At 42.9% G+C, this 576,716-nt stretch overlaps 1 protein-coding gene across 5 annotated transcripts; it reads right to left on the bottom strand.

The window, feature by feature from the left end:
• Nucleotides 1-127,083: 127,083 nt before the first annotated feature.
• sema3d (sema domain, immunoglobulin domain (Ig), short basic domain, secreted, (semaphorin) 3D) lies at nt 127,084-495,542 on the bottom strand. 5 transcript variants are annotated; one of them, XM_068059611.1, is made up of 19 exons: nt 495,483-495,527; nt 494,987-495,142; nt 404,932-405,126; nt 314,455-314,615; nt 280,277-280,339; nt 270,094-270,213; nt 269,801-269,894; nt 246,346-246,474; nt 244,853-244,995; nt 215,625-215,739; nt 214,412-214,481; nt 211,499-211,643; nt 191,340-191,562; nt 180,806-180,894; nt 177,497-177,538; nt 177,211-177,368; nt 171,967-172,031; nt 166,547-166,683; nt 127,084-127,935 (listed from the first exon to the last, which is right to left on the bottom strand). In XM_068059611.1, the coding sequence occupies exons 3-19, from the start codon at nt 405,089-405,091 to the stop codon at nt 127,543-127,545; spliced, it is 2,307 nt and encodes a 768-aa protein (XP_067915712.1). In that variant the 5' UTR covers nt 405,092-405,126; nt 494,987-495,142; nt 495,483-495,527; the 3' UTR covers nt 127,084-127,542. The 5 variants fall into 5 exon arrangements, with proteins under 5 accessions (XP_067915712.1, XP_067915714.1, XP_067915711.1 ...); XM_068059613.1 differs by lacking the exons at nt 494,987-495,142; nt 495,483-495,527 and adding exons at nt 410,462-410,510; nt 410,660-410,747; XM_068059610.1 differs by having other exon boundaries at nt 494,987-495,542.
• Nucleotides 495,543-576,716: the final 81,174 nt, after the last annotated feature.

The following is a 576,716-nucleotide window of genomic DNA, read 5'->3' as shown; positions in this document are numbered from 1 at the left end:
GCACATTATGTTAATGGCAGCAAAAGCGTCCAGTTGTTTGACTTCATCAACACAATATGTCAGGTTCACAATGTGAAACACCTGCTCATCTTCTGGCTGAGAATCACTCCTCTCTGAGTCTTGTGTCAGGGCTGTTTTGCTGTGGACTTCATGTATCAGTTTGCATTTACGCAGATCTCTAGCACCCCCTCCCCCCCCCACCACCTTGCTGCTTTTGCCTTGTTGCTGTGCCTGTTGTCTGTTTGTTTGTGTCCTACTGTGCTTTCTGGCTGCATCTTTGGAGCCATATTTCTTGAGTAGTTGGGCCCACTGTCCTTTTGCACCGCATGCCTTGCACAGGTCTTGAAATGCAGGACAACTTCATGGTGAATGGAATAAACCACACTTACCACATGGCTTGCTTACTCTTCTCGACCTGGTTATCATGCCAATACTGTTGGCTGCATCTAGTGCTTGCAGATGCTGTTGTCCGGCTACAATGGCTTCATATTTCCTGCCGTCTTCTAAGCAGAGCATCAATGCGGTAACCTTTCTTTTTCCCCAAGAGGTCTTTCTGAAATTCCTCAATAGGTGTGGAGACAATCACCATTAGTGGCTCCGACAGCTCAGTTTCTGAATAAATGCATTCATTGCCCTTACTACGGCATCTGCTGACAAATTGATCTATTGATTCCTGTGGCTGTTACCTGTAGGACATCAATTCCAGGTGGTGAATTATAAAATTCACTCTTAACCAGAGCTGACCTTCTAGCACTTTCCATATCTTTGTGGGATCTTTCTGGTCCTCTTCAGATAATCCAGAGGTATTGATTCTGTGTAACCCCTCATTTCCAATTGCTGTCAGTATTTTTACAGCCTGTTTCTCTGGTTATACAATCACTAGGTCTGTGAAACGTAACTACATTTTTTGTTTAAAAGGTTTGAACTCGAATAGGATATCACTGGCCTTCCAGTTCATGCTGGGAAATTAGTTATCTATCTTTCTGCTGTTCTTTTGCTTAAAACTTGCTTTAAAACATGTTCTATATCTCTGCGCTGTTTCCCCTTGAAGAAACATTTTGTTATTTAGACTGGCTGCTTGGAAGGAGAGTAGCAGGTATCTGATAGTGTTCTGTGTTTATCTTTCTTGCAGCACTTAAGCTTGTCTGTTTACACAGCTGTTAAATAGGCAGGTCAATTGCTTTTTTGCTGGAGTTTGTTTATGTTATTCATGCTTTTTTAACTTTGACTGCGTGAATGGAGATTTTGCAGTGTTTGGAGTTTTCCCATGCTTTTTGCTATCGGACGCCTCCTATAATGGTGCTGACCTCGATCAGCCTGCGAGAGGATTCAGGTCTTCCCTGTTTTTTTTTACGGAGTCCAATCACAGGAATTTATTTGCAGCCTGTTGTTCTATGCTCTGTCTTCTACAGCTGGAGGGAAGTTCTTTTCTCTTTCCACTGTTTGGGCCAGTATTTCTTTTGAACTTTCTCTCTCGTGGCTTTAGAGTCGCTTTTACAGATCCTTTACCCGTGATCTTCAACTTAGACTTTGTCGTTTCACCACAGCTGCCACCATGTAATGAGTTCTTTATGTTGTCTTGTGTAACATAAATGAGATGCATGGAGTCCAGTTATGCTGACGATCTCTAACAGGTTTATTACCAGCTAAACAAGTATATACAGTACAGAGCAAACTATTTACAGAATCTTCCTCTAGGTGTTACAGTTGGAGTGACTAAGGCTTTTAGTCACATGACTACATCCTGGTACTTAGCTCATTAGCATACTGAGTTCTTAAAGGGACATCACCCTTAAGATAATCATACAACAAAGGTTTTTTTTTAACAAGCACTAAGACAATAAATGGTTCAAATGTAGATTTTCCTAAAAACTTAAAAATATGCATTGGCTTGTCTCGATAATTGCTAAACATCTAATTGATAAACATTTTTGGAAAGTGTCTTTTCGAGACGTTCTCAGCAGTGATGCTCTGATAGGCCACCCTCCTGGCTATGAACTCAGGAAGCTAAAGTTAAAGATGGAAACAAGCAGTCAGTGAGGACAGCAAAGACTACAAGGTCACCCAGATTTTTAAAAGACAAGGCTGTGAAGGCAAGCTTTCATCAGGCTGAGGGGGTAGATACAGGATAGTTGTTATTTTGTTTAAATCAAACAACATGAACCACTGATGTGGGGTGGCATATACTTTTCATTAAGTTGTGTTGCATTCCAACAGTGAATTCACTTCAAAAATACTTAATTGGCTGTAAAGTACTTTGGGAAGTCCTGATGTCATGAAAAATGTACATAAATACGATGTTATACAGCTTGAGTTAAAGCTGCTCTGTACATTTAAATTACTGTGAAATAAGACAGCTTACCAATTTTCATCTGGTCTCATCTTAGTGGGACAGGCAAATTTGAGCTCTGGTAAAAGACACAAATATATAGTTCAAATGACAATCATTTTCACAATGTGGAGAAATGTGAAGTGATTCATTTTGGTAGGAAGAACATGGAGAGACAATATAAAATAAAGGGTACAATTCTAAAGTGGGTGCAGGAGCAGAGGGACCTGGATGTATATGTGCATAAGTCATTGAAGGTGGCAGGACAGGTTAAGAGAGCAGTTAATAAAACATACAGTATCTTGGACTTTATTAATAGGGGCATTGAGTACAAGAGCAAGGAAGTTATGTTGAACTTGTATAAGAGACTAGTTTGGTCTCAGCTGGAGTATTGCGTCCAATTCTGGGCACCACACTTGAGGAAGGATGTGAAGGCATTGGACAGAGTACAGAAAAGATTCACGAGAATGGTTCCAGGGATGAAGAACTTCTGTTATGTAGATAGATTGGAGAAGTTAGAACTGTTTTCCTTAGAGAAGAGAAGGTTGAGAGGAGATTTGATAGAAGTATTCAAAATCATGAAGGGTCTGGACAGAATAGATAGGGAGAAACTGATCCCACTCGTGAAAGGATCAAGAATGAGAGGACACAGATTTCAAGTAATTGGCAAAAGAAGCAGACGCAACATGAGGAAAAACATTTTCATGCAGTGAGTGGTTAAGGTCTGGAATGCTGTGCCTGAGAGTGTGGTGGAGGCAGGTTCAATTGAAGCATTCAAAAGAAAATTAGACTGTTATATGAAAAGGAAGAACATGCAGGGTTACAGGGAGAAGGCGGGAGAATGGCACTAGGTGGATTGCTCATTCGGCGGGCCAGTGCAAAAACGATGGGCCGAACGGCCACCTTCTGCAGGAAAATAGTGGGGCACCATGTTGGGACAGCTCCCTGTCACATTCCCACCTCCAGGGTCCTTTCCCATGAACGCGCTGGGAATCAGGTTGACTGTCCACTCCAAGGAGGTGAGCAGCCAATTAGTCCAATTAAGGACCGACTTTGGTACCACTTTGAACTGGTAGTGGTATTTTCCTGCTGGTGGAGTGGTGCCCTGTAGTGTGCAGATGCTGCCAGCTCAATTGATGTGGCCTCTTGGTGGCAGGCCAGGGCACCATTGGAGCTAAAGGCTACATGCCCCAATGACTGGGCCATGGGGGAAAGGCTGCAGTCTCATCTGTAAATAGGCCTGCAGAGGGGTTTCTCCTCCAACCCGCTAGCCCTACCAGCTTCGGGAGTCTTCAGTGCAGTCCTTCTGTGTTGGCCAGCAAGGGTGCCTCCCAGTCCCTGACCTGCCTCAACAGTACCCACCTCTCCCAATGGTGCTGCCAGCACTGAGGGCCAGCAGTATCAGGAGCCTGCCTGCTTTCCTTAATAGGATGGTGGAGGTGGCCAATCAGGAGGTCGCCTCCTGGAAGATTACATCACCAGTCTCACCGCTGGCAAGACTGGATTCTGGTCCCCCATTTGATGCCGATGTCAGGGTTCCAAAGCCCGCAGAAAAATGCAGCCCATTGTCTTGAAATACAGTGAAAATCTGAAATGTGCATTGAGCACAAAACACTATTCATACATTCTGACCACGTTAACTCATTAATACATTCTTCAGGGCCTGACTGGCCCTGGAGCACATCTACAAAGATTTTCATTACTACTGACATTTCCCAGTGCCTTATCGACACTGGATGCTGAGTAGGCTTCATTTATTCTAATTCCTTTCAGAAGAGCAAAATGAACAAAATAATGTCAGAAATGCATAACAAGCTGGATAGCATCTGAAAGAGTAAGATAAGTAAACAGATTTACATGGGTTCCTTCTTGAGTATGTGACATTTTGTCCCATCTGAAGCAATCTGCATTACCTGTCACAATGAACAGGACTGCCCTCTTGAATAATAGGAGGTCCTCAAATTTTAGCCTTGTTCATTGTCCAGTTATACTCTCACTGTTGGTCAGTAAGGTACAATCTATTTAGTTTAGTTTAGAGATACAGCACTGAAACAGGCCCTTCGGCCCACCGAATTTGTGCCGACCATCAACCACCCATTTATACTAATCCTACACTAATCCCATATTCGTCAGATACAGGAGAAATGCCGTGAACAACAGATGCCCCTCTACATTGCTTTCATTGATCTCACCAAAGCCTTTGACCTCGTCAGCAGACGTGGTCTCTTCAGACTACTAGAAAAGATCGGATGTCCACCAAAGCTACTAAGTATCATCACCTCATTCCATGACAATATGAAAGGCACAATTCAACATGGTGGCTCCTCATCAGAGCCCTTTCCTATCCTGAGTGGTGTGAAACAGGGCTGTGTTCTCGCACCCACACTTTTTGGGATTTTCTTCTCCCTGCTGCTTTCACATGCGTTCAAATCCTCTGAAGAAGGAATTTTCCTCCACACAAGATCAGGGGGCAGGTTGTTCAACCTTGCCCGTCTAAGAGCGAAGTCCAAAGTACGGAAAGTCCTCATCAGAGAACTCCTCTTTGCTGACGATGCTGCTTTAACATCTCACACTGAAGAATGCCTGCAGAGTCTCATCGACAGGTTTGCGTCTGCCTGCAATGAATTTGGCCTAACCATCAGCCTCAAGAAAACGAACATCATGGGGCAGGATGTCAGAAATGCTCCATCCATCAATATTGGCGACCACGCTCTGGAAGTGGTTCAAGAGTTCACCTACCTAGGCTCAACTATCACCAGTAACCTGTCTCTAGATGCAGAAATCAACAAGCGCATGGGTAAGGCTTCCACTGCTATGTTCAGACTGGCCAAGAGAGTGTGGGAAAATGGCGCACTGACACGGAACACAAAAGTCCGAGTGTATCAGGCCTGTGTCCTCAGTACCTTGCTCTACGGCAGCGAGGCCTGGACAACGTATGCCAGCCAAGAGCGACGTCTCAATTCATTCCATCTTCGCTGCCTTCGGAGAATACTTGGCATCAGGTGGCAGGACTATATCTCCAACACAGAAGTCCTTGAAGCGGCCAACATCCCCAGCTTATACACACTACTGAGTCAGCGGCGCTTGAGATGGCTTGGCCATGTGAGCCGCATGGAAGATGGCAGGATCCCCAAAGACACATTGTACAGCGAGCTCGCCACTGGTATCAGACCCACCGGCCGTCCATGTCTCCGTTATAAAGACGTCTGCAAACGCGACATGAAATCGTGTGACATTGATCACAAGTCGTGGGAGTCAGTTGCCAGCATTCGCCAGAGCTGGCGGGCAGCCATAAAGACAGGGCTAAATTGTGGCGAGTCGAAGAGACTTAGTAGTTGCAGGAAAAAAGACAGAGGCGCAAGGGGAGAGCCAACTGTGCAACAGCCCCAACAAACAAATTTCTCTGCAGCACCTGTGGAAGAGCCTGTCACTCCAGAATTGGCCTTTATAGCCACTCCAGGCGCTGCTTCACAAACCACTGACCACCTCCAGGCGCGTATCCATTGTCTCTCGAGATAAGGAGGCCCAAAAGAAAAAAAGAAACACTAATCCCATATTCCTACCACATCCCCACCTGTCCCTATATTTCCCTACCACCTACTTATACTAGGGGCAATTTATAATGGTCAATTTACCTATCAACCTGCAAGTCTTTTGGCATGTGGGAGGAAACCGGAGCACCTGGAGGAAACCCACGCAGACACAGGGAGAACTTGCAAACTCCACACAGGCAGTACCCAGAATTGAACCCGGGTCGCTGGAGCTGTGAGGCTGCGGTGCTAACCACTGCGCCACTGTGCCTTCTTTATAAATAGAAGTAGTTATATTTAATTAGTGCCTTTAACATATCAAAACATCCCAAGGCACTTCACAGGAGTGTTATCAAACTAAATTTGACACTGAGCCACAGAAGGATATATTAGGACCAATGGTCAAAAGCTTGGTCAAAGAGGTGGATTTTAAGGCGTGCCTTGAGAATAGGGGGGCAGTGAGGTTTAGGGAGAGAATTCCAGAGTTTAGGGCCTTGACAACTGAAGGCATGGCCACCAATGGTGGAGCTACTAAAATCAGAGGGTTGTGAGACTGGAGGAGATTACAGAGATAGGGATATGAAAATTTTAAAATTGAGTCTTTGGCTCCTGGTTAAGCAACGGAGGTCAGCGAGCACAGGGGTGATGGGTAAAAAGAACTTGGTGCGAGGTAAAACATGGGCAGCAGATTTTTGGATGACCTCAAGTTTACAGAGGGTAGAATGTGGGCAGCCAGCCAGGAGAGTGTTGGACTAGTCAAGTCTAGAAGTAACAAAGGCGTGAATGAGGTGAGCTGAGGCAGGGGCAGAGCCTGGCGATAGTGGGAATAGACAGTCTTAGTGATGGCGTGGATATGTGGTCAGAAGTTCATCTCAGAGTCAAATATGACACCGAGATTGTGAATGGTTTGATTCAGCCTCAAGGCAGTTACCAGGGAGAAGGATGGAGTCGGTAGCTAGGGAACGGAGTTTGTGGCGGAGACCAAAGTCAATGGCTTTGGTCTTCCAAATAATATATATTATTAGGGAATGTCTACTTTTGAAAGTGTTGATAAAACCATTTTATGAGTATATAGTTTGTTGCAATTTTTCACTGAGCAGTTCCTAGACTAAACATTGAGCAGCTCAGTCATCTTTCAATGCAAACCTAACATCAATGCTTAATGAAATCTCTCTATAACACTAATAAACACATGGGAAAACATGGTTACAAAATGTTAATGCCACTTAGATTCAGTTGAGATTTATTGATAAAATAAGAAAAATGTCAAAAATTATAACAGCTTAACCAAACACCGAAGAGATTGTTACAACATGTTCTGTGTTTGTATTAAATCTTTTAGATTATCATACACAATGACAACATTGGCATTCCTTCAGAAAGAAAAAGTGGATTGCTGCCATTGGAACAGAACACAAAAGGATGCTGCACTAGTATTAATAATGGAAAGGGTTGCAATATACTCTGTACTATTGGAAACAAATTTAACATTCAGTGGTGGATTTTCTTGCTGTGGTGTAGTTCCTGACTTGCCATATGTCCCAAAACATTTCAGTTCCCTTCCAAATGAAGTATTCATATCATTTAGTATTTACATGGAGGGGACAGACTGATGCAGGTGGTAAGAACACCATTCTTCCATGTCTGGGACCAACGTTTGAGTGCAATCCAGACACTTGAAATGGAAGTCTCCTCTCTGCTAACTGTAAAAGATTGTAATGAACTCAGTTTGCACACCGTCAATCTCCGTATGAGACTATAGTACAACTATTCATGTGGTTAAGTACTAATGGACGTGAGTTGGTTGTCCTTTTAAGAAGGTGGTTTGAGGAATGTCCTACTAGAACAGCAGGGGGACATCTGTCCAAGATCAGGATTGTGCTATATTGTTGGATGATGTAGAGAAAGATTAAGATAATTAATTATAATTAAATATGACTACAAACATAATGGGAGAGTATTACAGATCTGTGCAGTGTCCATCATTAGTTGTGAAGTGGCAATCAGAAGCCAACACAACACTGTATATTTCTGAATTCACTCTGAACGTATGTCAGTTTATATATAGTTTACCACTTATAGAATAATAAAATTCTATTTCCTACATTTAGAACAGCTTTGATTGCGTGTCCTTTTACAGTTTTAGTCACCTTTGTTTTTTGTAACTGAATATCTTGATAACGTGTCCTTGGAATGCAATTAATATTCTTACTACCCTTTTCTAGTCCAATTTTAGTTTCTGAAACGAATTGGATTTTGATTGACAAGGCACAACAGTAACCCTCATGAGGGTAATACGCCTTTCTTGATAAAATACAATCAATAAAAAATCAAGTTCATGGTTCTGACTGCAGGTGAGCTTCTTTATAATTAATTCTTCATAGAGCCTCAGCTTTCCCAGATATTAGTAATACAGATCTGTTTACTGTCAGTACTTAATTTACAGAAACAAAATATAGAAGTGAATTGACGGCCTTTAGTGGCAATTTTAATTTGCTTTCTAAGCGGAATTATTTCAATCATTGAAATGCTGTCAGATTCAGGGAAGTTCCAAAGTAGCTGGGTCAGCAACATTTAAGAGTATTACAGATCTGCTGCACACTGCTGAAACAGACACGCACATTATGAAAACAAAAGACATTTGGTTATCAGGGGCTGGCATTGTTGCTGTAATATTAACATTATGGTACTAAAGTAAATCTTTAGCCTTCAGACTGCTTTCAACTCGAGGGAAATACCCGTCCTTTTGGGCCAATTAGTTTTCAGTTTTGTTCTGTTTTCGAAAGATGCTCTGTGATGTTGAAAATAAGATTACTTACACGGAATCGTGTTAAGAGCAAACCTTACTTCCTAAGCAACCTAGAAAGGGGATCAAGAAAAGTAGGAATGTAACTTAATGCACTGGTGCTCTCACTCTGTCTCTCTCAATGTCTCTCCTCCCCCGATCCATTTTCCACAAAAGAACAGGCAAGTTATCAATGTGAACAGATTTGCTGTGGGGAGGTATAGGCCTCTGGGTGAAAAGCAGAAAGGGCAATTGACGTGGTACCATAGGTATCTCTCTCACTCTGAGATCTCTCACTCTGTGTAATCTGCTGCAATATCTCTATGTGCAATTATTAATCTGCAGCATAGTTAAAGAACACAACATTGTGCAGTGGAAGATACATGACAGAATCTAATTTGGGGTTTTGGATGCTTTCACTCCATCTTTATGTTACAGTAATAAAATGAGACACAAGACATCTGGTTACTTAACGATTTTACGAATTAACTATTTTACTTTCTAACAGTAATAAAACACAATGCTTTAGAAAGTAGTGTAAATATTCCCTTTGCTGACATTCTCAAACATTTGGTAGTCTTGTAAATGCCAATTGATAAAAGCCCATCCTGACATTTTCACACAATGAACCATTGGGACAAGATAACCTTCTCTTTGTGTCAGGTTTGGCCAAATTGTTTTGTTATAATCTACGAATTCATTTGTTTGGAAAATTAATTACTTCATGTATAAATTTACTTTAAAGAATCTTAAATTCAGTTATTACATTAAGGGCTTCCTGATGCTCACGAGTCCTGCTACAAGAATCTATCCCAGTTCAAGAGAAGCTATTTTTATGTTTTTATTCATGATCTAAGTTTCAAAGTATTCAAAATTAATATTAGCATCAGTTTATATCAGTCAGGAGCCTAATCATTGGCTCCCAGTAAAACAGTGTGAAATATCTATAGCACAGTGAATTGTCACTTCACCAACTGACAGGTCTTTTCTCCACTGAAGCATTGTGTCTTGTTCATGTCAGACAATGGGGGAGATTTTCAACCCTGCAACTGGGCATGAAACTAGTGCCACAGATTGGTCACCTGACTTCCATTAACTTCAATGGAAATGAGGGAGTTTCTATAATGGGCTTTCCATGACGAGTGCTTTACACTGGGGCAGTAAGTTAACAAATTACCCCAATATGCAGAAATGGTCAATATTCATACAGTTTACAGTGCATAGATTTCTTTGATTTACTCTTTCCATATATTGTTGTGGAAGTGGGCTGGGACGTCTTTCAGTTCCAGAATAGTGACTGTCTGAAGGATTGAGCACCACAGAATCTTGAAATGAACAAGAGCTGTAAATTGTACAATGATGGCAGTCAGAGAAAGAAAAAGACTTGCATTTATATAACGCCTTTCACAACCTCAGGGCATCCCAAAGTGCTTAACAGCCAATTAAGTACTTCTGAAGTGTAGTCACTGTTTTTATATAGGAAACACAGCAGCCTATGTGTGCACAACAAGATCCCACAAACAGCAATGACATTTTTTTTTTATTCATTCATGGGATGTGGGCCTCGCTGGCCAGGCCAGCATTTATTGCCCATCCCTTAGTTTCGGTGACTGCAGCTTGGATAGCAACGGAGGTGCGTGAATGGGCTTACAGCTGTGAAGTCAATTTCAGCTTTCGGTGACTGCAGCTTGGATAGCAACGGAGGTGCGTGAACGGGCTTACAGCTGTGAAGTCAATTTCAGCGTAAGTTTAAAAGTGAATTCCCTTTTGTTTTCGGAGGACCAGGGGACTGCTGGGTAAGGAAAAAGGTATATATTTGTGTGGTTTAAAATCTCTTTCTTTTAGTTTCGGTGACTGCAGCTTGGATAGCAACGGAGGTGCGTGAACGGGCTTACAGCTGTGAAGTCAATTTCAGCGTAAGTTTAAAAGTGAATTCCCTTTTGTTTTCGGAGGACCAGGGGACTGCTGGGTAAGGAAAAAGGTATATATTTGTGTGGTGGCTGTACCCGAGACACTACACGTGTAGTGCAGAGACATAGATAGGCTGCAGAGCTGGGCTGAGAGATGGCAAATGGAGTTTAATGCGGAAAAGTGTGAGGTGATTCACTTTGGAAGGAGTAACAGGAATGCAGAGTACTGGGCTAATGGGAAGATTCTTGGTAGTGTAGATGAACAGAGAGATCTTGGTGTCCAGGTGCATAAATCCCTGAAGGTTGCTAACCAGGTTAATAGGGCTGTTAAGAAGGCATATGGTGTGTTAGCTTTTATTAGTAGGGGGGTCGAGTTTCGGAGCCACGAGGTCATGCTGCAGCTGTACAAAACTCTGGTGAGACCGCACCTGGAGTATTGCGTGCAGTTCTGGTCACCGCATTATAGGAAGGATGTGGAAGCTATGGAAAGGGTGCAGAGGAGATTTACTAGGATGTTGCCTGGATTGGAGGGAAGGTCTTACAAGGAAAGGCTGAGGGACTTGAGGTTGTTTTCGTTGGAGAGAAGGAGGAGGAGAGGTGACTTAACAGAGACATATAAGATAATCAGAGGGTTAGATAGGGTGGATAGTGAGCGTCTTTTTCCTCGGATGGTGATGGCAAACACGAGGGGACATAGCTTCAAGTTGAGGGGTGATAGATATAGGACAGATGTGAGAGGTAGTTTCTTTACTCAGAGAGTAGTAAGGGCGTGGAACGCCCTGCCTGCAGCAGTAGTAGATTCGCCAACTTTAAGGGCATTTAAGTGGACATTGGATAGACACATGGATGAAAATGGAATAGTGTAGGTCAGATGGTTTCACAGGTCGGCGCAATATCGAGGGCCGAAGGGCCTGTACTGCGCTGTAATGTTCTAATTCTAATTCTAATTCTAATTCTAATTGCCCTTGAGAAGGTGGTGGTGAGCTTCCTTCTTGAACCGCTGCAGTCCACGTGGGGTAGGTACACTCACAGTGCCTTTAGGAAGGGAGTTCCAGGATTTTGACCCAGCGGCAGTGAAGGAACGGCGATATAGTTCCAAGTCAGGATGATGTGTGACTTGGAGGGGAACTTGCAGGTGGTGGTGTTCCCATATATGTGCTGCCCTTGTCCTTCTAGTTGGAAGAGGTCACGGGTTGGGAAGGTGCTGTCTAAGTCGCCATGGTGAGTTGCTGCAGTGCATCTTGTAGATAGTACACACTGCTGCCAATGTGTGTCGGTGGTGTAGGGAGTGAATGTTTGTAGATGGGGTGCCAATCAAGCGGGCTGCTTTGTCATGGATGGTGTCGAGCTTCTTGACTGTTGTTGGAGCTGCACCCATCCAGCCAAGTGGAGAGTATTCCATCACACTCCTGACTTGTGCCTTGTAGATGGTGGACAGGCTTTGGGGAGTCGGGAGGTCAGTTACTCGCCTCAGGATTCCTAGCCTCTGACCTGCTATTGGAAACACGGTAGTTACATGGCTACTCCAGTTCAGTTTCTGGTCAATAGTAGCCCCGAGAATGTTGATAGTGGGGGATTCAGCAATGGTAATGCCGTTGAATGTCAAGGGGAGATGGTTAGATTCTCTCTTGTTGGAGATGGTCATTACCTGGCACTTGTGTGGTGCGAGTGTTACTTGCCACTTATCAGCCCAAGCCTGGATATTGTCCATGTCTTGCTGCATTTCTACACAGACTGCTTTAGTATCTGAGGAGTCTCGAATGGTGCTGAACATTGTGCAATCATCAGCGAACATCCCCACTTTTGACCTAATGATTGAAGGACGGTCATTGATGAAGCAGCTGAAGATGGTTGGGCCTAGGACACCACCCTGAGGAACTCCTGCAGTGATGTCCTGGAGTTCAGATGATTGACTTCCAACAACCACAACCATCTTCCTTTGTGCTAGGTATGACTGCAGCCAGTGGAGGGTTTTCCCCCTGATTCCCATTGACTCCAGTTTTGCTAGGGCTCCTTGATGCAATACACGGTCAAATGCTGCCTTGATGTCAAGGGGAGTCACTCTCACCTCACCTCTTGAGTTCAGCTCTTTTGTTCATGTTTGAACCAAGGCTGTAATGAGGTCAGGAGCTGAGTGGCCCTGGCGGAACCCAAACTGAGCATCACTGAGCAGGTTATTGCTAAGCAAGTGTCGCTTGATGGCACTGTTGATGACACCTTCCATCACTTTACTGATGATTGAGAGTAGACTGATGGGGCGGTAATTGGCCGGGTTGGACTTGTCCTGCTTTTTAAGTACAGGACAAACCTGGGCAATTTTCCACATTGCAGGATAGATGCCAGTGTTGTAGCTGTACTGGAACAGCTTGGCTAGGGGCGTGGCAAGTTCTGGAACACAGGTCTTCAGTACTATTGCCGGAATATTATCAGGGCCCATAGCTTTTGCAGTATCCAGTGTCTTCAGTCGTTTCTTGATATCATGCGGAGTGAATCGAATTGGCTGAAGTCTGGCATCTGCGATGCTGGGGACTTCAGGAGGAGGCCGAGATGGATCATCAGCTCAGCACTTCTGGCTGAAGATTGTTGCAAATGCTTCACCCTTATCTATCGCACTGATGTGCTGGGATCCCCCATCATTGAGGATGGGGATATTTGTGGAGCCACCTCCTCCAGTTAGTTGTTTAATTGTCCACCACCATTCACGGCTGGATGTGGCAGGACTGCAGAGCTTAGATCTGATCCGTTGGTTATGGGATCGCTTAACTCTGTCTATTCCATGCTGCTTACTCAGTTTGGCATGCAAGTAGTCCTGGGTTATAGCTTCACCAGGTTGACACCTCATTTTGAGGTATGCCTGGTGCTGCTCCTGGCATGCCCTCCTGCACTCTTCATTGAACCAGGGTTGATCTCCTGGCTTGATGGTAATGGTAGAGTGGGGGATATGCCGGGCCATGAGGTTACAGATTGTGGTTGAATACAATTCTGCTGCTGCTGATGGCCCACAGCGCCTCACGGATGCCCAGTTTTGCATTGCTAGATCTGTTCAAAATCTATCCCATTTAGCACGGTGATAGTGCCACACCACACGATGGAGGGTATCCTCAATGTGAAGGATGGACTTTGTCTCCACAAGGACTGTGCGGTGGTCACTCCCACCAATACTGTCATGGACAGATGCATCTGTGGCAGGCAGATTGATGAGGATAAGGTCAAGTATGTTCTTCCTTCGTGTTGGTTCTCCCACCACCTGCCGCAGACCCAGTCTGGCAGCTGTGTCCTTCAGGACTCGGCCAGCTCGGTCAGTAGTGGTGCTACCGAGCCACTCTTGGTGATGGACATTGAAGTCCCCCACCCAGAGTACATTTTGAGCCCTTGCCACCCTCGAGCTTGAGGAACAGCATCTCATTTACCCATAAGGCACATTACAGCCTGCTGGACTGAACATTGAGTTCAATAATTTCAGAGCATGACGGGCCCCTATTTTACTTTTATTTTTAGTTATTTTTTTCTTTTTCCTTTGCTTTGTGTTTATTTTATTTCATCTTAGTTTGTTCAGTTTGCTTACCCACTGTTCTATTTCATGTTTGTACTTGCTGCTGTTCAATTTTCAGTCCATTAACACCCTATCTGTACTAATGCTTTGTCTTTCAACACACCATTAACATAATGTTTGCCTTTGCTCCATGACCTTCTGGTCAGCTATTCTGTGACCTTGTCCTATCTACATATTCTCCTTTGTTATCTCTTGCCCCACCCTCGCTTTCCTTGCTTATAACCTTTTACATTTCTAATATTTGCCAGTTCTGAAGTAGGGTCACTGACCTGAAACATTAACTCTGCTTCTCTCTCCACAGATGCTGCCAGACCTGCTGAGTATTTCCAGCATTTCTTGTTTTTATTTCAGATTTCCAGCATCCACAGTATTTTGCTTTTATTTATCAGTTTTATTGAAGTTGGTTGGGGGATAAATGTTGACCAGGACACTGGGGAGAACTTGCCTGCTCTTCAATAGAGTATTGAAAAAGAAAACCAACACAATGAATGATTGGCAGTTATAAAGAGAGAGGACAGATGGGGGAAAAAATGAGAAAAAGAGATAATTAACTTGCAAAAGGTACATGCTTTTGCAATGAGTTGGGCATTTATTTTTTTAGTTCAACTATTTGTTATCAGACAAGCTGGAGGAAAACTATTCTATGTATGATGTCTGCTCAGTTCAATGTGAAGTTTAAGATCAAAGCTGTCCCTTCAAATATTTAGCGACAAGTTATTTCCAAGTGCTTTTCAAAATCCATTTGTAGATACTTCAATCTTCTTGACAGAAAGAAGCCAGGCATCGACTAATTGCCAAAATTACCATGAGTGTACAGAAATTAATCTTTTGCCACCATCGTACTCTAAAAGTGAGAGTTCCCTCATAATATTCATCATCAGCATTTTAACAGCATGAATTTTGCTAAATCTGAAAAATTACTGGAAATTTCCTTAGGGGTCTCCTGTTCAATGTTTCCTCATCAAAGTTAAGGTGGTGGAGTGGGAATAGCCTGCTGTGTGGAAATTTCCAGTGAATAATTCTAACATTGTAAACAAAAGTTACCCACCTGATACTTCAACAAAGCAGACATATGGTATTCTAAACTTAAAAAAAGGAAAACTGCATGCAAAATAGCACACATATTATCCAGTAAAATATTTGGACCTAGGTTAATATGCTACCCAAATTCCCACAATTCCATAAAGCAACATGCCAACAATACACTCTACTTCAACATGACACACATCTTGGCCAACAGCATGTTTGGAAAAAGAGACTCTGATCTCTTGTCCATCCCACACTCCCTTTGTCACAGTATTGGTGGCTGTGCCCTTAGTCGACTTGGCTGTAAGTTTTAGAATGCCTTCGCTAAACTTCACCACCACATTAAGGACACTATATAAATGACAGTTTCTGTGTTGAAAAGAGGGCATTCTTTTCAATACGTTTTGCAGATCAGACGGTGGAAAAGTTTACCGTGTTTCATTGTTTGTTTAAAAGCATAACTAGGTCCACGTGTAGAGGAAATGAGAGAAGATCCCTCTTCTAAAGTACTACACAGGATGAAGAGAGGGGTACCTTGTTCTGAATTTTCACACATCTCAGGCACTTGGATACAGAGCAAAAGTCTGTTTGTTATTTCAATGCATCTTACAGCACAAATGCTTACCTCAGAGCTGGTGAGCATATCCTATTCTAATGTGCCACAAAGGTCAGTATATACCATGGGGTTGGAGGTCATATCTGAGTTTAGTGTGGCACAGAATTCAAACATCTGCACAAGGACTTGGAAATCACCTTCTAGATACTCCTGAACATATCCTTCAACAAATCAGAGAGAAGATCACTGCATGTGCTTCAAAACACTTGGTGCTATCGCAATAGTCAACAGAAGGCAATACATAGTTTATCTTTTGAAATTACAATAATGCATTTAATCTGAAAATTGAGTTTATTTTCTTTTTCTCCATTATTAATTCAACTCTAGTTCCTGTTCACATCTATAACTTATGAGATTTTATTGAAATTTTATGGCTAGAATTATCAACTATGGTAGACAGAGAGAGGCTGAGGCATTGGTTACTGCAGGATTGTATAATAATATTGCTACACATGTATGCTGCTCTTTATAATGTGAATGAAATGTTTATTGTACTTTTAATTTTCTTTGCCTCTGAAGCAGAAACATTAAATAAGATCTTATTTTCTCTTTGCATTATATGCTGCAAAGGCACTGTTATATTTTAAATGCAAGTGGTTTAAATTTGTTATTTATTTATCCATGTGCTATTTATTTATTCATGCTACAGTTCAAGCAGAAAATATGTGTCCTTTATCAAATGTTTAGAAAAGCACACAATTGTTTCATGTAGTGCACATGTGGAAGTGTGTGTGTGGGTTTTCAATTATCTCTGCTTTTGAGTTTACACATTTAGGAAAATCCACAAAGTAGATTTTGACTTTGTGTGATACAGTAAAACGGTTGATACTGAATCTGTAGCTTAGTTTACATTTCCCCCGAATTTTGTTTCCATCAAAATTAAAATCGGGGCAGATGGAAGGCAGGCTGTGGATTCACCATCACTCATTTTATGCTATTTAACAAAGTTAAAAATCTACCCCGACAAGTTGAAAAATTTGATTTCCAAGGACATTTGAAATGTCTCATGGTAGTATACGGCTAGTGAATGGGGTTAACTTTTTTGGATTTGGTCCTTGCCGTTCAGGCTACAGAGCTGATTATTTGAAATTAATTTCTGGCTGTTAGATGTGGCTGACTGGCTGGTATAGGACAGCACCTTCACTGAGAGATGGAAGAGAGATTTCTAGGTAGCTCCAAATATTCAAAGAGCCTGAGCAATACAAATATAAGAAATAGGAGCAGGAGTAGGCCATGCAGCCCATCGAGCCTGCTCCGTCATTCAATACGATCATGGCTGATCTTGGGTTTCAACTCCACTTTCCTGCCTGCTCACCATACCCTTGATTCCCTGAGAATATCTGTCTATCTCAGCCTTAAACATGTTCAATGATGGACAACTCTTGGAGTGAAGAAATTTCTCCTCAACTCAGTCCTAAATGATTATCCCCTTATCCTGAGATTGTGACCCTGTGTTTTGCAGTCAGATAGGAGAAAGCACATGGGAGAGCAGCTAGAAGCTGCAAACATGCATCTGCTTTTGTGCTGCACTGAAAACATCTCTATGTGATGGTGTTCATTATAATATCATCTTTGAAAATTGTAACCAAAGGTTAAGCAATTCTATATAACTAACTGCAAGAAAATCACTTGTGCTGTATGAATATCTAATTTAAAAATAGAAACTTTCACACAAGCAGTTTTTTAAATTATAAATGTATTGTTTCCTTAAGATAAATATAAAGGTTCTGAAAACAGTTTCCACACATGCAAATTATTCAATTGCAAAAAGCTTTAGGCTTTTATTCTGTAAATGCCAGGAAATTCTGCTGTGCAAGTTTTAGCCTCCAGTTGCTTAGTGCATTTGGACAAAATGCTTTGCTATTTTAGTCGAGGCATTAATCTATTTAAAATAAACAAGTAAAGCATCTTTTAAAATAACGGAAAAGCACTTTTACATAACCACATTAAACAGTCATACCTCTTTTGAACAGAGTTTGGAGTATTTTAATATCTTGTTTATAAATCATTAAATTCCTCCCACCACTGGACAATTCAATTGATAGAGGTCCATTTTTGAGCCTGAAATCTGAAATGGTCTTTGTACCAGAAGCCAGTGGCTGCTTCAAGACTGGGCCTCATCTGAATTTTCCTGGCGAGCTGCGGGTGTTGGTTAATGAGGTAGAAACTGGTTTATTGTATGTTTAGGAAGTTTTATCCTTTCTTGCACAATTTCTCATTCACTGGGTGTATAGAAATATAAGAGATTAAACTAAATCTTGAAAATCTCTAGACATTTTACATGTTGTAATTAATGCTCCTTTTAAGCAGCATGACCATGCAGTGATATGAAATATACTCTGCAGTAAGTTGAAGAGGCCTTGCACAATCGCAGGAAAAGGGTTTCTATTGGCCAATACCAATATCATTTGAATATTCTTCGATGCGACCAAACATTGGCCGTTTACAGAACCATCTCAATGCTCATTGACTCACTGAGGACTCTAGAGCATTGAAAAGGGCAAGGCAAAGCTGGGAATGGAGGTCATTAAGGATGACAGGACTGGGAGAGGAGACTGAGGATGCAAACGGAGCATTGAAAAGGATGAGGCCGAGAGTTCCATTTTGTTGGTGTGTTTGCCTAAATATTTACCATATCCAAACAAAACACGAGAGCCAAGGCACCAACAGTGCCAAGTTCCTTCAATCTACCAATGCAAACTGATGAATCAATAACTGATTGCAATCTGCATGCTATTGTTACGACCAGGTGAGGAAGGGGTCTCAGGCTCCCCTCTCACCCCTTTCCTGGTTTGGCCGTAACAGGGTTTATCTTTTGAAACACAGAAATTTTAGCTCACTACCTCAGTGAGCCCTTGCTCATTACAATCGCAAATGAACCAGTCAGACGGGTTTTCTTACGTTTAAACAAGAAAGAAGTAAGTTTATTAACCTTATCACTCTAACCCGGCTAAAATTACGAAAATATACAACGCAACCACGCTGACATGCATACGAGAAAAACACACACACAAGTACATACAGAGGGGAAGAAAGAATAAAGGGGCGGGGTTGAAGTAAAGTTTGTAACAAATGGAATACAGGTACTGTCCTTTGTTCTTGATGTCATGTCCTTGATTGAAGTTAAGGTCTGGGAGTCCTCACTGGGGCCACGTGCACAATTCCCGACTTGTTTCCCTGGTACCAGAAGGCCAAAGAGGGGCATTGTCTGCAGTCTTGAAGTCTAAGCTGCCACCATGGGTTCCCTGGGACTTTGTTGGAGAGAGAGAGACAGAGAGGGTGAGAGATCTTCTCCTGGGTGTTCAAATTACAGTCTCCTCCTTTCTGTGAGGCCCAATTCAAAAAGCCCCAGTTTTAACAGCAGATAGGTCATGTGACCATCTCTTTGAAACAGGATCTTCTTGGAGGGTTGTTGGATTTCAAAGCTTTCCGGATACACTCAGTGGGGGATGGAGTTCCAGCTCTTATACAGTCAAAGGATGTTGATCATCACTCTTGTCCAGACCAATCTTGTTAATTGAATCAAGGAGCACCCCCATTGTCTCTCCATTCATGTCTCTCAGAATGCAAATGTGCAACCATGTTTTCAACTGATCAGTTGTGCTTTTTTTAAAAAAACAAGTTATTTGCAATGGCCAGTAAAAAAAGTACTGCCCCATATAACAAAATTAATGTTTCCATATGGCAGGTGTGATTTCTGTCACACGATACACAGATTATAAAGTTATTGCTGCAGAGAAAATGAAAGCAGGTGCAAATAGTACATTTGCCATAATGGAAACTAACACCCTGAAAGAAGAGCAGTTTACAGACTTGAAATAAAAACAGAAAGTGCTGGAAATACTCATCAGGTCAGGCAGCATCTGTGGAGAGAGAAGCAGAGTTGACGTTTCAGGTCAATGACCTTTCATCAGAACTGCTTCTCTCGCCACAGATGCTGCCTGACCTGCTAAGTATTTCCAACACTTTCTGTTTTTATTTCAGATTTCCAGTATCTGCAGTATTTTGCTTTTAGTTTACAGACTTGGCTGGGTTCGATGATATATGTGACACCTTTCAAGCCTGCAGTTTAATGAATCAGATCAAAGCCAAGTCTCACAACAGACTGAATGTTACCGAAGTGGATTGTCTTATGAGGATAAAATCCCACCTGATAGCAAAATGAAGGTTCCAACATCGATAGAATTTTCCTTCACTAGAAAGCAGAAGAAGACAGAAATTTCCAGCCTAATGTAAGTCATGTTCAATAAATATCCGCCTTATTTACTTGCACTGTTGTATATCTGCTTTCAGTTGCTGCAGCTGTAAACTGCCCATGGACAAAACAGTTGGGCTCAGAGGAGTTTGTGACCTGCCCAATACAGCATACAGCTTAGAGGGAACATTGGTTGCAACTCAATTGTACTTTTTTGGCAAGTGTAATATACCATCGAACTGCAGAATGTTTTAAAAGGAAGTCTAAGCTGAACTTGTTTACAACAGTACTGTGTTCATTTTCACTTTATTTAAATTTGCTCTGGACTAATCGTTTCATGTTATGCCCACTACCCAAAATATGTTGTAAATCAGACAGGCAACATTGTCTGGGCAGATTACAGTGTTAGCATAATTCTTATAAACAAAGTGAGACTAATAATTAACAACTGACATCATAAGCTGTAACATTTTGCTGCATCTTAAGTTAGGTGCTCCTGTTGTATCAAATGGGGGTCAAAAAGGCGATTTTAGTGAGTGTTTTAATGTTATTGTCATCTTCACTTCACTGTACTTCCCATAACTAACTGCCCTTAATCCAACTATTCTTCTGATTTATATTATGGTAATTTTTAGGACAGCAATAATCTTTGTAAAAAAAAATGAACCCCAACTCCCATCGTCACCCATGAAAAGAAAGTTTGAAAAATCACCATCTTCTTCTTGCTCTAGTTCTCAGGTTGCCATCTTATTTCTTCTGAAAGTACTCTTCTGGAAAAGCAGCATATTATTTAAATGGAGAGAGATTGCAGGACTCTGAGATGCAGATGGATCTGGGTGTCTTAGTACATGAAACACAAAAAGTCAGTATGCCGGTACAACAAGCGATTAAGAAGGCAAATGCAATGTTGTTGTTTATTGCAACGGGAATGGACTATAAACATAGAGATGTTTTGCTACAGTTGTACAGGGCATTGGTGAGACCACATCTAGAGTATTGTGGACAGTTTTGGTTTCCTTATTTAAGAAAGGATATAATTGCATTGGAAGCAGTTCAGAGAAGGTTAACTTGACTGATTCCTGGGATGAGAAGGTCATCTTATGATGAAAGGTTGGACAGGTTGGGTCTGTATTCGTTGGAGTTTAGAAGGATGAGAGGTGATCTTATTAAAACATATCAGATCCTGAGGGGACTTGACAGGGTGGATGTTGAAAGGATGTTTTCCCTTGTGGAAGAGACTAGAACGAGGGAGCACAGTTTAAAAATAAGGGGTCTCCCATTTAGGACAGAGATGAGAAGACATTTTTTCTCTCAGAGGGTTGTGAGTTTGGAACTCTCTTCCCCAGAGAGTGGTGCTGGCAGGAACATTGAATGTTTTTAAGGTAGAGGCAGATAGATTCCTGACAAACAAGGGAGTCAAAGGGTATCGGGGGTAGGCAGGAAAGTGAAGTTGAGTCCACAAACAGATCAGCCATGATCTTATAGAATGGCGGAGCAGGCTCGAGGGGCTGAATGGCCTACTCCTGCTCCTAGTACGTACGTTCATATGTACCTATGTAATCCAGACAGTGCAGTATAATTGGCCTTTTTTTTGTAAAATTACTGTTGATTTCTATGTATAAGTGCAACAATAATGACTTTAAAGCATAGAGTAGTGACCTAGGCCCAACCATCTTCAGCTGCTTCACCAATGACCTTCCATCCATGATAGCGTCAGAAGTGGGGATCATTGATGATTGTACGATGTTGAGTACCAAGCGCAATGATTCAGATATTGAAGCAGTCCGTGTCTATATACAGCAAGACAACATTCAAGCTTGGGCTGATAAGTGGTAAGTAACATTCGCACCACACAAGTGCCAGGCATTGATGATCACCAACAAGAGAGAATCTAACCATCTCCTCTTGACATTCAACAACATTACCGTCATTGAATCCCCCACTATCAACATCCTGGGGGTTACCATTGACCAGAAACTGAACTGGAGCAGCCACATAAATGCCACAACAGCAGGTCAGAGTAATTCACCTCCTGACACCCCAATGCCTGCCCACCATCTACCATGCACAAGTCAGGAGTGTGATGGAATACTCTCCACTTGTCTGGATGAGTGCAGCTCCAACAACACTCAAGCAGCTCGACACCATCCAGGACAATGCTGCCCATCCACAAACATTCGCTCCTTCCACCACCGACCCACAGTGGCAGCAGTGTGTACCATCTACAAAATGCACTGCAGCAACTCACCATACCTCCTTTGAAAGCACTTTCCAAACCCGCGACCTCTCGCACCTAGAAGGACTAGGGCAGCAGACGCATGAGAACACCACCATCTGCAAGATCCCCTTGAAGCCACACACCATCCTGACTTGGAAATACATCGCATTCCTTCGCTGTCACTGGATCAAAATCCTGGAACTCCCTCCCTAAAAACACTGTATGCGTATCAACACTAGATGGACTATAGCGGTTCAAGAAGGTGGCTCATCACCACCTTCTCAAGGACAATTATGGATGGGCAGCAAATGCTGGCCTTGCCAGTGATGTCCACATCCCATGAAACAAATTTTTTAAAAGAATAGAAAATAGAGCGTAAATTCATTCATCCTCTGGTCAAATGATGTCCAAAATCCATCATTAAAAATAATAAAGTCGCCATAACATGTAGATCAAAATTAAAGATACACATTGGAAGTCATCTATCTCAAGTGTCAGCCATGGCTCAGTGGGTAGTATTCTTGCCTTGAATCAGAAGGTTGTGAGTTCAAGTCACACCCTAGAGACAGGGGCTGGAATTTTACGTTGGGTTGGAGGCACCACCCACCGGCCAAAATGTCGGGTGCAATCCCGCCCCCACCAGATTTTATCTGGCTCCCAGGCTATTAACTGGCCTCTGGCAGGATTTCCATCCAACTGAGGCAGGTGGTCCCACCTCTAAGAGCTGCTGGTCAATCAACAGGCCGGTATCTCTTAGTCCCAGGAGCACCACCGGACTGCATCCAAGGAGAGGAGCAGCAATGGAGGAGGTTCTGGAATTGAGGTAAGCGTGTGGGGCCACACCAGGTCAATTGGCCAGGCTCCAGCAGGGCAATGAAGGGGGGTGGGGTCAGTTGGTGGGGGGCGGGGGGGGGGGTGGAATGTGCTGCAGTGGGGGGGCGGTTTGTGCCATGGGGCCCTCCGTGGGGCACAGGGTGCCCGATCAGGAGTGCACCCCCATCCCACGAGGTGGCTGCCAGGTTTTACTGGGCGGCCTCCTGGGTGCCCTGAGCCGCCCATCGCACTACTGGTAATATACCAGCGGCAGCGGGAGGAGGCCCATAAGTGGCAGCTAATTGGCTACTTATGGGCCATAATTGGCCAGGTGGGTCGTTTCTCACCGCTGCAACCGCTCGTAAAATTGCAGCAGAGGCGGGAAGGCAATGGGAAGGGCACTCCCCACCTCCCACTCAATTTTACGCCCCCCCACTCCCTCCCCCCAATCCCATCTCCAGCCCGTTCCTGCAGGGGGCAGAAAATTCCGGCCATGAGTACAAAAATTCATGGCTCATACTCCAGTGCAGTAGTTAAGGAGTGCTGCACTATTGGAGGTGCCGTTTTTCAGAATGAACGTTAAACTAAGGCCCTGATTACTCTTTCAAGTGAACGGAAAAAATCCTGTGGCAATATTTTGAAGAAAAGCAGCACAAATTGGCTGCTGTGTTTGCACCATTGCAACAGTGACTACAATTCAAAACTGCTTCATTGTTTGTAAAATGCTTTGGAACGTCATGAGGTCATGAAAAGTGCTATATAAATGCAAGTCTCTTTTCTTAGCATACACTGTGAATCCAAAGATGGTTCACAGACATGGTCAGCTTAGCAAATTTGCTCCCACAGATCCACAAAAGAATGTGCAAAACCTGCTTGATTTTTTTGAAGCGGTAACAGAGAGGGCTGATAAGGGTAATGCAGTTGATGTGGTGTACATGGACTTCCAAAAGGCATTTGATAAAGTGCCAAATAACAGGCTTATCAGCAAAGTTAGAGCCCATGGAATAAAAGGGACAGTGACAGCATGGATACAAAACTGGCTGAGTGACAGGAAACAGAATAGTGGTGAACACTTGTTTTTCAGACTGGAGGATGGTGGAGTTCTCCAAGGGTTGGTATTATTATCGACTTGGGTGTACAAGGTGCAATTTCAAATTTGCAGATGACACCAAATTTGGAAATATTGTGAACTGTGAGGAGGATAGTGATAAACTTCAAGAGGATGTAGACAGGCTGGTGGAATAAGCAAAAAAGTGGTGGATGAAATTTAATTCAGAAAAGAGTGAAGTGATTAATTTTGGTCAGAAGAATGAGAAAAGGCCATAAAATTATGGGGTACAATTCTAAAGGGGGTCCATGAGCAGAGGGACCTGGGGATATATGTACACAAATCATTGAAGGCTACAGAGCAGGTTGAGAAAACAGTCAATAAAGCATGTGGGATCCTGAGCTGTATAAATAGGGGCACAGATTACAAAAACAGGAAAGTTATGATAAATCTGTAGAAAACACTGCTTCAGCCTCAACTTGAGTATTGTTTTCAGTTCTGGGCACTACACTTTAGGAAGGATGTTAAGCCAGTAGAGAGGATGCAGAAAAGATCATGAAAATGCTTCCATCGATGAGGAACTTCAGTTATATGGATAGGTTGGACAATCTGGGGCTGTTCTCCTTGGAGAAGAGAAGATTAAGAGGAGATTTGATAGAGGTGTTCAAAATCATGAGGCGTCTGGACAGAGTAGATAGAGAGAAACTGTTCCCCATTGGACGAAGAATCCAGAACCAGAGGACATCGATTTAAGGTGATTGGCAAAAGAAGCAACAGTGCCATGAGAAAAACCTTTTTACGCAGTGAGTGTTTAGGATCTGGAATGCACTGTCTGAGAGTGTGGTGGAGGCAGATTCAGTGTGTGTTTAGGATCTGGAATGCACTGTCTGACAGTGTGGTGGAGGCAGGTTCAGTGAGTGTTTAGGATCTGGAATGCACTGCCTGAGAGTGTGGTGGAGGCAGGTTCAGTGAGTGTTTAGGATCCGGAATGCACTGTCTGAGAATGTGGTGGAGGCAGGTTCAGTGAGTGTTTAGGATCTGGAATGCACTGTCTGAGAGTGTGGTGGAGGCAGGTTCAGTGTGTGTTTAGGATCTGGAATGCACTGCCTGAGAGTGTGGTGGAGGCAGGTTCAGTGTGTGTTTAGGATCTGGAATGCACTGCCTGAGAGTGTGGTGGAGGCAGGTTCAGTGAGTGTTTAGGATCTGGAATGCACTATCTGAGAGTGTGGTGGAGGCAGGTTCAGTGAGTGTTTAGGATCCGGAATGCACTGTCTGAGAATGTGGTGGAGGCAGGTTCAGTGAGTGTTTAGGATCTGGAATGCACTGCCTGAGAGTGTGGTGGAGGCAGGTTCAGTGAGTGTTTAGGATCCGGAATGCACTGTCTGAGAATGTGGTGGAGGCAGGTTCAGTGAGTGTTTAGGATCTGGAATGCACTGTCTGAGAGTGTGGTGGAGGCAGGTTCAGTGTGTGTTTAGGATCTGGAATGCACTGCCTGAGAGTGTGGTGGAGGCAGGTTCAGTGTGTGTTTAGGATCTGGAATGCACTGCCTGAGAGTGTGGTGGAGGCAGGTTCAGTGAGTGTTTAGGATCTGGAATGCACTGTCTGAGAGTGTGGTGGAGGCAGGTTCAGTGAGTGTTTAGGATCTGGAATGCACTGCCTGAGAGTGTGGTGGAGGCAGGTTCAGTGAGTGTTTAGGATCTGGAATGCACTGTCTGAGAGTGTGGTGGAGGCAGGTTCAGTGAGTGTTTAGGATCTGGAATGCACTGTCTGAGAGTGTGGTGGAGGCAGGTTCAGTGAGTGTTTAGGATCTGGAATGCACTGCCTGAGAGTGTGGTGGAGGCAGGTTCAGTGAGTGTTTAGGATCTGGAATGCACTGCCTGAGAGTGTGGTGGAGGCAGCTTCATTCAAGATCTTCAAAAGAGAACTAGATAATTATCTGAAGAGAAAACATTTGCCGGGCTACGAGGAAAAGGCTGGGGAGTGGGACTAGGTGGGTTGCTCTTGCAGAGAGCTGGCACAAACATGACAGGCTGAATGGTCTCCTTCTGTGCTGTAACCATTGAAAAAAAATTCAAAAACTACATTTTTTTTGCTGATATCTATTTAGAGAGATATGATCACATAGAAATAATGAATGATTGCCTGTACCAAACTGATGAAAAATGTGAACTGAAAGCTTCAAACAATGGTCTCATTTATTAATTGATCCATTTTATCCTCAGATCCCTTGTACAACATAGGTCAGTCTCTATTGTTACTTCAAGGGTTACTCATTTCCACTCCCATCTCAGATTACACTGGAATCATATCCCCTCATTACATTCCTCCACAAAAAGTGTATTTGAATAATGAAATAAAATGTAATTTGTATTCTCCCAAAGGATATTGAATACCTTGGAAAATTAGGGAAAAACTTAAGAGGAAGTCACTGTTCATGACATACATAATTGCATGAGAAAGGGAAATAAGCAGCTGTATGCATGAAATATTCACTTGCAGTTAAACCTCACAGGGACATACATTTAAACATTGTTAATCACACACACCAGACTTGGTTAACATTTGGGTGAGATGCTAAAGCTCTGTTTGTCTGCTTAGATGAATGTAAAAGAACCAAGGACACTATCTGAAGAACAGCAATTCTCCCAATGTCCTGAACAACATTCCTCCTACAGTGAATACCAGCAAATACAGATTACCTGGTCAATTATTTATTTTCTCTTTGTGGGATCTTTCTTTGCACAATTTGGTTGCTGTGTTTGCTTGCAGAATAGTGACTGCATTTCCAAATTAATGCATTGGTTGTAATATGCCTTGGGATTTTCAGAGGACGTGATTATGCATTACTTAAATGTAATTTCTTTCTTTATCTGGGGGTCTCAGAAATATTTGAATCCCCAACATAATCATCAATATTAGCAATAGGTAGGTAAAATTCAAATTGCTTATCACACACAGAGATTGATGCATCGATACATAATTCCATATTTTCACAGTTCACTGTCCTCTTTCATGCTCTAACTTGAAAATAATCTTAGAAAACCACAGGGATTCTACACAAAAAACCTTCTCTCAGGTTACTTCTAACCAGAGGTATTAAAACATAAAGCACAAGAACATAAACACCTGGTGAAGACCCACAAATGTCCAACCAATAAGATTATGTGGCAATTTAGAGGGATCTTATTTTCTATTTCACATAATTTTATTATTCAGTTTGAGTGAATGTACAGTGATAAAGATATCTTTTTGGAAAAAACGTATTTGCCTAAATTGTGCAAAAACTTAACTCCCATTGTCACTATGTAACTTTTCTACCGTGTTAGGGTTAGTGTTCTAGAGATATTTACCTAATCTCGTCAATGGTAAAAGCCTATAGTTTGACAGGATGTTTGTCAGAATGGCATTATCTTATATTTGTGACTGTGCTGTTGTTTAGTTTACTGCATATTTAACTAAATCTCACAGCTTTGTGTCAGCCAGAAGAAAAACAAGTTTAACAAATGATGTTCAGTAAATGTTTCAACAGAATTATTTTAATTATTCAGTTAAATAATGAAAGCAAATTTCAAACATAATTTCACACTAGCCACAGCTTAAAGGTGTAGTAAGAGTTTATCAGTAACCCCAGTGTGTGAATGAAGGGATTAAAGGGTGCATGCTCTCTCTTTTCACCCTTTGTGAATCGCCCTTTGTGGGTGGCACAGTGGCGCAGTGGTTAGCACCGCAGTCTCACAGCTCCAGCGACCCAGGTTCAATTCTGGGTACTGCCTGTGTGGAGTTTGCAAGTTCTCCCTATGTCTGCATGGGTTTCCACCGGGTGCTTTGGTTTCCTCCCACAGCCAAAGACTTGCAGGTGATAGGTAAATTGGCCGTTGTAAATTGCCCCTCGTGTCGGTAGGTGGTAGGGAATATGGGATTACTGTAGGGTTAGTATAAATGGGTGGTTGTTGGTCGGCACAGAGTCAGTGGGCTGAAGCTCCTGTTTCAGTGCTGTATCTCTAAATAAAAAATAAATGAATAGACAGTTATCCTGAGGCTTTTTCATAATCAGAAGTATAACAGTGTTCAATATGTAGCTGACCTTTTTGCTAAGGTACAAGTTGTCCTGCACACAAATTCAATCACCCTTTGGTGTGAAAAATGGCATTGATCAAAGAAGGTGCATCATACAGAGATGGCCACCTCCTACATGGTTTGATCAACCATTTGCTTGATTGGGTTTTAATACTTTGACCTATGGTTGTCATTGGTCAACAGGAGGCCCAAAAAATAAAGAAATTCCCATTCACTGCCTTCTGGGAAAACCCAAAATGGGTTTAAGAGAAAACAATGTAATGTTTTCTTTAAAGGTAGTTTTTCAATGCAACTTCAACCCATCTCCCCCACATAAAATGACTATATCCAGCCTCGACCTTCCAAATAACCTCAGTCTCTTTGCCATTGACCAATATGTCAACAAGTTCATTCACTGTAGACACCAAATAAGGAAGAAGCAATCTGCAATTATACGAGAGACAACATATAATCAGATGCCACAATAACAGCCCATGGATGATAAGACCTAGTCACACTGAAGACAGACTAATTAGGCAGACTAATTACTTACAAAAGCTACAACAGATAGAATTATTTTTCAATATAAAAATGTTGGCACTAAAGGAAAAGCTAACAATTACTGGTATTTAGTGAATAATTAATTGCACTTAATATTTAATTGACCAGTGACCTGAAAAGTTATTCACCCCGTCGCCACCTTTGTATAGCTTTGTACCTATTTTTTCAATTCATGTAAACTAATTTTATGATATTTGCAGATGCACATGTGATCCCAGAAGCCTATGATTTTGAAATAATAATATTGAGTTCTAGCTGATAAACATTAAACACAAGGAGGTATTTTTCCAACAGGACTGTGTCAAGTGTCTGTTTGCTTGTAACTCTTGCCATAATTTCAAGCCTTTTCTGACTAATGTAATCTGAGAGAACTCTTCATGTGTGCCAAAAAAATCCAGTGGCTAAATTGAATATTTCGGGCCGGAATTTTACGGTGGATGGACGGGAGCCAGCCTCCAACGTAAAAGGCAGTGGCAAACCCGCTTCCGCTTCGCCTGGGCATCCGTTCCGTATTTTACGGGTCCCCAGGCTTTAAATGTTCCAAGGCGGGACTTCCACCGCTTGAAGGAGGAAGTCCCGCCTCACTGAGCTGCCGGGCAGCAGCTCTTAGTCCCAGCAGCGCCACTGGGAGCGGTGGCCACTGCTGGGACTGCAGCCCAGCAGAAGATATAAGAAGACATGGAACCGGGAGGAAAGGTTAGTTTTGGTTGCCTCACCAGGGGGAATCGGTGGGGCCCCAGTGAGGCAAACGTGGTCGGTTGGGGGGAAGGGAGGCATGTTGGATGCTGGGAGTGGTTGGGGTAGCAGGGGTGACCCTCCATCAGGTACCCTGTGCCCGATGATCAGGCCCCCCCACCCCCAGGATGATCAGCAGCCACCTAGCTTTCCCAGGCGGCTTTTCCCAGCTCCAGGACATCTACTTGCCTTGCGTAAAATCCGAGTGGAGGCGGGCGAAGGCCCTTAAATGGTCGTTAAGTGGCCACTTAAGGACCTTGAGTGGCCTGGGGCGGGCAGGCCATTTTCCGCCTGCCCCCACTGCCCTACGTAAAAGGTGGTGGAAGCGGGAGCAGGTCGGGAAGCCTCCCGGAGCCTCCCACTCCATTTTACGCTACCCTACCGCCACCATCCCGCTCGTTGGGGTGGCGTAAAATTCCGGCCTAAGGCTTTGGTAATGAATCTATAAATGACCCAGATGTATTTTTTTAATACTAGACACGGAAGTAGATATTCTATGACCCAGTTGTTAATTTCTGCCTTGAGTAACAGCTGCAGGATTTGCTCAATGGAATATTCCACTTCCTCTTTCCTGCAGTTTGTTCCATATTGGAAAGCAAATTCCCAAGTTGGAATGTGTGAACTGAGCATAGCAAATTTAGGAATTAGATTGCTTTCATCAGTAGTCATCATGTGTAAAAACTAGAGTTAATCTTCTCGGGTTTGGGAGCAGCATTCCCAACTTAAGGAAATTCTAAGGTTTAATAATAAGTGCTATTTATGCGATTGTTATTTTAGGTTTGCAGTCATTTCATTCCACATTTAGGCAAAATCTACATCCAGATTCATTTAACTATTTAAAAGTAAACAGATAAGTAACAAATTCAGTAAAATGAACCATGAAAATGTACTGGCTAGTATGATTTATACAATAAAAACACCACCAAAGGTCAGTCCAACAAAGATCCAGCTCACATAGTAACAGGTTGACTTCAATTGTATCTGAAACAACGAAAAATGAGAATCGTATTATTTGATGTTTCTTTTTTTCAGTATGCTGGAACACCTGGGCAGGACCGGGACTGATGTCCTAGGGGGAGTATTGCTGGAGAGGTTGGGGAGGGTTTAAACTAAAATGGCAGGGGGATGGGAACCTTTGCAAGGAGTCAGAGGAGGCGGGTTGAAAGACAAGAACAAAAGACAGCAAGGGGAATAAGAAAAGTGATAAGCAGAGAAATCAAGGGCCAGCATCAAACAGGTCCACAGTGAAAAATAGTGGGAAGGGGACAAGTAATGTTAAAAAGACAAGCCTTAAAGCTTTGTGCCTTAACACGTGGAATATGCACAATAAAGTGGATGAATTAATTGTGCAAATTATGATACGGGTATGATATAGTCGGGATTACAGAGACATGGCTGCAAGGTGACCAGGGATGGGAAATGAACATCCAGGGGTATTCAGTATTTAGGAAGGACAGACAAAAAGCAAAAGGCAGTGGAATTGCATTGCTGGTTAAAGAGGAAATTAACACAATAGTGGGGAAGGATATTAGCTCTGACGATGTGGAATCTGTATGGGTAGAGTTGGCTTTGATAGATTGGGAAATGTTACTTAAAGGGATGACGGTGGATAGGCAATGGCAAACATTCAAAGAGCGCATGGATGAACTGAAACAATTGTTTATTCCTGTTTGGCGCAAAAGTAAAATGGGAAAGGTAGCCAAACCATGGCTTACAAGGAAAATTAGAGATAGCATTAGATCCAAGGAAGAGGCATATAAATTTGCCAGAAAAAACAACAGGCCTGAGGATTGGGAGCAGTTTAGAATTCAGCAAAGGAGGACCAAGGGATTGATTAAGAAGGAGAAAATAGAGTTCGAGAGCAAGCTTGAGGGGAACATAAAAACTGACTGTAAAAGTTTCTATAGGTATGTGAAGAGAAAAAGATTGGTGAAGACAAATGTAGGTCCCTTACAGTCAGAAACAGGGGAATTTATTATGGGGAGCAAAATGCATACTTTGGTTCTGTCTTCACAAAGGATAACACAAACATCATACCAGAAATGTTGGGGAACACAGGGTTTAGTGAGAGAGAGGAACTGAAGGAAATCAGTATTAGTAGAGAAATGGTGTTGGGGAAATTGATGGGATTGAAGGCCGATAAATCCCCAGGGCCTGATAATCTACATCCCAGAGTACTTAAGGAAATGGCCCTAGAAATAGTGGATGCATTGGTGGTCATCTTCCAAGATTCTATAGACTCTGGAACAGTTCCTACAGATTGGAGGGTAGCTAATGTAACCCCACTATTTAAAAAGAGAGGGAGAGAGAAAACAGGGAATTATAGACCAGTCAGCCTGACGTTAGTAGTGGGGAAAATTCTAGAGTGCATTATAAAAGATTTTATAGCAGAGCACTTGGAGAACAGTGGGAGAATCAAACAGAGTCAGCATGGATTTAGGGAAGGGAAATCATGCTTGACAAATCTACTGGAATTCTTCAAGGATGTAACCAGTAGAGGTGATGAGGGGGAACCAGTGGATGTGGTTTATTTGGACTTTCAAAATGCTTTTGACAAAGTCCCACATAAGAGATTAGCATGTAAAATTAAAGCGCATGGGATTGGGGGTAGTGTATTGTGATGGATAGAAAATTGGTTGGTGGACAGGAAACAAAGAGTAGGAATAAACGGGTCTTTTTCCAAATGGCAGGCAGTGACTAGTGGGGTACTGCAGGGATCGGTGCTAGGACCCCAGCTATTCACAATATATATTAATGATTTAGATGAGGGAACTAAATGTAATATCTCCAAATTTGCAGGTGACACAAAACTGGGTGGGAGGGTGAGTTGTGAGGAGGATGCAGAGAGGCTTCAAGGTGATTTGGACAAGTTGAGTGAGTGGACAAATGCAAGGCAGATGCATTATAATGTGGATAAATGTGAGGTTATCCACTTTGGTAACAAAAACAGAAAGGCAGATTATCTGAACAGCTATAAACTGAGAGAGGGGAATATGCAACGAGAACTGGGTGTTCTCGTACACCAGTCGCTGAAGGTAAGCATGCAGGTCCAACAGACGGTAAAAAAGGCAAATGGTATGTTGGCCTTCATAGCGAGAGGATTCGAGTACAGGAGCAGGGATGTCTTGCTGCAATTATACAGGGCCTTGGTGAGGCCACACCTGGAATATTGTGGCAGTTTTGGTCTCCTTATCTGAGGAAGGATTTTCTTGCTATAGAGGGAGTGCAGCGGAGGTTTACCAGACAGATTCCTAGGATGGCGGGACTGACGTATGAGGAGAGATTGAGTCGGTTAGGATTATATTTGCTGGAGTTCAGAAGAGTGAGGGGTGAATCTCATAGAAACCTATAAAATTCTAACAGGACTTGACAGGGTAGATGCAGGAAGGATGTTCCCGATGGTGGGGGAGTCCAGAACCAGGGGTAAAACTTTCAGGACTGAGATGAGGAGAAATTTCTCCAACCACAGAGTGGTGAATCTGTGGAATTTGCTACCACAGAAAGCAGTTGAGGCCAAAACATTTTATGTTTACAAGAAGGAGTTAGATATAGCTCTTGGGGCAAAAGGGATCAAAGGAAATGGGGAGAAAGCGGGAACAGGTTCCTGAGTTGGATGATCAGCCATGATCATATGAATGGCAAAGCAGGCTCAAAGGGCTGAATGGCCTACTCCTGCTCCTATTTTCTACGTTTCTATGTTTCTATTCTTATTCTCTTAATACAGTAGAGAATGAATGACTACATTATTTTTAAGGAAACCTGACATTTTTTATGGATCATGTAATCAATTTACATTAAATTAATGAAGGAATGATTGCAATGGAAGGGGACAAAGGAAATATCTTACAGCAATCTTCCTTCGATTCACCTCAATTAGGATGATTGCAATTTCATTCTTTGAAAATCAATCATGTTAACTCGATATGGCTGACTTTTATATTTTGACCAGCTGCTGCAAAGCCTTGCCAAACACAACTTGCTAATGTTTGCAGGTTTTTCTTCATCTGTTTAAATTACAGTAATCAGTCTGTTGTGTAAGTTGCAGATGGAAGGGTATCTTTGATATATTGAGAATAAAGTGACATCTGGGATTCTCATCCGCCATTTTGTGTTACCGCATATTTTGTGCTCAGCCAAAGTTGAATTTAACTTTCATGAAGTGAGCACACTGGTTACCTTGAATAGGCCAGAGGGCAAATGTCTAAAAGCACAAACATTGAGTTTGAAAAATAAATTCCCTCAAAGGATTGTGGACATGAGGAATAAATTTCTAGAGAAGATTAAGGAAGATTAGGATTAAGGAAAAATAAACATCTTGACAACGGAAATGAAATACCATGATACCTGTTGAGGATTTTGAAGATTGAAGAATATCACTTTTTCGGGGAAAGCAGGAGAAAGAAGCCAATGTTGCTGAAAATATGGGAGCAAATACTCCAGATATTTTTATGCCCTAATAACAAAAAACACAACACAACATACAGATGTCCCTAAAGAGAGTGCTCCAACAGAAACAAAAGGGAAGATGGCAGTCGCATTATTTTACTTTACAGATCACATCTAAAATAGAGTCAGAGAGCCATTACAGTACAGAAGGAGGCCATTCAGCCCATTGCGTCCCTGCTGGCTCTCTGTCGAACAATCTGATCAGTCCCATTCCCTTGCTCTATACCTGTCGCCATGTAAGTTTGTTTCCCTCAAGTGCCCATCCAATTTCCTATTGAAATCATTCATCGTCTCGGCTTCCACCACCCTCGAGTTCCAGGTTATTACCACTTGCTGCATAAAAAAATTCTTCCTCACCTCCCCACCCCACCCAACACCCCCCAGCCCCCCACCGACACTCGTGCCCAAAACCTTAAATCTGTGTCCCCTAGTCCTTGTACCATCATCTAACGAGAACAAATTCTCTTTATCTACCTTAGCTAAACCTGTCATAATATTGTACACCTCTATCAAATCTCCCCTCAATCTCCTTTGCTCCAAGGAGAACAACCCCGGCTTTTCCAAACTAACCTTGTAGCTAAATTCCCTCATCCCTGGAACCATTCTGGTAAATCTCCTCTGCACCCTCTCAAGGACCCTCACATACTTCCTAAAGTGTGGTGACCAGAACTGGATGCAATACTCTAGCTGTAACCTAACTACTGGGCGGCACAGTGGCGCAGTGGTTAGCACCGCAGCCTCACAGCTCCAGGGACCCGGGTTCGATTCCGGGTACTGCCTGTGTGGAGTTTGCAAGTTCTCCCTGTGTTTGCGTGGGTTTCCTCCGGGTGCTCCGGTTTCCTCCCACAAGCCAAAAGACTTGCAGGTTGATAGGTAAATTGGCCATTATAAATTGTCACTAGTATAGGTAGGTGGTAGGGAAATATAGGGACAGGTGGGGATGTTTGGTAGGAATATGGGATTAGTGTAGGATTAGTATAAATGGGTGGTTGATGTTCGGCACAGACTCGGTGGGCCGAAGGGCCTGTTTCAGTGCTGTATCTCTAATCTAATCTAATCTAAAGGTTTATATGGGTACGGCATATCTTCCCTGATTTTGTGCTGAATACCTCTATGTATGAAGCCCAAGATCCCATATTCTTTGCTAACTACCCTCCCTCAATATGTCCTGCCACCTTCAAGGATCTGTGCACATGAACCCTCGGCTTTCTCTGTCCCTGCACACTCATTAGAACTGTGCCATTACTTGAATATTGCCTCTCCTTATCCCTTCTGCCAAAATACACCACCTCACACCTCTCTGTATTCTCGCCTATGGGGGAAGCAGTGATGTAGTGGTAATGCCACTGAACTAGTAATTCAGAGGTCCAGACTAATGCCCTGGGGATGCAAGTTCAAATCCCACCACGGCAGCTGGTTGAATTATTTATTTAGAGATACAGCACTGAAACAGGCCCACCGTGTCTGTGCCAACCATCAACCACCCATTTTATGCTAATCCTACATTAATCCTATATTCCCTACCACATCCCCACAATTCTCCTACCTACACCACCTACCTACACTAGAGGCAATTTACAAGGGCCAATTTACCTATCAACCTGCAAGTCTTTGGCTGTGGGAGGAAACTGGAGCACCCGGCAGAAACCCACACGGTCACAGGGAAAACTTGCAAACTCCACACAGGCAGTACCCAGAACTGAACCCGGGTCGCTGGAGCTGTGAGGCTGTGGTGCTAACCACTGTGCCACCCTAATTTAAATTCAATTAATTAATTTTTTAAAAAATGTCAGTAATGGTGCCGTGAAAACTATCATTGATTGTCATAAAAACCTTAATTTCTTTTGGAAAGAAATCTGACTTTCTTACCTGGTCTGGCCTACATGTGACTCGAAACCCACAGCAATGTGGTTGACTCTTAACTACCTCTGAAATGGCTGAGCAAGCCATTCAGTTGTCAAGGTCAATTAGGGATGGGCAACAAATGCTGGCCTTGCCAGCAATGCTCACATCCCATGAAAGAATAATAATAATAAAAACATTGCATCAACACTTTTCTGTCCATTCTGCTAGTCTATCTATGTCCTGCTGCAGTCTATTTGTATCATCAGCACTGTTTTCCACAACTCCAATTTTTTTTTTACTATTCATTCCTGGGATGTGAGCCTTGCTGGCAAGGTGGTGATGTGCCCCCTTCTTAAACCGCTTTAGTTCATTTTCTTCTGGTGCGGGTGCATCCACAGGCTGTTAGGAAGGGAGTTCCAGGATTTTGACCCAGTGACAGCAAAAGAGCAGCAATCTAATTCCCAGTAAGGATGGTGTGTGGCTTGGAGGGGAACTTGCAGGTGGTGGTGTTCCCATGCACCTGCTACCCTTGTCCTTCTAGATGGTAGAGGTTGCGGGTTTGGAAGGTGCCGTTGAAGGAGGCTTGACAAATTGCTGCAGTGCATCTTGTCGATGGTACACACTGCTGTCACTGTGCATTGGTGGTGGAGGGAGTGAATGTTTGTGGATGGGGTGCCAATCAAGTGGGCTGCTTTGCCCTGGATAGTGTTGAGCTTCTTGAGTGTTGTTGGAGCTGCACTCATCCAGGCAAATGGAGAGTATTCCATCACACTCCTGACTTGTGCCTTGTGGTGGACAGGCTTTTGGGAGTCAGGAGGTGAGTTACTTGCCACAGAATTCCCAGTCTCTGACCTACTCTTGTAGCCGCGATATTTATGTGGTTGGTTCAGTTCAGTTTCTGGTCAATGGTAACCCCCAGGATGTTGATGGTGGGGAATTCATCGATGATTATGTGGTCAGATGTTCACACCAATCCTGATCAGACTGAATTCTTTTTCCAATAATTGTTGAATTTCAAACCTGAAGACAGATTTAAAAGCAAAATACTGCGGATGCTGGAAATCTGAAATAAAAACAAGAAATGCTGGAACCAGTCAGCAGGTCTGGCAGCATCTGTGAAAAGAGAAGCAGAGTTAACGTTTCGGGTCAGTGACCCTTCATTGGAACTGACAAATATTCGAAAAGTCACAGGCTATAAGCAAGTGAGGTGGGGGTGGGGCAAGAGATAACCAAGAGGTTATCTCCTTTATGGGAGTTACAAAATTACTAACTTCATGATTATTAGTTCAATACACTGACTTTAAATAGACTGTAAATGTTTTTTTTCACATGTACTAACGGAGAGATTTGCGAGACAGGAGTGCATATCCAGAATTCAGAGAGTGCCAAAGTGCGTCAGTGGTCACAGTAATGAAGACAGTCGAAGCCTGGGGCATGTGTTAGTTGTACATAGGGGGAGAGGGAGAAGAAGCAACTTGGAAGTAGGATGAGGAGGTACTAATGGGAAGCAAGTGTCTGGACTGTGTTGTGAGGACGGAGTCTGCAGAGATGGTGCTGATTAAGCCAGAAGCTCTGCTGCTAGAGGATGATGTGAAGGAAGCAAGGTAGAGGTGAGCGTGTGTTTGGAATGAGAATGAGAGATGCTGGGTGGTGTAGGAAGAACTGGATGGGAGGGAATTGTTCAGGCACATATGATAATCAAAGGAATTACAATATGTAGCTATATAACAGTTCACTTTAATATGTGAACCCCTAGCTCACACCTATGCACATTGCACTGAAACAGGTGGGAATCTCAACCTACCTAAACATTCATATTCAATGGCCATCTCACTGGTATACTACTGCTATATATTAAAGTTAAATAAAGTGTGTGAAGGAGCGCAGGGTTTGACTACTGCTCTGAAATGAAGTGATTCAGTCAGAGAGGAAAACAACAGTCATGACAGCAAATACACTTGTTCTCGGACTCAGAAGAAGGGGCAGCTGAGGTGGGGGAGTTTAAAAAGGAAAGAAGATGATTACTTTAAAATATATATTAAAGACTGAGGTAGGAGAGACTGCTCGTCAGAAATAATAAGTTCATCAGTGACTTTCCTAAGCTGTAATCATTTTAACCTCCCTCATAGCACAGATACAATGGGCCAAATGGCCTCCTCCTATTCTGCAAAATTCATATTACATTCTATTTATAATTCTCATTTATTCTCATTACAACAAATCTCATTGTTTTCAGCTACTTTTTTCTCACCCTTCCTGAGCGTTCTGCCTGTTCTGTTCAACAGGTGATGTGAGACATCAATGTATTATAAATATCAAAGTTTTTTTACAATGTGAATCTTCCTGAGGTAGTGCGTGTGAGAAAAATAAAATTAATTTCAAAAGTAAATTACAGCAGAATCTAGCAGCAGACTAATTGTAAACTGTTCTAGCAATCAGAACAAAACGATGTATAAATATTCCATAAATAAAGAAGAAAACAAAGACTTGCATTTATATAGCACCTCACACAATTTCAGGATGCCCCAAAGTGCTTTACAGTCAATTTGGTACTTTTTGGATAGCAATCACTGTTGTAATGTAGGAAATACAGCAAGGCCCCTCAAATAACAATGTGATAATGATCAGTTAATCACCTTTAGTATTGTTGAGTGAGGGATAAATATTGGCCAGGACACCAAGGAGAACTCCTCTGCTTTTCTTCGAATAGTGCCATGGGATCTTTTACATCCACCTGAGAGGGCAGGTGGGACCTTGATTTAATGTCTCATATCTAAAAGACAGTACCTCCGATTCCCTCAGTATTGCACTCGGGTTTCAGCCTAAAGTTTGTTCTCGAGTTGTCTGAGAGTGGGGCTTGAATCCACAACCTTCTGATTCAGGAGGCAAACCTGTCACCCACTGAACCACAGCAACAACATAACAGGATTTGATAGTTTTGTACGTTATCGTTGGTATTTGGGGGATTAGAACTTCTATTAATGCGAGAAACTTCATTTGCGCAAAATATGCTCTGAAACAAATGTTGATGAATGCAATGAAATTTTCAGAACCAGTTTCTTCATTATCAGTTTTCAACATCAGAAACAGAAAGCCAAAGCTGGTTGTAGAAATGACTTCTGGTACAAATGATAGAGCTGTCTTGTCAGAAAGTCAACACAGACGGTGTCTGTAAAGCCGGAACCATCCTCTGCAATTAAAGCTATAAATTAGAACTGGAGAGCAGAAGGAGACAGACATAATGGAGGATGCCAAACAAGAGGAGTACAGCTAAATATTAAGATGTTCAGCTTTGGAAGGAAATGGGCATAACTGAAGAAGACAAGTGGGAGGGGCAATGCTGAAATTAAGATATGCAGCTTTGACAGGACCCTTTTGCTAAATGTAGGCAAAGCATTAATGCCAAGGATATTCAGTGATGAACCAAAATGGTGCACGTCTGTAACACTATTTACATTTAAAATTATAGGCCTAATGTCTCAGGAATTCATCATATATTTAAAATGTGCTCACTGAGGGAGAATGCTGTCCCATCTTAGAACATGGAACATAGAACAGTACAGCATAGTACAGGCCCTTCGGCCCACGATGTTTTGCCGACCCTTTAACCTACTCTAAGATCAAACTACCTACATACCCTTCATTCTACTATCATCCATGTACCTATCTAAGAGTCGCTTAAATGTCCCTAATGTATCTGCTTCTACTACCACCGCTGGCAGTGCATTCCACACACCCACCACTCTCTGTGTAAAGAAACTACCTCTGACATCTCCCCTAAACCTTCCTCCAATCACCTTAAAATTATGCCCCCTGGTGATAGCCCTTTCCACCCTGAGAAAAAGTCTCTGGCTATCCACTATATCTATGCCTCTCATCATCTTGTACACCTCTATCAAGTCACCTCTCATCCTTCTTCGCTCCAATAAGAAAAGCCCTAGCTCCCTCAACCTTTCTTCATAAGACATGCCCTCCAGTCCAGGCAGCATCCTGGTAAATCTCCTCTGCACCCTCTCTAAAGCTTCCACATCCTTCTTATAATGAGGCGACCAGAACTGAACACAATATTCCAAGTGTGATCTAACCAGGGCTTTATAGAGCTGCAGCATAACCTCGCAGCTCTTAAACTCAATCCCCTTGTTAATGAAAGCCAACACCCCATACGCCTTCTTAACAACCCTATCAACTTGGGTGGCAACTTTGAGGGAACTATGGACGTGGACCCCAAGATCCCTCTGTTACTCCTGTCTTTAAGCCTGTATTCTGCATTCAAATTCGACCTTCCAAAATGAATCACTTCACACTTTTCCAGGTTGAACTCCATCTGCCACTTCTCAGCCCAGCTCTGCATCCTGTCAATGTCCCGTTGCAACCTACAACAGCCCTCCACACTATCCACAACTCCAACAACCTTCGTGTCATCGGCAAACTTGCTAACCCAGCCTTCCACTTCCTCATCCAAGTCATTTATAAAAATCGCAAAGAGCAGAGGTCCCAGAACAGATCCCTGCAGAACACCGCAGCCTCACAGCTCCAGTGACCCGGGTTCAATTCTGGGTACTGCCTGTGTGGATCTTGCAAGTTCTCCCTGTGTCTGCGTGGGTTTCCTCCGGGTGCTCCAGTTTCCTCCCACATGCCAAAGACTTGCTGGTTGACAGGTAAATTGGCCATTATAAATTGCTCCTAGTATAGGTAGGTGGTAAGGAAATATAGGGACAGGTGGGGATGTGGTAGGAATATGGGATTAGTGTAGGATTAGTATAAATGGGTGGTTGATGGTCGGCACAGACTCGGTGGGCCGAAGGGCCTGTTTCAGTGCTGTATCTCTAAGCAACTGGTCATCGAGCTCCAGGCTGAATACTTTCCATCTACTACCACCCTCTGTCTTCTATAGGCCAGCCAATTCTGTATCCAGACAGCCAAATTTCCCTGTATCCCATGCCTCCTTACTTTCTGAATGAGCCTACTATGGGGAACCTTATCAAACGCCTTGCTAAAATCCACATACACCACATCCACTGCTCTTCCTTCATCAATGTGTTTTGTCACATCCTCAAAGAATTCAATAAGGCTTGTGAGGCATGACCTGCCCCTCACAAAGCCATGCTGACTATCTCTAATCAAACTATGCTTTTCCAAATAATCATAAATCCTGTCTCTCAGAATCCGCTCCAATAATTTGCCCACCACTGATGTAAGACTGACTGGTCTGTAATTCCCAGGGAAAGGAGGCAAGGTAGAGTTGTCAGTAAAGGAGGAAATCAATACAATAGTGAGGAAGGATATTGGCTCAGAAAATCATGATGTGGTATCTGTATGGGTGGAGCTAAGAAACACCAAGGGGCAGAAGATGTTGGTGGGGGTTGTCTATAGGCCCCCAAACAGTGGTGGTGAGGTAAGGGATGGCTTTAAACAGGAAATTAGACATACATACAATAAGGGTACAACTGTAATCATGGGTGACTTTAATCTATATATAGATTGGTCAAACCAAATTGGCAATAATACTGTGGAGGAGGATTTCCTGGAGTGTGTACGTGATGGTTTTTTAGACCATAACGTTGGGGAACCAACTGGAGAACAGGCTATCCCAGGCTGGGTATTGTACAATGAGAAAGGATTAATTACCAATCTTGTTGTGCGGGGGCACTTGGGGAGGAGCGACCATAACATGATAGAATTCTTCATTAAGATGGAGTGTGAACTAGTTGAATCTGAAACTAGGGTCCTGAATCTAAATAAAGGAAACTACAGAGGTATAAGGCATGAGTTGGCTATGGTAGATTGGGGAACTTTAGACAGAGGATAGGCAATGGATAATATTTAAAGAATGTGTGCATGAATTACAACAATTATTCATTCCTGTCTGGCGCAAAAACAAAACCAGAAAGGTGTCTCAACCGTGGCTTAGAAAAGAAATTAGGGATAGTATTAGATCCAAAGAGGAAGCATATAAAATTGCCAGAAAAAGCAGCAAGCCTGAGGATTGGGAGCAGTTTAGAATTCAGCAAAGGGGATAAAGAGGTTGATTAAGGGGGGGAAATAGATTTGAGAGTAAACTTGCGGGGAACATAAAAATTGACTGTAAAAGCTTCTATAAATATGTGAAGAGAAAAAGATTAGTGAAGACAAATGTAGGTCCCTTACAGTCAGAAACAGGGGAAATTATAATGGGGAACAAAGAAATGGCAGAACAATTAAACACATACTTTGGTTCTGTCTTCACAAAGGAGGACACAAATAACCTTCCAGAAATTTTCGGGAACCAAGGGTCTAATGAGAGGGAGGAACTGAAAGAAGTCATTATTAGTAAAGAAAATAGTGCTGGGGAAATTAACGGGGTTAAAGGCTGACAAACCCCCAGGGACTGATAATCTACATCCCAGAGTACTAAAGGAATTGGTCCTGGAAATAGTGGATGCATTGGTGGTTATCTTTCAAAATTTGATAGACCCTCGAGCAGCTCCTACAGATTGGAGGGTGGTGGAGGGGGTTATTGAGAGGAGTTATGGGGAGGTAGTCACACCGATGGCTGGGGAGTCCAGAACCAGGGGTCACAGTCTCAGGATATGGGGTATGCCATTTAGAACCGAGATGAGGAGAAATTTCTTCACTCAGAGGGTGGTGAACCTGTGGAATTCTCTACTGCAGTAGGCAGTGGAGGCTAAGTTATTAAATATTCAAAAAGGAGATAGATATATTTCTTAATGCCAAAGGGATCAAGGAATATGGGGAGAAAGCGGGAACAGGGTACTGAAGTAGACGATAGGCCATGATCTTTTCTAAATGGTGGAGCAGGCCCAAAGGGCCAATTGGCCTACTCCTGCTCTTATTTTCTATGTTTCTAGTTTTAACTTTTATCAGAACAGAAAATGCTGTAAATACTCAGCTGGTCTTGTAGCATCTGTGCAGAAAGAAATATAGTGTTAATGTTTCAGGTCAATGACCTTTCATCAGAACTGGGAAAAGTTAGAGATGTAATAGATTTTGAGCAAGTGAAAGGGGGGAGGGTGGGAAAAAGAACAAAATGGAAGGTCTGTGATAGGGTGGAGGGCAGGAGAGATTAAATGGCACAGAGTCGGTAGTGCAAGGCCAAAGGGAGTGTTAATGGGACAGGTAAAGAAACAAAATTTGTGTCTAGAGGAGGTGGGAATGGCAGAAACATGAACAGGTGCTGTTTGAAAGCAAAGCAAAAGAGAAACAAGAGAGAAAAACCAAAACCAGCAAAGAGAAAGTAAAGTATGGGGAAGTCTTAGGGTGGAAGTAAAAGTCAAACTGCCATGTTCTGTTAAGATTTTAAGTTTAAAATATAAATATTTCAAGTTGTAGTGTTAAGTTAGTAGTGTTTTGCTTTGTTTAACTCTTGTACAGTAATTTTTTTTGTTTAAAATGTGGAATCTTGTGGCATAATTCTTTCAGTAATAACTCTTAGAAAGAGTAAGTTGAATTTCCAGTTAACTGTCAAAAAGGGATTGTAACAATTGTCACAAGAGTTTTTTTTGTAAAAACTAAGAGGTCCATGTGCCTTTAAGACTGAGAAAAAGGACTTTCTGTGAACACTGAATGCTGACTTGGTGTTTGAAGTGTGCATGCTGTAAAACTTGTACCCAAACAACAGGAAGATTTATGACTGTCTTGTGACTTGGTTGTTGAAAGCTTTTAGTTTCAGTTTGGCAGTGTGAAACAGACCAGGGTGCTGGGAGCAGCTAGCAGTGAACTGTAGCTGTCATTTGCTGATAGACCAGAGAAAAGACATACCATCTTTTAAAAATAAGCCTTGCATCTTTTAGAAAGAAATGCTACATTTAAAAAGTGTGGTTTTAACCTGACTGAAGAGAGAGAAAAGATCCAGGAAAAGAAGAGTTGCTACACTTTGTGGAGGAGGAACACTGCTTTGGAGAAAGGAAGCCTTGTGTTTCGGGTGTGGCAGATTGCTGTTGCCTCCAGTCTTAAGAATACCTGGGGATAAATAAAGTGTTTAATTTGGCTATTTTCTGGTAAGTGAGAAACTTTACTAATATGCTGTGACCTATGGAGCAGTGGGACTGAATTAACAGTGCATTACTCACGCCTTGGTTGTAGCACAATACATATTTGAAAAGGAAGATTATACACAGGTGCCTGGGCAAAGAGTTGGAGATTCGCCATTATCTCTTCACATTTATATTCTATACTTCTGGCCAAAAAAAACAGTAATCCATTAATGTTTCTTCTGCAACCTTAACCACTCAGGATTGTTTCTCATGTTTTCAGCACCTGAGCATCTAAACTCCTCTGCTATTCCACATCATCCAGCATTCCTTGTTCAAATTTTAACAAAATATACTGTCTCCCACTTACTGATACTGAATGCCAACTGTCACTGTTTCCCCTCTTCCATTAACTTAACAACATCCCCTTTCTGTTTCCTTTGGTGCTCATAATTATTTACTCTTTATTATTATTTAATATTATTTAATATCATGTGCACATTTGGTCACCACTCTCTCTTGCCCTCTATCCAAATCCTTGATGGACAAAGTGAACAGAAGCAGTTCCTGAACAGAACCCCACGGGACACCACTACACACTTCCAACTGCATTGAGAAACAACCGTTAACTCTTAGTCCCTCATGAGAATTCCTTACTTTACCACAGTGACTACTCTTCAGAAATACTCCATTGACTATAAAGCGCTTTGGGATATCATGAGCTCATGACAGACACTATATAAATTAACGTTTGTTTTTACTCACTGACTTTTAAATTACATTTCATGAAAATGTGTTTTACTGCCAAATACACAACACAAATCAATTTGAATGCTTTATCCTGTTTATTGTAAATAATCTATTTGAGGGAATAGTTACTTTATCCACTGTATATAATATAATCAAACCCTGTTTTATGGTTTTGTTGCATCATACATAGAGGAAACTTTTCCCTGTTGTGATGAAACGTTGCAGGGTTATTCAGAAATAACTGGGAGCATTGTCATAATGAAGATGGTGCCACTTTAAAATTTACAAGGACTGTTGTAAGCATTTGAACTGAGGCCATTAATAGGCTCAGAGCTGGCATTATGCCAACACTGAGCTCCTAATTATTTGCTTTATGAAATACTGACATTTCAGCTAAATTTCTATTCTTGTGCCGATGGTTGGAACTTCTCTTGACATTGATTGGACTGGAGAAAAATCTGCTGTTCCAGGTCAATACTGCATGTTTCCAAAGGCCATGTGAATAGGAGAGGATTTTAGCTCAGGGTAAACAGTCCCCTTTCTATATTTTATTTGTATAGTTGCCTCTATGTCAGGAGGTGCCACAGAATCAAACAAGAGCATACATCACACCTGTGGTTTATCACAACTGCAAATTTGTGCACCTAAAAATCAGAGGCAAACTGCATGTAAAGATGGCAGTACATGTGTAAATTGTGTGTGTGCGTTTTTTTTATTCATTTGTGGGATGTGGGCATCGCTGGCAAAGCCAGCATTTATTGCCCATCCCTCATCGCCCCAGAGAAGGTGGTGGTGAGCTGCCTTCTTGAACTGCTGCAGTCCTTGAGGTGTAGGCACACCAACAGTGCTATTCAGAAAGGAATTGCAGGATTTTGACCCAGCAACATTGAAGGAAAGGCAATGTAGTTCCAGGTCAGGATAGTGTGTGGTTTGGAAGGGAACTTGCAGGTGGTGGTGCTCCCATGCATCTGCTGCCCTTGTCCTTTTAGGTGGTAGAGGTCATGTGTTTGGAAGGTGCTGTCGAAGGAGTCTTGGTGAGTTGCTGCAGTGCATCTTGTATATAGTACACACTGCCGCCGCTGTGCATTGGCGATGGAGGGACACACAAACACATCCCATTGCAACTTTACTAAATAAACCTGGGCCATCCTTTGATTTGTAACCACCCTAGGTTTGTTTGCCAGCTTCTCAAACCAGGTGTTTTCATTTGTCTTGCCTTAAAAAAAAATTCAATTCCCAAATTTAAAGTTACCTCTAGAAAATTAGTACAAACCTTGAATTAGATGTTTTAAACGATATCCAATTATCTTTTGAAAGTTGATATTGATCTACTTCCACAATATTTTCAGGCAGATATCCTTGACATCTCAAATCACTGAAGCAGGGAAAAGGAGTCTGCCGACATTGCAATGCCCCCTCAATACTGCAGACGAGTGACAATTTATATTCATCGTACTCAAACCTTGGAGTCAGAGCTCGAATCTGCAACGTCCTGACTCAGGTGAGAATGCAATTGGTATATGTTGGCTTGATTCGGTCATTTTAACTGAAGGATCAGAACTTCAATATTCCAAATATTGCTTCAGCAATGATACATCCAATACAAAGAAAATACTGCAGGTGATGGAAATCGGAAATGAAAGCATAAAATGCTGGAATTGCTCAGCATTTCACCTGCTAGGTGTTTCCAGCATTTTCTGATGATGTATCCAATGATATGAAAGAATATTTTGATTTATGGTCAAATTATCCTCAAGCTCCAATTTACGATTTGGTCAGTCGAACTGAATTAATATTCACCCCCAAAATGTTTCAATTTGCACAGTTGCTTTTGTCCTCCTGTTCATTATAAATGCATGCATCTTTTCAAATGAGCAGTTCCTCACAACTAACCATCTGTGTTTCCTCAGCAATTTGATGGAAGTCAGTTGGTGTGACTCATAGCTTGGAATGATTTGATTTGTTTTTTTAAGCTTGTTAAGACAAGATTCTCATGTCAGTTGAAAAATAGCAGGACATTGTCGCATTTGGATGGAAATGAACTTCAACTGTGAACTTTTTCAAGTATAAACAAGAACAATTGAACTTTTTTGACACATCACTTTCAAAATAAGGTTCTGAAAGGTGTGAAAAGTTTTGAAGCAAGATGCAAATGAACTGGATATGGGCTGGTTAAGAAACAGAAACAGTTGTCTTTGTGTGTGGTGTTTTTGGTTGTGTCTGCCATTATTGAATCTGTTCCATCAAAAGAATTTTGAACCAAGACCTCCTTGCCAATGTTTGAAGTGCTTTATTGTTTGGCAGATGCTGAGTTCTATACATCAGTTTGTCTGTTTGGTTTTCATCACCTTGTAGTGTTATGATTTCTTTAGCTGCAGGAGCAAGCGTGCTTGAGTTACTGAGCAGGCTTGAGATGTGTCTCTGTTGGGTGTCATTACATCCTGATGCTTTGTATATTTCCCTTTGTGCTGAAGTTGCGTTATTTGTGCCTGGATCACATTATTCCCACTTCACTTTTGCAAGAGATATTTAAGCACTGAGTGATTTGTAGGCTTCCAGTGGCTTGTACAGCTGTGTTTGTTATCACTGCCTTGAAAACATTTGCTATTTTATTTGAAGCCTTTGGTTGTTTTTTTTATATAGACCAGTTTATCCAGCATTTGGCTTGTGTTCATTGATCATTAAGTGTTGAAGTGTGGACCAATTTTGTATCCATGTTTGTCATTAGTCTTTTGAACACTTTTTTTTAATGCAGACTCAATCTATCTAGATGCTATTACTGATTTTCTCCATTTCTCCCAGATTCTAGCTCTGAAAAGTCATCATGTACTGTTCCATGCTGTGCTTGTGTTACATACTTTGAGTTGTTTAGTTCGTCATTCCAAATCTGTATTGGAAAAAAATCATGAATGCAGAGTGCCAATAAACCACTTAATTTGATACTGGAAATAATTTCAAAAAGGATATTGCAAATTGTAATAGTGTAATGATAAGTTCCTTGTTTCAGCTTCTTGTCATTTTCTGTTTTTTCCTTTCCCTCTTCTGAAGGTGTTAACTCCATGGAGCGGGGTTATAGATCAATAGACAAGGATAACTATTCATGTACGAGCTTTGATAATGATGCCTTCACCATGGAAAGTATCATATCAAAGTTGATCCTATCCTCAACAGAGGTCCATATATATTCACGGGCATCAGGACCAAGAGTCTCATTTCTCCCCCTGAGACACGATGGTGAATTGTGACATCCCTAGTGCCACTCTGGTTAAAATGTGTTAATTCAGCACAAATTGTACATCGAGCTATTAACAACACTAGGGTTTTGGTGAGCCTCGGTTAATGTTGTGCTCTTATAGTGTTGCTGGTTCTAGTTGCTTTTGCCTGCTGTTATGACAAATGGACAATGATTCCACTTGAAAATGTCAGATTATGATTTGTAGAGTTCAAGTGATTTAAAGTCATGGTCTGTCCTTATTTATGAGAGGATGAATTGTATAATATTTTTCAATCTCACTTTGTGTCCTTAACTCTAATGACCTTTTCATGTTTTCTTTGTAACATTTCTGTCGGGAAATTGCTCAGCATATTGCTGTTGTGTTTGTGGGATGGGGGCTGGGTGGGTGGGAGGTCAGTGTCAGTTTTCAGACAGCAGGAACTTTCCAGCAGTATTTTACTATTCGTTTGAAACCTTCTTGGAATCTGATATCACTGTTTTATTGATAAATGACTTGGATATTGGCAAACAGAGTAAAATTTCAAAATTTGTCAATTGATACCAAACTGTGGCAGACAGTGAGAATGATACCAATTGACATCAACAGGCCATAGTTAGGCTAGCAGAATGGGCAGATGCATTTTAATATTGAGAAGTGTGAGGTGATGCATTTTGACAGAAGGGACTGGGAGAGGCAATATAGACTTAATGACAAGGAGTCAGGAGGGCTAAAGGAGACTTAAAGGAGTCAGGAGGGCTAAAAGGGGTCATGAGAAGTCATTGGCAAACAGGATTAAGGAGAATCCCAAGGCTTTTTATACATATATAAAGAGCAAGAGGGTAACCAGGGGAAGGGTTGGGCCCCTCAAGGACAAAGGAGGGAATCTATGTGTGGAGCCAGAGGAAATGGGCGAGGTACTAAATGAGTACTTTGCATCAGTATTCACCAAAGAGAAGGACTTGGTGGATGATGAGCCTAGGGAAGGGAGTGTAGATAGCCTCAGTCATCTCATTATCAAAAAGGAGGAGGTGTTGGGCGTCTTGCAAAGCATTAAGGTAGATAAGTCCCCAGGGCCTGATGGGATCTACCCCAAAATACTAAGGGAGACATGGGAAGAAATTGCTGGGGCCTTGACAGAAATCTTTGTATCCTTATTGGCTACAGGTGAGGTCCCAGAGGACTGGAGAATAGCCAATGGTGTTCCTTTGTTTAAGAAGGGTAGGAAGGATAATCCAGGAAATTATAGGCCGGTGAGCCTTACGTCAGTGGTAGGGAAATTATTAGAGAGGATTCTTTGGGACAGGATTTACTCCCATTTGGAAACAAATGAACTTATTAGCGAGAGGTAGCATGGTTTTGTGAAGGGGAAGTCGTGTCTCACTAACTTGACTGAGTTTTTTGAGGAAGTGACGAAGATGATTGATGAAGGAAGGGCAGTGGATGTTGTCTATATGGACTTCAGTAAAGCCTTTGACAAGGTCCCGCATGGCAGACTGGTACAAAAGGTGAAGTCACACGGGATCAGAGGTGAGCTGGCAAGATGGATACAGAACTGGCTCGGTCATAGAAGACAGAGGGTAGCAGTGGAAGGGTGCTTTTCTGAATGGAGGGATGTGACTAGTGGTGTTCCGCAGGTATCAGTGCTGGGACCTTTGTGTTTGTATTATATACAAATGATTTGGAGGAAAATGTAGCTGGTCTGATTAGTAAGTTTGCGGATGACACAAAGGTTGGTGGAGTTACGGATGGTGATGAGGATTGTCAGAGGATACAGCAGGATATAGATCGGTTGGAGACTTGGACGGAAAAATGGCAGATGGAGTTTAATCTGGACAAATGTGAGGTAATGCATTTTGGAAGGTCTAATGCAGGTGGGAAGTATACAGTAAATGGCAGAACCCTTAGGAGTATTGACAGGCAGAGAGATCTGGGCGTATAAGTCCGCAGGTCACTGAAAGTGGCAACGCAGGTGGATAAGGTAGTCAAGAAGGCATACGGCATGCTTGCCTTCATCAGTCAGGGCATAGAGTATAAAAATTGGCAAGTCATGCTGCAGCTGTACAGAACCTTAGTTAGGCTACACTTAGAATATTGCGTGCAATTCTGGTCACCACACTACCAGAAGGACGTGGAGGCTTTGGAGAGGGTACAGAGGAGGTATACCAGGATGTTGCCTGGTCTGGAGGGCATTAGCTATGAGGAGAGGTTGGATAAACTCGGATTGTTTTCACTGGAACGACGGAGGTGGAGGGGCGACATGATAGAGGTTTACAAAGTTATGAGTGGCATGGACAGAGTGGATAGTCAGAAGCTTTTTCCCAGGGTGGAAGAGTCAGTTACTAGGGGACATAGGTTTAAGGTGAGAGGGGCAAAGTTTAGAGGGGATGTGCGAGGCAAGTTCTTTACACAGAGGGTGGTGAGTGCCTGGAACTTGCTGCCAGGGGAGGTGGTGGAAGCAGGTACGATAGCGACGTTTAAGAGGCATCCTGAAAAAATACATGAATAGGATGGGAATAGAGGGATATGGGCCCCGGAAGTGCAGAAGGTTTTATTTTAGACAGGCATCAAGATCAGCGCAGGCTTGGAGGGCCGAATGGCCTGTTCCTGTGCTGTACTCTTATTTGTTCTTTGACACAGTTCTAAAGAGTGTACAGGGACAGAGGGACCTGGGGATCATGTGCACAGATCATTGAAAGTGGCAGGACATATTGAGAGGATAGTTAGCAAAGCATATGGGATCTTGGGCTTCATAAATGGAAGTATTCAGTCTGAAGGCAGGGAAGTTGTGCTGAACCTTTATAAATCTTTGGTTAGACCACAACTGGAGTATTGCATCCAGTTCTTGTCATCACACTTTAGGAAGGATGTGAGGGTCCTTGAAAGGGTGCAGAGGAGATTTGCCAGAATGGTTGGAGGGATGAGGGAATTTAGCTACAAGGGTAGGTTAGAGAAGCTGGGGTTGTTCTCCTTGGAGCAAAGGAGATTGAGGGGGAGATTTGATAGAGGTGTGCAAGATTATGACAGATTTAGATAAGGTAGATAAAGAAAAGCTGTTCCCATTAGCTGATGCTACAAAGACTAGAGGACACAGATTTAAGGTTTTGGTCAAAAGATGCGGGGGGGGTGGGGAATGTGAGGAATAATTTTTTTACACAGCGAGTGGTAATGACCTGGAGCTTGCTGCCCACGAGGGTGGTGGAAGTGGAGACGATCAATGATTTCAAACGGAAATTGGATGGACACTTGAGGGAAATAAACTTACAGGGCTACGGGGATAAAATGGGGGAATAGAACAGACTGGATTGCTCTTCAGAGAGCTGGCATGGACTCTTAGCTGAATGGCCTCCTTCTGTGCCATTATGAGTCTAATATGTTATTGATGGTACTTAGTTGCTCAGATTTCACTATGGACTTGATTCCATCCTGGGCTACAAGGGAGATATTCAGTTATGGAGACCATGTAGAGAAGAGTCAGGAGGCTTATCTCCAGCAGCAGAAGAGCGAGTCATGAGGAACCATTGGAGAAAAGGCAAGTCAGCATGTGAAAGAGGGATCTAAGAAGTGTTATGGAAGTGATTCTGGTTTTTTTTGTTAAAATATTTTGAAGACTTCATCGTCAAACTGAATAAATGTTGGACCAGTTTTTTTTTCAAGAGACACATCAAGGGGACACTGTTGTCACATGACTCAAGTTAAAAATAGAACAGAAACCCTGGTAACAGGGGAAGGTGTGGGCAGAGCAATCAGTCGTGCGCCCCTTGATTGGACAAGCCCGGGGCAGCAGCGTGCACCTGAGAGAACAAAAAACTCACAGGCTTTAGATTGCACCTTCTGGAATGAGTGGCTGATAGTTAGTCTGCTGCTGAAGAAGTGAAGGAAGGAGAGAAAACCACAACCCATCTCATTTCCAACATCTCTAAAAGACCCTGAGAAGTCCACTGTGTCAATTCATCTTATCTCCTGTCTTTGAAGAAAGCCTGCTAAATTAATTCTCAATGCCGTCTGTAAGGAACTGTTCTAAAAGATCCCAGTGACCTGTCTAAGTGTACTCTGAAGTTAGACTGTATGCCAGTTATCTCATCTGCTGTTTTTTTTTTCAAAATGAGCAAGTAATCAGCCCAATTGTTTTTTTTTTTGCCTGTAGCAGAGCTCTGAATTTTTTTTTTAAATCCCTTTTATTTTTGCGGTTAACCAGTGTATGTGTGTGCGCGCGTGTATGAGAGTGCAGGGCTGAGGTATAAATGGAACTTAAAACATTTAAATAGTGTGTTTATGCTTTACTTCATTACTAGTTAGGACTTGTGCTATAATAAACTGATAATTTTGTTGTTCATTAAAGAAAGCTGTTTAGTGTGTTCTATTCTGGGAAAAATAGAGTATATGATTGACTGTACTAATAAGTGGGAAAATTTAAAAAATTATGTTGTGACCTGTGAGAAGTTGGACTACAATAAAGAGTGCACTCCTCCCACCTCAGTCGTAACATAAGTGACTGCATAGAAGTATTTATACTGGTAAACAACATAGAAAATAAATCTGGAATACAACTTCAACTGTGACATTAGGAAAGTGCAGGTTAAAGCTAGTGAAAGGCAAATTTGTGACTGATTTCAGGAGGTATTTCTGTACAGGTAAAGTGATCAAGACATTTAAACTCACTTAACAGAGCAGTTTAATGTTTATGAGTTCCTCATACAAAGCCTTGTCCATTGGAAACACATATTGAGGTGCAGAGTCATAATGGCACAGAAGGAGGCCATTCGACCCATCGAGTCTATGCCAGAATAGTGCACAGCCCACAGTTCTCCATCTGATTAAATGGCCAACAAGTCCTGCATGTGTGCTTCACCCTTTTGTGTTCCAGAGGGTAGTTCTCCATGTTGGGAATGAGCAGATTAAAAATTCAACCTTTCTTCCTTCTGGATGAACAGACTTGCCAAGCTTCCTTTAACTTTTCCTTGTGGTCTTATAATATTTTCTAAGCAATTTTTTATTGCAGTCCATGTGCATCTGCCAAGGCTCAGTGGGTAGCATTCTTGCCTCTGTGCCAGAAGGTTTTGGGTTCAAGACCCACTCCAGGCACTTAAGCACATAATTCAGCCGGCCCCTTTTGTTATAGGAGCCAATGGCAACCACATTCAATGGGGGAATTTTCAGCTGCCTGAAAGCAGGCAACGAGCATCCATTTGCCCACCTGCATCAATTATCAGGCAGGTCTATAAATGGATGCACAAAATTCCTGTCCAAAATTGGTGGGAAACACATTCCTAAATTGTTTGGAGGCATTGAGAGACCGAGCTGATGGTCCATAAAGGCATTGCTGGAGGTATCTCTGAAAAGTTACCATTTTTCTCTTATTAAAGATTTTCGTCAGCTTAGGAAGAAAAATGCTCTTCCAGAAGCCACAAAAATCTTCCAGCCTACCTCTGACACATTCTCATTCTCCTCTCCATCTCTGGCAACACGTTCCTCAAAATCGACAGGTCTTACCTACAGACTGGTTGTGTACTACAGCCAGATGATTTTCTGTTACAGGAAATGGATGAGCTGCAGTGAAGCACCAATGTTACAGGTTCAAACCTGAAAACTGTCCCGACTGCCTCATTGGGCAGGTGCTGTGGGCACACTGCTGGTTGTGTGCCTGCCTGAAGCCAAAGTATTAAATCTCCTCTATGTTTAGCTAAGTCCCTGCTGGCTGCCCCTGAATGACAATCATTCCAACATTGCAGAATTTGACGGTCCTGATGATGTTGGATGACCCCCGCCACAGCCCCGCAATTACCCTCACCACTGCCCCTGCCAGTTCCCCACAATGATCCCCGCCACTGCCCCCGCAATGACCCTCGCCACTGCCCCCGCCAGGACACCACAATGACCCCCGCCACTGCCCCGCAATTACCCTCACCACTGCCCCCGCCAGGTCCCCACAATGATCCCCGCCACTGCCCCCGCAATGACCCTCGCCACTGCCCCCGCCAGGTCCCCACAATGATCCCCGCCACTGCCCCCGCAATGACCCTCGCCACTGCCCCCGCCAGGTCCACACAATGATCCCCGCCACTGCCCCCGCAATGACCCTCGCCACTGCCCCCGCCAGGACACCACAATGACCCCCGCCACTGCCCCCACAATGACCCCCGCCACTGCCCCCGCCAGGACCCCAGCCACTGCCCCCGCCACCACCCCACAACGATCCCCGCCACTGACCCCCCGAACCCACAATGACCCCCACCACTGGCACCCCTACCCCACAATGACCCCCGCCACGAAACGCCCCCACCCCACACTGACCCCTGCCACTGCCCCCCAACCCACCCCACAATGACCCCTGCCATTGACCCCCATGCCACAATGACCCCCACCACGAACCCTCCCCACCCCACAATGATTCCCCCACTGCCCCCGCAACCCACTCCACAATGATCCCCACCACTGACCCCCCACCCCACAATGACCCCCGTCAATATCCCCACCACACAATGACCCCCTCCACTGACCCCCCCTGACCCCACAATGACCCCCACCACGAACCCTTCCCACCCCACAATGATTCCCCCACTGCCCCCCCAACCCACTCCACAATGACCCCCGCCACTAACCGCCCCGACCCCACAATGACCCTCGCCACTGCCCCCTCCAGGACTCCACAATGACCCCCGCCACTGCCCCCGCCACCACCACACAATGACCCCCGCCACTGCCTCCCAACCCACCCCACAATGACCCATGCTATTGACCCCCCACGCCACAATGACCCCCACCACGATCCCTCCCCACCCCACAATGATTCCCCCACTGCCCCCCCAACCCACTCCACAATGATCCCCATCACTGCCCCCGGCAGGACCCCACAATGACCCCTGCCACCGCCCCCGCCACCACCCCACAATGATACCCATCACTGCCCCCCCACCCCACAATGACGCCCGTCAATATCCCCACCACACAATGACCCCCTCCACTGACCCCTCTGACCCCCACCACTGCCTCCACCCCCACCCCACAATGTCTCAAACTGAACTGATATATGAGAACATACAATTCTGAGATGGCTGGTGTTACAACCAATGTGGCCTAAACAACATTCCATATAGTTTGTACTGCTCTGAGAGTTAGCCCCCCCTTGTGAACTGAAAATAATTTCATAGCAAAAACAAACCAAAGTACCTTCCAAACCAAATAGGTAAAATCTCAAAATATTAATCTCAAAATATTAATATGGATCTTCAGTTTTTTGATGCATTTAAAATTAATTCGGTAAAGAGATGAATTGCAATATTAATAGTACCTGATATTTACAGATAGAGAATGAATGTTACTGCAACTTCAGATTAATTTTTAAAGGATAACTACTACGTGTAATTGAATAATGATATGATGCAATCTCCATGAACATAGGAACAGGAGTAGGCCATTCAGCCCATCAAGCCTGCCCCGCCATTCAATACAATCATGGCTGATCATCCACTTCAAGGCCTTTTTCCCACACTATCCCCATATCCCCTTATGTCATTGGCATTTAGAAATCTGTCAATCTCTGCTTTAAACATACTCAAAAACTGAGCTTCCACAGCCCTCTGGGGTAGAAAATTCCAAAGATTCACAACCTTCTGAGTAATTTCTTCTCATCTCTGTCCTAAGTGGCTTCCCCCTTAGTTTGAAATTGTGTTCCCTGGTTCTAGACTCCCCAACCAGGTGAAACATCTTAGCTGCATCTACCCTATCTATCTCTTTAAGTATTTTGTAGGTTTCAATTAGATCACCTCCCATTCTTCAAAACTCTAGAGAATTCAGGTCCAGTTTCCCCAATCTCTCTTCATATGACAGTCCCGCCATCCCGGGAACAAGTCTGGTGAACCTTCGTTGCACTCCCTCTATCTCTTTCTTTGGCCTCCTTGTCTCGAGAGACAATGGGTAAGCACCTGGAGGTGGTCAGTGGTTTGTGGAGCAGCGCCTGGAGTGGCTATAAAGGCCAATACTAGAGTGACAGACTCTTCCACAGGTGCTGCAGATAAAATTGGTTGTCGGGGCTGTTACACAGTTGGCTCTCCCCTTGCGCTTCTGTCTTTTTTCCTGCCAGTAGCTAAGTCTCTTCGACTCGCCACACTTTAGCCCCCCCTTTATGGCTGCCCGCCAGCTCTGGCGAACGCTGGCAACTGACTCCCACGACTTGTGGTCAATGTCACAGGACTTCATGTCGCGTTTGCAGACGTCTTTAAAGTGGAGACATTGACGGCCGGTGGGTCTGATACCAGTGATGAGCTCGCTGTACAATATGTCCTTGGGGATCCTGCCATCTTCCATGCAGCTCACATGGCCAAGCCATCTCAAGCGCCGCTGTCTCAGTACAGTGTATACGCTGGGGATGTTGGCCGCCTCGAGGACTTCTGCGTTGGAGATACTGTCCTGCCACCTGATGCCAAGGATTCCCTGGAGGAAGTGAAGGTGGAATGAGTTGAGACGTCGCTCTTGGCTGACATACGTTGTCCAGGCCTCGCTGCCATAGAGAAGGTACTGAGGACACAGGCTTGAAACACTCAGACTTTTGTGCTCCATGTTAGTGTGCCATTTTCCCACACCCTCTTGGCCAGTCTGGACATAGCAGCAGACGCCTTTCCCACGCACTTGTTGATTTCTGCATCGAGAGACAGGTTACTGGTGATAGTTGAGCCTAGGTAGGTGAACTCCCTCTTTCTTTCTTTTGGGCCTCCTTATCTCGAGAGACAATGGATACGCGCCTGGAGGTGGTCAGTGGTTTGTGAAGCAGCGCCTGGAGTGGCTATAAAGGCCAATTCTGGAGTGACAGGCTCTTCCACAGGTGCTGCAGAGAAATTTGTTTGTTGGGGCTGTTGCACAGTTGGCTCTCCCCTTGCGCCTCTGTCTTTTTTCCTGCCAACTACTAAGTCTCTTCGACTCGCCACAATTTAGCCCTGTCTTTATGGCTGCCCGCCAGCTCTGGCGAATGCTGGCAACTGACTCCCACGACTTGTGATCAATGTCACACGATTTCATGTCGCGTTTGCAGACGTCTTTATAACGGAGACATGGACGGCCGGTGGGTCTGATACCAGTGGCGAGCTCGCTGTACAATGTGTCTTTGGGGATCCTGCCATCTTCCATGCGGCTCACATGGCCAAGCCATCTCAAGCGCCGCTGACTCAGTAGTGTGTATAAGCTGGGGATGTTGGCCGCTTCAAGGACTTCTGTGTTGGAGATATAGTCCTGCCACCTGATGCCAAGTATTCTCCGAAGGCAGCGAAGATGGAATGAATTGAGACGTCGCTCTTGGCTGGCATACGTTGTCCAGGCCTCGCTGCCGTAGAGCAAGGTACTGAGGACACAGGCCTGATACACTCGGACTTTTGTGTTCCGTGTCAGTGCGCCATTTTCCCACACTCTCTTGGCCAGTCTGGACATAGCAGTGGAAGCCTTACCCATGCGCTTGTTGATTTCTGCATCTAGAGACAGGTTACTGGTGATAGTTGAGCCTAGGTAGGTGAACTCTTGAACCACTTCCAGAGCGTGGTCGCCAATATTGATGGATGGAGCATTTCTGACATCCTGCCCCATGATGTTCGTTTTCTTGAGGCTGATGGTTAGGCCAAATTCATTGCAGGCAGACGCAAACCTGTCAATGAGACTCTGCAGGCATTCTTCAGTGTGAGATGTTAAAGCAGCATCGTCAGCAAAGAGGAGTTCTCTGATGAGGACTTTCCGTACTTTGGACTTCGCTCTTAGACGGGCAAGGTTGAACAACCTGCCCCCTGATCTTGTGTGGAGGAAAATTCCTTCTTCAGAGGATTTGAACGCATGTGAAAGCAGCAGGGAGAAGAAAATCCCAAAAAGTGTGGGTGCGAGAACACAGCCCTGTTTCACACCACTCAGGATAGGAAAGGGCTCTGATGAGGAGCCACCATGTTGAATTGTGCCTTTCATATTGTCATGGAATGAGGTGATGATACTTAGTAGCTTTGGTGGACATCCGATCTTTTCTAGTAGTCTGAAGAGACCACGTCTGCTGACGAGGTCAAAGGCTTTGGTGAGATCAATGAAAGCAATGTAGAGGGGCATCTGTTGTTCACGGCATTTCTCCTGTATCTGACGAAGGGAGAACAGCATGTCAATAGTCGATCTCTCTGCACGAAAGCCACACTGTGCCTCAGGGTAGACGCGCTCGGCCAGCTTCTGGAGCCTGTTCAGAGCGACTCGAGCAAAGACTTTCCCCACGATGCTGAGCAGGGAGATTCCACGGTAGTTGTTGCAGTCACCGCGGTCACCTTTGTTTTTATAGAGGGTGATGATATTGGCATCGCGCATGTCCTGGGGTACTGCTCCCTCGTCCCAGCACAGGCATAGCAGTTCATGTAGTGCTGAGAGTATAGCAGGCTTGGCACTCTTGATTATTTCAGGGGTAATGCTGTCCTTCCCAGGGGCTTTTCCGCTGGCTAGGGAATCAATGGCATCACTGAGTTCCGATTTGGTTGGCTGTATGTCCAGTAGGTGAACTCCCTCTATGGCAATAATATCCTTCCTAAGGAAAGGGGACCAAAACTGCCACACAGTACTCCAAGTGCAGTCTAACTAAGGTTCTATACAATTGAAGCAAGACTTCACTATTCCTGTACTCAAATCTTCTTGCAATAGAGGCTAATATACCATTAGCCTTCCCAATTGCTTGCTGCCCCTGCATGTTAGCTTTTATTGACTTAGTGATGAGGACACTCAGGTCTCTTTGTACATCTACACTTTCTAATCTCTTACCATTTAAGAAATACTCTACACATCTATTCCTCCTACCAAAGTGGATAACCTGACATTTTTCCACATTATATTCCATCTGCCACATTCTTGCCCACTCACTAAGTCTGTCCAAATCCCCTTGAAGCCACTTTGCATCTTCCTCACAACACACATTCCCATCTAGATTTGTGTCATCTGCGAACTTGGAAATATTACATTTGGTCCCCACATCTAAATCATTGATATATATTGTGAACAGCTGGGGCCCAACTACTGATCCTTTCAGTACTCCACTAGTCACAGCCTGCCAACGTGAGAATGACCTGTTTATTCCTAGTCTCTGCTTTCTGCCTGTTAACCAATCATTAATCCATGCCAGTATATTACCTCCTATCCCATGTGCTTTAATTTCGCTAACCAACCTCCTGTGGGGGACTTTATCAAAAGCCTTCTGAAAATCCAAGTATACTATGCCCACCAACACCCCTTTATCAGTTCTGTTAGTAACATCTTCAAAAAACTCCAACAGGTTTGTCAAACATGATTTCCCATTCATAAATCCATGTTGACTCTGCCCAATCAGATCATTATTATCCAAGTGTCCATTTATCACATCCTTGAGAATAGATTCTAGCATTTTCCCTACGACTGATGTAAGGCTAACAGGTCTGTAGTTCCCTGTTTTCTCTCTCCCTCCCTTCTTAAATAGTGGGGTGACATTTGCTACCTTCCAATCTACAGAAACCGTTCCAGAATCTATAGAATTTTGGAAGATGATCACCAATGCATCTATTATCTCCACAGCTACCTCTTTCAACATTCTGGGACGTAGAATATCAGGCCCCAGAGACTTATCAACCTTCAGCTCCATTCATTTCTCCAATGCAACCTTTTTACTAATACTAATTTCCTTCAATTCCTCATTTCCCTCGTCCCTTGGATCTCTAATTCTGGGAGATTTCTGGAAGATGAAATAAGAAAAATATTTGTGGCACTGGGATTCGAACACAAAAATCTGTTGGAACAAGAAGAAACAATTATGCCCAACAGTGTGAACCTTTTTATTGGTCTCATCGCAATTTACTTGCCTTCTCTCAAAATTTCTGAATCTCTCTTCTTGCCAGCCATGCATCCAATTGCTTCTTAAACCCCTCATACGGTTTCAATGTGGTTTTCTAGTAAAATGTTCATCAAGATGATTAACTTTTGGGAGAAAAGTTTTCCACCTGATTTCCCTCCTTCCTCTTAAGCTCCTTATTTTTAATCTCTGCTCTTCATTTCAGTGAATAACTTGCTTGAAACAAATACCGCAAAGTTAAGTAAAGGCTCGATATGTCAAAAGAGTTTAAATGAAGGCATTTTGTGCTATTCTGTGCAAAAGTTAGTAAATTGTTACCAACTATGATGTATTTGAAAATAGAATATTTTAAAGGTTACAGAGCTATGTTAGCAACCAAAAAGCTTCAGTACAAAACTAAGACATGTTTCGATAAACTAAACCCTTTAAGACTCTGCTTTTAGTATTTTAAATCACGAGTAGAATGTGGTATTAGAGAGAAATAAATGGAATTTTGTGGAGCCTGGGAACTATCTGATGCTGAACAAAGTGCAAAGTGTTAAATTGTGTATTTCAATTCAGCTCCAGAGGATCTCAAACAATCATATAGCAATGAAAATGAAACAGTTTAAAAGTATTATGTGTCTGTATCTTCTCCATTCTCTTTACACCATGTACAACACTTGAAGCTCCTCAAATCAAGAAAGGGATTTGCAGTCATGGATAATGCACGCCAGGAGGCTTTTTGTGTTGGCTTTAAGGTCACTGCCATTCAGAACGTATAAAAGATTCAATCTGGAAGGATTAAAGTTTCCTATATCAATGTAATGCTGCAGTGAAATAAAGTCACCAGCGATAGCCATTTTGATACGTCACTAGTTTTAAATCCTTACCAATTCTTCAAATTATTTATTTCTCATTTAGACTTTCAGGGGTTGCACAAATTACAGAATGAAATGCATCAAGTGCATTTATTTGTTTTGAATTTTAAAAAAAGTTTGCCATTATCAAAGCATGAAAAAGGTTGTGAACAAGTGAGAAAGGTTATGACATTTGTTGAGAAATTACTAACTGAGTATGCATCCATATTTAATGCTTTTGTGAGGATCCATATCCCATCCAAAATAGTGGAATAACCTTTTATAAAATTGGAAATAGTGCTTTGCACCTATTTAAGGGTTATTAATTGGCCTACCATGGAATTTTTGTTTATTATCATCAGACTGAGTTTGAGTGCGAATTCAAGAATTCCAGGCAAGGACAAAATGAGATGGCTTCAGTCTAGCCATTGTCAAGGAAAAATGTATCAGCTCAACTGAGCTAATGTCAGACAGCACAGCCAGATGCAGAATGAAAGAGAGCCTGGAATTTCCGTTCAATTGCATTGTGTTTTTTGGTGCAATTTGCCTGATACCAATGTAACCGGCTCAAAAGATTGCAAAACTTTAAGCACAAATTGATTTCAGCACAACTCGAATTTCTGCAATCTTTTGTGCTAGTTTTAAAAACATTGCATTAGAAGCAGGTCCTGCCCACAAAACTGGTCAGGCCCCGCAGAGTGAATTAATGAGCATTAAGAGTTTCCGCTAATTGTGCTCATTTGCAGGCTTTCGAGGAAGCACCAAAAATTAAGCTGCAACTTTTGGGCACAGGGCCACTAATTGGAACGTTTTGAAAGTGTTTGAATTTTTAAAAATTTACTAAGGAACTGATTACTGCACCTGAATCAAATGAGAAAATAGTTTAGTATATTTTTTTTAAATATTTAAAATTAGGTAACTCACAGGTTATGGATTAACACTGTGATTTTAAAATGCTTATTTTTTTTGTGACAAACCCATTTTCAGCTGTATTAATCAAATGCTATCAAGTTACCACTCAGTTATGCCATGGAATATTTTTTTAAATGACTTTGTAAAAAATAATTATTTTAAGGCATTGCCTGATGGCGCTGGTTCATGAACGATTTATGTTTGGTGATATGGAAATTAATTTGTGCAGAAAGTCGGAGTGTGGCAAACACTTCAAAATGGGTGCAAAAGTGGGTGCAATTTGTGCCAAAATTGCTGATTGTGCACAAAATGGAAACTGCACCTTCCCATGTATATTTTCAATAGTCTATGCATACTTTCTATATATCTTGGCCCTTGCCACCAAATAAGTCAGACAACATCCTATTCAACCAAATTAGCATTGAAATATATGGGGGAAAAATATGTTTGCGTCGTGTCACTTCAAGCAGTGCAACGCAGACTTGCGCCGATTCCCTGGGGCAGACAGCACCATGAGCTCCTAACTATGTGATGTTCTTCATTGGTGTCATTGAAGAAACCTGCATGGCCTGCAGCAATATTGCCCTGGTAATCAACATACTCTGTCTGCTGCCATTTGAAGTGGTCCTATGTGAGCAAAACCTTCTCCTATATTTTAGTTAATTGCTTTAAGTCATTCACTAATGCAATAATACACCTCCACACTTGGATTTGGTTGGTAATTTATTCTACCTAAGCGGCTTTTTCCCTGCTTGAAGGTTGATCATTGCAGTAATGATAGGAGTGGCTAATTATTATTGCTACCCCAATGAAGAATCTCATGTTTTCATTAGCAGTTCATCATTAGTGATTAAAATGGCTGCTCACATTTTTCAAGAGGAATTCTGGCTCCTTTGAAACATATAAAATGTGGCTTTTGATCAGATCAGTCTTGAAGTAATGCTCTGCTAATTTACCAGTAATTGTACTAGCTGCATGAACACTCTTTGAATATTTATGCCTCGACTAGTTGATCTCCTGTGTTGTGTATACAGGCAGTCGCGACCCACTGTAGCGTCCAGATGAAGTTGGGCTGGAGGGCTTAGAATAATTGCAGCAGGATGTGCAGATATAATTCAACCTCAATTTCAAAGCCACTTGTTTTATTATTTTTGTTTAGTTCTGCTTAAAGAGCAAAACCTAGGGTTATTTCAGAACTCGAGATGCAGAGTTGATTGGAGCACAGGCTCCACAGTGCAGGCTAAGGGATGGAAAACTAAAGGTGCAATAATGCCACCACTAGCTAGAAGGTGTAATTGCAGTGTGACGTGTTTACATAGGCAGTTTCTATTATAAATTTATTCGTGGGAATTTAGAACCAGAAACAAATATCCCTAATTTTTATTAATATTTCTTCCAATGTATAAGTTTTTCCATGCCACACTCCCAGGAGAGTAGACAGTTAGCAGGATGTGCACAACACTATTTTGCAACTAGCTGCTAAAAGGTGCCCAAGAGTCGACTAATGTGACTCATCCATTGACTTTCCTTGTATTTCTCTCGGGAAGTGCTGAACCTTTCACTCTGTCTTAGTTATGATACTATAGTTAAAATTGGGAGCTCAGGACGTGTGGGACATCACTCCCAAACTTAAAGCAATATATAGGAAAATAGACATTGGAATTATGGTGTTTGAGGAAAGATAAGTGGCTTTCTACTGCAGAATATGTTCTTCATAAACAAAGCCAGAATTTGGAGACAATATTGCATATATTATTCTTGCCACCATAATCAAAGAACAAAGAACAAAGAAAATTACAGCACAGGAACTGGCCCTTCGGCCCTCCAAGCCTGCGCCGATCCAGATCCTCTACCTAAACATGTCGCCTATTTTCTAAGGGTCTGTATCTCTTTGCTTCCTGCCCATTCATGTATCTGTCTAGATACATCTTAAAAGACGCTATCGTGTTCGCATCTACCACCTCCGCTGGCAACGCGTTCCAGGCACCCACCACCCTCTGCGTAAAGAACTTTCCACGCATACCCCCCTTAAACTTTTCCCCTCTCACTAATCATATCTGTTTCTTGCAATAGTTAATCCCAGGAGCTCAGTGAATGGTTTATGCTCCGTTTTTGCAGCGAACTGTTTTTCCACTGATGATGTATCATTGGCAAAATCCATGGAATGGGTTGGATTTTACTGGGCTCCCGATGTCAGGCTCTGAGGCTGGGGGAGCCTGAAGATCAGGGTCAAGTAATCGTCATGAGTGTAGGGGATGGTGGGAAGAGGTGAACTTTAAAACTTTCGACAGTATTGGGGGGGAAGGTCATATTTCAAAGGTAAGTGTTTTGAGGTTATTGTTATTGGGGGTGGAAAAGGGACAATAGAATTTTTATTGTAAAAGTGGGGGGGTATAATTTTAAACATTTAAATTCACCAGAGGGCTGGCTGCCCTTTGAAAATGGCACCAGCGCCTACGCACAGGCAGCTTCACCATTGCCAATGTTGGAGTGCCTTCCCCCTCCACGAGATTTGGTGGGAGTGGGGGGGGGGATTGTGGCGGCTCGGCAACATGCAGGCTGCCATTTGTTTGCCTGGCGGGCTCTTAAAATCCAGCCCAATGTCTTTAGTCATTCCCGATCTACCATATTACTGCAAAATATGCATGGTATTTGAACAGAATGACTGACTGCTACTGTTCACATCATTACTTGCAATTGCACAGACTGCAGCAGTTCAAGAAGGCAGCTCCCACCACCTTCTCAAGGGCAACTAGGAATGGACAGTAAATGCCAACCTTGCCAGCGTTACCCACATCCTGAGAATGAATTACATTTTTTTAAGTTACTGTTTCACACTGAAATATTTAGTAGCATGCTTGTCCCACACACAAATTATCTCTGAACATCGCAAGGATCTTTTATACAATGAAAGGTCACCCTGTTAGATGCAATGAAAACACTCTTAGAAGCAATAGTCGATCAAGAAATCCCACACCAGTTTCAATTAGTGAAGGTGCACCCCCTACTGTTGACTTACTGGTGCGATCACCAACCTTGTTTTGTGTGGCTATGTCAAGATTCTCTGCTAAAACTGACCAAGCTAATTAATGCTGTTCGTCGGAGGAACAACAGCTGGAGTTTCTGAAATCACAGAAAGCAAGTTAGGAATAGTTAGGAAATTGAGCTGTTAATCTAATAAGAGATCCCTCTTTTGTAATTGACTTTAACTGAGCATCAGATCCACATCAGTTCACTGAGCTCAAACTGGTTTCATATGTTCAGCACAAAACCAATTTAGGAAATTCAATATTGCACCTAAAACTAAAATCTGTTTATACCACCACACATGATTTCAATCTGTTTTGATTTTCAGATATTTAAGTAGAAATATTTAATTGGTTTTGTTACAATCACTAGTTGCTTCCTTGTTAATCTGATTTCTATTAGTCATGATGTCATTGACTTCACATCATGCATCAGAGACATCATCCACTTTCACTACTTAAAAATGGAGCACAGTCATACAACCAGAGTTTCTGCAGTGCTCACAATGAGTGGAACTAAGAAAATGTCATTGTTATATTTGCCACAATAGAACCACTCGTATGATGAAAATGTACTGGATGTTTAGTGGTAATTTCAAGACAGTGAGCTCACCTCAGATTATAAATTTCTTTGAGTTTTGCTGTTGTGGTTGATGATAAAAAAATTTAGGGATGTATTCCAGGAATGAGCATGAGTTGGAGGTAGGGCTATAACTTTTAATTCTCCATCTTGTGCTTCTCTATAATTTCATTAAATTTGCTCTGCAATATTACCTCAAACTTTTGATGAGATTCACCTTGAGGTTGATGTGCGATTATGCTGGTTTCACTCTTTCCAAGTGGCTCAACAGTCAATTAACAAGACACAGTAGCATCAGAGACATTAGATTAGCTGAGCTTGGAAAACAGAATGTTAATGTTATGGCTGAAGTGACTATAAATCTACTGAATCAGCTTTTGGATATCCTCTAGAACTTCATTACTCAGAAAGCATGTTTAACTTTTAAGCACAGCTGCTACGTTTCCTTGCAGTGGTAAATTTTGAGGAGGATGCAAGGTTGATTGAGATTTTTATTGCTCACCTGGCAGTCCCTGACATTGATCTTCCAATCAGACTGATGTTACCTCCAAATTCTCCCCCTCACCTTCAGTCTCTGGCCTTATTCCATCTAGTCACTGAAATTACTGACCTGACTCAGCCCAACTTTGACAGATTGTGTGAAGAGTATATTTCGTAGCGTAATAGGTATTGCATGTCTGAGCTGCAGCCATATTGTTTCTTTAGCTTGTGGGAACCACTTCATTCAGAAGTACAAGGAGCTGAAACATACAACTTACTGCACCAAGTGTGACGATCCTCTCTACATTAGGAATAACTATGTCAAGGTCTCTGGCATGGAAGCAATGTCAATGGCTGTCAATCAGGGGCCAAAGCCATCCTGCTGAACCTCTAAAGCACCACCTGAATCAGTTCTGCTTGTGTCGTTGGACATTGGCAGGGTAATTAAAAAAGGTGTTTGTGAATGTCCTGTGCAACCTTCTCTCCAGCTCTATCCTCAGACTACTCTGGAAAGGAAGTTCTGCAGTACTTAGATGTCATGGGTATAAATATTGTACCCAACAGAATAAGACACCAATCAGTATTGGTTATACCTACAAACTCCTAAATTGGAATTAACAAACAGTGGCTAATAAATAAACAGCAAAATATAAGGGTAAAGTACCATTTTCACAGGATATAAAATTGGGAATCGCACTAAATTCTTCAAAAGTCACATTTACTTGATTCCTGGTCTTTTTAACACCCATGTACATGAACATTGCAGGAGAAAAGATAACTGTGGATGGTGAGCTCAGAGGCCATTACAAACTTTTGAAAATATGTAAGTGCATGTACGATTTGAAAATGAGACAATTTAAATGTCAACCCAATGTTATTAATTACAAGACAAAATACAAAGTGTGGAGTGCCTTGTGTCATTGATCAAGTTATATGGACATGTCGTAGCACATGTCTTCATACTGCATTAATTCAGACTTGTGCAGGTAATAATTACATTGTGTAGTGAAAGGCAGCAGCAAATGTTTCCTCCATTGAAACACATGTTTTGACTTGTGCCAGAGGCACATTCATGTTTGGTAATTAAAAGCTGTAGCAAAATGACCCTGAGGGAAGGGAATTCATAATGTTTTTCAGTAACTGGCAGGTATAAAATATCAATGGTTTAAAAAATGAGTACTTGAATACAAGTGTATTTCTAAACAACTGAATATTGCATTCTTTCCAAATTAATCCCAATTTATAGCACCTGAGGCCTGAAAATGCTACAAACACCTTCAAAATTTAATTTAAATCATCTATTTTTATAACCATTTGCTTTGAGTGAAACTACCCAAAGCAGAAATTGTGTTACAGCTCCAGCTACACACTCAACTCTGATATTTTTGAGCTTAATAATATGTTCTTTAAGTACAATTAGCCATAAAAACACTGGTTGGTTGATTTTTGAATGGTTGCTAACCTTGACTTTAGGCTACTAGATTTGGATTTGTTCTCATTGAAGGAAGAACTAATACTGAAGCATCATACAGAATCTTTAAAAATGCTGCAAGACATTGATAAGTTCCATTTAGTTTATTTAACTGCAGACTCCAAGTACAGCACTAGAGAGTATAATTACAAAATAGACACATTTCATATAAGAATCAAAGAGATTAACAACCATTTATTTTAGAAAAATACTTGAATTTCCATAGCACCTTATCAAGTCTCCCAGAAATGTACATGTACATGAATTACTTTGCGATACAGTGACTATATTGTCATGTAGGCAAATGTAGCCACCATTTTCTGCTGAGTAAGATCCCAAAAGCACTAATTAGATGAATAACTAATTAATCTGGTTTTCATTATAAATATTTTTTAAAATGGCTTTGAATTCCACAGTTAAACTTTTATCAGTTCTGCCAGAAATTATACCTCAGCCTCCATTTGTGGAAGTTGGAACAGCTTAGATGAAAATATTAAATGAGGTTGATTTCAGAACGTTTGTAGAGGAGTTCAAGTAGTTGTAAAAAAAAGACACACTCTAGCTTAAATTTTTTGAGATAACTGTACTATATCCTAAGAAAGAAAAGTTTTCTTAATCCGAGTCGACTTTTGTTTTCAGAGCATTTTAGAATTACACCTGCTTCAATCCTATGAAGCATTGGACTGCAACTCAACTAAATCCTGACTTCTGACCTTTCCAGTCTGTTGTCAAAATGATTATTTCTGGGGCTGTTCCTTTTAGTTTGATATTATGTAGCAATTGACTTATCCTCAGATCCCTTAACCATGTTATCTATCTTTGCATTTATGCCTGTCATGTTGCAGAACCTCAAATTTACCACGAGTGCTTTAGCCAACAGAGAGGCTATGCTAAACATTGTCCCATGTGATTGACACAGCCTTTTGAATGTTCTGATGCTCAGTGTTATAGTTTTCTTTTGCCTGACATGCAAACAAATAGGATATTGCCCCACTGAGTAAATCTAAAATCTGTAAGTTGGCCACTGTACCCATACCCATTCCACTGAAGTTCACACATCAGCTTCATTTCATTTTGACTATGTCAGGTATGATGGGAAACAAAAGATAGTGTGACATTTCTCATAATCTCCACAGACAAAAGAAAGGTCTCCTCCTGAAGAATCCCTCATCAGCGTTTTGCTGTTGCACTGTAATCTAATGCTTGTTTTGTATATCTTTATTCCTTGCAGTAGCTAGGCTGTTAGTCCATGGAATGGAATTCTTTTCTGTTTAAAATTTAAACTTGTGCATTTTTTCACACAGGCCCTTTTTGTTTTACTTTACAAAGGGATTGAAATATGTTATGCATTCTGGTACTCCTATGCCAAATGCTGTTTAGATAACACTTTCAGCACTTCACCTCTCCGTGCCTGCATTAATTATTTCCAGAGAAAAAGGCAGATTACAGAATATACTGAGACTTTGAGACACAGGCAAGGTTTGTGTGTGGTTCATTTTACTGGATTTCAAAATAATATCAATGCCTCTCTAACTGAAGACATCCAACATGCATGCACACACCACCAGATGCCATCTCGGTGAAGACATTAAAGTGGGCATTAGGAGCATGTGCTGCAAGTATGCAAAGTGGGCAGACCATGATGCCAGTCAATGTGTAATGCTATTTTGACCTCACTGCCCTCTCTCAAATTTTGTCCCAGTGACAGTGAAAGAACGGTGATATAGTTCTAAGTCAGGATGGTGTGTGACTTGGGGGGGGAACTTGCAGGTGGTGGTGTTCCCATGCAACTGCTGCCCTTTTTCTTCTCGGTGATAGAGGTCATGGGTTTGGAAGGTGCTGTCAAAGGAGCCTTGATGCGTTGCTGCAGTGCATCGGTGGTGAAGGGAGTGACTGCTGAAGGTGGGGGTGCCAATCAAGCGTGCTGCTTTGTTCTGGATGGTGTCAAGCTTCTTGAGTGTTGTTGGAGCTGTACCCATCCAGGCAAGTGGAGAGTATTCCATCACACTCCTGACTTGTGCCTTATAAATGGTGGACAGGCTTTGGGGAGTCAGGAGGTGAGTTACTTGCTGCAGGATTCCTAGCCTCTGACCCGCTCTTGTAGCCACGGTATTTATATGGCTACTCCAGTTCAGTTTCTGGTCAATGGTAACCCCACGATGTTGATAGTGGGGGATTCAGTGATCACAATGCCATTGAATGTCAAGGGGAGATAGTTAGATTCTCTCCTGTTGGAGATGGTCATTGCCTCGCACTTGTGTGGCGCGAATGTTACTTGCCACTTATCAGCCCAAGCCTGGATATTGTCCAGGTCTTGCTGCATTTCTAGAGGGACTGTCTATGCCAAGACTCCACTGACGCATTGGAAAACCTTGAGGCACGCTCGCTGGCTTATTGCACCATTTCCACTTCTCCTTTTGCTCATAAACTCTTCCACAGTGATTTCCAATATCTGCTGCAGCCAGAATGCATCTCTCCTTTTTTTGCATTTATTTCATTTCATCTTAGTTTGTTCAGTTTGCTTACCCACTGTTTTTTTCAGGTTTGCACTTGCTGCTGTTCAATATTCAGTGTATTTACACCTAATCTGTACTAATGCTTTGTCTTTCAACACACCATTAACATATTGTTTGCCTTTGCTCCGTGACCTTTTGGTCAGCTATGTGGCCTGGTCCAATCTACACCTTCTCCTTTGTTATCTCTTGCCCCACCCCCACCTCACTTGTTTATAATCTGTGACTTTTCTTATATTTGTCAGTTCCGAAGAAGGGTCACTGACCCGAAACGTTAACTCTGCTTCTCTTTTCACAGATGCTGCCAGACCTGCTGAGTGATTCCAGCATTTCTTGTTTTTATCTCCTTTAAGAGGTGCAGTCAAGCTTTCAGTGCATAGCCTCACATGAACTTGGGCCTCTGATGAGGTGTGCAGCCACTCAGTCGTGGGTTTTGTACTGGGCTGAATGCCATTATTATGATTAGCAGGTAGCACAAAGTTTGCATGGGTGCAGGTTAATCACACATCACAATCTCTGCATTTGTTTTCGGGGGCAATTGAATTTTGGCCCCCTATTTCTTGAAAGCTGCTCTATCATGTCCATATAGGTATGTGGGTTAAATTTTGTTACCCTTTATGAGAAGAAGGTCTTCACAGCTACTCACAATATCTAGCAACTCAGCTTGCAGTATTCAGGAATTCACCTTTGGGGGAACATACAAATGTCTGTATCAAGGAACTCTGCAGTAGAGCTTTAGCTGTTGTTAAGAGTCAAGATTGAAATACAGCCTTTAATAGATTAAGTTTTACAATTAAGATTTGGGATCAGCAACCATTCCAAAATTCTGCTGAATTAATCCCCATAACATTGTCACTGCTGCAGTTTATCAGAGAATTTCAGAGCACAGAGGGCCTTTGCGACTGTGCCCAATCTCTGAAAGAGCTAACCCATTCCTCCATCCTTCCTCCATAATACTTTTCACAGTACATCAGAGATTAATCCCCATTTACACATTGGCACACACCTGAAATGTTGTGAGAAAGAACAAGAGAAATTTAAAAGGATGCCAGATAACGTAGCAGTAAATCATCAAAGCTGCTGCTTCCCAATATCAGGCTCTGCTGCTTCCATGTTTTGGAATGATTTCACTTATGTTCTTGTGATGGGAGGGGAGGTATATTTGGTCAAAACTTCAAACAGCTTGTTTATCCTAGTACTCAATTATTTTTGGATATTATTGCAGTAAAACATATGTTTCTGCTAAAAACAATCAAATGTGTCATGTGGATCTAAAAAATGTGTCCTGCAGACCTCCACCTGCCAAGAATGAAGCATATTAATTTTGTCATGTGAACATTGATTTTAAATTGTTGCTGGAGTGAAGAAATGGCTTGTTTAAAGAGATCACCAGATATTTGGGTTGGAAGGATATTTGCATACTAAGAGACAGTGCTTGGAGAGAAAAAAGAATTGTTCACTGATTCAATTAACAGAGATTGGGCTGGGAAATGGTGATCCACAACTTGTCAGAGCAAGAGACAGCACAAACAACACCCCCCCCCCCCCCCCCCAACACCATTGAGAGCTTTGATATCCACAAATGCAGGAGTGGTTAAACCAGCTGGTCACATGCCTAACCGGCTGATCCAGACTTTTGAATGAGACACAGGACAGTTTGAATGGAGACTAGAGTTTGCAACCGAAGCTAGAACAAGACAGCCTCTCTCCTGATGGTTTCTCTCTCACTTTCTCCTGAGCCACCGGACCCACAGAAGACACGTAAATCTCAAGAGAGAAAAGACTCAGATATCGAAAGAAATTGAAGTGTGAACTGGGCCCCAACCAACAGCAGGACTGACTGGCAACAAAAGACTCCACATTGAACTCAAAGGACTGCAATTATAATCCCGATATTGCCTCAAACTTTTCCCTTTATTCTTTTCCAATTTTCTGTCTCTATCTGCGTGTGTTTATCGCGTATGCATGCTAGCGTGGTGGGGTTGCATATTTTTAGTCGTTAACCAGATTCGCGTTTAAGATGAATAAACGTCCACCTTTCTTGTTAAATTTAAGGAAACCTGTCTGATTTCTTTACCTTACAACAAGGATTCACTGAGGGGGAGCTAAAAACTGAGTGTTTCTTAAATTAAACCCTGTTATGGTTAATCCAGGCAAAGGCTAAGAGGGAACCCCTAGACCCCTTCTCACCTGGTCATAACAGAAATTTGTCTTATTATTGGGGGGGAAAAAAGGCCATTTATAGATTTTAGTTCCTTAAACTGAGCTCCCAGTAGTCTGGGGCTTTCCACTACTATGCTTACAAGTTATTCCTTCCAGTCCACTCTGGCTGGAAAGCATAGAACTGGAAAACTCCAGGCAATTACTATAATTCCAATTCCTTTACAGTTTCCTCAGGATACTGATTCTCTGTTATTCGGAAGGTACACACTGTCTCAGAGGAGCAACAAACAGCAATACATGATGGTAGACTTTGCAGATTTGTGCTTTGGGAACATTACGAACAGGAGGAGGCCATTCAGCCCCTCAAACTGATTTTGCCTATCAATGAAGTTATGGCGAGCACTCCATTGGCCCTTTTGATTATTTTCTGAACCTGTTCGTGACATTTTAGTAATCTTGTACCTGGACCTCCAAATCTCTTTGAACCTTCACAGTTTCTAGCTTTTCCCCATTTAGAAAGTGTTTTTGCATCATTTTCACCTTCAGCCCTAGAACCTTCTGAGATCTCTGCGCTCCTCTAATTCTGACCTCTTGAGCACCCCAATTTTAATTACTCCACCATTGGTGCCTGGAGGGTTGCACTGTCTTTCTCTAGTTCCACTTCTCCACTGGTCACAACATATATTTAAATGTTTACCCAGTTACCGATACAGCCAATTATACACTTTATTTTAGTTCAGAATATAATCCACCAAGGCTTCTTTAATAAACAACAAAATTATTAATTTATTATAAAATAAGACTTATTCAATAAAGACGCAAAGCTCATTAATACACACATTGAAATATGAAAGTTCCATTCTAAATTAACCCAACACACATGCACACACACACTGGTTAATGAAAAAATAAAGATGTTTTCTCTGCAGAGATCTCTTTACAAAAAAAGACAAAACAAATACTTTGACCAAAAACTTGTTAATTCTTGAAGGAAAATGATAAGATATGGTATGTTTCCAGGTGGTCCTTTATTCTGGCATCCAAATACGTGTAGACGGCTGTCACTGGGATCTTTTGGAGCAGTTCTTTTAAGGTGATATTGAGGATTAGTGTGGCAGGCTTTCCAGGAGAAATGCAGCATCAGGGGTTTCAGCTATCACACTGGATTCTCAGGGTTTCTCAAAGAAGTGGTAAAAGGATGAGCTGGGTGCTTCTCTCTTAGCAGGCTTACCCCCAACTGAACCAAAACAATATCCAAAAATGAAATCAACTCTTGACCACCATAAATCTAGACATGTCACTTCTCTGTAAACAACTCCCATTGTCATCAAGGCTCCTGCTGTTTACTTAGCTTAAGACATGTGACTTCCAGTAAGGGTTTGTTATTACACAAAGTCCCAAGTCCTTCCAGTGACCTTTTTAAAAGAAAACACATTCCAGCACCTATTGAATCTTTTCAATCTTTCATACGAATCAATTTCCACAATTTTAAACACTCAAAAAATATTTTAAAATGGAAGAACTTTCATAACACGACGTCTTCAGCTCCCTGGGCCCCAAGCTCTGGAATTCCATCATTAAATCTCTCCTCCTCTCTACCTCTTTTTCCTCCTTTTAAGCTGTTCCTTAAAACCTACCTCTTTGACCAAGCTTTTGGCTGTTTGCCCAAACATCGCCTGATGTGGCTCAGTGTCAAATTTTGCTTATAACACTTCTGTGAAACACCTTTGGACATTTTATTATCTTTAAAGGTGCTATATAATTCAAATCGTTGTTGTTGCTGCTGTTTTTTAAAAATGGTACAATTAGGTTATGTTGGTGGATTTGTTGGTCATTTTAAATTACACATGAATTATAAAAAAACACCGCCTTGATAAGTTGTTGTTAGAGTGCAACATGCACATTTTGGAAAGGAGACTTTTTGTCCCAGGAGGAAGCATTCCAACATAAATTGATGACATATTGGATAATGATGCTCGAATCACATTCCATGTGTTTGCTCAACCTGATCCTTATCCTTTTGCCATGAATTTGGGTCATTCCCATTATGATGACAAAATGTGAGAGGTTAACCTAACTGTGCAATACTTTCCTTCCATCAATCGAAGAACACTCGGAACTGTGAAATTAGTAAATTGATAACATAATGAATAGAATAAAAGAACTATCTATGCCAATAATGTTATTTGGGATAAAAACAAGAAATGCTGGAACCACTCAGCAGGTCTGGCAGCATCTGTGGAAAGAGAAGCAGAGTTAACGTTTCGGGTCAGTGACCCTTCATCAGAAGTATTTTGCTTTTATTTTATTTGGGATACTCATTAATGCCCATGACATCCCAGAATAAAAGAGTGGCTTAAAAATGTTTCAACTTATCAAACCTTGATCTCCTATTATGCTATTTTATATTCTTGTGTTATTGTATTATTGTGTTATTTATTGTATTATTGTATTAGTATTGTGTTTACCTTCAGGTCAGTAAATAGGACACAATATATTGTACATTAAAGCATTTGAAATGGTCAACAATCAACATTTATGTTCACTCATGCCATATCACATGTAACATATGGGCTTAGAATGGGAAAAGTATTCTTGTCATCACAAGGATAATTACATCCTGATGTTTTTTTTTTAAGTTCTCACCACTTTATGAAGCAAATCATTTTATACATGAATGCAGATTTAGAAACTTGCTAGTTGTGAGACAATGAAGAAAACTCCTTTGATCTGATATATTTTATATTGTGGTTGCTATGAGATTCCAATTTGTTTCTTAATTATTCCATGCAGCAAATGGCAGAGTATCAGGCTAGCTTGTTGCCTTAAATTTCTTTTTGAAGATATCGAAAGGAAAGAATGATGTGGGCTGACTGTTGTTGGAACCAAAAAAGCTGTTCTTATTTTTTTTCTGTTACATTGGATGGTGCAGTGAAAGAGTAGAGCTGCAGCAATAAAGATAGATGTCTCACTGCTGACCCTGCAGACTGTGGGAGCACAGAGGACTTTAAAAAAGTGGTAACAAATTTCACAAAGCTAAGTGCAAGCTGCAACAAGTGATGGCTAAATCACCAGTTGAAATTGCCTCTTGTGTTTACAATTGTTTAAAAAAAAATGCAACAAGATCAGATTTACTTGTAAATTTCATTTTATGAACCTCTTCAATCAAGGATTTGTTGCCATTGTCACAAACATCCTGATGTTTCATATTTCAAATGCTCTTACAGAAACATTGCTGTCTTGTGTTAAAATCTTCCTGTTACTATTACTAATTACATGAGTCCATAATTATAAATGGAGATTTCAATGTCAAAAACCGCACTAAACATTGATTAAGGAAAGCTCATGTGTCAGTATTGAATGAAGAAATGGACAGAGTTATTTAGGAAAGGGAAGATTAGACTGAACTTGTGGAAACGTTACGGTTTGGAAAGAGACATGTAATGCTGAATGCAGTTAGAAAGCGGAATGAATACAACACTGGCATCTACCCGACAATGCGGAAAATTGCTCAGGTATATCCTGTCCATAAAAAGCAGAACAAATCCAATCCTGCCAATTACTGCCCCATCCGTCTACTCTCAATCATCAGCAAAGTGATGGAAGGTGTCAATGACAGTGTTATCAAGCAGAACTCACTCAGCAATAACCTGCTCACTGACGTTCAGTTTGGGTTCCGCAAGGGCCACTCAACTCCTGACCTCATTACAGCCTTGGTCCAAACGTGGACAAAAGAGCTGAATTCCAGAGGTGAGGTGAGAGTGACTGCCCTTGACATCAAGGCAGCATTTGACCGAGTGTGGCATCAAGGTGCCCTAGCAAAATCGAAGTCTCTAGGAATTAGAAGGAAAACTGGTTGGAATCATACCTAGCACAAAGGAAGATGGTTGTGGTTGTTGGAGGCCAATCCTCTCATTCCCAGGACATCACTTCAGGAATTCCTCAGAGTAGTATCCTAGGCCCAACCATCTTCAGCTGCTTCATCAATAAGCTTCCCTCCATCATAAGGTCAGAAGTGGGGATGTTCACTGATGATTACAGTGTTCAGCACCATTCATGACTCCTCAGATACTGAAGCAGTCCATGCCCACCTGCAGCAAGACCTGGACAACATTCAGGCTTGGGCTGATAAGTGGCAAGTAACATTCATGCCACACACGTGCCAGGCAATGACTATCGCCAACAAGAGGGTGAATCTAATCATCTCACCTTGATGTTTAGCAGCATTACCATTGATGAATTCCCCCACCATCAACATCCTGGGGGTTACCATTGACCAGAAACTGGACTGGACCAGCTACATCAATACTGTGGCTGCAAAAACAGGTCAAAGGGTATGAATTCTGCGCTAATTAACTCAACTGCTGACTCCCCAAAGCCTGTTCGCCACCTTCAAGGCACTAATATGGAGTGTGATGGAATATTCTCCACTTGCCTGGATGAGTGCAGCTTCAACAACACAAGAAGCTTGATACAATCCAGGACATAACAGCCTGCTTGATCAGCATTCCATCTACCACCTTAAGCATTCACTCCCTCCACCATTGGTGCACGGTGGCAGCAGTGTGTACCATTGACACAATGCATTGCAGCAACTCGCCAAGCCTTATTCAACAGCGCCTTTTAAATGCATGACCTCTACCACCTAGAAGGACAAGGGTAGCAGATGCATGGAAACTCCATGACCACACACCACCCTGACTTGGAACTATATCATAGTTCCTTCACCGTCATTGGGTCAAAATCATGGAACTCCCTCCCTAATAGCACTGTGTGTGTACCTGCACCACATGGACTAAAGCTGTTCAAAAAGGCAGCTCACCACCACCTTCTCGAGGGCAATTAGGGATGGGCAATAAGTGCTGGCCTTGTCAGTGAATCTCACATCCCATGATTGAATAACAAAAACCTCAGCATGAGTCATTACTTTCTAAGCCAGCACCATGAATTACTATTTTTTCTTCAGAAATGCAAGTTTATTTCACGTGCACAAATGAATAGATTTCAAGTTTACACCATAGATCTTACAGATTGAGATGTTTGCTGCGTTAGCTATCTGTGGATCTCAGAAGAGTCCAGCGGCTTGAGATCTTGGCACAGTTACCAATTCAGGAAAAGGCGCTAATCCAGCTGCACAAAGTCTAGGGCAAATGCAGCCTCTTAACCATCCAGGCATCTCATGTGTTCTATTTTTGTTTAGAAAGAATTGCTTGTAATTTTCTTAAACTATTTGAAGAGCACCATATGCTTTATTCCTACAATTAGATATTTTGCAGCAGACTCTCAATCCTGATGAGCACCAGGATCTAAACAAAATAAAGTCTACCTCCTAACCACAAAATCTATAGGACCAATTTTAACCCTGCTACCTAGGAGGTGTCTTTGCCATAGAATGCAAGTGCAGAGAGCAACTTAATTCATAATTCGGAGTCAAAGAATCTCCAGATCCTTTCAAATTTTTTTCACAAGTCAGCCAGTCTCTCTCAAAAATATCCTATACTTTACAACTATAAAATTTAGCTCCGAAAATTATATGCTTGAGGTTTATGGATGATTTCATTACAATAGCACCTACACTGAAAAAAAAAGATTTGCCGCAAAGTTCTTGTTTTGAACTTGTTATACAATTTTTGTAATCCATGATTGAATTGTTTAAAAATATTAAGTATAGGATTTCATCCTGAGTGCACTAGGTGCAGTAATCTGCATCAAGCTGATTGTTAACTGAGTTTTTATCACATACTCAAACTGAAAGGTAATAATCTCATTGACAGGAGTTCTTTACAATGTTATATGACTATATGAAAATGTCAACCAATTTAATGACATTATACTCTGTTCAATTCCACCACTTTTTTTTAGCATGAACAAAAGCAGAACATGGATTGAAGTTCTTTAATGTGCAACAAAACATGAGGACCTCGAGTTCTCTAAAATGCCTTCCAATCCGGTTGGCACTGCAGCGTGTTGAAGGTATAATCCATCCCAATTTCAGAATTGTCAGTTGGTACATTTACTGGTTACCGACTTCTTAATTTGGACAAAGTTGTCTGTTAGTTGTACGGTACTCTTGGGCAGATTCTTGTAGATGTTCTGGCAGCAATGGCACAATTTACTACATTATAGCTGCTATATAAATGCAAGTTGTTGGTGGCATTGCTGTTCGTTAATGATGTCAATTATTAGCATGAACAACACAGAACACTGACTAGAGTAGGGAATATTTGGGTGATCATTTTATTTCATTGTAAGAAAAAAATCTTGGAAAAAATACTTTTGATGAAATTATTTTTAAAAACTCCACAAGGGGTTGCTGCAGAAAAAAAGCTAAAAGCTGTAAAGGACCTTGTAGATTCACACTTCTTTCCAAATTTTGTCTTTCCCCATCCTTTGACAAGCTGCACTGTGATATAAAGAAATATGCTGAAAATAGTGAAAATTCCTGAAGAAGAATTTAATTGGTGCTGCTCTGAATAATTTCACAGAGGACTCTTTAGTTCACTGGCCTCTAATGGATTAAAGTCTCAATCCAAAACTGAAAGAATACTGGTCATCATGTCATCCAGTTTTATTGGCCTTTCTCAACATTCAAAACTTAAACAGATTGTGTGCATTTGCCAGCTTGTACTTTCATTGATTTAGTCTGACAGAAATATCATTGCACTACAAGATATGGACAGTAATTGTGATAATTCGCTGGTTTGAGTCGCATTTTCTGCATGAGAAAATTTTAAATTGATTGGTGTGTTAATATAAAAAATGCAATCTAAAGCTCATCTCCTTTCAGTTTAAACTAAATAGCTGCCTGATGCCCATTTCTCCAACACTGCATTCTCAATGGTGAAGGAGATATGGATGGGCTGTGACAACTACTGTGTGCAAGACTGATTCCCTGCTCCTCATACTTAGAACAAATGATATATCATGGTGCAACATCCTGTGAGTTCTTACATTTACCACTCAGAGTACAATTTGTTATCTATGTATCTCAATTCTTTATAAAAGGTTCCCGAGGCAGTGAAAGTAATGGTGATAATAAATCATTTGCCATATTCATATTCATTAAAAAATAAACATGTTTATTCCTTCTCCCAGTCCTTTTACAATTTGCTTTTATAATAGTCATCTTAAATAAGAATTGTAAATTAAAAATCTGAACAAGTTAACAGGATGAATAATTACTGGCAATTTATAGTGTGATGCCATTTGCAATAAGCTACACTATTAGACTGATTAGAGTTCTCTTAAACACACAGAATGTGCTCAGCCTTGCAAACAATCTTTAATTACACCAACCAAGTACCCACTTGAATATGAATCATCATTAATGAATGGCCTGTTATCCTCCAGATACAGATCTTGGACTGACAGCAATATTGGTAATTGGCAGTTCCAAGTTATACTGCGGGTTTTTGCAGTGTTTTCTGCTCAGAAATAATGGGCTGAGATATTAAATCAGAGGCAGGGAGAGAGCAGGGGTTTGTGGGGGACTGAGGGGAGTGGGGGGGTTGCTGTTTTACGCTTGGGGAAAAAATGGGTTTCCCAAAGGTCCTACTGAATTTAACAGCAGGACCTTAATAGCATTTTTTAATCTCCGTTTCCTGGCCTCAGCCAAATTGAGAGGTTGTCAGGCCAGTAGTCCTTTGACACAAGTAGCAACTGATGAGGAGAGGGATCAGAAAGGCCGACGGGTGGAGATGAAGAAATCAGAGTCCAGAGGAAAGATCGGGCTCTGGGTTCAGGGGGAGATCGGAGGCCTCATGGAGATCAGAAATATTAGGGTACTGACGGGAGGGAAAATCTGAAGGGCAGGTGGGAGTGTTCGATCGCAACGGGTGGGTGAAGCAGGTTAACTGGATCCACAGGTACCTCCTGGAGCCAGCAGTCCTCGCCTCCCTTTAGCTGGCAGGTTTCCTGAAGCCCGGAAAATTCGGCCAGCCAGTGTTAAATTTACAATGGCAGTTGAACATGAGGTAGGCAGCCTCATAATATTTAAATTTCCAACCCACCTCCTAGGACTGGGTTGGTTGGCCAACTCTTGTCTCAACTCTGTTAAAGCCATGGGAGGTTAGAGTCTGGATTCAGATTTTTAACAGTTTAAAATCCCATTCAGTTTGACAGTTAAAATTCCCCCAAAGTGGGTTCTGTGTATTAGTGCTCGAATTACATGCAGCACTGTACCCACTATCTTCAAAATGCTTGTTTCAATTTTAATATCGGGGGGAAAAAGTCAAAAGTGACCATTTGAAAAATATTAAAAATTAAGTTTTATCAGCTCCGAGGTACGCTGGGAAATTTCTAAACTTGTCTTTAATCCACAATGCTGCATTCCATGTAAAACCCCCAAGGTATGAGATTGCCTGTATGTGACCTTACACCTTCTGCCATATTGAGATCCACAGTCAGATTACTGACTTGTGTATTTCTACCAATATTGTATTCACATATTTTTGAAAACTACTCAGCTTGATGAAAAAGCAATTATTGAACAGGTCGAAAAGTCATGGAAATAAAAGATCTGCTGTTGTATTGGAAAGTAAAAAGAGGCCATGAAAAAACATTGGCAAATAAAATCAAGGAAAACCCAAAGACTTTTTTTTAGACGTACATAAACAGCAAGACAATAACTAAAGAAAGAGTAGGGCCTATTAGGGACCATAAGGGTAACCTGTGTGTGGAGGCAGAGGACATTTGTATGGTTCTTAAGGAATGCTTTGCGTCTGTTTTCACAAAAGAGGGGGACAATATAGATATTACAATCAGGGAGGAGGAGTATGAAATATTCAATGCAATTAACATAGTAAGGAAGTATTAGGGGTTTAACATCTTTGAAAATGGATAAATCCCCAAGCCTGGACAAAATGTATCCTAGGCTATTAAGGGAATCAAGAGAAGAAGTGGCGGAGGCTCTGACCATCATTTGCCAATCCCCTGGCGACAGGCATGGTGCTTGACGACTGGAGGACAGCTAACCATGTACCATTGTTTAAAAAGAAAGAAAAGGATAGACCAAGTAATTACAAGGCAGCCAGCCTAACCTTGGTAGTGGGAAAATTATTGGAAAAAGTTCGAAGACACAGGATAAATCTTCATTTAGAAAGACATGGGTTAATCAACGACAATTAGCACAAATTTGTTATGGGAAGGTTGTATCTGGCCAACATGATTGCTACCTCCCCAAAAAATTCAAATAAGGTATTGCATTTGAGGTAGTCTTTATGGATTTTAGCAAGGCTTTTGATAAGGTCCCACATGGCAGACTGGTCACAAAAGTAAAAGCCCATGGGATGCAAGGCAAAGTGGCAAGTTGGATTCAAAATTGGCTCGGAGGCAGGAAGCAAAGGCTAATGGTCGATGGGTGTTTTTTGACTGGAAGGCAGTTTCCAATGAGGTTCCGCAGGCCTGAGTCCCTTGCTGTTTGTGATATATATGAATGATTTGGACTTGAAAGTAGGGGGCATGATTAAGAAGTTTGCAGATGATACAAAAATTGGCCATGTGCTTGATAATGAAGAAAGGGAGACCTAACTGAAGTTAAGTTAAGTTATGAGGGGTCTTGATAGAGTGGATAGGAAGGCCCTATTCACCTGGGTGGAGGAGTCCATAACCAGGGGCATAGATTTCGGGTAAGAGGCGAGAGGTTTAGAGGGGATTTGAGGAGAAATCTTTTCATGCAGAGTGTGGTGGGAATCTGAAACTCACTGCCTAAAAGGGTGGTAGATGCAGAAACCCTCATAACATTTAAAAAATACTTGGATATGCAATTTAAGTGCCGTAACCTCCAAGGCTATGGATCAAGAGCTGGAATGTGGGATTACGCCGGATGGCTTCTTCTCGGCCAGCACGGACACGATGGGCTGAATGGCCTCCTTCCCTGCTGTAAATTTCTATGATTCTGTGCAATATTTATTCATAGCAATGGCCTAGCTGGGATGGAAACTTAAATTTACTTTTTACTAACTGCACTACTTGGGGAAAAGCTTAACATTTATCATTTTAGAAAGTACTGTGTATTAATTGTTACGTGATGTGGATCACGGTTTAATACAAGAGAAAGGTGAGAGCTACGTGGATAGCACGTTTATGGATGTGGTCACCGTACAGCTTAAGAGTATGCAGGGAGAGAGGGAATGGGTGACCACCAGACAGTCAAAAAGAATCAGACAGGTAGTGCAGGAGACCCCTGAGTGCATCTCACTCTCCAACAGGTATTCAATTCTGAATACTAAGGAAAGTGATGCTTCACCTGGGGAGTGCAGCCACAGCCAAGTCCATTGCACCACGGGTGGCTCAGCTGCACAGGTGGGTACAGGGAAGGCTGGAAGAGCCATAGTGATAGGTGATTCAATAGTCAGGGGAACAGACAGGCATTTCTGTGGCTGCAGACATGAATCCAGGATGGTGTGTTGCCTCCCTGGTGCCAGGGTCAAGGATGTCACTGAGCAACTGCAGAGCATCCTGAAGGGGGAGGGTGAACAGCCGGCAGTTGGTCCACATTGGAACCAACAACATAGGTAGAAAGAGGGATGTGGTCTTGCAGTCAGGATTTAGGGAGCTAGGTAAGAAATTAGCAAGCAGGACCTCAAAAGTAGTAATCTCCGGATTACTCCCAGTGCCACACGCAAGCGAGTATAGGAATAGAAGGATAAGACAGATGAATGTGTGGCTGAAAAGATGGTGCAGGAGGGAGGGCTTCAGATTTCTGGGACACTGGGACCGGCTCTGGAGAAGATGGGATCTGTACAGGCCGGATGGGTAGTACTTGAACAGAGCTGGGACTGGGTTCCTTGCGAGAAATTTTGCTAGTGCTGTTGGGGAGGGTTTAAACTAGTTTGGCAGAGGGATGGGGACCTGAGGGTAGACTCAGGTGGGACAAAATGAGAAATGAAAATGGAAGGCAGAAAATTAATGGATGAGTCTGGAAGACAGAGGAAATGAGGGTTAGAAAAAAAAAACTATGGCAACGCTCAAGGTTATCTATTTCAATGCAAGGAGTATAGCAAATAAAGTAGATGAGCTGAGGGCACAGATAGACACGTGGCGGTATGATATCATAGCTATTACAGAAACATGGCTTAAGGAGGGACAGGAATGGCAGCTCAACGTTCCTGGTTACATGCAATAGGGAGGGAGATAAGAAAGGAGGGGGAGTGACAATTTTGGTCAAGGAAACTATTATAGCTGTGAGGAGGGATGATATTTGATGAACCTTCCAACATAAGGCCATATGGATTGAGCTAAAGAACAAAGAAAGGGACAATCACACTGCTGGGAGTGTACTGTAGACCCCCAAACTGTCAGAGGGAGATAGAAGAGCAGATATGTAGGCAAATCTCTGAGAAGTGCAAGAACAATCGGGCAGTAATAGTAGGGGATTTTAATTACCTCAATATTAACTGGGATAGTTTTAGTGTGAAAGGAATTGAGGGAGCAGCATTCTTGAGGTGCATTCAGGAGAACTTTTTTGCCCAATATGTAGCAAGTCCAACAAGAGAGGACACAGTTTTAGACTTAGTTTTAGGAAATGAAGATGGGCAGGTGGAAGGAGTGGCAGTGGGAGAGCATTTTGGTGGCAGTGATCATAATTCAGTCAGTTTTAACATAATTACGGAAAAGGACAGAGATAGAGCAGGAGTTAGAGTTCTCAATTGGGGCAAGGCCAATTTTACTAAACTAAGGAGTGATTTAGCGAAAGTGAACTGGAAACAGCTACTTGAAGGTAAATCAGTGTCAGAACAGTGGGAGGCATTCAAAGGGGAGATTCAAGGGGTTCAGAGTAAACATGTTCCCACAAAGAAAAAGGGTGAGACGGCCAAATCTAAAGCCCCATGGATATCAAGGAGGTTACAGGGTAAGATAAGGCAGAAAAGGAAAGCTTATGTCTGACACTGAGAACTCAATACCACAGAAAGCCAAGAGGAGTATAGAAAGTGGAAGGGTGAAATCAAAAAGGAAATTAGGAAAGCAAAGAGAGGTCATGAAAGAATATTGGCAAGCAAAATCAAGGTGAACCCAAAGATGTTTTATCAATACTTTAAGAGCAAGAAAATAACTATGGAGAGAGTAGGGCCCATAAAAGACCAAAAAGGTAACCTATGTGTAGGAGCGGAAGACATTGGTATGGTCTTAATGAATACGTGTGTCTGTCTTCACAAAAGAGGGGGATGATGCAGATATTGTAGTTAAGGAGGAAGAGTGTGAAGCATTGGATGTGATAAAATTAGGGAGAGAGGAATTACTAATGGGATTAACATCCTTGAAAGTTGATAAATCACCAGGGCCACATGAAATGTATACTAGGCTGTTAAAAGAAGCAAGAGAGGAAATAGGACAGGGTTTGACCATCATTTTCCAGTCCTCACTGGATACAGGTGTGGTGCCAGAGGATTGGAGAATTGCTAACTTTTTACCTCTGTTTAAAAAGGGAGCGAAGGATCAACCGAATAATTACAGGCCAGTCAGTCTAACCTCAGTAGTGGGCAAATTATTGGAATCTATTCTGAGAGACCGGATAAACTGTCACTTAGATTAGAAAGACACAGGTTAATCAAGGATAGTCAGCATGGATTTGTTAAGGGAAGATCTTGTTTGACCAACTTGATCGAATTCTTTGAAGAAGTAACAAGGAAGATAGTTGAGGGTAATGCAGTTGATGTGGTCTACATGGATTTTAGCAAGGCTTTTGACAAGGTCCCACATGGCAGACTGGTTAAAAAAATAAAATCCCATGGGATCCAGGGGAATGCAACAAGGTGGATAAAAAATAGGCTCAATGGCAGGAAACAAAGAGTAATTGATGACGGGTGTTTTAGCGACTGGAGGGCTGTTTCCAGTGGTGTTCTGCAGGGCTCAGTACTGGGTCCTCTGCTTTTTGTGGTGTATATTAATGATTTGGATGTAAATGTAGGGGGCATGATCAAGAAGTTTGCAAACGACACAAAGATTGACCATGTGGTAGATAGTGAGGAGGATAGCTGTAGGCTGCAGGAAGATATTGATGGTTTGGTCAGTTGGGCAGAAAAGTGGCAAATGGAATTCAACTTGGAGAAATGTGAGATGATGCATTTGGGGAGGTCAAACAAGGCAAACAAATACACGATTAATGGGAAAAGGGGGACCTTGGAGTGAATGTCCACAGATCCCTGAAGGTAGCAGGACAGGTCGATAAGTGGTTAAGAAGGCATATGGAATCCTTTCCTTTATTAGCCAAGGTATAGAATACAAGAGCAGGGAGGTTATGCTGGAACTGTATAACTTATTGGTTAGGCCACAACTTGAGTACTGTCTGCAGTTCTGGTCACCTCATTACAGAAAGGATGTAATTGCACTAGAGAGGGTACAGAGGAGATTTACAAGGATATTGCCAGAACTGGAAAAATGCAACTGTGAAGAAAGATTGGATAGGCTGGGGTTGTTCTCTTTGGAACAGAGAAGGCTGAGGGGAGATCTGATTGAAATGTACAAAATTTTGAGGGGCTTGGATAGAGTGGAGGTGAAGGGTCTATTCACCTTAGCAGAGAGGTCAGTGATGAACAGGTATAGATTTAAAGTGATTGGTAGAAAAATTAGGGGGGAAAATGAGGAAAAACTTTTTCACCCAGAGGGTGGTGGGGATCTGGAACTCACTGCCTGAAAGGGTAGTTGAGACAGAAACCCTCAACTCATTTAAAAGGAGTCTGGATGTGCATGTCAAGTGCCGTAAGCTGCAGGGCTACGGACCAAATGCTGGAAGGTGGGAATTGGTGGATCGTTTTTTTGGCCAGCACAGACATGATGGGCCAAGTGGCCTCTTTCTGTGCCTGAAACTTTCTATGATTCTATGAAAGGCTCTTTTAGGACAGTGGCATTCAAATTTTTTCTGTAATTTCCCTGCAAATATTGATTATACCAGAGACCTCTCGCAAACACTGACTCCATCCTAGGGATTGCCTACCACTATTGACTGAATCCCAGTGACCTCCTGCAAATAATGAAACAATTACAGAGGTGTACTGTAAATACTGAAACAATTCAAGATCCCCTGCTAATATAGACATGATCTCAGGCACCCTTTGTAATTAGTCACTGTTCCAGGAACTTTCTGAGCACCATCCTGATACCCTCTGTTAATAGTGATACAATCCCATGTGCAACCTCCGAATATTGGCACAATCACAGGATCCTCCTACAAAAATTACACAGTTACTGAGACCTTGAGAACTCTCTAAGATTCACAGGCTAATGTTAAAGCTCTGCCTCAGAAAATGGATTTTACTAACTGGGGTTCATCTGCTGTATAAAAATCAAAAACAAATTATTTCTTTAATAATAAATAGGTACATTAGAAATTAAACATATATAATACTGCTAATAACTTATTAAATTGTGGCAAATCAACTTTTAAGTGTTAAATTACAATTAATTTCAGCTCATTTGAAGTTTGAATCGTAAGAGCTTCTCAAATTAAACTTAAATGTTCACATTGTGCTTTGCCTAAAGCTGTTTAAATTCTGTATCCAAACCATTCCCCTGTGAACATTACACTAATCCCTTTGGAGAGGATTTTCTGCTTATTACCCACTTAAACTATTCAGCTGTGCCTTAATCAGCACATTGAAGCTACAACTCACTTAAGTCACATGTATCATGGTGTGACACTCGTAATTTTTAAATTATGTTGAGCTGAAGAATTCAATACAATCAAATCCAGATTGTGTTTTGGTCCAAGGTTTAATTCTGTTCCAAGCATTCATTTGTAATATGTCACATCAATGTCTATTCACTTCAATTATTTGGAGTTCTGATCCAGATATATCTAACAACCCAAGTATGTTATTTTTCCAATTGCAGTGCACTCTTTTTTTTCCATGAATTTCATGGTTGCTAGGAGAGCTGCTCTCTGCTTAGTTGACAAGATTTTAAAAAAAATCTTACTAACTTTTCCTCACTTTAATCCCTCTTCTCCCGAATCCCAGAGGCTGGCAGTCATTCTATAGGCACCAGAGGCCCACACTAACTCAGTTAAGTGGTAATTTTTCATGTGTGATTTGGACAGCATTGAATACATTTTTATTAGAAACATTGTAATGGTGTAAACTCATTGGAGATTGGTGAGACTGATTGTAAAGTGTTTGGCAGGTACATGGCAGGGAATTCAACAATGTTTTATTGCTGCCTCAGTTCTCCAAGTAATTGTTTTTGGAACCTTCATTTGACAAGCTCCCATCACTGCTTGTTTGAATTGCAAGGAACAAGGAAGATATCAGTAAAAGCTAATTATTTAACTTGAGCTGGGCTCTGAAAAGAGAAGACCCTGGAATTGTATTTTACATATTTGGCCAGCTTGCATGTGGTTCTTGTGTAAATGTATTTGTCAGGAAGTTACCTAAATGGGGATATGTAGTATACCAGCAGTGATGAGGATTAAAGCATTTGAGCTATTTTATCCAGCAAATCTCAACCCATAGAGATCCTTTTTAGTCATCTATTAATAAATTTATTTGGAATAAACACCTGCAAGAAATAGGAAATGGAGACATTTAGTACGCGTGCGTTAAGTATTTATAAATTAATTTAATTAATCAAGCATTCTACCCTCATAATATGTTACAATCAGGATGATCCAAACTGTCCGAGAGACTGGAATTTTTGCTTTGGTGGACGGGAGGCGTCCGCTGACTGAAAAGTCGATGGTGAACCCGCCTCCACCTGGCCTGGGGATCCAGTTTGCATTTTGCTGTCCCCAAGCCTTCAATTGGTCTGAGGCGGGACTTCCACCTCATTGAGGCAGGAGGTCCCACCTAATGGAGCTGCCGGCCAATCAGAGGGTCGGCAGCTCTCTGTCCCAGTAGTGCCACCGGGAGCGGTGGCCACTGCTGGGACTGCAACACAGCCATCGCAAAGAAGATGTCAGGGGGCCCCGAACTAAGGTATGTTTTTGGTGCCTCGCTGGGATGATCGGTCAGGCCTTGGCAAGGCAAGGGTGGTTGATTGGGGGGGACAGGGTGCGTGTTGGGTGCTGGGGGTGGTTGAGGCAGCGGGGTCAGCCCTCTGTTGGACACAGGGATGCTGATTATGAGGCCCCCACCACCACTCCCTCCCGCCCCCCAGCACGTCAGAGTGCCGCCTGCTTTTGCCAGGCGGCTTCTCTCGGGCCTGGGACGCCCAACCGACCACGGGTAAAATCCCCATGGCAGGGGGTGGAGGCCCTTACGTGGCTGTTAAGTGGCAATCTAAGGGCCTTCATTAGCCTGGGGCAGGCGAGCCGTTTCTCGCCACCGCTGCCCTGTGTAAAGTGGCAACGGAGGTGGGAGTGGGTCAGGAAGGGCCCCCCGAGACTCTCGTTCCATTTTACGCACTTCCTGCCACCTTACCGCTCTTTGGTGGGGGGCGTAAAATTCCAGCCATAGTCTTGGTAGTTAATACTACTCATATTCATTTGCCACAAGATGTTACATTCCCAGCTCCGTATACTGGACAGCAGATTTTCATGTTACAGAGTTAGGATTTCATTTTTTCACAATGAAGAGCCAACTTCAAAGAAAAAACATTCAGACTGAGAATGTTACAAATACAAAAAAAAATGAAAAACATACAGTAAACCAGTTAATTATCACATGTATTTTATATTTCGCTACTAGGGTGTTTAAGTAATAAGAAATCTATATACATAAATCATCCTCAGCAAAATACATTACTAGAAATTTCTGCAATCTTGATTAACTTGAATCTTGAGTCAATAATTTGCCAGAAAGGCAGACCTTTAGTACGCTCACATCTTGTGCAGGAGACATGGAGGAAAGAAAGAAAGACTTGTATTTGTATAGCGCCTTTCAAGATCTCAGCCAAGCCAAATGGTTTTCAGCCAATGAAGTACTTTTGAAGAGCAATCATTGTAATGTAGGATGTCTTCCATTTTGTGATTGCAGTAAAATATCTGACTAAGTGTCAGGCAAACCCCCCGACCTGCCAAGAATGAGGAAAATTAATTTCGCCACATGAACATTGATTTTAAACTGCTGATGGTGAAGAAAGAACTGCTTTAAAAAACAATTGAAGACTTTGGCTGGAGAGAGGCATTAGTGTTAACCGTAATAGAATTTAAGTTTAAGGTTTAATAAATTTCACTTTTCTTCTTTAAACCTAAAGAAAACCTGGTGTGCTCATTTTTTGCTTTATAATTGGAAAGTTGTGAACAAGGATTCACAAAGGGGGGGGCTCAAAACACAGTGTTTAAAGTGAAACCCTGTTACAATAAGACCAGGTGAAGACAGTAAAAGACCCCTAGACACCTTTCTCACCTGGTCGTAATGACAGTATAACAGGATTTTTTGTTTTATTCACTGGCGGAGTTTCATTTGTAGTTGAACATGTTGATTGAGCTCCGGTGGCATTGCCCAAAGAAAACAAGAAACATTCGTGGTTCTTTCTTTTTATGTAACTATTTGTCTGCCTTTCTCTTGCTTTCAGTATGAACTTGGTTTGGTGGCAACACTCTGGCCTTTGAGACAGCAGGTTGTGGGTTCAAATCACCCCAGGATTGGAGCACATAATCTTAGTTGATATTTCAGTGCAGTACTGAGGGAGTGCTGCATTGTCAGGGGTGTTATCTATTGGATGAGATATTCAGCAGAATTTTGCAGTAGAAATAATGATAAGGCTAAGAGCATCATCATTTATGGACAGCAACTTCAGGTGAGTGCACATATGAGATAAACTGCTGAACTACAAGAAAGCCCCCAGCGAGTTAACATCCTTAGCACTTAAAGCCACCAGAAGCACTGCGCAAAGAACAGCCAGGCGCTGTGCAAACGACTACTGGCAACACCTAGGCAGCTGTATTCAGCTGGCCTCCAACACCGGAAACATCAGAGGAATCTATGATGGCATTAAGAGCGCTTTTGGGGCCACCAAAGAGGATCGCCCACCCTCAAGTCTAAATCAGGGGAAATGATCACTGAGCCAAGCAAGCAAATGGACCGCTGGGTGGAGCACTACCTAGAAATGCACTCCAGGGAAAATGATGTCACTGATACTGCCCTCAATGCAGCCCAGTCTCTGCCCGTCATGGACGAGCTGGATGAACAGCCAACGAAATCGGAACTCAGTAATGCCATCAATTCTCTAGCCAGCGGAAAAGCCCCTGGAAAGGACAGCATTACCCCTGAAATAATTAAGAGTGCCAAGCCTGCTATACTGTCAGCACTCCATGAACTGCTTTGCCTGTGCTGGGACGAGGGAGCAGTATCACAGGACATGCGTGATGCCAATATCATCACCCTCTATAAGAACAAGGGTGACCGCGGTGACTGCAACAACTACCGTGGAATCTCCCTGCTCAGCATAGTGGGGAAAGTCTTCACTCGAGTCGTTTTAAACAGACTACAGTGGCTGGATGAGCGTGTCTACCCTGAGGCACAATGTGTCCTTCGAGCAGAGAGATCCACCATTGACATGCTGTTCTCCCTTCGCCAGCTACAGGAGAAATGCTGTGAACAACAGATGCCCCTCTTTGTTGCTTTCATTGATCTCACCAAGTCTTTGACCTCGTCAGCAGACGTGGTCTCTTCAGATTACCAGCAAAGATCGGATGTCCATCAAAGCTACTAAGTATCATCACCTCATTCCATGACAATATGAAAGGCACAATTCAGAAAAGCAGTGCATCATCAGACCCCTTTCCCATCCTGAGTGGTGTGAAACAGGGCTTTGTTCTCGCACCTACACTATTTGGGATCTTCTCACTGCTGCTCTCTCACGCGTTTAAGTCTTCAGAAGAAGGAATTTTCCTCCACACAAGATCAGATGGCCCTTGCCCATCTTAGAGTGAAGACCAAAGTACGGAAAGTCCTCATCAGGGAACTCCTCTTTGCTGACGATGCTGCATTAACATCTCACACTGAAGAGTGCCTGCAGAGAGTCATCGACAGGAATGCGGCTGCCTGCAATGAATTTGGCCTAGCCATCAGCCTCAAGAAAACAAACATCATGGGACAGGACGTCAGAAATGCTCCATCCATCAATATTGGCGACCACACTCTGGAAGTGGTTCAAGAGTTCACCTACCCTAGGCTCAACTATCACCAGCAACCTGTCTCTAGATGCAGAAATCAACAAGCGCATGGGAAAGGTGTCCGCTGCTATGTCCAGACTGGCCAAGAGGGTGTGGGAAAATGGTGCACTGACACGGAACACAAAAGTCCGAGTGTTTCAAGCCTGTCCTCAGTACCTTGCTCTACGGCAGCGAGGTCTGGACAACGTATGTCAGCCAAGAGCGACATCTCACCGCATTCCATCTTCGCTGTCTCCAGAGAATCCTTGGCATCAGGTGCAGGACTGTATCTCCAACACAAAAGTCCTCAAGGCGGCCAACATCCCCAGCATGTATGCTGGTTCATTAATATCCAACAAGCCACTCAGTTGTGTAGGGATGGGCAATAAATATTGGCCTTTCCAGCGATGCCGACATCCCATGAATGGATAAAAAAAAAATTCTGTCTGAGATGAAATCTTCCTCCAAAAGCTTGCTAAAAATGGGTCTCACTGTCTGACTTCGCATTCAAATTCATTGAACGACATGAAGTAGTTGTAGTTAGCTCATAGATTTTTGTTATCCAAAGGTGTTAAAGGATAAGAGGACAAGATGGGCATATATAGTTAGGTCATAGATCAGCTATGAATGGACAAAACAGACTCGAGGGGCTAAATGGCCTCCTCTTGCTCCTATGTTCCAATGATACAAACTAAACTTGCCCAAAAAAAGTCTGTTCCAGTGTAGGTACCCTTATTACAGCCCAATGTTTAGCCGCAATTAAGATCACCTCTCTGGCACTGAAAATTAACTTTTACAAATGTGAAGTCTCATTCCTTCAGATTTTAATTTTTACTGGAGATTTTTAAAAGTAAAGTGCAATGTATTTTATTTTTTTAATTTTAGAGATACAGCACTGAAACAGGCCTTTTGGCCCACCGAGTCTGTGCCGACCATCAACCACCCATTTATACTAATCCTACATTAATCCCATTACCCTCTCACATCCCCACCTTCCCTCAATTCCCCTACCACCTACCTATACTCGGGGCAATTTATAATGGCCAATTTACCTATCAACCTGCAAGTCTTTGGCTGTGGGAGGAAACCGGAGCACCCGGCAAAAACCCACACAGACCCAGGGAGAACTTGCAAACTCCGCACAGGCAGTATCCAGAATCGAACCCAGGTCCCTGGAGCTGTGAGGCTGAGGTGCTAACCACTGTGCCACTGTGCCGTGGTGACCCCACCTTTAAGTACTCTTACCCTTAGGAGACCAGGCCACTGATCTAACTGATGACATCATCACATATGTGCGTATATACATATATATATACATATATATATATATAAATGCAGGAGGCATAATCTTATAAGGGAACGCTGAGTACACGGCCTGCAGACAAAGCTCACACAGCAGCATGGACAAGATGTGGACCTGAGTATTATGTAGAGCTTATAAAATGTAAATAGTTAAGGTAATAAAGAGTGTTATTGCCCGAAAGGTGGACTGATACACCGCACCAAACAACATGAAAAAAGGAAAGAAGGTACCAGCCCTTCGCTTTGCAAGCTGGAACATCAGAACTATGTGTCCTGGCCTGTCGGAAGACCTTACACAAATCAACGATTCTCGGAAGACCGCCATCATTAACAACGAGCTCAGTAGACTCAATGTGGACATTGCAGCACTTCAGGAGACTCGCCTCCCCGAGAGTGGCTCTCTAGCAGAGCAAGACTACACCTTCTTCTGACAGGGCAGGGATCCTGAAGAACCAAGACAGCATGGAGTGGGCTTCGCCATCAGAAACTCCTTGCTCAGCATGATAGAGCCTCCCTCAAATGGCTCGGAACGCATACTGTCCATCCGACTGCTCACCACCTCTGGTCCAGTACACCTACTCAGCATCTATGCTCCAACACTCTGTTCCGCACCTGAAGCTAAAGACCAGTTCTATGAACAACTCCATAACATCATTAGCAGCATCCCCAACACCGAACACCTATTCCTGCTGGGGGACTTTAATGCCAGGGTTGGGGCCGACCATGACTCATGGCCCTCCTGCCTTGGGCGCTATGGCGTTGGAAGGATGAATGAGAACGGGCAGAGACTGCTTGAGTTGTGTACCTATCATAACCTCTGCATCACCAACTCGTTCTTTCACACTAAACCCTGTCACCAGGTTTCATGGAGGCACCCAAGATCACGTCGTTGGCACCAGCTAGACCTCATTGTCACAAGGCGAGCCGCCTTAAACAGTGTTCAAATCACACGCAGCTTCCACAGTGCGGACTGCGACACCGACCACTCCCTGGTGTGCAGCAAGGTTAGACTCAGACCAAAGAAGTTGCATCATTCCAAGCAGAAGGGCCACCCGCGCATCAACACGAGCAGAATTTCTCACCCACAGCTGTTACAAAAATTTCTAAATTCACTTGTAACAGCCCTTCAAAACACTCCCACAGGGGATGCTGAGACCAAGTGGGCCCACATCAGAGACGCCATCTATGAGTCAGCTTTGACCACCTACGGCAAAAGTGCGAAGAGAAATGCAGACTGGTTTCAATCTCATAATGAAGAGCTGGAACCTGTCATAGCCGCTAAGCGCATTGCACTTTTGAACTACAAGAAAGCCCCCAGCGATTTAACATCCGCAGCACTTAAAGCAGCCAGAAGTACTGCACAAAGAACAGCTAGGCGTTGCGCAAACGACTACTGGCAACACCTATACAGTCATATTCAGCTGGCCTCAGACACCGGAAACATCAGAGGAATGTATGATGGCATGAAGAGAGCTCTTGGGCCAACCATCAAGAAGATCACCCCCCTCAAATCTAAATCGGGGGACATAATCACTGACCAACGCAAACAGATGGACCGCTGGGTTGAGCACTACCTAGAACTGTACTCCAGGGAGAATGCTGTCACTGAGACTGCCCTCAATGCAGCCCAGCCTCTACCAGTCATGGATGAGCTGGACATACAGCCAACCAAATCGGAACTCAGTGATGCCATTGATTCCCTAGCCAGCGGAAAAGCCCCTGGGAAGGACAGCATTACCCCTGAAATAATCAAGAGTGCCAAGCCTGCTATACTCTCAGCACTACATGAACTGCTATGCCTGTGCTGGGACGAGGGAGCAGTACCCCAGGACATGCGCGATGCCAACATCATCACCCTCTATAAAAACAAAGGTGACCGCGGTGACTGCAACAACTACCGTGGAATCTCCCTGCTCAGCATAGTGGGGAAAGTCTTTGCTCGAGTCGCTCTGAACAGGCTCCAGAAGCTGGCCGAGCGCGTCTACCCTGAGGCACAGTGTGGCTTTCGTGCAGAGAGATCGACTATTGACATGCTGTTCTCCCTTCGTCAGATACAGGAGAAATGCCGTGAACAGCAGATGCCCCTCTACATTGCTTTCATTGATCTCACCAAAGCCTTTGACCTCGTCAGCAGACGTGGTCTCTTCAGACTACTAGAAAAGATCGGATGTCCACCAAAGCTACTAAGTATCATCACCTCATTCCATGACAATATGAAAGGCACAATTCAACATGGTGGCTCCTCATCAGAGCCCTTTCCTATCCTGAGTGGTGTGAAACAGGGCTGTGTTCTCGCACCCACACTTTTTGGGATTTTCTTCTCCCTGCTGCTTTCACATGCGTTCAAATCCTCTGAAGAAGGAATTTTCCTCCACACAAGATCAGGGGGCAGGTTGTTCAACCTTGCCCGTCTAAGAGCGAAGTCCAAAGTACGGAAAGTCCTCATCAGAGAACTCCTCTTTGCTGACGATGCTGCTTTAACATCTCACACTGAAGAATGCCTGCAGAGTCTCATCGACAGGTTTGCGTCTGCCTGCAATGAATTTGGCCTAACCATCAGCCTCAAGAAAACGAACATCATGGGGCAGGATGTCAGAAATGCTCCATCCATCAATATTGGCGACCACGCTCTGGAAGTGGTTCAAGAGTTCACCTACCTAGGCTCAACTATCACCAGTAACCTGTCTCTAGATGCAGAAATCAACAAGCGCATGGGTAAGGCTTCCACTGCTATGTTCAGACTGGCCAAGAGAGTGTGGGAAAATGGCGCACTGACACGGAACACAAAAGTCCGAGTGTATCAGGCCTGTGTCCTCAGTACCTTGCTCTACGGCAGCGAGGCCTGGACAACGTATGCCAGCCAAGAGCGACGTCTCAATTCATTCCATCTTCGCTGCCTTCGGAGAATACTTGGCATCAGGTGGCAGGACTATATCTCCAACACAGAAGTCCTTGAAGCGGCCAACATCCCCAGCTTATACACACTACTGAGTCAGCGGCGCTTGAGATGGCTTGGCCATGTGAGCCGCATGGAAGATGGCAGGATCCCCAAAGACACATTGTACAGCGAGCTCGCCACTGGTATCAGACCCACCGGCCGTCCATGTCTCCGTTATAAAGACGTCTGCAAACGCGACATGAAATCGTGTGACATTGATCACAAGTCGTGGGAGTCAGTTGCCAGCATTCGCCAGAGCTGGCGGGCAGCCATAAAGACAGGGCTAAATTGTGGCGAGTCGAAGAGACTTAGTAGTTGGCAGGAAAAAAGACAGAGGCGCAAGGGGAGAGCCAACTGTGCAACAGCCCCAACAAACAAATTTCTCTGCAGCACCTGTGGAAGAGCCTGTTACTCCAGAATTGGCCTTTATAGCCACTCCAGGCGCTGCTTCACAAACCACTGACCACCTCCAGGCGCGTATCCATTGTCTCTCGAGATAAGGAGGCCCAAAAGGGAAAAGAGAAAATGTAAATAGTTAAGGTAATAAAGAGTGTTGTGTTGAACCTAAAAATCAAGCCTGCATCTCTCCTATAGAAGATTCACTGACCTACTTAACACCTCCACATATAAAAAAACAGCACAACACTACATTTTCTAGCGATGAGGAGGAGAAAAAAAAGGGCAAAAAAAGACAAGGCACAGAAGGTTCCAAGGACAGAGAACACAGCGGAAAATTTGAGAGAAAACCAGGACTGCATCAGAAAGAGAACGTGGACTGAAACAGAGAAAGAACCCGGGCTGAAATAGAAAAAAAATATATTTTGTGGCTACACAGAAATAAGGAAAATAAACGTAATGCAGCCATAAATTAATTGTTAAAAGGGATGCAAACCTGAACACACTATCCATTTTATGAAAACAAGTAAAAAGGTTTTATGGGAAGACAAACCACACAGACAATCCAGGAACATAACAGAAGACTTGCATTGACAATTCCGGATTAAGGCAAAAGTAATCACCATGTGAGTGCAACAATTGCCAGTCTTTCCGGCCTTTACTGAGACAGACAGCAGCTCAGGGCCACACTGAAGCAAATGGCTAGCAAGATTCAAATGCCTAATGATGGCACTTGATATCAATATACCCTGAAGAAAGACAGCATTGCCCTACACCATGCTGGAGCAAAAGTCGACAATATCTTTGATACACTCACTAACACCAGAGCTGACTGTGATGATGACACAGTGAAGAATGCTCTAATAAGATATTTTCAACAGAGGGCAAAACATCACTATGAAATTTATGCCTTCCGGCAAGAAAAAAAGATGTGTGCAAGATCCTTGACCACTGTGTGATGAAACTCAGAAGTCTGAGCCAGAATTGCAACTTCACAGATGAGGACAAAGAAATCATCTCCCAGATCATTGTGACCTGCCAATCACCAAGACTAAGAAAACAAGCTGTTAGAGAGGGAGAATCATTAAACTTGCAAAGGTTACTTGATATTGGCAGAACGCTGGAAGCCAGAGAAAGACAAGCTGAAGTCTTAGAAGGAAAAGAGGCAAATAACATAAGACGGGAATGCCCTGAGGCCAGTTCAGGATCATTGACAGAATCTGTGAATGCCAAAAGAGGAAGGTTTCACCACAGAAACATACCAAACACTAAGACACAGAGGAAACCCAGAGAAAGGTCTGGGGCACATCAAGGAAGACCAAGACTGAGACCACAATCAGCTCACTTTCGAAAATGCAATCATTGTGGTGGTACATATCCTCACTACAAAACTTGTCCTGCAAGAGGAAAGAAGCGTAAAGCCTGTGGAAAAATGGGACATTTTGAAAGAGTATGTCAATCGAAGCCTGCACAAGACATTAATAGAGTTAAATGCCAGAAGGAAGATTACATATTCCGAGCACTAGATAAGATTTCTGTTGCTCGCAGACACAAGTATCAATGCCTGCCCATGTGTGATGTGCTCACAGGCATTTTGACAATCTCTGCAGTAATTGACTCAGGAGCAACAGTCAACATCATGGATGCCCCGACATTCCATGAATACAGAGAAAACAGAAACTGCAATTGAACAAGCCGATATATAAAATCTTCCATGGATCAGATGCCCCTCTACCAGTCCGAGGGATCATTCAGGTTACTCTCAAATCCTCCCATGTTTCCACATGTCAGACTGAGTTCCATGTTATAGACAAGGGAAATCTAAGTTTCAAAACTGCCAGAAAATTGAAACTGATCACAATAAACATCGTCAGAAGACAGAACTCCCTGATGAAAGAAGACATCCTGAAGATCTATCCACAATTCATGCCGAATTCAACTCTACACGCACTCAATGGAAGGCTTGAGGGATAGAGACAAGAGTCAAAAACAGAGGATAAAAATGTGTGCAGACAAATAGATGCACGCAAAAGATAGCAAGATAAAAGGAGATAACGTCTTGGTTCAGCAAGAGAAAACATCGAAAATTAACTCACCATTTGACCCAAAAGTTCAGAGAAAAGGAAACAGAATCATAGCAAAGAGAGGAAACTACATTGTGAAGAGAAATTTAACCTTCCTCAAAAGCACTACCAGAAGATGGTGACAAAGACGACTTTGATGACTTCACACCTGTGACAACTCAAGATGCAGCCCACCTAAATCAGGCACAGCCGAGATCAATAATACAAGATCCACAGAGAAGATCATCGATTACCTGTCTGATTTAATGACTATGTCATGTATCAATGATGAAGGAAGCTCTCTGTTGTTGAGGGTGATGTGCTTGAAACCTCTCCCCTCCAAGTTTACAAACTTCAGTCCAACTAAGTTTTGTTCAATGTCACTTGCAATGGTTCAAGAAGGCAGCTCAGCAGCACCTTCTCATGGGCAATTAGGAATGGGCAATAAATGCGTGCCTAGCCAGTGATGCCCACATCCTATGAACAAATAAAAAAAGAACTTTTCATGATGAAGTAGCTATAGAGCAATTGTTAATCTTTACATTACCCCCTTTTAAATTTTCTTTAATGTAGTGTAGTGGTGACCTCACCTTTAAGTAACCTTACTCTTAAGGGACAAGGCCACCGATTTAACTGATGACTTCACCACACATCTATATGCAGGAGACACCATCTTGTAAGGGAACACTGAGCACATGGTCTGCAGACAGAGCACACACAGCAGCATGGACAGGACCTGGACCTGAGTATTGTGTAGAGCTTATACAATGTAAATAGTTCAGGTAATAAAGAGTGTTGTGTTGAACCTGATTTTCAAGCCTGTGTCTATCCTTAAGAAGACTCACTGATCTGCTTAACAGTGCCATATAAAAAAACACAGCACAAGTCGACATAAAGTAATTTATTTTCCACTTTTTTGTTGTCTTTTATCTTTCTCTCTCTTAATCCAGTCTTTTTTCCATCCCTTTATTTCACTTTCTGTAACTGATTTGACATTGAATTCAATATTCTAACTGACACTTTCTGTTTAAGACACTGCACTGCTTATTAACGATTTTTCAATCTGGTTAAGGAGTCACACAGATGCTTTGCAGAAAGTGCTGTGCTTTTTGTCACTCTAATTTACACTAAGTTCCAGTATAAAACCCGACGGGACGTTTATAATCAAGTGTTTGTGCTGTTCGTTCAGTGGCGAGATCACAATCCCGTCAATTAAACCAATGCTCTTTCTGCCAGCTCTGGTGGATGTAAAAGATCCCATGACACTATTTGAAGAGGATGGGCGTTCTCCTGGTTTTCCAGCTACCATTTATCCCTCAGTTCATGCTACCAAAACAGATTAACTGGTCATTTATCTCATGACTGTTAGTGGGACCTTTTTCTCGGTACAAATTAACTGCTGTATTTCTCTGAAGGGGTAGTATTTGTCATTGGTATTTAAGAGTCGTCTCAAAATGACTCCAGCCTCATGCCAGCAAGAAGGAGGCATAGATGCTCTGCTGTTTCGGTTGAAGTGAAAGATCAACACCCTTATTTTACAGCTCAGCATCACTGAATAGCCGACAAACTCTGGGTCAGGGAAGAGAAAGAAAATCAGTTACTTCAGCTGACATAACTACTTGTATCAGCAGTCTTCCCTTTCTCTCCTTTCCCAAATTCACTGATTCCTGGAGTCCAAAAACAAACATAGTTTCAACCCCTAAACCTGCATTGCTCCCTGTGCAGGTATGGCTACACCAAGGAACCTGATTGTGGCAAAGTGTTCCTCCCATAAGCAAATAACAAATTGGACAATGGTTTCATAAATATAATGATGTTGGATTGTCACATTGATAAATATTGTGTCCAGAGGTTTCTTGATTCATTGTTTAAGAATACTTTCATTGTATTGACAATGCTAATCAAATGAAGTGGACTTCCTGATGATAACAGTGCATACTGTGATAACATGATCGATAACATGATCAATACAATGTCCCCTCAAAGTATTCAAAAAACCTATTAGTTTGTGATCAGAAGAAATATGTTAATTGGTTAGTTATCCTGTTTATTGGTTCCATGCCATTTCCAGAGGAATGTTCAATAACATGCAGTACCTTGGAGCATTCAGCAAAGAAAGAACAGCTGTTAAGAGTTGAAACAGTGACTATGATCAGTTTCAACCATATATGGAACAAAAAACCATACCTCAAGGATGCTATTTTATGGATTAAATAACGAAAGTCATGGTAGTAAAAATACTCAACAATACATTGTCTTTGAGTCTTCAGCTAGTTAGAGCAGACCTAAACCCTAGTGACAAAGTCATCCTCTCATGCTATTGCCTATACTAATCTCTATTTAATAATAGAAATTTACAGTCAGTTTCTTGATCCTCTACTGTGATCTGTTTGTGCTGAATTATTGCGAGCCCTTTGGTTTCCAAGGCATCTTTTAGGTACTTGCTATCACCAAGAGCACATAGTCCCTGTCCAAAGCTCGAGTCAGTAATATTTTCATTTGAGCAGTTAAATACAGAAGCAAGGAGCTCGATTTTGCACCATGAAAGTAGAGAGAGAATTTTGGATGATTAAGGTGCAGTGATATCATCACCCTCTATAAAAACAAAGGTGATCGCGGTGACTGCAACAACTACCGTGGAATCTCCCTGCTCAGCATAGTGGGGAAAGTCTTTGCTCGAGTCGCTTTAAACAGGCTCCAGAAGCTGGCCGAGCGCGTCTACCCTGAGGCACAGTGTGGCTTTCGAGCAGAGAGATCGACCATTGACATGCTGTTCTCCCTTCGTCAGATATAGGAGAAATGCCGCAAACAACAGATGCCCCTCTACATTGCTTTCATTGATCTCACCAAAGCCTTTGACCTCGTCAACAGATGTGGTCTCTTCAGACTACTAGAAAAGATTGGATGTCCACCAAAGCTACTAAGTATCATCACCTCATTCCATGACAATATGAAAGGCACAATTCAACATAGCGGCACCTCATGAGACCCCTTTCCTATCCTGAGTGGCGTGAAACAGGGCTGTGTTCTCGCAACCACACTTTTTGGGATTTTTTTCTCCCTGCTGCTCTCACATGCGTTCAAATCTTCAGAAGAAGGAATTTTCCACCACAGAAGATCAGGGGGCAGGTTGTTCAACCTTGCCCGTCTAAGAGTGAAGTCCAAAGTACGGAAAGTCCTCATCAGGGAACTCCTCTTTGCTGACAATGCTGCTTTAACATCTCACACCGAAGAGTGTCTGCAGAGTCTCATCGACAGGTTTGCGGCTGCCTGCAACGAATTTGGCCTAACCATCAGCCTCAAGAAAATGAACATCATGGGACAGGACGTCAGAAATGCTCCATCCATCAATATCGGCGACCACACTCTGGAAGTGGTTCAAGAGTTCACCTACCTAGGCTCAACTATCACCAGTAACCTGTCCCTAGATGCAGAAATCAACAAGCGCATGGGAAAGGCTTCCACTGCTATGTCCAGACTGGCCAAGAGAGTGTGGGAAAATGGCGCACTGACACGGAAAACAAAAGTCCGAGTGTATCAGGCCTGTGTCCTCAGTACCTTGCTCTATGGCAGCGAAGCCTGGATAACGTATATCAGCCAAGAGCGACGCCTCAATTCATTCCATCTTCGCTGCCTCCGGAGAATACTTGGCATCAGGTGGCAGGACCGTATCTCCAACACAGAAGTCCTCGAGACGGCCAACATCCCCAGCTTATACACACTACAGCGGCGCTTGAGATGGCTTGGCCATGTGAGCCACATGGACGATGGCAGGATCCCCAAAGACACATTGTACAGCGAGCTCGCCACTGGTATCAGACCCACCGGCCGTCCATGTCTCCGCTTTAAAGACGTCTGCAAACGCGACATGAAGTCCTGTGACATTGATCACAAGTCGTGGGAGGCAGTTGCCAGCGATCGCCAGAGCTGGCGGGCAGCCATAAAGACAGGGCTAAAGTGTGGCAAGTCGAAGAGACTTAGCAGTTGGCAGGAAAAAAGACAGAAGCGCAAGGGGAGAGCCAACTGTGTAACAGCCCCGACAAACAAATTTTTCTGCAGCACCTGTGGAAGAGCCTGTCACTCTAGAATTGGCCTTTATAGCCACTCCAGGCGCTGATCCACACACCACTGACCACCTCCAGGTGCTTACCCATTGTCTCTCGAGACAAGGAGGCCCAAAGAAGGAAGAAGAGAAGATAGCCACTTGCTGGCCAACATACAATACCCCATTTTTGTAAGTGAAATAATTTCAACAACAAGAACTTGTATTTACACAGAGCCTTTAACACATTACAGTGCCCCAAAGTGCTTCACAGCAGGGTTATTTATAAAACAAAATTTGACGTTGAGTCACAAAAGAAGACAATAGGACAACAGTTGTGGTGGAGGGCGGGGGGTGGAGGGTCACTGACCTGGGGCGTTAACTCTGCTTCTCTCTCCACAAGTACTGCCGGACCTGCTGAGTATTTCCAGCATTCCTTGTTTTTATTTCAGACTTGGTCAAAGAAGTAGGTTTTAAAGAGCATCTTAAAGGAGAAGAGAGAAGGAGAGGTTTAGGGAAGGGATTCCAGACCTTAGGGTCCAGGCAGCTGAAGGCAGGGAAGAATGGAAATGGGCAAATGCAGTCCCACCCAGCTGGATGAGTGTGGAGCAGTTGAAGGAGGATGATGTGGTCAACCATGTCAAAGGGTGTAGACAGCTTAAGAAGGACGGGGAGGGATAGCTTACCATTGTTACATTCTCATAGGGTATCATTTGTGACTTTGACTTTTGGTACTGTGGCAGGGGTGGAAACCTGATTGGTGAGATTCAAACATGGAGTTCCAGGAAAGATGGGCACAGATTTGGGAGATGACAGCATATTCAAGGACTTTGGAGAGGAAAAGGAGCTTGGATATGGAATGGTCGTTTCCAAAGAGGGAGGGGTCAGGAGTTTTTTGGAGGGGGGTTGATAACGGCAGATTTGAAGGCGTGGGGAAACAGTACTTGAGGAGGGAAAACTGTTAATATCAGTGGTAAGCAGAACCTTTGAATCAAATGGAAATCCTGATCACAAAGACTGACTGTTCAATTCAATAAACAGAAAGTAGCCTATTAACCTTTGTCAATGGGTCATTATTAGTGCTATTGGTAAGTTGGGAAAATGATGAAAACCACTGTTTAGACACATTTAATAAAAGAAACAAGGCAGCTATTTTCTCCAGAGGTGATGTACCCACACCAGCTGGGTATCAGAGTTGCCATTAGGTTGGCAGAAAACTCATGGGCTCATTATCAGTAATCAGTCATTGAACACAAACCCATTCCAGTGTGGTACATCAGGGACTTAACATTCCTCTGGGTGTTTTATTAAAATCTGGTGTGGTTGGCAGTAATTGCCACCTGGTCCAATTTTCCACTTTCACCCCTGAATGGTGCTAAGGTCAATTCAAAACAAACACTGTTCAGAATAATGAGGTTTTAAATGACTTGCCTTTCAAGGACAGGGTGGATCCTTATGTTCAGTGGGACAGAACTTCAGTCAAGTGATTTCCTCACAACAGGAAGTTTTGTTGTTTCTTGGTGGGTGGGGAAGCCACACCTAGTCCAAATGGAATCCCCTGGAGGGCTAGATGAATGCAATCAACTCTACACCAGGACACATGGCTTCAGATATAAAGTGCTGGAATCCCAGCTGTGGTGGATTTAAATACCTGGTTCTAACTGGGCAGCGAGTAATAACCTGAACACAGACCCCTGACTGATTCTTGCTGAAAGCAAAGCCTTACATCCTATTGACCCACAATCTTTGGTAAAATTGAATAAAGAAAGCTTTAATCAACCAAAAACAAAAGGTTAAACCATCTCAATGACTTAAAATGGACTCTGAAATGGAAAATAGGCAGTAATAATATAACATAAAGCAGCAAGAGGGGGGGGGACAGATTTAAAGTTGGTATCACTTCAGTTAAAGAAATGGAGGCATATACTATATTTTGATGAGCATACATAAACATTAGAAAGATTTTTTAAAGTATTGAAAGGGGAGATGTTCTGATTAACTTTTCTTTTTTGCATGTCAAAACATTCATATTCTGTAATGTCTGACAGTATTAGTTATTTCATACAAAGTATATGAATCTCAGTAATTTCAGATAACAACAGAAACAGCTTTTAATTATAAAGCACCTTTAACAAGATTAAACATTCCAAAGGTCCTTCACAGGAGCGTTATCAAACAAAATTGACACTGAGACACAAGGCAATATTTGGGCAGATGATTAAAAAAAGCTTGGTCAAAGAAATAGGTTTGAATGGGCATTCGAGAGGCAGAGAGGTACAGGGAGAGAATTCCATATTGCAGGGCTTTGGCAGCTGAAAGCACGGCCACCAATGGTGCTGCCATTAAAATCGGGGATGCTCAAGGGGCCAGAATTAGAAGAGAACAGAGATTTTGAAAGGTTGTTGGGCTGGAGGAGATTACAGAGATAGGGAGGGGCGAGGCCATGAAGGGATGTGAAAAGAAGGTTGAGAATTTTTAAATTGAGGTGTTGCGTAACTGGGAGCCAATATAGGTTAGCAAGCATGGGGTGATGGGGGAATGAGACTTGGTACGAATTAAGACATGGGCAGCAGGGTTTTGGATGACCTCAAGTTTATGCAGGGTAGAACATGGGAGACTGAATAGGAGTGCGTTGGAATAATGAAAGCTTAACTAATTTAGTTTGAAATAATTTATTAATTCCATATTTTATATCTATGAAGATGAACTACCTATTTCCAAGATTACTGTGATTTATAGCCAGCAATGTATCCAAGATAAAAATATACCAGAAGTTAATGGTAAGGAAGCCTCCAATAGGGGAAGATTCTACAGGGAGGAAAGCCTACTGGAAGCAGTCATTACCTGAAATTCCAAGAACATTTTTTAAATTATGTGAACGGAAAGGAATATATTAACTATAAAGATTATGGGGTGTCTTCTTAAACCCTGGTTACTTCATGATAATGGGGGGTAGAGAATGCAGAAAAAAAATCATAGCACAAATGATCCATTGGTTACTGTTCAGTCTGGTTTCAATCAACTGTACTGAAGCTTAATCATGTTGTATTAAAAAGTGCATTTGGGGAAAGCTGAGCAAGCAGGTTGCTATTCTCAGCAATCTACTGAATTAACTCAATCCATTACCATCCAAAATCCAACACATAATAAAATGATTCTTACTTGTCAAATTGCCCTAATACTTCTAATGAGTGAAATAGCAGACTGTTGGCACAACCTCAGGTGCTATTGCAGCTGGTGATATACACCATTTACCATCTCAATGGAAAGTTGACCCTTATGGAAATTGTAATTTCCATTGAAGCAGCACTCTCAAAAAGAAATCATGAGCTTTAAAATACTCAAGTCGTAGAGAAGATAATTATTTGTCTGCCATTTTTAATGAACACACATTTCCTAAATCTTGTAATTCAAGCTTTATTTAACAATCCGTTTTTATCTATTTGTTGAAATCTATTTTCTTTTCAGTCATACATTCAGTTTGTGACTCTGTGGTTATAAGCTTCCTGGTGCCAATACTTTAGCATCCCATTGGTGTTAATGGTCCTAGTACTCACAGTATGTGTGCAAATTCTGGTATGTCTTGTACCAAAAACAATGACTGAGTAATGCACCTTTTTTGCAGTAATATTTCTGGTTAGTTTGTAGATGTATAGAAAACATGCAATAGTTTAAGCGTTCTATGACTGTTATTTTAAGTGACTTACTATTTGGCAGCACATCACATCTCTATTATAATCCCCTAGTTTCATACACATCTACGAAAACTTTTGCAATGAAGCGCATGGTTTTAAATCAACAGGCTCACATTTTTTAATGCTGAAGGAATTGATGGAAAATAATATTTTGGTGCATTTTAGATGTTGATGCCCTTAATTATTGATGATCTATTTCTTCAGCACTCTGGTTGTAAATATGACTGCCTGTCATTAACTTGCCATGCAAAACGTGCACAGATGGTGAGTCCACGCAGCTTTACTGCTCCAAATCTCATTTTACATCCAATAGTAAATCCTTCCAAACACTAGCAAACATCAAAATCTGTCCCCTGAGTCTTTGATTATATCATAAGCTATAATGCTTATCAGAAAGAATATGTCATAGTAACCAAGGAGTCCTTGTGTATGTAAAAGGTTAGTAACTGTTCTATTATGAGTTTAAAAAAACAGCACTTATTTAAGCTTTCTTTGTACTGAGCCAATCTCAGTTATAGCATCAGTGGGAAGCCGAGCAATAACATGACTGCACAGGATTATTCCACTTATAGTTAAAACACTGCATGAAATTTAGGAATTGTCTTAATCACTGATCCTATTAAATCCTTCCAAATCAAAGAGTTCCAGATATGCAGATAAATCATTAGACCTTATGTAATGCATTCAGATGTCAAGGGTACTCTGTTCAACAACATCACTTAAGATGTCATTGTAAATTTATAATTGGGTCTTACTATCATTTGAAAAGTAGCAGCTGTTGAAAGAGCCATTCCAATTACAATTTTATTTTTTTCTTCTTTCAAAGACCTCTTTTCCTTTACCACCATACCTCTCGAACAAGACCTGGACTCCTGACTACCAGAGATATTGGACCAGAGTGTAATGCTGCATATCCGGTTTCTACTTTCAACCTTATGGTGTACTGTTTCACTTCTGTGTTGCACTCTAGTTTACTGAGAGCTGGTAAATCTCACCTAAATGAGGAAAGCAGATCTGAATGATATCAGCCCTGGCATTCATCCCAATGACCATTTTAGGATGCATCTACAATGGGCAGTGAAGTGAGAGTGAATCGCTCTGGAGTTCATTGCAGTTTTGGACAGTGCGTTGCATTGGCTTTTCCAAACCTGTCATTCATTTCCTCTTTCTGAAACTGTTTTTCAAATCCTGTGATATTAACAGACTGCCTGCAATAGGAAAAAATTCCAAATTACTACAGACCATACTGAAGCTGCAGTTGTTGAGATTCCAGTTTCCAGTTCTCAGTAACATTGGGACATTGTTGGTACATTTTAGTTCCAACATCCCAACTATATATAATATTTCTAACTGTTTATTCTGGAAGATGGTTATCTCTGATGCACTATTTGGTTTCATCCTTAGCTCCTGCCACACAATTTAAGTGTTTCTCCTGATGGTGGGTTTTGGAATTAATCAGGTTTAATTGAAGCCAAATCTACAAGTCCCAGGGTTTCCATGGTTGGTTTGGGAGCTGAATCTGAAATTTCAGAAAATTCCCAAAAGTATAGCTCTGATCAGGTGAAACTAAAGACACCGACACTTAGATGTATATAAAACTAGAATGATCAGAGGAAGAAAGAACTGGAATTAATCGTGTTTTATCACATTACATCTTCAGAATATCCCAAATTACGTTATAACCAATGGATTATTTTTTGATATGCTGCTATGCAGGTAAATGGCAGCCAATATTCTTAGGACACTAAGAGAGCTTTTTGTTTTCTACCATTTTGAGTGTAACCAATTGCAAAATCTAAGCATTTCTGTCAGTATGATACCTATTGTCAACTTTAATTTAAACAATGCAAGTCAACCACAATCTGCAAATATACAGAATTCTTTATAGCCAGCCCAGATGTACATGACATGATGTACAAACTTCCACAAATATATATAGGCTGAAATTAGTCAATGCCAGCAATGTGAAATAGGCTTGTAGCAAATTGGCAGTTGATATTTGCAGTGCCGGATGATTTCATCCTTCCATCTATTCACATTTCTCTGGGGACATGGGTTCGAATCCCATCACAGCAGAAGGTGGAATTTGAATTAAATTAATAAATCTGGAATTAAAAGCGAGTCTAATGATGGCCATGAAACCACTGTTGATTGTTGTAAAAACCCATCTGGTTCACTAATGTCCTTTAGGGAAGGAAATCTGCTGTCCTTACCTGGTCTGGCCAACATGTGACTCCAGATCCACAGCAATGTGGTTAACTCTTATATGCCCTCTGAAATGGCCTATCAAGCCACTCAGTTGTACCTAACCATTACGAAGTGAATAAAAAGGAATGAAACCGGACGGACCACCCGGCATCGACCGAGGCACTGGAAACGACAACGGCAAACCCAGCCCTGTCGACCCTGCAAAGTCCTCCTTACTAACATCTGGGGGCTTATGCCAAAGTTGGGAGAGCTGTCCCACAGACTAGTCAAGCAACAGCCTGACATAGTCATACTCACAGAATCATACCTTACAGACAATGTCCCAGACACTGCCATCACCATCCCCGGGTATGTCCTGTCCCACTGGCAGGACAGACCCACCAGAGGTGGTGGCACAGTGGTAAGTAGGGAGAGAGTTGCCTTGGGAGTCCTTAACATTGACTCCGGACCCCATGAAGTTTCATGGCATCAGGTCAAACATGGGCAAGGTAACCTCCTACTGATTATCACCTACCGCCCTCCCTCAGCTGATGACTCAGTACTCCTCCATGTTGTTGAACACCAATTGGAGGAAGCACTGAGGGTGGCAAGGGCACAAAATGTACTCTGGGTGGGGGACTTCAATATCCATCACCAAGAGTGGCTCGGTAGCACCACTATTGACCGAGCTGGCCGAGTCCTAAAGGACATATCTGCGAGACTGGGTCTGCGGCAGGTGGTGGGGGAACCAACACGAGGGAAAAACATACTTGACCTCGTCCTCACCAATCTGCCTGCCACAGATGCTTCTGTCCATGACTGTATTGGTCGGAGTGACCACCGCATAGTCCTTGTGGAGACAAAGTCCCGCCTTCACATTGAGGATACCATCCATCGTGTTGTGTGGCACTATCACCGTGCTAAATGGGATAGATTTCGAACAGATCTAGCAATGCAAAACTGGGCATCCATGAGGTGCTGTGGGCCATCAGCAGCAGCAGAATTGTACTCAACCACAATCTGCAACCTCATGGCCCGGCATATCCCCCACTCTATCATTACCATCAAGCCAGGAGACCAACCCTGGTTCAATGAAGAGTGCAGGAGGGCATTCCAGGAGCAGCACCAGGCATACCTCAAAATGAAATGTCAACACAGGTCTTTCTGCTTGCCAAACTGCGTAAGCAGCATGCGATAGGCAGAGCTAAGCGATCCCAGAACCAGTGGATCAGATCTAAGCTCTGCAGTCCTGTCACATCCAGCCGTGAATGGTGGTGGACAATTAAACAACTAATTGGAGGAGGTGGCTCCACAAATATCCCCATCCTCAAAGATGGGGGAGCCCAGCACATCAGTGCAAAAGCTAAGGCTGAAGCATTTGCAACAATCTTCAGCCAGAACTGCCAAGTTGACGATCCATCTCGGCCTCCTCCTGAAGTCCCCAGCATCACAGATGCCAGACTTCAGCCAAAACGATTCACTCCGCGTGATATCAAGAAACGACTGAAGGCACTGGATACTGCAAAAGCTATGGGCCCTGATAATATTCCGGCAATAGTACTGAAGACCTGTGCTCCAGAACTTGCCGCGCCCCTAGCCAAGCTGTTCCAGTACAGCGACAACACTGGCATCTACCCTGCAATGTGGAAAATTGCCCAGGTGTTTCCTGTACACAAAAAGCAGGACAAGTCCAACCCGGCCAATTACCGCCCCATCAGCCTACTCTCAACCATCAGTAAAGTGATGGAAGGTGTCATCAACAGTGCTATCAAGCAGCACTTGCTTAGCAATAACTTGCTCAGTGACGCTCAGTTTGGGTTCCGCCAGGGCCACTCAGCTCCTGACCTCATTACAGCCTTGGTTCAAACATGGACAAGAGGTGAGGTGAGAGTGACTGCCCTTGTCATCAAGGCAGCATTTGACCGAGTATGGCATCAAGGAGCCCGAGCAAAACTGAGGTCAATGGGAATCAGGGGGAAAATCCTCCGCTGGCTGGAGTCATACCTAGCGCAAAGGAAGATGGTTGTGGTTGTTGGAGGTCAATCATCTGAGCTCCAGGACATCACTGCAGGAGTTCCTCAGGGTAGTGTCCTAGGCCCAACCATCTTCAGCTGCTTCATCAATGACCTTCCTTCAATCATAAGGTCAGAAGTGGGGATGTTCGCGGATGATTGCACAATGTTCAGCACCATTCGTGACTCCTCAGATACTGAAGCAGTCCATGTAGAAATGCAGCAAGACCTGGACAATATCCAGGCTTGAGCTGATAAGTGGCAAGTAACACTCGCGCCACACAAGTGCCAGGCAATGACCATCTCCAACAAGAGAGAATCTAACCATCTCCCCTTGACATTCAATGGCATTACCATCGCTGAATCCCCCTCCATCAACATCCTCGGGGCTACCATTGACCAGAAACTGAACTGGAGTACCCATATAAATACTGTGGTTACAAAAGCAGGTCAGAGGCTAGGAATCCTGAGGCAAGTAACTCACCTCCTGACTCCCCAAAGCCTGTCCACCATCTACAAGACACAAGTCAGGAGTGTGATGGAATACTCTCCACTTGCCTGGATGGGAGCAGCTCCAACAACACTCAAGAAGCTCGACAACATCCAGGACAAAGCAGCCCGCTTGATTGGCACCCCATCGACAAACATTCACTCCCTCAACCACCGACGCACTGTGGCAGCAGTATGTACCACCTACAAGATGCACTGCAGCAATGCACCAAGGCTCCTTAAACAGCACCTTCCAAACCCGTGACCTCTACCAACTAGAAGGACAAGGGCAGCAAATACATGGGAACACCACCACCTGCAAGTTCCTCTCCAAGTCACACACCATCCTGACTTGGAACTATATCGCCGTTCCTTCAGTCGCTGGGTCAAAATCCTGGAACTCCCTTCCTAACAGCACTGTGGGTGTACCTACCCCACATGGACTGCAGCGGTTCAAGAAGGCAGCTCACCACCACCTTCTCAAGGGCAATTAGAGATGGGCAATAAATGCTGGCCTGGCCAGCCACGCCTACATCCCTGAATGAATAAAAAAAAAATCCATATAATAATTATACAAACCACATCCTCTCCAAATATGGACATTTTTCAGCATTTGTTCCTCAGAATTATTTACTGGCTCCCTTGAGCAGATTCAATAATTTTGTACAAGTTCTTCTTGAATTACAATATTCGGTTATCAAATTGACCCAGATTACAGAAATTGGATTTAACTATTTTGAGTATTGACATCCATCTGCTGCCTCCAAAAGGTGTCATTTTTGAAAAAAAAATTATGGGGATAAACTTTTTATAAAACCTTCTATAAAATTCTAACAGGACTTGACAGGGTAGATGCAGGAAGGATGTTCCCGATGGTGGGGGAGTCCAGAACCAGGGATCATAGTCTAAGGATACGGGGTAAATCTTTCAGGACTGAGATGAGGAGAAATTTCTTCACCCAGAGAGTGGTGAGTCTGTGGAACTCACTACCATAAAAAGCAGTTGAGACCAAAACATTGTATGTTTTCAAGAAGGAGTTAGATATAGCTCTTAGGTCTAAAGGGATCAAAGGGTATGGGGCGAATGCAGGAACAGGTTACTGAGTTGGATGATCAGCCATGATCATAATGAATGGCGGAGCAGGCTCGAAGGGCTGAATGGCCTACTCCTGCTCCTATTTTCTCTGTTTCTATGCTTCTATAAGGCAAGTGTAGATACACAGAAGAAAATTACTTACTTAATTCATTTATACGTGTATATATACGATTGGTTGGCATCCTTCCATCTATGAAAGATGGACATGCAGCAAACAATCCATTTCGATGGGGTGTCTTCTCTTGGTGCACCTTTGCTGATGGCTGTGAAGACCAATCCAGAAAAGAGAAGACTGAGAGTTGACATAATAGAGGTCTTTAAAATTATGAAGGGGTTTGATGCAGTAAAGATGGAGATGTTTCTATTTGTAGGGAATCTAAAAATAGGGGTCATAAATATACGATTATCACTAATAAATCCAATAAGGATTCATTTTTTGAATCCAGAGAGTGGTGAGAATGTGGAACTCACTACTACATGGAGCAGTTGAGGCAAATAGCATCGATGCATTTTATGGGAAAATCAGATAAATACAAGGATTAACGGAATAGAAGGATACACTGATCGAGTTAAACAAAATAGACTGGGAGGAGGCTCATTTGGAGCATAAACACCAGTATATACCAGTTGGGCTGAATGGCCTGTTTTTATGCTGTAAATATTGTGTAATGAATAATAGATTTTCAGGTTTGCAAATCAATGTTCTAATCAGTAATAAAAAGTTCTTTTATTGATTATCAGGAATGAGCTGTAATCATTTGGAATAAATCAGATCTTGTTGTTTTGTTCTGATTTTTGCCATATTCAGTTCTCATACTGTTTATAGGAAGTTTGCTTTGTTGATAGGACTCTCACCTGAGTCACAAAGTCATCGATTTAAGACCCATGACATATGCTTTAGTACACAATCTACGCGAATATTTTAGTACAGTTCTGAGGGAGTCCTCCACAGACTGAAGCACCAACTTTCAGATGAGTTGTTAAACTGAGACCTTGGGCAAGATTTTCATGGACCAATGGAGGTGGGCGGGTGTGACGGTTAGCACCACCGACCTTAGTACTGGTTTAGTGTTGTCGTTCTGACTGTCAGCAATTTTGTTCAGGAGGGTGGTAGGCAGGACCTAGCAATCCATTTGATTCAGATTATTGGCCAACAGAGCTTGTTAACAAGCTTGTTGTCAGCTTATCAAGGGCCAGTTTGTAACTTTTCCACCTTCAGAAGCAGCTACACCAGCATCAATGTAGGGACAGCCTCCATCAAGGGCCCTGCGGCATAGGTGGTCCCTCAAACAGAGGGGCCAAGGAGGCCAATGATAATGATGGCATCCCATCCTCATCCTCTTTGTGACTGCCTCAGCCCTTGGCTGGCACTCCAGATGGCTGGAGGGGAGCACCAGCTGGGGCACAACTGGTATCCACTCCATACCTCTTTGCACCATAAATGCCACTGAACGGTCAATGCTACAGAGCATTGCATGCATTCTTTGCACGTCAGTGCACTGTTCCTGCATCCATTCAGAGTGATGCCATGTATGGCTCTTCATGAGGTTGGCTACTCTTCAATGGAGGAATTTATGCTTTCAAAGTCCTGAGTCATGGTGGTGCACATGAGCTGAATGGACTCCTCCATTCTGTGCCCATAACTCCACACTGCCTCAGGGCACTCCAACATGTGGGTACACATCTCACGCTGTTGGTTAAGGTGGAGCCACCTTGCTTGTGACTTCCGAGGCCCTGCATCTGTGCCCAGCTGAGCTTGACTGTGTCTGTCCTCCATCCTCTGAGGGAGACTGTCCACAGCTTCCTCTGCCTTTCTCACCTGCTCCTGCTTACTAGAGCTGTGCTCTTAACTCAGTGCCACCATTTCGAACTGTGCGTGGAGAGCCACCGATGTTATTGTATTTGTTTTGGTGGATGGTGCACTCGAATGATGTGACATTGCTGGATCTGCTGGTTCGGTTTCTTCAGAGGCCCCCAGTGATGCAGCTGCAGTGGCATCCTCCCTCTCCAAGACTGACCCTGTGGGAGACACAAGGAGATCATGAGAACTCACCTCTTACAGCAGAAAGCTCTGCAAAACTGAGAATTCTCAATGCAGCTGAGGTTTTGGCATGCTGTCGGACAGGGAGGAGTGCACTCCATTACCTTCATTTACAGAATTGAATACCTCTTCATCCTCTGCTCCAGGTATTCCCATCTCTCCATCACCCATTTGGTCATGCAGGACCACCTTGGCGATGTTCAGTGCTGTCTCCTCCGTACCTGTGAGGATGTTGAGCTGGGGCACACCTCCACCCATGCACCTGGCATTGTTCGTCCTTTTCACCTGCAAGGAAAAATGAGAGAGAGAGATAAGGCAATGCTGGCCTCTTGCACCAAGGTTATTTAAATATGAAGCTGCAGGTATCAGTGCTGCCAGCTCCTCAACAGCGCTAGAGCTCCGGGCCTTGCTAATGGTGAGTGATCACCTGGGGCACCCAACTCTCCCATGCAGGTGGATGTAAAAAGACAGAGAGCCATAACACTAATTATTTCCAGAAATTGTTTGTTTGGATATTTGAATCCTTTTACGATCCAAATTTTAGTTTCGAGAAGTCTTACATTTCAGATGATAAAATGTCCCGTCTGAAACTTGAAAATTAAATATTTTTAAAAAACAAGACTGTTAATAGCCAAGCATTATTGTGAAAAAATAGAACCTCACATTCATCATAACTTAGCAAACTGAAATTGCGTCTGGAATTTTATGTCACCCCAACGAGCTAGATGGTGGGGGGGGGGGGGTGAAAAATGGCATGCCCACCCTAGGTCAATCAAAACCCTTAAGTGGCCACTTAATGGCCTTTATCCGCTTCCATGCGGATTTTACGCATGGCAAGCGGGCATCCTGGAGCCGGGAAAAGCTGCCTGGAAAAGCCAGGTGGCTGAAGATCATCCTGGGTGGGGGCCCTGCTCATCGGGCACAGGGTGCTTGATGGAGGGCTGCCCCACAACCTCAACCACCTCCAGCACCCAACAAGCCCCCCCAACCGACCACCCTTGCCTGGCCGGAACCCGATTACCCCTGGCGAGACAACCAAAACTTACCTTTCCTTTCGGCTCACGGGCATCTTTTCTTCCTGCTGGCCTGCAGTCCCAGCAGTGGCCACCTCCCCTAGTGCAGCTGATGGGACTAAGAGCTGCCGGCCCGCTGATTAGCCAGCAGCTCAATGAGACGGGACTTCCTCCCTCAAGTGGGTGGAAGTCCCACCTCGGAACAGTTAAAGCCTGGGGACCCATAAAATACGGAATGGATCCCCATGTGAGGCAGAAGCGGGTTCACCACCAACCTTTCAGTCGATGGCCAGCTCCCGTTCACCCAACATAAAATCCCGCCTATTGATTATTTATAAGTTTTATTATAAAATTGTTGATCATAAATATAATTGTTGATGCAAAAATACAATATAGATGGAATCATGTAATGTGAAATGATTATTTCAAATAAATTGATCTTTGTGCAGACAGTAATCAGTATTAGTGTCATTGCTGGTCGTTCCATGGTTTCTGACCTGTACAAAGAGTAAATTTTGCAAAAAGTTTTAATTTCCTTCTCCATCTTTCATTTGGAGGAAAGTGCCAACTGGGATTGAGAAATGGAGAGTTACTTTGGCCATTTTAATTTTTTAGGTAGTGGTGCAGTTATTAGTGGAAAGATAATTAAGTGCATGTAAGCAGATGGAAGGATGAAATCAGGCGATGACATTGAAGCTGGAATACTCACTCTTTCAGCACTCTCTCACATTAGATACAACTTAATTTGCAATTTAAATTTGAGAAACTCCAACTTTGTGTTATAAACTCTAGTGTTGGAGGCTCTTCATAAATAGTATTTTTTTAAGGCGAGTATTGACTCTTTGGACATAGATTATATCATCTCAATGGCTGATAAATATTTACAAAGTTATCTTTTATAAATACCACGAGGAATAGAAAAATTAAACAAGTGATATGAGTTTTCCACTGGCAGCAGTAAACGTACTGCTACTCACTGACTGAATAACCTAAATCCAGCAGCTGTATTTTAACACCAATAATGCAGAGCCATCCAATTCTCTAAAAAATTTTCTTTTAACTATTGAAAATGCTGAACAAAAATACTTTGTCAGGTTTCTTGTGTTTTTTTAACCTCTCTCTGGAATAAATAGTAGCTCAGGTTTGAATGAGGTGTGGCAACTTGTGGCATGCCCTGTAATTGAGACTTTTTCATGCACGCTTAAGTTTTTAAAATATTATCCATAGCGATGGCAACAGGGCTACTGGGAACTTGGTGAACAATAGGATGAAAACTATATTACCTTAACCAATGAGATTTAAGGATTAAGAAATAAACAAAGGAAGGACTGAGAAGGAGAGTGAATTGGAGAGGATGAATTCAATGTTAAATCAGGTAGAGAAAAAGAAATAGTGAGAGAAAGAAAGATTGGATTAAGAGAGGAAAAAAAGACAGGAAGAAAAATAGCAAAAATTTAAAATTTGGCATCTTTTAAATCTCCAACAGCAATTCATAACCTGAAGGAGTGAGACTTCACCCATTTAATTGTTCACTTTTTGGCCCAGAAGGGTTAATTGGCAGTCATTAACAATTACTGTATTGTTAAAAGAGTACATACTCTATTAATTACAGGACTTAATTAATGTGCAAATACAGCAATTTCATAAAAATCACTTGGAGGTTAAGCATGCAATATCATTTTCATGAAGTTAATGGTGAAGCAAATCAGTCAACGACGTGATAATTTGAAAATCATGGGGTATATTTTCCTCACTACAAGTTACTGGCTAATTTGCACACTAATAACTGCTTGTATCATTCACTATGTTTTCAGCAAAATCTGTCCTTTAAATTCCATTTTAGCATCTTACCACATCGAAACTTCCCAACGTGCCATAAACAGTGAAATACTTTTGAAGTGCTGTGAGGTTGCAGTCGATAAATAAATAGCTTCTCTTCCTGCTCCTGCACTGTTATCTATCTAATCATAGCCAGTGAATCACTTGCAATGGCTTCTCTTCCTGCTCCCACACCGTTACCTCTGGTGTCCCCAAGGATCTATCCTTGGCTCCCTCCTATTTCTCATCTACATGCTTTCCCTCGCGACATAATCCGAAAACACAGCTTTAGTTTTCACGTGTATGCTGACGACACTCAACTCCACCTCACCACCACCTCTCTTGACTCCTTCACAGTTGCTAAATTATCAGATTGTTTATCTGACATCCAGAAATTTTCTCCAATTAAATATTGGAAGACTGAAGATATTGTTTTCCAAACTCCAAACTCCGTTCCCCAGCTACCGACTCAATTCCTCTTCCTGGCAAGAGTCTGAGGTTAAGCCAGTCTGCTCGTAACCTTGGTGTCACATTTGACCCTGAGATGTGCTTGTATCCTCATTTTCACGACACCACTACGACTGCCTATTTCCAACTCTGTAACATCACCAACTTCGCCCCATCTAAGCTCATTTGCTGCTGAATTGCTCATTCTTGCCTTTGTTACCTCTTGACTTAACTAATTCAATGCACTCCTGGCTAGTCTTTCACATTCTACTCTCCATAAACTTGAGGTCATCCCGAGCTCTGATGCCCATTTCTTAACTTGCACTAAGTCTCAATCCCCTATCATCCCTGTGCTCACTGACCTACACTGGCTCCCGGTCAAGCAACATCTTGATTTAAAAATTCTCAGCCTTGTTTTCAAATCCCTCCATGGCCTCACCCCTCCCTATCTCTGTAATCCCCTCCAGCTCCACAACTCTCCAAGATATCTGCGCTCCTCTAATTCTGGCCTTTTGTGCATCCCTGATTTTAATCGCTCCACTGTTGGTGGCTGCATGTTCAGTTGCCGAGGCCCAAGCTGTGGAATACTCTCACTGCACCTCTCTGCCTCCCCACACACTCTCCTCCTTTCAGACACTCCTTAAAACCTACCTCTTTAACCAAGCTTTTGGTCATCTGATCCAATATCTCCTTTTGTGACTCAGTGTCATACTTTGTTTTTATAATGCTCCTCTGAAGCGCCTTGAGATATTTTATTACGTTAAAGGTACGATATAAATATAACGCTTTAGCTGAAGAACAACATTCTTTCAGTACTGAAAGAGGATGTCAGTCTCGGTTATGAGTTCAAACTCAGGTATGGAATTCAAACCTACAACTTTCTATTTCAGGTTAAAACATTACCAACTGAGCCAGGGTGATCTGTCAGCAAGTTTTTGAGGAAGAAAATAGATCAGTCTACAATTTGGCATTTACGATTCAAAACTTCACTCTTTCTCTTTGTCTAGTAATTTAACTAGAAGCAGTGATAATGACTGCACATGGCTTCAGAGTTTTATTTTCGTTATACTTTCTTGGCTAGTTAACTTCACACAGCTAGAATTCTGTGCTGTGTGATTTTCCTATGCACTCTCAAATGTTTTCATTGCTTGTTGGGATATTGTTTCGCGCACACTCGCCTCTCTTGTGTACATCATCCATCATTCATGCATGAGCCTTAAAAGCAATCGGATAGACTTTCCACCCACTACACCTGGTCGCTGTTGATACAAAATGGCTAATGCAGTAAAATGTTGATTCGTGGTTCTGCCTGGGGAGCAACACTGTAACAAATGAAACATAGCCAGGAATACAGTAATATGAGAAAGAAAAAACATTTCCATTAATTCTTCAAAAATCCAGCATTTCTCTAAGGTTCTACTTCTAGATGCAATATTACTTCAGAATGCATTAATGCGAAGTAACCATTAAAATAGATAAAATGGGGAAAAAGTCAAATGTGGCATTACCATATAAAGGTAATTGCTTTTCTGAAATATTCACATTACTGCTAATTTCAACGTTCTGCTCCAGTTGGTCCTCCTAGTGTGTTGCCATTTAGATTGGCCTAAGCTGATGGATCATTACTCATATTGATGTCATGGTCATATTTTATCTTGATGAGAATTTAATAGCCCTGGGTTTCCCACGGTGTGAACTGCCTAATGATCAGATAGGAGTAGAATTTATTTTTTGAAAACAAAGGAAAAATTGTCATTATTTTTGAAAGACATATTAAATCGGGAGGGAGTGTAAGTGGGAGGAGTGCAATTTGGTTTCAGATGGCTTTGTATAATACAAAACCATAATTGAGTGAAGGGAAACTGGCCAATCATGACACATCAATATTACTGCTTTCACTGTTCAAATAGTTGAGTTACTATTTGATTAGTATGACAGGAAGAAGGGATAGCCTGAGTAATTACAGGCCAGTCAACCTAACCAGGGTGGTGGGCAAATTAATATTAGGGTAGGTTGTGTCTGACTAACTTAATTGAATATTCTGAGTAGGTAACAAGGAGGGTAGTGTATTTGATGGTGTAGTCTATATGGATTTTGGCAAATTGGACTCAAAAATGGCTCAGTGACAGGAAGCAAAGCTTAATGGGTGTTTTTGTGACCTGGAAGATTATTTCCAGTGGGGTTCGGCAGGGCTTAGTTTTGGGTCCATTGCTGTCTGTGGTGTATATCACCTGGTATTACTGGGCAGCCTCCTCAGGTGCTGAAGTTCCCTGTACCAGCGGCAGTGGGAGGAGGCCCTTAAGTGGCAAGTAATTGGCCACTTAAGGGCCTTAATTGGCTTGGGGCGGGCAGACCATTTGTCACCTCCCCTGCCACTCAGGGGAGGGAAGGTGATGGGAAGGCACCTCCCTGCCTCCCACTCATTTTATGCACCACCACCCACCCCCCCGCCGCTGCCTCAAACCCTCTCCTGCTGGGGGCATAAAATTCCAACCATTACCTTCTTTCTGTCCCTGACCATCTCAGTGTTCGCTTGGCCCAATGCAAAAATAAATGCAACCACAAAATACGCATGCCAAACCTAATTTATAAATGAAATCATGTCATATTGCATACAGAAGTCAATGAATCATCCTTGGGTATTTTCTTAGGGCCTGTCTTCCGTGTGCTTTGGCCTGTCCTAGTGATCCTATCCAGTGTTACCCCATTGGTTACAGCATGGTTGATGACTTTCAGTGGAGGAGACTGCAGATGGGATTGGAAGATGAACTCATGCAGCTCTGAGCCTAGCAGTTCCAGCTTCAGACTGCACCATCTCAGCATAAGCAGCAACAGTCTGGGCAATGTCCAAAAACTTTGGAGCCCGGTCTCTCCCACGTTGTGCCATTCTCCACTAGTTTTCTGGTCAGATTCTCTTCAACCATGACTCTCTGCACCTGCTCCAGCTGTAATGCACCTCCCCTTTAAGAGATGCAGGCTAGCTTTAAGTGGTACTAGCCATTCAAGATATTGGCCCCTTGCAGATGCATCCAGCCAATCAACAGTGTAATTCATGCTGGCTGGATGCAGAGATCATGGATATGAGCAGGCAGCTGAAGTTGGAATGGTGCCTGCATTGTAATCAATGAGAACGAGTTAAATGAACATCGGGATCTCTGCACCCATATTCGGGGGGTGGAGGCAAATGGTCTGCCCGCCCCAAGCCAATTAAGGCCCTTAAGTGGCCAATTACTTGCCACTTAAGGGCCTCCTCCCACTGCCGCTGGTACAGGGAACTTCAGCACCTGAGGAGGCTGCCCAGTAATACCAGGCTAGCCAATTCAGCCCCTCTAATGTCTAATGGACGACCTATTTGATCAGTCTCAAAAGATGACATTCATAGAAACATAGAAAATAGGAGCAGGAGTAGGCCATTCGGCCCTTCGAGCCTGCTCCGTCATTCATTATGATCATGGCTGATCATCCAACTCAGTAACCTGTTCCCGCTTTTGCCCGATACCCTTTGATCCCTTTTGCCCCAAGAGCTATATCTAACTCCTTCTTGAAAACATACAATGTTTTGGCCTCAATTGCTTTCTGTGGTAGCGAATTCCACAGGCTCACCACTCTCTGGGTGAAGAAATTTCTCCTCATCTCAGTCCTGAAAGGTTTACCCCGTATCCTTAGACTATGACCCCTGGTTCCGGACTCCCCCACCATCAGGAACATCCTTCTACCCTGCATCTACCCTGTCAACTCCTGTTAGAATTTTATAGGTTTCTATGAGATCCCCCCTCACTCTTCTGAACTCCAGCGAATATAATCCTAACCGACTCAATCTCACCTCATACGTCAGTCCCACCATCCCAAGAATCAGTCTGGTAAACCTTCGCTGTACTCCCTCTATAGCAAAAACATCCATCTTCAGATAAGGAGACCAAAACTGCACACAATATTCCAGGTGTGACCTCACCAAGGCCTTGTTTAATTGCAGCAAGACATCCCTGCTCCTGTACTCGAATCCTCTCACTATGAAGGCCAACATACCATTTACCATTTTTACCACCTGTTGCACCTGCATGCTTACCTTCAGTGACTGGTGTACGAGAACACCCAGGTCTTGTTGCATATTCCCCTCTCTCAGTTTATAGCCATTCAGATAATAATCTCCCTTCCTGTATTTGCTACCAAAGTGAATAACCTCACATTTATCCAAATTATACTGCATCTGCAATGCTTTAGCCCACTCACTCAACTTGTCCAAATCACCCTGAAGTCTCTCTGCATCCTCCTCACAACTCGCCCTCCCACCCAGTTTTGTATCATCTGCAAATTTGGAGATTTTAAATTTAGTTCCCTCATATAAATCATTAATATATATTGTGAATAGCTGGGGTCTTAGCACCATTTCTCTACTAATACTGATTTCCTTCAGTTCCTCTCTCACACTAAGCCCGGTGTTCCCCAACATTTCTGGTATGATATTTGTGTCCTTCTTTGTGAAGACAGACCAAAGTATGCATTTAGTTGGTCAGCCATTTCTTTATTCCCCAAAATAAATTCCCCTGTTTCTGACTGTAAGGGACCTACATTTGTCTTCACCAATCTTTTTCTCTTCACATACCTATAGAAACTTTTACAGTCAGTTTTTATGTTCCCCACAAGCTTGTTCTCGTACTCTCGTAATCCCTTGGTCCTCCTTTGCTGAATTCCAAACTGCTCCCAATCCTCAGGTCTGTTGTTTTTTCTGGCAAATTTATATGCCTCTTTCTTGGATCTAATGCTATCTCTAATTTCCCTTGTAATCCATGGTTTGGCTACCTTTCCCATTTAACTTTTGTGCCAGACAGGGTTAAGCAATTGTTGCATTTTATCCATGTGCTCTTTAAATGTTTGCCATTGCCTATCCACTGTCATCCTTTGAAGTAACGTTTTGCAATCTGTCATGGCCAATCCGTGCCTCATACCTTCATAGTTTCCTTTACTAAGATTCAGGACCCTTGTCTCAGAATCAACTACGTCACTCTCCGTCTTGATGAAGAATTCTATCATATTATGGTTGCTCGTCTCCAAGGGGTCTCGCACCACTAGATTGTCAAATTATTCCTCTCTCATTACACAATACCCAGTCTAGGATGGCCTGTTCTCGCGATGGTTCCTCAATGTATTGGTCCAGAAAACCATCCTGTATACATTCCAAGAATTCCTCCTCTACAGTATTGTGACTAATTTGATTTGCCCAATCTATATGCAGATTCAGGTCACCCATAATTACAGATATTCCTTTATTGCATGCATTTCTAATTTCCTGTTTAATGCCATTCCCAACATCACCACTACAGTTTGAGGTGGCAAATCCCAATTCCTCTGACAATAGGATACATTTCATCTGTCAATCATAAAAAACTCGATAAACAAGTGATTCAGTTGTATAGTTCAAATCTGTAATGTTACAAACTTCAACAACAAACACTGCAGCTTCTGGAAATTTGAAACACAGAAAATGATGCAAACACTCAGCAGGTGAAGCAGCATCTGTGTAGAGAACAGAGATAAAATATTAAGATACATAAATCCTCAGGAGCTGATTGTTTTCAACCTAAGGGATTAAAAGATTATAGGAGAGGAAATTGCAGATGTGTGAGTCATAATTTTTCAAAGTTCTCAGGAATTATGCCGATGGATTGGAAAATTGCAAATGTCACCATTAGTTAAGAGGAGAGTGAACCCTGTTAATTACAGACTTGTCATTTTAGCATCAGTTGGTGGGAGGTTGCTGAAATCTATGGAGTGACTAAGCACTTTGACAAGTGTGAGCTGATCAGAGAGAGTCAGCATGCAGTTGCGAAGGGTAGGTTATGCATGACCAACCTCGCTGAATTTTTGTGTAAGAAACTGGCATGGTGAATAGGGGCGTGTGTATGATAGATTTGTCTATATGGACTTTCAGGAGATATTTGATATGTTTCCGCACAAGAAAAAAAATGAGAGGGCACAGAACTGGTGGTAGCCCTTGTGACATAGTTGTTAATTGCTTGGGAGGTAGGAGACAGAGAGTAGGGATAAAGGGAGTGTTCTCTGATTGGTGGGATGCGACAAGTGATGTTCCTCAGGGTTCAGTAGTGAGGCCTTAGCTTTTCACCATCTATATTAATCACTTAGATGAAGAAATAGAGAGTTGTATATCCAACTTTACAGATGATATGATGTTAGGAGGCACAATAAGTTGTGTAGATGGGAGAAGGAAGTTACAAAGAGACAAGCTAGACTAAGTTAGTGGACTACAGCAACAACAACTTGCATTTATATAGCACCTATATCATAATAAAAATGCCCAAGATGCTTCTCTGGAGCATTCTCAAACAAAATTTGACACCAAGCACAGAGAAATTAGGACAGGTGACTGCAAGTTTGATCAAAGAAATAGATTTTAAATAGACAAAGCAATTGCAGATGAAGTTCAATGTGGGAAAGTGTAATGTAATCCATTTTGGATATGAGAGACAAATCAGAATAATTTTTTAATGCGGAGAGACTAGGAGCTATGGAAGAGTAAAGGGATTTAGGTACCCGCGTACACAAATCATTAAAAGCCTGTAACAAGTGTGCAAACCAATTAACACAGAAAGTGCTGGAAATACTCAGCAGGTCCGACAGCATCTGTGGAGAGAGAAGCAGAGTTAACGTTTCAGGTTGATGATCTTTCAAAGTGTCACTGACCTGAAACGTTAACTCTGTTTCTCTCTCCACAGATGCTGCCAGACCTGCTGAGTATTTCCAGCATTTTCTGTTTAAATTTCAAATTTCCAGAATCCTCAGTATTTTGCTTTTGCACAAACCAACCAAACTTGTTACTGGAATGTTAGCCTTTATCTCTAGGCATTTGGAATACGAAAGTAAGGAAGCGTTGTTTGAGTTATACATAACCTTGGTCAGACCCCATCTGCATTCAATTTGAGAAGCAGACCTCAAGAGGGATACATTAGCCATGGAAGTTGTATATTATAGATTCACCAGTGATACTGAGGATGAAAGGGTTAAATTATGAGGCCAGTTTACATAAATTTGCCATATATTCCCTTGGGTTTAAAAGGTTGAGGGGTGATCCAATCAAGGGTCTGCATTTTAAAAGCCCGACGCCGAAATAGGAGGCGGGCGGAAAAATTTGTGGCCTGTGCACACGGGGCCCACATCGCGGAGCTGCCGCGATTCCAAACGCGGTGGCTCATTAGAATGGCCGGGGCAGTCGCCCCCGATGACGTGGAGGGGACGGGCGAGCCATCCCTGGCAATGGCGTCCGTCACCAATGCGCAGGCGCTGGTGCCATTTTTAAAGGGCCAGTTATTGTGCAGTTTAAAAAGAGTGAATGCAAAAATCTTTCCATACCTTGCCTCCCCCATTAAACATCATTCCTGCCCTTACCCTACCACCGGAATAACTAACGTAATTAAATGACCTTTCGCGCACCCCCCACCCCCCCCCAATGTTCAGAACCCTTGTCCTTTAGCTCTTCCCATCACCCCACCAACCAATCCGAAGTGTTTCTGACCCCACTCTCCACCTCCTGCAAGGAGAAAATCACCTCCTCCCCGCTCCCCACAGGTGTCGCGCCTCATTTCGCCAAACAGGAATTTGAAGGCGCGGCATTGCCAGCCGACGGAATGAAGATCCCAACCTGTTGGCAGAATTGCTGCTGCCTGCATATCAATTAAAGCTAAGCCCCATTAGCATATTATAATGCGGGTCCTGTCACCGATCGGCGGGGCGGCCACCACGAGGCCTCGCCGCTGCCACCAAGATCGGAACGGGGCCTGCTGGCGTCGGGGTCAGTGGCAGGCCTCATCCGTTGCTTTCTTCATTCCCCACCCCATCGTTCCTGCTGTCAGAGACTCTTTAAAATCCAGCCCAAGGTGTTTAAAATGCTGAAGGGATTTGATAGGGTAGATAGAGAGAGAGAATTTCCTCTGCTGGGGGAATCTAGAACAAGGGGCATAATATTAAAATTAGAGCTAGGCCAGTTAGAAGTGAAATCAGGAGGCACTTCATCATACAAAGGGCAGTGGAAACACTCTCACCCAAAAGGTTGTGGATTTTCAATCAATGGAAATTTTCCACCTTGAGACTAATAGATTTTTGTTGACTTTGGGATCAGTTGATCTGGATCAATGGCAGGTAACTGGAGTTGAGGCACAGGTCAGCCAGCATCTAACTGAAAGGAGGAACAGGCTCGAGGGGCCGAATAGCCTACTCCTGCTCCTAGTTCATATGTTTGTAACAGGCTTGAGGGACAAAGTGGCTTAATTCCTAAATCAGCGGAATTTGGAATTGTGATTCCAGCCTGTTGCACTTGAAACCAGCTGCACATCAAAAGACAGTTTCTGTATTTCAGACAGTGGATTTCACGTAAACGTTTATTAATCATCTGTGTCATCTTGGGTTACACAACATTTAATATTCTACTAAATACTTTGTTAAATGTGAAATACATAGTCATTAAAATCTTATTCTATCTTCATGTAAATGATTTACAGGTCTGAATGTAGAACAATAACATTTTATACTGCCATTTCTCATTACTAGCCTTTGACAAGGCTTTAGTTGTTTTTAATGAGGGCCTTTTCTCTCTCTTTCCCTTTCTAATTTGAGTAAACTCATTTTCACATAGGAGCAAAGTTTAGAGCAGCAGTAAAAACAACAATTTCATTGTTCAAAGACTTGGTCACTTGTTTTCTCACATTTATTTTTTCATCCAAACTAACACATTCAGGAAAGTATCACCTATAAAGTGTTAAGGAACAGTTAAAGTGCTGAAAAGTTATTTCTGGAAAATATTTTCACTAAATGTAACATTCAAAAAAAAAATCAAAATGTAAGCTTTTTAAATAACAAGATGTCTGCTTTATTAAAATACCAAAATATACATTTAACATTCCCTGTTATATCAATACAATGACATGTCATATTTAACATCTTTCCACGAAAGGAAAATAATCCTTTTCCTTTAAAGAATCTCTCTCAAAATGGGAACTATGCATTGATATTTTTCTCATTCCTCTCACTTTTTCCAGTTTTCTTCCTTTGATCACCTGCCACCATATATCTGGTTGTTTTAAGAAGGATGAGATAGTCTGACCACCTTCATGGTCATTTCTATCGTAAAGGGATTTGCCAAGGACAGTGGTCACCACAGGGCAATTCACATGCAATACAGATGGTGTCAAGAAGGTCCTGTCACCTTATTCAGGTGACTGTTTGTGTCATTGAGTCATTCACTTTGTTTTCCCATTAAGTCTCGGCAAATGTTAACTATACACTTGCCTTAATTAAGCATATTGGGCTAATTTATGCTTTATCGGAGCAGTACGAGAGATACTGCCTCCCTTTAAATGCATTGTTCAGCGAATGGATATTATTTAAAATTAAACCATAAAATTTCAAAACTGAAAGCATATTTGAGCAGAATGGACAAACACAAACTCCAGGTTAAACCTAAGAGGAGTAAGAATTTGAACCTTATTGCTCATATCTGTGAGTGTCCCTCCTTGATGAACTAGCTGGACTGAAGCAAGATGGAGGATGTCCATTCCTGCCTCCCAGACGATGCAACGTTCCAGCATCATTCTGTGCCTGGTCAAGAACTGATAATATTCACCCAATGTTGGGTGACACTAGACTGATAATCACAAATGCAACCAGTATGCTGGTGAGGGAAATGCTGTAAAGCTTCCCCAACTAAAGAGTTAAAGACTAGCTTACTATCAACCAACCACTACTAAACCCCATTATTCTGGAAATGACTTTACAATAAAACCTCACCCCAATAATAAACAAAAAACAGTCCATAAGATGGTACAACTAAATTAATACAAAAGAAATTATAAACTAAAGATTATGTAAAGGAATATAATTACTTTTTACAGTGACATATGTTCCAAAATTCTTTCACTTAAGCTTCAACAATATGAATCCTGTGCTAAAATATTCTGTTATCAGGTGTAACAGGGAATTTTTTGTATAAAATGTACTTTAAACAGATTTGTTATGCCCATTAGATTCTCTAGCATTGGAAATTGGTAGAGAAGCAGAATGGAATGGAAAAGTGAACAAAGATTCAGGATTGCAAAGAATGATTAGGATGTGAAATTAGACAAAGTAACTTACAAGCTGGCTTTGCTATTTATTTTCCTTTTTGTCAGTTATGTATTTTCCCATGTTTTTCTCTTTTGGTCACCTCAACCTGCCCAAGACAGCAGGCAAACAATCAAGCAAACCCGCTCCCTAACTGTTACTAGGAGGTACCTAACAGCAGTAAAGGGTTTGATTCTTCCCTTTGTATTTCCCTCCTTCCTTTCCCTGACACCATGTACCCTCAGATATCCCACCCATCATTTCCACATGATGACCTATAATTGGCAATTCACCATGCGGGGAATCACAAACACAAGTCTGCAAGCTGCAATTGATGGCTCAGCTCCAACATGCAGCATCACTGAGCTCCACACTACTCTGTTTTTCTAGTCCTTATCAGCAACAAGTTAGAAAGAAAAGGCATTTTTCTTGCCAGCTAATATAATGGAAACACCATCAAATTTTGTTCATGCCAGAAAGACAGTAATTGTTTCTTATGATACATATTTAGAAAATGGGAGTGTAAAAGTCATCTCTTCAAAAAGTGTAAGTTTTTTTCCCTCATAACATTTTACATCAATTCTCATGCGTAAATACCATTTATGATTTACAGTGACAAAAATTACATTTGTGATGTTTCATTATACAGTATTGAAGCTGATAAAGACATAATTAGTCCAGTAATATCAGCATTTTCAATTGAAATTCCAGAATTCTGGAAAAGAGCTAAAATAGGTTTCTGTCAATTTTATGCAATAAGTCAATAATGACAAGTATTGGAAAGATACTTAAAGTTTATGGCAAAAATCCATCCCAATATTTTAGTCAATGACTGAAAACAAAATGTTCAGTCCTAATGATTACAGCAATTTATAAAGATCTCATCTGTGATGTGTATATATATATATATATATATATATATATCTATATATACACATCACAGATGAGATCTTTATAAATTGCTGTAATCATTAGGACTGAACATTTTGTTTTCAGTCATTGACTAAAATATTGGGATGGATTTTTGCCATAAACTTTATATATATATATATCATGGATGCACCAGAGCAGAGGGATGCTGATAAAATTGACAAACTACTTGCTACTGCATTTTCTTCACAAAGCAAGAGTTTGGTTGAGTTTAATATTGATGGGGTGAGATGAGGCAAGGTAGAAGGAAGCTTTTGTGGAGCATTAACACTGGCAGAGTCCTATTGAGCCAAATGGCCTGTTTCTGCTCTCTAAATACTTTGTAATGTATATTAAAGAAGACTGAAATTGCAGACCTAGAGGTCTCTGTCTTGGTTTTGATGTCTTTGAGTACATCACATGGAAACTCAAGTCCTTTTTTATTGTAAGTATCTTGTTTATGCTCTAAAAGAGTACAACTGTGTTTAATGAAGTCTTTGTCATCTTCTTAGAATTTAAAGCTGCAGTGTTCGGTTTTCAATCCTAAGCATCAGCCTATGCGTGGTGTCTGCGATTTCGATTCTTCTTCATCTCCTGCATGTGCTTCCACTTTCCAGCTCCTTTGTTCTTCTGCCGCCGTTTCTCCCGATGCCACAGCTGTTCGCAGTAGTCATCCACTGTGAAGCTGGCACTGCTCAGCAGCTGCACGTAGTCCTTGTATCTCAGCCGAGACTCCGAGGCAAAATCCCTGCTCTTCCCCTCCTCGTCCTCAGCCTTCTGTGCACTCTCCATCTGCTCATTCTCTATCACTTTCAAATTCAGTCTCATGATTGTGTGAGTAAATGTTTGTTCCTGAGCTTTGCAGGAGTAAAGACCCATGTCTCTCTTTTGCACGCTACGAATCAGAAGGCCATATTCTGTTTTGATGATCCTTTCATCAGTTTTTACCTGAGGTAAAAATAAATAGAATACATATCATACAATCAGAATCATACAGCACAAAAAGCGGCCATCCGGCCCATTATGTCTGTGTTTGTTCTATAGCTTATAAATTAGTAAACCAATCTAAAACTAATGTTCAACAATTTTAATATTTAAATAAATGATTCTTTTAGTGAGCTATTTAATGTTGATCCTAAATGTCGACTTGCACCTGGGAAGCACTAGCTGGCGAAAGAGGGAAATGGCAACACATCCTGTAGGCTGGTTTGCGTTACCACAATGACCAGTTGCTACCACAGCTTGGCAACAGGCACCAATGTCAGAAACAACAACTCACAGCCTCACTTGGCTGCTTTACATGCAGCATTTGTGGCAGAACCTGTCTCTCAAGAATTGGCCTTCACAGCCATCAACAAAGATGCATCAAGAGAAGACACCCCACCTAAATAGATTGTTTGCTGTGTGTCCATCATCTTTCATAGATGGAAGGATGCTAACGAATGACTAAACAACAAATAGAAATAAATACATGGTGCTCCATTCATTTTGGAAAAATACAATCATTTGTGGTTTATTAAAGAAGTTAATGCAAAATAAAATGATCATACACAAGGACAGCCAGACAGGAAGCAAGTTTAATGTCCCATTCCCGAGAGGATGGAGTAGAATTTCTGTGGGAGTTTTCCTGATTGCTATAACTTTGGCAGAACATTGACAGGAACACCAACCAAAAAATGTAAACCATTTCTGCTGATGTCACAGTGGGGGATTCTAGTTCCAGGCAGACCTTGGTGAGAGTATAGTGACTCTTTTCTCTCCTTCCTAGGATGTTGATGCATCCCATTAGTTGAAACAACAACAGCCATTTCCACAGCAACTTTACACAAAAAAAAAGTCCCAGGCTTCTTCAGGAATTGTCGGATGAAAAACCGAAATTGCAATATGTCAACACTCATCTCTTAATCAGGCAGCTGTATATTCAAGCCCCAGCTTTCGATTTCACTTGAACCTTTAGTTGGAACACCTTAGGATTTGAATAATGGCATCACCTGGCTTATTCTACTAGAATTATCTGGGTGCAAACCAATCATAAAGACAGAGATATTTCAACAATATTTTAAAGATTTTAAATTGAATTCTACTTTCTGACAAGTACAATGTTAATGAAAGGTTAAAAAAACGCATGAGCTATTTAATAACCATCATAAAGGGTTTGATCGATCAAGGTTGGGAGCTGCAGGAGTCCTTAATGAGCTCATGCGGCTCCGGAACCTCAGGCTGCAGACCCCTGATTAAGGCAGACGATCCCAGTGTAGTACTGTGGGAGTGCTGTACTGTTGGAGGGTCAGTACTGAGGGAGCGCTGCACTGTCAGAGGGTCAGTACTGTGGGAGTGCTGCACTGTTGGAGGGTCAGTACTGTGGGTGTGCTGCACTGTCGGAGGGTCTGTACTGAGGGAGTGCTGTACTGTTGGAGGGTCAGTACTGAGGGAGCGCTGCACTGTCAGAGGGTCAGTACTGTGGGAGTGCTGCACTGTTGGAGGGTCAGTACTGAGGGAGCGCTGCACTGTCAGAGGGTCAGTACTGTGGGAGTGCTGCACTGTTGGAGGGTCAGTACTGTGGGTGTGCTGCACTGTCGGAGGGTCTGTACTGAGGGAGTGCTGCACTGTCGGAGGGTCTGTACTGAGGGAGTGCTGCACTGTTGGACGGTCAGTACTAAGGGAGCGCTGCACTGTCGGAGGGTCAGTACTGAGGGAGTGCTGCACTGTCGGACGGTCAGTACTGAGGGAGTGCTGCACTGTCGGAGGGTCAGTACTGTGGGAGTGCTGCACTGTCGGAGGGTCTGTACTGAGGGATGCTGCACTGTTGGACGGTCAGTACTAAGGGAGCGCTGCACTGTCGGAGGGTCAGTACTGAGGGAGTGCTGCACTGTCGGACGGTCAGTACTGAGGGAGTGCTGCACTGTTGGACGGTCAGTACTAAGGGAGCGCTGCACTGTCAGAGGGTCAATGCTGATATCAGGAATTTGTGGCCATAGCTTTCAGCAAAGTCTGATCTTCTTGGAGCAACCTGCAGTAGTTTGTTTTGCCAACCCCCCCCCCCCATCCTCCCAGACCAGTCTCAGGGACAACTGGCTTTGAGTTTACGGGAAGTGGGGGCAATGGGGCAGAGAGTACCAATGTGAACTCACAGGGGAGAAAAAGACTAGCTCTGTGAATTGGGGAGAGAGGGGATTACTAAACATTTTTAAAACAATTAGCATTCAATCAAAGCATCAAGTTTAACCTGAAACTGTTCTGCAGGGAAGGAGGGAAAATCTTAGCAATTTCTGCCAAAATCTTTTACAACTCTCCTGTGTCCAAAGTTGCAGAATAAAACCTGCATTTGATTAATTAAGAGAATAAGTAATTATAATGAGTAAAACACAAATGCGTTTCATAACCTACAAAACCCAGATTTCTCATTCACACAAGGTAACTGACATGCTGAATAATTCCTTTCTGAGACTGAAGCTGGCCACTGAGAACATTAACTCACATGAAAGGTCAAGCATGAAGGCACCCAAACCATACGATAACACATTGAATTTGTACAAGGCAAAAGATACAGAGTGATGGCACCAGGTTAGGTCAATGCCTACTGCTCCTTCCTAATGGTCTGTTTGGAGAGTTGCTTCATTACAAATTAATCAGCATGTCATTGCCCCCTTCCCATGGCTAAAACGATTCAGCTGTCTGGTGTGAACACAGTGGCATCAAAGCATACTTCACTCCCACAATCAGCATGTGAAGGACTTAATGGGCAGAACATTTAACAGAAGCTGACAGTGTGGGATCCATCATTGTAAGCACTTCCATGGGCTTGTGTTCAAAGAGGCAATGTCTAAAACAGTGACCACAGTACTCTTTGCAAATTCCAGCCCAACCTAGGATGAGCTCCTTTTGACTTTAGAACTGTGTTTATCACTTAAAGTGCTCATTCAAGATGCAATTAGCCAAAAGGTCAAAACATATAAAGCTGTGTTAGATACAGATATCTAACAATATAACACTGTGAATCATATGTCACTGTATTGTGTATTTACACACAAGTGATGTCTCTGACCGGCCTATAATGTAAGGCATGCCTGTACCTATGCAAAATAGAAAGGCTTAGGGTCATAGTCATTTTTCATTGCGGCACAGAAGGAGGCCATTTGGCCCATTGAGTCCATGCTGGTTCTCTGGAGAGCAATCCAGTTAGTCCCATTCTCCCGCTCTATCCTGTAGCCATGTAAGTTTATTTCCCTCAAGTTCCCATCTAATTTCCTTTTGAAATCATTTCAGAAACACTCATGAATTCCATAGCCAGGCAAGCTGCAAGCAGAAAAGGAGCAAACCACCAGCATTTAAATAGCTCCTTTCATGTCCTCTGGATATTTCAAATCACTTTACACCCAATAAAGTACTTTTGAAGTGTAGTCACTGTTGTAATGTAGGAAACGCAGCAGCTAATTTGCACACAGCAAGCTCCCACAAACAGCAATGTGATAATGAGCAGATAATCAGTTTTAGTGATGTTGGTTAAGGGATAAATATTGCGCAGGATACCCAAGAGAATTCCCCCGCTCTTCTTTGAAATAGTGCCATGGGATTAGTTTAACACCTCATCTGATAAACAGCACTTGTGACAGTGCAGCATGCCCTCTGTACTGCGCTGGACTGTCAACCTGGATTATGAGCTCAAGTCTCTGAAGTGGGATTTGAACCCACAGCCTCTTACTCAGTAACAATAATTAATACCATTTATGAAGAACATATGAATACATTTTCTCCCCAAATTATTATGAAACACATCTTAATTATCACCTATACAGAGACACTGTGATCCCGATATTTACTGAGCTGCATGTTTGGAGCTTTAACTGCGGGATTGCAGGACATATTTAATGTTTTTTTTCTCCAAATTTCCCACCCGATGGTCAGCCTGATTGACAGGAAGATTGTCTGTCAGGTGGGAAGATCTATGGCACAAGGTCACAGACAGAGCAGGTAGTTGGGTTTTAGGGGTGGGGGAGAGATTGTGGAGTGGGGGGTGGGGCCAAGAATGCGGGGGGAGTAGGGTCAATGATCACGCAGACGTCGGGAGAAACCGTGAAGGTGGAATTCAGAGAGATTATGCGAGGAGTTTACAGCTTTGTTTGGGCTTGGTGGAAACACCCCTGTCCTCCTGACGCACAAGCAGGGCTGTGAAGGCTCTTACTTGATGGATTCAGCCCTTCTCACCTCTTTTTACCTGTCAGATTTCCTGAGGCCTGGAAAATGCAGCTGACAATGGTTAAAATTAGAAATCATGTTAAAATGGAGGCAGCAGCCTTAGTGCCAATCACGCACTTAACTGGACAGTGGTAGGCCTTCCATAGGATTTAGGACTCTGCCACCCAAAGTCCCGTCCTAGGACAGCTGCCGCTGCAGAGACAGTGGAACCAGGCTTAAGGTAGGTCAGGGCGGGAGGCATCTCGCCGGGCAGGAGACAGAGGGAGGCAGCAAGGGCAGGGAGTGGCCATCAGCAAGCACCGCATTCCTGATGCCGGGACCCTTGTCCAGGCATTAAGTGCCTTTGCATGAGGGGACGCCTCTCCCCCCCAGAGCTGGGAAGCAGCCCACACAGTTTTTTGTGTCGTGCTTCTCGTGCGGTGACAGGGCAGGGTTGCCCATCTCATGGCTAATTATGGCTGCAGCGGGAAGAGGCCCTTAAATTGGGGATTAATTACCCAGTTCAGAGCGTCAATTGGCGGTGAGGTGGGAAAGTCATTCACAGCCCTTCCCACCCCGGACTAAATTTCAGCAGAGGTGGGAAAATGGCGGGGTTCTACCCCCCACCCTAACCACCATCCCACCCAATTTTATGCTCTCCCCACCTCCCAACCCGCCGTGGGCAAAGAGCATAAAATTGCACCTAAGATATGACACTGAGCCATAAGGAGATAGTAGGGCAGGTCATCAAAAGCTTGATCAAAGAGGTAGCTAAGGAGCAGCTTAAAGGAGGGCAGACAGGTGGCGAGGAAATTCCAGAACTTAAGGCATAGGCAGTTGAAAATGCTAATGATGGAATGAAAGAAACCAGAAATGGACAATCGGCCAGATCTCCACACCATGCTCTAAGGGTTCTTTTAAGGGCTCTAACTGCGTGAGGCCAGGTATATTATTCCTTGCGGCTCACAGTCCCACAACCAGTCAGAGGCAAGTTCAATCCTGTCTAGACTCAAAGCAAAAAAACACAGATCACTAAAAATGCATTCCCCACTTTAGCAATTGGTGTTCAAACTTCCAGTAGTCTTCAAGCTTCAAACTGATCCCGGCAACAAACCATTGTCTCCGTGTAAGTAAATTCAAGTTGGCTGCACGGGTCTGGGCAGGTGATTTGGATGAAAAGGCCAAATTATATTCTCAAATTTGAATTTTTTTTTAGGGTGGAAAGCCAGTGTATTAGCTTTCACCATGGGCTGAATTTTCAGCCCCACCCTGAGGTCAGGAACAGAGGTTGGTGGGATGGGGTGCCCAAAAATATCACACCGGCCTGTTTGTCAGTTTCAAACTTTGTTCCCAATATGGGACAGGCAGGCAATTAGGTTTGTTAAGAGCTTTGTTAAAGGTAAGTTAAGGAGGCCAACTGGGATTTTCCACTTGGTAAGCTTACTGCAACGAGACAGATCACTGCCTGTAGACGAGCACCCAGTGGCAGGCCAGGTTCCAGCACTCCTGGCAGGCCTCAGGCCTCAGGCCCTCCCTGCTTGCCTGGGTGGGATACAGCAATAGGCAGCCCTGAAGAGGCAGTGCTCTGGCCTGACTGCCCTTTCTGTTTTTTATTTTAAAGTGGCTGAGAGGGCATTTTTATGTTGAGGCTCCTCCCACTTATTTAGCTTGTACTGCAGCCGGATCCTTCTCTGAAGCTGCGAGGCCTCTGATTGCCCTTCCAGCTTTGAAAACCTGCCTGCTACCCTTAATTGGACAGGAAACCGGTCTCCTTGCCAATTAAGGGCTCACCATGTGAAAACCTTAGCATTATCAGTTTCCTACCAGAGGGGGGGGGGGTTCAGAACCCAAAAACAGTCCTGACTCCTATTTTCTGCCTCCATGGGGAAAATTCAGCTCCATATACCCCAATGTTAGGCCCCAAAACTGGAGCAGAATTTCAAAACCACACAGTGACTGCCAGCTGTCAAATCCTAGATACGGAGTTTTTAAGATAAACTGGTCTATTGCCCCATACTGAAACCAAACAGAGCTAAAAGCAGCACACACTATCACAGGGCTTAGCAGGGATTCATTCATTCAATTCATTCTTCTATTTTCTGATTTATCCTTTCTTTTTTCTATCCTTATCCTCTCTTTCAGTTTGTCTTTCTTTTTCTCTCCTTCTTAACTGTATTTCTCCTTTTCTGCTTACAGCTTTCCTGGCTGTGGAATTCATGAGTGTTTCTCACTGCACAATGTGAGTCACTATTTGTAGCAGTTACAACAACAATGACTTGTATTTATATAGCACCTTTAATGTGGTAAAACATCCAAAAGTGCTTCTCGGGAGTGTTATCAAACAAAATTTAACACTAAACTATTGGGACAGGTGATAGAGGTTGGTTTAAAGGAACCTCCTAAAGGAGGAAAGAGAGGAAGAGAAATGGAGAGTTTTAGGGAGGAATTCCACAGCTTAGGGTCTTGGCAGCTGAAGGCACAGTTGCCAATGGTGGAGCAATTACAATTGGAGATGTTCAAGATGCTAGAAATGGAGGAGTGCAGATATCTCAGAGGGTTGTGGTATTGGAAGAGGTTACAGAGATAGAGAGGGGTGAGGGCTATGGAGAGATTTGAAACAAGGATAAGAATTTTAAAATTGAGGAGGCATTTAACTGGGGGCCAATGTAGGTCAGCAAGCAGGGGGCAATGGATGAATAGGATTTGGTGTTAGGACACAGCAGCATTGGTGTACCAACTATTTTAAACAAATTTTAAGAATTAAACTGTCTGGGGATAATCACCCAATGAGAACAGATTCAAGCAGGTGTTGACATTGGGTCAACTAAAGCAGGAGTTATTCTAACCTCAGCTCGGACACTGAAACAATCTGCTAAATGCATAGTATAAGCAAATGCCATTTCCTTCCCGATTGAGTAATTAAACACAGACTGGAAAGTGGTACAAAATGTCATCCTGTCAAAGCATCATTCAATAAAACTGACTTCAATTTGTCTCTGAATAACTTAACAACAGAACCAGTCTCCAAAGCAACACTTGAGGGTTGCAAAGAGAAAGATACGTTTGAGAAAATAACACAAAGAAGAAAGTAGATGTTTGCTTTGTGTGTTATTGTTGCAAAGAGTTCCTGAGATGGAAGTGAGGGTAAACAAGCCAAATTGTAGGGGGGTGGGGGGGGGGGTGGCGAGAGGTTGAGGATTCTTTCCTGTGAATATTTAAAGCTTTAAAAATGTCTTTGTCCCAGGGCAATTCAAAATATTAAGCCTGTAATTAAAGAGTCCTGCTGTGTTCAGGATGCCACTTTAACACTGTAAATAGCTCAATACCAAGCATATGTGTACAAGAGCCATCCTGGTTAGTTTTATGCTATGTAGGGAACCATAGTCCCACTGGGTTACCAGATGACCTGCTGACAAGCTTTATTTCACAAGAGATCCTGCTTATTCCCAAGACGCTGTTAGATGGGAAACAGTGTGCAAACTTTAGACCTAAAGGTAAAGGGCAAACAATATCCTGCTAAGCCAATTGCTCCCAGTGATGTTTTCTGTTTTTCTTTTCTTCCATTCCTTCCTTTTTGGAATCAGTAACTGGTCCCAATGGCCACATTACATTTAGACACAATCATTTGCAAAGATCCCTCTTTATTGTCACAACATTCGCAATTGGGAAGCAAATATTTAGACCTTTAGTAGGCTTCAATAAGGCTATGTCTCTAAACTAGGAAAGGTAACACAGTTATAACAAAACTGTAAATTACCCCTTTGACATTTAAAAAAAATATTTCTCCAATATTGTGAGTATTGTCAGTTCTGGATATTGGATTATGTTTTTTGCTCTTTGTATCCAGTTTATATATCAGGCCCAATCAGCTCTGGTCATGCAGAGTTCCTCTACTTCTTTGTCCCTAAGTGCCTAGTTTATAGATGAGTCATCCTTATGGCCTCTGAGTGAAAGTAGCAATTTGGGTCTTTTAGTTGTCAACTGTGGCTTAGTGAGTAGCACTCTTGCCTCTAAAGCAGAAGGTTCTGGGTTCTAGTCCCCCTCCAGGGGTTGCACACAAAAATCAAGTATGACACTCCAGTGTAGTACTGAGGGAGTACTGTACTGTTAGAGGTACTGTCTTTCAGATGAGGTGTTAAACTGAGGCCCATCGGCCTGCTTGGGTGGATATCACAGACCGTATGGCACTATTTTGAAGAAGAGGAGGGAGTTAGCCCTCATGTTCTGGCCAATATTTATCCCTCAATCAATATCACAAAACAGATTATGTGGTCATTACCACTTTGCTGTTTGTGGGAGCTTACTGTACATATATTAGCTGCTGCATTTCCTACATTACAACAGTGGTGACACTTCAAAAATACTTCATTCTGCAAAGCACTTTGAGACGTCTTGTGGTCGTGAAAAGTGTTATATAAGTTGTCATGACCAGGTGAGAAAGGGGTCTAGGGTTCCCTCTCAGCCTTCACCTGGTCTTACCGTAACAGGGTTTAATTTTAAACACACAGTGTGTTTAGCTCCCCCTTGGTGAATCCTTGTTCACTGCTTTCCAATTATAAGGCAAAGAAACTAGCCAAACAGGTTTTCTTAGGTTTAAAGAAAAAAGGTTGAACTTTATTAAACTTAAACTCCAATTCGGTTAAAGCTTAGGGATACACGATGTGCCCACGCTTGCATGCATACACGATACACACATGCAGATAACGACAGAAAAGAGCAGAAGAAATAAAGTGGAAAAGTTTGCGGTAATACCTGAAGATGGTTTTTGTTACTGTTCTTCGAGCTCGCTGTAAAGTCTTTGATTGTAGGTAGGTTTTGCTTTTCTTTGGGGCCCAGTATTATTCTTAAATCTTGTTCGATGTAAGAGACTTTTCTCTCTTGAAGTTCATGTGTCCTCAGTGGATTCAGAGGCTTGTTAGAAAGAGATGGGAGCAGACAGGAGAGATCTTCTCACTCCAGGAGCAAACATTCTTTTCTTGAGTTCAAAAACTGTGGCTAGTTCAAAAAACCCTGGACCAGCCTGTTAGTCATGTGACTAGCTGCTTTAACCAGTCATGGCTTTTGTGGATTATATCACCTTAACAGTCTTTGGAATGCTTTTCCTTACACCTTCAGTGTCTGATGATCAAAATCCATTGTGGGTTGAATGTGTCAGGGAATGGTCCTTTTGTCTCCACAAGCACTGTCTGCTACTATGCAAATATTTTCAGCTAAGTCTGGCAGCCCTTGTAACAGGCCTTCTCTTCTTCCCAGCAAGTTAAAATCAATGTTCATGTGACATAATTAATATGTCTCATTCTTGGCAGGTGGGGGCCTGCATGACAAAGTGCAAGTTTTTCTTTCTTGTTGGCAAAATTACAGTTTTACACTGTAGATGAGATGTCATTGTGGAATCAGTTCAGACTGTCCAAACTAGCTTTACTCAAGATAGCTACTAGAGCAAATACACTTGTCATCCCATTTCACTAACATGAATCAAACTCCTAACTATGAGGTGAATGGATTGCGTTCTAACCCTTTGCAAGCCTAGTTCTCCTTGCATTCTATTGAGTTGATGATCACAGTGTAGCCGTGTCATGACATTCGAAATTTAACCATATTATATTTCTACACTTTGTATAATGTGGTGGACAAATGTTTTACTGATCACAGTGAAGAATGTTAAGTGCTGGAGAATGAAACATTTTAGACACCCGGGCTGGAATTTTACGGTGGGCGGACAGGAGCCGACCTCCGACGTAAAAGTTGGTGGCGAACCCGCTTCTGCCTCACCTGGGGATCTGTTCCGTATTTTACGGATCCCTAGGCTGTAATTGTTCCGAGGCGGGACTTCCTCCCTCAAGCGAGTGGAAGTCCCGTCTCATTGACCTGCCAGCCAATCAGCGGGCCGGCAGCTCTTAGTCCCAGCAGCGCCACGAGGAGCGGTAGCCACTGCTGGGACTGCAGCCCAGCTGAAGGTAGAAGCAGATGTGGAGCCGGGAGCAAAGTTAAGTTTTGGTTGCCTTGCCGGGGGTAATTGGTTGGGCCCTAGCAAGGCAAGGGTGGTGGGTTGGGGGGAAGGAGGGGTGTGTTGGGTGCTGCGGGTGGTTAAGGTAGTGGGGGCGGCCCTCCATAGGGCACCCTGTGACCCATGAGCAGGGCAGCCCCCAACCCGGGACGATTGGCAGCAGCCTGGTTTTCCCAAGCGGCTTTTCCAGGCTTCGGAACACCAACTTGCCACATGAAAAATCCGCGTGGAGGCGGGTGATTGGCCTGGGGCGGGCGGGCCATTTTACGTGCTCCCCCCTCCCCCCGCCATACGTAAAGGGCAGCAGAGGTGGGAGTGGGTCAGAAAAGCCTTCTGGAGCCTCCAGCTCCATTTTACGCCACCCTTTCCTGCCACCATCCCGCTCGTTGGGGTGGCATAAAATTCCGGCCCCGCTGTTACATTGGACATTTCTAGGTGAGATATATAGTGCTCTATTCTTGTTGAACAATATGTATTAAGCCTAATATTAAAGGGACATCCCTTACTGCAAGAATGTCTGAATTCTATTTCCCGTTAAATAAATCATCAAAAAATGAGGCAGGGAAGGAGAGGAGGTTCCGCAAATTGTGTGCACTGATCTCTCCCATCTCGTGCTCAGATTCACATCCCTACCAAGCCAAGCTCAATACTGGGAGCACAGCCCCACAAAATGTGCCCCCCTGTCTCTTAGGATAATATGAAGCAAGCCCTGCACTTTTAATGTAACATACAGTGATGGGTGGGTAGGGCTGACATTGTATTGAAACCACTTTTCCCTTCTTTATCTTTCTCTCATGTTAATTATGATACTTTCTGTAATAGGTTCAACCTGTAGCTATAAAGGTCAGAATGAAATACAAGCCAAAAATTGCCAAATTAGAATCTGTTACAAATAAACAATGTAATGAGTGCTGGATATTTAAACATAAATCATATCCTCAGGGGTCTCAGTACGGAGAGTCAGAAGGCTGTTGTGATTGCATTAAACATGTATTAGCATTTCAACTGAAATCATTGAACCTACGTTTTTGAAACTTTCGTTACATCAAGCTTATACTTCAAAAAGCAGTGCTGTGTGAAGAACTGTGCCTTGAGAAGCGGAATCGAGATGCTCCGCGAAAATGTTTCAAGGAACAGCTGAAGAAACAACTTTCCTTGGCTGACATTGAACAATGGACGTACGAGCAGGAAGCTGCTGACAGGAACAACTGGCGCTCAAAAATCAGGAATGTTGCGTGCGGGTTTGAGTCATTAAGACATGAAGCTGTAGGAGAGAAACGCCGAAAACGCAAGGAAGTTGCTTCTACCTGGGCTCCAGCAGGTGAAGAATTCCTGTGCCCCAAATGTTCAAGAGCCTACAGATCTTGAATTAGACTCTCTAGACACCAGCGAATGTGCCAGCATCCATACAGCCGAATCTTCCCTTGACATTCATCTGCGAAGAACTAGCCATCATCATCACACTTCAGAGAAAAACTCAGGAGCTGCAATGTGTTTTTATTCATATACTTTTCATACCATATGGATGGAAAGACAGATCAAAATTCAAAATTATAGACCATCAGTGGGCACCAAATCACACCATAAGAAATAAGATCATGTAACTGTATATTATTCACTCACAAAACAGCTTAAATAAGATCTCTCGTACTGTGGTCAGTTGAAAAAGGACAATGTCATCAGTGTGTGATGATCCCTCTTACCTGTTGTTATTTCCCTCTTGCCATGTTCAGGATAGTGACAGACATAAATAAAAGCAGAAAATGCTGAAAATACTCAGCAGGTCAGGCAGCATTTGTGAAGAGAAAAACAGAGTTAACATTTCAGTCAATAACTTTTTCATCTGATGATAGGTTATCGAGCTGAAAATTAACTCTGTTTCTCTGTCCACAAAATGCTGCCTGACTTGACATGCTGAGTATTTCCAGCATTTTCTGTATTTATTTCAGATTTCCAGCATCTGCAGTATTTTGTTTTTGTATTCGTGACAGACAAAGTCTGGCCTCTCCTTTCAGCAGCTTTCTTTCCTAAGCAACTATGAAATGCTCATTTAGAAGATTATATAGGAAGGTGGTACACTCACAATACTTTACAAGCTGCACCAGTCACAATTAAATAAAAACACATCTGCTTGAAATTCACAAACATCAGGGCATTTGCCATTCAAATGAGAAAGAATGCTTCATTCATTGAGTGTAAACTATGTCAGAACCTAACAGAGTGCTGATTAGATTCACAGCTCCACCAAGCTACCTTGATCCTAAACTTTGGAATTCCCTCCCCAAACCTCTCCACTTCTCTCTCTTCCCATAAGATGCTCCTTAAAAGCTGCCCCTTTGATCAAACTTTTGGTCAGCTGTCCTGATAACTCCTTCTATGTTTCTGTGTTTTGATCACGCTCGTGTGAAGTGCCTTGGAACGTTTTGCTACCTTGTCATTTCATATATATGCACGTCATTGATTAATTTGACGAGTTTCACTGAACCAGGATCTTTCCTCAGTTACAAGTCCCTCCATGGCCTTGCTCCACACCCTACATATCTGCTTGCATGCTCCATTCTCTCAGAGTTTAGCCTATTGTTCCTCCTCTCTCTCTGTGCTGCCATCAGTTGTGCAGCTTTCAGCATCGTGCTCCTGCACTTTGGAATACTCTCCGTAAACCTCACCATCTTACACCCTTCTATTTCCACCTTCCAAAGCATCTTCAAAACCTTTCTCTTCAACCACTGCTTTCCTAACTTTTCGCCTAACAGCTGCTGTGTTCATTTTCTTGCAAAGTATCGTTGAACATTTTGATGTGCTGAGGGAACTAAGTATAACTTATTGTTGTGATTCATTATTGTAGATGCTGATTGATCTGCTGTGCATTTCCAGCATTTTCAGTTTGTTTGTCTTTTTCTTTCTTTTGGCCATAACTTCATGGGAAAAATGCTGAGTTCCCATAATCTCTCAAAAATTACCTGTAATGGTTTGTCAATAATATGGATGCTTTATGGACTTTAGGATCTAATTAGTTCTTTTTCTGAACACAGCCCTTATAGAAAACAGATTTTAAGATGCTTAACCCTTTCAAGGTTTTGGTATTTAACATTTATTATATCATAAATATCAAACTGTTCTCCTTTTGTCTTTTCCTCATCTGTTAATTTATTGAAAGCCCCGCATCTGAATTTTGGTTTAGAATGCCACATTGCGCTAGATCACATTATAATGCTTTACTATTTAGCTTGTTAAAGCGGTAGACTATGGACTGCCTGGGGTCTTTATGACTTTAATATACGCTGTACTTGAGGCCAAAAATGTTAGCCACTTCAGAAAATGTTTGGCTGTTACCATTTCTAAACTGTGTGCAATGAGTGAATCAATCAATTTTCATTGGATCAGACCTCTCCCAACTGCAACTCTCCAATATTAATGCCATTTAAAATGAGCATGCTGTTGGCATGTGCCATTATATACATAATATCCACCAGTATCAACAATTTTGTTCCTGTATTAATGTAGATTGGTGAAGTGTTACTGGAGAATACTAAGCCTTATTGAAGAGTGTTGGAGGGTCAATGGAACACAGAAATACTGATGGAAACTGTTGATACAGCAGTGGATACTAATGCATTGAAGGAGATTCTGAAATATCACCAGAGAATGCTAAATTATTACTGTAGCAATATGAGAAAATCCAGAAATATTATTGGGAAATGGCAATGTGTTAATGGGTTGTTACGACCAGGTGAGGAAGGTGTCTAGTGGTCCCTCTCAGCCTTCACCTGGTCTTACCGTAACAGGGTTTAATTTTAAACACATCGAGTTTTTAGCTCCCCCTTGGTGAATCTTTGTTTACTGCTTTCCAATTATAAGACAAAGAAACCAGCACAAACAGGTTTTCTTAGCTTTAAAGAAGAAAGGTTTAAATTTATTAAATTTAAACTCTAATTCGGTTAATGCCCACGGATACACAACACACCCACGCTAGCATGCATACGTGATAAATACACATACAGATAGAGACAGAACAGAGCAGAAGAAAGTGGATAAGTTTGAGGCAATCTCTGAAGAGAGTTTTTGTTACAGATCTTCGAGCTCACTGTAGAGTTCTTGATTATAGGTAGAGCTTGCTTTTCATTGGGGCCCAGTATTCTTCTTAAACCATGTTCTCTATAGCAGACTCTTCTCTCTTGGGGTTCATGTGTCTTCAGTGGATTTGGAGTTCTGTGAGAAAGAGATGGGAGCAGACAGACAGGAGAGGCTGTGGTGAGCCAGCCAGGAGAGGTCTTTTCAATCCAGGAGCAAATACTCTGAGTTCAAACGTTTGTACAATTCAGAAAAACCCAGGTTGCCAAGCAGGTTAGGCATGTGACTTAAAAACAAGAAATGTTGGAAATACTCAGCAGGTCTGGCAGCATCTGTGGAGAGAGAAGCAGAGTTAACGTTTCAGGTCAGTGATGAAGGGTCACTGACCAGAAACGTTAACTCTTCTTCTCTCTCCACAGATGCTGCCAGACCTGCTGAGTATTTCCAGCATTTCTTGTTTTTATTTCCCATTTCCAGCATCTGCAGTATTTTGCTTTTATTTTAGTCATGTGACTAGCTGGGCTGACCACATCTTGGCTCTGTGGATTGTATCATCTTAGCAGGGCCTGGAATGTGCTTCCTTGCCTTCAATGACTGGTGCTCAAAGTCCATTGTGGGTTAAATGCATTAGAGAAGTAACCTCTCTTGTCCCTATTGGTATGTAAATGTCTTCCAGCTAAATGTCTGGCAGCCCTTGTAACAGGCTTTCTCTTCTTCCCAGCAACAATTTGAACTTTAACGTCCATGTGGTGAAATTAATATGCCTCATACTTGGCAGGTGGTGGTCCAGCATAACAGGGTGTTATTAAATAAATAATGAAAACTATATTGTAGGATGTTTAAAACTCTCTATTCTTTCACAAAATTCGAGAGATTATTTTATAGAATGATTAGGTACCTTGGCTAGAATTTTACGCCACCCCAGCGAGCCAGATGGTGGCGTGGGGGTAGCGTAAAATTGAGCGGGAGGCTCCGGGAGGCCTTTCCTCCCACTCCCGCCAACTTTACGGAGGTTGGTGGGGGGGGCGAGAAACTGTCTGCCCACCCCAGGTCAATCAAGGCCCTTAAGTGGCCACTTAACCGACATTGAAGGGCCTTCACCCACCTCCACGGGTATTTTACCAGTGGCAAGTGGGCATGCTGGGGATGTGAAAAGCCTTTCTGTGCCCTGTGGGGAGGGGTGGGGGGGGGGTGGGGTGGCCTGACAATTGAGCACGGGGTGTCCGAGTGAGGTCCACCCCCGTTTCCCCAACTACCCCCAGGACCTGAGACGCCCCCCACCATCTCCCCAAATGACTACCCTTGCCTCGCTGGGCCATGACCGATCTGCCCGGCGAGGCAAACCAAACTTACCTCGGTCCAGGCTCCATGTCCTCGGCTGGGCTGTAGTCCCAGCAGTAGCCACTGCTCCTGGTGGCGCTGCTGGGACTAAGAGCTGCCGGTCCGATGATTGGCCGACAGCTCAATGAGGTGGGACTTCCTCCCTCACGTAGGTGGAAGTCCTGCGGCTGAACAATTAAATCCCGGAAACCCGGAAAATACGGGTCGGATTCCCGGGCTGGGCAGATGCAGGTTCACCACCGACTTTGACATCGGTGGCGAACTCCCATCCGCCGAAGGTAAAATTCCGGCCTTTGCCTTAATGATAAAGGCTAAAGTCTAAAAACTGCAAGGACCTGTCCTTTTTGCTTGCTGGACAATTGTACCCAGTTGATCGAACTGATCAGTTAGAGGAAGTGGTGAAAGGTCAATTTTCTAAAAACAAATGGAGTTTGGGCAAGTTCTGTTTTCTAAACCCTTTTATTTAATTGTGAGTGACATTCCTCTATGTTACTGCAACGTCTGCTGGATCTAAATTCCACTTGTAAATTGTCAATTGTTGCATTTAAACTCAACAGTCAGTAACTGCTCTGACCTTTGCTATAGCATTGAAGTTCAAAATGAACTAATAAGCAAGAGGACAGCTCCCTGGCTATTAATCATGGGCAGACTTACTAGTCTGCCCCAGTCATGCTTACAGCTTGTTTAAGGGCAAAAGATGTTTATCATGCCAAGAAAGGTTTTTAAACTTGATAGTACAAAAACCTAAGAACCATTATATAGATGTACCTTCGAACATACTTTTCTGTCTGTAAACATTCGAAGAACAAGTAAAAATGTAGCCCAAACATAATAATTAGCCTGCAGTCCTGTGCCTCTCAAAGTCTTTTGTAGGACTGTATTTAGTTTGCGTGACACACTATCCAAAACAGCTTTGGGTAAATTTTCTTTTAATTTAAACGTTGACTGTCCGCAGCTTTCTGGAGCAACCAGGTAACTTTGATGTCATAGCACCTGTCTTTGTGTTCGCATTCTTTCCAACAACTTTCAGGTGTTTCTGTGTGAGGAGATTGGCCTGTTTCCGTCAGCAGCTAAAGATGGATGAGAGGTTGGGGTGAAGTTCACCAATTTCTTTAGGCATTTTTTATTGTTCCTTTTTTCCACCTCTTATCCCAACCGCCTGTCAAATTTGCCACAAAATTTGGTATGAGTTGCAATTTTATCTTAATTATTGTTTGTGAACACACAGTTGGTACAAGAAAATGCCAAAGCTATCAAGAGGCTTAGGGTGGGTTTATAAGTTTTAGCCGTTCAGTAGCCTCAGGGTCAGCAGTCTGAAAAGTACTTCTGGTAGCCCAGCAGAAAATCCACAGTCATTCAGTAAATGGGGGAGACGGTGGTGAGGTAAAGACACTGAACTAGTAATCCAGAGGCACAGGCTAATACAGGCACTGGTTCAAACCCCATCACAGCAGCTGGTGGAATTAAAATTCAAGTAATTAATAAAAGTCTGGAATTGTAAGCTAGTCTCAGTAATGGTGCCATATCTGCATGCGACTCCAGACCCACAGCAATGTGGCTTACTCTTAATTGCCCTCTGAAATGGCTGAGCAAGCTATTCAGTTGTCAAGGACAATTAGGGATGGGCAACAAATGCTGGTCTTGCCAGCGACACTCACATCCCATGAAAGAATAGAAAAAAACTGTACCAAAACTACACAAAGGGCTGTTCCTGAGTGGCCAGGTGCAAACCTTCTCAGCCCACATACTGAGCTTGCAGCAGTGATGTCCTGGCAGACAGTGTCTCATCAGGCTGAGAAATGAGGAAGGAGTTTTGTTTTCTTTGTTCTTTGTATGTGGGCGTTGCTGGCTAGGCTAGCATTTATTGCCCATCCCTAATTGTCCTTGAGAAGGTGGTGATGAGCTGTCCTCTTGAACCGTTGCAGACCTTGGGATGTAAGTACACCCACAGTGCTGTTCGGGAGTTCCAGGATTTTGGCCCAGCAACAGTTTCCCGTGCCCAAGTCAATGCCAGGTGATCCGTCTGGTTTCATTCCTTTTCTTACACTTTGTAGCGGCTTAATACAACTGAGTGGCTTGTGGGCCATTTCAGAGGACAGTTAAGAGTCAACCACATTGCTGAGGGTCTGGAGTTACATGTAGGCCAGACCAAGTAAGGACAGCAGATTTCCATCCCTAAAGGGCATTAGTGAACCAGATGGGTTTTTACACCAATCGACAATGGTTTCATGGTCACCATTAGACTAGGTTTTAATTCCATATTTATTAATTGAATTCAAATTTTACCATCTGCTACAGTGGGATTCGCACCCAAGTCCCCAGAGCATTAGCCTAAGCATCTGGATTACTAGTCAAGTGACATTACCACTACGCCACTGCCTCCCCTCCTTTCTTACGAAGAGAGGAGCTCATCCCAATTCTGTTCACAGTAATGATGCAGGCGGGGTCTGCTCCAGAGATGGTCAGTTGTATACTCCACATTGATCATCTGCTAATGAGTTGTTGATGATGAGTCTCCGATATAATCTCTAATAAAAAAAATGGCAGTTGGGACATTGCCTACATTTTCTCCAGGGATTCTTTGTTGCAATATTATAATGTTAGGAGCCCATATATTTAAAAAGATTGGTATCCATTCAGTATTATTTGGTGTCATAGTCTCTGCTATTATTCATTCACGGGATGTGGGCATCGCTGGCTAGGCCAGCATTTATTGCCCATCCCTAATTGCCCTCGAGACTGCTTTCTTGAAACATGCAGTCCATATGGGGTAGGCGTACCCACAGTACTGTTAGGAAGGGAGTTCCAGGATTTTGACCTAGCGACAGTGAAGGAAAGACGATATAGTTCCAAGTCAGGATGGTGTGTGACTTGGAGGGGAACTTGCAGGTGGTGGTGTTCCCATGTATCTGCTGTCCTTCTAGTTGGTAGAGGTCGTGGGTTTGGAAGGTGCTGTCTAAGGAGCCTTGGTGCATTGCTGCAGTGCTTCTTGTAGATGGTACACACTGCTGCCACTGTGCGTCGGTGGTGAAGGGAGTGACTGCTGAAGGTGGTGGATGGGGTGCCAATCAAGTTGGCTGCTTTATCCTGGATGGTGTCATGCAACTTGAGTGTTATTGGAGCTTCACATCCAGGCAAGTGGAGAGTATTCCATCACATTCCTAACTTGTGCCTTGTAGATGGTGGACAGGCTTTGGGGAGTCAGGAGGTGAGTTACTCACTGCAGGATTCCTAGCCTCTGACCTGCTCTTGTAGCCACAGTATTTATATGACTACTCCAGTTCCGTTTCTGGTCAATGGTAACCCTAAGGATGTTGATAGTGAGTGATTTAGTGATGGTAATGCCATTGAATGTCAAGGGGAGATGGTTAGATTCTCACTTGTTGGAGATGGTCATTGCCTGGCACTTGTGGGGGGCAAATGTTACTTGCTACTTACCATCCCAAGCCTGCCTATTGTCCAGGTCTTGCTGCATTTCTACACGGACTGCTTCAGTGTCTGAGGAGTTGCGAATGGTGAACATTGTGCAATCATCAGCGAACATTCCTACTTCTGACCTTATGATTGAAGGAAGGTCATTGATGAAGCAGCTGAAGATGATTGGGCCCAGGACGCTATCCCAAGGAACTCCTGCCGTGATGTCCTAGAACTGAGATGATTGACCTCCAACAACCACAGCCATCTTCCTTTGCGCTAGGCATGACTCCAACCAGTGGAGAGTTTTCCCCCTAATTCCCAGTGGGGGGAGCAACACACTGTCAATTCAGTCCCGTCACTCCACAGGTTGCAGCATATTATTAAGCTTTCACACCCAATCCGAAAACAGCCAAATTAAATACTCTCGTAACCCCCGGAATAAAACAGGCCAAACCAGGTATCTTTAGACAACAACAAATTAACTATTTATTAAAAAAACAAAATCTTAAACATTAAGATAAAGGTATGTCTGAAGACCTTATAACTGATTTTAACCTAGCTCCCCCATTCACACACATACACTCAAAAAAAAAGTTAACTGGTTTTAAAAGTGGAGTAGTTAAAATTAGCTGTCTCTTAAGAATAAATAAAATAAGTAAGTTTTTGTAGGTTATGTTCCTGATGGATAAGGTCTTCTAATATGAAAAATAATCAAAGGTTAGTCGAAATCTTCACGCAGATTTGATGAAAATAGTCCTTCAGTAGATAGGCATTGAACTCTTTGGCTGCAGCAAGCGTTAAACAATTCTTTGAACGATGAGCCCAGCAATACAAACAGTTTCTTAGAAAAGAAGACTTTTCATCTTTACTCAGGGAATTAACTGGGCATGCAGCTCCTTGTAGAATTTTCTGCTGAGAGAGAATAAAACAGCTCCTTTTTCTTCAGTATGCCTCGCTGGAAAGTCTCTCAGAACTAACTGGCTGAAGCCAGTTTCTGCCAATTTTACACACAGCCAATGGAAAACAACACCATGTGACCTCTCTCTCTCCTGCTGTTGCCCAGGGTAACAAAAATGCAGCTGTTGCACACTGTGTCTCAGGAATTCCAGAACCTTCTCTCCCTTAAGAGGGAATGTTTTTAACAGAGCCTTAAAGGCACACACGCTGTTTTTAATCTGAGGAGAAAAATAATTACAGGTCCATGACACCATTGACTCCAGTTTTGCTAGGGCTCCTTGATGCCATACTCAGTCAAATGCTGCTTTGATGTCAAGGGCAGTCACTCTCACCTCACCTCTTGAGTTCTGCTCTTTTGTTCATGTGTGAACCAAGGCTGTAATGAGATCAAGAGCTGAGTGGCCCTGGCGGAACCCAAACGGAGTGTCACTGAGCAGGTTATTGCTAAGCTCGTGCCGCTTGATAGCACTGTTGATGACACCTTCCAACACCTTACTGATGATCTAGAGTAGACGGATGGGGCGGTAATTGGCCAGGTTGGACTTGTCCTGCTTTTTGTGTACAGGACATACTTGGGCAATTTTCCACATTGCCGAGTAGATGCCAGTGTTGTAGCTGTACTGGAACAGCTTGGCTAGGGGCACGGCAAGTTGTGGAGCACAGGTCTTCAGTACTAATGCTGTAATGTTGTCAGGGCCCATAGCCTTTGCAGTATCCAGTGCCTTCAGTCATTTCTTAATATCATGCGGCGTAAATTGAATTGGCTGAAGTCTGGCATCTGTGATGCTGGGGACTTCAGGAGGAGGCCGAGATGGATCATTCACTCAGGACTTCTGGCTGAAGATTGTTGCAAATGCTTCAGCCTTATCTTTTGCACCAATGTGCTGGGCTCCCCCATCGTTGAGGAATGGGATATTTGTGGATCCACCTTCTCCTATAAGTTGTTTAATTGTCCACCACCATTCACGATTGGATGTGGCAGGACTGCAGAGCTTGGATCTGATCCGTTGGTTGTGGGATCGCTTAGCTCTGTCTATCATCTATTGTCTGCATTGTTTATTTAATTGTACATTAACTAGTTTTATTAACTCCTTATGAGAACCTACACTAACTCTTGGCATTTATTTATAAATAAATAAAATAAGCCTAAATTCCATTAGGCCTATCAGATGACGAATGGGACAGAATTTCTCTAGGTAACCTGGGAATTCTTCTAGACATGTTCCCCTAACATGGGGGTGATCTTCACCTGCCTAAATTCACTGGATTGCTGAACTTTCACTCTTTTTATGAGTGTGTTCATCAACATGGAGGATGACTGTCAGGCGTGGACATTTAGATACTTGGGGCTACACTTAGAGAAAATAAATCTAAATCCAAGTTTGATTTTGAATCATCCTTTCAACAATCTTCTCCCAAGTGACTATAACAGCTCCTGACACAAGGAATCCACAGCACAAGGTGGTAACGTGTTGACTGTTTCACTGTGTTGAGTGTCGTTACAGACCAGACAGGTACAGAGTAGACATGGAAAACAAAAGAAAGTGCTGCGGCTGCATTAACACATGTTTTTGTAAAGGGTTACAGCACCTGAATTCAAATCAATGTGAACTAAAGTAAGAATTTCTCCAAATTATCAGAGGAAGTGAAAGGAATTCTCTGATTGAGAATAATGAGGGAATTGACATGGTCGATAAGGAATGATTCTTCCATCTGGTAGAGGAATACAAAATGGAAAGGGAGGGAGATGTCATTTTACATTTTGAGCTAACCTTATTAAAATCAAATACAGACAATGTTTCTCATACAAAGGCTTGTGACAGCATGAGTAGGCTGCAGATGCAGAATAAATTCTGATTTTCTAAAGGCAGCTATATACTTATTGGGGTGTAAGGGTATGGTGGAAAAAGGAGAAGCGACTGTCAGTTGGGATTCCAATGAGCTGTGATGGCTAACAATGATAAAAGAGGCAAACAATGATAAAAGAGGCAAACAATGATAAAAGAGAAAGAGGACTAAAGAGTTACTCCTGTTCCTTTGTATCTGAATCAGTCCAACTCGAATTGTTTGAGGCTTTTTTTTGTTTGATGAATCTCCCTTCTTTTGATAAGTGCTGAACTGGAAATTGTGTCCTATTTACACCCAGTGGCATCACCAGACATTCTTGGGTCACAGGGAATATGTATGAAATTGTAATTTAGAGCTCCCTGATGTTACCCTCACAATATACCTTAGCAGCAAACTCACTTAAATTTCCTTTACTTTATATCTACATGGCCTTTTACAAGAAACAGGTTAGTACCAGTTAACATTAACGTTGAGAGCAACGTTACACTGTAGAAACTGTATTGTACATCATCTTACAAATATTCCATGAAAATGCAAACTATTTTAGAGTGTCTCTTTCACAAACATGCCCAATTACATCATGAGAGTCATGTAACTGTCACTTTAAGTATCATTCAACATATACTGAACAACTCATTAGCAAATTACTGAATGAAAATATAAATTGTACCAACCACTGTAATTGGTGAATAATTTTAGAGATCTGTCATTTCACTTTTCTGTCTTTGGGTCATTGTAACTGTAGCTGCTTTCAGATTGGGGCAAGCATTGTCAACATGATGCTGTTAATGGACCTGACACAGGCTGTAACCAATTCCACCCCCCCACCCCCCCAATCACCCCGCCCCTGAGATGTTCAGATGATTTTCTGTACTAGACCTGATTGCCTTAGGTTCCAAAGGGTAAAGGTCACCATACCCCTATGTACTACATAACACTGGAATCCCCTAGGATGCTCTATTCATTCATGAGAACATATTCAAATCTTTGAATGGCCTTTTAGCTCCAGGAGAGACATTGCAGCATTATTTTTGTAAGATACCCGATTTAAAGCTTTCAAATTGGCCTTTATAAAGATTTCCTAAATCTGGAGTTTAAAATTCAGCAACTTATCTTCTTTCGCTTTAGAGTGATGGGAGTAGGTAATGATTCTGTGGCAGTGACTGAGGGCAGCTACAAATGTTATTTTTAAGAAAATAAATGATTGTGCTTATTCCTGCCACTTAAACCTTTGCTCTGCATCTCCCACAATCTCAGCCTATGTTGTGAACTTACCATTGCTGGCTTTTACATTACTATTGATAACGGGGCATGGGCCCCAAATCCCATCATCATCAGTCTTTGCTTTAAAATTACATTCCAACATTTTTCAGTGTTTAACGATCAGAAATAAATGGCTTAAAAGAATAGCCTGTTCTTGAACAGCAAGGAGTTTGCAATTGTGCTCTCTGTCTCTTATAGGATTTATTAATGACCCTCCCTTATTATTTTCAAAATGCCTTTCTTCTTTCAGCCCCTCTGTGCTGTGCTGTTGTCAGTGTGATAAGAAGAGGGTTACATCCTACTCTTATCATCCATGGGGAAGTTCACAAGCAGCTCACCATTTTCCTCTCTCTTCTGATGGGCAGGCTGAAATGAGTTACTCACTGAATGAGACACTGTGGCCATAAATCTACATCTCTAGAAAAGAGAAGACTGAGGGGATGACCTGTAGAGTTCTTTAGGATTATGAAAGAGTTTGATCGGGAAGACATAGAATGATGTTTCCATCTGCAGGTGACACCAGATCTAGGGGCCATCAATATAAGATAGTCACAAATAAATCCAGTAGGGAATTCAGGAGAAACTTCTTTACACAGAGTGGTGAGAATATGGAACTCACTACCACATGGAGTGGTTTAGGTGAATAACATTGGATGTATTTAAGGGGAAGCTAGATGAACTCTTGAGGGAGAAAGGAATAGAAGAATATGCCGATAGGGTGAGATGAAGAGGGGTGGGAGGAAGTTCGTGTGGAGGATAAATACAGCCTGACCTGTTGGGCTGATTGACCTGTTTCTGTCCTATAGATACGTAGGGTCCATGGCTACAGGATCCATAGTTGATGATCACCATCTTGTACCTCGTCTAAGTGGCCATTCACAATGAGAAAGACCAGACACTGTGCCATCACTATATACACACATATGTAGTGTTGTGCTGTGTTCTTTAGTCTTCTGAAATAATAACCACAGGCTTTATATTCAGATTCAACACAAACACTATTTATTGTCTTACTTATCTACATTGCATATCTCAGATTTTCCTCGCTGATGTGCTTGTGCTGTTTGTAGCTCATGTGTTGAGTCTGCCTCTCAAAATGGTGTCCCCTCCTAATATATATCTGATGATGTCATCAGTTGCATCAGTGGCTCAGTCTCTTAACAATATGGTTTCTTAAACGTGAAATCATCACTACACTATATTACAACATACATCCTTAAAGATGGTAAGTCAATATGATAAGTTGGTTAAAAAGCATATGGGTTACTTGGGGTTTATAAATAGAAGAATAGAATATAAAAGCAAAGAGATCATGCTGAAACTTTATAAATCACTGGTTAGGCCTCAGCTGGAGTCGTGGACAATTCTGGACACTTCGGGAAAGATGTAAAGGCCTTAGAATGGCTTTAGAGGAGGTTTACGAAGATGTTAAGAGGGACTTCAGTTATGAGGAGAGATTGGAAAATTTCTGACCGTTCTCCTTGGAACAGAGGAGGTTAAGAGGTGATGGAATAGAGGTTTTCAAGAAGATGAGTTTTTAACAGAGTAGATAGAGAAAAACTGTTCCCTCAGGCGAGTGGGTCAATAACCAGGGACCATAGATTTAAAATCATTGGAAAAACATCCAGAAAGGAGATGAGGAGGAATATTTTCACTCAGTATAGTCAGGTTCTGGAACGCTCGACCTGAAAAGGTGGTGGAAGCTGATTCCATAAATAACTTTAAAAAGGAAATTGGGCAGGTACTTCGGGATGAGGTGGTTACGGATAAAAAGCAGGGATGTGGGACTAAGCACGACTACTCTCGCAAAAATCCATTGCAGGCACGATGGGCCGAATGGCCTCCTCCAGTGATGTAAGTTTCTATGATTCTATGTAATAATCCGATGGCATCAAAAACTGTTTTAATTCTACAGACTGCAATGCCAGCAGTCACAGAGCCATCAGCCAACCTGCATCTATCCAAAACCCTAGCCTGTCCATTCTATTGGCTAATACTGACAGAACTGCCACTTCTATTTTTAACTTCCTACATTTTTATCACTATGGATAAAGTTTACAGAAAATTGAGAAAGGACCTGAACAAAATACAAAACATTCCCACTCTGCACAATGTTAGGTCCAGAATTCTCAAAGATCCGGAATTATTTGCCCAATTGAAATGGATTTGATCTTTAGTGTCAAGATGGTGAAAATACAGCAGCAGTAACTGTTCTAGCTCGAGATATCTTTTGTGTATTTTGCTGGCATGATGTGTTGTTTATTTATTATTTAACACTTAAATATTAAATAAATCTTCCCAATTAAATATTAGGAAGATCAAAGCCATTGTCTTCAGTCTCCATCACAAAGTCCGTTCCCGAGCCACCGACTCCATCCCTCTCCAAGGTAACTGTCTGAGGTTGAACCACTCTGTTCACAACCTTGGTATCACATTTAACCCCATGATGAGCTTCTGACCACATATTTGCTCCATCACTAATACGGCATAATTTCGACCTCCGTAGCATCAGCAGACTTCACCCCTACCTCACCTCATCTTCTGAAATCCTCATTCATGCCTTTTTTATCTCTAGAATTGACTATTCCAATGGTCTCCTGGCTGGTCTCCCATATAATATCTTTTGTAAACTTGAGGTCATCCAAAACTCTGCTGCCCATGTCCTGCCCACACATCTTCCCTGTGCTCACTGGCTGACATTGGCTCCGGTCAGACAAAGTATCGCTTTTAAAATTCTCATCCTTCCTTTTAAATCCCTCCATGGCCTCGCCCCTCCCGATGTCTTTAATCTTCTCCAGCTGCATGACCTCCGCGATATCTGGCTTCTCTAATTCTGACCACTTCAGCGTCCTTGATTTTAATTGCTCAACCACTGACGGCCACACCTCCAGCTGACGAGGCCCTCGGCTCTGGAATGCCCTCCCGAAACCTCTTTGCCTCTCCACCTTGTTTTCCTCCTTTAAGATGCTCCTTAAAACTTAACTCTTTGACCAAGCTTTTAGTCATCTGCCTTAATAACTCCTTATATGGCTCACTGTCAAACTTTGCTTTATAATGCTCCTGTGAAGCACCTTGGGGTGTTTTATTATGTTAAAAGTGCTACACAAATACAAGATTGTTTTTTTATTTGTTTGGGGGATGTGGGTGTCGCTGGCGAGGCCAGTATTTATTGCCCAGCCCTAACTGCCCTTGAGAAGGTGGTGGTGAGTTGCCTTCTTGAACTGCTGCAGTCCTTGGGGTGTAGTTACACCCACAGTGCTAATAGGAAGGGAGTTCCAGGATTTTGACCCAGCGACAGTGAAGGAAAGGTGATATAGTTCCAAGTCAGGATGGTGTGTGACTTGGAGGGGAATTTGCAGGTGGTGGTGTTCCCATGCAACTGCTGCCCTTGTCCTTCTAGGTAGTAGAGGTTGCAGGCTTGGAAGGTGTTGTCGAAGGAGCCTTGGTGCGTTGCTGCAGTGCATCTTGTAGATGGTACACACTGCTGCCACTGTGCGTCGGAGTGAAGGAAGTGAATGTTGAAGGTGGTGGACGGGGTGTCAAACAAACGGGCTGCTTTGCCCGTGGATCGTGTCGAGCTTTTTGAGTGTTGTTGGAGCTGCACCCATCCAAGCAAGTGGAGAGTATTCCATAACACTCCTGACTCATGCCTTGTAGATGGTGGACAGGCACTGGGGAGGCATGAGGTGAGTTACTCGCCACAGAATTCCCAGCCTCTGACCTGCTCTTGTGACCACAGCATTTACATGGCTGGTCCAGTTTCTGGTCAATGGTGACCCTAAGGATGTTGATAGTGGGGGATTCAGTGATTGTAATGCCATTGAACGTCAAGGGGAGATGGTTAGATTCTCTCTTGTTTGAGATGGTCATTGCCTGGCACTTGCATGGTGCGAATGTTACTTGCCACTTATTAGCCCAAGCTATTATTGTCCAGGTCTTGCTGCATATGGACATGGGCTGCACCAGTATCTGAGGAGTCACAAATGGTGCTGAACATTGTTCAATCATCTGCGAACATCCCCACTTCTGACCTTATGATGGAGCGAAGGTCATTGATGAAGCAGGTGAAGATGGTTGGGCCTTGGACACTACCCTGAGGAACTCCTGCAGTGATGTCCTGCCACTGAGATGATTGACCTCCAACAAACACAACCGTCTTCCTTTGTGCGAGGTATGACTCCAACCAACGGAGAGTTTTCCACCGATTCCCATTGAGTCCCATTTTGCTAGGGATCCTTGATGCCATACTTGGTCAACTGCTGCCTTGATGTCAAGGGCAGTCACTCTCACCTCACCTCTTGAGTTCAGCTATTTTGTCCATGTTTGAACCAAAGCTGTCAGGAGGTCAAGAGCTGAGTGGCCCTGGCAGAACCCAAACTGAGCATCACTGAGCAGGTTATTGCTGAGCAAGTGCCACTTGATCGCAACGTTGATGACCCCTTCCATCATTTTGCTGATGATCAGGAGTAGACTGATAGAACGGCGATTGGCCAGGTTGGACTTGTCCTGCTTTTTGTGTACAGGACATACCTGGGCAATTTTACACATTGCCAGGTAGATGCCAGTGTTGTAGCTATACTGGAACAGCTTGGCTAGGGGCGTGACTAGTTCAGGAGCACAGGTCTTCAGTACTATTGCCAGAATGTTATCAGGGCCCCATAGCCTTTGCAGTAACCAGTGCCTTCAGCCATTTCTTGATATCATGTGGAGTGAATTGGATAGACTGAAGACTGGCATCTGTGATGCTGGAGATCTCAGGAGGAGGCCAAGATGGATCATCCACTCGGCACTTCTGACTGAAGATTGTTGCAAATGCTTCAGCATATACTTTTGCACTGATGTGCTGGGCTACCCCATCGTTGAGGATGGGGATAATTGTGGAGCCACCTCCTCCTGTTAGTTGTTTAATTGTCCACCACCATTCATGTCTGGATGTGGCAGGACAGCGGAGCTTAGATCTGATCCGTTGGTTGTTGTTGTTGTTATTATGAAGTGTTGCTGACATCTGGTGGCTAAGCATTAACACTGCATCAGAGAGTAATTTACAGCACAGAAGGAGGCCATGCTTGTTCCTTATCCTGAGTTCTCAACCTCTTTGCTTCTGCACCCCATCTCCCCCACCGCCCCGTATGATAAAAAATTCCATGGAGCCCCTGTAACACAACATATGTATAGTTTTCTATATAAAACTTATTAGACGATTAGACATGTATTTTTGTTTTACTTACCTAATGTGAAAGTTATTGCTGGTGCTGGACCAAGATCGAGGCTCAGGTGAGGGGCCTCATGAGGTGCTGCAGCTGCGAGCCTTCATACCCTGCCTGAACAGTGAAGCTAACTTACTGGCCATTGGCTGACTTGAATTGTTATGGCACACAATGATGGGTTTGAATATTCTTCAGAGACAGAAAGGCACAAGCAGATTGTTCATGCCCTGCATTCTACACGTATTTTTGGCAGATCCCTTGAAACTCCTGCAGTTGAGAACCCCTGAGAACTGACAGTTCTAACTATTTAAAACCATCCATTGACCCCCTGAACATAGGGTTAGACCAGGGGTCTGCAACCTGCAGCTTTGGAGCTGCAAGCATCTCTCAAACATCTCATTTGCGGCTCCCGACCTTTTCCAGTTGGGTCACATTAATGTGATGCTGCATCAAACGGTTTCAAATTTTTTATGAATGAAAAAAATTATCGTTCTTCTGAATAAAACTGTTCGAATGCTATAGCTACACCATGATTATAGATAATGCATTTGGTTTGATGAACAGATTTTATGCTTGTGATCATTATTGTTCCTAATATAGCTGAGACGACTATTATTCTGAATGTGCTATTCAAAGCAATTTTGTATCATGAGAATCAATGGCTGGAAAAATTATCAAATTCAACACATCTTAACTTAGAAGTTTGTTTTAAAGATTACTTTATTGACAAAATCTTGGTTTCAAAAAAGTCAAAAAAGTGACAGAGTTAGGTCATTTTAATTTTGATTTCTTTCTATTGATGCATAAATTCAATACATGTATTTTATTTATTATATATGCAAATTATGCATTCTACCAGAGACACTTGGCAATTTACCAAGAATTTGGTTAAGAAATGCTGAAATTTTGTCTTGCATCTCCCAATAATTTTTATTTTGGCTTTTTCTTTTAAAAAAGGCTTTTCGGGTAAAAATGGTTGCAGACTCCTGGGTTACATCGATTAGCATTTCTAGCCAGCTATGTCTTTTCACTGTTTTATTCAACTTGAATTAGTTATAAAAGCTGAATATCAAAGTTTGATTATAACTTCTAGTGGGCAAAGAAATCAAGTGATGGTATGATGTTGAATGTCGAATAGTGTTATGGAAAACTTATGCAAAATGAAATAATTATCACTTCATCTCATTATATTATCTAGTTCATGTGAAGGAATTTAATAGTTTATGAACAAATTAAGGAAATGGTCCAATCAGTGCCTTAAATGACTTCAATGCAGACACATGCAATTCAGAACACTTTGCATAATAGTAGCTATCTGCCCTATTTAATACACAGATGTATAATACAGGATTTGCCACTCAATGTTTTACCATTTATACAGATTGCCTTTGATGCACAGGGAACTCATTCCATACTGTTTCTCAATTCAAAAAGAAAACTCTAAAATACCACAAAATAATTCAGGAAATGACAGCATAGGAAATCATTTTTTTAACAACTTACTGTAACTGGGAATAACATTTGGCTTCAGAAGAAATCAAACGCGATATAGATGCCATTCTGTAGTTTTCGCTCAATTGCCTTTTTTTAGTGCAATTGACCTGATATTGATATAACCGGTGCAAAATAAATTGCAGAATTTTAGCCACAAATTGAGTTCAGCCCAACTTGAATTTCCACAATCCTTTGCACTTGTGTTAAAAAAACATCGGGCTATATTTTCCCAGCCTTTTCACAAAGGGCTGGGCAGTGGGAGGGGTCGGAATATCACGATGAAAGGTCTTGGGACGGAAGCCTGACGTGTTTATGTGACAACGGGATATTCCGAAGGGTGGCCAGCATGGTGGAAGGACCTCGCACTCAGACATGGTGGGAAGGTAATTAATCTTGTTAAACAGGCAATAAACTGTAATTTTACCAGGCATTCCAGATTTTACAATGAGTGCACATGAACCACAGGGTCTCCAGAGCCTCGCTAGGTATAGCAAGGCAGTGAACCAGCGATAGGTCAGTGATGGCTGCAGACAGCAGCCATGTGAATGTTGGCGAGGCTTGGCAGGAAGGGTGGAACAGCGCAGATTTTGGCAATATCACCAGAGTGCCATCTCAAAATTGGCACTTCTGTGGATGAAGCAAGGGGGGTAAGAGACCCTGGAAATTGAGTGCAGCTATCTGCCATGGTCCTCATTCACTCAGGCTCTGAGAACTCCAGTGAGGAGGAGCATCAGAGAGGGAGAGAGCTGCAGCCACAGGCAGTGAGGCGGCAGCAACCTGAACATCACCAAGAGCTTCAGCCTGAGGGGGGATGCAGGAGGGCTGCACAGAGGGGCATGCAACCAGCCTTATGAGCACAGAAGAGGTTAACCTCCAGAGAGGGACTACCATCCGAGGCTCAGTTTCCTTCAAATGTTGGAGCAGCAGTGTCGCCAAAGAGGCCGCCTTTCCAGGGAGGTGGTCACCGAGCTGTGCACCATGATGGAGGACAAGCTGAGTACTATGGAATGGACACCCAATGCTGGTGACACTGAAGGTCACCGTGGTGCTAAATTTCTACACCTCAGGATCATTCCAGGGATCTACTCGAGATACGTGTGGGATCTCCCAGTCTGCAGCTCATCACTGTATCAAGATGGTCACCAATACCATCTTCAAGAGGGAACAGTCAATATATGCACTCTCGTACCAATCCAGACAGTCAGGTTGAGAGGGCTATAAGATTCAAGGCCATCGCTGGATTCCCCCAGGTTTGGATGTCATCGACTGCACACATGTGGCCATCAAGGCTCCCACTGACCAAGCCTTCATCAACAGGAAGGGCTTCCACTCGCTCAATGTACAACTGGTCTGCAGCCACCACAAGCGGTTCCTGCAGGTGTGCGCGCGGTTCCAGGAAGCAGCCATGATGCCTACATACTAAGGCAGTCCCAGGGGCAGGAGCTTTTCCAGCCCCATCTGTGCATCTTCGAGGATGGATACTGGGTGACCAGGCCTACCCACTGAAGACATGGCGTCTGGCGTCTGTGAGGAGCCCAAGCAGAGGAGAGATACAACACCCACCACGGGACAACTCAATTGACCATTGAGCAGGCCAGAGGACTTCTGAAGATGTGGTTCAGATGGCTAGATCAATCCGGTGGCACCTTTCACTATTCCCCCTGCAAGGGCCTTGCGTATCATCATGTTGTGCTATGCTCTGCACAACCTGACGCTACAGCGTGGGGAGAGAATTGGAACAATGAGGACGTTGTAGAGCATGATACCTCCTCCGACAATGATGTCCCTTTGCCAGGAACTGGGTTGGCATTCCCTTTCTACCAGCCTCACTCTCACACGTAGCCACATGTAATTCCCTAAGGAAAGCAATGTGTGCTAAACTCACCTTGGTGGATCGCATGAGGTCATTAACCTGTGTGCAGAGCTTCAGCCTGGTTTGAGAGACAACTCCACTGCTACTGACCTCCTCTGTGATCTCTGTCCAGACTAGCTTGGACTGACGGGCCACTCTCCTCTCCCCATTCCGGGGAAAGAGGACCTCCCTCCTTCCCCGACTAGCATAGAGGAGAAACTGCAGGGAGGCATCGCTGAACCATGGAGCCACCCGGGATCTTCCTTCGGCCATTCTTTCACAAGCCTTCACCCTCAGGTCTTCACAAGGTACAGTCTTAGTCGGAGGAATGATTTGAGAGAGTGCTAGCAGCCTTTTAAATATGACTCCAGCACTTTCAGTGGTGTGATCTCCGTTCTCCAGCACTCCCCCCGCCTGAACGGCCACAGCTCCCACTTCTGGTCCCAGTGGTGGGACCTGGGCCTTGCCGCAAAATTCAGCCCATCATGCTAGAAACAGGCCCTGGCCACAAAACTGGCCCAGCATGGACTCTTGGGCTGAATGGCCTCATTCTGTATTGTGATGACTCTATGTTCGCACCCCCAGGGTGAATTTCCAATAATTGCACTCATTTGTGGCTCTTTGAGGAGGTTCCAAAAATTAAACTTTGCAAGCAAAGACACTAATTTGGATGTTGTTGAAGAATTTACTAAGGAACTGACTACTGTAGTCCCATCTAACTAGAAAATTGTGCATTTTTTTTTTCAAGTCTTTTCCAATAATTTAAAATCAGGTTACTCACGGATGGTGGATTGATAATGTGATTGAAAATGTTTATTTTTTGTGACAAACCCATATTCAGCCGTATTAATCAAACGTTACCAAGTTACCAATGTTAATCATATCAAGGAATATGCTGCCTGATTGCACGTTTGGTGATATGCAAATGAGTTTGAATGGAAACTCAGGAGAAAAAACGCATTATAAAACAGCCACAACTTTGGGCACAATTTGTGTTGGAATCATCAAGTGAGCTCAAAGCAGAAACTCTGCCCTATTATGTGTAACAATTCTCTGATCCAAACATGTACAGCTCTCTACACTGTACAATTTCCATGTGATTCAGTTACAGTAAACCTATGGAGGTGGGGCTTTCCATCTGATCTATAATAATCAGCTCAATGTGATTATGTAAATTAGAAAGTTTCAAAGAGTTTTATTTGGTGCGTATAGTTTAAGACTCAATTGGTCGTTTGGTTGTGTTTGTTTCTTCAGCATAATTCATCCCAAATTGTTGTAACCAGCTCAAAACAGTGCGGACTTTTAAGCACAAATTATGTTCAGCGCCAACTGGAAACTCTACGTCAATATATCGAGTACTGAGCTGCCTCTGTGCTTCTAATCAAAACTAAAACTGCAAGATATTGAAAGTAATTGATATTCAGGTTTCCCTTCACCAACTGATGCAGGCTGCATAGTGTGGGAAGCATGAGGGAAACACCAACATCATCGAACATAAACCAAAGTGCTCTCGTTTTAGAGAGCGGCAACTGATCAGGAACTAAACCTTAAAAACACAAAAGAAACAAATAAACTTCAATGATAACATTGTTGCTCCTGTCCAGTATACACTCCAATCCCTGTGGTGCCCATTGCTCGTGGAAGGCCACAAACGTGCCAGCAGACACTGCATGTTCCTTCTCTAGGGTCACACAGTCATGGACAACAATAGCTTGTATTTATATAGCGCCTTTAACGTAATAAAATATCCCAAGGGTGCTTCACAGCAGCATGATCAAGCAAGATTTGACACCAAGGCACATAAGGAGATATTAGGGCAGATAACCAAAGCTTGGTCAAAGAGGTAGGTTTTAAGGAGCATCCTTTAGGAGAGAGAGGTAGAGAGGAAGAGAGGTTAGGGAGGGAATTCCAGAGCTCAGATTCCAGGCAGCTGAAGGTGTGGCCACTAATGGTGGAGTGATTAAAATCAGGGATGCTCAAGAGGCTGGAATTAGATGAGCGCAGATATCTCGGAGTGTTGTAGGGCTGGAGGAGATGACAGAGATAGGGAGGGGGCAAGGATGAGAACTTTAAAACCAAAACATTGCTTGACCGGGAACCAATGTAGGTCAGCGAGCACAGGGGTGATGGGGGTACAGGATCTGTTGTGAGTTAGGACAGGGGCAGCAGAGTTTTGAATAGCTTCAAATTTACAATGGCTAGAAATGTGGGAGACCAGCCAGGAGTGCATTGGAATAGTCAAGTCTATAGGCCTAGCCAGCGACACCCACATCCCCTGAACAAATTAAAAAACAAAGGCAAGAATGAGCGTTTGAGCAGCAGATTAGTTGGGGCAGGCCGGAGACGGGTGATGTTATGGAAGTGGAAATAGGCAGTCTTAGTAAAGGTGCGGATATATGGTTAAAAAGTCATCTTTGGGTCAAATAGGCCACCGAGTTTTCAAACAGTCTGGTTCCATCTCCCAAGACAGCAGAAGAGAGGCAGCAACCAGAGCAACCACCCCCTCAGACCGTGTCCAATCGAGACGTGTAGATGGCTACCTTGGCCAGTCCAGGAGGAGACCCACAAGCCAGTATGAGATTGGTAATACACCACACGAGACATGTTACCACAGCAGCAAAGCAAGCTCATTCACATGTATCACTGGCTGTTCTGACAATTTGTAACAGGGTATTCACAAGATGACTGGTAATCGGATTTCAAATGAAACAATCACAAATGTTCCTGCAGAAAATGGTTCTTGTGATTGTTCATAAACAGGCAGTAACTCAGGATCAGCCTGAGGAGATGAGAAGCAACGGTACGGCCAGGCTAAAAATAAATGAGTGGGTAAATTGGGCCTGAGAAATACTAAAGTTTCCCTCTGGCTTCCATGTCTAGAGTTGGGTACAGACTAGAATGGCTGGACATGGATACAGTTTTCTACAAGGAAGGAAGGAGAGTAGATTCAGAAAGAATATCCAGCTCTGGTGGTTGGGATTAAATGGACACTGTCTTCCAAAAAACTCAGGGATTCACATTTACCAGGATACTCATTACAAATCACTGAGAAAAGAATCACATTCCCCACTCTGACAGAGCCAATACATTGTATTATTGAAATGTAAAACCAGAAAAATAAGGGTTATGCACAAAGATACCAAAATATTTGTCCAATTACCATGAACTATTCTCCCTTTCCCACCTCCAGATTTTGGTTTGAGACTATTTAATAGTAAAATTTAACTTTATGACTACTTAAAGATCCAATATTTGAACTGCAAATCAAAACCTTTTTATTTATAAGAAACGCATGCTGCAAAGCTGAGGTAACAGACCAGTTTAATTGTAATGATAACCTGATGTCCAGACATCTGATAAAAGTAAACTATTATTTTTCATTGGTAGTGTCTGTTGCAAGCTTTCATTTTTATCGGATAGTCTGTACTATATTAAGCCATTTTGGAATGATGCAGTAAGTTCCTTGCTGGGATCAGGCCCAGGTAGCTGAAAGCATGGCTGCCAGTGATGCAGCAATTAAAATTGAGTTAGAAAGTGCAAATATCTCGGAGGGTTGTGGGGCTGGAGGAAATGACAGAGCTAGGGAGGGGCGAGGCCATGGAGAGATTTGAAAACAAGGATGGGAATTTTAAAATTTAAGGCATTGCCAGAATGGGAGTTAATTTAGTTAGTGAGCACAGGGATGACGGGTGAATGGGACTTGGGATATGGACAGCAAAGTTTTGGACAAGCTTACGTTTTACGGAAGTTGGAAGGTGAGACACCAGTCAGGACAACATCTCTATACTCTCCTGAACTGATGTCCACACTGCCACTTTACTAAACTGTGAACCAAGCTTTAATCAAACCTCACTTGATTTTCCTGCTCTCTAAATTAGGAACACTGAGGATAACTGCAATCCCTCAGCATTGAACTGACGGTACCCAGCTAACTCAGGACAGGCGGGAGATTAAGCTAAGGATTTTCCAAGTCTGTATGACTCTGTTACAAAGCAGCTAGTGCATTTTATCCAGTCAGCCATTCGGGGAGCCCTGTTCTCTACCTTTGTACATTCGTCCGACAGCCAATGGTAAATTTTCCCCATCTACTTATCCACTGTTGGATATGATGAATGTTCCCATATGTTTCATACTAGGGAATCTTAAGATCATTAAAGCAGTGGGCACAATCTGAGGCAATCTATTCCAGCATAAAACATGATGGAATTTTCAAAACTGCATTAAAAACTCTTTGATCCACAAATATAGACTCAGAGTGAACTGAATTATCTATAAGGTAATAGTTAGGAGATCTGATGACTAACACAGGCATTATGCACAATATTTTCCAGTGAGGTATCTCTATAAATTTCTTTTTAAAGTTCATGGACTTTAGTTTGTTTCAGATCATTCCACTTAACAGTATGTTATCTTCATGCAAAGTTTTTCCTTTATTTTTGAAGCGCCAACAAGAACTGCAGCCCTTTAGCACAATGATATCATGATCATGTGACCCAATAGTTAATTCAACAATGCGTAAGGTGCCTGTCTCGGGTGTTTGTGTACTGAGTGTCCCTTTAAGTGGAAGCAGTTTAAAACAAATAAAAACAGCAAATGCTGGAAATACTCAGCAGGTCTGGCAGCAGCTGTGGAGAGAGAAACAGAGTTAAGGTTTCAGGTTGATGGCCTTTCATTGGCATATATGACGGTTTCCTTCTCCTTTCTTTCTTACTTAGAATCTGCCTTTGTTCTGTACTGCCTCCAATCAACAGCTGGAACCCAGTCTTAGACCTCTGCCATTGCCTCACTTGGCCAGTTGTGAGCATGTGCCTAGCCCTGGCCTGAGTGATTTTCCCTCTGATTCACAACTCTGTGCCATTTTCCTCATTCATTCCTAAATGCACATTGAATTTACAGACCAAAACAGGTCATTCAGCCCAACTGCTTCATGCCCATGTTTATGCTCCACACGAGCCTCCTCCCACTCTACTTCATCTCACCCTATCTGTATCACCTTCTATTCTTTTCTCCCTTATATACTTATCAACCTTTCCCTTGAATGCATCAATGCCTCAATCCATGTGGTAGTGAGTTCCACATTCTCACCAATCTCTAGGTGAATTTCAGTCCCTATTCTGAACAATTAGTTAAATGGTTTCTGGGCACCAGCAGTAAACAGAGTTTAGTTAAGATGAATAGATTTCACAGCTGACTCCCAGTCTCAGACTGAACCAGTACAAATCAATCAGAATTGGTCTGATTCCATGAAGAGATTTCAGGTGGAGAGAGCCCTTAGTTGAGGCATATAAATCTGAAAGATCATAAATCAGGAGCAGGAGAAATTTGTCCTACAGGTAACACTGGCTGTCTCAGTCCTTGAGAAAAGCTCAATGTTTACACATCAAAGCAGCTTTTAAATGGACAAGAAGAAAGCACATTGAACATGTGCATAAACACTTAAAGCAGATTGTTCTGAGCAGCTTTTACTTTGAAGTGCCAGATTGAAATACTTGTGTACATAAACCAATAAAATTAATTGTCCGTGAGATTGCTAATGTAAATGGCATATAAAGCACATGCAAATGTACCAATCACAATATTACCTTTGTCCTTCTAACTCTGTTGAATCTAAACAATTTCATTGAATTAGAGTTGGTGTAAAATGCCGCAGTTCTAGTAAATTGATTTAGGAGAGTATTGTGGTGCTGGCAGGTAAGAATAGGGGCGACATTGCCCTGAAAATAGTTGCAAACGGACTTGTTTCCTCAATTGCCATGGACACGGGTCCTATCACTGGGTAGTTGGATTGCCCCAGTCAAGCACTAGGCCCTTTTAAGATGGAGATTGGGATCCGGTGATGTATATTGGACCTCATCTGGCATTTGAGGACTGTAATGGGCAGTATGTGCACTGTTCACACTCTGCCCCGCATTAGCTAGCAGTCCAGGTAAAAAGAACCCCAAAGGTAAGTCTTACTGTATCTTTGTAAGGTTGGTTGAATTAGTAGCACTCCTCTGGGATCTACAAAGCCAGCCTGAGCTGCTGTTTGTCCAGGTCCCTTGCTCCTCATGAGATTGGATCTCCCTCATGGACCTAACTTCTTCTAGTCTGGAACCAAGGTGCTGCCCAGGGGAGTTGCATTTCACTGGTCAAATGTTAACAAGGCCTGATCCTGAAGATGACCGGGCCTCCCGCCAGGAGCATCAAATGTCCGGCCGTCACGCTCTGTCAGCTGGCCGCCCAAACTCCATGCTGGGGAAAACCTACCCGTGTCTACAGTGTTGTTGGCAGCTTCGCATTGCTGCTGTGGAAAATATATTAACCTGTAGTTACCTGTTATCTAATACAAGGTAAGAATAGAGAGACCGGCAAGCAGATATATCTCACTTGCATCGCGGCGAGCTAGTATATGAAAGGCTAGTTTCCTAAAACAAACACAGTAAAATTTCATCTTGCCTGGTACTGCAACATCAAGGTTGACATTCAACTTCAACAGTGGCGCAAAGCATGTCGTAGCGAATTGGCCACCTATTGTACTACACCCAAATCAATGTTCCTTTGGAAATGAGAGGCAGGCAGGGCAATCTACTACTGCCCATTCTGTACCAACATTAAACTTCACCCCCATCAAGTTTAAGATCATTCACTTAAATGGCAGCATCAGAAACCCCACGACTGACACACATTTCATTAAAACGCCTCAATAGATTGGCTCATTGCTTTTCACCCAGAATGTTATTCATAAGACTTGACCTGGGGACATTTGTGGCCTATTATCCCTTTGCTCATCTCCCTCAGCACACTTCTTACTCCATGTCCCTTCAGGCCTCCATTGACAGTTTTCTCACAGAGTGGCCTCTTTAGGAATGTTGTGCAGACAAAAGGCAAAGTTTCACTTAGCATTGTATGAGTACAGAAAATAAACTACCCAGGACTAGGACTGTTTACCTCCTCACGATGCTCATCCCGGGATCGCTGAATAAACCATTGGATGGATGCTTGCTGGGATTTGGGGATACATTCCAGGAAAGTCGAGTTAAACTCAATGCCGAAAATCAGCTTCTCTTCAGCTTCATCACTCATACCTGTCAACAGCAAGCCCCAACATCAGTGTGAGTTTTACAAAGTAGAACTAGAGCACGTTGAAACAAATACCAACCTTTAATGCATGTGAAAGTTGAACAGTTAGCACGGGGCATTTTTTAAATTATTTGTTCATGAGGTGTGGGCATCACTGGCAAGGCCAGCATATATTGCTCATCCCTAACTGCCCCTTGAGATGATGGTGGTGAGCCGTCTTCTTGAACTGCTGAAGTCTGTTTGCTGTAGGTACACCCATAGTGCTGTTAGAGAGGGAGTTCTAGGATTTTGACCCAGTATCTTAACTCAGTTGGTAAATTCATTGTCTGCTGTGCAACTGAGCCTAGATTCCAGGAAGGTACGCAGTTCACCCCCCACCATTTATGCTGAATTCGATGATTTCAGCCATGGATATAAGTATGTCCTTGGCACCTTTGAGTGTAGGAAAAATGGGAATGCCAAGAAGAAGGATTGTTTTGCGGAGATGTTACAAATGACAAATAGATGAATAGGATGGGAATGGAGGGACACAGTCCCCGGAAGTGCAGAAGTTTTTAGTTTAGACAGGCATCAAGATCGGCGCAGGCTTGGAGGGCCGAATGGCCTGTTCCTGTGCTGTACTGTTCTTTGATAAAATTTTCCCTGCATTAACTGATACCAGGAGGGACAAACCAGGAAGAAATCAGCACTAAATTATATAATGTTTTATGAAAATAAATGAAGAATTATGATTGGCTCCTGCTTACTGTAGAAGCAACTTATGTATAATCTGTCTTTATATATTAAACTGCACTGGTCTGTTAGTTTCACTCAGTGCATAGGCTGATGAACCAAGTAGAGAAACATAGGGAGTAAGACACCAAGACATTGTAACGAGAGCTTTCCTCTCTGTTGAGCCTGTGTTATATTTGACTGGAAAGTACTTCATGTTGACCTGGAGTGGTGATTTTCTAACTATATTAGTGAACTGGACCTCACTCAGTAGCAGTGCTTTAACAAAATTTTGGGACATGTGGACAAGAGTCCCTGCCAAAATGCAGTCAGAAAACTGGTCACTGGCATCAAAAGTTGAAATGTCCATTTCCTCATCTCCCTCACCTTGTTCAACACAAAAAAGTGCACTTGACACACAAAAAAGTATACATATTCAGTCTTTCACAGATTCTTGCCCTAATTACTTGCTGTAAAAGTTGCTCATTTGAGTGGAGCACAGTGAAGACTGAAACAGTGAAAAAGACAGCAATGTTATGGTAAATCCTTATAAGATGTGTGAAATAATATAGTGTTACTAGTTTGTTTTTAAAATTAACTTCAATAAATGTAAAAAAAGTAAGGACAGATTTTGCCTCTCTCTCTACTCCAGCTCTGGACAATCGTATTGATTCTTTAAATGTGGGAATTTTGAAGAGAGACTCAATATTGAACGAAAAGATCAAAGTGTTCTTACGTTTTGTTGGATATTTCACTACTGGAGTAGAACCAATTCTGACAATGATGTCAATGTTGGCTGCCTTTATAGTACATTGGTCAGACCACACTTACAATACTATGCACACCACACCACAAAAAAGGATTTACATTATAGAAAGTAGAGGAAACAGCAACAAGACAGATCCCAAGTGTAATGAGGATTAGCCATGAGGGAAGATTAGAGAATTTTACTACTTGTGTAGATTTCCCACACTCTCTGTAATCTCCGTAGTAGCTGTTTCCTAGCTTTTGACTGGATTCAAAAGTGGCTTAAAAACAGAAAACAGATGGCTCTCATAACTGGAAAAGTGTTCTCTCATGGGGCAATGATGAGGGAGCTCCCTGTGGGTCTGTTGTGTTCCCCCACACACTGTGGTCTTCCAGTTTTTATATTAAACTCCAGCAGAAACACAGAGCTGTCACTGAATATCTGAATCTGGTAGTGTCCACTTTCTTCTTTGGCCTCCTTGTCTCGAGAGACAATGGGTAAGCGCCTGGAGGTGGTCAGTGTCCACTTTACTCCAATGGTAATTTGCGTTGCTGACGGAGAAACTAGGTCAGAAATATCTGAATAGAAAGAGTAAGTAATTGAATGTATCTTCTCATTTTCCAGGAATCCTATCACTATCTTTTTCCCACATGGGGTGGCTTACTTCCAGGCATCTCCCAACATCACTGTACAGTCAATTACAGGCATCTTCCAGGCATCTCCCAACATCACTGTACAGTCAACTAACTACAGGATACCTGCAAAGTTTAGAGCTCAGATTTCTCACGGCCTTCATAAGGAAATGGATGCCATTAGCATAATTGGTTTCAATCTCATAATGAAGAGCTGGAACCTGTCATAGCCGCTAAGCGCATTGCACTGTTGAACTACAAGAAAGCCCCCAGCGATCTAACATCCGCAGCACTTAAAGCAACCAGAAGCACTGCACAAAGAACAGCTAGGCGTTGCACAAACGACTACTGGCAACACCTATGCAGTCATATTCAGCTGGCCTCAGACACCGGAAACATCAGAGGAATGTATGATGGCATGAAGAAAGCTCCTGGGCCAACCATCAAGAAGATCGCCCCCCTCAAATCTAAATCGGGGGACATAATCACTGACCAACGCAAACAGATGGACCGCTGGGTTGAGCACTACCTAGAACTGTACTCCAGGGAGAATGCTGTCACTGAGACTGCCCTCAATGCAGCCCAGCCTCTACCAGTCATGGATGAGCTGGACATACAGCCAACCAAATCGGAACTCAGTGATGCCATTGATTCCCTAGCCAGCGGAAAAGCCCCTGGGAAGGACAGCATTACGCCTGAAATAATCAAGAGTGCCAAGCCTGCTATACTCTCAGCACTACATGAACTGCTATGCCTGTGCTGGGACGAGGGAGCAGTACCCCAGGACATGCGCGATGCCAACATCATCACCCTCTATAAAAACAAAGGTGACCGCGGTGACTGCAACAACTACCGTGGAATCTCCCTGCTCAGCATAGTGGGGAAAGTCTTTGCTCGAGTCGCTCTGAACAGGCTCCAGAAGCTGGCCGAGCGCGTCTACCCTGAGGCACAGTGTGGCTTTCATGCAGAGAGATCGACCATTGACATGCTGTTCTCCCTTCGTCAGATACAGGAGAAATGCCGTGAACAACAGATGCCCCTCTACATTGCTTTCATTGATCTCACCAAAGCCTTTGACCTCGTCAGCAGACGTGGTCTCTTCAGACTACCAGAAAAGATCGGATGTCCACCAAAGCTACTAAGTATCATCACCTCATTCCATGACAATATGAAAGGCACAATTCAACATGGTGGCTCCTCATCAGAGCCCTTTCCTATCCTGAGTGGTGTGAAACAGGGCTGTGTTCTCGCACCCACACTTTTTGGGATTTTCTTCTCCCTGCTGCTTTCACATGCGTTCAAATCCTCTGAAGAAGGAATTTTCCTCCACACAAGATCAGGGGACAGGTTGTTCAACCTTGCCCGTCTAAGAGCGAAGTCCAAAGTACGGAAAGTCCTCATCAGAGGACTCCTCTTTGCTGACGATGCTGCTTTAACATCTCACACTGAAGAGTGCCTGCAGAGTCTCATCGACAGGTTTGCGTCTGCCTGCAATGAATTTGGCCTAACCATCAGCCTCAAGAAAACGAACATCATGGGGCAGGACGTCAGAAATGCTCCATCCTTCAATATTGGCGACCACGCTCTGGAAGTGGTTCAAGAGTTCACCTACCTAGGCTCAACTATCACCAGTAACCTGTCTCTAGATGCAGAAATCAACAAGCGCATGGGTAAGGCTTCCACTGCTATGTCCAGACTGGCCAAGAGAGTGTGGGAAAATGGCGCACTGACACGGAACACAAAAGTCCGAGTGTATCAGGCCTGTGTCCTCAGTACCTTGCTCTACGGCAGCGAGGCCTGGACAACGTATGCCAGCCAAGAGCGACGTCTCAATTCATTCCATCTTCGCTGCCTTCGGAGAATACTTGGCATCAGGTGGCAGGACTATATCTCCAACACAGAAGTCCTTGAAGCGGCCAACACCCCCAGCTTATACACACTACTGAGTCAGCGGCGCTTGAGATGGCTTAGCCATGTGAGCCGCATGGAAGATGGCAGGATCCCCAAAGACACATTGTACAGCGAGCTCGCCACTGGTATCAGACCCACCGGCCGTCCATGTCTCCGCTATAAAGACGTCTGCAAACGCGACATGAAATCGTGTGACATTGATCACAAGTCATGGGAGTCAGTTGCCAGCATTCGCCAGAGCTGGCGGGCAGCCATAAAGACAGGGCTAAATTGTGGCGAGTCGAAGAGACTTGGTAGTTGGCAGGAAAAAAGACAGAGGCGCAAGGGGAGAGCCAACTGTGCAACAGCCCCGACAAACAAATTTCTCTGCAGCACCTGTGGAAGAGCCTGTCACTCCAGAATTGGCCTTTATAGCCACTCCAGGCGCTGCTTCACAAACCACTGACCACCTCCAGGCACGTATCCATTGTCTCTCGAGATAAGAAGGCCCAAAAGAAAGAAAGAAGCATAATTGGAGATTAGAAACTCATCATTGATGATGTTCCTGTGAAGTGCCTTTGTACATGTTACTACGTGTAAAGGTGCTGTATGGTTTGAACATTGTCGAACTGTAGGCATGAACTCATGCACATCAACTGTGGGGAGCACTGGTTGGAGATCAGAGGACTTTGCTCCACTCCAGCCTCCTCTGAACCCGTGTCACTGTCATGATCACCATCTGAAGGAATCCCACTTCCTAAAGTCTGTGGGTTTCAAAATGTATCTCATGTTTCCCTCATGTCTAATTCTCTTTGAAAATGACAAGCTTTCTTAAATTCCCTCACAAGTCAAACACTTCTGCACTCTCGGGGCTGCAGACTTGGTTACATCTAGAAATCCCAAAGTTTTGACGTTTTCAGTGCTTCCCCTGCACTAAATAAATGACAAGTACATGCAAGGTTTCCTGAGTTTATATAAGACATACATATGCAGCTAAACAAGTAATTTGACCAAAACATAAGCCAGACTTTCACTGACTCTTAACTCCTAATACTTGGGCTTCCTGCACGTTACAATGTTTCTTATGTTGTGGGACTAAGGGACACAAAAACTCAATGATAAACTATAGTCCTAGAATTCATTTAATATTCCTCAGAATAATTTAACAATCCGCATTCACTAGTGAACACTGTTTAACACAAAAATCTTTCTTACTGCAGTTTGAAATAGACAATATAATTTACTGCTTTCCTTTTAAGCACTCTTACAAAGTAACTTCTACAGCACAGAGGTGTAGAAACACTTACTTTCTTCCAGATCCCAGCACTGACTTATTGGGTCACCGTGCTTCACATCTTGACGTCTAGTCCGCCTGTGCAAACATCATAAATGCCAATGAAATATTCATTGCAAAAAAACTTGTTTTGATCAGTTAACAGAGGGGGAAAAAAAATCACCAAAGCAAAATGTTTCAAACTATGAAAATGTTTTTGCAGTTTGCAGTTGTTAACTCTCTCCCTGTTATAATAAAGACTGTTATTTTGTTACATTTCCTTGACCAGGCGTGACTCCATCAGCACAGTGTGTTAAATTGCAGAGCCTCATTAACTCATTCCTCAGTGATTAATAGCTATTTGTCTACTGCCTAGTGCTTTAGCATGTACATGATTATAATGAGTGGAGCAGATAAATTCCACATTGATTTCAGAATAAAATTTTACCATAAAATCTGGTGTATAAATAGTTTGTTACAGCAATCATATATCACTTAACGGGACTCGATTTGTCTGCTCGCTTATTCATTTCAACCTTGGTAATGTTTTGCACAATAGGCCATGCTCTTTTACCTAAGTTTCTGAAGAAAAAAATACATATCTAAGTCTGCTATATTTAAAGTGCCATTGACAATGCTAATGTGAAATGGGGGTTTTGAATGGGTACAATGTAAAAGGGACAGGTTAATTGGCCAGTCAGTTCTCAATCTGATTCCTGAGCACAATGAAACATTGCAAACTGGTGCAAGACTAACTCCAACCTGGAGTGAAGTCATATTTTACGGAATTATATTGCACAGGAAGGGGCCACTCAATCCGTAATGTTAGTGCTGGTTCTCTGAAAGAATTATTCACTTTCTCCCCATTTCCTTGCTCTTTTAGATTTCTCTTTTTCAAATATTTTACCACTTTCTGTTTGAGGGTTTCTGCTTCTACCATAGCTTTTGTTGGGGCATTTAATGTCCTAAAAATCCACTGCTAAACAACACGCACTGCTTCTCTGGACCCTGAAGTAGTTTGTATCATTTTCATTTTAAGAAAAGGCACACTCTAGTATCACACCATACCATCAAATTTTAGCTTCTGGGATGTGGAATTCCTTTATCACTGAGTCCGCTGTGACTTACAACTGCTTCTGCACATTGCAATATTCAATACCTAAAACTAGTAATTATAACATCCTTAGTGGAGATCGGAAATACATCTAATCAGGACCATTACTCAATACCGACACCCTTAGCCAAGTCTGGCCTCTGTAATGGTGCCATTAGCTCAGGTTTATATCTGGAACATATCCTTAGTTGAGACCAGTATCTATAGTGGTTCCCTTAGCCACAGCTAGTAGCTGCAACTGATATTTCTAACAGCACAAATTCTCATCCTAGTTTTCAAATCCCTCCATGATCTCGCCCCTCCCTGTCTCTGTAATTTCAACCAACCCAACAACCCAGGAAGGAACTGAAGAATGGACTTAGGAGAGCTAGAAGGGGACATGAAAAAGTCTTGGTGGGTAGGATTAAGGAAAATCCCAAGGCGTTCTACACTTATGTGAGGAACAAGAGGATGGCCAGAGTGAGGGTAGGGCCGATTAGGGATAGTGGAGGGAACTTGTGCCTGGAGTCAGAGGAGGTAGGGGAGGTCCTTAATGAATACTTTGCTTCAGTATTCACTAGTGAGAGGGACCTTGTCGTTTGTGAGGACAGCATGAAACAGGCTGATATGCTCGAACAGGTTGATGTTAAGAAGGAGGATGTGCTGGAAATTTTGAAAGACATGAGGATAGATAAGTCCCCGGGGCCAGACGGGATATACCCAAGGTTATTACGGGAAGCGAGGGAAGAGATTGCCGCGCCTTTGGCGATGATCTTTGCGTCCTCACTGTCCACTGGAGTAGTACCAGATGATTGGAGGATGGCAAATGTTATTCCTTGTTCAAGAAAGGGAATAGGGATAACCCTGGGAATTAAAGACCAGTCAATCTTATGTCGATGGTGGGCAAATTATTGGAGAGGATTCTGAGAGACAGGATTTATGATCATTTGGAAAAGCATAGTTTGATTAGAGATAGTCAGCATGGCTTTGTGAGGGGCAGGTCATGCCTCACAAGCCTTATTGAATTCTTTGAGGATGTGACAAAACACATTGATGAAGGAAGAGCAGTGGATGTGGTGTATATGGATTTTAGCAAGGCGTTTGATAAGGTCCCCCATGGTAGACTCATTCAGAAAGTAAGGAGGCATGGGATACAGGGAAATTTGGCTGTCTGGATACAGAATTGGCTGGCCCATAGAAGACAGAGGGTGGTAGTAGATGGAAAGTATTCAGCCTGGAGCTCGGTGACCAGTGGTATTCCGCAGGGATCTGTTCTGGGACCTCTGCTCTTTGCGATTTTTATAAAATGACTTGGATGAGGAAGTGGAAGGCTGGGTTAGTAAGTTTGCCGATGACACAAAGGTTGCTGGAGTTGTGGATAGTGTGGACGGCTGTTGTAGGTTGCAACGGGACATTGACAGGATGCAGAGCTGGGCTGAGAAGTGGCAGATGGAGTTCAACCTGGAAAAGTGTGAAGTGATTCATTTTGGAAGGTCGAATTTGAATGCAGAATACAGGCTTAAAGACAGGATTCTTGGCAGGGTGGAGGAACAGAGGGATTTTGGGGTCCACGTCCATAGATCCCTCAAAGTTGCCACCCAAGTTGATAGGGTTGTTAAGAAGGCGTATGGGGTGTTGGCTTTCATTAACAGGAGGATTGAGTTTAAGAGCCGCGAGGTTATGCTGCAGCTCTATAAAGCCCTGGTTAGACCACACTTGGAATATTGTGTTCAGTTCTGGTCGCCTCATTATAGGAAGGATGTGGAAGCTTTAGAGAGGGTGCAGAGGAGATTTACCAGGATGCTGCCTGGACTGGAGGGCATGTCTTATGAAGAAAGGTTGAGGGAGCTCGGGCTTTTCTCATTGGGGTGAAGAAGGATGAGGTGACTTGATAGAGGGGTACAAGATGATAAGAGGCATAGACAGAGTGGATAGCCAGAGACTTTTTCCCAGGGGGAAAAGGGCTATCACCAGGGGGCATAATTTTAAGGTGATTGGAGGAAGGTTTCGGGGAGATGTCAGAGGTAGGTTCTTTACACAGAGTGGTGGGTGTGTGGAATACACTGCCAGCGGTGGTAGTAGAAGCAGATACATTAGGGACATTTAAGCAACTCTTAGATAGGTACATGGATGATAGTAGAATGAAGGGTATGTAGTTAGTTTGATCTTAGAGTAGGTTAAAGGGTCGGCACAACATCGTGGGCCGAAGGGCCTGTACTGTGCTGTACTGTTCTATGTTCTATGTGCTAACCCACCGAGATCTCTGCGGCCTCCAATTCTGGCCTTTTGCACATCCTTGGTTTCCTTCACTCCACTATTAGCAGCTGTGTCTTTAGCTGCCTAACCAGGAAGCTCTGAAATTCCCTTGCTAAACCTCTATGCTGCTGAATCTCTTGTTCTGTAAGACACTCCTCAAAACCTTTGACCGAGCTTTTGGTCTCCTGTCCTAATATCTCCTATGTGGCTCAGTGTCAAATTTTGCTTGATAATGTTCCTGTGAAGTGCTTTGGGACGTTTTGCTTCTTCAAAGACTCTATATAAATGCAAGTAGTTGTTGTTATGCCCTGATCAGCTTTGAGCAACTGTCCTAGTGGCCACATTTGAAATCAGGAGCACACCATCTGGTGAAGTGTGTCTTTATACCTGCTTTTCCTTATTCCATGGTGCAGTGCATTGGAATGTTCCTAAGCCAGGTGCTGAAAGAAGACACTTGTCATGAGCCACAGTCCTTGAGAACTCGATCAATAACACTGAATTAAACTCACACTGACATTTCCTACCCTTCACTTTGAAACAATTCTTTTGTGGAGAAAACTATCGAATGTCATTTTCAGTATGGACTTGGTATTGGCCACCTGATTGGCCTTTGCACCAACTTCAATGGAACATAAAAAAAATGATCAAATTGTACAACAGGCGGCCAGTCCCACCATTGCTAGTTTTCCACTCAAGTCCAAACTGAAAATTACTTCCATTATCTTTATTTTGATTCAATTTTTAATTATTTTTTCTGATCTCTAACATTTTCTGTAGGAGATGATAAGTGGGGTCTCCAATGAAGTCTCTCTGTGAGTTAATGTGTCAGGACAAATGTTCCCATCATCAAGTCCAAGCTCCAAGCCTCTGTCTCAGACTGTGTGATACTGGGGAAGTCACTGTGTGGGAACTGCAGGCAGGAACTCAACTTTTTCACATCAATATGTGGGAGTAGATTAACTGCTATACCATGGCATCAAATTCTTTTTTACTGCAGGTAATTTTAAATCAATACCTGAAGATGACACTTCCTCCAAACAAATTAAATCATGCACTCCGAGATGAGGCTTCATGTCGAACACATTCAGAGTTGATTCCCCACATTGTCAGAGGATAAAGTTAAGCTGTGTGTGGATGGGTCAGACAGCTGTCTGCAGAATGTGTTCTGGTATGGCTTTAAATGCTAGTGTTGCTTACAGGGGCATACCTGAAACGGCTGCCCGTCACCCAGACAGAATATGATGCACAGATCCCTGGGACTTCTGCAAGCAGCCAGCAATGTAACCACTAAGTAGGAGCCTTCCCCGTATTGCTGTGAAAGAGTATCTTCAATATCCCACCGCTGCCAACATGTCAGGCGATTCACATGGAAAACCAGCTGGAATTCTGCCCAATTGCTATCTAGCAACCTCTGTTTTGGAAAGTATGTTTGCTTGAACAGGTTAGGCCTCATTTGTGTTAGCTCATTTGCTAATCCTCAATATCTGGGCCCATTCCAAAAGAAGTGCACCTTGGCATGGCACTGAATGACTGTTGATGCAGAAAAAATAAAAGACTGTGAATTTAGAAAAGGGGAGAAAAATATGGAAACATATCATTTGACAATATAGAAATTATAATGCTAGGAGTATGAGGATCTGGAGTTAGAAACCACAAGGGCAGGGGTTGAGTGACTAGCATACTAGAAATGATCTCCTGTTAAATCACTTCAAGAAAACTTGGAGAGAGATGAGAGTCAATTTTCATGCTATGGAAATAACATATTGTGGAATTTTTCTTTAAAGGAAGCGAGTTATCTTTGGCTGTCTCACAAGTAATGCAGCTTAAAGGGAAAATGTAAACGCAATCAATAAATCCAAGCAATATGAAAGGAGAGGCTTCTGGTGCATCATAACTGTAACCAGCTGAATACAGCTGGCCACAACCCACCTTTTTGATGCTGGTATATAACGAGAACATGAGGTTCCATCCCAAGCACAGTAGGGGTCTCTGGCTAAACAGCATTCTGCACAAGCTTTACCATAGATATCACAGCGATGCAGCCAGAGCTGGACCAGCCCATCTCTGGAGCCGATGTACAGCTGCTGCTGTAATTAAAACGTTAAAAGAAAAAATCAACTTGATGTCGCTTGTGGTTGATATAATCTTATTTCTGGAAAAGAAATACACAATATCAATGGAAATGAATTCATATAAATACTTGAACACAATTTACCTGTTTTGAAGATATTTCCATATTTAATATTGGAGAATGACCCTGGAGAAATAAGAAGGAAAATATTAAACATAGTACATTTTAAATCCAACCTGTTTCTGGTAACAATGTGTAAAGGATCAAAGCACTTAACCAGTTACTGATCTGAATGATTAAATAAATGGGGCAGCCCCAGAGAGATGCATATAATAAAGTTAGAGTGTCAATAGTAACCGTGACTCCACCCTATCCTGGATCAGCATATATAGTAGCGTTATTGGGTAGATGTTGTGAAGCTAATATCCCGGAATGGAGCCTCACTGGGTGGGAGCACAGGCCCGAAAACTAGTCACAGAGGTCAGCAACTGGACAGTCACCAGTGATAAAGGGAAATGGTGTGAGATTCTTCACTGGCTGCCTTGCAACCCCAAACTTACCCTTGTAGTTGGTTGCAGTCCAAGTTTTTCTTTAAATATTGAATAAAGTCATTTAGATTAGAGCAATATGTGCAATTATTAGCAAGGTTTTGAAACCTTATATTGCAAAAATAACATTTTCAAAACTCAATTCCTTTTTACTTTTTCTGGTAAATTAAGAGCAGCCATGCCCTTTGACCTGTAATTTAAATTTCATTATTAAAAAGTTTTGGATCTTTCATCAACAGAGGCTGACTCCAGCACAAGTAACATACCAGCTCGGGAAAGATAATGGAAAATTAATGACAAGTCTTTCCAAAGTACATCCGTCTTCCAGTGTTATTATCGGATCACTGTAGGAATCATCGGGTGGATATATACTGCAGCTACTGGTTTCAGCATCTTATTTATATGGCTCCCAGCCAGAACAGAATTCTGCTCACTTAGATGTACAGTGCCCCATTCTTTCATTACATTTTCAATATTTTGGAGTATTTAGAAAGGAGTATCCACATTCTAAATACATTTTAAAAAGCTTTGAAAAAGTGTAAAATGTTTCCAAGCTGTCCAAAGAATCTCTTTTTAGATGAGGTTTGACAATGAACTTATGCTATGTACAATGTCAAATGGCTTTGTCATAGGTTTTAAGAGTACTCCCCGACAGAGTCTGGTCAGAAGTTAATACCAGAGTTATGCTGTCACTTTAGCATTGAAGTATAAAGGTCCCCATAAAATCAGAAGAATTATCTAATCTATCATCAAATCAGGGGACGTGATCACTGACCAACGCAAGCAAATGGACCGCTGGGTGGAGCACGACCTAGAACTGTACTCCAGGGAAAATGTTGTCACTGATACCGCCCTCAATACAGCCCAGTCTCTGTCAGTCATGGATGAGCTGGACGAACAGCCAACAAAATCGGAACTCAGTGATGCCATTGATTCTCTAGCCAGCGGAAAAGCCCCTGGGAAGGACGGCATTATCTCTGAAATAATCAAGAGTGCCAAGCCTGCTATACTCTCAGCATTCCATGAACTGCTTTGCCTGTGCTGGGATGAGGGAGCTGTACCAGAGGACATACGTGATGCCAATATCATTACCCTCTATAAGAACAAGGGTGACCGTGGTGACTGCAACAGCTAACGTGAAATCTCCCTGCATCGCATAGTGGGGAAAGTCTTCGCTCGAGTTGCTTTAAACAGGCTCCAGAAGCTGGCCGAGCGCGTCTACCCTGAGGCACAGTGTAGCATTCGAGCAGAGAGATCTACCATTGACATGCTGTTCTCCCTTTGCCAGCTACAGGAGAAATGCTGTGAACAACAGATGCCCCTCTACGTTGCTTTCATAGATCTCACCAAAGCCTTTGACCTCGTCAGCAGACGTGGTCTCTTCAGACTACTAGAAAAGATCGGATGTCCACCAAAGCTACTAAGTATCATCACCTCATTCCATGACAATATGAAAGGTACAATTCAGCAAAGCGGCACCTCCTCAGACTCCTTTCCTATCCTGAGTGGCGTGAAACAGGGCTGTGTTCTCGCACCTACACTGTTTGGGATTTTCTTCTCACTGCTGCTCTCATATGCTTTCAAGTTTTAAGAAGGAATTTTCCTTCACACAAGATCAGAGGGCAGGTTATTCAACCTTGCCCATCTAAGAGCGAAGACCAAAGTATGGAAAGTCCTCATCAGGGAACTCCTCTTTGCTGACGATGCTGCATTAACATCTCACACTGAAGAGTGTCTGCAGAGACTCATCGACAGGATTGCGGCTGCCTGCAACGAATTTGGCCTAACCATCAGCCTCAAGAAAACGAACATCATGGGACAGGACGTCAGAAGTGCTCCATCCACCAAGATTGGCGACCATGCTCTGGAAGTGGTTCAGGAGTTCACCTACCAAGGCTCAACTATCACCAGTAACCTGTTCTTCGACAAAGTAATCAACAAGCGCATGGGAAAAGCATCTGCTGCTATGTCCAGACTGGCCAAGAGAGTGTTGGAAAATGGCACACTGACACGGAACACAAAAGTCCGAGTGTATCAAACCTGTGTCCTCAGTACCTTGCTCTATGGCTGTGGGGCCTGGACAACGTATGTCAGCCAAGAGCAGCGTATCAACTCATTCCATCTTCGCTGCCTCCAGAGAATCCTTGGCATCAGGTGGCAGGACCATATCTCCAAAGCAGAAGTCCTCAGGGCAGCCAACATCCCCAGCATATACACCCTACAGAGCCAGCAGCACTTGAGATGGCTTGGCCATGTGAGCCGCATGGAAGATGGCAGGATCCCCAAGGACACATTGTACAGCGAGCTCGTTACTGGTATCAGGCCCACCGGCCGTCCATGTCTCCGCTTTAAAGATGTCTGCAAATGCGACATGAAGTCCTGTGACATTGACCACAAGTCATAGGAGTCAGTTGCCGGTGATCGCCAGAGTTGGCGGACAGCCATAAAGGCGGGGCTAAAGATTGGCGAGTCGAAGAGACTTAGCAGTTGGCAGGAAAAAAGACAGAAGGACAAGGAGAGAGCCAACTGTGTAACAGCCCCGACAACCAATTTTATCTGCAGCGCCTGTGTAAGAGTCTGTCACACTAGAATTGGCCTTTATAGCCACTCCAAGCACTGCTCCACAAACCACTGACCACCTCGAGGCGCTTACCCATTGTCTCTCGAGACAAGGAGGCCAAAGAAGATATTTAGTCCAAGATGTCCTCACTTAGGCTGACAAAACTAATATAAATTGAAGTAAAAGCATGAAAATTTCATAATAAAAGATGGTACAGACATGATTGGCTGACTAGCCTCCTTCTGCACTGTATGACAGTTATATTTTCATCTACAAGTGCGGAAGGTACAATTATAATTGAGCTTGCATGTTTAAATTTATTGATATACAGAATGGTTAACTTACCTTAAACACTTGGAGTTCCTCCAGCACAACCTCTTCAGTGATCCAGTTTTCTTTTGTGACGCTCACCACCTTTAAAACTGTTCCAATATCTGAGGAAAATTTGTTAAAAATCAAGATTGAAAGAATCTATCCTTAGAAAATGAAGCATCAACAATAAATCAGCAGTTCTGGTTAATAACTGGGCCCAGCTCTAATACTGTGGTTAATAACTGGGCCCAGCTCTAATACTGTGGTTAATAACTCGGGCCCAACTCTAATACTGTGATTAATAACTCGGGCCCAGCTCTAATACAGTGGTTAATAACTCGGGCCCAACTCTAATACTGTGGTTAATAACTCGGGCCCAGCTCTAATACTGTGGTTAATAACTCGGGCCCAGCTCTAATACTGTGGTTAATAACTCGGGCCCAACTCTAATACTGTGGTTAATAACTCGGGCCCAGCTCTAATACTGTGGTTAATAACTCGGGCCCAGCTCTAATACTGTGGTTAATAACTCGGGCCCAGCTCTAATACTGTGGTTAATAACTCGGGCCCAACTCTAATACTGTGATTAATAACTCGGGCCCAACTCTAATACTGTGGTTAATAACTCGGGCCCAGCTCTAATACTGTGGTTAATAACTCGGGCCCAGCTCTAATACTGTGGTTAATAACTGGGCCCAGCTCTAATACTGTGGTTAATAACTCGGGCCCAGCTCTAATACTGTGGTTAATAACTCGGGCCCAGCTCTAATACTGTGGTTAATAACTCGGGCCCAGCTCTAATACTGTGGTTAATAACTCGGGCCCAGCTCTAATACTGTGGTTAATAACTCGGGCCCAGCTCTAATACTGTGGTTAATAACTCGGGCCCAGCTCTAATACTGTGGTTAATAACTCGGGCCCAGCTCTAATACTGTGGTTAATAACTCGGGCCCAGCTCTAATACTGTGGTTAATAACTCGGGCCCAGCTCTAATACTGTGGTTAATAACTGGGCCCAGCTCTAATACTGTGGTTAATAACTCGGGCCCAGCTCTAATACTGTGGTTAATAACTCGGGCCCAGCTCTAATACTGTGGTTAATAACTCGGGCCCAGCTCTAATACTGTGGTTAATAACTCGGGCCCAGCTCTAATACTGTGGTTAATAACTCGGGCCCAGCTCTAATACTGTGGTTAATAACTGGGCCCAGCTCTAATACTGTGGTTAATAACTCGGGCCCAGCTCTAATACTGTGGTTAATAACTCGGGCCCAGCTCTAATACTGTGGTTAATAACTCGGGCCCAGCTCTAATACTGTGGTTAATAACTGGGCCCAGCTCTAATACTGTGGTTAATAACTCGGGCCCAGCTCTAATACTGTGGTTAATAACTCGGGCCCAGCTCTAATACTGTGGTTAATAACTGGGCCCAGCTCTAATACTGTGGTTAATAACTCGGGCCCAGCTCTAATACTGTGGTTAATAACTCGGGCCCAGCTCTAATACTGTGGTTAATAACTGGGCCCAGCTCTAATACTGTGGTTAATAACTGGGCCCAGCTCTAATACTGTGGTTAATAACTCGGGCCCAGCTCTAATACTGTGGTTAATAACTGGGCCCAGCTCTAATACTGTGGTTAATAACTCGGGCCCAGCTCTAATACTGTGGTTAATAACTGGGCCCAGCTCTAATACTGTGGTTAATAACTCGGGCCCAGCTCTAATACTGTGGTTAATAACTGGGCCCAGCTCTAATACTGTGGTTAATAACTCGGGCCCAGCTCTAATACTGTGGTTAATAACTGGGCCCAGCTCTAATACTGTGGTTAATAACTCGGGCCCAGCTCTAATACTGTGGTTAATAACTCGGGCCCAGCTCTAATACTGTGGTTAATAACTGGGCCCAGCTCTAATACTGTGGTTAATAACTGGGCCCAGCTCTAATACTGTGGTTAATAACTCGGGCCCAGCTCTAATACTGTGGTTAATAACTGGGCCCAGCTCTAATACTGTGGTTAATAACTCGGGCCCAGCTCTAATACTGTGGTTAATAACTGGGCCCAGCTCTAATACTGTGGTTAATAACTGGGCCCAGCTCTAATACTGTGGTTAATAACTGGGCCCAGCTCTAATACTGTGGTTAATAACTCGGGCCCAGCTCTAATACTGTGGTTAATAACTGGGCCCAGCTCTAATACTGTGGTTAATAACTCGGGCCCAGCTCTAATACTGTGATTAATAACTCGGGCCCAACTCTAATACTGTGGTTAATAACTGGGCCCAGCTCTAATACTGTGGTTAATAACTGGGCCCAGCTCTAATACTGTGGTTAATAACTCGGGCCCAGCTCTAATACTGTGGTTAATAACTGGGCCCAGCTCTAATACTGTGGTTAATAACTGGGCCCAGCTCTAATACTGTGGTTAATAACTCGGGCCCAGCTCTAATACTGTGATTAATAACTCGGGCCCAACTCTAATACTGTGGTTAATAACTCGGGCCCAGCTCTAATACTGTGGTTAATAACTCGGGCCCAGCTCTAATACTGTGGTTAATAACTCGGGCCCAGCTCTAATACTGTGGTTAATAACTCGGGCCCAGCTCTAATACTGTGGTTAATAACTCGGGCCCAGCTCTAATACTGTGGTTAATAACTCGGGCCCAGCTCGAATACTGTGCCATCCGACCCATTGCTATTCTAGGAAAACCATCAGCACAAGGACTGTGGCTGTTCAAGGAGATGGTCCACTGCCCACTTCTCAGGGTAACTATGGATGGGCAATCAATGCAGTCTATTGTTGTTCACATCTCAAGAACAGAACAGGTGATTACTCTCAAATCTGGTGCATACGTTGCAAGTTTAAGAGGCTTTTAGATAGCAAATTTGGCAGTTATTTATACATCAATGTTATTAAGAGGACAACATAAAAACAAGATCGTACCTGTAACTATTATTTCAACTATAATTTGTTTAAATCCTTTTCATTTTAGTCAGCTAATGCCAAGCTGCAGTTGAGAAGTGAGAGGGTCTGCCTCAGCTCTAACCTACCCTGCCCGAGAGGGTCTGTTCCAGCTCTCGGCCTACCGGGCCCCAAGCTAGCTCTGAGGGATAGCAAGACTGGCACTGGGTGACCAGTTATCTGATTATTTTCTCCCTTAATGCATGACAGCACCTGCCCTCGGCTAACTCCATTCACCTAATGATCTGATGAAAAGCACATCCTTGTGATTAGGGGGAATTACGAGCACCGATCCAGATTTTACTTACATAAACAGTTGCTGCAATCCATAAAGTCATTTATTGTGCACACACTTTCAGATATTTAGATTATGTACTGAAGCATATTTATTTTCAGATCCTATCACTCTGGCACAATGCTTTGGACAAGTTCTCCCCCCGGCACCAAACTAATTCCGGACGCAAACAAGGAAGCAATTAAAACAGAGAGAAACAGTCTAATATCCGGCTAAGGCCCTCAGATATAGTGAACCCCTGTTCAAATAAATAACTATAAAATATCTCACTTGTTTACACAAAACTGAACAGAATGAGATGTTTGTTTTAGTGGAAAACCAATCTACTAAGAATGAAAATGGGAACACAATACCGAAAGAAACAGAACCAGCGTATGGCCCTGTCTCCAGGAATAAAGCACCCAATCTCAGTCTCTGTGTTGACCAATGCTCTCAATCTCACTTTTTAAAAATGTTTATTCTCAGTCAGCTGTTTGAGGTTTGGGTGTCCCACCTTTGGGGGACTATACTGACATTGGAGAAATTCCAGCAATGATTCAGCAGACTGATACCTGGGACCGAGTTCCTGGGAGAGGGAGTGAAGCTGGGTTATATGTCTTCCATGTGAAGGCATTAATTGATCTGATTGAGGTGTTTAAAGCAATGGAGGGAATTAGTAAGGTAGGTAAGAATGTAGGAGAACCCAGTACAAGAATTCCAACTAAGCTGATTAAAAGTTTAAACTGTCTTCAGACAAACGGAGGTAATATTTATTCTGTTATCATGCACAAAAACATTAGGATATTAAAGAAACTAAAGAGTAGGAAGCCTCGGGAAATGTAAGAATATGGGAGAGATGGAAAACATGAATATCTAATGTCAGTTGTGAGATTAAAACAGGTTTCAAAAAGTGAATATGGAGAAAGTCTCTCCGATGTGCTCACATTTCCCCAGGCCTTATACCTAGCTCCTCATACACCCTTTGCTTTGCTAATGACTTGATGGACTGGATATCCGTATCTTGTCCACTGGTGCAACCTTCCGGGAGGCAACTCCTAATTGGTCGACTCCGTGTTCGGTTATCCTATTAAGGATGGTGGGCGGGCTCCTGAGGGTGCAGGGCAATCAGAGGGCCTGCAGCAATGTTAGGCTGGCAGCCCTACTGAGACAAAGGCAGGCGAGTGCAAGAGTGCATCAACATGAAGGCTGTTTCGCCAATGTGTTTTGCTGAATGATGATTTTCTTTTGTCCATTGCCTGGAGATCTGAGGTTTTGTTTTGGAAGAAATTTGAAAAGAGCATTTTAAAAAGGATGACTGTTGGCAGCTTAAGATGATCACCTAGTCTGCAGCACTGTATCCTACACTGCAATGCTTGTGAGCAGGGAGATGAAATGTCTGTGCATTTCCCAGCAAGAACCCAGTCCCAGGAAGTTTAAAGGAACTACCTGTTCTTTCAGCAAGCAGAGAAAAACTGCTAACTGCTATGTTTGAATCACTGAGTGACTGTCATGTGACATGCTCCTCCCCATCTGTGGTTTTAAGCTGGTGTTTTTCTCCTCAGTAGAAAGGAGAAGCAACTGCACTCTGACATGTGCAGACCCTAAGTGAGGGTCCCTCTCTCTCTCTCTCCTCATTCCATTTTGAAAGTTTTCAAATCTACCTGTTGACTGACTACCTTTGCATACTCCGGCTACAATCAGAAACACCTTTGAAAGAAATCATCCACATCGCTATCTCCAAGAGACTCACTGAACCAGTCATCTACCTCTTCAACTAAAAGCCTCAGGATCACTGAATTCAGCTAGAAGCCAGCCGAATCACTAAACTTCACAGACTGTATACCCTTTCTTATGGACTCTAACTCAACCAATCTACCTTTCCCCATTCTGTTAACTATTTGGGTGTGTGTAAACCTCGTGTGTGTGAGAGAGAGAGAGACAGTGAAAGTTGGTGTGTTGTTTATTATTTTATTAGTACGGTTTAGGTACAATAAAGTTAACCTCTTTCTTTGTTAACTCAAAAAAACCTGTCTGATTGGTTTTTGTTATGATCGTAGCATATAAGTGATCAAATACCGACTGAATTGGCCAGTACATCCACTTTAAGAAAGAATGAAACCTGTTGTGGTCAAACAAGGAGAGGGAAAAGAGGGAGGTCCTTTGACTCCTCCTCACTTCACCATAACAGAAATTTGGGAATAACTCGCGAAGTCAATAGATGTTTGATAACTTACTTGCTATGATCATAACACCGCATCAAATTAATCAAATAAAGAGGCCCATAGCCGGTCGAAACCCCTCCACAGGAATAGTGATGGCAGGAGCTGCAGCCGTTCATTACTGCAGTTCCCTCATTTGGGCATGGAGCCTCTGGGTCTGATGGTCCCCTGGCTGCCTTGCTTGAGCTGGCGGCCTCCGGGGGTGCGGGGTTAGGGGGACGCGCGAGGGCTGCAGTGATGCTGGCAAAATACCGGCACTAGTGCCAAATAACCCCTAACGGGGCCCGTAATTGCTCTAATTGGCTGCCCCGGGAAAGTCCCTCGCTGTCAGGAATGCTTCGAAGAGCCCTCCTGATGTGGCTTCCCCTATTTTCCTGGCTTCCCACTTTCGCCTCCAATCCTGTGTCCACAGGGAGGGGAAAATCCAGCTTCACTTTTCTGAGATGTTCGATTAAATCATTTCACTCAAGACTCTTCACTGGGTTTGCTGTGATTTTTATATTGAGATGTCCCTCGACCCCTTTACTGAATATTATTCAGTCTACTTCAACGCCAGGAGCATCCGGAATAAGGTGGGTGAGCTTGCAGCATGGGTTGGTACCTGGGATCTCGATGTTGTGGCCATTTCGGAGACATGGGTAGAGCAGGGGCAGGAATGGATGTTGCAGGTTCCGGGATTTAGATGTTTCAGTAAGAACAGAGAAGGTGGTAAAAGAGGGGGGGATGTGGCATTGTTAATCAAGGAGAGTATTACAGCGACAGAAAGGACGTTTGAGGACTCGTCTACTGAGGTAGTATGGGCCGAGGTTAGAAACAGGAGAGGTGAGGTCACCCTGTTGGGAGTCTTTTATAGACCTCCAAATAGTTCCAGAGATGTAGAGGAAAGGATAGCGAAGATGATTCTCGACAGGAGCGAGAGTAACAGGGTAATTGTTATGGGGGACTTTAACTTTCCAAATATCAACTGGAAATACTATAGTTCGAGTACTTTAGATGGGTCAGTTTTTGTCCAGTGTGTGCAGGAGAGTTTTCTGACACAGTATGTAGACAGGCCAACCAGGGGCGATGCCACATTGGATTTGGTACTGGGTAATGAACCCGGCCAGGTGTTAGATTTAGATGTAGGTGAGCACTTTGGTGATAGTGATCACAATTCGGTTAGGTTTACCTTAGCGATGGGCAGGGACAGGTATATACCGCAGGGCAAGAATTATAGCTGGGGGAAAGGAAATTATGATGCGATTAGGCAAGATTTAGGATGCGTAGGATGGGGAAGGAAACTGCAGGGGATGGGAACAATCGAAATGTGGAGCTTATTCAAAGAGCAGCTACTGCGTAAGTATGTACCTGTGAGGCAGGGAGGAAGTTGTCGAGCGAGGGAGCCGTGGTTTACTAAAGAAGTTGAAGCGCTTGTCAAGAGGAAGAAGAAGGCTTATGTTAGGATGAGACGTGAAGGCTCAGTTAGGGCGCTTGAGAGTTACAAGCTAGCCAGGAAGGATCTAAAGGGAGAGCTAAGAAGAGCAAGGAGAGGACACGAGAAGTCATTGGCGGATAGGATCAGGGAAAACCCTAAGGCTTTCTATAGGTATATCAGGAATAAAAGAATGACTAGAGTTAGATTAGGGCCAATCAAGGATAGTAGTGGGAAGTTGTGTGTGGAATCAGAGGAGATAGGGGAAGTGTTAAATGAATATTTTGCGTCAGTATTTACAGTAGAGAAAGAAAATGTTGTCGAGGAGAATACTAAGATTCAGGCTACTAGGCTAGATGGGATTGAGGTTCACAAGGAGGAGGTGTTATCAAGTTTGGAAAGTGTGAAAATAGATAAGTCCCCTGGGCCAGATGGGATTTATCCTAGGATTCTCTGGGAAGCTAGGGAGGAGATTGCAGAGCCTTTGTCCTTGATCTTTATGTCGTCATTGTCGACAGGAATAGTGCCGGAAGACTGGAGGATAGCAAATGTTGTCCCCTTGTTCAAGAAGGGGAGTAGAGACAGCCCTGGTAATTATAGACCTGTGAGCCTTACTTCGGTTGTGGGTAAAATGTTGGAAAAGGTTATAAGAGACAGGATGTATAATCATCTTGAAAAGAATAAGTTCATTAGCGATAGTCAGCACGGTTTTGTGACGGGTAGGTCGTACCTCACAAACCTTCTTGAGTTTTTCGAGAAGGTGACCAAACAGGTGGATGAGGGTAAAGCAGTGGATGTGGTGTATATGGATTTCAGTAAGGCGTTTGATAAGGTTCCCCACGGTAGGCTATTGCAGAAAATATGGAAGTATGGGGTTGAAGGCGATTTAGAGCTTTGGATCAGAAATTGGCTAGCTGAAAGAAGACAGAGGGTGGTGGTTGATGGCAAATGTTCATCCTGGAGTTTAGTTACTAGTGGTGTACCGCAAGGATCTGTTTTGGGGCCACTGCTGTTTGTCATTTTTATAAATGACCTGGAAGAGGGTGTAGAAGGGTGGGTTAGTAAATTTGTGGATGACACTAAGGTCGGTGGAGTTGTGGATAGTGCCGAAGGATGTTGTAGGGTACAAAGGGACATAGATAGGCTGCAGAGCTGGGCTGAGAGATGGCAAATGGAGTTTAATGCGGAAAAGTGCGAGGTGATTCACTTTGGAAGGAGTAACAGGAATGCAGAGTACTGGGCTAATGGGAAGATTCTTGGTAGTGTAGATGAACAGAGAGATCTTGGTGTCCAGGTACATAAATCCCTGAAAGTTGCTACCCAGGTTAATAGGGCTGTTAAGAAGGCATATGGTGTGTTAGCTTTTATTAGTAGGGGGATCGAGTTTAGGAGCCACGAGGTCATGCTGCAGCTGTACAAAACTCTGGTGAGGCCGCACCTGGAGTATTGCGTGCAGTTCTGGTCACCGCATTATAGGAAGGATGTGGAAGCTTTGGAAAGGGTGCAGAGGAGATTTACTAGGATGTTGCCTGGTATGGAGGGAAGGTCTTACGAGGAAAGGCTGAGGGACTTGAGGTTGTTTTCGTTGGAGAGAAGGAGGAGGAGAGGTGACTTAATAGAGACATACAAGATAATCAGAGGGTTAGATAGGGTGGATAGTGAGAGTCTTTTTCCTCGGATGGTGATGGTAAACACGAGGGGACATAGCTTTAAGTTGAGGGGTGATAGATATAGGACAGATGTTAGAGGTAGTTTCTTTACTCAGATAGTAGTAGGGGCGTGGAACGCCCTGCCTGCAACAGTAGTAGACTCGCCAACTTTAAGGGCATTTAAGTGGTCATTGGATAGACATATGGATGAAAATGGAATAGTGTAGGTCAGATGGTTTCACAGGTCGGCGCAACATCGAGGGCCGAAGGGCCTGTACTGCGCTGTAATGTTCTAATTCTAATTCTATTGTTCACGTCAGCCTCTCATTGTTCTGTTCTGATGAAAGTTCTGTACCTGAATCCTCAGCCCGTCTGTTCTCTCCACAGATACTATCTGAACTGCTGTGTGTTTTGAGCTTTTCTTGCTTAATGCCTATTGTTGTCAGCTTGCCTCAGTTGGTGATACTCCTGCCTCTTCTGGAAGTTTGTAAGGTCATGGCCATGGCATGATAATCTGGGCTGATATTTCGGTGTGCTACTGAGGGAGTGCTGTGTTGTCAGAGATGTCATTCAGGTGAGATGTGAAACTGAGACCCTGTCTACCTTTTCATTTGGGTTTAAAAGATGCCGCAGAATTATTTCAAGAATAACAGGAAGATCTTCTGGTGACCACCACCAAAATTGTACAAATTACTCAAATGCAAAATCTTTCTTTCACCGAGTTGGCCAAACTCTCAGAGTGAAACTCCTCGATTTATTTTAAATGGATTCTACTATATCTTTCACCAGTATTCGAAACACTGTATAAACCCATGCATGTCTATTTTAATAACTAAATGATGTTTGTTTTTGAAAAGTTTCTTCCTGGAAATTGATTTGATTCTTAGAATGACCCAAACTGCATTCCTTGTCCAATTGACACGATTTGATTCAGCTCGGACCATATCGAGGGACCAATCAAACCACGTTTTCTATACAATGCTTGTGTATTCCTCCTCAGTGTTCAAGAAGCTCAACACCATCCAGGACAAAGTAGTCCACTCGATTGGCACCCCATCTACCACCTTCAACATTCACTCCCTCCACCACCGATGCACAGTGGTAGCAGTCTGTACCATCTACAAGATGCACTGCAGCAATGCACAAAGGCTCCTTCGACAGCACCTTCCAAACCCGCAAAGTCTACCACCTAGAAGGAAGGACAAGGGCAGGAGGCGCTTGGGAACACCACCACCTGCAAGTTCCCCTCCAAGCCACACACCATCCTGACTTGGAAATATATCACCGTTCCTTCACTGTTGCTGGGTCAAAATCCTGGAAATCCCTACCGAACAGCACTGTGGGTGTACCTACACCCCAAGGACTACAGCAGTTCAAGAAGGCAGCTCACCACCACCTTCTCAAGGGCATTTAGGGATGGGCAATAAATGCTGGCCTGGCCAGCGAACGAATGAATTTTAAAAAAACACTGAGAGACTGATATTGTCAGGCCCAGAGTGACACTTAAAGAGTTGACAAACATTCCTTTATTAGCTTTGCTACGATATTAAAGCAAAGGACAATGTGTCAGATGTCCAAATAGCACTGAGATGAGAATAGGAAGAAGAGAGTCAGAGAGAAAATCAAAGAGGTAGGGATGAACAGAGAAAAGAGGTAAATGAAAGATGAGAGATGAGATGAAGGAAGGAAAAGAAGTGATAGATTGAGAAACAGCACCATCTGCAGGACAAAAGGAGTAAGTGAGCACACATTAAAAATTCTCTCATTTTCTTTAACGTTCAATTGGTGTGGTCAATGCGTACAACCCAAATTTGTTTTCCACATCCATGGGGTCATTGGAGGGGAGGGGGCAGGGTTAGGAGGTGTGTAAGTGGCAGGATATGATTAGACAGCCAAAATACCACATCACGGTACAAAATGGTTTAACAAAGAACAACAATGCAAGAGTTCGAGAAATCTAATATACCAATGTTTATTTGGACAGTATTGAATTTAGGGGAAGATTCATTCAAATGAGATAAAGATATTTTCACTCAGTCAGTTGAGGTTTCAGTTACCTGTCCCGAGAAACATGACATCATATTGTCCATCCTCTGCTATCACACGATCCACGACAATCTGCGTCAGTCGGTAATTGACATTGATCCTGGTGAACACGGGCTGTACAGTCATTGGGTGCACAGACTTGTACATTACTGGGTGATACCGTATAAAACTGATCACTTCATCTGGGAAATCCTTGGTAGACTTTATCAAGGGATCATAAGTTTTACTGGGACACTGCGGAGGAGAAAAAGCTCTTTTTAAAACTCTGAAATAACATAAAACGACATTTTTCAACAAATGTTTTAAACAAAGCAAAAATCAAAAAGAAATACGGGTTGTAGACCAGAACAGTCAGTATGAACAGGTTATTTGTAATTGGATAATTGTGCAATTTTCTAGCCTCCCTCAGGCCTTTGTTCCATCAGGTGAGATCCATCAGCCACTGTAACTGTGTTCTCTGCAACTTTCTGCAAGCCCCTTTACTTTCATTACATAGAAATTACAGCACTGAAACAGGTCAGGTGTCCCAGCTGATCAGTGCCAGTGTTTATAATCTACACGAGCCTCCTCCCATCCTACTTCATTTATCTAACCCGATCTGCATCTCCTTTTATTCCTTTCTCCCTCATGTAGCTATCTAGCTCTTCATGGAAGACAGCTGTGCTGTTCATCCCAACTACTTTCTGGTAGCAAGTTCCACATTCTTACCAAACTCTGAATAAAGGCTTCTCCTAAAATGGATATATTAGTGACCATCATATTCATGACCGACTCCCCCTGCAACAAACTCTTCCAAATCTCTCTCTTTGACGATGTTTCAATGTCCTCCCCGAATTATTGCTTCACATGCACCACTCACCCTGTAAAACACCCGAGGATGTTTTTTTACATGGAACAAAGAAACCTGAGACTTTAGATATGAAAAAAAATTACACAAATGCAAACTTATACTTTGATAAAGTCATTCATAAAGTTTACGCTTTGATAAAGAGGGGACCAAATGCAAAATAAATCTCACCCAAATGCCCAGATCATAGACTATATTCCCAGCTGGTAGTTGCTTACTGCCCACAGCACTGTACCAAAAACTCACATTTGCAGAATTCAACAGAAATTACCTTCCAAAAATCAAACACTGTCATTCCCTCATATGTCCAAAAAGATTATGTTTTCACAAAGCCTCTCAACATCTGCGCTGTAGAACGCAATATTATTCAGCAAAGATACCCCTTTTCCCCCAAAGTGCTCGGGCTGGATTTTACCTCAGGCGGACGGGAATCCGCCGCCAACGTAAAAGTCGGTGGCGAACCCGCTTCCGCCTAACCCGGTATCCGTCCCGCATTTTATAGGTCCCCGGGCTTTAATTGTCCCGAGGCGGGACATCCACTCGCTTGAAGGAGGAATTCCCGCCTCAGTGAGCTGCCGGCCAATCAGTGGGCTGGCAGCTCTTAGTCCCAGCAGCGCCACCGGGAGCAGTGGCCACTGCTAGGACTGCAGCCCAGCTGACCAGATGGATCCATGAGTGAAGGTAAGTTGGGCTTGCCTCAGGGAGATCGGTCCTTCCCTGGTGAGGCAAGAGTGGTTGCTTGGGGGGAGGTGGGGGGCATCTTGGGTCCCGGGGGTGGGTACAGAAGCAGGGGTGGCCCTCAATTGGGCACCATGTGCCCGACTGCTGTGGCCCCCCCCGGGGCACGGAGAAGTCAGCAGCTATTAGCCTTTCACGTCCCCAGCACACCTGCTTGCCATGGGTAAAATACCCGTGGAGGTGGGCGAGGGCCCTTAAGTGGCCATTGAGTAGTCACTTAAGGGCCTTGATTGGCCTTGGGCAGGCAGGCCGTTTCTCCTCCCCCCCCCCCCCCCCCCCCCAACGTAAAGTTCACCGGAGGCGGGAGCGGAGTGGGTAAGCCTCCTGGAGCCTCCGCTCAATTTTACACCACCCCCACGCCACCAACCAGTCCGCTGGGGCGGCATAAAATTCAGCGCCTTATGTTTGTTTCACACCATTTGGAATTTACCTCCTCCCCACCACCCCCAGGCATCTTTATCAAGCATTTGTTTAAATTACTTTTTTTGACTTACGTGAGGAAGTCTCCCTTTTAAGGAATAGATAATTAATTTCAATAAATCTGGCGCTTCCAGAAAGAAATTAAAAAGATTTGTTTCTCTCTCTTTCTTTCTCTGTATTCACAAATTGTACATTAAATGTTCAATATAACTCGCAGAATGCTTCCCACAATAGCACCCAAATACTATAATATCCATCAGCCAGGATTTCTTAAAAACCATTACCATCAAGCCAGGGGATCAACCCTGGTTGAATGAGGAGTGCAGGAGAGCATGCCAGGAGCAGCACCAGGCATACCCAAAAATGAGGTGCCAACCTGGTGAAGCTACAATACAGGACTACACGCGTGCTAAACAGTGGAAGCAGCATGCGATAGACAGAGCTAAGCAATCCCACAACCAATGGATAAGATCAAAGCTCTGTAATCTGACACGTCCATTCATGAATGCTGGTGAACAATTAAACAACCGGAGGAGGAGGCCCCACAAACATTCCCATCTTCAATGCTGGCATAGCTCAGGATGTTAATGTAAAAGACAAGGCTGAAGTGTTGGCAACTATCTTCAGCCAGAAGTGCTGAGTGCATGATTCATTTCAGCCTCCTCCTGAAGTCCCCAGCATCACAGATTCCAATCTTCAATAAATTCAATTCACTCCACATGATATCAAGAAACGGCTGAAGGCACTGGATTCAGCAAAGGCTATGAGTCCCAATAACATCAAGGCTGTAGCACTGAGGATTTCAGATCTAGTCAAGCTGTTCCAGTACAGCTACAATGCAGGCATCTACAGCACAATGTGGACAGCAGACCAAATCCAATCCTGAAAATTACTGCCCGATCAGCCAACTCTCACCATTAGCAATATGACGGATGGTATTGTCAACAATGCTCAGTTTGGGTTCCTACGGGGCCATTCAGCTCCAGACCTCATTGCAGCCTTGTCCAAACATGGACAAAAGGGCTGAATGCCAGAGGTGAGGTGAGAGTGACTGCCCTTGACATCTAACCAGTATTTGACTAAGTGTGGCACCAAGGAGCCCCAGCAAAACTGAAGTCGAAGGGAATCGGGGGAAAGCTCTCCACTGGCTGGAGTCATACTGCTCAAAGGACGATGACTTTAGTTATTGGAGGCCAATCATCTCAGCCCCAGGACATCACTGTAGGAGTTCCTCAGGGTAGTGTCCTAGGCCCAACCATCTTCAGCTGCTTCTTCAATGACCTTCCCTCCAACATAATCTCAGAAGTGGGGATGTTCACTGATGATTGCAGAATGTTCACTCCCATTCACAACTCCTCAGATAATGAAGCACTCAGTGCTCGCATGCAGTAACACCTGGACAACATTTGTGCTTGGGCTGATAAGTGTCAAGAAACATTTGTGCCACACAGGTGCCAAGCAATGATTATCCCCAACGAGAGTTTAATCATCTCCCATTGACATTCAACAGCATTAACATTGCTGAATCACCCATCAACATCCTGGGGGTCACCATTGCCCAGAAACCTAACTGGACCAGCCACATCAATGTTGGGGCTACAGGAGCAGGCTGGATCTTCTACAGTGAGTAACACACTTCTTGACTCCCCAAAGTCCTTCCATGATGCATTTTGGCAGAAGGGATAAGGAGAAGAAATATATAATTAATTGCACATTTCTAAAGAGTGTGCAAGGACAGAGAGACCTAGGGGTACATGTGCATATATCTTTGAAGGTGACAGGACATATTGAGAGAGTAGTTAGCAAAGCATATGGGATCGTGGGCTTCATAAATACAGGCATTGAGTACAAAAGCAGGGAAGTTATGTTGAACCTTTATAAAGCTGTAGTTAGGTCCCAATTAGAGTATTGCATCCAATTCTGGTCACCACACTTTAGGAAGGATGTGAGGATCCTTGAGAGGGGGAATCCTCTCCATTTGTATGGATGAGTGCAGCTCCAACAACACTCAAGAAACTTGACATAATTCAGGACAAAGCAGCCTGTTTGTTTGGCACCCTGTCAACCACCTTGAACATTCACTCCCTTCACCACCGCGCACAGTGGCAGCAGTGTGTACCATCTGCAAGATGCACTGCAGCAACGCACCAAGGCTCCTTAGACAGCACCTTCCAAACCCGTGACCTCTACCAACTAGAAGGACAAGGGCAGCAAATGCATGGGAACGCCACAACCTGCAAGTTCCCCTCCAAGCCACACACCATCCTGACTTGGAACTATATCGCCGTTCCGTCACTGTCGCTGGGTCAAAATCCTGGAACTCCCTTCCTAACAGCACTGTGGGTGTACCTACCCCACATGGACTGCAACGGTTCAAGAAGGAAGCTCACCACCACCTTCTCAAGGGCAATTAGGGATGGGCAATAAATGCTGGCCTGGACAGCAACGCCCACATCCTAAGAATGAATTTTAAAAAATCAAACCAATTCTCTCCTCATAGTCAATAGTTTCTTCTTGCTTTGCAAATTCTGTTGTTACTTGTAGTATTGTGCATTGTTCTTAAGTCGGAATTAAATGATAACTGCAGGCTGTACATTCAGATTCAACACAAACACTATTTATTGCCTTACATAACTACATTGCATGATTTCAGGTCCAGGTAACTTCCTCACTGATGTGTGTTTCTGTGTGTGTGCACTCTGCGAGCCATGTGTTGAGTGTGCCTCTCAAAATGGTGTTTCCTCCTTATATATGTACGATGATGCCATCAGTTGCATCAGTGGCCTCAGCCAGAGTTCTAATTAATCAATTAATTAGACAATTAATTGCCACTTAAGGGCCTCTTCCCGCCCTCGCTGGTATTTTATGGCTGGGCACGTCAGCACCTGAGGAGGCCACCCAGTAAAACCAGACCGCCTGGCAGGGGGTGCCTCCTGATTGGATATCCAGTTCCCCAAGGAGAGCCCCATGCAGCACAAGTGTCCTCGCTGGAGCCCCTCCCTCCCCCCTCACTGGGGCCCAGCTGCTTATCCCCCCCATGAGGCCCAAAACCCCACTCGCAGTTGGGTGCAGTCCCAGCAGTGGCCACTGCTTCTGGTGGCGCTGCTGGGGCTGAAGAGCTGCCGACCCGCTTATTGGTCAGCAGCTCCTGGAGGCAGGACTTCCTGCCTCAGAGGGGCAGAGCCCTAACGAAGGCAAATTAAGGTGGGCAAGACTTCTGCCACAACGTAAAATTCTGGCTGTGATCTCTTAAAGATGAAGTTTCTTAAAGGTGAAATCACCACTACACTACAATACAGTACTGAACTTTTGCATTCTGTAATATGATGCACACCCACCACTGTTAAACTGTGTGCATGACAATTAGTGTATGAAACATCTTGCTCTAGCACCAGAGATCTAGATTACTGTCAGCAGCCTTGCTGAAATCTCTTTTAAACATTCTCCATTAATTTTTGTTGCTGTTGCTGCTTCAAATGAATCAAATGTTTGTGTGCAATTAAGTCAAGCTATCGAACACTTTCTTCACCTACATGATTTGTTCAACAGTAGGAATTGAGACTATTTTTCTGCTAGCCCTTTCATCTCTGAGCTCCTTGCTTTACAGGTTGAATTTCCAGTTCTCGCCTTCAATCATCGTTTCTTCACAACAAGGAAGCTGAAATTGGTAGACAGACGATCAATCCCAGTTCCCACCATTCGGTGGCGTTTTGTGGCTCCAGCAGAGACTGAGAGATGGTGGACAAACACTTTATGCTCCTAATTGACAGACAGTAAGCTTTTGCAGGATGGGACTAGTCCAGGCAGTTCATATTCTCAACAAAAGTGCTCTGATGTTGCATGTCCAGTGCAGACACTAAATGGTCAACCAGAACCAATAAAACGGATCTAATTGAGGCAACAACTGTCATTACCCAATAAGGCTGAGAGTCTCATAGTTTGATCCTCATCTCCCCAGATGATAACGTATTACATGGACAATCCAATCTACTGCAGGCTCTGTGTGCAAGTCTGATACAAATGCATTTTTAGCAAAGCCCTTACCAAAACAAGAAAAATAAACTTTACAAAGCTAAAGGGGAGAAAAGTAAGGGAAGCCACTGAGAACAATCCAGGAGCCTCCAAACAAATGTGAGGAGGGTGGTCAAAAAAAAAAGAAGAGAAGTAGATATGAGTACAGCTGTAGAGGCCAAATACAACCGTAAGAAATACTTCCAGTATTACAACAGCAGAGGTTATCAAAGAAGAACTGAGATCCCTTAAGGATACAAATTAAGTTAACTTTAGTTCTGAGCTAAAATAATTTAAGTACTGAATGATTACTTCCTACAGGTATTCACGGGAGACGATGCCACTCAGCCAGGGAATATTCTATTACTAAACTTATTGACTTTGTCATCACTTACATGGATGGTCTAGGCAGGATCAAAATCGAGAAATCTCTAAGGATGCATGTTATATACCGAACAATGCGAAATGAGACTAAGGATAAAATCTACTGATGGCATCATCTCAATGGAATCAATGCTCACAGAGGAGTTCCCACTGGATTGAAAAAAAAACATGGCACCCACTTTCAAAAAAATGACAACTGTTACAGTCAGGTGAGACATGATAGGGATGGCTTCCCCTTTTCACCTCTCAACTGACTGAAGACAGCATCTTTTAAAAAAGTGTTTTAGCTCCTGAGTGCTTTACTTGTCAGGAACAGACAAATGACAGGTTTTCTTATAAGTTTTGAAAGAAAGATAAACGTTTATTGTTCAACATCCGAATATACGCAACTACACCCACTTTCACACTCATACAGATACACACACACTCAAGAAGAGATTGTGATTATAAAAGTTAGGTCTTATGATTTCAAGAATTCTTTGTTACACTTGTTTTTCCCCAGAATGAAGATTTGAAATGATGCAGGCCTGTAATTTTTTTTTGTTCACTGAAGAAAAGCTGTGGAGGTTTAGGAGGATGGATTTGCTGTTGTTTTATGTTTGCAGTAGCAGATTTCTCTTGTTATACTTCAGTCAAGGTTCAGTGGCGAAGCCCTGGTACAGTTCCTCAGGTGGAGAGTTCAGGGCCAACTCGAGTCTCTGCCAACATGTGGCTTAAAGCTGGTGGTCTTAGGCAGGGTCTTTTCTCTTCGTGGGCATAATTCTTTTGTCCCTGTATACTCAGAATATGTCTTATTAAAACCCCTCATCAGAACCCGAGTTCTGTCATGTGACCAGAGCATCTCTTTCCATTGTCCTCATAAATAGTTTCTGATGGTTAGGCCATTGTCAGACAATGGAGACTGGGTATCACTCAGCCACATACCATCTCAAAAAATAGAGCTTTTCACACCCATTTTCTGGATTTCAAGTTTGGAGTCTAAGAGTCTGCAACAGTATTGTGAACACAATTTTTTTTAATGAGTTGGAGAAATGCAGCCATTACCACAGGAAGGGTTGTTAGCATTTTAATGACTTTACCAAGACTTGTCCAGACATGAAAATTAGCTCGGGGGTTCTTGCAGTTCCATGTATATTGGCAGGAAAGAAAAGGTCACCTGACCTCTCAATTCCATTTTGTTTTACAGGGAAGTGTCCATTTCCGGTTTATTCTTTATAAAGTTCATATTTATAGTTCATAAGTTTGTATTACATGAGTGACACAACAAATCAATTCTAAGAAACGACATCTCCATTAGCCTTACAGACTGGCAATATGATCATTAGGACCAAACTTGAGGGTTGCCTGTCATGAAAAACTCAGTAAATAGTAACAAGCAGTGTTTCAGAAAGAGGAGATTCATCCTGACCAACCTCCTTGACATTTTTAAGGATGTGACATTTTAAGTCACATGGGCGGCACAGTGGCACAGTGGTTAGCACTGCAGCCTCACTGCTCCAGTGACCCGGGTTCAATTCTGGGTACTGCCTGTGCGGAGGTTGCAAGTTCTCCCTGTATCTGCGTGGGTTTCCTCCGGGTGCTCCGGTTTCCTCCCACAGCCAAAGACTTGCAGGTTGATAGGTAAATTGGCCATTATAAATTGCCCCTAGTGTAGGTAGGTGGTAGGGGAATTGTGGGGATGTGGTAGGAATATGAGGTTAATGTAGGATTAGTATAAATGGGTGGTTGTTGGTCGGCACAGACTCGGTGGGCCGAAGGGCCTGTTTCAGTGCTGGATCTCTAAATACAAAAATAAAAAGTGAACGTTAAAAAGTCTCATGATGTAACATCAGTAGACTTTCAGGAAGCCTTTGATAAAAATCTGCATGAAACATTGCCACTCAAGTGAATGCAGTGGGTAAAACATGGAGATGGCAAAGGAATTATCTGAAAGAGAGGAATCCGTGGGTAATTCCTACGAGAGGGATTCTGGGCTCAGGATTGGAGTTTTCCAGGAACCAGCTCTGGGCCCCTATGGTTTCTACTTTCATAAGAAACATTAGACATGCAATAGTCAAACTTACAGATAGTATTGCATTTAGGCAGCAAGGGCAGAGTTACAACAGGACCTAGATAACATTTGGCTGAGAGCAGATGAAATCCAAAATGTGTCAACATATTTGACATGTACTGAACAAAATGGGACAGTACTAAGTTACACTTGATCCAATTCTTGGGTTACACATTACAACTCACCTTGATGTTAACATTAGAGCAGAATAACAAACATGCAGCATCCACACTTGCAGTCAAACTCTTGCTCAAATTTCTTACTTACCTGACAGTTTGAGACAATGCCATAAGCCAGCAGTGGGGAAAATCACTTCTGCTTTTACCTACAGAAGGGTAATGTTGCTGCACCATCAGAAAATTAGAAAAAACAGGCGTTAAGCTGGTAAAGGCAGCACAAATTGAGAAAATTCAGCAGGACTCTGCACCCTGATACCACTCCAACACCATAAAATGTTCATGGAAGAATTCATAGCTGATTTTGTTATCTTTCATAACTTTCCTTTCTCATGACGTTGCTGGTTGGTATCAAGATATAGGACGAAGTTGACCTTGATTCTTGCCCACTTCCCCTTTGAGCCTTTAAGTGTGCCCATCACTGACCACTTGTTGTTGACATGTGTAAAACACAGTTGCTGTGGTCACTGAGTCAACAAAATGAACGGCTTTGTTATGGTCATCTACAGCGATTATAAATAAATCGTAGAACAACGAACATTCTCTGGTAATAGAAGGGCTGTAATGGATTGATGGCTTCACACTAACACCACACAGTGCCCAGGCTCTCAGGTGAACCATGTGCTGTTGCTCAAAGCTATCTATGATGGTGTTCACTCACACACAGTAGCTCCATCCTGTCCCACCCACAGTCGTGGAAACTCGTATGAGACTAATGACATCTTTACAAGGCAGAATGTTTATTGATTATAATTTAGCAGGTGATGTAAAATATCTGTTGAGCATAAGTTCTAAAGCAGAGTAAAAGCACTGAGTATCTTAAGGTTCCAAACATTCTCGCTGGGGATAAACAGCAAATGGAAGTGAATGTGTAATAATCCAAACTGAGCCATTTCAAGTTTACTTGTGATTTCGCAAATTTGACCTAATTCAGATTCAGCCACATCAGTCCCTGGAATGCAAAATGTCTGATACTGAAGGCCATGTAATAGACAGTGGGCTGATTATTGTCCCTCTCATGTCCTGTAAATGACAAAGCAGATAAATTTCCAGAGGTTTCTATTGGCAAATTTCTTTTCTTTTCTGCATCTAACACCCATTTCTACAAAGGATTTTGCCAAACCTCAGAAGCTTCCGACAGAGGTAAGCAAAAACTTCATGAACAAATCATAATGTGAAGGAAGTGAGATAACGTACAGATCCATACTATGTTGTGCAGACAAGAATAATTTATTGCATAACTCAGGATAACTAATGTATGTGGGTGAAGAGTCTAAGGTTGGACTTCATCAATTCACAAGTTATGAAAGGCGCAACGAGCAACTTTCATGTGCAATTTTAATTATGTTTTTACTTTTTGCTGATCTTGTTTCATTTTCACTTTGTTATGGGTGATTGTGTGATTAAAGGGGATTCACAGAGAACTATAAGTGCTCCAGTTTTTGAAAATAACCCACAGCTTGGCATAATGAATGTCTCTCTGGGAATCTCTCATTATTTGGGCGAAGAAACAGAGAGAGCGTGGAGGCATGAGAGGCAGCTGATCATTTAGTACAGAAGGATTGTGTACATCCCTGTTATCCCTCCACCCACTAACAGCAGCAGAGGTGAACTCACCTGGCTTTGTCCAAGGCTTTGAGTCATTGGTGAGGCAGTGGCTGAGTTGTATTTCCTGCCGCATTCTGACCGGCAGCACAGATATAACACTGCCAACGTCACTTTAGCTTTTATTTGTCACATGCTCCCCCGCTGCCCTACAGAGTGCCAGACAGGCCAACCTTCCATAGAGAGCAGAATCTCTACTTCATCAGCCACAGGGGATCAGTAGCTGAGTTGCTCCATCAACAGCCTCCAAATTGCAAATGGTGCTTCCATACTGGGTTTCCATTTTTGCATGTTATTCCTTCCCCATGCACCTATCCCCCACCTCACTGCCAGCTTCCCTTCAGCCTTGCTAAAGACTGCAATCAGATTAAAATACCTCTTCAATTTTCCTAAAGGCAATAATGAATTCTGCTTTCCTATGCAGCCACTTCCCTTTAACTGATAGCAACACTGCAAGTTTTCTGTCTCTACCATTAATGTAGCTCCCCACAACAAGATGATTTTGGGAAAAATTGGTTGTTCACCGAAGGTCCTCAGTCTCATCTGCTTCTTCCATGACAACATTCACTGCACTGTACAGTCTGATGGCTCCACTTCCGACAGTTTCGGAGTGAAGAATGGAGTGAAACAGGGTTGTGCCCCAGCCCCCACTCTGTTTGGCATCTTCTCCATGCTCCTGATCTTTACCTTCCCCTCAGATATGGAAGGATTCTACTTGCACACTAGATCAGACAGCAAGCTCTACAATCTATCAAGGCTGAAATCAAAGACAAAATCACATTGTGTACTGATCAGGAAAACTCCTCTATGCTGATAATGCTGCGCTAGTCACTCACACAGAAACTCAGCTACAAAGACTCATGGATTGTCTCTCCCATGCCTTTAATTTGTTCTCCTTGACTATTAGGATCAAGAAAATTGTGGTCATTGGACAAAGTGTTGCATCTCTGCCCCGATCACACTAAATAACACTCAACTGGAAGTGGTTAACAAATTCTGCTACCTATGGTGACAGACAATTTGTCCCTTGATGCAGAGCTTGATACACACATAGGGACAGCAGCTACCACCTTTGGCTGACTCGCGAAACGTGCATGGGATAACACCAAGCTGACCCTTAGGGCCAAGCTGATGATTTATAAGGCCTGTGTTCTTGGCACCTTGCTGTATGGCTGAAAAACATAGGTGACTTACAGCTACCAGGAAAGAGATAATAATTTCCATCTTCGCTGTCTGCAGTGGATTATGGGTATATTCTTGCAGGACAAAAATCACAAATGTGGCAGTTCTTTCAAAGGCAGAGCTCTCAAATGTGCTGGCACGAATCAAACAGAGGCAGCTTTGGTGGATCGGACATGTATGTGATACGATCGCATACCCAAGGACCTTCTGTATGGTGAGGTAGCCGGGGCCAGACGACCAGTGGTGCGCCCAAAGCTCTGCTTTAAGGATTCTTGCAGATGTGACATGAAGGCTCTAAATGCCAGCTTTCACACCTGGGAGTCACTAGCTGGCAGAAGAGGGAAATGGTGACGCATCCTGTGGACTGGCGTGCACTGCCACGATGACCAGTTGCTGCAGCAGCTTGGCAACAGGCGCCAACATAAGAAGCAACAGCTCTCAACGTCACTCGGCAGCTTCACGTGCAGCACTTGTGGCAAAACCTGCCTCTCAAGGATTGGCCTTCACAGCCATCAGCAAAGGTGCACCAAGAGAAGACACCCCACCTAAATGGATTGTTTGCTGCGTGTCCATCATCTTTCGTAGATGGAAGGTCACCAACCAACCCCAACAAGCCCAGGCTGCACTTGGGGGCTGTGCCTATTTATGCAAACAAGCTAATCCAAGAGATATCTGTGCTATTGGCATGTAAGTTTTCTGGCTAGATTTGGACCAGTTCTTAATCATTCAGAAATAAAAATTTACCCCAGTCTTTTGTATCTATTTTATTTGATCAACCTTTCTGATAGAAGCTGTACTGGTTTCCTTGCTGTGGAATTTTCCCTGAGACCACTCAGGGTGGATTTGTGATACGATTCTTTCTGGGCTGTCTCCAACATCAGGACTTAAGCCAGCAATGACAGAATTGTCAATCCTTCCTTCTGTCTAAGCTTTTTGGTGCCAGAATCAAAATATGGACCCGATGCCATCAGTGAACAGCAGTTTCCAGTCCGAGGTAAACAGCGAGCCCATGTCTCAGGGAATGTCTACAGTTCGAACTGGACTCGTCATTTTGTCTGCGGGTGAGCCTGCAACAGGATTCTTACCATCAGAGGCAACTCTGTAAGGTAAACAAGGTATACTAGTACTTCTTTATTAGTACAGGAGCTGCAAGTTTTTCATGTTGCACCAAAGAGTATGAGGAGTTATCAAATTCCTAATTTGAAATGGAATACAGACTGCTCACAATTTTTTCAGCATAAAGAGTTTGCGTCTTCCAGAATATCAGAGAAACACCCGGTAACAGATCCATTTTTCCATTTCCATTTCTGCAGTGCTAGATTTCTCCTCACTAAATGTGCTTCATGACTTATTTTCTAAATACAATGACCCCTTCTGTCTTTTTCCTCTCTCCAGTCAAACTTGAAAAGCCTTGCTTATGGCATCATCGGGTATTTCCAGCACTTAGTGCCAGGGAAAGATGACTCTGTTTGTTATACATCATGAAGAGGCAGAACCAAGAATCCAAAAAAGGACTGAAAGCTAACACAGCATTTAGTTTCACTTAATCCTCAGTGGATCCCTTACACTTTACTGACATTTTTCCCTCGAACCTGTCAATCCAGAAGTGTTGAGTGAAACAACCATGAATAATTAGTGCTTGGTGTGGTCCATTACCTCCTGTTAAGGTTAAAGCAGCAACTACAGACTCATTCATAAGGCAGTTAGATACAGAAATGAGGAAAATCTATCGGTTTCAATGGAAGGGCTAGCTGGAAGGCTCCCTCATCTGTGTTGCGTTTTAGCTGCAGAGCAGTAGTTACAGTGCAGGTTCTAGCCAGTCATTACCCCATTTAAATAAAATCAAAATACCCCATTTAATGCTGCCCGATCTGTGTGTGACCGGGACTCCAGTTTTCCTACCCAGGGCATACTTCTGTGCCTTGTCACAGCCCCTCTCCTAGCAAATAATGTGTAAATGTTTAGAGAGCACACAGGGAAACTTTATAAAATTGGAAATGCAGATCAGTTAGGTTCAAGTGCCCAAGGGGTCAAACGAAGTTAGGTCAGAAACCGTTTCACACCAATGTTAAATTTGGAGTGAAAGCATTTCTTTTGTGATCATTATTAAGATAACAGCAAAATGATAAACTGAACAGATCTGTGGTTTTTGCAGAACAATAAAACATTAAATTATGGAAGTGATATGCACTTGCATACGCACTAACCACAGGCAATGACACAGTGCAAGAGCATGGGTCTATGTTACCTTCAAACATCAAACCCTTTGAACCCACACCAGAATGCGGCTGTCAGTTCTGACCTGATATGGTAGATATAAGACTGCTCAAGGGAAGGAAATTTGGCACCGTCATATATCAAGCGAAAGAAAGAAGCTGGAGCAGTGCCAGCCTGTGATAAGGTCCATATGATGTGGTCATGGCCTGTCACACTCTGACTGGAGTTAAATCACATACACTGTGTGCTCATTGTCTGTATGTACATTCTGTTTCCTTAAATGTTACCTACTGGCATGTAACAAATGTAATTCAATGGTCACAACTTATGTTTTACTCTGAAACTAAAGTCAGGGCAACAGCAAAGTCAAAGAATCTTGACAGCTGCAACTTCTAACATTTCAGCACATTTTATCTGTATCGGGTTGTTATTGATTTCAGTGACAAACATGTACATCCACTGATTCACACATACAGACGTAAACCAACGCATGTAGATGCTCAGATACATACACATATGTTCAAGAAATATTCATATGGTACATGTCTCGGAAATATTTTAAAATGTTTCTTGTGAAGAATTACTTTGAAGTGCAGTAGCTGTTATGTTGGAAAATACCGCAGCCATTTTGCACACAGCAAGATCCCATGAAGAAACAATAAATTGCTTGTGTTGCCCGACAGCGACTGCACTTCCAAATGATTCCTTTGATTTAACTTCAACTTTCTGCATATTTCTGCTCCAACTGGGGCCAGAGCCTCCTCAGTTCCACTCCCTCATCCCTGTTCCCTGCCACCCTTCTCTATCCATCTTTAGCAGGCTTCCCAAAACCTGTCATTTCAACCTAACTCAGTCACCTTTGCTAACTTGCCCAAAGGTATTTATTCCTCTTTTATCATTCCTTCTGTAAAGTGCTGAGGAATGTATTTCTATGTTAACAGCACAATACAAAAGTGTTTTTGTTGTTCATTGATAAAATATATCAGCTTGGACTGGGAAAATACACTGCATTGCTTCAAATAGAACAATGAGATCTGCGTCACTCAAACAGACACAAAGGTGGACCCACATTGATGTGTGAAAATGTATTCACTCCTTCCTTCCCTCTCCTCCCCTCCCCTCATTCAATTGTCATTAATATTTATCATTGATGGTACTTCAGGAACATGCTGTGGCTGTGTTTGTTAAAATGGTGTCTCCTTCCCAACCTTAACATCACCTGACCAATCAGTACTTAATAAAATGAACATCCTCTAACATCCTTAATCCACTTTCCACACTCACATGAATTACACTACTCTTTTTCCCCTCCTTCCCAGTATTTCTGCCTAATACTTCATCAAATGAGTTACCCATCCACCAACTATTGAGTTACCTCTGTGACTCATGGACTAGGTCACACCATCAGCACCTGTGCTTGTGCAGCGAACCATTTCCTTGTTATTATCTATGCCTTCATCATCAAAAGCAGCTCTAATTAATAAGGTAAGATTCTTGGGGAGGTAAAGGAAAATTTATCACTCGACTTATTTATCAGTCTCAGAATACAGTGATCTTTCAGCAGTGAAATTCCAGGCTGTGCTAAAAGGTAGTGCTGGCAATGTCTGTAACTTGGAATCAGAATCATGGCACCAAGTCAGACTGAGAGTAAATAGTTCCCTCTTTCAACATGGTTGTTGTAATTACCAAAAAATTGCAAACTAAAGATATTTATTTTTATTTTTTATTTATTTATTATTTTTATTTTATTTAGAGATACAGCACTGAAACAGGCCCTTCGGCCCACCAAGTCTGTGCCGACCAACAACCACCCATTTATACTAACCCTACAGTAATCCCATATGCCCTACCACCTACCTACACTAGGGGCAATTTATAACAGCCAATTTACCTATCACCTGCAAGTCTTTGGCATGTGGGAGGAAACCGGAGCACCCGAAGGAAACCCACACAGACACAGGGAGAACTTGCAAACTCCACACAGACAGATATTAAAAATTAATTAGGCAAATATGGCATTCTAAAAATGATAAATGGTACAGGGAAAGACTAGAGAACTAGGGGGATTGAATTGAAATAGGTAGCTCTGGCACACTGATGGACTGAATGGACTCATGATGATGAGGTTACATTTATTGCTTGTCCTAAATTGCTCAGAGTAGCTGGTGGTTGGCCTTCTCCTTTAACCACTGCAGTCCTTGTGGTAATGGTATTCCCTCAATGGTGTCAGTCAGCTGACCCAGATAAAACAATAGCCTATGCACAATTTCCTGTTTTTCTGTCCACTCCTCAACCCTCTGCTGACTGAAATGAAGAGAATGTTATTACAAGTGTGAATATTTTAGCTCAATATAGCTGCCAAATATAATAGGAAAAACTTCATGAAGACAGAGGCAGGCTGTTCGAATGGGTGGACAAGTGGCAGATGAAATTTAATGCAGAGAAGTGTGAAGGTACATTTTGTTAGGAAGAATGGGGAAAGGCAATACAAAATAAAGGGTACAATTCTAAAGCTGGTGCGGGAACAGGGGGACCTGGGGGTATATGTGTATAAATCATTGAAGGTGGCAGACAGGTTGAGAAAGTGGTTAAAAAGGCATATGGGATCTTGGGTTTTATAAATAGAAGCACAGAATACCAAAGCAAGGAAGTAATGTTGAATGTTTATAAAATACTGTTTCAGCCTCAACTGGAGTATTGTGTCCAATTCTGGGCACCACACTTTAGGAAGGATGTGAAGGCTTTAGAAAGGGTACAGAAAAGATTTATGAGAATGTTTCCAGGGATGAGGGACTTCAGTTGGGTGGATAGGTTGGAGAAACTGGGGCTGTCCTCCTTAGAGAGTGGTTGAGAGCAGATTTGATAGAGGTGTTCAAAATCATTCAAGGTCTGGACCGAGTAGATAGAGAGAAACTGTTCCCATTGGCAGAAGGGTTGAGAACCAGAATATGAAGTGAATGGCAAATGAACCAATGGCGACGAGGAAAAACTTTTTTATATACCATGTGGTTAAAATCTGGAATACTCTGCATTTTTTTTTCTTTCATGGGATGCGAACATCGCTGCAAAGCCTGCATTTGTTGCCCATCCCTAATTACCATTTAGAAGGTGCTCTTGTGGCCAGAGTATTTATACAGTGGGTTCAGTTCAGTTTCTGGTCAATGGTAAGATGGTTAGGTTCTCCCTTGTTGGAGATGGTCATTACCTGGCACTTGTGTGGCACGAATGCTACTTGCCACTTATCTGCCCAAGCCTGAATGCTGTCCAGGTCTTGCTGCATTTCTACATGGACTGCTTCAGTATCTGAGGAGTCATGAATGATTCTGAACATCGTCCAATCATCAGCAAACATCTCCACTTCTGACCTTATGATGGAAGGAAGGTCATTGGTAAAGCAGCTGAAGATGGTTGGGCCGAGGACACTACCCTGAGAGTGTGGTGGAGGCAGTTTCTACCATGGTTTTCAAAAGGGCATTGGTTAAGCACCTGGAGAGAAACAAATTGTAGAGCTACGGGGAAAGGGCAGGGTCGTCATGGGACTTGCTGATTTGTTCTGCCAGAGAGCCAGCATGGACAGGATGGGCCAAATAGCCTCCGTCTGTGCTGTAATCATTCTATGATTCTATGAATAGAACTACCAAGAAGTCACAAGAACAACAATGTTTCTGGCGGGTACTCTGTGCTAGGAAGATCCCAAGTCTGAGCTGTTCTGAAATAGCTGATCTGAGTGAGAGGGTACAGTAAGAGCATGTAATTTTCCTCAGTGGCCTGAGTAAGTAAGAGGAAAAAATAAGTCTGGTTCCCTCTCCTGATCACTCTATGCCAATACCTATCAGACACACATGTGTGAATGTTAATTGGGCTCAGGTGTGAGGATATCTGGTACCCATGTCTAATCAGCCAATGGCTGCCAAGGAAGAAAATTGATTAGAAAAATATTGAAAACAGACTCAGAATAAGGATAAAGGAGCAGCTCTTGATAATCTCTACTGCATGTCTTGTCTCAATCCAGTTATCCAGTTCACTTTTTCATTTTATTAATTATATCAGCTGCTGTCTGCTTTATGAAGTTAGTAGTTAAAATGCTACAGATTGATCACCACTGCTGATTTCAGTAGTGATTTATTTTTCCCACGACATTGATGGCAGTAATGATTTTAATGGTTCTAAACTCAGCCTCTTGAACACTAGCTCTAACTTTGCAGATGTTTCACTAGTTCACTTTCTTCTGTAGAAATACAAGTGAGTGTTAAAAAAACCGCTTTAAGGCTGCTGTCAGCTTGTGAGGCTGATTGTAGTTATAGGCAGGCTGGCAATTGCTGGGCAGAACACACCTGTCAACCTGTTGTTGCCATGGTGAGGCTCAAACTATTTAAAGACCTGGACTCGTTTGCATGCTTCCAGTGCTGTGTGGGTGCCAAACTTGCACTCTGAGGCAGCTTGCAGTGGGAGAGGGACAATAGCATTTGTCTCCTACACAGAGGCTGGGTGGGAGTTTAAGCGTTTTCCCTTTATGTGCCATTGGTTAGATCGCACAAGGCGATACATTTCTACCTTAAAACTACAACTAGGATCCCTTTGTACCTCATGGGACCCCAATTTGCATACAACAAGCACTACAACTGTCTTCCTCAGGGCCCTACCCAAGCTGGCAGTGACTGCAGTGTCAGAGTCAACAGTGCAGTAAGTGACCCAACACCAATTTCAGGCTGTTACAGCCTCAATTACATAAGGCTGAGGCACTTAAAATAGGCACCATTATCTCTGTGATTGCTTTTAAAACCATTTTTACATTACAATAGTTTAGAGAATAGTTTATCGAGAATGAATTTCAACCTTGTTCTTACAATTTTCACAAGAAAATCCAAACCAACAGTTTATTGGCAGTTGTTGAATTCAGTTTGTAAAATATATTGCGGGGGAGGGCCTCCCCTTAACCAAATGGCCGTGTGATGAAATACATCAAGTGCCGTTGGGCTTTTGTAAGAAACAAAATATATTAGTCAGAAAGCAGGGAAGGGAACATCTTTGAGGTTTGAAATTTGTATTGTGTTATTAACTGCAGGTGTCTTCAGGTGTGCCATTTCCCACGCTGCTAGTTACTACCCTGTTAAACACTTATTTTCATTAGTTTCTAATCATTAAATTATCAACTGCAAAATTGAACACCTTTTTTAATACCCTTAAGAGTGGCTTAAGAAAAATATTAGAGCAATAGAAAGCAGAAATATGTCATGTGTTATTCACTTGTGTAGCAGCTGCTATATTAATATCAAACATTACATAAATTCTTCACAGATCCAGCACTGCTGTCCCGGGTAAAATAACTTTGACAAGTCATTTTCACCACAGTGGGTGTGATCTTCATTTCCAATATATAATTTTTCTAAACTAAAACATATTTAGAGTTTGTCAATAAAGATTAGTCATGCCTCTCAACTTGAGAAAACCTTACCATAATTTTCAAGAATGATCACAACACATCCTGTGCAACAGACGTGCAGTAATAACTGCCCTCATGAAACAAGTTAAAACACCAAGGTGTTTACTTATGATTCGGCACAATTAAAATCATCTATCAAAAGTATGCTGGTCCTTTCAGTATTGACTCTCAGCCAACAATCTCTACTTTAAGGGAAAAAAGGGACTGAGAATATATTAATAAGGGCACAAATACTAATTGTATCACATCAAATTTTAAAAGGAGAACACAGAAAGGAAATAAGAGGGAAAGAAATATGGGTTAACACCTTTGTTACAATGAAATTATGGGAACAGATAGTACGGTCTTTTTCAAAAAAGACTTGTAATACTGTTTGTGATCATTGTTTATTCCACTTGTTAATCAAAATTTGTATTACTGTAATACCACACTTTGAAGGTAATGCTATATATCAACTTTATAATTATCAATTCACAATTGAACCAACAGGTGGTGCTTGCCACTATGTAGAATGAGCTGGAAGTACAGTCCTCGATGGGTGATCTGTGGAACTGTTATCAATATCAAACAAAACCACACCAATGTGGTTTCTCTTACCTGCCTTCTGCAATAGCCTAGCCAGCTACTCACTCAGCCATATTCAAGAAGGCAGCTCACCACCACCTTCTCAAGGGCAATCAGAGATGGCCAAGAAATGCTGGTCTTACCAGCGACACACACATCCCATGAATGAATAAAACTGTAGAAATCGGTTTGAATTATTTTCTTATATGATTCAAAGGGAAATAGATTATTCTCATCAATTTTCCATAACTATAGCCAAAACTTGCTTTTCTTAAAATATAAGTATTCTCATGAAAAGCCTTTTGAAGATAAAGGAAAAATGATATGTTTACTGCTGATTGTGGTGCTTTGTGCACTTAACCTCTCCACTCCTGTTACTACAGAGATACATTAAAATGGTAGTTTGCAGCTGCTTGTGCAGCACAGGACAACATTAATACCCTCATATCAGTGAAGCACAGTAATAACAGTTGCATACAATGACACTTTAGTCATTAATACTGCAAACACACACAACTCAAAAGTGTACCTACTGTTCCAGGTCGTGGGTAAGGGATTCGTCCATCGTACTCCACCCAACGATGGTCAGGACCTTCCTTGTGAGCGTACGGTCCATTAAAAGCAGCACGAATGTCAGCCATACTGTAAACACACACTGCAGAACCCTTAAAGATTGAACTGAGTAAAATAAAAAAGATATATACAAATTAATAGCAATGTTATGGTCATACGTTGTTCCTTTATTAAAAAATGTGTTAGGTAGATAAAGTCACACATGCTATTTTCAGAGCTTTTCTGGTACTGAGGCATGAAAATAAGTTTCATATCAAACAAATGTTCAAAGCGCACTCTTGTGATAAAGAATAACAAAATTCGACTAGTGACTGAAATAGGCAGCAGGTTAGCAGGGTGCTTGCTCCATACCAAATATGGCATTGGGCATCATCTGCATTCATCGGTAAGCCCGAGCACCAAGTGGGCATTGAAAGGGAGCTTGCCCAGTACTAATGGGAGCTGTACAATTTCCTGCTGGTTGCTATCTAGTTTCACATTGTGATTCCACAACCAGCATGGAACCCTCATTTACAAAACCAAATCAGCCTGTCCCCTGTTTCATCCTGAGCAACTAAAGGTCATCTGATTCAATTCTACATGAAGCACACTTCTGGAGCCTATTAGTCATGGAAGATTGGGGCCAGATTTTGGAAGCTGTTTTTAGGCACTGTCAGCCACTGCTCAGTTGGTAATGCACCTACCTCAGAGTCAGAAAGTTGTTGTTTCAAGTTCAGCTCCAGAGATTTGAGCACAATATCTAAGCTGACACTCCAGTCCAGTACAAAGGGAGTGCTGCACTGTTGGCGGTGCTGCTTTTCAGATGAGATGTTAAACCAAGGCCATGTCTGCTCTCTCACATGAGACATAAATGATCCCATAGCACTATTTCAAAGAAGAGCAAGGGAGTTCTCCCCAGTGTCCTGGCCAATATTTATCCTTCAATCAACAGCACAAAAACTGATTATCTGGTCATTATCACATTTCTGTTGGTGTGTGCTTGCTGTGCACAAATGGGCTACTGTATTTCCTACATTACAACAGTGACTTTGCTGCAAAAAAAAGTACTTCATTGGCTGTAAAGTGGTTTGGGGTATCCGGAGGTTGTGAAAGGTGCTAGATAAATGCAAGTCTTCCTTTTCCTTCTTTCTCCTATTGAGGATGAAACTGATAGCCACAGTAAATAAACCATGTATTTAGCCACTGACTCTACTGGAAGTTATTTATTTCTAGCTCCATTTTGAACATCAAGTTGACTATGTTGAAAACAGGAATAAATATATTCACATTAGAAATGAAAATGCAAATTCATTATTAAAATATTTACGTTAAGAAAATCCAGTGGCAAATATGCTGATAGATCAATGCAAAGCTTCCACTTTGTATTCTCTGCATTAGCATCAAGCACTCCCTCTGCAGCTCCATGGGTCAGATGCAGAGCAAAATTCCCTCTACTTTGCTCACTAAAAAAAATTGCTCAACCTCAGCATGGCACCTACTACTGCGCCAGTGTGAAATTTTTCCATTGGCCTGCTTAGGCATCCTGATGGCAGTGGTGAGTTAGGGACTTAATTTTGTGCCAATCATTATTGGAATTTATCCTAAACTCCAACAGATGGTTGAGAGAAAGAGACTTTCATCTCATTGTGTGGGCTGGAGACCCAGAGGATACTGGCAGCGTACAAAACCCTCTCTAATATACAATCTCAAAAATTAACCCTGTAACATACAACATTACAAGAACAGTTCAAGAAAAAAAGACACTGAGAATTCCTTAAACTTATTGAAATGATACAAGGCAATGAAAATAAACTCATTACCTAATTAAATAAATATTCTTGCTTCACAATGTTTTGTGATAATTTGAAGAAAATAAAAACCTTTATTTTTGACCCCTAAAATGAATTATAAGGAAGGGCATATTGTATCAAAGTGTGTGCATATACCACTGCCATTCAGTTTGTCTGTTTGTAAATACTCTGAATGCAATTGTCTTTCCCGTTGTTCCAAGGTTTGTTTTGCAGTTCCACATCAGGTTATTCAGTGACATGTGCCAGTGACACTTTCCATTTCACTTTTTCTTTTCTCCCAATGTTCTTCCCACATGCCCTGAAGGCACTGATTCATGCTTGGCTCTGGTACTACAGGCTCTGCCCATCTCAGGGTTGCATACCCAAGTATCATTTCTTCCTGTGTGAGCCCAAACAATGAACGTTATGAAGCAGTTTCATTGTGGGCAACAACCAACTGAACGAGATCCCACCTCGCCTCAATATTCATAGAGGAACCTTTTCTAACAGGCAAACTCTCACAAAGACAGCCGACACTCATCATTCCTGAAACTGCACATATCGCTGAGTTTCAGAATAGATATTAGTCACTGGTAAGAAGTATAGAAATTACAGCTCTGAAGGTTGTCAGTTGGTCATCTCGCCACAGCTTGTGTCAGCATTGAACTAGAGCTGTTTAATCCCATTTCTCCACATTTTCCCAAAAGCATTTCATATTAGTCCTTTAAAAATATTTAGCAAATTATATTCTGAATGAAGTTATAGCTTCCACCCAACAGGCGCTACTAACACTGTGTGGAAAAAAAAACTTTTCAACTTCCCTTTTGTTCCTCTGGTGATAACCCTGGATCTATACCCCTCGTTACCAACTTACCATTCTGTGGAAACAATCTTCCACTATTTAACATCTCAAAACTGATAATCTGGTAAGGGGGATTGACATTAGCAGAATCAATACCACTTATGTTAAACTGACAGTTTTTCTGAAAATATCTATCTTCAAGTCAGATACATAAAGGCAGAAATTCTAGTTTGATCCATGTATCCAGAATACACAACACACATTGCTGATGGTTAGTTTGTGTGCCATTAGTTAATATTTACCTTGTTGTAGTGAAGACTCCATAAACAACGGGATTCCTTTGATCTTTGGTATGGAGCAGAAACACATCCTCTATGCAAAGAATAACAAAGTTATTAAAATTAATAATTTGAAAGCTAGAAATATGCTAGGTTCCTCTCACTAATGCACAGCTTCTAAACACTTTTCTATCAATCTATTATCATACTAGTTTTTGATCAATATATGAACATTGTTGGCCCATGGTTGCTCATATTGATGAAGCCCCTGCTCCAATCGTGAGATGTCAATCTTTGGCTAGATTGCCCGATACTACAGCTCGGGATATGATGATAGGCCAAGGAGAGTAAGGCAATTCTCTTACATGCCCACAGACCCTCTCACAGATACTGGGAGCACCATTAGCTGTGTCCACAGAGATAGGTCAGACTCCTCCTGCTCAAAGCTGATGATCTAAATGTAAAAGGCAAAGGTAGATAGAGAAAGGAGAAATTATTAACAGCTAAAGGCTTAAGGAATACCGTTGTCATGTTACTCATTGGCTTTCAAATGTATTAACTCAGGAGATTGTATTCAGTCCAAACAGGACAGCTTGCCAGTTACTTATACTATTCATTCAAGTGATCTTTTTTTGGGAGGAGTGATAGGGCTGCTGATTGTTTTTTAAGATTGACAGCAAGACCATTATTCGCAGAGTATTCCAGGCTAGCTGATTGATAAACTCCGTCCTCTGCCCAGAACCCTGTCTTCTGTCTGGTTTTTGACTCCGAAAAAGTTTTCAACCTTATTTATTAATATTTTAAGCTGGCTGACTCTGACGCCATCAAGATCAGCTGAGCAGATAGGCAATACAATGAGTCCATCACATCTATCACCATCCCGAGCACAGACTAGAGATGGAGGAGGGGAGAGGGCTTGCAATCTGCTTAGCCATTAACATTGGAAACCCTGAACAGGTAACTAGGCTGTAGCTGTGCTTGAATTGAGAGGAAAAAAATCACAATACTAGTAATTCTACTAATTAACAAGGTCAATTACACACTTTGCTCCTTTAAACCCCTCTGTGTAGCTATTCTGGGACTCATCAAATCTGCCCAAACAGTCCTTACTAAATCTTTAATAAACAGGTTTGAACTTTTATGGCAAATGAATTTTAAGAACATCCCTGATTAACTTTCCTGTACTGTTTGCAAAAGAGAAAATCAAATGAAGTCCTACAGTAGAAATGTTACTTACGCAGTTCATCGAAATAGGTATCAACCCCATCGGGACCCGGAACAGAGCACACCAGACGGGCTTTAAGGAAAGTGGTCCACTTATTGATTAGGCTGCGTTGTCCTCCAACATCATTCTGCAATTAAAGACGATTGTAAGAACATAAATTTACAAGGAATTTAGTCTACTGTTTTACCGTCCGTTGATTGTGTCAGATTTGTCCTAAATGAGGTCACCTTATTATTGTCTATAGATACAGGTCTATTGTAGCTTGGAATTATAGATGGGAGACAGTTACCTGAAAATGAATGCCATCAGTATTGGTTTTCACTAAGTCATGCCCTTTCCAAAGGTATTAACTAATGTTGCTGTTTAACCGACTGCTGCCAAAGTCAAAAGGAAACCATTGCAACTCTTACGGTGCTGCTTGACCTGCTGAGTGTTTCCAGCATTTTCTGTTTTTACTTCCTATTTCCAGCATCTGCTGTATTTTGCTTTTGTTTTATTACAAATATCTCTCCAGCACCCCATCATGGAGTGGAATAGAACCACTTCTGACTGAGAGCCAATTTATGCAGTGGGATGGTTCAGGGACAAAGGAGCAACTTGAAGTAGCTCAGAAATGACAAACATACCCTTAAAATCATTGACAAAGTTACTACAAAGTTGCATCCCCAGACATAAATTTGCCCGTCTAACTTGGATCTTTCATGTTGTTGAGGAAGAGTCCAAACAGGAGAGCACTGGTCTGTATGGGTAGGCCGAGGACAGTGATGTCTACCAACCCTACAATAAGGGACCTAATCCAAAAGGTGTTTTTGGCACCAGTTTTGCCACCTGCAGCAATCAGTGGGCCCAGTCCCAAGGATACTATTGATGTCATGCAGGCCCCCACCTTCCAAGAATGAGACACATTAATTTTGTCATATGAACATTGATTTTAAACTGTTGCTGGATGAAGAAAGAACTTGTTAAAAAAAATCACCAGACACTTGGCTGGAAGGACATTTGCATACTAACAGACAGCGCTTGTGGAGACAAAGGGCTACTCCCTGGTCCACTTAACCCACAATGGATTTTGATCACCAGACGTTGAAGGTGTAAGGAAGAACATTCCAGAGACTGCTAAGGTGATACAATCCACAAATAAACCAGCTGGTCACATGACTAACTGGCTGGTCCAGGTATTTTTGGAACTGGCCACAGACAGTTTGAACTAAAAAAAAAAGACTGTTTGCTCCTGGACTGAGAAGATCTCTCCTGTCTGCTCCCATCTCTTTCTCACGGAACTCCAATTCCACTGAAGACGTGAACCGAGAGAGAGAAAAGTTTCCTATATTGAACAAGGTTTAAGAAGAATAATGGGCCCCAACGAAAAGCAAGATCTACTTACAACCAAGGACTCTACAGTGAGCGTGAAGAGCAGTAATCAAAGCTATCTTCAGATATTGCCTCAAATTTTTCCACTTTATTTCTTCTGCTCCTTTCTGTCTCTATCTGCATGAACGTATCGCATATGCATGCTAGTGTGGGCGCATCGCGTATCCGTAGACGTTGACTGAAGAAGAGTTTACATTTAATAAAGTTCAACCTTTCTTCTTTAAACCTAAGAAAACCTGTTTGTGCTGGTTTCTTTGCCTTATAATTGGAAAGCAGTGAACAAGGATTCACCAAAGGAGAACTAAAAACACGATGTGTTTAAAATTAAACCCTGTTACAATAAGACCAGGTGAAGGCTGAGAGGGAACCCTAGACCCCTTTCTTACCTGGTTGCAACAATGTATATGATGGAATTATAGAAGGCTCTTTACTTTACAAGGTTGCCTCCATATGCTATGGTCCAGTTTGTTTGGTTGGATTGTCCTCCATGTTTAGATGTAAAACAAATCAGGGCTATTTCCAAAGCCTCTGGCTGAGAATCTAATTGGCTTGTCCCCAAAGCTTGATCATTAGCTTCTCTTGTCGTTTAAATAGGGCAATCACTCTCTTTCCCTCCCACCAGGGAATGTGTATTCTGTGCTTGGCATTGCTTTATTATGCTATGGCTGAGAAGACTCACTGTGCATAACAGGAACAAAATTGGCATCCCATAACTTTGGCACTCAACCTTTACAGCTTGTTAAATTGATATAATTCTACTTAATGTTCAACAAAAGCAAGCACCAGGAGTCATTCTCAGAGCTATTATTTAATAGAAAATATACATATTGTAAAAGTTCGAAGGTGCACGCCGCCCTCAAAGGGATCAAAGGATTAAATTAATAGACAAGAGTTTTATATTGCTTATTAATGTTTAGTTCATTAACCGCTGACCTCACCAGAAACCACCGATTCACTGAAAGCTTTTGTTATAAATTTCTGGTGAGGGCAATGGGTTAATTAGCTCTTGCAGAAACCCAGCACATGCACTGTCCTGGCAGTTACAATGTCTCATTCATAAAAAAAAAATGCTCTAAAAACAATGAGACTGACTATTCTTTACCTCAAAATGTTGAGTTACACACTAAATTAACCCTTTATTTACCAAACCTTAATCATCTGTTACACTCCAGGAAGTGGCTACAATGTACAATGTTGTATCAGAAAATGATTTCCTTCACAGTCTTCATTTTAAGTACTGGAATTTTCAATTCACTCTTCATTCAAAACTCTGCTGCCCATGTCCTAACTTGTTCCAAATCCCATTTACCTATCACCCCGTCACTCACTGAACTACATTGGCTCCTAGTTAACCAACACCTCAAATTTTTTTATTCTTTCATGGGATGTGGGCATCGCTGTCAGGGCCAGCATTTATTGCCCATCCCAAATTGCCCTTGAGCTCAGTGGCTTGCTAGGCCATTTCAGAGGGCAGTTAAGAGTCAACCACATTACCGTGGGTCTGGAGTTACACGTAGGCCAGGCCAGGCCAGGTAAAGACAACAGATTTCTGTCCCTAAAGAACATTAGTGAACCAGATGGGTTTTCACGACAATCAATGGGAGCTTTATAGCACCATTACTGAGACTACCTTTCAATTTCAGATTTTTACTAATAAACAATTTAAGTTCCATCAGCCATGGTGGGATTTGAACCCGTATCCCCAGGGCATTAGCCTCCACCTGCCTGGGCATTTCCAATACACCCTCTCCATCTACCACTCATCAGCAATGTCCTGCTTGCACCTCAGGCTTCCAGCCATCTGCTTACTTGTTCCTCACAAGTTTCACAGTACTGAGCTAGGAACAAGCAATTTGTTTTAAGGTCTGACAGTCCTGGTTTCTATTCTTGACATTATAAGTGGTTTATGAAACAATTTGTTGATTTCCAGATTAGTGCTGTAAACTGGCTTTGGGGTCTGTCTGGTGGGAGAATGGGAATGAAGATAGAGTTCAGATAGGGAAGAACTGAGGAGGATAAAATAATGGGGAAGGGAATGAAGGTGCGAGCAGGAGAAATGGAGAGGGAAAACCAGGGGAGCAACTGTGAAGTAAAGGGAGCAACTAAGCAACGGACAGGGGGCAGGAGAGCTGGCAGCAGAAAGGGAAAGTGAGTGAAGCACAGGGAGAATAGGAACTAAGAGGCAGTAGCAAGGGGAAGGGAGAGGCACTAAGACAGAGTGAGTGACTGTGGGAACAGATCTCATGCAAGGGGGCAGGATTGCAATCCACTTTGCTTTCTGCTACTGCCCTGCATCCTGACCGGATCCGTCCTGCCACTCATGACCTGCAACATACACATCAGCTAGGGACTAATCATTTTGTTTTCTTGGATGAAATGCTGAAGGAAATAAAGCTCACATTTGATCTTGATATCACAGGTCATGAATAGAGCTGAGGTAAGTGATACATCATCTGTCTATACATAAAGAATCTTTTCCAGCTGGTTGAAAATCCACATCAAGAAAGATTAAATCTCTTTGGGCACATTACAAAAGCACAATGAGATAGGTTAAGAATTGTAAAAAGACAATCAGCATTTAGCACATCAAGATTGTTTCTCCCACAGAGAATCAACAATCTACTCTACCATGGACTCAAACAAATCTCCTGAGGTGCAGCTCAATACACAAATTTATTGATTGCTATATATAAAAAAAGACTTGCATTTATATAGTGCCTTGCATGACCATCAGACGTCTCAAAGTGCTTTACAGTCAAAGAAGTAGTTTACAAGTGAAGTCACAGTTGTAATGTAGGGAAAACAGCATATGAAAATCAAGGGTTTAACATACTTAACCATCCCCAAAATACATAAACCTTTTGTTTGAGAAATTATTGGATAAGCCGATTCCTCACATAGGAACATAAGAGCAGGAGTAGGCCATTCAGCCCATCAAACAATACAATCATAGATGATCATCCACTTCAATGCCTTTTTCCCATACTATCCCCATATCCCTTTATGTCATTGCTATTTAGAAATCTGTCAATCTCTGCTTTAAACATACTCAATGACTGAGCTTTCACAGCTCTCTGAGGTAGAAAATTCCAAAGATTTTCCACATTATATTCCATCTGCCATGTTCTTGCTCATTCACTAAGTCTGTCCAAATCCCCTTGAAGCCACTTTGCATCCTCCTCACAACACACATTCACACCTAGCTTTGTGTCATCAGCGAATTTGGAAATATTACATTTGGTCCCCACATCCAACTCATTGATATATATTGTGGACAGCTGGGGCCCAAGCACTGATCCTTGCAGTACCCCACTAGTCACAGCCTGCCAAGGTGAGAATGACCCATTTATTCCTACTCTGTTTTCTGCCTGTTAACCAATCCTTAATCCATGCCGGTATATTACCTCCTATCCTATGTGCTTTAATTTTGCTAACCAACCTCCTGTGAGGAACTTTATCGAAAACCTTCTGAAAATCCAACTGTACTACGTCCACCGACTACCCTTCATCAATTCTGTTAGTAACATCCTCAAAAAACTTCAAAAGGTTCATGATTTCCCATTCATAAATTCATGTTGACTGTGCATTATTATCCAAGTGTCCATTTATCACATCCTTTAGAATAGATTCTAGCATTTTCCCTACTACTGATGTAAGGCTAACAGGTCTGTAGTTCCCTGTTTTCTCTCTCCCTCCCTTCTTAAATAGTGGGGTGACATTTGCTACCTTCCAATCTGCAGGAACCATTTCAGAATCTATAGAATTTTGGAAGATGATCACCAATGCATCTACTATCTCCATAGCTACCTCTTTCAACACTCTGGGATGTAGAATATCAGATCCTAGGGATTTATCAACCTTCAGCGCCACTAATTACTCCAATACAACCTTCTTACTAATGCTAATTTCCTTCAATTTCTCATTCTCCCTAATCCCTTGGATCTCTAACTCTGGGAGGTTTCTTGTATCTTCCTCAGTGAAGACAGACACAAAGTAATCATTTAGCTTCTCTGCCATTTCTCTATTGCTCATTATAAGTTCCCCTGACTCTGCCTGTAATGGACCCACATTTGTCTTTGCCAAACATTTCCTTTTTACATACCTATAGAAGCTTTTACAGTCCATTTTTATATTTTTTGCTAGCTTATATTCATATTCTATTCTCCCTTTCTTTATCAGTTTGTTGGTCCTCCTTTGCTGTATTCTAAAATCCTCCCAATCCTCAGGTTTACTCCTATTTCTGACAACTTTATAGGCCTGTTCTTTTAATCTTATACAATTCTTAATTTGCTTTGTTAGCCACGGTTGACTGACTTTTCTATTTGGATTTTTGTGACTTGAAGGAATGTATAGTTGCTGTAAACAATGTAATAATTCTTTAAAGATTATCCATTGCCTATGTACTGTCATACCTTTTAATGTATTTTCCCAATCCACCTCAGCCAATTTGCCCCTCATACCTTCATAATTTCCTTTGTTCAAATTTAACACCCTGGCTTCAGATTAAACAACATCACTTACAAACATAATGTAAAATCCTGTCATATTATGGTCACTCATCCCTAAAGGTTTTGTTACAACATGATTATTAATTTGCCCTTTCTCTATTAAAGTTCTATTGAAGTTTAACTCATTTCCTGCCACCATTTGAATATTTGTCATAAAACCCCTAAATTGACCAAATTGGCTCATTTGGAATTTGTGCTTCAGTTTAGATTTTACCCTAAAGAGAACTACAACAAGACCTCAATAATCACGCAATCATTCCATTTCACAATCTTCCACTGTTCAGCATGTTAGTGTGATCAGAATTATGGGCAACAATGGAAAATGTATCAGAAAATCCATTTAAAATGAACATAATAACAGTGAACCCATGGTCTATTTAATGCTGCCCATAGCTTACTTTGCTCAGCAGGGTCTCTGTTTTAGTATTGCGCCTCACCTCTTGTTAAATCAGTCCCTACCATACTAAAACTGACAATAAACATCCACTTCGGAGCTAGTTAATGCCTAATTAAGGGCCTGCACCATTATCATGTGGCTGAAGACACACAATGCAATTAACTCATGGAAATTAGAAACATTCTCATTGATTTTTGGTAAATAAATCAAATCTACAACATTGAAAACCAAGCAATATTGCAATGACAGACAAGTCAGGCGATATGATACAGGTGGTGAGCAGGGTTTATTTTTCAGACGGACTGTGTCCCACTCACGAAGCAACACGAGGTAGCAAACCATTCCAGAATGATGGCAAAAGATCCTTTTTCAAAGGCACTCTGTTATCACTGTTAATCCAACACATCAGCAACCATGTGGAGTACAGGCCTGTATACATTAGAAGCAACAGGCAGCTGGATGACAGCATGGTTAAACCAATCATTTGGAGTGGCAAACCAGCTTTCTATAGGGCAAGGTTTTCATCTATGGCCCAGTGTCAGCAAGCAGTCTAATACAGTCTGTCACTTTGTTCACACTGTTCTTTTAAGGATGAATGCATGACTCACTATTGTGTATAGTATGCCACTTCTTGTAGTGACTGTTTTGTGCTGGTTCACTGGCTTTTAAAGAATGTAACTTCTAGATCAGGTTACCTAAAGTACATCTGGCATTTCAGAATTAATAAAATGACTTGTCCTGTCAGTTGATTTGAAAATGCCATAATAAGAGAATGACAAGTCTTCAGGACAAATATTAAGATGCACACTTCAGCATTATCCTGACATGTTGCTCTGGTCTTAAAGCTACTTTCATGGCTTTAAAGAAAGGCATAATTAACAATTATTACACTTCTCTAAGTTAGTTATACGCTGAAAATTGGTTGCAACTGCACAATGACATGAAGAGTGTTGTAAAACCAGAACCAAACCATGATCAGAGCAAGTTTGGGTGCCGTGTATGAGGCCAGTTTGAGAAGATATTCTTAAACCCATTTCTGCAATTAATGTACAACTTCAATCAGTACAAAATAAAATTGTTTTAAAGATCCCTGGTAATTAATTTTTAAAAGTCAAGAAATGAAGTCTTATAAGTTGAGAGAACATAGAGATAAAGGTAGATTCGGAAGTAATGATCAAGTTTGGCTTTCAGAAGTCTTAAGTGTGTAAGATATGAATAAAAAGCAGATTGAACAGTCTGGTCTTCGCTAGGTTTAAAATTTCATCAGTATTTACACACCAGTTATCAGGGCACATATACTGAAGTACACATGCACTGTGCCCTGCTTTCTCCAAACTTGAGTGGTGCAAATATAGCATTCTAACTCAATGCTGGGACCAGTGTCAAATTGTAATCTGGAGCATTAAGGTTGTATAACTTCAAACATCAGTACAAAACAAAGTATTTGTAAAACAATATTATTTTCTCATTCATTATAAAGCATGACCAATTTAAATTAAGAGTTCGACTGACACCCATTAGGTCTGATTCAACTCTTGGTGGAAACTGTCTCGTTCCAAAGCCACATCTTCACTTTCTGACCTCCCAAAATGCACAGGGACCTTTTTTCTCTGTTCACATTAGGAAAGGGGAAATCACACCTTGTAACACTATGCATCTTTAGCGTGGCTTGACATCTGCTGTGTTTGTATATCTCATATCATGTCCTTCTCAACCTGTCTACAGCCTTTGATACAGTTGACCACACCATCCGCCTCTTCACTGTCATCCAGCTGGATAGAACTGCAATCACCTGCTTCCATTCTGATCTATCTAATCATAGCCAGAGAATCACTTGCAACAGCTTCTCTTCCTGCTCCCACACCATTACCTCCCACCCCCAAGGATCTATCCTTGGCCCGTTCCTATTTCTTGTCTACATGCTGCCCTTCAGCGACATCATCCGAAAGCACAGCATTAGTTTTCACATGTATGTAGGCGACACCCAGCTCTACCTGACCACCACCTCTCTCGAATCCTCCAGTATTGCTAAATTATCAGACTGCTTGTCTGACATCCAGTACTGGGTGAGCAGAAATTTACTCCAATTAAATATTGGTAAGACTGAAGCCATTGTTTTTGGTCCCTACTCAAAATTCCATTCCCTAGCTTCCAACTCCATCCCTCTCCCTGGCAACAGTCTGAAATTAAGCCAGTCTGTTTGAAACTTTGGTGTCACATTTGATCCCGAGATGAGCTTCTGACCTCATATTTGTGCCATCACTAAGGCCGCCTATTTCTACCTCCATCATATCAACCAACTTCGCCCCTGTCTCATCTCCTCTGCTACTGAAACCCTCATTCATGCCTTTGTTACCTCTATACTTGACTATTTCAATGCACTCCTGGCTGGTCTCCCACCTTCTACTCTCCATAAACTTGAGGTCATTCAAAACTCTGCTCCCCGTATCTTAACTCGCACCAAGTCCTGTTCCCCTATTATCTCTGTGCTCTCTCTCCTACATTAGCACCTGGTCAAGCAATCTCAATGATTTTAAAATTCTCATCCTTGTTTTCAAATCGCTCCATGAACCACTCCTCCCTATCTCTATAATCTCCCCCAACCCCATAACCCTCCAAGATACATGCACCTCTAATTCTGGCTTCTTGTGCATCCCTGATTTTAATCCATCCACCACTGCTGGCAGTGCATTTATTTGACTGGGCTCCAAGCCCTGGAATACCTGCCCTGCACCTCTCCGCCTCGCTTTCCTCCTCTAAGACACTCCTTGAAACCTACCTCTTTGGCCAAGCTTTTGGTTATTTGACCCAATATCTCCTTTTGTAGCTCAGTGTGATGGAAATTACACCTGCCAAATGGAAACATATTAATTTTGTCATATGGGACACTACATAACTTTTTTAACAAGACATTGCACATACCTTGTGAGTATGTGCTGACCGGCTGAAAACATGGTTGTCCATTTGCATTCTGAGAGACACTTGAATAGAGAGACAATGGGAGTGCTCACAGATTCAATTAACAAGATTGGCCTGGGCAATAGTGGTAATCCACATTCTTTGACTGTATAAGAGTCAGAACTCCACCCCCCCAACCACCCCACACCGAGTGTGTCTGGAAAGCTTTGAAGTCCAGCAACCCTCCAAGAAGCTGCTGTTTCAAACAAAGAGATGGTCACATGACCTACCTGCTGGCCAGACAGGGGTCTTTTTGAATTGTGCCACAGAAAGGAATCAGACTGCAATTTTGAAGACCAAAGAGAAGACCTCTCTCTCTGTCTCTCTCTCCAGCAAAGTCCCAGGAAAACCATGGTGCCAGTTTCTATGCTTCAAGACTATCGACAAAGCATATCTTTGGCCTTCTGATACGAGAGAAGTAGGCTTGAAATTATGCACCAGGCCGTAGCGAGAACTCCAAGATCTTAACTTCAATTGAGCACATTGTTACCCAGTAACTAAATTCAATGTATTACAAACTCTACTTCAACACCCCTCCCCGCCACCGTATCTATTTGTGTGTGTGTTTATCTCCTCTGCATGCTAGCATGGTTGCGTCATAACTTTAACCGGCTTAGAGTGATAAGGCTAATAAACTTACATCTTTCTTGTTGAAACTTCACGAAATCTGTCTGTTTGGTTTATTTGCAATTACAATTAAAGTGCAGTGAGTGAAGACTCACTGAGGTGGTAAGTTAAAAACACTGTGTTTTAAAAGATAAACCCCGTTACAGCCAAATCAGGAAAGGGGCAAGAGGGGAGGCTGAGACTCCTTCCTCACCCGATCGTAACACTCAGTATTATACTTGTTTTATAACATTCCTGTGAAGCACTTTTATTTTGTTAAAGGTGCTATATAAATATAGGTTGTTGTTGTTTACATATCTGGACTCAGGAAAGAGACCAATCTGTGCAGAGCATCTTTGTAACAAAAGCAACACGCCTGGGTACTTCTGGGTTTCATGTCGAGCAACGTTTAGGAGTTCCACAGAATAAGGCACAAGAATCTAAGGAAGGTTCAAAGGCAACTTCTGTCAATGTAAAATGACATAGGTGTTTGAAATTGTACTGTGTGAATATTAACATATGCAAGAGGAGGAATTTTATTTGCTATTTAGACATGCTTTAATCAGTTAAGAATAACTGGATTAGCAAACTCTGTTAAAATAGCAGGTAAATGAATTTCATACAATTCCTTCAGGCATTACACAATGTTGAAGCCATGCTGTTTAGTGGCATGTGTTGTGAAGCAACCTACTTAGTTTTGGCTCATCAAACACCCCACGCTCAGAAAAGTGAGCTATAGATGACAAGCCAACAGAAACTTTCCCACTGATTGGGAGGTTGTATCATAGGCTACAGTTCTTACATCTGCTCAGACAGCACTATAGCCAATTTGTATAAATATGCATTTATTGTACCCTATTTAAGATCTATTTTCTTGACTTTTCTATGCTCCTCTTGTGCCAACGGAGGGACCAGACAATATTTTACCAGGCCTCTGCCAATATTTCTCTGTTTTAAGCCAACAGGAGCCACCACGAGCCACCTGGAGAAATGCACCTACAGATTTTCTCACTATTCTATAAAGAAATGTCCCAACTTCAATTATTCCCTCCTCCAAGTTACCAATGCAGGCTGGAAATTGATTGCACGTGTGCTCTCCTCTTTCAGGGTGACAAGCAATCTGTGCTCAGTCATAAGCAGACTTGAACCAATATCAATAATAATTGTTTTTCTTGCGACTGCAAGAAGCAGGAACAAGAGTTTTGTAACAGAAAGTAGGAATAACCAATTCTGTGCCACCACAACCTAACAAAGTTTCCAATTCCTCTTCTTGAAATTGAAGGGCAGTCTCTTTTTAGGGAATAACTTACAGCTGAACATTGGCTGAATAAACACTACAATAATATTTTTGGAAAACCTTTCCTTTTTTTAAATTGTTGAATTGTGAAGCCTAGTGAATGAGTAATATTGTTGCTGAGGAACCTGTGTACCAATTTTCTAAATGTGCTCTCCCAGACTGTAGATATTGGGACACACATCCAAATGTTGCAGGCCCCGCAATTTTCTGTCCATTTATTTTATTGGGTAGAAAATCAGTTGCAGCCACTTGCTAATATTTCTTAATATGTTCTCCTAATGGGCAAGTCTGTGGTCCAGGAGTGACATTTGTCAGCATCAAGTATTCCTAGGAGTGGCATTGAATGGGGTAGATGCAGGTAGAGTTGCTTCTTGAAGTGAGATTGCAGATTCAGTGTTGAATTACAGGTAGTTTATACATTGCGGTCTGGAACACACTGGCAACAGCCAAACACAATCCATTTAGGATGTTCCACCCCAGCAGAGAAAAGAGATAGACATTCATCCCATCAGTGTGGACTAGAATGAACCCAGTCTCCATGATAGAACTAATTAATTTTGGACCAAATATTGTTTAATTATTTGTCTCTGTTTGGATAATAATAAAATGATATTTGGAGAAAGCAAAGGTCTAGTGAACAATATGGATTCCTGTTTGGCTAACCAGATTCACACAGGAATCCAAAAGATCTCCATTTTGCTGTTACCCTAGACAGAGTTTTAACTCTGCTTTTACCACTGGTGTCCAATGTACCCTATAAAAATCACCTCTTTTGGAGCTGAGTAGCCATCAGTTTGTACAGGTTAAATTAAACCTCTGCACCTCACACCTCTGAACTGTAGAATCTGTCTGCAGTTGTTAAATCTTCATAATAATATGCATGTAGAACAAACCGATTAACGTACCATATGGTGTTAACCAATGAACTAATTTCTGATTCCCATTGAGAAAAATGCAATCCATTGAATGTGCATCAATCATTTTATGCAATTGTTCATATGGTCAGCATAATTCCATAACCTCCATTTGGTCAACATCAACTAATAATTTCACTGTGTCTGTGCAGCTTGGTACCATTACATGGCATTACAGCTCGTACATAACGTGTTGCATTTGTCTCAATCAATTCAAAAAACTCCTCTGTATAGTTTACCTCTTAACACTATGAGAACTAGAAATAAGTTCTCCCATCGTAAAGTAGTAAGCACCAGCTCTGCATAATTTTCTGCCCCGGTTTGTTGTTCTTTTGATCGTATTATGTCCTATGAACCATCTGGCGTAGGATCAAGTTCATTCATTAGCGTGAAAAATAAGTTACTTCAAGGCCAAACATTTCATGAAAAGGATTAGTTTGTCTGCTAAAGTAATTGGACTGGATCAAAGTTTCTTCAGAGGAAACATTCATCCAGTAAACATTTCACAGATACACCTGTACATTTTACAGCTTGCAAAATATAGTATAAGCCAAGATAACAAAAATAACTTATAAAATAGTCTAACTGCTCTGATATTACATTGCCTGCTAGAATTTACTCTTACTGCACCTGTTATTTCATACCTCTGAACACAACTTTTTGAATAATTTATCTTTGTTCAGAATGAAAATAAAATATTTTAGTATTGTTATACACACTGACTTTTCATCAGACCTAACGTTACAATATATTAAAAAGAGTTAATTAGTGCATACAAGAATCACATCTTACTTCCAATAATTTTAAAATGCTAGGTACATCTGAGCAGCAACTTGAAACTGAGCCACACATTCCACTTTGCAAAGTTCCCTGACCAAATAACAATCAAACTGTGAGTGATGTTTGTCAGTGTTTACTTGCAGCAATTAAATGTTGTTGGCCTTAAAGGGACAGGAAAGTGTTAGTACTGCTTCACCTTTGCAGTAGATTGATATGCTACACATTACATGCTATAATAGTCCTGCCATTGTAGAATAGAGCATCATCCAATTTACCATCAGTATTCTCACAGGAGATCCACTAGGATATGTTAAAAAAAACCTTGCACCGTTTCACACTCCAGAAGCCACAATTTGACTGGAAAACAATCTTCAGAAAAATGATAAAGAAAGCCAAGGGCTGAATTTAGTCCTAGCAGGGGGGTTTGCCGACTGGCCCGAAAGTGGTCAACGGGACCTGGGGCCGCATCTGGTCAACGGCAGCCAATTAATTAAGGACAGCCACCAGCCCCAAAGAGCTGCCAGTCAATCAGAATGCCAGCAGCTCAGCAGCGCCACCGGTTTGGTGAAGGCAGGCAGCACCATTGCCGCAGAGGGTGATCATTCTGCTGGGGTGCCCCTTCATGGGCCAAAGATTGCCTGAAAAGAAGGGCACCCTCCCCCCAGAATTTACTGGGAGGCCGCTAGGGTTTATCTGGTGGTCTCCCCACACCCAATGCCAGCCGGGAGGGGAAAGAGGCCCTTAATTGGCCACCTAGATGCCTCAAATTAGCCTCTGGATGGGAGGGCCATCCACCACCTCCGCTGCCACTGACAAGGTGGCATGGCGGTGCAAGGATAATGGGTATGTCACCCCCCCCCGCCTTCCTGCGCCATTTTATAGGCCACCCCCTACTTCCCAGCCCATCCCCCGAGGACTGGTAAAATCTAGCCCTAAGTGTTTCATGAATTTCCTCTGACCTGTAGCCAGAAATTTACAACGATTTACAATTGCCTTTCAATTGGCCTCAGGAGTTTACAAACAGTAATGTTTTCCTGGATGTGCATGTTTAGACAACTTATCTGTAAGAAGTATTTAAGCAATGCCCTTAAAGGGACAGGCCCTGTTAGTAACACAACATTTGCAGCTGTTATGCAGACCCAGACTACCCACGAGCAATGCAACAGGAAGTCCACTCATCATCTTGGGTGTTGGGTAAATGCCAATACAGTTTATTACAGAGTTTACTTCTCCAAATGTAATCATCGTTTCCTGGGTCCTTTGAACTCTTTTTTAATTACAGTGTAGAAAAATCATTTGAGATTCCGACATTGGGAGAACAATGATGAGGAGCAGGCTTGAAGATCTAAAATAATTAGAATGCGAGATAGCCAGTCTGTAATGTGAAGTTCAAAGAAGAGAAGAAGTAATTTTATTTTTGGGGAGGAAATATGGGTATTCAGGAAAAAAATTCCAAAGACAATTCCTGAATCATAATGACTGTATCCACAAAGTATATAGCAGCAAGTTTCACAGTGACTAAACTGATAGCTGCACAGATAATATATACAGGCTGTGATGGCAATTAAAGGACTTTGATCTTCATGGTACCAATACATCCGTATCTCCAAACTACATTTTTAAAAACTAATGTATTAGTTTCCCTTTATCTTCAGATGCTTTATAAGCTGAACACCTTATCAAATCGGTTAAGTTTCCAATATCATTTTAGACACTTGGAAATGGCAGGATCCTTCTTTAAATATGCAGATAGAGCTCTGTTGATGTCATCAGAGCAGCTGTTATTTTAACCAGAGACCTGCAAAGGGAAGGTGCTGTGGCTTTTCTGTCAGGTCAACCTAGAGGGAGGAGTCAGCAAAGGCCAGAAGAGGTCCAAAAAGCGAATCAGTTTTTATTTTCTGACTTTCCTTTTGAGGTGAGGAGGAGGAGGAGGAGCATTCCACATAAGCGATGGCAATCTCCTCCCAGCACTCTACTCGGGTGTCAGGGATCGTTTTTCTGGATCCTGGTAGAGGCCATTAGACACTCCGCACTCAGCCGCCAGTGTCAGTGGAGAACCAGACTGGGGCTAAACAGGGCCTGTTTACTGCCTCCCTCTGCCCTGCCACATGATTGCTGCCCCGTTAAAATCGGGACTTTACTGTCTAAGAACAAGACATGAAAAATGGCTGCTTAAACAAGCTACCAAACTATACCCAGAATGGGCGGCACAGTGGTTAGCAGTACAGCCTCACAGCTCCAGCGACCTGGGTTCAGTTCTGGGTACTACCTGTGCAGAGTTTACAAGTTTTCCCTGTGACTGTGTCGGGTGCTCCGGTTTCCTCCCACAGCCAAAGACCTGCAGGTTGATAGGTAAATTGGCCATTGTAAATTGCCCTTAGTGTAGGTAGGTGGTAGGAGAATGGTGGGGATGTGGTAGGGAATATGGGATTAATGTAGGATTAGTATAAATGGGTGGTTGTTGGTCAGCACAGACTCGGTGGGCTGAAGGGCCTGTTTCAGTGCTGTATCACTCTATGATTCCTGCCTTCAAAATTGTTTTTTATTTCTGATTTTTTTTACTCTTTCCAGTCACCGGGCAGATGCCATGGTACCTAACTGACGGAAGACAACCGAAGACATCTTCACTGCTAGCTAACATAGGCACACTGTGGACAGACAGCGCTGGAGGTGGTGGTTAAGAGCAAATGGTGAAACACAGGGTGCATCTCTGAAGAGGAAGCCCTATTTATTTTGTCATCTGTTATTTACTTCTCTTCTGATTGGTGCTGTGGCTGTAAATAAGTTTTGTTTATTATAGGAGGGTGCTATTATTGAAAATAATTACATTGTTAATCTGAATGGAACTCCATTTGTTCAGTGTATTTTTATCTGTTGAATGCCACACAGACATAATTTTACTGACTGTTCAAAGAAGCAAAACCTCAGCATAAACCTAACTTTGTTAATACCACCCAGAGCAACATTACTTTAAAGTACATACAGGTTTATCCTGATGAAAGACTCAATGTTCACTTAAGTCTCTGTGAAGAAAATTACTACAAGACGTACCAGCAATACAGACTTTAAAAACGGGGATTATTGTAATATAATGTTACATCCCCTCAATACAGAAAAAAAAATAAACCAGCCTGTCAACAATTCACAATGAAAATAGAAAATGAGATTTCCCATTTTGCACTTGCATCAACTTTTCACTAAAATTATTGCCAGAAGGACAAAGTCAGTGACACTGAGGAAATAAAGAACACGCAAAATAAATTACAAAAATGAATGAAAGGTTACTAAAATGAACATAAGGAATTGACTAATGGATCTTTAAAAGGAAATTATTTAATTTCTGGCAATGGATCGATCTCAGGATCAGTTTTATGATTTTAACTTGCAATATAAACGTTTCTTGTTTACTATCATTACACATGGTAATTCACTACTGCAATGTAATTCAGCATTTATTGGGTACGCACACACATACATCAGTATAAGCATGCACAATAGTGAAATCGAGTAAGTAAGTAATACAAGAAAATGTGAGCCCTGTGTGTACAGGAATTAGCCAGTGGTGAAAATTAAGTCTGAAATCAATGGACTGACATTTAAACTCAGTCAGTTTGCCAACAAATACATTTGGTGCAGTTATACATGAGTATTATGTATTTACCTCTGTTCAAAGTTACAGGTCTGCACTAATTAACACTACAGAGCCCAATATCATTTTTTTTAAAAAACCTTCAAGGACCACACATAAAGCAAAACTGGAGAGCAGCAGAATCTCCTTTATGATCCATTAATTCAAATAGAATTGCATCTTAGCCTCAGAGCTTGCCCTGATTTTGTTTCTCCACATTTCAAAGTGATAGTTTTTTTCCCCCAGGTCAGTCCCATGACTTTTTGGAATGTTTCACAGGTTTAGGCCAGAATATGGGTGGGAGGGAAAAAGCAACACTTTTGTCAAAATGACAATGAAGCTATGCACTTCGGTCATTTAGATGGTTGGATTTTAAATTCAGACTCCTCCAACTAGCCCAGCCGGCATATTTCCTTCTGTTTGAGGCAATCAATTCACTGCTCAGCATGAAACTGATTAATTAATTGAAGCCTTTCTTGTGGTGCTGGAGAATGATACTGTCCTCCAGAGACCTGGTTTACATCCCAGGAACATGTGGTGGTGTTAGAGGAGGAGTAACCCGCTGTCCAGTATCTGAATGTACAGCCCAGATCGGAGGGGCTGGTGAAGGAGGACAGCGACACCTGGGAACCTATTTTTTTTTGAGGAAAGGTACTGTCTGAGCATCGACCATTGGGACAGTCAGTGCCCAGCAACAATACTGCAAATTGTGGCTCAGGTGAAGGAGTTCATTTATTGCAAGCGTAGAAACCTTCCATGACCATTTCACAACACTGCAGTTCATCACGGGACCTCCAGATGTATCTGCATCTTTGAACTGAAATCCAACTGGATTGACTGAATCAAACCCAGTAAGACGACATGAAGCTTAAAAAAATGCTCCTGTGTCTCTCTGCCTATGTGTTCTTTGGTTCTTAGGACCCTGCTTTTGTATCTTTTTTTTCCGAGCTGCCTGTCTGATATCCATTGAATTGGACTATATTCTGCATTACTGCATGTAGCTCTGTGAAAAAGTGGAAAATATGTTTAAATTCAAGTTCTGATTAAAAAGGTATAAATATATTTACTTTCATGTTTTGATTGGAAAGACTAAAATATGTTTAAAGTTATTTATGAAAAAATGTTTTTATTAAAAAGATTGTTGTATTAGTTTAAGATGTTGTTTCAGAAAAATTCTATTGCAAGATGGTGCCATTATGTCTAGGGTGAAACAGGAGAAGCTAATCAGGTTAGGAAAAAAATATAAATTGTTATCAGGTCAGAAAGGGCAAGCTGTACAAAATTTACAATTTGGCACATAGGCAGCTCTGGAAAAAAGACACAACAGCAGGGTCCTAAGAATCACAGAACAGGCAGAGGCAGAGACACAGCAAGAACCACAGAAGACGACTCACCAAGAAGCAGCCAGAATAGAAGACGACATCAGAGAAGGACCAAAGACCAACAGCAGTTGTGTCCAGGCAGCTTTGAAGAGCATGGATCAAAAGTGGCTTGTCTACTATCATCTATTAAGTATTTTGTTTCAGAATTTATTCTGTTGACTTGTTGCACCAAAACTATTGTCTGACTGTAATTAAGTTTTGATTACAATTTAACTTTGTAGTTTAACTGCCGTGTTCATTATTTCTTGATTTCTGTATTTTGTTTAATTTGGTTTTTGTTATGTAGCTGTGGTTTGTGTATTTTGGCATCACAATAACATTTGAAATGATCAGTGCAGTCAAGGATGTTTTTAGCTTCACTGCATGACCACAGCACATACCACAAAGGTAATTTTCACTTGTTAGTGGTATTTATATGAACACTTTTCACAAGTTAATATTCTGGTCTCAAATGGAATAAGTTGAGCCAGAAACCAGTCTAACTGATCACAACTGTAAGCAATATAATTTTCAACTGGAACCAGTACACTTGGTCCAGTTGTTCAAATTTCCACAGTCCACTGTTTTAAGTGGACCAGTTACAACTGGTTTGGATTTAAGGTAGGGGCCAGGTGGCCTGCCAGACAAACTTTGCAGAGGCAGTGGGAGCAGATAGCTGTGGCGGTCAATGCCAGGAGTTTAGCCCCAAGGACCTGGATGCAGTGTCATAAAAAAGTTCAATGACCTCACACAAGTAGACAAGATCAGTAAATGCAGCTTCAAACACCATATCCCACCAACTGCACCAATAGCCTCAAACACTGCTCATTTTGCCACAGCTCCATCACTCAGCTACCTACAATCTCTGTCAATCACAACTCATACTTCACTTTCATAGCTTCACCACACCCTCACATACTTAGCACTGCTGCTAGCCTCACAAACACATTTCAAAGCTCGCGCACACTGCCAGATAATCAACCATGACATCCACATCACCCAAACACATTGCATCACACTCACTTAAACACTCCCTCTTTCTTTCAGGACAAGGTGGTCCATTATAGAATGTAGCAGTACTGAACTGGCAAAGGGTAGGCACAGGTGCCTGCGTATAGGAGAAGGTGCTCGCCAATATTGGAGCGTCCATGACAGAGTCTCTGGCCAGCAGCACAATTGGAACCATTGAAGGTGATGGTATGTTCCTATATATGCTACCTTCTCACATCCCACTTCCTCCTTATCCAACAATCTCTTATTTTCAAGCTGCAGATGGTCTAAGCGTGCACCTCCTACTTTCCCCCTTTCCCTTATGCCTTACTCCTTTCAGATCCCAAGAACTGCCATTTGGACAGGCAATGGTGGAAGAACAAGTGGTCAAGGCGGAACAGGAGACAGACAAAGAAGAAACAATGTCGCTCAATCTCACAGTTGTAGCCACCACCTCAGATATTGGCACCACACATGTTTCAGAGGGTAGCATAGAGCTGAGATCTGTACATGGTGAGTCACTGAGCATGAGTGGCTTACAGCAAGATGGGCATGCCCACAGAAATGCCTGGTGCATTGACAGGCCTGCCAGAAAGCCTGCTGACACTCTCAAGGAGCATTGAGGAGTACAGAGCACAGGGCTTTGCGCAGAGCTTGGAGCCCATCCTTTCCTGTGTGGAAGCGATGGCCAACTCTATGAGAACACTTGCAGACCCGACCATGATGCAGAGTCTGGTGGTCGATGTCTCAGCTTCCATTGCAGCAGAAACAGAAGTCACCCAACAGCTGAGTGCTGCAGTGGAAGCTCAATCTGAGCTTGTTGTCATGCAGAGTCAGACTGCTGTCATCAGGGCCATGGATACCAGTGCTCAAAGAGGCTTTCAGAGTCTCACAGCAGTCCAGCAATCTTTGCTCCAACAGATTAGGTGGATTGCTGAGGCAATGCCCTGGGGGTGTGGCAGTGGCTTTGTGGAGCACAAACCTGCTGTACTCTCTCAGGGTGACAGCATTTGTCCACCCATCGCTGCTACTCCACCAGTGTCCCTGCCGCCTGTCATCCATGCTGAGGTGGTGCAGTCTGTCGCTGAGCCTTTTAGGCTTAGAGCTCCTCGAGGGCATCATCCAAGGCCATCCACAGTCTCCCCCAGTGAAGGTGGGCAGCCTTCCACCAGCCATGCTGCAGCCACTGGGGAAGCACTGTTTAGGGGCACTAGACCAGGAAAGGGCACCTGTGAGACAGGCACTAACGGAATGCACGAGGGTAATTAGTTGGTTGGCTTTAGTATGGAATATTTGGATGGTTTATTAGATAAAGTTGGTTTAGAATGGTTGTTTTGTGGTGGCTTTTATTTCAGCATTGTGGCCAAGAGGACACAGCGATGGTCAGTGTCAGAGGGATGGTAAAGTGTGTGACTGTTGTGAAATGGGGATTTGGACAGCCCAGCCAGAAAGGGGATGTGTTAGTTACCTCCTCCCTTCCCCAGCTCCTCCTCTTCACCCACCTGCTGAGCTGCTCACCATATTCCTGGTGGCAAGAGCTATTCCCTCGAAGGCGACACACAAATTGGGACACTCGCTCTGGTGAGTCCTGGAGGGCTCCTCCTGAGTGGTCTAGGCAGTGGAGCTGTTGCTTCGTACCCCAATGGTCTGCTCTGATATTTAGCCAGCACTCATATGATAACCATGCTGCCACATGACATATGTTTGGATTTCTGAGCAGAGTTATGAGCCAGGTGTTGAGCAGATAGCCCTTGTGGCCCAGTAGCCACCCTCTGGTTTGATGTAAAAACAGAAAATGCTGGAAATACTCAGCTGGTCTGACGCATCGGTGGGGAGAGAAACAGAGTTAGGTCACAGACCTGAAATATTAACTCTGTTTCTCTCTCCACAGATGCTGCCAGACCTGTTGAGTATTTCCAGCACTTTCTGTTTTTATTTCAGGTTTCCGACATTTGCAGTATTTTGGCTTTTACTCTGGTTTGATGGGGTGGTTGAAATACTGAGGGAACTGCAGGCAGACGCAGAATGAAAATGTCATGACTGCTGCCAGGATAGCGGGCGTTCACCAACATGATGTCTTGAGCATGGTCATACACCAACTGCACATCAGCGAGTAGTAACCTTAGTGGTTGGGGTACATCTCGGCATTGAGGGGCAGTGTCTGCAAAGCCCAGAGCGTGCAGTTGATGGCACCCTGCACCATGGGGAAGCCAGCTATCCTGGTAAAAACCACTTGTACACTCCACCTCCTTCTGTCTGTTCAGAGAGAACACAATGAACTCCCCTCTCCTGGTATAAACAGCGTCTGTCACCTCTCTGATGCAGCAGTGGATGGCAAACTGTTAGACATGTCACCTGCTCCAGTCTGGCAGGATCCTGACGCAAAATGATTCAGGGCCACAGTCACCTTCACGGCCATTGGCAGTGCGTCCTTGCCCTGCTCTGAGGCTGCAGGTCTGGTTGCAAGAGGTGGTAGAGTTCTGTGAGCACCTCCTTCGTAAACCACAGACATCACACACACTGCTCCTGGCTCAGGCTGAGACAGGAGAAATACTCCCACAGGAGCCTGAGTGGATAAGGTCTCCTTCTGAGAGTCTTCCTCCCCTCTCCCTCCTCTCTCTGTGAGCAGCTTGTCCTCTTCTTTGTGTCTCTACTTCATCGCCCTGTCATGCTGCAGCTCAAGGGGGATGGTAACTATAGCACCGAAGACTGGGAGCAAGTGGCCTGACCAGAATCTTTAAAGTCAGAACAAAGGCCTTCTCCACATGCAGGACCATTCTCTGTCCACCTCACCAACTTTACCCAACTCTGCAAACCACCAAAAATCCTACAAACTCAAACAGAGCTGGTAGAAAGTAATCAGCAACTAACCTGAGACTGGCTGATGATCCCTTTCTAGTGCCAGTGGGGACACATCCTGCTGTGTGTTTAAGAGAGGGCGTTAGCTGGAACAGTGATGTTGAAAATGGTTGTGCTTCCGTCAAATCAGTGTTACTCTCTTACTGATGTCACGATCTACCTATTCTGCATACTTCGGCTCACACAATACCCTCACCAAAAACTCGCTCAGTGTATGGTGTGCCGAAGGTTTGCACCGCGGATGCCATTTTGGTGCCAAAACTCAGCACTATGGAGATGAATTTCGCTGCCTTTGTTCCTATATTGCAAGTGTCTACACTTCAAAAGTACTTCATTGGCTGTGAAGCTCTTTGAGACATCCTATGGTTGTGAAATGTGCTATAGAAATGCAAGTCTTGCTTTTTTCTTAAGTAGTTTTGAGGTCCTGCACATGAATAAGTTGGAGAAGGAAATGTAGGTAGTGATTGTGTTATCACTATGAAAGGTGCAGCAGTCTTTAACATAATTATATATTTTCACAAAACACCTGTTGCGCAAGCTAAATTATCACGCATTTACAGCACAAATTCATCCCAAATGCATAAAAGCTGAAAGCATATGCTTAGCAAGTTAACAGACAAAAGCCACAACCTTCAATCAAATCCTAAAAAACCAAGTGAAACTATTAGTGTATTTCATGATAATCTCCCAACTGAAAAGATCGTGATTAACATAATAACAGGCTCTATATTCATAACTGCAAATGTTAAGCTCACTCAATACCACAGGAAATATTGAGATCATGTGGGGTTTCATTTATTTTAGTAAACTAAGATGGCAAAGTGAACCAAAGAACAAATTTAGAAAACTAGGAGTAACACAATGCAGAAATGCCAGCATGCTCCACTGCTGGTACATTTTATTTATTTTTATAAATCCATGGCTTATATCAAAGCATTTTTACAAAACTACCAATTACAATCCTGAACTCTCCCATCAATTTCTCTGAAAATGCTCATTTCTTTAACACTCCATGCACATTGTGATGAATTATGCTCCTTAGATACTCCACTGGCTTTCGCATAAAATGTGCATTTAAAAAGAGGCCAGATTGAAGGTGGCATTAATCACAAGAGAACCGCATTTTCAATAGCTTGGCTCCCTTTGAAGTCAGAAGACCTTTGGATATGATCTACAGGATTAATTAAGTACATAAAATGCAATTGAGTCTCTTTTTAGAAGTTTCTAACCTAATTGTGGTTATTGAAACTTAAAACTGATTAATACAATCAATAAGGAGTTGAACTGAGAGATTGGTTATGGACAAAAATATATACATTTCCTTAGAAAATCTGAAGTAAAATTGAGCTATCCATTGTCTCTCGAGATAAGGAGGCCCAAAAGAAAGAATTTCAGAGGGGTCCTCTCCTTAAGTCTGTCTCACTTGTTCAGTTCTATATTTTCTGGCTACTTTAAGAATAAATCTATTTTACATTTTTTCCCTCCTTCCATAGCTTTGGTCTCTACAACACACCATATTCCCACTGAGAAAGGGGTTTTACCTCTGCAACTCCTTGCATGAATGTGCAGATGACATTGACACAATTTGCAATAACAGTAATAGTGTTCCTGCTCCCTAACCTCCCAAATTTCAAGGCCAAGATCATGTTCTCCAGTCGTGACCTGGTTAAAACTCAACATGCAGACCAAATGAGCTCTATGAACAAATCGCAATATATCCCTTTCCAATCAGCCACTTATCTATCAGAGTCTCTGCTTAGGAAATTGCATTACTGATAATGTGCTGAGTTTAGTGTCTGTGCAACTTGAGTGCAAATCCTCGGGGAAAATGCTGTTTAAAAATACATTTTTCAATTCTATTAAATAAATAGACACGTCCTGCATATCAATCCATCCTGCTCCTAATCTTACTATGTTTTTCATCATAAGGAATAAGTGGGTAATACTGCATTAATTAATCCATCATCATGGCATTAACACTATAATCACTCATCACTCTCAAGGATGTTCACTTAATAAGTGTGCAATGTGCTGCAATTAGGAGCAAAACTAATGGAGGAATCTTGGCATGAAGAAAAGCTGGGTTCCAACATATCATTACATCATCAGTTACAGCTGACAGTCGAAGAGGGAATGTACTATTCATTAGACAGTATGTATGGTCAAGAAGATTTGGCAAAGACTGTGCTTCTATGATCATTAATGTGTTTCTTTTGACTGTACAGTTCTACACAACTGATTGAATGCATTAACTAACTGACTGTTCAGATAGGCTGACTCCTGACAAATGAACAACTCTCATGAATTTATGAGACATTTTTAAATTTGCCCCTTTCCAATTCACTTGCCACAGTGCAGAGTTCGAGATGCTGCAGTCTGTTCTGGCTAGGATAAGCTTTGTGTTAGTTTTATTCAAGCTGAAGGCACAGCACGAGTTCACAATTTACTAATAAAACAAAGCATTAGCTGTAACCAGGTACGTACTTCAGTAGCATTTGTGTATCACAACATGAATGCATTTCCCATCAGGAAAATCTGCTTGTGTTTTACTCTAATGATGTGTAAGTTGATCTCCAGCAGTTGCCTGCCAGCACCAGTCATCACAGCCTTAAAACACAATCCACCAGAGGAAATTGATTTCCTCAAACACTTAATATTTCAAATGACATTTTCAGTCACTTCAAATAAAATATGAAAGCTTGAAAGAATCCCGAGAGGACTGATGTGAAATATTAGTTCATAATTTTCACCCTTTGATTTACAAAGTAACTAGCAAATAAATTTTAAACTTTGCAATAACACGAACATATTTTCTTTAGTAGATCTAAAGGTTATGGTTTACAATTCAAACAAGATAACAGGCATGTAATTTCACTGTTAGGTGCATTTATCTAGCTACAGCATCACCGCACACTTCAGAGAGTGGTAAGGAATCTTCTGATGCTCCTTTGGTGGAAAATATCCCATCTCTTCCTTACAATCTCACTATTTGAAAATCAAGATTCATTGCACCATTTCCTACTCAAACACATTCACTTCCAGAAACTACAAACTCTGGAACTCATCACCCTCAATCATCTCTGCCTCCTCAAACCTACTAACTCAATAATAATAATAATAAAATTCAGTGTCATCTAATCCCTACTTACTGATTGACCTACTCTTCTCTCCTCCTCTTTCCTCTTGGTGGGATCCTTCACTACTTGTCCCCATTCCCCTGCTCTTTGCCCATAGCCTTGCAAATTTTTCCCCCTTCAAGTATTTATCCAATTCCCTTTTGAAAGTTATTAAATTTGTTTTCACTACACTTGTAGGAAATGCATTCCCAATCCTAACAACCGACAGCTTAATATTTCTTTCCCCGCATGTCTTCTTTTGCTAATTATCTCAAACCTGGATCCTCTGGTTACTGATCCTCCTCCCAGTGGAAACAGTTTCTCTTTATTTACTCTATCAAAATCCTTAATGATTTTAAACACCTGTCAAATCTCCCCTCTGCTATCAGAACAGCCCCATTTTTCCAGTCTCTCTATTGAACTGAAGTCTTTCTTTTAGTAAATCTCTTCTGCATTCTCTCTAAGGCCTTGACATCCTCCCTAAAGTGTGGTGCCCTGAATTGGACACAATACTCCAGCTGAGGCCTAACCAGTGTTTTATAAAGGCTTACCTAGAATTACACAGAATTTACAGGTCAGAAACAAACCATTTCAACCCAATTGGTCCGTGCCAGTGTTTACACTCCACACGAGCCTCCTCCCACCCGTCTGTATGTCTTCTATTCCTTTCTCCCTCATGTACTTATCTGGCTTCCCCTTAAATGCATTTATGCCTCAACTACTCCCTGTGATAGCAAATTTCACTGGATCTTTGGATAAAGATTAATAAGATAAAGAATAATTTAATAATTCAAACCCAACTTCAGCAGAATTTAATATCACTTTTATTGGAACTAATGGAGAGATGTGCTGGAATCTACTTACTGATACCAATCAGTTGGCTTTGAGCTTCGAGTTCAAACCATGCCCCCAAAGTAGATTGATTAGCTTATTTGTGGGAATTTATACCACAATCTGAGGCATTATGCCAGTTCCAGTTGTACAACAGAGCTATCAGTGCACAGTTAGGGCCCTACTTTAGCCCATTCACACAGAGTTAAAATTGGATGCTTAGAATCAATAATGGGAGGAGGTATAGGATTGTGATCTTGTACCACTAATTTGGTGCCAGACTGCCACAGGTAATGGTGTAAATTTGGCATTAAATTAGCAGCACAACAGTATCAATAGAATTGTAGAATTCTCCAGCTCAGATACACCATGAAGCTATTCTGGCAGTAAGTTCCAAATTTTCCTGTTTATTGAAAGAAAGGGAATCCCATGGAGCTCATTTGCTCCGTAACACCGGATGCACCAAACACACTCCAAGGAGATCAATTGGCTGAAGTCAATCCAGCTGGGTTAGAACAAAGGAAACAATATCACATAAACGCACTGAGGTTCCCCTTAAATAAAAACATCTGAAAGTAATGCCTTTTTACATAAAACAGACTGAAGTAATCTACAAATACAAATTCAACATTGTAGTATTTTGCAACTGTCCCTTTCGTCAATGATGTTAGTGCAGTTGGTTCTTATTTTTTTGAAGTGTGCTTTGAAAATTGCTTGTAATATTTTTTTAACTAAGTGTGTCTGAATAAAATTCTGCTTATTAAAAGAATCTTAAGAATAGCTGATTCTTAAAGCAAACTGCCTTTTTTTCTGGTATAAAATAATTAGAATGAAGTCCATCTTCATTAGCACAATGTATAGAGGTGGTTAGACATTCTACATTTCCTGCAAGCTAGCACCAGGACTGAATAACCTTCTGAATTAACTGTGTGATACAGACAAAGATCCCTGCTTGGTACTGTTATACATCAGGCTTCAAATCTAAAGAAATACAGAAGTGATTTTCTTTCTTTCCTCACAGCTCATTTTTTGAGATTTGTATAATTGAATACATAGAACAATAATAATATATGTGCATTAATCACATTGATAATTCTCAAAATACTTCACACAGTGGATAACTTTTGAACTGCAATGACTGTTGGCATGTAGTAAACATGGATAAATTCATCAACCTAAACCAAACAATGATCTAGGTACAACACAAACAGTGTATTTGTCTGAAATAAGAATGGCGCATGTATTCATTCTAACTAACATGCAGTCCACAACTGCTTAAGATACAGGAATCACTTGGTCTGATCGAAATCGAATCTCATTGTGCTCATCTTTCCCCACAACCTTGTCTCTTCCTCTACTTCAGATGTTCATTCACTTTTCTCTTAAATGATGCATTGTATTTGCCTCAGTATGGAGGCTGGCAAAGTATTCCATGCACCAATTATTCTGCATTAAAAAATTGCTCTGAACTTCACTCTTTATTCTTTTAAATGAACTGAATCCCAAATCCTATTCACTTTACCAAAACACTCCAGAATTTTAAACATGTCTATCAACTCTCTTCTTAGCGTTCTTTATTCTATTGGAAATAGTTCCAATATCTCAAGTCCGTGATAACGAGTGTTTCATCCTGGCATCATCATCTTGAATTGACACTGTGTACTTTCCAGGGCTAAAATGCCCATTGTCGAATGGGGCACTCAAAACTGCACAAGTCTTCAAAGTCTGGCCTGAGCATCTCTTGTACAAATTTATTATTAATTATTTGTTCTTGTGCTCTGTACATATAAGATCAACCTATAAGATCCATAATGTTATTGGTCATTGTATGGCTTTATATAACTGCTCTCACACTTTTAAAACATTATGGATTTGAATACGCAAATATTTATGTTTATCCACACCTCTCTGAATGTTCAATGAGTGTATTAAATTCATTTAAAAAAAGACACATTTGTAAAAAAAAAGGCAACCCACTCAAAAACTGTAATGCCCAATCCATTATGCTTTCAGTTATCTTATTCCATAAACGTACATAGAACATAATGAATTGCATTACATTTTGGACATATATCGTATCATTTCTACAGGGCTAACGTAGCAGATTTTAGTGTCAAGTCCTATTCGGAGAGGGGGTGTGTGCTCTAAGGTAAACTGAACACTCACTGAGAGAGTCAGTACTTGAGAACGAAGTAAACTGTGGTGTGGTTGATGGAGCCAATATCTAAGGGTGGGACAGGTTATTTTATTGGTCTACAAGTCAGACTTCCTCATTCTGCTGCCTCAGATCAATGCAGCAGCTGTACAAATGTTTTTTCAGTCTCCCATATATATCCTGTGCACTGGGTTACATCACTTGTTCTGCACATGGCACTGGACACAAAACAAGAGATGTTATTTTTATTTCAATGGTATATTCAACTAACTGCAAATATTTAAACTCAACATTCAGCAAATCCTTTCGAACAAATCCCAAAATACTTTTTTGTGCGCATTTGTATTTTGGGGTTTTACCAAGGGATGGGTATTCAAATTAATTGATGCTTTGAATTTAGAGCTGGCCAAATTGAACATGATCATGTGATGGTGGAGTGAGTGCCCCTGAAGACTGTAACTCTTGCTGGTGATTGGCTGCGCAGACACTGACAGTCTTCTGGTACCTCACCCGAAGTCAAACTGTTATGAGGCTACATAGTGAGTGCTGGCTGGCTATTGCTTCATGCAGCCAACATCTACAGACGTGTACTGTATAACAGTTGGAAAGTGATCAGGAACTATGGCTGGATTTTTCCTCTTCCTTGTCTGGGAACGTTGAGGTCAATTGTAGTAGGAATATAAATTTATATAAGAATATTTTTTAATACATTACCAGAGACCTGTGTATATTTGTCCTTTCTGCCTTCTAGGCTATAGCAAGCTCCACAAGCTTAAAAGATTAAAATATAATGTTAATAAATCTGTGTGCGAATAAGACTCCTTACATGCAACAAATGCTGAAACACAACTGAAACACAGACAGTAATATGTCAAAGCTAGCAGAACAAGCAATGAATATAATGCAGAAAATGGGAACTTCCCTTCATATCACACTGTTACAGAGACTGGTAGCCAAGAGTTTTTGGTCAACACAGAAAGAAGAGAGTCAAATAGAAATTTGAGAGAACTTCCTTAGCAGCTTCAACTGTGGTTAACCCTTTGTTTGTGTTGAGTCAGCTGATGTTAGGCTGGGCTCGAACAGGGTGTGCTACAATTGACCTCAATGTTCCCAGACAAGGGAGAGGAAAAATCCAGCCATAGTTCCTGATCACTTTCCAACTGTTATACAGTACACGTCTGTAGATGTTGGCTGCATGAAGCAATAGCCAGCCAGCACTCACTATCTAGCCTCATAACAGTTTGACTTTGGGTGAGGTACCAGAAGTGTCTGCACAGCCAATCACCAGCAAGAGTTGCAGTCTTCAGGGAGGAGGAAAGAAAATTGGGTGCAAAGAAAAAGTTCTGTCATTTATTATATTGTATTGAATGAATAATGGATATAACCAGAATGAACTGGATTGTGTGACTAAAGTAACTCCTCACTTTACAAGCACAATAAATTAGCAAATGTCATGATTTTCCACCTACCTTACAAACACGTGCAACCCTGGAAAAAATTGACTTGTCAGAGGTGCTGCTGTCCTCTGTCGCTTCCCGAAAGAAAAAATATATCTTATCGTCATCTGTATTGTAGGTGTCTGGAATGGGAAATGCTCCTATAAACTTTGCTTCTGTAAATAAAAACTTGTAGATTAGTGCATGGAGACACCCACTGAAGAACATATTTTAGAAACTACAATGACATTTAGTATTCAAAATTTGAAAAACCATTAACGATGGCCTTTTGTTTCCAAATAATATTTTAAGATTCATGCAGTCTCTTCATTTCCCTCTATTTGGTGTGAAGCAGAAACAAGTGAATTCTTCAGACATGCCCTCACATTAGCACTGCTGACCTTTGCTGGTCATACTGCAAATGCACTAAGAGCAGAAAATAACATTGCCTAAAACTAGTGAAAGAACAATTTAAGGTAAATTTCATGAAGGACCTCTTCATGCAGAGATTTATCAATATTTGAATGGACTTCTGCATAAAGTAACAGAGACAAAAAACAGTTAAATGGGGGGACTGAAAGGATGTTTTTTGGATGGACAAGCTAAGGTGGGATAACCTCCCTCATCTGTAGTTACTTGGTGACCAGATCTCTGGGTTCAATTCCTCAGTGCAGGACGCTGCTCAATGTAGAGAGGTCAAAAGGTTGTGTCAGGAAGTAGATATAGAATAGATTTTTTTCCATTTGCCTTCAGTGTTATCCATACAGATTCTATAATTTATTAACTGCAACCTTTGCCTGTATTACTCCCAGCAAGATTCAGTTGGTTGGAGTACACAGCAATTATATATCTTCAGCTCTGTTATTCCCAGACATCAGTTCTCAGTCTTGTATCTGTATGTGTAATGCAGAGCTAGCAGGCTTGGAGATATGTAGTCTACTTTACATAAAACTGAGCTGAGTGACACATGTGTTTGGATGTGTGTGCAGAGCTCTGCACCCTAGGTGCTGAATTATTTATACAGCAGGAGGTAGCATTGCTTCTGGCATAACATGAAAGAAGTCAAAAATACATTTATACAATTTGCATGAAGTCTGCTCTCAAAATCTGGCTTTGCCAGTGTGAGAATACTTTCTGCAGGTGGTCTCACACTTCCCAGTCTCTTGGAGATCAGATATTCCATCTGCCTCCATACTATATTGTCACCTTGTGTCAATGCGCATCATAAACTACTTCCCCTTGATGTAGAAACACTGGTATTGCGGTAACATTTATCATCTGGATTTGTTCTAATGTTCTTATATAATGTATTGCTGAATGGGTACACTGACCCAACTGATGAGCAATAGCTTATGAAGTTGTTAATTCCAGTCAAAGCCAAGAGGATTTATCATCATATGGAACATTAGTGCAAACAGTATAAAAGTGATCCAAGTCCCAAGACTATTTACTTGACCTACACTAGACTTTATTCAATAACTTGAAAAAGTGTGTTCCTAGGCAAAGAAGCGGTTGTAAATTCATACCATTGAGCCAGTAATGTTCAGAGAGGTCCGTTCGAATGTAATGCCGGTTGGAGGGTGGGCCCAGAGAGCGGGTGAAAGCAGTGTCTCTGCCATGAAAGTCGGAAGCTGTACCAGAATAAAGATATTCACCTGGAAATAGAAGGTAAGTGAGTAAAAAATCCAATCCAATCAGGTTACAGAAGAAATCGCTTCATCATGTCACAATCAGAAAACAGTTCAAGAATATGCGGGTACGTTTTTTGGTTAACCTTGCTAACTCGAGGGACTGTATGGTCTCCTCCTATTCCTATTTCTTATGTTCTTAATTACAACAGTCAGGGAGCAATATTTTCCCATTCATTCCAAAAATTAATAAACAAAAACAAATTCTTTGTTAATTGCAGCTTTGCATTGTTTGGACATATGCTAGCATCAATTTGATTAAGACTCTGATGTTTAACAATTTCTACACCATTCATGGACTACATGGGGCACCAGCTTTCCTTTCCTGTGTAGAGCCTTTATACTTTACTGCAATACATTTCATTTGTTATTGCTCTGTCCACTTATAAATTTTGTCCAACTCAATTTCTAATTTCTAAGCTGTCTCCTCTGATTCCATAGCCTCTCCTAGTTTGGGAGTATCACCTACAAATTTGAACACTTTTCATTACAAACTTACGAACATACGAATTAGGAGCAGAAGTAGGCCATTCGGCCCCTCGAGCCTGCTCCGCCATTCAATAAGATCATGGCTGATCTGTTTGCGTCTCGAGTTCCACACTCCCATCTACCCCAGATAACCTTTGATTCCCTTGCCTAACAAAAATCTATCTACCTCCACCTTAAAAGTATTCAATGTCCCCGCCTCCACCACCTTCTGAGGCAGAGAGTTCCAAAGTCACACAACCCTCAGAGAAAATATTTCTCCTCATCTCTGTCCTAAAAGGGCGACCCCTAATCTTAAAACAGTGAACTCTAGTTCTGGACTCACCCACGAGAGGAAACATCCTTTCCACATCTAACTTGTCAAGACGTTCAGGATCTTATATACTTCAATCAAGTCTCCGCTCACACTTCTAAACTCCAACAAATGTAAGTCCAGTCTGTCCAACCTTTCCTCATAAGAAAACCCACTCACTCCAGGTATCAATCTAGTAAAGCTCCTCTGAACCGCCTCCAACACATTTACATCCTTCCTTAAATAAGGAGACCAAAACTGCACACAGTATTCGAGATGTGGTCTCTCCAATGCCCCATATAACTGAAGCACCACATCCTTACTTTTATTTTCAATTCCTCTCATAATAAAAGATAGCATTCCTTTAGCTTTCTTTATTACTTGCTGTACCTGCATACCTGCGACTCATGCACTGGAACACCTAGATACCTCTGCACCTCAAAATTCTGCAGTTGTTCTCCATTTAAGTAATACTCTGCTTTTTTATTCTTCCTGCCAAAGTGAACAACTTCACATTTTCCCACATTATACTCCATCTACCAAGTTTTTGCCCACTCAGTCGACCTATCTATATTGGTCTGCAACCTCCTTATGTCCTCTTCACAACATGTTTTCCTACCTATCTTTGTGTCATCTTCACATTTAGCTACCATGCCATCGCTCTCCTCATCTAAGTCATTGATATAAATTGTAAAAAGTTGAGACCCCAGCACAGACCCCTGCAGGACTCCACTCGGCACATCCTGCCAATCAGAAAAGGACCTATATATGCATACTCTCTGTTTTCTGCAAGCCAGGCAATCTTTTATTCATGCTAATATGTTACCCCTTACACCATGAGCTCCTACTTTGCACAATAATCTTTCATGGTGCACCATGTCAAATACCTTCTGGAAATCCCAGTACAGTATGTCAACGGGCTTCCCTTTATCCACAGAACATGTTACTCCTTCAAAGAACTCCGATAAATTAGTTAAACATGATTTCCCTTTCACAAAAACATGCTGACTATTCTCGATGACCTTGAGTTTTTCTAAGTGCCCAGCCATAGCCTCCTTAATAATTGATTCTAACACCTTCCTCATGACGAACGTCAAGCTAACTGGCCTATAGTTACCTGTTTTCTGTCTCCTCCACTTCTTGAATAGAGGGGTTGTATTTGCTACTTTCCAGTCTGATGGAACCTTTCCAGAATCCAGTGAATTTTGAAAAATTAACACCGACGTATCCACCACCTCATTAGCCACCTCTCTTAAGAACCTAGGATTGAGCTTTTCAGCAAGGGAGCACTGAGGTGCTACAATGCTCTAACATCCAGTCTCTCTCACACCTTTTGGTTATAATTTTTATTTAAATGGGGGAAAAGAAAGAGAGGCAGAATGCCATTCACTTTTCTATTTTTGATTTTTACCAGGAAGGAGGTAGCGGGGACAATCTGTATTTTTCACAAATCAGAAAACACCTCTCCGGCCTTAAGAGGACAAAGGTCTCATGGACAACTTCTATTGGTCTCTCTGTTTGCACCACTGCTCATGTTTCTGAGTGCAGGTTCTGCTAGTCAAGAAGTTAAATTTTAGAACTAGCACCCGATTCCTGTATTAAGCAACAGTAACACAATCACTCATGGAATACTTACACTGAGCATTACACAGATGTGAACTTCAATGGATAGAAAGTAATGAAATACATTGTGCAAGCAATATTTTCTTGAAGTACAAATAGCAGTCTGTGTTGGGGGAAAACTGGTACATCAAAGTGCTCACTATATTACATGGGTCTCATTTTCTTGTTTGTACTGGGAGATTCTTCTTCATATTAATGTGATACACTTTAAAATATTTCCGAAAATTTTCACGAAAAAATTGATTATAAAGAAAATGCATTTGGGATTGAAAAACGCTCAATTTGAACATACTTTCAGAGCAAATATCACTGTGCTATTTCAGAAAATGTATTATTTTACAAGGAGTAAATTCTGGTTTTACTGGTTCAACTTAGCAAGAAAAATGTGTTCAAAAAGCGTAACACACATCGGAACAGGGGCTGTTCAAATAGCTTCTTACAGGGACGATTCTGTTGGGGCAAGACATCTTCTTTTTCAAACACTTGAGCTTTAACTAAACAAATGAAGTGGTCACCAATACCCTTGCTTCCTCTAACTGCCCCTAACGGCACTGTTTACAGTTGCCATCAATCAGTCTCTAGGCCTCGACATCAGATTGGTATCAATCGTATATTCCTGTAGGTAGATGTCACATTGAGGAATGAACAACATAATTACTATTTACCTAACTGACAGACATGCAATGACCATGGCCCATCCTCGGCTGCCCTTTCTCAAGACGCAGTTCTCAACACTTTACTTATCCCTCAGTAAGTATTCTGCCCTGCATTCCTTCGAGTCAGCTGAAACGCACTTTTAACAGGAGGAATTTCAAAAATGGAATGATCTCTCTGATGCTCAAGAAATGTTACTGACCCTGATGTTTAAAGATAAATATATTTGCTTCTCTTTCTCTCTCCCTCAATCTCCTTCAGGTGTCTAAGAGGACAGATGGGCATTATAATCTGCAAGTGCTGTTCTGCAGCCAGTTGATGCGAGCTGGTCAAGTAAGTCTTTCTATTGATTGTTTTCCATTTCTTCTGGTGGGGAGATATTTGACTCATGCTCACAATATCCCCTCAGGCCCAGTCTTGAACACGAACATGCCCTGTAAAGACATGTGGGTTGGCTGTACATTAGTATGCATGTAAACATGCTGCACCACTGTGCCATCCAGTTAATAGGATCTGCACAGAAATTAGCTGATGCGTAAGAGGAAAGTATTTGGTGGTGTTAAGACCTGGTGAGAAAGAGGTCCAGGGTTTCCTCTCAGCATTCACCTGGTCTTACTGTAACAGGGTTTAATTTTAAATATACCGTTTTTTTTAGCTCCCCCTTAGTGAATCCTTGTTCACTAACTTCCAATTATAAGGCAAAGAAACTGACCAAATAGATTTTCTTAGGTTTAAAGGAAAAAGGTTGAACTTTATTAAACTTAAACTCTACTTCGGTTAACGCCTATGAATACGCGATGTGCCCATGTTAGCATACATATGCGATAAACATACATGCAGATAGAGACAGAAAAGAGTAGAAGAAATAAAGTGGTAAAGTTTGAGGCAATATCTGAAGAGGGTTTTTGTTACAGATCTTCAAGCTCACTGTAGAGTCCTTCATTGTAGGTAGATCTTGTTTTTCATTGGGGCCAGTATTCTTCTTAAACGTTGTTCGCTGCAGGAGACTTCTCTCTCTTGGGGTTCATGTGCCTTCAGTGGATTTGGAGTTCCGTGAGAAAGAGATGGGAGCAGACAGAGAGATCTTCTTCAGTCCAGGAGCAAACAGTCCTTTTTCAGTTCAAACTCTTTGTACAATTCAGAAAAACCCAAAATAAAAGCAAAATACTGCAGATGCTGGAAATCTGAAACACAAACAAGAAATGCCGGAAATACGCAGCAGGTCTGGCAGCATCTGTGGAGAGAGAAGCAGAGTTAACGTTTCAGGTCAGTGACCCTTCATCAGACCATTAGTGACCCACAGATGCTGCCAGGGCTGCTGAGTATTTCCAGTTTCTTGTTTGTGTTTCAGAAAAACCGAAGTTGCCAAGCAGGTTAGTCATGTGACTAGCTGGTCTGACCACATCCGTTTGCGGATTCTCTTGTCTCAGCCGACCTTGGAATGTCTCTTCTTACACACAATACCTGGTGCTCAAAGTCCATTGTGAGTTAACTTGGAGCAGGGAATAGCCCCTTTGTCTCTCCAAGCACTGTCTGTTAGTATGCAAATGTTTTTTCAGCCACAGCTGATCTGTTTAACAAGTCATTGTGTCGCTCCAGCAACAGTATAAAATCAATGCATATGACAGAATTAATATACTTCATTCTTGGCAGGTGGGGGGTCTGCATGACAGGTGGACTCACAATCAAAAAGCAATAAGGGACCTTGTAACATCTCTTCCCTCCTAATGACAATATTAAAACAAGAAATAAATAAAACTACTCATTTAATCTGAAAGACATTTTTAAAAATGATTTATAATCGGATTTCCCAATATTCAGTGGGTAAATGCACCACTCGCTATGATACTGAGACTTGCAGATCAAGATCCCTGTTCAATCTTTAGTACGTGTTGAATGAGTCGATGCCAGGGGCACTCCGAGGCTAATTATCCTCAGTTTAGAAATGGGAAAAAACATTCAAACAGGTTCCTCCTTTTGATCACCCACTAATCTTAAAGCTTAAATAGACAGCGCGGATGCCATGGGCCCTATTTTATTCCCATGATGGGAGTCCTGACAGTGGGCTGGAAGGTAGGGGGAGAACCCGCCTCAGCCCTCCCTTGGACCCTTGTTGCAATTCAATGGCAGGCAGCCAATTAACTGCCTGCTGTCGGATACACTGTCCCTTTAAGGGACGTGCTCTTGCCTCCAGAGCTGCTAGCCAATTGGAGGGCCGATAGCTCTGCAGTATTGGCAGTGCCACGAGGAGTGGTGGCCACTGTCGGTACGGCCTACAGTACAGAGGATGTTGGAGACCCCGGGACAAGCGAGTGGGGTCGGGGCCGCCAAGATCAGTCAGGCAGGCATGCAGGGGTGGGGGAGGGGTTGGTTAGTGAGTGTGTGAGGTGGGGGGGGGGAAGAGTTCTCTGGGGACTATGCATTGCCCCCACAGGAGGTACCCATTACCATGCTAGGGGGGCACCAGTGCTCACCTGGAAGTGGCTGCAGGCCCCTCCTCCTCCACCAAATTGGAGTGAAGGTGGGAAGAGCCTCTTACATGGCGATTAATAGGCCACTTAAAAGCCTCAATTGGCCTTGGGTGGAAAGCTATCCTCGGCCTTTCACGCCCCAGACAAAATGACAGGGGGCCCGGGTAATGTCGGGAACACGCCCTTGCTAGTTTGTTTGCACCCCTCCGCCTCCGTTCTCACCTCCAACGGCAGCATAAAATCCTCCCCATATGTTTCAGCAATGGGCCAGATTCCGATGCTGCCTATGGTCAAACTCTCTCTAATACAGATTGCTGTTCAGTTTTGTTTTTATATCAGGTTAGATAAATAGTTGATAAATATATAGATAGAGGGATAGTTAATCAGCCATGTATTGAGGGAGATTGTTGACTATTTTAGATGTTGTTGCTCCTGCAGTTGGGTTAATCTATCAGTTGTTGCTGTAGCCTTAATGAACCTTGTTTAGCACAATGCTGAGTGTGTGTTCACTGCTCTCTGTGCTACTGGAGAACATATGGATATTTTGCTTTGATTTTCCTTTTGAGTTTCTGAAGAAATAACCTCCTTGAAACAGCCACTGTCATTATTTCCCCATCGATTGCTGTGATGTTTTCAACAATTTAAGTCTGAAACATTTGACAGTAATTATTGAGGATGCTTTCAGCAGCAGTCTCATTCATTATCAATTAGCACAGGAAGGCCCAGCTATTTGAAGAGTAAAGCAAAGCCACACTGTCGTGCCTAATGACCGAAATGAATAATTACAAAGAGATTTTCACAGACAGTTTTTGGACTGTACCCTGAAACCAGTGCTGCTTTCTCTGAACTATCAAGAACTAACAAGGCTGCAAGTTAACATAATATTTCTGTCTAACTCCCAGGGTCCATACCTTTAAAGATAAGACAAAAATGAATAATAATCCATGAATTATTCTTTTGTCTTTGGTTGGATTAAACTTTGAATGTTAAAGTCGAGAAACCACAGTACTGGGGAACATTTTCTACTTTTACAGCCATTGCCAATGTGAAGCTTCTCTACACCAAGTATCGTAAAAGGTTCAGTTTAGCATTTATATACTTAATTCAGCATAGTAAATGGGGTCCGACTAGAATTTTACAGCTCTGCAACAAATGGTTTATTTGTCCTGTGAAGAGTTTTGAACTATTGTAAAATAATTGTACTGTCTGGTATATAGCTTCAAATCACTAACTTCTTGAAACTTTATGAGGTGAGAATGCTGTTCAGTTTGGGGGGTGGGTGGTGGAAGTGGGGGGCCGGGGGTGGTGGGGGGGGGGGTTGGAGAGGGGAAGAGGTGAGCTAGAAGGACCATGAAAACTATAGCTTGGCTCAGGAACAGTACATACACGTAATAACCATTCCAATCCCTGCATCTCTGTTCAAATTCAGCAGAGAGAGAAAGAATGAGTGGAAGTTGCTTCTGTCTGGTGTTGTTGGGGTCCAAATAATTAATTTTAACAGTCTCTGCTCTGTGTGATAAGTGGAAAAGTCACGTCATTATGGTAGTGAGGGTATTACAATTGATGATTAACACAGTATAATATCTTGCTTATATTGTAGAGACTTGCTGTAAAATAAGTCACAGTACCTGCAGACAGTAATTAAAACCATCACATTTTCAGCATGCAACAGATTTGCTAACAAGAAGGAGAAAACCCCAACCCATCATTAGCCTGCCTGTTTTCCATGCTCAGGACTGAGTCCCTGCTGTGACTGAAGTAATTTATGGGATCTTTCTGGAATGCATCACTACTTTATATTGTTGCAGAGTTTAAAAATATCACCGAGAGCAAACACATGTAGCATTTTGTACTTTTAAATTCTTTTTTCAGCCTTTGCTTGCAAACAGTATTACAGTTCACGCTTTTCCAGATAATTTTTCTCATGTTCAACACAAACACCAGCTCCTACTTCCTACACACTCAAGTAGCATTTCATGCACAAAGTATTCAGGGATAGTATGCCCTGGGAAATAACTGTTTTCTGGATTACACCGAAGGATTTGTGCTACATGCTCTCATCACTTCAGAAAACAAGAAATATCATGTGTGCCCATTATTTGGATCGCAGACTAAACTACCAGACATTTGGAGGCAAATATACTTGTAAAGTGAACAGCTTGCTAAATCCTACTCGTTACAGGCTTTCTGGGTAGGACTATATTTAAGCATTTCCTACCTATGGATCAATGTCTTGCTCAAACTGTAAGTAACTAGTGTCTGATCTTTACATGCATCAAATCATTTAAAATACTGTCTAACCTTCAAGAAGAGATATTGCCAAACAGAGGCACTTCACTCTTAGAAGTACAATAACACATACACATTGCATGTTGATGGCCAACTGTGGTCTCCAGCAAGTGCTATCCATGCTTGCACCATGCTGAATATCTTATGTTCTTGTCTTTTGGCCTTGAGATACATATTGATTGAACACAACAAAGAGCTGGAAACAGTGACCTGTCCCAGAAAGCAATCAACAGCATTGACTGGGCTTGCTTCTTACTTACATCATGTAGGAACCCAATGAACTGAAGCCAATTTCCTATTACGCAGTTAGAGAAACCAACTTGAGGGTGGCACCTTCCTTAAAAGAACCAGGGTGGAATTTCCACAGGACATTCTCAAATCTCCACAACATTGGTAGACAAACAGCGTAAACCAGCCAATACAGCATGGAAATCCATAATCTACAGACAAATATACTTCCATTTGGTCACAACTTATAAAAAGAAGCTGTGTCCCATAAAAGCATCAGACCATCGAGCCTGCTCCACCATTCAATACGATCATGGACTTCGACTCCACTTTCCCACCAGCTCCTCATATCCTTTAATTCCCTGAGAGACTAAAAACCTGTCTATCTCAGCCTTAAATATATTCAATGATAGAGCATCCACAACCCTCTGCGGTAGAGAATTCCAAAGATTCACAACTCTGAGTAAAGAAATTTCTCCTCATCTCAGTCCTCAATCATCGACCCTTTATCCTGAAACTGTGCCCCCATGTTCTATATTTCCCAGTCAGGGAAAACAACATCACAGTATCTACCCTGTCAAACCCCTTCAGAATCTTGAATGAGATCACCTCTCACTCTTCAAAGCTTCAGAGAATACAAACCCTCATCATAGGACAACCATCTCATCCCAGGGACCAATCTAGTGAACCTTCGCTGTACTGCCTTCAATACAAGTATATCCTTCCTTAAATATGGAGACCAAAATTGCACACAGTGTTCCAGGTGTGGTCTTACCAAAACCCTGTACAATTGTAGCAAGACTTCCTTATTCTTGTACTTCAATCTCTTTGAAATAAAGGCCAACCTGCCATTTGCTTTCCTAATGGCTTGATGTACCTGCATACTAACTTTCTGTGTTCCTTGTACGAGTACACCCAAGTCTCTCTGAACAACAACATTTACTAGTTTCGCACCTTTTAAAAAATATTCTGCTTTTTTATTCTTATGACCAAAGTAAATGGCCTCACACTTCCCCACATTATACTCCAACTGCCACCTTGTTGCCCACTCACTTAACCTGTCTATATCTCTTTTCAGCATGTTTGTGACCTCCTCACAGCTTGCATTCCCACCTAGCTTTGTATCGTCAGCAATCTTAGATACATTACTCTCTGTCTCTTCATCTAAGTCATTAATATAGATTGTAAATAGCTAAGGCCCCAGCACTGATCCTTGCAGCACTCCAATAGTCACAGCCTGCTGACTTGAAAATGCCCCATTTATCCCTACTCTCTGCTTCCTGTCCATTTACCAATCCTCTATCCATGCTAATATATCATCCACAACTCTGTGAGCCCCTATCTTGTGTATTAACCTTTTGTATGGCCCCTTATCGAATGCCTTTTGGAAATCCAAGTATACTACATCTACTGGTTCCCCTTTATCTACCCTACTAGTTACATCCTTAAAAAGCTTTAATAAATTTGTCAAACAGGATTTCTTTCTCGTAAAACCATGTTGACTTTGATCATACTGTGCTTTTCTAAGTGTATCGTTAAGACTTCCCTAATTACAGATTCCAGCATTTTCCTAATGACTGATATCAGGCTAACTGGCCTGTAGCTCCCTGTATTCTCACTCCCTCCTTTCTTGAATAGTGGTGTTGTATATGCTAACTTCCAATCTGCCTGGACTATTCCAGAATCTAGGGAATTTTGGAAAATCATAGCCAAAGCATCCACCATCTCTACCGTTATCTCTTTTAGAATCCTAGGATATAGGTCATCAGGTCCTGGGGATTTGTCAGATTTTAATCCACTGAGTTTCTCCAGTACTTCTTCTCTGCCGATATTAATTATGTTAATTTCCTCACTCTTATTAGCCCATAGGTTACCCTCTATTTCTGTTATGCAACTTGTGTCTTTTATTGTGAAGACAGATTCAAAATATTTGTTCAGTGTCTCTGTCAATTCTTCATTCCCCATGATAATTTCTCCTGTCTCTGCTTCTAAGGGACCAATGTTTATTTTAGCTACTCTCTTCATTTTTATATACTTGTAAAAGCTCTTACACTCTGATTTTATATTGCTGGCTAGTTTACTCTCACATTCTACTTTTTCCCTTTTTATCAACTTTTTGGTGGCCCTTTGCTGGTTTCTAAAACACTCCCAATCCTCAGACTTACCACTATTCTTTTCAACACGAGAAGTCTCTTCTTTTAATCTAATGCTATCCTTAACCTTCTTAGTAAGCCATGGATGGCTCTTTCTCACTGAGCTCTAGTGAAAAACTGCAGCAAATGTCAAATAAGGTGAACTTGCTTTTCTCAAATTTGCTTTCAAATTTCTCAAGAGGCTGTCGTAGCGGGAAAGCAAAGCAGCTGTATCTTCTTGTCCAAAATTTTGAAACCCACTGTTGATCTGGTGGAATATAAGTTTGATTTGCTATACTAATAACAGAACAGACACAAGACCATTTCTGAATTCTAGTCAGTTTCTATTTACTCTGATAAATAAAGTATCAGAATACCAAATCTAGCATTTGTTATAGCTGGTGTAGTGAGCTTAACATTTGCAATATCTGTGAAAGTATAAAATGCTCCTCAGTCTCTCCAGTATTATGTCACCAGTTCATTACTGTTATGCCACACATTTATATGGCTTATTATTTTGTAAACCCTGTGTATTTGTAGCCCATAGCTGGAGTATTATGTACAGTTCTGGTCACCACATTACAGAAAGGACATAATTGCTCTGGAGAGAGTACAGAGAAGATTTATAAGAATGTTGCCAGGGTTTGAAAGTTGCAACTATGACGAAAGATTGGATCGGCTCAGGCTGTTTTCCTTAGAACAGAGGAGGCTGAGGGGTGACTTAATTGAGGTGTACGAAATTGTGAGGGGCCTAGATAGAGTAGACAGGAAGGACCTGTTTCCCCTAGCAGAGAGGTCAATTACAAGGGGGCACAGATTTAAGGTGAGTGGTAGAATGATTAGAGGGGGCATAAGGAAAACTTTTTTCACCTAGGTGGTGGTGGGAGTCTGGAATTCACTGTCAGGAATGGTGGTGGAGGCAGAAACCCTCAACTCATTTAAAAGGTACCTGGACCTGCACCTGCACCTGAAGTGCTGTAACCTGCAAGGCTACGGACCAGGTGCTGGAAGGTGGGATTAGATTGCACAGCTAGTTCGGCCAGCATGGACACAATGGGCTGAATGGCCTCCTTCTGTGCTGTAATTTTTCAATGGTTCTATTTAATGGCTGTATCAGAGTCTTAGTGTAACTCTTTCTCTAGGACAAATCTCACCAAATGCCAGTGTTCTACATCAGTCCATCCCATCAATGATCTTAACCTGGTTCAATAAAAGAATTACTGTCACACACCAGCTTCACCTGCTTCCGAACTGATCCTGATGTCTGTTCTTTGCTAAAATGACGAACACAAACATTAGGATGAGGAATTGTTTGCATTAGTAGCGCTCAGTTTAGTTCTAAACATTTCTGATTCACTAGTATTTATCACAAATTACTACTTGCCACACATGAGTCTGGGTCAATATGAGATACATGATTCAGTGAAAAACCACTTTGTGATTCCAGTCTATAATTAATTTTGTGCAAGTAGCATGGAATAATTATGTAAAGTATGTACAGAGGAACATTAAAATGCCTTTGGATTCTAGTCAGGGAGGGCTAAAGTACTTGGGAGCTGAACTTCAATGGGTTAAATAGTCTTTTCCTTGATTGTTCTTGCATTGTTCAGTTACAAAGCATATGATATTCAGATACAGTGCAGTGAACAATCTGATAGCTCACAGAAAACAAGTATTCTCTTAATCCATTAGATGTAAGTAAAACTGTCCCTTTCTGCTACAGAATGGAGGGATGAATGGGTAAAGTTAGCAGCTAAAATGGCATCGGTAATGGAAAACCCATTGATGATAAAGCAGAGTAAAAACAAGCCTCACCATTTAAATGTGAAAATTTGCTGGAGAAAAAGCAGGGAAATGGAGTAACCATCAGCACCAGCACAGCGGGCCTCATCTCTGCTAACGTTTCTATCATTCTATGAAAATCTATAAAACAATGGAGAGCTCCCGTGGGACCAGACTGCTATACATTCCTCCACAACACTGTATTCACTGTTATCTTGGGCTGAATTTTACAATCATGCCGCCAAAATCACCACAGCCTCACAGCTCCAGCGACCCGGGTTCAGTTCTGGATACTGCCTGTGTGGAGTTTGCAAGTTCTCCCTGTGACTGTGTGGGTTTTCGCCGGGTGCTCTGGTTTCCTCCCACAGCCAAAGACTTGCAGGTTGATAGGTAAATGGGCCATTATAAATTGTCACTAGTGTAGGTAGGTGGTAGGAGAATTGAGGGAAGGTGGGGTCGTGAGAGGGAAATGGGATGAATGTAGGATTGGTATAAATGTGTGGTTGATGGTGGTCACAGAGTCGGTGGACCCAGACTCGGTGGGCCGAAGGGCCTGTTTCAGCGCTTTATCTCTCTATGACTCTAAAATCAGCGGCGGGCGAAAACAATGGCAGCTTGCCCACATGGGCTGCACATTGTGGAGCCACCGCGATCCTAAGCACGGCGGCTCATTTAAATAGCCGGGACACCACCCCCACCCCCGACAGCCCCCCAATTATGTGGAGGGGGTGGGCTGTCCTTCCCCGGAAATGGTGTCAGATGCCTGTGCGCAGGTGCTGACGCCATTTTTAAAAGGCTTCGAGCCTTATTGTTAATATTTAAATATTTAAAGCTAAAATGAATGAAAAAAATTAAATTCATTTATTTTGCCCCTCCCCCATCGCCAATAACAATTCAATTAATTACTTGCCATCTCCCCCCCAAAACATTTAACTTGTCCACTTGACCTTCCCCCCGAAAAGTGCATAAACTTTAATCTAAAACCCTTCCCAATATCCCCTACACCAATGATGCTATTTTGACCCCATTACCACTCCCCCCACCGCACTGAGAAACCTACCTCCTCCCCCCTACCCCTTCCCACAAGCCTGGTTTCCCTGGAGGAGGATCTGAAGGCATGGGAGTGCCGGCCAGCGGCAGGAAGATCACAGCGGGACAGAAGGCGGTGAATAATGTATTAATTTCCATTTATTTAAATATGTAAATGGGGGTGCGATCGCTGAGCGCCGGGGGAGGGTGTGTGGGGTACCACGCGGCCTCGCCTTCGCTGGCAATATTGGGCTAGGCCCTCCTGGTGTCAGGGTGTGTGGGGCCCTCTCCCGGAGATAATTTCCGGCCCACCCGCCACAAACCCCGATGTTGGGGTTCTGTAAAATCCAGCCCCTTATATCTCTGATCATAAGAAATGGGAGCAGGAGTAGACCATACATCCCCTCGAGCCTGCTCCACCATTCAATATGATCATGGCTGATCTTCTGCCTCAACTCCACTTTTCCACGTGCTCCCTATATCCCTTGATTCCTCGAGAGATGAAAAAACTTATCTTAACCTTGAACATACTCAATGACGAAGCATCCATAACCCTCTGAGTTAGACAATTCTAAAGATTCACAACCCTAGAGTCATAGAGATATACAGCACCGAAACAGGCCCTTCGGCCCAACGAGTCCATGCCGACTATCAACCACCCATTTATACTAATCCGACATTAGTCCCATTTTCCCTCTCACATCCCCACCTTCCCTCAATTCTCCTACCTACACTAGGGGCAATTTTTACAATGGTCAATTTACCTATCAACCCGCAAGTCTTTGGCATGTGGGAGGAAACTGGAGCACAAGGCGAAAACCCACACAGTCACAGAGAACTTGCAAACTCCGCACAGGCAGTACCCAGAACCGAACCCGGGTCACTGGAGCTGTGAGGCTGTGGTGCTAACCACTGCGCCACTGTGCCGCCCTCTGTGAAGAAATTTCTCCTCATCTCAGCCCTAAATGATTGGCTCCTTATCCTGTGACTGTGCCCTTGTGTTCTAGATTCCTCAGTCAGGGGAAACAACTTCTGTCTCTTCCCTATCGAGCCCCTTCAGAATCCTGTATGTTTCAATGAGATCACCTCTCATTCTTCTAAACTCCCGAGAGGATAAGCCCAATTTACTCAGTCTTTCATCATTCTCTCTCATCCCAGGAACCAATCTAGTGAACCATTGTTCTTTACTGTTCCTAGCCCACCGTAAAATACTGGTGGAAAAACACCAGACTGCCTACATTATATATAATATTTCTCTGTATAGGTGCCGTTTCCTGCTCCAGCCTAGAACTGGAAAACTTTATCAACTTTGCTTCTAATTTCCACCCTTCTCTCACCTTTACATGGTCCACTTCTGACACTTGCCTTCCCTTCCTCGACTTCTCTGTCTCCATCTCTGGGGATAGGCTGTCTACTAATATTCATTACAAGCCCACCAACTCCCACAGCTACCTCAACTACACTTCTTCACACCCTGCTTCCTGTAAGGACTCCATTCCATTATCCCAGTTTCTCCGTCTCCAACGCATCTGCTCTGATGATGCTACCTTCCACAACGGCACTTCTGATATGTCTTCCTTTTTCCTCAACCAAGGATACCGCCCCCAACTGTGGTTGACAGGGCCTGAACCATGTCCACCCCATTTCCTGCACCTCTACCTCATCCCTTCCCCTCCCTCCCAGAACCGTGACAGGGTTCCCCTTGTTCTCACTTTCCACTCCACCAGCCTCCACATCTAAAGGATCATCCTCCGCCATTTCCACCACATCCAGCGTGATGCCACTACCAAACATATCTTCCCCTCCCCTTCCCTTTCAGCATTCCGAAGGGATCATTCCCTCCGTAACACCCTGGTCCACTCCTCCATTACCTCCACCACCTCATCCCCTTCCCACGGCACCTTCCCCTGCACTCACAGGAGGTGTAATACCTGCCTTTCGACCTCCTCTCTGCTCACTATCCCAGGCCCCAAACACTCCTTTCAGGTGAAGCACCAATTTACTTGTACTTCTTTCAATTTAGTATACTGTATTCGTTGCTCACAATGTGGTCTCCTCTACACTGGGGAGACCAAACGCAGATTGGGTGACCGCTTTGCGGAACACCTCCGCTCTGTCCAAAAACATGACCCCGAGCTTCCGGTCGCTGGCCACTTCAACACACCCTCACTGCTCTCATGCCCACATCTCTGTCCTGGGTTTGCTGCAGTTGATGCATTGGTGGTCATCTTCCAAGATTCTATAGACTCTGGAACAGTTCCTACAGATTGGAGGGCAGCTAATGTAACCCCACTATTTAAAAAGGGAGGTAGAGAGAAAAGAGGGAATTATAGACCAGTCAGCCTGACGCGGTAGTGGGGAAAATTCTAGAGTCCATTATCAAAGATTTTATAGCAGAGCACTTGGAGAACAGTGGTAGAATCGGACAGTCAGCATGGATTTACAAAAGGGAAATCATGCTTGACAAATCTACTAGAATTCTTCAAGGATGTAACTAGTAGAGTTGATGAAGGGGAGCCAGTGGATGTGGTTTATTTGGACTTTCAGAAGGCTTTCAGCAAAGTCCTACATAAGAGATTAGCGTGTAAAATTAATGCACATGGGATTGGGGGTAGTGTATTGTGATGGATAGAAAATTGGTTGGCAGACAGGAAACAAAGAGTAGGGATAAATGGGTCTTTTTCGAATGGCAGGTAGTGACTAGTGGAGTCGCAGAGATCGGTGCTAGGACCCCAGCTATTCACAATATATATTAATTATTTAGATGAGGGAACTAAATGTAATATCTCCAAATTTGCAGATGACACAAAAATGGGTAGGAGGGTGAGTTGTGAGGAGGATGCAGAGAGGCTTCAGGGGGATATGGACAAGTTGAGTGAGTGGGCAAATGCATGGCAGATGCAGGATAATATGGATAAATGTGAGGTTATCCACTTTGGTAGCAAAAACAGGAAAGCAGATTATTATCTGAACAGCTATAAACTGAGAGAGGGGAATATGCAGCGAGACCTGGGTGTTCTCATACACCAGTCGCTGAAGATAAGCATGCAGGTCCAACAGGCGGTAAAAAAGGCAAATAGTATGTTGGCCTTCATAGCGAGAGGATTCGAGTACAGGAGCAGGGATGTCTTGCTGCAGTTATACAGGGCCTTGGTGAGGCTACACCTGGAAGATTGTGTGCAGTTTTGGTCTCCTTATCTGAGGAAGGATGTACTTGCTATAGAGGGAGTGCAGTGAAGGTTTACCAGACTGATTCCTGGGATGGCGGGACTGACGTATGAGGAGAGATTGAGTCGGTTAGGATTATATTCGCTGGAGTTCAGAAGAGTGAGGGGGGGATCTCATAGAAACCTATAAAATTCTAACAAGATTTGACAGGGTAGATGCAGGAAGGATGTTTCCGATGGTGGGGGAGTCCAGAACCAGGGGTCATAGTCTAAGGATACGGGGTAAACCTTTCAGGACTGAGATGAGGAGAAATTTCTTCACCCAGAGAGTGGTGAGCCCATGGGATTCGCTACCACAGAAAACATTGTATGTTTTTAAGAAGGAGTTAGATATAGCTCTTGGGTCTAAAGGGATCAAAGGGTATGGGGCGAAGACGGGAACGGGTTACTGAGTTGGATAATCAGCCATGATCATAATGAATGGCAGAGCAGGCTCGAAGGGCCGAATGGCCTACTCCTGCTCCTATTTTATATATTTTGTGTTCCAGTGAACATCAGCGCAAGCTCCAGGAACAGCATCTCATTTACCGATTAGGCACACTACAGCCTGCCGGACTGAACATTGAGTTTGATAATTTTAGAGCATGTTGGGCCCCCCTTTTTATTCTTATTTTTAGTTATTTTTACTTTTATTTGTTTAGTTTATTTTAGTTTATTGCTACTGTAACTACCCACTGTTTTTTTTCATGTTTGTGCTTTGGGCCAGGCTGTTCATTTTTCTTTCCATTTACACTCTCTGCACTAACACTTTGTCTTTCACCACACCATTAACATACCATTTGCCTTTGCTCCATGACTTTCTGGTCAATTATTCTCTATGACCTTGTCCTATCAACACCTTCTCTTTGGTTAGCTCTTGCCCCACCCCTGCTTCACTTGCTTAAAACCTATTACATTTCTAATATTTGCCAGTTCTGATGAAGGGTCACAGATCTGAAGCGTTAACTCTGCTTCTCTCTCCACAGATGCTGCCAGACCTGCTGAGTATTTCCAGCACTTACTTGTTTTTATTTCAGATTTCCAGCAGCTGCAGTATTTTGCCTTTATATTAGACTGCCTATTATTGTTAGTCAAGATCAAGGTCACCTGGGATATAATTGTCTCGACATTTTACCTCAATTTAATATACCTCCAAAGCTCTTCGTCATTTTCTTACCCATTTTTTTAAACTTTGTGTCGCTTAACTCAATTTGTCGATCGATCACTCGATTTGTCTATCAGCCAATACATCTTTTTCTATCAATGTTTCATCCTGTCATGTTAATTTTATTTTTCACCCATGATGGTCAATGTCACAGACCTCAGGCAGCTGTGGCACCTATCACCTCTATTTGGACTTGCGCATCATGAGTTCCATCATAGAGGTTAAGTCAGCCTATACTGTATTTTCAACTGTGCTGAGCAACATGGATAAATGCTTCCATTGGGACTTACATACAGAAACACAAACCATTATCCAAGGAAGACCATCCTTAAGGTTGGTATCAGAAATGTGAGTAAATACATAATATAGTGAACGTACCACAAATGTGTATTGTCTTATTGAACTAAATCAATGAGTGTTCAGTTCCTTTTGTCATGCAGGCCCCCACCTGCCAAGAATGAGGCACACATTATTTGCCACATGAACGTTAAAACTTAAAATTGTTGTTGGGAAGAAAAGGCGGCCTATTACAAGGGGCTGCCGAGCCCCTGACTGGAAAGACATTTGCATAGTAACAGACAGTACTTGGAAAGGACAAAGGGGCCATTCCCCGCTCCGTTAATCCACAATGGACTTTTGATTACCAGACGTTGAAGGTGGATAGGCTATCATTCCAGTTTAATCATTCAGATGGCCGAATACACAAACAGACATGTTCAGACCAGTTTAGTCACATGACTAACTTGCTGTTGGAAATTTTTTGAATTTGAACTTGCCACAGAGAATTTGAACTCAGAAAGCTCTTTGCTCCTGGACTGAGAACAACTCTCTCCTGTCTGCTCCCATCTCTTTTTCACTGAACTGATGAGCCCCGAGACAGAAAATTCTCCTACAGTAAACAAGGTTTAAGAAAAATACTGGGCCCCAACGAAAAGCAAGAATTACCTACAAGAAAAGAACTACCTACAAAAGGACTACAGTGAGCTCGAAGCACAGTAACAAGAAACTCTTTTGATATTGCCTCAAATCTCTCCACTTTATTTTTCTTCTGCTCTTTTCTGTCTCTATTTGCATGTGCATATCGCGTATGCATGCGAGCATGGAGCGGGGTGTGTATCCGTAAGCGTTAACAGAATTAGAGTTTATGTTGAAATAAATTTCACTTTTCTTCTTTAAACCTAAAAAAGCCTGGTTGTGCTCAGTTTGGTGCCTTATAATTGGAAAGTGGTGAACAAAGATTCGCCAAGGGGGAGCTCAAAACACAGTGGCTGGAATTTTACACCACCCCAGCGAGCCATATGGTGGCATAAAATTGAGCGGGAGGCTCTGGGAGGCCTTCCCGACCTGCTCCCGCCTCTGGCCAACTTTACAGAGGTCGGTGGGGGCGGGGGGGGGGGGGGGGTGGCCACTTAACGGCCACCTAAGTGCCTTTGCCCGCCTCCACATGCCCGATTGAGGACTGTCCCCGCCTCCTAACCCACCCCGGGACCCAAGACGCACCCCCCCCAACCCCCCAAAAAACATGATTGGCCGGCAGCTCAATGAGGCAGGACTTCCTCCCTCAAGCAGGTGGAAGTGCCGCCTCAGGACAATTAAAGCCCGGGGACCCGTAAAATGCAGGACGGATCCCCGGGCTCGGCAGAAGCGGGTTCTGAACACCCGTCCGCCTATGGTAAAATTCCAGCCAGTGTGTTTAAAAATTAAATCCTGTTACAATAAGACGAGGTGAAGGCTGAAAGAGATCCCTAGACACTTTTCTCAGCTGGTCAGAACACTTTCATGATTTCTAATCTTTGCTGCTTGCATGAGTACAATACAATGGGAAAAACAGTAATGAAACAAGTTTCAAATTCTGATACCTGCACAAACTCCCTGAGTCCCATTGCTTCCAATGCCACTGGACATCACTGAGTGTGTTACTGTTTTTCATTTCTCATCCATCTAATCCACCTCTCCAACTATTTTTTTATTTTTTTTATTTCCAAAATATACTTTATTCATAAAAATCTGTAAAAATTACATTGCCAAACAGTTTCCAAACAGCACCAAAAATACAAACATTGCAAGGGAGATCAGTTTCCTTCAATACTCTCATGAGTTTCTTCCCAACCCTTCCGTTTCTCAATTGTCATGTCAATTACAGTTTTACATTTACAGCAATTCAGAATATTAACGATACAGTTCGAGGGGTTTCCCATGGATCCAGCCCCTCAGTCTAGCTTGGTGGGGGAACCTTACACCTCTCCAACTATATCAATGCACTAAGCCTTGGGTTTTATTTATTCACAATCCTGATCAAAGCTGCTTCTGCAAGCAACCAAAAAGATCCACCCCTTCTCAGTGAAAGTGGTTTACCTGCTTATAAATTTACAGCAAATTCCACCTAGCAAGCTGACCATCATTTTCCAATCCTCACTGGATACAGGTGGGGTGTCGGAGGATTGGAGGTCTGCTGATGTTTTACCTTTGTTTAAAAAGGGAGTGAGGGATAGACCGAATAATTATAGGCCAGTCAGCCTAACCTCAGTAGTGGGCAAATTATTGGAATCAATTCTGAGAGACAGGATAAAGTGTCACTTGGGAAGGCATGGCATATCAAGGATAGTCAGTTTGGATTTGTTAAGGGAAGGCTGTGTCTGACTAACTTGATTGAATTTTTTGAGGAAGTAATAAGGAGGATTGATGACGCTGGTGCAGTTGATGTGGTCTACATGGATTTTAGCAAGGCTTTTGACAAGGTCCAACATGGCAAACTGGTTAAAAGAATAAAATCCCATGGAATCCAGGGGAATGTAGCAAGCTGGATGCAAAATTGGCTCAGCAGCAGGAAACAAAGGGTGATTGTTGACGGGTGTTTTTGCGACTGGAGGGCTGTTTCCAGTGGTGTTCCACAGGGCTCGGTACTAGGTCCCCTGCTTTTTGTGCTATGTATTAACGATTTGGACTTAAATGTAGGGAGAATGATCAAGAAGTCTGCAGACAACACAAAAATTGACCGTGTGGTTGATAGCGAGGAGGTTGGCTGTAGACTGCAGGAAGATATCAATGAACTGGTCAGGTGGACAGAAAAATGGCAAATGGAAGTTAACCCAGAGAAGTGTGAGGTGATGCATTTGGGGAGGTCAAACAAGGCAAAGGGATACACAATAAATGGGAGGATACTGAGAGGTGTAGAGGAAGTGAGGGACCTTGTCGCGTATGTCCATAGATCCCTGAACGTAGCAGGACAGGTTAATAACGTGGTTGAGAAGGCATATAGAATCCTTTCCTTTATTAGCCAAAGCGTAGAATATAAGAGCAGGGAGGTTATGCTGGAACTGTATAAATCATTGGTTCGGCCACAACTTGAGTACTGAGTGCAGTTCTGGTCACCTCATTACAGAAAGGATGTAATTGCACTAGAGAGGGTACAGAGGAGATTTATGAGGATGTTGCCAGGATTGGAAAATTGCAGCTATGAGGAATGATTGGATAGGCTGGGGTTGTTCTCCTTGGAACACAGGCGGCTGAGGGGAGATTTGATTGAGATGTACAAAATTGTGAGGGGCCTGGATAGAGTGGATGGGAAGGGCCTATTTACCTTGGCAGAGAGGTCAGTGACTAGGGGTCAACGATTTAAAGTGATTGGTAGAAGGATTAGGGGGGAAATAAGGATTTTTTTTTCTCCCAGAGGGTGGTGGTGGTCTGGAACTCACTGCCTGAAAGGGTGGTAGAGGCAGAAAACCTCATTTCATTTAAAAAATGCCTGGATGTGCAGCTGAAGTGCTGTAACCTGCGGGGCTACGGACCAAATGCTGGAAAGCGGGATTAGTCTGGGTGGCTGTTTTCTTTTTCGGCTGGCACAGACAAGATGGACCAAGTGGCCTCTTTCTATGCCATAAATTTTCTACGATTCAAAGCTTCACCCAACTGAGGTCTGATTCCAGTTTCTATTACTCTGTTGTCGTCCGAGGGATCAGTTTCTTTGACAAAGTATTGATAGCATGGATCAGAATGCATGGATCTGATCACATTTTTAATAAGAGGTTCTGGTCAAAGAAATCTTGGACCTCACAGTCAGAAACACTTGTGAGCGGAATTTCTTCAGCATTCTTACAATTCTGTCAAAGCAATAGATTTTGAACAGGAGGAAGTAGAAGTGCATCTGTGGTGCACGGATCACAAATCATGTCACTCATTATATTTGGATAAAAGTGTAGCCAGGGTCATATTGCTCTCATAATATCAAATCACTGCTTCAAAGTGGTGAGGCCCTCATTATACACTATGAGTAAAGGGTTCACACTGATTCACTTGTATCAGATGTCAATGCATTCTACAGACCTAATTCCACACAACTATTGGAACCATTTAAAACACTTAGAGAGAAACCTCCACCTTACTTTGTTTTTTTCTTTTATCGAAGTTAATTATTTGTTAATATCAGGTTAATTCACAAACTATCATCTGAACATTTTTATATGCTTAGGCAGATTTTACAGTGCTCATGTCACAACATAAAAGTACCAGAATATAAATTAAAGGGAAGGTGACACCTTAATAAATCAAGGCAACAACGCAAAGAAAGAAGCACCTCCGAGACATCACATTGATAGGTATAACTGCAGCTATGAATTTATTATTTTTATATATCATAACTTAGCATTGAATATAACAGCTCTGTGGTGGGATTTATGTTTTGCAAAAATGATTCTGTGCAAAATTCTAACCCATCTCTTTCAATAAGTGAGAATGCTCTTCTGTGATTGGTCACCAGGAGATGGCATTCCGGTTCGATATATTAGGTAGAATTTTCCTCCAGCCACTAGGGCACTCCTACCTAGTGGACTGGTTAGGTACAGTCAAAATGCACTCACAGGCAAGGGAGCCAATTACATGGCCCAAACACTCGTGTCACATTGACTTCACTGTTCAAAGTGATGCCAGCCCTCTTGCATAATGTACTGTTTCACAACTCTCAGGACATGTTGAGTGGGCAAGGGCTGCATTATGGGCATCACAAGTCAGTAAATTACTGCCACTCACCTGACACCTTTCCGCTGGGCAAGGGGCATGGGTGCAGGAACCAGGGGCATGGGATGAGGAGGCATTAGCGCCAGGGTGTGGAGGCCAGAGGTACTCAATTTATAATCGTTTAGTAGTACAGAACTTGAGTATTGCTGAAAATAGAGACATGCTGTCCAAGCTTTTCATCTTGCACTCATCAGGGCAATACACAAGAATAACCAATGTAACAGAAAACAACAACTTATATTGCATGAGAAGAGAGTGCTGATTGGTTGTTGTTGTTGTTTTCCCTTACATTGAATATTCTTGCTATTGTCCTGATGAGTGCAAGACAAAAAGCTTCGACAACATGTCTCTATTTTCAGCAACACTCAATTTATCTGAAATCTCTATACGGCCTTTGGCATCCAAAATGCTCTTGCAACATCTGGGTGGGGCTTGCTGCCTCCACACCCAATTTTACAGAGATTGGGAACTGATGAGATTATTGATCCCAAGGAGTTTAATGAACAGATAGTCTTGGGACATGACCTTTCTATGGTTCTGTACTACAGTTAAAGATACAGCTGCATGAGATTCAAAACCAGCTCAGTAAAGTTTTAAATTTGACATTCGAGATTTCTAGCTTCCATTTCTAAATCTATCATAATAATATCTTTACTGAGTATCAATGTCAGCATTAAACCTTATTTTTAAAAGCCAGGTTTGCTCAAATCTTAAAATATCTACGGCCCAGGTGCTGCTGGCTGTGTTCTCCATAAATGATAATTACAAAGATGTTAATTCTTTTCTAATAATTGGAACTTCTCTTTTTACACAAAAAGAGAGTCACATTGAAAATGTAAATAACATTCGGCTGCTCTTTTAGCCTGAGGAATTCTTGCTCCATTACATTAAGTTACATACCAAAAGGGCATTATTTTTTTTACCTGTTAACACTGAAGCAAAAGGTTGCTGAGGGTCAAAGGGACATTTCAATCTTCCAGACTCGAGATCATGCAAGTCCAGTTGAAACACAGGTTCCTGATAAAAAATAAAGATTGCCTCTCAGAAACATGATTTGAATGAATGAATCTCTTTGTATTAAGCATGTATCATTTATGTTAAATATCAACAAAGTGTTGTGAAAATCCCTTTGAAGAGAGTTGATGGATGATGTTCATTCCATTTACTGCATTACCCTGCCATGCACCACTTAGAACAGTAGCTAAAATTACATTACCTCTGCCCGGGGTCCCAGCTCAATAAAGGCACACATTGGGTGGAAGGCTCCAGTGCCACAGACGTACGCGTGGGTCTTGTTATAATTGTGAAGGACCCTGATGAAATTCGCACACTCTCTCTGTTCAGGAAACAGAAAGAATCATTAGCACAGACATGAAAGGAATGGATTCACAAGGTGCCGGTGCCTGGGTTCTCTGATCATTGCTCCTCTGAGCATTGTGTCTACAGAGCTCTCCTGCAACACATTCTTTGCTGTGTCGCATAACCCTCCTTGAAAACTTGCTTGCATCGCTGCTGTACTTTTTAAAAAGTGAAAAACAATTACACAGTCACACCTTATGGAAAATTACAAATGCAATACCATATATAACAGAAGAAACATAAACCTGTGGCAATTAGGGTTATTTATTACCACAGAATTTCTCAAGTTAGCATGTGGGAAGGGATGATGAGTTTATCAGGGGAACAAGGACACATGGGTTTTTTCATTTCAGTCCTGAGATTACCAAAGCAAAACACCAGAATCTTATTGAGCACTGTCTTCATAACATGTCAGCATCTTGTAGTCCTCACCTGCTCTGTAACTGATATCTGCATGATGTCAAGTATTTGATAATTGTGAAGGAATGGAGCATTTTTTGAAATGTAAAGTTGCAAATAAGTTGGGGATGAAACTAGTCGAGCCATCATGCTGCTTGAATTTGGGATTCACAGTTACTGGTTTTGATGAAAATTCTCGACCACAGCATACTGTTTCTTAGAAGGAGGGAGTCGTACTTGAGACATGAATTTCCAAGGGATGGGTGGGAGAGGCTGTAGTTATTTTAACTACATTACACCCACTTTGGAAGGCTGCTTTTGGAAGGGATACAAAGAGGGGGTCATACATGGGGGGCCTAAATTTCATCCAGACCTGCTGCAATGCCAGAAGTGGAGCAGAACTGGACTCCCAACCACCAGTGTGCCATGGTGTTGACCTTGTCTCAAATCCAAGGGATGTGGGTATTTGCATAAAGGGAACAGGTTCCTATGCTATTTACCGCCAATGCTATCATAACAAGTGGAATTCCGGAGGGGTACCTTGCCTCTCCAATGGAGGGGGTGGTGGCGGTCGGGGGAGGGGGGGTGAGTAACCATTGTAGGTGAAGATGGAATATTTTTAATAAACAATAATTTCACAGTTATCATTTGGAAATAAGCATTGTGGGCCCTATTTCCACCTTGACATCTGCATCCTGTAGACTTTTTTTTGAGAAGAACAATGTGACAGGTTAATCCTCCTGTCCTGTTTCCTCTTCTCATTTCAGGACAGGAGGGCTGCAAGTGCAAAGAACTCCTGCCCTCACTTTCTTCCATATGGAAAGGAAAGAGACCAGGAAGAACTGGACCCCAACACAAATTCTAACCACTACTCCTAACAGGCCAGGAATTTCGAGACCAGCATGGTTTATATGATTTTTCCATTATACAAAAAGTGTACACTGTCCGTATCAGGGATTCATGGATAACCCATGACTAAAAAGTGGACAGTTTAGCTATCGTCTTATCTGGTTTATAACCTGAGAACATATTGCAACCAAATTCAAACAAAACATGCCACTTTATAATAAAAGTAAACTTTTGTTAGAGCTCTATAATTGGTCTCTGCATGATGTAGCTAGGGAGGGAAAGAATTCACCAATTCCTCTTCCTGATGGCTATGCATTGACCTCTGTACTTGTAGATGTGTTGTCTCAGAATGGAATTGGATTTGACTATTACATCCTCCACATTCATGGTCTTGGTCAGCTATGAAATATTTCACTAAGGTATCACAGGGCGGCTTGTGCCACAGAACTAGAATTGGATGAATCGGTGCCTTCAGTGAGGAATGAGGAAATTAGAAATTGGATAAGTAACTAGTGATAAAAATTCCAGGGACTACAAAATGGTCAATCAGCCCATCCTGTAATCCAAATTCCAGAAACTGGTCTAGTCATATTTGCTGCACTCCATAATTTCACCCAAAGAGTAAGCAAAGACCAGAAATTGAGATTTCGTACTTGGTAAAGCAGTGCCAAAGCCCACTTTTACCAGCAAGATATCCTCAATCTTAAAACTTTCTCTCACCATCTTGCACCCTTCCCCTGCCCCTCCAACCCAGCATCCCCCCACCAACACCCCCCACAACCACCACCAATTTTTTTTCCTCTCCTATTCTGCTGAAGCCATTGACTCCTTGCTGGTGTATGGTTACACAAACACTGAGCAACCTCTTGTGCCTTGCCAAAATGACCATTAGTAATTTATTCATGTTTGTTTTTTAAAGTGTGTGACTAGGCTATTGAATCACAGAGTATATTGCAACAGAGAAATGGATGACAAAGTGGAATGGATGAGTTGAATGTCTCATTCCGACATTCCCACACAATATGCACATGCGTATTTCTAGCAGGAGAAGGTGAGTAGTGATTAGAAGTGGGAACCTTGACTAATTTTCCCCTCTCTAACCCAAGGACCACACCAACCAACTGAGGTTAACTAATTCAGTGGAGACTGGGGATCAGCTACTCACTGCATAGACTTTCTGAGCCATTCCTTTTTACAAACACAAGAAACCATGGTGATCAGATTTCACAGAAAATGAAGAAAAATTAACTAAAAAAAGGCACTGGAAAAACTGTGGCACTTTTGAAAACATTTGCAATAACAATTTTATGAGTATTGTTGCTGAATATGTATCAGATCCAATGTTGTATATTAATTACTTTATGCTTAATAAGATTGTTGTGCTAACAGTAGCTTATTTCTACATGAATATTTAATCATACCTCAAAGGAGATATCAAAGCATGTATGTTCACATTGTTGGATTTTAGTGTTCACTCCACTGTCTCAAATCTCAGCAAAATAGAATCCAGATGGAATCATTTTAAATTAAGGATTGTAACAATATCTTTTACCAATGCACAGTTACTAAGTGAGTTTTTCTCTTTAATTTTATATTTTCAATGGCAGGTAATAAAAAAAGCGATTCTAAGGATAACAATTGTTTATTGTCAAATGCTACAACAAAGAATTCTGCACAAAGTAATTATTGTACAGGTTAAGTGCAGATGGAGGCTTTCTGACATGAATTTATTTTTTAATAGGGTTACAGTCAATTGTTAACAGAATGCAAACAGCAGTTTATTTATTAAGAGCTCCTAAAATTCAGAGCAGGAATAGCACAGTTTAGCAAGTCATGAGTGAAACAAACTTTGTCATGACTTGATGTTCACCTCAGGGCGAGGGAGAATATATCTATAGAACATTCAATTTAATTTGCTTAAATAAAGATGAATAATTGTCATTATTATAAATGTGATGACAGAACAGTCCTCAAGGCTAGAGTGATGAAATCCACCAACTAAGGCCCCCATGCACATTATTCTACAATGAAACCTCAACCCCAGTTTCAGAAAGTGCCCTCCGGGCTCGTGTCAACAGGGGGCTCGGCTGAAACTGCCAAAAAACGTGTTTCATTAATGTGACCCTTAGCACCTAGCAGCAAGAGGTCGCATTCATCATCTAGTGTGTCACAAAATCATTCTTTCTGAATGGGATTTTGTAGCAATGTAATTTGAAGTGGGGTCCTGGGAAACCTTTGACATACCTCTTTTTTGCCAAAGCTAATGTTCATTTTCATTTTAAACAAGTTACAATGGTTCTTTTTATCCCAGATACATTCCTTTGAATAGAAATCCCCTTTACCAATTCTTTTAAGAGGTAAAAAAAAAATCACAATTAAAATATAAGCACACAATATTTAATGTTTAGCATTTATCTGGGCCACAGTATCCAGATAGTTTGATTAATTTCATAAGATATGTGATTCCATGTTGCTTTTCTATCTATAAATAAACTCATTATTATAGGAACAGGAGTAGGCCATTAGCCCCTCCATCCTGTTCTATTCAATAAAATCATGGCTGATCTGTATCCTAACTTTATTTACCCATCTTGATTCCATATACCTTAATACCCATAGTGAGCAAAAATCTACCAATCTCAGATTTAAGATTATTAATTGAGCGAGCATCTATGCTTTTTGTGAGAGAGAGTTCCACACTTCCATCACCCTTTGCGTGATGAATTGTTTCCTAACTTCTCTCCTAAATGGCCTGGCTCTGATTTTATGGTTATGTCCTCTTGTCCTCGGCTCCTCCACTACTGGAAAATGTTTCTCTCTATTTACCCAATCAATTCCTTTCAAAATTCCTAAAAACCTCAATCAACTCACCCCTTACCCAAATACAATACAAACCTTATTGATGTAGTCACTTCTCAATTTAAACCTTGGAACTCTGGTAACATTCCGACCAGGACATAGAGGTTCTGTCACTAGACTAGCAAGCCAGGAGCCCAAAGTAATGATCTGGCAACATGAGTTCAAATCCCCCCACAACAGTTGGGGAATTTAAATTCAACTAATAAATAAATCTGGAATAAAAGTTAGTATCAGTAATGGTGAGCTAGAAACTTAACAACCCATCTGATTCACTAATGTCCTTTAGGGAAGGAAATCTGCTGTTCTTACCCAGTCTAGCCTACATGTGACTTCAGACCCACAGCAATGAGGTTGACTCTTAACTGCCCTCTGAAATGGCCTAGTAAGCCACTCAGTTGTATTCAAGAAGGTGACTCAACACCACCTTCTAAATGAGCAGTAAATGCAGCCCTTTCCATTGATGCCCACATCCCATTAATGAATAAAAAAATGAATCTGGACTATCCTCCTTCCAAGGCCAATATTTCCCTTCTAAGGTGTGGTGCAAGAACTGTACACAGTACTCCAAATGCGGTCAAACCAGGATTTTGTATAGCTGCAGCAAAACATTGGCCCTTTTACATCCTCGCCCTCTAGTTATTCAAGCCAACATTCCAGTAGCATTTTTGATTATTTTTTTTGTACCTAACCACAACATTTCAAGTGATCTGTGTACATGGACCCCTAAATCTCTTTGGACCGCCACTGTTCCTAGCTTTTCACCATTTATAAAATACTTGGATCTATCCTTTTTTGGTATAATAGATGATCTCACACTTAACTGCATTGAAATCAATCTGCCACAGTTCTGCCCACTCACATAATCTACCAATGTCTCTTCGGAATTTTATTCTCCCAACTACAATATTTACTATGTCACCCAATCTTTTTCTCATCAGAAAACTTGGATATATGATTGTCTATTTTGTTATCCAAGTAAATAATAAGTACACTTGGTAGTGTAGAACTTGAGTATTGCTGAAAAAAGGGACATGCTGTCAAAGCTTGCCTTGCTGTGCTCATCAGGACAGATGCAAGAATGCCAAATTTCAAAGGGAGCAACAATTTATACTGCAGGAGCAAAGGGTGCTAATTGGTTGACAAGTCAACTCTGACTGGTTGAGACATTGCCATAGAGAATGCACCAGGGAACTACTGTCCCTCACACTTTTAATTCAAAAAAGATGCAAAGCCTGGACATATCCTTGTAACTAAAATCCCTCATCCCTGGAACCTTTCTAGTAAATTTCTCCTACACTCCCTCAAGGACCCTCACATCCTTCCTAAAGTATGGTGACCAGACCTGGATGCAATACTCCAATTGGAGCCTAACCAGAGCTTCTCTGTTTTTGTACTCAATACCTCTAATTATAAACCCCAAGACCCCACATGCTTCACTAACCACTTTCTCAATATGTCCTGCCACCTTCAAAGATCTATGAACATGCACCTCAAGGTCCTGCACGCTCTTTAGAACTGTGCCATTGAGTATATATATCCTCTTCCTATTCCTTCTGCCAAAATGCATCACCTCACACTTGTCAATATTAAATTCCATCTTCCACCTCTCTGCCCATTCTGCTAGCCCATCTATGTCCTGTTGCAAACAGTTCATATCATCCTCACTGTTTGCCACTCCTCCAAGGTTGGTGTCATCGGCAAATTTTGAGATTCTACTCTGTATTCCAAGATCCAAGTCATTTATATATAGCAAAAAAAAGCAGTGGTCCCAGCACTGACCCTTGGGGAATACCACTGTCTACCACCCTCCAGTTTGAAAAACAACCATTTGCTACGACTCACTGTTCCACTCCTATTCCATGAGCCTCAATTTGTTAACCAGCCTTTTATGTGGCTCCTTATCAAATGCTTTCTTGAAATCCATATAAACAACAACCACCGTATTCCCTTCATCAACTTTCTCCATTACTTCATCAAAAAGTTCAATTAGATTAGATATGATCTCCCTTTTACAAATCCATGCTGGTTCTCCTTAATTAACTCGAACATCTCCAAGAATCTGTTGATTTTTTCCCCCTGATTATTGTTTCTAAAACCTTACCCACTACTGATGTTAAACTAACTAGCCTGAAGTTGCTAGGACTGTCCTCACGCTCTTTCTTGAATAAGGGTGTCACATTTGCCACTCTCCAATCCTCTGGCACCTCCCGTGTATCCAGGGAAGATTAGAAGATTATGGCAAGACCTTCCGCTATCTCCACCCCCACTTCCTTTAGCAACCTGGGATGCAAGTCATCTGGACCAGGTGACTTATTTACCCTAAGCATAACCTGTCTTCATAGCACCTCCCCCGTCAATTTTTACCCTCTCCATTGCCTCTATTCTCTCCACTTCTACCAATATTTTGTCAGATTCTACTTCCTTAGTGAACACTGATACAAAGCACTCATTAAGTATATTGGCCTTGTCCTGTGCCTCTAAGCATATAATACCCTCTTTGTCCCTAATAGGCCCCACTCCTCCTCTTACTACCCACTTCCTATTTACATGCCTGTAGAAGATTCTTGAGTTCCCATCTAAGTTGACTGCCATTCTCTTCTCATGTTCTCTCTTTGCCAGTCCTATTTTCCTCTTCACCTATCCTCTCAACTTATTGTATATGGCCTGATTCTCACTTGAAGAATTCACCTGACCCTTTTTTTTTGTTTCATCATAACCTCTATCTCCCAAGGAGCCCTGTTTTTGGTTCCCTTACCTTCCACCCTTGTTGGAACATGCCTAGCCTATATTTGAATCATCTCTTCCTTAAAGATTACCCATTGTTCCGTTACAGTTTTTCCTGTCAGTCTTTGGTTCCATTTTATCCTGGATAGATCCCTTCTCATTGCATTGAAATTAGCCCTCTTCCAATCTCGCCATTTTACCTTATATCATTCCTTGCTTTTCTGAATTACTAGTCTAAACCTTATTACACAATCTTCATTTGCTTCTCCACAGACACTTGGTCCACTTGGCCCACCTCATTTCCCAGCACCAGATCCAGCAATGCCTCCTTTCTAATTGGGCTGAGAAAATACTGATCAAGGAAATTCTCCTGAACACATTTCATAAATTCCTCCTCCCTTTACTCTAAAATTATCCTATTCGATATTTGGGTAATTAAAGTCCCCCAATATCACCACTCTATAGTTCTTGCACATCTCTGCGATTTCCCTGCAGATTTGCTCCTCTCTCTCACCATTCAGAAACCTACAGAATCCCCCCAGTAGTGTGATCATACTTTTTGCTTCTCAATTTTAACTAAATGATTCTCTCTTTCCAATATTACAATGTTTTCCCTAATCAGTACTGCCACCCCACGTCGTTTTTTCTTCTCTATCTTTTCAGAACACTTTGCATCCTTGTATATTAAGGGACCAGTTCTCTCCATTTTTAAGACACAATGCTACTACATCATATTCCCAAACTGCTATCAGAGCTTGTAGCTCACCAACCTTATTCATTTACACACATGCATTGTAATCCTGACTTTGTATTTCTCGTAGTCCTTCTCAGTCCACTCCCATCTAATACGGAACTACTTCCCTTTCTAGTATTGTCTAACACTCTCACATTATGCACCTTATTCCTCTTTTCTACTTCTATATGCGGGTGCCCATCCTCATTCCAATTTAGTTTAAACTGTCCTCAACCACACTGGTGAATGTGGCTCACTTACGCTTGCTAGAACCAACATATATTCATACGCAAGGACCTGCCCTCTGCAGGCAAAAAGAACATGTCCAGGCTTTGCACCTTTTTTGAATTAAACTAAAGCATAGGGGCAATAGTGCCCTGGTGCATTTTCCATGGCAACGCCTTGACCAGAGTTGACTTGCCAACCAATCAGCACCCTTTTCTCAAACTGTATAAATTATTTATCGCTTTAAAATTTGGCATTCTTGCATCTGTCCTGATGAGTGCAAGATGAAAAGCTTCAACAGCATATCTCTTTTTTCAGAATTAATAAAAACAGTGAATAGTTGAGGCTGCGGCACAGATTGTTATGGGACACCACTTGTCACTTCCTTCCAATTCAAGGACATACCGACTATTCCGACTTTCAATCTTCTTTCGCCAAAGCAATCTCCTACTCAGGTCAAAAATTGCCTTCAATTCCATGATCTTTACTGTTAACTCATAGTTTCTTATGTGGAACCTTATTGAATGCCTTCTGGAAGTCCATTTAACCTACATCCATTGACATTCCCCTGTCCACTGCTTTAGTTACTTCCTCAAAAATCAATTAGATTTCTTGCATATGTCCTGCCCTTTATAAAGCCATGTTGGTTCTCTCTAATCAACTCAAATTTCTCTAAGTGCTCAGTCACTTTGTCCTTAAGTATAGATTCCAATAACTTCCGCATAATAGTTCCGATGAAAGGTCACAGACCTGAAATGGTAGCTCTACTTCTCTCTCCACAGATGCGGCAAGACCTGCGAAGTTTTTCCAGTACTTTCTGTTCTCATTTCAGAGTTCCAACACCTGCAGTATTTTGCTTTTATCCCCATAATAGTTGTTTAATTAGTATAACTGAATGCTGATAATACAAAAGTAATTTACCATGAAACAATACCTTTAGGTCAGGGTCGTGCTGGAGTTGAGTCAGATTTATAACGAGTATGAACAATGAAATGTTATGCTTGGATTAAATCCAAGCTCAACGGTATTCCAGAAATTGCATGGTTACAGAACAAACATTCATCCCCTCACTCCAGTACATGCCAATCTAAATCTACTCACATGGTCTACTCAGAAATATAAGAACACAACTGAAGTATATTTCATAACAGAGTTTCTACTGAAAAGTTAAACAGTGTTTTCTGTTTTGAGAGTTGCCTGACTTACTGCATACTTCTACCATTTTCTCTTGTTATTTCACATTTACAACATTTGTAATGTTTCCTTTTGCCCCACAAATATCTTCATTCAGACTCTGCTGCACTTAACCAACTTCACATCTTGTTCGACTGTTATACGTACACATGTTTCTTTTCTCAATGAGTAATAATCGACACACCCTGTGATCCAGACCCAAGTGATTTGCACACTCTGGGATCCACACACCCTGGGATCCAAACCTGGCAAAGCACTGAGGATCTGCAACTTAGATCTGGAATACCTCATCAGGAAGCTGGTGTCTGGTTATTTCATTGAATATTTAAATGTCAATTGCCCAATCAAAAAAATCATGGTATAGGTTTAACAGGGCATAGTAATCTTTCTTCCAATTAGAAGCTGAAATAAGAAGGCATATGGTGTGTTAGCTTTTATTAGTAGGGGGGTCGAGTTTCGGAGCCACGAGGTCATGCTGCAGCTGTAAAAAACTCTGGTGAGACCGCACCTGGAGTATTGCGTGCAGTTCTGGTCACCGCATTATAGGAAGGATGTGGAAGCTATGGAAAGGGTGCAGAGGAGATTTACTAGGATGTTGCCTGGTATGGAGGGAAGGTCTTACGAGGAAAGGCTGAGGGACTTGAGGTTGTTTTCGTTGGAGAGGAGGAGGAGGAGAGGTGACTTAATAGAGACATAAGATAATCAGAGGGTTAGATAGGGTGGATAGTGAGCGTCTTTTTCCTCGGATGGTGATGGCAAACACGAGGGGACATAGCTTCAAGTTGAGGGGTGATAGATATAGGACAGATGTGAGAGGTAGTTTCTTTACTCAGAGAGTAGTAAGGGCGTGGAACGCCCTGTCTGCAGCAGTAGTAGATTCGCCATCTTTAAGGGCATTTAAGTGGACATTGGATAGACATATGGATGAAAATGGAATAGTGTAGGTCAGATGGTTTCACAGGTCGGCGCAACATCGAGGGCCGAAGGGCCTGTACTGCGCTGTAATGTTCTAATTCTAATTCTAATAATGAAATGGACACACTACAATGATACTTACAAAGGGATGTTTCCCTGTCAATTTGCACATTTCAACTCTTTCTTTGGTTCCAGGCCAGTGAATCTGTAAAATAAAATTATCTTTTTAGATGTAGACACTATAACACATTTTTTTTTGTGCAATCCTGAAATACAGAGTTGAGTTTCCCTTCTAGCTTAGTGGGTAAGTTGATTGTTTAATATGGCGTGGAGCCACACAGCTCAGGTAGCTCCAGGTATGATCTTCAATTGGATGATCGCAACCAAGATTGCAGCAAGGGCACTATGATTATCATAACACTACCCCCACCCTACTCATACTAGTGAGGGGGGGGAAGACATAGTCAGCTAGAGCTCACCCCCAGATTGCTATCCTACAAACCTAATTTGAAAGCGCATGAACCTTAAAATAACTCTTGCCTCAAGTTAAAAGGTTGTGGGTTCAACTCCCACTCAAGCAGCACTGTTGGAGGTGCCATCTTTGGGTTGAGATGTTAAACTGAGGCCCTATCTGAAGTGATGGATCGGGCTTGGGACAATAGCTGGCTGATAGACAGTGTTGAGATTTAACATGAGGAATGGTCAATTAGATGAGTTACTGTAGGGTTGCTTTGACTCACAGAACTATATCAATGCTTTCAGGAGATAAAGGAAGAGAAATAATGGGGAGAAAATATAAAGAGATTGATTGTTCTGGACCAATTCTGTAAGGATACTAGCTGGAATATTGAGCTACTCTATTCTTTGGGTTTTATTTTCATATTTATTCGTAACACACTGCGCAAATTATTTTATTCAGTTTGATGAAGAAAGAACACATTCAAAAGTAATACTTACCTTGCTGGGCATCATCTGTCTTAACAATGTATACAAATTAATTAATGAATAAACTATAGATGAGAAACAAAATGTATCAAGCAAACTGCAAGTATTTTTCTTGAGCCTGACTAAAATCTCTACCACTTAACTATAAATCGATGGAGGTCGATCCCCATATTATCTATTTTGTAATGTGATCTGAAGAATAATAGATTCTTTATTTCAGCCAGTTTTTTAGCCAAACTCCAATAACCATGGCTAACTTATATTTATCCTAAACAACATGTCATCTTAAAAACCATGATAACTGGTCCTAGATATCCAATTCCTGTCTGCTAAAACAGGTATCAGCCTTGGCTCAGAGGGAACACTCTTGCTTCTGAATTAGAGCCCGACTCCAGGACTTGAAACCATCATTTTGGCTGACACTTACATTCTCTCAGGAGAATGTAAAAGATCCCCTGGCACTGTTCGAAGAGCAGCAAAGTATTCCTGGTGTCCTGACCACCATTTATCACTCTATCAACATCACTTAAAGCAAAACAGATTATCTGGTTAATTATCTCATTGCTGTTTGTAAGACCTTATTGTTTTCAATTTGGCTGCTGCACTTTCCTACATCTCAACAATGATCGTGCTCAAGTTTTTCTGCAAGCTGAGCATTGTTGTGATACTGCGAAGGTATTACCCCATTTAAAATAAAACAGCAACAACTTGTATTCATATAGCACCGTTAACATCCTAAAATGTCCCAAGATGCTTCACAGGAACATTATCTAACAAAATTTGACACAGAGCCACATGAGGAGATGCTAGAACAAAAGTGAAATACTACAGATGTTGGAAAACTGAAATAAAAACTGAAAATGCAGGAAATGCTCAGCAGGTCAGGCCACATCAGTGGAGAGAGACATGCACTCTGCAGATGATGCCTGACCAGCTGAGTGTTTTCAGCATTTTCTATTTTTATTTAAGGAAATATGGGACAGGTAACCAGAAACTTGGTCAAAGATGTAAATTTTAAGGAGAGTTTTAAAGTGGGAGAGAAAGGTAGAGAGTGGGAAAGGTTTAGGGAAGGAGTCCCATAGAGCTCAGGCAGCTGAAGGCATGGCTGCCAATGGTGGAACAATTAAAATTGGGGATGAGCAAAAGGTCAGAATTGGAGAAGCGCAGAAATCTCAGAGGGTTCTAGGGCTGGAGGAAATTACAAAGATAGGAAGGAGCTAGGCCATGAAGGAACCTAAAAACATGGATGATCATTTTAAAATAGAGACATTGCTGGACTGGGAGCTAATGCAGGTTAGCAAGCGTAGGGGCGATGGATGAATGGGACTTGGTGCAAATGGGCAGCAGAGCTTTGGATGTGCTCAGGTTTACAGAGGATGGAACTTGGGCGGCCAGGCAGAAGAGCTTTGAAGTAGTCAACTCCATAGGTAACGAAGGCTTGGCTAAGGGTTTCAGCAAAAGATAAGCTGAGGTGGGGCAAAGGCAGGTGATATTATGGAGGTAGAAGTGGGCGCTCTTGGTGATGAAGTGGGTATGTGGTCAAAGGATCATCTCAGGATTAAATAGGATGCTAAAGTTGTAAACTGACTGCTTCAACCTCAGACCAGTGGCCAGGGAGAGGGAAGAACATCACCCTGGATGGGTGTAACTCCAACAACACTCAAGAAGCTCAACACCATCCAGAACAAAGCAGCCTGTTTGTCTGGCACCCCATCCACCACCTGCCACATTCATTCCTTCTACCACCGATGCACAGTGGCAGCAGTGTGTACCATCTACAAGATGCACTGCAGCAACTCACCAGGGCTCCTTCAACAGAACCTTCCAAACACATGACCACTACCATCTAGAAGGAGAAGGGCAACAGATGCATGGGAATGCCACCACCTGCAAGTTCCCCTCCAAGCCACACACCATCCTGACTTGGAACTATATCACCATTCTTTCACTGGAACTCTTTCTACAGCACCTACACACATTGACTGTAATAATTTGAGAAGGCAGCTCACCACCACCTTCTCAATGGCAATTAGGGATGGGCAATAAATTCTGGGCTTGCCAGCGATGCCCACATTCCATGAACGAATAAAATAAAAACCCCAACATGATGCATTTTCTCACTAATAAACGCTAACCTCCACTTGATATGTTTTTATGCTTTTCTGAAGGAAATACGTTAAAAGGATTCCAAAATGTCTTTGCATTTTTCTGAACACAAAATCAGGGTTTGCATTATGAACCAGTGGGAAAGCGGAAAAAGGATTGATGCAGCTGGAGCAATGTTTCGGGTAAATAGCTTAACTCGTTTTCATTTACATAAAGTGCTGGGATTCCTGTGTTTAAATTCACAAAGATCTCTAATAAACTTACAGGATGCACCTCAATTAATCTTAAACCTATTGCTGAAGATGCAGTCGAGTAAACTCTGAAAAATTACACATAGTAATATATCCAAATGTCATTTAATATATATGTAACTGCCAATAAATACCCACAGGAAAAAAGCTACATCAGATAAATAACTGGGAAGCCCATCTTGGTTTACTTGTACATACCTTTCATAATGAGAGCATTCCAAAACTGCATCAGACAAATTATTAGACAACATGCTTATACAGTGTCTCCCTGTATCATTTTTCTTCCTGTTGGCAAAACTGTTTACATTAGAAAACACTGGGTTTGAGCTAAAGGAGAATTGATTTGGGACACTGAATCTTGCTGGCTTTCAATGTATTCAACATTGTTTCCATTTAAAGAGTTGTTCCTCTGATGCCTTTTGCAGTTTCTCATTTTTATAACTTCCTGATATAAGTGTTAAGGACAAAGAAATACTGTGCTACTGGATGCTGATGCTGATTGCCTTTGGCACACAGGAGCCAGCATATTGTTGCAAGCTGAATTTACAAGATATTGCACTGAGGAGGATTGCAAGAAAATGAAAGATTTTGTGACAGTGGAAGCATAAAATATCGCCTTTTGTCGACTAACAGCAGTGACCATTCAAAATAGAAACATGCAAATAGTCTTCACTTACCAATAAATGTTACAATTATACACTTTCCTTAAGATCAGTTTTCTTCATGTAGTAGAGGTCACACAAAGCTCGCTTCTAAACATTGCAAAATATGGGAGGTTCAAAGTTCTTTCTGAACTCACTTTACATTATATTTTCCCCTGAATTTTTCCAGTTTGGCTTTCTGAAAGTGTAGTGATAACATCCAAAACTGTGTTTTTTTTAAATTATCAAACCATTAATAAATCTGAATGTGATCTTTAAATTAAAAGATTCACAAGATGCTCTTCTAAATGAGATTCATGAGAGAGACAGAGAGAACAAAGAAAGATTGAGATCAGTGACAGAGGGCTGGATTTTGTTGTTCGGCTGCCGGGAGTGGAGGCAGGCATACAAAATGGCAGCTGACATGCATGGGCCACGTGCCGTCATGATCTTGAGCCCAGTGGCTCATTAATATATGCAGGGCGGCCTCCCCCCCACAATCATGTGGTGGGAACAGCCTCGGCGATGCTGTGAACAGTGTCAACTGTCTCTGCGCAGGCGCTGGCACCATTTTTAAAAGACTGCCAGCCCTGCATAGAAAATGCAGAGTTGCCCCCATCCCCCCAACCACACTAAAAATACATATTTGTCCCGTCCCCCCCCACTACACTAAAATTGCAGAGTTCACCCTCTCCATCCCCTCTCGCCCACCATCCCCACCCACTACACTACAAATGCTGAGTTCTCCCCTTCCCCACCTTGGTAGCACCAGCTTTCCCTGGACGGGAAGGTGAAGGCGTGTAAGTGCTGCCCTTCACACTGAAGATCCAGAATCGAAGCTAAGATCTCGGGGAATTCAATGTAAATGAATGCAGAAAAGTAGTTTAAATATTCAAACCAGGGTCCCGTTTGAGCGGCGGAGGGGCCACCAAAGAGCTTCCCCACCGCCAGGAGGATCAAGCTCGACAATTCTGCTGTTGCGTTCCATGGTGGGCCACTGCCACTCCGACTTTCCGGCCCACCCCCATCCTGGTCATGGAGCCCAACGTCGAGAGGAGAACAAAATCCAGCCTAGACAGACAGCCATATCGGACAGAAAACTACTCTTTCCTGTGAATAATCGAAGAAAAAGTAACAGGATCTGAATTCACTTTTTACGAGTTCAAGATGCTTCAGAAAATATAAACAAATTCTTCAATTTCCCATAAATACTCTATTGCCCGGGTGGTCTTGTAGTTCGATACATTATCTAACTCCATAACCTCGGGTAGCATAAGAAATAAAACAAGTGAGTTAGAAGCAAAAAACTCAGCTGAAAGGGTGTGTTATAGTAGTTATTACAGAGACCTGGCTACAATCTAAGCATTATTCTGAGCTAAATATTCCAGGCTACGGGATCATTAGAAAGCACAGGGAAACTAGGAAAGTAGGAGAGTAGCAATATGAGTAAAATACACAATTCCCACAGTAGAAAGAAAGCATTTTGGTAAAGGTAATCAGGCAGTAGAAACACTATAGATTTAAGGAATAGCAAAGATTGCGAGAATCTGGTACGAGTCATCCACAAAACTCCTGATGGTATTAAAGTATAATTATGGAGAGCAGGGAAGAATCAAGCAAAATAAAGTAGTTATAATGGAGATTTTAATCTTCACAGACTGGGAGACGCATACAGTTGAAGTAATAAACACAATTTATTTCTAGTTTTTTATAATCGTTGGTGGGATCGTTGGCCAGGCCAGCATTTATTGCCTATCCCTAATTGCCCTTGAAAAGGTTGCATCCAAGACAGTTTTTTCAAACAATATAGGCTGAATTTTAATAGCTCATTGCCATTCTCAGCAGCAAGTTTCAAAAAGTGCGCAGCACACGCACGAGATGGGCACGGCGGCTCATTAACATGGAGGGGGTGAAAGGTCCGTCCCCGATGATGTACAGGGGGCAGACGCTCCATCTTTATCAACAGCGCATGGCGCCATTTTTAAAGGTCTTCAAGCCCTTTAGTTAAATTTAATTTTTTAAAGGTCCTGTTCCTATTGAATGGCAATAAAATTTGAGTTTGAGTTTAACTTTGAATCCCGTCTCCCACCCCCTTCCCAATGAGTACTCAATAAAGAAATTGACCTATCCCCCCAAAAGACACTTTGTGCTTTTACAAACATCCCCCCCACCCAGCACTTCAACACCTTTGATCCTCAAACCCTTCCCACCATCCCTACAACCAATAAGAACAGTTTTCCCTGCTCCCCCCAACACCCACCCTGAAAATCTCACCCCTCCCCCCTCCCCTCCAGAGTCACGCTTCAGATCTCCAAACGGAGATCTGAAAGCACAGGAGTTCCAGCCACCGGCTGGAATATCGGCGTGGGACGGACGGCTGTCGAGACAAAGAATGCACTTTTGCATGTATTTGAATTTATTTAAATATTTAAATAAAGGCTCCACTGCTGAGCGCCGGGGGGCTGCACCGAGGCCTCGCTGCCGGCGGTAAAATGCAGCATGGCCTTCCCAGCACCGAGGCCCATGGCGGGCCTCTCCCGGAAGTATTTTCCGGGTCCCCCCGCCACGACCCTCGATGTCGGAGGACTTAGAAAATTCAGCCCTGTGTTTTAGAACTGACAAGGGAACAGGTCATTCTAAGTTTAGTGATGAGTGATCCTGCAAATAGCGGGCATACTCCAAATTAATTTGATATTAAGTTTCAATGGGAGAAGGGAAATTCAAAAACCAAGAGTTTAAATTTAAAATAGTAAGCATAAGTCAAAATCAAGAGAAATAAATTGCCCACAGTAAACTGGCAGAAGTTTTAATGGGTGAACCTATAGACAAACAATGGGAAGTATTTAAAGAAGTACATTTTATGATATAAAATCTGTACATGGCCTGAAATGGCAAAGGCATAGGTAACAAAGGCATGGCTGAGTTAAGCCACCATAGTCAGAAAATGAGGTATCCAGCAACTAGAATAGTCTCACACAGGCACAAGGAAATCAAGCAGACTAAAAAAGCTATAAAAATTTGGCAAAGAAATACAAAGGAACGAATAACACGTAAAAAGGAATATTAAAACACTTACAAGAGATATGAAAGCTAAGACCAAAGGCTTTTATAAATATATTATGATAAAAAAAAGTGATTAAGGGGATTGAGGCCCAATTAAAGACGAATGCAGAGGAGAACCTAATGGATAATAAGGAAATGGCAGATGTATTATATTGGGACTTTGCATCTGCTGTTATAGAGAGGAAGAAGGCAAAATACAAGAGAACCGAAAAATAATTCAAGGGGAGGAACTTAGTGGATTTAATCTAGATTACCTTAAGGAACAATATTTGTTTCCTACAGTGACTTATTGTGATCTGGAATGTATTACATGAAAGGGTGGTAGAAGCGAATTCAATAGTAACAATCAAAAGAGAATTGGTTAAATACTTAAAGGGAAAAAAATTGCAAGGCTATGGAAAAAGAGCAAGGCACAGGGATTCACTGGAGAATGTCACCAAAGATCCAGCACAGGCATGATGGGCTGAATGGCCTCCTTCTGAGCTGTATCATTCTATGATAATATAATTTAAAAATGATAACAGAGAAAATAATGGGACTTAAGATAGATGAACCTCCAAGACATAAGGATATTAAAAGAAATAAGTGAAGAAATTGCAGATGCATTCGTCATAATCTTTCAAAGTTCTCTAGATTCAGCAATTTTGCTTTTGCACTGTAAAATTACAAATGTCATTCCATTATTTAAAAGCAAGGGATTGAGAAACCAGGTAACTACAAACCTGCACATTAATATCAAATGTGGGGACATTATGGGAAATTATCACCAGAGACAGAGATCTGGATCTTACCAGCCACCCCCCCCCTGACGTTAGGGGTTGTGGTGGGGGTGGGCCCAGAAAATACTGCTGGGGGAGGCCTGCTATGGGCTTTGATGCTGGGAAGGCCCCCCTTCATTTTACTGGTGACAGCAAGGCCTCAAGGCGCGCCCTCTCCCCGCCCCCGCCACTCAGTGACGGAACCTTAATTTAAATAGTCAAATAAATGTTATTGAATGATTACCTACTTCATCCCGACAGCCATCCAAGCCGATATTCCGACCAGATGCCGCAACTCCCGTGCCTTCGGATCTCCTTTAGGAGATCCGAGGCATAACACTGGTGGGGAGGGGGGAGGAGTTATGTTTTCAGGATGGGAGCAGGGGGAGTGGGTAAAACTATTCCTATTGGTTGCGGGAATGGTGGGAAGGGGTTGAGGGTCAAAGTTTATGAAGTTTGGGGAGGAAAGTTCAGGATCGCAAAAAAACTTTTTGGGGGGGGGTGGGGGGAAGAGGGCAATTTACATATTGAGGGGGTTGGGAGAGGGGATTCAAAGTGCAATTAAAGGTTTAATTTTATTTTTTGGACAGTGGGACCTTTAAAAATGTAAATCTCACAGAAGGGCTTGAAGCCCTTTAAAAATGGCACTGGTGTCTGTGCAGTGGTGTTGGAAGCCATTGCCAGGGACAATGCGCCCAACCCCTCTACATCATCGGGGGCAGTGGTTCTGCCCCCTCCATGTTAATGAGCCACTACACGAAATATCGCGAAGGCTCTGCGGCACAAATCTCACGCATATGACACACCGTTCTTGAAGTTCGCCGCCAAATTCAGCCCAGAGTAATTGAGCACTTGGACAGTATAAGCAGATCAAAGGGTGTCAGCATGCATTTGTGAAGGGTAGGTCATGCCTGACTAATCTAATTGAATGCTTTGACCTCTGTCGCTAGCATGGCGGATAGGGAAGTTGTCAGAAGACAGGTACTTGAATGAGCATGGCATAGAGGGATATGGAATTAATGCAGGCAGGTGGGATTAGTATAGATAGGCATTATGGTTGGCATGGACGCGGTGGGCCGAAGGGCCTGTTTCTATGCTGTACGACTCTATGACTCTAAGACATTTGATAGGATTCCACACAAGAAATCATTTGCAAAAATGACTGCACATGGGATTTGAGCTATCCTCGTTACATGGGTAGTTAATTGGTTGGAAGGTGGAAGACAGAGGAGAGATAAAGGTTCACTTTCTGATGGAGGGATGTGTACTAGGGTCTCAGCATTTCGCCATATACATCACTGATTTAGATGAAGAAATGGAGAGTTGTATATCCAAGTTTAGAGATGATACTGAATTAGGAGGCACAATAAATTGGATCAGAGCAAGAAGTTACAAAGGGACATAGACAGACTAAAACTATGGCAGATGGAGTTTGATGTGGGGAAGTGTAAAGTCATCCAAGTTTGGAGCCAAGCAAAAAAAATGTTTTGGGAAGAGCCGAGGAACAAAGGGATTGAGATGTCCATGTACACACATCACTAAAAGCTAATGGACAGATATAAAAGGTAATCATTAAGGCTAATGGAATTTTGGCCATTATTTCAAGGGGTTGGAATTCTCAAGTAAGGAAGTGATGCTTCTGTTATATATAGCCTTGGTCAGACCCCATGTGGAATACCTTGTTCAGTTTTGGGCACCAAACATCAGCAAATATGATATATTGGCCTTGCAAGGGGCACAGTGCAGATTCACCACAATGATATTAAAGGGACAGGCTGCATAAGCTTGATTTGTATTCCTTTGAGTTTAGAAGATCGCAGAGTGATCTAATCAAGGTCATCAAAATGATAAAGGGATTTAATAGGGTAGATACAGAGAAACTATTTCCTCTGGTGGGAATACAAAAAGAGAGGATAGTCTTAAATTTAGAATGGGTCTTCTTTAAGAGTGAAATCAGGAAGCACTTTTTCCACAAAGGCGAGTGGAAAACTGGAACGTGCTTCCTCAAATCACTGAGTACTGAGTCACTTGAAATTTTCAAGATTGAGATTGATAGATTGTTGTTAGGTAAAGATATGAAGGGATATGGAACAAAGGTAAGAATATAGATTTGAAATATAGGTCAGTCATGATCTAACTGAATGGCAGAACAAGCTCGTATGACTGGATTACCTAGGCCTGTTCCAAAGGTCCTGTGGTCCTCTGTCATTAACCTGAAAAGCAGCCCAAATGACCTCACTCATTTATTGGGTAGCTTTCAGAACCTCTTGATTAGATGGGGAATTGTACAACGGCACATTCTATCAAAGGGAGAAAAGGAAGCTGACAACATTATATTCGGACAGTGTTCATGCGGAGGCCTAGGGTCAAGTTCTGAACATAAACCATGAGGTAAAACAAACTAGGCTAAGAATTTGAGTTTTCTTATGGTGTAATTAATTAATTAATTGCAAATGAGAGCGATGCACCTTAAAGAAATGTATTTATATTCTGTATTAAATTTAATAAGTTAATCTAATGAAATTCAACCAAATCTACAGCAAAATGTCAAACACTTGATGGCTTCATTTGAAGTTAGAACTTTCAATTTGTATAAATGACATGTTGAGAACTTCGACCATTATTTGTGTGGCCATGTCAACTGCACTTTAACTTGGCATTACTTCAAGAGTCAATCTCTTCATCTAAGCTTTGAAATTTGTATCAGATCAGCAAAAGAAGTGGGTGGGCCAACATCTGCTCTGATGCAGCATTTCCCCGATGTCCAGAAAAAATTTTTTGGTCCATTTATTTTTAAAGCTGATTTTCTCCCTCTATCCTTTCAGACAAATGAACAATGACAGACAAAAAAAGACACTCTGGTCTATCTAGCCCATCCCACACAATTGTAATATCAAGTGTATCCCAATATACAAACTCTCCACCTCATCCTAAACCGTGATCTCCTGGGAGAGATGAAAAAACACAAATACCCCCAATTTGGGGAAAATTCCTCTCTGAACTCTCCAGGAAATCAAAACTAGTCCAGGAGATCATCCTGGCCCTGATAATTCCTTGGAGTTTTTAATCTTTCCTGCATGATTCCAATAAACCGGTGCCTGATAACCATGGTCACTATTTATAGTGACTGAACATGTAGAATTCCATTTTAACTGCATGGAATTCCAGAATTCTTATTGCTGTTCTGCAGATCATGTTTCAGAAATGCATCCATTTATAATCAGACCAGCCAGTTTATGGTGATGGAATAAATTAAAGTTTGTTTTTATTACATAGCATGTTCCAGGATTTTTGGTAGTGTTTTGATGATTATATTCTGCCATTCCCTCCTTTTTCCCATGAAAACTGCACATCAATGGCCTTGGGGTAACCTATTTCCCGGGCCCTGTACTTGTTTGAGCCTTGGCTCAGAATAATCTCTTTTGAAAAAATTATATAATCATTGGATGTTTGTGTTGGTTCATGTGCATACTTAAGGAGCTGACAGTTTCATAGTTCAAGGTAGTAACAACCAACCAAATTATTAGCTGGGCTACTAAATGTCACCGAAAGCAATAGACCTCACTTGGCTATTGAGAAATGCATAACTGCCAAAGGTGGAACTACTTATCTGCTGAATTATGGTCCTTTCCTCTGGGAAGGCTACAGAACTCCACTTGGTGATTCTTTCCAACAACTGATGTAAGGATGGGGGCTCACAATATGGTAAATCATGAGAAAAAAATCATGTTCAACCATTCCAAGTGCAGCATTTTGGTAGATTATTCTGTACCATCACCTACTTATAACAGGTTTGTGAATATACCCAGCATAACATCTCTGCAGAGCAGCAATACTGTCATATCAGCACACACACCTTGCCTGGAATATGAGCTCTTAGTTACAGGCAACCTGTGAAGGCCCTTGTTGGTATCTGCAATAGCTTGAGATGTTCCAGGCTATTCTATAGACACCCTATGAAATGACACCAGGAGCAGGATTTTCCTTCTGGGATTGGGACCCCAACGTCGGGATCAAATCCAGGTCCTGACACTGTACCATGTCGGAAACAGTCACCCGACCTTGATTTTGGAAGGATTGGCCACTTAATATCCAGAGAGTGTGCTCACCATCCAATTTAGGATGGCAGGCAGGCTTTTGAAGCTGGAGGGCCAATAGGAGGTCTTCCAGCACTGAAGGAGTTGCATTTGCCACTGCAGGTAAGGGAGAGAGAGAGCACCTGCACCTTGAGGCATCATCTCAGCACTTTTTACAAAATTGAAAAGAAATGGCCACCATTGTGCAGTCAGGTGGGAAGCCCCTCCACAGGGTGGCCTGCAGCCACAGCTGTGGCCATCAGGATATGATGGCTGTGCGGTGGGTGGAGGGGGGGTGGCAGTGGGGGGAAGGGTGCTGGGTACTCCTGGATTTCTGCTGTGCTCCCAATGCCAAGGGGAGCCTGCAGGCTGACTGGAAAATGCCAGTCGGTCTCTGATCAATGGGTTTAATTGGTCTTTGAATTGAGTTAATAAGCTACCCACCACCTGCGGGCGGGCAGCCATTCCGCACATTATCTCGTCTCCAGGAAAATAGCCAGGAGTTGGGCCCATGGCAGGGAACCAGGACTCTGGCAGATGTCGGGAACTTCCAGTCTGGCCGCCTTGGTTCCCACCCCCATTTCTGCACCAAAAGTCCTGCCCAGATCTCGGTTTGCTGAATCAGCTAAAACGTTGAACTGTATTTTCCCGATTTGGCACAATCCTTAAAAGGTTTGATAAGCCTTTCACCCGGAATACGTTGATGCCCATAACCTTCAGTTTATTTTTATTTTACTTCACCAAAGAAAGAGAAATAAAGGTTTTCTTTTCCCACCAGGGCAATGTTGTATATCGTGTGCTATTACATGAACAAATCTGCCCAGTATGACGATCTAGACAGCTTATCTTGGCACTAAATCTATGATAAATAGTTCCACTATTATCAAATTCAGTACAAAAATTGTCTTCTGATTGAAAGAAAACAGAGTTTCTTCGATATTCAGGGACAGTTCTGCTACAATATGCTTGACCGCTGCAGTAATGGAAAGGGTAAGCAAACCCTAGTTGGCTTATAAATCGCTTAACAGATGTTTATTACTGTGTTCAAATAAAGTGATTCTGATTCTACACAAGAGTGTAAACGGAAGGGTGAGGAAACAAAGAAAACAGATCTCAGAGGATGCTGGACCAAAGAGAGTTGAGTCTGCCTCATGAGAGATTCAGCTCAGCAACAAGCTGTGAAAGTAACATAATGCAGGCACAGGCATTTGAATTTTATATGTAGTCACATATTGGGTCATTCAATGCCTTTTGTCTCCTATTAACTTAGTAAGTAAATAAAAGCAGGCACTGTCTAAATGTAAGGTAGACAAAGTTAAGAGCTTTCAAAATCCCAGCACTAATCACAAAACTGCAGGTCTTTCAAAATGGCACTTACATTACCAGCACATTAAATATTGTCTGAGTGGATCCAAAAGGGCACTGCAGGATATAACCTCTATAAATACTATCCACAAATGAGACAGTGCCCAAAGAATTTACATTCTGTGTCCATGCTGTCTTTGAACAGTGTTGAGTTGATAGGTACATAAGTATAATGTATTATCATTAAAAGGCATTGAAATTCACAGCAGCACAGAGATGAGTTTTGTACTTGGGCAGAGGACAAAACATTTTTGCAGTTGCTTTGACCAGGACAAATCTGACCCTTAGGTCACTTGATTCAATTTAGCCTAAGTTTAAAAAAAAAAGTATGGAATTGAAAATCAGTGGGGATGCGAGAGTGAAGTGACATGAAGAAAGATAGGGAGAAAGAAAGATTGCATTTCTATAGCGCCTTTCATGAAGGCAGCTCATCCCAAAGCACTTTACAGCCAAAGAAGTAATTTTTGAAGTGTAATCACTGCTATAGGAAATGCAGTAGGGAATTTTCACACAGCAAGATCCCACAAACTGCAGTGTAATAATGAACATATGAATTAGGAGCAGGAATAGGCCACTTGGTCCCTCGATCCTGCTCTGCTATTCAATAAGTTCGTGACTGAACTGATTACTCCACATTTCCACCTACCCCTGATAACCTTTCACCCCCCCTTGCTTATCAAGAATCTATCTATCTCTGCCTTAAAAATATTCAAAGACTCCGCTTCCACTGCCTTTTGAGGAAGAGAATTCCAAAGACTCATGACCCTCAGAGAAAAAATGTCTCCTCATCTCTGTCTTAAATGGGCGACACCTTATTTTTAAACAGTGACCCCTAGTTCTAGATTCTCCCACAAGGGGAAACAACCTTTCTATATCCACCCTGTCAAGACTCCTCAGGATTTTATATGTTTCAATCAAGTTGCCTCTTACTCTTCTAAATTCCACCGGTTACAAGCCTAGCCTGTCCAATCTTTCCTCATAAGACAGCCTGCCCATTCCAGGTATTAGTCAAATAAACCTTCTCCGACCCACGTCCAACGCATTTACATCCTTCCTTAAATAAGGAGACGAATAGCTTTTCACAATATATATTAATGATATAGATGATGGAATTAAATGTAATATATCCAAGTTTGCAGACGACACAAAGCTGGGTGGGAGTGTGAACTGTGAGGAGGATGCAGGGAAGCTCCATGGTGATTTGGACAAGTTGAGTGAGTGGACAAATACATGGCAGATGCAGTATAATGTGGATAAATGTGAGGTTATCCACTTTGGTGGCAAAAACAGAAAGGCAGATTATCTGAATGGCAATAGATTGGGAAAGGGTGAGGTGCAGCGAGACCTGGGTGTCTGTGCATCAGTCTCTGAAAGTAAGCATACAGATGCAGCAGGAAGTTAAGAAGGCAAGTGGTATGTTGGCCTTCATAGCAAGAGGATTCGAGTACAGGAGCAGGGATGTCTTGCTGCAAATATACAACGCCTTGGTGAGACCACATCTGGAGTATTGTGTGCAGTTTTGGTTTCCTTATCTGAGGAAGGATGTTCTTGCTATGGAAGGAGTGCAGCAAAGGTTCACCAGACTGATTCCTGGGATGGCAGGACTGACGTATGGAGAGAGATTGGGCTGATTAGGCCTGTATTCATTAGAGTTTAGAAGAATGAGAGGGGATCTCATGGAAACCTACAAAATTCTAACAGGACTGGACAGACTAGATGCAGGAAGTAAAAAAAAGAAATGCTGGAAATACTCAGCAGGTCTGACAGCATCTGTGGAGAGAGAAGCAGAGTTAATGTTTCAGGTCAGTGGGCGGCACAGTGGCGCAGTGGTTAGCACCGCAGCCTCACAGCTCCAGCGACCCGAGTTCAATTCTGGGTATTGCCTATGTGGAGTTTGCAAGTTCTCCCTGTGTCTGCGTGGGTTTCCTCCGGGTGCTCCGGTTTCCTCCCACAGCCAAACGACTTGCAGGTTGATAGGTAAATTGGCCATTATAAATTGCCCCAAGTATAGGTAGGTGGTAGGGAAATATAGGAACAGGTGGGGATGTGGTAGGAATATGGGATTAGTGTAGGATTAGTATAAATGGGTGGTTAATGGTCGGCACAGACTTGGTGGGCCGAAGGGCCTGTTTCAGTGCTGTATCTCTATTAAAAAAAAGAGTTCTTAGGGCTAAAGGGATCAAGGGATAAGGGGAAAAAACGAGAACAGGGTACTGAGTTTGGATGATCAGCCATGATCGTATTGAATGGCAGAGCAGGCTCGAGGGGCCGAATGGCCTACTCAGGCTCTTAATTTGTATGTTCGTATCAAATGACCAAATAATTTGTTTTTTTAATGATGTTATTGGAGTATAAATATTGGCCAGATGTGAACTCCAATGCTTTACTTCGCAGTTGTGCAAGGGGCCTCAGTTTAACGTCTCAACAGATAGATAGCATTCCCTCAGTACAGTACTAAACATAGAAAATAGGAACAGGAGTAGGCCATTCGGCCCTTCGAGCCTGCTCCGCCATTCATTATGATCATGGCTGATCATCCAACTCAGTAGCCTGTTCCCGCTTTTGCCCCATACCCTTTGATCCCTTTAGACCCAAGAGCTATATCTAACTCCTTTAAAACATACAATGTTTTGGCCTCAACTGCTTTCTGTGGCAGCGAATTCCACAGATTCACCACTCTCTGGGTGAAGAAATTTCTCCTCATCTCAGTCCTGAAAGGTTTACCCCGTATCCTTAGACTATGACCCCTGGTTCTGGACTCCCCCACCATCGGGAACATCCTTCCTGCATCTACCCTGTCAAGTTCTGTTAGAATTTTATAGGTTTCTATGAGATCTCCTCTCACTCTTCTGAACTCCAGCGAATATAATCCTAACCGCCTCAATCGCTCCTCATACATCAGTCCCACCATCCCAGGAATCAGTCTTGTAAACCTTCGCTCCACTCCCTCTATAGCAAGAACATCCTTCCTCAGATAAGGAGATCAAAACTGCACACAATATTCCAGGTGTGGCCTTACCAAGGCCCTGTATAACTGCAGCAAGACATCCCTGCTCCTGTACTCGAATCCTCTCGCTATGAAGGTCAACATACCATTTGCCTTTTTATCGCCTGTTGGACCTGCATGCTTACCTTCAGCGTCTGGTGTACGAGAACACCCAGGTCTCGTTGCATAATCCCCTCTCTCAGTTTATAGCCTTTCAGATAATAATCTGCCTTCCTGTTTTTGCTACCAAAGTGGATAACCTCACATTTATCCACATTATACTGCATCTGCCATGCATTAGCCCACTCATTCAACTTGTCCAAATCACCCTGAAGCCTCTCTGCATCCTCCTCACAACTCACCCTCTCACCCATTTTTGTGTCATCTGCAAATTTGGAGATATTACATTTAGTTCCCTCATCTAAATAATTAATATATATTATGAATAACTGGGATCCTCGCACAGATCCCTGCGGTACCCCACTAGTCACTGCCTGCCATTCGGAAAAAGACCCATTTATCCCTACTCTTTGTTTCCTGTCTGCCAACCAATTTTCTATCCATTGCGATACACTACCCCCAATTCCATGCGCTTTAATTTTACACCTAATCTCTTATGTGGGACTTTGTCAAAAGCCTTCTGAAAGTCCAAATAAACCACATCCACTGGCTCCCCTTCATCAACTCTACTAGTTACATCCTTGAAGAATTCTAGTAGATTTGTCAAGCATGATTTCCGTTTCGTAAATCCATGCTGTCTCTGTCCGATTCTACCACTGTTCTCCAAGTGCTCTGCTATAAAATCTTTGATAATGGACTCTAGAATTTTCCCCACTACCGATGTCAGGCTGACTGGTCTATAATTACCTGCTTTCTCTCTACCTCCCTTTTTAAATAGTGGGGTTACATTAGCTACCCTCCAATCTGTAGGAACTGTTCCAGAGTCTATAGAATCTTGGAAGATGACCACCAATGCATCCACTATTTCCAAGGCCACTTCCTTAAGTACTCTGGGATACAGACCATCAGGCCCTGGGGATTTATCCGCCTTCAATCCCATCAATTTCCCCAACACCATTTCTCTACTAATACTGATTTCTTTCAGTTCCTCTCTCTCACTGAACCCTGTGTTCCCCAACATTTCTGGTATGATATTTGTGTCCTGCTTTGTGAAGACAGAACCAAAGTATGCATTTAGTTGGTCAGTCATTTCTTTATTCCCCATAATAAATTCCCCTGTTTCTGACTGTAAGGGACCTACATTTGTCTTCACTAATATTTTTCTTTTCACATATCTATAGAAACTTTTACAGTCAGTTTTTATGTTCCACCAAGCTTGCTCTCGTACTCTATTTTCCCCTTCTTAACCAATCCCTTGGTCCTCCTTTGCTGAATTCTAAACTGCTCCCAATCCTCAGGTCTGTTGTTTTTTCTGGCAAATTTATATGCCTCTTCCTTGGATCTAATGCTATCTCTAATTTCCCTTGTAACCCATGGTTTGGCTACCTGTTTTACTTTTGCGCCAGACAGGAATAAACAATTACTAATATTTTATTTTAGGAATAAACAATTGTTGCAGTTCATCCATACGCTCTTTAAATGTTTGCCATTGCCTTTCCACCATCATAAACTGTCAGCCAAGATTTTATGGTCAAATTTGTAGCTTGAGATTTGAACCTGCTACCTTTTGGCTTTAAGGCATGAGTGCAATCAGCGAACCATAGAACTAACAACTTTGCTGGATGTTTTTTCTGTTCTATACATGAATAACAGAGGTGCTGTACGTTGTGAATTTCAGTGACAAACTATCAAGCTATTAGTTGGACTATCAAGTTTCACTGTCATATCCACAATTATTAAAATTACAATCACATGTACAGTGATGCCTTTTTTTTTACCCACATGGGCAACTGAATGGAATTTTATTTACAAAAATGTGGCTGGCACTTCAAATCTGTGGTTTGAAAAGTTCTATCACTGTTTGCACCTGAGGGCTGTCCGTCCCTGGCAATGGCGTCAGATGCCTCTGCGCAGGCGCTGACACCATTTTTGAAAGGCTTTGAGCCTCATCGTTAAATTTAAATATTTAAAGCTAAAGTGAATGAAAAAAATTTAATTCATTTATTGTGCCCCTCTCCCACGCCCCAACAACAATTAAGTTATTAACTTGCCCTCTCTCCTCCAAAACACTTACCTTGACGACCTAACCTTCCCTCCCAAAAGTGCATAAACTTTAACCTAAAACCGTTCCCACCATCCTCTACACCAATGATGTTACTTTGACCCTATGCTCCCACCTCCCACACTGAGAAACATGCCTCCTCCCCCCTCCCCATAAGTGTTCTACCTTGTTTCCCTGGACGAGGATCTGAAGGCATGGGAGTTCCGGCTAGAGGCAGGAAGATCACAGCAGGACAGAAGGTGGCAGTGTAAATATGATTGATGCATTAATTTCCATTTATTTAATATGTAAATGGGGGTCCCGTCGCTGAGCGGCAGGGGGGCCACCACCAATAGTACTGGCCAAGGCCTCCTGCCGTTGGGGTGCACGATGGCCCTCTCCCAGAGGCATTTTCCGGCCCCCCCTTCTCCCAGCCATGGACCCTGACTTCGAGGGGTCTGTAAAATCCAGCCCATAATGATAGAACATTTCATAAATTCTGAACTTTTTATAGAATTGCATTATTTTTAAGTGCAAAGCTTTTAAATTTTGTGGTTAAATTTCTACCACTGCCCAATAAACATAATATGGGGATAGCAAAGGAAATCTCTGGCATTTATATTTATTATACAGGTAGAAATGTGTGTCCCAACATGCTGTTGTACCAATGGACTGCTTAATGGAATAGAAAGGCGTGTTTTCATGCCAATTATTGGCATTGTACAAATTAAGGTGAGCGTTTCAGGACAAAAATAGAGGAGCAATTTTTCCTGATCCTGGGAGTATTGGAATGCTTTTTAGCAGTGAATACAGGAGGATCAGGTTTGGAGGAGGGAAAACCTGTAACAAAGCTCCTAATTTTCAATTCCTTTTAATTAATGGATGGAAAATTCATATGGGCTTCCTCCTAGTCGTGTGCACCTCGCATTCTGACTTACCTGTGCCCAGACACTACAATAGCCCCAGATGCCAGAATAGGAAAATCTCCTCCTATAGATTTCACCATTGAGAATCCCAAGGGTGAGCCAACGTGATCTACTTTTGTACAGTACCGCCACGATCTCACATAGACATTCCTAAATCCCAAAAAGATGTCCCAATGTCCTGAGACAATGCCTAAACTTTTTTTTAATCTATTTGCCCATGCCGTTACCTGTCTCAATTATTACAAACATAGCTTGCATCATCTAATTACTTTCTTCTGGATTTATCAAGCTTTTTAATTTAATTTTTATGTTGCGATCATGTCGTCCTTTAAGGGGCCTGGACCATCTTCTTGGTTTCTCCGTTTTAAGATGGTTACTCAATGTGTCTCAGTTAGCAGGGCGGTTGCCAGGGTGATGTTCGAAACATAAAAATGGAGAGAGGGGAACAGACTTTTTTTAAAAAAAGGATAAAAATAGGAGGGTATAATCATGGTATTGTTTAGCTGAAACCTCTGGAGACGAGCATTTTGCTTTGGAGTTTCGAAATGTGGTCTAGCCCTTTTGACTAACATTGGAACATTGTGCATAGGAAGGAACACTCATGGAATCATCAGCAGTTACCGTAGTAATGACCACTGCTATTGTGCTATTCCTGATGAATGTTATCCACAATGTAAGAGTTAAAGACAAAGCAGTACAGATGAAGCTTTGGTCAAACTGATCTCTCCCACTTTTAGGACTCAACACATGACTGATTATTGTGTTTGGGAAATCTCATACAATAGTAGATTGTGCCCTCATCCACTGAGAATAACATGGACATAATTGATAATGCTACATATAAATACTGTAATAAGTATTTTCAGAGCTTGAAATGTTTGGCATCAAGATGACACGTATGAATGCTATATTCTGTGTGAAACAAAGAAAGAGTTTTGAATTGATGTAGCTCTTTATTACATTTTCAGGACACACCAAAGCAATTCACCACCGATCATTTACTTTTTGAAATATAGACACTGTTATTATGTAGGCAATGCAGTAGTCAATTTGAGTGCAGTAAGGTCCATCAAGCAGCAAGTGAGCTGAATAACTAGTTACCATGTTTCCGATAGTGTAGGTTGAAGGAGCAAAGATGGCTAAAACAGAGGGAAAATTCCTCCTTTTCTCTAACTTGTGGCATGGATCCTGTACCTTCCACCAGAAGAAGCAACATTTTAACATCTCTTCTGAAAGACAGCAACTCTGACAGTGCAGCACTGAAGCCAAAATACTTGTTAATTCTTGAAGAAAAAAAGAGAAGATAAGAAAAGAAGTCAGAAATGCTTTTTGGATTGGTGTCCCAAATATGTATAGACGGCTGTCACTGGGATGTTCCTAGAACAGTTCTTGACAGGTGACGTTGAGATAAGTGTGAGCAGGCTTTCCAGGGAAAATGCAGTATCAGGGGTTTCAGGCTTGAAATGTTTTTGACACTTGCTTCTCAGCTTCTCAAGAGATGGGAAACTGACAGACTTTTTCAAAGAGCTGGAACAGACTGAGCTGGGTGTTGCTCTCTTGGCAAGTTTTCTCCAACTGTCTTTTCAAACCATTGTCCATATCTGAACTCACTGACCAAAGTGAAACCAAAAACAATGTCAGGAGTCAAGCCTCCTGACCCCTATAAATCTTGACCTGACACTTCTCTGCAAATATCTTGCCTCAAGTCAAAACACAACACATGCAGAGCAATTATTTGAAGACAGGTGCCTTCCAGTAAATGTTTACGGTCTGGACCTCTCAATGACCCTTGTAAAAAAAAAAATCCATGGACTCCTTTTCAGTTTAAAAGCACCAATCTTCAAAACTTAACAAAAAAATGGATGCACTTGTAACAACTGATAAAGAAATTGCAGTGGACATAAATTTTTGAAGTGAATTTGATAATATTCCACTTAGGAGACTTGTTCATAACATTCAGGCACATGGTATTAAAGACAATGTGACAGCATGGAAGGACACAGAACAGAGACCAGTGGTTAATGCATGTTTGCTGCTGTCCCTCATAAAATATTGGGACATTAGCTTTTTTCAATATATATAAGCAACCTGGATTTGGATATAGTATAATAACAAAATTGGCAGATGACACAAGATGAAATGAGTATGGTTAACTTTGAAGAGGACTGGAAGTGACTTCAGGAGGATATAAACAGTTAGTAGATTGAGCAGAAACACTTCAGTTGACAATTAATACAGTGAGAAATGAGGTAAATGAATACTTAAAAACTCATGAGGAAAGGCTGTCCAATGCTGTAGTCACCTGCCCTCACAAAGGGCTGAAAATAGGAACACACAGCAAAAAAAAATGAACGCTATCAGAAGGAAATATTTAAATTATCGAGAGACTTCATTGAATCCTGTGTGAAACTGCACTCGCCTGAAGAAACTGTAATTAATCTGGGAGAGTTCAGCAGAAATGAAATGCATGACTTCTGATAGTTGAAAATGATAACGAGAAGAATTAACTACAGCAGATAATTGTACTTTCTGGATCTGAGATTTAAACCTTGCATGACCTTTCACAGAACTTGAACAAATCTTGTGAAAAACATTTCAAGTTTTCTCCGTCATTGCAAACTATTTCTCTCTGTATTTATGCTAGGAAGAGGAGTAAAACATCAGCCTGTATTCTCCTCCTGTAAATGTCTGCTGCTTCAGAAGTAGATTAGTTTGGCCTCCTTTGCCCTGTATAACAGGCCAGCCAGCAGCAGTGAGAGAGCAGAAGGCGACTATGAATCCATCGCGATGTGTGGTTTCCTCCTGCAGGAGAGTTTTGGAACCAAGCCGAGTGGGCAACAATCCAACACAAACCTGGGACAGTCTAAATACTGCACAGACACAACTTAACATTCAATCACTGCTCTGCCACGACAAATCCTCTTCTGTTCATCACAATTACTTAATGATTTGTGACATTTAACTCAGAGTAGAAATTTAGACTGAAAATAAAAGGGTCAAAAGAAATTATGTTCTAATAATTCACAGCGATTGTACTTTTACTGTCAGTCAATGTTCGCAAATCATTGCTGTCAATATGTTTACATGGTTTACTGCTTCCCACTCTTTTTACATGTAGAACTCATTCTGTGACCCAGCAGCTTCCAAACCATAGAGATGACACTGAAGTCCAGGCCAGACTTCTGGCTGATATTTAAATGGGATTTCCACATGCATTACATTCAGATAGAATGACATAGGATGTATAGCACATAGACAAGGCATTCCGTCTAACTGGTCTGTGCTGGTGTTTTTGCTCCACATGAACTTCCTCCTACAGTATCTTCATCTCACCCTATCTGCATATCCTTCCATTCCTTTCTCCCTCAAGTGTTTATCTAGGTTTCCCTTAAATGCATTTATTATAATCGCTGCAACCACTCCATGTGGTAGCAAGTTCCACATTCTCACCACTCTGTGGCTACAGAAGTTTCTTCTGAATTCCCTATTGGATTTATTAGTGACTATCTTATATTTATGGCCCCTAGTTTTGAACTCCCCCACAAGTGGAAACATCTTCTCTACATGTATACTATCAAAGCCTTTCATAATTTTAAACAGGCCACCCCTCAGTATTCTCTTTTCTAGAGAAAAGAGCCACAACTTTTTCACCCTTTAAGTTCTGGTATCATCTTTGTAGATCTACTGTGTACCATCTCCAGTGCCTCTATATCCTTTTTATAATATTACAATAATGTCAGGTTCAGCTGGGTAAAAGGAAGCAAAAATCCCAACTAAGCATAGTCAACCATTATTTCTGGAGCATCCACCAAGGACACGGAGAACATTACAGAGATATCAGGGGATTAGACCACTTCACCTTCTGGTCTGAAGATATCACGTATAGTGGAAGGAGATAACTAAGGGAAAGAAATACAGAAAGCATGAAAAAGATATTGTTTAAATAATAATTCTTCCCAGCCACATAGTCCAAGGTGAAATGATGCTGGCACCAGAAAAGTGTTTGGAAACACTACAAGGCTTATTTACACTCAGCAAGAATCTTGGCTGAACCCTAACTCATGCACACAAATCAGACGCAAATGTTCCTCAGTTGTAGCATTTGTCAAAGACTTTCAATAAAGAATCTCATTACACCATTTTGATCACCTCCCACAATCTCATTTCAGTTCGCCCATTTGTTTAATCAGGAGAAAGCAGTGAGTTGCCTGATCTCATCATCCTGGCTGGGCTCTCCTCATTCACTTTGTTAACAGAAAGGCAGCCAGAAGCTTGGACCTGATGATGTCAGACACACGTCCATTGTGGTCTCACAATGAACAGGCAAGGCTTTGAAATTAAAAAGGTGGGTAGAACAAGAGAAATTTAAGCCAAGCTTACAGCAACTCCCTGGCTCTAAATCAGGTATGAACTAAGAAAATAAAAGTAGCCACAGGGTGATAGAAGCCCCACCAGTTGCAGTGCTAATTTCCTGACATTAGATGTCAGTAATATGCTTTCACAATAAAGTACTATTGAGTATGGTACACTACTTCTAACCTGGGCCTTTCAGAACAGTTTACCAACATATGAAAACGCCAGACATGAAAAAACAGCTGGTCTATCTATCCTGTTTCACGTTGTTGTGATGTTTATGTATCATGATTGAGATACTCAGTAATTCATAGATTGCATGGTGGGTAAAGAGTCACTCGATAAATGACATATGGAATGCACTTAATTTGCATTTCCCCAGATTTTCCAATCAGATGCGTTTAGGCCTTATTGTATTTTAAGTGTATGGGAGTTTTGGATTAAAATGTGCTTAAACATATTTTTTCTCACACTTTTTCGTCAGATGTACTGAAAAGATTGGGTACAACCCAAACTCACAACCAACAGACAGCTGCAGATTAGCCAGTTATGCCTTAATAGAAGTGTACTGCGCTTAATTCTATTCTATCTTTTGATTGTGTTATCTGCTCAGGAGGCCCTCCATCACATCATGTCTGTGTTGACGCTACGCACTCTTTAGTATTTTTAGATAGAAAACTACAGATGAGAGATTTTAATCTGCATATAGACTGGACAAATCAAATTGGCAAGAGAACATGGAAGATGAATTTGTACAGTGCATCAGGGACTGTTTCTTAGAACAATACTTTGCAGAACCTACCTGGGAACAGGCTATTTTAGATTTGGTATTGTGTAATGAGGTTGGATTAATAAAAGATCTCGCAGTTAAGGATCCTTTGTGGGGAAGCGATCATAACATGGTAGAATTTCAAATTCAGTTTGAGGGTGAGCAACTCGGGTCTCAAACCAGTGTCTTCAACTTAAACAAGGGCAATTACAGAGGTATGAAGAAAGAGTTGCCTAAAGCGGGCTGGGAAAATAGACTAAGGGGAAGGTCAGTAGATGAGCAGTGGCAGACTTTTAAGCAGATATTTCAGAACACTCAGCAAACATTTATTCCAGTCAGAAGGAAGGATTCGAAGAGAGCAATGAACCACCTGTGGATAACAAAGGAAGTTAAGGGGAGTGTCAAATCAAAAACAAAGGCGTACAAAGCGGCGAAAGCTAGTGGTAGGCCAGAGGATTGGGAATTTTTTAGAAACCAGCAGGGAATGACTAAAAAACTAATAAAGAGGGAGAAAATTGATTATGAGAGAAGATTAGCAGGAAATATAAGAACAAACAGTAGAAGCTTCTACGGGTATATAAAAAGGAAGGGAGTAGCTAAAGTAAGTGTGGGACCCTTAGCGGATGAGACTGGGGAATTAATAACAGGGAACAGGGAAATGGCTGATAATTTAAACCAATATTTTGCATCAGTCTTCACAGTGGAGGACACTATAAACATCCCAACAATAATAGATGAGCAAGGTGTAAATGGGAGGGAGGAAATTGTAACAATCTCTATCACGAGGGAAAAGATGCTTGACAAACTGATGGGACTAAGGCAGACAAGTCGCCAGGACCTGATGGCCTGCATCCAAGGGTTTTAAAAGAAGTGGCTGCAGAGATAGTGGAGGCATTGGTCATAATATACCGAAACTCACTGGATTCCGGTAGGGTACCAGCGGATTGGGAAACCGTTAATGTGACACCCCCTATTCAAGAAAGGAGGGAGACAGAAAGCAGGAAACTATAGACCAGTTAGCTGAACATCTGTCATTGGGAAAATGCTAAAGTCCATTATTATGGAAGAAATAGCAGGACATCTAGAAAAACTTAATGAAAGGGAAATCATGATTGACAAATGTGTTAGAGTTCTCTGAGGATATAATAAGTAGACTGGATAAAGGGGAACTGGTAGATGTAGTGTATTTAGATTTACAGAAAGCATTCGATAAGGTGCCACATAAAAGGTTATTGCACAAAATAAGAGCTCAGGGTATTGGGGGTAATGTGTTGGCGTGGATTGAGGATTGGCTAATACACAGAAGGCAAAGGGTCAGAATCAATGGGTCTATTTCAGGTTGGAAAGCCGTAACTAGTGGGGTGCCACAAGGATCGGTCCTAGGGCCTCAACTATTTACTATCTATATTACTGACTTGGATGTATCCAAATTTGCTGATGATACAAAAATAGGTGGGAAGGCATATTGTGATGAGGACACAAAGAATCTGCAAAGGGATATAGATAGGTTAAATGAGTGGGAAAAAACTTGGCAGATGGAGTTCAATGTGGGAAAGTGTGAGGTAATCCACTTTGGTAGGAAGAATAAAAAGGCAGATTATTATTTAGTTGGAGAAAGACTACAAAATACTGCAGTACAGAGGGATCTGGGTGTTCTTGTGCATGAAACACAAAAAGCTAGCATGCAGGTGCAGCAAGTAATTAAGAAGGCAAATGGAATTTTGGCCTTTATTGCTAGGGGGTTGGAGTTTAAAAATAGGGAAGTCTTGTTACAACTGTACAGGGTGATGGTGAGGCCAGACCTGGAGTACTGCGTATAGTTTTGGTCCCCGTATTTAAGGAAGGATATACTAGCATTGGAGGCAGTTCAGAAAAGGTTCACTTGGCTGATTCCTGGGATGAAGGGGTTGTCTTATCAAGAACAGCTGAACAGGTTAGGCCTTTATTCATTGGAGTTTTGAAGAATGAGGGGTGATCTTATAAAAACATATAAGATGTATGACTCTATGACTCTAAGGGGGCTTGACACAGTGGGCGGCACAGTGATTAGCACCGCAGCTTCACAGCTCCAGCGACCCTGGTTCAGTTCTGGGTACTGCCTGTGCGGAGTTTGCAAGTTCTCCCTGTGACTGCGTGGGTTTCCGCTGGGTGCTCTGGTTTCTTCCCACTGCCAAAGACTGGCAGGTTGATAGGTAAATTTGCCATTGAAAATTGCCCCTCGTGTAGGTAGATGATAGGGAATATGGGATTAATGTAGGAGGGGATGTGGTAAGGTATATGGGATTGATGTAAGATTAGTATAAGTGGGTGGTTGATGGTCAGCACAGACTCAGTGGGCCAAAGGGCCTGTTTCAGTGCTGTATGACTCTATGCTGAGAATATGTTTCCACTGGTGGGGGAATCTCGAACTAGGGGACATAGTTACAGAATAAGGGGGCACACATTTAAAACTGAGATGCGAAGGAATTTCTTCTCTCAGAGGGTGGTGAATCTCTGGAATTCTCTACCTCGGAGAGTTGTGGAGGCTAGGTCACTAAATGTATTTAAGGAGGAGGTGGATAGATTTTTGAAATCTTGGGGAGTTGAGGGTTATGCGGAGCAGCCCCGAAAGCGGAGTTAAGGCCTGGGACAGATCAGCCATGATCTTATTGAATGGCGGGGCAGGCTTAAGGGGCTGAATGATCTACTCCTGCTCCTATTTCTTATGTTCTTATGACAGAATAGCAATGCTGGTCTCATAGTGCTGAACAGGTCTACCCCAGTGGTTTCTGGTCCACTGCTTTAAGCACTCAACCACAATTATTGGGAATTTGGTGGTAACAACTGTTTTTTTTGACTGAGTAACATTAATGACTGAAACCTAGAGTCATAGAGTTATACAGCACAGAAACAGGCCCTTCGGCCCATCATGTCTGTGCCAGCCATCAAGCACCTATCTATTCTAATCCCATTTTCCAGCACTTGGCCCATAGCCTTGTATGCTATGGCGCTTCCAGTGCTCATCTAAATACTTCTTAAATGTTGTGAGGGTTCCTGCCTCCACCACCTCTTCAAGCAGTGTGTTCCAGATTCCAACCACCCTTTGGGTGAAAAAATGTTTCCTCAAATTTTTAAAGTTTTAAGTACTTCTACTAAAAGTGGAACTAATTTAATCACTCTTTCAAAGAGCTGTCACAGGCATGATGGGCTGAAAGAGTAACACTCTAGAAAGCCAGTAGAAAGGATAGAACTGGAGCCAATCTTTACACATTTTTACAAGCATTTATTTACAGAGATACATATTACAAGCATGCACCTCCTAACCCAATAACCACAGTTTCTGTCTGTGTCTATTTATAGGGGTAAAAGGGAATCCCCAGTTAATGTTCACCACCTGCCCACAGTCAATATTCAATTAACAGAACAGCCTCCTTCTATACTGTATGATTCTATGCCCCAAAGAGTGGAAAACAGTAGCAAGCACAAGAAAACAAGTCACTAAATGAACATTTGCCTAACAAGCATGTCGCCTCTTAAGTCCATAATTAATGTTCCAGTGCTTCTGCTCTGAATTTTCAATGTGCTGCCTCAATCCACTTGTCCATGTCAGTTCTCTAAAGTAGTGATCCTCTTTATTGTCCTGCCCCCTGCCAGCAAGATTAGCTACAGAGGGTACAGTAGCATAGTGGTTATGTTACTGGACGAGTAATCCAGAGGCCTGAACTAATGATCCAGATAAATGAATTCAAATCCCAACCCAGCAGTTGGGGGATTCAAATTTAATTAAGTAAAATCTGGAATAAAAAGCTCATATCAGTAAGAGTGTCCATGAAACTACCGGATTGACATAAAATCCATCTGGTTCACTAATGTTCTAAGAAAATTTGCAGTCTTGACTTGGTCTGACCTCATTGTGACTCCTGATTCACAGAAATATGGTTGATGCTTAACTGCCCTCTGAAATGACCTAGTAAGTCATTCAGTAGGAATAGACAATAAATGCTGACCTTGCCAATGACTCACACATCTGGTAAATGAATAAGAAAAGGAACGGAAGGACTACACTGCTGCCTTCCCATCCTATTGGATTTTGTGGATGACTGGTCAATAGATTATCCTCCAATGTTGCTTTCCGGTATTTTCAATGTTCAGTTCTTCATTTTCCAACCTGAACTCCTCAAAAATGTACAGCTGTATTTTAATCTGGTTCCGCAGCAGAACTGAGATGAGTTGCAGGATCAGGACTAGCAGCTGATGATCAAAGCAGCAGTGAGGTGCAATGCAGTCTAAGGGCCACAAAGAGGTTGACCTGTGTCTCTCTGCCCCACATTATTAGGTCAATCTTCCTGGCTTGTGCTCAAGAGCTGAGTATTTCTAGGACACAGCGGAAAAGGTAAAGGAATGGAGACCCAGCAATCTATATCCCTGACCCTTTCGCACTGCCCTGAAATTCCAGGAGCTTTGCTGAAGTGCACCTGAAGTGGCGAAGGCCAGATGGAGCAGGGTTAATGAAAGGGTTGGTGGGTGAAGCCTGCAGATTCAGAATTCAGTCATAATTTTTGTTTCCCTCCCCAATCCCCACCGCATTCACCTGCCCACCAGATGTTTACACCATTGACAGCCAGAAATTCACAAATCACCAGGGTTTCTGGTATTTAATCAATTACAGAAACTTAATATGCAGCCAGTTACCCAGTTCTGTATCACAGTTCTATACAACTGCCTATATTTACAATTTAAAGAACTTTATTACTTGCTCAGAAAGATACCAAAGCTGTTACTGGCCTAGGTCAGATCTCCATATGTAAATGTTCAATTTGTGATTTAGAAAAAATAAACAAATGACTAAACAGCAAAATGATTTTAAAATTATGGCCAGAATTCAAAAGGCAGTTGTAATTCAACAACATGGGTGTGGGGCAGAAGTCACATATAGGCCAGCTGGAAAGCTGGGGGGGCGAGCCGTCCTCCACCAGGCCTGGTGGCCATGCTGCTATTGCGTGTTTCAGGCCCTTAACTGGAAGAAGTCGGGGCTTCCATCCCTCTGAGGTAGCCTCCCAAGAGCTGCTGACCAATCAGAGGGCCATCTTCAGTCACAGCGGCATCACTGGGAGTGTGGCCACTGCTGGAACTGCATCCTGTGAGATGAGGGCCATGGACGTCCACCTTGAAAAGGTAAGTGGGGGTCAGGCCATGCTGGGGACAATTGACTAGGCCCCGGCAAGGTGGGTGGGGGGGAGGGCATCAGTGAAGGGCAGGGGTGTTGTTTTAGTGGGGGTGGTCTGTGCTGCAGAGGGGGCTCTCCATTGGGGCACAGGGTGCCAATCAGGAGGACGCCCCGCCACCCACCCCAGCCCGCAAGGAGGCTTCCATGTATTACTATGTATTACATAGGGCGGCACAGTGGTGCAGTGGTTAGCACCGCAGCCTCACAGCTCCAGGGACCCGGGTTCGATTCCGGGTACTGCCTGTGTGGAGTTTGCAAGTTCTCCCTGTGTCTGCGTGGGTTTTCTCCGGGTGCTCCGGTTTCCTCCCACAAGCCAAAAGACTTGCAGGTTGATAGGTAAATTGGCCATTATAAATTGTCACTAGTATAGGTAGGTGGTAGGGAAATATAGGGACAGGTGGGGATGTTTGGTAGGAATATGGGATTAGTGTAGGATTAGTATAAATGGGTGGTTGATGTTCGGCACAGACTCGGTGGGCCGAAGGGCCTGTTTCAGTGCTGTATCTCTAATCTAAAAAAAAAAATTACTATACATATTCCATGTATTACTATGTGCCCTTTGCAGCTGTCAAAGTGTCCGTTCGCCATCGGTAAAATACCAGCAGTGGTAGGAAGAGGCCCTTAAGTGGCAATTAATTGGCCATTTACGGGCCTCAATTGATCTGAGGGTGTGCAGGCCACCTGCCCCTTCCCCCACTGCTGGTAAAATAACAGCGGGGGCAGGTTGGCATCGGGCACGGCACCTCCCAGCCTTCCACCTGAATTTGCCCCCCACGCCTCCCAGCACACTCCTGGGGGTGGCGTTAAATTTCGTACTATAAGCAAACGAGAGAATAAGTTACCCTACCAATTTTTGAAAGTTCATTAAAACCTTAGTAAATACAAAACTTTGAAAGCTTGCTATTAAAATTATTATGGGAGTAAAACTGGGCCTAAAAGTTCACCATTCAAGATTCAAATTCCTCACATACTAAATAATAATCATAGTACAAAGATTGCTGCTATTATTGATAGTGTAGCAGTAGACAAGTTATCCCAGAACATTCAATCCTCTATTAGGATCTTTATAATAAAAGTATAAAGGCTACACAGTATCAAATTTCTGCCAGTTATACATCCTGGTTACGGGACAAATTCTCCCAGAAAACCAACTGCTTCCATCAAACTGACAGATGTGATATTGGATCTCGAGACTAACTTCAAACTGTAAATGATACAAACTGCCTCTATCGTCTGGGCAGAAGTTGTCGTTCTTGTTTTGTTTGTTTTATTGTTTGGACTGCTCATGGTTCACGTTTCAGTCTTTTACTCCTTTCAGTTCTCCAGATTTCCTCACAATGCTAATATGTTCAACTGGTTTTGAAGTTATTGCATATTACTGATGATAGTTTTCTAATTTGTAAAAGAAACTTCCCCATTGGATCTGTTTTTGAAATATCCGATCATAACGGTGCAAACAGAAATGTATGTGAATCTCAATCTTAAAAATCATGAGTGAAAGCTTAATTATAGAAAGGGTAAAGAAAATGTTAACCCATAAAAAACACGTTAAACCATTTGTTAAACTAATTACATCAGTTCCTCTTCATTCGTCAGGTAAAGGGTTAATGCACATTGAATAATCAACTGAGAAACCAGCTATTTAAGTTAATTAATAGCACAGAAATTGAGATTAATCTCTGCACATCAGCTTTTAGCATGTCTGCTGAATGTCTCCAGGACGAGATGGTTATGTAGTGGTAATATCACTGGACTAGTAATACCATGGGGACATGAGTTCAAATCCCACCACAACAGCTGGTGGAATTTAAATTCAATTAATTAATGAAAATCTGGAATTGTAAGCTAGTCTCAGTAATGGTGCCATGAAACTATCATCAATTGTTGTCAAAACCCATCTGGTTCACTAATAAATCTGCTGTCCTTATCTGGTCTGGCCTACATGTGACTCCAGACCCACAGCAATATGATTGACTCTTACTTGCCCTTTGAAATGGCCTAGCAAGTCACTTGCTTGTCAAGAGCAATTAGGGATGGATAACAAATGCTGGCCATGCCCATGACACCCACATCCTATGAAAGAATTTTTTTAAAAATCCCATATGAACAGGGTATGGGGCTCTCATGACATTCAAATGTGCACTTCCACCAAACAATGAGCAGAAACTGGGGTGAGATTCTGATACGAGCCTGTAGAAATGATCAGTGCTAAACATTGTTTGCAGTTCTCTTACAATCATTTAATCCATTCAAGGTCCTCATAATCAATCAATAGTTATAGATAGCAAAATGATTTTTTTAAAAACCATTATCACAATAAGGCTGTATCCAAAATAACTGTTTCTGAAGACTCAAATGTACCATAAAAAATAATCACAGCTTCAACCATCCAGGGAAATTATCAAATGTTTCACATCTATTCCAAGATTAAATTATTCCAGGGTGAACCTTTTGCATTAAATTGAGATTTTCTACCTCGATTTATCATCATATTTCCTCCTCCAATCAGGAAACAACACTGATGTACATGTGGCTCGTTCTACAAAATGCTGCAATTTTTACAATGTCTCGGTTCAGGATTTTTGACCATTTTTTCACAGAAAGGATTTGTGGGAAAAATGAAATGTTGTATTTTAAAAGCATAGTGTATTCATAGAGTTATACAGCACCGAACAGGCCCTTCGGCCCACCAAGTCCGTGCCAACCATCAACCACTCTTTTATACTAATCCTATATTAATCCCATTTTTCCCTCTCACATCCCCACCTTCCCTCAATTCTCCTACCACCTACCTACACTAAGGGCAATTTTTTTTTTACAATGGCCAATTTACCTATCAACCCGCAAGTCTTTGGCATGTGGGCGGAAACTGGAGCACCCAGAGGAAACCCACGCAGTCACAGGGAGAACTTGCAAACTCGGCACAGGCAGTACCCAGAACCGAACCCGAGTCGCTGGAGCTGCGAGGCTGCAGTGCTAACCACTGCGCCACCCTAATTATTATTTATTAATGTAAATAAAAAAAATCTGAGACAACTTATAATTAAGATATAACTGAACCAGTTTAGATATTGTTTCCTCATGTACTGCAATGAAAATGTTTGTTTCTCAGGACATGGATGTCACTTGATCGGCCAATATTTATTGTCTATTACTAGTTGCCCAGAGAAGATGGTGGTGAGTCTTATTAAACGGCTGCATTCTCTCTTTGTAGTGGTTTGATACAACTCAATGGTTTGAATCACCACTTCAAAAGGCAGTTATAATTCAACAATTGCTGTGGATCGAGAGTCACATTTCAGCCAGACTGGGTAAGGACAGCAGGTTTCCTTCCCTAATTGACATTAGTGAACCAGTGGGGGTTTTGGACAATCCGGCAGATTTGTGCTCACATTTACTGACATTGGCTTCTTCATTTCCAGATTTTCTAAACTGGGCCCAAATGATCAAATTGCCATTTTGGGATCTGAAATACAAAGAAATTCGATGGCTTATCTCTGTAATTAGTAGATACCTCACATCCATTGTGTTGGAAGGTTTTTGATCCCTTTCTGATTGTGAACAGTTAGAAAATAAAGCATAATGTCAGGCACCTAAAAAGCAGTCTGGCTTTGAAAATAGGATGCTGGATAAGAGTCAGACAGCAAAGTGAATCTGATCAGAACCATTGCACTATAGATTCACTTTACTGTGGAAGAAAGATTAGCACCTTTCAAGACCCCGAGACATCCCAAAGAGCTTTACAGCCAATTAAGTACTTTTGAAATGAAGTCACTGTTGTAATATAGGAAACACAGCAGCCAATTTGCAGACAACAAAATCCTAATCCCACAAAGAGCAATGTGATAATAACCAGATAATCTGTTTTCTTTATTGACGTTGTTTGAAAGATAAATATGCCCCAGGTCACTGAGGAGATCTCCCTTGCTCTTCTTCAAAATAGTATCCTGAGATCTTTTACATCCACATGAAAGAGCATAGAGGACCTCAGGTTTGACATCGCGTCTAAAAACTGCACCTCTGACAGAGCAGCGCTCCCTCAGTACTGCACTGGAGTGTCAACCTGGATGATGTGCTCAAGTCTTTAGGTTGGGACTTGAACCCACAACCCATTGACTTAGAGGCAAAAGTACTAACAATTGAGCCACGGATACCAACTTAAGTCATCTGAATCATTCAAACAAAGTCTTACCTCATCTCAAGTTAACTCTTTCCTCCTTCAGAGAAATTGAAGAAATTCACATGCAATAAAAAAAGGTTCAGGGCACAAGGGGGTTTCATGATTACATCGCAAGGATTCACTTTCATGAAACTAGATTAAAGGTAGAGCCAACCTTTAGAAAAGTAAAATGCTCTGCCCACTTACGGGAGTGACCGACATGAGTGAACCAAAGTAGAACATAGAACATAGAACAGTACAGCACAGTACAGGCCCTTCGGCCCACGATGTTGTGCCAAACCTTTAACCTACTCCAAGATCAAACTAACTACCTACCCTTCATTCTACTATTATCCATGTACCTATCCAAGAGTCACTTAAGTAGTATCTAAAATTCCTGGCATCCCAGTACCTACTTGGCATGAGCTCTATGATAAATGTGAATGATTTTGAACTTGGTCCAAGGAAATTAAATGTTTTGGGGAAAGTAGAGAAATAAAAGTGAATGTGACTTCAAGCAAATAAACCAAATAACAGCAGGAGATGTTGCCTGACCTTCCTGATATTTTTGTTCAGATCATCCAAGTTGAGTAGGAAGATGTGATCTTTCGCTCCTAGTAGCAGTTTCCCTCGTTCCTCATCCAGCAGCAGGGTCTGGAAATCGAAACCCTCGACAGAGCCTAGAAATGGAATACAGCTGTTGGAGACCAGTAAGTCTGTGGGAAAAGAACAAAAATCCTTATGTTATTTAAAGTGTTTTTACATCCCTCATTTGTTTCTTTTACAAGTACAGTAGCACAGCATGTTTGCAAGTTGGTACGTCTGTGAACATTCCATTTTCCAAAAGCTCCTTATTTGCAAATCTTGGCAGACGTAAAATATATCTTTATCCAACAAATATGAGAAATCTTACAATCAGAAATTGTGACATGCATATGCTTTTTTATACCATTAATTCTTCAAGTGGGATAAGCCTGAGGGATATAGTCACTAGGTATTCCTAGCACCCAAACGATAATAATATGATGGAAACAAGATTTCCACTTTGCAATATTCACCTTAAAGGCAGATTATACATTTGCTCTAATTGTTTTCAATTGTGCAATTTTTGAACATTTTGCTCTCTATTTAGAAGGTTCTATTTGAACTTTTTAGTAATAGCCTTCTTAGCAATCCTACGGTAAGCCTGCAGTTCCGACTGACTGTCATGTTTCTGAACTGCACAGGTCGATAAGGTGGTTAGGAAAGCATATGGGATACTTGCCTTTATTAGCCGAGGCATAGAATATAAGAGCAGGGAGGTTATGATGGAGCTGTATAAAACGCTAGTTGGGCCACAGCTGGAGTACTGTACAGTTCTGGTCGCCACACTACAGGAAGGATGTGATTGCACTGGAGAGGGTGCAGAGGAGATTCATCAGGATGTTGCCTGGGCTGGAGCATTTCAGCTATGAAGAGAGACTGAAAAGGCTAGGGCTGTTTTCCTTGGAGCAGAGAAGGCTGAGGGGGGACCTGATTGAGGTATTCAAAATTATGAGGGGCATAGATAGCGTAGATAGGAAGTGTCAATAAGGAGGTGTCAATAATCAGGGGGCATAGATTTAAGGTAAGGGGCAGGAGGTTTGGAGGGGATTTGAGGAAAACGTTTTTCACCCAGAAAGGTGGTTGGAATCTGGAACGCACTACCTGAAGGGGTGGTAGAGGCAGGAACCTCACAACATTTAAGAAGTATTTAGATGAGTACTTGAAACGCCATAGCATACAAGGCTACGGGCCAAGCCCGGAAAATGGATTAGAATAGATAGGTGCTTGAGGGCTGGCACGGACACGATGGGCTGAAGAGCCTGTTTCTGTGCTGTATAACTTTATCAATCTATGACTCATCACTCTTTTGCTGGATAATGCTTTGAAATAATGTTCAGCAAAGAGTGTTTGGATTGATCCTTTATTTTAAGCTTGTCCCACAATATCACATTTCACCAAGTCCTTAAAACCAGAGAAATATCACAACAACCATAAGTCCTCGTATGTCCGTAAAGACCATAAGTCTTTAAGTATGTGGCAATTTATGTATATACATCTATAACCTTCAAATTATTGTACAAATCTGTGTACTCCAGTCAGTTCGTTGAAATTTCTGGATAATTAAGTTTCATTGTGCGAGGACAATTTGGAATTGTCAGGAGTCGATTGTATTCCTCACTCACTGGCCAGCTCAAAATTCAAACGAAACGTTGACATCCCTCAAATAAGAAAGGAATCCCCAGAACATTGGCCAATTTAACTGAAATTTTAAAAATTGTTTAAATTGTGATGAAATGATTAACAAACATCTCATGCTGTGCACTGGGAAACGAAGTAAAATTTGAATTCAATTGAGAACTCAATGATGCTGTTTTGCTATTCAATTCATTTCCCCAGCGTAATACAATAATATTAAATGTTGCTCACGTACTTGTTTGCAAGACCCTCACATTTTGCACTCGGATATTATATCCACATCAATGCAAGAAATACCAATTTCTTGATTTCACTGACTATGCTTAAAATAATACCCTTTCCTTGAGCTTATTGTGGGCTGGACTTTGACTTTTGGGCAGGGACCCCAACATCAAGGTCAAATGGGGGTCATACCCCCACACTGTGTGGGAAAGTCACCTGGCAGTGATTTTCACTGAATTAGCCAATTAGTGGCCAGAGAGTGGGTTCGTCATCCAATTAGAAAGGAATTGAAGCTTGCAGTTCAGGTAAGAGAGAGAGAGAGAAAAGGAGAGAGAGGGCACCAACATTTTGAGGCACCCTCTCTCCAACTTTTTAAACTTTCAAATTAAAAAGTGACTTCAGCAGCCGAGCCACCATTGTTGAGGGGAAACACCTCCACATGCAGCCTGTGCCCACAGCTAAGGCCAAGCAAGTGGGAAGGGACTCAAAGCCTGTCTAGAGCACTGCCCACCCACCCATCAAGTCTCCAGGCAGCTGGCCTCGTCCCCGATACCCCAGTGGGCGGGTGAGGGGGGCATGGGCGGCCTGACAATAGCACTTAATAGGCCATTAAGTATCCATAATTGGTGACCTGCCGAGTTGTCCTTTGACTGCTGATGCTGCCCAGTGGTGGGATGGTGTCAGCAAACTGGCACACCGGCCGACGGTGTGATTTTCACGCTCCACTGCCTCGTCCTTGCTCCCATCAGGGGCTGAAAATCCTATGTTAAAGTAATAACATTGCTGCACAAAGCAATACCAGGAAAAAAGACATTTAATTCTGAGAGAAAAGTCAAACCATAGGTTATGTTCACTTTACTTGCCTAGTTTTTCTTTCCTTTCTTTTTTTTTCTTTCTTTTTTCTTTTGGGCCTCCTTATCTCGAGAGACAATGGATACGCGCCTGGAGGTGGTCAGTGGTTTGTGAAGCAGCGCCTGGAGTGGCTATAAAGGCCAATTCTGGAGTGACAGGCTCTTCCACAGGTGCTGCAGAGAAATTTGTTTGTTGGGGCTGTTGCACAGTTGGCTCTCCCCTTGCGCCTCTGTCTTTTTTCCTGCCAACTACTAAGTCTCTTCGACTCGCCACAATTTAGCCCTGTCTTTATGGCTGCCCGCCAGCTCTGGCGAATGCTGGCAACTGACTCCCACGACTTGTGATCAATGTCACACGATTTCATGTCGCGTTTGCAGACGTCTTTATAACGGAGACATGGACGGCCGGTGGGTCTGATACCAGTGGCGAGCTCGCTGTACAATGTGTCTTTGGGGATCCTGCCATCTTCCATGCGGCTCACATGGCCAAGCCATCTCAAGCGCCGCTGACTCAGTAGTGTGTATAAGCTGGGGGTGTTGGCCGCTTCAAGGACTTCTGTGTTGGAGATATAGTCCTGCCACCTGATGCCAAGTATTCTCCGAAGGCAGCGAAGATGGAATGAATTGAGACGTCGCTCTTGGCTGGCATACGTTGTCCAGGCCTCGCTGCCGTAGAGCAAGGTACTGAGGACACAGGCCTGATACACTCGGACTTTTGTGTTCCGTGTCAGTGCGCCATTTTCCCACACTCTCTTGACCAGTCTGGACATAGCAGTGGAAGCCTTACCCATGCGCTTGTTGATTTCTGCATCTAGAGACAGGTTACTGGTGATAGTTGAGCCTAGGTAGGTGAACTCTTGAACCACTTCCAGAGCGTGGTCGCCAATATTGATGGATGGAGCATTTCTGACATCCTGCCCCATGATGTTCGTTTTCTTGAGGCTGATGGTTAGGCCAAATTCATTGCAGGCAGACGCAAACCTGTCGATGAGACTCTGCAGGCATTCTTCAGTTTGAGATGTTAAAGCAGCATCGTCAGCAAAGAGGAGTTCTCTGATGAGGACTTTCCGTACTTTGGACTTCGCTCTTAGACGGGCAAGGTTGAACAACCTGCCCCCTGATCTTGTGTGGAGGAAAATTCCTTCTTCAGAGGATTTGAACGCATGTGAAAGCAGCAGGGAGAAGAAAATCCCAAAAAGTGTGGGTGCGAGAACACAGCCCTGTTTCACACCACTCAGGATAGGAAAGGGCTCTGATGAGGAGCCACCATGTTGAATTGTGCCTTTCATATTGTCATGGAATGAGGTGATGATACTTAGTAGCTTTGGTGGACATCCGATCTTTTCTAGTAGTCTGAAGAGACCACGTCTGCTGACGAGGTCAAAGGCTTTGGTGAGATCAATGAAAGCAATGTAGAGGGGCATCTGTTGTTCACGGCATTTCTCCTGTATCTGACGAAGGGAGAACAGCATGTCAATAGTCGATCTCTCTGCACGAAAGCCACACTGTGCCTCAGGGTAGACGCGCTCGGCCAGCTTCTGGAGCCTGTTCAGAGCGACTCGAGCAAAGAGCAAATACTTGCCTAGTATGAAGCCAGTATATAGTTATGAACATATGAATTAGGAGGAGTAGGCTACTCGGCCCCTTGAACCTGCTTCATCTTTCAATAAGATCATGTCTGATCAGATCTTGGCCTCAACTCCACATTCCCACCTACCCCCAATAACCTTTCACCCCCTTACTTATCAAGAATTTATCTACCTCTGCCTTAAAAAATTCAAAGACTCTGTTTCTACTGCCTTGTGAGGAAGAGAGTTCCAAAGACTCATGACCCTCGGAGAGAAGAAATTTCACCTCACCTCTGTTCTCTACAGGATGACAAAATAATTTGATCAATGTGAGATTGGACTCTAAAAGAACCTGTGGTTAGACGAGACCACAAAGCTGGAGTTGCCTACCCTTCAATTCTGCTTCGCTTGTTGGACTCTTGTAGTCGAAGCACAGATACCAGGTTTGTGTTGTTAAACTTTGAGCTATAGAAGTCCTGGTTTCTTCACATAATCCAGTCACTCACGACGAACTCATAACTCAAAACGAATGCAAAACAGTCAATGGAGCAGAAGAATTTCTCTCAACTGTTATAGCTCTGTCTCTACATCAATCATTTCACATTCTGATTTGCTGCCACTTTCCTTAACTTTTACTTGGTTGGAATAAGCAGCAACTTGTGATTTTTTTTAGCATTGGATAAGCACTTTTTATCTAGTTTAATTTCTTGTCAACGTTGAACAGTTGTACCATTTCACGAATTCCATTGGCTGGTTACTAAGGAACAATGAATTCAAGAGTTCAAATGTATGTCTCTATATTTAAACAAAGAGATAATTAAGAGATGACATCTTAATTTGTTTCTGATAGGAACTGAGTTGTTTTTCAATAGCAACATTCAACACACTCCCTCCTCCATGAGCAAGACTTTGGCCCATAATTTCCACCCATTCCATGTAGCACAATTAATGTAGCACCTCAGACCTCCCACAATAACCACACTGAACAAGATTTCAGTCTGCCAATCTTCCCCTCCCCCATCTATTGAACACAACTGTGTTTAGGAACTCCACCCCACTGAGAATTCCCACTCTAACCCAAATTTCCATTGAACTAAATTTCAGAATTTCAGATCCCACTCTCCCTATTGAGCAGGTGAGGTTTTGCCCCGTCAAAGGAATATTAATCAGTTGGAAAATTACATTTTAATTTTAATGGAAAAAAATCCTACAGTTAACTTTTTAAAAACTGGCAGCCAAGCTGGCCACAGCAATTTATATCTGAAACATCTTTTCACATTCCAAGGCCCAACCGGAGACAGAAGTCTGAAGAGCATGGACCCAGAACAATGACCTGCTGTAAGTGATTGAATTACCTAATATTGCTTCATTATCACAGCATTCAAGGCAATCCTAACACCTTGACTTTGAGAGAGCAAACCCCTCCAAGTATAAATATTGGCATCCTGGGCCTGGGGAGCCAATTCTAAACCTTCAATCTCATTGGAAGGTTCCAAAGAACACACTGAGGCCATGTGACCATCTGCCCATCTCTGTGAAAGCTGGGAGTTTCTTTGAACAAAGGGAGTCAAGCCAGTAACTCATAATGCTTTGTGCCTCCCTTCTCCCTCTCTCTCTCTCTCTCTCCAGATAACACCACAAGTTTGAAAACCATCTGCGACTATGGACCCTCCAAGCCTACAGATTACTACAGAAAGAGACCAGGGGAAGAGAGTTACCTACAAGTCTGCCTTAAGAAAGCCCTGAGCCAAGCAGGCCAGCAACAAAGTGTACTTTGACTAGCCAATGATCTCAAGAATACAACTTCGGCCAGAAGACCACTGAATCATCCAAATTCACACATTTTTTAAAATTTCCATTAATTCTGGACTCTAATCCAACCACAAAATATGCTTTTCACTCTGTAATCTATTTGTATGCGTGTAATTCTCGTGTGAATGTGTGCACGAATGTGTATGTGATGGAAATCATACCTGCCAAATGGAAACATATTAATTTTGTCATATGGGACATGATTTTAACCTTTTTTTTACTGGACATTACACATAACTTATTTAAAAGAGCAACAGAGTTGAGCAAAAGAGTTGAACAGCTGAAAACATGGTTGCACATTTGCATTCTGAGAGATAGTTGAATAGAGAGACAATGGGAGTGCTCACTGATTCAATAACAAGATTAGTCTGGGCAACAGTGATGATCCACATCTTATCTGTGTAAGAGCCAGAACTCCACCCCTTGCCCCGCCCCCATCACCGAATGTGACTGGAAAGCTTTGAAATCCAACAACCCTTCCAGAAGCTTCTGTTTCAAACAAAGAGATGGTCACATGACCTGCCTGCTGGTCAGACTGGGGACTTTTTGAATTGTGACACACAGAAAGGAATCAGACTGCAAATTGAACAGAAAGGAGAAGGAAAGTCTCCCTTCCTCTGTCTCTCTCTCCAGCAAAGTCCCAGGAAAACCATAGCAGCAGCGTAAGCCTCAAGACTACAGAACTTGATAGGCGACCACCGGGATAACAAATGAAACCTCTCTTCGGCCTTCTGGTACCAGAGAAGCAAGTCTGAAAGTGTGCACTGGGCCCCAGTGAGAACACCAAGACCTCTACTTCAAACAAAGACTTTACATCAAAGACAAAAGACACATAACTGAATTCCATTTATTGCCAACTCTATTTCACCCCCCCCCCCACACTAATTCTTTCTTCCTCTCTGTATCTATTTGTATGTGTGTTTCTTCCTCTCTGTATCTATTTGTATGTGTGTTTCTCTAGTGTGCATGCGAGCATGGTTGCGTCACCTATTTTAGTAATTTTAACCGAGTTAGAGTGATAAAGCTAATAAGCTTACATCTTTCTTGTTTAAACCTAAGAAAACCTGTCTGATTGGTTCATTTGCAATTACAATTAGCATGCAGTGAGCAAAGGCTCACTGAGGTGCAAGCTAAAAATCACTATGTTTCAAAAGATAAACCTTGTTACGGCCAAACCAGGAAAGGGGTGAGAGGGAAGCCTGAGACCCCTTCCTCAGTTGTACGTAACATGTACCTTTTTTTTTAGATCAGGTTTAGATTGTTAAGTATATTAAACTCATCTCTTTCTTGTTTAAACTCAAGAAAACCTCTCCGATTAGTTCTTTCACGATCACATTAAAGGTAAAAGGTGAAACACTCAATGAAGTGGTAAACACAACCACTGTTTAAAAAGGAATAAACCCTGTTGTGGTCAAATAAGAGGAAGGGCAAGAGGCGAGCCCGAGACCCCCTCCTCACCTGGTCGTAACACCCCTACCCACCCCCATCCACCCATAAATTGTATCTTCACCCTGACCTCCCCACCACCACCTAGCAGAACTATTGTTTCAACTACATTCTAAAATGAAAGATTTTAACCCTCACCCCAGCTTGCTGCATTTCCCCAACCACTGATCACAATCACTTCCCCCATTTCCCGACTTGCTATATTGTCCCTCAATGGCTACCACACACACACACACACTTAAATTCCCATTATACAGTAACACCCCAAACGGTATTTTCCATCTGCAACATTACTTCCCCCACTGCCTTTTTTCTGGAGATATTCAGCAGTTCCATAACTGAAACCCCTTATCCCAATGATCTGATATCTCCCATGCCTGTTTGCCTTCCCTTCCCCTCCCCTCCACATCCCCCACACCCCCCCCCCCCACCCCGCCGCACTGTTTCCATTATCTTCCATCTTCTAACCCTGATTAACTGAAAAATTCTGATTGGCCTTGGCTTATTGTATAATGGCATGGGAGTTCGGCGAGGAGTTAATTAAATCTGTTCAGCATGAGAGGGAAACTGCAAAATGCTGTGGAATATTAAACAATTACTTTTAACTCTACAAGTATCAAAATTGATAGGAAATCAAATCTTCAGTTATAAAATATTAAATCAGGGAACAGTAAAGATTTGAGATTATCGTCTGTGGAATTTTACTGTGGGGGTTTTATAGAAAGCAGAGACAACCATTTCCACTCACATTAAGTCATATAAAAGGACTGCTTGGCAGCTGGGATTGATTAACTGTCTACAAAGGCATCACACACAAAATGAACTTCTATATATAACTCCCATATCTAGAATGTACTTTTCCTTTTCAAAGATATTGGGAGCCACCATTTTCTGAAATGATCATTTGTTCAATTAGGTTATTTGATTGTCAATAATTAAATGTTGAACAATGCCTCGAGTCAGTAGGTTATCAGATGTTCTAATCGCTGGCGTGTAACTTCTGACAGACTGTTGCTTCTTTATGATGAAGGGACAACAGAAGCTATTGCTTCACCTCACCAATCAATTAATGGAGTGGAGCTGGCACTATAGCTGTCCCTTTTCACTTGTTCTCAATTAATCAGATCTGAATGAATTGCAGCAACTTGGCTACTTTTCTTTTCCATTAATGTAAAAACTCCCAATACTAAAGAGAGTATCAAACCATTTCAGAATTTTCAGTACACACCCATCTGTAGTTTGTTTCCAATGCTGACTGACAGCTCCAAGTAGCAGGAGTCCCAGGATTTAGAACCACAGCCATTTGAATGGCAGGCATGTATTCCAGTCCCTGCATTATCCCCGGTTTAACTGGACTATTGTCTTGTATGTGACTCTGGGATATCAGGTATTCTATAAGAGTTCAGATAAGGTTAACCCATAGAGCAGTGAATACAATACCTGTTTCCTTTCCAAATGATTGTGAATAGTGACTTGTTTCGATCTGTCAATCAGCATTGCTAATGATGAGATGAAAGCACATCAGTTGAAATTCATTTTAAAAGATGGTGAGGAATCAGGTATTTTATATAGTGTGTACCAGTGAATCTCTTGTGGTGTCCCTTGATGAGTCACAGGATGCACTGGCTTAAAATGCGAACCTGTTAAGCCTCAACAACAAATGTCCTTCTTCTCTGAGCAAAAATAGTGACCCTCCCCCATAACAGGTTGACTTCCCATTTGTTTCTCCTTTCCTATTTTCTTTCCACATTTTAGCCCTCAATGGAGTCCCTGTCCACCCATGACGACAGGGGATCTCTTACTGAAAGAATGACTTGCATTTCTACAGAACTATTCATGGCCTCAGGATGTCCAAAAGTGTTTTATAGCTAATTAAGTAATTTTGAAGTGTAGTCACTCTTTTAATGTAGGAAACATGGCAGCCGATTTGCACACAGGAAGCTCCCACAAACAGTAATGCGATAATAAGCAGATAATCTGCTTTGTGATGTAGGTTGAAGGATAATTATTGACCAAAATATTGGGAAGAACTCCACTGCTTTTCTTTGAAATTGTGCCATGGCTTCTTGTACGTCCACCATCAGGTTGATGTCTCATCCAAAAGCCAGCACCTCTGACAGTGCAACAATCACTCCCTCAAAACTGCATTGGAGTGTCAGCCTTGATTTTTGTGCTCAAGCCCTGGAGTGAGACTTCATAGAATCACAGAAGGAGGCCATTCGGCCCGGCATGTCTGTGTTGCCTCCGAAAGAGCAATTTACCTAGTGCCACTCCACCGCCTTCTCCACGTAGCCCTGCACATTCTTCCTTTTCAGATAATAATCCAATTCCCTCTTGAATGCCTCGATTGAACCTGCTTCCACTACACTCTCAGGTAGTGCATTCCAGATCCTAACCACTCGCTGCATGAAAAGGTTTTTCCTCATGTCACCATCGCTTCTTTTGCCAGGGTAGGCGGTGGCATAGTGGTATTATCACAGGACTAGTAACCCAGAGACCCAGGGTATTTCTCTGAGGACATGGGTTCGAATCGCACCACAGCAGAAGGTGGAATTTGAATTAAATTAATAAATCTGGAATTAAAAGCTAGTCTAATGATGGCCATGAAACCATTGTCGATTGTTGTAAAAACCTATCTGGTTCACTAATGTCCTTTAGGGAAGGAAATCTACTGTCCTTACCTGGTCTGGCCTACATGTGATTCCAGATCCATAGCAATGTGTTTAACTCTTACATGCCCTCTGAAATGGCCTAGCAAGCCACTCAGTTGTACCTAACTGCTACGAAGTTAATAAAAAGGAATGAAACCGGACGGACCACCCAGCATCGACCTAGGCACCGGAAACGACAACGGCAAACCCAGCCCCGTCGACCCTGCAAAGTCCTCCTTACTAACATCTGGCGGCTTGTGCCAAAGTTGGGAGAGCTGTCCCACAGACTAGTCAACCAACAGCCTGACATAGTCATACTCACGGAATCATACCTTGCAGACAATGTCCCAGACACTGCCATCACCATCCCCGGGTATGTCCTGTCCCACCGGCAGGACAGACTCACCAGAGGTGGTGGCACAGTGGTATACAGTAGGGAGGGAGTTGCCCTGGGAGTCCTCAACATCGACTCTGGACCCCATGAAGTCTCATGGCGTTAGGTCAAACATGGGCAAGGTAACCTCCTACTGATTACCACCTACTGCCCTCCCTCAGCTGATGACTCAGTACTCCACCATGTTGAACACCACTTGGAGGAAGCACTGAGGGTGGCAAGGGCACAAAAAGTATTCTGGGTGGGGGACTTCAATGTCCATCACCATGAGTGGCTCGGTAGCACCACTACTGACCGAGCTGGCCAAGTCCTAAAGGACATAGTTGCTAGACTGGGTCTGCGGCAGGTGGTGGGGGAACCAACACAAGGGAAAAACATACTTGGCCTTGTCCTCACCAATCTGCCTGCTGCAGATGCTTCTGTCCATGACTGTATTGGTAGGAGTGACCACCGCACAGTCGTTGTGGAGACGAAGTCCCGCCTTCACATTGAGGATACCATCATGTTGTGTGGCACTATCACCGTGCTAAATGGGATAGATTTTGAACAGATCTAGCAATGCAAAACTGGGCATCCATGAGGCGCTGTGTGCCATCAGCAGCAGGAGAACTGTACTCAACCACAATCTGTAACCTCATGGCCCGGCATATCCTCCACTCTACCATTACCATCAAGTCAGGAGACCAACCCTGGTTCAATGAAGAGTGCTGGAGGGCATGCCAGGAGCAGCACCAGGCATACCTCAAAATGAGCTGTCAACCTGGTGAAGCTACAACACAGGACTATCTGCGTGCCAAACTGTGTAAGCAGCATGCGATAGACAGAGCTAAGCGATCCCATAACCAACGGATCAGATCTAAGCTCTGCAGTCCTGCCACATCCAGTCGTGAATGGTGGTGGACAATTAAACAATTAACTGGAGGAGGTGGATCCACAAATATCCCCATCCTCAATGATGGGGGAGCCCAGCACATCAGTGCGAAAGATAAGGCTGAAGCATTTGCAACAATCTTCAGCCAGAAGTGCCGAGTGGATGATCCATCTCGGCCTCCTCCTGAAGTCCCCAGCATCACAGATGCCAGACTTCAGCCAATTCGATTCACTCCGCGTGATATCAAGAAACGACTGAAGGCACTGGATACTGCAAAAGCTATCGGCCCTGACAATATTCCGGCAATAGTACTGAAGACCTGTGCTCCAGAATTTGCCGTGCCCCCTAGCCAAGCTGTTCCAGTACAGCTATAACACTGGCATCTACCCGGCAATGTGGAACATTGCCCAGGTATGTCCTATACACAAAAAGCAAGCCAAATCCAACCCGGCCAATTACCGCCCCATCAGCCTACTCTCAATCATCAGTAAAGTGATGAAAGGTGTCATCAACAGTGCCATCAAGCAGCACTTGCTTAGCAATAACCTGCTCAGTGACACTCAGTTTGGGTTCCGCCAGGGCCACTCAGCTCCTGACCTCATTACAGCCTTGATTGAAACATGGACAAAAGAGCTGAACTCAAGAGCTGAGGTGACAGTGACTGCCCTCGACATCAAGGCAGCATTTGACCGAGTATGGCATCAAGGAGCCCTAGCAAAACTGAGGTCAATGGGAATCAGGGGGAAAACCTTCCATTGGCTGGAGTCATACTTAGCGCAAAGGAAGATGGTTGTGGTTGTTGGAGGTCAATCATCTGAGTTCCAAAACATCACTGTAGGAGTTCCTCAGGGTAGTGTCCTAGGCCCAACCATCTTCAGCTGCTTCATCAATGACCTTCCTTCAATCATAAGGTCAGAAGTGGGGGTGTTCGCGGATGATTGCACAATGTTCAGCACCATTCGTGACACCTCAGATACTGAGGCAGTCCATGTAGAAATGCAGCAAGACCTGGACAATATCCAGGCTTGGACTGATAAGTGGCAAGTAACATTCGCGCCACACAAGTGCCAGGCAATGACCATCTCCAACAAGAGAGAATCTAACCATCACCCCTTGACATTCAACAGCATTACCATTGCTGAATCCCCCACTATCAATATCCTCGGGGTTACCATTGATCAGAAACTGAACTGGAGTAGCCATATAAATACCGTGGCTACAAGAGCAGGTCAGAGGCTAGGAATCCTGAGGCGAGTAACTCACCTCCTGACTCCCCAAAGCCTGTCCACCATCTACAAGGCACAAGTCAGGAGTGTGATGGAATACTCTCCACTTGCCTGGATGGGTGCAGCTCCAACAACACTCATGAAGCTCGACACCATCCAGGACAAAGCAGCCCACTTGATTGGCACCCCATCAACAAACATTCACTTCCTCCACCACCGACGCACAGTGACAGCAGGGTGTACTATTTACAAGATGCACAGCAGCAATGCACCAAGGCTCCTTAGACAGCACCTTCCAAATCCGCGACCTCTACCAACTAGAAGGACAAGGGCAGCAAATACATGGGAACATCTTTCAGCTGCAAGTTCCCCTCCAATCACACACCATCCTGACTTGGTACTATATCGCCATTCCTTCACTGTCGCTGGGTCAAAATCCTGGAACTCCCTTCCTAACAGCACTGTGGGTGTACCTACCCCACATGGACTGCAGCGGTTCAAGAAGGCAGCTCACCACCACCTTCTCAAGGGCAATTAGGGATGGGCAATAAATGCTGGCCTGGCCAGCGTCGCCCACATCCCATGAATAAAAAAAAAATCTGTGCCCTCTGGTTCTCAATCCTTCCACCAATGGGAACAGTTTCTCTCTATCTACTCTGTCCAGACCCTTCATGATTTTGGATATCTCTATCAAATCACCTCTCAGCCTTCTCTTCTCCAAGGAAAACAGTCCCAACTTCTCCAATCTGTCTACATAACTGAAGTTCCTCATCCCTGGAACCATTCTCGTGAATCTTTTCTGCACTCTCTCTAATGCTTTCGCATCTTTCCTAAAGTGAGGCGCCCAGAACTGAACCAATACTCCAGTTAAGACCAAACCAGTGTTCTCTACAAGTTTAACATAACTTCTTTGTTTTTGTACTCTATACCCCTATTAATGAAGCCTAGGACACTGTATGCTCTATTAACCGCGCTCTCAACCAGTCCTGTCACCTTCAATGATTTATGCACATATACACCCAGGTCCCTCTGTTCCTGCACCCCCTTATTTTACATTCTTTCCACATTCTTCCTACCAAAATGAATCACTTCACACTTCTCTGCATTATAATTCATCTGCCACTTCTCTGCCCATTCCACCAACCTGTCTGTCCTTTTGCAATTCTACTCTATCCTCCTCACAGTTCACAATGTTTCCAAGTTTTGTATCATCTGCAAATTTTGAAATTGTGTCCTGTACACCAAGGTCTAGGTCATTAATATATATCAGGAAGAGCAAGGGTCCCAACACCGACCGCTGGGGAACTCTGCTACAAACATTCCTCTGCTCTGAAAAATATCTATTAACCAGTACTCTATGTTTCCTGTCACTCAACAAATTTCTTATCCATGCTGCTACTGTGCCTTTTATTCCATGAGTTATAACTTTGTTCACAAGTTCGTCATGCGGCACTTTATCAAATGCTTTTTTGGAAGGTCGAGTACACCACATCAACCTCCGCTGTTACCTTATCAAAAAACTCCAGCAAGTTAGTTAAATACAACTTGAACCCACAGTCTTCTGAATCAGAGGCAAGAATGCTACCCACTGAGCTATGGCTGACACCAATCATACGCACAGCTACAAGACAAATGTATAAATAGGGTAAAGGAGAGAATGAAGAGATACCATTCCAGACTTGGATCGGTGGTTACACAAATACACACCTCTTAAACCAAATAATATATATTTGAGTGACTTGATTATAAATAAAGACATAATGAAATTATCTAAATCAGCTGCAGTGAAATATTCCTGTTACATGACTCACAATTTTTGGACTGCGTATTATTTTCTAATAAATCATCTTCACTGAGAGAAGCAGACTTCCATTTTTTCAGCTGTCAGAGATGGCAATCCTGTAATTGCAGTGTAATTAATCAGAGAGCCCAGTCTGCACTCTTTAATACATTCATAACAAGAATAAATCTGAATCAAACAGGTCAGTGTTGTGTGAACCACTGCCTGAAAGAATCTGTTTCATTAGTGTAGATAATAAATGTGGTCTTCTTCATTTGTCCAATGTCTTTTTGATACTCTGTGCTTCTAATATTTCCTCTTTTTAACTATCATATCTTCTTTTTGTGATTGAGTTCCAGGTGCATCTGTGTACCAATCACTTGTCATAATTGACCTTGTAAGAAAGTCGAGCTAATTAGCAGCTTTGTAATTACAGGAAATTTAGCACATGATTGAAGGGTTTGACATTTTGCCTGGGAGTTCATTCCAGCCTTAAATTGCCTGGATTCCTCATATTTAGTTCTTACAATTAAATACACTGAAAAAAGGAAAAGGATTATGAAAGAGAAACAACAGCAAAAAGCAGATAATCACTTTTCTTATTCCTGAGTACAGACTCAGTCACTGTGTGTCCATGCTGAGGCCTTCATAAGTATTAATGTTAAAAAGTAATTTGACATTAATTAAGAACAATATATTCAAGTTTTTCTTTGACCCATGAAAAATACATAACATTGAAATCGGTACTTGGAACTTTGTCAAACATTTGTTGAAGAAATGGCATTTTAGAATTATTTTTTTAAAATTTGCCCATTAAAATCATTATTATTTTTAAGCTTATGGTCATGTCTGTCAAAACTGACTTCAGATTAACAACTGATCAAAGAACTGCATCAGAAACTAAATTAAGTCAGATCCCAGGATGGTAACAGGCTTCCTGTTACATTTATCATTTACATCATATAACTGGAATCATGGCCAGAGGTGTGGACATCTTGCAGTCTCAGATAGCATCACGTTTAATCAATCTTCACCTTCCCCATACACAGATGCTTTTGTACAAAAGAAATGTAAAACATTGAGCAAGATGGAACAATGTTGAACAAGATGAAGTTCCTTACTGAATGGTCTGTTAATTCAGAGTTCTGGCTCTAAGCCCAACTGAGTTCTACATTTGTAAAATAAACACTGTCACATTCATTCGGCCTTTCAATTGAAGTGAACCCTCAGTTCACATTTTTATTTATTTATAAGTGTTGCAGCACATTTTTGACATTGACACTCTTCCATATGAAGACCTGACACATGCACAGCACAGCGTGAGGAAGCAATACCAGTGTAATCTATTTACCAGAGAGGTCAGCTACTTTTAGTTTACTTCAATATAACCTAAAAAATGTTTAAAATGTCATCCCTAAAGGGTAGGCAGTTAACTGCAAAGGCTAGAAAATAGGTTGTTCATTGGAAAACCTGGCTTTAAATCCCACTCTCAATATTGATGCTCTGACTCTCCCCTCAAAGTGAGCTTTGTGGCTATAGGTTGGTCAGCCTGATGGAAAGAGGCTATGTGCTTCTTGAGTAGACTTACTCAGGAGTCACGAGGAGGCCCAAGCCTTGTCCTCAGTGCAACAACATTGACTGTCGTTGCTGGAGTTCAAAGGGGCACAGCATTTATTAAGCCCAGCAGTCAAACAGTGCAGACTGGATCCAGGGTGGAGAAAGAGATAGACAGGCAGAGCTGCTGCATTGTAAAAGAAAAGTTGTTCAAAGATGGCCACTTAGTACAAAGACTGAACAAAGCTGACAAAAGAGCAAGGGAGAAAAAAATCTGTGTGATCTTTTAGTTCTTCAATCAATACTATGCTAACAGAGCGTGTGTGGACACAGGAAGGGGAATGCTGGTTGGAGAAAAGATGTGATCCTGCAACTGAAAACATTGAAAGAGGTTGTTTGACAATTTGATGTACAGATTTTGTTGTCTGCACAGTATTTGATCAACTTTCTGTGTAAAAAGACAATTTGAGAAATTTATACTAGATGGCAATGACTCACTTAGTCAATAATTTCAAACATTGAAACACTTTTAAATGTTAATTTTCCTTTTTTATCTTTCAGTACTATCCTGACCGAGGTTTCTGAATCAACTCAAAGTGCAGGTGACAGCAGCAGCCTCAAGTTCTGTTTCAAATTGTTCCAAACTACCACTATCCAACTTCATTATCATCCAATACCATTGATGCATGACTGAAAAAGGCAGCTATTTCATGGGAAGTTTGTAAACTTAATTGTGCAGTTGCTTGCCTGAATGCAGCAGAAATACATGCTAACCAGTCCGGAAATCCTAAGACTACTATTGTTTAAAAGTAGCATTTGCCTAATCAGATTTCAACAAACTCATATTTGCTGGGGGGGGGGTTTGCCTTGTGATACCTTGGTGAAGGACACCACCATTAAAAGAGCAGGAGAGGGGATTTTATATTGTGGTTAGGTGATATGAAGCTTGGCCTTGATATTCTGGGTATTGGAGGTGAAAGAGAAAATTGAGCACAGTAAAAGAGTTTTGACCTCTCAGGAAATAATGAGTTCAAGTAAGTGATGGGATAATGACTCCAAGCCAATGAGAATACAGAGAGCATGTGCTATGGTAGACTTAGAGCTGAGGAGAATCCAGGGGACATGATTATTGACAATTAAGTAGAGAAAGGATCTTCAAGAAGTATGCGGCTGCCAATATTTCATCTGTTAACAAGTCATTGATTGCAATGGTAATAGTTTGTTGGATCAGAACTGGAAATTGTTAAGCTGTATGAAATGGTGCGTTTCTATTTCACAATAAGGTTAGATTGGGAGATGGGAGCTGGATTTTCAATCCGGGGTTGGGAACTGCGATTATTTCCAGGTCCTGACCCGGCATCGCTTCAGCATCAGTGACACGATGCAATTTTTAAAGGGAAAGGCCCTAATTGGCCTGGAGACGCGTTCGGCAGCCAGTTAGTGGTATTGGGCATCGGCTGGAGGTGGGAACTTGTGATGGAGGGTGATTTTAAAAAGCCAAATGACTGGGCTTGCCGTTACCTTTGGAAATGGAGCAGCGGGGTGAGGAGAGGGCCAGCAGTGACATTGATGGCTGCAGGTAGGGGACTGCCACGGGTACTGCGAGGCCTCAGGTCATTGTGGACCAGAGCACAAATGTCAGAGACCAACTGCCTGGAGAGCTGCAATCTCCGATGGCACTGGCGCTCTGTCATTTGCAGGTAGATGACTCTTGGGTGGTACACCCAATGTTGTGGTTAGTGCCCTCTTCCCCTTGCACTTCCCCTATGGCCTCCTCCTGACCAGGAGGTTGCACTGTTGATGCTGTTCCTCACTACTTTCTCCAATGTCAGAACAGACTGCTCCCATCTCGACACCTTCACCTGCCACTTGTTGGTTTACCAGGGCTTCCTGGTGCCCAAGTGATACAAGCAGCCTCATGTCCTTGTCAAGAGTCCAAAAACTCACTCCTCACAAAGGCAGGCTCCTCAGTACCAGCAATGAGCAATTGAGTTTAAATCTCCCATTTTACACCACTTTTTCACACTGCAGTCATGAGCACTCATGACTCCCTGCTGTGGTTCTGAAAGCGATGCCCTAACATGGCCCAGACCCTCTGTTTTCCCCGTGCTTCTCAATTGAAATTTCAAACTGTTGCTTCCAGGACTCTAAATGAGTTCTGCAACAAGCTGAACAGGAGTTAATTGCAGGGATGTGGGTTGCCAGCTACCCTTCCTCCCACCCTACCTTTGAAAATTGCATCATGTCCCTGAGGCATTAGGACCCAGCCATCCAAGTGCCTGATCTTCCAGACCCGCCCACACCCGAGCCCACCCCCATGGGTGATTGAAGTGCAGAACTCACTCCCACAAAAAGCAGCAGATGTTTGCGCAATTATTAATTCTAAATCTGAGATCAAAAGACTTGTGCTATACAAGGGTATTAAAGGATATGGAGCCAAGGCTGGTAAATGGTTTTAGGATGCAGACTGGCTACAATCAGATCAGCCATGATCTGATTGAATGAAGGAGCAGGTTTGAGGGGCTGAGTGGCCTACTCCTGCTCTTAATTCTCATTCTTATGATCTTATGGTGCTCAATGATGTTCATGGCTGTGTATAATCTTTGTGAGACAACTTCCAAATATTTTAATTTTAGAAAGGTTTGGAACCTTTAAGCCTGTACAAAGTATTTTTCAAAAATATAGCAGCTTCAACAAAGGGACCAAAAGAATGATTATGAAGCTGGTGGTTAAATGAGAAGAAGACGTCAGAATACATGAAAGTCAATAGTACTGGACTGCAAACCTGAGTGAGGGGGATGAGTGCCGGCATGGACTCCATGGATCAAATGACCTAAGTGCTGAAGTGAAACAGCTTTGGAGAGGTATTGGTCCAAATGACTGGGGTTGTGCTGGCAAATCAACAATAGAAATGGTGCACCCATCTTTTACATGTCCACTCAAATTGAACATGTTGTCTCCCTTTTTCCTTAGTTTGAGTAAATGCATGATATAAGGAAAATTGTATGAGTACTTTGCTTTAAGTAAGCTGTACTAGATGCTAAAATATTGCTTTTGAAATTATATTTTTAAATCAAACTTTCAGGAATTTGTTCATTACTTTGTGTTGTGTAATAGGAGGATTGAAGGAAGGGAATCACAGCATAATACTAGTAAGTATTGATCACATTCCCACATCAAAATGCCTCAAGGTGCTTCACATTGTGAATTCCTTTGAAGGGTGTGGACTATTATACAGGTAAACATGATAGCTATTTTCACAAACAACATCCTACAAGCAACACCAAGAATAAACAATCAATCTGTACTCTTTTGCTAATACTGGAATGTGACAGACTTGCATGAAAATTTTGAATATTTGCTTTCAGACACACTGACACCCACTGAAACTTAAATCCTGCTTCTTCAAAACTTTAAAAGAAATCTATTTCCCCTTCTCTGCTTAAGGTGTTGCCTTCAGCTATTGTATTTCCATGGACACCGACAGCCTACTGCAAGCTCAGACCATTATTTCTGTGGGTGCCTAAACACTGACTGTCAACATGCTATCTAACTATGGGGGAGGGTATTGTAGCTGGGCTTATTACCTGCATCCCCTTTCCCCTTCCCAGCTCCACTCTCTCAGCTCACCCCACCCCTGCACTCCCCTCCTCACTCACAACCCCTTCCCAACTCCCCCTCACACCATCTTCCCCCTGCACCCCCCCCACCCCCTTCCCAGCTCCCCCTCGCACACCCTTCCCTCCACCCCTCCCCCTCGCACCCCCTCCTCCCACCGGCATCATCCTACACCTGTGTAGGGGCCCTAACAACCCCACTGCCTTGTGGGCGTCTCGGGAGAGACCAAGGCTAAGGGAGTAAACCCTAACAGATAATCCGGAGCGGAACGCCGTAGGCGGTCATGTGTCAACTTTGGAATGTTTCCGGCAGTTCCTGCAGCCATACTGGTGCCAAACGTCGTGCTCTGCACTCCTTTGGACCCCACCAGAAAGGCCGAGAGGGGGGTTTTGACGCTTGGGCAACTCTCAACCTCCATACATTCGCCCAGGCATGCGCCATGGAGAGGTCACTCCATAGTTGCCTCACAGCGACTGAAACAACACGGAAGGCAGCAGTTACGGGTTATAAGTCCAGCTCAATGGCCGTAGAGATTGGGCGCCATGGGTTGCCTTTGTCGGTGGGAGAGGTCATCGCACCTCACTGGACAGCTACCGCCCGCCTCAAACCGGGCAGCCCCCGGTCAATAAGGTTCTGTCCCGCCACAGTCCACCTGCTTCAATGGGTGCTTGGAGCTCAGGGTCATTGCCCAAAAAGTGGACTGCAACACCGCCCCAAACAACATGAAAAAAGGAAAGAAGGTACCAGCCTTCGCTTTGCAAGCTGGAACATCAGAACTATGTGTCCTGGCCTGTCGGAAGACCTTACACAAATCAACGATTCTCGGAAGACCGCCATCATTAACAACGAGCTCAGCAGACTCAATGTAGACATTGCAGCACTTCAGGAGACACTCCTCCCCGCGAGTGGATCTCTAGCAGAGCAAGACCAGACCTTCTTCCGGCAGGGCAGGGATCCTGAAGAACCAAGACAGCATGGAGTGGGCTTCGCCATCAGAAACTCCTTGCTCAGCATGATAGAGCCTCCCTCAAATGGCTCGGAACGCATACTGTCCATCCAACTGCTCACCACCTCTGGTCCAGCACACCTACTCAGCATCTATGCTCCAACACTCTGCTCCTCACCTGAAGCTAAAGACCAGTTCTACGAGGAACTCCATAATATCATTAATAGCATCCCCAACACCGAACACCTGTTCCCGCTGGGGGACTTTAATGCCAGGGTTGGGACCGACCATGACTCATGGCCCTCCTGCCTTGGGCACTATGGCGTTGGAAGGATGAATGAGAATGGGCAGAGACTGCTTGAGTTGTGTACCTATCATAACCTCTGCATCACCAACTCGTTCTTTCACACTAAACCCTGTCACCAGGTTTCATGGAGGCACCCAAGATCGCGTTGTTGGCACCAGCTAGACCTCATCGTCACAAGGCAAGCCTCCTTAAACAGTGTTCAAATCACACGCAGCTTCCATAGCGCGGACTGCGACACCGACCACTCCCTGGTGTGCAGCAAGGTTAGACTCAGACCAAAGATGTTGCATCATTCCAAGCAGAAGGGCCACCCGCGCATCAACACAAGCAGAATTTCTCATCCACAGCTGTTACAAAGATTTCTAAACTCACTTGTAACAGCCCTTCAAAACACTCCCAAAGGGGATGCTGAGACCAAGTGGGCCCACATCAGAGATGCCATCTATGAGTCAGCTTTGATCACCTACGGCAAACGTGCAAAGAGGAATGCAGACTGGTTTCAATCTCATAATGAAGAGCTGGAACCTGTCACAGCCGCTAAGCGCATTGCACTGTTGAACTACAAGAAAGCCCCCAGCGAGTTAACATCCGTAGCACTTAAAGCAGCCAGAAGCACTGCACAAAGAACAGCCAGGCGCTGCGCAAATGACTACTGACAACACCTATGCAGTCATATTCAGCTGGCCTCAGACACCGGAAACATCAGAGGAATGTATGATGGCATTAAGAGAGCTTTTGGGCCAACCATCAAAAAGATCGCCCCCCTCAAATCTAAATCAGGGGACATAATCACTGACCAACGCAAGCAAATGGACTGCTGGGTTGAGCACTACCGAGAACTGTACTCCAGGGAGAATGTTGTCACTGAGACTGCCCTCAATGCAGCCCAGCCTCTGCCAGTCATGGATGAGCTGGACATACAGCCAACAAAATCGGATCTCAGTGATGCCATTGATTCTCTAGCCAGCGGAAAAGCCCCTGGAAAGAATGGCATTACCCCTGAAATAATCAAGAGTGCCAAGCCTGCTATACTCTCAGCATTACATGAACTGCTTTGCCTGTGCTGGGACGAGGGAGCAGTACCTCAGGACATGCGCGATGCCAATATCATCACCCTCTATAAAAACAAAGGTGACCGCGGTGACTGCAACAACTACCGTGGAATCTTCCTGCTCAGCATAGTGGGGAAAGTCTTTGCTCGAGTCGCTTTAAACAGGCTCCAGAAGCTGGCCGAGCGCATCTACCCTGAGGCACAGTGTGGCTTTTGAGCAGAGAGATCGACCATTGACATGCTGTTCTCCCTTCGTCAGATACAGGAGAAATGCCGCGAACAACAGATGCCCCTCTACATTGCTTTCATTGATCTCACCAAAGCCTTTGACCTCATCAGCAGACGTGGTCTCTACAGACTACTCGAAAAGATTGGATGTCCACCAAAGTTACTAAGTATCATCACCTCATTCCATGACAATATGAAAGGCACAATTCAACATGGTGGCACCTCATCAGACCCCTTTCCTATCCTGAGTGGCGTGAAACAGGGCTGTGTTCTCGCACCCACACTTTTTGGGATTTTTTTCTCACTGCTGCTTTCACATGCTTTCAAGTCCTCTGAAGAAGGAGTTTTCCTCCACACAAGATCAGGGGGCAGGTTGTTCAACCTTGCCCGTCTAAGAGCGAAGTCCATTGTACGGAAAGTCCTCATCAGGGAACTCCTCTTTGCTGACGATGCTGCTTTAACATCTCACACTGAAGAGTGTCTGCAGAGTCTCATCGACAGGTTTGCGGCTGCCTGCAACGAATTTGGCCTAACCATCAGCCTCAAGAAAACGAACATCATGGGACAGGACGTCAGAAATGCTCCATCCATCAATATTGGCGACCACGCTCTGGAAGTGGTTCAAGAGTTCACCTACCTAGGCTCAACTATCACCAGTAACCTGTCTCTAGATGCAGAAATCAACAAGCGCATGGGAAAGGCTTCCACTGCTATGTCCAGACTGGCCAAGAGAGTGTGGGAAAATGGCGCACTGACACGGAACACAAAAGTCCGAGTGTATCAAGCCTGTGTCCTCAGTACCTTGCTCTATGGCAGCGAGGCCTGGACAACATATGTCAGTCAAAAGCGATGTCTCAATTCATTCCATCTTCGCTGCCTCCGGAGAATACTTGGCATCAGGTGGCAGGACCGTATCTCCAACACAGAGGTCCTCGAGGCGGCCAACATCCCCAGCTTATACACCCGACCAAGTCAGCGGCGCTTGAGATGGCTTGGCCATGTGAGCTGCATGGAAGATGGCAGGATCCCCAAAGACACATTGTACAGCGAGCTCGCCACTAGTATCAGACCCACCTGCCGTCCATGTCTCCGCTTTAAAGACGTCTGCAAACGCGACATGAAGTTCTGTGACATTGATCACAAGTTGTGGGAGTCAGTTGCCAGCGTTCGCCAGAGCTGGCGGTCAGCCATAAAGGTGGGGCTAAAGTGTGGCGAGTCGAAAAGACTTAGCAGTTGGCAGGAAAAAAGACAGAAGCGCAAGGGGAGAGCCAACTGTGTAACAGCCCCGACAAACAAATTTCTCTGCAGCACCTGTGGAAGAGCCTGTCACTCTAAAATTGGCCTTTATAGCCACTCCAGGCGCTGCTCCACAAACCACTGACCACCTCCAGGCGCTTACCCATTGTCTCTCGAGATAAGGAGGCCAAAGAAGAAGATTGCAGCTTAGCCTAACCCTTACTGTCTATTGATTATATCTGCTGCATTGGCCAAACCACATTCAAACATAAATATTTGATTCAAAATGATGAGCAGTGAATAATGTAAGCTTAATCGCCCCATGTGTTGAAAGGGTTAACATATCCATTTCATTCAAATGAATTTGTGCAGGAATACACTTTTCACTCTCAGAAGAATGAACAGGAAAGCTAACGCTACAATTATAGTGCCTTAATTCCATGAACCAGAACTTGTCGGCATTGAAAGACTAATCCACTAAAGTCACTTGGGCCCAAGAGGACATCTGACTTCCTGTAATTAGGCTAAGCACACAGTTATAGGCAAGCATCAGTTTGCAGTCAAAAACCAAACAACTGGCTTATTTGCTTGCTGAAAAATTTACATATACAAATGCTTCCAAGATCAGCACAAGTTACTAGTATTGTCCATGTGGGTCTTCTGAGTAGCAGAAGGAGCTTAAGTAGTTAAAATACAATTAAACACCAAAAAGCTCTCAAGCCCCTAAAACACAACTAATTTCTAATGGACAGAACGAGAAACCCAATCTTTTTTTTCCACAATGGTTCAACTTTCTTCATGCTCAACCTGTTGACCCCAGAAATGTCTTTACCCTTCAGCACACCTTAAAAATAATAGTTAATCATAGTCCATTCAGATTTCTGCTTTCCAAACATAAACCTTGAAATTATAATAAAAGCAAAATACTGCGGATGCTGGAAATCTGAAATAAAAACAAGAAATGCTGGAACCACTCAGCAGGTCTGGCAGCATCTGTGGAAAGAGAAGCAGAGTTAACGTTTCGGGTCAGTGACCCTTCATCGGAACCTTGAAATTATGTTGTGTAAATATTAGCATGCATCCTAATGTCATAGAGAGATAAAGCACTGAAACAGGCCCTTCGGCCCACCGAGTCTGTGCCGACCGTCAACCACCCATTTATACTAATCCTACATTAATCCCATATTCCCTACCACATCCCCACCTTCTCTCAATTCTCCTACCACCTACCTACACTACGGGCAATTTACAATGGCCAATTTACCTATCAACCTGCGAGTCTTTGGCTGTGGGAGGAAACCAGAGCACCCGGCGGAAACCCACACAGTCACAGGGAGAACTTGCAAACTCCGCACAGGCAGTCCCCAGAACTGAACCCGGGTCGCTGGAGCTGTGAGGCCGTGAAAGCCACTGTGCCGCCCGTGTTCATATACAGTTCATAAACATCAATTCTTTCCTTACTTTGATTTGCAATCAGTTGCGATGCACAGAACTCATTCCAAGGCTATTCCAATTATCTCTCATCCAAACATTAATTGAGAATGACTGACTTGGACAATGTATGAACTGGTGCTCTGTTCAAGGTGATCTATTGTAACTTTGATGTGGTTTGACTGATAGCTTTGTGCTCAGAGTCCTCTCTCTCTCTGATACATTCAACAAACTGGTGGCCTTTTCTGCAGATCAATTTCCAGTTGTATCCATCTATAGGGACATTGAGATCACTACATAGATCACTAAAAGGTAGATGAGGAAGGATAGGAGGAGGCTCGAGTGGAGCAGAATGGTGGCAGGGACTGGTTGGGTCAAATGGCCTCTTTCTGTGCTATAATATCCTATGTTAATCGATAGGTAGAAAAAATAATTTAAAAGACTAATGGAATGTTGGCATTTATCTCAAAGCAACCAGAATACAAAGTGGGGGAATGTTTATTTAAAACTCTTGTCAGACCTTATTTAGTGTAGTACACTTAGTTCTGGGCAATGCACCTCAGGAAGGATATATTTGCCTTGGAGGGGTTGCAGCACCGACGCACCAGAATTATACTGGGGCTATAAGGATTAAATTTTAATGACAGGTTGCATCGATTAGGCTTGTATTCCCTCGACTATCGGAGATTAAGGGCTGATATAATTGAAGTTTTGAAGATGATTAAAGGAGTTGGTGGTGTAGAGAGAAATAAACTATTTCCTCTGGTAGGAGAAATCCAGAACAAGGGGGCATAACCTTAAAATTCAAGCTAGGCTATTTCGGTGTGATGGCAAAATGCACTTCTTCACACAAAGGATAGTGCAAATCTGGAACTCTCTTCCCCCAAAAAGTTGTTGAGGGTCAACTGAAGATTGCAGAACTGAGATTGATCGATTTTTGTTGGGCAAGTGTATTCAGAGTTTTGGAACCGAGGCAGGTCGATGGAGTTAAGATACAGATCAGCTGTGATCTAACTGAATGACAAAACAGGCTAAAAGATGCTGAATTGCTTCCTGTGATTCATATATTCCAGGATTATATGCCTCTTCCACATATGAACATCAGCCTTGAGTTTCACCCTTGGACGTGAACCAAAGGTTACACCTGAAATTGCACTGACGCAGCGCTAATTGTGCTCATGTCAAATTACACCAAAGTATCCTCACAGTCTCATGAGAATACACCCGAGTTTTAAATAGGTGCCCCAATGGGCATTATGTCAGCATCAACAATTGGGGCTTAAGGAAATGCCGAACCCACACCAGTATATTTTTTCTTTGCGTTTAAAGTTTCAAGCCATTTCACCATCATCCATGCATATCAGGCACAGCATTTATCAGAACCGGGAAAGTTTTTCAATTTTTAATGTGACTTACGCTTTATCATAAAAATGCAGTCAAAGGAACAGATAATAATATGAATAAGCACAAGAAACTAAGTAAAAAGATGTTCTGTTCCCCAGCTGAATCAAATCCATATCAAGAAACATAAGAATTATAGAACTTCACAACACAAGAAGTTGCTATTCAATTCTATTCAAAGTGCTGTCTCTCTGAAAGAGTTACCCACTTACTACCTTCCTCCTGCTTTTTCTCATTATCCTTTTTGATTCTTCTTTTCAAATATCAATCCACTTCCCTTCGATAAACTATTGTAGGATACCACACTGTTTAGATGGAACAGTCCATATTCCTGCAACCTTTGCATAATTTTAATCTCCTAACCCCTCCGTTTATTCTTTTGCAGCAATATTCGAGGAAGGATTCTGCTGTTTAATATTAATGGTAAAATTACCAATTTACTCTTGTTACACACATTTATAGTTTCACTATAGCGAACAGTAAAAATGTTCCCCCATTCTATCTGCAAAGCATCGTGCAATCAAAATGTACAATGATTTGCAAAATGTCTATATTCACAAATCTGTAAAAAGATAGGAGAAAAGGTGTTTTACAGACTTTCAACGGTAGACTCAGAATGTTTCAGTTAAAATCAGCAACAGAAGATCACCGATACTGTAGAATTAATTGTACTAAGAAAGTGTGAGTAGAAATGGTCCAAACTGTAAAACCAACACTTCTCAATTGCGTCATACTGCAGAATTAGCTAACTGAGGTGTTCGACTGGGACAACAGGCTGGTACACTGCTCGCTGTACCACAGAGCAACAGAGCTCACATTCACCCCTGAACTTCATCATGCACAAGTTCTCAGTCTTGACTAGGCCAGGAGGGAAAATGAAAAGGAAAGACAGAGTTAATTGTTCCTTCATAATTCCAAGTGGTGGCAAGCAGTACAGCCCTAGCAGCAGGTCTCCTGATCAGCCTCTCAGCTGGAAATAAAATAAAAGTCTAGGAACCAAAATAAACACACAGTGCAGAGTGTTGGCACTAAGTGCTCTTTCACTGGTGTTTCTCCACACAATGTATCAGGGCAGAGCAGGGCAGAAGAATTGAATGCTCAGATTATTTAACGTGAAATTGTGTACACACTACACATTAGTTGTGACATAAAGAGATATATAAAGAGATAGAAGTAGCATTGAAAGCTATAGTAAAGGCATTGTTGAAACTGTGGTCTAGCAAGATCACCTATACATATACCTCGAAATCAGCCTCTTTGAATATTAGCATATGAATTTAATTTCTATGGAATCCCTTTGAGCTCTTTAACAGAAGCATTAACCATTTAAGATAAATGGTTTCTACATAGCCTTTAAAAGGAATTTCATTTCAATGAATTAAGCACCTAAGGGCCCGTATTCGAAGATTATCAAATCTCTCAAATATGTCCCATACCATTCACATTCACTGAATTATCACAAACAGCAATGAGCTGAATGACCAGTTTTTGTTTGGTAGTACTGGCTGAGAAAAGAACATTGGTCACGGCAGTTGAAGAGCTTGTTGTTCTTCTTTGGAAAATGCCAAAAGGATCTTTAAAATCTATCTGAAACATCAGAACAAGCAACCAGACTCTTGGTTCAACATTGCATCTGAAGGATGGCACCTGTGACAATGAAATATTCCCTCAGTATAGTCCTTAAGTGTAAGGTTTGATATGTGCTCAAGTCCGAGAGAGTGAAAACAATCTCAACTTCATTTCAAGTCAGCAACCTTTCATTTTGTGTTTAAATATCTCCAGTGGTTAATTAATTAATTTAGAGATACAGCACTGAAACAGGCCCTTCGGCCCACCGAGTCTGTGCCGACCAACAACCACCCATTTATACTAATCCTACATTTATCCCATATTCTCTACCACATCCCCACCATTCTCCTGCCACCTCCCTACACAAGGGGCAATTTATAATGGCCAATTTACCTATCAACCTGCAAATCTTTGGAGGTGGGAGGAAACCGGAGCACCCGGCGGAAACCCACGCAGACACAGGGAGAATTTGCAAACTCCACACAGGCAGTACCCAGAACTGAACCCGGGTCGCTGGAGCTGTGAGGCTGCGGTGCTAACCACTGCGCCGCCCCAATTTGGGGGTCAGAAGTTTGAGTTTCCATTTTAAAGGGGGAAAAAAGTTCTTTTTTTAAAACCCTCAAATAGCTACTTTGTAAGTGATAAGGTTAGTACTGCTAAGGTTTTGTTTTAATTGGCATAATTTATTAGTAACTACTAATTAGAATAGTGCTGTTTTTGGACACAGTGAGGCTGCGAGTTGTGTGTGAGGGATTTTACTGACCAGGGGAAGGAGGTGCTCTTTGTAGTCTTTCTTTTCTTTTCTGCCTTTTCAGACTCCAGGGTACAGGGGAAGCAGCTGATTGGCGAGTGACTAGGAAGTTATTCCACTTATTACATCAGCAATATTTAGTTTGAAAAGCTAAGTAATGGCAGGGCAGCTCGGCCAAGCAGAATGTGCCCTCTGTGGCATGTGGGAAGTCGCGGACGCACCATGTGTCCTTGACAAACACATCTGCAGGAAGTGTCACCAGCTGCAGAAGCTTGAGCTCCGGGTTTCTGAACTCGAGTGGTGGCTGGAGTCACTGTGGCGCATCCGCGAGGCAGAGAACTACGTGGATAGCACGTTTCAGGAGATAGTCACCCCAGAGCTTAAGAGAGCACAGGCAGAGAGGGACTGGGTGGCTGCCAGACAGACAAGGTCAAGGCAGGTAGTGCAGGAGACCCCAGAGAGCATCCCACTTTTTAACTGGTATTCAATGCTGAGTACCGATGGGAGAGAGGGTTCCTCTGGAGAGTGCAGTATGAGTCATGACCAGAGCACCATGGATGGCTCAACTGTGCTGGGAGGGAGGAGAAAAGACAAGAGAGCAATAGTGGTAGGGGATTCTATAGTTAGGGGAAGAGACAGGCATTTCTGTGGTCGCAGACATGATTCCAGGATGGTAAGTTGCCTCCCTGGTGCAAGGGTCATGGATATCACCGAGTGGCTACAGGGCATTCTGGAGGGCGAGGCTTCACAGCCAAAGGTCATGGTCCAGATTGGTACCAATGATATAGGACGAAAGAGGGATGAGGTCCTGCAGGCTGAGTTTAGGGAGTTAGGAACGAGATTAGCAAGCAGGATCTCAAGGGTAGTAATCTCCAGATTACTCCCAAGGCCACATGTTAGTGAGTATAGAAATAGGAAAATACACCAGATGAATGCTTGGCTGGAAAGATGGTGCAGGAGGGAGGGCTTGAGATTTCTGGGGCATTGGGACTGGTTCTGGGGAAGATGGGACAAGCCGGACAGTCTGCACCGGAACAGGACTGGGACAAATATCCTTACAGGAAGGTTTGCTAGTGCTGTTGGGGATGGTTTAAACTAGCTTGGCAGGGGGATGGGAACCTGAGCACAGTCTTCGATAGGACAATTTCAAGGCATGGAACAGGAGGCAGAAAATTAGCAAGTGACTCTGAAAGACAGAAGAAGCAAAGGTAAAAAAGTGTGCAGCACAGGAATTTGACAGTGCTAAAGGGTATCTATTTAAATGCAAGGAGTATAGTAAATAAAGCCAATGAGCGCAGATAGACACATGGCAACATGATATCATTGCTATAACGGAAACTTAGCTTAAGGAGGGGCAAGAATGGCAACTCAACATCCCTGGATATAGAGTTTACAGGTGGGATAGAGAGGGAGATAAAAAAGGAGGGTGTGTAGCATTATTAGTTAAGGAATCAATAACAGCTTTGAGGAGGGATGATATGCTAAATGAATCATCAAATGAAGCCATATGGGTGGAGCTCAGAAATAAAAAAAGGGCAGCCACACTACTGGGAGTGTATTATAGACCCCCAAATAGTGAGACGGAGGTAGAAGAACAAATATGTAAGCAAATTTCTGAGTGCAAAAACTATAGGGAAATAATAGTTGGTGATTTCAACTATCCCAATATCAACTGGGATACAAATAGTGTGAAGGGCACAGAGGGAACAAAATTCTTGAACTGCATTCAGGAGAACTTTTTTAGCCAACATATAACAAGCCCAACGAGAGGGGGTGCAATTCTAGATTTAGTCTTCAGTAATGAAGCTGGATAAGTGGAGGAAGTAACAGTGGGTGACCATTTTGGAGATAGTGACCATAATACAGTTAGTTTTAGCATAATCATGGAAAAGGACAAAGACAAAACAGGAGTAAAATTTCTAAATTGGAGGAAGGCAAATTTATGAAACTGAGAGGTGAACTGGCGAAAGTGGACTGGATACAGCTACTTGAAGGAAAATCAGGGGCAAACCACTGGGAAGCATTCAAAAGCGAGATACTACAGGCACAGTGTAGGCATGTCCCCACAAAGATTAAGGGTGGTACTGCCAAGTCTAGAGCCCTCTGCTTATCTAGAGGCTTACAGGGTAAGTTAAAGCAGAAAAAGAAAGCTTATGACGATCACAAAAATCTTAATACTTTAGAAAGCCTAGAGGGGTGTAGAAAGTGCAGGGGTGAAGTAAAAAAGGAAATTAGAAAAGCAAAGAGAGGACATGAAAAATTATTGGCAGGTAGAATCAAGGAAAACCCAAGATGTTTTCTCATGACATTAAGAGCAAGAGGATAACTAAGGAAAGGGTAGGGTCTATCAGAGATGTACAAGGGAACTTATGTGTGGATGCAGAAGATGTGGGCAAGGTTAGAGTAATAGATATACAGTTCTTAATGAGTTTTTTGTCTCTGTCTTCACAAAGGGGAGGGATGATGCAAGCATTGTAGTTAAAGAGGAGGAGTGGGAAATATTAGATATAATAAGCATAATGGCAGAGGAAGTACTAGAGGGTCTGACATCCTTGAAAGCGGATTAATCACCTTTTGGGCCTCCTTATCTCGAGAGACAATGGATACGCGCCTGGAGGTGGTCAGTGGTTTGTGAAGCAGCGCCTGGAGTGGCTATAAAGGCCAATTCTGGAGTGACAGGCTCTTCCACAGGTGCTGCAGAGAAATTTGTTTGTTGGGGCTGTTGCACAGTTGGCTCTCCCCTTGCGCCTCTGTCTTTTTTCCTGCCAACTACTAAGTCTCTTCGACTCGCCACAATTTAGCCCTGTCTTTATGGCTGCCCGCAGGGCAGCCATATGGCTGCACCAGGGCCGGATGAATTACATCCCAGGTTGTTAAAGGACATCAGGGAGAAAATAGCAGATGCGCTGAGGATCATCTTCAAATCCTCACGAGATGCAGGAGAGGTAGCAGATGATTGGAGGCCTGCAAATGTTGTCCCATTGTTTAAAAAGGGTGCGAGGGATATGCCAAATAATTATAGGCTGGTCAGTCTGACCTCAGTCGTGGGTAAATTGTTAGAATCTATTCTGAGGGACAGGATAAACTGTCACTTAGAAAGGCACGGATTAATCAGGGATAGTCAGCCTGGATTTGTTAAGGGAAGGTCATGTCTTACTTACTTAATTGAGTTTTTTGAGGAAGCAACAAGGAGGATTGATGAGGGTAGTGCAGTGGATGTGGTTTACATGGCCTTTAGTAAGCCATTTGTCAGGTCCCACATTGATAGACTGGTGAGTAAAATGAAAGCCCATGGGATACAGGGGAATGTAGCAGGTTGGATCCAGAATTGGCTCAGGGACAGGAAACAAAGGGTAGTAGTCAATGGATGTTTTTGTGAATGGAAAGCTGTTTTCAGTGGCGTTCCACAGGGAACCATGTTGGATCCTTTGCTGTTTGTGGTATATATTAATGATTTGGACTAAATGTGGGAGGCATGACTGGGAAATTTGCTGATGGCACAAAAATTGGCCGTGTAGTTAATAGTGAAGAGGATAGCCGTAGACTCCAGAATGATATCAATGGTTTGGTTGAGTGGGCGGAAAAGTGGCAAATGGAATTCAATCCAGAGAAGTGTGAGCTAATGCATTTGGGGAGGGCAAATAAAGCGAGGGAATATACAATAAATGGGAGGATATTGAGAGGGGTAGAAGATGTGAGAGACCTTGGAGTGCATGTCCACAGGTTCCTGAAGGTGGCAGGACAGTTAGATAGAGTGGTGAAGAAGGCATATGGAATGCTTTCCTTTATTGGCCAAGGTATAGAATTCAAAAGCAGGGATGTAATTCAGGAACTGTATAAAACACTGGTTGGGCCACAGCTGGAGCATTGCGTACAGTTCTGGTCACATTACAGGAGGGACATAATTGCTCTGGAGAGAGTACAAAGGAGATTTACAAGAATGTTGCCAGGGTTTGAAAGTTGCAGCAATGAGGAAAGATTGAATTGGCTAGGGTTGTTTTCCTTAGAGCAGAGAAGGCTGAGGGGTGACTTAATTGAAGTGTACAAACTATAAGGGGCCTAGATAGAGTAGACAGGAAGGACCTGTTTCCCCTAGCGGAGAGTTCAATGACCAGGGGGCAGAGTTTTAAAGTGATTGGTAGAAGGATTAGCGGGGACATGAGGAAAAACCTCATGTGGGTGTCTGGAATTCACTGCCAGGAATGGTGGTCGAGGCAGAAACCCTTAATTCTTTTAAAAGGTACCTGGACATGCACCTGAAGTGCTGTAACTGGCAAGGCTATGCACCAGGTGCTGGAAGGTGAGATGAGATTGGAAGGCTAGTTTTTTTTCCAGCTGGCAAGGACATGACAGGCTGAATGGCCTCCTTCTGTGTCATAATTTTTCTATGATTCTATGTAGAGCTGCCTTGCAGGACACCTTGGGAATCACACAATAATTCGTATGTAGGTATTGCAAAGTTGCATGTTGTTATTCAGTTTATATTCATACAAAAATGGTTGACACTTGCCATCTCCGCTAACATTATTATTTTTTAACCAGGCCACATTGTATTAGTTTTGTTTTTGATGTTAAATTGCACAGAGAACAAAAGAACATAAGAAATAGGAGCAGGAGTAGGCCATTCAGCCCCTCGAGCCTGATATGCCATTCAATAAGATCATGGCTGATATGATTGTGGCTTTAAATCCACTTTCCTGCCTCATCCCCATAACCTTTTATTCCTGTGTAGATCAAAAATCTGTCTTAACTCAGCTGTGAATATATCCAATGATCCAGCCTCCACTGCTCACTGGGGTAGAGAATTCCAATGATTAACAACCCCCTGAAAGAAGAGAAATTCCTCCTCTTCTCCATACTGAATGGGAGACCCCTTATTTTGAAACAATGCCCCCTAGTTCCAGATTACCCAACGAGGGGAAACATCCTCTCAATATCTACCCTGTCAAGATCCCTTAGAATATATGTTTCAATAAGATCATCTGCCATTAGACAGTATTTTATGCTCTCCCCCGTGGTGAGTTTGGAGGCGGGGAGGGCATTTAATTGGGCAGGATAATGGTGGGTGGGGACCGTGGATGCCTTTCCGCCTCGCTGCCAATTAAGGCTCTTAAGGGCAATTATTGCCCAATTAAGGACCTGTTCCGACTGCCACTATTAACCCAGCAGCGGGCATGCCTGTCACCACGTGGGGAGCAAGACATGCAAACCATTTGGGGGAGAGTGTCCCTCGTGCAAAGGCACTCAATGCCTGATCGCAGGACCTGGCATCGGGAAGGGGTGGGGCCCGCTCAGAGTCAACCCTCTGCCTTTGCTGCCAACCCCTTACACCCCATTCTCCTGCAAGCACCAACACACAAAACCGCTCCTCATCACTTACCTCTTACCCTCTGCGATCCTTGGCCTCCAGTGGGTGTCTTTCCAGCAACAGCCACAACCCCCCGTTGATGCTGCTGAGCAAAAGAGCTGCTGGCCTCTAATTGGCTGCCAGCTTTCATTGGGGGAGGAACTTCCTGCCTCTGTGGTCCTGATCCTGGGATAGTGACATCTCAACTGTCTGAATGCCTCCTTTGAGGAAGGTCTGCTGTATGATGAGCCAACACGGGTTTCTTGCCAGCTCTCCAGCCAGCGGCCAAGACCCCCATCGCCTCGATAAAATGCCCCCATTCTTCTAAATTCCAATGCGTATAGTTCCAACCTGCTCGACCTTTCCTCATAAGATCATCCCAGGAATTAATCTAGTGAACCTTCTCTGAACTGAGACCAAATCATTTTTTTTATTCATTCATGGGATATGGGTGTCGTTGGCCAGGCCACCATTTAATGCCCATCCCTAATTGCCCGGGAGAAGGTGGTGGTGGTGAGTTGCCTTCCTGAACAGCTGCAGTCCATGTGGGGTAGGTACACCCACAGTGCTGTTAGGAAGGGAGTTCCAGGATTTTGACCCAGCGACAGTGAAGGAACGGCGATATAGTTCCAAGTCAGGATGGTGTGTGACTTGGAGTGGAACCTACAGGTGGTGGTGTTCCCATGCATTTGTTGCCCTTGTCCTTCTAGGTGGTAGAGGTCGCGGGTTTGGAAGGTGCTGTCTAAGGAGCCTTGGTGCATTGCTGCTGTGCATCTTGTAGATGGTACACACTGCTGCCACTGTGCATTTGTGGTGGAAGGAGTGAAAGTTTGTTGATGGGGTGCCAATCAAGCGGGCTGCTTTGTCATGGATGGTGTCAAGCTTCTTGAGTGTTGTTGGAGCTGCACCCATCCAGGCAAGTGGAGAGTATTCCATCACACTCCTGACTTGTGCCTTGTAGATGGTGGACATGCTTTGGGGAGTCGGGAGGTGAGTTACTCGCTGCAGGACTCCTAGCCTCTGACCTGCTCTTGTATTTATATGGCTACTGCAGTTCAGTTTCTGGTCAATGGTAGCCCCTAGGATGTTGATAGTAAGGGATTCAGCGATGGTAATGCTGTTGAATGTCAAGGGGAGATGGTTAGATTCTCTCTTGTTGGAGATGGTCATTGCCTGGCACTTGTGTGGTGCGAATGTTACTTGCCACTTATCAGCCCAAGCCTGGATGTTGTCCAGGTCTTGCTGCATTTCTACATGGACTGCTTCAGTATCTGAGAAGTCACGAATGGTGCTGAACATTATGCAATCATCAGCAAACATCCCCACTTCTGACCTTATGATTGAAGGAAGGTCATTGATGAAGCAGCTGACTTTGTTTGGGCCTAGGAGACTACCCTGAGGAACTCCTGTAGTGAGGTCCTGGAGCTCAGATGATTGACCTCCAACAACCACAACGATCTTCATTTGCGCTAGGTATGACTTCAGCCAGCGGAGAGTTTTCCCCGATTCCCATTGACCTTAGTTTTGCTTAGGCTCCTTGATGCCATACTCGGTCAAATGCTGCCCTCATGTCAAGGGCAGTCACTCGCACCTCTTGAGTTCAGCTCTTTTGTCCATGTTTGAACCAAGGCTGCAGTGAGGTCAGGAGCTGAGTGGCCCTGGCGGAACCCAAACTGAGTGTAACTGAGCAGGTTATTGTTCAGCAAGTGCCGCTTGATGGCACTGTTGATGACACCTTCCATCACTTTACTGATGATTGAGAGTAGGCTGATGAGGCAGTAATTGGTTGGGTTGGATTTGTTCTGCTTTTTCCACATTGCCGGATAGATGCCAGTGTTGTAGCTGTACTGGAACAGCTTGACTCGGGGCGCGGCAAGTTCTGGAGCACAGGTCTTCAGTACTATTGCCAGAATATTGTCAGGGCCCATAGCCTTTGCAGTATCCAGTGCTTTCAGTCGTTTCTTGATATCACGCGGAGTGAATCATATTTGGTGAAGTTTGGCATCTGTGATGCTGGGGACTTCAGGAGGAGGCCAAGATGGATCATCAACTCAGCACTTCTGGCTGAAGATTATTGGAAATGCTTCAGCCTTATCTTTTGTATGCAGTACCCTAGGTACAGTCTCACCAATGCCCTGTACAGTTGTAGCAAGGCTTCCCTACTTTTATACTCCATTCCCCTTGCAATAAAGGCCAATATTCCATTTGCCTTCCTAATTACTTGCTGTACCTGCATGCTAACATTTTGTGATTCATGTACAAGGACACCCAGATCCCTCTGTACCGCAGCATTCTGCAGTCGCTGTCTATTCAAATAATAATTTGCTTTTCTATTCTTCCCAACAAAGTGAACAACTTCACATTTTCCCACATCGTATATGCCATCTGCCAAATTTTTGCCCACTCACTTAACCTATCTCGGAACACAGGAGCAGGAATAGGTCATTCAGCCCGCCGCGCCTGCTCCGCTATTCAATTAGATCAAAGCTGATCATCGACCTCAATGCCACTTTCTTGCACTATCCCCACATCCCTTCATGTCATTAGTATCCAGATATCTATTTCTGTCTTGAACATGCTCAATGATTGAGCTTCCACAACCCTCTGGGGTAGAGAATTCCACAGATTTACCACCCTCTAAGTAAAGAAATTCCTCCTCATCTCAGTCTTAAATGGCCTGTCACTTATTCTGAGACTGTGTTCCCAGGTTCTAGACTCACCAGCCAGAGGAAACATCCTATCCATATCTACCCTGTCACACCCTGTAAGAATTTTATGTTTCAGTTAGATCACCTCTTATTCTTTGAAACTCTAGAGAATTCAGGCCCAGTTTCCTCAATCTCTCCTCATAAGACAATCCCACCATCCCAGGGATTAGTCTGATGAAGCTCCGTTGCACTCACTCTATGGCAAGTATATCCTTCCTTAGATGAGGAGACCAAAACTGTGCACAATACTCCAGGTGTGGTCTCACCAAGGCTCTGTACAATTGAATCAATACATCTTTACTCCTGTACTCAAAACCCCTTGTAATGAAGGTCAACATACCATTTGCCTTCCTAATTGCTTGCTGCACCTGCATACTAGCTTTTAGTGACTCATGAACAAAGACACCCAGGTCCCTTTGGACATCAACACTTCCCACCTCTCACCATTTAAGAAATACTCTGTCTTTCTGTTTTTTTTCTACCAAAGTGGATCCTTCACACTTATTCACATTATAATCCATCTGCCGTGTTCTTGCCCATTCACTTAGCCTGTCCAAGTTCCCTTGAAGCCTCCTTACATCCTCCTCACAACTTACATTTCCACCTAGTTTTGTCATCAGCAAATTTGGAAATATTACATTCGGTCCCCGCATCCAAATCATTTATATAGATTGTGAACAGCTGTGGCCCAGCAATGAACTTTGTGGTACCCACTAGTAACAGCCTGCCATCCTCAGAATGACCTGTTTATTCCTACTCTCTGTTTTCTGTCTGTTAACCAATTCTCAATCCATACAAGTATATTACCCCCAATCCCATGTGCTCTAATTTTGTTTACTAACCTCCTGTGTGGGACCTTATAGATTCTAACATTTTCCCTACTACTGATGTGAAACTAACAGGTCTGTAGTTCCCCATTTTCTCTCTCCCTCCTTTCTTAAAAATAGTGGGGTTACATTTGCTACTTTCCAGTCTGCAGGAACCTTTCCAGAATCGATAGAATTTTGAAAGATAACCAATGCATCCACTATCTCTACAGCCACCTCCTTCAACACTCTGGGATGTAGCTCATTTGGTCCGAGGGATTTACCAACCTTCAATCCAATTAATTTTTCGAGTACTACCTCTTTATTAATACTAATTTAATTTAATTCCTCATTTTCACAAGTCCCTTGGTTCCCTAGTATTTCTGGGATATTTTCTGTATCTTCCTCCGTGAAAACAGACACAAAGTAATTGTTTAGTTTCTCTGCCATTTCCCTATTCTCCATTATCAATTCTCCTGAGACAGGAGATGGACCCAGCCTGTAATGGACACACATTTGTCTTTGCCAATATTTTCCTTTTCACATATCTAAAGAAGCTTTTACTGTCTGCCTTTATGTTTCTAGCTAGCTTGCATTCATATTCTCTTTTCCCTTTATAAGTTTCTTGGTCATCCTTTGCTAGATTTTAAATCGTTTCCAATTCTTGAGCTTACCACTTTTCCTGGCGACTTTATAAACCACTTCCTTTCATCTAATGCAATTTTAAACTTCTTTTGTTAGCCATGGTTGATTCAACTTTCCTGTTGGGTTTTTGTGTCTTAGAAGAATGTATATTTGTTGTAAACCATGTAATATTTCTTTAATTAGTAGCCATTGCCTGTTTACTGTCAAATCTTTTAATGTATTTTCTCAATCCACCATAATCAACTTGCCCCTCATACCTTCATAGTTTGCTCTGTTCAGATTTGAGACCCTAGTTTCAGAATGAACTATATCGCTTTCAAACTTAATGTAAAATTCTATCATATTATGGTCACTGTTTCCCAAATAATCTTTACAGCAAGGTTATTAATTAGTCCTTTCACATTACATAATACTAGATCTAAAATAGTCCGATCCCTAGTGCTGCTCCAGAAACCCATGTCAAAGAACAAGAACAAAGAACAGTACAGCACAGGAACAGGCCATTCGGCCCTCCAAGCCTGCACCGATCTTGATGCCTGCCTAAACTAAAACCTTCTGCACTTCCAGGGACCGTATCCCTCTATTCCCATCCTATTCATGTATTTACCAAGATGCCTCTTAAACGTCATTATTGTACCTGCTTCCACCACCTCCCCCGGCAGCAAGTTCCGGGCACTCACCACCCTCTGTGTAAAGAACTTGCCTCGCACATCCCCTCTAAACTTTGCCCCTCTCACTTTAAACCTATGTCCCCTAGTAACTGACTCTTCCACCCTGGGAAAAAGCTTCTGACTATCCACTCTGTCCATGCCGCTCATAACTTTGTAAACCTCTATCATGTCACCCCTCCACCTCCGTCGTTTCAGTGAAAACAATCCGAGTTTATCCAACTTCTCCTCATAGCTAATGCCCTCCAGACCAGGCAACATCCTGGTAAACCTATTCTGTACCCTCTCCAAAGCCTCCACGTGCTTCTGGTAGTGTGGCGACCAGAATTGCATGCAATATTCTAAGTGTGGCCTAATTAAAGTTCTGTACAGCTGCAGCATGACTTGCCAATTTTATACTCTATGCCCTGACCGATGAAGGCAAGCATGCCGTATGCCTTCTTGACTACCTTATCCACCTGCGTTGCCACTTTCAGTGACCTGTGGACCTGTACGCCCAGATCTCTCTGCCTATCAATACTCCTAAGGGTTCTGCCATTTACTGTATACTTCCCACCTGCATTAGATCTTCCAAAATGCATTACCTCACATTTGTCCGGATTAAACTCCATCTGCCATTTCTCCGCCCAAGTCTCCAACCGATCTATATCCTCATCACTATCCGCAACTCCACCAACCTTTGTGTCGTCCGCAAACATACTAATCAGACCAGCTACATTTTCCTCCAAATCATTTATATATACTACAAAGAGAAAAGGTCCCAGCACTGATCCCTGCGGAACACCACTAGTCACATCCCTCCATTCAGAAAAGCACCCTTTCACTGCTACCCTCTGTCTTCCATGACCGAGCCAGTTCTGTATCCATCTTGCCAGCTCACCTCTAATCCCGTGTGACTTCACCTTTTGTACCAGTCTGCCATGAGGGACCTTGTCAAAGGCTTTACTGAAGTCCATATAGATAACATCCACTGCCCTTCCTTCATCAATCTCGTGTGCACTCCAGAAATTTATCCTCCACAGCATTAATGTTGATTAGGTTTACCCAGTCGACATGTAAATTGAAGTTGCCCATTATTACTGTATTACCCATTTTACATGCATCTCTAATTTCCTGATTTATACCATGCCCAACATTACCACTACTGTTTGGTGGCCTATAAACAACTCCCACCAAAGTTTGCTGCCCCTTGCCTTTTCTTAACTCCACTCAAATTGATTCTACATCTTGATCCTTCGATCTAAGATCCTCTCTTACTCATGTCCTGATCTCGTCCCCTATTAAGAGCATACCCCACATCCTTTTACTTTTTGCCTATCCTTCCTAAATGACTATCCTTGAATATTCAGTTTCCAATCAATATCCCTTTGAAGACTCTGTGTCCTCTCCTCACAACTTGCTTTCCTACCTATATTTGTATCGTCAGCAAATTTGGCTACAATACACACACTCCCTTCATCTAAGTCATTAATATAGATTGTAAATAGTTGAGACCCCAGCACTGAACCCTGTGGCACCCCACAGTTTGCCAAACTAAAAATGCCCAATGAATCCCGACTCTCTGTTTCCTGTTAGTCAATCCTCTATCCATGCTAATATATTAGCCCCAAATGCCATGAGCTCTTGTGCAGTAACATTTTATGTGGCACCTTATCGAATGTCTTTTGGAAATCCAAATACACTACACTTACTGTTCCTCTTTATCCATGCTGCTTGTTACATCCTTAAAGAACACTAATAAATTTGTCAAACACGATTTCCCTTTTACAAAACCATGTTGACTGTGATTGATTTTATTATGATTTTCTAAATGTCCTACTACTTCCTTAACAAAGGATTCCAGCACTTTCCCAATGATAGATGTTAGGCCAACTGGCCTATAATTTTCTGCTTTCTGTCTCCCTCCTTTCTTAAATACAGGTGTTACATCTTTGGTTTTCCAATCCGCTGGGACCTTTCCAGAATCCAGGGAATTTTGGAATATTACAACCGATGCCTCCACTATCTCTGCAGTTACTTCTTTTAACAGCTTAGGATGCAGGCCAAGAGACCCGAGGGATTTGTTAGCCCTGAGTCTCAATAATGTTCCTGGTACTTTTTCTCTCGTGACAGTGATTGTTTTAAGTTCCTCCCTCCCTTTTGCCCCTTGATTTCCTATTATTCTTGGAAACTTTTTGTGTAATTTTCCATGAGGACCGATAAAAAATACTTTTTCAAGATTTCTGTCATTTCCTTGTTTCTCATTATTAATTCCCCAGTCTCATCCTCTAAGGGATCAATATTTACTTTAGCTACTCTTTTCCTTTTTATATACTTGTAAAAGCTCTTACTGTCTGTTTTTATATCTCTTGCTTGTTTACTATTCTAATTTCTCCCTTGTTTTAGTAGGTTTGTTGCCTGAAATAGCAGGTTACAGGAGAGGTCTGAATGTGTAAGAAGCTGTAGTGTCAATCACATTGTGAGGCCTCACGAGCAAAAGAACAAGCTGCTGAGATAAATTAATGAAAAAATATTCTTGAATTTGTCTGAAAATTAGATTCATCATGGAAACATATTCCACAACGCTCAGACTAATTTGGATTATAGAATTATCTAGATACCTGGCGTAACTTTTGTCACTGATTGCCAGTGGAAATGCAGTACAGCTAATTCCACACTGCTCATACTTTTACAGTGCAAATTCTTTGTTCAAGAAGATTAGAAACAGTCTGTATATTTTAAGCAACGGCACCTCTTTCTTATTGTAAACCTGGAAGAAAGGCTAAAGAGCATCAGCGCAAGAGGCCATCAAGGTTTAAAAGAATAAAAAGAGAAGGAAAGAGATGAAAAGATAAAATAGGGTGTAGTGATTAAAGTAACAGGTCAGGAAATGCATTAAGGGTAAATGTAATGCAAGGCAGGATTCTGGTCTTTAAACTGTTAACAGAAATAATCAAAATGAAGAGATCAACAATAGATGGAATTAAACATATCCAAGCTTGTCAAATCAGAACTGAAGCTATAATGTAATTAAACTGTAATCGTAAAATCTTGAAGTGATAATGCTACATATTCAAGTACTTAAACTGGACTGCAGGATTTGACTCTGACCCTTGCTTCTTATTTAACTGAAGCCAACCCACATTAATTCAGTCCAGGGCCCAGTATCTCTATTAATTCAGTTAGTACTTTCTGACTAGATGACATGTTCAAACCACAACTGTTCAGCCTCAAGGTCCATACTGCTGATTTTTCACAAACACATTCCCACACCACAGACCAATTCTTCAATGTGGACAATGCTTAACTGCACTCCCCTCTTAGATGCCCAAGTCCACTTTCTCACTCACCCTCTTCACAGTCTGGCTGTTATTAACTTTACAGCAAGGACACAGCGGTAAAGCTATACACACTCTCAAGTAAACTTCATGGTGAAACCATAATGGATACCAAGAAATGGGACACTGATCAGTTAATGGAAAGAACCATTGTATCCTGAGCTACAGTTAGGAACAGATGATTCAATTATCGAACATGATTCATAGAGTCAGAGAGTCATAACAGCAGAGAAGGAGACCATTCGCCCCATTGAGCCTATGCCAGGTCTCTATAGGGCAATCCAGTTGGTCCCATTCCCCTGCTCTATCCCCATAGCCTTGAAAGTTTATTTCCCTCATGTTCCCATTCAATTTCCCTTTAAAATTATTGATCATCTCTGCTTCCACCAGCTTTGTAGACAAGAAGTTCCAGGTCATTGCCACTCACTGTATATAATAGTTCTTCCTCACATCTCCCCTGCATCTCTGGCTCAAAACCTTAAATCTGTGTCCCCTAGTCCCTGTACCATCAACTCATGGGAACACATTTTCTTTGTCTATCTTATCTAAACCTGTCTTAATCTTGTACACCTCTATCTAATCTACCCTCAATCTCCTTTGCTCCAGGGAGAACAACCCCAGCTTCTCCAACCTAACCTTGTAGCTAAAATCCCTCATCCCATTCTGGTAAATATCCCCCATACCCTCTCAAGGCCCCTCACATCCTTCTTAAAGTGTGGTGACCAGAAATGGACACAATATTCTAGTTGTAGCCAACAAGAGCTTTATAAAGGTTCAGCATAACTTCCCTTCTTTTGTACTCAATTCCTCTATTTAAGAAGTCCAAGATCCCACATGCTAACAACTCTCTCAATATGTCCTTCCACCTTCAAAGATCTATGCACATGCACCCTGAGGTCCCTCTGTCCCTGCCTACTTTTTTGAACTTTACCATCAAGTCGACATTGCCTTTCCCTTTCCCTTCTGCCAAAATGCATCACCTCACACTTCTCTGCACTAAATTCCATCTTCTACTTGTTTGCTCATTCTGCTAGCCTGTGTGTCAGAAGCACATCTTGTGGTATAAGGGTCTGAAAAGGTTAATCTTGAGAGACTGTAAAGAATACCACCTACCATGATGATGTAATAGATCACATGTCAGACAGACTTGAAGATAGATGCAGCATGGCTTTGGAGGAGTCACACAGACTAGTGTGATGATGTACATAGTTATGATGCAATAAATGTTAATATTCTAATTACTCCAGACTAAAGAATCTCTCTAAGCTAGACTAACTAAGGTGGCAGCATACCAAACAAACATACAAGAAATCTCAGGGTCAAACGTCCACACCATCCATCAATAAAGGACCCTGAGTGAGATTTCCAACAGAAGAGGTGCTTTGTGTGTTGTATCTGCACAATGGGAGCGGCGCTGAGATTACACACACTCATTTCAGTTGGAATCTTTATAGCCATTGGAAGGAGCAGGCTTTCATCCTAAAGTTAAGACTAGATTCACAACTAGGCCTTGAGGTAAAAAAATATTGTAAACCATGGTTTGATTGAGAACTCCAATCTCATTAACTATGAATTTGTAAATATAAATTATTTTTATATATCAGGATTCTATCAATGGTTGAAAATATTGCACTTTAACCTAACTGGGATCAATTTTGGGATTTGCTCTACCCCAGCATCCACCATACTCAGACAAACCTTTATAACAACTCACTGAAACCTAGGTACTGTTGGTGTTTTTAATAGATGAAAGCTTAAGGTAACTTGTCTCTACCTCAACTTTTAATGGAGGTGTTTCCTCAGATGTGTTATAATGCTGGTGTTATAATCCCAGCGGAACTTCTTAAGATGTGTTAAGTGCTTATCCTTGATATCAGCACCGTTTGAATGATTACAGGTTTCTTTGATAGGAAGGGATTTATCATAAAATAAAACAGATAAGTCAGTTCAGAAGATGATGCACTCCATCTCAATTTTGACACTTTTGTTTCTGTGGCCTAGTTTGATTGTGTTATCTTTCATCACATGCAACAATGCTCATGATTGATGGGAACATTTTCTTATCAAGGCAGACGATTCCTGACAGCTTAAGCTCAACCTAAACTATTTTCTAACCATTCAGATTGGAAACTGGACTGTTCACAGCCCTCGACTGAACCTTTACTGACCCCCGGTCAACAACAGAGTGTTTCCAATTGTTAGAGATGTTTCTTTGGTTCCCACAGTTGAAGACTTCATACCATTTCATCTTACAATAGCAAAAGGGCAACACTCTGAGAAGCCAGAAAGCAGTAAACTATATAAATCAACTATTATTGATTATCTATTTGTTAGACACAGCAGGTAGCCTGGTTTGGCCATAATCTCAAACAAAGCCAAAGGCTGAATTCTTTACTTAGTGGTACATCTCAAAGAATGTCTGGGGCATTTATTAGTGCCTATTAAAATTCCTACAATGAATATGGTGTATAATTAAAGCATCTAGGGAATACAATGCCTGCCAATTTTGTGGGAATCTTCCAATATAAGCCTTCCCTGTCAATCGATTTGATCTGGTCTTTTGTGGTAATCGTCACCATTTTCAGCAAAAGAGCATAGCCCTCTGAACCCTGCATACTCCAAGACACAAACATAAATCAGTTGATTGTCCATTTTTGGTGGACAGTGCTAAGTGAGGCCTCTTAAGATTATCATAGTAGCTGAGTTAACATCTCTATTGTTTTGTAGGAGACCAATGGGCAATTGACATATAAATCAATTTAGACAATATATATATGATAGTACAGCAATTTCATCTGACTCATCAAAAAATCTGTCACATCTCAAAACTTCCATCACCAAACTGTCAATATAAAATATAACACCAATATTTTGTTTTTGAAAATTTACAATAATGTTTTACACTTTTATTTTTCATTTTCTAAAATTAGCTTTCACCAGTGAAAAATAAAGGACTAGAACATTTAAACTACAAATACTAAACCGGAATTCATTGCAAAATTACTTCACTACAACAGTGTGTGTTTCTATGCCAGTTATATAATGGAGTTTTGTTGGGATGTGGAACTCTTTTAGCGTCACATCACCGCAAATGCGGATGATCCTTTCTAAAGTTAATACTGCTTTTGGCTTTGTACAAACATGTATATGCTGGACTGGAGTTTCTGCTCGATTGTGCTGGTTTATTCAGTGTAATTCCCCCAATGTTAAGTGCAAAAAATTGCAGAATTTTAAGAGAAAATTGCGTTCAACACAACCTGAGTTTCCAAGATAGCTTTCACAATAGGTGTTGAAGGAAGGGCCAAAAGGCCTGAGGATTGTTAACTTTAAAGAGAAGAGCCAAATGCTAATCAGTGTGCAAATATTTGTTTCCAGCATTGGCTAAGGGCTGTAAGGCCTAAAGAAACTCATAAACCATTAATCAAACATCTTCCAGAAACACACAGAAAATCACACTTTATTCCAACTGAACAGAAACCCTGAAATATTCCATGGGTTCGACTTTGAGAAACCAATTGATAATTAGATGGATTTTGAATTTCTTTGGAGACTTACATCAAGCAAATGGAACTGAGGATATGCAAATAATAAAGGTGTTTTGTGTAATCGGAAACCAGTCAGGCAAGCTTTTATATCTGGCTTTTACCTAAACCTACCATCACTTCAAGTACAACCATGTGGCAGATTCTCAGCCTGCTCACCTTTCCTGCTCTCAAATCTTCTCTCCACAATGGCTGGGAAATTAAATATTGAGGGTAAACATAAATAACAAACTACAGGTGGGCTTGCAAGCAGATACAGAGTTAAGGGAAAACATACATTCTAAGAGAAAAGGAAAGCAAATTCAAAAAGTAAAATATAAGAAAGAAGAGCGAAAAGGTGTTTAACAGTATGCCAAATAAATGAAAGGAAGCAAAACAGATACACCCAAACTGTGTTAGTTATAAACAGAACAGGAGGGAAATGGGAGAGAGCAGGCAGGGACAGCACGAGAGAATAGGAAGTGACAATAAGTAAGAGAGATCAAAGACAAGAAATCAAAGAAAAGCAGAGACATAGGGGTCAATTTTAATTGGAGGGCATATTGGGGATGGGGCAGGGGCAGGGGCAGGAGGGAGTTCAGTGAGAGGCCCGGGCTATTTTAGTCCGTGAACATCACTGAATAAAGCAGGACGGTGGCTGCCTGGACCCAGCAGGAGCAATGGCATGGCTGGCAGGTGGCAGCAAAAATCGGGATGGGAGCTCGATGATGCCTGGTACCCATGGGAACAGTGGAGCAAATACCAGTGCTGGCAGGGAGAGGCCTGCTCCTTATGGACCACTAGAATTCCATAGTAAAGGTACCTTTAGTAGCTTACTTTGAACTCCTCTGGCCACTGGGATACATAGTGGGACACTGCCTGTCTTCCACACCGCTTCTTTGAAAAGTTAAGATGTAGAGGGTGGGAACACATGTGGAAGCTGCCGCACACCCACAGCCATCTGAACCTCTGCCACTTGTTGAGTGGGGACTGGACTAAAATCTACCGCAGTTATATGGAGAGAAAAAACACACAATGGTTATTTTTATTTTTGTCTGTTGCCATGCAGAGTTACTAGAATTTTCTTTTTACTGTTATACCTGGATTTAGCTAGATCAAAGTACTTGTGCACTGGCTCAGTCACTGCATGCTTAACCCTAGGTCAACACTGGCACAACATCCTCATGGAAGCCTTAAAGTCTGCCGAATTCTGTCATACAAACGTTCAGGTGACAAACATATAAATCATTTGGAATGGTTTCATTTTCCAGGACACAAAGATGAACGCACATTCAGCTGTCCACATAATCAGGCAACTCGGATAGTAAATGCTGATATAATGAATGTTTCACTATAATGAATGTTTCACTGTGCATTCATTGTCAAAAGGCCGACAGATAATTATCTTGACATTATTATTGCACAGTGGAAGGCATTCATACAATCCATGAGGAAACACTTAACATTGATGGCTATAAAAGTGCAACAATTTGATGCGTTTTAATAAACCAATAGTTTGTAGAACTATAACTGAATTGAACAAAGCATCTTGGTTTTCAGAGTTAGGGACATGTCAATGGGCATTAGTGCTGATTTTCCTGTCTCGTGTCACTTGGCATTGATATTTCTGCTATCTAGCCTTGTTACAAATCAATGTGTAATGTTCGAACACTATTGACCCTTTGCACCATGTCATTATTTTAATCTGTGCACTACAGAAATGGAATATTGAAAGTTGTTGTCAAACCCTATAGCTAACCAGTTGAAGCCAAAGACAAGCTCTCAGTACTGCACAATGCCCCACTTGTATTGAAGCCATCTGATTTCTTTTCTAGTTATTTTTGCTAAAGTTGTATCAATTTCAATAACAAAAAGTGTTTTAGATTCAATATTTATTATATAAGATGAAGGCATTGTGAGTTTAAAATTCAATTTCTATCAAAGAATGGGAGAATGTTTTTGTCTGGAATTTAATGTCTTCTTTTTCTTCTTCTTTGGCCTCCTTGTCTCGGGAGACAATGGGTAAGCGCCTGGAGGTGGTCAGTGGTTTGTGAAGCAGCGCCTGGAGTGGCTATAAAGGCCAATTCTAGACTGACAGACTCTTCCACAGGTGCTGCAGATAAAATTGGTTGTCAGGGCTGTTACGCAGTTGGCTCTCCCCTTGCGCTTCTGTCTTTTTTCCTGCCAACTGCTAAGTCTCTTCGACTCGCCACACTTTAGCCCCGCCTTTATGGCTGCCCGCCAGCTCTGGCAATCACTGGCAACTGACTCCCACAACTTGTGATCAATGTCATAGGACTTCATGTCGTGTTTGCAGACGTCTTTAAAGCGGAGACATGGACGGCCGGTGGGTCTGATACCAGTGACGAGCTCGCTGTACAATGTGTCCTTGGGGATCCTGCCAACTTCCATGCGGCTCACATGGCCAAGCCATATCAAGCTCCGCTGGCTCAGTAGGGTGTATAAGCTGGGGATGTTGGCCGCCTCGAGGACTTCTGTGTTGGAGATACAGTCCTGCCACCTGATGCCAAGGATTCTCCGGAGGCAGCGAAGATGGAATGAATTGAGACGTCGCTCTTGGCTGACATACGTTGTCCAGGCCTCGCTGCCGTAGAGCAAGGTACTGAGAACACTGGCTTGATACACTCGGACTTTAATAACCTGCTAACAAAGTCATGGAAGCATGCAGCTTTGAAATGTGCGATATCTGAGAATGTGACTTTGTTCGTGAGTTATTAATTGCAGAAAATCCAGCATTCTTCCTTTTTACATTAAAAGAGGAATTTCATCCCAGTAGTGCAAATAACAGTACATTTTAGCAGTTAGACTGCAGTCATCTGGAACGCAGTTTATTCAAATTCAAATTCAATTGAGCTGGTGACAGGTTTAAGATGAGCAGATTCTCAATAAAGAATTGCCCTTTCAGCTAATAATTACAGGAACTATTCAGAAGGGTTACCCTCTCATTTTGTAATCAAAAAGGATTCAATTAATCAAAGGAGTATTTTTACAGGCTATATCTAAAGAATAACATTGACAACTGCACTATGCTTGCCCACAAATCTAAAAGTGCAGTTTGGTGTCAGCATGCTCATAATTTCTTTTCAATGATGTGTGAAGATTGCTGTGCGGGTCTTTCAGTGCTGTTTCTGACCAACCTGGATCATGCACAGCCTGGAGTCAATTTGACAAAGTACCAATATCTATCTCCTCGGAACAGTTAAATGCCATGTTTCACTTATTGCTGTACAAATTGGCAACAAATAAAAAAAAAACTAACTCAAACCATGCAATTAATTTGGAATGGCTCAAAGGATGGAAGTTTGGAATGTTCTTTAGCTATTTGCCTTCTAGTTCCAGTAGATTGTTTTTGGCAACATGGAAAGAAAAAAGACCATTCACCTTTTGAACTCACCAGATTTGCGACTGGCATAAAAGAATCTTTGTTGTTAAAAAAAAAACATATTTGAAACAAACAGCAAAAAAGGAATAAAAGAACTATGTTTCGAGGAGAACTCAAAGTAAAATGCCATCCCTTGGTAGTCAGTACAATAACAACAACAACAACTTGTATTTATATAGCACCTTAAATCTGATAAAACATTCCAAGGTGCTTTACAGGGGCATTATAAAACATGACCCCGGGCCACATAAGGAGTTATTAGAGCAAATTATCAAAAGCTTGAACAAAGAGGTAGGTTTAAGGGAGTGTCTTAAAGGAGGAAAGTGAGCTGGAGAGGTGTAGGGAGGGAATTCCAGAGCTTGGGGCCTCCGCAGCTGGCGGCACGGCCAATGGTGGAGTGAATAAAATCAAGGATGCTCGAGAGGCCGGAATTAGAGGAATGTAGATATCTCAGACAGTGTGTGGGGCTGGAGGAGATTACAGAGATAGGGAGGGGTGAGGCCATGGAGGGATTTGAAAACAAGGACAAGAATTTTAACATTAAGGCATTGCTTAACCTGGAGCAAATTTGGGTCAGTGAGCACAGGAGTAATGGGTGAATGGAATTGATGCAAGCAATGACACAGGCAACAGAGTTTTGGTTGACCTCAAGTGTCCAAAAGGTAAAATGTGGGAGATCAGCCTGGAGTGCATTGTAGAAGTCAAATCTAGAGTCAACAAAGGCATGGATGAGGGTTTCAGCAGATGAGCTGAGGTAGGCAATGTTACAGAGGCGGTTTTAGTGATGGCGCAAATATGTGGTCAGAAACTCAACTTGGGGTCAAAGGTTGAGAGTAGTCTCATTCAGTGTCAGATAGTTGCCAGGGAGAGGGTTGGAGTCGGTGGTGAGAGAGAGGAATTTGTAGCAGGGACTGAAGACAATGGCTTCTGCCTTCCCAATGTTTAACTAAAGGAAATTTCTGCTCATCCAGTACTGCATGTTGTACAGGCAGTCCGATAATTTAGTGACAGTGGAGGAGTCGAGAGAGGTGATGGTGAGGGAGAGCTGGGTGTTATCAGCGTACACGTGAAAACTGACGCTGTGTTTTTGGATGATCTCACCAAGGGGCAGCATGTAGATGAGAAGAAATAGGAAGGTGACAAGAACAGATCATTGGGGGAGACCAGAGGTAACAGTGCAGGAGCAGGAAGAGAAGCCATTGCAAGTGACACTCTGGCTATGATTAGATAATTTGGAATGGATCCAGGTGAGAACAGTCCCACCCAGTTCGATGAGAGTGGAGAGTCTCTGTCTTCACAAAGGAGAAAGTTGATGTAGACATTGTAGTTAAAGAGGAGGAGTGAGAAATATTAGATACGATAAGCATAATGAGAGAGGAAGTACTAGAGGGTCTGACATCCTTGAAAGTGGATAAATCACCAAGGCCGGATGGATTGCATCCCATGTTGTTAAAGGAAGCCAGGGAGGAAATAGCAGATGCGCTGAGGATCATCTTCAAATCCTCACTAGATACAGGAGAGGTACCAGAGGATTGGAGACCGGTGAACATCGTACCATTGTTTAAAAAGGGGCGGCACAGTGGCGCAGTGGTTAGCACCGCAGCCTCACAGCTCCAGCGACCCGGGTTCGATTCTGGGTACTGCCTGTGTGGAGTTTGCAAGTTCTCCCTGTGTCTGCGTGGGTTTCTTCCAGGTGCTCCGGTTTCCTCCCACATGCCAAAGACTTGCAGGTTGATAGGTAAATTGGCCATTATAAAATTGCCCCTAGTATAGGTAGGTGGTAGGGAAATATAGGGACAGGTGGGGATGTGGTAGGGATATGGGATTAGTGTAGGATTAGTATAAATGGGTGGTTGATGGTCGGCACAGACTCGGTGGGCCGAAGGGCCTGTTTCAGTGCTGTATCTCTAAACTAAACTAAAAAGGGTACGAGGGATAGGCCAAAGAATTATAGGCCAGTCAGTCTGACCTCGGTGGTGGGTAAATTGTTAGAATCTATTCTGAGGGACAGGATAAACAGCCACTAATAAAGGCACAGATTAATCAGGGATAGTCAGCATGGATTTGTTAAAGGAAGGTCAGGTCTTAATAACTTAACTGAGTTTTTTGAGGAAGCGACAAGGAGGATTGATCAGGGTAGTGCAGTGGATGTGATCTACATGGATTTTAGTAAGGCATTTGACAAGGTCCCACATGGCAGACTGGTCAGTAAAATGAAAGCCCATGGGTACAGGGCAATGTGGCAGGTTGGATCCAGAATTGGCTCAGGGACAGGTAACAAAGGGTGGCAGTCGACGGATGTTTCTGTGAATGGAAAGCTGTTTCCAGTGGCGTTCCACAGGGCTCAGTGTTGGGTCCCTTGCTGTTTGTGGTATATATTAATGGTTTGGACTTAAATGTGGGAGGCATGATTGGGAAATTTGCTGGTGGCACATAAATTGGCCGTGTAATTGATAGTGAAGAGGATAGCCACAGACTCCAGAACAATATCAATGGTTTGGTTGACTGGGCGTAAAAGTGGCAAATGGAATTCAATCCAGATAAGTGTGAGGTAATGCATTTGGGAAGGGCAAATAAAGCGAGGAAATATACAAAAAATGGGAGGATATTGAGTGGGATAGAGGAAGTGAGAGACCTTGGAGTGCATGTCCACAGGTCCCTGAAGGTGGCAGGACAGGTAGATTGAGTGAAGAAGGCATAAGGAATGCTTTCCTTTATTGGCTGAGGTATAGAATGCAAAAGCAGGGATGTAATGCTGGAACTGTTGAAACACTGGTTAGGCCACAGCTGGAGTATTGTGTACAGTTCTGGTCACCACATTACAGGAAGGACATTATTGCTCTGGAGAGAGTACAGAGGAGATTTACAAGAATGTTGCCAGGGCTCGAAAGTTGCAGCAATGAGGAAAGATTGGATAGGTTAGGGTTGTTTCCCTTAGAACTGAGGCGGCTGAGGGGTGACTTAATTGAGGTGTACAAAATTATGAGGGGCCTAGATGGAGTAGATAGGAAGGACCTGTTTCCCCTAGCGGAAAGGTCAATTACCAGGGGGCAGAGATCTCAGGTGATTGGTAGAAGGATTAGAGGGGACATGGAGGAAAATGTTTTCACCCACAGGGTAGGATGGGTATCTGGAATTCACTGCCAGGAACGGTGGTGGAGGCAGAAACCCTCAATTCTTTTAAAAGGTACCTGGACCTGCACCTGAAGTGCTGTAACCTGCGAGGCTACAGACCAGGTGCTGGAAGGTGGGATTAGATTGGGCGACTAGTTTTTTCGGCCGGCGCAGACACGATGGGCTGAATGGCCTCCTTCTGTGCTGAACTCTTTCGATGGTTCTATGATTCTAGGTGTTGGAGGAGGGTGATGTGGTCAACCATATCAAAGGCTGGAGTCAGGTTGAACAGGAAGAGGAGGGAAGGTTTACCTTTGTCACAGTCACATAGGATGTCATTTGTGATTTTGATAAGAGTCGTTTCAGTACTGTGGCAGGGGCAGAAACCTGATGACAGGGATTCAAACATCATGTTTCAGGAAAGATGGGAACAGATTTGGGAGAACACTGCTTGTTCAAGGTCTGTGGAGAGTAAAGGAAAGTTGGAGATTGGGGGGTAGTTTGCAATGACTGTGAGGTCAAGGGTTTTTTTTTGCATTGTTGTTTTAATAGATTTCAATCTGATGCATTGATGGCCTAGAAAATAAGATATTAGACTTTTAAAAGCTTAGTTATGCTATAATACCAATTGGAGATATGTACATAATTAGAGCATTGCAGGACTGGAAAATTGAAACTGTATCATTAGAATGATAATGACAGATATAATGTTTACTCTCAAATCACTCTTTCTTTACTGTGGCTGATGGCTCAATTCACAATGGGAGAGTTGGTTATCTTAAATATCACTTGTCTCAGTTGGTAGATGTCTCTCCTGAGTTGGATTGTGGTTCAAGCTCCACTCCAGGATCGATTAGATAGTCTGACATTGCAGTGTACACTGACAGAGTGCTGCATTGTTACAAATGCAGAGAAGAAATTAAATTAAGGCCCGAACAGCCTGTTCCAGTAGTTAAGGTGAATGTTAAATGATCCTATGGCAATAATTTGAAGAGTAGAGAGTTCTCTCAATCTCCTGGTCAAAATTCCTTTTCAATTAACTTCAAGAACACAGTGGGTGGCACAGTGGCGCAGTGGTTAGCACCGCAGCCTCACAGCTCCAGCGACCCGGGTTCAGTTCTGGGTACTGCCTGTGTGGAGTTTGCAAGTTCCCCCTGTGTCTGCGTGGGTTTTCTCCGGGTGCTCCAGTTTCCTCCCACATGCCAAAGACTTGCAGGTTGATAGGTAAATTGGCCATTATAAATTGCCCCTAGTATAGGTAGGTGGTAGGAGAATATAGGGACAGGTGGGGATGTGATAGGAATATGGGATTAGTGTAGGATTAGTATAAATGGGCGGTTGATGGTCGGCACAGACTCGGTGGGCCGAAGGGCCTGTTTCAGTGCTGTATCTCTAAATAAAATTTTAAAAAATAAATAACAGATTGACTGCTCATCCACCAAATGATCTTTGTAAGATATTGCTCTGCCGCAAAATGGCTGCTGCTTTTCCACAGATATCAATAGCCACTGCATTTAAAAGAAAATTATATAGTAAACATTTAGTGATATTTCTAGCACACAAATCAAGATAAGGTGGCAAATCTTTCTGGAAAAATAACAGTAAATTCATGACGCACAACTAAATTGGTCAGCAAATTCAGGGGCTCAAGAACTTGCTGGTTGATCACAGAATCACAGAATTGTTACAGTGCAGAAGGAGACCATTTGGCCCATCGTGTCTGCACCCGCTCTCTGAAAGAGCAATTTATTCAGTTCCATTCCCCCGCCTTCTCTGCATAGCCCTGCACATTCTTCCTTTTCATATAACTGTCTAATTCCCTTTTGAATGCTTCAATTGAACCTGCCTTCACCACGTTCTCAGGCAGCGCATTCCAGATCTTAACCACTCGCTGTGTGAAAAAGTTTCTCCTCACGTCACTTTTGCTTCTCTTATCAAAGCTTTAAATCTGTGCCATCTCGTTCTCGCTCCTTTCACAAGTGGGAACAGTTTCTCTCTATCTTATCTGTCCAGGCCTCTCATGATTCTGAATATCTCTATCAAATCACTTCTCAGCCTTCTCTTCTCCAAGGAAAACAGCCCTAATTTCTCCATCCTATAGACCAGTTAGCCTGACATCAGTAGTGGGGAAAATGCTAGAGTCTATTATAAAGGATGTGATAGCAGAACACCTGGAAAGCATAAACGGGGTTGGGCAAAGTCAGCATGGGTTTATGAAAGGGAAGTCACGCTTAACAAATTTACTGAGGTTTTTTGAGGATGTAACTAGTAGAATAGATAAGGGAGAACCAGTGGATGTGGTGTATTTGGATTTTCAGAAGGCTTTTGATAAGGTCCCACATAAGAGGTTAGTGTGCAAAATTAAAGCACACGGGATTGGGGGTAATATACTGGCATGGATTGAGAATTGGTTAACAGACAGGAAACAGATAGTAGGAATAAACGGGTCTTTTTCCGAATGGCAGGCAATGACTAGTGGGGTAACGCAGGGATCAGTGCTTGGGCCCCAGCTATTCATAATATATATTAATAACTTGGGTGAGGGAACCAAGTTTGTAGACGACACAAAGCTGGGGGTGACTGTGAGCTCTGAGGAGGATGCAAAGAGACTCCATTGTGATTTGGACAAGTTGGGTGAGTGGGCAAATGCATGGCAGATGCAGTATAACGTGGATAAATGTGAGGTTATCCACTTTGGTTGTAAAATCAGAAAGGCAGATTATCTGAATGGTGATAGATTAGGAAAGGGGGAGGTGCAACGAGACCTGGGTGTCCTTGTACACCAGTCATTGAAAGCAAGTTTTCAGGTGCAGCAAGCAGTTAGGAAGGTGAATGGTATGTTGGCTTTCATTGCAAGAAGATTTGAGTAAAGGAGCAAGGAAGTCTCACTGCAGTTAAACAGGGCCTTGATGAGACCACATCTGGAGTATTGTGTGCAGTTTTGGTCCCCTTATCTGAGGAAGGATGTTCTTGCCATGGGGGGAGTGCAAAGAAGATTTACTGGGCTGATTCCTGGGATGGCAGGATTGATGTATGAGGAGAGACTGGGTCAACTAGGCCTATATTTACTAGAGTTTAAAAGAATAAGAGAGGATCTTATAGAAACCTATAAAATTCTAACAGGACTAGACAGGCTAGATGCAGGGAGGATGTTCCCGATGGCCGGGGAGTCCAGAACCAGGGGTCACAGTCTCAGGATACGGGATATGCCATTTAGAACCAAGATGAGGAGAAATTTCTTCACTCAGAGGGTGGTGAGCCTGTGGAATTCTCTACTGCAGAATGCAGTGGAGGAGACAGATATATTTCTTAATGCCAAAGGGATCAAGGGATATGGGGCGAAAGCGGGAACAGGGTACTGAATTAAATGATCAGCCATGATCTTTTTTTGAATGGCGGAGCAGGCCTCAAGGTCCGAAGGCCTACTCCTGCTCCGATTTTCTTTGCTTCTATCTTCATAACTTAAGTTCCTCATCCCTGGAACCATTCTTGTGAATCTTTTCTGTACTCTCACCAATGTCCTCATGTCTTTCCGAAAGTGTGGTACCAGAATTCGACGCAATACTGAGGCCGAAATAGTGTCTCATACAAGTTCAATATAACGTCCTTGTTCTTATACTCTATGACCCTATTAATAAAGCTCAGGATACTGTATACTTTATTAACCACTCTCTCAACCTGTCCTGCCACCTTAATGACTTATGTACATATACAGCCAGGTCCCTCTGCTCCTGTACCACCTTTAGAATTGATTCACCTCACTATGCTGCTTGCTTCACATAAACAGCAATTCACCCACAACCATTATTTCAAAGAACTTGCTGGTTTTGCACATTAACTTCCCGGTAAACTCATCACAGAAAATTAAGGTTCATAAGTAACCATGTAAGTACCCGATTAATGAAGTGATAATTGTCAGTTGCCAGCGATCACCAGAGCTGGCGGGCAGCCATAAAGGCGGGGCTAAAGAGTGGCGAGTCAAAGAGACTTAGCAGTTGGCAGGAAAAAAGACAGAAGCGCAAGGAGAGAGCCAACTGTGTAACAGCCCCGACAAACAAATTTTATATGCAGCACCTGTGGAAGAGTCTGTCACTCTAGAATTGGCCTTTATAGCCACTCCAGGCGCTGCTTCACAAACCAGACCACCTCCAGGCGCTTACCCATTGTCTCTCGAGACAAGGAGGCCAAAGAAGAAGAATTGTTAAAGCAATGCCAATTAATGTGAAAGCAAAATGCTGCAGATGCTGGAAATCTGAAATAAAAACAGATGGTGCTGGAAATACTCAGCAGGTCTGGCTGCATCTGTGCAGAGAGGAACAGAGTTAACGTTGCAGGTCTGCGACCTTTCATCAGAACTGCCAATTAAACTCTAGAACAGAAAGGAACAATGAAACTGTTGTCTTATTCTTGCAAGTAATGAATTGCTCAGAGATGTTTTTAAAATGTAAAATGTATTTTTTCTCTTACTTTTCCTTTGACTCTTTTTTGCTGTCTCCTTAATACAATCTTTCCTTCCCTCTATTTTTCTTTTTGTACTTGATTTGACACTAATTCACCCTCCTTCTCCATCATTTCTGTTTCTTTCGCAGTCCTTTAAACTCATTAGTTAAGGAAATACACCATTGGTCCCATCGTTCACTGAGGTTCCCATTGCCCTCACCTTGCGTTATCAGCTCACACCTCCAGCAAGTTACAGCACAAATTATATTCGAGCTGAAGAGTGAAGGAAAAAAAATCTACTGGCACAACTGTGATATGACCTTCTCCAGCAAGAACTGGCCCATGATATAAAGTTGAGTCCATCGTCTGACTGCCTTCAGCTGCTCGAACACCACTTGCCTAAATTTATTTCAAGCAATTTATTTCAGGGTGGCACAGTGGCGCAGTGGTTAGCACTGCAGCCTCACAGCTCCAGGGACCCGAGTTTGATTCCGGGTACTGTCTGTGTGGAGTTTGCAAGTTCTCCCTGTGTCTGCGTGGGTTTTCTCCGGGTGCTCCGGTTTCCTCCCACAAGCCAAAAGACTTGCAGATTGACAGGTAAATTGGCCATTATAAATTGTCACTAGTATAGGTAGGTGGTAGGGAAATATAGGGATAGGTGGGGATGTTTGGTAGGAATATAGGATTAGTATAAATGGGTGGTTGATGTTCGGCACAGACTCGGTGGGCCGAAGGGCCTGTTTCAGTGCTGTATCTCAAATCTAAAATCTAAATCTAAACTTTACAGCCAAGTTCTATCCGATATTTCAGTCATGTGAAGCTGAAACTAGCTTAAAAAAACTTCCAGCTTGCACAAAAGTTGCATCATTTTGTTGACTCAACCAAGATATTTATTTATTTCCCCTACCAGGAAAATATCCACATGTGCACTAAAAAAAGTGTAAATGCAGTTAAATTGCAATAAGCAGAGAATGACCTTTCCAAGACTCTATCCTGAATTGGCACTAAATTTGGATAATTTACAGATAGCACAAACAAAATCGCAAAGCTTTCTTCTACATCTTGTTTACATTTTCACAATCTAATGGAGATAAAACTCAGAAAACACTGAACAAAAAATATTTTACATCAAATGGAAACCTTTGAAACTGTGTTGCTGTTCCTAGGTGAGATTTGACAGAGGATTAACTGCTGTATTTTAAGAGGAAAATAATCAGGAAACATTTTCTAACTCTCCGGCTTTTTTTTATTTAGGTGTTATGGTTGGATCAGGAATCCTGTTCAGGAGAAGTAAACGGGAAGTGGTTGGATCTGATGGAATTCTGTGCTTAGGTCAGGTATGCATTTATCTCCATGTCTGTAATATAAAACTCCACAGTAACTGCCTTGACCCATAAACATTAACCTAAACTGTACATGTGGAAGGAATAATTCTAAGTTCATGAGATTCCACATTTCTTTTCTAAAAAGTTGTTTTTTTTCCAAATTGCTCTTTCTAAATGTCTTCCCTTTTTTAAAACAAAGATAATTACAGCACAGGAACAGGCCCTTCGGCCCTCCAAGCCTGCGCCGATCCAGATCCTCTCTCTAAACACCTTAAAGCAATGACTCACATTGGAGCATCATTCCACAGCCTTGTGATTATTCCCCTCCTCAACCCTGGGGTGCTGAGGCCAATTTTAGTAATGACTATTTTTTCTGCACAAGGGGGAGTTAAACACAATCTCTTTGGGGTCCAATAGTCTTGAAAGATTACTTTTTGACAAAAGAAGTTAACAAAGTCAAATTTCTGGGATCCAATAATCTAATACTTGAACCAGGCAGCAACACCAGATGTCAGGACACTGGTAGTTAGTGGTTGACCAGCGAACCAAGTTCACTGACTGAGTTGAGTGGTCATTGGGGTGGGGATTCATCCAATTCGGCTCCAGATAATCTTGCAAGCTAATGCCCCAACAGGTAGAGTTGTTCTAGCTGGACAGGCAGTGGAAAGGAGCTCTGATACACTGCACGATTTTAGCTGCTTAAACTCCAGCAACATCCAAAAACACATCTTTTTTAAAATTCTTTCATGGGATGTGGACATCACTGGCCAGGCCAGCATGTATTGCCCATCCCTATTTGCCCTTGAGAAGGTGGTGGTCAGCTGCCTTCTTGAACCGCTGCAGTCCATGTGAGGTAGGTAGACCCACAGTGCTGTTAGGAAGGGAGTTCCAGGATTTTGACCCAGCGACAGTAAAGGAACGGCGATATAGTTCCAAGTCAGGATGGTGTGTGACTTGGACGGGAACTTGCAGGTGGTGGTGTTCCCACGCATCTGCTGCTCTTGTTCTTCGAGGTGGTAGAGGTCGCGGGTTTGGAAGCTGCTGTCTAAGGAGCCTTGGTGCATTGCTGCACTGCATCTTGTAGATGGTACACACTGCTGCCACTGTGCGTCGGCGGTGGAGGGAGTGAATGTTTGTGGGTGGTGTGCCAATCAAGCGATCTGCATTGTTCTGGATGATGTCGAGCTTCTTGAGTGTTGTTGGAGCTGCACACATCCAGGCCAGTGGAGAGTATTCCATCACACTCCTGACTTGTGCCTTGTAGATGGTGGAAAGGCTTTGGGGAGTCAGTAGGTGAGTTACTCACCACAGGATTCCTAGCCTCTGACCTGCTCTTGTAGCCATGGTATTTATATGGCTACTCCAGTTCAGTTTCTGGTCAATGGTAGCCCCCAGGATGTTGATAGTGGGCGATTCAGCAATGGTAATGCCGTTGAATGTCAAGGGGAGATGGTTAGATTCTCTCTTGTTGGAGATGGTCATTGCCTGGAACTTGTGTGGCGCGAATGTTACTTGCCACTTATCAGCCCAAGCCTGGATATTGTCCAGGTCTTGTTGCATTTCTACACGGAAGAGTCACGAATGGTGCTGAACATTGTGCAATCATTAGCGAACATCCCCACTTCTGACCTTATGATTGAAGGAAGGTCATTGATGAAGCAGCTGAAGATGGTTGGGCCTAGGACACTACCCTGAGGAACTCCTGCAGTGATGTCCTGGAGCTCAGATGATTGACCTCCAACAACCACAGCCATCTTCCTTTGCGCTAGGTCTGAATCCAGCCAGCAGAGAGTTTTCCCCCTGATTTTCATTGACTTCAGTTTTGCTAGGGCTCCTTGATGCCATACTCAGTCAAATGCTGCCTTCATGTCAAGGGCAGACCCTCTCACCTCACCTCTTGAGTTCAGCTCTTTTGTCCATGTTTCAATCAAGGCTGTAATGAGGTCAGGAGCTGAGTAGCCCTGGCGGAACCCAAACTGAGCGTCACTGAGCACGTTATTGCTAAGCATGTGCTGCTTGATGGCACTGTTGAAGACACCTTCCATCACTTTATTGATGATTGAGAGTAGAGTGATGGGGCGGTAATTGGCCGGGTTGGACCTGTCCTGCTTTTTGTGTACAGGACATACCTGGGCAATTTTCCACATTGCAGGATAGATGCCAGTGTTGTAGCTGTACTGGAACAACTTGGCTAGGGGTGCGGCAAGTTCTGGAGCACAGGTCTTCAGTACTATTGCCGGAATATTGTCAGGACCCATAGCCTTTGCAGTATCCAGTACCTTCAGTCATTTCTTGATATCACGCGGAGTGAATCGAATTGGCTGAAGTCTGGCATCTGTGATGCTGGGGACTTCAGGAGGGGGCCGAGATGGATCATCCACTCGGCACTTCTGGCTGAAGATTGCTGCAAATGCTTCAGCCTTATCTTTCGCACTGAAGTGCTGGGCTCCCCCATCATTGAGGATGGGAATATTTGTGGAGCCACCTCCTCCAGTTAGTTGTTTAATTGTCCACCACCATTCACGACTGGATGTGGCAGGACTGCAGAGCTTCGATCTGATCCGTTGGTTATGGAATCGCTTAGCTCTGTCTATCGCATGCTGCTTATGCAGTTTGGCATGCAAGTGGTCCTGGGTTGTAGCTTCACCAGGTTGACACCTCATTTTGAGGTATGCCTGGTGCTGCTCCTGGCATGCCCTCCTGCACTCTTCATTGAACCAGGGTTGGTCTCCTGGCTTGATGGTAATGGTAGAGTGGGGGATATGCCGGACCATGAGGTTGCCGATTGTGGTTGAGTACAATTCTGCTGCTGCTGATGACCCTCAGCGCCTCATGGATGCCCAGTTTTGCATTGCTAGATCGGTTCGAAATCTATCCCAGTTAGCACGGTGATAGTGCCACACGACACGATGGATGGTATCCTCAATGTGAAGGCAGGACTTCGTCTCCACAACGACTGTGCGGTGGTCACTCCTACCAATACTGTCATGGACAGGAGCATCTGCAGCAGGCAGATTGGTGAGGACAAGGTCAAGTATGTTTTTTCCTCATGTTGGTTCCCCCACCACCTGCCGCAGACCCAGTCTAGCAGCTGTGTCCTTTAGCACTCGGCCAGCTCAGTCAGTAGTGGTGCTACCGAGCACTCTTGGTGATGGACATTGAAGTCCCCCACCCAGAGTACATTTTGTGCCCTTGCCACCCTCAGTGCTTCCTCCAAGTGGTGTTCAACATGGAGGAGTACTGAGTCACCAGCTGAGGGAGGGCGGTAGGTGGTAATCAGTAGGAGGTTACCTTGCCCATAGTTGACCTGATACCATGAGACTTCATGGGGTCCAGAGTCGATGTTGAGGACTCCCAGGGCAACTCCCTCCCTACTGTAGACCACTGTCCCGCCACCTCTGCTGGGTCTGTCCTGCCGGTGGCACAGAATGTACCGAGGGATAGTGATGGCAGTGTCTGGGACATTGTCTGTCAGGTATGATTCTGTGAGTATGACTATGTCAGGCTATTGCTTGACTAGTCTGTGGGACAGCTCTCCCACCATTGGCACAAGCCACCAGATGTTAGTAAGGAGGACTTTGCAGGGTCGCCAGGGCTGGGTTTGCCGTTGTCGTTTCCGGTGCCTAGGTCGATGCCGGGTGGTCCATCCAATTTCATTCCTTTTTATTGACTTCGTAGCGGTTAGGTACAACTGAGTGGCTTGCTAGGCCATTTCAGAGGGCATCTAAGAGTTAACCTCATTGCTGTGCGTCTGGAGTCACATGTAGGCCAGACCAGGTAAGGACAGCAGATTTCCTTCCGCACAGTGGCGCAGTGGTTAGCACCGCAGCCTCACAGCTCCAGTGACCCGGGTTCAATTCCGGGTACTGCCTGTGTGGAGTTTGCAAGTTCTCCCTGTGTCTGCGTGGGTTTTCTCCGGGTGCTCCGGTTTCCTCCCACAAGCCAAAAGACTTGCAGGTTGATAGGTAAATTGGCCATTATAAATTGTCACTTGTATAGGTAGGTGGTAGGGAAATATAAGGACAGGTGGGGATGTTTGGTAGGAATATGGGATTAGTGTAGGATTAGTATAAATGGGTGGTTGATGTTCGGCACAGACTCGGTGGGCCGAAGGGCCTGTTTCAGTGCTGTATCTCTCATCTAAAGGACATTAGTGAACCAGATGGGTTTTTACAACAATCTGCAATGGTTTCATGGCCATCATTAGACTAGCTTAGAATTCCAGATTTATTAATTAAATTCAAATTCCACCTGCTGCATTGGTGGGATTCGAACCCATGTCTCCAGATCAATACCCTGCGTCTCTGGGTTATTAGTCCAGTGATAATACCACTCCGCCACCGCCTCCCCTCGGAGCATCCTAAAACACATCTGGCAATCACCAAGCTTTGGATCTCTGCATGAGCTCTCTAGACCTGGGTAAGCATTTGCCAAACAGGTATTGTGGAGGTGGGTGTAGATTTCACTAGCTCGCTATATAGATTCAAATATATTAATACAATTGGCTAACTCACCCTACACTAGCAATTGAATCTGGAGCCTTCCTCTACTCTGCATGGTTTAATTCTACAATGGGCAATTGATTTATCTACTAGGTCAATGAAGAAGCTTCAAATTCTTCATTTATGTAGCAATATTTATCCCTGTTGACCAAATATTTAGAATCATGAAGATATTTCATTTCGAAGAGTGCAGAAAACATATCGCATTTGGGGCGGCACAGTGGCGCAGTGGTTAGCACCGCAGCCTCACAGCTCCAGGGACCCGGGTTCGATTCCGGGTACTGCCTGTGTGGAGTTTGCAAGTTCTCCCTGTGTCTGCGTGGGTTTTCTCCGGGTGCTCCGGTTTCCTCCCACAAGCCAAAAGACTTGCAGGTTGATAGGTAAATTGGCCATTATAAATTGTCACTAGTATAGGTAGGTGGTAGGGAAATATAGGGACAGGTGGGGATGTTTGGTAGGAATATGGAATTAGTGTAGGATTAGTATAAATGGGTGGTTGATGTTCGGCACAGACTCGGTGGGCCGAAGGGCCTGTTTCAGTGCTGTATCTCTAATCTAATCTAAAAAATTTAATTCTATTATGATGCTTTAATTTTCAAGTAAAACAGAGAAAAAATAAAGATAATTTGAAATACTCTGTAAAAGGCTATGACATAATTTATACCATTAATGTTTATCTTATATATATGTGCATAAACTACAACTAAGAAAAGAAAGACTTGCATTTATATAGCAGTTCACAACCACAAGGACATCCCAAAACACTTTACAGCCAACAAAAAGTACTCTTGAAGTGTCGTCACTGGTGTAATGTAGGAAACCCAGCTGCCAATTTGTCACAGCAAGTTCCCACAAACAGCAATGTGATAATGGCCAGATAATCTGTTTTAGTGGTGTTGATAGAGGTATAAATATTGGCCAGGACACCAGGAGGAGCTCCCCCTCTCTTCTTCGAAATAGTATCATGGGATCTTTTACATCCACCCGATAAAGCAGATGGTGGGGGTCTTGGTTTAGCGACTTAACCAAAAGATGGCACCTCCAAAAGGGCAACACTTCCTTTGTACTGAACTGAAGTATCAGCCTAGATTTTTACATTCAAATCCTGGAGTAGGACTTGACAACCTTCTAAGTCAACGGTAAGAATGCTACCAACTAAACCACAGTGGACACACAGCTTTGCAGTATGTGGGATAGGGCATTTTAAGAACATATTTTGTGTGTGCAGCTAAACTCAGAGTTTATATAGGACATCACACAAGGACATAGTCTGTCATGGATTTCTTCATTGCCTTCATGTAATAGTAATGGATGGGGGTTATTCAGAATTTTACATTTTCATTATAGTGGATAGAAACTAGCAGCCCACACTTGTCTCTATATATATTTTTAAGAAGAACTCCAAAGCAATATTTAACATGGACAATGTTTAGGAGGGGTCAGGAAATAAGTTTATCATGTAACTTTGTGAAAACATTTCATTTAATTATTTTAGTGAGTATTCCCAGGCCTCGTCTGTCTCAAATACATTATTAAATAAACAACTGGTGTGACAGTCTACCTCAACTTAGGTAATGTTAAGTATAATTTTCCTATTGATTTTGGCAATTGCACACCATCTCTAATGTAGTAAAGATAATCGAAACACTGTGGCAGTAGCTGTTAAAATATCTCAATGCTGGCAGCAGCATGTGTGTTCGTGAGCTGAGCCAAGCTCTGCTGATCAGAACTTGAGATGGATTACAGAGAGGGTTTGAACAGCTACTAATAATGAGCAAACGAGAGGGAAAGAGAGAGATAAAGAATAAGATACAGAGAAGAAAAAGGGACAGAGAAAGGAATCCAGAGAAATACAGAAGAGGGGAAGAATGAATGAAAGAAAGGGAGAATGGTAATCGAGAGAGACCTCAGCTTTAATTTGTGTTAATAGTTGATTCCCATTAACTAATGGAGTGTGGAAAGTTTTCACGGACAGCAAACACTGCTGCCAGATGTTGGAGCAGAAGTTTAGGAATATGCTAAATCATTGTAATTGCATTCTGAAATATACCTGACAGCACAACAAATACCCCCTTTGTATGATGAACCATTACATTTTTAGTGTGACCCTCGGGTTATTAATTAACTTCAACAGTGCACGATGCATGCAGTGTTGACTACTTTGGGGCATAGTGACAAATTTCGCATTATTGACAGAGATCACTTTATGAAGTATTTGACCCATTTAGTCTGAAGAATTTCAAGCATGTCCATTATTTTCCTGAAGTAATGGGACAATGGTGTTCACCCACTTTGCCCAGAAAGGGATCAGCGCTGTTTAATGTGTGGAATTTTAGTAACCAATTCTTGGTAATTGGTAGTGAGAAGACAAATAGAAACTTCAGCACAGAAGGAGCATATACCACTATGTCCGGGGGAAACCTACGCTGAGATTCCTGTGTTGCCTCTTTTCCGGAAGGCCCACCAAATTTATTACCAATCAGACACTTAAGTGGAGAGCGCAGGCCTTCCATAGGATTTAGGACCCCATCACCAGACGTCTTGCCCTTGGAGAACTACCAGCCAATCAGAGGCCAGCAGCTGCAGCGCCACCGTGGAGGCGGTTGCTGCTGCTGGTAGTGACCATCCTGGAGGCCGAGGATTGTCGCTAGATCCAGGCCTCAGGTAGGTCAGGGTGGGAGGTGGCCCTATCCCACATACTGGCAACTAGGGCAAGGCAGTGGCCCTCACCCACCACACAGGCAATTGTGGCTGCGTTGGGAAGAGGCCCTTTATTAGGGGTTAATTACCCAGTTAAGGGCCTCAATTGGCAGCAGGGCGGGAAGGCCGTTCACCCTTGCCACCACCCTCCCACCTGATTTAATGCTCTCCCGCCTCCAAACCCATAAAATTCCCCTCCCCCCTGTATGTGTAATCACTACAGTAACGCAACCCATTGTCAAGCAGCTCGAGGTGTATGTATCAGATTTAGTTATAAAGTTAGGGTTAAGAAAGTTTTAAAGATTCCATATACTAGGTACATGTGAGTTACAATATTGCATCAAACCTACAGAAAGAACAAAATGTCTGCTTTTATATAGCACCTTATCATACCATTGAAATGTCTCAAAGCATTTCACACAATGAATTACCTCTTTAGAGTGCAGTAAAGTTGGTTCATAAACATGCATTCTGTCCCAGCAATAAACCATGAACATAATAACCAGTTAAACACTGCTTGGTGGCATCATTGCCCAGAAAGCTAAGAGAAGTCCAGGCTGTTGTTCAAGCTTGGTTGTATGTTTAGAACTTGTAAGACTGAGGGAAACTCTTAAAGGAATGAATGCCAGGAAAAACCATCAAACTCATGTTATGGAGCTGATGTGGAATGAATTACATTAAAATGAATGCTCTTTCAAAAGGAGATTCTTGTTTCCTGCTGCGTACTGTAAAATAAATTCAGCTGTTTATTATAAAAATAAAGCAACATAAAACTTGTTTTGAATGCAGAAAATACAGTCTCATATTAATTTTTTTTTTAAAAAGAGCCATGCGATCATTCGAGTCACCGATTGTCAGGCAGCACCTCAGGTTAACATCTCATCTGAAGGATAGGACCTCTGACAATGCTGCACTCCCTCAGTATTATGCTGAAGTGTAGCCTGAACTATGAAGCCAGATCCTGGGAGGTGGATTGAATCCACAACTTTCAAACCTCAGAGGGGAGAGTGCTACCAATCAGAACCAAACCGGAGTCTGTGCTCTACGGGCTGTTCCCAGGGACGCACACCGAGACAAACATCAACTGCTGCTGGAGAACTATCAATTCGGTGAAAGAAGCCCTTTGGTCTGCCCAAAACTTGCTGGTCTTCCAGCGCAAAGAGTTGTCCACCACCGACTGTTGCAGACTGGCACATTCCAAGGTCCAGGACTACGTGCTGAGGGACGCACTAAAGCTTGGGGCAGCCGCAGCAAAGGCTCAATGGGGAAAGACCAGTGTGTAAGGTCCCCCCACCAAGCTGAACTGAGGGGCTGGATCAATGGGAAACCCCTCGAACTGTATCGGGAAAATTTTGTGTGCTGTAAATGTAAAAATGTATATGGCATGACAATGAAACGGAAAGGTTGTGAGGCAACTCATAATTGTATAGAAGGAAACTGATCACCTTTGCACAGTTTGTATTTTTTGACTTGATGCTGTTTTAAACTGTTTGGGAATGTAATTTTTAACTGATTTTTATGAATAAAGTATATTTTGAAAAAAAAAATCAGAACCAAACCGACAATACTGAAACTGCTGACACCATATACCCTAGTTATGTGTCGATGCTTTTCATTGGTAAATGTTATTTCCTCACAAGTTCTAAAATGATTAGCAAACTGTGATAACCCCTTACTAATAACTGCAATTAAAGCTTCAAAAAGAATCCCAATCAAGTGTCTTTTCATGTTCCTTGATGCAGAGTTAATCTGAAGTGACAAGATGATTACAATAAACCACATGCACGTCTGACAGATTGAAGTAAAAGAAATGCGAATAAGTGGAACTGGAAATTAAAGGGTGGCATCTGATCAATGAATGGGCTGTCCAGAAAGGAAATGAGACTTGGGAATAAAGTGATGACAATGAGAGAGAGAAGGCAAAAACAACAAGAGATAAATGGGGCAACTAGAATTAAAGTATTATTTTAAAAGATAAATGTGAATCAGTACATTTTGAAATAAATTACTGCAAGTAAGGTTAGTTCTAGTATTATATTCAAGCAGTTTCAGCAAAGCTACAACACTGGCATCTACCCGACAATGTGGAAAATTGTCCAGGTATGTTATGTCTATAAATAGCAGGACAAATCCAATCCAGCCAATTACTGCCCCATCAGTCTACTCTCAATCATCAGCAAAATGATGAAAGCTGTCATTGACCGTGCTCTCCAGCAGCATGAACTCATCAATAATCTGCTCAGTTTGGCTTCTGCTAGGACCACTCGACTCCAGACCTCATTAAAGCCTTAGTCCAAATATTGACAAAAGAGCTGAATTCTAGTGGTAAGGTGAGTGATAGCCCTTGATATTAAGGCAGAATTTGGTCAAGGTGTCATCAAGGAGCCCTACAAAAATGAAGTCAATGGGAATTGCAGGGAAACACTCGACTGGTTGGAGTCATACCTAGCACAAAGGAAGATAGTTGTGGTTGTTGGGGGCCAATTATCTCAGCCCCAGGATATTGCTGCAGGAATTCCTCAGGGTAGTGTCCGAGGCCCAACCATCTTCAGCTGCTTCATCAATTACCTTCCTCCCATCATAAGGTCAGAAGTAGGAGTGTTCACTGATGATTGGATCCTTTAGTTCCATTCACAACTTCTCGGCTACTGAAGCAGTCACTGCACATATGCAGCCAGACCTGGGCAACATTCAGGCTTAGGCTCTTAGTGGCAAGTAGCATACACACCACGCAAGTGCCAGGCAATGGCTATCTTCAACAAGAGAGAATCTAACCATCTCCCCTTGACATTCAATGGTATTACCATTGCAGAAGCCCCGACCATCTACATCCTGGGGGTTACCATTGACTAAATACTTAACCAGAACAGCCACATAAATACTGTGACTACAAAAGCAGGTCAGAGACTTGGAATTCTGCTGTGAGTGACTCACCTACTGACTCTCCAAAACTTCTCCAAGACACAGTTAGGAGTGTGATGGAATACTCTCCACTTGTCTGATGAGCGCAGCTCCAAAAACACACAAGAATCTCGACATCATCCAGGACAAAGCAGCCCGCTTGATTGGCACCCCATCCACCACCTTAAACATTCACTCCCTCAACCACCGGCACACAGTGGCAAAGCATGTACCATCTACACGATACACTGCAGCAACTTGCCAAGGTTCCATCAACAGCACCTTCCAAATCCGCAACCTCTACCACCTCAATGACAAGGGCAACAGGCACATGACAAACACCACTACCTGCAAGTTCCCCTCCACATTACACACCATCCTGACTTAGAACTATATCGCCATTCCTTCACTTTCACTGGGACAAAATCCTGGAACTCCCTCCCTAACAGTACTGTGGGTTTACCTACACAACATGGACTGCAGTGGTTCAAGAAGGCAGCTCACCACCACCTTCTCAAGGGCAAATTGTCATGGACAATAAATCCTGGCCTTCTAATAATTGTTTACATATGTTTCTACATACATTCTAAATCTATATAAAATGTATTGCAACATGAGGAACAAACTACCATGTATTGGGGCTAGAACAGGTTATATTACTTTATTATTAAGTGGTTAGTTTCAGTCTGGCATGACCCTACAAGCTGTTAACTTGCCGTTTATGAAAATTAATGGATACCTTTCATTTCATAGAATAACACAGCCATCGAGTCTATGCCTAGATGCCTCATCCCTTGTGGTACAGCACATCAAAACATTGGATTCATGACCACACTTTTGTAGGTAATGAAATGTTGTTGGGAAGTACTGATCGGACATAGGGCATTGCCCCAAAACCAGTGTCATTCTGAACAATTCTCTCGCCTCATCCATGTGCCCACCTCTTCCCACCAATCCTGCCCCACACCATCACAATGTGACACTGACAAAGGTCTGGGAGCAGGTCTTCCATCTATTTTGTCTGTCGGTGCTTGCTATACAGCCTGGACATAGGCACCAAAATTACTTTGATGATATATGGTGGGGGTTGTGGGGAGGGGGGAAACATTGGCTTGCGAAACATACAATTTCTGAGAAGGCAGTTTTACAGTGGTTCATTAATTAGCAAGAAAAAAGACATGTCACAGATTAGCAAATATTTCTGTGAAACACATTGTATTCATCAAGCTTCAGGGACTGAGGATAAAAACACTCCATGTTAAATATAAAACCTTAATATTAAAGAGAATAAAGTTCTTACTCCCCAATGTCCCCTCTACACCTGTATATAGTGTGGCAGTGGGAATAGAACTGTGGGTAAAATCCATTTTACTTTACCCCTAATGCCACATGCGCACACATGATGGGGTGAACAGTATGTGCTCCATAAACATATGGTAAATAATATATTTGAGTTCCCTGTTTATAAAGATTGATTAAAGCAGAAACATGGTGTTAAATTTTATGGTAGCTTGGTGAAAGAAAAATGGAGCTTTTCTTCTGGTGCCAAGTCTAATTAACTGTGCTTGTAATCCTTTGAAGGTTTCTGCTTCGGGCATCGAGGGAATTGTGTGTCAGAGCCATGTATGACACCCCACAGGTAAGTGAATAGTTGGTGGTGCTATCAGAAGCCTAGAGGCTAAAGCTTCCACCTCAATGATGGATGGAATGTTCCATACAGATAAGCTAGAAAGCTAACAGACTACAGCCAGCAGTGGAGTCTATATAATGCTGTTGTTGTCTCTCACCATTATAGGCAAAGTTCTAAATGATGCAAACAGTAAACGTACTATCTATACTTTAAATCCATGTTGCCTGATGCCCCTACAGTCACTGTTAAAGGTTCATAACCCTCTGGAATTTCAATCAGGGAGAACAAAAATCTTTTATGTAAACTCATACCAGCATATATTTTAGCATGGTTTAAAATGCTGTTATCTTGGGAGAGCAACACAAGGGAATGTATCAAATGTATTTTTGATGTCTCTTTAATCCCTCATGTTAGCCCTTGTTACAACCAGGTGAGAAAGAGGTCTCGGGTTCCCTCTCCCCCTTCATCTGGTCTTGCTGTAAGTGGGTTTTATTTTAAACACACCATGTTTTTAGCTCCTTCTTAGTGAATTATTGTTCACTGCTTTCCAATTATAAGGCAAAGAAACCAGCACAAATGGGTTTTCTTAGCTTTAAAGAAGAAAGGTTGAAATTTATTAAATTTAAACTTAAACTCTAATTTGGTTAATGCCTATGGTTACACGACGCACCCACGCTAGCATGCATAGGTGATGCACACATGCAGATAGAGACAGAACAGAGCAGAAGAAATAAAGCGGAAAAGTTTGAAGCAATATCTGAAGAGGGTTTTTGTTACGGTTCTTCGAGCTCACTGTAGAGTCCTTGATTGTCGGTAGATCTTGCTTTTCGTTGGGGCTCAGTATCCTTCTTAAACCTTGTTCACTGTAGGAGACGTTTCATTCTTGGGGTTCATGTGCCTTCAGTGGATTTGGAGTTCCGTGAGAAAGAGATAGGAGCAGACAGGAGAGATCTTCTCGGTCCAGGAGCAAACAGACTTTCTGAGTTCAAACTCTGTGGCGAATTCAAAAAACCCTGGACCAGCCAGTTAGTAATGTGACCAGCTGATCTAACCAGTCCTGACCCCTGTGGATTGCATCACCCCAGCAGGCCCTGGAATGCTCCTCCCCACCCCCTCACTGTCCAGTGATCAACATCCATTGTGGGTTGAATGTGTCAGGGAATGGTCCTTTGTCTACACAAGCACTGCCTGTTAGTATGCAAATGTTTTCTATCCAAGTCTGGCAGCCCTTGTAACAGGCCTTCTCATCTTCCCAGCAACAATTTGAAATTTAATGTCCATATGGCAAAATTAATATGCCTCATTCTTGGCAGGTGGAGGCCCAGCATGACACCCAACACATACATGGCATGTTTGCTGATGGTGTCCCTTTAAATTTTAAAGGTGCACACTGCCAAGTTTTGTTTCATTGGCTGCGAAACCATTCAAAAATAGGTTCTTCATTGTTCTGCTCACTGCATTTCATCACAGGAGGATGTGTCACTATATCCACAGGCAAGGGCTTTCAAAGTATCTGAGTCCTTTCAAAACTCACTAAAATGCATTCCTTGATTCCCTAATTGCAGAACGTTTATTTACGTATTTCACACAGGCACAGGAGGGCTACCTCAGCTTAACTAAATGATTTTTAAGAGGTATATACAAAAAGCACATTTACAAAAGGCTCTTTATTCATTTGAGGGACAATTTTACTTGATTTACATTTTAGTGAAAGGAGGTAATGATATCAGTAATCCTGGTACATATTATTGAAAAGCTGGGATATTCTGCCTTTCTGTGATTAATCATTCGGAGAGATTCCTCACATGACAACTTCAACTTTCTTTTTGAATATGGAATGTAAACCAATGAGACAATTACTTAACCCATTAACTGTGTTCCAAAAGCCTCACTGCAGCAAAACACAGCCCAGTTATTCTGTCCATTTATGTTGATGTGAAGTGGTTTTTTCTTGTGAGCTCATTTCACATTTTGCAAAGCAGTGGGAGACCAGATCCAGGAGATCGTCTCCCTACTAATTCACCATTATTTTTTAAATTATTTAACATTACTAAACAGCTGGTATGAACAAGGCAGTCCTTCAGCAAACACTCCTCCATTTAAGTACAGAACAAATGCAAGGAATTAAAAAGGCATCAAAAGCAAGTCGGAAACAGAGAAAAGTTGTGTTGTTCTCTGAAGATAACATTTTAAACCATACTAAAATATATGCTAGTATGAGTTTCATCGAAGCAAACAACAGTTACAGTTCAGAAGAAGGCCAGTCGGCCTGCCGAGTCCAGGCCGGAGTTCTGCAAGAGCAGCCGAACTGGTCCCACTCCCCCATAGCCCTGCAGTTTGTTTCCCTTCAATTACTTATCCAATTCCCTTTTGAAAGGCACAATTGAACCTGCCTCCACCATTCTCTCATACAGTGCATTCCAGATCCGAAACACCCACTGAACCTGCCTCCACCATTCTCTCATACAGTGCATTCCAGATCCGAAACACCCACTGAATCTGCCTGCACCACACTCTCAGGCAGTGCATTCCAGATCCTAAACACACACTGAATCTGCCTGCACCACACTCTCAGGCAGTGCATTCCAGATCCTAAACACTCACTGAACCTGCCTCCACCACACTCTCAGACAGTGCATTCCAGATCCTAAACACACACTGAATCTGCCTGCACCACACTCTCAGGCAGTGCATTCCAGATCCTAAACACTCACTGAACCTGCCTCCACCACACTCTCAGACAGTGCATTCCAGATCCAAAACACTCACTGAACCTGCCTCCACCACACTCTCAGACAGTGCATTCCAGATCCTAAACACACACTGAACCTGCCTTCACCACACTCTCAGACAGTGCATTCCAGATCCTAAACACACACTGAACCTGCCTCCACCGTACTCTCAGGCAGTGCATTCCAGATCCTAACCACTCACTGAACCTGTCTCCACCGCACTCTCAGACAGTGCATTCCAGATCCTAAACACACACTGAACCTGCCTCCACCGCACTCTCAGGCAGTGCATTCCAGATCCTAAACACTCAACGAACCTGCCTTCACCGCACTCTCAGACAGTGCATTCCAGATCCTAAACACTGGCTGCATATAAAAGATTTTCTTCATGTCACTTTTGGTTCTTTTTCCAATCACTTGAAATCTGTATCCTCTGGTTTTCGACTCTTCTGCCAATGGGGACCGGTTCTCTCTATCTACTTTGTCTAAATATATAGTTTATATGAAAATTTTTCTTCTCTCTCGGATTGTGAAAGGTCCATAACGCTCAGGGATTTCAGTGACTCCAGTAAACCTCTACAAATGAGTAATGTGTAGACCCCACATGAACTTGTCAGGTACACATTTCCCAAGTGTTCTGACTCTCACCAGCTCTTAATATTGGCATGTCATTGGCAGTGCCAGTGAATTCTGTTTTCCTGACTAGAGAGTGCGCAGCTTTGGTAGTGTAAGTTCAGTCTGTCTGGTCCTCATTGGTCTGAGCAGATTTACGGCAGTATTTCTGATAGTTACGAAATCTTTTTTGTTTGCTGCATGACTGATGCTCGATGGAGTTGGCTGTGTGATACATTCATTCATCATTTTAAGACTGTCAGATGGAGTGAGAATCTTTCTGCACAATAAAGGAAAAATGTGAAAACATAAACATACTAGCGAGAAGGCATTGTTGAAATGTTTTCCGAGTGCAGTGTTCACTCCTTGCGAAGGCAGTCTGCTTTGCTGTCTAATATCTTGCAAATACAGAGGATAAATCCATAGTCACCATCACCTTGGAACAGCAGTATATCGGCAGCTGTATCTTGAATATACACTCCTGGCATGATGCAATTCTTCAATGTGAAACTGCACAGATTTTCTCTAAACAGTCAAACACCTCAGCTACCAAGTCTACTGAACAGTATTATAACTAATGCAGTTGTTATAGATATGATTATTAAATTTAGGCATCTGATGATTTCTTTTTCACCACTTCAATGGCTTCGTGTGATGTGGTTCTGAGCCATGCAGCCAGAATGTCACAGGGTTATATTGCATTATCTGAGGTGTCTGTAGCTAGGCTCCAATTAGCCTCCGTGCCTCTTGATTAGACAGGGAATGAGCTAGATTTCCAACTCTGATCATAATTCCGTGAATCCTGATAGAAAACATTTTATGTTTAGTACAAGGACTATTCAGCATCTTGAGCAGAGAATGGAAGGGAAAGGGAAGACAATTAGGGGGAAATGTTTTTTTCTAAGTTAGTATCGTATTTCAGATTGATGTACAGTCTAATCCTCGTACTTCAGAGTTGCTAAATGACCTGACAATTCAAATTTTATCAGTATTAAATCAGCAGGTTGCTGTGGTGTGCGTGTTGCAAATTCAAATGTTTGCATAATTCCAATTTTTTGCACAATGATTTTGAATTATCAGGAGTAGGTTTTGTAAACATGGTTTTTAACAAAGAAAAAAATAGGCCAGATTTTACTTGCCCTTTGGGGACAGACTGGGATGCGGGAGGTCCTGTAAAATGGCGGGGGGTGGCATGCCCGTCAATTTGCTGCCACTCGCTAGTAATGGACAGCCCTCCTGCCCAAAGCCCAATTGAGCCAATTAAGTGACCAATTAAGAGCCTCTTCTCGCCTCCACTGACATTTTACCAGTGGCAGGAGGCCCTCAGCCACATGGGGCGACCGCCTGGCGGGCTGGGGGTGGGGAGCGACTGCCTGGTGGGCTCAGGTGTGGGGGGGGACCATTACTTTCCGGGCACTCTTTAGCCCATGGATGACCCCCCCGCAGCAATGGCCCCATCTGCCCTCACCAACCATCCCCCCCAACCTCTCACCAGGGCCTGCCTGACAGTCTCCAACACCCCCAGGCTCCACTTACCTGGTTGTTAGAGTGCACGCACGTCATCGAGGTGCGCTCCTCCTCGAGGTCACCTGGGGTGGCCACCGCTCCTGGTGGTGGTGCTGAGCTGCCAGCCATCTGACCGGCTAGCTCGCAGCTCTTGGGGCAGGTGGCTGTCCTTAATTAATTAGCTGCTGGTGACAAGATGTGGCCTCAGGTCCCACTGACACTGAAGTGGGGTCGGCCCCCACCTTTGAGCCCGACGGCGGGACACCTGCCGCTAGCACTAAAACAGCCTGATGTCTTAATTGAAGAAACATTAGCAGCCTGACACAATTGTAGTAAAGGATCAGAGCAACGGTCACATTTTAACAGTAATGAAGGAGGATATGACCCAATATGCAGCGTCATTATTAAAAAATAATTTGATCCCTGATATAATAACTAAAATTGTAAAAGCTGAAGAAATGAATAACCTACATGTTACCAAAGTTTTGAAACCATCACCAGGGTTAAAATATTTAAAAGTACACTATTTTATAGTATTAATTGCTCCATTTCAGTCTTTCATTATTTTTATTTACTTTCGCTTGACTGTTTTTGGGTTTTTCATTCCATCTTCAGGTTCAAACTATTCAATATCCACTCCCAGAGCATCTCACATTTCTCCCCCCAAAATAAATCTTTCATATCGGGCTGGATTTTGTGCTGGAGGTGGGGCTCCTGGACCAAAAAGGCATGGGGAACCCTGCCTCTGCCTTTTCATGCCACCCCCCCCCCCCCCACCCCACCCCACCCACCCCCACAGAGCGATCCGGTCTTTTGGGGGACAAAGTTTAAGGAGGCGGGATCCCTGTCCCTTTAAACATTTAATATTGACAGGGATCCCGCTCCCAAGCGCTGCCGGCCAATCACAGGGCTGACAGCTCAGGAGTATCGGCAGCACCATTGGGAGTGGTGGCCAGTGCCGGTACTGCAGGAGCCTTGGGCCCAGGCCCAGCGGTGGAACCCTGGAACAGAGGTAGGTGAGGTGGGGTCGCCGGGGCCAGTCTGGAAGGCCCCAGTAAGTGGGGTGGGGAGGTGGTCATTCAGGCCAGGGAGAGGGCGGGGGGGGGGTCCCAGGGGTGGTAATGTTGTTCCTGGTGGGGGTACTCCGTGAGCCATAAATTTCCCATGAAGGAGGGAACATCAACCACCCCCCCCCACCACCACCCTTCCCCCCCCCCCCCCACCCCCGGGCCACAGGGAAGACGCCTCATTTTACAACGTGTCCTCCCCACACGGCTGAGACCCACCTCTCCCATCACCACTGCCCGCGCCCCCACCGCCCGCTGCTGGTAAGATCCCTGCGGCAGCAGGAAGAGGCTCTGAACTGGCCATTAATAGGCCATTTAAGGGTCTCAATTAGCCTATGTGCGGGCATGCTGTCGTCAGCCTGTCCTACCCCGGGAAGATTGCTGGATAACAGGGAGGTGACGGGCCCTCTGCTCTGCCACCTGTCCTGTACTCGGTGCAACCCGACCTCCAACCCTGCCTCAGAGGGGCCCATAAAATCTCAACCATCATGTGCATTTGAATATGTTTATCACAATCTGCTATACATGCCATATATTAATATGAATTCATTTCATATCTTCTTTATCTAACACTTGCTAAATGTTAAGCAAGGGTATATATCACAGCTACCTGCTCCACAACTCAAGGAAAAACAGGAACCATTGCCAGAGCTATCAGATAGTCAAATCAGAACAGTAGAAATCTTTAACTCGAAATGGGATTTTAATGGTGGAAAGGTTTGGCAGGAAAATCAATTTACATTTGTCAAATGCTCTTCATATGGGAAAATATCACTGTGCGCAACGAGGAGTCTGAGAATATCAAATGAGGATGAAGAAAATGGGAGAAGGTACTGAACATGCAAGAGATAGGTTTTTAAGGAAAATAAGAGATGAGACAAGCTACATACGAACATACGAATTAGGAGCAGTAGGCCACTCGGCCCTTCGAGCTTGCTCCGCCATTCAGTAACTTCTCTGCACTGCCTCCAATACATCTACATCCTTCCTTAAATAAGGAGACCAGTACTGTACACAGTACTCCAGATGTGGTCTCACCAATGCCCTGTATAGCTGAAGCATAACCTCCCTACTTTTGTATTCAATTCCCCTCGCGATAAACAATAACATTCTATTAGCTTTCCTAATTACGTGCTGTATCTGCATACTAACCTTTTGTGATTCATGAACTAGGACACCCAGATCCCTCTGCATCTCAGAGCACTGCAATCTCTCACCATTTAGATAATATGCTTCATTTTTATTCTTACTGCCAAAGTGGACAATTTCACATTTTCCCACATTATACTCCATTTGCCAGGTCTTTGCCCACTCACTTAACCTATCTCTCTCCCTTTGTAGCCTCCTTATGTCCTCTTCACAAGTTACTTTCCTACCTATCTTTGTGTCATCAGCAAATTTAGCGACCATACCTTTGGTCCCTTCATCCAAGTCATTTATATCAATTGTTAAAAGTTGAGGCCCCAGCACTGATCCCTGTGGCACACCACTCATTACATCTTGACAACCAGAAAATGACCCATTTATGCCTACTCTCTGTTTCCTGTTAGCTAACCAATGTTCTATCCATGGCAATATGTTACTCCCTACACCATGAGCTTTTATTCTTTGCAACAACCTTTGATGTGGCACCTTATCAAATGCTTTCTGGAAACCTACATACAATCCATCTCCTTTATCCATAGCACATGTAATTCCCTCAAAGATTCCAATAAATTGGTCAAACGTGATTTCCCTTTCACAAATCCATGTTGACTCTGCCTGATTACCTTGAATCTTTCTAAATGCCCTGCTACAATATCTTTAATAATAGCTTCGAACATTTTCCCTGAGACAGATGTTAAGCTCACTGGCCCGTAGTTTCCTGCTTTCTGTCTTCCTCCCTTTTTGAATAAAGGAGTTACCATTCACTATTTTCCAATCTAATGGAACCTTCCCCAAATCTAGGGAATTTTGGAAAATTAAAACTAACGCATCAACTATCTCACTAGCCACTTCTTTTAACACCCTAGAATGAAGTCCAGCAGGACCCGGGGACTTGTCAGCCTGCAGCTCCAACAATTTGCTCAGTACCACTTCCCTGGGGATTGTAATTTTCTTGAGTTCCTCCCTCCCTTCCATTTCCTGACTTACAGCTAATACCGAGATGTTAGTTGTATCCTCAATAGTGAAGACCGATGCAAAATATCTGTTCAATTCATCCTCCATCTCCTTATTATCCATTATTAATTCCCCAGACTCACTTTCTATAGGACCAATGCTCACTTTGTTAACTCTTTTCTTTTTTAAATATCTATAGAAACTCTTACTATCTGTCTTTATATTTCCAGCTAGCTTTCTCTCATGCTCTAATTTTACCTTCCTCATCAATCTTTTAGTCACTCTTTGCTGTTTTTTATATTCTGCCCCTTCTTCTGACCTGCCTCCCATCTTTGCGCAATTATAGGATTTTTCTTTAAGTTTGATACTATCTTTAACTCTTTTAGTTGACCACAGATGGCGGGTTCCATCATTGGAATTTTTCGTTCTCATTGAAATGTATCTATTCTGTATATTCTGAAATATCCCCTTAAATGTCTGCCACTGGATCTCTATTGACCTATCCCTTAACCTGACTTGCCAGTTCACTTTAGCGAGCTCTGCTTTCTTGCCCTCATAATTGCTCTTATTTAAGTTTAAAATACTAGTCTTGGATCCACTCTTCTCCCCCTCAAACTGAATGTAAAATACAATCATATTATGATCGCTGCTACCTAGGGGCGCCTTAACTATGAGGTTATTAATTAATCCTATCTCATTGCACAATCCCAGGTCTAGTATAGCCTGCTCTCTGGTTGGCTCCAGAACATATTGTTCCAAGAAATTATCCCCAAAACATTCTATGTACTCCTCACCTAGGCTACCTCTACCCATCTGATTTTTCCAGTCTATATGTAGGTTAAAATTCCCCATAATTATTGCTGTACCTTTCTGACCAGCTGCCATTATTTCTTCCTTTATACCCCGTCCGACAGTGTGGTTAATGTTAGGTGGCCTGTTCATCACTCCCACAAGTGACTTCTTGCCTTTATAATTTCTCATCTCTCCCCAAACTGCTTCTACATCCTGGTCTCCTGAACATAGTCATCCCTCTCTATTGTGCTAATGCCATCATTAATTAACAGAGCTACCCCTCCACTTTGTCCTTGCTTCCTGTCCTTCCTAAATGCCATGTATCCTTCAATATTCAGGTCCCAATCTATGTCTTCCTGCAGCCATGTCTCTGTAATGACTATCAGATCGTACTTATTTACTTCTATTTGTGCTCTCAGTTCATCTGTTTTGTTTTGAATGCTATGTGCATTCAGATACAGAGCCTTTAGTTTTGTCCTTTTATTATTTTCGTAACCTCTAGCCTTATTTGTTGATTTACTCTTAGATTTATATACTCTGTCTCTTCCTGTCACAGTCTGTTTATACTTTCCCATATTAATACCTTTCTCTCTTGCCTTGTCTCTACTCCTTGATTTACCATATCTTCCCAAATTTGATCCCTTGTCCGCACTATTCAGTTTAAAACCCTCCCTACTTCCCGAGTAATGTGGCTCTCTAGAATACCTGCCCCAGCACACTTCACGTCTAAACCATCCCAACGGTACAGCCACCACTTTCCCCAGTATTGGTGCCAGTGCCCCACGAACCAGAACTCACTTCTACCACAACAGTCTTTGAGCCACGCATTAATTTCTCTAATCTTATTTGCCCTATGCCAATTTGCATGTGGCTCAGGTAATAATCCAGAGATTATCTTTGAGGTTTTGCTTCTTAATTTGGTGCCTACTTCCTCATACTGGCTATGCAGAACCTCTTTCCTTGTCCTGCCTATGTCGTTGGTACCTACATGGACCGCAACGTCTGGATCCTCCCCCTCCCACTGTAAGTTCCTCTCCAGCCCTGAGAAGATGTCCCAAACCCTGGCACCGGGCAGGCAACACAGCCGTCTGGACTCTTGCTCTTTGCTGAGGAGAACAGTGTCAATCCCCTTAACTATACTCTCCCCTACTATCACTACATTCCTTTCTTCTCCCTTCACTTGAATGGCTTCCTGTACCATGGTATCATGGTCAGGTTGCTCATCCACCCTGCAGCCCCCACTCTCATCTAAACAAGCTGAAAGAACCTCAGACCTGTTGGACAATCGCAATGGCTGAGGCTCCTGCACTCCTGCCCTCTGGGTCCCCTTACCTGCCTCAGCTGCAGCCACACTCTCCTGTCCCTGACCACTGACCAAATCAGAAAAACCTTTCCTAAGGGGTGTCTCTGCCTCCTGGTACAAAATGTCCAGGTAACTTTCCCCCTCCTTGATGCAGCTTGAACTCCAGTTCAATGACTCTGAGCCAAAGCTTTGAGCCTCAAACACTTACTGCAGACGTGTTTGTCCTGGATCACACTGGCATTCAGGAGCTCCCACATGCTGCAGCCGTGACACATCACCGGTCCTGCCATGCTGAATGTGTTTTAGTTAACTGCTTAATTATTTTATTCAGTTACTTATTTTATTTTCCTTTTTTAAAAATATTTTATTTAGCTTACCACTAGTTCCTTTACTATTTTAAACGTTAGGATTAGAATTGACCTTAATCACTTACCAGTTACTCACCAAACAAGTAGCTTCTTCCCAAACCAATCACCTACCTGCTTGCCTGTAATGTTTGATGCTATGTTTGATTTAAATTAAATGAAATTAAATGAAAAGCTTACCTGTACTCACTTCGGTGCTTCTCTCCCTCTCTCCGCTCCCACTGTACTTCTCTCTCTCTCTCTCTGTCTGCTCCTGCCGTGCTCCTCCTTCTCTCTGCTCCCACCGTGCTCCCCTCTCTCTCTGCTCCTGCCGTGCTCCTCTCTCTCTCGCTCTGTCTCCGGTCTCCGACTCTGGGCTTTTGGCATGCTTTTTAAACCTCCGCTCCCATTGTGCTCCTCTTTCTCTCTCCGCTTCCACTGTGCTCCTCTCTGTCTCTATGCTCCCGCCGCGCTTCTCTCTCTCTCGCTCTCTCTGCTCCCACCATGCTCCTCTCTCTCGCTCTGTTGCCAGCCTCCGACTCTGGGCTTCTGGGGCGCTTTTTAAACCTCCGCTCCCGCCGTGCTCCTCTTTCTCTCTCTCCGCTCCCACCATGTTCCTCTCTCTCTCTCTGCTCCCGCTGTGCTCCTCTCTCTCTTGCTCTGTCTCCAGTCTGCAACTCTGGGCAGAAACTCAAGTTGAGGAATTTAAACAAGGAGTGATGGAGAGCCATGCTAAGGGTAGAGTGGCTTAAGGAAAGACTTGCACAGGATAGGGGTATAATTACTAAATGATTAGCCGTTTATGAGCATATAAAGAATAAACAGCAATGCAGGATTATCAGATCAGAAGCTACATGTTGGAACATGTCAATGGAGATGATCCCGCAGATAGAAAGGGGTGAAGCCAAAAATAATTTCTAAATGGGGTCAAAGACTTCAAAGTCAATGCTCTGGAGAACATTGGAACCAACCGAACTTGGCAAGTAAAGGATTAATGGAGGTTTGTGAGGTGGCACATGAAAGGACTCAATTCACAGAGTTTTAGATTAATTGAAATTTGTAAAGGTTGTATGAGAAAAGGCTGCTCAGGATGCCATTCAAGAATTTGATTCCTGATGTGATGAAGGCATGGATTAGTGTTTCCGTGAAAAGAGAATTAGGGAGATAAATGGACAATATTCTACAAGTACAAAAATGCAGCTTGAAAAACTGACCAAATGTGGAATATAAAAGGTCAGCTCAGGTTCAAATCAAAACTGGGATCCTGGAGCCTGGACAGACAGCAGGACTATTGATAGAGGAGGTGAGAGAGGATCGTAAACTCTAGTTGGAAGGGTGGTTTTGGCTTTGCCATCAGTGAGCTGAAAGAAAAGAAAGACTTGCGATTTTCACGACCACCGGATATCTCAGAGCATGTTCTGTGTTTCCCAGATTAAGCTAAAGGAAAATGCAACACAAGCAGACCTTGAAGTTGGTAAAACAATCAAATAGAACATTGAAGTCAGCAGTGAAATTGGAAAGTAGAATTAGCAGGACATACATGAAATCTGATCGTGTGTTTGCAGATAAAGTCACATAAAATGATAAATAGGAGGGGACTGATGGAGGCCTGGGGACACACCCACAGGTTCAAGCACTGAGGAAAAACTATTGAGGACAGGAAGTGGCTGTCTCGGTGTGCGATATGAATGGAGTTAAGATAGCGTAACAGAATGAAGATGAATCATGAGGGAGGGGCAGTTCTGGAAATCATGGTCACAGACAAAGAAAACATCAACTGTGAACTTTCACTCAGGCAGTTTCAATACTATGAGCAAGGCAGAAACTCAATTCGAGGGATTTAAACAGGGAGTGATGGAGAGCCATGCTAAGAAAGAGAAGGTTCAAGTTAGAGTGATGGAACGAGAATATCATTCAAGGGTGTTTCCTTTTAGGAAAGAGGTAATCTTGAAAGAGGAGAGGACAGGACCAGTGAAAAGAGAGAGATCGACAATGTTAATGATGTGACTAAACTTGAAAAAACAGTTGGTCAGCTGCATTGAGGATATTCTGTTGAAGTTAGAGTTGGAGATAAGACGCAAAGGAGCAGTGAGGGTCAGGGGACAGAGCAGAGCTGCCAGAGGATACTATCTGGGTGGCCTTGGATCCAAGATCAAAAGGGGTCCACAAGTTCCTCATATTTGGTGTCAGAAAGGTGGTCCTGGCTGGCAGACACCTGCCACCCGAAGTTCTACTCTTGCCTGCCCACTGGCCAGCTACCACCTCCTGCCCATTTCAGGCAAGCAGCTGACCAGCAGCACAAAGGTGAGGCACACTTGTTTAAAGCACCCGAGCCTCATGTCTGCCAACAGCTGGGAGTTGACACTTTTGCTGCCCGCTCAATTTTCTGAGTTAAAATGGAGGCTCTTGTGTTATTATAAAATTAGAGTGTTTCCTGACAACGCAGAGCCATCGCCTGCATCAGTGTGACCGAATATTTGCCAGTATGAATCTGCGCATGCGTGCACTGACATCACCACGCAATGACGCCAGACGCAATCAGAGCAAAATACTGCGGATGCTGGAGCTCTGAAATGAGAACAGAAGGTGCTCGAAATACTCAGCAGTCTGGCAGCATCTGTGTGGAGAGAAACAGAGTTAATGTTTCAGGACTGTGACCTTTCATCAGAACTGGCAAAAGTGGCCAGACATAATGGCGTCAAGGTCTGCAAATCGCCGCCTTCATTCCCCCCAACAGTACCCCACTTCAGCCACTCGCTTCCCTCCGAGAGAGCCGCTGAGGGGAGGTTGGGGGCGCGGTGAGGAGTGAGCAGCAACCAGCCGGACACGGGAGGGAGTGGCAGGAGGGAGCGGGATGCTGTCGGAGGCAGGACGTAGGTGGCAATCACAGCCATTGAGGGAATTTGGGTTTAATTTGTTTTTTTGTGACAAATTGAGCAGTGCCATCATTATTACTGGCAGCTGCCCGAGACATCTCAGACGGTGATGTTGCAGTTAATGAGGCTGCATTTGTGCATGTGCCAGTACTCCACCATCTAGTGGTTGTGTTGTCCAGCCACTGATTACACAATAATTAAGATATCTAGGCACCGTTATTGTTATGTCTTCTGGTTCCCATAAGTTAGAAATAATCACACTTTAGACTTAGAAATGCTGGAGCTCTTTGTTTATTTCATCCAGTTTCCATGCTGCCTGGTAAGACTGCTTGTAGACTGGAGTAGTGTTACACATCGCAGGACTGCAGTGCAGCAGTGAATAAGCCCCCCCCCCCCCCACCAGAATGACAGATATAGAATGATTACAGCACAGAAGGTCATTTGGCCAATCGGGCCCATGCTGGCTCTCTACAACAGCAATTTAGATAGGCCGGGGAGTTGGACTTTCTCCATAGCCCAGAAATTTCTTTCCCTTAAGCTGCTCATCCAATTCCCTTTTGAAAGCCATGTTTGAATCTGCCTCCACCCCCTTTATGGGTGTGCATTCCAGATCGTAACCACTTTCATGTCACCTTTGATTCTTTTGCCAGTCACCTTAAATCAGTGTCTTGGGAACAGTTTCGCTCTATCTAATCTCTCTGATTTTGAACACCTCTATCAAATCTCCTCTCAATCTTCTCTGCTCCAAGGAGAACAACCCCAGCTTTTGCAATCTATCCATGTAACTGAAGTCCCTCACCCCTGGAACCATTCTCATAGATGTATTCTTAATGGATGTACAGACCTGCTGTAAATGTTTTGGTTTTTCTAAATCATAGTGGAACCCTTTTATTAAGAATTCTTGCTTAACTAGGCAAAGCATCAGTTTATTGAGAGCTATTTCAAGTTATTTGATTGCACAAAGAGTTTGTTTTATTCCATGGTTTGTTCTGGAGGTTTCACTGTATCTGACTTCAGGCAATAATTTAGGACAGATGGAACCAAGAGAGAAATGTGCATGTTAACCACAATTTGTACGAGCTAAGGAAAAACTAACTTCAAACAAACACACTTTAAATGATAATAGTTTATTATTTCATCCAATTGGGGTAAACTGCCAGAGGCTGAGACTGGTGGCAACCCTAACCACCTCACTAAGACTATTTCACTGAGTCTATCTATAGGAATACAGAGCATCCATTGCTTTAGCACCAGACAGTGACAGCACGTTATGGAAATCAAATCCAGAATAAGTCAACATCAAGCAAAGAAATAAACTCCAGAATAAACCAGGCACGGCAAAATTAATCAATTAGCCACAGCTTTAGAGCAGAGCAAAACTTCACATCGAGAGTCACCACAGACCTAGCTGAGTTTGTAAAGGAAAACATCCTCATCACTATGACCACATGAAATCTGAAGAAGGATGTGGTACATGGGGTTGTGATGAGAAACAGTTCATCTTTCCAGCAGAGTCCCGTGGAGGCCATAAAATTGCCTCCAGCAGCTTGCTGTCATACCACACCAATTATCTAACAGGGTTAATTAGGACCAGGCTCAAGCAGAAAAGAATGAACCAGATAAGCTGTGGTGAACTGGAGATCAAGATTATCTAATTCACTATTAATTGCACCAATTAACATTCCAAATGTAATACCTGGTCCCAGGGAGATGCCAGAGGGTGTCATTATTGCAGAATATTATGCAAGTTGCAGCAGGCAGCTTCACTATAGCTTTCTGTACCAATCACTATAAAAATCAGGAGGGAACAGCAATGGCCCTCGATGGGGTAAAAGTTGTGATCAGGAGGTGGATATGGCGATGGGGGGAATGGGGGCGATGGGGGGAATGGGGGGAATGGGGGGAATGGGGGATAGGGATGGGAGATAGGGATGGGGGATAGGGATGGGGGATAGGGATGGGGGATAGGGATGGGGGATAGGGATGGGGGATAGGGATGGGGGATAGGGATGGGGGATAGGGATGGGGGATAGGGATGGGGGATAGGGATGGGGGATAGGGATGGGGGATAGGGATGGGGGATAGGGATGGGGGATAGGGATGGGGGATAGGGATGGGGGATAGGGATGGGGGATAGGGATGGGGGATAGGGATGGGGGATAGGGATGGGGGATAGGGATGGGGGATAGGGATGGGGGATAGGGATGGGGGATAGGGATGGGGGATTGGTGATGGACATGAGGGATTGGGGATGAGGGATGGGGATTGGGGATGAGGGATGGGGATTGGGGATGAGGGATGGGGATTGGGGATGAGGGATGGGGATTGGGTATGAGGGATGGGGATTGGGTATGAGGGATAGGGATGGGGGATGAGGGATGGGGATGGGGATGAGGGATTGGGGATGAGGGATGGGGAGAGGGATTGGGGATGAGGGATGGGGAGAGGGATTGGGGATGAGGGATTGGGGATGAGGGATTGGGGATGAGGGATTGGGGATGAGGGATGGGGATTGGGGATGAGGGATGAGGGATGGGGATTGGGTATGAGGGATGGGGATTGGGGATGAGGATGGGGATTGGGGATGAGGGATGGGGATGGGGGTTGGGGGATGGGGGTTGGGGGATGGGGGATGGGGGATGGGGGATGGGCCAGTGAAATTGCATGTGGAGCACAGAGGAGCACTCCTGGACCTCCCAACTCTAAATCGGACCTTGTGGTGGTGGTTAGTAGCCAGGCGTACATCGATTTTTTTCTGTATCATTCCAGCACTGGCTGCATTTAGGACAACCCAATCTTGCACAAGGGGCCTCAAATAGATGTTAGGCCCCTGATTTGCATAGGCCAAGAAATTAATGCCTGTTTCGAGCATAATCTCTAGACACCTACATTGTTGACTATACCAATATGTACAGAAGAGGTTTACCAGGATGTTGCCTGGTCTGGAGGGAATTAACTATGTGGAGAGGTTGGATAAACTTGGATTGTTTTCACTGGAACGACGGAGGTGGAGGGGCGACATGACAGAGGTTTACAAAGTTATGAGCGGCATGGACAGAGTGCATAGTCAGAAGCTTTTCCCCAGGGTGGAAGAGTCAGTTACTAGGGGACATAGGTTTAAGGTGCGAGGGGCAAAGTTTAGAGGGGATTATGCAAGGCAAGTTTTTTACACAAAGGGCGGTGAGTGCCTGGAACTTGCTGCCAGGGGAGGTGGTGGTAGCAGGTATGATAGCGACGTTTAAGAGACATCTTGACAAATACATTAATAGGATGGGAATAGAGGGATACGGACCCCGGAAGTGCAGAAGGTGTTAGTTTAGGCAGGCATCAAGATCGGCGCAGGCTTGGAGGGCCGAATGGCCTGTTCCTGTGCTGTACTGTTCTTTGTTCTTTGTTCAATATGATGATTGGCACAAATCCATATGCGCTTCTTGCCTGCCACATTGGAGGTTTAGCAGACTGTTTAGCAAATTAAACTTGGGCACTCTGTGTTCAAATTTCTAGACCAAAATCTTCTGACAGAGGGGCAGCAGTATTACCAATTGAACCAGACTGACACCCATTCCCTGATTAAGAAACAGACATTTCCGACGATGACTAGATTATAACAAATCAGCAGGACTTTAGGATACAAGAAATTTTGTCAATTTGAGTCAGATAAAAGGATAAATTTAATCATCCAAATTATTGTAACAAACTAAGACTTGTGACAATTATTTTCTGTTGAATGCTATTAGTATTGCAAAGGTTTCACACAGGATAAAGCAATTTAAACTGTTATGCTAACTCGTCTTAAAGAAACAGATTGCTGCAATAGTTTTACTTTGCCCTGGGTCTTCCAAAACCTGCTGAGCTTTCAACACAACTCCTTATTGTATAACCTTATCTAAACCCTTGATCTAACTCTGTAAAGATAGACCTGTGATTTATCGAAGCAAGCCATATCCCAGATCTTCAGATTGTACAGCAGACCCAATAAAAGGAGGTAAGCTACCTGGTTTAAGGCTGGAAATGACAGCCTCACATTTCCTTTGCATGCTTTTTTTTTTCTGCAGGAGTTCATCCAGCAGAGACTGAGCAAACAAAAGGTACTGTTAAATGTTCCTCTGCTCATGAAAGCTTGGAATTTCCACTTGCTCTGCTATCGGCAATCAGAATGACACTGGAAAATAAATGGACAAGAAGTCCATGATAGATGAGAATGACTAACGGTCAAGAACCCGAGGACAGCTTTATGAAAGCCAGGAACATTCAGCCAGGCCAGAGCAGGGAATTTCAACAACTGTGACAGGCATCTTCCATTAAGACAGACTGGGTTTAAAGTTCAGACCTTTGCAAATCCTTACTCCTTTTACCATTGCAACTTGTACAATGTCATTAGGCAGCCTTCAGTCAGCAGCTAACCCAGGACCCGATGAGGGAAATAGACATGAACGTTAAAATAAAGACAGATTTTTTTACCTGTCTTTCCACTTAAATTCTGCTTATTCCCTGAATTCCAGATGAACACAGTCTATCACCACTATTCTGGTACTTAATTCAGGCACTTATTGATTCAAACTAACATCCTGTTATTTTAATAACATGTATGCCAGAGTGGAGAATATGAATTCTGAGATTTTTTGAAAACGTTTAGGGAATCAGGAATTAATTATGCAGAACTTTCCACCTGGAAATTAAATAGTGGCATCCTTGATAGAGCAGGTTGTACATGGTCAGTGGAAGATGTGGTTGTGTGGCATGGATTTCTCCTCATTCCACCTCTTTTTATATATGAAATAACAATACTGTTAATTTCTGCAGTGATGGAGCTCAAAATAAAACTTGCATATAGAGAAAGAACATTACAATTTAGAAATCTTTGTGGTTTTGCTAAACAGCTGCACTCTGACAGGAGACTAGCGACCTTGCTATCCACTCAGGAAATCATATTAACTGGTGGAACAATACCTGACTAGCTTCAATCTGAAAATCATACAGAGAATCAATTGCCCCAACGTAGTATTGGCAAGTGAGATTTGCCAATGTAAAGACAAGCCTAATCACAGAGTGATGGCAGACAGAGGGCTGATGAAAGGTCTTGACCCAATATGTTTCCCTGTCTTTTTTCTTAACAGATGTTAAAGACTTGCTGAGCATATCCAGCATTTTTTGTGTTTATTTTAATGGCAACGATTTTTCCACCTGCAACCTCTTTCAAAGAAATTGACCTGCAGTTCATAATTACCCTTTCCACGTGAGAGAAAAATTATTGTACAAAGGAATCTCCCTCCTGGAATGGCTGACGGAACAGAGTTTCAGGAATAATGAAAGATTAGAAACATTGGCTTTGTGACTCATTGATTGTTTCGGAATATTGTGATTCGGAGCAGGCCAACAAAGAGCTGCCCTACCATCACCACCAGCATCACTACCAGATCCAGCCATTCCCACAGAGACCTATTTTCATCGTCCCTCTCTCAACACTGAGCAGGAAACTGGAAAGAAAAGAATTATGCTGGACTGGGAAAAGGGTGAAATCAAAGGAGCCAATGGTTCAAACTTTGCCTTTTCCTCTTCCACACAGGCTGCATAACTCTACCTCAATTTTAATGGAAGTTACAGGTATATGATCTATCACCCCAGTCTATTCTTAGTCAGCAGCAGTTAATGCAATGTAATCTCAGTGCATAGTAAACTATCTTCTGCCATAGTTGAGAAAAGATGGTCACATTGCATTCTTTTCCTCTTTTAGTTATGTTGGCATTTAATTGCATGTTTATATCTAGAGAAAAAATGATATCATTGAGTTTAGATAGCAATTACCCGAATTATACATTTAACAAAGCATGGACATGAATAAGGAAGGAAATGTCAGGTTTTAAACAGCTATGCAGATAAACTTGCTATAAACAGTGTGCTATGGAATGACACACAGGGAAATGCAGACATGCATTTTACACAATTGTATCTTGGTTCAAAACTAAAGGGGCCTCAAGAAAATCGCATACAGATCCCAGTATTATTCTGACTCAGGTACAGAATTTTAACTCACCTGCAGTAGTCACTTCATTCGCTTTTATTATATGAAATTCCTGATATAATAAGCAGATTTAAAGCATGCGAGAGAGTACGATTATATTAGGCTCATTTGGAAAGAAAGCACTAGTGCAGACTTGATGGGCCCAGTTCCTGTTTCTGTGCTGCAACATTCGATGATTGTAGTTGTATTCTTTTCACACAAAGAATAAATGTCTCTGTGCTTCATCCCATGTTTCTTTAGCCACATTGAATACCGTTTCAAGCACACATTAACAATCATTGGTAAAAGAATATCCTACAGGTATTTAATTTCATTTAGATTCAATCACAGCAGGCCTAGTTGAATAGGTTGTAGAAGTTTTAGAAATTTTGACCCGTGTAATCATTAATATGCAATTCTTGGCATAATACAATTGAAACCATTCTATTATGTTTGAGTTCTTTATGGAAGGTGTGTATTGTAAAGAATGTTTTTGCACACAAGCAGTTCCACTTCCTCTACAACTGTCGGTTCCCACTGCTCTGCAATTTGTCCTGCTTAATTTTTGCGATAAATTTTAACCAGCCTAGATCTCTATGCTCCTCCAATTCTGGCCTCTTGCACATCGCCAATATTTGCTTCACCATTGGCATCCGTGCCTTCAGCTGCTTTGGCCTTAAACTCTGGAATTCCCTTCCTAAACCTCTCTCTGCTTCGCTACCTCTCTTTCCTCTTTTAAGTCGCTCCTTAAAACCTACCTCCTTTGACCAAGCTTTTGGTTCCCTGTCTTAATATCTCGTTATGTGGCTCTGTGTCAAATTTAAACCGATTTATGCTCCTGTAAACTGCCTTGCAACATTTTTACTATGTTAAAGGCTCTATATAAATGCAATTCGTTGTTGTGATTTGAGTGCAAGAATGAACATAAAAATAACTATGCACACTCAAGCTTGTGTAATACACTTGTTTAAGAACTGTGATCATTACTTTCATTTTCTGATTACAGATTTACCTTGCTGTCACTCAGACAAAGTACATGCAGAAAATAATGGTGAGATTCAGCAGCAATGGGAAACTGCTGCACGAGATGGCCCTCTCCCACCAGAGACACTTATGTGGTCTACATTATTTGTGCTGGTGCCAAAGTCGTGTTGCTACCAATTGGCATTTTGCTGTAATATAAATGCTACACAACAGGCAGAGATCCTCCAAACTGCATTGTTTCATTACCTCGGGTAATGGCAATTAAATTTAATCCAGCACTATATTGAATGACGCTGACAAACACATCAGTGAGCACCTTTCCATTGACTTCTCTTTGAATACAAAACTATAAATAACCCTCAGGGCATCTGAACGTTCAGAAACTTCCTGTGGTAAAGATGCCCAATAAACACATCATCTTTAATGCTGTGTGAATACCAGCAGTGAGCTCTTGCATTCAGTATCCAAAACAAACTAAAACATTCCGACAATACTGTTTCAAAGGTTCTTTTCTCTTGGAGTGCTACATGTCAATAGCCTCTTTCTAACTGTTACCTTTATGAGAAAGCTTGAGTCTGGGAAGATTCTGCTTCCACGTTTCCGCAAGTGGAATGATTAATAGTAAAAGGAAGACCCATAGCAACCGACAGGTTTGGAGCAGTTTGAGACTTCTATTTCTTGGAGATTTCCTCATTTCTTGTGTCATAGGCTCCATCACCAATGGTTAAGTTTCTTGTGCCAATGGAATTTCTGTAAGAGAAAGAAAATTTACAAAAAGAGTATGAAAACAAACATACAGACACCTCTGTACAGGACAAAATGTATCTCAAATTCTAAGATCAGTGATGTTAAATTTGTCTAAATTCATTGATTCACTGAATTGAAAATGTCAAAACAAACAGAAACAAAATAGCTGAGTTAAAGAAAGAATATACTCAAATCAGGCACCCAGTGGCTCAGCTGCCATCTGCATGTGGTCTATTACGAAACTATACAGATTATAAAATTCAGTCCCTGGTCTTTGCTACATTGCTGGTCTCAGTTGAGGCATGGTTAAATAGGCAGATGGGATCTTAGTTTAACATCTCATCTGAAGGATGGCACGTCCGACAACGCAGCACACAGTGTAGTATTAGCCCACATGGTGCTTAAACCTCTGGTATGGGGCGCAAAACACAACCTTCTTCCCCAGAGACAAGAGTGTGACCAACTAGAGATACAGACACACAGACACACACTCACTCTGTGGGTAATTTTTAAGCTGGCTCTGGAGCATAAAACTGGCATTGTGGGCCAGGCATTCATTATGGAAACCACACAATTTTCTTTCCATTCAAGTGGCACGTTGAAAATGACCCCCACGATCTTGACAACAACTATTTGTATTTATACAGTAAATGGAAAAGTCCTGGGGAAAATTGATGTACAGAGAGATTTGGGTGTTCAGGTCCATTGTTCCCTGAAGGTGGCAACGCAGGTCAATAGAGTGGTCAAGAAGGCATACGGCATGCTTTCTTTCACCGGACGGGGTATTGAGTACAAGAGTTGGCAGGTCATGTTACAGTCGTATAGGACTTTGGTTCGGCCACATTTGGAATACTGCGTGCAGTTCTGGTCGCCACATTACCAAAAGGATGTGGATGCTTTGGAGAGGGTGCAGAGGAGGTTCACCAGGATGTTGCCTGGTATGGAGGGCGCTAGCTATGAAGAGAAGTTGAGTAGATTAGGATTATTTTCATTAGAAAGACGGAGGTTGAGGGGGGACCTGATTGAGGTGTACAAAATCATGAGAGGTATAGACAGGGTGGATAGCAAGAAGCTTTTTCCCAGAGTGGGGGATTCAATTACAAGGGGACACGAGTTCAAAGTGAAAGGGGAAAAGTTTAGGGGGGATATGCGTGGAAAGTTCTTTACGCAGAGGGTGGTGGGTGCATGGAACGCATTGCCAGCGGAGGTGGTAGACGCGGGCACGATAGCGTCTTTTAAGATGTATCTAGACAGATGCATGAATGGGCAGGAAGTAAAGAGATACAGACCCTTAGAAAATAGGCGACAGGTTTAGATAGAGGATTTAGATCGGCGTAGGCTTGGAGGGCCGAAGGGCCTGTTCCTGTGCTGTAATTTTCTTTGTTCTTTGTATATAGCACCTTTAACATGGTTCTTCATAGGCATGTTATCAGACAAAAATTAACACGGAGTCAAAGAAGAAGATATTAGGACAGGTGTCTAAACACTTGGTCAAAGGAATTAAGTTTTAATCAGTGTCTTAAAGGAGGAAATAAGAGGTGGAAAAGTGAAGAGTTTCCACAGCTTAATGCCTAGATGGATGAAAGCATAGCCGCAAATCATAGGGGTGAAGAAAGTGGGGGGTGGCCAAGAGGCCAGAGTTGGAGGTGCACATTAAAATTTTACAGACTTATTTATGATATGAAATTATACCAATACCTTTAAAACCTATACAATGAAAAACTTTGCTTATTTACTTTCACAATCACTATTTCACATTGATAATGTTGTTAGCAGTGTGACATTAATGATTGATGTTTGCTCAAAATGTGTAAACCTTGGCATTTCTAATGCATTTGTATTACTGGAAAGTTGGCTCAAAAGATACTGTATGCAGGTTTCGCAGTCCCAACCATCCCTTCAGTAATGCAATACAGCACTTTCTAAATGCACAGAGCACCTGCGCTGGACTGTGCCACTTAAACTCTCGATTAATCTTGGCAAGCCTGCTGGCTTTTCTGATGAGTCGGAAGCTATTTACGACTAGACAGGAAGAAGCACTAAGTTAAAACTGAACAGATGTCCGATAAAAGCAACACGGTGATAATGAAGAAAGGCCTCAAATACTTCAGAAGAATTGTGTTACAAGCAGTCACACAAGCACATTGACTGACTAACAGCATTAAAAGACCACGTTAAAAGCTATGGCTTAGCCATTGTGTTTTAGGCAGTCACTGACTAAGATGAAATAAAAAGTATGAAGGAGATTCTATGCATATCACACAAAACCACAACAGTTACATGTTCAGTTCAGATTATGTCACAATTAATCTATTAATTTCTATGCTGTGACAAAAATTTAAATGCTGAAAGGTTTTTTAACTGTTCACTGACTCACTGTTCACCACTAGAACACATCCTTGTTACAATGTGATTTCAGTGGTTCTTACAAAAGGTGAAATAATAGATTTCTAGATTACTCATTTCACTACCTCGCAAATGGTTCTGCATTAAAGAAAGGGAGCAGTTTAAACTAAAGGTGTTAATAACATCTTTACAAGATCCTGGAAATGATACCAGATACCACAGAACTTCAAGAATATTTTACTTTTATTATTTTATTCCTTTGCTGTATTTTGGTAGATTTCTGAAATTAAAGTATTTGGTGAAGGTGGAGAAGAAAAATGTATGGAAATTGTCCTGCAAATGCAGTCAAAATAAAAAAAAACAAGAGATAACTAACAAATTAATTTAGTTAAACAGTCTGTATGGTAAAGTAAAAGCAAAATACTGCAGATGCTGGAAATCTGAAATAAAAACAAGAAATGCTGGAAATACTCAGCAGGTCTTGGCAGCATCTGTGGAGAGAGAAGCAGAGTTAACGTTTCAGGTCAGTGACCCTTCATCAAAACTGACAAATATTAGAAATGTAGAAGGTTTTAAGCAAGTAAAACGGGGGTGGGGCAAGAGATAACAAAAGACAAGGAGTTGATAGGGAAAGGTCACAGAGAATAACTGGCCAGAAGGTCATGGAACAAAGGCAAAGTGTTTGACGTCAACTGTCATTCAACATTTATGTCAAAATGCTCTATCATATTTTTAAAATATGATCTTGCTGCTTGCACATGGTATCATGAAATGTTCAGCTGTTCTTGCTACCTGTGTATAAAGACAGTGCCTCTTTAAAGGTTGACTCAGAGAAGGCTCACAAACATGGTTAATTCTTCTCATAAAAGTTGTTAGGAGCTAGCGGTGAGTATTCATTTAGGATTTCAGTGCTCAACTCTACACTAAATTCAATGCCACAATAGGAGAATGAACACAAGAACAGAGGGAGGAACAGAATCATCCCATATGTCTTATACAATAACACTACAGAACATTTTGCACTAAGGAAAGTTATCCCAATCAAAACTATGCAATAAATTGTGATACAGAATGTTAATGATTTTTATTACAAATTCTTCTCAGAAGGCAAGTATTCAGTCAACAGGATCCAATTGCTGCAAAATATTTAATTTATTAATCTGTTGCAATTAAAAATAAAGTATAGCTGATCCCGAATGCTCAGTTGCTTAATGCATGTATGCATGGAAAGCTATCAAGCATAGAACCATAGAAGTTTACAGCACAGAAGGTGGTATTTTGTCCTGTTATTCTTTTACCTAAAGCAATCCAAAGCTGCCACAGTCTCTCTCCAAGCCCTGTTTCAGCCTCACTTTAAACCTTTACCTAATTTTCCCTTTCTGCCTCATTCATTCCCTGTGACAAAGCATTCCATGTTCGAATAGCCATCAGTGTACCTAATCTCTTTTCTTACTGAATGATCTTTTAAAATTAATGACCTCATCATTAGTTCCAGCCTTTTTTATTCACTCTATCAAAAACCTCAATTAAATTTCCCCTTAGTCGTCTCTGTTCCAATGAAAATAGTCCTAGTATCTAAAATAAAACAGACTGGTGTAGAGTTTCTTCTTGTTCCAACACAATTCACCCAAAATTGGTCAAACCAGCACAAAAGATCATGCAATTACAAGTGCAATTTATGTCCGGCGCAAATCAAGTTTCCATTTCTTTTGCAATAGTTTAAAACACATTGCACTGGAAGCTGGCCCTGCTCACAACACCAGCCACACCCACAGATCGAACTAGTCACCACAGTGAGTTTTGGGTAATTGTGCCTGTTTCTGGGCCTTCAAGGAGACTCATAAAATTAAGCTTTTTTTGGTGGAAGGACATTAGTAAGCAGCTTTTAAAAATGTAAAAACTACTTAATTTACTAAGAACCTGACTACAATACAGCAATGAAACTATTAAACAAAATTACTAAATGATTCATTATTGTTTTTTAAAGTCATTTTCAGTTATTTAAAATCGGGTTTCTCGTTTCTCGCAGGTAACTCTGTGACTCTAAGTCTGGACACTTAATAAAAATACTTTTTTGTGATAAACTCATTTTCATCTGTATTAATCAAACTGCACCAGGTTACCACTCTTAAATATATCAAGGAATATTTTTATGCAATTTTGTTTTTAAAAGTTACACTTGTAAGACACTGCCCGATGGCAAATTTTACGTTTGTGATGTTGCCAATTAGTTTGAGCGAAAACTTGAACCATAAAACCAATTTGTGAAACTAGTGCAAGTTTGAGCATAATTTGCACCTGGATTGTCAATTGAGCTGAACGCAGAAATTCTACCCGAACTACCCCCTCACCCCCTTCATTTAAGATAATTATTTAACCTTTCAGACTGAGTGTCAAAGTAAGGGGGACATACATAGTTTTGTGAGTCTTGTCCAGATTATTCCTTTAATGGGATTGAACATATTTTGTGGATACAGATAGTGGTTAGGGGCTTTCAATAAGCTCCTGGAAGCAAAGCTCGCAGATGAAAGCAGAAAATGTCATCATATTCCAATTTCTGCTGTAGTTACAGTGACTTATCTGTCCATAACCACCCTCATGGATCATTACATTCTTGCTGCTTGAGCTTATCTTAAGAATGGAGGCTTACATGCAACCAGTTATGATGGCTCACATTTGCTGACAGCTCTGATAAGTCAATTCATGTGCACAAGTCTGGCAACAGAAACAGAAGTTATGCAAGTGCACACCCATCGAGCAGCAGCCACTGACTCAGAACAGGAAAGCACCGTGCTGCCACTTAATTCCTATTGATCAGTTACCATGCTATTTTCATCAGTTACTTTCCCGAAATACTATAATGCAGAATGAATTATCTTTATCAAGCATTCTATTTCAGCTGCAGATTTGGAGCTGGGTAACTGATCTAGAATTGCATAACCCACCCAAACAAAAAGTAACATTTGGATTATTTTTAATATTCCGTACAGACCTTGTTTTTAGTTTCCTCAGTCGTTACCATGTTTTCCAAATCTGAGAGGCTATATTATATTACCAGAGCATGCAAAAGGAAAACAATTATGAGGTACACACATCTGTAGAAAATAAAAAAAGTTGTTTTAAAGTAAAAATAATTTGATTCCTAAGAGAGGTCTTAGGAATAATTGTTATTGTTACTTCTTTCACTCACTTCACAAGATGATGGGTTTGACTGTCTGGCACTCAAGATTTTGGACAATTCCGCAGTTGTTTGCTATGGCTTCTGGTAAAACTACCTCCGAACAGCTTGCCAGAGAAAATTGAAAGGTATCTATCTCATCCTGCAGTAAGTTTCCCTCCTATCAGCTGCAAACAGACTGAACAAGCTAAACTTCACCAAAGGCTCAATGGGTTTGCATAGTAACAAGCTCAGTTGTACAGACCAGAAGAGCGCAGGGCTCAGGTTCCCTGGTTTGTGCTGAGCTGGTCGATCTCAATTGGGCTGGCAGTAAAGGCCAATATGATTAACCTTAGTTCAGGGAGAGGTTCCTGCCCCTGATCTACAGCCAAGGACTCAGGTGCGATGCATTTTGTAATGAAATAAACAGTCATCTAACCCCAGCCAGGACTCAACACCTATTGGAGAGAAAGGGTAAGTGGGACAGAAAATTGACAGAGAAACAACCCAAAAAAGCATTTTTAAAAATTACTTCATGAAACCTGAGCTTTGCTGGCAAGGCCAGCATTTATTGTCCATCTCTAACTGCCCTTGAGAAGACAAAATGTTGAAATGCACAGCTGGCCTGTGAGCAATTCAAAGTTCTGATCAAAAATACCTTCCAAAATGTTAACTAATCTTTCAAATGCTGATAGATCTGCTATGAATTTCCCACACTTTCTATTTCAGAGCATCAATAATGATAGTTTTTCCTCTTCATTCACAGCTCAAAGGTGATGTTCCTTCCTCCGCCATTACCCAAAGTGCTTCACATGTGGCCATTGAAGACCAACCTGTACACGAACATCAAACACCTCCACTGAGGGCAACCTGAAGCAGGGTCAAAGCTTGGCTGCCATGTTGGATTCAAGCAGGGATAAACTGGCCTCAGCCTAGAGTCCAGCATAGAATAAGAGATACAGGAATGATCCAAAAATTCCTAAGTATTTGGCACCTCTGAGCACAGAACAGAACGATAACGATTATAGATGAAGTGTTACTATTTTGGTGAAAAGAGGCCTTTGTGTGGAAAATTGAGAAAAAGCCAGAGGCAAACCAAAGATTTATTTGAATTGCAGCACATATAGAATTCCATGAAATAATAGCACATTATCTGATTTTTTAAAAATTTCCATACAGTAAAATGTGCATTTAAGGTCCCTTATATAAAGAGGTAATCTATCTTTAACCATTTTGGCACCAATAGAGGCTTCATTCATTTCCTTAGCGAGGGTGTGGATTCCGAAAAATAAGAACTGCCTGAGGGCAGGGTATATAAATGGCAGATCCGAAACCTAACCCAAAGTCCTAGAACTTTATTTGAAACTTCCAAAGTTTTTTTTACAGTCTGATATATATATGTAGTTTCTTTCAATGGCTTAATTTCACACTTGCTACTTACTTGAACATTCTTAGTCATTTTGCACAGCCTCATGCACCAGGAAACATCCCAAATTATTTCTGAAAATGTGTTTCTGTAGAAAGACTGAGCACCACATTGATCAGAAGCAGCTTGTTGAAAGGTAATGCCATTATACACTTATAACTCTGAATTGTCACAGAACATGGGCTTTCCCAGACTAATAGATCCTACCACAAATGTAACTGTTCACTAGAGGCTTAAAATATTACTATTGTTCTAGAATATTCTCATAACTGTTATAACGACCAGGTGAGAAGGGTGTTTTTTTAATTCATTCATGGGATGTGGGCATCGCTGGATAGGCCAGCATTTATTGTCCATCTCTAATTGCCCTTGAGAAGGTGGTGGTGAGCTGTTTTTTTGAACCACTGCAGTCCATGTGGGGTAGGTACATCCACAGTGCTCTTAGGAAGGGAGTTCCAGGATCTTGACCCAGCGACAGTGAAGGAACTGCGATATAGTTCTAAGTCAGGATGGTGTGTGACTTGGAGAGGAACCTGCAGGTAGTGGTGTTCCCATGCATTTGCGGCCCTTGTCCATCTAGTTGGTAGAGGTTGCAGGTTTGGAAGGTGTTGTTGAAGGAACCTTGGTGAGTTGCTGCAGTGCATCTTGTAGATGGTACACACTGCTGCCACTGTGTGTCGGTGGTGGAGGGAGTGAATGTTTGTTGATGGGGTGCCAATCAAGCGGGCTGCTTTGTCCTGGATGGTGTCGAGTTTCTTGAGTGTTGTTGGAGCTGCACCCATCCAGGCAAATGGAGAGTATTCCATCACACTCCTGACTTGTGCCTTGTAGATGGTGGACAGGCTTTGGGGAGTCAGGAGGTGAGTTACTCGCCTCAGGATTCCTAGCCTCTGACCTGCTCTTATAACCACGGTGTTTATATAGCTACTCCAGTTCAGTTTCTGGTCAATGGTAACCCCAGGATGTTGATAGTGGGGGGATTCAGCGATTGTAATGCCACTGAATGTCAAGGGGAGATGGTTAGATTCTCTCTTGTTGGAGATGGTCATTGCCTGGCACTTAAGTGGCAAGTAACATTTGCGCCACACATCAGCCTAAGCCTGGATATTGTCCAGGTCTTGCTGCATTTCTACACAAACAGCTTTAGTATCTGAGGAGTCGTGAATGGTGCTGAACATTATGCAATCATCAGCGAACATCCCCACTTCTGACCTTATGATTGAAGGAAGGTCATTGGTGAAGCAGCTGAAGATGGTTGGGCCTAGGACACTACCCTGAGGAACTCCTGCAGTGATGTCCTGGAACTGAGATGATTGACCTCCAACAACCACAACCATCAATGTCAGTTGTGGGGAAACTTCGGGAGTCCATTATCAAAGATTTTATAGCAGAGCACTTGGAGAACAGTGGTAGAATCGGACAGTCAGCATGGATTTACAAAAGAGAATTCATGCTTGACAAATCTACTAGAATTCTTCGAGGATGTAACTAGTAGAGTTGATGAGGGGGAGCCGGTGGATGTGGTTTATTTGGATTTTCAGAAGGCTTTCGACAAAGTCCCACATAAGAGATTAGTGTGTAAAATTAAAGCACATGGGATTGGGGATAGTGTATTGTGGTGGGTAGAAAATTGGTTGGCAGACAGGAAACAAAAAGTAGGAATAAATGGGTCTTTTTCCGAATGGCAGGTAGTGAGTAGTGGCGTACCGCAGGGATCGGTGCTAGGACCCCAGCTATTCACAATATATCTTAATGATTTAGATGAGGGTACTAAATGTAATATCTCCAAATTTGCAGATGACACAAAATTGGATGGGAGGATGAGTTGTGAGGAGGATGCAGAGAGGCTTCAGGGTGATTTGGACAAGTTGAGTGAGTGGGCTAATGCATGGCAGATGCAGTATAATGTGGATAAATGTGAGATTATCCACTTTGGTAGCAAAAACAGGAAGGCAGATTATCTGAACGGCTATAAACAGAGAGAGGGGAATATGCAACGAGACCTGGGTGTTCTCATACACCAGTCGCTGAAGGTAAGCATGCAGGTGCAACAGGCGGTAAAAAAGGCAAATGGTATGTTGGCTTTCATAGCGAGAGGATTCAAGTACAGGAGCAGGGATGTCTTGCTGCAATTATACAAGGCCTTGGTGAGGCCACACCTGGAATATTGTGTTCAGTTTTGGTTTCCTTATCTGAGGAAGGATGTTCTTGCTATAGGGGGAGTGCAGCGAAGGTTTACCAGACTGATTCCTGGGATGGCGGGACTGACATATGAGGAGCGATTGAGTCGGTTAGGATTATATTCGCTGGGGTTCAGAAGAGTGAGGCGGGATCTCATAGAAACCTATAAAATTCTAACAGGAATTGACAGGGTAGATGCAGGAAGGATGTTTCCGATGATGGGGGAGTCCAGAACCAGGGGTCATAGTCTAAGGATAAGGGGTAAACCCTTCAGGACTGAGATGATGAGAAATTACTTCACCCAGAGAGTGGTGAGCCTGTGGAATTCACTACCACAGAAATCAGTTGAGGCCAAAACATTGTATGATTTCAAGGAGGAGTTAGATATAGCTCTTGGGGTGAAAGGGATCAAAGGATATGGAGGGAAAGCGAGAATAGATTACTGAGTTGGATGATCAGCCATGATCATAATGAATGGCAGAGCAGGCTCGAAGGGCCGAATGGCCTACTCCTACTCCTCCTATTTTCTATGTTTCTATCTTCCTTTGCGCGAGGTATGATTCCAACCAGCGGAGAGTTTTCCCCCTGTTTCCCATTGACTTCAATTTTGTTAGGCCTCCTTAATGCCATACTTGGTCAAATGCAGTCTTGATGTCAAGGGCAGTCACTCTCACTTCACCTCTTGAGTTCAAATCTTTAATCCGTGTTTGGACCAAAGCTGTAATCAGGTCAGGAGCTGAGTGGCCCTGGCGGAGCCCAAACTGAGCGTCAGTGAGCAGGTTATTGCTAAGCAAGTGCCGCTTGATAGCACTGTGGATAACACCTTCCATCACTTTACTGCTGATCGGGAGTAGGCTGATGGGGTGGTAATTGGTCAGGTTGGACTTGTCCTGCTTTTTGTGTACAGGACATACCTGGGCAATTTTCCACATTGCCGGATAGATGCCAGTGTTGTAGCTGTACTGGAACAGCTTGGCTAGGGGCACGGCAAGTTCTGGAGCACAGGTCTTCAATACTAATGCCGGAATTTTGTCAGGACCCATAGCTGTTGCAGCATTCAGTACCTTCAATCGTTTCTTGATGTCACATGGAGTGAATCGAATTGGCTGAAGTCTGGCATCTGTGATACGAGTGGAGGATATGCCGGGCCATGAGGTTACAGATTGTGGTTGAGTACAATTCTGCTGCTGCTGATGGCCCACAGCACCTCACGGATGCCCAGTTTTGCATTACTAGATCTGTTCGAAATCTATCCCATTTAGCACGGTGAAAGTGCCACACAACATGATGGAGGGTATCCTCAATGTGAAGGCGGGACTTCGTCTCCACAAGGACTGTGCGGTGGTCACTCCTACCAATACTGTCATGGACAGGTGCATTTGCAGCAGGCAGATTGGTGAGGACGAGGTCAAATATGTTTTTCCCTCGTGTTGATTCCCTCACCACCTGCCGCAGGCCCAGTCTAGCAGCTATATCCTTTAGGACTCGGCCAGCGCGGTCAGTAGTGATGCTACCGAGCCACTCTTGGTGATGGACATTGAAGTCCACGACCCAGAGTACATTCTGCGTCCTTGCCACCATCAGTGCTTCCTCCAAGTGATCAACATGGAGGCGTACTGACACATCAGCTGAGGGAGGGCAGTAGGTGGTAATCAGCAGGAGGTTTCCTTGTCCAGGTTTGACCTGATGCCATGAGACTTCATGGGGTCTGGAGTCTTGGGGTTCCCTCTCAGCCTTTGCCTGGTTTAACCGTAACAGTGTTTAATTTTTAAAACGTGTTTTTAGCTCCCCATCAGTGAATCCTTATTCACCGCTTTCCAATTGTAAGGCAAAGAAATCAATCAAGACATGTTTTCTTAGATTTAAACAAGAAAGGAGGAAGTTTATGAATCTTAAACTCTAATCCGATTAACGACTACGAATATGCGACACAACCACGCTAGCATGCATACGCGATAAACACACACGCAGATAGAGACAAAAAAAAGTAGAAAAGAATAAAGGGGAAAAGTTTGAGGCAATGTCGGGATTATAATTATAGTCCTTTGAGTTCAATGTGGAGGCTTTGGTTGCCGGTAAGTCCTGCAATTCGTTGGGGCCCAATTCACACTTCAACTTGTTTCAGTGTCAGAGTCTTTTCTCTCTTGAGGTCTACGTGTCTTCCCAGGGTCTGGTGGCTTGGGAAAAAGCAAGAGAGAGAGAGCCAGGAGAGAGGCTTCCTTGTTCTAGCTTCAGTTGCAAAACCTGCTGAATTCAAACTGTCCTGTGGCTAGTTCAAACACCTTCAATGTCTGGTGATCAAAATCCATTCGGGTTAATTGGTTCAGGGAGTAATTCTATTGTCTCTCCATGCACTGTCTCTTAGTATGCAAATGTTCTTCCATGCACGTGTCTGGTGATCTTCAAACACGAAATTTCTTCACTCCAGCAACAGTTTAAAATCAATGTTCATATGGCGAAATTAATATGCCTCATTCTTGGCAGGTGGGGGTCTGCATGACACCTCCACACCCAGTGGAATGAAATTCGATTTTTAAAAAGAGCATTTCATTAAAAGGGACTACAGAGAAGATAAGGACAGGAAAACACAGTGCTGCTTTAAATGGGCCTTTTTTGCATCCCAATAAACATGTGGTTTTTGGGGAAGTTTTTTTCAGTTTGCACATTTTCATGACTGCCTAGGGTCTCTTTGTTCTTGTTGAGGTCTGCAGGGGGAGGGGTAGGTTTAATTAGCCCTAGGTTGGAGTTCTGCTCGGCAGCGGCGGCAGTGGTGAACTCTCTTTCAGTGCTTTGATGAGTCATGCAAGGGCTTATCACCTTAGGGGTTGGTCGATTCCCTTTTGTCCTGACTGTCGGGGCGGATGCTTTGTTAATCTTCCCTTTGTCCTCTGGGACACACCTGCTTGCAAGTATTTGTCCAGATTCTGCTGCACTCCCCTGTGGCACTTCGACTAGGTGAGGCATCACCCTCACAGTTTCTCTGCCCTCTTGAGGACTTTCTTCATCTCTGCAGGTTCCTATAAATGCTGTTAACAACTCTGGTGGGGGTGTTTCTACTGTCTGCATTTACATAGGAGGATGTGGGGTTTAATTTTTCAAACATTTTGGGGTTGGCTGACTGGACAGTAGGGGTGTTCATCCATGATTCCCCCCAGACTTCGTTTAACCTGCCCTTTTGTTCCCTTTTTCCCCTTTTAACCTTTTGCCAGCCTTGTACCTGCCTGTCCCCTTTTGTTCTTGGCAGGGGTCCCTTACAGTTCACTAGCCCTCTGCTGGAGGGTCCTCAGGACTTAGGGGTGCAGGTTTCACTGTAGGTTGGTGTTTCCCCTCAACCTGGCACATGTGGTAACTCCTGCAGTACTCCATTACATCTTTGTGGAGTCTTGGTCAGTCAAACTGCTGTCTTATGTGGGCTTTGGTTTTTTGTATACCGACATTTACAGCCACTGCAGTCTCGTGGGCCATTCTTAATAATTCTCTCCGGTACCTCTGCGGCACCACTAACTGGTGAACCACTGTCCAACTCCTTGCTCTCAGGTCTGTGAGGAGAACTCCACTTCCTCATCTGTACCTCATTCTTTAAATAGTAGCAATCAGGGACTCCCTCTGCTTCACTTTCAGACTGGGCAGCCTGTGCTAACTGTTTCAATACTGGGTTAGCTCGTTGAGCCTCAGTTAGGAAAGATTCATTGAATTCATTCCCTGGGTCTTCTAACTTTCTAAAGAAAGTATCAGACAGACAGACCTCATGGTCATCTGCCTGCAGTGCCAATTCAGTCTCCTCTGGGGGAGCTGGTTTGATCATGGCCTGATCCACTACACATTCAGGGGAACTGCAGGGGACTGTCTCCTGCCACTGCCCTGTCTCTCTGACCACCTGCGGTCTCTGGGGAAGCTACCACCTTCACCCCCGCAAGATCATTACCTAGGAGCAGGTCAACCCCTTCCACAGGCAAACTAGGGACAATCCCTACGGTCACCGGTCCCGAAACTAGGTCGCACTCCAAGTGCACCCGGTGTAAAGGTACAGGCATACACTGCCCTCCAATACCATTCACCATCATTCTGGTGTTTACTGCACTCTCTGGGGGAAAGGTCAGGCCTTTTCCCAGTAAAAGGGATCTAGTGGCCCCTGTGCCTCTGAGAATTACTATGGGCTTGCTTGCCTCACTCGAGGGGTATGGAGTTATTCTCCCTTCAGACACAAAAGTCCCTGATAACCTGCAGGAATCCTATAAAATTTTTCTGCACTTGCAGCCGTAAGCTTCCTGGGTCTCACTCTTACTGCAGTTAAAGCCACAGCTTGTTCTGCTGTTTTTTCCATCAGGTTTGCTTCTTCACTGAGCAGGTGTGCCCTGATTAACTCTACAGGTTTTCCCTTTAGTTGCCAGCAGTCAGCTCTTAAATGCCCTGCTTTATTACAATGGAAGCACACAGGTCTTCGGGTCTCATTCCTGCTTACAGCACCTTCCTTTTTGGCTGGAGGAGGGTCCCCTGTGTCTCCTGCTTTTCTTTCCCTCCCAGGAATGCTTGGGCTTCTATCACCTTCCCACCCTTTGTCCTTTTCGGATTTGTGGGGGTGATTAGGAAAGGTTTTCCCTGGGAAACTGACTTATAAATGAGAGCAAACTCATCAGTCAGCATTGCGGCTTGCCGGGCTCTATGAACCTTCTGTTCCTCTGCATGTGTCTTTATGGAGAGTGGGAGAGTGTTTTTAAATACCCCGAGCAAAATTACTTCTCTGAGATTTTCATAGCTGAGCTGTACTTTAAGAGCCGTCAACCACTGGTCAAAAGCCAGCTGCTTACTTTTCTCAAACTCCAGGTAAGTTTGATCAGCTTGCTTCTTGAGGGTTCTAAACTTTTGGCGATAGGCTTCCAGTACTAACTCATATGCCCCGAGGATAGCATTTTTGGTCAGTTCAAAATCTGATGAACTCTCATCTGGCAACATGGAATAAGCCTCATAGGCTTTTCCGACTAATTTGCTCTGTATCATCAGAGTCCAGGCCTCAGCCGGCCACTTTAACTGCCTTGCCAGTTTTTTAAAAAACACAAAAAATGCTTGCACATCTCCCTCACTGAATTTTGGGATCAGTTTGGGCGAGTTTTAATAATTCTGTACCCAGACATGAATTACGCTCCTCCATATTGGCCATGCTTTCACTGGGGTTAATCTGTCGCCCCCTAGTTAACTCAAGCCACCTTAGCTCTCTCTCTCCGTATTCTTTTTGGAAGATTCTTTCTTTCTCTCTCCTGTCTCTCTCTTTCTCTTTCCCTGTATTTAATTCAAGTTTCCTCTGTTCCAATTGTAGCTTTGCTAGCAATACACTGTCTGGGTCTACTTCTAACCCTGCTTCTGCTTCTTTAGATTCAAGGGAAAAATGGTTGGCCACTAGTCTTAGGAGTTCAGACTTCCTAGCCTTGCCATGCATAGTGATCCCACACTGCTCAGTCATTTTCCTCAACTCCTCCATAGACAGTGCTTTTAACTTATCCCAAGTTACTTCACCCTGGCTTGGGGAGCTACTAGCTTCAGTTGCAGACATGTTAATGTTCTAGCACACACAACCACAAGAAAATCTGTATTGAAATCTTTTCTCTTTTTGTTTGGGATCAATTTGACTTCCCACTTTCAATTTCCTCGTTTGTCTGTGGGTCAAATCCAGGGCGCTATCCCCCAAATTTCTGTTATGATCAGGTGAGAAGGGGGTCTAGGGGTTCCCTCTCAGCCTTTGCCTGGTTTAACCATAACAGGATTTAATTTAAAAAACATCGTGTTGTAGCTCCCCCTCAGTGAATCCTTGTTCACACCTTCCCAATTATAAGGTAAAGAAATCAATCAAGACAGGTTTTCTTAGATTTAAACAAGAAAGGTGGAGGTTTATTAATCATAAATGCTAATCCGGTTAACAACTACGAATATGCGACGCAACCACGCTGGCATGCATACGCAATAAACGCACATGCAGATAGAGACAAAAAAAGTAGAAAAGAATAAAGGGGAAAAGTTTGAGGCAATGTCGGGATTATAATTACAGTCCTTTGAGTTCAATGAGGAGGCTTTGGTTGCCGGTAAGTCCTGCTGTTCGTTGGGGCCCAGTTCATGCTTCAACTTGTTTCAGTGTCAGAGTCTTTTCTCTCTTGAGGTCTACGTGTCTTCCATGGGTCCGGTGGCTTGGGAGAAAGTGAGGGAGAGACAGCCCGGAGAGAGGTTCCCTTGTTCCCGCTTCAGTTGCGAAACCTGCTGAATTCAAACTGTCCTGTGGCTAGTTCAAAAAACCTGGACCAGCCAGTTAGTCAAGTGACCAGCTGCTTTTACCAGTCCGCTCTTTGTGGATTGTGTATCATGTTTTTTAGTTTTAGAGATACAGCACTGAAACAGGCCCTTCGGCCCACCGAGTCTGTGCCGACCAACAACCACCCGTTTCTACTAATCCTACACTAATCCCATATTCCTACCACATCCCCACCTGTCCCTATATTTCCCTACCACCTACCTATACTAGGGGCAATTTATAATGACCAATTTACCTACCAACCTACAAGTCTTTTGGCTTGTGGGAGGAAACCGGAGCACCCAGAGGAAACCCACGCAGACACAGGGAGAACTTGCAAACTCCACACAGGCAGTACCCAGAATTGAACCCGGGTCGCTGGAGCTGTGAGGCTGTGGTGCTAACCACTGCACCACCCTTCATCTTAGCAGTCCCTGGAATACGCTTCCTTACACCTTCTGTGTCTGGTGATCAAAATACATTTGGGTTAATTGTATCAGGGGGTAATTCTTTTGTCTCTCCAAGCACTGTCTCTTGGTATGCAAATGCTCTTCCAGCCACGTGTCTGGTGATCTTCAAACAGGTCATTTCTTCACTCCAGCAACAGTTTAAAATCAATGTTCATATGGCAAAATTAATATGCCTCATTCTTGGCAGGTGGGGGTCTGCATGACACTATGTAACTAAATTTATCAGTACAAATTCATGATGATCCTTTCTGTTTATTTTGTTAATAGCTTTGGAGAATTTATGGGTAACGTTTTCATGTGAAAGTCATCACCCAAAGAGATTCCCACCGATTGTGAATCCAAATAAACTAATGGAGTTTTAAAAGAAAAAAAATTGCAAACAGCACCTTATCAAATCTCTCAAGCGATCGAAGGATTTTGCAATGAATTAATTTGTTTATTTTTTAAGACCCATGAAAATGTGTTAAATGTTATTAATAATAAAACAAAAGCAATTGAGACCAGTAAATGCAGAGAATGGTCAGCTGCTGTGGGCACATCACTTTACAATCACACAAACTAGTGTAGGGAAAAAGGAAAGAAAGAAGATACAGATATGCACAGTTTGTCACTACCAACAAATGGTTTGATGTCAAGAAGGTCAATCAAAACGTGCTAGTGGCTGAGGATCAATTAAGGCTGGTCTTTGGATCAGAGACGATGCCTGATGAAGATTTAAACCAAAATGAGTAAGACTCACTCCAAATGAATAAGACATGATAGATTTCTGTTGCAGAATTTACCTGAGGGCAGTGGACAGATAGCAATGTAAATAGAGTGGAGACAGGGCAGTTCAGGACCAGAGCATGGACATAAATAAATCCTTGAAACCTACAGAACAGTTCACTCTATTTGAGGTTGGTGGTTTAAGAAAGCAGATATTAGTGTAGAACTTGTATTTACTGTACTATCACAATGTTTTGTTATAGCAATGTAATGAAGGTTCACAGCATCTTGTTCAGAATGTAACAGAACAGGAGAATTGCAAACAAAATGTCCACTCCAACTGTCTGTAACCAAAAGTTTTAAAACATAAAACATGAAAGGTATGAATGGGAACTCTCTTGCCTCTGAGTTAGGAAATTGTGGTTTCAAGCATCACTTTTGAAACTCGAGCACATAATCCAAGCTGACACTCCAGTGCAGTACTGAGGGAGTGTTGCATTGTTGGAGGTGCCATCTTTCAGATGAATCATTAAACCAGGGCTCCCTCTGCTCTCTCAGTGGTTGTAAAAGATCTTATGGCACTATTTCAAAGCAGAAAAGAGTTCTTCCCAGTGTTCTAGTCAAACAACAACACGAAAAGAGATTTATCTGGTCATTATCTCATTGCTGTTGTGGGACCTTGCTGTGCACCTCTTGGCTCTTACGCTGTCTACGTTACAACAGTGACTTCACTTCAAAAATACTTAATTTGTTGTAAAATGCTTTTTGATGTGCTGTGAACATGACAAGTGTTACATCAATGTGTCTTTCGTTCTAACAAAGGTTAATTCTAGTAATTAGTTTTATACTATTTAGGATTATGTAATAATTCAGTATAATACAATTCCCTTTTAAGTAATAAATACACCATGAGAAAATATACCACCTTGTTCTTATCCCTATTTAGAACCAATTTTTGAATTCCCAACCATTAAATCAGATTTTCCCTGTACTATTGAAGTGCTGAGAATTAGCTTTGATGTCAATGCAGAGTAAAAGGAAGCTAAATCCCATGTCAGATTAAATTCACCTCTGCTATAAGTGGGTTTTAACCAGACTTGTGTAAACAGGCTCATCCAAATGCGAACATGCCTCCAGCTGCCTTGTGGCAAGCAGGAACTCATGCCACATGAGATAATTGGCCTTATAACTTGATACCACCTGGCCCTTAGTTTAAAGGAGAATTATGCTTCATATTTGCTTAACCACACTGGGAGGATATGTAAATGCAAGATACCCAGGCTTAAATTCAAAGGAAAAATGGTAACTCAGGCCAGCCAAACTAATATCACAACGCTGTTCATCATTTACCTCCCAAAGCAAAGGCCACTGGTTGAAGCAATCCCTCAAATCTGCCTGTCGTAGATATACCTCAAAGTGACGAGAACTGACCAAAACCAAGTTTTGCATTTCAAAGCTCAGAACTGTTTCTGTCAAGGTAAATACTCAAAGTTTAACTAGAGGTGAAATTATACTTATCATAATGAGAAATTAGTGTTTAACCCTTTTTTTGAAACCTTCCTAAAGGAATTTCAAACTGTACCTTATGTTCATTTGAGAAGCTTGGGTGTGTTAGTGTGCACTTAAAAGAAACTCCTGGGGGACCAATTGGAAAACTCCTGTAAGAATCGTCAACCAGCTAAACAACCACTTAACAAGCATAAATAGTGCAGTGTGGGCCAGTCCAACTGTTGTGAGAAATGGAGAGGGAAGTTCAGAAGACACAAAGTAAGGTGACCATGATGTGCCCATGAATGCTGCGTGTTCAACACACTCAAGTATCCAATCTCTTTCATTACTGCTCTGTGTTCCACCTAGGAAGAACAATGTGATATAGCTATAGCTCTTTAGTTTCAAAGAGAGGTGTCTCAGAAGGGAATTCTTAAAATCTATACAATACTTAATGAGATAAAATAAACCCAAAATAATCTCCGATGCCAAGAACAGTGGTGGGGGAGGAGGCAATGAAGATTATAACGAAGGATGCCTGCCACCCTGACCATGCTAATGAGCTGCTGCATTTGGAATCGTGGCAGCTCCGTGACGTGGGCCGCACATTTTTGCACCTGATGCTTATGTCGGCGTTGGGCTCTTAAAATGCAGCCCTACATCTGAGCAGCAAGATGAGGTGAACCAGGTTCATAGTTGTGAAGGGCAAATTTAGAAAAAAATTACCAGCAACTATTTCTTTATATCAGGAATAATGAACAGCTGGAACATATTGTCCAGATGAGTAGCTGGGGAAAATGGTATGGCTGGACTTTTGAATAGCTGAGAGCAAATGTACTGAAGGGCTTTCTTCATACAAAACTATGATGTGAATTGGCAATTACAATGCTGTCAGTTAGCTCTCCAACTTTGTGTTTTGTAGCTAAGGTAAGTGTACGACTACCTTTTCAACCATTATTAGAATCGGAGTAGAGCAAATATGGCACAAACTGAAAGCTCAGTTTTGATATCAAGCAGGTATTGCACAAAGCATAGAGAGAACCATTCACCTTTTATGTGCTGCTGAAAGTCCATAGGGCACTGTTATGACCAGGTGAGAAATGTGTCTAGAGGTCCCTTTTAGCCTTTACCTGGTCTTATTGTAACAGGGTTTAATTTTAAACAGTGTTTTGAACTCCCCCTTGGTGAATCCTTGTTCACCACTTTCCAATTATAAGGCAAAGAAATTAGCACCACCAGGTTTTCTCAGGTTTAAAGAAGAAAAGTGAAATTTATTAAACCTTAAACTCTAATTCGGTTAACGCCTACGGATACATTCCGTGCCCCACACTAGCATACATATGCGATACACACATGCAAATGGAGATAGAAAAGAGCAGAAAAATAAAGTGAAAAGGTTTGAGGCAATCTCTGAAGAGGGGTTTTTACTGTGCTCCAAGCTCACTGCATTCCTTGATTGTAGGTAGCCTTGCTTTTTGTTGGGGCCCAGTATTATTCTTAAACCTTGTTCACTGTAGGAGACTTTTCTCTCTTGGGTTCATATGTCTTCAATGGGTCTTCAGTTCCATGAGAAAGAGATGGGAGCAGACAGGAGAGAGATCTTTTCAGTTCAGGAGCAAACCGTTTTCTGAGTTTCAAACACTCTATGGCAAGTTCAAATGCAAATAGTTAGTCATGTGACTAAACTGGTCTGACCAGTTCTTGTGTGTTTTGGAGAAGCGCAGATTGGGTCCTTTGTTCCAACACTGTCTGCCAGTATGCAAAAAAGGTCTTTCTGGCAAGGGGCCTGACAATTCCTTGTGATAGACCCTCTTTTCTTCCCAGCAGCAATTTTAAATTTTAATGTTCATGTGGCAAAATAATATGTGCCTCATTCTTGGCAGGTGGGGGCCTGCATGATAGCACACAACTAACAGCACTATGACACAGAAAACTTAAAACAATGCTCTGAGAAACTATATGCATCCTGCATTGAACCGCACTCGTATGTTGACCAAATGGATGCCAGGTACTAAGCAATGTATTCGCAAGAACACTGCCACCTGGTAAAAGTACTCTACCCCGTCAGCCGATTCCTCCTTTCCATTTGTTGCACTGATTAATAACTGATAAAACAACTCTTTTCCACCATTGTGGTTGCTGGAAACCCTCAAGAAAATGTATTGATAGGCTCTTTTCTATTATGTATAGAAACTGCTCGAATACCAGAGCTGATGAAGCATTCAAGGGATGTTCTTGGTAGTCATGCAAATCTTCAAATGTTTTGGTACCGTTTGTGTGATGGGAGATGGACCAGATGTAATGGCTCATCCCTCATTCTGACAACTAGAACAAAATGTGTTTTGTTTTCCAATATCTGTTGGTGTATAAAACAAACAACCGTTTTAGCCTCTAAATGTGTTTTTGGTCCACAATGTTTTTTTCCCTTCTCCTGATGTTCTTGGATCTTGAACAAATAACCCATTGTTGCATAACTGTCCAAGAAATAAAGAAACAAATGCAAAGTTGGAAAAATAGTCCTTTTTCACATTCTAACATTTTAATTTATTTTCTATAATTAAATGACTGCAGAGTACAACACGCATGTAGAAATCATACAATGATGCTCTCATTTTGTTTCAACATTTGTTGAAAATCAGGCTTCACCTTTCACTAAGTAATTTGAATTATGAGAACGAAAGCAGACTTGGATGCAGTGATGGAGCAGAGAGGAGGAAAGCATAGGGTTCATGGAATTGGCCGAGATGAGCAAAAATGTTCTCATCCCCTTTCCCACTTAACATAATGATTCCCTCTGGAGCACAAAACTATATTTTGAAAAGAGTAGGGGAGCTCGCCCTGATGTCCTGGCCAAAGTTTATCCCTCAACTCACATGACTAAAGAAAAGTAGATTATCTGGTCATCACATTGCTGTTTGTGGGATCTTGCTGTGTGAAAATTAGCTGCCATTAAAACAGTGACTGCACTTCAAAAAGTGCTTCATTGGCTGTTGCAATCTTTGGGATGTCTTAAGATTTTGAAAGACGCTATAGAAATGCAAGATTTTTCTTTATTTCAAATGCCGCAAAATGTTTCCAAGGTTGGTTTTTGACTCCCCAAGGAGAGCAACAACTGTTTGCAGCTAAGCCAAAGCATGAAGTTGTTAGAAATAACAAGTTTGTCGCAGCTGCAGGTGACACGCGCCTGCTCCTGCTGAGGTTGCTCTGTAAAAAGCAGATGGCTGTCAGCAGCTCCAAAAGCAGACTGCACTCGTCTGATTCTGTGCTGATGACACTTATCTGACCCTACACATACACGCGCACACACACAGCAGAATCACAAAATATTCAAGTTCCAGGTTACTTAGTGTGAAAGCAAACTGTCTGCACATTCTCAGGGAGGCTGAATATGAATCATTGAAATGCAATCAGTGTTCTTTGCAGTTTAATGATGGTCATTCCTGATAAATTAATCCTCAACTCTTGATTGTCCTTTGTATTTTGAAGGCTATATCCAGAACATTGCACTTAAATAATCTCAAAACATTTCGATGCATATTTAGGTTATCCGCATCATTTATCATTGGCTTTAGATGGATTAATTGAATTCCATCCTTTTACGATCAGCAAGTTTGATTATTTATCCAGTTGAAGCCTACATGCTGGTAAATGCTGCTGTTAAATTTATTCTTGCAACAAGTAAAAATAATTTTCCGGCCCATTGAGAAGTTAATTTATCCGTTGACTGACACAAGAATCCACACTGCTCTTCTTCCAAGAATCTCCAGCTCTTTTCTATTTGGATGGGGATAGATTTTGTCAGTTATATGTAACACAATTGCAAATCTGTTCATGAAGGATGGGTTTATGATTTTGTTGCACATAATGCAGAGGAAAGCTTTCCCACCACTTGCCATGATATCCAAGCTGTTCCTCAATAATTACTTGTTATTGGCCTGATAGCTCCCTTTCATTTTGGAATTTAGACTTTAATGCATTATCCCACCCAGTATTTATTATTATGGTAGTGCTGTAATTTATTCTTTCATTTAAAAAAAAATCATAGTTGATCAAGTTTCCATAAAAATATCCAATTGTTTAAAATATCAATGTTAGATGTTTCAATCATTCCCTTTTTTTAAGGCAGTTTCTGATATGTCAGTTAGTTCCTTCAAAAAGGAGCTATCGAAGGGTGGAATTTTCTGTGGAGCAGTAATTGGGATCTTGCACCTGCTGCAGGTGTGCATAATGTTATATCTGGTTAACAGAAGTGGGAAAAGTGTTCTGTTTTGCAGTACTGAAATCCCTCCTCTTGAAGTGGGCTTACTTACACAGAAATGCAGATGAGAAGCAAATGGATACAGGTTCCTGAGCTGAAACTATCCTGTGAAATTTGGGGAATTGAGCAACATGATCACTGTTCCAGCCATAACTCTATCCCAAGAAAGTGTGGATAGCTTCATAGGGGGAAAAAGACTGTTCCATGTTGGTAATTAATGTTTAATCATTCTGCAAATGTAAATTTCATAGTATTGACACGGGTTTCATAACAGAGGTGTGAATTTCATAATGTTAAAACCAAGTTTCATAATCACAGTGTGAATTTCATAATGTGAAAAAACAGGTTTCGTAACAGAAGTGTGAATTTTATAATCCAAGTCTTTTGCAATGCTAATTCTGTAAACTCTCCATGTTTTGCCTGGTATAAAGTTTAGATCAAAATTATGAGGTTCCTGGAACTTGCACAGTTCAGTTAGCAATGGAGTCTGATGAGGTTTGAGGCCTGGAGAAAGGAGCCTCTCCTTTCACTCACCTATTTTTTTTCTGTATCTCTTGAGCGAGAGTGAAATTAATTCTCAATGAGCTGAAGGATGTTGGCACTGGAAATAAGAACACTGCTGCATCAGGCACATAATGTAAGCATCACCCACCCAACTAGATGAGGTATAGCAGAGCCAGATGCAGTGTCAAGCTCTCTCTACAGTGTCAAAGAATATGCCTCAACATCAACCTCAGAAAAGTGAGACAAATTTTCAATTCCTACACTGGTTCAGTGGGCAAACACCACAGGAAACTTAGTTCCAGCTATCCGGGGAAGACGGTGATGTTGTGCTGTCACTAGACTAATAATCCAGAAGCCCAGGCTAATGCTCTGGGGACACAGGTTCAAATCCCACCATGGCAACTGGTGGATTTTAAATTCAATTAATTAATACAAATCTGGAATTAAAAGCTAGTCTCTATGGTTCCATGAAACTATCATTGATTGTCATAAAAACCCATCTGGTTCACTAATGTCCTTATCCTTTTTGCTTCTGTTTTCAGTTTACCCTCATCTCAGTATATTTGCTCAGAGTTGTCAGAAGCGCTGAATATGAAGAAATGTTATTGTTCCTGGATATTGTCACAAATATTTTCCCCACATACTTCCCTCTTCCCAATTTCTGTCCCCTCCTCCGCTGAAGGTAGTGACTTATCCATCGCCTGTATTTCACCAGAGGAGACTTCACATGTGAACATAGGGAGAAAGGCAGGTTTATCAATCTACCAGGAGAAGCAAGGACATATTCATGGTCCTGTTCCTACCGTACACCAGCAGGAGTCCTGGGGCAGCAATGGGAAATGAGAAACCAGGCTGATATTTCCCCTCTCTGGCCGATAGACCCTGAAGTCAATTATACTGGTCAAGCCAGCATGGTCATTTCAGCTAACAATGGCCATGGATCAAACTGGATATAGTCCTGAGGTGTTCAGCTCAATACTGCCATGTGACACATTTACTCCAAAGCCGAGGGAACAAATGACATTTTGTGCACGGAGAGAGTGTGCATGAACGGCAGAGAGACAGAATGATCATGAGCATGAGAAAAAGACAGCTTTTAAGGGAAAAAGGAGGGGGTGTAAGAGAGAATTGTAAGACAGAGTGATAGAGCAAATGGAAACAAAGAAATTATGATACAATTCATGCCTCATTGTTCTGCTATATTTATGATGAAAAATCACAAACTCACCTTTGATGCTCTGCCACGGATTGGCTGTAGTTTAAAAAAAAATAACAATTATTTCCTGAAACTGAGGCCACCATCCTGTTGAAATTAAAGATAAAATGCATTTTGAGGCCTCCTATTTCTAAACAAAGGCATTGGTTTATAAAGTAAGAAATAGCAAAGCTTGATAGTTTGTGCGGGTGAAGACTGAGCTGTGATAAACTTCTGTCAGAAACATTAACACTGAAGCCCTAAATATGTTTCAGTTTAAACAAAGGACAGCACTGTGTTTGATATCAAATCTTCCTTACCCTTCATACATAAGACAGGAAAATAAACCTTACACCGTGTGATGTTTCCAACATTGGGTGCAGGGCTCAAAGCCATGGTTTCATTCATATTTTATACAAGCAAACCAAATGTGGTTTCCCAATCTCTGAAAGTCAGACCAGGTTTATAGAGTAACTCCATGATCTCATCTATTTGTAGATTATTTTTATAGCTTTCAGTACAGCCACTAGAACACAAAGACAGAAATACGCATTACAGCCATGTGTAATACATCTATTGTTATGAGCAAATATACAACTGTTTTGTTCTCCTTGTAAGTGTAGGTTTAAGATAGCTTACGCAACACCATTTGGAAGGATTCTCTGTGCCCATTGGTTGCAATGTAGGCAGCATGCCAACTCCCTGCTTATTTGAACAATCTCCACTTCCAGCTAGTACTGTTCGCACTGTTGATTGACTGGTCACATCAGCTGGTGAGAGGAGGGGGGTGGGGGAGGCAATATCGAGTGGTGAGAATGGGTTAAAGGCAGCCTGCATTGGGGAGGTGCATTGTGGCTGGAGCAGGTGCTGGGAGTTATGGCTGAAGAGAATCTGACCTGGGAAATAGTGAAGAATGGCTCAACAGGGGAGAGAGCAGGCTCCAACCTTTTCACTGCATTCGAGGAGATGGGAAGGAAAAAAAGATTTCCTGCATTCACAGTGTGGCTGGCAGCCCTCCAGACAATGTCAAAAGGCAGTGGCAGCAGACAGCTGTGGAGGTCAATGCCAGGAGTCAAGCTCCGCGGACCTGGATGCAGTTCCGCAAGAAATTCAATGACCTAACATGAGTGGTCAAGGTCAGTAGTCAGTGAGTGTATCTTCAAATACCAACTGCACCAGTTGCCTCAGTCACTGCTCAAATCATCATGCCATCATTCACCTACCAACAATCTCTATCAATCAGACCCCATGTCTCACCCTCACACACTTAGCATTTATTTAGTTTTTTATTTATTTATTTAGAGATACAGCACTGAAACAGGCCCTTCGGCCCACCGAGTCTGTGCCGACCAACAACCACCCATTTATACTAACCCTACAGTAATCCCATATTCCCCATCACCTCCCTACACTAGGGGCAATTTACAATTGCCAATTTACCCATCACCTGCAAGTCTTTGGCTGTGGGAGGACACCGGAGCACCCGGCGAAAACCCACGCAGACACGGGGAGAACTTGCAAACTCCGCACAGGTAGTACCCAGAATCGAACCCGGGTCCCTGGAGCTGTGAGACTGCGGTGCAAACCACTGCACCACTGTGCCGCCCATATTTTTTAAAATAATTTAAGTCCAGTTCCATGATCTTCCCATTCACCAATGTGTTAGTCACATTTATTTTTTATTTTTATTTATTGCTGCAAGCATCACACTCACATCTCACAAGCTAAACACACTGCTAACTGGTCAATAATGACAGCCACCTCATGCAACCATCTTCCGCCACACTCACAGACATAGTTTCCCTCTATGTTGCAGGACAAAGTCCAGCACAACTGCAGGCAGCGGGAGCCAAACGCCCGGATGTCCTAACCCCTATGGAGGATGTTCATTGCTGAAACCATTGAAGATGACAATATCCTCATAACTGATGTTATGAAAATGTTTTGAGGACTTGGTGTTAGCGATTATGAACATTGGTTCATTTGGAAATCTGAAAAGATTCCATGGATGTGTGGTTTTTTTTTTTACAAGAGTCACTGGGAAGACACTTGAGTTTTGTGTTTAAAAACAACCTTTACTGGATGTCACATGCCTGAAGCTAAATAAACAACAGGATCCTTGGTGGTCAGGGGAGTTGTTTACAGAGAAGTAACATGTCAAGATTTATGGTGGTCAGGAGGTTCTGGCTTGATGTTGGTATGTGGACTGTTTTGAAGACAGTTGGGTTTGTAGCCTGCTGAAAGAAACACCAAGCTCATCTTCCTCCACCTCTTTGAAAAAACCCTGATGCTGCATTTCTCCTGAGAAACTTCTGGAAAGCCTGCCAGATCAATTCTTGATGCCAACTGAAAAGAACTGCTCCAGTAAAGATCCCAGTGACCCGTCTCCATGTACCTGGATGCCAAACCAAAGGACAACTGATATCCTTCCATATCTTCTCATTTTCCTTCAAGAATGAACAAGTATTTGGCCAAAGTTTTTTTTGTCTTTTTGTAAAGAGAATTTCTGCGGAGAAAGCTTTTTAAAAAAATCTAACCTGTGTGTGTTGGGTATCTGGAAGGGAATATTTATTTACATTCATATTTCAATCTGTGTGTTAGTGCTTTGCTTCATTACTGGATGAGTCTTGTGTTATAATAAACTGAAATGTTGTTGTTTATTAAAGAAACCTGATTGATGTATTTTATTCTGGGATAAAGAATAGAGGATACGATTGACTGTATCAGTTACTGGGTAAACATTTAAATATATGTTGCGACCTGTGGAGAAGTGGAACTAGAATAAACAGTGCACTCCTCCCACCTCAGTCGTAACATTGATCCTCCTTCTTACATCCCACTTCCTTCGATGGCACCTCCCAAACCTGCAATCTCTTCCAACCAGAAGGACAAGGGCAGCAGATGCATGGGAACACCACCACCTGAAAGTTCCCCTCCAAGCCACACACCATCCTGACTTGGAACTATATCACTGATCCTTCACTGTCGCTGGGTCAAAATCTTGGAACTCCCTCCCTAACAGCACTGTGGCTGTACCCGCACCAGATGGACTGCAGCAGTTCAAGAAGATAGCTCACCACCACCTTTTTGAGGGCAATGAGGGATGGGCAAGAAATGCTGCCCACAAACCATGAAAGAATAAAACAATCTTCCTCCTCACCCCACAATCTCTTCCAATTTATAAGCTACAGCTGGTGAAAGCATGCACCTCTTACTTTCCACCCTCCCTCTGCCCTCACCATAACCTTACCCTTGTTCACTTTCCTTTCAGATACCCAAGAAGTCCAACCTGGCCAGGCAGAGAAGAAACAGCAAGAAGAGAAGGATGAAGGCACAGCACTGTCACTTCATTTCACATTTTCATCCATCAACTCAAAGACTGACACTGCACATATCAGAGAAGATTAGATGTGGGATCAGCACATGGTGAGTCACCGGGCGTGAGTGGACTGGAGCTGGAGCAGGGGTCAAGGATAGCATAGGATTATAGAGTCATAGAGTTATACAGCACAGAAACAGGCCCTTCAGCCCATCATGTCTGTGCCAGACATCAAACACCTAACTATTCAAATCCCATTTTCCAGCACTTGGCCCGTAGACTTGTATGCTATGGTGTTTCAAGTGCTCATCTAAATACTTCTTAAGTGTTGTAAGGATTCCTGCCTCTACCACCTCTTCAGGCAGTGTGTTCCAGATTCCAACAACCGTCTGGGTGAAAAATTTTTTCCTCAAATCCCCTCTAAACCTCCTGCCCCTTACCTTAAATCTATGCCCCCTGGTTATTGACCCCTCCACTAAGGGGAAACGTTTCTTCCTATCTATTCTCTCCATGCCCCTCATAATTTTTTATACCTCAATCAGGTGCCCCCTCAGCCTTCTCTGCTCTAAGGAAAACAACCCTAGCCTTTTCAGTCTCTCTTCATAGCTGAAACGCTCCAACCCAGGCAACATCCTGGTGAATCTCCTTTGCACCCTCTCCAGTGCAATCACATCCTTCCAATAGTGTGGTGCCCAGAACTGTACACAGTACTCCAGCTGTGGCCTAACTAGCGTTTTATACAGCTCCATCATAACCTCCCTGCTCTTATATTCTATGCCTCGGCTGATAAAGGTAAGTATTCCATATGCCTTCCTAACCACCTTATCTACCTGTGCTGCTGTCTTCAGTGATCTATGGACAAGTACACGAAGGTCCCTCTGACCCTCTGTACTTCCTAGTGTCCTACGATCCATTGTATATTCCCCTGCCTTGTTAGTCCACCCAAAATGCATCACCTCACACTTCTCAAGATTAAATTCCATTTGCCACTGCTACGCTCATCTCACCAGCCCATCTATATCTCCCTGTAATCTAAGGTTTTCCTCCTCACTATTTACGACACCACCAATTTTCGTGTCATCTGCGAACTTACTGATCATACCTCCTATATTCATGTCTAAATCATTAATGTACACTAAAAACTGCAAGGGTCCCAGCACTGACCCTGCGGTACACCACTGGTCACAGGCTTGCACTCGCAAAAACAACCCTAGACCATCACCCTCTACCTCCTGCCACTAAGCCAATTTTGGATCCAATTTGCCAAATTGCCCTGGATCCCATGGGCTCTTACCTTCTTAACCAGTCTCCCATGCGGGACCTTATCAAAAGCCTTACTGAAGTCCATGTAGACTACATCAACTGCTTTACCCTCATCTACACATCTAGTCACCTCCTCAAAAAATTCAATCAAGTTACTTAGACACGATCTCCCCCTGACAAAGCTATGCTGACTATCCCTGATTAATCCCTGCCTCTCCAAGTGGAGATTAATCCTGTCCTTCAGAATTTTTTCCAATAGTTTCCCAACCACTGATGTTAGACTCACTGGCCTGTAATTTACCTGGTTTATCCCTTCTACCCTTCTTGAATAATGGCACCACATTCGCTGTCCTCCAGTCCTCTGGTACCTCTCCTGTGGCCAGAGAGGATTTGAAAATTTGTGTCAGAGCTCCTGCTATCTCCTCCCTTGCCTCACATAACAGCCTGGGATATGCCTCATCTGGGCCTGGGGATTTATCCACTTTTCAGCCCACTAAAACAGCTAATACTTCCTCCCTTTCAATGCTAACATGTTCAATTATATCACAATCCCCATCCCTGATCTCTGCACCTACATCGTCATTCTCCATAGTGAGCATAGATGAAAAGTAGTCATTTAAAACCTCACCTATATCCTCCGGTTCCACTCACAGATTGCCACTTTGATCCCTAATCAGCCCTACTCTTTCCCTGGTTATCCCCTTGCCCTTAATAGACTTATAAAATACCTTAGGATTTTCCTTTATCCTGCCCGCCAGTGTTTTTTCATGTTCCTTCTTCGCTCTCCTAATTACCTTTTTTTAAGTACCTACCTACACTTTCTATTCTCCTTTAGTGCCTCCACTGTTTTCAGCGCTCTGAATCTGCCATAAGCCTCCATTTTTTTTTCCTGATCCAACCCTCTATCCCCTGATATCCAGAGTTCCCTGGACTTGTTGGCCCTACCCTTCACCTTAACGGGTACATGTTGGCTCTGAACCCTCACTATTTCCTCTTTGAATGACTCCTGCTGGTCTGATGTAGACTTTCCTCCAAGTAGCTGCTCCCAGTCCACTTTGGCCAGATCCTTTATTATCATATTGAAATCAGCCTTTCTCCAATTCAGAACCTTTATTTCCAGTCCATCTTTGTCCTTTTCCATAACTACCTTAAATCTTAGAGTTATGGTCACTATCCCCGAAATGCTCCCCCACTGACACTTCTACCACTTGTCCGGCTTCATTCCCTAGGATTAGGTCCAGTACTGCCCCTTCTCTTGTAGGACTTTCTACGTACTCGCTCCAAAGGCTCTTCTGTATGCATTTTAAGAATTCTGCTCCTTTAAGTGTTTTACACTGAGACTATCGCAGTTGATATGAGGTAAGTTGAAATCCCCTATTATTACCCTATTATTTTTACACCTCTCTGAGATTTGCCTACATATCGGCTCATCTATCTCTCCCTGTCTGTTTGGAGGCCTATCGCACACTCCCAGCAAAGTGATTGCCCCCTTTTTGTTTTTAAGTTCTACCCATATGGACTCATTTGAGGAGCCTTCGAAGATATCATCCCTCCTTATTGCAGGAATTGACTCCCTGATCAACAGTGCAATGCCACCTCCTCTTTTATCCTCTCCCCTGTCATGCCTGAAGATTCTATACCCTGGAATATTGAGCTGCCAGTCCTGCCCCTCCCTCAACCATGTCTCTGTGATAACAATATCATCATGCCATGTGCTAATCAATTCATCTGCCTTACTTGTAAGACTCCTTGCATTAAAATAGATGCAATCCAGCCTTACATTTTTCACTTGTGCCTTAACAGGTCTATATTTGCTCTGCCTTCCAGACTGACTCAGTTTCTCTTCTATATTTGACTGTGCATCACCCCCTACTGTACCTCCACTCTGTATCCCATCCCCCTGCCAAATTAGTTTAAACCCCCCCCCCCCAACATTAGCAAACCTCCCAGCAAGGATGTTGGTCTCGTCCCAGTTCAGGTGCAACCCGTCCAACCTGTCCAGGTCCCACTTTTGCCAGAAACAGACCCCGTGATCCAGTAAACTAAAGCCCTCCCTCCTGCAACATCTCCTCAGCCACGTATTCATGTGCTCTATCCTCCTATCCCTATACTTACTAGCACATGGCACTGGGAGTAATCAAAAGATTACAACCTTTGAGGTCCTACTTTTTAAATCTGCTACCTAGCTCCCTAAATTCTTGTTGCAGGACCTCATCCCTCTTTTCACCTATGTCGTTGGCACCGTGTACCACAACCTCTGATAGCTCCCCCTCCCCCTTCAGAATGTCCTGCAGCTGCTCAGTGACATCTGGTGCCAGCTTGCCAGAGGGCACACTGGTTCTGCTGCAGAGGACTCAGATCAGGTCTTCGATGGGTCAGATTAAAGAAGAATGTTGATGGGTATTGTTATGACCTCAGTGAGACTGTTGATGTTCAAGATATGAGCTATGAACCTCCAAACCAATTTAAAGAATTTCACAAGATTTCATGTTTTAAGACTTTTATTATAACTAAACTAAAAGAAATCCCCATAAATTTAGTACATTGTAACTTGGGGTATCAGCTACTTACAGAGAAAAGTATTTCTTTTACTTATTAAAATACTTCATAATCCCACACCACATTTATACATTACACAGTCCTCTTTGATGGTGAAATCTTTGCAGTTCAAAGTCCTAAACTCCTGCCAGTCACAATGGGTTAGATCTCCCAGACCTTTCTCAAAGTCAATGTCCTCTTCGCTCACTTCTCCAAGCACTTTAGACCTGGACGTCTGTGAATAAGGCTATTACTGCTGATCCTGTTGGGCATTTACTTCTCCACAAACCTCAACTTTCAAAACAGGTTCAAGTTCTCATAGCCTTTTGCTGCATCAATATTCTCTGACAGCAGGTGTTCCCTCTGTCTCCCTTGAGGCTGTTACCACTGGTTGTCTTCCCTTCTTTCAGCTTGTTCTGAGGCTGTCTCTGCTGGTTTCCTTTCTTACTGCCTGTCTGCCTTCAGAATATCTGTTAAAAGTATCTGGACTCAAAAGTCAATTGCTCATTGTCCTTTTCCAATATGCAAAGTCTAGAAGTCTGGTTTCCACAGAGCCTCCTGAGCCTTCCATTGTTTTCAGGTGTTAACAGTTGCCTCGTACATTTGCATTCGCAATCACTGACTCTTTTGTTTATGATCTGAAAGTCCGGGAGGGTGAAACCCATTGTGCTTCAGGTGTTACACCCCAGCAGTCTATTTTTTCCAAAAAAAATCTTTGTTACAAAGACAACAGAGAACGCAGATCAAAGATTTCTGTCTTGTTCTTAAGCAGAGTGGATGTGAGGTCACCTGACTTCTCAGACTCCAACTTAAACTTATAAAAAAATCACAGTTTTTAAAACATAATCATGTTACAAAGGCCAGCATTCAGAACAGAATGCACAACAAAATGCTTGATGCTTTGGCAAGCCTGCCAGAAAGCCTGCATTCAATGACAAGGAGCATGGAAGCATCCAGCACTGGCCTGGCACAAGGCTTCACAGAGCTTGAAGCCCACTCTTTGCAGTGTGGAAGTGGTGACCAATCCCAAGAGACCACTTGTGGGGCTAATCATGATACAGCGTCTGATTGACAATGTTGCAGCTTCTGCTGCAACACACGCAATGCCACAATGCCCGAGTGTCAACATGCAAGCTCATTATGGCTGTGAAGTACAGTGAATTACACTGGGAATGCTGAGACGGCACGCCGGGGGGTGTAGCGGTGGCTCCATGGAGCACAAATCTGCCATCCTCTCTCAGGAAGGCAGCATTCTTCCTTTCATCCCTGCCACAATCAGTGCCCTTGCTGTTGCCTGTCAGCCAGCCAGCCCAGACTGCTGCCACCCATGGTGAGTCCCCAGCCAGGCCTTCAGGGCCCCATGCTACTCCAGGTTATCCTCCAAGGCCATCTGCTGTCTCCCCCAGTGAAAGTCATCAGCCTTCCACCAGCCATGCTGCAGCCACTGGGGCAGCACAGCGCAGGACCATGAGGCTAGGCAAAGGCACACAGAAGACATACACTAAGTGAATGCACAAGGGTGATTAGTTAACTTTTGTATGCAATATCACATGATTTTGTTTATAAATTAGGCTTGGAATGTTTGTTTTGTGGTGGCTCTTGTTACCACCAAGCAGGCCCTGTGACAGTCAATAATAGAGGGGGGGGGATGGTTAAGGTATGGGACTATTGGTGAATGAGCAATTGAGGTTGTGGTTCCTGGTCTCACACTTAAATGAGTTGTTCACAGACAGTCCAGGCAGTAAGGATATGTCTAGATTGTGCATGTGGTAAGGGCTGTTCCCTCATGATGGCAAAGTTGTGCAGGATGCAGTAAACCACCACAAATCGTGACACCTGATTCTGGCAAGAGAGAATGAAATGTAGTTAGCTATCTTTAAATACAGAGCCTCTGTAACCTCCCTTACCCAACAGTGGACAGCAAACTGCGTGATGTTGCAAATATCTCCAGTTCCAGACTGGAAGGAACCAGGCACAAACAAACTCATCACCACGGTTACCTTCACAGTCACTGACTATGCCATCCTTACCCTGTCTGAGGTTGCATTACATCTGCAGCAGGTCACAGACTTTAGTGAGATTATCCTTACTACAGTAGACATCTCACGCACTGTTCCTCACTGAGGTTACAGAATTACTCCCCAACAACCCTGGGTGGATATGACCTCCTGCTAAAAGCCCTTCTCCCCCTCCCTCTTCTAGCAGCTTGTCCTACTCTGGGTGGCCTTTGTTCATGTTTTTTTCATTGAATGCAGCATGAATTAGACAAAGGGAATGTTTATTAGTGCACCCATGCCTGGGACCAACTGCTTTGTGCTTGTGCAGCAGCCTTGTAGTTAGCAAAAACTCCTTCAGCAGCTACCACACGACTCCTTGTGGAACATTGCAAATTGAAACTATAGAAAGCACCAACTACTTGTAAAATTGTAGCAACAGCCAGTGAAAATTAACCAGCAACTAACCTGTAATTTGTTGATCTTTGGTGTTGGTGGGGGGGGGGGGGGGGGGTGGAGGGAGGGGGGAGGATCCTTTTACCAGCTGAGTGAGTGTTTAGCTGCACAAAGTTAAGAGAAGGCGTTGGCTTGAGCGTTGAGCTCCAGAATGGCACCATTGGCTTCAAATCAGCTTTGCAGACTGATCAACATCATGATCTGTCTGCTATGCATACTTCCAGCAAACAGACACTGCATGCTGGGCCAACGTAATTCATCCACAAGTGTGTGCGTGCACCGCAGATGCTATTTTGGAGCTCTAAGGGCACTCGTAGATCTCAAAAATACAGGAGCTAAGTCGTCCAATTTCTCACCATACCTCCTTCCAATTTGGGATACCCAAAACTCAACACAATATTCAAAATGAGGTCTAATCAGCACAGCAGTGCTTCCCTTTAAATGGTGCATCTCTTCTGACGAACGGTTGTGCGACTTTGGAACTCTCTGCCTCAGAAGGTAGTGGAGGCGGGGTCATTAAATAACTTTAAGGCAGAGGAAGGTTGGCTCCCTTGCCTAACAAGAATCTAAGATTATCGGGGGTAGATGGGAGTGTGGAATTTAAAACACAAGCATTCAGGCAAGACATTATTGAATGGCAGAGCAGGCTCGAGGGGCCAAGTGGCCTACTTCTGCTCCCAATTCGTATCTTCATATGTTTGTATGTCTGTAGGTGGAAGTAGGCGGTCTTGGTGATAGAGTAGACGTGGGCTCAGAAGCGTACTTCAGGGTGAAATAGGACATCGAGGTTGTTTGTGAACAGTCTGGTTCAGCTGTATTAGTTTAGTTAAACATGACCTATTTTTCACAAAACGGTGCTGACTTTCTAATCATCTTATACCTTTCCAAGTGCTCACTTACTAATGATGAATCCTAGCAATTTTCCACTACTGACATCAAACTCACTGGCCTTCAGCGACACTTGAGTATTCTAAGTCAATCAATCACAGTATGCCTTTTTGCAAACATCTTTCCTTGCATTTACAATTTGATGACAGTTTCCATTCTTTCACACCATATCAGTCTTACCCTTACTAATTCCTAGATGCTGATGGTTCTAAATAAATTAGATATAATAAAGGAATCATTGAACACTGGAAATCTGAAATAAAACCAGAAAATGTGGGGGAAAAAAGCTGTCAGCTCACCAACACTTAAGTAAACCTTTTGTTTTCAAATGCTGACTCACTTGATGTGTATTATTTTTGTTTTAATTAGACTGTTCAAGGATACTTGGCATGTGTCAACTGTAAACATTTTCACCATAGTTCAGTAAGTACTCAACAGTAGAATTTCTTCTTCCACCATGGTTGAGTTGAACTGTCCCTGCTACAATCAATTGGATGATACAACAATGGAAACTTGTGTAATGTGAAAGGAATAATGTACTTGTGGCCTGAAATTGGAAACTCTGTAAAACGGTATATCTGCCCCTCTCCTATATACAAATACCAAACCCCCTTCTCTATGGAGAGGAAAGCAGACCAATATAGGTCAGGCAATACCCCAGCACCAGCACTCCTTCCCCCTACCCAAAAATCTCCAAGGGTCAAGACCAAGGAAATTACCTCACCCTTTTAATACACATTGTTCTCTATGCATTCAGAGTTATGTCAACTAACCTATATACTTTTCTGTATGTTTCATGCAATGAACTTGATGACTAGGGGGGTACAGACTCAAGCCTGAAACATACAATGAACAGATCACTTTTAGTTTTAACTTTGGGACCAGCCAGATGTAGTGCAACTGTCTTTCCTTGTCATTTGAATTCTTATGTCCCTACAGAATATGTAAATTATTTCACTAAATATAGTAATTATGTACATGAGATTTTTTTTTTTAAGAAAGGTCTGATATTGAAGTAGCTTTGTTCTTGTATTCTGATTGGTTTCAGTCCAACAGCACATTCACAAACAAACAAAATGCAAAACCCACAGAGATAGTAATTTATTTGGGTTTGTCAGCTGTCTAAGAAAGTAATATCCTGTATTTATATTTGCCCCTTATCATGTCTCTCATAAACATTCCAAAGTGCTTCACATAAATAAATTGCTAAGGGTTAAAAGCAGAACTTCATCTATGCCAAATGTCAGCAACCTGCTTGATTCAATGATCTCATCCCATACATAATTCAGCCATTGGCTTGATAGTTGATAAATAACATTAAGCCAAGAGAATTTTTTTTGATCATGCAAATGACTCAACACATGGAAAAGGTGCAATAAATATATTAAATAGGAGTAATCCTTTATATTGTACACATACAGTGCATTCTTGTCATCTCACTTTCATCTACATCCCTTGTTTTACTACATGTTGTCCTCTTGTGGCCCTAATCCTCTCTAGAATTCATGTCTTGAATGCCTCCATACCAATTTTCTTTTCTCCCAACCATCACAAGCTCCACCCAGTCTAAAGCTCTATGACCAGCATCCCTTTTGCATTCCATCGCCCATGTCCTTTCCAAGATGCTTTGGCTCTAACCTCAAGGTCCTTGTTGCTATTTTAAAGTCCCTTCATGCTCTTACCACACTATCTGAATGACCACCTCCAACTAAACATCTCATCATACAGCCTCCACTGTGTCAACTCTGTGCATCTCCTGAACCTTCTCCATCTGTACCTGAGCTTTCAGTCACAATGCATATGGAACCTTCTCAATAAATCGCTCTGCCTCATTACCTCGCCCCCTTCTTTCAAATGCTTCTTAAAACAGACCTTAACAGTCTATTCAGTTCCCTTCCCCTATACCTCTCACATCCTGCTAGGCATTTTCTTCTCCACCCTTGTAAAGCACAGGGTCATTCTCCTACTTGATAGACATTACATAAATGGAAGATATTACTGTTTGTCCCTTTTCTCCCCCTTAGCTAATCCATTACTTTAAGCTGGTGACTCGGTTCATGATAGTCCTGTTATATGCAAGGTCTGGTTATGTACTTCCTCTTCTGTTCACATGTATCACACATTACAGGTTTATGCTGTACTTGCATTCCATTTCAATTGTCAGTCATGGAACATCACAACTCACACATCCATACAAACTTTGTCTTTCTTGACATCTATGTCAAAACAAAGTATGAAAGCGAGCTTCTTTTAAAAGTGGCTGCTTGTCATTCTAGCTTCCAGCTGCCCTTTAAAACCATTGCCCTTAATGTCATTTACATTCCCTTCTGACTTAAATTCTGCCCCAAGAGCAAGACTGGACAGAACAATTGCTCCAGGCCAGTCAGAAGGAAACATGAGAGTTCCCTGTCATGGCAATACAATGGCTCCAACTTATACACAGAGATGAACAGTGAACTGTGCACTTTGTTGCAAATTGTTTTTAAAAAAAATCAATTCCTATTTGTAAGCACATTAGCATTCCCATTGATTATTCAGCATGTTACCATAAAATCCAGTACAAATCAAGTACATTGCTTTCTGTATGGTTTGTTATTTATTCAGAAATAACTGATGTCCCTAATAGCATTACAATAGCCATGAGCCACTACTGGTGAACTGTTTTCTGTCACTCAATCTTTAACACAACTTCACACTTTAGTGACAGAGCATCATTGCGGTAATGTTCTGAACCACAGAATAGTGGGGTTCTGCTTCAAATCGATAGCATGAAGAAGTCAAAGCTCCATTTTATTGCTTGCTACACTTAATTCTAAGTAGAGAATATCAGTGGTGTAGTGGTTTAGAAAGGAATCGCGTTCTCGCACCTTCAGGATCGGATTTAATTCTAAGATCAACAGCATGAAAACATCTTATCTGATAGCTTCTAGTAGCAATAAAAGGGTTCTGTATTTAAAACATCACTATTTTGCCAGACTGTTGCGTGTAGTATCAAGTTGTATTGCTCAATCTGGCCACCTTCTTGGCCAGGATTGGACCTTGCTGGGGGAGAAATTTGAAAGGGGAAAATAACTTCAGTATTTTTTCTTTAAATTGACATGCATTTATATAGCGCCTTTCATGACATTAGGACTCCTCAAAGTGCTTTACAGCCAATTAAGTATTTTTAAACTGTAGTCACTGTTGTAACGTAGGAAATGTGGCAGCAAATTTGTGCACAGCAAGCTCCCACACATAACAATGTGATAATGACCAGATAATCTGTTTTAGTGATGTTGATTGAGGGATAAATATTTCCAGGACACCAGGAGAACTCCCCTGCTCTCCTTCAAAATAGTGCCACGGAATTTTTTATGTCCACCCAAAAGAGCAAATGGGGCCTTGATTTCATTTGAAAGATGTTACCTGTGACAGTGCATCAGTATTGCACTGGATTGTAGACAATAAAGAAACATATTATCACACTGTGCATTATTAGTAATAAGCACATTAACCAGTTTGTATGGCCCTAGTTTTAATAAAGCTGTTAACATTTATATTTTTGACTTTACACAGTTCTTCATTAAAATGGAGATTGAGGGAACTGATAAGAGCATATTAATGTGTTAATTATTATTGCACAGCACTAAAGAAACTGGAATTACAGCATTTAGCAGATTTTGATTGATGTAGCCTCACTGAAATTTTGACCAGAGCTTTTGCACACATACATCCAGAAACCAATAAAAGCCAATGCCACACCCATAAAGCTGTTTCCCACAAATGAACAACCGGTGGTAATCTCACACTTCATACATCAATTTGGTAAAATAGTTGAATATTTGAAAAGGCCAAAGGCTGAAGTGGTATACTGTTCATTCAACAGCTGCTTTTATTTATTGGAAACATTACTGACTTTCTTGGGAAATGACAAACGTGCCCAAAAATGGAAGTCCAAAAAGCCACTTGTTTGTCCTATTATTTTTTTTCATGACCTCCTCGATATAAATCTTGACAGCAAACCTAAACAGGAATTCAAACAAAAAAAATTCCTCCTCTAGAAAGTCTCTGTCATGGCATTTTGGTGAGCCATTTGCTCCTGTGGTTTTCAAATTATATTTATTCTATCACATCACTGAGGAAAGCAGCAATAGTAAGACATAAACAGCATTTAGGAGATGTAAACCATTATCTATGAGACAGCAAGGGAAAGAGTTGGCAGAGTCAGTGGGACTATACTTAACCATTCATTACACACCATTCAATTAAACTGCTCAGGTCATACATGTTAGCCAATGAGCACACAATTCTACAACTCAATCTCGAATGGTTGGCCATATTTGGTGACGACATTTTGTTTCACAAGGATTTTGATTTTCCCTGTTGTTGACATATCTGTTCATCGGTATGTCATCTGACCGCGGGGCCTTGAGGGGGTGGGGTGAATCAATCTATGGGAAAAATAATCAAGTACTTTCAAACGGTACTGAAACAAATTAAACCATTTAAACATGCACCTTTTCCTCTATGATAATTTCAATTCAACCATCCAGGATTCTGTTTTCACAGAATTGCTACAACACAAAAGGAGGCCATTCAGCCCATCGTGTCTGCACAGGCTCTCCGAGTGAGCAATTCACTTAGTGCCATTCCCCCGCCTTCTCTCCATAACCCTGTACATTCTTCCTTTTCAGGTAACTATCTAATTCCCTTTTGAATGCCTCGATTGAACCTGCCTCCACCACACTCTCTGGTCGTGCATTCCAGATCCTAACCACTCACTGTGTAAAGATGCATTGTTATCACAGTTATGCTTTGTTCATCTAACATAAGCCTTAAATATTTTGAGGCTCAGACTCTGGATTTACATTCAAAATGGCTTCATGTTTTAACTAAAATAGCACAGAGACCAATTTCAGATGAAAAAATGAAATGTTTATCGACTTGTGTACAACATTGTCATTTCAAAGCTTTACCTCCCATTCTTAAATCAAATCAGTTTAATACGAGATACCGAAAATACATTTAGAAAGTTTTCAGCATTGTGAGAACTGCTAACAACACATCAATGTATTACATCTCCTCAGTTAGCTGTCACTCTGTTCCTGCTATAGTAACATTCCTTAAGATCATGTAACTTGTCTTTTAGTCATTTTGTCAATAGCTTTACCCCTGATGTCTCTGCTTACTAGGATGATGAATAGCAGAGAGACGCTGGAATTAGCTCAGATTTGGTCAAAGGTCACAGATAGCTCTTAGTTTTCCTGAAACTGGCGAGTGATCTAGACTGATAGACATGAACGTTTCAGTGTTTTAATTAAAGGTCATGCATCAAAAATATATTATTTTGAAATCCATATCCCAATTTCCGTAGCAAAATCTGATCCATTAAAACTTAATGCAATTATTGGAGTCTAGTAAACACTAATATCAGACTTTAAGCCATTATAAACTGTTGTATTAACAAAAGAAAGCGCTTTAAAGGTTTACATGCTTTAACTAGATGTTGATGAACTTCCTATGTATTTCTAGCACTTCCTCTTTTTATTTCTGATTTCCAGCATTTTCTCTTCATCACAGCTTCATATCATTTTGGTTCCTTTGAAACTTGCCTGTATATGGTGCTTTTCACATCATCAGGATGGCTCAAACCACTTCACAACCAGTGAATTACTGTTGAAGTGCAATCACTGTTCTGTAGATTAGCACAGCAGGTAATTTTATATAAAGCAAAGTTTCACAAACAGTATTGAGATAAATGACATGTTCATTTGTATTAGTGATGGTTGACTCTTCACTCGTGTCTTAGCTCTCATCTTTACCTGGTTCTAAAACACACAAGGTAGCAAAATTCTTAATACTCGCTATTACATTATGGTTGTGCTCTTGTTTAACACTCCTGTCCTCAAAGCAGTGCATCATCTGATTTAGTTATTTTATTTTTTTTATTTATTTAGAGATACAGCACTGAAACAGGAGAACATCAAGAGGTTCTTCATCCGCAAAGGTGTTCAGAAGCGAGAGAGAGACAGAGGGAACTCTCCCGACTCCAGAAAATTATGCAAAATCTACTCCGGTTACAGTCAATGGGGGTCGAGGTCAAGGAGGACCTCCAAGAGGTGAAGAGCCAGCAGGCCTCGCTCTTTGCCAAGGAGGCCTCCAAGATCATCTTCCGGTCCAGAGTCCACTCCATCGAGCAGGATGAGACGTGCTCGCGTTACTTCTTCCAAAAAGGTACACAGAGAGAGCTCTGTTATCAGCAGCCTGAAGGAAGAAGATGGCTCGGTAACGTCTTCGCAGTCCGACATACTAAGGATCAGCAAATCCTTTTATGCTGGGCTGTATGACGCGAAGCCCACAGACAGCAGAGCCTCCCAGTCCTTCCTGTCATCTATCACAGAGGTCTTAGATGACAGCAGGAGGGAGAGACTGGACAAGCCGCTAACTCTGGACGAGCTGACAAAGGCCGTCGAGTCTTTCGAGACGAGTAAAACTCCCGGGAGCGACGGCTTACCGGTCGAGTTGTACTCAGCCCTGTGGGACTGGGTCGGCCCGGACCTGCTGGAAGTATACGAGAGTATGCTCCTGGCCGGCAGCATGTCAGAATCCATGAGAAAAGGCATCATCACCCTCATTTACAAGCAGAAGGGGGAGAGGGCAGAAATCAGAAATTGGCGGCCCATCTCACTGCTTAATGTTGATTACAAGATTCTGTCCAAAGTCATAGCCAGTCGAGTCAAGTCTGCTCTGGAGTTGGTGATTCACCCCGATCAGACCTGTACTGTACCCGGCAGGAAGATCTCTGAAAGTCTCGCGCTACTCAGGGATACGATCGCCTACGTACGGGACAGGAGGGTGGACACCTGCCTCATCAGCCTGGACCAGGAGAAGGCTTTTGACAGGATATCACACACCTACATGATGGACGTGCTTTCCAAAATGGGGTTTGGGGAGGGAATCTGCAATTGGATCCAACTGCTCTACACAAACATCAGTAGCGCAGTCTAAATTAACGGGTGGGAATCGGAAAGTTTCCCGATCAAATCTGGAGTCAGACAGGGCTGCCCTCTGTCCCCGGTCTTGTTTGTTTGCTGTATTGAACCCTTTGCTGAGTCTATTAGGAAGGATGCGAGCATAAGAGGGGTGACAATCCCAGGCAGCGGAGGCACTCAGGTTAAAACCTCCCTGTACATGGATGACGTCGCCGTTTTCTGCTCGGATCCGCTGTCCGTGCGCAGACTGATGAGCATCTTCGACCAGTTCGAACTGGCCTCGGGAGCCAAAGTTAACCACGGCAAGAGCGAGGCCATGTTCTTTGGCAACTGGGCTGACCGATCCTTTGTCCCCTTCACCGTCAGGTCAGATTACCTGAAGGTGCTGGGGATATGGTTCGGAATGGCCAGGGCGTGCACCAAAACATGGGAGGAGCGAGTAGCCAAGGTACGACAAAAGTTGGGCATGTGGGGGCAGCGATCTCTCTCCATTGTGGGTAAGAACCTGGTCATCAGGTGCGAGGCGCTCACGTTGTTGCTCTACGTGGCGCAGGTCTGGCCCATACCCCACTCCTGCGCCGTGGCAGTCACCCGAGCCATTTTCCGCTTCGTCTGGGGATCTAAAATGGACCGGGTCCGGAGGGACACGATGTTCAAATCTCTGGACAAGGGCGGGAAAAATGTACCCAACGTGGCCCTCATCCTGATGACCACCTTCGTGTGCGGCTGCATCAATCTGTGTGTAGATCCCCAGTACGCAAACTCCAAGTGTCACTACGTGCTGAGGTTCTATCTGTCCCCGGTGTTGCGAAGGATGGGCCTGGTCACATTGCCACGGAACGCTCCGTGCAGTTGGGCGGTGCCGTACCACCTATCCTTCGTGGAACAGTTTCTGCGGGAAAACACCTTTGACCACCGGTCCATCAGGCAGTGGTCTGCACGGAATGTCCTCAAGGCCCTACGGGAAAAGGAAACGGTGGATCCTGTCGGATGGTTCCCCGAGCAGACCGTCAAAGTCATTTGGCGGAATGCCTCATCACCAGAACTTGCAAACAAGCACCAAGACGTAGCTTGGCTGGTGGTGAGAAGGGCCCTCCCCGTCAGATCCTTCATGCACACCCGAAGTCTCGCCCCCTCCGCACAGTGCCCCCGCGTTGGCTGTGGTGGGGAAGAGACGGTCGCCCACCTCCTCCTGGAATGTGCCTTTGCAAAGCAGGTGTGGAAAGAGATGCAGTGGTTTTTGTCAAGGTTCATCCCAAGCAGCTCTGTAACACAGGAGTCTGTGCTCTACGGGCTGTTCCCAGGGACGCACACCGAGACAAACATCAACTGCTGCTGGAGGACTATCAATTCGGTGAAAGACGCCCTTTGGTCTGCCCGAAACTTGCTGGTCTTCCAGCGCAAAGAGTTGTCCACCACCGAATGTTGCAGACTGGCACATTCCAAGGTCCAGGACTACGTGCTGAGGGACGCACTAAAGCTTGGGGCAGCCGCAGCAAAGGCTCAATGGGGAAAGACCACAGTGTAAGGTTCCCCCACCAAGCTGGACTGAGGGGCTGGATCAATGGGAAACCCCTCGAACTGTATCGTTAATATTCGCAATTGCTGTAAATGTAAAACTGTAATTGACATGACAATTGTGAAGCAGAAGGGTTGGGAAGAAACTCATGACAGTATTGAAGGAAACTGATCTCCCTTGCAATGTTTGTATTTTTTGGTGCTGTTTGGAAACTGTTTGGCAATGTAATTTTTACAGATTTTTATGAATAAAGTATATTTTGGAAATAAAAAAAGGGGCGGCACAGTGGCGCAGTGGTTAGCACCGCAGCCTCACAGCTCCAGGGACCCGGGTTCGATTCCGGGTACTGCCTGTGTGGAGTTTGCAAGTTCTCCCTGTGTCTGCGTGGGTTTTCTCCGGGTGCTCCGGTTTCCTCCCACAAGCCAAAAGACTTGCAGGTTGATAGGTAAATTGGCCATTATAAATTGTCACTAGTATAGGTAGGTGGTAGGGAAATATAGGGACAGGTGGGGATGTTTGTTGGGAATATGGGATTAGTGTAAGATTAGTATAAATGGGTGGTTGATGTTCGGCACAGACTCGGTGGGCCGAAGGGCCTGTTTCAGTGCTGTATCTCTAAACTAAACAGCACTGAAACAGGCCCTTCGGCCCTCCGAGTCTGTGCCGACCAACAACCACCCATTTATACTAACCCTACAGTAATCCCATATTCCCTACCACCTACCTACACTAGGGGCAATTTACAATGGCCAATTTACCTATCACCTGCAAGTCTTTGGATGTGGGAGGAAACCGGAGCACCCGGAGGAAACCCACGCGGTCACAGGGAGAACTTGCAAAGTCCGCACAGGCAGTACCCAGAATCGAACCCGGGTCCCTGGAGCTGTGAGGCTGCGGTGCTAACCACTGCGCCGCCCATGAGAAATCTGCTGGCATCTATATCCTGTGTGCATCAAACTTCAAAATGTTAAAAATATTTTTTTAAATTACAGACCTTTCACACTGGCTTCTTTTGATCTGAAGCCAGGCATTTACAAATATTTATCAATCTGCATATTTCCCTAACCAACAACTAATCTCCAAATGATCCCAGGATTTATAGCATTTAGACCTTGTGACCCTAGAGGGATATTCCAGCTTCAACAGAGCTCTATTTTTGCTGTAGATCAAAACATGGTTCATTACAAGGTATAATGCGTTTGTAATTATCAAACATATCGCCTGCCTAAACATGAGCAAAACCAAGTGACATCCATTAGTTATGTAGAAAACCCCTTTTACACTGACACTAAACCTCAGATTCGTGGTGGTTTTTTTACGGCCTGGCTCCACACAATTGAACTTTCCACCTTCTATTAACGGCAAGATGGAGAAATTGTGATCAGTGGGTGTCGTGCTCACTGTAGCAACTTCTTGCACACGGGCTAAAGAAACCCTAAAAGTGACACAAGGAATGGTGATTTTGGGACTCCGTATTTCTCAAAGACACTTGATTGTCATGGTTTCAAGCACCTCAGGGCACTGTGCAGGTCATCACGAGCCAAAGCTGCTTCAAGCAGAGAGTCCCTCTCAGTTCTGACTTTCATGAACTGGGTCACAGCCCTTCTCTCGTTAAGTCTTGACCTGCTTTAGTCAAGGTTCAAGTCTATGGCCTTTGAATGGCTCATAGGGAAGAATCCTATTCCTAGCATGAAATTACTTGAGGGCCACTTAGTCTGGTACATTATCTATGGTTTTAAATATCTCTTTTAACCTTTTATATACATGGTTGAAATTTCTGCTTACAAACTAATAGATTTTCTTCCATTTAAAGATCAAATGAATAAAGAATCCATCACTGGGGCAATAGCTTATATGATTATTATCTCCTGTAAATTCACAAGTGGATAGCAGTGCCCCAGTCATCAAATGGGACAAATCTAATTAATCACTCCCCCAGAGATATGCTTACATTAAAAGGTATTTAAGATGGGTTAAAAAAAAAGTGTTGTAAAACTACTTGTTATTTATCGCGACCCAGTCAATTAAAGGTGCTGAAATAGAGAAGAGGCAGCATATTATGAGGATCAGGTACAGCATTTATAATGGTTGCACTTGCCATAAGTCATTGGGATAATGAAAGATGTGGAAAAGACATCCAACAAACCTTTCCTATCCTGAAGCATCCTGCAACAACTTGAAAGGTGTTATATAGAAGCCAATTGTAGTTGTCATATGGAAATTATATTATTTACCTCCAAAACTTCAGATTACCAATGACAGGAGCAGTTTTACATTGCCATCGTCCTTCATTGATACTCTGAAAGAATCTACTTTTTACCAAACAAGAATCAGTAAGAAATTATGGTACAGGTTTAGAGAACTGTTTGTTTTGGTTTAGCTTTTTAAAATGCAAATCATTTCATTATAATTTATTCTATCCATTCCAATTTTTTGAATGCTCAGAATGTGCCAGTTTGCAAGGCTTTCATCGGAGGGTATTTTTTTTTGTGAGATGACAGACAATCATAAAATAACAAGGAAATAAAAGACAAAAATACTGGAAAGCAGATCAAAAGCAAAGTTCCCCCCCCCACCCACCCACTGTACTGCTACTGGTATAACATTGGCTTCAATCACTCCTATTTGGGAAGGTTTCCTCTTGTTATCCTTTCCGGTGTACCAGTCGACACCAAAACAATCAGGCAATTTGCTGCCTTCATTTATTTCCCCTCATGACGCTGTAATCTTCACTGCTAATTTCTGAGCACATATGCTGCCAAAATATATTGCTGCTGTTGTGAACTAACTTTGTTGAAACTAGCTTTTCCTTGATCCGTGTATGTTACAGGAGAACATTACTTTTTGAGGGAACAGGTGGGACCTAATTCAGCTGAAAGTTGGATTTATTCAGATAACGGAGAAGCCAATTGCCTAACAGGTTAAGAAATCAATGCAGGAAGGTCATCGATCTGGAACATTGACCGGGATTTTATCCAGGCAACGAGGGTCTTGACATCCGGCAAAAACACCCTTCTGTGGAAGGCCCGCCGAACCAACTGTCAATTAGGCACTTAACTGGACAGTGGCAGGCTTTCCACGGGATCGGTGACAGAATTCCCGTCCTCAGAACTGCCGGTCAATCAGAGGCCCACTCCAGGCCCAGCAGTGGCGCTGGACCCAGGCCACGATAGGTCAGGGCAGGAGGAGTCTCATGAGGTGGGGTCACGGGGGAGGGAGTTGGCAGCAAGGGCAAGGGCATGATTCTTAGTGGGCTCACTTCCCAATGCTGGGTCCCTCGTTCAGGCACTGTGCCTTTTAACAAGGGACCCCCTGGAGGAGTCAAGCAGCCTGTACAGTTTTTCCTGCCGAGCTTCCTGTGCGGCAACAGGCCTGCCCGCCACTGGGCTAATTGTGACAGTAGGATGAGGCCCTTAATTGGGCATTAATTGGCCACTTATGGCCTCAATTGGTGGCAGTGGGGGAAGGCCGTTCCTTACCTTCCCGCTTTGGACTTAATTTCAGCATAGGCAGGAAGGTAGCGGGGTCCCCACTCTGCCACCATCCCACCCCATTATATGCTCTCCCTGCCTCCAAATCTTCCACGGGGGAAGAGCATAAAATTCCTCCCATTAACTGTTTCTCTCTCGGCAGATGCAGCCTGACCTGAGTATTTCCAGCATTTTCTGTTTTAATGCCGGAAGCTTACCACTTCTTTAATCGGTGATGCACTGTGCAGCTTTAGGCAGTTAAAATCCAGCAGTAATCCTGCGCACATTTGAAGGTTTCTGTCAGTACCTACATTTTTTTGGTAAGTGGGATAGGGTCCGATATTCACTCAGGGCTGGTGAAGGAATGGTGAGTGGGGGAGGATTTTCAGTTGGGATCCTGGATGTATGGGTTTCCTGGACCCTGTGGTTGGGGATTGGGAAATAACAGAGTTCAGTCACATACAGGTAAGCTTGTCATGCCCAGGGGAAACACTCCAGCCTCCCCACATCACACCATCGCCCCCCCCCCCACCCCCACACCACCCACCAACACTGACCCTCAAGCAGTATAATAAAAGGCAAATAGATAATGAATCCAGTTTCTCATCTCCTTTTCCAGGAATTCTGAAATCCAGGAGTAAAAAATAAAAATTCTGTTCAAATGGAGAAGCCTATCCTCCTTAAAGGATTCCAGTGACCCACCCTCCTATCAGTGGATTGGTCACCTGACCAGCCACTGTTACAACTGGAGGTGGGCGGTTTGGAGAAAGTTTGAAATTGGGTTTGTGATTTTTTTTTTTAAATTACCTTCCCACATTCCCCCAACCGACCTATCCTTGGGGGGTCAGAATTCACTGAGTTCCATATCAGGAAAACAGAAATTCTAATACAATACAGAATATGAACTCATCAACTTGGGCACAAACATACATGTTGATGGGTTTTTGAGAGAGTGTCAGGCAGTTGGCTGCTCAAAAAAATGATTATTAGGCTAACAAATATGATGGAACCCATACCAGGTACTATAATGTGGGAGAGCCATAACATCTCTGATTTCAAAGTGTCTGCTCACCCTCATTTTACATGTATAAGTGGTCCCAACTACCTTGAACGCATGCAGCACTGCAACTTACCATGAAACAGAATGGAGAGTTATAAGATGGTAATTAATTTTTATGGGCCATTAAGTGACAGGAAATGCAATTTTAACATTTAAATAATGTTAATCAATCTAAATTGATTTGCTGCAAATTTTTACCTGGAGAACATCTGTCGATACATAGGTTATCTAATTTTAAAAAAAGTTCTCATTCTCAAAAGTTTTTATTCAGAGCTGTACACAAAAGCTGATTGCAGCTTAGAAGAGAAGCATGCAACTGCCTTTCATGCCTTAGCTTTAGAAATTCGAGTCAGCTAGCTAATCACATGACCTTGGGTTCTATGACTCTTGCTGTCAACGTGAAATCCTCAACTTTAACTCTGTCAGAGAGTGTTAATAGAGTTAGAACTCAGTCTTCATTGGTTGTCCTTTACTAATGGCAAGTTTGTGTCACAAGAGTTTTTAACAGGAAACCTTCCCAAAAATAGTTCACTGTTACAGATGGGTTTTTCAATTCATAATTGTTGACCCATTTGCTCAGAATAGCAGTTATCAGCCATATTGTGTCCTGTGTTTGCAAAGGCCATCCTGTTATCTTCAAGATATTTTTCTTTAGCCATTTGCTGATGTGTAGATATTATAGGCAAGGGCAAGTTCTCCTCATTGAGTATCATGGAAAGGAACAGATGTGACTTTAGAATTTCTTACAAAGCCTCACTTGTGCTGTCAGTTGACCTATAGCTACTGATGGAAGCCTTGAATCAGTGACCATTTGTTACTTTAAAAACATAGGAGGCCTTTATTTACAGTAGTAATTTTCTCTGGCTAAGATTGACACCTACATTGCTTTCATACCACGTGCCAGATTTACATATTCTCTTTAAAAACCAGTTCATGCATGTGTTCAGCAATTCTCCACAGCATTAGTTGCGGTTATTTTGGCATTTATGGAAAAATGACCATGATAATTGATAATCAAAAATCAGATTACAAAAGCTCAATTATAATCCTGTTATCCCAACTGTAAAGAAAATCCAAAAAGTTTCATGTTTGGTTATAATGCTTTCATAGCAATCTTAACCTGATGTTAGACTAACAAGCATACTAAAATTGTGATGTGTGAGATTCCCTTCAGGTATTTGTCTAAGTTATTGGGTTAATATACACCTTAAGCACTTGGCATAGTCATAGAATTGTCAGCATAACTGCTAATAAATAGAATTGTAATGCAGTCTCATAAGTATTCCATGTTAGAACTGGCCACTGAGTAATTAGCCTGGGATTTAATTAGTAATAATATCTGTGATCTAGGTCAGCTAAGGGTCTTTTTCCTTTCACTCAGTATAAAAGCACAGTGTCACAAATCCTTTCCAATAGCTTACTCTTCCCTTATTCTCATTCCAACACACAATTAGGTTACAATATCTGTGTCTTCAACCTGCTAACTATTACAGAACAAGTTATTGCACAAAGATTTTAACAATTAAAATGAGTGTTTTCTTTCACTTTAAGGGCACAACAATGGGAGGTGTGATTCTTGTTAACAACTGTCAATCAGGTACGTTTGATAAATCAACTGATTGGGATTTCCCTATTTGAAAAATCTTACTTGCTTTAATTTTCATAAAAATTGAATGAATGCATAAAGTAAAAATACAACAGTTAAAAAGAGAAGTAGGTATGTTGGAAATCTAAAAGCTAGCAAAAAAAGTTAAAAATGCACAGGTCTGGCAGCATCCGAAAAGAAAAGGCAGCTTGATCTTTCAGATATGAAGCTACTAAAAAATCCTCCACTCTACGGAGTTGCCAGTTTAAATCCTGTTGTGTGGGAAGGTGCAGAACAGAGGTCAGGGGCCTTGTCAGGAGTTGAAGAGTAAAGTTAGAGCCACAGTCAAGGCCAACCTACTGTTGAATGCTTTACAATCATTCTTTGAAGACAGTAACCGGTGAAAAGCTAGAAACAGTTCACAAAACTGCCTGGCCCAGAGTGACCTTGTGTGATGACAAAAAGGAAGAAAGAAAGAAATTTCAGACCATCCTCTCAAAAATGTTGTCATGTTGTACATCAGAAAAGAGTTTGATGAACATATCTTAGATGAACTATGGAAATACTGCAACAGTGACTTATACCAGCACCAGTGATGACACAAGGCTCTGCTTGTGAACTGTTTATCGGAAACAGATCATATTTTTTGTGGAATGTTTCATTAGTTTTCAATGTGTCACATGGTTACAAAACTTCATGTCTTTTGAAATCTGGAAAGGAAATCTTGCAAACGAGTTCCATTTTCCTACGAAGTGATGTAGGGCTGAATTTTCAGGAAGCGATGTGGACAGGTATGGAGGCATGGGGGAACATAAAATTGGGACGGGACACATTGGACGTCCCATCCCGATTTTGTCCATGGTGGCAAACACGGAGGGTGGAGGTTCAAAGGTGACGTGGCGGGCAGGTAGTTAAGCTAATTAAATGGCCAATTAAAAGCAATTTTATGTGTCGGATGCAATTTTATAAATGGCGCATGGGCGTCTTGGGGCTTCAGTGTCTCACCTCCTTGAAGGAGGCAGTATCAAGGTGGCAGATCATGCCAGCCTGGAAGGGGAGGATATCAGAAGGGCAAACATCGAGGGCCTGGAAGGGCCATAAAGGGTAGGCTGAACTTCACATGTCAGGAGTAAGGGAAGGTTGACCGCTGCAGAGGAGCCAATTAAAGAGGGCAATGGGCAAGTGACACCTGGGCATGGGTCATAAATGTAGGCATCAAGGGGGGGGACACTGGCAGGGGAAGACAGCTTTTAATGGAGAGGCCACTTATCATGGGCCTCAATCACCCAAGGATTGGGAAGCCCGTTGAAGATGAAGTGTACTTGAGCAGAAAAGAGGGTCAGACACCTTCAGCGGCACCACAGCTGACTATGAGCCCAATGAGGAACCTCAGTGGCCTTCGGAAGTGGCAGTAGGGTGAAGAGGAGAAAGTGAGGGAGGTGACTGGCGCAGAAGGAGGTTTCCTCCAGAAAGAGTGGACAGGTTGAGGCTCAACTACCCGCAGATGTCCAAGAGGCAGTGCCAATAAAGACTACAGATCTCCAGGGAGCCATCACTGACGTGTGCAATGATGCAGAATGAGCTGTGCCCCAGGGAGTGGGACTGCGTCGCAATCCAATGCCAGTGGCCCTGAATGTCACTGTGGAGCTGAACTTCTACACTACCAGATCATTCCAGGGATCCACAAGGAACATTTATGGAATCTCGTAGTCCTTGGCACATCAGTGCATCGAAGAGGTCACCAATACCCTATTCAGGAGGGCTGGAGATTATGTGCACTTCCATACAGATCCCAACTCACAAGCTGGGAGGGCCATAGATTCAGGGCCATCGCTGGATTACCCCAGATGCAGGGGATCATCGACTGCATGCATGTGGCCATCAATACTCGAACACCAGCCAATGGCCTTCATCAACAGGTAGGTCTTCCAACTGGTATGCGACCACCATAAACAGATCCTGTAGGTCTTCTCACGCTTCCTGCAAAGTTGCCACAATGCCTACATTTTGAGGCATTCCCAGGTTCCTGAACTTTTCCTGCCTCCCTCCAGCCTTCAGGGATAGATCCTTGGAGACAAGGGCTACCCACTGAGGACATGGCTGCTGACACCTGTGAGGAACCCATGCATGGATGCAGAGGAGAGGTACAACGTCTGCCACAGGACAACACGCTACCATCAAGCAGGCCACTGGTCTGCTGAAGATGAGATTCAGGTGCCTAGATCGGTCTGATGGAGCCCTTCGGTACACCCAGGCTAGTGTCTCCCATAATGTAATTTGTTGTGCACTGTACAGCCTTGCCCTGCAGAGGAGGGAGCCGATAAGCAATGAGGAAAATGAGGAGCGGACTGCCTTCTAGACGATGAAGATGTGGAGCGGGAAGATGGGCAAGCTAGGCCAGATGACATTGGACATGAGATACGCACAAGGAGACTCACGATGCCCTTATACATTAGCATTTCATTTGATCCTTTATGGCCTTGTACCTAATCCAATAAAGACCTTCCTTTATGCAGCCATCTTTCACTTTCCTTCTTGAACGATACGTTGTCTTATTGAACATTAGCGCAAAGCTGATCTGGTAAGACTCTAGAGTTCAGCTTCTGACTAGAGACTGGGATGCAGTGAAGGGTCAAGATCTTGATGGAGGAAAAAGGGATAGAGACCATGCACAATCATAATGGAGGTGGATAGCGTAATGAAAGACAAACGCTCACCCGTTAAAACCCAGTGATTCGATCTGCATTCCTTAATTTGCTACGTGAACTCCGATGCGGTGTTGCCCCTGTGCTATCAGCTGAGGTGCAGACTGTCTGCTGACCTTGGTGCCCCATGGCTACGAATGACCTTGGCAGCCACCAGCCATGGGCCGGAAGAGCCCTGACACGCTGCAGGCCTCCTGCAAAGAAGCAGTACCGCCCTCTTTCAGCTGGGATGTTGGATGAACTGGTGACACTGGCAGAGGGGACAGAGGAGCTGCTGCCCAAACCAGGATCACCCTGAGAGGAGCCCCCAGCTGAAGGACACAGCCGCTCCTTCTCTCTATCCAGGTAGATATCTACTTCCCTGCTGACCTGAGGGGACAGAGGAGCTGGTAGTGATTCGAGGTCCCCTATCCCCTCTCACCTTGCCACTGCTGCCTGCACCCATGGTCAGGATGAGGGTATGAAGGTCTGCATGACTATCCAGCAAAAACTGAGTGCTCTGCACGGATATGGCTCTCCATGAGATCTGGCAATCTCTCAATGGCTCGATCGTTGCAGGTACAGCATTGCGTCCCATGGAGACACTACTTACTATCTTTGGAGGGTGTCCCTGTCTCTCCGACTGCAACACTCCTTCCATCCTGCACTCCAACAAGCTCCATGGCCTCCTCCTCCATCAGCAATAAGGACGTGCAGCAATGGCAGTCCACCTCTGCTCTCCACCTGCTCCCTACGATTGTGAGATATCTTCTCCCGCAGGCAGAGGGAAGGGAAATGTTGAATCCCCTAGTAACATCAATTCCAACACATAGGCTGCTGGCAGTGCAATGCCACTGATGGGGGCACACAGACACCTCCTGCATGTGTTCCCTTCCTGGGGATCTCATGAGATTTAAGTATGACAGGGGGCCTGCTATCAGGGCCACCACGACTGGCCGCTGACAGACACGTTGCCTCCCCTGTCACTTTACCCACGTCAGGGGGGGGGTGTCAATCGCTCTCATGCCAATGCAACGTCTTACTTCGACAGATGCAAGGCTCAAGAGGATGAAGGGATTAAATTGATATTCACTTTCACAACCCGGATGAGGTCATTGAGCTCCTTGCGGCACTGTATCCACATGCGTTGGGTTACACTACAGCTGCTGACCTCCTCAGTGATCTGGAACCAGGCCTGCTTGGTTTGGCTCACTGGTCTCCCCCACCTGTCGCTTGGGAACAAGATGTTCCTCCTCTCGGACAGCCTGTTGGAGCACCTGCAGGGAGTCATCAGGAAAGCATGGGGCCACAGGGGGTCTCCTATCAACCATCTCTAATCATCTGATATCACCTCTTCTTCCACGCCTTCCCAATGCAAAATTCAATGCAGGGTTGGCATCCCTTTAAAAATGGTGCCAGTCCCTGCCGAGTTGTCACCTTATGCTATGCTCCCCACCTCTGGGCCCAACTCCAACCACGCAATTAGTTGAAGTTCACGGTTGAATTGCGTGCGGCTGGCTGTTCTGTGCCCGAGGGAGGGACCAGCATTCAAAACATAAATTCATCCCATAGTTCCCTAAATTTGCATTGAAGCACACTGCTGCTTCAATGTCCTGGGATTGGTAGGATGCTTGTTTGCACCTGTAATTCCTCACTCATGTTCTTAACACCAAATATGCTAGAAACGAGACATTAAGTAGAGTCTCAGTGTCAGGAACGATCAGAATGATATTCAGCACTGGCTGCTTCTGCTCTCCTCCTTACCACAGATTAAAAGTTGCTTAAGTAGAAGCAGAAGCTAAAAGTTGCTATCTTCATTCGCGAATTGCATGTGTAAACCCGAAGAGAAGAGGGAAAATGAAATGTATTAAAAATGAGAACATCTTGCTCTCAGCTCTCACACAGAACAACATCTCCAGTCCCTCATAGCTGGGAGAAGATGACACCTAGCAGGAAATGGGAAACATTACAGTGAGCTGGGAAAACTGAAAGCAATGCAAAAACAATACAACTTGTATAACAGAGCACCACTAATGTAGAAAAACTTCATAAGGCTCTTTTCAAAGGCATAATCAGAAACAAATGGACACTGTCAAAGAAGGAAATGTTATGAGCAATGACAAAGTTTGGTCAAAGAGTTGGGTTTTAAGCAGGGTCTTACAGCAGGAGAGCAATGTGATGAGGCAGAGACACTTGGGCAAGAAATTCCAAAACCTGGGGCTTAGATGGCTGAAGGCACAGTTGCCAATGGTAAGCAGGAGGGGATGCACACAAAAGGCCAGAAATGGAGCAACAGAAAGTTAGGGTGGTGTTTAATTACAGCTGGAGGTGGTTCTTGATATAAGGAGGAGGAGGGGTAAGGGGACTATAAAAAGAATTATACACAAGGATGAGAATTTTAAATTGAAGACATTGGGGACCAGATACCTGGTCTTTATGATGCTTTTGATGGAAGGGACAGAGTCAGAAAAATGTTGGGGCTTGGGTGTGAATTCCAGAAGATAGAGATGTACTTACTAAAAGAATGGCCTTTGATGGCATGACAGAAGGATTGGAAGATTAACAATAATCCAAAGTTAGAGTGATCGCATTAGGAAACTTAACTGTGAATATTTATCAGTAACGTTGAGTAAGTTTGTGAATAAATTTGCAAACAAGAGGGCCTGAAGTCAATACACTAGGGACAAGGATCCAATGGAGCCTGACATGAGAAAATGGGTGTTCCTGATTTTGTGAAAGAAAGGAATCAGGCTGCAGCGTTCTTCATGCAGTGAGCACATGATCAGGCTCAGAGATGCGTTGCGCCTATTAAAGAGGCCCATCGACACAATCCATGTAGACTCACACATCAAGAGTGGTCTCTTGGGTAAGGAACAAGAGGTGTCCAGTGTCTGTACTTCAGCATGAGTTCACACCCCTAAGGATGCATATTGAAGGATTATTTTTTACATGTTCCAGTTGTTTGACTTCTCCCACTAATTTTCTCAGTATAACTTATCTTTTTTACAATTCTGTCATTCTAATCACTTACTAGTGCAAGCAAGTAGTGAACTGGCTGAAAACTGCTTGTATTTTATTTCAGTGCTGCTGCTATTTGTTTTCACATTCTGTTTTGCTAGCAGTTGATTTAACTAAAAACAGTCAGTCAATGTTCACTTATTGGACAGCAAAACCCATTAACTAAATAAACATGACCATTTGTTCAAAAATCTTCCTCAAATTAAATAAATTTCTGAGCTGTAAAGTTGCAGGAAATGTAATTATGCATAAAATGTCAGGTCAAATAACAGTTTAATTGCCAAAAAAACCCTGTTTAAATGGTTTATCAATAAAATTCGACAAATGCAAAAATCCTCCTCACTTTCACTTTCCAAATAGCTCAAGTATCCGGATGTTAAAACTGTGGACCATTGAATCAGAGAACTATAGAATGGTTACAGCATGGAAAGAAGCCACTCAGGGCTGTCGTGTCCATGGCAACTCTCTGCTAGAGCAACTCTGCTACTCCCACTCCCCGGCCCTATCCCCATAGCCCAGAAAATTATTTTTCTTCAGGTGCTATCCAATTCCCTTTGGAAAGCCACGACGGAATCTGCCTCCAGCACACTCTCAGGCAGTGCATTTCAGATCCTAACCATTTGCTGCATAGAAAGGCATTTCCTCATTTTGCCGATCACCTTAAATCGGTGTCTTTTGGTTCTTGACCCTTCTGCCAATGTTTTTCTCTATCAACTCTGTACAGACCCCCCCATAATTTTGAACACCTCAATCAAATCTCCTCTTCTCTAAGGAGAACAGCCCCAGCTTCTCCAATCTACCCACATAACTGATGTTCCTCATCCCTGGAACCATTCACAGAAAACTTTTCTGCACCTCTAAAGCTTTCACATGCTTCCTAAAGTATGGTGCCCAGAACTGGATTCAATACTCCAGTTGAAGCTGAGCCAGTGTTTTATAACGGTTCATCATAATTCCTTGTTTTTGTATTCTATGCCTCTATTTATAAAGCCCAGGATCTCGTATGCCTTTTTAACCACTTTCTTAACTTGTCCCGCCACCTTCAATGGCTTTGTGCACCTTTACCCCCAGGTCCCCCTGCTCCTGCACCCCCTTTAGAATTTTAGCCTTCATTTTATATTGCATCTCCTCGTTATTCCTAACAAAATGCCCCAATTCAAATTTCTCAGCATTGAGTTAATATTGAGCATCCGATGTAAACCTGCCTTTTCAACTCAGGAGAAAACAGTTCCCAATTAAACTCATGTTTTATGACTATAAACAAGTCACAAGGCCAGACTGTTGACAAAACCTGTATTTATATTCCTCAGCCTATTTTTATACATGGACAGCTTTATGTAGCTTTTTCCAGAGTGAGACGTTTTGATTCTGTTAAAGTCTTTGGTGCAAGAATAACTTACAAATAGAAGTATTGTTGGAATAAAGATACTAATTTCATTGCAAATCTTTTATGGGTTTCTGATAGTTTCCAATAATACTATTTTTAATCCATGTTAGACAGCACAAATTGAAACCACACTGCACGATATTAATAATGAATGTGATGCCTTGTTTTAACATAAATGGATTGAGTCTTTGTTAAACCAGCAGTGTGATAAAGTATCCATGGCATACACCAAATTTATCAGGTTCAGTGCTGTCTGCTCTCATGAGCAGATTTTGTATCCCTTACATTCTACAGTTGCTCACACTAACCAATAACTAATTGCATAATAGCATTAGCCAGAGATAGAACAATCCATCTCCTTTGATGTACAAACTGAACATTGTCTTTGCCCTCATTTGGTCTTCAACAATCTTTCAGTAGCCTTTCGTGGTGAGATGTTAAATAGAGGCTTGCTCTGCCCTCTCAGGAGGACTTAAAAGATCCCACACCACTATTCAAATAAGAACAGGGGAGTTCTCCTGTTGTCCAGGCTAATACATAGCCTCAACCAACATCACTTAAAAATATTCATTTTGAACATAACCTGGCTGCCACATTTAAATACATTACTAGGGCGGCACAGTGGTGCAGTGGTTAGCACCGCAGCCTCACTGCTCCAGCGACCCGGGTTCAATTCTGGGTACTGCCTGTGTGGAGTTTGCAAGTTCTCCCTGTGTCTGCGTGGGTTTTCTCCGGGTGCTCCGGTTTCCTCCCACAAGCCAAAAGACTTGTAGGTTGGTAGGTAAATTGGCCATTATAAATTGCCCCTAGTTTAGGTAGGTGGTAGGGAAATATAGGGACAGGTGGGGATGTGGTAGGAATATGGAATTAGTGTAGGATTAGTATAAATGGGTGGTTGATGGTCGGCACAGACTCGGTGGGCCGAAGGGCCTGTTTCAGTGCTGAATCTCTAAACTAAACTAAACAATTAGCACGCATAAAAAGCAGTTCATTGGCTGTGAAGCCTTTTGGAACATCCCCAGGAAATGAAAGGCATGATATAACTGCATGCTCTTTCTTTCTTTAATGAGAAGAGGTCAGAACAAAACATCAACCTGTTTCCTCAGATGGCCAGTTAATAAGAGTTATGATCAGATTCATTGAATTCAGTCAGTAAAGCTCGTCTTCTCATATGAAATATATTACACCTCCCCACATTGCTGGGTCACCTTCTCATTCATTACTAATTGCACAGTGCAATTTCATGCCAAGATTTTATATCAGAACCCCTTATAAATATCAGTTAGACCAATCGATCAATCTTTAGAAAAAAAAACTTAGAAACCTTTAAATGAAGCAATTGAAACTCTTGGAAAAACTTTTATTGGGAAGTCAATAGTGTATCCAGTCTGCTGTCAAGTTAGAATGTGATGTTATTTGTAATCAATTTGACTGATCTATCACCTTACTCACTTCTCTATTCCCTCCATTTACTGACATTTGTGTATTTAATATTTCATAAGCAATTCAATTAGAAACGTGATCGATACTAACCCAATGTAATATTTACTGTAGATCACTCAAACTTATGCTTGTACAACTTTTGCCGATCTAACAAAATGAAAGTTTCTACGATTTTACTGCAAACTGATATATTATATTCTCAGCAAAAAATTGTGTAATTCTTGACAATTCTGAAAACTGTATTTTTTGCAAACCAGTCTTTGTCAATAGAATCTTATTTACAACTTGGGAAAACTGCCAGTAACCATATACAGCAAACAATTTCAACCGGGTTCCAAAATAACAGGTACAGCATTTCTCCCATCTTCAACCTGGCTGAAAAGTCTGAAACCACCAGCCACATATAAACATGGACTTGGCTCTAGTGAAACTGACCAGTAGCATTGCCAACACCACCATGCGGGGCCTGATGGTTTCCTCTCTTTAGCTGACTTTGTAATCACTTGCACCTTAAGTAGTGGATCCCATATTATTTACACAAGGCTTCTTAAGGTTGTTTCAGGTGGTGATTGTCCAAACAATTAATCTTTCTCACAGCTTAGTGACAGATCTGCTAAAGAGAAAGTTAAGTCTCTATGAAGCTGAATGGATCATCTTGTTTATTTATGAAGTTGCTACAATTGCCTTTATTTCATGTCTCGTTATGCATGGCCCCGAGAATTGAAAGGACCGAACATTAGTTTCTTAGGAAAGCACGACAGCATAACAATGCCATGGCTGTGTCAATGGGGTTTGGGTGGCACCTGGGTTAAGCGGGGTCTTAGACTTGACAAGTTAAAGATAAAATAGCAGAAAGCTTGAAACAATTATGAAGTATTTTGCTAAGTTTATGATGAAATACCCCTGTTGAAAGTAAGGTATGTTCAAGTTTTACACAATGAGGATGGCGTTGGACCACCAACAGCGCTGAAGAAATTACTTCTGCTGCGGATTTGTCTGGTATCAGTGCAGTTTGTTATGGTTAATGACCCAGACATTCCAGTGTAATATTCTGTTGTTTTATTTTGAAGACATTGTTCCTCTCAATATTTCTTCTGCAGCTCATTCATTCTTGAAATAGTCACGTAATTTTTTTTTTAAAAATCACTCCATATAGTTGCTTTACACCTTTAATTTTCAACTCCACAGACATTAATTTGTGGTAGTTAGAAAAGCAGAAAAAGAATGAAAGCTGTGTGGAGTTTGAACTCTGAACTGCTGTCAAATAGAAGAGGTCATCATTCTTCTCTGTCTGTGCTTTTAGTGGAACATAGAAGTTAAGAGTTGAAAGGACAGTTTTGTGACATACTGACATACTACTCAATTCCCTGGTTTTCAGTTGAGCTACTTGGTGTGCTGTCCATCTACAGGGGTGCAAGGAATGAACACTCTGGTCAAGTGACCCACAGAGCTTTGCCTCATGCCTGCTGTTGGAAACCATGGATAAATACCTCCAGTCAGGAAGGATACAGAGATGCTCATGGATTGTTGGTTTGGGGGGGGGGGGGGGGGGGGGGGAGAGGGAGAGGGGGGGCGGAGGTTGGGAGAATGAGAGCTGATTCAATGAAGGAAAGATGCCAAGAAATCAAGCCTTTCTGTATTTGATTAGTGTTTTCTGAAACTTAAAAAAATCATGACAACTTAATCTGCTGTATATTTAATTGCCCAAAAATGTAACACATTTGCAATAAACAATTCTATATAGACTTAATTTATCATAATTATTTTCAAAATCCAGTAATCTGTATTAAAAGAAATTTATATCATGAATCTGTCAATTCTGAAATGTGTAATTTGACAATGCCAAAAGTTTATCAATACAATTAAATGGAGAATTTTTGTTGATTTATCACCCACAGCTGTGACAAAAATTTCTAAATTCACTTGTAACAGCCCTTCAAAACACTTCCACAGGGGATGCTGAGACCAAGTGGGCCCACATCAGAGACGCCATCTATGAGTCAGCTTTGACCACCTACGGCAAAAGTACGAAGAGAAATGCAGACTGGTTTCAATCTCATAATGAAGAGCTGGAACCTGTCATAGCCGCTAAGCGCATTGCACTGTTGAACTACAAGAAAGCCCCCAGCGATTTAACATCCGCAGCACTTAAAGCAGCCAGAAGCACTGCACAAAGAACAGCCAGGCGCTGCGCAAACAACTACTGGCAACACCTATGCAGTCATATTCAGCTGGCCTCAGACACCGGAAACATCAAAGGAATGTATGATGGCATTAAGAGCGCTCTTGGGCCAACCATCAAGAAGATCGCCCCCCTCAAATCTAAATCAGGGGACATAATCACTGACCAACGCAAACAAATGGACCGCTGGGTTGAGCACTACCTAGAACTGTACTCCAGGGAGAATGCTGTCACTGAGACTGCCCTCAATGCAGCCCAGCCTCTACCAGTCATGGATGAGCTGGACATACAGCCAACCAAATCAGAACTCAGTGATGCCATTGATTCTCTCGCCAGCGGAAAAGCCCCTGGGAAGGACAGCATTACCCCTGAAATAATCAAGAGTGCCAAGCCTGCTATACTCTCAGCACTACATGAACTGCTATGCCTGTGCTGGGACGAGGAAGCAGTACCTCAGGACATGCGCGATGCCAATATCATCACCCTCTATAAAAACAAAGGTGACCGCGGTGACTGCAACAACTACCGTGGAATCTCCCTGCTCAGCATAGTGGGGAAAGTCTTTGCTCGAGTCGCTCTGAACAGGCTCCAGAAGCTAGCCGAGCGCGTCTACCCTGAGGCACAGTGTGGCTTTCATGCAGAGAGATCGACCGTTGACATGCTGTTCTCCCTTCGTCAGATACAGGAGAAATGCCGCAAACACATGCCCCTCTACATTGCTTTCATTGATCTCACCAAAGCCTTTGACCTAGTCAGCAGACGTGGTCTCTTCAGACTACTAGAAAAGATCGGATGCCCACCAAAGCTATTAAGTACCAACACCTCATTCCATGACAATATGAAAGGCACAATTCAATATGGTGGCTCCTCATCAGACCCCTTTCCTATCCTGAGTGGCGTGAAACAGGGCTGTGTTCTCGCACCCACACTTTTTGGGATTTTCTTCTCCCTGCTGCTTTCACATGCGTTCAAGTCCTCTGAAGAAGGAATTTTCCTCCACACAAGATCAGGGGGCAGGTTGTTCAACCTTGCTCGTCTAAGAGCGAAGTCCAAAGTACGGAAAGTCCTCATCAGGGAACTCCTCTTTGCTGATGATACTGCTTTAACATCTCACACTGAAGAGTGCCTGCAGAGTCTCATCGACAGGTTTGCGGCTGCCTGCAATGAATTTAGCCTAACCATCAGCCTCAAGAAAACGAACATCATGGGGCAGGATGTCAGAAATGCTCCATCCATCAATATTGGCGACCACGCTCTGGAAGTGGTTCAAGAGTTCACCTACCTAGGCTCAACTATCACCAATAACCTGTCTCTAGATGCAGAAATCAACAAGCGCATGGGAAAGGCTTCCACTGCTATGTCCAGACTGGCCAAGAGAGTGTGGGAAAATGGCGCACTGACACGGAACACAAAAGTCCGAGTGTATCAAGCCTGTGTCCTCAGTACCTTGCTCTATGGCAGCGAGGCCTGGACAACATATGTCAGCCAAGAGCAACGTCTCAATTCATTCCATCTTCGCTGCCTCTGGAGAATACTTGGCATCAGGTGGCAGGACCGTATCTCCAACACAGAAGTCCTCGAGGCGGCCAACATCCCCAGCTTGTACACACTACTGAGTCAGCGGCGCTTGAGATGGCTTGGCCATGTGAGCCGCATGGAAGATGGCAGGATCCCCAAAGACACATTGTACAGCGAGCTCGCCACTGGTATCAGACCCACCGGCCGTCCATGTCTCCGCTTTAAAGACGTCTGCAAACGCGCCATGAAGTCCTGTGACATTGATCACAAGTCGTGGGAGTCAGTTGCCAGCGTTCGCCAGAGCTGGCGGGCAGCCATAAAGACGGGGCTAAAATGTGGCGAGTCGTAGAGACTTAGTAGTTGGCAGGAAAAAAGACAGAGGCGCAAGGGGAGAGCCAACTGTGCAACAGCCCCGACAAACAATTTTATCTGCAGCACCTGTGGAAGAGCCTGTCATTCTAGAATTGGCCTTTCTAGCCACTTCAGGCGCTGCTTCACAAACCACTGACCACCTCCAGGTGCTTACCCATTGTCTCTCGAGATAAGGAGGCCCAAAGATTACATTATATTTTAAAAATTTAGTGTAAATTTCGTAAGCTTGAACTTGCCGAGGGAAAGTAGCATAGATCAAAGATACAATACTATAATATTGATCATCTAGCCCACATTCCCTTTGAATGTAGGATTGTTAAATTTACCCTTTGGCTTACATCATTTTTATGGGCATTGTCAGGATTTTACAGTAGAAATTAATTTTTGTTTGGTCATCATTGGTGTCAATGAGTATTTGTACAGAACTTTATCCTGAGATTTAACAATGGGTCAACGTTTATGTTGAGGCGGATGTACAGGTTTGATGGGCCAAGCAGTCACTTTCTGTTCCATTTGCAATCCATCACAAAAACAAAATCAAGTAAAGTATTTAGTTGCAATTTCTTTACAGAAAGGGGGTGAGGATACTACGTGAAGTGGTTGATATTGATGGTATTGATACATTTAAGAGGAGGCTTGCTGCATTCATGAGGGAGGAAGAAACACAGGGAGCTGAATTTTCAGGTCCTGCCGAGATTGGGAACAGAGGTGGGGCCAAAAAATTACGAGGCCGGTCTCTCGAGCCCGACGTCAGCCTTTTGGGCCAACGTGTGTTCAGGGCCCAACAGGGCTGCCCACCCCCACGAGGAAGCGGGCAATTAGACTCAGAATAAAAGCAAAATACTGCAGATGCTGGAAATCTGAAATAAAAACAAAAAGTGCTGGAAAATACTCAGCAGGTCAGGCTCATCTGTGGAGTGAGAAGCAGAGTTAACGTTTCAGGTCTGTGACCTTTCATCAGATCTGGCAAAGGTTAGAAAAGTATTAGGTTTAAAGCAAGTGATGGGGAGGCGGGGGGGGGGGGGTGGGGATGTGAACAAAGAGAAGGTGTTTGATCGAGCAGAGAGGAGAGATTACATAACAAATCCTTTCTGGGGCATAAGCAAACAGTGTGTTAATGCTGGTGGTAAAAGTCCAAGCATTAGACCAGAGGGCGTGTTAATAGCAGAATAATGAGCAGCTCTGACTAGATAAAAAACAGGCACATGGTTAAAAAAAATAAGGTAAAATATAAAAAAAATGAAAAGGCCAGTCATGCTCTGAAGTTATTGAACTCAATGTTCAGTTCACAAGGCTGTAGAGTGCCTAATCGAAAGATCAGGTGCTGCTCTTCGAGCTTGCATTGATGCTCACTGGAACACTGAGCAGGCCAAAGACAGAAACGTGGGTATGAGAGCAGGGGGTTGGGGGGTGTTGAAATGGCAAGCAACCGGAAGCTTGGGGTCATGCTTTCAGACTGAGTGGAAGTGTTCCGCGAAGCAGTAACCCAAACTGTATTTGATCTCCCCAGTGTAAAGGAAACCTCATTATGAGCAGTACACTAAATTGAAAGAAGTACAAATAGCTGCTTCACCTGAAAGGAGTGTTTGGGGCCTTGGATAGTGAGGAGAGAGGAGGTGAAAGGGTGGGTATTACACCTCCTGTGATTAGTTTAGAGATACAGCACTGAAACAGGCCCTTCGGCCCACCAAGTCCGTGCCGATCATCGACCACCCATTTATACTAATCCTACACTAATTCCATATTCCTACCACATCCCCACCTGTCCCTATATTTCCCTACCACCTACCTATACTAGGGGCAATTTACAATGGCCAATTAACCTACCAACCTGCAAGTCTTTGGCATGTGGGAGGAAACTGGAGCACCCGGAGGAAACCCACGCAGACACAGGGAGAACTTGCAAACTCCACACAGGCAGTACCCAGAATTGAACCCGGGTCGCTGGAGCTGTGAGGCTGCGGTGCTAACAACTGCGCCACTGTGCCTGGGAAGGTGCCGTGAGAAGGGGACGAGGTGTCAGGGGTAATGGAAGAGTGGTCCAGGGTCGTGGAGGGAACGATCCCTTCGGAATGCTGATAGGGAAGGGGAAGATGTGTTTGGTGGTGGCATCACTCTGGAAGTGGCGGAAATAGCGGAGGATGATCCTTTGGATGTGAGGGTGGTGGGTGGAAAGCGAGGACAAGGGAAACCCTGTCGCGGTTCTGGGAGGGGAAGGCAGGAGGGCAGAAGTGCAGAAAATGGGCTGGACACTGTTTAGGGCCCTGTCAACCACAGTAGAGTGGAATCCTCGGTTGAAGAAAAAGAAAGACATATCAGAAGCACATTGTTGCATCATCAGAGCAGATGTGTCGGAGACGGAGAAACTGGGAGAATGGAATGGAGTCCTTACAGGAGCCTTAAGGGTAAGTAATGGAGGCTAAGTGGGATTTTCCAGTCGGTCTCCAGTGTCCTGAAGTGATGGAGGCCAGTTCAGATGCATGGAGGCTGGCACCTAGCTGCAGACCAGGGGGCCAGCACTCCAAACAGGCCACAGGCCTGCCAAGCCTACCTACATGGAGTTGGAGCCAAAGGCCACCCTGTAGAGGGGCTCCCCCTCCCACAGAGGTGACCTGGCTGCCTTCGCTATTGTTTAATCAAATTCTGTAAAAAGTGGCTGAAAGGGGAGCTTCCTCGAGGCACCCTCTCAGTTACTTACCACTTACTGTAGCCCAGTGTGCCAACTGTGCAACAGCCCCAACAAACAAATTTCTCTGCAGCACCTGTGGAAGAGCCTGTCACTCCAGAATTGGCCTTTATAGCCACTCCAGGCGCTGCTTCACAAACCACTGACCACCTCCAGGCGCGTATCCATTGTCTCTCGAGATAAGGAGGCCCAAAAGAAAGAAGTGCTCCTCTGAAACTGGAAAACCTCTGATTGGCCCTCTAGCTTAGACAGCCGACTCCCCATCCTTAATTGCACAAGAAACCTATCTCCATGCCAAATTCATGGGGATCCAAGATCAAAATTCCAGGTAAGTGAGCATTTCTCCAGGGCTAGGTTTGGGACCTGGAAACAATCCCAGCTCCTGTTTCCTGCCCCTAAGGCAAAAATTCAGCCCAGGGATACAGGGGCAGGGTGGGAAGAGGTGATTAGAGTGGCAGGAGACTTGTATAGTTGGGCCAAATGGCCTGTCATTGTGTTATACATTCTATATCATGATATTTTTGAATGTATTTATGATGTTGCCATTTAACAACAACCAGAGCTCCAGTACCTCCACACACCTTAAACTCATTCTAGAGTCACCTAGTGAACCGTGTCTGCAATTATATACTGGCAGTGAAGTCACAGAGCAACATTGAATAGGGAATGTTGACACAATTCAGGACCAAAAATAGTGATAGTAGGAAATAACATTTGTGAAAATAGGATTTAAGAAATAAGATAAGATTTTTAATACATGAACAGATTTAACGATATTAATTTTACAGCCTTAAATTCAACCTTGTGCTCTTTGTCTAAATTTTATAGTTCAACAACCTCTCCCAAAAATAGCAGTGCAATTGAAACTTTTATTGGACACCAGAGTTCCTTTCTACTGTACAATGTGCACAAATACTCGCAGCTGGAAACCTTAAACAGAATCCTCATCCCTGCTGTTTCAGCCTTGGCTCGATTTTCCTCAATCCATTTACACTTTGTATATTATGTGCTAAATCCTCGAGTATTTAACTCCTTTAAATGCAAAAACCTCAAAGCTTGTTGTGGACATAGGAGTCTCTTTGAATCCAACAGAAAATGTTATGCATCTTTGAAACACAGGGATGTGAAGAGACTAACCACAAATATATAAAGTCTATCAATGAACTTACTGATAGATGCCACAGGAAGGTCATAAAGTTGTTGAAAGCAAAAGTTATACAGGTCAGTTCATAGGTTAGAGACAAAGAGTTTGTACATTTTCCAAATGACCCAAAGCCGGTAGATAAATACTATTACTGTAAGATTACTGCAATTAAGTCATCAGATGCCCTGTTCATTTCTAAATCAAAACTTGTCAAACTACAACAGGAACCAATCAGCAAGAAGCTTCTTCACAGTAAATTGTTACAAAGTTGTAATGCACACAGAACTAGTCTGTACGTGTTTCAGGAATTCAGCCCCTGAAAGACAGGTCCTTTAAAGCTTTAAATCATATTTTTACTTGAAAAATACTCTTTCTATAGCCCTACCTCACTCCCTCCCCCACTGTGATAGAACATTTCACATCAAGAGGGAAGATGGGTTAGTTAATTTCAAAATCTCTCCTGATATTGCACTGCAAGTGACAGCTATTTAATGTATGAGATTGAGGGGATGCTGAGTTTATTCTGTGGTTTACTGCCTCACCTGTATTGTGTCCTCCCTCTCAACTCCCTGATTGTCCAATATAGGTTACAAATCAGTTTGCAGCAAACTGAGACCTTGAACTCCCCCGCCCTGCAATTCTTTAGTACAAGATATTGATGCAGGATATGCTGCAGCTGCACACTGAATATGGGAGAGGGGCACCTTATATCACACACTGATGCACAACTTGCCACACACTTCACCATCAGACATCCTCACCACATAACTGCTCACAATCTGACACACTCACTACCTCAGGCAGTGGGAGAAGTGGAAAAATTCACACTGGTGCAGTTGGGAGACTCGAGTAAAGTTGGGGCCTCTGGCACACATTTTTGGAACAAGGTGGCAGAGGCTTTGCTCTACACCTGGTCACATTATATCTGAGTGTTCCCATGCCAATACCAAGAAAAGTCTATACATGTATAATCTACTCAACCACCCTGATTTTTGAACTTTTTAAATTAGGGGCAACCTGTTTATAGTATTAATATTGTCCCTTTAACATGCCCTTTGTTTTTATAGAGGGTGATGATATTGGCATCGCGCATGTCCTGGGGTACTGCTCCCTCGTCCCAGCACAGGCATAGCAGTTCATGTAGTGCTGAGAGTATAGCAGGCTTGGCACTCTTGATTATTTCAGGGGTAATGCTGTCCTTCCCAGGGGCTTTACCGCTGGCTAGGGAATCAATGGCATCACTGAGTTCCGATTTGGTTGGCTGTATGTCCAGCTCATCCATGACTGGTAGAGGCTGGGCTGCATTGAGGGCAGTCTCAGTGACAGCATTCTCCCTGGAGTACAGTTCTAGGTAGTGCTCAACCCAGCGGTCCATCTGTTTGCGTTGGTCAGTGATTATGTCCCCCGATTTAGATTTGAGGGGGGTGATCTTCTTGATGGTTGGCCCAAGAGCTCTCTTCATGCCATCATACATTCCTCTGATGTTTCCGGTGTCTGAGGCCAGCTGAATATGACTGCATAGGTGTTGCCAGTAGTCGTTTGCGCAACGCCTAGCTGTTCTTTGTGCAGTACTTCTGGCTGCTTTAAGTGCTGCGGATGTTAAATCGCTGGGGGCTTTCTTGTAGTTCAAAAGTGCAATGCGCTTAGCGGCTATGACAGGTTCCAGCTCTTCATTATGAGATTGAAACCAGTCTGCATTTCTCTTCGCACTTTTGCCGTAGGTGGTCAAAGCTGACTCATAGATGGCGTCTCTGATGTGGGCCCACTTGGTCTCAGCATCCCCTGTGGGAGTGTTTTGAAGGGCTGTTACAAGTGAATTTAGAAATTTTTGTAACAGCTGTGGGTGAGAAATTCTGCTCGTGTTGATGCGCGGGTGGCCCTTCTGCTTGGAATGATGCAACTTCTTTGGTCTGAGTCTAACCTTGCTGCACACCAGGGAGTGGTCGGTGTCGCAGTCCGCACTGTGGAAGCTGCGTGTGATTTGAACACTGTTTAAGGCGGCTCGCCTTGTGACAATGAGGTCTAGCTGGTGCCAACGATGTGATCTTGGGTGCCTCCATGAAACCTGGTGACAGGGTTTAGTGTGAAAGAACGAGTTGGTGATGCAGAGGTTATGATAGGTACACAACTCAAGCAGTCTCTGCCCGTTCTCATTCATCCTTCCAACGCCATAGCGCCCAAGGCAGGAGGGCCATGAGTCATGGTCGGCCCCAACCCTGGCATTAAAGTCCCCCAGCAGGAATAGGTGTTCGGTGTTGGGGATGCTGCTAATGATGTTATGGAGTTGTTCATAGAACTGGTCTTTAGCTTCAGGTGCGGAACAGAGTGTTGGAGCATAGATGCTGAGTAGGTGTACTGGACCAGAGGTGGTGAGCAGTCGGATGGACAGTATGCGTTCCGAGCCATTTGAGGGAGGCTCTATCATGCTGAGCAAGGAGTTTCTGATGGCGAAGCCCACTCCATGCTGTCTTGGTTCTTCAGGATCCCTGCCCTGCCAGAAGAAGGTGTAGTCTTGCTCTGCTAGAGAGCCACTCGCGGGGAGGCGAGTCTCCTGAAGTGCTGCAATGTCCACATTGAGTCTACTGAGCTCGTTGTTAATGATGGCGGTCTTCCGAGAATCGTTGATTTGTGTAAGGTCTTCCGACAGGCCAGGACACATAGTTCTGACGTTCCAGCTTGCAAAGCGAAGGGCTGGTACCTTCTTTCCTTTTTTCATGTTGTTTGGTGCGGTGTATCAGTCCACCTTTCGGGCAATGACCCTGAGCTCCAAGCACCCATTGAAGCAGGCAGACTGTGGCGGGACAGAACCTTATTGACCGGGGGCTGCCCGGTTTGAGGCGGGCGGTAGCTGTCCAGTGAGGTGCAATGACCTCTCCCACCGACAAAGGCAACCTGTGGCGCCCAGTTTCTACGCCAATTTATCTGGACTTATAACCCGTAACTGGTGACCGCGGTGACTGCAACAACTACCGTGGAATCTCCCTGCTCAGCATAGTGGGGAAAGTCTTTGCTCGAGTCGCTCTGAACAGGCTCCAGAAGCTGGCCGAGCGCGTCTACCCTGAGGCACAGTGTGGCTTTCGTGCAGAGAGATCGACTATTGACATGCTGTTCTCCCTTCGTCAGATACAGGAGAAATGCCGTGAACAACAGATGCCCCTCTACATTGCTTTCATTGATCTCACCAAAGCCTTTGACCTAGTCAGCAGACGTGGTCTCTTCAGACTACTAGAAAAGATCGGATGCCCACCAAAGCTATTAAGTATCAACACCTCATTCCATGACAATATGAAAGGCACAATTCAACATGGTGGCTCCTCATCAGAGCCCTTTCCTATCCTGAGTGGTGTGAAACAGGGCTGTGATCTCGCACCCACACTTTTTGGGATTTTCTTCTCCCTGCTGCTTTCACATGCGTTCAAATCCTCTGAAGAAGGAATTTTCCTCCACACAAGATCAGGGGGCAGGTTGTTCAACCTTGCCTGTCTAAGAGTGAAGTCCAAAGTACGGAAAGTCCTCATCAGAGAACTCCTCTTTGCTGACGATGCTGCTTTAACATCTCACACTGAAGAATGCCTGCAGAGTCTCATCGACAGGTTTGCGTCTGCCTGCAATGAATTTGGCCTAACCATCAGCCTCAAGAAAACGAACATCATGGGGCAGGATGTCAGAAATGCTCCATCCATCAATATTGGCGACCACGCTCTGGAAGTGGTTCAAGAGTTCACCTACCTAGGCTCAACTATCACCAGTAACCTGTCTCTAGATGCAGAAATCAACAAGCGCATGGGTAAGGCTTCCACTGCTATGTCCAGACTGGCCAAGAGAGTGTGGGAAAATGGCGCACTGACACGGAACACAAAAGTCCGAGTGTATCAGGCCTGTGTCCTCAGTACCTTGCTCTACGGCAGCGAGGCCTGGACAACGTATGCCAGCCAAGAGCGACGTCTCAATTCATTCCATCTTCGCTGCCTTCGGCGAATACTTGGCATCAGGTGGCAGGACTATATCTCCAACACAGAAGTCCTTGAAGCGGCCAACACCCCCAGCTTATACACACTACTGAGTCAGCGGCGCTTGAGATGGCTTGGCCATGTGAGCCGCATGGAAGATGGCAGGATCCCCAAAGACACATTGTACAGCGAGCTCGCCACTGGTATCAGACCCACCGGCCGTCCATGTCTCCGTTATAAAGACGTCTGCAAACGCGACATGAAATCGTGTGACATTGATCACAAGTCGTGGGAGTCAGTTGCCAGCATTCGCCAGAGCTGGCGGGCAGCCATAAAGACAGGGCTAAATTGTGGCGAGTCGAAGAGACTTAGTAGTTGGCAGGAAAAAAGACAGAGGCGCAAGGGGAGAGCCAACTGTGCAACAGCCCCAACAAACAAATTTCTCTGCAGCACCTGTGGAAGAGCCTGTCACTCCAGAATTGGCCTTTATAGCCACTCCAGGCGCTGCTTCACAAACCACTGACCACCTCCAGGCGCGTATCCATTGTCTCTCGAGATAAGGAGGCCCAAAAGAAAGAACATGCCCTATATATTTAACTAGGATCCAAGAGCAAGCAACCAAACTTTGAACTCATTGCTATTTTTATTTTATTTAGAGATACAGCACTGAAACAGGCCCTTCGGCCCACCGAGTCTGTGCCGACCAACAACCACCCATTTATACTAACCCTACAGTAATCCCATATTTCCTATCACCTCCCTACACTAGGGGCAATTTACAGCAGCCAATTTACCTATCAACCTGCAAGTCTTCGGATGTGGGAGGAAACCGGAGCACCCGGAGGAAACCCACACAGATACAGGGAGAACTTGCAAAGTCCGCACAGGCAGTACCCAGAATCAAACCCGGGTCCCTGGAGCTGTGAGGCTGCAGTGTTAACCACTGCACCACTGCTCTTCATAGCTATCTTCTTAGTTGCCCAAGTTGTAAACCCTATCTTGGAGGTAGTTCTTCCTCATGTTAGTTATGAGTTCTGAAGGTAAGGGATTATAAGATCACGTACCACCCAGAAGGCCATAGATGTGGAATCAATCAAGCTGTTTACTTTCCAAATAAATATATTTTAAAGACTAAGTGGTATATGGTGAAAGGGCAGGGAATAGGAATTGAAAGGATAAATTTCAAAATAGTAGGATGGGTTTGATAGGACTAGAAGTAGGCCATTCAGCCTATGTTTTTATTGATAGTTGTGGAAATGATCTCGTCTTTCCCAGTTTATGAGGCAAGGCTCTCCTCTAAGGCATCATCTTAATCCTGAAACCTCCTTCAGGACAGTTCTAATTACAAACTCATGGCTGTATCACTTTCTGCTCCTAATTCCAGCAGATTGCAGTTATGAAACGATAGTGGCTTCCTCTAGACCGTGCTGCTAGCCTCATACTGGTTCCTTGCACTCCTGTAAGTGAGCTCTTGCTCCCTACATGTTGACGTGTGGTGGACACAATAGTTAAAAGAGAAAAAGACATGCATTAATATAGAACCTTTCATGTCCTGAGCTCATTCGAAAGTGCTTTACAGCCAATTAAGTACTTTTTTTGGGAAGTGTCATAGAAAAATGCAGCAACAAATTTGTACACAGCACGGTCCCACAAACAGCAATGTGATAGTGACCAGATAATTTGTTTTTATATGGAAATGTTGATTGACACAGGGGAGAACTTTCCTGCTCCTCCTCTTGAAAATAAATAGCACCATTGGATCTGTTTACATTCACCTGAAAGGGCAGGCAGGGCCTTGGCTTAATGCCTCACCCGAAAGACAGAGCAACTCCAACAGTGCAGCACTCCCTCAGTTTGTAATGAATTGTCAGCCCAGAATTTGTGAAGTCTTTGGAGTGGAAATTGAATCCACCAGCTTATAACCCATAGGCAGGATTAGTGCAACTGAGCTATAACTGGCACCCAATATAAACATTAGTAATCTTGCATTGCCAAGGGTCGAACAGAACCAACTCGTTACTGGAAACGACATGAATTCTTGTTTCCTCCTACTGTTTAAATAATGGAAGGATAATGTTATAATCCATGAATCAGGTTTATGAAAATTAAAAGGCAGCAGAAACATCTAGCAAATTCCATTAACTTACTTGGTTTACAATATAATCAAGATCATGATGACATCTTAATAACTTTCTTAATAATGTTAAACCTCCACCAGGGTCTATAACATTTAACTTATTCTTGTGGTTGAATATATTCCCATAGAGCCTTCACTCATTCCCTTCAACCTCAGAAGAACAGCAACACCAAAAATGCTCAAAGATTCCTTTCGGAGTTATAACTATTTCACAACACTACAGACTGATTGTCATAATCATTTCATACACAAATTTGAACAGAAGTAAAATAACTAAAAATGCTGCAATTCTGAAATAAAAACAAGAAATGGTAGAATATTCAAACTTATTTTTCTCTTTGCAGCTGCTGTGCGACTGTTAAGTATTTGCAGAATTATTTGTTTTTATTTCAGACCTCACGCACAATTGAGCAAAGCTATCAAAGTGACGGTTTCTTGGACCTCGTAGCAGATACGAGACACAAATCTATTCACACCTAGTTCCAAGCACCTTAACTTCAATTGATTATTTTTTAGAACAAAGCAAGCAGCCAGTCTCCATAGACCCAAGGAAATGTTCCCTGTTGAATACTTTTCCTGGAATATGCTTATAATTTAAATGCATCGATGTGCCAAAATGCCCTGTTCTTTCACAGGGTTGCAATGGTTGTATTCCAATCAGGGTTAACTATATGTTCTGCTTGTAATAAACAAATTAAATTGTTTAAACAGTTCAAGGTCTGTGTTTGTGTATAATATTAGAAATAAATATTAAAAAGTATAAAGTTCTCCAGCATTAACTAGGATAAATTTCAGATTTATCATGATTTTTATCCTGATCCAGTCCAAAGCTTTCTTCAATAGACTGCTCCAAGGAATCTAATACCAGCTTAGAAGCACAGTCAGAGAGACTGATTTGCTGACTCCAACACACACACTCAAGAGAAACAATGGATCAGATTGAAGCTGGCAGTGGAGGCCAAGTCATTATGGGGACAACCCAGGCTGCAGCCGTCCTCCTCCAACCTTGAACACTTTACCAACTCTTGCCATTAAGGTCAACCCTGACTGATATCTCTCCCTCCTCTCTCATGTAACTACCAATCTGATGTTGCAAACTGTCCCTCTCCAAGTTGAGAAAACTTCTGGTCTTAAAAAAAAAAGGAGGGTTTAGGATTAAAGTCTGAAAAATCTCTTTCCCAACAAAACCTGCCTCCAACCTGCTGATTTCTGATTTTAACTGAGGCCAGAAGGTAGGTGGGCAACCAACACAGTCCAAGGAGGCAGATTGGACCATGAAATATGATAATGAGGCAGCAAACCTCATTGTCATTCAGTTTTTCAATTTTAGCTCTGGTTTACTGGAGTTTCTGAAAAAAAAAAGCAGCTTTTTCGAGGTGAGGAATTGGTGGATTCAGATCAGTGCATTTACACATATCTCCTGCATCCAGGTGTATTCCTGAGGAACCTCTGGGATCAAGCAGTCCAAGGACTCAGATCCACTTCCCCCACCCACCAGGAGACCTCTGATTCTCTTCCACCCTGATCCCCACCAGCCCCACCAACAACAGGCCCTCGGGAACTATTAGCCCACCCAATCAACCAAGAATGATATATGAAAAGAAGAGAGAAAGGAATATAGAAACAATGGAGAAAAGCTACAGAAAGACTTAGAAAGAGGGAAAAATGAGAAGAAGAGATAAAAAGGGAATAGTTGTCAACAAGAGAAAATGCAAGAGGCTTAAGAATAAAGAACAGTACGGCACAGGAACAGGCCATTCGGCCCTCCAAGCCTGCGCCGATCTTGATGCCTGCTAAACTAAAACCTTCTGCACTTCCGGGGACCGTATCCCTCTATTCCCATCCTATTCATGTATTTGTCAAGATGCCTCTTAAACGTCGCTATCGTACCTGCTTCCACCACATCCCCCGGCAGCAAGTTCCAGGCATTCACCACCCTGTGTAAATAAATTGCCTCGCACATCCCCTCTAAACTTTGCCCCTCTCACCTTAAACCTATACCCCCTAGTAACTGACTCTTCCACCCTGGGAAAAAGCTTCTGACTATCCACTCTGTCCATGCCGCTCATAACTTTGTAAACCTCTATCATGTCGCCCCTCCACCTCCGTCATTCCAGTGAAAACAATCCGAGTTTATACAACCTCTCCTCATAGCTAATGCCCACCAGACCAGGCAACATCCTGGTAAACCTCCTCTGTACCCTCTCCAAAGCCTCCACATGCTTCTGGTAGTGTGGTGACCAGAATTGCACGCATTATTCTAAGTGTGGCCTAACTAAAGTTCTGTACAGCTGCAGCATGACTTGCCAATTTTTATACTCTATGCCCCGACCGATGAAGGCAAGCATGCCGTATGCCTTCTTGACTACCTTATCCACCTGCATTGCCACTTTCAGTGACCTGTGGACCTGTGCGCCCAGATCTCTCTGCCTGTCAATACTCCTAAGGGTTCTGCCATTTACTGTATACTTCCCACCTGCATTAGACCTTCCAAAATGCATTACCTCACATTTGTCCGGATTAAACTCCATCTGCCATTTCTCCGCCCAAGTCTCCAACCGATCTATATCCTGCTGTATCCTCTGACAATCCTCATCACTGTCTGCAACTCCACCAACCTTTGTGTCGTCCGCAAACTTACTAATCAGACCAGCTACATTTTCCTCCAACTCATTTATATATACTACAAAGAGCAAATGTCCCAGCACTGATCCCTGCGGAACACCACTAGTCACATCCCTCCATTCAGAAAAACACCCTTCCACTGTTACCCTCTGTTTTCTCTGACTGAGCCAGTTCTGTATCCATCTTGCCAGCTCACCTCTGATCCCGTGTGACTTCACCTTTTGTACCAGTCTGCCATGCGGGACCTTGTCAAAGGCTTTACTGAAGTCCATATAGATAACATCCACTGCCCTTCCTTCATCACTCATCTTTGTCACTTCCTCAAAAAACTCAATCAAATTAGTGAGACACGACCTCCCCTTCACAAAACCATGCTGCCTCTCACTAATAAGTTTGTTTGTTTCCAAATGGGAGTAAACCCTGTCCCGAAGAATCCTCTCTTATAATTTCCCTACCACTGACGTAAGGCTCACCGCCCTATAATTCCCTGGAATATCCTTGCTACCCTTCTTAAACAAAGGAACAACATTGGCTATTCTCCAGTCCTCTGGGACCTCACCTGTAGCCAATGAGGATGCAAAGATTTCTGTCAAGGCCCCAGCAATTTCTTCCCTTGCCTCCCTCAGTATTCTGGGGTAGATCCCATCAGGCCCTGGGGACTTATCTACTTTAATGCTTTGGAAGACACCCAACACCTCCTCCTTTTTGATAAATGAGATGACTGAGACTATCTATACTCCCTTCCCTAGGCTCATCATCCACCAAGTCCTTTTCTTTGGCTCATTTCCTCTGGCTCCACATAGATTCCCTTCTCTGTCCTTGAGTGGGCCAACCCTTTCCCTAGTTACCCTCTTGCTCTTTATATATGTATAAAAAGCCTTGGGATTTTCCTTAATCCTGTTTGCCAATGACTTTTCAGGTCATCTTTTAGCCCTCCTGACTCCTTGCTTAAGTTCCTTCCTACTGTCTTTATACTCCTCAAGGGATTAGTCTGTTCCCAGCCTTCCAGCCCTTACAAATGCTTCCTTTTTCTTTTTGACAGAGAAAGATAGACATACATGCACATAGAGAGCTCTGGAAGGAGTTGATCAGAAAGACTGGGAAAGATGTCCGATGGAGTTATTGTTATACAGCACAGAAACAGGCCCTTCGGCCCATCGTGTCCATGCTGGCCATCAAGCACCTAACTATTCTAATCCCATTTTCCAGCACTTGGCCTGTAGCCTTGTATGCTCTGGCGTTTCAAGTGCTCATCTAAATACTTCCTAAATGTTGTGAGGGTTCCTGCATCTACCACCTCTTCAGGCAGTGAGTTCCAGATTCCAACCACCTTCTGGGTGAAAAAGTTTTTCCTCAACTCCCCTCTAAACCTCCTGCCTCTTACACTAAATCTATACCCCCTGGTTATTGACCACTCCACTAACAGAAAAAGATTCTTCCCATCTACCTTCTCTGTGCCCCTCAATTTTGTATACCTCAATCAGGTCCCCCCTCAGCCTTCTCTGCTCTGAGGAAATCAACTCGAGCCTATCCAGTCTCTCTTCATAGCTGAAACGCTCCAGCCCAGGCAACATCCTGGTGAATCTCCGCTGCACCCGCTCCAGTACAATCACATCCTTCCTATAGTGTGGCGACCAGAACTGCACACAGTACTCCAGCTGTGGCCTAACTAGTGTCTTATACAGCTCCATCATAACCTCCCTGCTCTTACATTCTATGCCTCAGCTAATAAAGGCAAGTATCCCATATGCCTTCCTAACCACCTTATCTACCTGTACTGCTGCCTTCAGTGATCTATGGACAAGTACACCAAGGTCCCTCTCACCCTCTGTACTTCCTAGGGTCCTACGATCCATTGTATATTCCCTTGCCTTGTTAGTCCTCCCAAAAGGCATCACCTCTCACTTCTCAGGATTAAATTCTATTTTCCACTGCTCTGCCCATCTTACCAGCCTATCTAGATCATCCTGTAATCTAAGGCTTTCCTCCTCACTATTTAAGACACCACCAATTTTCGTGTCATCTGCGAACTTACTGATCATACCTCCTATATTCACATCTAAATCATTAATGTACACTACAAACAGTCAGGGTCCCAGCACCAATCCCTGTGGTACACCACTGGTCACAGGCTTCCAATCGCAAAAACAACCCTCGAACATCACCCTCTGCCACTAAGCCAATTTTGGATCCAATTTGCCAAATTCCCTTGAATCCCATGGGCTGTTACCTTCTTAATCAATCTCCCATGCGGGACCTTATCAAAAGCCTTACTGAAGTCCATGTAGACTACATCAACTGCTTTACCCTCATCTACACATCTAGTCACCGCCTCGAAAAATTCAATCAAGTTTGTTAGACACGATCTCCCCCGACAAAGCCTTGCTGATTATCCTTGATTAATCCCTGCCTCTTAATCTGACGATTAATCCAGCCCCTCCAAACGTTTTCCAATAGTTTCCCCACCACTGATGTTAGACTCACTGGTCTGTAATTACTTAATTTATCCCTGCTACCCCTCTTGAATAATGGTACCACATTCACTGTCCTCCAATCCTCTGGCACCTCTCCTGTGGCCAGAGAGGATTTGAAAATTTGTGTCAGAGCCCCTGTAATCTCCTCCCTTGCCTCACATAACAGCCTGGGATACATCTCATCTGAGTCTGGGGATTTATCCACTTTTAAGCCCGCTAAAACAGCTAATACTTCCTCCCTTTCAATGCTATGTTCAAGTATATCCAAGTATATGTTCAAGTATACCCATCCCTGATCTCTGCACCTACATCGTCCTTCTCCAGAGTGAACACAGATGAAAAGTAATCATTTAAAACCTCACCTACTTCCTCCGGCTCCACACTCATTGCCACTTTGGTCCCGAATGGGCCCTACTCTTTCCCTTAATATACTTATAAAGTGCCTTGGTATTTTCCTTTATCTTGCCCAGTGTTTTTTCATGCACCCTCTTCACTCTCCTAACTGCTTTTTTAAGTACCCCCTACACTTTCTATATTCCTCTAGGGTCTCTGCTGTTTTCAGCACTCTGAATCTGCCATCAGCCTCCTTTTTTTCCCCCTTATCTGTCTATATCCCTTGACATCCAGGGTTCCCTGGACTTGTTGGTCCTACCCTTCACCTTAATGGGTACATGTTGGCTCTGAACTCACGATTTCCTCTCTGAATGACTCCCACTGATCTGATGTCGACTTTCCTACAAGTAGCTGCCCCCAGTCCACTTTGGCCAGATCCTGTTTTATCATCTTAACATCGCCCTTCCCCCGATTCAGTACCTTTATTTCTGGCCTGTCTTTGTCCTTTTCCATAACTACCCTAAATCTTAGAGTTATGGTCACTATCCCCACTGACACTTCTACCACTTGTCCGACTTCATTCCCTAGGATTAGATGTTACAAAACAAGCAGGATCAGTTACACAATGAGTGAGACAATTACATTTAGTCCATAAGCAACACCATAGGAAATGAATGACTCCATATATACATTTTTTTTTATATATATATTCAACTCAAGTAATTGCATGAAAGAAAACTGTGGTTCGACTCCCTCCTGAGCCATTTATATGAAGGCCACCATGCAAGCTAATCATTACTTTCAAACACATCACAAGGACAAGGAAAATGATTTACAAAAATGATTAATTGTTGTGTAGTTTTCATCAATCTAATAGAGTTCTTCCAGTATGATGGAGGTAATTTCAGTGCCTGTTAACCTCTTATACCCATAACTCCCAAGGTACATAAAGGACCTTTATTGCTCTGCTTCCGTTATGCTTGAACAGCCCAGCTTACACATTATATTAGATCTGACTGCCTTTAATAGCATGTATAAGGAACAGATGTTACTAATTAAAACAAAGTTCAACAATAGAGTAATTAACAGATTAACCCTTTCAGGATTGAGATACTCTCCAATGGTGTCTCCTTCAGTCGTGGTTCAGCTCAGAGACAGAAAAGACAATGGTCAATTTCAGATATTTTCACAATTAAGGATAAAGCAACTTTGTAGTCAGGAACTGGGTGGCAGGGAATTATAACCCCATGCATAAACCCCTGTGGTTTTTCTCACCTCATCTGTCAACTTTTCACTGAATCTAATAACTGCAAAAGTTTCACAACTCAAAGGGGAGTGGGGATGGGATTTTATTAGGGTAGTTTTATATTATTGAACCACAGTGGACAGAAACAGTGTATTTCATACTATTAACTGTTGTTAGGAATAAGAATTGCCCAGTTTAATGCACTTTTTCTATGGGTCTTGCAAGCTGTTGCCCAATCTCCCAGCTCAACTTCTGCATGGTATCTGATGTAGAATGACAATGGTTTTAAGTGTAAACAGGGAGAATAGCACTGGGAGGCTGGGTTGGACAAGCTCTCTTAACTGATGCTCCAATGTAAAAATGCCTTAAGCACAAATGTTACCCAAAGACCGAGACACCTAGGCTCCAAATCCAATCAGGGGCACAATGAGTTCATTTGTATTAGCAATCTAATATCAGTAAACACTTGGAAAATCTTTTAGCATGGAAAATCAAAAAAGATTTGATAAACAATTTTAAGTGAAGGGGCAGAGCAGAGGCAAAAAGAAATATGCATTGTTTTTGTTGCAAAGGGGATGTCACGCATATAGGAACACAGGAATTATTGGACAAAAAAAGACTAAGATTCATCTAGCTCACCTTCTACCATCCTGATGGTCACATGATACATTGGCAATACTTATTGATTAATCAGAACAACCAATCACTATCAATAGATCCAGACATGTGGTGAGGAAAAATCCTAGTGGAGAGCTTTGGGAACTATTAGTCCAAAGTCACCTGTTCCTCCACAGCACTCTACACTTACCACATGCTGTGTCACCAATTTCACATATACTGTATTCCAAAATGTTATTTGCATTTGAATGCATCACTGTTAACTGCATCCACGATCTCCCTGTTCCTTAGATTGACCATTCTGCTCAGAGGTAATGGGATTATATATTTTTGTCATTATTTGCATCATAACAATGTGCATTTCAAAACTAAATAAAAAGACTGCTGTACACTTTTACATTGCTTGTAAGCTACAGCATCAACACATGGATGCCATGATGCCTGCCTGCTCCTCTGAGCCCTATTGTGCCAGTAATTATTTATGTTCACATTGTGATCTTTACAGCTGCTCAGATTCCTTGCAAATGATTGCTGTCTGAATGGAGTCAGCATAGCAACTTGAAAGCAAACTGACCCAGAGTCAATACTGACCTACCGTGGGTCCCAGTGGGTAGCCTCAACCCAGCATTAGTGTCTAAGTCACAAGCATGTTTCCATCACATATGTCCCACAAAATAATGCTTGAGTATTGCATAATATAGAACATATTTAAATAACAAATATTCATAGTGTATATCTTAAAAAGTGCTAATGTTTCAGTAGCTGTTCTCTTATGAAATTATTCAAAATCTGTCACTGCCTAACTATTTAAGATTGCAATTACCACTATTTTCTCACTTTAAATTTAACATGAATGCAATGTAACATATTCCACATTAAATATTAATATTTCAGTACCTATGAGAAGTGATACTATTACATTTTTCTGTTCCATTGCTCTTCTGTGTGTTTGAATTGTGCAACTGCCAATAAGTGGCTGGAGAGAAAGGATTGATTTTCACAATAGATTTTGAAGTAACAATATTTGCTGAAAATGGATCAGATCAGTGATCAGCGAGGTGGGTAATGTGCTGAGTTACTGTTCCTGTATCTGAAATCAAGCTGTCTGAAGTACACGTTCAGTACGCCAAAGGCTCTCTTGCAGTTATATCGCTCTTTCACAGGCAATTCTGGACAGTCACTGATCATCCACTGCCAACTCTAGCTATGCTCCTGTAAGTGATTTTTTCACTGCAGATCTCCTGTTGAGGAAGGGTGGAAGGAGCTGCTTTGAATTGACAGACATATGAAAATACTCTGGTCATTGTATGATCACTGAATAGAGTCTTTTGTGCTACGAGCAGTGATTTTATTCACTTAGGGTGGTAATTTGCTATTGGTACCTGTCACCCAGAGCTTGAACACCATCTCCACATCACTGTCTGTAAGAGAAAATGGAGATCTCTGCAGCCCTACATGTTGGGCTCCACTCACCAACATCTGCATGTTAACTAAATCTAATGTTCGGAAAATAAAAAAAAAAGGAAAGCCAGCTCTTTGCTGAAAACAGTAAAATTGAAGTGTTAAAAGGTTTGCAAATAGTTCAATTGAGAACAGTTTAAAACATTGTTTCACATTGCTTGCAGTCAATGTGCCAATACTTCCACTTGCTTAAATTTGATTCAGATGAATTCACAGCAGAAATACATTACACAATTTCCATTAAAGTGAAGCCAAAGCCAATTCACGTTGACACAAATTGGGTTGAATAAAGGCTTGCAAAGGAGCACTTAATTCAAGGTGTACTCCAAATAATCAATCAAATCACATTAAAAACCACTATTGTTATGAAATACCTGCTGATGCAATGCTGGTCTTCATCACAAGAAAAATAGAATATGAAATAAAAATTAATATAGTTATTATGAGACAAGAAGTAAACTTGTGCCATATTTCTTGGAGATTAGGTGAAGGGATGAACTGATTGAGGTGACTGCAATAAAGAGGAGAATTGGCTGATCAAATTTCAGATGGTATACCCTTGTTCAAAAAAGATAAGACCAGCAACTACAAGACAGTCAGTTTAACCTCAGTAGTGTGGAAGCTTCTAGAAACATTAATTCAGGATGAAATTAGTAGTCACTTGGGCAAATGCAGGTTAATGAAAGAAAGTCAGCAATGATTTGTTAAGGGCAAATCATGTTTAACTAACTTGCTAGAGTTTTTGAGGAGGTAACAGGGAGGGTTGATGAGGGTAAACCTGGAAGCATTGTGAACTGTGGACAGTGTAGAACTTCAAAAGGACATAGAAAGGTTGGTAGAATGGGCAGACAAGTGACAGACAAAATTTTATGTAGATAAGTGTGAAGTGATTCATTTTGGTAGGAATAATCCAGAGACAATATAAAATAAAGGGTAAAATTCTGGAGAGGGTGTAGGAGCAGAGGGACCTGGGTGTATATCTGTATATATCATTGAAGGTAGAAGAACTTGATTCAAAACCATGAAGGACCTGGACAGAGTAGACAGGGGGGGAAAAAAAAAAACCTGTTCCCATTGGTGAAAGGGGCAAGAACAAAAGGGCACAGATTTAAAGGTAATTGGCAAAAGATGCAACACAAGGAAAAAAAAAAAAAAACTTTGTTATGCAGCAAGTAGTTAGGATCTGGAATGCACTGCCTGAGTGTGTGGTGGAAGCAGGTTCAATCGAAGTAGTCAAAAGGGAATTGGATTATTAGCTAAATGGAAGAAATGTTCAGGGCTACAGGGAGAAGGCAGGAGTAGCACTGGGTAAATTTCACCTTCAGAGTGCCAACACAAACATGATGGACCTCCTTCTCTATTACAACAATTCTGATAAATGAATTTTCTATTATGGGAATCCAGAAAAAGACATTGGGCTGAATCTTACCAGCCCTTTGGGGATGGGTTGGAAGGCATCAAGGGGGTTATCCAATGTCTTTCTGTTGCTATACCATTTTGCTAATGGGAAAATTAACAAATCAATCATCCACCAAGGCCAATTGAGCCACTTGTGACCAATTAAGGGCCACTTCCCTAATCCACAGGCATTTTGTCCCTTAATTTGCTACTACTGGTAGCATACAGCCCTGGGTCCCACTACCCCCAAAGCAGGGGCACCTCTCACTTTCAGCTCTAGTGGCAGGACTTCAGCCACCTTAGAAAAATTCCAGCCTATGTTTCCTAGGACAACATCTGTTAAGATTATAATGTCCCTACACTCACAGTTCATATGAAAACAGATGTAATCACTTGCCTGATTGAGTGACCAATCTTTGTCACATCACTGGAAGACCCAGTGGCACAGAAATTGAGTACTAGTCATCTTTACTAATGAAGACAAGACTATGCTAACTACTGGCTCTAAATTATGACTATGGCTAGCTATTTACTAAATCACAAAAACAAAGAGCATTGTCCTTCAGGCAAGAACATTTTATCTTCAGACTTCTCACTGTCCTCAGCCACTCTCCTACATTCTGAGTTATGTTTTGCCTTGTCAGCTTTTATAGTGTTTTTTTCTGTGCTGAGGCCAGGTGGAATCTGAATTTAATTGCTCTAGGGAGTTGTGCAGCTTTAGTGAGAGAGAAAATCACATGGGGAGAACATTTTGCACCATTAAACCCTTAATTTAGATAGTTGAATAGGAAAATTGCAATTAAAGCAAAGCACACAGGTTAGCTCAAAACCTGAAATCGATAGTGCAATTTAATGTTAAAATAGTAAAAATGTAACTTGCCTCCAAAACATCAAAAATATTAGCTTTGCAAGATCACAAAAAGTGTTTTGAATGTTGCATAGGATGTAAAATTGAAGCAACCTAGATACAACCCACAAAGCAGCTGTCTCCAGATCAAAAGGATGACCTCAAACTCATTTATAGGTGCTGTCCTGCCTCCAAATAGCAGGTCTGAACGAGGAGTTCCACCTGAAAATTAATCCCTTTCAGATGCTGATGAACCTGCCGTGTATTTTAAGAATTTTCTATTTTAATGATAAATTTTCCACATTTGAAGTTTTTCCTTTCATTTCAAAATGATGTCTGAAATAGGTGGAGATTCAATTTTTTCCTTACTCATTTTTTAAATCATTCTTTCAAACTCTCCCATCCGCTGAACTGACTCCAGCAAAAAGTGCCCAATGATCTGATGTTCGGGATCTGCCGGTGATATTCCTGAGTCGACCATCAGACGTTTGCAAGGGTGACTGCAGGTGACTCGCCCTCTGTGTCCCTTTCCTTCCCCTGTTTCTATGGTGGCAATACCACTGAGCTCAGGAGTGATGTACTCTGTGCCAAGGCTCAGTGAGTAGCACTCTTGCCTCTGAGTCAGAAGGTTGTGGGCTCAAGATTCACTCCAGAGTTTTGAGTATGCAGTCTATGTTGCAATACTCCTCTAGTACTGCAATTTCAAAGGTGCTGTATTTTGGATGAGATCTTAAACCAAGACCTTGTCTGCCCTCTCATGCGGGTGGAAAAAATCCCTGATGCCCATGTCAAATAATTATCCATCAAACAACCACACTAAAAACCAGATTTTCTGGTCATTATCACATTGCCATTTATGCAGATGACACTAAAATTGGTGATGTCGTAAATAATGAGGATGAAAACCTTAGATTACAGGACGATATAGATGGGCTGGTAAGATGGGCAGAGCAGTGGCAAATGAAATTTAATCCTGAGAAGTGTGAGGTGATGTGTTTTGGGAGGACTAACAAAGCAAGGGAATATACAATGGATGGTAGGACCTTAGGAAGTACAGAGGGTCAGAGGGACCTTGGTGTACTTGTCCATAGATCACTGAAGGCAGCAGCACAGGTAGATAAGGTGGTTAGGAAGGCATATGGGATACTTGCCTTTATTAGTTTAGGCATAGAATATAAGAGCAGGGAGGTTATGATGGAGCTGTATAAAACGCTAGTTAGGCCACAGCTGGAATACTGTGCACAGTTCTGGTCACCACACTATAGGAAGGATGTGATTGCACTGGAGAGGATGCAGAGGAGATTCACGAGAATGTTGCCTGGGCTGGAGCATTTCAGCTATGAAGAGAGACTGGATAGGCTAGGGTTGTTTTCCTTAGAGCAGAGAAGCTGAAGGGGGACCAGATTGAGGTATACAAAATTATGAGGGGCATTGATAGGGTAGATAGGAAGAAACTTTTTCCCTTAGCACAGGTGTCAATAACCAGGGGGCATAGATTTAAGGTAAGGAGCAGGAGGTTTAGAGGGGATTTGAGAAAAACTTTTTTCACCCTGAGGGTGGTTTTGAATCTGGAATGCACTGCTTGTAGAGGTGGTAGAGGCAGGAACCCTCACAACATTTAAGAAGTATTTAGATGAGCACTTGAAATGCCATAGCTATGGGCTAAGTGCAGGAAAATGGGATTAGAATAGATAGGCTTGATGGCCAGCATGGACGTAGTGGGCCGAAGAGCCTGTTTCTGTGCTGTATGACTGTATGACTAACCGTGCTAAATACAAGTTGGCTGCTGCGTTTCCTACAGTGTCTTGTACTTTCTTGGCTGTAAGGCACTTTACAACAGCCTGAAGTTGTGAAAAACCCTATATAAATACAAGTCTTTTTTTTATTTCTCTCCTTTCCCAGTCTGTGCACTGGCCATATGATTAAACTTCGAAAGTCACTATTTAATGGTCTGGCGTGACTCACGCTCTGTGTCCCTCCCATTTCCCAGTCTCTGTGCTGACTATGCAACTGATGGCTAGCGAGTGATGAATCACAGATGTAAAACAATTTTTGATTTTTTTTATCTTCTTCAACTCAAGGATAATCCAATTTTAAGACATGTCCCAAAAACAATTGCAATTAAATCTCTTTGACCTGAGAGACCATTAGTTTTCAGATACAAATTAAATGTTCAGTGAAATTTTACAGCAATTAAAGACATAACTGGTACCTATGTACATATTAGGAACAGGAGTAGGCCATTCGGCCCTTCGAGCCTGCTCCGCCATTTGATAAGATCATGGCTGATCTGATTGCGGCCTCAACTCTACTTTCCTATCTAGCTGCTATAACCTTTGGCTACCTTGTCAATCTAGCTCAGCCTTAAAAATATTCAATGATCCAGCCTCCACTGGAACAGAATTCCATAGAATAGCAACCCTCTGAGAGAAAACATTTCTCATCTCTGTCCTAAATGAGTGACCCTTATTTTTAAACTGTGCCCCCTAATTTTAGTCTCTCCCACAAGGGGAAACAGCCTTTCAACATTCACCCTGTCAAGTCCCCTGAGGATCTTATATGTTTCAGTAAGATCACTTCTCATTCTTCTAAACTTCAATAGGTATAGGCCCAACCTGTTCAACCTTTCCTCATAAGATAACCCCTTCATCCCAGGAATCCATTGAGTGAACCTTCCTTAAACTGCTTCGAATGTAATTATATCCTTTCTTAAGTAAGGAGACCAAAACTGTACATAGTACTCCAGATGTGGTCTCATCAATGCCTTGTACAACTGTAGCAAAACTGTAGGTTTCTAAACGGTACAAATTATTGTTAACTTATCCCCATTTTGTAGAACTCTTGATCCAGAAGTAAAAGAAAATGGCTGAACTGTTCTAAACATAGCCCACTTTTCACTGAGTGGGTTATTCTCGGATTTTCCTGGGGAATGACAGATTGCTAATATGTGACATCACCACATTTCCCACCTCATTTTCTGATAGCAGACATCTAAATGAGTCGACACTCACATTTAGTGCATCTTACTGCCCGTGCCCAGCCCCTTCAGATAGGACAACCTGAGCAAGCACGTGGAGGCTTCAAAACGATAAGTCTTTTTTTGTCAAACCAGTGCTGGAAGGATGATCATTGGGTTTAGAGATCTTTGGCTGCTCTTATTGGTCTTATGTCAGGCCTACTTAGGTGATCTGCACTGTTACGACCAGGTGAGAAAGGGGTCTAGGGTTCCCTTTCAGCCTTCACCTCGTCTTACCGTAACAGGGTTTAAATTTTAAAGACCCTGTGTTTTTAGCGCCCCCTTGGTGAATTCTTGTTCACTGCTTTCCAATTATAAGGCAAAGAAACCAGCACAAACAGGCTTTCTTAGGTTTAATGAAGAAAACTTGAACTTAAACTCTAATTCGGTTGATGCCTACAGATACACGATGTGCCTACACTAGCATGCATACACGATACACACATGCAAATAGAGACAGCAAAGAGAAAGAAAATAAAGTGGAAAAACTTGTAGCAATATCTGAAGAGTTTTTGTTACGGTTCTTCGAGCTCACTGTAGAGTCCTTGATTGTAGGTAGATCTTGCTTTTTGTTGGGGTCCAGTATTCTTCTTAAACTTTGTTCACTGTAGGAGACTTTTCTCTCTTGGGTTCATGTGTCTTCAGTGGATTCAGAGGCTTGTGAGAAAGAGATGGGAGCAGATAGGAGAGATCTTAGTCCAGGAGCAAACAGTCTTTCTGAGTTCAAACTCTATGTTGCTAGTTCAAAAAACTGGAACAGCCAGTTAGTCATGTGACCAGCTGGTCTAACAAGTCCTGGCCCCTGTGGATTGCATCACCCCAGCAGGCCCTGCAATGTGCTTCCCCACCCCCTTACTGTCCGGTGATCAACATCCATTGTGGGTTGAATGTGTCGGGGAATGGTCCTCTGTCCTTCCAAGTACAGTCTGTTAATATGCAAATGTCTTTTCCATCCATGGCTGGTCTGTTTAACAAGTCATTTCCCCACTCCCACAACACTTAAAAATCGATGTTCATGACAAAATTAATGTGCCTCATTCTTGGCAGGAGGGGACCTAGCACGACAGAACCGAGCAATATAGGCAGGCTCAGATGACTTGCGCTACATGCATGGGGATAGGCAAATCAGCCCCAATATTTCAGATAACAAAAAAGTTCATTTCGCTTCTGATGCAACCTGGCTGATTGATATATAGATAATGGTCCACACTTTATAAATGTGCCTTGTTTATAATCAACATGCTTTCTATTTGATAGGTTAATGATTAGGACCCCTGGTTTATGATGACTGAATGCCTCAAATTCAGATACAGTGAATTCTGGGATTTTTATCATACTTGGGACTCATCTGTGATTCCTTTCATTTTTTTTAGGAATCCAAGGAGGCCATTTCACCCCTCGAGCCTGTTGGCCATTTGATGAAGGCATGGCTGATCTGTGACCTAACTCCACATACCTGCCTTTGCCCCATACCCCTTAATATTTTTGGTTAACAAAATTATATCAATCTCAGATTTAAAATTAACAATTGATCTAGCATCGATTGCTGTTTGCGAGAGAGTTTCAAACTTGTACCAGCCTTTGTGTGTTGAAGTGTTTTCTAATTTCATGTCTGAAAAGTCTAGTTTTCTGTTTCATGCATCAGTTATGTTATATTCCCTGATATTCGTTTGCTCTTTAATGTTGTGGTTATTAGATTGAGGCAATCAAAAGAAAATTATTTTGCTTATGAAGTGCTTTTTATGTCCTCACAATGTCCCAAAATGCTTTATTGCCAATGAATTCTTTCTTATATTTGGTTTTGTAGGAAATGCAGCAGCCAGCAAGATCCCACAAACTGCAAATGAGATAAATGACCAGAACCCGTCCTGCTTATATTAGTTGAGGAGGTGAATGTTGGGCAACACCCTTGAATATTCTTTCAATAGTGCCTTTGTATCCATCTGAACAGGTTGATAGAGCTTCAGTTTAATGTCTCATCTGAAAGATGTCACTGCCAACAATGCTTGCCTGGCTGGATTACCTGCTCAGAGCATGAAAAAGTCAACTAACCTAAGTTCTACCATTGGCTCAACATCGCTTTTCCATCAGGCAAGTGGAGTTTTACACGTTACGTGTGAATTACAGTAACTTTAACAGACTGATGAAATGACAGAACAGTAGGCTCCACAAAACTAAAAATGAAGTACAAACAGCTCCTATAGACCCCCCGGGAATGCTTTAAAATTCTATTTGCACCTGTCCCACTTAAATATTCCATTTGAGATGATCTTCCACCTCTTGCTCTCAGTTTAGTGACTGCAGGAGACAGTTAGACAGCACTCTGCAAAGATGCAAAATCAGAACTGCATCAAATTGTGCAAAAGCTGCAGTAAAGCCAGGTCATAAGCAAATCAAGAATTTCTTAATGGAAAAGCCAAAGTGAATTGGAGCCATTTCAAGTGTACTATCCCCCATCAAAGATTACTTTAATTAGAACATATTCTACTGAAAAACACTACAGTAGGGCTCCAACAGATCTCTCTGTACAACACTCCACATTTCAGTCTGCGGAATCCACCAGAAACAGAATAAACCTACACAATATTTCCTTCCTAGCCTTTCAAAAACTCTCCATGAGTTGACCAAGAACGAAAATAATAAATAAAATGAAAGAACATTCATTTACCTCACTAAAGGCTCTCAAATGATGACAAAAGGAAACATCAGTTCTACTCCTGACAAATAACAGTGTGTAAAATTCTCATAATTTTCCTCCCACAAGTTATCAACAATTACCCAAAATATCTCTCAGTGGCAATTATTAAGTGATAATCTACAGATGTCCTTTTGTTTTTCTCACCAAGGTATGTTATCACATTGCTGCCTAAAAATAACAGTGTTTATTTAGGATTTTGCTTAGATTTGTAATCGTAAATTTGGTTGGGATGTTTTTTCGTCCTCTTCCCTCAACTTTAATTTCAGAAACTCCACATTTTAACGAGATTTCAAGATCCTGAGAAGCTTTTATGAGGGACAGAAGCAAAACTTGAACTCCTCTAAACTTCAGCAAACCAGGTCAACATTTAACAAGCCACACTTCAGATTTTAAGATACAATTTATGAAATAATGCTGCATTAAATTACACATAAAAATTGTTTCCTTTTAATTAAGCAGCGGAAAGAGTGATTTACTTTTCCAGTTAATATGTTTGAAAGACTTCGATCCTGAATCGCTCCAGAGCAGTAAAACACATCAAAGCAAATCAGCACCCCTTTGGAAAGGATAAGTAGAATAGCCATTTGTACAGGGTTTGCCATCTGTTATCTATAAAAATGTTACTGTGTTAAAATTTTAACACACAATCTAACACACAGGTCTGTCACTATGCGATTGCATGTTTGGGTGAGTCAGTATACTGTCCTATGCTATTTAATTGATATCCTATTTGACTTCCTCTCGTAACTACTGTGTACACTGGGAAGTCCAACTATTTATTCCATTCCCTCTAGTTCCCCCATTTCCTGTCATATTCCAGCCTGGAAGGTTAGTGCCATTGGGCTATTCGACCAAGTTGACCATCACAGCCGATCCTGATCAAAACTCCACACACCTGGACTTCTAACAGGAGCCACTGGATGACTATTCCAAGTGGAAATCTCCCTCCTTTTTAAACTGTGACACACTCAAGTTGTCACCCTGACCCAGGTCAGCTGCAGGCTGTGAACTACTGTACACAGTGCATTTATCTGCTGAGCTAGTGGAAGATGTAGATCCCACTGAAAGTTTAGTTTTACCAGTCATGGATTTCCTTTAACTGAAAGACTTCATGGAATGATAGGATTTCAGCAGGCTGCAGTCAAATAGTTAACATTTTTCCCTGCATTAACATTGGCACTAAGATAAATCTATTTGCAACAGGTACTGTATTGTGATTTAAAAAAAAACAACTTGAAGTGATTTTTAAAAAAGAAACATATTTCGGTGATTAAAGTAAACACAAAGTGCAAGATACTTGCATCAGGTAGTAGTGTTTTAATCAAAAACGGTGTTGTTAGCACCTTGTTTACAAGTAATACCTGATTTATTATGTAAATGAATTATATTCGAAATAAGAAACGACAATTATTTAATTATTTTTAAGTGGTAAATGAAATCACATTGCATTTACAGCTATCGTGCAGAATCGCGTAGTTTCAGTGAACGTTAATCAGTGAACGTTATACAATAAGCAGCGGAGGAAAGGGACAGGCGGCGAAATACTGAATAATTACCTCCCTGCTCCACTGCAGCGAGTTGATCAGCAGCTCGGTGCCGGCAGGCTGAAGATGCAGTGCTGGGTTAGCAGGGATGGCGCCAGCATGTGCCCAAGTGTCAGATGAAACTCCAAGTTGCCCAAAAGACGATCAATGGATGGCGCTGCCGCGAACCTGGACACGAATAAAGAAATCTCACCAGTCCAAAAAAATACAAGCAGTTAATTGGTCTCAGAGGAGGGCGATCATTACGGCTGGGGACCGGCAGATTCCGTCTGTTAGCTCAGAATCTGGGCAGAGCTAGTTTTTCACCTCCCTCTAGGCTGTTTGAAATTGCACTTACGTGCAGTCTCTCTTCATACCTTGAGCTGGAGTTTATTCACTCATTCATTCATTTTCCCTCCCCCTGTCTGTCAACAAACCAAGTTGGCTGTAAATATGAGGCACTGATTATAATTGTGTAATGTCCTACAGGGCGGGGAAGAAGCAAGGCAGACAGAGGAGCGCCGCTCACAGAATTGCACTGGGTGTCTCAGCCAAAACCTGTGCTTTTTCCAGAGCCGCCGAGCACTTTCTGACAATACTTCATTGTGAGATATCCCTGACAACTGGGAGGACCTCAAAGATGGAAAAGTTTCCACGGGGCGGGGGTAGGGGGGAGACAGGAATAAAACCATTCCAAGTGCACGTCCTCGTGATGAACTTTTTCCAAGAAAACTGAAACTTGTTTCCCAGCTCATTCCGGAATTTAGCGAGCACTTTCCCAGTTTGGGAGGGTCGAGCAATTTGCTTAAAGACCTGTACCGGAGAATGTCAGAATATGTCGTTATAATTTCCCAAACCTAATTATATTTGATATAGAATGGGATGGTCTCCATTGTTATACCGCCCTTTATCACTGCTCCCAAACTGGAATAAATCAAACCCAGTGCAGGCAGGTTAATTTAAGGCTTTCTCATTTCTCTTCCACTACCGTTATTAAAGCACATTGTTATAATTTCACAGCTTCAAAGGTTCCTGTAGAATTTATTACAAAACGATGTTTACAGGTCAATACGTTTCTATTTCAAAGTATTCTCGTGTCAGGCAATCGGGAAATTGTTTTAAGAGAAAGTTTCATTGCTCCCAATGTTTTGCTGTAGGATTCCGCCTTAGCGGTGTCATTGCTATTTAAAGGGACACTGCCTTCTTGCAAAAGAATCGGCAAACTTCATTCTCTTTGTGCTGAGTGACCAAAAGAGACAGACACGAACTTTATCACCTGGTAACAGGTCAGACATGATGCTTTTTGATTCAATTTAGCTCTTTGCACGAACAGTTTCTGAACAATTGTTAAAGATTTTTTTACTACTTTCATGTGGAGTTAGTGCCCTTTAGTTTAACAAATGTTTAAGGTTTGCATTTGGTTTAATAAAACAATGCATTGAAAAACAATATGTGTGACCAGAGCTCATTCAGTAATTAATTAGGTGAGAGAGAATTGTATTTTCTCATATGACAATCTGCATCAATAAGGAAACCTGGAGAGGGAAGCTAACACATTGGAAGCTTTATGTATATGTGGCAGTGGTATATTATTATCAATAAAGTTTTAACACATTCACGTGAAATTCCTCAGCCTATTGTTGTAACGCAGGCACGAAGGCATTTATTTTAAACAGGTTAACATGCTTGCCAAAATAACAGACTGAGGCATTTAATTTGAATATATTATGTTTATTAATTTGAACACAAGTGATTTGCATATCTATATGCCTCTATGTTAATCAGTGTGTCTCTATGTGTGCATATGGTTCTCAGCAAGTCTATAATCTGCGTGCATTTTGAAGAATGTTTTTTATGGTGTGTATGTGTTCAAGAGATACGTATACTGCAGTTCTTTATGAATATATCTGCACCCTGTTGGATCATTTTTGTTCTTGGCATCCATCCATCTATGAAAGATGATGGACATGCAGAAAACAGTCCATATAGGTGGGGTGTCTTCTCTTGGTGCACCTTTGCTGATGGCTGTGAAGGCCGATCCTTGAGAGGCAGGTTCTGCCACAAGTGCTGCACGTGAAGCTGCCGAGTGAGGCTGTGAGTTGTTGTTTTAGACGTTGGTGCCTGTTCCAAGCTGCTGCAGAAACTGGTCATCGTGGCAGTGCACACCAGTCCACAGGATGTGTCGCAATTTTCCTCTTTCGACAGCTAGTGACTCCCAGGTGCGATAGTCGATACTTAAGGCCTTCATGTTACACTTGCAAGCCTCCTTGAAGCACAGCTTTGGGTGCCACACTGTGATATTTAGAAAACAATCCTCCTTTCTGGTTGCTCCCATTGACTTCCGATCTCTCCTGGGATATATTCTGCTGCACTGTCTCATTTTAAATCAGCACCAGGAGTCTGCACTAAAGTCAGGGGAGTCCATTGCTTTCAGTTGATTTGCACTCACTGCCCAACTCCTTCTCAATTTAATATGACTTGTGAGTGGTAAATGAAATGTTCATCCACAGGACCCAGAATTTCTCTACCAATGGGAGGAAGGTGGGGACAAAGGTTTCTAAAAGGCCAGGCCTCCCAAATCCAAACCAATGGGAACTGTGGAAATGGATCTTGCTCGATCTGACTGCAGCTCAGAGTCTACCCGAGTCCCAGAGTCTTTGTCCTTTCCCACTTCCTCTCTGCTTGTTCTCACACATTTGTCCATGAAGGTAGCAATGAATCGGTCTAATTGGTGTTACATTCAAAGCACACACTCCAGTTCAAAGTTAATGATTAAAGTACCAGTGTTTAAAGTCCTGGTAAGTGGAGCATGTGTTCATTGTAACATAGTCTGGTTACTATAACTAACTGGCAGCTGGGGATTGGAGAAGAGCAAAGTCTTAGGATGCCAAACACCCACACACATCCTTTAATCTTGTACATATGAACATACATAGCTATTAGGAGCAGGAATAGGCCATTCGGCCCCTCGAGCCTGCTCTGCCATTTGATAAGATCATGGTTGATCTGAATATGGCCTCAATTCCACTTTCCAGTCTGCCCCCCCCCCCATAATATTTGACTCCCTTGTCCATCAAGAATCTATCTACCTCAGCCTTGAATATACTCAACGACCCAACCTTTACTGCTGTCTGAAGAAGCAAATTCCACAGACTACTGACCCTCTGAGAGAGAAAAATTCTCCTTATCTCCCTTTTCAACAGGAGACCCCTTATGTTTAAACTGTGTCCCTAGTTCTAGTCTCAAGCACAGTGGAAACATCCTTCCAGCATGCATCCTGTCAAGTCCCCTCAGGATCTTATATTCAATAAGATCACCTCACATTCTCCTAAACTCCAATGGGTATAGGCCCAAACTGCTCAGCCTTTGCTCATAAGATAACCCCTTCATCCCCAGAATCAGTCGAGTGAACCTTCTCTGAACTGCTTCTAATGCAATTTTATCCTTTCTCAAGTAAGGAGACCAAAACTGTACACAGTACTCCAGATGTAGTTTCACTAAGGCCCTGTAAAGCTATAGCAAAACTTCCTTATTCATAAAATCCATTTGTCTTGCAATAAACGACAATATTCCATTGCCTTCCTAACCACTTGGTGTACCTGCATACTAACATTTTGTGATTCATGTACCTGAACACCCAGATCCCTCTGCACTGCAGAGTCTCTCTCCATTTAAATAATATTCTGCTTCTCTATTCTTTCTGCCAAAGTGAACAAGTTCACATTTTCCCACATTGTACTCCACCTGTCAGATTTTTGCTCACTCGCTTAACCAATCTACATCCCTTTGTATACTCTTTGGGCTGGATTTTAAAGCCTCTCCGATGCCGGGAACGATGGCAGGGAGGAGGATGAAGATTGCAACGGAGGAGGCTCACCACCGACCCTGACGCTGGCAGGCCCCGTATTGATCTCGGCAGCGGTGTCGAGGCCTCGTGGCAGTCGTCCCACCATTCGAGGACAGGACCACGATTTCCATATTTAAATTAATTTATCTCCTTGAATTAATGAGGGTCCCATTGCCTCCTTATTCGCCTCACCGATCTTCATTCTGGCAGCCAGCAAATCCCCATTCGGGGAAGCGAAGGGCGATACTTGTGGGGAGGGGCGAGGCGATGATTTTCTCTGTGCGGGAGGGGGGAGCAGAGCTAAAACGCTACGGATTGGTCGGTGGGGTGATGGGAAGGATAAAGGACAAAGGTTCCGAACTTTGGGGACGGGCGGAGGAAAAGTCAATTTTTCATGGTAAGTACTCAGTGGGGAAAAAGGGCAGGAATGATGTGTAATGTAATTGGGATGTGTGGGTGGAAGAGGGTATGGAAAGCTTATTGTATTCATTTTTAAAAACTTAAAAGTCAATGTACCTTTAAAATGTAAATGCTCATTGAGGGCTGTAAGCTCTTTAAAAATGACAATGGCACCTGCACATTGGTGGCGGACGCTGTTGTTGGGGACGGCTCGCCCGCCCCCTCCATGTCATTGCAGTGTGCGGGGGGTGAGGGGGGAGGGGGGCACTGATGGAGATTGTAAATAGTTGAGGCCCCAACACTGATCCTTGTGGCACTCCACTAGTCACAGCCTGCCAATCCAAAAATGACCCATTTATCCCTATTCTCTGCTTCCTGTTAGCTAACCAGTCCTCTATCCATGCTATCCAAGTATGCCACATTTACAGGTTCCCCTTTATCCACATTGTTTGTCACTTCCTCAAATAACTTTAATAAATTTGTCAAACATGATTTCCCTTTCACAAAACCATGTTGACTCTGCCTGATTGTATTCTAATTTTCTAAATGTCCTGTTATAACCTCTTTAATAATGGATACTAACATTTCCCAATGACAGATGTTAGACTAACTGGCCTATAGTTTCCTGCTTTCTGTCTCCCTCCTTTTTTGTGCAGCTCAGTGCTGTGTCGCAGATTTTTTAACTGTGTATGCCCAATGTACCTGTGTATCTGAGTGTGACTGTGAATAATGACTGAATGTGACTGATTGTGTATGGGATGTTCAGAATGTGAACACGTGTGGATGTTCAAAAATAAAAAAACACAGATTGGTCTAGTCATGTATTGTTAAAGTTCTTTATACACATTAGTTTACAAGTTTGAATTAATACGGCAGACGGGATGTTAGCCCAGTTACCAGCTATCAATTCGCTCATCTTGTAAAGATGTGAGTGGGATATTTTTACTGGTCGTATTGCCCCAGAAGTTGGTGTTTCCAATCAATCTGCTGTAAATGGGTCTCACCTATCACAAACTTGAAAAAGTATCTCAACTTCAGAAGTTCAAAGATTTTTAAATGTGATATTTTCCTTCCATCCTGTGGGCTATCCTGGGGATTCTCTGCTGCCTTGGTAACTTATTACTCATTTTCGCTTCACGCATCATTAAGAGAAAATAAAGCGCTCAGCCGCACGACGATGGCCGACACTCTGCGTTAATACAGCGACCGAGCGCGTCCCACTTCACAGTGAAAATCAGCACATTCCTGACCCCCATTCACAGGAGCAACCCGCCCTCTTCTGGTCATCGCTGGATTTTCCGCCATTGCAAAAGGTGAATTTTGGGGAAATACACAAATTCCATGGCTGGAAAAAATGTATTGACTTGTTTTTACAGTTTTAAAAACATGTTGCTTTTACTAATTTAGTGCCCATGTAGCAATGTTATCTGATCAACCCAGTCACCTATTTAGATAAATAAAATGGGCCAGAAAACGATGGGTCTAATAGCGCTTAAATGCTACAGTAACTTTAGGCAAAGGTAGACACGCAGGGAATGTACATTGCAGATAGGTCGCTCTGCCCTGAGCTTTGCGGAAACGGTATCTCGCTGTCTGCATCACCATTTATATCGCGTCTTTAATGAGCACAGAACAAAACACTTGTCACACAAAAAGTTAAAAAAAACCTAGATGTGCCGGAGCAAGTCTGACTAATGGCAGGCACCATTAGGTAACCAGTTACAGCAAATTATGGCCCAATAATGCATCACTGAATACTTCGGATAAACCCAGGGTAGCAAAGCACCACCATCCACTAATTTTTGGAACTACATGCAAAAGACCACAAAGCTGGGTGGAATTAAAAGCCAGCCATCTACCACATAAAAGGCTGGTTAACAAAATTAAGGCTCATGGAATAGGAGGGTTCATGTCCAAGTGGATTAAAAAAAAGGCTTAAGGACAGAAAACAGCAAATGGTAGTAAATAAAAGCAAAATACTGAGGATACTGGAAATCTGAAATAAAAACCGAAAGTGCTGGGAATACTCGGTAGGTCTGGCAGCATCTGAGGAGAGAGAAGCAGAGTTAACTTTCAGCTCAGTGACCTTTCATCAGAACTGGCAAAGAATCGTAGTAAATGGTTGTTTTTCAGACTGGAGGATGGTAGACAGTGGTGTTCCCCAGGGGTCAGTGCTGGGACCATCACTTTTTTTTGCTGTATATAACTTACTTGGATCTTGGAATACAGAGTAGAATCTCAAAATTTGCTAACGACACCAAACAGGGAGGTGAGGCAAACAGTGAGAATGATCTGAACTGGCTGCAACAGGACATGTATAGCGTAGAAGAATGGGCAGTCAGGTAGCAGATGAACTTTAATACTGAAAAGTCTGAGGCGATGTATTTTGGCAGAAGGAATAGGGTGAGGCCAGATGTACCTAATAACACAGTTCTAAAGAGTGTGCAAAAACAGAGGGGCCTGGGGGTGCATGTGCATAGATCTTTGAAGGTGGCAGGACATATTGAGAGACTGGTTAGTAAAGCATATGGGATCTTGGGCTTCATAAATTGAGGCATTGAGTACAAAAGCAGGGAGGTTATGCTCAACCTTTATCAAGCTCTGGTTAGGCCACAACTGGAGTATTGCATCCAGTTCTGGTCTCACACTTCAGGAAGACTGTGAGGGTCCTCGGGACGGTGCAGAGGAGATTTACCAGAATGGTTCCAGTGATGGAGGATTTGCCCCCAATGAGCGGACTGGTGGTGGGGGTGTGTGTAAAATTGAATAGGAGGTGGGGGAGGGGACCGTTCCCAACCCTCTCCCGCCTGCTGCAATTTTGTGCGGGGCGGTGGAGGTGAGAAACGGCCTGCCTGCTCCAGACCAATCAAGGCCCTCAGGTGGCCAATTAACTGCCACTTAAAGGGCTCCTCCCACTGCCACAGGTATTTTACCCTCAGCCGCCGGACGGCAAAAGCCCAAGAACCCTGCCTGGTAAAACCAGACGACCTTCTTGCAAGCTTGGGGGAGTGGGTGGCCCTCCTGATCGGGCACCTTGTGCCCCAGGGAGTGCTGCTCCCGAAGCTCCAACCACCCGCAATGGACAATACTTTCCCCCTCAACCGACCCCCCTCCCTTGCCTCACCGGGCCCTGCCAATTGTCCCCAGTGAGGCCCTACAAGCTTACCTGAGTTCCAGGGCTGTCCTTCCTGTTGTCTTCGATGGCTGGGTGTAATCCCAGCAGTGGCCACTGCTCCCGGTGGCACTGCTGGGACTAAGAGCTGCTGGCCCGCTGATTGGCCAGCAGCTCCATTAGGTGGGACTTCCTGCCTCAAGAAGGTGGAAGTCCCGCCCGTAACCAATTAAGGACCTGGGGAGCACAAAATCCCGGCCTGGCTCCCCAGGCCCTTAATTGGTCTCACTACCGACATTTCTACCGGTGGGCGGAGCCTCCGCCCAACGTAAAATTCTGGCCTAAATAGAAGTGTACATGATTATGACAGGCTTAGGTAAGTTAAACAAGGAAAATCTGTTCCCATTAACAAATGGTACAAGGACTAGGGGACACAGATTGAAAGTTTTGGGCATGAGATGCCGGGGGAATGTGAGGAAGCTCTTTTTTATACAGTGGGTGGTAATGACCTGGAACTCACTGCCCACAAGGGTGGTGGAATCGGAGACGATTTATGACATCAAGAGGAAGTTGGATGGCCACCTGAGAGAGAGAAATCTCACTGATTCAGTTAGTATCTATGATAAAATGTAGTGTTTTACTGAGCTGGACTTCAAATCCCACTACAAAATTAAATTCAGTTAATCTGTTAAATTTGTGGGCTAAAACCAAAGAGAAATAATCATGAAAACTAGTGGATTTCTGGAAAGAAACCAGGAAACTGTTATCAAGCCTGGTCTGGCCGATACTCACTCTAGTCTAAGCATATGTGCTTGAATATTAATGCTGGCTAAATTGATTCAGTAAATCACTTATAACGTTAACTAGGAATAAATATTCCATGAACACATTTTAAAAAAACATACATTTAAAATTACTCCAGCACATATATTAGGTTCAACGAAGAGTGCAGGAGGGCATGCCAAGAGCAGCACCAGGCATATCTCAAAATGAGGTGTCAACCTGGTGAAGCTACAACCCAGGAGTACTTGCGTGCCAAACTGCGTAAGCAGCATGCGATAAACAGAGCTAAGCAATCTCATAACCAACGGATCAGATCTAAGCTCTGCAGTCCTGCTACATCCAGTTGTGAATGGTGGTGGACAATTAAACAACTAACTGGAGGAGGTGGCTCCACAAATATCCCCAACCTCAATGATGGGGGAGCCCAGCACATCAGTGCAAAAGATAAGGATTTGCAACAATCTTCAGTCAGAAGTGCCGAGTTGATGATCCATCTCGGCCTTCTCCTGAAGTCCCCAGCATCACAGATGCCAGACTTCAGCCAATTCGATTCACTCTGCGTGATATCAAGAAATGACTGAAGGCACTGGATACTGCAAAGGTTATGGGTCCTGACAAGATTCAAGCAATAGTACTGAAGAATTGTGCTGCAGAATTTGCCGCGCCCCTAGCCAAATTGTTCCAGTACAGCTACAACACTGGCATCTACCCGGCAATGTAGAAAATTGCCCAGGTATGGCCTGTACACAAAAAGCAGGACAAGTCCAACCCGGCCAATTACCGCCCATTCAGTCTACTCTCAATCATCAGTTAACTGATGGAAGGTGTCGTCGACAGTGCTATCAAGCGACACTTGCTTAGCAATAATCTGCTCAGTGATGCTCAGTTTGGGTTCCGCTAGAGCCACTCAGCTCCTGACCTCATTACAGCCTTTGTTCAAACATGGACAAAAGAGCTGAACTCAAGAGGTGAGGTGAGAGTGACTGCCCTTGACATGAAGGCAGCATTTGACTGACTGAGTATGACATCAAGGAGCCCTACCAAAACTGGAGTCAATGGGAATCAGGTGGAAAACTCTCTGCTGGTTGGAGTCTTACCAAGCGCAAAGGAAGATGGTCATGGTTGTTGGAGGTCAATCATCTCAGCTCCAGGGCATCACTGCAGGAGTTCCTCAGGGTTGTGTCAACCATCTTCAGCTGCTTCATCAATGATCTTCCATCAATCATAAGGTCAGAAGTGGGGATGTTCACTGATGATTGCACAATGTTCACCACCATTCGGGACTCCTCAGATACTGAAGCAGTCCGTGTAGGAATGCAGCAAGACCTGAACAATATCCAGGCTTGGGCTGATAAGTGGCAAGTAACATTCATGCCACACAAGTGCCAGGCAATGACCATCTCCAACAAGAGAGAATCTAACCATCTCCCCTTGATGTTCAATGGCATTACGATCACTGAATCCCCCACTATCAACATCCTGGGGGTTACCATTGACCAGAAACTGAACTGGAGTAGCCATATAAATACCGTGGCTACAAGAGCAGGTCAGAGGCGATGAATCCTGCGGCGAGTAACTCACCTCCTGACTCCCCAAAGCCTGTCCAGCATCTACAAGGCACAAGTCAGGAGTGTGATGGAATACTCTCCACTTGGCTGGATGGGTGCAGCTCCAACAACACTCAAGAAGCTCGACACCATCCAGGACAAAGCTGCCCGCTTGTTTGGCACCCCATTCACAAACATTCACTCCCTCCACCACCGACACACAGTGGCAGCAGTGTGTACCATCTACAACATTGCAGCAACGCACCAAACCTCATTAGACAGTACTTTTCAAACCCGCGCCCTCTACCACCTAGAGGGACAAGAGCAGCAGATGCATGGAAACACCACCATCTACAAGTTCCCCTCCAAGCCACACACCATCCTGATTTGGAACCATATCGCCGTTCCTTTACTGTCGCTGGGTCAAAATCCTGGAACTCCCTTCCTAACAGCACTGTGGGTATACCTACCCCACATGGATTGCAGCAGTTCAAGAAGGCAGCTCACCACCACCTTCTCAAGGGCAATTAAGGATGGGCATTAAATGCTGGCCCGGCCAGCGATGCCCACATCCCAGGAACCAATAAAAAAAAGTTTGATAGGATTAACAGTTAGAGTAGGGATGGGGAGTGCTGAGCTGTGAAAGTCGGGGAAGAGTACAAATATCCGCAGAGAGAATTTGGAAAGAAGCTTAGAAGAGATCTCCTCAGGTCAATTATTTTTGGATCCAGGTTGCCGACTAAGTAAATAAATTCTCCAGTTACATAAATCCATCTCTGTATGTATGATGGGATAGAAGCTCTTTACCTCCCTTCTCTGTCTGGCTTTTGATGCTGATACCAAGATGCAAAATCTTACTAAAGAAAGAAAGGCCGGAATATTATGCCTCCGAAATGAGCGGGGGAGTGGTGGAGTGTGGGGGGGTGTTGTAAAATTGAGTGGGGGGCGTGGGGGATGTTCCTGACGCCCTCCCGTCCCCGCTGCAATTTTACCTGGGGCGGCGGCAAGAAATGGCCCGCTTGCCCCAGGCCAATCAAGGCCCTTAAGTGGCCAATTAACGGGCACTTAAGGGCCTCTGCCCACCGCCGCAGGTATTTTTCCCTTGGTTGGCGGGCGGCTGAGGCCTCACAAAGGTGAAACCAGGCGGCCTTCTTGCTGGTTGGGGGGTGGGGTCCTGCTGATCGGGCACCCTGTGCCCCATGGAGGGCAGCCACCAAAGTCCCAATCATCCCCAACGCACAACACTCCCCCATTCCCCCCAACCGACCCCACTTGCCTCACCGGGGCCTGACCGATAGTCCTCGGCAATGCCCTAAAAACTTTTTTTTTTCCAGTGCCATCCTTCATCGTCTTGCGATATTTGGGTGTAATCCCAGCACTGGCCACCAATCCTGGTGGTGTTGCTGAGATTAAGAGCTGGCGGTCCGCTGATTGGCCGGCAGCTTCATTCGGCAGAACTTCCTGCCACAAGTAGGTGGAAGTCCCGCCCAAGACCAACTAAAGGCCGGGGGAGTGGAAAATCCCGGTCTGGCTCCCCAGGCCCGGTGGAGGCGGGCTCGCCACCAACTTTTTCAGTGATGTTGATTCAGGATCAATATCAGCCAGGACATCTTCCTGATTTGCATCTTTCCTATTTTACCAAATATCTCTACAACAGCACTTAATCTATTGAAAAAGAATCCTTTGCTAAAGCATTTTAAATTATGGGAAGTTTATTCAGAACATCCCTCTAAACTTGAATAATGGAAAAGCCCTTTCAGAAGCTGCTACTTGTTTGTTTATGAAAAATTATTCTTTTCTAGTTCTCAACATAAATAATTGCAATTATTTAGACTATCTTAAAAATATATAGAATCTACTTTAGAACGTGTTGAAAGTTAAATTTTTCATAGATTTGTTCATTAATTATTAGATCCGCTCCCTACAAACCAATTAAGTATTAGGAGTCACTGCTTTAATGTTTCATTATAGAGTAAATTTTACAAGGCTATACTACTGGAAAATCAAGGGGAAATGGTGGGTGCATTCATGAGGCTCAATTCTCTGATGTATACCTGTTGAGTGAAACTATATGCCGAGGGCGTAGCTTTGCTAAATGCACCTTTATGTACAGGGGACTCTTTCTTCAGACCACAGTCACAATGGGGGAAGATTTCCTTTGTTTGCTATTTGCAATGAGATTGTATATACATTCTTTATATGTGTTTATGATTTTATATCAATGCAGAACAGCAGAAATCTTCCCTCAGCAATCTTAACAGCTGAGCCAGCAATAAAAATACTGCGAGATGTATAATTTATTCTAATTTATAGGGGATATGATAGAGATTTTTAAAATGTTATGATGGGTTTAGGAGTCATGCATATGAAGCTCCCAGTTTCAGAGTTAAGTGAGGTACCAGGAAGTATTTCTTTTGATGGCGTGACATTGTCCTCTGGATCACTGATGAAACAGGAGGTGGGTCGGGAGTTGCTACAGTCCTTTAAAAGGAAACTTGACAAGCTCCTGTGAGAAGAGGACATTTTCTAGTTATGGAGGGTGAGTGGTGGTTGAGATTATGAGGAGTTATCGGTTACAACAGTCTCCTGAAGCTTTGCTTGATTACCTTCAGAAGTTGCAGAGAAATTTCCTCGAGTTTTGTCCTGAATTGCCCGTGTTTGTTTCTTTGTTTTCTTGGCCTGTTCCAGGAGATTGTGTTGTTAGTGGGAGGTAAGAAGTGGGTGAATGGTGAAAGGTTAGCAAGTATAAACCTGCCTCACCTGTTATCTAACCACAGTGTGGTTAGGACATGATGTGCCTAATGGTCTGTTCTTGCTCTGTTTGACATTGGCTCATTATAGAATGTGGCTTGTTGCAGTTCCCTGTCTGTTTTGTGTTATTAAAGATATGAGCAAGGTGAGGCTATCAAGCAATTCAAAATGAAGATATTTTTGGGTATTCTTCATATTGAGTTTTTTGTTCAAATATATCATTAGAAAGAAACTCACTTTCATTTTCCAAAGCCATCTTCAATTTTACAAAGACAGCATGATTTAGGCAGTATTGAAACTGCTGTTGTAACATGGCATATTTCTGCTTCCACCACTTCAGACTGTTCTTTCCTCTCTGGAGCCCAGCCGATTCTAAGGGGGATAAAAGTTTCCCCTCGCTGTGACTAGAGGGTCCTCTGAGAAATTGTTTGGCAAGTCTCAACCATTTCCTAGTGGGCACGAATCCAACGGCACAACTCCTCAGAGGCACTAATTGGTCATAAATTGGCAACTACTCTTAGACTGCACACTGGAAATTACTGTCAACCAAGTTATTGTATGAATGCTAAAAGATAGCCGTATAAAATTCCTCTCTCTCTCTCATTGCTATTAAATAGGGGAGTTAACCCAGTTAAAATCAATGAGTTAAAGCCTCAGTTAAAACAAAGGGATTTATATTTGTGTTACATGTTCCTATGATAACATCAATGATAATTTTCAGCCTCAAGGACTGTCTGGAATTGCATTGCTCACAATTATGCAGTAGGGGGATGTTTTCTGAAATTAGAGATGTGTGCGCTAGATGAGAGCGCAAGAATCTTTACTCTGCATCCAACGAGGACTGCAGCTCCCCTGAGGATGCACGGTGCCTGCCAACATTGAGTGCCTGAAATGGAAAGGTGTTCCACCTATTTATACAGCTAATACTTGCCTTACTTAAATAAAGGCATCTTTTTTATAATATTACCTGCACATCTGAACAATTATATAGACGTGTAATGAAGGGTTACTGGAATTAATATTGCTAGAATTGTGAACTCATTAGTGTTTAAGCGTTTGTTTCACATTACTACACACCTCATAATAGGTGGGAGCTCAGTGGTAGCACTCTTGCCTCTGAGTCAGAAGATTGTCAACTCAGGTCCCATTCGAGAAGCTTAAGCACAAAGATCTCCATGCTGTCTCTAGGATGAGATGTTTACCCGCGGCCATGTCTGCCCTCGCGAATGGATGTAAAAGATCTCCTGGCGCTATTTTGAAGAAGAGCGGGCGAGTTCTCCCCAGTGTCCTGGCCAATATTTATCCCTCAACCAACTTCACTAAAATAAGGGGCTGAAATTTATAGTCCCGCTGCCGAAATCAGCGGTGGGCGAAAACAATGGTGGGCTGCTCATGCGCAGGCTCTGACTCCATTTTCAAAGAGCTTCAAACCCTACGTTCAATTTACATATTGAAAGATACATTGAAGTAAATACATTTATCTTGCCCCTCTCCCACCCCCCAATAACCATAGAATTAATTACTTTCCCTCTCCCCCCCAAAACAATTAACTTGTCCTCCTGACCTCCCCCCCTCCAAAGTGCATAAACGTTACTCTACGACCCTTCCCACCATCCCTTACACCAATGATATGACTTTGACTGCTCTCCCCCACCCTCCAGCAGTGAGAAACTTACCTGCGCCACCCCCTCCTCATCAGTGTTCACCTCGGTTTCCCAGACGCGGGAGTGCCGGCCACCGTCACAAAGATAGCACCAGGACAGACGATGGGAGCGTAACAGTAATTAATTTGTTTATTTTAATAAATTTAAATATTTAAAAGGGGCTTCCATCGCCAAGCGGCAGGTGGACCACCACGCGGCCTCGCCGCTGCCGGTAATATCGGGGCGGGCCTTCCTGGCGTCAAGCTCCGTGGCGGGCCTCTCCCAGAGGCATTTTCAGAACCCCCCCACCCAGCCATGACCCCCAAAGTTGGGGGGTCAGTAAAATCCAGCCCAAGATTATCTGATCATTATCACATTGCTGTTTGTGGGAGCTGCTGCATTTGCTACACTGTAACAGTGACTACACTTCCCGAGGTCATAATAAGTGCTATATCAATGCAAATCTTGCAGAATTTTAAAAACCTATATCCGGTCCCCTCTAAGTCTTTTCTTTTCCAGACAAAAGAGCCCCAGCCTCCTCTTTCCTGATAGCCACATCCTCTAAATTTTGGTAATATCCTTGTAAATTACTCTTCACTTAACTCTGTGCTTCAATATTCTTTTGCAATATAAAGACACTACACAGCACAACACTCCAAGCATGATCTAACCAAGATTGGATATAAATTTAACACTATTTCCCTGATTTTGTATTTTGTCCATCTGGAAACAAATAATATCTTTACAGCTAATAAAGCTTGTCACCAATTTATTAAAAGAATATTAAAGCAGCTGAACTGCAGTATTGGGAGTATAAATGACGGATATTCGCTTGTTTCTTTAAAAAGACGTTGACCCACGCAACAAACCAGGGAAACGTGAAAGGCAGACAAATAAAACATTTTCTTTCCTACAGCTCAATAGTAAATTAAACAGCATGGAAATGACTCCATGAAACCTGATTGATCCCTGTCCATTCTCACATGTTTTTCAATGCAAAAGCAAAAGCTAGTAAAGGAAAAGCTGGAGCCTGTAATGGGGTGTGCTTAAACTGTATTTTTTATGCTTCAATAAAATGGGATGCCACTACTTCAAAATGTATTCAACATTCTGACCATACTGCAAGTGTTTAAACTAAAAGCGCTAATCACTGTATAATGTTAGTAGAATTAAGGCTTGACTTCCTTGTACAATACTGCTGAAAGGACAATTACAGCAGCTGAAATTAATGTAGCAGAAAGCCATTTTAACAAACCATTACATAGCTGCATTCATTAATTGTTCTATTAATTTTTCCCACTGTGCAAAGAACAGTGCAGCCCGAACGTTTATCCCAAGTGCACATTTCACCTCTAAATGTGACTACTTTTGCTTAAAATCCAGCACACAATGTGTAGCCCTAGGACTGTATCAACACCTTCAGAAATTTATCAGCTGCTCTTCTTGGCAACAGTTTGAGTTTGATATTATGTGGTTCAGGAAAACCATGTTTTTCGTGGCATAATGCAGTCTGGTGATTATGGTACTGATGAAGATAGACACGAGAATTGTTCCAGGGATGAGGAACTTCAATTTTGTGGATAAATTGGAGCAGTTGGGACTGTTTTCTTTGGAGAAGAGAAGGTTGAGAGGAGATTTGTTAGAGGTGTTCAAAATCATGAGGGGTCTGGACAGAGTAGACAGAGAGAAACTGTTCCCATTGGGGGAGGGATCAAGAACAAGAGGGCACAGATTTAAGGTAATTGGCAAAAGAAGCAATAATGTCATGAGGAAAAACTTCTTCACGCAATGAGAGGTTAGGATCTGAAATGCAGTGTCTGAGAGCGTGGTGGAGGCAGGTTCAGTGAGTGTTTAGGATCTGGAATGCACTGCCTGAGTGTGTGGTGGAGGCAGGTTCAGTGAGTGTTTAGGATCTGGAATGCACTGCCTGAGTGTGTGGTGGAGGCAGGTTCAGTGAGTGTTTAGGATCTGGAGTGTGTGGTGGAGGCAGGTTCAGTGTGTGTTTAGGATCTGGAATGCACTGTCTGAGAGTGCAGTGGAGGCAGGTTCAGTGAGTGTTTAGGATCTGGAATGCACTGCCTGAGTGTGTGGTGGAGGCAGGTTCAGTGAGTGTTTAGGATCTGGAATGCACTGCCTGAGAGTTTGTTGGAGGCAGGTTCAGTGAGTGTTTCGGATCTGGAATGCACTGTCTGAGAGTTTGTTGGAGGCAGGTTCAGTGAGTGTTTAGGATCTGGAATGCACTGCCTAAGAGTTTGTTGGAGGCAGGTTCAATCGAGGCATTGAAGAGAGAATTGGATTATTATCTGAAAAGCATGAATCTGCAGGGGTATGGGGTGAAGGCCAGAGAGTGGCACTGGGTAAATTGCTCTTTCAGAGGGCCAGTGCCAACACGATGGGCCGAATGGCTTCCTTCTGTGCTGTAACAATTCTGTCATTCTGTGGCATGAATCCGACTATTTAGAACCTTGCGCAGAAACTCTACTGAGTATCCTGCCAGCCTGCGCATCAATATGAATTCTTTCCATTTCTCACCAGCCATTCTTATTGCCTACCTGAATGAGATTGCCAATTTGCTACAAATTCTAAGCAATTTGTGCTGTGCTCTGTGGCTGCTTGGAACTTGCATGAGACTGCCTGATGCCATTTTAAATTGGACCCTTTAAAGCAACAGGGAGAGAAAAGGATCATCCACTATTCTGAGCTAGATTCAAGCCAGGAACCCCGAGATAGAACAAAAAACAAATGCAAAATACTGCAGATGCTGGAAATCGGAAAGAAAAACAGAAAACACTGGAAATACTCAGCAGGTCTGGCAACATCTGTGGAGAGAGAAGCAGAGTTAACGTTTCAGGTCTGTGACCTTTCATTAGAACTTTTGGAGAATGCAAGATTAGTCCGGTGGAGAAAGAAAGAAAAGACATTTCGATAGCATGAGGCCTCAGCTCTGCCAAGCAAATAAATTACTTTTGAAGTGGAGGCAATTTTGTAAAATGGTCTTTATATTAAGGTTAACTACAAAATAATAAATTTGCATATAGATTGTCACCATTTATTGTATTATTTTTAAAAGCTGATTAGTATAATATCTATTGTGGATATACATTATTTTACTGCTATACATTATTGCCATATTTGTTCATGAATCGTAAGCCTGCATTGCTGTTAAACATGGGCTGCTGTTAGCAGGTGGAAATCCAGTTATCGGCGATAGTGCTACTACATACTGATACTAGTGATGATACATTAATGGCACTGATTGTTTAATTGACAGTTCTGTGTTTTCAAATGTCAATGAAAAGCTCATTATTCAGGATTAGAGTTGGAGGAAAGATTAAGTCATGGGATAGGGTAGAGTAGTAGTTTTGCATCGCACCATGCAGTGTTTGATATGAATGGAGATGATAGAATCATGGAATGGTTAAAAGGAGGCCATTCAGCTCATCATGTCCATGCCAGCTCTCTGCAAGAGCAACTCATCTAGTCCCACACCCTCGCTTTTTCCCCATAGCACTGCAAATTTTTTCTCTTTCGATAATTATCCAATTCCCTTTTGAAAGCCACAATTGAATCTGCCTCCACCACACTCTCAGGCAGTGCATTCCAGATCCTAACCACCCGTTGCGTAGAAAAATTTTCCTCATGTCGCTGTAGCTTCTTTTGCCAATCACCTAAAATTGGTGTCCTCTGGTTCTGGAACCTTCCTCCAATGGGAATTGTTTTTCCCAGTCTTCCCTGTACAGACTCCTCATGATCTTGAATGCCTTTATCAACTCTCCTCTCAACCTTCACTTCTCCAAAGAAACAGTCCCAACTCTCCAATCTATCCACATAATTGAATTTCATCATCTCTGGAACCATTCTTGTGAATCTTTCCTTAAGTGTGGCACCCAGAACTGAACACAATACTCCAGTTGAGGCTGAACCAGTGTTTTATACAAGTTTAACATAACTTCCTTGCTTTTGTTCTCTATACCCCTATTAATAAAGCCTAGGATACTGTATGCTTTATTAACCACTCTCTCAACCTGTCCTTCCGCCTTCAATGATTTATGCACACATAGACTCAAGTTCCTCTGCCCCTGCACCCCCCCTTTAGAATTATACCCTTTATTTTATATTGTCTCTTTGCAATCCTTAAAGCAAAAGGAATCACTTCACACTTCTTTGCATTAAATTTGCTGGCTATTCCACTAATCTCTCTTTGTCCTTTTCCAGTTCTACACTATCCTCCACACAGTTCACAATGCTTCCAAGTTTTGTATCATCCGCAAATTTTGAAATTGTGCCCTGTACACCAACGTCTAGGTCATTAATATATATCAGGAACAGCAAGGGCCCTAACACTGACCCTTGGAGAACTCCAGTATGAACCTTCTTTTTGTCCCAAAAACATCCATTAACCACTACTCTCTGTTTCCTATCACTCAGCCAATTTCGTGTCCATATTGCTCCTGTCCCTTTTATTCCGTGAACTATAACTGTGCTCACAAGTCTGTTCTGCGGCACTTTATCAAATGCCTTTGGAAGTCCATGTACACCACATCAACTGCATTATGCCCATGAGCCAATACCTCCTCCTTATCAATTTTATCAATTTTAAACCCTTCATGTGTCTGAATTACCTCCTCTTTCACCATGACTTGTGCAGCATCTTCTTCCTTGGTAACAACAGATGCAAAGTATTCATTTAATACCTCAGCCATGCCCCCTGTTTCCATGTGTAAATCTCCTCTATGGTCCCTAATTGGCCTCATGCCTACTTTTACCACCCCTTTATTATTTATGTGCCTATAGAAGACTTTTGGGTTCCCTTTTATGTGGGGAATCCAAATGTCTTCTTTGGTGACTATTTAGTCACATAAATAGTAAAGGGGTGGTAAAAGGAACAATCTCCTATCTCTTCTCATACTTTTGCTTTGCTTCTCTTATTTGCTTTTTCAATTCCCCTCTGAACCTTCTATATTCAGCCTGGTTCTCAATTGTATTGTCCACCTGACATCTGCCACATGCACACTTTTTCTTCTTCATCTTAATCTCTATCTCTTTCATCATCCAGGGAGCTCTGGATTTATTTGCCCTACCTTGCCCCTTTGTGGGAATATACCTTGACTGTGCCCGAACTATCTCTTCTTTAAAAGCAGCCCATTGATCAGTTACTGTTTTCCCTGTCAACTTTTGATTCCAATTCATTTGGGTCAGATCCATTGAAGTTGGCTTCCCCACCCCCCCGCGCCCCCCCCCCCCCCAGTTAATTGTTCTTAGTCTGGATTGTTCCTTGTCGTTTTCCATGGCCAACCTAAAACTTATGATACAATTGATCCACTTGGCCCACCTCATAGCAAGAACCAGTGTCTCTCCTCTTATTGGACTGGAAACATACTGTTGTAGAAAAGTTTCCTGAACACACTCTAGGAACTCTTGCCACTTTCTGCCCTTTACACTGCTACTATTCCAGTCTATATTCAGATAACTAAGGTCCCCCATTATAACTACACTATAATTCTTGCAACTCTCTGTAATTTCCTTGAAAATATATTTTTCATCTTTCCCACTAGTTGGTGGCCTATAGACAACACCAAGCAATGTAATTACACATCTTTTGTTCCTTGATTCTGTCCTTGACCCCTCTGTGTTATCCTCTCTCTCAAGCACTATAATACTCTCCTTAATCAATAGCGCCACTCCTTCCCCTTTCCTTCCTTTCTATCTTTCCTGAACACCTTGTATCCAGGAATATTTAATACCCTGTCCTGCCCTTCTTTGAGCCAGGTCTCTGTTAGAGTCACAACATCATATTTCCACATGGCAATCTGTGCCTGTAACTCACCAATCTTATTTACCACACTCTACGCATTCACATAAATGCACAGTGACCCTATTTTAGACTTTATTACTTTCTCCCTTACTCTGAATCCTCCTAATAACTTACTATTTCCTACTCTAGTGCTATCTATCTCTCCCAGTATTCTGTGCACCTTGGTATTCTTCCCTGATATTTCCTCCTGGTTCCCACGCCCTTTTCAAGTTAGTTTAAACCCTCCGGAGATTGCTACCTTTGAGTTCCTGCTTGCTAGTTTTATCCCTAGATCCCTAAATTCTGCCCACAAGACCTCATTCTTCTTTTTACCTGTATTGTTAGTAATGGATATGGACCATGAACACTGGATGTTCACCCTCCCCTTCAGAGTGCTCTGCATCTTCTCAGTGATATCCTTGATCCTGGCACCAGGGAGGCAACGTACCATCCTTGATTCACATTTGTGGCCGCAGAAACACCTGTCTGTTCCCTTAATTATCGAACGTAGCTATCATTATTGCTTTTCCAATCTTTCTCCTGTCCCCTGTACAGCTGAACCTGCCATGGTGTGGTGGACTAGGCTTTGGCTGCACACCCAAGAGGAACCATCACTCTCACCAGTATTCAGAGCTGAATAGTGTTTGGAGAGTGAGACGTACTCTGGGAACTCCTGCACAACCTGCCAGGTCCTTCTTGACTGCCTGGCAGGTACCCATTCCCTCTCTGCCTACATACCCTTAAGCTGCGGGGTGACCACAATGGTGCAGTGGTTAGCACCACAGCCTCACAGCTCCAGCGACCCTGGTTCAATTCTGGGTACTGCCTGTGTGGAGTTTGCAAGTTCTCCCTGTGCCTGCGTGGGTTTTCGCCGGGTGCTCTGGTTTCCTCCCACAGCTAAAGACTTGCAGGTTGATAGGCAAATTGGCCAATATAAATTGCCCCTAGTATAGGTAAGTGGTAGGGGAATATAGGGACAAGTGGGCATGTGATAGGAATATGAGATTAGTGTAGGATTAGTATAAATGGGTGGTTGATGTTCGGCACAGCCTTGGTGGGCCGAAGGGCCTGTTTCAGTGCTGTATCTCTAAATAAATAAATAAACAGGCTATCCACAAAACTCTCATTCTCGTGGATGTGCCGCAGTGACACCAGCTGCTGCTCAAGCTCTGAAACCTGAAGCTGGAGATCGTCCAGCTGACAACACTTCCTGCACATGTCTAGGATATGAGAAGTGTCCTGGAGTTCCCACATGGGACAGGATGTGCACTCCGCAGGTCTGAGCTGCCCTGCCATACTTCTGTTTATTAGACTATTCAACTTATGATTTCAATAACTGGAGACTTACCAGCTACTCACCAAATTAGCTGCTTCTCCTGTGCTGACATCACTTTATTTGTGGTTAACTGAAATGTTTTTACTTAGCTTTTACTTTCTAAAAACCTTTCATTTTAATTTACTGAAAAGTTCAGATTGCTTTACTTTTACTGACACCTATTATTTAATTTTAACTTTATCCCCTTGATCTGACTGAAGAATTGAGTACTGATTTTAATTATATTACATATTATCAATTGGCTTTAGTTTTTAGTTTTTATACTAATGAATCCATCAAGTCTTACTTTATGGCTGATTAATTTAGATTAAATTAAAAGCTTTCCCGTGTACTCACCCCAAATGACTCCGTGTCCCGTGATGTCACTTTGCAATTGTTTTTCTTTTTCTCCTCTCCTGTTTGGTTCAGTCTCACAGATCACAGCTCCATCCACTTCCGACCTGCTTCACAGAGCTCCCGATCAAACTGCTCTCTAAGCTGAGCAATCCTCTCAGACAGGAGAGGTGGTGCATGAAAACCTCAGGAAGACAAGAGGCAGAGCAAAATAGCTGAACAAAATGCTATTCTTTCACTCCTCAGGTATATCTAATCTATTCTAAGACACACATTGAAGAGTACTCATTGAATAACAACCATAACACCTAAAGCAAGGGGGCACTCCCATGCTAACTGATTGATAAGGTGGTCCGTTGTTGAAAGCCCAACAATATCTGAAAACACGTTGAAATGACAGTTAACTGAGTCATGACAAAGAGCACTCTCAGCTAATCAAGGTAGAACAGCCGATAAAACAACTGGAAATAATAATATAAATAATGGGACCTCAGATTAGGTTTTTAGATGCACTTAGGTTCACTGGAGTGGATCTCGTTGACTATCAGAGCAAAACAAGCATGTTTCTCCTCTTAACTCGGACAGAGACATTATGCCATCTCTAGAGTCTCCTACTACTCATGGATTTAAGGTAAATGCTACTTTAATAATTGATGGATATCTTACTTAACTAATTGCAAAAATATTCTACTCTAACAATATTTAGATTTAAAAGTTGGATTCTCTACTAGAAATAAGATTATATTTTTTATCTTTTTTAATAACTGTTAATGTTGCGATTAATGGTCTCACCAGCTGTAGATTGCATGTCGGTTCTGTAATACATTTCTGTGTAGTTTAGAACTTATATTAATCACATAATCTTCTGTATCACTAACTGGTGAACCAGTACTTCATATACACTTTGGTGAAAAGGTACATTACTGAGGAGAGACCCACGGACCCTTACCATATCAGGGACATTATGTCTGGCGGATGGTTATATTCTTGGTTTGTTCCTTTCCTTTGGTGAGAGTTAGACTAGACTTTTAGATCCTTCAAATTTCTTTCGAAATTTGCGACCTTAACCTTAAGTTGCGAATGAACATCTGAAAGTACACCTGATCAGGATAGACCCACTTCAGACTCCAGGACATCCCAAAGCACCTTAAAGTATAATCACTGTTTGTAATGTAGGAAATGTGAGCATGCACAGCAAGGTCCCACAAACAACAATGTGATAATGACAAGATAATCTTTTTTTATGATTTTGGTTGAGGGATAAATATTGGCAAGGACACTAGGGTTAACTCCTCTTTGAAATAGTGCCAAGGGATCTTTTGTATTCATCTAAGAGAGCATACTGGGAGTCAGTTTAATGAGCATCCAGACGACGGCACCTCCAACAGTGCTGCACTCACTCAATACTGCATCGGAGTGTCAGCCGAGATTTTATTCTGAAATATTTGGAGTGAGACTTGAACCCTCAATGGTGAGAGTGCTACCAACTCAGCCATGGCTGGAGTTGGAATATCCCATTTGTTTACAAGGAAATTAAAAAAAGAAATTTCTCTCAATACTAGAACAGCTACTGATAAATTTTTAAACACAAAGAAAGTTAAATCTTTCCAAATGGAAAATAGTAAATACTAAAAATGGAACAAATATCCTTTCTTTTTTCAATGGGAAAATGCAATACTCATGTTCAGTGCGCCAAATTAGTGTGAAAAATCTAATATTTTGAGGGTTGAGGCTTCCACTTGCTTCACCTCAGAAAATAAATCTCTCTGTTGAACACTTGTGGTCTCTTAGGATTTCTTTTTCCCAACGTTCAATTTGATTGAAGGAATTTTGGATACTCCTAAATTACAAGGCTGTGTCCAACTCCACTGTTTTGTTTAGTTTAGTTTAGAGATACAGCACTGAAACAGGCCCTTCAGCCCACCGAGTCTGTGCCGACCATCAACCACCCATTTATACTAATCCTACACTAATCCCATATTCCTACCACATCCCCACCTGTCCCTATATTTCACTACCACCTACCTATACTAGGGGCAATTTATAATGGCCAATTTACCTACCAACCTGCAAGTCTTTTGGCTTGTGGGAGGAAACCGGAGCACCCGGAGAAAACCCACGCAGACACAGGGAGAACTTGCAAACTCCACACAGGCAGTACCCAGAATTGAACTCGGGACGCTGGAGCTGTGAGGCTGTGGTGCTAACCACTGCGCCACTGTGCCGCCACTCTCAGGCATTAGGGAAAATTTGAGCCCTCAGTATTTTTTATATGAGCAGTGTCAACTTTTTTGAAGCTGTTGGACAAGTTTGGTTAGTTTTCCAAATTGGCATGTATTCATCAGAATTATTGAAACAACAGCTGCGTCCTCAGTTTAATGTTTCTTATCTCATTTGAATGAAGACAGTCAACATTGCAGCATTCCCAGATCATGGCACTGCCTCAATTATGTGCTCAACACCTGGGATAGGGCTTGAATCTACACCTTCTGACTAAAATGTACAAATCCAAATGATTCAGGCAGACAACTAAGGAAATGTTAATCTGTATCTGTTTTATGACAATAATGGTAAAACTCAATTTGTAAAGAAATTAGAAAATGTTTCATAAGGCTTACTTCTAACGTACTTTAGTTATTTTAAAATATAAATAATTAATAATTGACCAATTTCACGAAGCTGCTTCATGATATAATTTAAGGCTTCTATAGAATTAAATGTAAAATATGTTAGTTACATAAACTAAATTGGAAACACAGACCATTTAGTCTGTATCAATCCTGAGCTATCCATTGATTGCAATTCAAATTTTTCAAGTTTTGGTGAAACTTGGGATTAACACCGGCAGGGATAGAATTTTATAGAATGAAGCCTCCAAACTCCTTGTAAAGATTTTGCTGCACCATCCTTAGCCCCAACCTTAGAAAACGCAACCTGTTAAAACAGTGTAATGTTCTCATTTCACACGTCAAACATTTGCTTCTGAATATAGCTGCACAGTTACTGCCAGAATCAATCTTTGGTCTCAGATGTGACATTGTAAAATGTTTCAAATTTAATGGCAAATGACTGATGGGATAAAAAATGCCATTTTATTTCTTTCTTTTGTTGTTGTTTCATTAGGACAGGAGTGAGGTTACCAGTTACATAGTATAAATGGTGATAATAATGTCAGTATTCTGACCTTGACAAGATAAAACTGAAGAAAGCATGTGATAAACCTTTAGATGAGATCAAAATAATCAGGACAGAGTCACGGAAACTAATTACGTAGCTGCCAAATCCTTATGGGAACAGGGGGAATAATCAAGCAAAGCTCTAGAAGTAATGAATTATATTAGTCAGTGGGGATGCCTTGTTGATTAAGAGGTTGAGAAAGACCTTTGATGAAGTGAAAACATATATGGGATATTTTTATAGTGTCAAAATGTGAGACTTAATTAAAGTTGCCTGGTGACTCCAGCCTTCTGCTGGCTAGCAAATGCAATAGTGGGGTGGAAAATGGAACTAGGATTGACAGAGATCTGGTGTTGTAGTAGAATATCACACCCTCTGCTGCTGCTTAAAGAGTAAATGATGACACTGCAGGAAACAAGTGGCAACTCCAGGGATTTCTGGCCTGGATGTCCTACTTATCAGAATAAGGAGCTGGAGGAAATGGATAGTTTGCAGTCGGGGAGGGGAATGGGGCAGAAACCTGACAAAGATGAACTTCATTTTGCTTTAGGACTATATACTGAACCCTTCTCCCATCCTGTTTCATTTGCTACTGACAAATGCACCGTCCATACAGTGTGAAAAGAGGATCCATAACTCACAACACCTGCCCTTCCATGAGTCTTGCCCCGTATGTGATTCTGAGGCCTTAAACTGTTGTATGAAAATAATTTTCCCAGCCTTTACTCCAATAATCATGTCTTCTCTTATATAGGAGAAGGTGGTCAATAACTGCTGGAATCTCAATCAAAGGTGAAGGTGCCCATGCTAATTGATGAAGAAAAAGCCTGGGAGATCCTGAAATGATTAGGGGTGAAGATGGAGGAATGCATTCTCTTGGGGATGCAAACACATTAGCAAATCACATGATGAGGTGACAGAGCAACTGCTCCAGTGGCCACAGAACATGATAACATCTCTTCATTTTCTTTTCCCCGAGATAGTCCAGTGCAAAATGCCGCTGAGGAAGTGAAGGAGGTAGAAATGGGTGATTGACATTCCAGCACTCTCCACCCGGTCACATCCTCACTCACATCATCATTCACCCTTTCTCTCTCATTCAGCAAACCAGACAAATCCATCTAGGAGGTATTTAGATAGTTTGGATGAAGGCTTTTACTGGCTGAGATATAGCACACGTGGATGCCAGAGCAAACAGAGATGAAAGTGGGTCTGATAGTGGGAGTGAAGGCTCTGCAGCAGCCCCTGGCTTCAGAACCAGTGGACTTAGTTTACCTGCTCATGTTCTAAAAGAAGGATGTCAGATGACCATCAAACTCACACAGAGACACTGAGGAGCATCGCATCAGACCTAAGACATCAGCTTTGCTCTCCCACTGATCAATGGGCTTTCAGATTCATGACCCAGCACAAATGGTGTGACTAGACTGCGCATTCATGATATTGTCCTGTGTCCTTAACGGTTCATGTGGTCCAACCAGCCAGCTCCCTCAGACACCTACTCATATAAGTGTCAAGATACTAGAGCAGGCATCTGCAGTAGTGTCACAGCCTGCCAAAGGTTCATCCTGTGTCTCAGAAGCTCTGAGCCAAAGGTCACCTCAATCCCAATAATTTTTCCAATCACAAGCTGTAGCCAAGCAACACTGACATCCCTGGCCTCCAGGATAGATTCAAGAACAAGCACAGAGAGGAACCAGGGATAGGCTGGATTGTGAATTAGGTCCATTGAGTAACATTTGGCCCAGATTCAGAATACAGCCTGTACCAGACACCTCTCTCTGTGTTGTCCAAAACACAAACATGAAAAAGCAAGTTTAAGGCAGGCACATGGTTAAAAAATAAAATCAAATAAAATAATGGTAAAGATAGGCCAGTCATGCTCTGAAATCATTGAACTCAATGTTCAGTCCAGTTGGTTGTAGCGTGCCTAATTGGTAAATGAGGTGCTGTACGCAAGCTTCCATTGATGTTCACTGGAGCACAGCAGCAGGCAAGGGTAGAAATGTGGGCATGAGAGCAGGATGGTGAATGGAAATGGCAATCAACCGGAAGCTTGGGGTCAGGCTGGCAGAACTCCCCTTAAATGTATCTATACCATTCGCCTCAACTACTCCCTGTGACATTGAGTTCCACATTCTCATAGCTCTCTGGGTAATGAAGCTTAATGAATTCTCTGTTTGATTTCTTGTCCTGATCACAGGAGGGAGCAGATGGTAGTCAGCCAGCACCTTCCAAACCCATGACCCCTACCACCTAGAAGGACAAGGGCAGCAGATGCATGGGAACACCACCACCTGCAAGTTCCCCTCCAAGCCACACACCATCCTGATTTGGAACTATATCGCCGTTCCTTCATTGTCGCTGGGTCAAAATCCTGGAACTCCCTTCCGAACAGCACTGTGAGTGTACCTACGCCCCAAGGACTGCAGCGGTTCAAGAAGACAAGGGAATTAGGGATGGGTAATAAATGCTGGCCTTGACAGCAATGCCACATACTATGAATGAATTAAAAAGAAAAGAAATTTGGATCAACAGGTTACAGGCCAAGCTTTCCAACAACAAAGACATTGGGCTGGATTTTATAATCTTGCCACCGATCTCAGGGGTGGGCCGTACGCCCCCCGAATCACGTAGAGGGGGCGGGTTGTCCTTCACTGGCAATGGTGTCAGCTGCCAGTGCGCAGACACTGATGCCATTTTTAAAGGGTTGTTAACACTACTGTCATGCAGGCCCCACCAGATGGGAATCTGAGCAGGGAGACAGAGGAGGGAGAAACAAGGATAGAAATGAAAGACATAAAGGTAAGAAGCAAAAGTGGAAGGCAAATAAAACAAGGGTGAGAAGCAAATGGGGCCGTAGTGCAAAATAAGGCTAAGATGAATAGCAATGTTAAAAAGATAAGTCTAAAGGCATTATGTCTTAATGCGTGGAGCATTCTCAATAAGGTAGATGAAATAACAGCATAAATAGATATAAGCAGTTATGATATAGTTGCGATTACAGAAATATGGCTGCAGGGTGACCAAGGATGGGAACTGGACATCCAGGGGTATTCAGTATTTAGGAAGGACAGGCAAAAAGGGAAAGGAGGTGCGCTAGTGTTGTTAGTAAAGGAGGAAATGAATGCAATAGTGAGGAAAGATATTGGCTTGGAAAATCATGATGTGGAATCTGTATGGGTGGAGCTAAGAAACACCAAGGGGCAGAAAACGTTGGTGGGGGTCGTCTATAGGCCCCCAAACAGTAGTGGAGATGTAAGGGATGGCATTAAACAGGAAATTAGAGACACGTGCAATAAGGGTACAACTGTAATCATGGGTGACTTTAATCTACATATAGATTGGTCAAACCAAATTAGCAATAATACTATGGAGGAGGATTGCCTGGCGTGTGTATGTAATGGTTTTTTAGACCAACACATTGAGGAACCAACTAGAGAACAGGCTCTCCTAGACTGGGTATTGTGCAATGAGAAAGGATTAATTAACAATCTTGTTGTGCGGGGTCCCTTGGGGAGGAGTGACCATAACATGATAGAATTCTTCATTAAGATGGAGAGTGAAGTAGTTGAATCCGAAACTAGGGTCCTGAATCTAAATAATGGAAACTATGAAGGTATGAGGCGCGAGTTGGTTATTGTAGTCTGGGGAACTTTACTAAAAGGGTTGACGATGGATTGGCAATGGATAATATTTAGAGAACATGTGCATGAATTACAACAATTATTCATTCCTATCTGGTGCACAAATAAAACCGGAAAGGTGGCTCAACCGTGGCTTACAAAAGAAATTAGCGATAGTATAAGATCCAAAGAGGAGGCATATAAAATTGCCAGAAAAAGCAGCAAGTCTGAGGATTGGGAGCATTTTAGAATTTAGCAAAGGAGGACAAAGAGGTTTATTAAGCAAGGAAAAACAGAGTATGAGAGTAAACTTGCGGGGAACATAGAAACTGACTAAAATCTTCTATAAATATGTAAAGAAAAAAAGATTAGTGAAGACAAATGTAGGTCTCTTACAGTCAGAAATGGGGGAAATTATAATGGGGAATAAAGAAATGGCAGAACAATTAAATACATACTTTAGTTCTGTCTTCACAAAGGAGGACACATATAACCTCCCAGACATATTATATATATGGGCGGCGCAGCGGTTAGCACCGCAGCCTCACAGCTCCAGCAACTTGGGTTTGATTCTGGGTGCTGCCTGTTCGGAGTTTGCAAGTTCTCCCTGATGGTACTAACTCTGTTAGTAATATCCTCAAAAAACTCCAACAGGTTCGTCAAGCATAATTTCCCATTCATGAATCCCTATTGACCATGCCCAATCAGATCATGATTATCCAAGTGTCCATTTATCACATCCTTTAGAATAGATTCTAGCATTTGGGCGGCGCAGTGGTTAGCACCACAGCCTCACAGCTCCAGGGACCCGGGTTCGGTTCTGGGTGCTGCCTGTGCAGAGTTTGCAAGTTCTCCCTGTGACTGCATGGGTTTCCACCGGGTGCTCTGGTTTCCTCCCACAGCCAAAGACTTGCAGGTTGATAGGTAACTTGGCCATTGTAAATTGACCCCAGTGTAGGTTGGTGGTAGGGAATATGGGATTAATGTAGGATTGGCATGAATGGGTGATTGATGGTCGGCACAGACTCGGTGGGCCGAAGGGCCTGTTTCAGTGCTGTATCTCTCTATGTACGCAAACCAAGGGTCTAATGAGAGGGAGGAACTGAAGGAAATCAGTATTACTAAAAAAATAGTGCGAAGGAAATTAATGGGGTTAAAGGCTGATGAATCCCCAGGGCCTGATAATCTACATCCCAGAGTACGAAAGGAAGTGGCCCTGGAAATAGTGGATGCATTGGTGGTCATCTTCCAAAATTCTATAGGCTCTGGAGCAGTTCCTACAGATTGGAGGGTGGCAAATGTAACCCCTCTATTTAAAAAAGGATGGAGAGAAAAAACAGGGAACTACAGACCTGTTAGCCTTACATCAGTAGTGGGGAAAATGCTAGAGTCTATGATAAAGGATGTGATAGCAGAACACCTGGAAAGCATAAATGGGATTGGACAAAGTCAGCATGGGTTTACGAAAGGGAAATCATGCTTAACAAATCGACTGGAGTTTTTTGAGGATGTAACTCGTAGAATAGATAAGGGAGAATCAGTGGATGTGGTGTATTTGGATTTTCAAAAGGCTTTTGATAAGGTCCCACATAAGAGGTTAGTGTGCAAAATTAAAGCACATGGGATTGGGGGTAATATACTGGCATGGATTGAGAATTGGTTGACAGACAGGAAACAGAGAGTAGGAATAAACGGGTCTTTTTCCGGGTGGCAGGTAGTGACTAGTGAGGTACTGCAGGGATCAGTGCTTGGGCCCCAGCTATTCACAATATATATTGATGACTTGGGTGAGGGAACTAAATGTAACATTTCCAAGTTTGCAGTCGACACAAAGCTTGGGGGGGTGGGGGCGGGGGGAGAATGTGAGCTGTGAGGAGGATGCAAAGAGGCTCCGGTGTGATTTGGATAAGTTGGGTGAGTGGGAAAATGCATAGCAGATGCAGTATAACGTGGATAAATGTGAGGTTATCCACTTTGGATCTAGAAACAGAAAGGCAGAATATTATCTGAATGGTGATAGATTGGGAAAGGGGCAGGTGCTGTGAGATCTGGGTGTCCTTGTACACCAGTCACTGAAAGCAAGCATTCAGGTGCAGCAAACTGTTAGGAAGGTGAATGGTATGTTGGTCTTCATTGCAAGAGGATTTAAGTATAGGAGCAAGGATGTCTTACTGCAGTTATACAGGGCCTTGGTGAGACCACATCTGGAATATTGTGTGCAGTTTTGGTCTCCTTATCTGAGGAAGGATGTTTTTGCCATGGAGGGACTGCAAAGAAGATTTACTAGGCTGATTCCTGGGATGGCAGGATTGACGTATGAGGAGAGATTGGGTCGACGAGGCCTATATTCACTAGAGTTTAGAAGAATGAGAGGGGATCTCATAGAAACCTATAAAATACTAACAGGACTAGACAGGCTAGATGCAGGGAGGATGTTCCCGATGGCTGGGGAGTCCAGAACCAGGGGTCACAGTCTCAGGATACAGGGTATGCCATTTAGAACTGAGATGAGGAGAAATTTCTTCACTCAGAGGGTGGTGAACCTGTGGAATTCTCTACTGCAGTAGGCAGTGGAGGCCAAGTCATTAAATATATTCAATAAGGAGATAGATATATTTCTTAATGCCAAAGGGATCAAGGGATATGGGGAGAAAGCAGGAACAGGGTACTGAATCAGCCATGATCTTATTTGAATGGCGGAGCAGGCCCAAAGGGACAAATGGCCTACTCCTGCTCATATTTTCTGTGTTTTTATGTTTCTAAGAATGAGACACATTAATTTTGCCACATGGACATTAAATTTCAAATTGTTGCTGGGAAAAAGAGAAGGCCTATTACAAGGGCTGCCAGACTGGCTGGAAAGACATTTTTGCATATAGACAGACAATACTTGAAAAGACAAAGGGACTATTCCCTGCTCCAGTTTAACCCACAATGGGCCTTTGATCACCAGGTATTGTGTGGAGAGGAGACATTCCATGGTCTGCTAGGACAAGACAATCCACAAGGGCCAGGACTGATTAGGTGAGCGGGTCACATGACTAACTGGCTGTTGCAGGTTTTTTTGAACTTGACACAGAGAATTTGAACTCAGAAAGCTCTGTGCTCCTGGATTGAAAAGACCTCGTCTCCTCCTGTCTGCTCCCATCTCTTTCTCACCAGCTTCGGAATCCATTGAAGACACAGGAAACCCAAGAGAGAAAAGTCTCCTACAGTGAACAAGGTTTAAGAAGAATACTGGGCCTCAACTAAAAGCAAAAATTACCTACAAGCAAGGACTCTACAGTGAACTCAAAGAACCGTAACAAATTCTTCAGGTCTTGCCTCAAACCTCTCCACTTTATTTTTCTTCTGCTCTTTCCTGTCTCTATTTGCATGTGTGTTTAGCAATTGCATGCTAGCATGGGCGCGTCGTGCATCCATAGGCATCAACCGAATTAGAGTTTAAGTTTAAGTTTTAATAAATTTCACTTCTCTTCTTGAAACCTAAGAAAGTCTGTTTGTGCTCATTTCTTTGCCTTATAATTGGGAAAGTGGTGAATAAGGATTCACCAAGGGGGAGCTCAAAACACAGTGTGTTTAAAAATAAAACCCTGTTACAGTAAGACCAGGTGAAGACTGAAAGGGATCCCTAAACCCCTTTCTCACCTTGTCGTAACACCTACTGACTAACTTAATTATTTAAAGGTAAATTGAATTAAAATAAATATATACATCTCTTTTGCCCCTCTGCCACACCCCCCAATTACAATTAAATTAATTATTTTACCCTTTCCCCACCAATACACTTACCTTTACAATCTGACCTTCTCTCCCAAACTGCACAAACTTTCAACTAAATCTATATCCTCTTGTTCTGGAAACAGTTGGTGTTTGTTGTGGTGTTTGTTACAGCAGAGATCATGACTGAATCTTCTGTGATGTTGGTGCCGGGCAAAAAAATAGTGGCCCCACCGTGCCAGCTGCAATTTTCCATGCGGCAGCTCATTTGAATTGCCGGGGCAGGCCGCCCCCTCCTATCACATGGAGGAGGTGGGATGTCCGTCCCCAGCAATGGCATCAGCTGCCTGTGCTTTAAAGGCCTATCAGCCCTACCAGCAGATTTAAATATTTATAGCTAAAGTGAATTTAAAAAAAAATTATTTTGCCCTTCTCCCACCCCCAATAACCACACAATTATTAATTTTTCCTTTCCCCTCCCAGCACGGGGTGCGTGGCGGCCTTCTCCCAGAGGCATCTTCAGGCCCCACCCCGCCACGGACCTCGACGCCTGGGGGAAGAACTAAATCCAGCCCAATGAGTGGAATTCCTGCTCCCCAAAAATCATGCTTTTTATTCTGTCATGTACAGCTTCTCCTGCACATAGGAAACACACACAACATGTGGTCCCATCCATTGTGCCAACTCATTACAGAACCGCAGCATATTTTGGTCCAATTAGAAGCAGCGACTTCACTGGATTCAAAATACCTCTGAGCTCTGATGCCATTATTTTTCTTTGTTGCTCTTGTGAGCAAAGTACAAAACATGTAAGAAAATCACTATTTTGCTTCAAGTTGTGCACTGATGTATCAGGAGAAATGCAGGGTTAGGGGTATAATTTTAGCGTTTTGAGAGAAGCTCGATGAAACCTTTCTGCGATATGAAATAACATTTTCATATTCCACTTCAGGCATGATTTTTATACACTTGGTAGATCATAGAACTGCTTTCAGTTGGCTTAGATAGAAAAAATTGACTTAAACATATTTTCCTGTGACACCTAAACCCTAGTCCGTTTTGAACAGAATCAACTCAACACCATCTATGAATGGATGGTGTTAATAGAAGGTAGTTAATTCCAAGTAAATTTGTTACACTTACTTCCATTCTACACTCTTGTGTGTCTGCATTTCTTTTGTATTCTCAGCCCTTGTGGATGTTTCCTCTTGTGGGTGAGTCCAGAACTAGGGGACACTGTTTTAAAATTAGGGGTCGCACTTTTCGGACAGAGATGAGGAGAATTTTTTTCTCTCAGAGGGTTGTGCGACTAGGAGAGCTTCTCTCAGAACGTTAAAATTATACCCCAACCCTGCATTTCTCTGTCTCAAGGTGGTGGAGGCGGGGTCATTGAATATTTTTAAGGCGGAGGTAGATAGATTCTTGTTAGGCAAGGGAATCAAAGATTATCGGGGGTAGATGGGAGTGTGGAATTTGAGACGCAAACAGATCAGCCATGATCTTATTGAATGACGGAGTAAGCTAGAGGGGCCGAATGGCCTACGTCTGCTCCTAGTTCGTATGCTCGTATGCTTTTGCATGTCATCTATAGTGCTGACAGTGTGCTGTGTAGAAGAGGTTCAACCTCACACTTGGTCTGCTGAAAATAAAACTTGATAGATAAAACTGCCTGTTTTTAAAGAAAGCATTTAAAGCTTCCGGTATATTAATAGTGTGCAGATTGGAAGAGAGGATTGATTTTTTTATATTAATTAGACCAAGGCTGAAGAATTGGAAAGAATACAAGATAAGTCAAATAGCAATGATCAGATGATGCCAGGCTCGGGTTATAAAACCCTATAAAGTTATAGGAGTAAGGGAAAACTGAGGAAGGGAATAATCACCACAGTTCTGAGGTTTGAGGAAAGTAGGAGATAATGCAATGAACCTTGATCTCAGCACAGTGATATCTCTGTGATAGGGAGAGTACTTGGAGCTCAGGGCTGTCTTGGCATTTTTCTTCACGGACAAAAGATTTTGGGAAGGTTGTAGTCATTGGTTGCAGGCCCGCTGGTGGCTAGTCAGGCCTAGCTGTGACCGGCAGATTCACCCACAGCGAGTACAAGTGAAGGTGTAGTCGCTGCTGGGGGCAATTGGATCTATCCTTCTCCTCCTCTTCTCTTTCATGCTGGTTCTTTGCTCAGTCTCAAAGGTGTCTGTAGCCCTCCTGATGTAGCATCTCCAGGCATCACGATCTATGGCCTGCGCTTCCCACTGGCGATGGTCAGGGCAGCTCAGGGTAGAGTAAGAGATAAATGCGCAAAGACAAAGATTATGGTGCTGTTAATATTCGACTTCTTACTGAAATATTTTGCAGACAGACTAGATCTGATTCAAATAGTGGTTGAAAGTGCATTCATAGACAAAATATTACATGAAGCTGTCACACTCAAGTCTCATTAATAAATGGAATATAAATAGCAATAAAATATTGGCTCTAAACTTACATATTGGCATACTGAGCCCATTGTAAAGCAACAGCAAGTCCCCAAAGGTAAGTAATTCAGCAAAAATTCCTAGTAAAGTTATAACTATAATTGCATCTCCTTAGGCACCTTTACAAGGTAATATTACAATTGGTATAGTAACTGTTAAGAAACATCTTAGCCCTGTGACGATACAGTGCAACATAATCTTTGCTTCAATGTCAATCTTTTCGGGCTACTGGCTTGAAGCTAAAAGTGCAGTTATTCATATATGACGGTATCATAACAGAGCTTAGCAACAGAGTTTACTGAATACAGTTCAGTAGCTTTGCATTTTTAACTTTATCCTTTCCCATCACATCCTTTAAAAGAATAATTGCAGAAACAAACACCAATAGTTTTGTCTTTGGTTGCTATATGAACATTATAATATAGTCTATAAAAACAACACATCAGCCACAGAGTTGCCTCAGAGGGCACTTGCTAACTTACCAGATGGAAACAAACCTTTGTGTATATGGAAATATATGTTCTATGTTGTAATACAACACAGCACCAAGGCTCTGTAAACACACATGTTAAATTGATAGTGAAATATATTTTGACACAACCAGACTAATAAATGTCCTGTACTGAGTTTAGGTGCCAAGTTTGAACAAAGATTTTTCTCTTTTGCAAATTTAACTGGAAATATATTGGCTGGTTAGAATCATTTTGTGAATCATAAATAATGAGCAGCCAATGCAACAGCTCTGAAAATTTGACCTTTCGTAGATCTATGTATAATCTGGGTGATAACTGACAAATGGTAGAATAATATGCTGGAACTGCAATTGTTACCTTTAGCTGATCTGTCCAATTCTCAATTGCTGTGCTATACATCTCTGAATCCTTTCATTACCACCTACTCAGATTTTTTTAGAACATTCATATTTTAGGGCTGTGAGCAACATTAGTAAGGCAGCACCTATTCTTCACCCCTAACTGCCCTGAGGACATTAACGTGGGAATTTTAACTCCATTCGCTAAATTGGACAGAACAAGAGTTAAAATGAAGCAGGTCTATTTTCTGCGCATTCTAAGGCCATGATTTCAATGCCACTTATATTCAGATGGCCAAGCTGCCTACCTGAATCATTCAGGAGCCTCATACATTTATGCAAATTGGGCTCCAATGACATAGACGGGAACCTTGATGGCATTTTGAACACTGGCGGAGCCCAGTGTGGTGGCCTGGGCAGTGAAAGGTGACTTACAGGAGGGAGAAGCCGTGGAAGGTAAGTGTTTAATTGTCCTCCATGGAGACAGCAGCAGGAGTCTGACTGAACTGCACAAGGAACGTTTGGGCCACTGCTGTTCTGGGCCCAGTCCCCTCTCTTTCCCACTCATGATTCACAGCCAAGACCACGCCCCGCCACTTAACTGAGGGTCGGTGAGTGACATTAGGGCCATTCATGCTCAGTTTTAAAAAAATTTATTCATGGGATGAATCACACTCCTGACTTGTGCCTTGTAGATGGTGGACAGGCTTTGGGGAGTCAGGAGGTGAGTTACTCACCGCAGGATTCCCAGCCTCTGACCTGCTCTTGTAACCATGGTATTTGTATGGATACTCCAGTTCAGTTTCTGATCAATGGTAGCCCCTAATATGTTGATAGTGGGAGATTCAGTAATCATAATGCCATTGAATGACAAGGGGAGATGGTTAGATTTTCTTTTGTTGGAGATAGTCATTGACTGGCACTTGAGTGGCGCGAATGTTACTTGCCACTTATCAGCCCAAACCTGGATATTGTCCAGGTCTTGCTGCATTTCTACAGGACTGCTTCAGTATCTGAGGAGTTGTAAATGGTGCTGAACATTGTGCAATATTCAGCGAACATCCCCATTTCTGACCTTATGATTGAAGGAAGGTCATTGATGAAGCAGCTGAATATGGTTGGGCCTAGGACAATACCCTGAGGAACTCCTGCAGTGATGTCCTGGAGCTCAGATGATTGACCTCCAACAACCACAACCATCTTCCTTTGTGCTAGGTATGACTCCAACCAGCAGAGAATTTGCCCCGTGATGCCCATTGACTCCAGTTTTGCTCGGGCTCCTTGGTGTCATATTTGGTCAAATGCTGCCTTGATGTCAAGGGCAGTCACTCTCATCTCACCTCTTGACTTCAGCTCTTTTGTCCATGTTTGAACCAAGGCTGTAATGAGATCAGGAGCTGAGTGACCCTGGCGGAACACAAACTGAGCCGGTTATTACTAAGCAAGTGCTGCTTGATGGCACTGTTGATGACACCTTCCATCACTTTACTGATGATTGAGAGTAGGCTGATGGGGCGGTAATTGGCCGGGTTGGACTTCTGCTTTTTGTGTACAGGACATACCTGGGCAATTTTCCACATTGCAGGATAGATGCCAGTGTTGTAGCTGTACTGGAACAGCTTGGCTAGGGGCGCGGCAAGTTCTGGAACACAGGTCTTCAGTACTATTGCCGGAATATTGTCAGTGCCTGTAGCCTTTGCAGTATCCAGTGCCTTCAGTCATTTCTTTATATCATGCAGAGTGAACCGAATTGGCTGAGGTCTGGTATCTGTGATGCTGGGGACTTCAGGAGGTGGCCGAGATGGATCATCAACTCAGCACTTCTGGCTGAAGACTGTTGCAAATGCTTCAGCCTTATCTTTTTCACTGATGTGCTGGGCTCCCCCATCATTGAGGATGGGGATAATTGTGGAGCCACCTCCTCCAGTTAGTTGTTTAATTGTCCACCACTATTCACGGCTGGAGGTGGTAGGACTGCAGAGCTTAGATCTGATCCGTTGCTTATGGGATCGCTTAGCTCTGTCTATTGCGTGCTGCTTATGCAATTTGGAATACAAGTAGTCCTGTGTTGTAGCTTCACCAGGTTGACACTTCATTTTGAAGTATGCCTGGCGCTGCTCCTGGCATGCCCTCCTGTACTCTTCATTGACCCAGGGTTAGAGTCACAGAGTCATAGAGTTATACAGCACAGAAACAGGCCGCTCAGCCCATTGTGTCTGGGCCAGCGATCAAGCACCTAACTATTCTCATCCCATTTTCCAGCACTTGGCCCATAGCCTTGTATGCTATGGCATTTCAAGTGCTCATCCAAATACTTCTTTAATGTTGTGAGGGTTCCTGCCTCTACCACCTCTTCAGGCAGTGCGTTCCATATTCCAACCATACTCTGGGTGAAAATGTTTTTCTTAAAATCCCCTCTAAACCACCTGCCACTTACCTTAAATCTATGCCCCCTGGTTATTGACCCCTCCACCAAGCGAAAACGTTTCTTCCTATCTAACCTATCTATGCCCCTCATAATTTTGTCTTCCTCAATCATGTCCCCCCTCAGCCTTCTCTGTTCAAAGGAAAACAACCCTCGCCTATCCAGTCAGTCTCTCTTCATAGCTGAAATGCTCCAGCCCAGGCAACACCCTGGTGAATCTCCTCTGCACCCTCTCCAGTGCAATCACATCCTTCCTGTAGTGTGGCGACCAGAACTGTACACAGTACTCCAGCTGTGGCCTAACTAGCGTTTTATACAGCTCCATCATAACCTCCCTGCTCTTATATTCTATGCCTCGGCTAATAAAGGCAAGTATCCCATATGCCTTCCTAACCACCTTATCTACCTGTGCTGCTGCCTTCAGTGATTTATGGAGAAGTACGCCAAGGTCCCTCTGACTCTCTGTACTTCCTAGGGTCCTACCATCCATTGTATATTCCCTTGCCTTGTTTGTCCTCCCAAAATGCATCACCTCACACTTCTCAGGATTATGTTCCATTTGCCACTGCTCTGCCCATCTTACCAGCCCATCGATATCATCCTGTAATCTAAGGCTTTCCTCCTCACTATTTACGACACCACCAATTTTCATGTCATCTACAAACTTACTTATCATACCTCCTATATTCATGTCTAAATCATTAATGTACACTACAAACAGCAAGGGTCCCAGCACCGATCCCTGTGGTACACCACTGGTCACAGGCTTCCACTCGCAAAAACAACCCGCAACCATTACCCTCTGTCTCCTGCCATGAAGCTAATTTTGGATCCAATTTGCCAAATTGCCCTGGATCCCATGGGCTCTTACCTTCTTAACCAGTCTCCCATGCGGGACCTTATCAAAAGCCTTACTGACGTCCATTTAGACTACATCAACTGCTTTACCCTCATCTACACATCTAGTCACACCTCGAAAAATTCAATCAAGTTAGTTAGACACGATCTCCTCCTGACAAAGCCATGCTGACTATCCCTGATTAATCCTTGCCTCTCCAAGTGGAGATTAATCCTGTCCCTCAGAATTTTTTCCAATATTTTCCCAACTACTGACGTTGGACTAACCGGCCTGTAATTGCCTGGTTTATCCCTGCTACCCCTCTTGAATAATGGCACCACATTCGCTGTCCTCCAGTCCTCTGGTACCTCACCTGTGGCCAGAGAGGATTTGAAAATTTGTGTCTCCCAGCTTGATAGTATTGGTAGAGTGGGGGATATGCCGGGCCATGAGGTTACAGATTGTGGTTTGGTACAATTCTGCTGCTGATGACCCACAGCGCCTCATAGATGTCCAGTTTTGCATTGCTAGATCTGTTCGCAATCTATCCCATTTAGGATGGTGATAGTGCCACACAACACAATGGAGGGTATCCTCAATGTGAAGACAGGACTTCCTCTCCACAAGGACTGTGCGGTGGTCACTCCTACCAATACTGTCATGGACAGATGCATCTGCGGCAGGTGTGGGGGAAACCACAAGAGGGAAAAACATACGTGACCTCGTCCTCACCAATCTGCCTGCCGCAGATGCAGGCAGATTGGTGAGGACGAGGTCACGTATGTTTTTCCCTCTTGTGGTTTCCCCCACACCTGCCGCAGACCCAGTTTAACAGCTATGTCCTTTAGGACTTGGCCAGCAGTGGTGCTAACAAGCCACTCTTGGTGATGGACATTGAGCTCCCCCACCCAGAGTACATTCTGTGCCCTTGCCGCCCTCAGTGCTTCCTCCAAGTAGTGTTCAACATAGAGGAGTACTGATTCATCAGCTGAGGGAGGCCGGTAGGTGGTAATCAGCAGGAGGTTTCCTTGCCCATGCTGAGTCAGGCTGTTACTTGACTTCTCTGTGGAACAGTTCTCCCAATTTTGGCACAAGCCCCCAGATGTTAGTAAGGAGGACTTTGCAAGGTCGACAGGGCTGGGTTTGCCATTGTTGATGCCTAGGTCGATGCCGGATTGTCCGTCCGGTTTCATTCTTTATTGACTTTGTTGCAGTTAGGTACAACTGAGTGGGTATTTCAGAGGGCATTTAAGAGTCAACCACATTGCTGTGGGTCTGTAGTCACATGTAGGCCAGACCAGGTAAGAACAGCAGATTTCCTTCCCTAAAAGACATTAGTGTACCAGATGGGTTTTTAACAACAATCGACAATGGTTTCATGGCCATCATTAGACTAGCTTTTAATTCCATTGAATTCAAATTCTGCTGTTGTGGGATTTGAACCCATGTCCCCAGAGCAATATCCTGGGTCTCTGGGTTATTAGTCCAGTGACAATACCACTACTCCATCGCCTCCCTCATTCTTAGTAGCTGGCAGTTAGCCAGCTGCCCCTTTCCACCTGTGAAGTATCCACTGGCTAATGAACAGTTTCAACTGTATTCAGTGACTTACCATTAAGAGTCTGTTTCTACTGTCATGATGGTATGAAATATAGCAGAAGAATTCAAAAACAATTATCTACTGATTTTAGGCTCAATAACAGAAAACACTTTGTATTGTCCAGGGTGTGGAGTTTCCACTCCAGGTATTATCCTCTCAGAAACTGCTGGGCACCTCATTGGTTTCTCTGAGGTGCAGTTACACTGATGTTTACACGCAAATTCATTAGCATTCATCCAAATGTAAGATCTCCGTTGATCAGAGCAACCAAGCGATTGTAACTGATCATAATTGATTTTTCCTGGAACAGGCCATCTTCCAGCTTCACAAGTCAAAGAGTCATAGAGTCATTACAGCACAGAAGGAGTCCATTTGGCCCATCGGGTCCGTACTGTCTGTAGAGCAATCCAATCAGTCCAATTCTTCTGATCTACCTCCATAGTCCTGTAAGGTTATTTCCCTCAAGTGCCCATCTAATTTCCTTTCGAAAACATTCATTGTCTCGGCTTCTACCACCCTTGTGGGCAGCGAGTGCCAGATCATTACCACGCTGTGTAAAAAAGTTTTTCCTCACATTCCCCCTGATTCTCTCACCCAAAACCTTCAATCAGTGTTCCCTAGTCCTTTTACCATCAGCTAATGAGAATACCTATTCTCTGTCTACCTTATCTAAACCTGTCATAATCTTGTACACCTCTATCAAATCTCCCCTCAATCTCCTTTACTCCAAGGAGAACAACCCCAACTTCTCCAACCTAACCTCATAGTTAAAATCCCTCATCCCTGGAACCATTCTGGTAAATCTCCTCTACACACTCTCAAGGACCCTCACATCCTTCTGAGAGTGTGGTGACCAGAACTGGACTCAATGCTCTAGTTGTGGCCTAACCAGAGCTTTATAAAGGTTCAACATAACTTACCTGTTTTAGTGCTCAATACCTCTATTTATGAAGCCCAAGATCCCATATTCTTTGCTAACTATTTTCTCAATATGTCCTATCACCTTCAAAGATCAATGTGCATGAACCCAAGGTCCCTCTGTTCCTGCAGACTCTTTAGAACTGTACCATTTAGTCTCTATTGCCTCTCCCTATCCCTTTTGCCAAAATGCATCACCTCACACTTCCCTGTATTAAATTCCACTTGTCACTTGTCTGCTCATTCTGCTAGCCTATCTATGTCCTGTTACAGTTGATTGGTATCATCCTCACTGGCTGCCACATCTCCAAGTTTGGTACCATCAGCAAATTTTGAAATTCTACTCTGTATTCCAATATCCAATTCATTTATTTATATAAAAAAAAAACAATGGTGATAGCACTGACCGTTGTGGAACACCACTGTCTACCATCCTCCAGTCTGAAAAGCAACCATTGACTACAACTCGCTATTCTCTGTCCTTAAACCAAATTTTTATCCATGCTGACACTGATCCTCCTATTTCATGAGCCTCAATTTTGTTAACTAACCTTTTATGCAGTGCTTTATCAAATGCTTTCTTAAAATTCATATAGACAACATCTACTGCATTCCCTTCATCAACCTTCTCTGTTACTTCATCAAAAAATTCAGTTAGATTAGTCAAGTCAAGTATAATCTGCCTTTCACAAATCTGTGCTGACTATGCTTAATGAACTCAAACTTCTCCAAGTGCCTGTTGATTTTTCCCTGATTATTGTTTCTAAAACCTTACCCACCACTGATGTTAAACTATCTGGCCTGTAGTTGCTAGGACTGTCCTTACAACCTTTCTTGAATAAGGATGTCACATTGGCCACCCTCCAATCCTCTGGCACCTTCCATCATATCTAGGGAAGATTGGATGATTATGGCAAGCCCTTCTGCTATCTCTGCTCCCACTTCCTTTAGCAACCTGGGATGTAAGCCATCTGGACAAGGTGAGTTATCCATTCTAAGCCCAGCCAGCCATTCCAGTACATCCTTCCTATCAATTTTCACCCCATCTATTACCTCTACCATCTCCAAAGGAGGTACGATTGCTCGGAGGTGAGCCGTACTTCAATGATTTAGCCTAATTGACCTGCAGCAGAGCAGAGCAGATCTATTGAACAAATAATGCTTTTTGTCTTACTTTTTAATTGGTTTCAATTCACTGCTGGTCACAGTGGTCGGGTGATTAATGCTGAGTTCATGTCACCACGGAGGCCTGTGCAGTTGAGAATCTGGGAACAATCTGATGCATGCCACCAAGTGAGCGCAATTGTCGGAAATGTGCCTTTCCCACCTGGGAGCATGGCCAGTTTTGTGGGCAGGGACTGCTTCAGACAAAGGGACAAAGGTGAGGTAAGAATAATTGCCTTTGACATTGACCAAGTGTGGCATCAAAGAGCCCTAGCAAAATTGAAGTCAATGGGAACCAGGGGGAAAACTCTCCATCGGTTGGAGTCATATCTAGCAGAAAGGAAGTGGTTGTGGTTGTTGGAATCCAAACATCTCAGCCCCAGGATATTGCTGCAAGAGTTCCTCAGAATAGTGTCCTCAGCCCAACCATCTTCAGCTGCTTCGTCAATGACCTTCCCTCCATCAGAAGGTCAGAAGTGGGGATGTTCGCTGATGATTGCAAAGTGTTCAATGCCATTCACAACTCCTCAGATACTGTATCTGTGTCTGTCCACATGCAGCAAGACCTGGACAACATTCAGGCTTGGGCTGATAAGTGGCAAGTAACAATTACATCACATATGTGCCAGGTAATGACCATCTCCAACAAGAGGAATCTAACCATCTTCCCTTGACATTCAACAGCATTACCATCACTGAATTCCCCACCATCAATATCCTGGGGGTTACCATTGATCAGAAACTGAACTGGACCTGCCATATAAATACTGGGGCTACAAGAGTAGGTCAGAGGCTGGGAATTGAGCGATGAGTAACTCACCTCCTGACTCCCTAAAGCCTGTCCACCATATACAAGGCAGAAGTTCAGAATCTGGTGGAATACTCTCCACTTGCCTGGAGGAGTGCAGCTCCAACAATACACAAGAAGCTCGACGTTCTTCAAGTGCAAAGCAGTCCATTTTGATTGTCACCCCATCCACCACTTTCAACATTCACTCCCTCCACCACCGACGCACAGTGGCAGCAGTGTGTGCCATATACAAGATGCACTGCAGCAACTTGCCAAGGCTCCTTCGACAGCACCTTCCAAACCTGTGACCTCAACCACCTAGAAGGACAAGGGCAGCAGATGCATGGGAACACCACCACCTGCAAGTTCCCCTCCAAGCCACACACCATCCTGACTTGGAATTACATCTTGTTCCTTCACTGTCACTGGGTCTAAAACCTGGAACTCTTTCCCTAACAGCACTGTGGGTGTACCTACACCACATGCACTTAAGTGGCTCAAGAAGGCAGCTCACCACCACCTTCTCAAGGGCAATTAGAGATGGGCAACAAATGCTGGCCTTACCAGCGATGCTCATATCCCACAAATGAAAAAAAAAAGCCTAGTGTAAATGATTTTGAATACTCTAGTGTAAAATAGTTTTGGGCGTATCTCATGCTTAAAATTCCATCATCTTTTGTGCTATTTGATTGGATTCCGACCAGATTAAGCTGGTACTCAAGTGGAAATCATGCAGAAACTCCAGGCTCAGATCTTTATATGAATACGTTTTTACCTCTCTGTTGTAAATACTGCCCAACATTTTAAAATCCTGCTGTTTTAAGATTAGAAAATATATGAGCAAGCACAGTCCCAACTTCCCTTTGTTTTGATAAGGTCATGAAGCTGATTTAAATTATTACAGCCTTGGGTTTTTTGGTACTCTGAATATTTTTCATTGTGGTGTGCAACCTCACCACTAACTACCTAATAAACACAATTCCCATTTCAGTTACAGCCTGATCTGTCAATTTGAACACATATTTTTCTTACAATGCTTGCATGTCCCAAAGATAGAAATTTAAACTGGTACCATGAGGCCTTATTAAAATATAACATTTTGGGTCACTAACTGAGGCAGTTCTGAGTACTTTATGAATCTATTCCCAACACCACAGTAAATAAATTATGCAAACAAGAAACCATGAATATATATTTCCTACTGAAATGGTCCACACTCCTTTGGGAGTGATATAAAACACATTCATTTATTAGAGGCATTGCTATTTTGGGATCACACTTACGGGAGAATATGCAACTAATTAATTAGTATATGTGCAGAAGTTGTTTTCCTCAAAATAACTTTTAAATGTTTTCACAGAATCACCGAATTGTAACAACACAGAAGGAGGCCATTCGGCCCATCATGTCTGCGCCAGCTCTCCGAGTGAGCAATTCACTTCGTGCCAATCCCACACCTTCTCCTCATGACCCTGCACATTCTTTGTTTTCAGGTAACTAATTCTCTTTTGAATGTCTCGATTGAACCTGCCTCCACCACACTCTCAGACAGTGCATTCCTGATCCTAAACACTCACTGAACCTGCCTCCATTAGAGACAGTGTATTCCAGATCCTAAACACTCACTGAACCTGCCTCCACCACACTCTCAGACAGTGCATTCCAGATCCTAAACACTCACTGAACCTGCCTCCACCACACTCTCAGACAGTGCATTCCAGATCCTAAACACTCACTGAACCTGCCTCCACCACACTCTCAGACAGTGCATTCCAGATCCTAAACACTCACTGAACCTGCCTCCACCACACTCTCAGACAGTGCATTCCAGATCCTAAACACTCACTGAACCTGCCTCCACCACACTCTCAGACAGTGCATTCCAGATCCTAAACACTCACTGAACCTGCCTCCACCACACTCTCAGACAGTGCATTCCAGATCCTAAACACTCACTGAACCTGCCTCCACCGCACTCTCAGGCAGTGCATTTCAGATCCTAAACACTCGCTGAACCTGCCTCCACCACACTCTCAGACAGTGCATTCCAGATCCTAAACACTCACTGAACCTGCCTCCACCACACTCTCAGACAGTGCATTCCAGATCCTAAACACTCACTGAACCTGCCTCCACCGCATTCTCAGGCAGTGCATTCCAGATCCTAAACACTCACTGAACCTGCCTCCACCACACTCTCAGACAGTGCATTCCAGATCCTAAACACTCACTGAACCTGCCTCCACCACACTCTCAGACAGTGCATTCCAGATCCTGAACACTCACTGAACCTGCCTCCATTAGAGACAGTGTATTCCAGATCCTAAACACTCACTGAACCTGCCTCCACCACACTCTCAGACAGTGCATTCCAGATCCTAAACACTCACTGAACCTGCCTCCACCACACTCTCAGACAGTGCATTCCAGATCCTAAACACTCACTGAGCCTGCCTCCACCACACTCTCAGACAGTGCATTCCAGATCCTAAACACTCACTGAACCTGCCTCCACCACACTCTCAGACAGTGCATTCCAGATCCTAAACACTCACTGAACCTGCCTCCACCACACTCTCAGACAGTGCATTCCAGATCCTAAACACTCACTGAACCTGCCTCCACCACACTCTCAGACAGTGCATTCCAGATCCTAAACACTCACTGAACCTGCCTCCACCGCACTCTCAGGCAGTGCATTTCAGATCCTAAACACTCGCTGAACCTGCCTCCACCACACTCTCAGACAGTGCATTCCAGATCCTAAACACTCACTGAACCTGCCTCCACCACACTCTCAGACAGTGCATTCCAGATCCTAAACACTCACTGAACCTGCCTCCACCGCATTCTCAGACAGTGCATTCCAGATCCTAAACACTCATTGAACCTGCCTCCACCGCATTCTCAGACAGTGCATTCCAGATCCTAAACACTCATTGAACCTGCCTCCACCGCATTCTCAGACAGTGCATTTCAGATCCTAAACACTCACTGAACCTGCCTCCACCGCATTCTCAGACAGGGCATTCCAGATCCTAAACACTCATTGAACCTGCCTCCACCGCATTCTCAGACAGTGCATTCCAGATCCTAAACACTCACTGAACCTGCCTCCACCGCATTCTCAGACAGTGCATTCCAGATCCTAAACACTCATTGAACCTGCCTCCACCGCATTCTCAGACAGTGCATTCCAGATCCTAAACACTCATTGAACCTGCCTCCACCGCATTCTCAGACACTGCATTCCAGATCCTAATCACTCACCGAACCTGCCTCCACCGCACTCTCAGGCAGTGCATTCCCGAACCTAACCGCTCGCTGAGTGAAAAAGGTTTTCCTCATGTCGCTCTTGCTTCTTTTGCCAATTACTTTAAATCTGTGCCCTCTTGTTTTCGATCCTTCCACCAATGGGAACAGTTTATCCTTATCTAGTCTCTCCAGATCCCTCATGACTTTGAATACCTCTATCAAATCTCCTGTTAGCCTTCTGTTGTTTTATCAATACATTAAGAGTAAGAGGATAACTAAGGAGAGGTTAGGGCCCATAAAAGATCAAAAAGGTAACCTATGTGTAGGAGCAGAAGATATTGCGATGGTTCTTAATGAATACTTTGCATCTGTCTTCACAAAAGAGGGGGATAATGCAGATATTGTAGTTAAGGAGGAGGAGTGTGCAGTATTGGATGTGATAAACATAGAGACAGAGGAAATATTAATGGGATAAGCATCCTTGAAAGTTGATAAATCACCAAGGCCAGATGAATTATATCCTAGGCTGTGAAAAGAAGCAAGAGAGGAAATGGCAGAAGGTCAGACCATAATTTTCCAGTCCTCACTGGATACAGGTGTGATGCCGAAGGATTGGAGAACTGTTAACGTTGTACCTCTGTTTAAAAAGGGAGCAAAAGATAGACCAAATAATTACAGGCCAGTCAGTCTAACCTCAGGGGTGGAAAAATTATTGGAATCTATTCTGAGAGACATGATAAACGACCACTTAGAAAGGCACAGGTTAATCAAGGATAGTCAGCATGGATTTGTTAAGGGAAGATCTTGTTTGACCAACTTGATTGAATTTTTTGAAGAAGTAACAAGGAAGATAGATGAGGGTCGTGCAGTTGATGTGGTCTACATGGATTTTAGCAACGCTTTTGACAAGGTCCCACATGGCAGACTGGTTAAAAAAATAAAATCCCATGAGATCCAGGGAAATGCAGCAAGGTGGATACAAAATTGGCTCAGTAGCAGTGGCAATCCGTCAGATTGCTAAGCTAACAAGTTTTGACTTTTTTTTTTGGTTTTCAGTAGATTTGTTGGGAATTTAGAATAGTGGGAATGGAGGTTAAGGCAGTTGAATGTTCCTCCTGCAGAATGTGGGAGGTAAGGGTCGCCAAGAGTGTCCCTGCTGACTGCATCTGTGGGAAGTGCACCCAACTCCAGCTCCTCGAGAACCGCGTTAGGGAACTGGAGCTGGAGCTGGATGAACTTCGGATCATTCGGGAGGCGGAGGGGGTTATTGAGAGGAGTTATAGGGAGGCAGTCACACCTCAGGTAAAATAAGTAGGTAGATGGGTTACCGTCAGGGGAAGGAGAGGGAACCAGCAGGCAGTGCAGGGATCCCCTGTGGCCGTTTCCCTCAACAACAGGTATACCGTTTTGGATACTGCTGCGGGGGACGACTTACCAGGGGTAAGCAATGGGGTGCAGGTCTCTGGCACAGAGTCTGTCCCTGTTGCTCAGAAGGGAAGGGGGAAGAGGAGCAGAGCATTAGTCATTGGGGACTCCATAGTTAAGGGAACAGATAGGAGGTTCTGTGGGAACGAGAGAGACTCACGGTTGGTGTGTTGCCTCCCAGGTGCCAGGGTTCGTGATGTCTCGGATCGTGTTTTTGGGATCCTTAAGGGGGAGGGGGAGCAGCCCCAAGTCCTGGTCCACATAGGCACCAACAACATAGATAGGAAGAGAGATGGGGATTTAAGGCAGAAATTCAGGGAGCTAGGGTGGCAGCTTAGAGCGAGAACAAACAGAGTTGTTATCTCTGGGTTGTTGCCCGTGCCACTTGCTAGCGAAGCGAGGAATAGGGAGAGAGAGGAGTTGAACACGTGGCTGCAGGGATGGTGTAGGAGGGAGGGTTTTGGTTTCCTGGATAATTGGGGCTCTTTCTGGGATAGGTGGGACCTCTACAAACAGGATGGTCTTCACCTGAACCAGAGGGGTACCAATATCCTGGGGGGGAGATTTGCTAGTGCTCTTCGGGGGGGTTTAAACTAATTCAGCAGGGGGATGGGAACCTAAATTGTAGTTCCAGTGTACAGGATGTTGAGAGTAGTGAGGTCAGGGATAAGGTTACAAGGACGCAAGAGGGCACTGGCAAGCAAGAACTTGGTTCAAAATGTGTCTACTTCAACGCCAGGAGCATCCGGAATAAGGTGGGTGAGCTTGCAGCATGGGTTGGTACCTGGGATCTCGATGTTGTGGCCATTTCGGAGACATGGGTAGAGCAGGGACAGGAATGGATGTTGCGGGTTCCGGGATTTAGAGAAGATGGTAAAAGAGGGGGGGGTGTGGCATTGTTAATCAAGGAGAGTATTACGGCGGCAGAAAGGACGTTTGAGGACTCGTCTACTGAGGTAGTATGGGCCGAGGTTAGAAACAGGAGAGGAGAGGTCACCCTGTTGGGAGTTTTCTATAGACCTCCAAATAGTTCCAGAGATGTAGAGGAAAGGATAGCGAAGATGATTCTCGACAGGAGCAAGAGTAACAGGGTAATTGTTATGGGGACTTTAACTTTCCAAATATTGACTGGAAATACTGTAGTTCGAGTACTTTAGATGGGTCAGTTTTTGTCCAGTGTGTGCAGGAAGGTTTTCTGACACAGTATGTAGACAGGCCAACCAGGGGCGATGCCACATTGGATTTGGTACTGGGTAATGAACCCGGCCAGGTGTTAGATTTAGATGTAGGTGAGCACTTTGGTGATAGTGATCACAATTCGGTTAGGTTTATCTTAGCGTTGGGCAGGGACAGGTATATACCGCAGGGCAAGAATTATAGTTTAGAGATACAGCACTGAAACAGGCCCTTCGGCCCACCGAGTCTGTGCCGACCATCAACCACCCATTGAGACTAATCCTACACTAATCCAATATTCCTATCACATCCCCACCTGTCCCTATATATTTCCCTACCACCTACCTATATTAGGGGCAATTTTTATAATGGCCAATTAACCTATCAACCTGCAAGTCTTTGGCATGTGGGAGGAAACCGGAGCACCCGAAGGAAACCCACGCAGACACAGGGAGAACTTGCAAACTCCGCACAGGCAGTACCCAGAATCGAACCCGGGTCCCTGGAGCTGTGAGGCAGCGGTGATAACCACTGCGCCACTGTGGATGGGGAAGGAAACTGCAGGGGATGGGCACAATCGAAATGTGGAGCTTATTCAAGGAGCAGCTACTGCGTGTCCTTGATAATTATGTACCTGTCAGGCAGGGAGGAAGTTGTCGAGCGAGGGAGCCGTAGTTTACTAAAGAAGTTGAAGCGCTTGTCAAGAGGAAGAAGAAGGCTTATGTTAGGATGAGACGTGAAGGCTCAGTTAGGGCGCTTGAGAGTTACAAGCTAGTCAGGAAGGGTCTAAAGGGAGAGCTAAGTAGAGCGAGGAGAGGACACGAGAAGTCATTGGCGGATAGGATCAAGGAAAACCCTAAGGCTTTCTATAGGTATATCAGGAATAAAATAATGACTAGAGTTAGATTAGGGCCAATCAAGGATAGTAGTGGGAAGTTGTGTGTGGAATCAGAGGAGATAGGGGAAGCGTTAAATGAATATTTTTTGTCAGTATTTACAGTAGAGAAAGAAAATGTTGTCGAGGAGAATACTGAGATACAGACTACTAGGCTAGATGGGATTGAGGTTCACAAGGAGGAGGTATTAGCAATTTTGGAAAGTGTGAAAATAGATAAGTCCCCTGGGCCAGATGGGATTTATCCGAGGATTCTCTGGGAAGCCAGGGAGGAGATTGCAGAGCCTTTGCCCTTGATCGTTATGTCGTCATTGTCGACAGGAATAGTGCCGGAAGACTGGAGGATAGCAAATGTTGTCCCCTTGTTCAAGAAGGGGATTAGAGACAGCCCTGGTAATTATAGGCCTGTGAGCCTTACTTCGGTTGTGGGTAAAATGTTGGAAAAGGTTATAAGAGATAGGATTTATAATCATCTTGAAAAGAATAAGTTCATTAGCGATAGTCAGCACGGTTTTGTGAAGGGTAGGTCGTGCCTCACAAACCTTATTGAGTTTTTTGAGAAGGTGACCAAACAGGTGGATGAGGGTAAAGCCGTGGATGTGGTGTATATGGATTTGAGTAAGGTGTTTGATAAGGTTCCCCACGGTAGGCTATTGCAGAAAATACGGAAGTATGGGATTGAAGGTGATTTAGAGCTTTGGATCAGAAATTGGCTAGCTGAAAGAAGACAAAGGGTGGTGGTTGATGGCAAATGTTCATCCTGGAGTTTAGTTACTAGTGGTGTACCACAAGGATCTGTTTTGGGGCCACTGCTGTTTGTCATTTTTATAAATGACCTGGATGAGGGTGTAAAAGGGTGGGTTAGTAAATTTGCGGATGACACGAAGGTCGGTGGAGTTGTGGATAGTGCCGAAGGATGTTGTAGGTTACAGAGGGACATAGATAGGCTGCAGAGCTGGGCTGAGAGATGGCAAATGGAGTTTAATGCGGAAAAGTGTGAGGTGATTCACTTTGGAAGGAGTAACAGGAATGCAGAGTACTGGGCTAATGGGAAGATTCTTGGTAGTGTAGATGAACAGAGAGATCTTGGTGTCCAGGTACATAAATCCCTGAAAGTTGCCACCCAGGTTAATAGGGCTGTTAAGAAGGCATATGGTGTGTTAGCTTTTATTAGTAGGGGGATCGAGTTTCGGAGCCACAAGGTCATGCTGTAGCTGTACAAAACTCTGGTGCGGCCGCACCTGGAGTATTGCGTGCAGTTCTGGTCACTGCATTATAGGAAGGATGTGGAAGCTTTGGAAAGGGTGCAGAGGAGATTTACTAGGATGTTGCCTGGTATGGAGGGAAGGTCTTACGAGGAAAGGCTGAGGGACTTGAGGTTGTTTTCGTTAGAGAGAAGGAGGAGGAGAGGTGACTTAATAGAGACATATAAGATAATCAGAGGGTTAGATAGGGTGGATAGTGAGAGCCTTTTTCCTCGGATGGTGATGGCAAACACGAGGGGACATAGCTTTAAGTTGAGGGGTGATAGATATAGGACAGATGTCAGAGGTAGTTTCTTTACTCAGAGAGTAGTAGGGGCGTGGAACGCCCTGCCTGCAAAAGTAGTAGACTCGCCAACTTTAAGGGCATTTAAGTGGTCATTGGATAGACATATGGATGAAAATGGAATAGTGTAGGTCAGATGGTTTCACAGGTCAGCGCAACATCGAGGGCCGAAGGGCCTGTACTGTGCTGTAATGTTCTGTGTTCTATGTTCTAAAAGGTAATAAACAGGAGGGTTGTTTCCAGTGGTGTTCTGCAGGGCTCAGTACTGGGACCCCTGCTTTTTGTGGTATATATTAACAATTTGGATGTATATGTAGGGGGCATGATCAAGAAGTTTGCAGGCGACACATAAATTGGCCATGTGGTAGATAGTGAGGAGGGTAGCTGTAGACTGCAGGAAGATATTGATGGTCTGGTCAGATGGAAAAGTGGCAAATGGAATTCAACCTGGCGAAGTGTGAGGTGATGCATTTGGGGAGGTCATGCAAGGCAAAGGAATACACGATTAATGGGAAAATACTGAGAACTGTAGAGGAAGTGAGGGACCTTGAAGTGAATGTCCACAGATCCCTGAAGGTAGCAGGACAGATCGATAAAGTGGTTAAGAAGGCAAATGGAATCCGTTCCTTTATTAGCCGAGGTATAGAATACAAGAGCAGGGAGGTTATGCTGGAACTGTTTTACTCATTGGTTAGGCCACAACTTGAGTACTGAGTGCAGTTCTGGTCACCTCATTACAGAAGGGATGTAATTGCACTAGAGAGGAGATTTACAAGGATGTTGCCAGGACTGGAAAAATGCAGCTATGAGGAAAGATTGGATAGGCTGGGGTTGTTTTCCTTGGAACAGAGAAGGCTGAGGGGAGATCTGATTGCAATGTACAAAATTTTGAGGGGCCTGGATAGAGTGGAGGTGAAGGGTCTATTCACCTTAGTAGAGAGGTCAGTTACAAGGGGGTATAGATTTAAAGTGATTGGTCGAAAAATTAGAGGGGAGATGAGGAAAAGATTTTCAGCCAGAAGGTGGTGGGGGTCTGGAATTCACTGCCTGAAAGGCTAGTTGAAGCAGAGACCCTCAACTCATTCAAAAGGAGTCTGGATATGCACCTCAAGTGCCGTAATCTGTAGGGCAACGGACCAAATGCTAGAAGGTAGGATTAGAATAGGTGGATCGTTTTTCAGACGGCACAGACATAATGGGTCAAGTGGCCTCTTTCTGTGCCTTAAACTTTCTATGATTTTATGATTCTCTCTCCAAGAAAAAACATCCCAAAATCTCCCATCGATTTTCGTAAATGAGGTGTCCAGAACTGGATGGAATACTCCTGCTGAGGTCGAACTAGTATCATATACAAGTTCAACATAACATCCTTGCACTTGTATTCTATGCCTTATTAATAAAGCCTCAGGTACTGTAGGCTTTATTGACCGCTCTTTCAACCTGCCCTGCTACCTTCAATGACGTATGCACATATACAGCCAGGTCCCTCTGTTCCTGCACCCCCTCTCGAGTTGTACCCTTTATTTTATATTGTCTCTCCATGGTCCTCCTACCAAAATGAATCACTTCATATTACTCCGCATTGAAGTTCATCTGCCACTTGTCTGACTTTTCCACCAACTTGTCTATGTCATTTCGAAGTTTCACACTATCCTTCTCACAGTTCCTCACAGTTTTATCCCATGAATTTGGCAATGACTAGCAGTAATTGATCACCACATCATATATGGTCATAGATGGACTACAGAGGTTTAAGGAGGCAGCTCACCAACACCTTCTCAAGGGCCATTAGGGATGGACATCATGAAATGAATAATAAAACATATATATATATATATATTTATTTATTTATATATTCACAGTTTGGATTTAGACTCTGCTCCCGGATAATGGACTAGATTTTGCAGTCAGCGGCAAAGTGACAGTGCTCACTGCTGACCTCAAAGAAAGCTGTCCACAAAGATCTAGTCATCTCTGCGGCATAGATTTCCCCTTTCCTGATGTTAATTTGAATCTGGCTTCAATGGGATCTCCAGACATGTAGCAACAGTAATGTGATCAAACAAGCTAAGTAACTGATCAAAAATTGAAGAATTCTCAAAGACAACAAACTAGGAAGTAACAAGCATGTTTTATCCTTCACTTTCTATAATTTTACAGAAAGTGATATAAAAATTGGTACATACACAAGGGATTGAGGTAGAAGCTGAAATATCATAAACAGTTTTTAATTTTTAAAAATTATTTTAAACATCTATGGAATGTCTATCATGGAATGAAGAAATTTGATATTTCACAAATATAAAATTAGTTTTTCAGGCCCAGACAGGTTGTTCTGCAATAATTATGAGTTAGCATGCCACTGAAATTCCAGTTACACCTCAATCAACAAGGCGTAACTTTTTCAAGGGCTTTTACAGTGAGACTGATAGTGTAAAAAGTAGATGTTCACATCAATTCAGTGATTCCTAGATGATTTCCATCAGTGGGACTTGAACCTTTGGAATATCAATAATATTTTCATAGAACCTGATTCAAAAATATACTAGTAACAAAAAAAATTAAAAAATGCTGTAAACCAACACAAATACCAATGTGTGCCTTGAGGAAGGCAGGCATGACATCTCCTGCGAATCCAGTTTTCTGAGATGATGATGCTATTGTAGCCATTCAGTAGCGTTATTGCAATCTGACTTTTACAATTTTATTGAACTTTCTCTCTGTTCTTATTGAGCTGTAAAAATTTCTTCACAAGTTTGGTCCAGGTGGATACTGAGAGTACAAAAGTTATAACGGAATTGTACTACAGTGATACAGAGTTGTCAGCTTCTGCAACTTTTGTTGCCAACTAGTTCCAAAGCCAAGTTCATGAGGCATCTCTTCTAATTAGGGTTGCTTCTAGCTTCTCATGGTTGTTCTTGACATCTGAAGTAAAAACAAAATACAGATCCAGGTGCAATTTGTTGCCCAGATTATTCAGTTAGAGTGGGTTTGCTTCGTTTACAGATCTCTCACATGACATCAATCCTTTCAATACAAATTGTTTTCTCATAGATGTCAGAGTGTGAAGCCTTTCAGTCACATGGGGAATGAATATCTGCCGTCCTTAATTTTATCAAAAAAGTTAGCATGAATAAAAATTGGATAACTTGTTTTGTTCACGTTAACCTCTTTTCTAAAATTAGGGGCAACAGAACTTTTAATCAAAATGTCAGCAGCTCCAGTCAGCCAACCCCCGTGTGACATTGTTAAAAGTATTATTTTTAAATCAACATGGAATATTCTGCCTTCTAAACTTACAAATGTGTGAATGGAAATGGTTAGGTGTTGGAGGGATAAGTGATAATAAAGGAACAAAAAATGTAGAGAATTGATTGAGATAAAGAGTAAGGAACAGATTTTCATCTTCACTGTCTGGGTGGTAATCTAGTGGATCAGATATGGGATCAGTGTCCCGTTATAGAACCTGTTATAATTGGCAGGTAATCCACTTCACTGGATTACCGCCTGGTCATCAAAAATGAAAATCTGCTCCATTCTTTCGGGTATGTTTTAAGCTAATGTTACTTGCTGAAGTCCCCCAAACCAATTGTGCTTCGCTCAGTTCTGTTTGAATTCTTAGATCCATCAGTTGTTCTGGGTTCACTTTGAGGAATGAAAATTCTTTGTGGTACATCACACAGGACAACAGGATGCAGGTTCAGGCTGTGAAGGGCAAGACGTCAGGAAAGTATTTCCTTACACAGGGGTGATCAACAGCCGGAATGGATTGCCAGGAAGTGAGACAGAGGCCAGGATATTGGAATTTTTGAGAAACAGCTAACTGCTGTAAAGGGACAAAGGTAGGGTCAATATTCTGGAAGAATAAGGTCAAAAGAGCTGAAGGCCACTTTTCATTTGAATCTATCTTATGTTCTAAAATGAAACTTTAAAAAGGACATTTCTGCAGGGTTAACTATTTTAACGTAAATATCAGATTTAGAGGCGAGTACTTCGAACTCAAAACATTGCAGGATTGGCCTGTTTTGTCTGTATTTTTTTGTGTGGACTCCTGCAAAACAATCATCTTTTGTTCTTTTTTTGTAGCTTTCATCCACATGTTGCCTCTCAGTTACATTGTCCAAAAATGCAGCATCAGTTTTCACATGTACGCTGACAACAAGCATGTAATTACACAAAGTTGAGTGGCAGGACAGATAATTGGTCAGAATATAAAGAGCAGCAGAGAATGACGAAAAGGTTAATCAGGAGAAATAAATTAGAGTATGAGAGGAAGCTAGCTAGAAATGTAAAAACAGATAGCAAGAGTTTCTACAGGTATTTAAAAAGGAAAAGAGTAAGTAAAGTGAGTGTTGGTCCTCCAGAGAATGAGAATGGGGAGTTAATAGTTGATAATAAGAAAATGGCAGATGAAATGAACAAATATTTTGCTTCTGTCTTCAGTAACAGCTGTAAAGCAGGAGGTGGAGGAAGAGAGAAACTTGGTGAAATTACAGTCACCAGGGAAACGGTACTGACCAAACTGATGGAGCTGCGGGCTGACAAGTCCCCGGGTCCTGGTGGACTTCATCCTAGGGTCTTAAAAGAGGTGGCTAATGAGGTAGTAGATGCGTTGGTGTTAATTTTCCAAAATTCGCTGGATTCTGGAAAGGTTCCATCAGACTGGAAAGTAGCAAATATAACCCCTCTATTTAAGAAGGGGGAGGAGGGGTGACAGAAAACAGGTAACTGTGGGCCAGTTAGCTTGACATCTGCTGTGGGGAAGGTGTTCGAATCGATCATTAAGGAGGCTATAGCTGGGCACTTAGAAAAACTCAAGGTAATCAGGAAAAGTCAGCATGGTTTTGTGAAAGGGATATCATGTTTAACCAATATATTGGAGTTCTTTGAAGTAGTAACATGCGCTGTGGATAAAGGGGAGTCCATTGACATACTATACTTGGAGTTCCAGAAGGCATTTGGCAAGGTGCCACATAAAATGTTATTGTGCAAAATAGGAGCTCATGGTGTAGTGGGTAACATATTAGTATGGATAGAAGATTGGCTGGCTGATAGAAAACAGAGAGTATGCATAAATGGGTCTTTTTCTGATTGGCAGGATGTGATGAGTGGAGTCCTGCAGGGGTCTGTGCTGGAAACTCAACTTTTAACAATTTATATCAATGACTTAGATGAGGGGAGCGATGGCATGGTAGCTAAATTTGAAGATGATACAAAGATAGGTAGGAAAGTTTTTTGTGAAAAGGACATAAGGAGGTTGCAGACCGATATAAATAGGTTGGGTGAGTGGGCAAAAATCTGGCAGATGGAGTATAATGTAGGAAAATGTGAAGTTGTTCGCTTTGGCAGGAAGAATAAAAAAGCAGAGTATTACTTAAATGGAGAACATACGAATTAGGAGCAGGAGTAGGCCAGTTAGCCCTTCGAGCCTGCTGCACCATTCAATAAGTTCATGGCTGAACAGATTACTCCACATTTCCACCTACCCCCGATAACCTTCCACCCCCTTGCTTATCAAGAATCTATCTACCTCTGCCTTAAAAATATTCAAAAACACTGCTGCCACTGTCTTTTGAGGAAGGGAATTCCAAAGACTCACGACCCTCTGAGAGAAAAAATTTCTCCTCATCTCTGTCTTGAATGGGCGACCCCTTATTTCAAAACAGTGACCCCTAGTTCTAGATTCTCCCACAAAGGGAAAACTACTTTCTACATCCACCCCATCAAGACCCCTCAGGATCTTATATGTTTCAATCAAATCGCCTCTTACTCTTCTAAATTCCAGCGGATACAGGACTAGCCTGTCCAATCTTTCCTCGTAAGACAGCCTGCCCATTCCAGGTATTAGTCTAGTAAACCTTCTCTGTGCTGCCTCCAACGCTTTTACATCTTTCCTTAAATAAGGAGACCAGTACTGTACACAGTACTCCAGATGTGGTCTCACCAATGCCCTTTATAGCTGGAGCATAACCTCCCTACATTTGTATTCAATTCCCCTTGCGATAAACAATAACATTCTATTAGCTTTCCTATTTACATGCTGTACCTGCTTACTAACCTTTTGTGATTCATGCACTAGGACACCCAGATCCCTCTGCATCTCAGAGCTCTGCAATCTCACCATTTAGATAATATGCTTCTTTTTTATTCTTCCTGCCAAAACGGACAATTTCATACTTTCCCACATTATACTCCATTTGCCAGGTCTTTGCCCACTCACTTAACTATCTATATCCCTTTATAGCCCCCTTATGTCCTCTTCACAAGTTACTTTCCTACCTATCTTTGTGTCATCAGCAAATTTAACAACCATACCTTCGGTCCCTTCATCTAAGTCATTTATATAAATTGTAAAACGTTGAAGCCCCAGCACAGATCCCTGTGGCACACCACTTGTTACATCTTGTTAACAAGAAAATGACCCATTTATGCCTAATCTCAGTTTCCTGTTAGCTAGCCAATCTTCTATCCATACTAATATGTTACCCCCTACACCATAAGCTCTTATTTTCTGCAATAACCTTTGATGTGGCACCTTATCGCCTTCTGGAAATCCAAGTACAATACAATCACCGGTTCCCTTTATTCACAGCACATGTAATTCCCTCAAAGAACTCCAATAAATTGTTTAAACATGATTTCTCTTTCACAAAACCATGTTGACTCTGCCTGATTACCTTCAATTTTTTCTAAATGCCCTGCTATAACATCTTTAATAATAGCTTCGAACATTTTCCCTGAGACAGATGTTAAGCTAACTGGCCTATAGTTTCCTGCTTTCTGTCTCCCTCCCTTTTTGAATAAAGGAGTTACAGTTGCTATTTTCCAATCTGACGGAACCTTCCCCCAATCTAGGGAATTATGGAAAATTAAAACTAATGCATCAACTATCTCACTAGCCACTTCTTTTAACACCCTTGGCTGAGTCCATCAGGACCCGGGGACTTGTCAGCCCGCAGCTCCAACAATTTGTACAGTACCACTTCCCTGGGGATTGTAATTTTCTTGAGTTCCTCCCTCCCTTCCATTTCCTGACTTACAGCTAATACTGGGATGTTACTTGTATCCTCAATAGTGAAGACCGATGCAAGATATCTATTCAATTCATCTGCCATCTCCTTATTATCCATTATTAATTCCCCAGACTCATTTTCTATAGGACCAACACTCACTTTGTTAACTATTTTCTTTTTTAAATATCTAAAGAAACTCTTACTATCCGTCTTTATAATTCTAGTTAGCTTTCTCTCGTACTCTAATTTTACCTTCCTTATCAATCTTTTAGTCATTCTTTGCTGTTTTTTATATTCTGTCCAATCTTCTGACCTGCCTCCCATCTTTATGTAATTATAGGCTTTTTCTTTAAGTTTGATACTATCTTTAACTGTTTTCGTTAACCACGGATGGCGGGTCCCACCCTTGGAATTTTTCGTTCTCATTGAATGTATCTATTCTGTGTATTCTGAAATATCCCCTTAAATGTCTGCCACTGCATCTCTATTGACCTATCCCTTAACCTGATTAGCCAGTTTACTTTAGCGAGCTCTGCATTCATGCCCTCAGAATTGCCCTTATTTTAAGTTTAAAATACTAGTCTTGGACCCACTCTTCACTCCCTCAAACTGTAAATGTAAATTACAATCATATTATGATCACTGCTACTGAGGGGCGCCTTAACTATGAGGTTATTAATTAATCCTATCTCGTTGCACAATACCAGGTCTAGTATAGCCTGCTGTCTGGTTGGCTCCAGAATGTATTGTTTCAAGAAATTATCGGAAAACTTTCTATGTACTCTTTTTTGCCAGACTATATGTAGGTTAAAATCCCCCATAATTATCACTGTACCTTTCTGATAAGCTGCCATTATTTCGTCCTTTATATCCCATCCGACAGTGTGTTTAATTTAGGTGGCCTGTACACCACTCCCACTAGTGACTTCTTGCCTTTATGATTTCTCATTTCTACCCAAACTGCTTCTACATCCTGGTCTCCTGAATTTAGGTCATTCTTCCCTATAGTGCTAATACCATCATTAATTAACAGAGCCTCCCCTCCACCTTTTCCTAGCTTCCTGTCCTTCCTAAATGCCATGTACCCTTCAATATTCAGGTCCCAATCCATGTCATCCTGCAGCCATGTCTCTGTAATGGCTATCAGATCGTACTTATTTATTTCTATTTGCGCTCTCAGTTCACCTGTTTTGTTTTGAATGCTACGTACATTCAGATACAGAGCCTTTAGTTTTGTCCTTTTATTATTTTTGTAACCTCTCGCCTCATCTGTTGATTTACTTTTAGATTTGTATGGGTTCCGCCAGGGCCACTCAGCTCCTGACCTCATTACAGCCTTGCTTCAACCATGGACAAAAGAGCTGAATTCAAGAGGTGAGGTGAGAGTGGCTGCCCTTGACATCAAGGCAGCATTTGACCACGTATAGCATCAAGGAGCCCTAGCAAAACTGGAGTCAATGGGAATCAGGGGGAAAACTCTCTGCTGGTTGGAGTCATACCTAGCACAAATGAAGATGGCTGTGGTTGTTGGAGGTCAATCATCTGAGCTCCAGGACATCACTGCAGGAGTTCCTCAGGGTAATGTCCTAGGCCCAACCATCTTCAGCTGCTTCATCAATGACCTTCCTTCAATCATAAGGTCAGAAGTGGGGATGTTCGCTGATGATTGCACAGTGTTCAGCACCATTCGTGACTCATCAGATACTGAAGCAGTCCGTGTCGAAATGCAGCAAGACCTGGACAATATTCAGGCTTGGGCTGAGAAGTGGCAAGTAACATTCGCGCCACACAAGTGCCAGGCAATGACCATCTCCAACAAGAGAGAATCTAACCATCTCCCCTTGACATTCAACGGCATTACCATCGCTGAATCCCCCACTATCAACATCCTCGGGGTTACTATTGACCAGAAACTGAACTGGAGTAGCCATATAAATACCGTGGCTACAAGAGCAGGTCAGAGGCTGGGAATCCTGAGGCGAGTAACTCACCTCCTGACTCCCCAAAGCCTTTCCACCATCTACAAGGCACAAGTCAGGAGTGTGATGGAATACTCTCCACATGGCTGGATGGGTGCAGCTCCAACAACACTCAAGAAGCTTGACACCATCCAGGACAAAGCAACCCGCTTGATTGGCACCCCATCTACAAACATTCACTCCCTCCACCACCGACGCACAGTGGCAGCAGTGTGTACCATCTATCAGATGCACTGCAGCAACACACCAAGGTTCCTTAGACAGCACCTTCCAAACCCGCGACCTCTACCACCTCGAAGGACAAGAGCAGCAGATGCATGGGGACATCACCACCTGCAAGTACCCGTCCAAGTCACACACCATCCTGACTTGGAACGATATCGCCGTTCCTTCACTGTTGCTGGGTCAAAATCCTGAAACTCCCTTCCTAACAGCGCTGTGGGTGTACCTACCTCACATGGACTGCAGCGGTTCAAGAAGACAGCTGACCACCACTTTCTAAAAGGGCAATTAGGGATGGGCAATAAATGCTGGCATAGCCAGTGACGCCCACATCCCATGAATGAATTAAAAAAAATGCTCTCTTCCATCCTGTCACAGTCTGTTTATCATTTCCCATATTAATACCTTTTTCTCTTGTCTTGTCTCTACTCCTTGATTTACCATATCTTCCCAAATTTGATCTCTAAATGAAGAACGACTGCAAAATTCCTAGGTGCAGAGGGATCTAGGTGTTCTAATGCATGAGTCACAAAAAACTAGTATGCTGGTACAGCAAGTAATAAAGAAGGCTGATGGAATGCTATCCTTTATTACGAGAGGAATTGAAAATAAAAGTAAGGATGTTATGCTTCAGTTATACAGGTCATTGGTGAGACCACATCTCGAATACTGTGTGCAGTTTTGGTCTCCTTATTTAAGGAAGGATGTGAATGTGTTGGAGGCGGTTCAGAGGAAGTTTACTAGATTGATACCTGGAATGAGTGGGTTGTCTTATGAGGAAAGGTTGGACAGACTGGGTTTGTTTTCACTGGAGTTTAGAAGAGCGAAGGGAAACTTGATTGAAGTTTATAAGATCCTGAACGGTCTTGACAAGGTGGATGTGGAAAGGATGTTTCCTCTTGTGGGTGAGTCCAGAACTAGGGGGCACTGTTTTAAAATTAGGGGTCGCCCTTTTAGGACAGACATGAGGATAATTTTTTTCCTCTCAGAGGGTTGTACGACTTTGGAACTCTCTGCCTCAGAAGGTGGTGGAGGCGGGGTCACTGAATATTTTTAAGGCAGAGGAAGGTAGATTCTTGTTAGGCAAGGGAATCAAAGGTTAGATGTGAGTATGGAATTTGAGACACAAACAGATCAGCCATGATCTTAATGAATGATGGAGCAGGTTCGAGGGGCCGAATGGCCTACTTCTGTTCCTAATTAGTATGTTCATATGCTCGTATGTTTGGAACACCCAGCTCTACCTCTCCACCACCTCTCTTGACCCCTCCACTGTCCCTAAATTGTCAGACTGTTGACATCCAGTCCTGGATGAGTAGAAATTTCCTTCAATTAAATATTGGGAATACGGATACCATCATCACTCTGACATACCTGCACTCCTCCACTTCTGGCCTTTTGAGCATCCCCGATTTTAATTTCTCTGCCACTGGTGGCCGTGCCTTCAGTTGCCTAGACCCTAAGCTCTGGAATTCCCTCTAAATACCCCTCCATCTCTCTACCTCTCTTGCTTCCTTTAAGACCCTCCTTAAAATCGACCTCTTTGTCCAAGGTTGTGGCCATCCAACCTAATATCTTCTTATGTGGCTCAGTGTCAAATTTTGCTTTATAATTGGGAGCCAATGTAGGTCAGCGAGCACAGTGGTGGTGGGTGAACAGGACTTAGTGTGAGTTAGCACATAGGCAGCAGACTTTTGGATGGCTTCAAATTTACGGAGGGCAGGAAGTGGGAGACCAGCCAGGAATGTGTCGGAATAGTCATGTCTACAGGTAACAAAGGCATGGAAGGGAAATTTGATAAAGAGTTCTGTATCACCCTCTGGGGGCCTCAGTGAGGAGGAGGCCTGAGCTTCCTCCTCACTGAGGCCTGAGCTTCCTCCTCACTGAGACCTGAGCTTCCTCCTCCACCTTCACCCTACACTCTATCCAGTGTTGTCAGGCAGCATATTTCCCCACAGTTTAGAGTAGGAAGGTGCAGGAGATTCACTTATAATAGCACGATGCACACAAATTTAGAGCAATATTTCCAACTGATTCACTGGCCTTTTATTCTGTCATGCAGATATAAATTGTGTTATTTAATTGTCACATTAATACCTCTTTTTTATACCTTTTGTGTTTCGGCTAATGGGAAATAACCAACAATGCAAAAAATACTTTAACATTTTTTTTATATCACACATAATAAAGTGGTTTTCCAAATGATTCTCTGTGTTTACAAATGTTTGGGTTTTGACCAATTCAATTGAAAATTATTCTGCGCAGTGTTTTATCAGTTCATTTTAATTTTTGGTTATTTGGCCAGTTTGTAAGGATCGCTGGGAACAGTAGTTGTTATGAATCCCAATGGAAAACCCCTCAAATAATAATTAAAACTGCATGGAATTTGGAAAGTTTTTTCTTGAGATGGTCCTGTCTCAATCAGTTTATTTCTATTCATTCATTCATCCTGGCATCAGTTTTATGTGATTACTTCTTGAAACGAGTCTCATAATCTCCACCTCAGTGGATTAAAATGCCCTGATGATTAGGGGAGCAACATTGACCAAAAATGCATGCATTATATTTGGTGATGACATTCAATGTAACAAAGTTTTTCAAAAGATGCACATTGCTGTTGTCTGAAAACCAAACTTCATGGAATGAAACATCTTTCAGGACATGGGATGTAAACGATGAATGTGCCAGATGTTATTTTCAGAAAAGCTTTCTATGTAAAATATCAGGAAGTGATGGCCATCACCAGCACACTATGTCTGTCTTTAGCTACCTGAATCCCCAAAGATTTAAATAAACAACAGGACTATTGACAGCAGAAGCCCTAACACAAAGAATTTGAAAGGTCAGACATTACCATAATTATCATTATAAAATGGAGGAAAGAATCTGTGCTATCTCAATGGTGCCTAGAAATGTTAGTAAGTGCTTTCAAAAATCTGCCTAATTGCCATGATGTATTGTACACTTGCTGTAGATATTATTAATATTAACAAATTCCTCTTAGCTATGACAATTTTCCTCAAACAGGTTTAGTAATTAAGAGATCATAAGCACTTTTTTCTTTTATACTGTGGAAAAGTATCTTTAAAGAGCTTTTAGTTGAGATAGAGATTACTATTTGTAATAAGAGTATCCTAATGCTTAGCATGGTTACATGACACATTCCTTTCATGTTACAACAGAGATATTAACCCCATCTGTTAACAACTCTGCAAAAATGATCAGCGTACTAATTCTTCAAGATTTTGAACACTGATAGCTCGAAACACAACTTCTAGATGATAAAGTTTTTATTAGGATCATCTGCTGAGAAAATAGGCGTATTTAAAACCTGCAGGTTTGCTTCACTAGGGTTTGTATCTTTTACCTACAGAAGTATATGTGACATCTTCTAAACACATGAAATTAGAGGAATTAATGTCAAAGTATCTCCCATGTTCACAGCATTATATGGAGGTAGATAGAATTATCAAAAATGTACATCAGAAAACATAAAAATTCAAAATGACATTGAAACTTTTTGTAAAATTTTTGAAACTTTAGAAAGCCAAATTAACTTGAAATAAAATAGGGCTTGTGAAGTCTGAGTTTCTTTATGAGAACATTTCCAGCTCTTACTGAGGCTTCTACTATTAGTTGTGAGTGGGTGCATCTCCGGGCTTTGCTGAAGATGCTTTTTTTTATTTTCTGAAAACTTTACTGAGCCTTTAAGATACAATCTGAACTATGTACTTTTAAGTGTCCCTAGCTATTATTAAATGTAGAACTTCACCTATTTAAAATTTCTAGGAAAATTTAGAGAATTACACTTTCTGTTAGTTTTTAAAGCACTTGAAAATGATAATTTTATAATAAAAAATTAAAACTACGGGCAAAGCATGATGCTTTGTTAAAGTATACACAGGATGTTCCCACAGGTTACAGTCTCAACACAGTTTAGAGTATGTGAGAGGGTTGATATTTCATTTCAAACTGATTTGTGTGATGTGATCATGGCTTCAGGTCACCAAGGAAAGTAACTCTTAAGGGCTAAATAACTTTCAAAATAAGCTTTGTGATATTAAGATGACATAACTGCTCACTAAGCTGAATGTCAGTCATGCACTATACTGTTAGCAAAAGAGGTAACGAGGCAGCAAAAATTGGGACTGAAACAAAACCTCTTTGAAAAACAAAAATAAAATACTGCAGATGCTGGAAATCAGTAATAAAACAGAAAATGTTGGAAATACTCAGCAGGTCAGGTAACCTCTGTGGGGAGAGAAACAGTTAACATTTCAGGTCGATGGCCCAAACGTTAAAGACTTTTTTAACCTTTATAATATACTAAATGTATAATAACCATCGTAACACAGACGTCCTCACTGTGCCTTGATGATGAAGCCATTTAAGTGACGTTTGTTAACATGTGAGTCACAGTTAAAGAGGTTGCAATTTGCTGAGAATTGTAAAATTACCAATGAACTGAGTCACAATAACAAATTTGAAGGCCGTTACGTATGTTATTAAGGCAATTGGCCATGATTTAACAGGCCTGACCAGCTTTAATGGTTAAGCGCATGGGGAACATGGGGTGTCAGAACCTTGGCAGCTTTTAAAGGGCAGCAATGCCGTAGCAGATGCTATCATTGCTGAACCTGTCAACCGTGGAGCAAGGCTTTTCTTTTTATTCAGTGGAAAGGTATTGGGCAGTCATTGCTTTGGGATTGAGGCCCTCTTGATGAGCTGGTGCTTCTGGCAAGTGGCAGAAGGTCACAGAGGAGACCGCGAGCAGGCGCCAGCTCGGAGACTAAAGTACCCTGCAGCAAGGGCACAAGACAGAGGAGGAGCTACATCCAGATATCAGAGAGGCAGTGTTGCCATAGACTGCCTCTCTCCCAAGAGGCTGTGACTACTCTGTGTGCCATGATGGTGGCGGAGGGGAGCTCTGATTGCAGTGGTGGCCATCCGATGCTAGTGTCCGTCAGGGTCAGAGTGGCCCTGAATGTCTATGTGCAGGGTCATTCCAGGGGCTCACTGGAGCCATGTGTGGCATCTCCCAAACAGTCACACATCACTGCATCAAGGTGGTCACAGATGCCCTCTTCAGAAGGCCAGCCACTATCTTCATTATTGAACTGATGTGGACAGTCAGGCCGAGAGAGCTAGAGGATTTTCCGCCATGGCAGGGTTCCGCCAGGTGCAAGATGTGATAGACTGCACGCTTGTGGCCATCGAGGCTCCTGCAGGCCAGCCAGCAGCCTTCATTAACTGGAAGGGATTTCATTCTCCCAGCATGCATCTCCTGTGTGACCATCATCAACGGATCATGCAGGTGTGTGCACAGTATCCTGTGAGCAGCCACGATGATTACATTCTCCGACACTCCCAGTTGCCACAACTTTTCACCCCTTTGCTTCAAGGATGGATACTTACTGACAAGGGAAACCCACTGAAAAGATAGCTGCTGACTCCCGTGAGGAGCCCTATGACGGAAGCTGAGGAACGCGACAACACGAGCCATGAGGTGACTTGCGCCACCATCGAACAGACCTTTGGTCTCCTCAAGATGAGATTCAGGTGCCTGGATCGTTCCGGTGAGGTACTTCAATATGCCCCAGCAAGGATCGCCTGGATAGTGGTGGTTTGTTGTGTTTTACACAACCTGGCACTGCAGAGGGGAGAGGTCTTGGCGGACAAGGACTCAGTGGAGCCCCAGGAGTCCTCATAAAGAGGAGGGAGATGAGGAATCTGAGGACCAGCTGCAGCATCCTGAACAACATGAGGGACCTCATGGACGGCACAATGACATAGGCACAAGGGAGGCTCAGGACGCTCTGACACTCACTCGTTTCACCTGACCCCTACCACAGTCGAATAAAGAACCACATTCCAAACACATTAATGCCATTTACCTCTGCTCTGAGTCCAGAGCCCCTCGGCCACTAGTAACTGGTGCTTCAACAATGTGCGAAGGATGAACACACATGCCCTGATCACCCCAGCCAGCCCATGGGTCAACCCATGCCACTCCTGTACTGACAGAGGATCACCAATGATGGATGGAAACTTTCATAAACCAAATTCAACATTTATTACATACATACATACATACGTATGAATTAGGAGCAGGAGTCGGCCACTCAACCCCTCGAGCCTGCTCCGCCATTCAATAAATTCATGGCTGGACTGGTTACTCCACATTTCCACCTACCCCCGATAACCTTCCACCCCCTTGCAAAAGTCATCTGACACAAGCAGAGCGTCTTTACCTTTCCATTCACCCATGAGACCCAAGTGCATCAAGTGCTTTTTCCTAAATTTTTTCCAAGAGCTCCTATGGGGTGCTCCCCCTTCACTGCCAGCTGCAGTGGGGGCAGATGGCTGACATTGTCGCCCATGGCCTGGGAAGACCTTGGTGGACATACTTTAGCTGTCTGAGGTCTTCCAGGCCCAGGCATGCTGAGGACCTCCTGCCCAAGTGCAGGAGCCTCCTCTGTCATTGCGGCAACCTGAGGCGCTGGTGTCACTGGCAGAGGGGCTGAGGAGCTGCTGTCCTCTCCAGGTGGGCCCTGAGAGGAGCCCCCAGAAGCTGAAGGCAGCCACACTTTATGCCTTGTAAGGCACACTTGTACTTCCCTACTGACCTGAGAGGGATGAGGACCTGGTGGAGGAGCCTCATCTCACCTAGTCATTGCTGGATAGAGCTCATGGACAAGGCGATGGCATGCAGGTCTGAGTGTATCTCCAGCATCCACTGACTGGCTGCTGGATGTGGCTGTCCATCAGAGCCCCAATCTCTCAATGGAGGAGGCCAAGCACTCAGACGAGAGGGAGATCGCAGCACTCATAGCCTGGATGGAGTCCTGCAGTGTCTGAGCCAGGGTGCGCATACCCTCTGGAATCTCTGCCTGATTTTCACGTTCTGGACTTCCAGCATCTGCTGCCTCACAGATGACTCTAGAGGCATGTCATCAGCCTGGGCTCAGCAGGGGCCTGGCCTCCCACACTCCTCCAAGTGTCAGTGGCCTCGGCTGTCACAGCCTCTGACAGCTGGTCAGGTGCGTGTTTGTTGCTCTCACAAGGTTGTGACCCCGAATCTTCTCGTGAACGCATACCCACCGAGTGAAAGTATCTGCGGTGGTGGAGGGTGTGGGGGAATGTGGTGTTGCTGCACCCTCTAAGGTCCCCTCCACCTCCTCAGAGTTGGACGACCATCCCCCAGAGACGGCAGCTCTGTGTTCTTGTGTTTGACCTGCGAGGGAGAACACTATAATCAGAACTTCATACCTCTCCAGACAGGAGCTCACAGAGTTGCCTGTATCTTATATTGATGTCTGCACACTGGAGGACACATGAACACCATCACTCATGCTCGCTTGAGGCTTCCCTCGTGCCTGCTGATGAGGTGACTCACCCTGCTGCGAATGCACTCTGGCCTCCCCGTCTGCGACGGAGCAGCCGGAGTAATACCAGCTCCAGAGACACCTCCTTCTAGTGCATTAGGATGTGATCGCTGGGAATCTGCCACCGGTCTGGGCCCTCCTTTACATTCTGGGCTGTCTTCTCCTGCGGGAATAGGGAAGAAGAATGTTAGTTGCTACACTCGAGTAAACATGATGCCCAATTGCTGCTTGGCAGGGGCCAATAGCACGCATGTGCCATTAGAATTCTCTTGAGCTACTCGACGAGGGTTGGCAATGTGAGGCTCACTCACCATTCCTTTTAAAGGAGATGCTGCATCCTCCACCTATTACACCAACAGGGTGGGCTGTCCTTCCCAACCATCCACGCCCTCACACTTATCCTTTTGCTGTCCCCCAAAGGGCACTGAATGGGGTACTCACCCTTGCGGAGTGGAGGAGGTCATTGACATGTTTGCGGCACTGTAGCCAGGTTCTCTGGATAATCCCACGGCTGTTGACCTCTCTGCGACCTCTGTCCAAACTTGCTTGATTAGGTGGGGAGGTCTTCACCTTGTGTCCCTGGGGAAGAGGACCTCCCGCCTTTCCCGAGTAGCCTGGAGGAGAACACCCAGCGAGTCATCACCGAACCGTGGGGCCACCCAGCATCTTGCTCCTGCCATGCCTACAAGCCTGTGGCTCCTGTGCCTTTCTTCAGAGGATACTGGAAGGTCTCTGGCAGCTGGGTGATGCCAGCTTGAGGGTCTTTGGCAGCCCCGTGCTGGCAAGCCGGAGTCTTTTGGCAGCATTCACTGGGATGACAGCTGCAAGAATGGATGTCCGCATCAAGGCTCACGTGCTGGCGGCACTTTAAACATGGCGCCATCAATTCCTTCTGCATCAGGTGACGATGCGGCCTCCAACTGAAAGCCTGCCTTCGGGCGCTTAGTGGCCAGTCACCTTGCCTGCTGGCCGTTAATTGGCTGGCCAGCGCAAAATTACTATGGGAACGGGAGTTGGAGCGGGACAGCCTTTGCCACCCACTTCCACCTTCCCTTTCCCACTAGGTCCTGTCAAATCCTGGCCATGGATTTTAAACTAGATTTCACTGTAACATAAAAGCAAAATACTGCGGATGCTGGAAATCTGAAATAAAAACAAGAAATGCTGGAACCGCTCAGCAGGTCTGGCAGCATCTGTGGAAAGAGAAGCAGAGTTAACGTTTCGGGTCAGTGACCCTTCTTCGGAACTCGGGGTTCTGAAGAAGGGTCACTGACCCGAAACATTAACTCTGCTTCTTTTTCCACAGATGCTGCCAGATCCACTGTAACGTACTCTATTTCAGCACTCAACCTCCCTTCTTCTGCAAAACACTGTTATAAATATGAATTTTGATCCTTGCTAGTGAAACTAAACCTTTCCACAGTCGAGGTGAAAATCCTGGAATGAACTCAAAACAGGTAACATTTCATTTGTGGTTTGATTTGTAAGTGATTTTCTTTTTGCTATTTAATGCTAACTTATCATAATGTGACCAACACAGCCTGTCGATGTTCTGAAAGAATGTATCTTCTTATCCATTTATCTATGTAATTATACAAAATCTTGCACATCCTGTCCATGTGCCCTTACAACCTGCGCCATGGATTTTCATTGTAAAATGTCATGTAAAGATTTCTAATTGGAATTTCAATCTTAAAGTGTCAGCGCTAATGGATGACAATTACTGGTATTGATTACATGTCCCATAACTCGGTGGCAATCTATTGGGAATTTCAATCATTGACCTAATTACCTGTCACTAGATCCGGCTTTATTATATTTTCCCAATAAATCATTCAAAATGCTTTCTAATTACCCACAATATAGTTTCATACAAAGTTAAAATTGTTTTCTGCCAGGCAGCGGGGCAGGTTAAAATAGGATGGGGGTCTCACTCCTTTCCCACCCTTATCTATTTGAATGCAATTGTAAATGAAGGAGGGACATACACCTGCTCCAAGCTTGTGGGTTCTTCTTTAAATATGTAGATCAGGCTCCAGTGACATCACCAGAGCCCAATTTGCTATTTTAACCAAAGGCCTGAGCCTGCTGGGAACTGCATCATGGGCCAGGAGAGGCGGAGATTAGTGCGTTTTACATTCCCTTTGAAGTTTCCTTCTGGCCCAGGAGGAGCAGGAGTGTGTCTCTAGGCCCCCCAAGGAAACTTGGGCTTCTGTTGCCCCAGCCTTCCCCTCACTCAATCCACCCCCGATCACCTCTGGACACCTCCCCTCACCACTCACCTACCGCCGGGGTCTGTTTCCGTGGGTCCTCGCGCAAGCTCCTGCCCTTGAATTCCTGTTCCCGCCTGCCGACCAGGCTGTGATTCCTACCAAGGTCAGGCGTGAGTAGGATCATGAATATGGAAATGAGGCCTGGAGGTTAAAATCTCTTGGGCCTTGCTGTGTTGGTTATTCACTCACCCCTCAGTCAAAATCAAGGTCTATTACTGCAAATCAGAGACTCAAATGTAGCGTAACACTCCCATTGTTATGAAACAGAGAATCTACAGGATCACTGTGGACAACATTAACATCAGTTTGTTGTATATTAAAAATGACATAAGGGGATTTGAGGAAAGTGTGGGAAAAAGACATTGAAGTGGAAGATCAGCCATGACCATATTGAATGGCGGGGCAGGCTCGATGGGCTGAATGGCCTCCTCCTGCTCCTGTGTTCCTAAAAGTTTTGCATATGCATACACTTCCTGTAAGTAACACACATTTCCTGTCACACATACCTGTCACACTAGTTGGCCATCATTAAACTTATTCCGTTTAATTTCCTCAGATTGTCTCTTCGAAAGCTTGGTCTCCATGGTAAGTGTCTTTGCTGCTTTCTTACCATTGAATCCTCCTAGCTCCATTTCCAAGATAAGTGATTCTGTTGTCCATATTATCTCTCATGTTGCTGCAGCTGAAGTTAGGCCTGATGGTAACTCTCCCCTTGCACATTCGGAACTACTCTTCAGTTCCTCAGGAGTCCATTCATTGGTCCCACTCCTACTCTCTGAATAGTTTCAGGCCCTTCTCAGTGTTACTGCATCTCAGAACTACAGCCCATACCTCCCAGATTCTGACTTCAGACCCCACAACCACCCAATTCCAAGGCTTCTTTCCTCCTTCCTGCTATTGCCCAGTACAACTGTCATATTCTGATGCAATACTGCCAGTCCTCCCAGACTTGGTAACCCCCTTTAATACCTGTTCCCCAAGAATTCTCCTCCTTAATGTTCTCCGGCTTCAATACCTCTTCACTCCTGTTCGACCCCACTATCCTCTTCCAGTGTTACCACGTCAACATGATTAAACCACACAGTCCCAATCCCCACCCCACACACTAGGTAGAGTGCCTGAAACCTACCTCCCACCAATCTGCAGCCTGAACCATCTTCTCTACTTTGTTCTGATGAGAGTTACACCTGAAATATTAACCTGACGTTTCTCTTTACACATGCTGGCTGATCGGCTGTGTCATTCCAGCAGTTTCTCTTTTAATTTCAAATTTCTAACACTTGCAGATGTTTTTCTTTCTTCCTTGATATCTCTTCAGTATTTTGGGCTTTCAAAAAAGTTATGAAATTAACTACATCATTAAACAAACATTTATTAAGAATCAGGAGAACAGTTTTCACACGACTATGAACACAATCACAGAATTCAACTGAGCAAATACCACTGACACTCACAGAACATCATGTAATAGAAGCACAATTTGACTTATTTAATCACCATATATCAGTGGCCCCGATAGCAAGTCGTATGTTGCATGGAATAAAATAATGTCTCCTTCAATTCACTGTGACAGTGACATGAGAGGTCCATGAATAAATATAGATCAAACACAGCCCAGGGGCATCACCACAGGTGGCCACAGTCCATTTAACTACCATCCTAATCCATCTCACATACAGGTGAAGTGCAGCAGTGGCTGAGGAGCAGAGTGCCAATTCCCTCAAGTTAGCAATCAGACATGAGCAGAGCAGCAATGTCCACTCAATCTATGAAGCATGTCGATCACAACGTGTTAGGGTGATTGGGAGGGAGCAACATTTAATCCAGAGCAGCAATTTAAATTCTTTGTACAGTTTGATATAAATGATTTGCTATGATGTCACACCTTTGGTTATTGCTTGCTCAAATATTCATTCCTAACTCACTGACAGTCACACATTACACAAGGTGAGAAATGAAGAAAGTTTTAATAAAACAATGCAGTTTTCTGTTGTATGATTGGATACTTTTAACCTCTGAGTATCCTGCAGTGATCTGGCCCCTTGTGGAGGTTACTTCACTGTTTAGAAATAAGAATCCTTTGCTTTTCTTTTGTGATCTGATACCTCAGCCTCCCCATATTTATTTTTCAAAATGACATTAGTGCACAGTCGGCCAGAAGGAAATTAGAACAGAAAGTTACCTTACAATGATGACATCCTGCAGAGTATCAAACTCATTGCTTCATTAAGTAAAACTTTACTAAATCCTACTGAACTCTTTATTCAAGAAAAAAACCTTTTAAGTAGACTTGCTGGTTTGAAAAGATTATAAACCTTCCCTTCCAAAAGATATTAACGGATTGTATAAAAGTTTGTTTGGAAAGCGTCCCAAAGCACAAAAATATCAATGAGCTGTCAAAACTTTCAGTAACAGCTCGGTTAAGTGGAAGTCTGCAGCCCGAGAATGACTTCAATGGAATCTACAGAAGGGGTCTGTGCGATTAAAGAAGGCAACAGTTCAAAGAACCAAGATTCCTGCAATGGGGATCAGGGCCAGAACACTTCCAGCTACTTCTGGTGTGGCCTGAGCAGCGTGCCCTGACTGACAGGCCATTAGCGTGTGTTGGGGGTATTTAGGGTTCGGGGGGGGGCCATCCATAGGGGACAGGGTGCCCGATCAGGAGAGCCCCCTGATTTTACCAGGCGGGGTTCTTGAGGCTTTTGCCGTCCAGCTGCCGAGGACAAAATACCCGCAGTGTAAGGAGGGGCTCTTAACTGCCAGTTAATTGGTCAGTTAAAGGCCTTGAATGGCCTGCAGTAGGTGAGCCATTTTCCACTGCCGCCGCCCCATGTTAAAAAGCAGCAGGAGCAGGAGGGGAACCCGCCTCCCCACACCCACCCCACCCCCACCCCACCCCCACTCCCACCCTCACCCACACCCCACCCCCATGCCCACCCCCACCCCCACTCCCATCCCCACCCCCACCCCCACTCCCACCCTCACCCACACCCCACCCCCACCCCCACTCCCACCCCCATCCCCATCCCCATCCCCACCCCCACCCACACCCCCAACCCCACCCCTACCCTACCCCCACCACCACCCCATCCCACACCCCACCCCCACGCCCACCCCCACCCCCACTCCCACCCCCACTCCCACTCCCATCCCCACCCCCACCCCCACCCCCACTCCCACCCTCACCCACACCCCACCCCCACCCCCAACCCCACCCCTACCCTACCCCCACCACCACCCCATCCCACACCCCACCCCCATCCCCACCCCACCCACACCCCCACCCCCACATATCCCACCCCCATCCCCACCCCCACCCCTACCCTACCCCCACCCATTCCACACACACCCCCACCCTACCCCCACCCCTACCCTACCCCCACCCCCACCCATCCTACCCACACCCACACCCACACCCCCACCCTACCCCCACCCATCCCACCCACACCCCCACCCCACCCACACCCACACCCCCACCCTACCCCCACCCATCCCATCCCCACCCCACCAGCTCATTTCACTCTCAAGACAACCTCAGAATGAAGAACTGTCCTCGTTGGACACAAAGGACTGGATTTTGCCAATTGAGATGAAGTCCTGACACCAGGTCAAATTCTAGATGTGCGGCTGCCAGGGCAGATGGCAGGAACTTCCTCAGCGATCTTCCCATCTGCATCCAATTAACGTCCAGCAGGTGGGGGAGATGCTCAATAACAGGTGGCAGGTGGGAAAAAGTTCTGAAAGATCAAAGGAAGGTGCCATTTTTAAAGGGCAGTCAGCAGCCTGTATAGAGGCTGCACAAACAGAGAGCATTGGAAGGGGTGCAGGACAAAGGAGACTGTGTAGGAATGGCTGGAGTTAGAGGAAGGATGGCTCCACGGTTCAGTGACACCTCCCTGGAGGTGCTCCTGCAGGCAGCGAGGGAATGGAGAAAGGTGAATTCCCAGTGGATGGGAGGAGGAGGCCAGCAAGCCTCCTGAAGAAGGTCTGGCTGGAGGTGGCTGAGGTAGTCAGCAGCCGCAGGTGATCGCACGAACATTGGTGCAGTGCCGGAAGCATTTCAATGGCCAGGTGTGGTCCCCCACACTCTCTGTCGGTGGGCACTGACGTTCGATTGGAAAGGGAGGTACCAGTTGGTGAGCATAGCACATACATGCATGACCAGATAACAGAGGCAGTGACAGTTGTGACCACCCCCCTTCGGAAGATTGAGCAATGGCCCGGAGGTGCTCAGCTTCATACAAATGGTGAGCCCGGGAATCATCATTAAAGCAGCAGATGCTGGAGCAGCAGCGTGAAATGTGTGGACACCTGTCAGAGTTTCCAGATGTTGTTCGCTCCCATGTGCAGTTGATGGAGGAGGCATCCATCCGTGCCATGAGAGGAGCCATGTCTCTGGTGTGTGAGTACATGGACTCCTCCATTGACAGAGTGGCAACTCTCATGGAGAGTCACAAGTGACAGACGATTGAGTGGGTGCAGGATGTGCGCCAACCTCCAAAATATGGCATCTTTCATGAACAGTATTGAGCGATGGGTAGGCAAGATGATCCTGTGATGCCTGGACCCGTTGCCAGTAGGGAAGGGCAGAAGGGCCTTGAAAGGGTCGAGCAGCGGCTCCTGAAGCCTAAGGGGGCTCTTATCAAGACACTCCTTGCGTTGACGGTGGCTTCTCAGCCCCTTTGACGGTGACACAAATGCTGCATGCTGTGCTGATGACAGAGGGTGCCCCTGCACAGATGCAGGTGGTGCCCCATGTGCCAGACACTCCTAGAGCTCAGGCACCCAGAGGCCATCCGTCGTGGCCATCTCGTGTACTGGAGTAGAAAAGGCAGCAGCCTGCCTCCACATCAACTGCAGGCACTGGGAGAGCACAACATAGGAATACCCAGAAACATTCACATAAATCCACCCAGTAGCAATTGGGGTCTCACACGGTGATACTTTTGTGCTGAATGCCAAAGCATTAATTAAGTGTGCCAATTGAAAGTTCTTGTAATGCATTCTTTAATGGATCGTCTGTTCATTTCTGCACTTTGGGCCATTCCAGATGCAGGGCACTTGAGATGGAGGACATGAAAAAGTGTCTTCAGATTGAGGGCAATGGCAAGTGTAGCCCTTGGAATGTCAGGGCCAGTGAGACGGTAAGGGTGTTTAATGAAATGCCACAAAGGCTATGTCAGATTGAAGGCTGAATCATTTCCAGGGGCATTTAACAGAATCTCAGGAGAAGCTAAGGTTATGAGGGATCACACGGCTCCTTGGCATGCATGCCAATGCCCGTTGACATCGACCCTTCAGGTGCATTTCCATTTGCCACCTGGTCTCGAAGCTCCTCCAACTCATTCTCCTCCTCCTTGGAGGTGGTGTGCTCAATATGGTCGTCTGTTTCCAATACTACTCCCCTCTGGACTGTCAGGTTATGTAGAGCCCACCAGACCACCATGATGTGTGAGACCCTTGATGGGGCATATTGAGGGCTCCCCCAGATCTATTCAGACATCTGAACCTCATTTTCAGAAGGCCAATGGCCTGTTCTATGGTTGCCCTTGTAGTTACAGGGCAACAGTTGTAGATGTCCTCTGCTTTGATGGCGGGGTTCTGCACAGGTGTAAGCAGCCTTGTCACCCAATATCCATCCATGAAGGTGTTCATGTGGCCTGAAGAGCTGAGGACTGTATAAGGAAGTACAAGTCATGGCAACTTCCCGGGAACCATGCACTCAGCTGCAGGATCCTTTTGGGGTGGTCACAGACAATTTGAACTTTGAATGAGTGGAACCCTTCCTGTTCATGAAGTGGGTGATTTACAGGAGCCTTGATGGCCACAGGCCCTGACCGTCCCTGGGACATTTGCCCAGCAGCTATGATGCCTCCAAGCCTGTCGCTATGGAACCGATAAAATTCTGCCCGAATTATCTTTCAGGAGTCTCTATTTTGCTAAGCTACTTTTCCACCTGATGATCAGGTGCCAACTGAACAGAACTTTGAGTTGCAAGGTCATATTGTAAAGTTCTCCTCTGTGATTGTACTGAAAGCTGCGTGTAAACTGCTGGTGTTACTGTGTGGAAAATTACATTGCCCTTGCTGGCAATATTTTCCTTTTACATTGCAAAATTGGAAGGGTTTAGGATGTTTAAACATCTGTGTACAATACAATTTCCTTTATTCAACTTCAGTGATTTTATTTTCCAAGAATGAAACACCACTTAGATTTTATGAATTAACATAGACAAGGAAAGATTCCAATTTCACATTTAACTCAAGTGAAAAGTCGTACATTTCACAAAATCTTATAATATTTAAAAGAAAAGTGAGGTAGCAATAAGTCAGTGGAGGGAGAAGGGCCTGAAGAAACAATTTTGCCTTTCTTTCCCCCATAGTTCAAAATTATCAATATTATCATTAATGTCCATTATATAAAGGCATGCAGCACATACCAGTGGTAATCTTAAAATAAAGGTTTTTGACACACCAAAGCTTATAGTACTTCCTCAATAGCATACATTAAATTTGCATCGCTCATTTTCTCGAAGGGCCACAAACTGGCAAAGAAACTTTACCAGAAGCCAAATTGTCCTTTTCTTCTGCTTTAGAGTGTATGGCAAAAATTTCAGGAAGTTATGAGTAATCTGGGTATAACAGTTAAAGTCTTCAGCCTACCACCCACTGATACAAAGGGCTTTAGAAATGTATCATCAGACTCTCAAAACGATGATCAGGGCATACTGTCATGAATATCCTCATGATTGGGATAATGGATTGGAATTGCTTTTGTTTGCCACCAGGGATTCACCTAATGAGTCTTCTGGTTGTAGTTGTTTTGAATTAGTTGATGCACATGAGGTAAGAGGTCCTCTAAAACTAATTAAAGAAAGGTTTTTAAAACAATGGGACGAATCTTCCATGTTAGATTATATATCCGTGTTCCAGGAACAGCGCACCAGAGCCTGCAAAATGGTTCAGAAACACCTAAAAGCTTCCCAAACAACCTGGAAGAAATGGGCAGACAAGCATGCCAAGACCGGAACATTTCAACCAGGGGTTGAGGTGTTCGTATTACTGCCCTTTACAGGGTGAACCGCTGAAAGCACAGCTCAGTGGACCTTTCAGAATAGTCAAAAGGATTGGTAAATAAATTATTTGATTGACACCCCAGATTGCCAGAAAAAGAGTCGGTTGTATCATATCAATATGTTGAAACAATATCATCGCCAGGAGGAGGATAAGCAAGGACAGGTATGTCAGGTAGTAGGAAGAGTGAAGGATGAAAGGGATAGTGAGGATGAGGCAGAAGGAGGCCTAGACAATTGTCAGATTGAACTTCCTGCTATCCGTTTAGCTATTACTGAATTGTTAGTGAGATTAGACACTATGCTTTCATATTTAGATGCAGAACATTGAGAAGACCTAACAAGGCTATTCACAGCATTTAAAGGAGTCTGTAGGGATAAACCAGGATGTACAACCTTAGCCACATATGATGTGGATGTAGGAGAATCCTCTCCTATAAAACAACATCCTTATCGCTTAAATCCAGAGAAACAGGCCCAGGTGAAAGCAGAAATCCAATACATGTTGGAAAATCACATAATTGAACCCAGTCAAAGTAGCTGGAGTTCCCCAGTTGTGCTTTTGCCTAAACCTGATGGTTCAACTAGATTTTGTATAGACTACCGAAAGGTTAATTTAGTAACAAAGGCAGACTCCTACCCAATTCCTCGCTTGGAAGATTGTATTGACAAAATTAGTAGTGCCACGTTTCTTACCAAAATAGATTTGTTGAAGGGATCCTGGCAACTTCCTTTAACACCCTGATCTAAAGAAATATTGGCTTTTGTCACACCAGATGGTCTTTTCCAATGTCGAGTGATGCCATTCGAGCTAAAAGATGCCCCAGTAACATTTAAAAGACTAATGAACCAAGTGGTAGCCTGTGTTCCTAACTGTGTGGTTTACTTTGATGATGTGCTGGTATACAGTGACACATGGAAGGGCCACTTGGAACAACTAGAATCTCCATTTAGAAAATTACATTTGGTGGTAAACCTTGCCAAAAGTGAATTTGCAAAAGCGTGGGTAACCTACCTTGGGCATGTAGTAGGGCAAGGAAAACTGTTGCCAAGAACAGCAAAAGTACGAGCATTGATGGAGCTCCCTGTCCCTAAGTCTAAATTAGAAATCATGAGGTTTTTGGGGATGTGTAGTTTCTACCGCAAGTTTGTACCAAATTTTAGCACTATAGCTGCACCGCTGACGGAGTTGCTACAAAAAATAACAAAAGATAATGTGATCAGGAGGGTGCCAAGCATCATTTGAAAGGCTGAAAGCCATTTTGATCAATGAACCAGTGCTGGCTGCCCCAAATTTCACTAAGCCCTTCCAGGTAACAATTGATGCTCGTGACCTGGGGGTCAGTACAGTCCTATTACAAGATGATGAATCGGGCATTGAAAGGCCATTGGGCTACTTTTCCAAAAAGCTAAATTGACAACAAAAGAGATACTCAACAGTGGAAAAAGAAACCATGGGCTTATTACTAGTTCTTAAGCATTTTGAAGTATATGTCTGCCATAACTACAGAGAGACACTGGTATATATGGATCATAGCCCCCCTAGCCTTTGAGGAAAAATTCAAAAACCAGAATGCCTGGCTATTTCAATGGAGTTTACTATTGCAGCCCTGTCACTTAAAGATTATCCACATTGTGGGGAAAAACAATGTAATTACTGATGTTTTGTCTAGAATTTAACTTTGTTTTGCATTATCTGAGAACAAAGATGGTACAAAGCAGAACTGTATTAGTTATAGGTAAAGAGTGAATAAGAATGAGTGTGTAAATGCATTTTAATATTTTTACATCTTCTGTTTTTTCACACTTTGCAATGAAATGCATTTAAAAATGGCATTTCATTCCTCCAAGAATGGAGGTGTTATGAAAGTGCTTCCATTTTTAAATAATTTTTGAGGACTCGTGTTTTAAAATTATGGAGATGGATTAATTGGAGGACTGAAGTGATTCCGTAGATGCTGGACTTTTTTTTAAAGGGTCACTGCAAGGACTCTGTTTAAAAACAACATTTACTGGATGTCACATGTCTTCAGCTAAGTAAATAACATGTGCCTTCTGACTGAGAGTTGTTTACAAGAGAAATGACATGACAAGATATATGGTGCTCAAGAGTGAATTTCATTTTTGAATACTGTTTTGAGTCAGTTGGGTTTGTAGCCTGCTGAAAGAACCACACAACTCATCTTTTCTCCACCTCTCTGGGAAACCCTGAAAAAAAATCCAGTGTGTGATTGCTGTAACGCCTGATGCCACATTTCTTCTGAGAAAACTTCTGGAAGACTTCCTCTTGACATCTCCTAAACGAACTGTCACAAACGGTTTTTTTTGTTTACTAAAATCTTGGACTTCTTTGTGTTTCAAAAAAAAAGAAAGATGTATTTTGCTCAGTGGAGGACACCTGCCAAAAAAAATTGGAATTCCAGCAATGTTTTGACAGGAAGTTCAGAACAAAGAGCTGAGCTTTGTGGGTGTTTTGAAAGGATGTTAAACTTGTAAAAGGACAGGAAGGTCAGCAGTTTCAAGGAAATTACAGGGATTTGACCTTTCTTCAGAGCAGCTTGAGTGACAAGGGGAAGACATTTGGCTGGATTTTACGTCGGGCGGACAGGAGCTGTCCGCTGACGTAAAAGTCGGTGGCGAACCCGCTTCCGCCCAGCCCGGGGATCCAACACGCATTTTACGCATCCCCGGGCTTTAATTGTTCCGAGGCGGGACTTCCACCTACTTGAGGGAGCACATCCTGCCTCATTCAGCTGCCAGCCAATCAACAGGCCGGCAGCTTTTAGTCCCAGCAGCGCCACTGGGAGCGGTGGCCACTGCTGGGACTGCATCCCAGCTGAGGACACGGAGCCACGACTGAAGGTATGTAAGTGTTGTATCGCTGGGGAGATCAGTTGCGCTCCAGTGAGGCAAGGGTGGTCATTTGGGGAAAGGGGGGGTGCATCTCGGGTCCTGGGGGTGATTGAGGAGCCTGTATGGCCCTCAATTGGGCACCCTGTGCCCGATTGTCAGCTCCCCCCTCCCCCCCCCCCCCCACCCCGGTGCACTGAGAGGCTGGAAAGTATCACTGGGCAGCCTTTCACGTCTCCTGGATGTCTGCTTGCCATGGGTAAAATATCCCTGGAGGCAGGCGAAGGCTCTTCAGTGGATGTTAAGTGGCCACAAGGACCTTGATTGGCCTGGAGCGGGTGGCCCGTTTCTCACTCCCCCCAGCTCACGTAAAGTGGGGTGAAGGCGGGAAGAGGCTGGAAAGGGCTCCCGGAGCCTCCCGCTCAATTGTATGCCACCACCCCCTCCCACCATCCGGCTCACTGAGGTGGCATAAAATCTCAGCCATTATGTTGGACATGTGGCCATCTTCAGAAAGGTGCAGAGCAGGCATTTGAAATCTTTGCTTGACCTGCCTGTAGGCAGAAAAAAAAGACCCACAAAAATGCTACCTCTCTGTAAATGAGACTTTCATCTCTTGAAAAGGAATCCTGCATTTGAAAGGTAGCAGATTCCTGTTGCCTCTGGTCTCTGAAGAATTTCTGCACCCAGTGAGATTCCTGCTGCCTCCTGTGTTCTAAGAAATACTGAAATCTAAAGAATTCTTCTACTGCTGGGCTGCTGCTTCAAAGCCCAAGCAGACCTGTTGCTACACCCCTGGTGGAGGACCTATGTAATGCCTGCTGCTGTTAGATTGTCATGAACACATACCCATCACAATCTGTTCATCAACCTTACCTGGAGAGATTTTGAGTGGCATCTGACTATTCGACTCTGGGACACCTCACTGTACCGAAAACATCTTACCAGAACGTGAACTTCAACTATTTTTGATTATTCCTTCTATTCCTAAGAAACAGTAATAATCCAAAACTCCATTTTGAAACTGGTTAACCATTTCTTTTTGAATGTGTGTATGCATGAGGGTTAAGGGAATAAAGGTTTTTTTTCATGTATAGATTTATATAGTTCATAGTTAAGACCTACTATTTCTTTTCTAATAAATAGTTAATGCTATTATTGTTTAAAGAAACCTGGTTTGGTGTGCTTTATCCTGGGGAAAAATACAGTGTTTAATTTGGCTAGTCTTTGGTAGGTGGGAAACTTTATTTTATATGCTATGACCTGTGGAGAAGTGGGACTGAATTAACAGTGCATTACTCCCACCTTGGTCATAAAAGAATTTCTTCTGAAAAGATCCCAGTAACTCGTCTAAGTGTGCTTGGCCACCAGACTGTATGCCATCTGGAAAATGACATTTCTTATCCTTTTTCTTCAAGAATTAATACGTCCATACATAGTTTTGCAGAGGGGTATCTCCTCCACCCCAATGGCCCTATTGGCTTAAGGATTATTAGCTGACTTCTCTGCAGGCAGCTGAGGACGCCTCCATGTTGAGATCCCCTCTTGCTCATCTCGCTGCCTCAACAGTGTCCACCTAAT

The sequence above is a fragment of the Heterodontus francisci genome, chromosome 27, assembly GCF_036365525.1.
Source record: "Heterodontus francisci isolate sHetFra1 chromosome 27, sHetFra1.hap1, whole genome shotgun sequence".
NCBI classification, from domain to species: domain Eukaryota; kingdom Metazoa; phylum Chordata; class Chondrichthyes; order Heterodontiformes; family Heterodontidae; genus Heterodontus; species Heterodontus francisci.
Note: the sequence above shows the minus strand (reverse complement) of the source record. Positions and strands in the feature narration are given on the sequence as shown.

What these genes read in the sequence shown, in the direction of transcription:
- sema3d (XM_068059610.1), bottom strand. Translation starts at nt 405,091, where the DNA reads ATGGAGCCTATGACACAAGAAATGAGGAAATCTCCAAGAAATAGAAGT. An exon ending in TGAACATTACTGGCTCAATG is followed by an intron (nt 244,996 to 246,345) that starts GTATGAATTTAC and finishes TTTTATTTACAG; the next exon opens with AAGCAAAGTTTATAGGAGCA. An exon ending in GGAGTCTTCACTACAACAAG is followed by an intron (nt 211,644 to 214,411) that starts GTAAATATTAAC and finishes TATTTTACTCAG; the next exon opens with TTCAATCTTTAAGGGTTCTG.